The sequence below is a fragment of the Acinonyx jubatus genome, chromosome D4 (assembly GCF_027475565.1).
Source record: "Acinonyx jubatus isolate Ajub_Pintada_27869175 chromosome D4, VMU_Ajub_asm_v1.0, whole genome shotgun sequence".
In the NCBI taxonomy this organism is placed as follows: domain Eukaryota; kingdom Metazoa; phylum Chordata; class Mammalia; order Carnivora; family Felidae; genus Acinonyx; species Acinonyx jubatus.
Window position 1 is genome coordinate 69,705,522 of NC_069391.1, and position 488,161 is coordinate 70,193,682.

General features: G+C 37.2%; 1 long non-coding RNA gene across 2 annotated transcripts; it reads right to left on the reverse strand.

Annotated features, from left to right (window-relative positions):
• Positions 1-222,890: 222,890 nt before the first annotated feature.
• On the reverse strand, positions 222,891-485,959 carry LOC113596136 (uncharacterized). 2 transcript variants are annotated; one of them, XR_008291229.1, is made up of 3 exons: positions 482,975-485,959; positions 420,740-420,869; positions 222,891-222,963 (listed from the first exon to the last, which is right to left on the reverse strand). It is a non-coding gene; the product is annotated as an uncharacterized LOC113596136 (long non-coding RNA). The 2 variants fall into 2 exon arrangements; XR_003416861.2 differs by lacking the exon at positions 222,891-222,963 and adding an exon at positions 400,228-400,402.
• Positions 485,960-488,161: the final 2,202 nt, after the last annotated feature.

The following is a 488,161-nucleotide window of genomic DNA, read 5'->3' on the forward strand; positions in this document are numbered from 1 at the left end:
AAGGAGGACTCACTGATTTGTGCTTTCTCAAGTAAAAAGGCATCAGTACAAATGTAAGAAGCAATACTTTTGCTTGTTCTCTATACCTAAGGAAACAGAGAGGTAAGTAAATAGTTACAAAAGGCAATTGGTATCATTGTCCTGCCAAGATTTGGCAGATTAATCCAATTGGCATTCTTCATTTCTGAAATAAGCTCATTGTGCAAAACCTTTAAAAAGGACTTCTTGTCATGCTGTGGACTATAATTTCCACTGCTTCTAGATTTCTCAAGTCTCCAAAGTTGCTCTACCATTGGCCGTGCCATTAGAGTATCCATTAAGTTAAGTGAATGGTAGTCAGTCTGTGCCAGTTAGTGTCAGGAGTATTTGCACGTGCCAACGTCTAATTGAAAAGTATACAGCCCCACGCTTGCACTTCAAATGTTTCAGCTCTGTGGGCATATAAAATTAAAAGAATAACACTGCTGGGCTCTTGGCCTAAAACTGCATTTGAGTGGAGAAGCCAGGTGAAATGTAGATAATCCAAATGGCGGTAAATAGGGATTTCTGAAACGCTCTTGCTATGGAAGGCTTGCTGTGAGAGAACCAATGAGCAGAGTAAGAAAATGCTTTAGCTGTTAGAGTCTATCAGGGCAGAAAAATCAATGTTATAGCCACTCAATATCAGATCCAGAAGTGTGCTGTATCTATCCATCTAGCTACCTATCACCGACCTAGGTACTTGACCTACCCACCTGCCTACCTACCTACCTACCTACCTACTTAATATAGAGAGAGATATTCAGAGTTTTACCATCCCATCTATAAGTGAGTGGATACAGGGGAGAAAATCTGGCCTGTAAGGGAAATGAAGAGTTCCAGTGAGAGTTGACTCCAAATTTGTAATGGAATCTGGAGGAATACAGTAGTCACGTTTTGGCTTAAGGAGTCGTTCAAACCCCAAATTTCCAAAGCCCCAAGGATTGAGGATGCAGAAAATGTTTCCTGAATTCTACATAGTTTAACTGCTACAATTTACATGTTTGATCCTTCGGACCCATCAACTCTGATTCTATTATTCAGATTTCAATGGATATTTGTGCACCTCCCAGACCCACCACCTGCATACCTCAACTTGGACAATTTTATCTTACTGTTGGAGTACAAGTGGCACATTCTAAGAAAATTCTAACCTAATTTTAGGACCTATAGTCATAATGATATGATTTTCTATGTTAATTTTAAGAAATAATAAAAAAAAAAAGCACATAGTGAACAGATTCCCACAGTCCTAACTCTGCTATTGAACACCTGGTTGATATTAAACAACTCACAGGCAACAGTTTGCAATCTTGTGAGCCTCAGAGTTCTTCAGCAGAAAACTGGGTCTAACAGCTCTAGCCCACCACATAGATTATTCTGACAGTGCACTTTGATAATGATTTTCTTTCCTAGGACTTCTCTCTCTCCAGATTTAATTATATGGAGGAGTATATAGATAACACCTTGTATCTTTCTTATTTTGGTTTGTTTTAAATTTAACCTCATGTTTTCATGTAAAAAAATTCTGTCAGGGACATATAGCTGTGAAACCATGAGTCTTTTAGTCTCCTTTTCCTCATAGGGAAAATAAAAGTGATGATAAATTTTTGAAGGGTTGTTGAATTATTAAAAAGGATGTTATGTGTGTGTATATGTGTGTATGTATACATATATACTTTATATATAGACTATATACATACATATATACTTTACATACTTTGTATAGGTAGCCAGTATGCTGCTTAATAAATAGTAATTGTTATTGATTTTCTTATATGCATAAAGTTATGAACATTAAAGGCAGCAATGTGTTCAAGGAGAATGTATATTCTTGAGTGGTTCAGGAAATAAAATATTCTCTATCTTTGGAAAGAAGTTTATGATTTGCCATATATTATCCAGAAAACTTGTTATGGCTATAAAGATACATCTAAAATTTATCTTACATCAAAAGTTAAAAATATTAGAAAATAGTGTCACATTCATTATAAATTATTGAATCAGAAATCTGGGGATAATTTCTAATTTTTTCACCCTAGAAAACAGGTTTTAAAGCCTTAAATTTGCTACTCTCAAGTAAAGCAAGTGTGGCCACCATCAGAGGTATGGGCCTCACCTACTCAATTTCAATTTTCCTTCCCATTTCCTCTGCTTCTTGTGAACCCATTCGATTTCAGTTAGTAATAAAGCCAAAGTATAAGAAACCACAAAAATGCCTCAAACCTCTTCATATTAAGCTCGAGAGATTTACTTGCAGATGAAGATAACCACAGAATGAGGACAACATTTTGAAGTTTTTCAAGCCTTGTTCACAGAAAGGACTGATTGTGAAGGTATTCTAAACGTTCCCTCTCAAGTTTCCTCTTTGAAGGAAAAGAAACTATATCTAGGCTGTGGCTTTGGAAAGCCCAAGAGTTTTCTTGCATTGCAATAAATTTCTTCAAGAAGCATTTCTCAACTGTGGATGTCTGTATTGCATGCTGGTGTCTATGACTTTAAATGTGAAGCGTATCCAGTGTTAGACTAATTCAGTCATTAATTCTAACCCTTTGAAAATGTAGGAGAATGGTCTAAAATAACAGCATAGTATCTGTCTCCTGGAGAAAGAACTCTGCCTATACAATTGCCTCATAGAAGCTTTCTATTAGCACTTGTGAATTTGCTGCCCCGGGGAATGACATAGAGAAATCACTGAAAGGATTTTGAAGTGACACTGTCAAGGTATCCTGGGAACTATTGCTGGGTCCCCTCCAGTCTGCACTTGATCTCTATTACCAATTTCTGACCTCAAGCAAGCCTCTTAACCTTCCTGTAATTCAGCTTTCTCAATTGGAGAACAGACCCCATGATATTTGTAACATAACTCCCCAAACGGAATGTTGTAGAGATGAATGAAGCAATGTTTCCAAGATGCTTGCAGATCTGGGGTGAAAGTGTGCTGAAATGGAGCACAAAGCGAAGTCCTGCTCTGTCCATCATCCACAGCAGGGTATGGATACTAGTTCTATGATTTGGACCCAGTGTAGACAGCAGATGAACACCAATCTTCTCCAGCTCCTAAAGACTGTGTTTAGGCTGGCAAATCAGTTTGAATGCACAAGGTCACAATAATTCACTGTTTCAGTCTGTGCTCTTCCTTCACAACCTAAGTTGTTAATGGTTCAGACTACTCCTACCGACTCTGCACCTCTTTACCATGTGCTTGCTTTTAAATTCCAAATACTTTCTCTTTTATTTTTTTACTTTTGGAAATATTTTATTATACAACTGTCCCCTGATGTTTTTTTTTTTTACTTAAATGCTGTTAAGTATATGTGCCTTTAAATGTCACTTATAAATGTAAACTCAAAAGCAAGAATGAGGAAAATCAATGGGATTAAAAAGTACTAAAGGTCAATACTATTTAACCCACAATGTATTTGTTTGATCTTTAGAAGAAATGTTCATGACAATCACTAGATCAACTTGGGAAGTTATGTTTTTTAATCTTAAAAAAAATTTTAATGTTGATTTTATTTTTTTATATTTGAGAGAAAGAGACAGAGTGCACAAGCAGGGGAGGGGCAGAGAGAGAGGGAGACACAGAGTCTAAAGCAGGCTCCAGGCTCAGAGCTGTCAGCACAGAGCCTGATGCAGGGCTCAAACTCATGAGCTGTGAGATCATGGACTCAGCTTAACCCACTGAGCCACCCAGGCGACCCAGGAAGTTATTTTAATGCTAATTAATGTAATGTTATTTAATGCTAATATCTGTTTATAGGTTATTTATTGGCTTTTAGGATAAAGGTAAATTCATTGGCTTCCTATTTTGTTAATATTCTGAGACAGTCCTATATGAAATCTCCTCTTTAATCAAAAGTAATCATGGTGCCTAACTCTATTTTTTCATGTGTCGGTTTGCCATCTGGATGTCTTCTTTGGAAAAGTGTCTATTCATGTCTTTTGCCCATTTCTTTACTGGATTATTTATTTTTTGGGTGTTGAGTTTGATAAGTTCTTTATAGATTTTGGATACTAACCCTTTATCTGCTATGTCATTTGCAAATATCTTCTCCCATTCTGTCGGTTGCCTTTTAGTTTTTCTGATTGTTTCCTTCACTGTGCAGAGGCTTTTTATGTTGATGAAGTCCCAATAGTTCATTTTTGCCTTTATTTCCCTTGCCTCCGGAGACATGTTGAGTAAGAAGTTGCTGTGGCCAAGATCAAAGAGGTTTTTGCCTATTTCTCCTCGAAGATTTTGATGGCTTCCTGTCTCACTTTCAGGTCTTTCATCCATTTTGAGTTTATTTTTGTGTATTGTGTAAGAAAGTGGTCCAGGGTCATTCTTCTGCATGTTGGCTGCCAGTTTTCCCAGAACCACTTGCTGAAGAGACTGTCTTTATTCCATTGGATATTCTTTCCTGCTTTCTCAAAGATTAGTTGGCCATATGTTTGAGGGTCCATTTCTGTGTTCTCTATTCTGTTCCATTGATCTGAGTGTCTGTTCTTGTGCCAGTACCATACTGTCTTGATGATTACAGCTTTGTAGTATAGCTTAAAGTCTGTGATTATGATGCCTCCTGCTTTGGTTTTCTTTTTCAAGATTGCTTTGGCTATTTGGGGTCTTTTGTGGTTCCATACAAATTTTAGGATTATTTGTTCTAGCTCTGTGAAGAATGCTGGTGTTGTTTTCATAGGGATTGCATTGAATATGTAGATTGCTTTGGGTAGTATTGACATTTTAACAATATTTGTTCTTCCTATCCAGGAGCATAGAATCTTTTTCCATTATTTTGTGTCTTCTTCAATTTCTTTCATAAGCCTTCTATAGTTTTCAGTGTGTAGATTTTTCACCTCTTCGGTTAGATTTATTCCTAGATATTTTATGGGTTTTGGTGCAACTGTAAATGGGATCAATTCTTTGATTTCTCTTTCTGTGGCTTCATTGTTGGTGTATAGGAATGCAACCAATTTCTGTGCATTGATTTTATATCCTGCAACTTTGCTGAAGTCGTGAATCAGTTCTAGAAGTTTTTTGGTGGAATCTTTTGGGTTTTCCATATAGAGTATCATGCCATTTGCAAAGAGTGAAAGTCTGACCTCCTCCTGACCAGCATGGATGCCTTTTATTTCTTTGTGTTGTCTGATTGCAGAGGCTAAGACTTCCAATACTATGTCGAATAACAGTGGTGAGAGTGGACATTCCTGTCTTGTTCCTGACCTTAGGGGGAAGGCTCTCAGTTTTTCCCCACTGAGGATGATATTAGCATTGGGTCTTTCGTATATGGCTTTTATGATCTTGAGGTATGATCCTTCTATCCCTACTTTCTTGAGGGTTTATATCAAGAAAGGATTCCATATTTTGTCAAATGCTTTCTCTACATCTATTGACAGGATCATATGGTTCTTGTCCTTTCTTTTATTGATGTGATGAATCACACTGATTGTTTTGCAGATATTGAAGCAGCCCTGCATCCCAGGTATAAATCCCACTTGTCATGGTGAATAATTTTTTTAATGTATTGTTGGATACGGTTGGCTAATATCTTGTTGAGGATTTTTGCATCCATGTTCATCAGGGAAATTGGTCTATAGTTCTCCTTTTTAGTGGGGGTCTCTGTCTTGTTTTGGAATCCAGGTGATGCTGGCTTCATAGAAAGAGTTTGGAAGTTTTACTTCCATTTCTATATTTTGGAACAGCTTCTAGAGAATAGGTGTTAACTCTTCCTTAAGTGTTTGGTAGAATTCCCCTGGAAAGCAATTTGGCCCTGGACTCTTGTTTTTTGGGAGATTTTTTATTACCAATTTCATTTCTTTACTGGTATGGGTCTGTTCAAATTTTCTATTTCTTCCTGTTTCAGTTTTGGTGGTGCATATGTTTCTAGGAATTTGTCCATTTCTTCCAGATTGCCCATTTTATTGGCATATAATTGCTCATAAGATTCTCTTATTATTGTTTTTATTTCTCCTGTGTTGGTTATGATCTCTCCTCTTTCGTTCTTGATTTTATTTGGGTCCTTTCCTTTTTGTTTTTGATCAAACTGGCTAGGGGTTTATCAATTTTTTAAATTCTTTCAAAGAACCAGCTTCTGGTTTCATTGATCTTTTCTACTGTTTGTTGTTGTTGTTGTTGTTGTTGTTGTTGTTTTGGTTTCAATAGCATTAATTTCTGCTCTAATCTTTATTATCTCCTGTCTTCTGCTGGTTTGGGGTTTTATTTGCTATTCTTTTTCCAGCTCTTTAAGGCATAAGGTTAGGTTGTGTATCTAAAATCTTTCTTCCTTCTTTCTTTAGGAAGGCCTGGAATGCTATATACTTTCCTCTTAGGACTGCCTTTCCTGCATCCCAGAGGTTTTGGGTTGTGGTGTTATCATTTTCATTGGCTTCCATGAATTTTTTAATTTCCTCTCTAACTTCTTGGTTAGCCCATTCATTCTTTAGTAGGATGTTCTTTAGTCTCCAAGTATTTTTTACCTTTCCAAATTTTTTCTTTTGGTTGATTTCGAGTTTCATAACGTTGTGGTCTAAAAATATGCACGGTATGATCTTTATCTTTTTATAATTGTTGAGGGCTGATTTGTGTCCCAGTATGTAGTCTATTCTGGAGAATGTTCCATGTGCACTGGAGAAGAATGATGGAATGTTTTATGATGAAATGTTCTGAATATATCTGTTAAGTCCATCCAGTTCAGCGTGTCATTCAAAGCCATTGTTTCCTTGTTGATTTTTTGATTAGATGACCTGTCCAATGCTGTGAGTGGGGTGTTGAAGTCCCCTACTATTATGGTATTACTATCAATGAGTCTCTTTATGTTTGTGATTAATTGATTTATATATTTGGGTGCTTTCATATTTCACACATAAATGTTTACAATTGTTAGGTCTTCTTGGTGGATAGACCCCTTAATTGTGATGTAATGCCCTTCTGCATCTCTTGATACAGTCTTTAAAGTCTAGATTGTCTGATATAAGTATGGCTACTCCAGCTTTCTTTTGTTGACCATTAGCATGATAGATGGTTCTCCATCCCCTTACTTTCAATCTGAAGGTGTCTTTAGGTCTAAAGTGGGTCTCTTGTAAACAGCATATGGATGGATCTTGTCTTCTTAACCATTCTGTTACCCTATGTCTTGCTGGGAGCATTTAGTCCATTTACTTTTAGAGTGAGTACTGAAAGATATGAATTTATTGGCATTATGATGCTTGTAGAGTTGGAGTTTCTGGTGGTGTTTTGTGGTCCTTTCTATTCTTCCCTCAGAGAGTCCTCCTTAAAATTTCTTGCAGGGTGGTTTAGTGGTCACGGACTCCTTTAATTTTTTTTTTTTTTTTTTTTTTTTTGGTATGGGAAACTCTTTATCTCTCCTATTTTGAATGACAGCCTTGCTGGATAAAGAATTCTTGGCTGCATATTTTTTCTGATTCAGCACATTGAGTATATCCTGCCACTCTTTTCTGGCCTGCCAAGTTTCTGTGGATAGGTCTGCTGCGATCCTGATCTGTCTTCACTTGTAGGTTAAGGACTATTTTTCCCTTGCTGCTTTCATGATTCTTTCATTGCCCAAGTATTTTGTGAATTTGACTATTATATGCCTTGTTGATGATCAGTTTTTGTTGAATCTAATGGGAGTCTTCTGTGCCTCCTGCATTTTGATGTCTGTGTCTTTCCCCAGGTTAGGAAAATTTAGCTATGATTTGCTCACATAACCTTCTACCCATTTTCTCTCTCTTCACCTTTCAGGACCCCTATAATTCTGATGTTGTTCCTTTTAATGAGTCACTGATTTCTCTAATTCTTAAATTGTGCTGTTTTGCTTTAATCTCCTTTTTTTCTGCTTCATTACTCTCCATAAGTTTGTCTTCTATATCACTGATTCTCTGTTCTGCCTCATCCATCCTTGCCACTGTGGCATACTTCGAGACTGCAGCTCAGTTATAGCATTTTTTATTACATTCTGACTAGCTTTTACTTTTTTTATCTCCACAGAAAGGGATTCTAATCTATTTTCAATTCCAGCTAGTATTCTTATTATCGTGATTCTAAATTCTGGTTCAGACATCTTGCTTGTATCTGTGTTGGTTAAGTCCCTGGCTGTCATTTCTTCCTGCTCTTTCTTTTGGGGTGAATTCCTTCATTTTGTCATTTTGAAGGGAGAAAAGGAATTAATGAGGTAAAAAAATTAAAATTAAAAAAAATTAAAATTAAAATTAAAAAAATACACACACACACACACACACACACATACACACACACACACATCGAATAAATGATGCTAGACCCTAGGTGTGTTTTGGTCTGGGTGTTGAAAGGGGCTTGATAGCTTAGAGAAAAAAGGGGAAAGAAAAAAATCATTTGAAAATTGGAAAAAATGAATACACTGAACTAGACTAAAAGGAAATGATGGAAGTAAAATAGAATTTGAAAAAATTTACACAAAAGGAAAAAATATAGTAGAAAAAGAAGTATTTTTAATAGAAATGGAAAATAAAAATGAAGTTTTTCTCTTTCTGTATTCAAGAAAAGGAAAAGAAATGAAAAAGAGAAAAAAGAGAAAAGAAAAAGATAATTGAATAGATTTACCAGCGAACAGACTGAAATACAACTGAAATTACTTTGTTTTCCCCTAGAAGTTAAACTATGAAGCAGTTTAGAGTCCATAAACTAAGCAGGCAGACAGACTTATGTTCCTGAAGAGCGAGGGTGTCCCAGTTGGTCAGGACTTAGTGCAACGGCTCTGTTCTCCACTAGATGGCTCTGCTTAACTTACTGGGGTGGATTGTTGTGGTGCTGGTAGGTGTGTATGCAGGTGTGTGGGAAGGGTGAAAATGGCGTCACCCAGCTACCCAGTCTCTAGTGTTGGAACTCTGTTCTCCCTGATAAGCATTCGTGCACCTGTCCTTTGTCTTCAGCTTCTGTCCACTCCTGCTTTTACACAGTCCGTGACCAAGCCCCAGGCAGCACCTCCCTCCTGAGTTTTGTCTCAGGTGCGGCTGTTTTTCCAACCCCTTACTTCTGAGGGACTTTGGCTTTGACCCATCCTGACCCCTATGGAGGGTCTCACTGAGCAATGGCCGGGTGCTGGCTGTACCCAGGAACGTTCCCAGGACTGTGCTGCTGCCGATGCCCAGAGACTGCAGCTGGGTGCCCGTCCGCATCAGGCAAAGTTTGCAAGATAGTGTAGCAGCAGCGTTTCAAGGATTATGAAAAATCATAACACACATCTGGCACCAGGCTTCACCCTTAACAACCTTGTTCCAGCACCAGCGAATGTGGTTGTTCTCCTGGGACCACTGGGGCCTCGCCTTTGGGGGACCCACATAGCCTCTACCAGGTGTCCTTCCAGCAGGGGAACTGCCTCTCCCTGTGTGGCATGAAGAACCCCAGATTCTACCCTGATCCTGGGGATTCGCCCTTTCTACCAGAGCACTGCCAGGTATTGAGCTGCAGAGTTTCAGACTCCGTGCTCCCCCTGTTTATACAGTCTTAATGCAATTTAAACCCTCTCCTTTCTCCTTTGTCCCTTTTTAGTTCAGTCGCTGCAGCTGTTTCCACTTTTCCACTTTCTTTTCCAGCTGCTTTTCGGTGGGAGGGGTGCTTTTCCTATACCCACCCCCCCTTCTCTGTCCTCTCTCTGAACGCAAAACCGCTCCCTGCCCTCACGGCTTCTCTCTCCCCCAGTGCACCTCTGCACTGTGTACTTGCTGAATTCTGTGGCTCAGGTTGTGCAGATTGTTGTGTTAACCCTCAGAGCAGTTTTCATGTGCAGGATGGTTTAGTGTTGGTCTGGCTGTATTTCATGGATGCGAGACACACAAAAAACTTCTAGATGCTTATATTTTTAAAGAAGGAAGTTCTGGGAAACCTAGGTGGCTCAGTCGGTTGAGCATCCAACTCTATTTTGGCTCAGGTCATGACCCCAGGGTCTTGGGATCAAGCCCTGTGTCATGCTCTGTGCTGAGTGTGGAGCCTGTTTAAGATTCTCTCCCCAACCCCAAATAAATTTTAAAAAGTCTAAAAATTTTTTTTAAAAAGAAGTTCTCAAATCAATAATATATATACTTCCATCTTAAGACACTAGAGAAAGATGAGCAAGCTAAATCAAAAGTAAGGAAACAAATAAATAATGAGTATAAATCAATTTAAATAGGAAATACCAAGTAGATAACCCAGTAAATCACTCAAGGTTCTGCCCATTGGGAAGATTTTCTCTCATCACTGCCTTTCTAGGCCACCCCTGAGTGAGGCTACAGGGCACCAGCATTTGATTTTCATTTGGTAAAACCACCCACCTGAGAACAGTCTTGACCATTTTCTTCTACCGGCAACTGTGTTTAAGTGCCCCTGCCCTAATGTGGTCATAAGTATGAGCTGACAGAAAGGCAACAATGAAACTGGTACATTACATGGGATTATAGACCACCTGTCTTTGTGGCTTACCAGCCCCACTGCTGCCCAGTGTTAGATATACAATGTTGTTTTACAAAGGATTGCTTCTAGCCATGCCTAACACTATGAATTTATGGGTCTGACAAAATTCATATCATAATAAGCAATTTTAGATACATTTTTACTTGATGTCTCAAAGTCAGATGCTCCATTTCTACCAGAGTCCTATTGAACACTAAGAGCCGTTTTTTGAATATATATAATTCCATGTTCCATATGGAATGACCTTGTTCCAAAACCTTACCCATGTTATGACTCTCCCACTGAGACTTGTCATAAACTCCATTTAGCTTCTTTTCCACCAAAAATATTTCTAGTTCCATCGGAGTTATCAGGTCCTCAGGCCTAAGAAGTAGGGCTTCTGGGATCACAGTGTGGACCTGTTGCAAAGTCCCTTCCTGCTCTAAACCTTACTCAACACAGGCAGTGTTTTATGTCACCTAGTATATGTGTCAAAACTGTAATTGCTAAATGTAAAATGTGCTGCCTTCAGAACTGGAGGTCTAGCAGGGGGTGACTCCTCATTAGCAGAAGATAAAAGAGTTTATCCTTTACTGTGATGGAAGAGGTGCAGCATGCCCTCAAGAACTTGTCATCTCTCCAAACTTCATATGATGAACTGCTATATTTTTATATGGAGTATCTCCCATGTGTCCCATGTGTCTTGTTTGTTTCTTGCAAAGACTCCAGTGTCCAATGATGAGGAGAGGAAATAGAGGTAAGTCCTAAGGAGGAGAGTGGTAGACCTTAACAGAAGGCAGTAGGCTACTTCTGTGGGCCCACAGGGTTCAGGAGTATTGGGATTTCAAGGTTTTCTAGCGCACTGACCTAGATGTTTCATCTGAAGCCTTAGGATCCTATTCCTTGCGTACCAGGGTCCTGATCTTTGTGCTGAAGTCTTGCCAGGCCTGAGAATTCAACCTTCCCTGGAATTCTGTCTGCTATCCTTACAATTAAATACTGAGCCCAGTCTTCACCTTTTCCACTCTGTAGCTTCAGGAGAGCCTTTTTTATTTTTTATTTTTATTAAAATGTTTGTTTATTTATTTTGAGAGAGATAGTGGGGGGAGAGAGAGAGAGAGCAGATAGAGATCGAGTGGGGGAGGGACAGAGAGAGAGGGAGACAGAGAATCCCAAGCAGGTATTCTCCGCACTGTCAGTGTGGAGTCCATCTTGGGGCTCAAACTCACAAATCGTGAGGTCATGACCTGAGCCGAAATCAAGAGTAGGTCCCTTAACCAACTGAGCCAACCAGGTGTCCCTTAGGAGAGCCTTTTAAATGCTGCCTGTAGACGCTCTAACTTTTCAAACTTTGCCTTAAATTAGTGATTAATCACCTCCATTTTTATTATTTTTCCAAGCTGTACACTGAGTACTTAGCCACAGCCATCTAATTTCATTGTCTTTCTAATTACCATTTCCTTTGAACCTCTCAAATGCCTAAGGATATCAAGCCCAACAGTGCATTTCTTTATATCCACATCCCATCTCAGTTCATCACCAGTGAAAGCTTTAGTGTTTGTTAGGGTTTTTTAACTTTACTTATTTATTTTTGAAAGAGAGAGAGCGGGTGAGAGATAGTGTGCATGCATGCACAAATGCGCGCTCACATGTGCGAGTAGGGAAGGGGCAGAGAGAGCAGAAAAGAAACTCTATGCTAATAGCGCAGAGCCCAATGTAGAGCTCAAACTCAGGAACCATGAGATCATGACCTGAGCCTAAATCCAGAGTCTGACGCCCCTACTGAGCCACCCAGGTGCTCCAAAGGTTTAATAGCTGTAAAACTACCCCATGCCATTGCTCCCAGGACTCCACCTATGTCAAGCCATGGGTTCTCACTGACCCAATAAGTGATCCAGCTCCCAAGTCTCACTTTAGAATCCGCCTCCTTAGGCCAATTCTCACATCAAGTGTCTTAGTTCAAATTCTCTGGGAAATAGACTCTCACAGATGGAGATCCACATGCAGGAAATGCCTGCTATCAGGAACAACTCCTGGGAGGGAATAAGGACAGGGTAGAGGAAGAGGGGAACCAAGATCAAGTCATGACAGAGACCTCAACCAGCACCAAGGGGTGCTCTGCAGCTGGGATGGCCCTTCACAGATCTCCCCACAGGGACAAGGCAGGCAGGCTTTTGTACCTCCGCAATGACCAGTCTTGAATATGGGCTGTTTCCAGGGAGGAAACATAACCTTGGGTGAGGCAGATCCTTTCCAGAGGGCAATTAAACTGTGAGCTGTTAGATGGCAACCAGGAAACTGGTGAAACGAATACTAGTCTTGAAGGAGGCATCTGGGAAAGCCACAGCAGTATTCCCCAGGATATTCAAATTCCTTAAAATCCCCTAAGCACAGAACTATAGGTACAAGACCTCAGTTTGGGGGGAAAAATCACTGCCAAAAAAATATAATTAAACCTGTTAGACCAATATAAATCAGTAAATCAAGCACCTGGGCAGAGAGGTAAGAGTTAAATTGTCAAGTTAATTGACATTAAATTAAAATTAAATCATAATCAGAGGTGCAGATTATCAGGGGTGGCCCTTGATTCACCAACTAGCATGACTCTGCTGAAAGGAAAGACGTTTCTTTTCTCCTGCCATCTGTTTGAGCCTCCCTCCTGAATGTAATCTAAATTTCCTTTGGATGCCCTAAGATGCTGTGAAAAATGGGACCATATTAACATAATAAATCCTGATTTATAGCTTTCCCTCTGCCTGTTTTTTGTTGTTGTCGTCGTTGTTTAGTTTTTGTCTTTGTCACTGAGCTCCCTGAAATAGTCTATAGTTATTTCTGGAAGGTTCCAGAAGTATCTCATAAACAAATCTAGTGTGTGTCCTCACTTTATTTTCTAGGGTGTCCTGGTATGGTCTATGGCTAAGCCTCCCCACTGCTTGTGAAAACCAGTTAAATATCTTATCACTGCTTCTGAGGCCCACTATTCTGCAGTCACTGCTGTTCCACTGCCCCAAGTGGGTACCAGCGATGCATGAATCAGAGATGGCAATCTGGTCTCTGGAGGTCTTCAAGTTTCCACCATATGCCCTGCAGAAGTAGAAACAAGGTATATTTCCCCAGTCTGTGTCTTCCTATATGATTGGAATGAAAATAGTATTACTTTGGCATCCATGCATCTCCGCATGTAGTGCTTTGCCTTCCTTTTCCCCAACTATCACCTATGACCACTGAGAGGTCACTCATGGTCACTTAGAAAGGAACAAACTCTAAGACCAACCCTGTGTCTCTTCCCATACTTTCTCTACCTTTATGGGGTAGGCAAAATAACAGCCCTCCAAAATGTCTAGGCCCTAACTCCTGAAACCTGTGAATGTTGCATGCCAAGGGGAAACTAAGGTTGCAGACAGAATTAAGTTTGCTGATTAGCTGATATTAAAATAGGGAGATTATCCTGGATTATCTTGATGGGCTGTAATACATGGGAGGAGAAAGAAAAGAGAATCAGACAAGGAGATGTGAGGATGAAGGCAGAAGTTGGAGTGATACAGTTGCTGGTTTTGGAAGTGGAAGACTGCCATGAGCCCAGGACTGTGGGCAGCCTCTAGAAGTTGGAAAAGGCCAGGAAGTGGATTCTCTTCTAGAGCCCCCCAGAAAGAATGCAGCCCTGCCATCATCTTGATTTTAGCCCAGTGAGACCCATTTTAGACTTCTGACCTCCAGAACTATAAAATAATAAATTTGCCTTATTGGGGGCGCCTGGGTGGCTCAGTCAGTTAAGTGTCCATTCTTGACTTCGGCTTAGGTCACGATGATCTCATGGTTCCTGAGATTGAGCCCCACATCAGGCTCTGCACTGACAGTGTGGAGCCTACTGGGGATTCTCTCCATCTGCCCCTTCCCCACTCGTGCTCATGCTCTCTCACTCTCTCTCAAAATAAATAAAAAACTGAAAAAAAATAAATTTGCCTTGTTTTAGACCACTAAGCTTGTGATAATTATTATGGCAACAAGAGGAAAGGAATGCATTCTGACTCCAGCTCTTCCCTACTCCTATCAGAACATCCTCAGGCAAGTTGACTCATGCAAATGGATCTGGTGAGCCCACCCCACCAGCCTGCCTGCTGTGTGTGTGCAGACAAGTTGACATTCCAGCACCGTTTAAGAGACAAGGTTCCCACCTTGTTACAGTTCTGTCTTCACTAATCCATATCTTTTATTACCATCAGCTGAGGGGATAGACCTGAGGCCATAGAGAATTCACTTCTGAAAGTACTTCAGATATAATTCTGATGATCTGGAATGAATCTCTGGAAGTATCTTAGTTCATTCAGGCAGCTATAACAAAAATACCATGAACTGAGTGGCTTATAAAGAACAGAAATTTATTTCTCACAGTTCTGTGGGCTAGAAATACAAGATCAGAAAGCTAGCATGGTCTGGTAAAGGTGATCTTCCACGTTGCTAACTGCCAATTTCTTACCGCCTCCTCACATGGTGGAAGGGGCAAGAGACCTCTGTGAGGATTCTTTTATAAGGACATTGACTCATGAAGACCCAAAGGCCTCACCTCCTAATATCTTCACATTGGGCATCAACATTTTAATACATGAATTTGGGGGGGGTGGAGACACAAACATTGAGACCACAGCGGGAGGTGAAGTTTGGGAGGTTGAAGAAACTATATAATTAGTTGTGTGGATTTGTGGTGTGGTATGTATGGTAATAAGGAAATAAAAGTAAAAACAAACAAAAAATAGTCCAATTGAATGTGTATGTGAACAGAAATTCATTTCTTTTTTATTTTAATTTTTTTTAATGTTTATTTATTTTGGAGACACAGACAGAGTGCAAGCAGGGAGGGACAGAGAGAGAGACACACACAGAATCTGAAGCAGGCTTCAGGTTCTGAGCTATCAGCACAGAGCCTGACTCAGGGCTCAAACTCATGAACCATGAGATTATGACCTGAGCCAAAGTTGGATGCTTAACCAACTGAGCCACCCAGGTGCCCCAGAAACTCATTTCTTAAGGACTATTCCATCTCATGAATCTGTGATCTATTTGCATTAATTTTATCAAGAGCAGGTGGCTTCTGTTACTGGTTAGGTAACTGGTAAGTTACTGGTTAGGGGCCTATTTCCAACATAATACCTGTATATCAAGAAAATGACTATGATAATGCCTGATGGCTAGACACAAAATAACTGAGATGGAAACTATTATTTTGAACAATATAATACAAAAAATAAGTGCCTACTTTTTCTTTAAATGTACACAGGGCCTCAAAACAGAAAAAACACTTTTGGGAAACAGTCCTTCTATTTGCTGAATCTTTTCATTAAAAAATTGTTTGAGATATTCAACTGAGCCCACAAAACTGTTTACATGCAGAAAAAAATAAATAGATAAAATCGGGGAAACATTTTGAATTTTAAAATTTGCTCTTCGTTTCCGTAAATATTTGTTGATTAAATTTGGTTTGTCTTTATAAGCTTATTCTATGTGCAGTTTTTGCTAAATAAATCAATGCAAATATTTTGTTAGGATCTAAGTCTGTAAACAGCACAGATTTCTATGTAGTTTCATGTTCATTCCAAGCCAGATTTTCCAAATTTCAACTATTTAAATAGCACCTTCATGATTTTTGTCATGTCTCTACACTATTGTAGTATTACTAATATTTTAAAAATTAACTTATTTGCTACAATTTATATTGAGAGAAAACTATATATCACTGTCAGAAACAAAAATATCACTCGCTGAAAATAGAGAGTAACCAGACATATAACTGTAACAACAACAACAAAAACGACCATATTTTTTGCCTGTTGTAGTTTTGAGCTTGAGGAATGCTCTCTTTTCATAAAAATGGGTAATTAGCAACTATGAGAAAATTACTAAAGACATACAACCTGAACTAATACTTTTTTCCCCTGAAGCTAATCAAAAGGATTGAAAGAAAGTTAAGAAGGAAATAATATTTATTACTCTGTGATTGAATATACTTTATTATATCTGAGTGCCATCTACAATGACCCCAGTAACATCGGTGTTTTGGAAATACCGTTTAAAATAACTTAATTTTGCTTTCTGAATTGGTTCTCATCATGGTTGTCTATCAATACTACTATGGTGCCTCAATTTTAACTGTATGTTAGAGTGAATGGTTTTTATCAAGCACCTACCTTGTCCTACTATGCAAGGTTCCTATTTACGTTTAGTTTCTATGTGTATCATTGGCTATAAGTTACCAAAAAAAATTTTTTTTGAATTTATTTATTTTTTTTTAGTAATTTCTACACCCATGTGGGACTTGACACCAAGATCAAGAATCACATGCTCTTCCAATTTAGCCAGCCAGGTGCCCCAGACAAAATTCTTAGAATAGATTCAAGCTATGGCAACCATCCTTTTATTTATGAGAAAGCCTTATATTCTTTCTGTTGGCACCTGCCAACATGTTTTACCCAACCCTGACTTGCCCATACAGTCCTGATGGAGTCACTCAAGCTTTAGTTGCCTAGGATTCAATCAGAACAATTCCTACTTGTCTTCTCTAATTTCTTGCTACTCCACGTATGGTCCAGAGGTCGGCAGCTTCACCTAGGTGCTTGCTAGGAACTGCAGTTGCTCCGACCCTCCCTCAGTCCTACTGAATCAAAATCTGCATTTTAACAAGACACCCAAGCGATTCTTCTGCATGTTGAAGTTTGAGAAACACACATCGGTATTCTTGTCTCTCTCTACTCATTCTTATTTCTCAACTAACTCTCCTTCCTAGACCCCTCCTGACCCTTGGACTTCTCCACCTCTAACTCAATGGTTCTCAAACTTGGGTGCACACTAGAATTACCTGGGGAATTCTGTTTTGTATTTGTGATTGCTATTCCCCACCTCCAGAGGTTTTTTTTGTTTTTGTTTTTTATTAATTGGGAGTAATCTGAGTATCTGTTTTAATTGCCTCAGGTGATTCTCACGTGAGGCCAGTACTGAAAACTACGGAAACACTTTCAATGGATGCTTGATTTGTACTCCTGGCATTTGCCCTGGGGCTCTACAAAACCATTCTAGTGGTAAAACATGCCCTACCCAAAAGAATACATTAGGTCTAATTGAGCTTCATTGTCCTGTATCAGTTGTCCTGTATCAAAAGAAAATAGCTGATCAGTTTTCCCCTCCAAACGATTCACGGGAAGAAACCTACATGATTGATGTAGTATCAATGGCAACATGATACTTTTTCATCATTACCATCAAATCCAACCATATCAATCATTGTAAATACAGAAGTTTGGTGTTAATAGATTTAAAATTTGTTTATATTTAAAACATAATTTTAGATATATAAATAATGTAGCTTTCATAAAAATTATGACTCAATCCATAGGAGAGGATTTTATCATTGTTGAACTTCGGACGTAACCATAATGTACCCAAATAACACTAAGAGTGAAAGAACATATTTGGGAACAAATAAGAAAGTTTATTTTGTAAAGACGTGCCTCATGTAAACCTCATGTCAGTAATTGCCTACTATGCCATCTACATATTTGCCCCCACCAGACAGCCTAGATTCGACTATGCTCTCAGATGACTTCATTGAAAGCCCTTAAAAGTGTGTGCCTTAGAGGGCAGTTGGCTCATCGCCGAATGTTCTACTTGCTGCTCCTGTCTGCCTCTACTCTACCCCTTAGTTTGTTACTCATCCTCCAGCTAAATTCTGACATCTAATGTAGACCCTTGACCTGTGGTCTTCATCAATTCCTGCTCAGTTCTTTTTCTGGATTCCTGACCCTTTGGTTCCAGATTCCCAGCCTGGACTCCTTGGAATTATGCCAACAACTGCTACTTGTAAAATGCTGCCAAGAAAGCACAAACTATCGTTCCATTTTGTCCTCACAATAACCATATCCTGATATTACAGATGAGGACCCTGTCTGATTTGCTTTATTAGTCAGATTTTGCTAGGTTATGCTATGGTAACAAATTACTTCAAAATCAGTCGCTAACAGCACAGCTTCACAATAAATGTCAGCTGTCGGTCTCTGATTTGGATGTGTCTCTCCCCACAAGCCATCCTTATTCTGGGATCCAGGCCGAAGGAGCAGACTCTATCTGCAACATACCCTTCTCATGGCAGAGGGAAAAGAATAGGAAGAAAAAGCATGCAATAGAACTTCAATCTTCTGTTTGGACACGATTTTCATCACTTCTGTTCCTATTCTATTGTCAAAGCAAATAACATGGCCAACCCTGATATCAGTGGGTATAGAGGGGACTCCTCCTATAAGGAGGGGCTCTGAGGGGTTACCCAATAGAGAAGGAGAGCTAATATTTTCAGCAAATAATGTAACCACAGTGTCCAAAGTCTCCCAGCCAGAAAGAGGCAGGGCTACAATTTGAATACAGCTCTGACTCTCAACCACTTCCCTTTCTCTTTTTGCTGATTTCAAATACTTAATTTCTAGCTTGTTTAGCTCCACAGCTCTTGCCTGCCCCTCCCTGATTTAGCTGTTCTCCTGAATATAATTTCTCTTGAATATAATTGTGAGTGAATTATATTCCTGACAAATAGGTCTTCAACTTAGCTGAACTGCAGGTCTCCGCCCTCTGATCAGCTTGGTTCTCCTGCTGCCCAAGGCCAGAGTAAGTTTGAGTCTGTTTCTCTAGCTCTTAGCTCCACAGATCAAATAAAGGTGATCCCATCCTCAAGATGATGGATACAGAGAGCTTCCTTACTGCTGTATGGAAATTCATAAGGACTAAATTTTAGCACTATGGCCTTAAAGCTTAAAGAGCTATATTTAAACTTGGACAAGAAACTTATTAGGATGATTTCCTGTCAGAAACCAATCCTTTCTTGTGGTGGTTAAATACACTGCATGTGAAGTCTTGTTTACTGCTGGTCTTGGTACTTTGAGTTAGTGAGGTTTTATCAACACACTTGCGTCATCCCAGAGTGGGTTAGCTCCTCCAAAATCTACCCATTTATGTCATCTTTCACCACTCACAAAGAGAGGCCACAGATTTAAAGCTTCCCATCTCTTTTGCCAATGTGAGACAGCAATAGAATCTTACATGCTTTATTTCCAAACAAAAAATATATTTTGCTATTTTAAGATCCAGTTTCAATCACGTATCACCCATCATTTCATTAACCATAAATGAGAGCTGAATTCCTCTTTTGTGGGTACCAATTTGGACCTGTTTTTTATTATCAGCATTTGAGAAAAGTGGAGTTTATTTTTTTAAAGACTGGTATTGGAAAAGAAAATAAATAGTAGACCAAAACTGTCTTTGTTAAAATCTCTTTGCAGAGTATGACCTCACTGTATTGCCCTTTAAGGAACTGTGTTTACTTTCTCCCAGATACATATCCAACCATTCTCTGAGTAGCCATCTCTATAGTTCACAATATATTAAATTTTTTGTGCATTAGAGACAATGAAAGAAAGAATTATATACATAAAAGAATAAGTTACAGAGTTTTAAACTCAAAATAAAGCTTCTTTCCAGAAGAGCAGTTATTTCCATACTAACCTGTTTCCCAATAAGTTCTTGTTCACATATTAGGATTGAACATCTCATAAACTATCATCTCAATATATTTTTTTCACTTGGTGGCCGGTATATATGAAACCATAGTGAGGCATACAAAACCTTTTTAATGTTTTTCAAAGTTTTTTGCCTCTTGGCTTTAAAAAAAGAAAAGTATATATCAGAGGCTTCCAAGGCTAGAATAAGACTTTTCTTTAAGAGCATGAATCAAAATTAGATGTTCTCTCTATGTGCCTTCTATGAATTTTCATTATGTATTTTTGTGTAAATAAAATAGAGGAAATGAAAATTAGGAAATGTGGTTCTGACCAAAGAATGGTTGTCTTTCTTCAATTTCCTCCAAATTTAAGGATGTGGTATTCATTCTTACCCAACACTTAACAAAAAAGCAGTGCCCATTTAGGCTTGGCAATCTGGGCTTTACTCCTGCTGTAGCTTTATAATTTTCTGTACAAGTAGCAATCACTGCAGTAGTTTTGATTAAATGATTACCATAGGCCTGCTCTTGAATGAAATGACAAATGTTCTCTGGAAAAACTCAAGTAGACATGGTAAACTTGGAAACTTTTTAGGGTGTGAGTATGCTCCAAATGATATTATGTATTCGTAATTGCAGTGATCTATGACTCAAACATAATAATCTACTTCCTATGGAGAGGAGAAAGTAGTTTCATTGACTAAAAATGATGGGAGAAAAAAACCCCACGATTTTTTTGAAAAAAGGAGAGCGCTTGGTGAAGTTCAAAACTTCCTTGTCAGTACTTGTGGAAAGTTTGGTGTATGTGTGCAGGCTAGTATGGTCTGCTCATGCCAGCAAGGGATGTCTTGGAAGAAGATGTGGAAGTCCAGGAATTTTTTTTTTCCTCCTTTTTAGTCTCTACCACTCATTATACTTGGACAAGATATATTATGGACAAGAACTTGTTTTCTTTGAATGAGAGAAAAATTATTTGGACATTCGGATAAGGAAAACTTCACAAATCTTGTTTTAAGTTTCTATGATCTAATTGCTGGAACAATTGTATTTCTACTACCTGTATCATCTTTGTTTCAGTGTTTTCATCCTTTGAAGACAGTCACTAGCAGAGCAGAGCCCAAAGTTTCAAAGCGTGAAGAAGCCACGGCCTATGTCCGAAAATATTCACAACTTCAAAATAAGTAAAAATATAACGTTTGTAATCAGTAGGTTTTAAAGAGCATACTCCATATTTTGCTTGGAAAACAACAGAATTATCCAAGTGTCCGAGTATTAGGTTATCGGAAAAACTTTTGATCTTAGCAAATCCTAAAGTGATACTGATTGTAGCTTAAGAATTCAAAGGTATATAGTGAAGGGACATTAATTCATGCCCCTGATACCAAAACAAATTATTTGCCTTTGAAATTTTGGGGCTTTTACAAATACAAAGATAAAATATCTGGGTTGCTATTTTGTGTACCATAATAATTTGGATGTAAAAATAATTTTTTCTTTAATAAATCACAGTCAAAATGAAGATTTATAAAATGATAGGCAGGTGGGTAGATAGATTGATGATAGATAGATAGATCAACCAACCAAGCAGGTTTTGGAAGGGAGCTCTTAGGGACCGGGTGTTTGTTCTGGCTCTGCCATTAACTAGCTAACTGTATGATTAGCTTGTTGATTTCAGGTGAACTAACCTAAATGTTTCAGTTTTCTATCCCTTTTATAATAGAAAAGGGGGTTTTAATATTAGGAGTCTCCATTGTTCATTCTAGCTCTAATTTGGATTTGTTACTCTAAACCCTCTGCAGGGAGATGGCATAGCCTGGGATTGAACAGAGAGAGGCCTAAAATGTCGATGAAAATCTAATGTGTTAGATATGGTTATTGAATAAATGGAAGATTTTTTAGTAAATTTTCCTTTAATGACATCAAGGAAGGCAAGGTCAAGAGTGTAGAAGATAAGGGTAGGATTAGCAAGGGTCTGGCCAAGAGTGAAAGTACAAGAAGAAAACATTTCCCACAGATGTCACCAGCAATTCTTAACAGAATATCAGTAGAAGCATTTCTTATAACCAATAGCCTTTCCCCCCTAACATTGGTGATGTCTTCTTGCTGCTTGAGAATGAAGAGTATGAATGTGTGTGGCACCCAGCAAAGGACACTGAAGGACAGAATACCATAAGTCTGCCGCCTCATATTGCCATAACCCTTGGAATTTACAAAGCATGTCCCCTGTATTAGCCTAATGTGTCTTCCCAGTAACCTTATGGATGAAGCAGGGAAAGAATATGTCGGTTAACCATATGGGCTTTAGAGTCCACCAGTCCTGGGTTCAAATCCCAGTTCCACCCCTATTTGCTGAGTTGACTTTGGGCAGTTAATTCTTTTAACAAATATATTTTGAATCTGTTATGCTAGGCACTAAAAATGTGGGAGACAGGCAGTAAATTATTTTATATTGTGAAAGTGCTCTGAGGAAATCAAATAGGGTAATGAAATGGAGAGTAATGATGCCGAAGCTCAATGGGGTTGGGGTTTAGAAAAAACTACTCTAAGGAAGTACAATTTGAGCTAAGACGAATGAGAAGAAGTCAGTCATTTAAGGACCTACTGGAAGGGTGCTCCCAGCAGAAGAAACAGCACATGTGACAGCTCTATGATGGAAAGGAGCTTCCCTGCTCCAGGAAAAGCAACTCAGCCAATGTCCCTGAGTGCTGTCAAAGAGGTGGAAAGTACACCATGATGAAATCCAAGAGGTAATTAGGGGCCACATCATTTGTGAGACTTACAGAAGATGAGAGGATATTTAGATTTCTTTCTTTTTTCCTAAATGCAATTAAGCTACTGGAGGTTTTTGTGCACAGGCATAACATTATTTGTTTGATGATTTTAAAAGATCACCCTTACTACTATAACAAAGTATACTGAAAAACAATGAGGGAAAGCAAGGACTAGTTATGAGATTACTTTAGTTGTCCGGGCTCAGCTTTCTTATTGGTAAAATGGGAATAATAATAATAGGTACATGACAGGGCAATTTTACGAACTGAATGATATAAGATAAATGAGAAAATATACAGTTCCAGCAAATAGTGAGTGTTCAATAAATAGGGGTGTCATTATCTCCCATTTACACGAAAGGAAACTTGCTTTCCTAGAGGTTAAAGAACTTGGTCATGGTCAGGCAGCCAATATCCATGGCTGGCCAGAGCTTGAATCCAAATTGTAGAATTCCAAAACCAGTGTAAGTCCATACACAGATGATCAGAAAAAGAGAACTTGAACTTATACTTCAACAAATGTTTCTGAGACATGTAATGTGCTAGACACCATGCTGGGACTTGAGGACAACAGGCCTCTTCTCAGAAGTGCAAGGTTTAGTAGGAGTGACTGATATGAAGGTGAACAGTCTTGAACTGAAATGACATAGATGACAATAGATGTATGTCACTCACAGAGAGGGATTCACATAAGATACCTGAGCTGGTTCTGAAGTATAATAAATGATCACCAGAAAGATGGAAAGTAGCAAAAACAGCACATGAGGGATCATAAGCATAAGAATAAGAAGCAGCTTGTCATATGTGGCAAACTCTGAAAGATTTGAAAATTATTGGCATAAACAAGTGGGGAAAGAAAAAGGTGTTGAGGTTAGGGGAAAAGAGTCGCAGTGCCATCATTACCAACAGGAGTGATAATAGGGTTAAAAGTAGAAACTACCACTTCTGTCAGTTGGAAGTGAGTAAGATATCTAGACTATCAGGGAGGATGGGACAATGGTGACATTAAATAAAGAGCGATACATGGCACTTAAACGTATTGCTTGACTTCTATAGTCTGATAGCATCTCCATAAGTACTTCGAACACAGAATGCACCTATGTGGAGAATGGAGCCCAGCTCAGCTGGGTTAAGTGCCTTGCCCAAGGTGCCTCAGTTGGCAAATAAAAGAACGAGGAGAAGAAACATAGATTGCTTGCCTGTTGTTCAAGTACCATCTATTGACTACATTACTTGACTATGTGGCGTGGGCAATAGAGGAAACTGTTGAGAAAGAACTAGAGGCAGTTGGATGGCAGAGGGTTGGATGACAAGGACATTGAGAGCATGAAGGAAGGTTTGAAGAGTAGATGGGATGGAGAAGCTAACATCTGTCTGGATAATACCTGAATATAGGTTAGCACTGGGGAATTGGGAAATAATGACATAGTGCCTGGAGGAGAGCAGGGACCCAAAGATGTAAGGAAAAGAAGGAGAAAGGAAGGGAGGGGAAGAAACAAAGAAAGAGAAAGAGGGAGAGAAACGTAGAAGAAGGAAACATAAGCTGGCAGACAGGCTGTGGGGAAAATTGTAATTAGAAGATGCGGATGATGATGCCAGAGAAAAATGTCCCTGATAAATACATACATATACATACATACATACATACATACATATACACATACAAAAACCAGGGATGTAAAACTCTGGGTAGCCATATACAAAGAGTTGGTGGTAGTTAACGGTCACAACATGACATGGTTTACAGCTGGGTAAGGCTGGGGAAAATTTTCCTCTCCCCATTGTTTCAGTAGTCTGCCATTACGTGAAACAGATGATCTGAGAGTGTAGTTAGTTGGCATTTTTAGGATTTTTCCATGATAATATGACTACAGTAATAGATAATATTTGAAACTAGGATATCTCAGAAATTCCAGAATATGTAATAATAACAATGAATCCTTTTTGAGTGCCAAGCATTGTTCTTAGGGCTCAAGTCATTTAATCCTCTCAACAATTCTTTTATTATTTCCACCTGACAGATAAGGAATCTGTGGCACAGTGGGGTTGAGTAACTTCTCAAGGTCACACAAATGGCAAATGGTGGAGCTGGCTCTGAGTTTGGTTTCCCCCAGCTACTAAGTGGAATTCCCAAAGGGTGTGATTACATTTGTTTTCATTCTCTTTGAAGGCGATATTATCTCAAAGCGGTTTGAAAGGTTACAAGTTTTACAGATTCTGTGACTGTATTAACAAGTTTTAATTCACCTTTTAAAGTATTTGTATATAGGTAAGTAAAACACTATGAGCCACCAGATAATTTAGGCAAAGAGCATTGAGATCTTCATAGGAAGCTGACGCGAACTATTCTCTTTCAAAGTGAAAAATATCTTGCCAAACAAAGGTGAAAAGTCCCAAACCAAACACTAAAGTAGGTAGTATTTCTTTCTATGTTGCTTTATGAAATATTGGCAGCCAGACATATTTCTCAACCCTAGAAGACATAAATCTTTCAGAGGGAAACCAAATTTCTTTGGTTTGGCTGCCAAACGATGACTTCAGCCTTGAATCTCATCTCAGAAAACTGTAAACACCCTTTTCCTCCCCTGTGTTTAATTTTAAGCGTATCTTCCCTTCCTGAAGACCATCTTTCTTCCTTTTGGGTGGCTGTCTCTCACCCCTCTCTTACCCTGCATGCCAGTCTGTGCGTGCTGACCTGCTGGCAGGCTGCTCAGGCCTACTGCGCCCTCTGCATTGTCACCTCATGCCCGCTCCCTTCTGTCCTTCTTTCCTCTATTTTCCATCTTTTTCTTTTCACTAACAGCTCTTGGCTTTCAATTCACATTCCACTGAGAGTTGACGATTTTGCTCTGGAAGTTTTTTCCATGGACCTGCTGCTGTCTCCCTTATCACAGTGACCTTTGGCTTATACACTGTACCTGTGGGGCAAAAAGACCTAGAGGTTTCATTTAAAAATGGTCTCAGCTCACTTTTCTAGCAACCAATGACTAATTGAATAGGTCAACTCTTAACTGAGCAATTAAGTCTACATACCTATGTAAGCCTATCTAAATCTACATGTGTGGGGCCCCCTCAGTTGGTTGAGTGTCCAACTCCTGATTTCGGCTCAGGTCTTAGTCCCCGGGTTGTGAGACTGAGCCCATGTCAGGCTCCACATTGAGTGTGGAGCCTGCTTGAGATTCTCTCTGTCTGTCTGTCTGTCTGTCTCTATCTGCCCCTCTCTCCACTTGGCACGCACAATCTCTCTCAAAAAAACCAAAGCAAACCAAAAAACTACATGTGCTTCAGAATGAAAGGAAGTGATGCACCTGAGAATGGGGAGGGATGGTGTTCACTCTCCAGAAGTTCAGATCAACATGATATCTTCTGTTTTTTTTCCTGTGAAGGAGACAGCAGGGTGTAGAGGAGTGAGCACTGGACTGGGGACAGGAGAATAGCACAGGTCTAGTCCAAGTTCTGACACCAGGAAAATCAGCTATGTCACACAGGAAAGAAAGTCATATGGACATTCACTCTGGGTATCAGTTTTTTCACACTTAAAGCATTGGACTAAGTAGATTCTAGACCTGGATACACCTTGGAATCACTTGAGAGAGTTCTGGAATGTCAGACAAAAAATTAGGGGCTTAAACACAAGACATAATTAGGATCCTTAGCAATGGAGCCCTAGAATCTGAATTTATGATTTGATGTAGCCACCCCAGCCTAGACCAGATTCATTAAATCTGATGTTCAGGGGTTCCTGGGTGGCTCAGTCAGTTAAGCGTCTGACTTCATGAGTTCGAGCCCCACATCAGGTAGGCTCTGTGCTGACAGCTCAGAGCCTGGAGCCTGCTTCAAAATCTATGTCTCTCTCTCTGCCCCTCCCCTGCTTGCACACTCTCTCTCTCTCAAAAATAAACATTAACAAAATTTTTAAAAATCTGATGTCCAAGTTCCATCAGCATTTCCCAGGCAAGGTAAAGCACAGAACAGTAGCACCCACTGCTACCACTCATGCTTTAGAAGTGACTAGTGTTGAACTGCGCAACATATCGAGCCCAAACAGCTGGACTTGTTGCTTTGACCTAATTTATCAGCTGCTTGGATGTTCACAGGTTCTATATAGTAATTAACAGACAACAATACCTTCTTCTATATGAGTTTTCTATCATAATGTATTGAAATCACAATTACTTGCAATCTTGTTCCTAAAAGCAGGCACATTATCTAGAAGTGATTTGACCACTTGTATTTATATGTTAAGTTACTGGTCACATCCCTGCCATAAGATTGTTTTGTTGGTTCTTGGCGTCTTACTGGTGTATGAAGGTGCAATGAGAGGAACTGCTGAAAGCTGCAATTCATAAGAACCAGGTGAAAGGAGCCCTTTCAGGAATTAGGCATTTGTTGGGCTTGTTTCTTTTTGCTACCAAGCATCCAAGCGTCTTTTTTTTTTTGTTTTTTGGTCAAAAACATTGATTTTGATTTCTTTTAAGGTCATTATCTTTTTGATTCTTGGATAATTAGCCCAACTTAATTATTGGCTCCTTTTTTCACCCCTTCCTCTATCCCTGTTGTCAGTTCATTTGGTCATCACTCCCACAAAAAAAGCAGAATATACTTTCCCAACATTTGACTTTGGCCTTGGCCACATGACTTGCTTTGTCCAATGGGATGTTAGTAGATGTGATATAAGCAGAGACTCCAACACTGCTTATATGGTAGGACTTGTACTCTCGTACGTTCCTTAGAGAAGAACCCCTCCCATGTAGCTGCTGCCCCTCATCAGGGCCATGAAGGAAGATACGTAAAGCATATCTTTGCAACATGACCCAATCTTTAAAGAGAGACACACACCTGGGCCCAGCTCAGATCAGCTGATCCCCAGCCTGTCTGTAGATGCCTGAGGAAATAGATGATTATGATCTCAAGCTGCCGAATTCTGGAGTGGTTTGCTACACTGTAATAGCTGTTTGATTCTTTATGTTAGTCAAGATTTTCTGCCTTCCCTTAGTCAATGGGTGGCATGTGACCCAATCTAGAACAATCATAGCTCTTTCACCACTTCACAAACCACTGATGAACAGTTGGAACTGCCTCAGCCTCAGTAACCAGCTGATACTTAAACAAACAATCTTTTTAGTTCCTGATACTATTTGTATGTCCCTAGTATTTGGTCCTTTCCTTGCTGGTTTGCCAGACTTCCCTCATTCTTTGCCCATTCTTCATTTCCTTGTAATGGGGTTTCTTAGTATCACTCCCTTATGTTATGCCTTCTGTTTATATCCTAATCAGCTATTTGCTATTTAAGTTAGTACCTTTCCTATTGCTTGCAACTAAAAAATTTAACTATTACTGAGAGAGTCAAAGGGAAAATCAAAAGGGTGCCAAAAGTGAACTTGACCTAACTTACAACATGGTGGTGGTGGGGTTGTTAGCTGTTTTCCTAGCCCCTTTCTCACATTAAATCTATATTTGTCATGAAAAGGAGAGAAGAATTCTGTGAATTTGTTATTCCTAATTGTTATTAATAAATAGATCTACCGAGGTAAAAATATTTTGAATTTTTAATATAGAATTTCAGAAAAGAAGAAATCCAGTAACCTACTTAGAAGTGACCATTATTTTTAAAAAAGTGACTCCCACAATAACTCACAGGTAGAAGTGGACAGGACATGTCTTATCTTGAAGTCTTACTGGCTGCCTGAGATGAGAAAAGTCTTGAATGTCATTTGAAATCACGTTCCATATTAGTTGATATTAAAAAACAATCATTCCTTGAGTTATATATTTTCCTTTTTTGCAGCACTTTTTCATGCTTAAAGAAGTAACATATGTTTCAATTAAAATAATCATATCAATAGGGCAGAAGGCAATCTGAATCTTCTAGTACATTAAAATTTTACTTATGAATGGACCAGCCATTGAACACTATAATTTAGAGATTTCTATGTGTCATCATGGATATTACATAACTTTTTAGAATGCCAAATATGTGCCATAAAAAACGTGTAGGGAACATAGGTTCTGACAGACGCTAAATACCCTTTTTCATTGGAGCCATGAATCTTTGTTTTCAGGAATCTTGAAAAAGATTGCCCAATATCTTTGAAATGAATACACAACAGAAAATAAATCCATCACAATCAAAAAATGACTCAAAGGAAACAAGCTTCTAGAAGGGGAAAAAATAAAAGCAGCTGCCAGGCCCCATGCCACTCCCATAAATTGTTGCACAGCTGTTACTACCTCAAGTGATGATGTTTAGCCAAACCAAAGACCAAGGTATTCCGGGGATGATGTACTAAAGTCCTCATCCAGGCATCTCTGTGTAACTTATGCATTCTAAAAGCAAGGAAAATTGGTTCCTCTCCAAGGACAGAGTTGGTGGAAAAGGGACATTTTTAGGGCATGTGTCTCCTGGCAGGGCTCTAGGCAGGGTTAGTATCCCTGAGCATTCTTTCCCATCCAAAAGACTCTCTGGGATTGTGTTGACAGCTTATCTTCAGAACACAAAGAATATCCAGGAAACACAAAAACAGTGCATTAAGAAATCATCACTCAAATGAAAAAGTGGAAAATAGGGTAACAGAATGAAGGAATGTTGTTCAGAATCTTAAAGTTTGCTTTTACACCACAGACTCTACATAAAAATACTTTCAATTACATTCTCAAGCAACCACTAGGACACTTTTTTTTTTATTTTTAAGTAGGCTCCACACCCAGCATGGAGCCCAATGCAGGGCTCAGACTCACAACCCTGAGATCAAGACCTGAGCTGAGATCAAGGGCCAGACGCTTAACCTACTGAGCCACCCAGACACCCTTAGGATACTTCTTTTTTTTTTTTTTTTTTTTTTCCTGGAGCAATTGTTAATTTCTGATCTAGCAGCTACCACTGAGTCCCCACAATTTGTATCAGGACTCTTGTGAATATTCTTATTACTTTGTGAAGCTTGTTGCGAGAGGTAATTTCTATTTTACTTACAAACACATGCTCAGGAATGGATAGGTTGATTCTACAGTAACCCTAGCACCATGGCAATTCAAGCTACCTCACTGAACAAATGTTTATTAAACTCATCATCTATTATGAGCTAGGCACTGTGTAAGAAAATGGGGACTTGATGAGTAAAATATCCTTGCCTCAAGAATCTCACAGCCTAGTGAGGAGGAATTCCAGAGATTAAACTTAATAAATAATGAATTGCTTTCAATTGTATAATGGAGATATAGAGAAGATTCCTGCCTTATATACCCAACTGCTTTTTTAGAAGTATGATAGTTATAAGCATAGTCCCAAGATTCACAATGCCTTGGATTTTCATCTAAACTCCACCACTCACAAAAACTAGATGATTTGGCATGTTAGGTAGTTTCCATGAGCTTCCTTTTTATCAACTTTAAAATGGGGACAAAATCTTAGCTACCTCACAGGTTTTTGTGAGAATTAATTGAGATCATACTTGTAAGAAACCTAGCACAGAGCACAGAGTAAGCCCTGAATAAATATCAGCTTAAATTATTACTATGTTCCAGGCACTGTGCTACATACACACTTGGGTAGGTGGAGATGAATATTCTGCTGTCACTACCATTAAGGATCATGCTACACAGTGTAAGAGAAGATCCCCCTCTGTAGGCTGCACTCAGAGATCACTGTTCTCTGCTTTAGCAATATATTGAGTTCTTCCTTTGCTCCACCATGCTCTTTGGTCTAGATTGGAGAGTCTCATTTTCTTTTTTTAGGAACCTCATGAAAACATTTAAGGTAAGATATAAAATTGTCATGTCTCTATAATCAGCCAGGATGTTCCTATCATCAGCTGAGACAGGAGAAGAAAAAGAATTCCGGAATCTTCTCTTTTGTTTAAATAATTCATTTATTTGTTGGTTTGTATACTTAAGTAGTGAGGTATAGTATGCACACTATAAGGTACACAAATCTTATGTATCCAGCTCAATACATGTTACTTATGTACACACTTGTTAACCATGATTCAGATCAAATTTACTAACATCCAGAAGCCTCTCTCATGCACCCTACCAATCATGACTTTCTCATCAAATATAACTGTTATTTTGATTTCTATCATCATATATGAGTTTGGCCTATTTTAGAATGTTATGTAAGTAGAACTAAACAATATGTACTCTTTTGTCTCTGCTCTATCATCCAACATTATATGAACTGTGATGTTCATCCATGTTGTATGTAGCAGTAGCTTGTTCTATTTTATTACTGTTAGTATTCTATTGTACAGTATAGCACAATTTATTATTCACCTTATTGTTATTGAACATTTAGATTGCTTTTCATTTTTTACTATGTTGAGTAATATTGCTTTGAACCTGCTTGTACATGTCTTTTGCTGCATATATGTATGTTTTTTCATTGGTACCTAGAAATGGAATTGCTGTATCATATGGTCATATGTCACACTGCCAATTAGACTTCCAAAGAAATTCTAGAAGTTTATACTTCCATTAGCAGTGAATGAGAGTTTCTGTTGCTCTATATGCTCCTCTACCCTTAGGTTTACCTTTTTTCCCCTAAAATTTTATTCATTCTCGTGATCATGTAGTGATATCTCATTGTAGTTTTAATTTGCATTATTCTCATGGCTAATGATGCTGATCACCCTTTGATGTGTTTATTATCTCTTTATGAAATGTCTGTCCAAGTTGTTGTCTTTTTTATGTAAGATTTTTTTTTCTTGTCGGTTTGCAGGATTTGCTTCTTTTGGCTCTATTGTGAACATAATTCTATTCTGTGACTTTAATTTTCACTTCTCAGTGGTATCTGTTAATAAACAGAGAAGTTTTTAAACTCAATGAAGAAGAACTTATCAATCTTTTGTATTATGGTTAGTGTTTCTGTACTTCTATATGATTATTGTTTTAAAAATTTTTGCATATCTCAAGATAGTGAAGATATTCTCTTATATTTTGAATCTTTATTATTTTATATTTCAGTTTCAGTTTTGGCCCACTGGAAAATGATTTTATGTACAGTGTGAAGTGTGAGGTAAAGGTTCTTTTTAAAATCTCTGTGGATTTTCAATTGATCCAACTGCATCTATTGGAAAGAGAATTCTTTCTCCACTGCATTGCAATGAGGAACCAGGCGACTATAGACATATGGTTCTCTCTCTGGTTCCTCTGCTGTATCCTATTTGTTTCTCTATTCTGACACCAATACCACAGTTGTAATTACTTTATAATGAGCCTTGATATTTGGAAATATAAGTACTCCCACTTTGTTTTTATTCTGTGAAAATTGTTTGAAAATCAGCATATTAGTTTCCATCACTCCTTCTATTGGGATTGTTTGTATATTAATTGTAATTTATTGAGTCTACATAATATTCTTCAATTTTGAGTCTTCCAATCCATGAACATGACATAGCCACCATTTGTTAGGCTTTAATTTCTCATAGCGATGTTTTCAAGGGTTTTTATTTTTAGAGGTCTTATACAGTTTTCTTCATGTGTTTTTTTTTTTTTTTGCCAAATAATTTGTTTTGTTATTAGAGTAAATGATGTTTTAAAATTTCATTAAAATTTTTTTCTCTTGTTGGCAATAAGGAATAACTTTTGACTTATATTTTGATTTTTGTAGCCAGTTACCTTACTAAATTTATTCATTAGTTCCAGAGCTTCATATGTAGATTCTTTTGATAATTTTCTTTTTCTTTCTTTCTTTTCTTTCTTTCCTTTTTTTTTTTTTTTTTTAATGTAGGCTTCATGTAAAACTTGGGGCTTGAACTTATGACCCAGAGATCAGGAGTCATATGCTCTGCTGACTGAGCCAGCCAGCCACCCTGGATAATTTTCTATTAGCACAATCATGTTATCTACAAATAATGGCAACTTCATTCCTACATTTTGGCCTCTTATATCTTTTTGTTACTTTTTCTTATCTTATTGCACTGGGTAGAACCTCCAGTATGATTCTGAAGACAAGAGGTAAAAACAGGACATGTTATGTCATTCCCAGTCTCAGGAGGAAAGACTAAATTAAATATATTTCACCATTAAATATATTTTTGTTGTAGATTTTTTGGTAGACATTCTTTGTCAGATCAAGGATCCCAAAAGGTTTTTATTCTGAAAGGTTGCAGAAACTTACTAAATGCTTTTTTTTTAATGTTACTATGATCATATTGTACATTTTTTAAAAATTTATTTTTTAAAAATAATGGTGAATAATGATGGTATTGGTGTCAAAATAGAGAAACAAATAGAATACAGCAGAGGAACCATAGGGAGAACCATATGGTGGTGAATAATGATGATTTTGTTTTTCTATTATTGTCAATTTTATATGACTAGAATAAAGCCTAATTGGATATAATATATTATTACTTTTTATATTCTTGGGTAGATTTTACTAACATTTTGTTTGAAAAAAAAACCATCTATTTTAATGAGAGAAGTTGGTCATTATGACACATTGGAAAATTCTTATAATGTCCTCTGGTGTTAAGATTATACTGGCTTTATAAAACGAATTAAAGTAATTATTAGTGGGAAATTTATAGGTCAAATGAATATATTAAAAAGAAAAAAAAAGCCTTAAAATCAAAGATGTAAGCAGCCTTCTAAAAAGAGCTATAAAATAAACAGCAATTTAAAATCAAAGTAGAAGAGGGGTGCCTGGGTGGCTCAGTCAGTTAAGCATCCAACTTCAGTTCAGTTCATGGTCTCACAGTTCATGGGTTCGAGCCCTGCGTCGGGCTCTGTGCTGACAGCTAGGAGCCTGGAGACTGCTTCAGATTCTGTGTCTCTCTACCCCTCCCCTGCTTACTCCCTGTCTCTCTCTCAAAAAAATAAAAATTAAAAAAAATCAAAGTAGAAGAAATATACTGAAAAGATGTAGTCAATAAAATTTTTTTAAAAATGCAGTAAAGAAAAATAAAGCCCAAAGTTTATTTTAAAAAGCATTAATAAAATTAATAAACTCCTAGGAAAAGCAAGAGAAAAATAAGAAAACAGAAAGAAATCACAAATTATCAACAGCATGCAAATGAAAGAAGATATACCTAGCAAGTACACTTCAAAAAACAGTGAACGTTTTTATTATGCTAATTACTTTAAAATTGAGAAGAAATGGACACACTCCTTTTTAAAAATTAACTATCAATTTGACAGAGGGAAAAGAAAATGTAATTTTCTTACAGCTATAATGAATCAGATACAAATTTAAAACTTTGCTGCAAAGAATATTTTATGCCTAGAGAGATCCTTTGGAGAATTCTTAAAAACATTTAAGAAAGAAATCATACTATTGAAAATTCTGCCATCACTTTAATGTTCCTTTGAAGGTAATGTTTCTTTTTATCCTATGGATACTTTTAGGGTTTGTTCTTTGTCTTTGGCTTTCAGCAGATTTACTATGATATGTCTAGGTGTGATGTTCTTTGATTTTGCCCTGGTTTTGATTTATATATATTTTTGAATCAATGGGCCTTTCAACAATTATGGATAATTCCAGGCCATGATATTTTTTAAAAAAAGCTTCTATCCCATTCTGTCTCACTTCTCCTTCTGGACTCCAATTACATATAAGTTCAATCTTTTCACTGTGTCCCATATATCTCCTATGGTTTTTAAAGCATCTTTTCTTCTCTCTCTCATTGCTTGAATCTAGATATTTCCTACTAACCTATCTTCTAGTTTATGAATCCTTTTTATATTTGTCTAATCAGCTGTTAAATGCATTAATTATAAACATTTGGATTTCAGTATATTTACAGATGCTTAATTTGCTGTGACATTATCTATCCTTCCCCATTCCTTTTTTTTTTTTTTTTTTTTTAGCATGTCTCAACACTCTTCAAGTTCATTTAGGTCTGTGAGTTCTAACAGCTGGATCACTTATGGATTTGTTTCTATTTTCTCTTGATTTTTGCAGCTTTGATTATGTTTCTTGGCATGACTGGTAATTTCTGAATAAATGCTAAATGATGTATATGAATTAACATAATACTGCTGAATGACATTATCTCCTCCAGACAGGATTTAGGTTTCAGCTTTCAGGAATATAGAATATAGATATATCACTTTGATTCAGTAAAGAGTAGGCTATTACTGGCTACTTCTAGGGAGTAGCCTTTCAGGGTTCTACTAAATTCCTAGGGTGTTTATTAAAAACCCTCCTCTTTAGAAATCCTGAAGCCTTGATCATCTCTGCTTAGTTTAGTTGTTGCTTTATATTTATTTTCTCAGTATCATTCCCTGTTCAAATACTGATTAGTGGTCACAAAACGCCTTGAGGGAAATTGTCTGCAAAATGTAGGTCTATGGTTCCCTTCTCATCTAGAATCTTAGCCCCTCATGTCCTGGCTATTTTGGTTGCTCTCTAGTGTCTTCAAGAACTTTGTTGTTGTTTTCATTTTTGGTTTTTCATTGCATATAAGTTTCAAAGTTCTTACAGAACAGTTAGTCTGATACCAGCTACCCCATCATAACTGGCAGCAGAATGCACTTTAAGATATTTTTTTTTCATTTTATCTCATTTAGACAGAAAAGTATGAGGAAATCAGGGCATCTGTATGAGATGTAGTTTCCAGATGAAGGAATAAAACCTCAGAAGTATTAATAATTCTTCATGACTGTCAAAGTTACAATGGTGAATCAGTCCTAGAATCCTTGTCATCAGCTCTTAGTCACTGGCACTTTACACCATGCCAGGGTTTATCAAATATTGACTACTAATAGACCACTTAATGGTTTTAGAGTAAGTGGGATCATTGCTTTTTCTAAAAAATTATCACAATACTTTGAAAAACAAACATAAGGCATGATTTATAATACAATTACTATTAATATATCATTTCTTATAAAAAATTAAGGTGGATTTGTTTGGCACCCTCAACAAAGATAAAAATTATTAGTTCAAACCATAAGTTCTGTATCCAGTTTTGTTTTTTTAGTATTTATATCAACTATACTAGACTGTCCTTTTACAATATTATATACCATTGAGAATGCTATAATTTGGAGACTCTGTCAGAGAATTTCAGACATTCCTATTGTCCTGACCTCTTTTACCATTGAGGTCAGTGAGCAGAATGTAAATCAAAGCTGGAGACTTCAAAGGTTCAAGTTCGAAGATACAGTAAATGGATGCTTACCAGTACTCTTTAGTTATATTAATATCTGGAAAGTATTTGCTTATATTCTGTTCATTATTTGAGTGCAATTGTCAAATGAAGCCAATTAATCATTAACTTTTTTCTCTAACAAGTGAAGTAGAGTATCAAGTATTGAGAACGTGTAAAATGGCAGATGTTGCATTTGTAACATAGATCATTTTTAATAAATATTAGTATGCTATAACTAACATTAAAAGTGATGACATTTCAGCTTTGAAATAATAGTTTCAAGCTATTAGAGAATATACTGAGTCACATCATTTAAGTGAATCATTTCAAATAACAGAAAAAGATCTTTACTGGTAGTACTAATTTTATGAAGACATTTTAAAACTTCATTTATCATTTCAAAGATTGCTCTAAATAATTCCCACATATTAAATGCATATTAAAACTATAATGATGTCCTTTTATATATCTATGAGTTTGGGCAAATTTAAAAGTCTGACCATACCAAATGTCAGTGAAAGAACTGAACAAGAAATTCTCATACAGAGCTAATGTGAGTGAAAATTGTTTCAACAACTTCAACATTGTCCTCTCCCATATATATCTGTGACAAAACAAAACAATATTCTGTGACCAAACAATGCCAAACAATTCTGATCCTAGGTATATACCTAGAGAAGTACATTCACATGTGTGAAAGGGAACATGTAAATAAAAGTTCATGGCAACAATTTTTGCCACAACCGAAAAGAGTTGTGATATCCATCAGGAAGTAAGGATGCTAAGATAAATAACTCAGACTTGTTAACATAATGGAAATTTTGTTCACGATTGAAGTGAACTAACTAGAGCTTTGTACAATGACCTAATTGAATCTTACAAACATTTTGCTTATCAAAAGAAATTCTTTTAAATTATGTCTTTATATAAAGTTTAAAACCAGCAAATATTAGCCATTTTGTTTATGGCTACATACAACAGCAATAGAAATACAGAGAATATCAAAAGAGAAATCAATATCCATATCAAAGAAGTGTTTTTTAATCTAAGAAGAATAAAGGAAATGTGATTGAGAAGGGATTACCCAGGTGGCAGGAGGGTGCTTCTTCAGTGTAGACAAGATTCCATTTCTTTATTTAAGTGGTAGTTAGAAGGGTGTTCACTTTCTAATGATTCATTATATTGTACACTTATGTGCTTTGCACCTTTCTCTGTGAGTATTATATTTCATCATTTTTAAAGTTGTGAAATTTTCCTCTTGGGAGCTGGCATACTTCAGCATGGAAAAGAAAAATCTCATTTCCCAAGTAATGCTAACAAGACATATACTGCCATCTGATTATATCCACAAATTTCTGTATTTCCTTCAACACAGAACCAAGATTAGGAGGCATATTGTTGATCAGCAGTCATTCACTATTAATAGCAATGCATGTACATTGGCATTTTGTCACGGTTTTTATTGTGGAGCAATCTTGTTCCTTGTGGTGCCCATGCATGATGCCCTGTTAGGAAGAATACCAATACTCTTTCCCCAATGTACATCATGCTTCAGAAAAATACCAATGACATCGATGATGTCCTCCAGCATACATTCTGAATGATTAACAGAACAACAACAACAACAACAAACAACCATCAAGCACTTCTCCATGCACGTAACATATTAGCCAAAGCCTGATTCATACCTTCCACAAACACTGCCAACTGAAGAGCAAAGTATCTCCTAGACCACACACATTACATGCCGTTAATGTTTCATGATATACAATTTGCATATGACAGGGAAGTTTTTCCTGTACTTATTATGCTTTCACTTTGAGCTCATTATTTGTTATTAACTTTGCAGCTAGTTTTACAGGTACATTGAACAAATATTACTTGCACCTCTACCTGTTTTGGCTACAAGAAATGTAACTTCTGAATTATGCCTTTACAGTTTGGACATCTCCATCTTCTTCAGCCATAAAATCCAACAATTTAAAACTGGAAAATATTTCTATAGAAAAATACCACTTTTTAAACCAGAGAGGTACTTACATGCAAAGTTTAATGGCTTCAGGCCACTATTTTTTTTTTCAACGTTTATTTATTTTTGGGACAGAGAGAGACAGAGCATGAACGGGGGAGGGGCAGAGAGAGAGGGAGACACAGAATCGGAAGCAGGCTCCAGGCTCTGAGCCATCAGCCCAGAGCCCGACGCGGGGCTCGAACTCACGGACCGCGAGATCGTGACCTGGCTGAAGTCGGACGCTTAACCGACTGCGCCACCCAGGCGCCCCTCAGGCCACTATTTAACCAAGTTTTATAAAAGGCAATTTACTATTCACCGGGGTCAAAATGATTGCTAGCTTTCTTAAATAAAATTTTCCATTGTTTATTTTTGGGTTTCCTATTTTCACTTTTTATATCTGGCTGCTTCTAGCTGCTTTCCCCTCATTTCAGCACATATGTAATCACATTCTATATCTACTCTGAAACCCGGTCACTAGAGATGATTATGGTGGTGTCATATTTCCATCACTACTTTTATAACAATTTTATGTTCACATAAACTACTTTTGTGTGCTGTTGCTTCTTTAATAAAATTAGAAATCTAATAATACACCAGAATAATAAGAATTTTTTAAAAAGGGAAGTGTAACAAATACAAACAAGTAACATGCTAATAATGTGAAAATAAATTAACCTAAATGCATTTGACCCAATTCACTGACTGGAAGCTCATCAGAATCCTTTCAACAGGTGGGCTGCCCTTAAGATGCTAATGACTTGAGAAATTAGGAGACCTCAGTGAGAATTACATTTAATCTTACATTTTAAACTTGTTAAATACCTGTGAACAAAGTTTTAATTGTTTTCCTCTGAAATTTCTAAACTATTTGCTAAAAAACCACCAGAGGACACAAATGATGTATGGACTATGAGAAATACTGCTTTGTGTCATGCTGTGATCTTCAAAACCATGAAAACCAAAACCAAAACTTTAAAAACCAAACTAGCCAATTTTAGGACCCACAAAAGTCTAATCCCTAGCGATTCAGTTCAAAGTGGCTCATTTCTTAACTTGCTCTTTGACAAATTTTTTTTAAATGTATTTTGGCTCTGTTTGTCCAAAACAATTATGAAGGTTATGGTAGCATCTTCTAAAACTTAAATTTTCATCTCAGACCTCCACCTTATTTTGTGCTATAGTAACTCTTGGGCTTACAATTACCCTATATCCTAATAATACTGTCAGACAAGGGAAGTTAGTGAAGGGAACCAGCTTCCCTAAAATAGCGTGCATTCTCTCTAGAGCTTTAGAGAGAAATCATATGTGAAAACTCAGAGCACTTACTTCAAGAGCAAAGCTGCGAGCTGGGCAGGCCTGCTTATGAGTTGAGGTCCAGACAGCAAATCTTGTTCTCTCCAAGCTTTTGCTTTTTTTCAATTTTGTCACATTGCCTGAAATAAACAAAGTAAATATTTGGGACTAATTCACAGGCTTCCTTAAAATGCAAGTAGCTTGAGATGATTACGAGGTTATTCATTACTTAGCACTGATTACTTCGATCACTAGGCATTCCTTCTCATAATACCAAACACAATGTACTTTTAAATAAAATATTCTCTATTTGCCCAAGTGACTAGCATCTCATTGCATCTCTTGTCTGCTCCCACTTCCCTGAGAATATTTTGATGATACATGAAAGTAGGATAATAGTATACTGCCATGGTGGGGGGATCATCTAATGAAGTAGGATTGCCAGAGGAATTAAACTGTTCATTTTTTCTAATTGGAAAATCCAAGAGACCTCATTCCCTATGGATATCTTTCAGGGAACCTGAACAGATTTTGAAACTATATCCAAGCTGAGGGGGAAAAAAACATCAACATCAACGGAGTGAATGAAAATATGGTTTCAAGATTTCACAAGAAACAATAGAGTCAAATCAATCAGTAAGAGCTCTCCTTGCAAGGAGAATAGCTCAATTAAGAAGAATGGAATGCACCAGCCTGGGGGAACTCACTTGCTCATCATGAGCTCACAGTAGTTCTTGCGACTCTGCTTTACTTTTATGTATGTATGTATGTATGTATGTATGTATTTATTTGTTTCAGCCACAACCTCAGTGTATAACTACTTAAAGTTATCTCCATGTTGGGCCTCTCTCTCACTCTTATGGTGCAGTATTGAAATTACAGAAGTGGGCACAGTGGTTTTGTGGTTGTGATGCAGACAAGTTAAAACAGTGAAGGTAATGTCTTGCCTCTGATTATTACTTCCTGAAAGGTGTAATGCAGAATGCACCCCCCTCTCCTACCCTTGCTGCTTGAAGGCGGATTTCAAAAAGAAAAATTTTTCATTAGGTTTTTCAGTTTCTTGGGAAAAAGTGACTGTGTGTGTGTGTGTTGTGTGTGCAGGTGTGTGTATGTTTTGCCTAGCCTTTGTTAGTTACTCAGAGTTTTACAGTTCATTCTAAAGTCTTTGTTTAAAGCGTGTGCAAAAACACAGGTTGGTGAAACTGACCTCTCAATTTAGTTCAACAAATTCCTACTGAATGCGCTTGTATTCTCCTAGGCAGTTGGATGTGTTAGGAATGAGCATTGTTGCCAACAGCTTGAACAATAACCTGGCATAACATCATGTATCTGCTGGACTCACTGAGATCCAAATGACAGAAAGGAAACTAGGCTGAAGTATGGGGCTTGCTATACAAAAATAAATCCTGCTGAAGGAAAACAAAAGGGAAACATTAAGACCTTCGGAACAGCCAGTTTTTCTATGGGGACAGGGTAAAAATCTCAACTTATTAGTCAAAAGATTTTTCTCCCCTGACAGGAAGGAAATGGTCTGCTGTCCCGTTGTGTGAGGCATACCATGAGCTTAGTGGAAAAAGCATGGGTTCTCTTTGTTGTGAATTACACTAACCAACCTCAATCAAATTAGGAAACCACAAATGAGAGGAATTAACTTATAAGTGAGAGGGTCACCCCTTTATATAAAGAAATGATCTCTTGTACTAAGGTCCCGGTTCGGAAGACTCATTCAAACAGAAAGCATGGCCCACCCTGTGGGTACTGTTTTGTTTGACTGATTTAAATGCAGTTGGAGAGGTACAGTGTCATAGCTTTCCCTCTAGACAAACAGGTTCTTTATGCCACTGTTTCAGTCGAGGGAGCCAAATAATACCTTTTTTATTGCAGTATTTTTAGACATTGGATACATCTGGAAAAATATTCAAGCAGATAATTAGATTGCATTAGCAATGTGTCTGTTGTGGTTTCCCTGATCCCAGAGAAGGCAGCCCTTTATGAAGTACTTGGCCGCAGTCTCCACGAAATCTACTGTGTAAATTGGCCCACACTAAAGCATGTGGAAAACATTTTTTGGCTGAAACTCGAAACCATTCATGTGGCTTTGAGACTGGGAAGCTCAGGCTGCCAACATCAATAGAACTTTGTACTACAAACCCAAATGGTCATTTAGACATGTGTACTTCTACGCTCACAAATGCACTGAGGTCAAATATTTTTTAATCTTGGGAATTTTTCCTCTTTATACAGCCTCATATTTCATGCAGGAAATGAGACTGAGTACAACAAACACAAATCATTGAGACTGACAGAGCATATTGGGTTCAAAACCCAAGCCTTGACTCTAATTGCTCTCCAAAGGCCCCTGGCTCAAGGTAACTGTTGATTTAGTTCAGCTGTTTTCAATCAGCACTGTAAGGTCTCGCTAAGACAAACTGGGAAGGCTGCGTTACATTTGTACCCCGGATCCCTTGGGTCTAAGTATAACACAGTTAGCATTTTAAAAGATTGCGTTTGTCTGTATGCTGCAGGCAGTAATTACAAGCAGGCAAATCTTTTGTGAAAGATGGTGTGACCTTCCTTATGGTGAAAGAGTGATGATGGCTTCTAGTGGAGGAAAAATAATGTTTCCATTCAGAGTTCAGAGAGGAGGCCCGCCTCTTTTCAAATGGTTGCCAAACCTGACAGCCAGTTTGTTGTTGTGTTGTGGTGAATATCAAAGTAATTTATTGCTTGAGGGGGCCAATTTCTTGGGATTACTTAACTGTTGAAGGATTTTCAAAAGCAAACAGTCCTGGACTCACAGAAAAGTGATTGCTAACCTACCCTGGACCTCTCTTCATCAGGTGTCCTGAGTTTGGCTATGCCTTGGTCTTCCATGCGGCCTACAAGTCATAGTAAAAAGTTTAAAGATCTGAACGTGCATGTTTCGGCTTTGAATAATGTTCTCAATCTGTTGTGGACTTTGAAGTTGTAGAACGGACTTTAAAATGAGTATATTGGACTATCTGGCTGTGGGCTTGAATCTGCATATGGGAATCAAGTGCAAATGTCTGGTCTAGACTAAAAGATGGAGATTAAGAATAGACTGTGTTGCTAATAGTGCCCAGGAGAGCTCAGTTCCATATGCAGTGAATAGCCTCCCAAGGACCAAGAGACCGTGGGGAGACCAAAGAATTTTTATCATTTCAGTAAGTTTCTGGTTACAACTTCATACCTTAATTGTGTGTGTGTGTGTGTGTGTGTGTGTGTGTACATGCCTGAACACACACATAACACATGTCTTCTTCAGTACCTGGCAGAGTGCTGTGTCCACAGTAGATGGTAAATAAATATTCATTGGATGACTGATATTGATGGAACAAATGCAATATGTGCATATATTTACAATGTGGATGACTTACTTTCAGAAGACTATACACCTGTCTTTTGTAACTCATATAAATTGCCCAATGAATCTTAACTTGTAAAAAGAAGTCATTTTGTCAATTATACCTCCACTAAAAAAAATAAAATAAATGCAAATTAATTTTTTTCATATATATAAAACAAGAGAAAGAACAAATTTAAAAAATTAAAAAGTCATTCAGTTAAATATTGGTTTATCAAGTTAATTAAAATCTATTTGGGGGCATCTGAGTGTCTCAGTCGCTTAAGCATCCAACTTCGGCTCAGGTCGTGATCTCACAGTTCGTGAGTTTGAGCCCCCATCAGGCTCTGTGCTGACAGCTCAGAGCCTGAAGCCTGCTTTGGATTCAGTGTCTCCCTCTCTGCCGCTCCCACACCCCCCTCAAAAATAAATATACATTAAAAATTTTTTTTTAATCTATTTGAATAAAAATACAATTCACAGTCAATTTTTTAGGACTAATCTTTGATAAGGAGTGCATATATATCCACAGGCATCCATATGGGTACATGTGTTTATGCCTGTGATATGTGACTGTACTTATCTAGAGAGATTTTCATATCCATTACCTTTTTTTAGGGTTCAAATGATTCCTCCAAGTGCATATGTGTATGTGGGTATGTGTATACATCCATGTACATGTAGACACACTCGTGTGTGTGTGTGTTTATGATGATATAGTCAGTTTCCAACAATCCAGTTGGACTTTCTATGGCAAGTACTTTTCTGTGGCAATTGAATTTTCCAGAAGTCTTTTTCTCAGTGAGACAAATGCTCCCTGTATTGTCTTCAGTTTCAAGCAGGACACTTTTAGGAAGTTATGTTTAACTCTTTTAATCATAAGGGTAATAAACAGCTTAAATTAATTTTCCCAAAAACATTTATTGCAGTTTCCAAATGTGTGTCCAGCAGAAAGAATATTTCACACTGAGAGAGGCTGGCACACTGAAATATATTTAGATTTTTCTAGGTAAGATACAATAACCCTTCACGTAGGATGCCTTGAACCACCTCAGTGTTAGATTCCACAGTAAACTGACTAAAAATCACATAAGTAACTTGGCTCTAAAGGAAAGCTCCTGAAAGTGGTGGTTACTAGGTAAATTGCAAAAGCCATTATCATTTTCTCTAATGCATCCAAAATGTCTGAAGGTGATTGTAGAACTCTCACCTACATTGCTTTCAGGAGCAGCAATTATGGAAACCACATCTAAGAACATTCTTTCAAGTGTGGAGTCGTGGGATGCTGTCTGAGGAGAAAAAATGAGGAATGGATGCTTTGTACCCCCTAAACATTGAGTTAATATACAAGCAGGTATGGATTTAAATTCTGGTGCTATCGCTGACCAGTTATGTGATTTTGAGCAAGTCATTTACTTCTCTGAGGACCATTATGAACAGTAAATGAGATAATATGCAAAGGCCTTGGGACATGGAAAACACTTAATATACCATAGTTCCCATATTTGATAAGTTGTTTATCTCACTTTAATATTTCAGAAAGCAAGAGTACCTTATCATTGAAATAGCTTAAATATTTTATTCTTTCTTTTCCCCAAAATGTGATTATATTGACATTTCCTAAAACTGCAATTATATTTGCTCCATCCTTCTTTTTCCTCCTCTCCCCACCACTCCCATGCCTGCATCTTTGGTTCAAAATGGACAGCATCATAGCATGGTGTTCAAGAGCTCAGGCTTTAGAATGAGTGATCTCTGATTCCCACCTCTACCACTTACTGGCTGTTGATGTGGTTCAATTTACTTAACCTTTTATTTTTATTGCTTTTAATTTTCTTAAATGTTTATTTATTTTTGAGAAAGAGACAGAGTGCGAGCTGGTGAGGGGCAGAGGGAGAGGAAGACACAGAATCTGAAGCAGGCTCTAGGTTCTAAGCTGTCAGTACAGAGCCCAACGAGGGCTCAGACTCACTACCTGTGAGATCATGACCTGATCCAAGTGACCCAGGTGCCCCTGTTTAACCTTTTAAAGCCAGAGGTTCCTCACTGACAAAAGAAAGCTTGTGATCTGAAACCCAAAATGTTAAACTAAGAATTTTAAAGTGTTAGCACTATATGTGACACAGAAGAAACATGTAATACAGGTTTGTTAGCAGTTTTTATTATCAGGCCTGGCTTGTAATGACAACAGATGACAATGTTTGGCAGTGTATTCAGAATACTTCCTTGGTTCCTGGATCATCTCCTAAGGATATTTGCCAGTCAGCATACAAACTTCACTGATTTGGCGCTAAGTGAAGTTGTATTTCCATCTATTCTCCAATTTATAATTACTCAGAGCCCTCACTTGCACATTGCCTACCAGTTATCTCTGAGAGTTCCCACTGCTGCTTCTTTGATATTCAGAATTAGAACTCTCATGTCCTTTGGCTTACGTTCCCTAATTTTGCTCTCACTGTCCCCTTGTGACAGGACCACCCCTGTGCTGGATATGGGCATCCTTTAGGAGTGTCTGTTTCTGCTATACCACTGTGTCTTCAGAGGACTTACTGCAAACCTCCATTTAACTTCGCTGTCCCACGTATGAAGCAAGTTCTTTCCTTAATTCTCCACAGTGTCTTTCAACCCAGATTGTAAGATTTTAAATGATCTCATTAAACAGCAAGGATGATGGAAAGGAAATATTCTGTTTCATCCAAAGGGTCACTTCCTTTCTAACCTATAATTTCTTCCCACCCCATAAAGATCAGTTCACCCATTTCACTAGGAATTTTTTGAGGGCCTAAGCTTTAGAGTCCAAGACCATCCATGGCATAATTCAGAGAGGCGAAGAGTATTTTTCTTTCCCAAGATTAAGGATTTATTCCAGGCCATGTTCCTGGCCCAATAATGATCTATTCCCAATTGTTTGGGACAGTAATGATTGACCATTCCTGTGATGAAAAACTCCACCTGTGCCAAATAAAGTATATATTGCTTTATAGCCCTGCAAAAACATTTACAGAGACCAATGTATCCACCACCAGTTTGTTCCAGATTATTTTATCTTAAATATCATAAGAGCAACCCAATTCAGGCTAGAAATCCAAAACCTTTAAATAGTCTGCCTTCCAAGCAAGACCTAAAAATCACATCAGCCGCATCTTCCTTCAGTGGTTACCTGCCTCATCTCCTGCAATTATCCGCTCAAGGAAGAACAAAACCAACTCCACACAAACCAGCACTACAAATTTATAAGAATCAAGAGATAGTTCTCCACACTAGCCATTCTTTTTCACATCTCCTTTCCCTTTCCCTCCCACTGCCCTGCCCCCAAAATAGCAAGGAAATTTGACAGTCTGGACTCAAGCCCAGCCATATACAACAATTTCTATTGCTGAATGAAACACATAGCTTCTCAGCTAACACTCCATGTATCCTTCAAGGAATGGTATCTGTGTGCCTTTACTTGTGGTTCATGTGTAAACATGGCGCTCCCCATGCTATGATTTGAGACCTGTGGTCATTTACACAAACAACGGATCCCTACAAAACCACCTTGAGGTTTCTGACAGTCCACAAAACTACTTTTCCCCTTTTCTTTCATTTCTTTCGGGCAAGGGGATGCCAAGCAATTATTCTGCTTCCCTAAGTCCAAACTCATGCCTTCAGCTTGAGGACCCATTATTAGTAGTCTTCCTACTCCATAAATATGGTTTTTCTTGTTCATGGAGAGATTTCCTTCTTTATTTTCACAATTGATACTTACCATTTATTCAGAAAATGGTTTGTTGTATAACTAGGCATCATGGCACTGAAATAGGGACATAGGACCTGGAGATTTGAGTTTTAGGAAGTCTTAGACAAGAACAGTGGGAGTTTTGTAAGTCACTTAAACTCTGCTTCAATTTTCTCCATGAAAATGGGCTGGATACTCTTATGATGTGCCAATATTTTCTGACTGATCCCTGAAGTTCCACCATCCATAGGAGGGAAATCTGCTCTTCCCTCAATTTTCTTTGCTTTTCTCTATGAGGCTCACTCCTTACAACTTGAACTTCATGAAGCAAAAGCTGGGGTTCTGGAAAGCAAGTGGGCTGCCCAAGTTGAGAGGAGATGGTAGGCAAACCTTGCTTCCTCATCTAGAGGACGTCGCCCAAGCACGAGTGAGCAAGCTCACGGACTGTAAACTACAATTCCAAAGGTCAATAGATTGCTTTGTAATCAACCACAGTGTCAGTTAGTAGAAGAATTAAAGGTATTTTTCCTTGTCAATTGTAGGAAAGCCAAGTGATATTTGTGTCACTAGTGTCTCTTGATTTGCCCTATGCTGCCAGGGGCTACCTGCAAAAAACACAAGCAAGTCAAAAACGTCAAAAGGTGCTCTAACCCTGTTTCTTGGATTCCTCTTTTCTTCCGATTCTCCATAGAAAGCAGTGACTCTGAATCCTAAAAAACAAGACACCATCCACCATTCTCCAGAAATTCTGATTCAGTTGTTCTGGGGTGTGTCTCTAGCATTTTTTTTTTTTAAGTTTCCAGGTGATTCTAATTATAGCTATGTTTGAGAACCACCGCTCTGAAGCCTCCCCACACTCCCCTTTTCTATCTTATAATGCCATGTGTTACCTACATGCAGTCCCCTGTGAAGGTGGGGGTGTACCCCCATCTCATTAGGTCTAGAATATAGGAGATACATGACAAAAGTTTACGAAAGGAAGGAATGGGTGAGAGAACAAAGGGTAGGAAGAATGAATAGCAGGAAAAGGGGGTGAGGAGAAGGGGATGGTCAGGAAGGAGTGATAACAATTTGTCTCTTGCAAACCTTAGGCCTACAAGTCTTTCTACCCTTAAATCTTTTCCATGACAGAACACTTCAGAGTTATCTTGCTACTACTTAAAAAATATACTGCTTTCATTATGAAATTCCTGTCTAAATGGGCCCAATGTAATTTTTTTAGACGTTGCCATGGGGAATAATATTTTTCTTCTTCTGAGAGGCTGAAGGGAAGACAATGATCGAATAAGAGAATGAAAAGCTGCACAACTGGGTGGCTTTTTGATTATTCTAGGACCTCATATATCCATGCCCTGCAATGTGAAGCCCTGCTTTTTGAAAAGACACATTTGACTGTGTCAGAAAGAACAGCTCAGCAGTAAAATCAGTGGTATATCTACCCAAATTGTATATTTTAAATTGATAACCCTCCTCTGAGAATAATTTCTATTATGTCAAATGCACCCAGAGTAAAGACTTATTCATTTATGACCTGGATTGGCTAGACATGTTCTCATTAAATTGGATTGCATTTAGTATATGTGGGAAGGGCAGGTCTAAGTGGTTAAAGGGTGCTTTTCATCATGAAAGAACATATTTTAGAGGACCACAGCTGCTGGTGACTATGAAAATTTGATTCCATTCAAGGGGAAAATAATCTTGAATACAATGAAATGTTGAACATTCATGACAAGCAGCTTTCTCTGTCTCCTGCTGTGCATGATAGAATCAGAGCGAGTCCTAGGTTGTAGTGCATTTGAGCAAGGACCCTGAATTATCTGCACCACGCTACTGGAGGTGGCCATTAGCTCAAGCTGGCCCAGCAAGGACGGAGGAGCAGGTCACATGAATGGTGGTGTAGAATAATGGCTAAGAGCTCAGAGTTTGGGGTCAGTCATTCCTGTGTTAGAATTCTTTCTCCATCTCTTACTGGTTGAGCCTCCACTAAAAGAGAAAGAGAGAACAAGTGAGCAAGCACTGAGCTGGCATGAACTAAGAAGGGCCTCCTTCTTAATGGTAGCAGGCCTAACATCACCTCAGGAAGTGCTTTTCATATCAGAGGCAAACACCTGTGACTGTTATTCAATTTGTGGTCATTACTGAGAACTATGTGGAAAGTAAGTTTTGTGCGTAAGAACTATATATGAACATATAGTTCATAAAATGCTGACTATTTATCCAGTCATCAAAGTATATATTCTACTGAGAAAAACACTCAGCAAGTCATATATAGCAACAGCAGATGCTGCCCACAGCAAGTTTCTGTAAATTATCTGACCGTGTAAGAGTCAGGTAGCAGCATAATCACAAGAATATTGTTTCATTACAGCACAGCTCCTGAATGCTTTGCCATGGATAAATTTCATCTTTGTTTATACAGTATCTTCCCAACTTGTGTGGGACACTGCCCCAAATTTTGGATTCGAAAGACATGAGTTTTAATCCCAACTATGCCCCAGGCAGGGTCAATGTTGAAAAAGTCCTTTCAATTTGGGGTTCTGTCCCAGGAAGTGGGCAGAGAGTTGAGTTTGAAGGTGCATCTTAAGCCTAAAGGGTCTTCCTGATTTGTCATAGGATTTTTCACTCCCTGATAGGTTTAGAAGAATATTTGTTTTTCAAAGCAAAAATCACAATTACTTACAAGAATTTGCAAGGTTCACAGATGAACAACCACATTAACAGAATGGCAGGTTAACCTTGTCTAGACTTAATTATGAAGTCAGTAAGAGTCCATAATTGTTGGAGAATTTGTGAAGCTGAAAATCCTAAGTTTAAGCTTCATACACTGTTTCATAACAGATGGCAAGTTAAGGTTATATCATAATCAAAAATCATTCACCTTTGAAGGAACTAATATAGTAGAGAATTATTGCCAACATAACCCAGAAACATGATAGCTCATTCTTTAAGGTTTTCCCCCAACTATTTCTGGTTCGCATTTTAAGAACGAGTATACATTTAAATGCAAAGATGTCATCTTCTATTAAATATTCAACTGCCATTTGCCAGTAATCAAATCTTCATGCTCAAATAATCTTTATTAAGTACCAATGTGTGTAGTGTGGTTTCACATACTATATAGAGTTAAAAAATTTCATGAACCTAGATGTTCATATAAATAGGTAGACAAGCAAGCATAAAGTTCTTCCACAAAGAGAAATGTGGTGATGCCAAGCTAATAAATGAATAAAAAGTACAGTAAAAGTGTTTAACAAGTTCCTACTTGTAAAGCTTTCTTGCATGACACATACATGTTTTTAGGTTATATACATGGGCACGTTTTATCACTTCCCTCTTAGGATGTTCTCCCTGTTAAGAATTTTTAGCAGCTACTTTTTACTAAAGACCTTGAAAGGGTTTTACCACCCTTTCATTATACATAAGCTTTAGTGCTCAGATTTTTATGGCATTGGGTGGGTAACTCTTTGGGAATAATGGGTCATATAAGCTCTCTTTGAAAAAGAACTACTGACTGATTTTTGTCCTCTGTCTGGTCATAATTATTTTGAACCCCTTTACTTAATATTATTATCACACTCATGCACTTACATATTCATGCATTAATACATTCATTAAGTCTTACATTTATTCAATGAATAAATGCTACCATAACTGCCAAAGCTTTACCTTAGAAAATTCTTGGTCTCTGCTTTCAAGAAGCTCAATCTTGGGGGTAGAGGGGGCAGCAGATGTATTTCTGAAGAGGCCATGGCATGTGAAAAGTGCCCTAATGGCAGTATGGACACGATGTTGTTAGACCAAAGAGGAAAGGCTACCTAAATGCCACCAGTAGTCTCACCAACCAAAATGAGCTGTGTGTTAACCAACAAAATATGCTCCTTCTGCAGCAGGTCCAAAATAGAATCAACTAAGTGCAATTAAACTCAGAAGAGTTCTTTTGTATAGTTCCCATGTTCTAAAAACCACTGTTTTCCTACAACACTGCCCCAGCTTTTCCTCAGCTGGCAGTAGAGATCTTATTAGTCCAAAATAGAGTGGATATCATGCCTCATGTTGAAGGAGCACCAGAAGCTGGCTGCAGTCAGAATCATCTAGGGGAAACAAAATTGTCAAAAATACAAATCCACAAACTTCTTTGCTGGGTATTCTGATGTCGTTGGTCTGGGGTGAGGCTTAGGAATCCAGTTTTTAAACATGGGTCCCAGGTAATTACAATTATTAGCCAGATTTAGGGAAACAGCCCTAAATAAATTCAGGATTTACAGCAGTTTATATATATATATATATATATATATATATATATGGCATGAATTATAGCAATATATATATATGCAGGAATTATATACCCTCCCCTGCCTTTTTATGTTATATATATACATATATATATGTGTGTGTATATATATATATATATATATATATATACACATATATACACACACAGAGAAATATTCATCTAATATTCCATGTGCTTCCCTGTATTTCCCAGTCTCTTCTGTAGTTAGGAAGGCCATGTGACTAGATTTGACCAACGGTCTGAGTAAAAATCCCACGTGTCATGTCTGGTCAGAGGCAATTAAGAGAAGGTATGAATGATTCTCCATATTCTCTTCTCTTTCACTGGCCACTTTGAAGGCCATATGCTGAGATGGGAGCATCACAAAATGGCTCAACCTGGAGCCCCAAGCGACTATGCAGACAGGATCCCTCACCAATCATGAGAGACACAGAATGCACACAAGAAGTAAATCTTTGTAATTCAAGCCACTGAAAATTGGAGGTTAATTTCTCATCACAGCAAAACCTACCTTCCTATCCATCTAGCATCTGATCTAGGCAAATATTTATGTACAATTATTTTGTATATAGATATTTATGACCTGAATTTATATAAATATATACAGATTATCATTAGTTATATGTTTCATATGTAACTTTATTTCATAGAAATAATTTATATATGTTATATAAATAAATTAATGTTTTATTCAATGAATAATATATTCTGTATTATATAAAATATGATACACTAATACAATTAATATAATTTTTAACAAAATAATTAATGGAATATCTTAAAATAAGCACTGTGTTAAGAAATCAGGAATATGATTAGTTAGAAAATAAGTAAATTATTAATGAGTACATGATCGTCACACCCACTGCAAAACAGGCATCAGAGCACACACAGAAAAGTGATCCACTGTACAATTAATTCATAAATGATACACAGGACACTTTTTAAAATGTGAAAAAGAGAAACAGACATCTCAAAAATGAAGATGATGCATATCACATCCACCACGTCTATCTGTAACGCAACTGTGTATTTTACACAATGCAAAGTGTAAAAGTCTTAGGGAGCTGCCAATTTACTATGTAGGAGAGACTGCTCTCCTCTTCGTGGAAGAATGGGGTTCAGAAGTTGTGTGAAGTTCATTATTCTTTTATTTATTTATTATTTTTGAGAGAGTGAGAGCGCATGCACAGAAGGGGCAGAGGGAGAGAGAACATCTCAGGCAGACTCCCTGCCCAGTGTGGAGCCTGATGCAGGACTCCATGTCATAACTGATCATAACCCGACCCGAAATCAAGAGTGGGACATTTAACCAACTCAGCCACCCGGCCACCCTTGAAATTCAGTATTCTGACCTAAAAACGTGGGTCTGCAGATCAGAAGTAGCAAGACAACAAGGCCGTACTCTGGGGAAGTGGCCTTCAACACCTAGGAAGGAGACAGCTCCGTCAGTTGTCAGCTCAAGGCATCTGCAAAGCAGCAAGAACATAGCTTTAGTTTACCACGGTAAATTCTGTTTGCAGTGAGGGCCTTGAATCCTGCAGAAGGCTGGAATCCTGTTTAATAATTTGTGTTTAAGAAGACATCAAATTAGAGAATATATTTTATTAACACATACAGGGTGGGAGGGAGGGGAGGGTGGATGACGGGCATTGAGGAGGTTACCTGTTGGGATGAGCACTGGGTGTTGTATGGAAACCAATTTGACAATAAATTTCATATTTAAAAAAACGTACAGGAAAATAGTCAATCCAACAGAGATTAGTGCTGAAGGAACTATATCAGCATTTCACCTTTGTTCTCACAGGTCTGACTCTGCTCTCCCCTCTGAATGTGGGGTATATGACCATGTTTCTCAAGAACTGGAGTGTGGACAACATCACCCCCTCCGCTCCCTGCCTTATTCTCTTTTAAGCTCTGGGGTAGTGAGTCATCATTTACCAGTAACACCTTTGGAATAGCACTCATTTCAATATGATTCCTTGACAAAGTTACCTTCAAGAGCTGTGAAGGGTCTGAGATTTTTCCTATTTGCAAGCTGACAAGTTATCCTGCCAAGTTTCATGGATGAGGGCAGAAGACCCAAAACTCCTGGGTCATAGATGAAGGGCAGTTTATAACTCACAGCAACAGCAGTAGCTAGAGTATTGGCATTTTTGCAGTAGTTCCATGAAGCCCAATTCCCACAAGGTGATGTGAAGAAAGCAAGAAGATACCTGTGCACACAGAGGGTTGCATTACAAGGGAGGAACCCTGAGCTTAGGGAACCTGGATCTTTTATAATGAGCACTAGGCATGCCTTCCCTTTATTCCAGAGGGAGACATCATCTTTATTATACTGGACAGGAAGCATGCCTGCCCTTTACTCCTGAGGGAGACACTACTCTATCTACTAAGACTCTTCCATATATAAATATCCTCGAAAAGACAGTCTGAAACAAAGGGCAGGAAATGTCTCACTCGTAAGATGTGCAGAAACACAACAGATGTGTATGTTGTTGACAAAAATATAAAATCTCAAAAGTTTTCGGAAGCAAAAGATAACACAGAAGCTTGTGGGTTGTACTTCAGTTGGCATCCCAGGCCACAATCAAACCAAATGATGACATTTGAGGCCTTCTACATGCTGGTTTGCCACAGTGATTGGAACCTAAATGTCCTGGATAAAGAACAAGAAAGAATCTTAATGCCCCCCTCAACTACCCAACTCCATGCACATAAACAATAGAATATAACTTTTTGAGAACTATGTCTGTATTCTTCACTGCTATAGCCCCAAGTTCCTAAAAACAGTGCCCAGCATATAAGAGGCACTCAGTATTTACTGATGAATGGATGAATGAGGGTGACCTCATCACTTTTCAAGTGTATTGGCAGTAACACACATTTTTCTGATTAAATCATGACAGCAGTGGGTTCATCTGATTAAATCAGGAGGTGTGTGAAATACAGCTCGAGAGTGCCATATTTCTATACAGCTCTTTAGAGTTTAAAAAGAATGAATTCTTTGAATATATATAATTTTCCTTGAAAGTGTATGCATTTGATTTTCTCTAATACAAATATTGAAAGCTCTCTGTATTTCTGTCCCGTTTATGAACAGATGGAACTAACTAAGGCAGTGAAAAGGGGTGAGTGTGGAAGAGGATGGACAAAACTGTATGCACAGTGTTGCCTGTATGGGATTAAAGAAGTGAGCCACTGAGGTCACAGGCAAGTAGGGAAGTTTCCAGCATACACAACCCCTCCCTGAAAAAATAAAAGAGATGGCCACAGGGAAGAAAAGGGCACAATAAAGAAGAGACCATTCCCTAAACTACCATCAGGGAGACCTACTGGTCCCCATAGCTTGGTTATCCCATAGAATGCTCTGAGTGAGTGAGGAGGAGGGCAGTTCTTAAGCCTAAGATGAGATTGACAGCACAGAGTTTTGAAAAACTCAATTCCCTTATATGCAGAATGTATTCTCTTATATTCTCACCTCGGACAATTCCCTCAGAGCTGGTTAAGAGATGCCAACTTACTGCCAAAACCAGTAAATACCAACTTGGGATTTACTGTTTGTGATTTATTCACGGCTTCCCAGGAGCCAATTGTAGGAATAGTGTGTAACAACATGCCAACTAAGTGAGGAGCAGATGGAATAGGAAATAATCTGTAAAATCAATAATGAGACTTTTCTTTATTTTTGTTGTGCTGTTTGCTTTGGATTAAGATCAATATATCTAAAAAATAAGATAAATAATTTAATTGATGTCTTCTATAATTGTAGTCAGAAAATACTGCTGCATTTAGGCAGACTCCAATCTCAGTTTCTAAAATCTGCATTCACTTAATATCATGAAGAGTAGTTGAAGCTTGCCATCTAAAATATGAAGTTATAGTTCTATGATATCTTATACATTTAAGAGGGGAATTTTGCTTCTGATAGTTTATCCTACACTATACATACATACTCTTTGGATTTAAGAATATTGAACGTCTGATCTTTTTGTATGCATTTCTTGCAGATCATAGATAATGCATCAATCAACATGCATACTACCTACATGTATGTTTAAATATGTTCACAAAATACATAATACTCAGGTAAAAAAAATTCACATAGCCACTTAGACACTGACCACCAAGAAGTGAGGTCTTATTACCCTCACCTTGAATTTGAGCTACATTGTGACTGTTAACTGATAAAGAACATACAGCAATCCTCTCCCAATTCTGGATTCTGTCTTCCTCCCTCAGATTCCTGCCATATAAAAGGGCATGGCAGACCAGACCAGTTGCCAGCCGAATATGTCCTAGATTCAATGTCACAAGGGACAGAAGAATTGCCTAGCTGAGCCCTGCTCAAATTCTTCATTCACAAAATCATAAGATAAAGTAAAAGTATTGTTTGTTTTAAGCCACTAATTTTTGGAGTAGTTTGTTTGAGTGGTGTAATCAGAACAGAATAATATATGTCTATTATACATACACATGCACAAACATACATAATTAATACATGAATGCACCCAAACACACACAGTGATATATGCCCAATTTTTTCCCTAAAAAGATTAATAAGGAAACATTAATAATGAGTTCTTTAAGGGACAGAAACTTAAAGGAAAGGAAAACTTTTCTTTTTCATAATATAGCTATCTTTATTCTTTGAAAATTTTAACTTTGCTTTTTATAATTGCAATTTTATACTTTTTTTTTTTTTTTTTTGCTGGAAAGACTGCCTGGGTCGTGAAACAAAAAGCTATCTCTTCCTTACATTTTTTTCTGTATTTAAAAAACTAACAAATTTTATGAAAATTAAAATTAGTCAGGGGGACTGAAGGAAAAAAAAAGAGAATACGTACTTTCTAAGCATACTTCCTTAACACAGTCTCTTTTCCTTATTTTGTACAATGAGTTCTTTTTCTTTAATCCCATCTACCTGATTTTAGCACATTTTATAACACTGGCAATGTTCTAGCCTGGTTCTAATTCTATCATTTTCCTGTTTCATTTCCTACACTGTATTTTGAAATCATCACCCTTTACTGCTTGGTTCTCAGTCACAATACCATATTCTAAAGTCAAATCCAATCCATAGCAAATAAAATATGGAACATACCAACAAAGACTCTTTTCTCTCTTCTCAAGAAAGGAAGAATTGAATGATGATATGCTCTTTGTTGTGGGCAATGTTATTGATGATATCAAGTTGATATATTCAGGCACTGCAGCACATAGTAGAAAAGCTTTTTTTTTTAATTTTTTAAAATTTCTATTCAAGTTATCCAAAGAAAGGAGCCCCCAGATGCCCTACCTGAATTGGAAAATATCTGCCATTTTTTAACACATTGTACTGTATTAGAAGTCTGAAGGAATTACATTTGAAACAGACTCTAAGTTTGTAATAGAAAGTTTGTTTCCCTAGAATGAAACGTGAAAAGAAAATAGCTCTGGAAACACATCTGTCATAGGTCAGGTTCTGTGGAAGCAGAAGATGAAATGGAATATGGCATACCAGACATTGACTGGGTATGGTTACTGATACCTGTGGAAGGAAGAAGAGAGTAGAACTGACCAGAGGTAAGTCAAACTATGTTGCAAGCCCATGAAACCTTGCTTTACCCCACGGGAGGTTCTGCAGTGTACATGCGTAAAAGTGTCCTGCAGTGGACTGAATGGGCCTTACTTATATCCACATCAAGGTGATGCGGTCAGTCATTGTAATTTGGACTGTTTCAGACAGGATTTACTCTTGGGCGATGCAGCTTTCTGCAGCAGAGGCAATCGGGAACAGGATGAGAGCTGGAGGTTGACTACTGACAGCACTCCTAGGAGCTGGCCAAGGAGTCATTCTCTAAATGGGAATCTGGGCCATGCGTCTCCATGTCTACCACACACCCTATGCAAAACTAGACAAGTCTTCTGCACCAGATTCACAAAGAGTTCCTGATGTAAGAAGTCAACCCAGATTTTGAGACAGAGATTTTCATTCTTCTCTAATCCTCTAGTGGTCCACACAGGCAAATTGTTGTTGTTATGTGTGTGATTGAGATAAAAAGGTAAATTACAATGACAGACATTTGTATAACAAATCACCACTTATAAAAATGTTATTCACATATATCAGCCCTTTAACTCTAATAAAACACCTAACTTTTTATAATCCATTGTTAGAAATGATAAATCTAAGATTCACAGGACAGGAATGCCTGGGTGGCTCAGTCAGTTAAGTGTCCAACTTCGGCTCAGGTCATGATCTCACAGTTCATGGGTTCCAGCCCTGCTTTGGACTCTGTGCTGACAGCTCGGAGCCTGGACCCTGCTTTGGATTCTGTGTCTCCCTCTTGCTCTGCTCCTCCCCCACTCATGCTCTGTCTCTCTCTCTCTCTCAAAAATAAATAAACATTAAGATTCACAGGGAAAGTGATTTGCTGTGTTTTATCACAGACAATTAGAGGCAGAGCTGTGATCTTCTGACTCCAAGCCCCACCCATTATAAAGGCAGTGATACCATGTGATTTGTGGTTTGGGCTCAGACAACTCTGGATAAATCCCAGCATTTGCATTTATTCCCAAGCTGTATAAGCTTGGGAAACTTTGCCTGAACTCTGTAAGGCTCAATTCTTCACTCATAAGTGATAACAACAACAACACATTTCTTATGGTCATTATATGTATTAATTTAAATCAAGTGTGTAAAGAATCTGGTACAATGCATGACACACAAAAGCATTTAATCAATTTAAGTTCTTTTTTTATACTTGTTGAAGTCTCATTTCATTTGTATTTTGACCTCTCTGGGTACAAATCACCAGCATTACCACCAGAAATGACCCACTCTCGAAGCTCTAAACGCAAGTCATTTATAGTACAGTAATACAGTAATTCATAAAACTAAATTAGTATCTATGTGATGCAATGATACCATTGATTTTTTAAATGTTCATGATACTAGAGGAGGCTTTAACAAATAAATATTTTGGCCATATATGCCTGCTCATAGAGTTTTGTTTTTCAGCTTTGATAATAAATCAAATTTGTACAACCTAACCCATTAAGAAATAATATTAAACCCTGTTACACCAATAATATTACCATCAGATAATGATTATTAACTTGCAGGGCACCCTGAATAGCAATTTTTCCCTATGGAAATGCACACAGTACATCAAAGAAGATACCAAGTCCATAGCACTGAAGCCAAACTCTGGATTTAGTAAATATAGAAATTCTAGAGTAGGCTTCTGTTAAAAAGTCATACAATCTTGAACAAGTTACATGTTCTCTCTTGGTCTCAGTGTCCTTTCAAAATGTTATTCACATTTATCAGCCCTTTGACTCTAATGACAAACTTAGCTTCTTTTTATAATACATTTTTAGAAATGATAAACCTAAGGTTCAGAGGGCAAGTGATTTGACAATTAGAGTGCGGGCTAGAATTTCTATGATCATATCCAGATACAAAATTCTCAGTATTTATAAATTCACTGAACAGTATGCTTACAGTACTCTTAGGTGAGTGGAGCAAAAAAGGAAATAATATGGGGTAACCACTGAGTACTGAAACTCAGTAACATGTAGGCTTCTGAAGCAAACCCATCCATATAAAGCCTCCAATGTTTGTGGCTTTATTTTTGGCATGGCCACTAAGTGATTGGGTCTGAACCCAACCTTGGATAGGGCCCAAAGTACCTGTCAACATTTGAATGGGTAAGAGTACTGAATTAGGAGGATGTGTTCTGGAACACATCAAGTCCCTAGACCTAACTACCAAGTTAGTTAGGAGAGGTATACCAAGGAGAAGTACATGTTAAATGACATCCAGGGGATTCAGTCAGTGAAACTCAGATGGTGAGAAACTATAAAAGTCTCTGCAACAATTAAAAGAAGAGAGAGAGAGAGATGGAGATATGAGAAAGCAGAATCTTGTAAGATAAAAAGTATTTAGGAGGCATAATAACCAACTGTAATTGGAAACATTATTTCAATCCTATGTGAGCCAGTAAACTTAAAAAAAAATGGACATTTATGAGATAATCATGGAAAATTGAATAGTGGCTGGATATTTAATAACATTTGGAAAGTACTGATAATTCTCAGTTGACATAATGCTTTTTCGCTATCTTTTGAAAAATAATCCTTATCTTCACAGGTATATGCCGAAATATTTATGTGTTAAGTGATATCAGAGATTTGCTTCAAATGGGGTGGTGAAGAATGCATAAAAGTATAAATGACACAAAATTGGACATTAATACATAATTACTCAAGTTGAGTGATACTATACTTTCTGCTTTTATAGTTGAAACTTTCCATCATAAAAGTTAAAACACACATACACATATACACACATACTAAGATTCAGCTCAAGGAGATAGCTGAATCCTACTAATAAGACAAGTGAAGCAAGCATCCAGAATGCTCTTTCCTTGGACATCTCTTCCTGACACTATGACTAAATATGGGTAATACCCATTAACCACAAAGTTCCCATGAAATGGGGCAGAGATGATTTCAGAGCCTTTTATGGAAAACCCCTAGCGAGTGTTACTTGAAATCCATGGCATTAAAACAACAGTTTGACTTAATTCCAGCAAGCGTAGCTGCAAAAATGTCTGTCTCAACAAATTTTGTTATGAAGAAAGCTGTGTGAATTTTCCTTTCACTGTTGGTCCTAAGTATTTGGGTAAAGTGGGGGGGAATTCTGAACCCTCTGCAGCATTTGTATGTAGGAAGGGACATTTATATACATTAAAAGTTGGACTTTATTTTTTTTCTATTTTTATTTTATTTTATTAGTATTTTTTTAGTATGAAATTTATTGTCAAATTGGTTTCCATACAATACCCAGTGCTCATCCCAACAGGTGCCCTCCTCAATGGCCATCACTTTCCCTTCCCTCCCACCCCCATCAACCCTCAGATTGTTCTCAGTTTTTAAGAGTCTCCTATGGTTTGGCTTCCTCCCTCTCTAACTTTTTTTTTCCTCCTTCCCCTCCCCCATGGTCTTCTGTTAAGTTTCTCAGGATCCACATAAGAGTGAAAACATATGGTATCTGTCTTTCTCTGTATGACTTATTTCACTTAGCATAACACGCTCCAGTTCCATCCATGCTCAAATACCACCTCACGCCAGTCAGAGTGGCTAAAATGAACAAATCAGGAGACTATAGATGCTGGAGAGGATGTGGAGAAACGGGAACCCTCTAGCACTGTTGGTGGGAATGCAAAGTGGTGCAGCCACTCTGGAAATCAGTGTGGAGGTTCCTCAAAAAATTAAAAATAGATCTACCCTATGACCCAGCAATAGCACTGCTAAGGAATTTATCCAAGGGATACAGGAGTGCTGATGCATAGGGGCACTTGTACCCCAGTGTTTATAGCAGCACTTTCAACAGTAGCCAAATTATGGAAAAGTTGGACTTTGTTTTTAAAAATGCATCTGTTCTGATGAAGAAGTTTATTTCATAGATGAAGCAAGTCAGTGTCTCTGCAGAGATAGTAATTCCTGTAGAGGGAGCAGGGGAAGGTAGAAATAATAACCACATGAAGTTTTTTTTTTTTTTAATTCATGTCTACCTTTATGTAAAGTCCTCAAATTGTTCCATTGATGGCAGTAATCAAAAATAGAGAATGGTAATACACCATTCTGACATACATTTGTACACACCACACACACACACACACACACACACACACACACACACACAATGTGAGAGTGATAGCTGATGGGCTGTGATGGTTCTTTCCAGCCCCAATTATGATTGATAGCATTCCATTACCTTTATGCTTATTTTAAAATTCCCTTGACACAGATTGATTAAAGGCACGGACCTCTATGAACCTATGAAAAATTTATGGATTTTGAAAGAGCTTTAACATGTGCCATTTGAGCACAAATCATTTCCTAGCTGTCACTGTTTTTCCCACAATCTCTCTTATGTTGGCGATATATGTTTAATAATCAAAAACTGATGCTAGGGATTAAAGCATCAAGATGTTGCAGAATAAAGCAACAACAAAAAAAGAAATTAGATTTGTATGATTTTAACTATTCTTTAATCTGCTTCTGGGCAACAAAAGTGATTTGTGTCAGCCGTTATTGCATTAAACTTTAATTTTCTTCCACCAGCACAGGATTATAGAAAGGAGTATTGGATTGCACTCAGCATGGATTAGCCGAGCACTGTCTCCGCTGCCAAGGAGCAAATGGATTTCCTTCTTTCTTTGATTTATATTTTTATTGCTGTTTTCCCCCTCCTTCTAATTCCCATTACCCTTCTGTTTGCCAGCTCCGAGATACCCTGTAGGAGCAGCAGAAAGGCAGGCAGAATTATTGGCTTATTGCATATATTTATGTTCCAAGGCTTCTCAGTCATCTATGTCAGAGGAATAAAGTAGCCTCCAGCCATGGAGACTGCATGCCAGTTTTAAACTATTAAATTAAAACTTTTTTAAAGGTAAAAAGTCACCTCTTACCTGCTGAAAATCAGCAAAACTAGCTGGGTTTTGCCTCCCTTCTGATATCTTTGCTGTATCTACAGCGGATGGAGAAAACAGCTGTTGAGACAGACAAAAGATAAAGACCCCAGGGCTCTCTTCTGTACACAGGTGGGTGTATGTAGCAGAGCCACTGAGATTTAGAAGGCAAAGGAGGCTTTCTTCAGCCTTCACCTTGGGGTCTTTGAGATACAAAGATGTTTCTGGAAACAAGAGTAAATAATCTCCCTCCATTCAGAAGAACAGAGGGCTAACCGCCTGCTCCCTGCGTGGAATCTAGAAACATGACTCTCAGACTATAGTGGAGCAAATGGCTGAACCAATCCAACCGAATTTGACTGTGTCAAGGAAACAAGCAGAAGAGGGTGTTCTGCAGGAGTCTCTAGATTTCTGAAGAAGAAAATAAACCTAATTGATTTCAACTTTGACTTTGGTTCTCACAGACTTCTTGAGAATAATGAATTCCTGGATCTCAGAGGAGCAGCTATCAGGGAGAACGTCCACAGCACATGGCCACTTAGCAGTACTTCTCGGGAAGGATCCAGGCGTCCAAATTGGGGCCTGACTTTTCTGACAGTGAGCAGCCCCTGCCCTGGGGACTGGAATTTATTCTCCAAAAGAGCTCCAAATGGGCTGAACCAAACCAAAGAAGCATGTATGAGATTAAGAGAACCATTTCAAAGAGCAGAAAAAAGATTAAGAAAACCATTGGCAGGCCATTAAACCAAAAGACTGAGACTTAATGAATGGAGCAAAGAAGTTTCCATAGAATTTCAAGAATTAAAAAAAACCTGCTCACAAATTCATCCTTAAGTATCTTTGGGATGCACAATACATTCAAAATTTGGAACTACAGAACTGTGGCTAGATGTGAATCATCTTCATTGAGACCTTTTAGTACACCTACTCAGGTACTAAGTAAGGTAGGATTTGTTTCCAAAACCAAGAGTCGCCTGCTACTTGTCACTAATACTGATATTTCAGTGTATTTTCATATGGGACACAATATTATGCCACAAAGAACAAATGAAGTATTCAGAAAACTCACTCTAAAGATGTATAATATCTGGCCGAGATATTCAAAAAATATCTGTTCCACTCCTCTCCTTCAGTCCCATAATGCTATTAGGACATAGCACAATCATTTGGTTAAAGCCATTTTTTAAAAAAGGCCATTTTGGTTTTTCATTAATTATAAACGTTAAGTAGAGTCCAAGGCACATCAAATTTATAGCAAACTCCGTTCTATGTTGAACAAACTGTTACCTTGAAGTTCTTGGATAGACTAAATTTGACTCCCATCATTCCTGTCTTTTCTAATGGATTTTTGAAAACTAAAGAATTTTCCATTTCTGCTGAGAATATTTATTTTAAAGGAGTTTGTCATGTATAGATAATTCCCTAGAACCTCTTACCATAGAGATAAAAGTGGCCATGCCACAGAAAAGTATACCTGAGATTGAAATTCATAGCCCAGAGTCACCTGCAGTTAGAATCTTCTCCGGTTAGGCCAGATGTCTACTATATCTTGTTTTGGACACTAGTAGTTAACTATGAAAATATCCCTAAGATTCAGTAAAACTTATAATATCTTAGAAAAATTGAGGAGGAAAACAATTTTAAAAATATAAAAGATAAAATAAGGGGGATTCTCTACTATATACAGTGAAGTTCCATATAAGATACCATGGCTTATGTCTTATGCCTTAGGCATTAACTAGAAATAAAGTTTATCTTTTGTCTATAGTTCTTTCTTTATTTAACAAGCTTCTTTTGTTCTAATGCTCTCAGAATGCTTTTTTCTCCTTAAAAAAAAGACTTTAAAAAGACTCTTATAAGTTTAGTCATTCTAAAATCTAAATAGCAAAAGTAGTTTCCCTACACAACATTTACATCACTAAATCTTGGTTGTGTTAATAAAACTTCTTCAGAGCTCCTGTATTTTTTTTACTAAGCAGCCAGCTAACTTTACATACATGTATGTACACTGAAGTCACATTAAAACATTGGAAATCTATGCCTAAGTTTATGCCTAAGTTTATGATCAATTAGCCAAGTGTTTTATTTCAATATGTAGCTTTGTAATAAATTTGGTGTGGAAAATAGTTTTTGTATTTGTTAGGTTTATGTTACAATAATACCATGTGACAAACATTCCCAAAAGTCGGTGTGTGTGCTTTTTCTGCTATTACCAAATACATGCTGTTTTTCCACATCAGTTCTCTAATACCAACTAGATATCCAACAATTCCATCCAATTCAGACAATAACTTCACAGATTAAGGAGTCTGTCTCACAAAACTGCCTTCACTTCAGATGTCAGCTACAAGTGTCCAAACTACCCCAACTTCTGATCAGAAGCATTCAAGTTCAGGAGTGCTTACAACTCCCTACCTTAGGTTTACTAATTTGCTACAATGGCTCACAGAAATTAGGAAAGTGCTTCAATCATGATTTCCAGTTTATTATAAAGGATACAATTCAGGAATTGCCAAATGCAAGTGATGCACAGGGCAATGTGTAGATGAAGGGAGGGAGAACATAGCTTCCATGCCCTTTCTGGTATGCTGCCCTCCCAGCACACCAATGTGTTCAGCAATCTGGAAACTCTCAAAATCTCATTGTTCAAGAGTTTCTACAAAGGTTTTCCCACACTGGCATGATTGATTAAATCGCTGTCAATTTCCAGCCTCTCTCCCCTCCCTGGAGGCTGGAGGGGTGGGGCCAAAAGTTCTAACCCTCTAATCTCAGGGTTGTTTTTTCTGTTAAACAGTCCTTATTCTAAAGCTATCTAAGGGTACCTGGCTGGCTCAGTTGGTGGAGTGTATAACTCTTGATCTTAGGATTTTGAGTTCCAGCCCCATGTTGGGTGTAGAGATTACTTCAAAATAAAATCTTTAAATACACACACACATACATACATACATACATACATAAAACTATCTAGCTCCCACCCCTATAAGCCATATCAAAACAAGCAAAAGGCAAAAAAATTCCCAATGTTTTGGAGCTCTGTGCCAGGAACTGGGGACAAAGACCGAATGTTTATTCTTATTATACCACATAGTAGCTTACAATACAAACATTATCTCTAGTGGAGATTCCTGCAGGTAGATTGGGTCTGCTAAGCTTAGGTTGGATTATTGGAGCTTGGTCTAAATTGTGATTTGGGTTGAGATATACTCCATGTATTTTCTTATTTTAGGCCCAGCAGTTCCCCACTGTATGTTTTGTCATGGTGGATGATCAAAACATAAGAGGTGTGAACAGAAATGGGCAACGTCTCTTAATGTTTGATTGCCCTGCTACTCCCAACATTCAGTTGACCAAAGCAAGGCACGTGGTTAAACCCAAAGTCAATGAGGCAGGGAAGTAAATCTGTCCATATGGCATTAGTAAAAGTTGTGACAAATAACACAATGTACTAGAGGCCCACAAATATTTTTCTTAAAGAGTCAGATTATAAAAAGCATCACAAAAGGTATGACACAAAAGGTCAGCACCTGCTGACCCTTGCAATATAACACTGTATTATCACAGTTTTCCCTCTCAAATGCAAATTATGGTTACTCCAAAAGTCATATTCAATCAGGGTCAATATCCAGGATCTCATGCCAATACTATATAAGGCTAAAATGTGGCAAATCATGATCCAGAGACTTAGTAATTAAAATGTCAAGCCATCTGCTCTACATATATACACACACATACACAATTATGAAAAGAGGCAGGATAGCTACAACTAACATCCCCATTTGGAAAAGAAGAGTTGGAGGCACATAGGAGTCACCAAAATCCCACTGAAGGTAGTAAATATGTCCTAATTAGGCCCCAGATCCAATTCCTAGGAATAACTTCCTAGTCCATTGTTCTCTATGGTTCTTGGATCCACCCTCTGTGATCTCTTCTCTTTTGTTATTATTGGCCACATTTGAAAAGATCATCAGAATATGCCTTTCTTTCTCAGCCAGTTTCTTGCCTATATAAAGTTAGAATCCCTATGTTCTCTTTCATTGCTCATTCTTAAATCCAGAGTGATGTACTTTTGTAAATAACAGCTCTCTGTACCCCTTCCCCCCTTGCAAAAAATATTTGAGTTTGATCAGTCAGCCCTATATGCCAGAAGTCACACCCATAATTGTTTTGGGGGTATGTGTCTTTCTCTCTCTCTCTTGACTTAATTTCAGCTCCTTTGACCATATCTTCCTTCAGTGAAATTATGTTAGTCTCCTTTATAGAGGTTATTCTGACCAACTGTAAAGATCTACTGAGCCCTATCTTAAGTTTAGAGTTCTTAACCAAAGGTGTCATAGCCACATCCATATTTTATCTTTGCTCTGAGGCTGTGTCTTTAAAACCAAACTCCCAATTTTTTTTCCCATGAGTCTTAGAAGGCCTTTTAAACTCAACATATTTTTTAATCTTGTCTTCTGCTGGAGACTTGAATTTCATTTTTCAACCTGAAAAATTCTAGATTTTCTGAACAGTCTATATTTTTTCAGTTATTTTTTTTCCTGAGCTCCTCCTTTTCTTCAGACACCGTGTCAAACAAAGCTAGTAATGATCAGCTCATCCTATCAACAATCTGCCTCAAAACTTCCATATATAATGCCACAAATTAATTAAAAGACAGATTTACCAAATGTTTCATCCCCAAATAACATGGATTGCCATTCCTAAGGTACTTAAACAGTTTCCTCATTCCAAAGCCAATGCTCCATATTTTAGATTGATGCCATGGCTGTATCTCATTCTTACTACCAATTTTTGCATAAGGTGTTTTTTTTATTTCTTTTTTTTTTTTCATTTTAGCTGACACACAATGTTACATTTCTCAGATATGCAACTTAGTCATTTGACAAGTTTATATATTATGCTATGTTCACAAGTGTAGATGCCATCTGTCCCATTACATCACTATTACAATATCACTGACTGTATTTCCTATGCTGTGACTTTTATTCCTGTGACTTATTCATCCCATAACTGGAAGCCTGTAACTCCCTGTCCCCTCCATCCATTTTGTCCAACTCTCTACCCCTTCCCCTCTGGAAACCATCAGTTTGTTCTCTATTTTTATAGGTCTGATTCTGATATTTGTTTGTTTATTCATCTGTCGCTATTTTAGATTCCATCTATGAGTGAAATCATATGGTTTTTGTCTTTCTCAGTCTGACATTTCATTTAGCATAATACACTCTAGGTCCATCCATGTTGTCTCAAATGGCACAATCTCACCCTTTTTGTGGCTGTGTAATATTCCACTGTGTGTGTTTGTGTGTGTACCACCTCTTCCTTATTCATTCATCTACTGGTGGACATTTAGGTTGCTTCCACCTCTTAACAAATATTCCTAAAATGTAGTTTTCACAATAATAAACATTTGTTTCTTATTGACTTTATGAAGCTGAGGGAGTTTGTTCTTTGCATACCTGTCCTACAAGAAATGCTGATGGGGTCTTCAGTTTAAAATGTAAGAATATTAGACAGTAACTTAAAGCTATATGAAGAAATAAAGAACTATGCTAAAGGTAAGTTCATAGGTAAACATAAAAGCTAGTAATATTTTTGCTTTGTGACTCTTTCTTTAAAGTTTATTTAGGGGTGCCTGGGTGGCTCAGTAGGTTAAGCGACCGACTTCGGCTCACGTCATGATTTCACAGTCCGTGGGTTCGAGCCCTGCGTCGGGCTCTGTGCTGACAGCTCAGAGTCTGGAGCTTGTTTCAGATTCTTTGTCTCCCTCTCTCTGACCCTCCCCAGTTCATGCTCTATCTCTCTCTGTCTCAAAAATAAAAATAAACGTTTAAAAAAAAGTTTATTTATTTATTTTGAGTTGGGGTGGTTAGAAAGGGAGGGAGAGAGAGAATCCCAAGCAGGCTCGGTACTGTTAGCATGGAGCACTACACGGAGCTCAACCTCAGGAACCATGAATAATGACCTGAGTGGAAATCAAGAGTTAGACGCTTAATCAACTGGGCCACCCAGGTGCCCCTGCAATTCCTTTTTTTATTTCCTATACAATTCAAAAGACAAATGCATAAAACAACAATTATAAATCTATGTTAATGGGCACACAGATATAAGGATCCAATTTGTGACAATAACAACAGAAGAGTGGGGAAATGGAGGTCCAAAGGAGAGAGTTTTCATAGGCTACTGAAGCAAAGTTGGTATCAATTCACACTAGATTATTTAAATTTAGGATATTAATTTAAATGCCCATGGTAACCACTTAAAAGATAACTAACAAATATACATAAAGGGAAATGAGAAAGGAATCAAAATGGCATACTAGGAAGAAAAATAAACACAAAAAAGATAGTATTGAAGGAGTTCAATATAAAAAAGATATGACATATAAAAACAAACAGTAAAATGGTGAAAGAAAGTCCTTTCTTAGCAATAATCACTTTGAATGTAAATGCATTAAATTCACCAATTAAAAAAGAGAGGCTGGTAGAACGGATACAAAAACATGATCCAACCATATGCTGTCTATAAGAGACTCAATTTAGATCGAAAGACAAAAATAGGTTGAATGTGAAAGAAAGGAAAAGATATTCCACAGTAGTAACCAAAAGAAAGCTGGAGGGTCTATATTATTATCAGACAAAACTGAATTTAAGTCAAAATTGTTATAGGAGACTTAGAAAGTCATATATTGATAAGAGGGTCAAAACATAAAGAAGATATAAAAATTATGATCACGTACATCAAACAGTAGAAAATACATGAAGCAAACATTGACAGAATGAAAATCAAAGCCACAATGAAATACTACTTCACACATACCAGAAAGGTACAAATTGGGACGCCTGGGTGGCTCAGTCAGTTAAGTGTCCAACTCTTAATTTCAGCTCAGGTCATGATCTCATGCTTCGTGAGATCAAGCGCCGCATCGGGCTCCATGCTGTCAGCTCAGAGATTCTCTCCCTCCCTATCTCTTTCTGCCCCTCCCTGGCTCTCTCTCTCTCTCAAAATAAATTAATAAACATTTTTTTAAAAAATTTATATTTAGGGGAATATAACATTGAAATGTAAAGTATGGAAAGATTTTGTGGTTCTAAAAAAGTTAAACAGAAATGCCATATGACTTAGCATTTCTACTTTTAGGTATATACCCCCAAAGAACTGAAAACATGTACTCAAACAAATACTTGTACATGAATATTCATCGCAGTATGATTCACAGGACCCCCAAATCAGAATTAATCCAAATGTCCATCAACAGATACATGGATAAACATATCATGGAATATATTATTCAGTCATAAAAAGGAGTAAAATACTGATACATTCATAACATAGATGAATCTCAGAATCATGCTAACTGAAAGAAGCCAGACAAAAAGATCATATGTTTTTATGATTCCATTTGTATGATATAGCCAGATTAGGTAAATCCATAGAGGCAGAAAGCAGGTAGGTGGTTGCTGGGGGTTGTGTTAATGGGAAGTGCCTCATGAATCAAAGTGATGAGGACATTTTGGAACCAGCTGGAGCTGGTGGTTGCATGGTTTTGTAAATGTACTAAATCCTTCTGACTTGCTTACTTTAAATGGTTAATTTGGGGTTATGGGAATTTCACCTCAAGTTTTAAAAATTCTTAAGACCAAAAAGAAAAAAGGGACAACTGATGCAACCCAGCAAATCTACTCTTATGGATTCATTCAAGGAAATTGGAAACAAAATCTATTTTTCTATCACCACAAATACTTGGACATGAATGTTCATAGCAGCTTTATTCATTATAGCCCCAAGCTGGAAACAACCCAAATGTCCATCAACTGAGGAATATAGAAACAAACTGCTGTATACCCATACAATGGAAAAGTACCCACCAATAAGAAGAGACAAACAAAAAACATGGATGAATCTCAAAACTATTTGTTTTGTTAAAGAGGCCAAATTCAAAAGAATGCATATGGTGGGATATCTCTTTATATATAATTGTAGAAAAGGCAAAACCATAGTGACAGAAAGCACTTCACTGGTTGACAGAGGCTAAAGTAATGAGAGGGAGTTGGCTGAAACGGGAATAAGAGAACTAGGGATAATGGAACTGTTCCATATTTTGACTTTAGTGGTGGTTACAGAACTACACTTGCCAAAAATCACTGAAATTGAAATAGCTAAAATTAGTGAATTTTATTATATTTAAAGTGTACCTCAATATGTTGATTTTTTTTTTTAGTTTTTTAATATGTTGATTTTTAAAAGAAGGAGAAAGGTCTTCATGCTAGACTTTCTTTGTGGTTGGTTTTTTTTAAATGCCCAACTCAAATATTTTTTTAGATGTGAAATAGTAAAGTTCTTTCAATGATGGCCATAGAAATTTCCGAGAATCAAGGGAAATCTTTTACCCTCTTTACCCAGGTGCTAAAGGCGAATATTAAGATGGATATTCCTTCTGTGCCAATGGAAGATTGAACCAAACAATATATTCAACCATATGTTCTCATCTCAGCCTGACCATCTGCTGGCTGTGCACTTAAATATATCATCTAGTTCACTGATTCCCATTTGAAGGAAAACTATGGGGTTAAAAAAAAGATGATATATCCATTACAATAGTTAGTTAGCTAATAGGTATGTTGAAGAAACCTAGTACACTGTTTGCTAAGAATAAACTGTGTATCCTGGGGTAAACAAATTCATTTAAGGTGTCAACGTAAGGAGTTTGGAGGATAAAAAATACTTTATATCTATAGAAAAGAAATGGAACCAGAGCTGTGTCTCAAAATCTTGACCTAAGGCAATCAAGGGGGCAGATCTATTTATTTGGTATTTCTAGATTCCCCTTAAAAAGATATTAGATGCAAATTAGAGTTTTAGCTATCTTTCCATTGCCACTGTGATATCTATATTTCTGCCCTGAAAATTTTTGTTTCTGAAGTAGTCTGTGTATATGTGTTTCTGACAACTGTGGAAATTTCCATTCCTACATTTTCTTGGTATGAGCTGTGATATTCCCTGAGCATTTGGAGGAGAATCTTGATTTTTATTTTCTTATTTCTCCACAGGCAGGATTAAATCGTTTACAAAAACCCACAAACACACAGGTGGTAAACAACTGCTTTTATTGTTTGCCAACTACTAAAGATGTTATTAATGGCCAATGTTAAATCCCCTAAGTTCATATCTGTGAGAATGTTAGTCCTTAACTAAAACTACATCTACAAAGAATGCATTATAATTCAGTGTCTTCATTCATTCCATAAACATTACCATCAAAGTAAAGGTTCTGACATTTGCAAAGTTAAATCCAAGTCTGCTTTTTGAGAGGTTTTCCCAGTTTCAACCTCTTGCATATTTCATCTCAGTAGCTCCTCGGACCCCCTCCTTTCCCCTGCAATTGGCAATTGGCACCCTTCAGCCGTTATCCTTTTCCCAATCCAGAACTTAGTACATTGCAGCCACTGTCAGAAAAGCAGCCTGTCAAAGACTAAATCAGAAAGGATGGACCCTGCTGTTTCCTTCACATCAGAGACAGAATCCCCTGGGGTGACTTTAAGACACAGTGTTCACCTGTCATTTCTAGCTCATCTGCAGAATCCACTTGGGGTGCTTTTCACATTGTCAGGTAGTCACATTTCTTTCCTTGTGCCTTTTATTTATGAAAAAAGAAACACCCCACAGAAGGCCAAACCAGGACTCTTTTTAAAAGAAAATTCAGTGAGGTACAGATAGTAAATGAATAGTCTACTTGCTTTGCCCTGCTTTCAAGCAGGCTTAAAACAAAGTGTTTTATCAGGCCAAACTGCAATTCCTGTATAACAGACTCAAAATCCCTCTTTAGGCTCGGTGGTCAAAGGGGTTGTGAGTTGAGCTAGCTTAAGGTACCTAAAAAAAGAAGAAAACACCTCCTTCCACATTCTCTGACTACCTGTTAGGTTCTTTGGCTTATTATCATCCAGGGAACCTTAGATCTGAGACTGATTGCTAGGCACAAGGTTTGAAGAGTGTACATCTTAGTCTGAGAGTGAAGATTTAAATTATTTTCCAGAAGTGCACTCAAATCTGCCTAGTGCAACTGAACATAATTCTTTAAGCTCATGATTGCCTACCCTGCTAAGTGCCCACTCTAGCCCTCAGGGTTCCTTCCAAACAAGCTAAGTGCTTTCTGCATGCAAATTTCATGATTAGGGATAGGCATTTAATGGAACAATTCTGTAGCTCTATGGCACGTAAAAACACTGGAGGAGACTGGACTACCTTCTGATAACCTGGGACTGTTGAAAGGTCCCCAGTCTCTTCAGTGGGGAAAGGTTGATAGGGACTATCTCCAAAATGCCAAGAGAATCAGACCTCTTAGTGGTCACCTGCCTGGCTGGACCAAACATTCTGCTCTGCTCCTCTGCTCTAGGCTGGGCCTAGCTAGATCCTCAGAATTTATTTCATTTCATTCAAATGAAAGTTTGTACCCTCTAACTTACATTTCCCCGTTTCCCTAATCCCCAGCCTCTGGCAACCGTGATGGCTTTTTTTCTCTCTTTTTAAAGATTTCACATATTCATGATACTATATAGTATGTGTCTTTCCCTCAACTTAGGCCACCTAATTAGCTGTACTGATTTTTTGAGCCCTCCCATTCTATCCACTCTGCATGCCACTGCAAAATAAGCTTTTATAAACTACCACTTTTCATGAAGATGCTCTCATACTTAAGAATTCACCTACCTATCTAGCCCTGCTTCTGTATTCTTCTTTCATTTATTCATTCAAGAAATAGTTATTGAGTGCCTACTATGTGCTAGGTACTAAGTCTCTGCTTTCATAGAAGTTACATTTTAGGGAGAGAAAACAGACAATAAACAGACATATCAGGGAAAACCAAAATGCATGTCAAGAGAACAGGGTGATCAGCAAATGCTATTTCAGATAGGGTGGTCCCCTCTACTAAGGGGGCACTTGAGCATTACTGAATGACGTGAAGGTACAAGCCATCATGTCATTCAGGAATGCTCAAGTGCCAATAACAGAAGAACATTCTGGACAAAGGAATAAGAAATATTCCCCAGGTGGGGAGAATGGCTGGTGAGTTCTAGAGACATCCAAGAGGCCATTGTGGCTAGAATGGAGTGAGTACCAGGTAGAGTGGTAGGTAGTGATTTTAGAGAAGGAGGCTATATCACTATCTTATACATCCTCACAGTCAATACTAAGGCATTTCTGTTTTATTCTCTACAAATGAGAAGTTATTGAAAGCTTTGAATTCATGGAGTTTAATTTTTGTACTTTTATTTCATTATAAGCCCTTTAGTGTTTATCTCCCATACCTTATTCAATCTTCTTTGTATCCAGTCATAAAGTATATTGACTACCAACTTTTTGCCAGATACTAATCCAGATACTGGGCACACAACTGTTAAGAACTTAAACCAACAACGAGAATATGGTATGTAAATGTTCTCATAGAAGCATGTACATAAAGCTATGGAAACACCCAGGAATCTCACCCAATTTGGAGGGTAAGGAGCTCAGAATGGGAGAAGTCAGAGAAGAAGTCTTTGTGAGGGAGACTGAGAGATACTGTTCTTTTAGCAGGCATTTCCATGCCATTTCTCACCTTGAAAAGTTTTTTCTGGGGCACCTGGGTGGTTCAGTTAGTTAAGCGTCTCTCTTGGTTTCATCTCAGGTCATGATCTTACAGTTGTGAGTTCAAGCCCCACACTGGGCTGTGGACTGACAGCATGGAACCTGCTTTGGATCATCTCTCTCTCCCTCTACCCTGCTCATACTCTCTCTCTCTATCTCTCTAAAATAAATAAATAATTTTTTTAAAGTAAAGCTTTTTATTCTCCTTCCTACTTCTGTGAATCCTCCCCACACATCAACACCCCACTTACATGTCACATGGCCTCCTCCAAACTACCCAACCTCACCAACTGTACTTTGAATTCCTATTCCAGTGTCTGGCAGGGCCTTGTTCCTCAGCACTTTTGCCCCAGATTTACTAAGGAATAATTGACAAATAACATTGTATTTATTTAAAGTGATGATTGGACATACATATACACTGTGAAATGATGACCACGATCAAGTTAATTAATACATCCATCCCCTTACATAGTTATTTTTTCTCTCTCTTTTTGTCATTGTTGTGAGAGCACTTATGATCTACTCTCATCAAATGTCAAGTATACATACCATATTACTATCAACTATAGTGACCGTGCTATACATTAGACACTCAAAATTTACTCATCTTACAAAGGAAACTTTGTATGCTTTGACTTATATCTTCCCATTTCCCTGACCCCCAGCCCTGGCAATCATCATTCTACTCTCTGTTTCTATGAGATTGGCTATTTTTTCTGTTTATTTAAGGATTGCACATATTAAGAGATACCATTATAGTATTTGTCTTTCTCTGCCTGGCTTATTTCACTTAGCATGAAGTCCTCTGGATTCATCCATGTTGTTGCAAATGGCAGGATTTTCTTCTTTTTTATGACCGAATAATATTCCATTGTGTATATATACAGCACATTTTCTTTATCCATTCATCCATCAATAAACACTTAGGTTGTTTCCATGTCTTGACTGTTGTTAATAATGCTGCAGTAAACATGGGAGTACAGATATCTCTTCAAGAGACTGATTTCATTTCCTTCAGACACATATCCAGAATTAGGATTGCTGGGTCATATGGTAGTTTCATTTTTAATTTTTTGAAGAACCTCCATCGTATTTTCCATAATGGCTGTACCAGTTTACATTCCCATCAACGGTGTACAGAGTTCCCTTTTTTCTACATCTTTGCCAATGTTTTTTTATATCTTGTCTTTTTGGCAATAGCGATCCTAACAAATGTGAAGTGATACCTCACTGGGGTTTTGATTTTCATTTCTCTGATGCCTAGAGATGTTGAGCACATTTCCATGTCTTCTTTGGAAAAATGTCTGTCCGGGTCCTTTGCCCATTTTTTGATAAGATTATTTGTTTTTAATCAGATTATTTTATAGTATTGCTATTCAGTTCCTTGTATACTTTAGATATTAACCTTTTGTCAGATATATGGTTTGCAAACATTGTCTCCCTTTCCGTAGGTTGCTTTTCTCATATTTCTGATTATTTCCTTTGCTGTGCAGAAGCCTTCTTGTTTGATATGGTTCCACACATTTATTTTTGCTTTTGTTGCCTGTGTTTCTGGTGTCCTATCAAAAAAAAATAATTACCAATTGATTGCTTGAAAATCTTAACCAGGAGCTTTTTCCTGTTTTCTTCTAGGAGTTTTATAGCTTCAGGTCTTACATTTAAGTCTTTACTCCATTTTGAGTTAATTTAGGTGAGTGGTATAAAATAGGGATTCAGTTTCATTCTTTTGCATATGGATATTATTTTCCCAATGCCATTTATTGAAGAGACTCACCTTGACCTATTCTGTTCTTAGCACTCTTGTCCAAAGATTAGTTGGCCACACGTGCATGTGTTTATATCTGGGTTCTCTATTCTGTTCCATTGATCTATGTGCTTGTTTTTATGCCATTACCATATGGTTTTAATTGCTATAGCTTTGTCATATAGTTGAAATCTGGAGGTATGATGCCTCCAACTTTGTTTTAATTGTTTTGTCATGTAAGGTTTGTTTTCCTGACACATTTTAAATATCCTGAATACTGACAAGATCACAGTTTAGACTATTTCCTCATACCCCTCAAATTATCCAGCATAATGCTTATATAGAACTAAAAGAAATAAGCATGGGCTATACAAATAGTAGAGGCCTAAAAGAAACAGGCAGCCCCAGGATGAGGCCTTTTGTTTCAACCTTAGAGGGCATAAGAGGTATCTAGAGTAAAAAAGCAAGTGAATCATTTACTAAGAAATATTCATTCACTCATCCACCAAAAACTTAAGGAGCACGTGTAAGGAGCCAGAATCTCCCAATACCACACACACATACACACACAAAGATTTTATCCCACAGCAGTAAAAATTCCTGGCATCTGAAGGTATTCATAAGCCACTCTTCCTTTGTTCTATTTTATATGGATTCTCAGGAATAAAACTAATGACTGCAACAGAAATACAGTTGCAGAGCTTGATATAAATGAGGCAGAAAGCTCTTTGCTCTGCAGTTGCTGACAGAGGAAGTAAGCATCTTACTAACTTTACTGATGGCACTGTCCAACATCGTCCAGGGTGTGACACAGAAGCAGGTAAAGTGGTTAAAGGCAGGGCCATGAAAAACTAGGATGGTTCAAGAGGTGGGTTTAGACCAGGCTGGGACAGGCACCAGGACCACACATTCTCCAGGAGGCCCTAGTATCAGAGGGTCTCCAACTCCCTCACATGGAGGATGCATAGTGAACATGAACCACATTGTGTAAAATCTGAAATTTATGGCAAATGTTTACATCTAAGCTTCCTATTAATAAAGTGTATGCAGATCATTTCATAATTAGGGCTTAATCCTCCATGTGGCCTTTTGCTGCTGTCCTAAATGTCCAAATTTAAGATGCATATATTGTTAAGGTAGAACATGTGCTTTAAGTGGATGCAATTACTATTTTGGTAATTGCTTTGATGCCCTGATTGCTACAAGGTACAAAGGACTTGAAAAACTAAAACAGAGATCTGTTTTGACCTATTACAAAATCATCCGTTCTCACAATGCCCAATAAATAATCGGTTGATTAGAATGTCAGGTTTGTTGCTTCACTGAATCAACAAGTTATTGAACTGAAATTTCAATTATGTACTCCAGGTAAACAAAGCTTCAGGTAGGACTCTGAAACTCCTACACTGGAGCAAGGAACAGCCTTGCAGCTAAGTCTCCAGCAAGCGTAATATTTTCTGCTATTTACCCTGGAGTTCACTCAAACACATCCACTGTCCCTGTGCAGAAGGCATTGTGATCACCGATGTGATTAATATGCTCCTTTTGCTGTGGCAAAAGCTGCCTAAAGCCAGTTTTCAATGAGCTCTGTAAATGTCTTTTTTATGCCCTCCATTGAGCATATGCCTACGAAGTTTAAGTAAACAATGGGTATTTGAAGGTGTACATTTTATTGGCAAATACATTCCTCCCACTTTTGAACCAGTCTCCCTATGACAAGGCAAAATTGCAATCCTGCTTGACTGTTCATTGCCAGTCTCTCTGAGTTCATGACTCCTTTCCACAAGCAGTGATTAGGTGACACGTTGACTTCACTTTAGCACCTAAACAATGATAGCAAAGCACACAGAGGACTTAAGGGATTTTTGCTACACACACACACAAACTGTTCTCTGAAATTGATTGGGGGTAAAAGACAAGGAATGCCTCATAATTTGCTGTCCCTGTGCATACACAGAAGACATGAGCTTTTTGAAGCGGACACATGATGCTCCAGATTATGAATGGCTGGCCTGCTCCAAGCTGGGGAAGCAGGTATAGGATACATGGGGCTCTCTTTTGGTTCACCCTGTCAAAAAAGAAAAAAGTAAAAAAGCTAATCTGTAGCAAATCGTCCTTGGAAATCAATGCTTGGATGAGCCCTTTGGAAATGTGGAACAAGATAAGAAGCAAGACGAGCATTCACTCTAGTGAACAGCACTGCGATCCACTCTACAGATTTTAAGATAAACTGCCAGTTTGTTGTGCTACAAAGGCATCTTACCAGAGTAACAAAGTCCAGGCACAACACACATGAAAAGCCAGATACTGTTCTGACCTTTTGCAAGTCCTCTGGGGACTCCAATGTAGACTCCTTCCCTATTTTGTAATCTCACAGTCCTAGACCAACTTCATGTGGAGCTGAAAAAGGAAATGACAATTTCACTTGTCATTTTTTTCTGCCCATTGATTTATTGCTTAAACTTATTTTTTTTCTTATAGAAATACTAAAGATGGCATCATTTTACAATAAAAGAAGCTATTCATTCAAATCTTGTTCCTAGAATCTCATACACACTGCGTGTATGTGTACGTGTGTGTACATGTGTGCATACATAAGTATACATATATGTATATACATGTACATAGGTTTATACACACACACACACACACATTTCCAAGTATACATTCTTTGCACAGAAATATTCACAGCTACTTACATCTAATTTCCTTATGACCTGGCTCTTTGTGAAAAATCACAAACCTGGCAGATGATGGTGCCTAATTTTCGCCTGTGATGAGACTAATGTATTTACGCTTTAATGTAGCCATTTTTATTTTTTAAAACCAAATAAACTAAAATGAATGATCTTGCTCTCTGATCAAGAATATTGGCTGCATAAACCAAAGATATAGAAAGGATACAGAAGAAAATACAGATGCAATATTCTCAAAGTATAAAAAGTGACAAGTTACTTAAATAATTGTCTCATATATTCAAAGAGTACGGGAACAGTGTTTGTTTTGTTTACAGAATAGTGAATCATATGCTTTCTCCATGTTAAAAAAATGGATTGATTCCTTGCCACCAAGTCCCTGATCCATTTTAGTAGATTCCCCTTCTGCAAAATGGCCCCTCGGTGACTCTGAGGGATGAAAACTAATAGAGAGATGAGAGATTGAAAATTTTAACATATGTTAGAACATGTGCACAGTGGAGGTTGCCTTGGATTGAATGCTGTCAACATGGGGATTCTTCAGCTTAACTCTGTCATTTTATCCACACCTAAACCCCTCAGCAATGCTTTCTGTCCTTTGTTTTCTTTCTATGAGAGGAGCCCTTCAAATACAGATATTTGCTAAAGCACAGTGCATCCTACCAAGATTCAAATAATTTACCGCTATTGAGGTTTGGTGCATTTTAATGATTCCCTAATACCATTTGCCATACCTTTAATTTAATTTTTATTTTTAGCAAAGTAGTATATGTGCGTGATTTACATAAATAACACTGCAAAACAGTGGTCGCCTTACTTTACTCATTCTCACCCTTGATTCTTCTTTCCTAGGGGCACTTTCAGCATTTGCCCAATTGCTAAATAACATCCTTACTGCCTTAATTTTTTTTTTCTGGTTTAGATACTATCTTTCAACTTCCTTTTGTGGGAGATAAGAATTCTAGCATCCTTACATATCCACCCTCAAGAAACACCTATACCTTTTCCTAATCACCTTTTCTACGTCACCTTTTCATTACAAATATGTCAGAATTAAAAAAATACATAATTAGTAACTTTGTTGTTTAACATTTTATTTTCTTCAGCATTAATAATTGTCCTGGGTTTTGTTTTGTTTTTGTTCTTCCAAATATCTAGTGTTAACACATCCCAAGAATGTAAAACATCTTTCAATAATCCAATACAAGGATAGGATTTTTTTTTTTCTGGTAAAAGGCCAGGCTGTAAACCAGTTCAGGCCTTGTGGGTTATATGGTCTGTGTTACAACTACTCGATTCTGCTATTGTAGCAATATATATGCATGAACGGAGTATAGTCCAAGGAAACTTTATTTATAAAAACAAGCAGGGGCAGGATTTGGCCCAGGCCATAGTCTGCTGACCCTGCTCTTACATCAGGTGATGCATGAGCACCTTTTGTTTTCTCAAAGATATTCCTCCTAGACGTTTTGATCCTCTTGCTTCAACCTGGACTTGATTCTTTCTATACCTGTTGCACAGCCATCATCCTGACATTTCCCCAAACCTCTCTCCTAGGTTGAAGTCTTCTTTCCTGGATCCCATGTCTTTCTTGCTTTACATAATCCTTTCAATAGCTTGCCTAGAAAAAGTGCATGACAGATACATTTTCTGATCGCGTTGGTTCTTCCAATGCTGCTATTCTAGCTACATACATATTTGGCATATTTACTGGGTTTAGAATTCTATATTAGAAATAATTTTCCCCTCAGAATATTTAACTTATCATTTTCCTTAAGCTTCTAATCTTCACTGAGAAATATGAATTTATTCTGATTCCTGGTCTTTTATACGTGACTTATTTTTTTCTTGCTGGCAATCTTTAGGATATTTCTCTTCTTCTTCAATATTCAGAAATTCTATGATAACACATCTTGTTATTGTTATTTTTATCAATGTATTAGAGACTCAATAAATGATTTCAATACAGAAGTGTGTATTTATCATTTGGGGAATATATCTGGAATAATTTTTTTTGGTTAATTATCGCCAAAATGATTTTCCTTTCTGAAATTTCTGCTGGTCAGGACCTCCATAATTCATCTTTTCCATTCCCCTTTCCCAGCTGAGCCTCTTGCTTCTATTTTTTATTTCATTACTTATTTGTTATGAAACATGAAGTTTTATAATAAAATTAATAGCAAAGCAAACACAGCAAAACCCCTAACATTTTTAAGTGTGTCTCCCCAGAATAGAGATGGGGACTTTGCTTCTCCCTCCCCTCGTACCTGGCACAATGCCTGGAACATAGTGAATGCTCAGTGTATGTCTTGGTTTATTTTTCAGGACGGTTTTACAACTTTATCTTCCAAACAGCACGTAAGTTACAACAAATGATGAAGTAATAGTTGACAATATACAAAGAATCACAAGTACGGGATGTAAAAGTTTTTTGATGGCAAAGGATCTGGGAACTTGTGTAGCCAATTTGCACAAAGCAGGAAACAACACTATATGGGTCTGAACGGAAGTATGCTTGCTGGGTCCTTCCCAGCACCTCCCAGCAGAGAAGGATAGCCATGGATAACACCTATTGTACAAACAAGGATTCAACAAAAAGCATCTCGGATGTGTACAGTTGACGTATCATATTAGACATTTTTTTTAATTAAAATTTTTTTTCCTGGCCTTGTATTCCTTACTAGTTCCTTTGTTTTATTTATTTGTTTTGGTCTCTTCTGTTTTAGATAGTTTCCTTAAATGTTTGATGCTCCTTAGTTGTTCATATTTATGAATGACACATTAAAAAGCTGATTGGAACGAGACAGACATTAGTCTGACATTATTTATACAATTCCTTTACCAGCTGTGCAAACCTGGACAAAAATGTAAACTTTGGTGAGCTATATTTTTCTCATCTATAAACTGGGGATAGTGAGTCTCTCTCATATGGTAGTTTTGAATACTTAACGAGATCACATGCCTATCAAAAGCCAGACTCTTAAAATTTGTAATGGGCCCTTAAAATTAGCAATCCCTTCAATGCTTATTAGCATCTGAAGGGTGGTTATATTATTCATTGTCAGTACAATGTATCCCAGGCAGACATTAGGCTTAAGAATCAAACTAGAAGATGCTTTCCAAGCAACGTTACTATTTAATTTATTTATAGATGAAAAAAATTTTGTTGAACACCATCTCTGCCTTTTACTAGCTGAGTGAGCTTAGGTAAATTACTAATGTCACTCATTATCCCTTAGTTTACTCATCTGCAAAGTCAAAATAATAATATCAACAAATAAGGTGGTTTGAAATGGAATAAAACACAAAACTTGCAGCAGATGGTCATTGAGGAATATATGTTAAATGGTGAGTTTAAGAAATGAATTAGTAAGTGGTCACATAGTATGTTTCATTTTAAGTTTGATTTTCTTAGAGTCTGAACTAGAATATTATTAAAATATCTCTTAGTCCACTTCCCTCTAAATGTGCTTGTACTGAAGATAAAATAGGGCATCTATTCAATGTATTTGCCTATCATTGTGTTACGCTAAAACTAGGGCTCTGTGGATCCTTCAAATTTACATCTTGCATGATTCTGGGAGATATAAATTTATCAATCCTTAGGTAGTATCAACGAAAGTAAGAAGGCGTAGGAAAGGTGTTCGTGAAAGCAGTATGTTAAGAAAGAGAAGTCTCAGTAGCTTGAATATTGCTTATGAAAACTGGCTTATTTAACAACAGCACTTCCCACTTTCGGCTTTTTCCTTATGATGTGATTTGTCATTGAAAAAACTGACTCCTGAGGTCTCTGACCTATTTTAAGACTGTCTTTATCTCAGGAGGCATTTCTTTAGTGACTCTAAGAATAAAACTGAGAGATGGGCATTGAAGTTCTGCCATATGGTGCAACATATGTAGAGTTGATATACATGCCTTGAATGGATAGCAACATAAAGACACACTTTATAGACAGTGTATCATCACACATAAACCTTTCAAAAGAAGTCCAGGATATGTGTGTGCATGCATATCATTATAGGAATACATATGCATAAATGTGCATATATATGCATATGTACATTCTCAGATATGTGAGTATACAACTACGAATTTTTTCATGGGGGAACTTAAAATACTGGAGATGCTTCCCTTGTAGTCCTATAAGCTCAATTTTGAATTAATGTGCTTATTATTCAAAAAATACTTATTGAACATCTATTATGTGCCAATACTGAACATACCATTGAATGGCATCACAGGCACTGCAAAGAAAATGATGTTTTGTAACAAAGAGAATGCGTCACCTTCTGTGGAAGATTTTTAGGAAGAAATGGCTGGCTGAACAATATTTTCCACATTCTCAGTAAGAGTCTTCCTTGGCAAATGTTAGTCCCATGGTTAAAGATTGTTAACCAGGAAAAAAACATATCTATTTAATTTACAAATTTTTATGTAAATGTAAAAGGATGAAAAAACTCCTACTAATTTAGTTATGACTTTGAGCCGTAATTTTCCAACACAGGTGCTCAGTGAAACTTTGAAGAATTAAATAGTTACACACACACACACACACACACACACACACACACACACACACACACACATACACCACAGTAACTAAGAGATGATAAAATTGAAGAGGGAACACTGATCTTAGAAGGATTGAAAGGATCTGCGGAGAGTCCTCAATACCTTCAAAACCCATCTGGTCTGTCTTGGAGATAACAGGGCCTTGCACCCAACCACCTAGCTCTGCTTTCCTTCCTACTTACGTTTCCCTTTTCATCTACCTAGCACTTCTTCCCAGATCTTTCCCTATTTCTTTTCTTTTGTTCTTTTCCTTGTTTGTTAACTCCTCTATGTTTCACTAAACATCCATTTTCTGTGAAGTACCTAAAAAAATCTCAACATAAAGGCAGTCTATAATACAACCAATAAATGCATAAAATCTTGGAGAATGTAGCAGAAAGAAGACATCAACATGAAGGCAACAAATTCAGAGTTTGAAAAGGAGTCAGCTAATCTAAACACTTTTAAAAGTCCGTATGTCACCTTAATCATACGTCTGCTGAATATACTTCCACTGTTCACAGGTCATAGCGATGGGGCACCCTATAAAACTCTTAAAGTTGGATCTAGTAGTTTCTTTCAGCAAGATGTATTCTTCCTCTTAAGCATACAGAAACATGTATGTGTGGTTGAATAGAAAATGAGAAAATACATTTCCTGAGAAATTAAAATGGCTAGCTAGAAAGATAAAAAAGTAGTATATATTACATATTTCAAATAACAAATGGTTTTAGTATAGCAGTATATTTTAATATAGCAATATTTTTACACCAAAGGAAAACTTTCAAGTCCATTACATTTTCAAAAAGTGAAGTCAAGTCCAATTACTTTTTAAGTGATTTTAAGTGCTATCTTTGCCTCTCATTGACCACAAGATATTTATGATTCATTTGTTATTCCTTCTTATTCATGCTGCAAACAATGCTTTGTTTCTCTGAGTGTTTATGTAGAGTAGGTACTCGATCACACATTCAGTCAGTCTTCTCTCATCATTAGATCATACGAGTGGAGTCTCAACACCAACACCACTCAACAACCCCTGCTCTTCATTTCTTTAGTTAGAGTTGTTGCCAAGAGTTATACTTGAAGCCATACACACAACATCAAAAATAATTTCCACGTAGGGGGCGCCTGAGTGGCTCAGTTGATTAAGCATCCAGCTTTTGGTGAAGGTCATGATATTACAGTTCGTGAGTTTGACCCCCCACACTGGGCTCTGCGTCAAAAGCACAAAGCCTGCTTTGGATCCTGTCTCCCGCACTCTCTCTGCCCCTCACCAGCTTGGATGCTCTCTCTCAAAAATAAATAAACATTAAAAAATAAGTAAATAGCTCCCATGTAGTTCTTCCAGTCCAAGCACAGAGTAGAACTTCCATGCAAAACAAGTTATTTGCCAAAATCTCTTCCAAACCACTAAAACTGGTGGCTTTAACTCTTGGGGGCATCAGCTGGTGGCAGCAAAAATAGCCACATTTATGAGGCAAAACTAAGTGCTTGGCAATGTTTTCTATAGATACAATCTGATTTTATGTTCATGGGGACCTGTGAGGGAGATGTATTATTATTATTTTACTAACATGGAAATACCCCAGAGAACCAAAGAAACTTGTGCAAACCATACAACTAGTAAATGGAGAAGTTGGGAATTTGAACGCAGAGTTATATGATTCCAAGTTGTAAAACAAAAGGATATATTGCTTTTTCCTGCTAGACAGTTCTTGCTGACTCCTTAATTTCTGTGAAGATCCAAAATAGTCTCCCTACCACCACCCCCAAAACAGTTCAAATTTTTTAAATTTACTTCTTATTCTTTCCTTCTGCCTCACCAGAGGCAATTTATGGCCAAAACTTGCTGGTTTTACCTTTAAATATTAAATATACAGTTGTCTCCCCTTTTCTATTTTTACTGCTACTATCCTGTCAATATCCTTTCTCCTCTTGCTGGATGCTTTCAAATGCACCTTGACTCTTGTTTTCCCCTTACAGCAATCAACTTCCCATTTATTCCATTTCAGGGTTCCTCAACCTCAGCACCACTGACATATGGGACCATGTAATTCTTTGTTGTACGAGAAGTTGTAGGACTGTTAACAGCATCCTGGACTCTATCCACGACATTCTTCTCCCTTTTCTCATGTAGTTGTGACAACTAAAAGTGTATGAAGACCTTGAAAAATGTCCCTGTAGGACAAAATCACCTCCAGTTGAGAACGACCATACATCTTAATGACCAATAGTTAAGCTTCCATGTCTTGATGTGTTACTCCCTGAGTCAACGTGTTTCAAGACCAATGTTCTTATCTTTCCTACCTAATTTCTTCTCTTTGCATCTTCTGTTCTAGCAAAATCATCACAATTTTTGCAAACTAAATATATCCTGTCTTCATGCTCTTGCCTACTCTATTTCTTCCACCTGGATTCACATTCTTACCAGTTTTTCCTTCTGAAATTCCATCCATCCCCCAAGACCTACCTCAAAAGGTGCCTCCCCTAGAATTTTCTGTGATGCTCACAGATTTGATGCTCACTTTTCTATGCTTGTCATTAAGGGTTTGTCTCTTATGGTACTGAACTGATAGCAGTCTTCTTTGAATTATAACCACCTGTATCCATCTTCCTCAGGAATAGTCATGCCTCAGTTATAGTTTATAATTCTGACAGTGTGTGGCACCTATGAAGAGCACAGTAAATACTTGTGATTGAGTGCTACTAAAAAACAAACAAACAAGCAAATAAAAAACACCTCTTAATGACTATACTGAAAACATACATTTAATGTCAGGAAACTTCCTTTAGTTCCATCCAGAAAGAAATGTAGTATGAACCTGTCAGTGCAGACGGTATCCAGTTACTGGATTTCCTAGACTCCAAGTAAACCGGGACATGTGTCCCCAGATTTCCCCCACACCAAGCTGTGTAAGAAACAGGAACACTCATCATGTCAGGGCTGAAGGTTACACAGTGGCTGAGTTGCGCTGGGGGTGCTAGCAGAATGGGTAGCAGAAAGCAAGAGGGGGTCATAAGCAAGGGAGATCCGGTGAGCCACCTACCATGTGAGGAGGCATGGCCTTTGCCTGTGTAAGCTGGTTGTTGGCCAAGATATTCCTTCTGTACAGGCCCTCCTGTTTCACCAAGCCCAGGGGTGGACTAATGGAGATTTCTCATGTATGACATGAATCTCAAATGCGAAAATCTCATAAAAATCCACATCCGCCAAATGATGGGGATTTTAAGCAGTCCTCCTTCACATCTTTCAGACCTATGGTGTAAATACTATGAACAGGTCGGGGAGGGAGGGGAAAGACTTTAAAAACGTCTTTAAGATCCTAAACACTTGGGCAGGTACTACTTTAGGGACTGTTATATATAGCTGGCACACAAGGTATATGCTATAAATCAGATGGGCTTACACTGTAGAATAGCATGAAAATGACAACTGGCAAACATGTGAAACCAATGCCCTTTCAGAGCTTAAATGGAAAAGTGACATTTCACAATGTGCTGCACAAGTCCACCAGATTGGCTATAAAGCAACCCCAAACACATGCAATACTTCATCCCAGAAGGTCTTCATGAGTGGTAACACACATTTAATATACTTCCCATCAAATGTCTGCCCTGAATGTGATTGTTGGCACAACATGCCCTGTGCCCGCCTCACGGGGAACTGCAGGGTTTTGTGGTTTCCAGCCTTCCCTCAGGACTGCATATTGCAGCTGTCCTGACCACCTTTCGCATTGATTATGGGTTTTAGTTGTTGTAAGATTGAAATATGCCTCATTGCTGGCAAGGTAGAAAGAAGATCTGATTCAGGATTCTTACATTTTAAATTGTATTTTGGATGAATGTCATGCACACCAATAATTGAAGAATATTGTTTCTTTGAGCCAAGCTTGCAAGAAGAGACTTGCTTATCTTCATTCTTGTCATACGCTTCTCCTCCCTTGGCCCCCCTTCTTTTCCACCCACCACGTTCATTTGTGACAGTTGCATTTCCTTTAAAGCACATTTTCTTATCCATATTGTATGTTACTCAAGCTCTTTTATTTGGCATTTTTCACACATCCTTCACATCTTCTTTGCAGCTCCAGTCAATAAGTGCTAAGACCTAAATATGCCTTTGCACTTCATGGCTATTCCCTTATCACATGCATTTTCTGTTGCCTCAAGGAAGACCTGTACAATTTTTGTTATTGGAATCTGAATTTTTTCCCTCCCAAGCAGATGGAGGATGTGTAAATGTGTCTAAAGACTCAAAATAGCATTAAATCTGTTTTTTTTTTTTTATTCCTACAAAGCCCTGGGAGTCAAAGTATTTCTCAGGCACTCATTAAAAACAAGAGGGGAGGAAAAACAGCAACAATTCTGCAACCCAGAGAAAACTGCCAGAGCATGTTACCCAGCTTCCCCTACATATGGACTTTTTTTTTTTTTTTTGACTGAGGGAATCAATCTCCCCATCTTTGGCAAGTCAGTATGATTCTCAAGTTATCTATGGGTGGAATTACATTATTCCATTATATATTGATTAAAAGATGTGAAGCTTTTATATTGCTATTTGTCAGGGCCCCTTGCCAGGGAATGTGTGGGAAATAATGCTGCAAAGGGAACCTCAACTTCCCCACCTACTACACTTACAATCTCCTGAATAGATTGACTTCGTGGATTAAAATGCATTTCACAACAAATAAAACTATTTTGGATAGGTAGTTCCCAGGACAGACCATGAAGCCTCAATTAACCCTTAATAGGATACTCCTCCGCTTTTTTTTTTAGACTCCTAATAGACAAGCCACTCTTTGTTCATGTGATACACCTGTGCACATACAATTCAGACACATCTCTTGCTATTTTATACTTTGAGGTTTCAGTCATCCTATTCTCATTGAATTAAACATCTATCCTTTCCTTCTTCATGTAAGTAACGCTTGTACATCATTTGTGATTGAACTTATACATTGTCTCTTATAGAAAGCTTTCTATGATTCCTTCCTAGCCCACCATCAAACTGAGTTATGTGGGCTCTCTGGTTTCCCATCATAACCCAGGCAGCCATACTGCAGTACTTACAACATTAGATTAAGATACTATTATTAGCCTTTCTCTAAGTTTCCTAGACTTAAGTTCTTGGTTATCATTGTGCCCAAGAAGTAGCAGCTGCTCAATATATTTTCTTAAATGGCAATTTAATTGGTAGTCACACGAGTTCTGTCTCCAGGAGTCCTCCTCTAGCACATTATCTTCCTCTATTCCTGCCCAACACAGTGAGGCTCTCTTAGAGCTTCAAATTCACTTCAGGAAGAGTCTGAGTCATTAGCAGCAAAGAAATCTATAAGCTGTCTGGTGAGTTTGGGGAAATTCAGTGCTGTGTGAGATGGGAGGGAGAGGGTATTATATGGGAATTCTAGAAGCAGCAGAGGTACATGCTCAGCAGGAAGAGGGGTGATCCTAGATATCTTAAAGTGGAGACAGGGGTCTCTGCAGAGACAACTCAGGGGACACCAGGCACCATATACATATTAACCCCCATAGGTAAGTCAGATTCTGTAGCTGCAACATTCTATACAGGATGGCAAAAATTCCATAGGCTTTGCTTTAACATAAGATGACTTACGAACACTTAACTCACCAATTTAATGATTTTCTAATCCAACAGATGAAACAAATATTTCCCATGTACTAACTATTCTATGAAGCTTTCCCTCATCACAGCAATCTCTTCTACCTCAGAAATTTCATAGCTCTTAGTGGTCTTAGTGCCAGTTTATAAATGTTTCTCCAGGTTCCCATGGTACTTTAGCTGCTACTCTCTTGCAGCACTCAAAAAAAGCATACAGTCATAGAATCTTGACATTGGACAGAATCTTTGAACACATCCAGTTTATCCTTTTCATTATACACCTAAGGAACTGACATCCGAAGAAGTAACATGTCTTGCTCAAGCACTCACAGTTAATTAGAAGAAGAGCAGGAATGACAATCTATATAACCTAATTCCAAGTTTACTATTCTTGCTGTTACATTAACAATCCGTGTCTTGTCATACTTAACAAATTCTGTCTTGTCATATTTATGTTGAAATATATGCCTTATCTTCTCCTTAAAGGCCAGATATCTCTCCAATTGGCCTTTGTATGAGTTCAGGTCCAGACAGAAAAGACAGAACATTAAAATTGGTAATTTATATTGAATTTTAGCGATTATTTGCAAAGCCATGGATGGGGTTTATGTTTTCCTTAAGAGAAGACAGTGCAGTACTGTAGAACCAGCAACTGCTGGGAGCCATTAACACCCTGAAAGGGCAGGGTATAGAGAATTTACTAGAACATAATGATAGTAGCTCCATTAGTAAAGCAGCCCATCTAGGATGACCCAGAAAGAAGGAAACCAGGAGACTACACCTTCATTCTTTTCCCACCCTCAGTCTCATGCCAGTGTCTCCCATTGGCTAAACCTTACAGGAAGCTAGAAGGCAAGAAATCCTGGATGGATATAATCTGTGTGTGCCCAGAGACAGTGGAAAAGAGTAAATAGTGAATCTGGAGAAAAATAGGAGATAACAAAGAGAAATGCTTACACCCTGCTTGGTAAAGAATAGAACTCAGGAAATGTTTTAAAATTAATCAATGTACTTTATGACTAAAAGATTGATACCATTATTTTATATTTCAGGTGTGCTATATTCACTTTCTAACTTAATTATAAATCTATTGAGGATTTCCATACACTGCACATAGCAACACTGTGCCCAGAATCAGCATTAAGTAAGTATGTAGGGAAAGAAAGATTAACTAGCCTAGATAAACAAAAAGTAAAATCATTTTTTTCTGGGCAATAATGAGGCAGCTTCTTTAGAAATATGCATAAAAGTCAGTTAGTGGAAAAGATTTTACATTTCTAGACATTATGAAAGATAAGACTCTCCTGTTACTTAACAGTCTTCATGGATTTTCCTGCAAGTCATTTCCACCAACTGTGGTTTCTATGTTCTCTTCATTTACATTAGAAGTTTGAGAAACAGGAGACATAAAGCTACACACTCTTATGACATTTGTTGCCTGATTAGACTGAGACTCTTTTAAATCGCAACACTGTTTACTGTATAACTAATTCCAGTGTTCTTCAATTCCTCCACGTACCAAACTCTACTAAGGCATTTAAGATGGCTACCATATGTACACACACTGGAGTTTTTGCATGGGTAACAGATTCTTTAGAAATTGCATGTCTATAGTGAACAATAATAATTATTATTTTTATTATTATATTTAAATATAATATCATATATATATTAACCCCCATAGGTAACTCAGATTCTGTAGCTGCAAATTCTATATGGGATGGCGAAAATTCCACAGACTTTGCTTTAACATAAGATGATTTACCAACATTTACCAACTTAACAATTTATTTAAATATAATTAGGAATACCTGGATAGCTTAGTCAGTTAAGCATCCGACTTTGGCTCACGACATGATGTCACGGTTCATGGGTTCAAGCCCCATGTCAGGCTTTGTGCTGACAGCTCAGAGCCTGGAGCCTGCTTCGATTCTGTGTCTCCCTCTCTCTCTGCCCCTTCCCTGCTTGTGCTCTGTCTCTCGCTAAAATAAATAAACATTGAAAAATTTGAATATAATTAAATATAGGGGAGGAGTTAAGATGGCAGAGCAGCATGGAGATCCTGAGCTTGTCTCATCCCTGAAATGCAGCCAGATCAGCACCAAAGCATTTTGAACTCCTAGGAAACTGATCTGAGGATTAACACAACAATCTGCATGACTTGAGGCACAGAACTCAGCAGGTACCTGGTGCAGAGAGGTGAACTGGGGGAGACAAAAGTCACAGGGGGTAGGGAGCTGTTTTGTGGAGAGAGGACAGAGAAAGGGAAAGGGAGACAGTGCAGCTCACTGGGATCATGCAAGAAAAGCACTCCCCTGAAAGTAGCTGGAAAGAAAGAGAGAGAAAGAGTCAAAACACTTGCAGGGGACTAAACAACAAATCTGTTCCCCAAAACCATTAATGGAAAGGAGGGAGAGGGTTTCAATACCACCAGGATTCTATAAACAATGGAGTGCAGAGCCTGAAGTTTTGGAGCTCAGTGCATGGCAGTGCTCTGGTGAGGAAGTAGGGTGAATCCCCAGGAACAGGCAGTGTGGTCTGAGGGGTCTATGTGCCACACAGGGAGAAGCAGTTCCCCTGCTTGCAGTGCATTTGGTAGAGGCCATAGGGCCTCCCCACAGGAAAAGGTCCCTGAGGACCCCAGAAAGCAGCCAGGTTTGCCAGTATTGGGATAAAGATGACAGAGTGCAGTGAAACCTGGAGTCAGATGTATGTTGTGGTTTGCCATAATCTCTGAACCTCTGCCGCTGTGCAATCGCACAATGTTTTTATGGGGCAAGTGGGCACCTGGCCATTGCTCAGCAAGGCCCTCCCCCAGAGAGTCTGTGTGGGTCTACGCTGCAGAGGTCTCTGAAGCATGGTGTTTTGAAACACAACCCCATCTGAGATAAAACGCTGGAGGGGGGTGCTGCCTGCCAGGCAGAGAGCTTGGACATGGACAGGGTAGAGGCGGGGAGTGGACAGTGTCCTGAGACAAAGGAGGGGTGTTTGATTGCAGGTCAGTGAGAGTGTGAAGTTCCTGTGCCAGAGACTACAAAGCTGGGTGAAGCCATTTCCACTTCTCCCATGCACACACATGCTCACATGCACATATGCGCCACACTGATCCACCCCAGTAAGCTAAGTATGTACTGGAGAATGAAGATATTGCACCAAGCCCCACCCAACTGCACCCTCCAAGCACATCCTCTAGAAGACTAGTGCAAGTCCCTCCACATGCTTAGTGTATGGAATATAGAGTGCTTCATAGTTTCAGTTCTAAGGGAAACTGGATGTAACTGTTTGCTGGTTCATTTATATGTTATTTTTCTTTGCTTCTGTTTTTGCTTAAATTGTTTTCTTGTATTCTTTTTTCCTTTCTTTTCTTCCTCATTCTTGGATACAGAAAGAGAAAAACTTATTTTTATTTTTTCTTTATTTAAAATTTTTTAATCCATTTAATTTTCTTTATTTCATCTTATTCTATTTTATTATATAATTTTTTAATCTTTAATTTTTTTCTTACCTTTTTTCTTTTTTTCCCCTTTTTGATCTGTTCTATCAAGCTTCTTTCAACAAGCAGACCAAAACACACCTAGGACATAGCTTTCTTTATTTTTTATTTTGTTTTTAATTTTTTAACATTTTTAACTTTATTTTTTCTCCTGTCAAAATGACAAAATGAAGAAATTCACCACAAAAGAAAGAAAAGGAAGAAATGACAGTCTGGGGCTAAATTAACACAGACATAAGATGTCTGAGCCAGACTTTAGAACCACGATAATAAGAATACTAGCTGGGGTTGAAAAAAAAGCATAGACTCCCTTTCTTCTGACATAAAAGAAATAAAATCTAGTCAGGATGAAATTAAAAATGATATAACCAAGATGCAATCTCAAATGGATGCCACGACGGCAAGGATGCATGAAGCAGAGCCATGAATCAGTGATTTAGAAGATAAAATTTGGAAAATAATGAAGCAGAAAGAAAAGAGGGAGACAAAGCAAAATATCACAATACAAGACTTAGAGAACTCAGTGACTTATTAAAAATGAATAACATCTAAATCATCGGAGTCCCAGAAGATGAAGAGAGAGAAAAGGGGGCAGAAGGTTTATGTGAGCAAATTGTAGCAGAAACTTTCCAAACCTGGGGAAGGACACAGACATCAAAATCCAAGAAGCACAGAGAACTCTCATTAGATTTAACAAAAACTGACCATCACCAAGGCATATCATAGTTAAATCCATAAAACAGACAAACTAGGAAAGAATTATGAAAGCAGCAAGAGAAAAAAAAAAGTCCTTAACCTATAAGGGAAGACAGATCAGGTTCACAGCAGACCTATCCACAGAAACTTGGAAAGCCAGAAAGGAGTGGGAGGATATATTCAATGTGCTGATTCAGAAAAATATGCAGCCAAGACTTCTTTATCCAGCAAGGTTGTCATTCAAAATAGAAGGAGAGATAAAGAGTTCCCCAGACAAACAAAAACTAAAGGAGTTCATGACCACTAAATCAGCCCTGCAGGAAATTTTAAGGGGGCCTCTGTGAGTGGAGAAAAGACACAACAACAAAAAGGACCAAAAGCAACAAAGAGTAGAAGGGATCAAAGAACATCACCAGAAACATCAACTCACCAGGCAACACAATGCCACTAAATTCATGTCTTTCAGTACTCACTCTAAATGTCAATGGACTAAATGCTCCAATCAAAAGACACAGGGTATCAGAATGGATAAGAAAACAAGACTCATCTATATTCTGCTTACAAGAGACTTATGTGAGACCTGAAGACATCTGCAGATTGAAAGTAAGGGGACAGAAAACTATCTATCATACTAATGGTCATTGAAAGAAAGCTGGTATAGCCATACTTATATCAGACAAACTAGAATTTAAAATAAAGACGAACAAAAGATGAATAAGGGCATTACATTGTAATTAAGGGGTCTATCCACCAAGAAAATATAACAATTGTAAATATTTACACCTCCAACATGGAATATCCAAATATATAAATCAATTAATCACAAACATGATACTAATACCATAATAGTAGGGGATTTCAAAATACTACTTACAGTAATGGACAGATTATCTAAGCAGTAAATCAACAAAGAAACAAGGGCTCTGAATGACACACCGTACCAGATGGACTTAACAGACATATTCAGAACAGTTCATCCTAAAATAGCAGAATACACATTCTTCTCGAGTACATATGGAACGTTCTCCAGAGTAGATCACATACTGGTTTACAAATCAGCCCTCAACAATACCAAAAGATTGAGATCATACCTTTCATATTTTTAGACCACAATGCTATGAAACTTAAAATCAACCACAAGAAAAAATTTGAAAAAACCATGAATACTTGGAGATTAAAGAACATCCTGCTAAAGAATGAATGGGTTAACCAAGGAATTAAAGAGGAAATTAAAAAGTACATGGAAGCCAATGAAAATGATAACACCACAGCCCAAAACCTCTGGGACGCAGCAAAAGCAGTCATAAGAGAGAAGTATATAACAATCCAGGCCTTCCTAAAGAAGGAAGAAAGGTCTTAAATACACAATCTAACCTTAAACCTAAAAGAGCTGGAAAAAGAACAGCAAATAAAGCCCCAAACCAGCAGAAGATGGGAAATAATAAAGATCAGAGCAGAAATAAATGGTGTCAAAAAAAGAAAAAAAAAAACCAAAAAAACCCACAGTAGAACAGATAATGAAACCAGGAGCTGGTTCTTTGAAAAAGTTAACAATAGTGATAAACCCCTAGTCATATTAATCAAAAAGAAAAAAAAAAGGACCCAAATAAATAAAATCAAGAATGAAAGAGGAGAGATCACAATCAACACTGCATAAATACAATAATAAGAGCAATACTATGAGCAATTATATGCCAACAAATTGGGCAATCTGGAAGAAATAGACAAATTGAAGAGACCCATAACCAGTAAAGCAATTGAATAAGTAATCAAAAATCACCCAACAAACAAGAGTCCAGGGTCGGATGGTTTCCCAGGGGAATTCTACAAACCATTTAAAGAAGAGTTAACATCTATTCTCTTGAAGGTGTTCCAAAAAATAGAAATGGAAGGGAAACTTGCAAACTCATTTTTTGAGTCCAGCATGACCTTGATTCCAAAACCAGATAAAGATCCCACTAAAAAGGAGAACTACAGACTAATTTCCCTAATAAGCATGGATACAAAAATTCTCAACAAGGTAGTAGCCAACCAGATCCAACAATACATTAAAAGAATTATTCACCATGGCCAAGTGGGATTTATTCCTGGGATGCAGGGCTGGTTCAATATCTTAAAATCAACCAATGTGATATATCACATTAATAAAAGAAAGGATAAGAACCACATGATCGTCTCAATAGATGCTGAAAAAGCAGTTGACAAAATATAGCATCCTTTCTTGATATAAACTCTCAAGAAAGTCTGGATAGATGGATCATACCTCAATATCATAAAGGCCATATATGAAATACCCACTGCTAATATCATCCTCAATGGGGAAAAACTGAGAGCTTTCCTCCTAAGGTCAAGAACATGACAAGGATGTCCACTCTCACTATTGTTATTCAACTTAGTGTTGGAAGTCCTAGCCTCAGCAATCAGATAACACACAAAAATAAAAGGCATCAGAAACAGTAAGGAGGAATTCAAACTTCCACTCTTCACAGATGACATGACACTCTAGGTGGAAAACCCAAAAGACTACACCAAAAAGCTACTGGAACTGATACATGAATTCAGCAAAGTCGTAGGATATGAAATCAATGTGCACAAATTGGCTGCATTTCTATACACCAATAATGAAGCAGCAGAAAGAGACAACAATAAATTGATCCCATTTACAATTACACTGAAACCCATAAAATACTTAAGAGTAAACCTAACCAAAGTGGTGAAAAATCTATACACTGGAAACTATCAAAAACTTATAAAAGAAATTAAAGAAGACACACACAAAAAAAATGGCAAAATATTCCATGATCATGGATTAGAAGAACAAAAATTGTTAAAATGTTGATACTACCCCAAGCAATCTACATATTCAATGCAATCTCTATCAAAATAACACCATCATTCTTTACAGAGCTATAACAAACATGCCTAAAATTTGTATGGAATCAGAAAAGACCCCAAGTGGCCAAAAAAATCCTGAAAAATACAACCAAAGCTGGAGGCATCACAATTCTGGACCTCAAGCTGTATTACAAAGCTGTAATCATCAAGACAGTATGGTACGGGCACAAGAACAGACACATAGATCAATGGAACAGAATAAAGAACCCAGAAATGGACCCACAAATGTATGGCCAACTAATCTTTCACAAAGCAGGAAAGAATATCCAATGGAAAAAGGACGGTCTCCTCAGCAAATGGTGTTGGGGAAACTGGACAACTCTTGACCTCAACTCTTTGACAGCCACAGCAACTTTTTACTTGACATATCTCCAGAGACAAGGGAAACAAAAGCAAAAATGAACTATTGGTACCTCATTAAGATAAAAACCTGCACGGCAAAGTACACAATCAGCAAAACTAAAAGGCAACCGATGGAATGGAAGAAGATATTTGCAAATGACCTATCACATAAAGGGTTAGGACCCAAAATCTATAAAGAGCTTATCAAACTCAACACCCAACAAACAAATAATCCATGGGCAAAAGACATGAATAGACACTTTTAGAAAGAAGACATCCAGATGGCTAACAGACACATGAAAAAATGCTCAACATCACTCATCATCAGGGAAATACAAATTAAAACCACAATGAAATACCACTTTACACCAGTCAGAATGGCCAAAATTAACAACTCAGGCAACAACAGATGTTGGTGAGGATGCAGAGAAAGAGGAACCCTTTTGCACTGCTGGTGGGAATGCAAACTGGTGCAGCCACTCTGGAAAACAGTATGGAGGTTCCTCAAAAAATTAAAAATAGAACTACCCTATGACCCAGCAATTGCACTACTAGGCATTTATCCAAAGGACACAGGAGGGCTAATTTGAAGGTCCCCAATGTTTATAGCTGCACTATCAACAATAGCCAAAGTATGGAAAGAGCCCAAATGTCCACTGACTGATGAATGGATAAAGAAGATGTGGTATATATATGCAATGGGATATTACTTGGTGATCAAAAAAATGAACTCTTGCCATTTGCAACAACATGGATGGAACTAGAATGTACTACGCTAAGCGAAATAAGTCAGTCAAAGACAAATATATGATTTCAGTCATATGTGGAATTTAAGAAACATAAAAGATGAACATAAGGGAAGGGAAGCAAAAATAATATAAAAACAGAGGGAGGTAAACGATAAGAGACTCTTAAATACAGAGAACAAACTGAGGGTTGCTGGTGGGGTTTTGGGTGCGGGGAAGGGCTAAAGGGGTGAGGGGCGTTAGTGAGGACACTTGTTGGGATGAGCACTAGGTGTTATATGTAAGTGATGAATCACTAAATTCTATTCCTGAAATTATTATTACATAATATGTTAACTAATTTGGATTTAAACTTAAAAAATAAATATAATAATAATTGTATTATTATTATTATTATTATTATTATACTGAAAATGTTATAAAACTTGAAAAAACTGGAGAACTGTTAGAGAAATATTATTTTTCTGGAAGAGTAAATATTTTAATAGACTAACTTTATACCTCAAAAGTTTTGTAAATTTTTATAAAATATTGTCCCCTTAATTCTACTTCTCCTCCCATTAAGTATACTGCCAAAAGTTGTCCACTGTGAAAGATGAACAAGGCAATTAATTGCCCCAGATTTTTCTAGCAGCTTGTGAAGGACATAGGAGTCAAGCTCAAGGATCAGCTGTGTGGTAGTACACATAGAATGCAAAGGCTTCTTTTGAGTTCATGGCATCTTTCCTTATTAGCCATCTAGTAAAGAAGAGAGAAGATTTTAGAGGGTGAAAGGTGAAAAGAGGTGTAGTCATCTCCTGAGTGATTATTAGTTGTAAAAGTGAGGGGCTTTGCATGCACATTTCATTAGGAGACTTCCCCAGAGCCCTGACATTGAGATGTCAGGCTTCCAAAGACCTTCTATCCTACATCCCTGTCCTGCAAAAGATATGACTCTCACTGAAATCAGTGGGATTTAGCCAAGCCTCTCTGAAGACAGAATCTAGCTCTATGTTCTAAAAATCAAGAAAACTATGCAGGAGTGAATTTTGTCTTCCTATGCTTAAGAGTATGTTCTCCCAACCAATTGTGTATCCATTTCTTTATCTTTTTTTTTTTTTATCTTCCCTGTGGATACCTGCTCTCAGGAAGGCTAGCCTGAGCTGAGACATAAATGAATGAACCAGAGTTATTATGTCTGGCTACTTAGGACAGGGAAATGACCAGTGTACATATGAGAGAGGCAAGATGCTATTCAATATAAGGAAAGGCATCTGAGAATAGAGTAGGTAGACTCAGTTTTGTATCTTTTGTTCATTGCCTGGTGCTTGGCTGTTTCTGTCAGAATTTTTCAGGAAAACAGAAATCACTGTAGGTATTCTGAGCAGCAATGAATTTCACACAGGGAATTAGAAGCTTGCCCAACTATTAAGATGGCTGGTGAGTTAAGGTCAGACAGACCTCTGCAGGCTTTGAGGAAGTCTAGAAGTACCAGAAATATATGCAAGCTGCCACCAAAAACTCAGTTGCTTGCGGCAAAAAAAGGATGATCACCAGGAGAATGTTGGTGAAACTCAGTGTCCCTGTACCATCTGCCAGAGGCGACTTTCCCACATGACTGCCATAGAGTAATGCCTTCTCTTTTTCTCCTGCCTTCAAAATCTCACAGAAATGCTTCTCAATTGGAAAATTTAAAAGAATAAAGTGGCTGGATTTGTTACTGAGAGACAAGAGATGATGTCTGTCATACTGGCAGAGTAGAGGGGCTCAAGACATATTTGCTAAATTAATAAATGAATAATTGAATGGAAGAATGGAAGGATGGAGGGAGAGAGAGAGAGGGAGGGATGGATGGATGGGTGGAGGGATGGATGGATGGATGGATGGATATTTTCTCACACAATAGGCTGCTACACTCCAGAGATTGATATAACAGAGTCCAGCATCAGGCAAAGACTAGGAGACTGGAAAGGCCCTTTTGCACTCTCTGGTCTGTGAGTCTCATGCTTGAATTGATTGCACTTTACCAGGCCAGAGCTCTCTTTTCCTTAGTTCAGGGAATTGAATTTCTAAGTTTAGAATTTTAGGCACTTTTTAACATGTGGTGAAAAGTTTGAGGAGGCAATATGGAGTCCTTCCAGAATCCCTATGGTTTCCATGAAACTTATCACCTAATTCTTCCTACTAATAAAAAATGCTCATGTAACAAATCAGGGCACAAGTGCATGTGAGTGCACATACACACACACTCTTTCCATTTATAACTGTGCTCAGAGATTAGTCCTAATTTGGAAAGCTTTGTAAGAAATGGTCACCTCACATTAGACACAATTTTACCTTGTTAGACATAATTATCCACCATGGTTAATGAAGGTCTATGGACACATAATAATGGGAAGAATAGGGCCTCAGCAGCTAGACACATGGATTTCAAATACCAATTATTACAGTGGTTTCCTGAGTGACAATATATGTCCTCCCACCTCTCAGACTCTCAGTTTCTTAATTTGAAAATTGAGGGGTTTAAAAAATTTCTGAGGCTGCTTCAAGGTCTCAAGAGCTTTGGTATTATAATTTCACTGTCACCTATATGAAAAATGTGACTATTAGTCATTACTGACACTGTGACTTTACTTGAATGCTGTTTGCATGCCCTCCTAATTCTTTCTTGACCACTTATTCCACCATGTTGGGATTTGTGATTGATATAACCTAAGGTCGCTAAAACTAAAGCTGCTTCAGTCCCTAGACACTGTTCTTGGCCTCTAAAGATTCCCTGAAAGAAAAAAAATGTATTGCTGTGTCACTAAAGAAACCTTATTGGAAACCACAAATTTCTATCTCCACCTGTCTCATCACTGGACTTGAGGTGACATTTGAATGGACTAGAATGGTATTTATATGATACCCCAAACACCACTGAGTTGGACCATGTGGAAGCCTCCTTTTACTTAAGGCTTCTTTTACTTAAATAGACCCAAGTAATCTTGAAGCAAAGCACTCCTCGAGAATTGCTACATCTATTTCACTCCTAATGCATAAACCCTAGTCTCACATCATACCACTGTGCTCAAAGGCTGATCCAAAATTCACCTGACAGTGCCTGAGAAACTAGAACTAGAGGGAGAAATAAAGGGAAGAGAAAGTTTGCTTTGTGTGGGGTCAGGCTGACCCTATACTATAACAGGGCCGCAGTCCTAATGCTGGGAATCGCGTGGAAGGATGAGGAAGAGCAGACGATGGCTGAGACTGCTTCCCCTGGGCCTCTGGGAAGGAAAGGAAAGGAGAGATACTTTGCTCAAATGTGTTCAATTCTAGTCACTTTGAGTTCCAACCATAGAAAATTTCAGCTCAAGGCTGGCTACATAGTATTCAGGGCCCAGGGCAAAAGGAAAATGTAGGGCTCTAGTCAGAGGCAGGAAAGTCAATATCTACTTCTCCAGGCCCATTGCCCCAACCAGTGGCAGATAGGCAATCCCCAAGGGGCTGCCGTCTCCAAACAGGACAAGATGGGGGGAGAGCAGCAGGGGGAGGGGAGGCTGGGCAGGGCCTGAGGAGCCAGAGGGCAGGGAGCAGTCAGCTGCCAACCCACTCCAGGGAGGTGGGAGGAAGTTTGAGGAGACACTGTGCTTTTGCCAAGGCTCCATGCCCTGAGCACATGCTCCATTGTCCCACTAGACTTCACTTACACAACATAGATTCAAAGATAAAATTATTAAGAATTTCAAGACTGCAGTGGCAGAGCACTAAACCCCAAGTGCAGGGCCCTTATGGGCAAGGGGCGCTGTGTGACTGCAGTGATTGCCTGCCCATGAAGCTGACCTTGCTTCTAATTTCCCTGTCTAGGTTAATGCTCCTTCCCTCCCAAGAGCTGTTAATGTCTGGCAGGGCAGGGAAGAATGGATGGTTGTGGAAAGAAGAATGCTCTCTGTAGGCTACAAATGGGATAGGCTGCAGAGCTCCGAACTGGAAAATTCCACCAGCCGGCATTCCTCCCTGCTTCTCCCATTGTCAGGCTCTGGGCAACTAATGACTTCCTGCAAAGCTCTGCCTTGATTCTGGTTGGCAAGCCCCATCTCTCAGGGGAAGTTCTGTAGTGCAATAAAAGAAGCATGGACTTTGGGACCAGGGAGACCTGGATTCAAATTTGACTCTGGTTCAACTGGGTATAGACTATTTGACCTCTTTGAGCCTCAGCTTCCTCAAATGTTAAATGAAGATGCAAATACCTTAGAGCGTATGTAATGAAGTGCCTGACACAGAGTCCAGCAGTGTGGTATCTGTTTTGGGTGGTAGCAACTTCCATCAGCAGAGATTTTGCATAAGGGCTTTCAGCATCATTTCCCACAGCTGATGCCTCCTGTCAAGAGCCCAATCTTATCCCAAAATGGATCTCCAGGGCTTTTAGCAGCTACATTATCATCCAGACCAAGCCGTGCCCAGCACTTCTCTTGCCTGGGACTTCTGGAGTGCCCTGGTGCCTTCTGCTTCCTTGAAGAGCTCTAGACAGATGGAGAACTCAAGGTGGTTTTTTTGGTTGTTTTTTTCTTGTTTTTTTTTTTTTTTTGTTTTTTGTTTTCTGTTTTTTTGGATTGGCCCTCTTCTGGTTCTTGCTGAGCCCTAGAAGAGCAGTGACAAGGTGGTATCACCCTTCAACTGTTGAGAAGGCCCCAGAGTGGCATTAAGGGAGAAAGAAGTGTCTGTCCCATGATAGTGCCACGCATGTGTCTCTGTAGTCTCACTGGGCTGGGTTTGGGGCAAGACCTGGGTCTCCTGAGTCTCATAGCTGAGATAAATTTCCAATCTCCATCAGGCTTTTCTCCCAGAGGATGAATGCCAATTTTGCCCTTCTGACAGTGTCTTAACCGTGTATTTTAAAGGATCAGGGATTGGAAAAAGTCCCAAATCCCTCTTTGCATAAAGCTCCAAAGAACTCAGGAACGCCTTCGCAAATAGGACTTCCAGAACAATCTCTGTTTTCTGTTCTTTCCCAAGATAGATTTGCAAACTCAGTTTTAATAGTGCCCCTGGGTTATATTCCTGTGTGCCTATATACATATTTTTTTTCACTGCTTATCTCATCTTTACAGCCAAACCCCTGGAGGACTGTTCTGGTAGTCAGCCTTCAGTGGGTGCCCTTGCCTTGGTAGGAGCTCAATGAATGCTTGCTGATCTGGCTTATACAAGTCGGGGCTCTGAAGTGCTCCAATCTGAGAGACAGCTTGTCACTTTACAGTCACAAACTTTGTGTTTTAAAGAGGATCTGCCACAATGGATTCGCTATTGGGCATTTGGACCTGGGCCTTTTAGACTAGAGCCTATCCAACATTAATGTGCATATGAATCATTTGGAGATGCTGTTAAAATGTAGATTCTGACTCAGTAATTCTAGGGTGGGGCTTGGGATTCTGCTTTTTTAATAAGCTTCCTGGGTGATGCCCATGCTGTTAGTGAGGACCACAATTTAAGTACCAAGGATTCTGATAATGCTTTTTCCAGAAGGAAAAATAGAAGCACTAAGAGGTGTAAAGTACAAGGGAGAGGCCTTACTTGTAACTCTTAGGCTCTCATTGTGCTTGCTGAAATGCAGGGTCCTTTACATGAGGTTTCTGGCCCCATTCTCTCCTTACTTCTTAACTCTGGCTCTGTTTTCTTTGGCTCTCCAGACCTTACTTGGAGACTGAAGGCCAAAAGTTGACATCTTCATGACAGTCCCACTGGAGCTCCACCAGAGTTCAGAGTAAGGTTAAATTTGCTCTGGCTAGGTTGCTGACAATCACTTTGGGTGCCCAAACTCCCAGACTTGAAGATGGAAATATAATATCTCCCCAAGGAAGCACTTTTGTGGAGCCCACGAATAAGAGAGCATGCAACTTGTTGCATCTAATTTCAACTCTACCCCCTCCATGTGGCATGCCTGCAAGGCAGTGGTGCTGGTGGCTGGGTGATATCAGCAGCGTGGTGGGAGCTAGAAAAAAACTGGAGCCTGTGTAAGAGTAGAGAGCTATTTATATAGCAGCATAAATGGCTACACTGAGCCTGTGCTTCTTTGGGTATTATCTAGGATTCTTAAATTATGAGATTATTTGTTTAAGAAAGAAACATAGTTAAGAGTCCCTCCCTCCCCTCAGCTCCTTCACCACCCCTGATAAAAAAATACACTTATTTGCAAAATGATAGCTGAAACAGATAGATCAGGAAGGTACACACGTGTCTGGTTTTAAAGTGTCATTCTAATGTTCACTGCAGAGAAACAATATCGATAGTAATAATGTGGGTGATGTTACCTAAGAAGGCCATGGAATTGAAGATATTTTCCTAGGATTGTTTTAATAAAAGTCTGGAACATTATTATTTTAGTTGCTGGAGGAAATTTTCTCCCCTATCAGGAGCAACAATTATTGGCCGTGTGTGTTTAATAGAATCTGTAGAGATTTTACCTCCAGGGAGCCCCAGGGAAGAGCACCTTTAAAAAAAGTGCAGCTGAAGCAGTTTGCAAAGATGCAATGATTCAACACTAAATTAAAAAAAAAGAATTATTCTGAATATTCTATGTATATAAGTTTTGATATAGGAAATGTTAATGCGTAATTATTCTACCATTTAACTCATGGCTTTTAATCCCAATCCATAGCACAGACCAAACTGAATAAGGAGGATATAGCAAAGGAATAACAGAAAGTTAGATTTATTCACTAATATTTAAAAATGTATTCTCTTTCTCCTTACCACACATAAAATGTAATGTCTTATATTCCCAATCACTTAAAATTATTAGCATTCTCTCTCTTCTTAGTTCATTTACCAGCTGAACTTCACTAATATAACCACAGGAAAGAGCTTCCGTTTCTGCATGGAACAAATCTTTAAAAAAAATAAATGAAGGGAGGACATACATTTTCACAGCACCATAACAGGTGCTTGGGGGTTCACACATCTTGCCTAATTCAGATCCTCTGTTTGAGTGGTGGTCTTTTTTTCAACAATGATTTCTAATCAATGTACACTTTACTGGAATAGAAAAAAAATTACGTTGACTGGACAACCACAAAAAGAATTATATGGTGTTTTGCTACCTGTGAGTAAATAAAGATGCTTTTGGCATTCCTGGATATCTGACCCATTAAGTGAACCAAACAACCATTCGTCCTGCTCTTTTTTATGGTTTAAATAAATTCTAGAAACCTATTACAGCACTCAAGGGTGAGTACTTTTGTGGTTTAAGCTGCAGGAAATATTATTATGTAGCATAAAGTATAGCAAATGAGATGTCAGGAGATGGGAGTTCCTCTCCTGATCTACCATTTACACGTGGTGTGACCCTAGATAAGTCACTTTGCCTTTCTAAACAACTGCAGTTTTCTTATTGCAAAGAGAGAAACTTCATTCACTTATTCAACAAACATGTACAGTTGACCTTTGAACAACACTAGTTTGAACTGTGCAGGCCCACTTATACAAGGATGTTTTTTACAGCAGAGTACTGTAAATATATTTTCACTTCTTTATGATTTTGTTAATATTTTCTTCTCTCTAGCTTACTGTGTTATATGAATACAGTATATAATACACATACAAAATATGCACCTAACTGTTTATGTTATTGGTAAGGCTTCCAGTCAACAGTAGGCTATTAGTAATTAAGTTTCAGAGGAGTTAAAACTTACGTGTGGGTTGGCATCCCTGATCCACAAGCTCCCATTGCACCAAGCATATTCATGGCTTAGGAACACTTTAGTGAACAGAAAAAGCATGGATCCTGAACCATATTGGTCTAAATTCTAGACTCTAGAATGAACAGTCTAGATAATCCATAAGGTTTTTCCCCAGAACTGAGACCTATTACTTCACTTATTTCCAAAGCTTGTCAGGTGATCACCTGATAACAATGAAGGTAGAGAAAGTTTGAGGGGTTTTAGTTGTTTCATGTTTCTGTTTGCAATTGAAAGCATGGGAATATTGAGGTATGGAATAAAAAGCAGTGAAAGTTTTTTCTTTTTTTTTTCTTTTGAATCTGTGATGATTCATGTCCACCCAATTCTTTTCTACATCCTGACCCTCCAATGCAGGTCTCATGAGGCCCTTGAGATACTGCTCTTCTTTTTTTTTTTTAATGTTTATTTATTTTTGAGAAAGGAAGAGAGACAGAGCGTGAACAGGGGAGGAACAGAGAGAGAGAGAGAGAGAGAGAGAGAGAGAGAGAGAGAGCGACAGAATCTGAAGCAGGTTCCAGGCTTTGAGCTGTCAGCACAGAGCCCGACCTGGGGCTCGAACTCAAAAATGCGAGATCATGGCCTGAGCCAAAGTCTGACGCTTAACCAGCTGAGTCACCCAGATGCCCCAAGATACTGCTATTCTTAAGCCTTGCCTCTCCTAAACAGGACAGTAAATAAGGATGGCTATTTTGTGCTTATAAATGAGGGGATAACTAGACAAAGAAGGAGACTTAGAAAAAGTTTCCAATATCACAAGCAGTCTTCTTTCATTAAAACCACCATATCTCTCCTCCATACCAGTCAGCATAAGAAAATAAACTTGGTTTGGTATTTTTTAAAAATTAAATAGCAAACAGAAATAATTTTGGCACCTCAAACAGGTAGCCACAATCTCTGGGAAGTAAGAAACCCCATTCAATTCAATCCAATGTTTATTCTTTGCATATTTGTATGCCAGGCACTGTGCTCAGATGCAAAAACGAAATTGACCACAGTCCCTCCCCTTACAAATTTCCTGACTGGTGGTGGAAAGATGTGGAGGAAGTCAGAATATAATCTGACATTTGAAAGTAGAAAAATGTGAAGAGTGCCATGGTATAGGAAAAATCAAAGCAATTCACCCTGAAAGAGGCAGAGAATGTATGACAGCTAAATTTATTTTTGAACTGGATGGCTGTGTCATGTCCCCAATGTCTAATGGGATAAGTTACACTTCATGGAACATCAGTCCAGGCCCTGGACTTGACTGGACACCCTGAGGTAAAATCCCAGTGAGAACCAGACATCAGTGTGAGTCCAAAGCTCCTTTGCCCGTTGCCACCAGCTCACAAAAAAATCCGCTTTGAACTCTATACCTAGACACCATCTCAGGAGATCCAGGAACTTGAGCAGAAATCTGAAAGAGCAAATATACCCCCAAAGAGACTGAGGAAAATAAAAGATTCCATTTAAACCAGAAGAGAAACAAAATATATTAATTATCAAGTTAAAGTATTCCAGCATCTCTACTAACAGGTGAGGGGAGTTTATGAGAGAAAGAATTAATTCTAGAAAATACAGAAGCCAAATGTTCTCTATACATCTGAGTTACGTTTGTTACATTTTAAACCTGTTATATCTCCTGCCACATTTTAAAATCACCTAAAATTCCACATGCCCAAGACAGAAATCATGGAGGTTTCTCATCCACAAACTGGGACCTTGTACATTATTTTCTATAGCAGTAGCACCACCATCCATTTAGATCTAAAACCCTAAAACCTAGGAGTCATTTTGTCCTTCTGATTAAACCTACCCCTAATGACATAGAGTTTATTTACTAAACATATCTTGAATTTTTCCATTTATCTCTCTCTCTCGAATCAGTATATTCTTTCTCTGGCATTTATTTCTCTCTTTTTTCCATATTCCAATGAGTGAAAACACTAAAAATGCAAATGTGATCTGATCACCAACCCACCCCCATGTAGCCCCTTTCCATCTGTCTTAGAATAAAGAGTAAATCTGTAATGCCTCCCTTTCCACCACTGCTTCCTACTAGTCTCCTCTGCTCTGTGCACTCACACCTCCTTGTCTGTTGTCTGGGGTCTGCTCCCTCACACACGGTGTGTCTCACAGTGGAACATCTTCCCACACTATCCCTGGTCCCTCGTTAAATCTTATCCTTCCCTGCTTCCTCAGGGAAGCCTCTAGCCTCCCAGGCCAGAGCACATCTCCTGCTATATGCACTCATACTGTGAATACTGTCACCCCTCCTTTCCTAGCACTTGTATCAATCTGTAGTTGCACATCCCCCATGGAATAGGTGAGGCCACTTCTGACTTTGCATCCTAGACCCAAGGCTGGCACTCAATAAATAGTGAATTAATGAATGGATCTAGTCTCTTTCTAGTGGATAGGCTTTTCCTGAGGTTGTCTCTTCCACCTTTCTAGTACAAAAATGATTTTGGAAAATCTTAGCTAACTTCCTTGTCTTCCCCCACCCCTCCAACCTACTGGTTAAGGTAGGTAGGGACCACAGTAAGAGCACAGGAAAATAATGAATATTGTTTATCAATTCTAGAGGATAGCTCTTAAAAATCATCTGTTTTTTCCCCTCTGTTAATAACTAGACTATAAAAGATACATGTTTGAAAGGAATTTATGTCTGTCTACAAAATTGTCAAGAAGGCTGATTGAGGCTGAAATTATAGCACAAGAATTTCGAATCTAACTCCTCCACACTGGGAAAACTTTCCCTCCTTCTTGCAACCCTATTTTAATTGCTTCCTTCTAAAGTTGCAGTAATTTTCTCTTGCATTACCCAGCTCTTGTACTAAATGCTGAAATGAGTATAATACTTATTTTAACCTTGGTAAGTAATGTTCAGGCAATCATTTCCAGTTCTAAACATTAAGTTTTCGTTTGGTACAGAACTGTATGGTTGGATAATTCCAGCATCGCCAACAATAAGAGCTAGCTGGGAACTTACATTCATGTTTTGACCAGACCCTGATTTATATTTGTATAAATGAGTTATATCTCAGATTTTTTATTTTAAGCTGGTATCATCTTGCAGGCACATGGAAGGCTTGAGTCCGGTCTTATCACAAAGGACCCGATTTCAAGTGAAGAGAAGCAATAACAGCATTACTCCAAACACACATACTTCATTTACTTTATTTCTATATGGAAATGTGTTGCATGCTTCAGCAATGGATGGATACCAAGATGGGGGAGTCTTGTACTTCTCATTGAGGTTAACTGTTTTGGCCATATGGCCTACAGGAGATAAGCAGGGAAACTATTGGCTTTAGTCTTTGCAACTACTTTAAATCTTTGCAACTCTTTACCTCCAATGAACTGTCGCCACTACAGAGTACATTCTCTGAGTGCTCTGGATTAAGACCATGTAGACAGAAGCAGAGGCAGAAGTCCCAGGACAAACTTGCCCCACACTTGTTCCAAGGTTCCTGATTGAATGCTTATGTGTAGGAATGCCTGTGTCCTGAATTCAGAGACATGTAAGCCCATGTACTAGCCACAATTATCTCTCAAAACGTGGACTTTCTTAAAATTAATTCCATCACTCCCAGTGTCAAGTGATGGGGGATATTCAGAGAACACTAGTGGTAACAGCTCATAATGGCCATTGACATTCATTCCCTCATAATGAGCTCATCTTCCCTCAGTTGTCCCAGACAGTAAAGTAGAAATATCAAAGATTCTTGCTATACCCACCAAAAGTTTTGTAATTATGACTAAGCTTAAGTCAGCTTGCTTTAACAAAGCCATGGCTGAAAGATGAGACTGAGAATCACTTACTTGGGCAGCTTCATAGAAGGAAGACTTCAAAGTTATGCTAATTAGAGGTATTATAGCCTCAAGATAAAAGCCTTCTAATGAGCTAATTTTAGAGACATAGAGCACTTCAATGTTGAATCAGTCGTACTCAGGCTGCATACTTGGGGCTGCATGTATTTGTTTCTACATCAGCACCTCTTTTACACCTCTTTTATACTAAAGAATTTGTCCTGACTACCAATCACGATACTTCACCAAAAAAAAAAAAAAAAGCATATAATGAAAAAAATGCAAGAGAAAGGACTTATAAATCTTGACATGGTATTCCCTTTTAAGAAACAGAAAGAGTTAGAGGCAAACAGCCCAGAGAAAGAAAATCATAATTGGCAAAACTCATTCACTCATTCCCTCATTCAAGGATTTATTGATTCTCAATTATGTGAAAGTTATCATAGTTAGCTGTATGATCTGCATGCCCCCAAGAAGCATGAAAGTTTCAAGTTATCAAGGTGTAAGCTGATACAGGACATACTGCAAAAGAACCTGAGAAGAGGCAATTAGAAAGGAGAGAAAGGTGGGAGGTGAGAGATGGGAGCTGGAAGGGGTCAGGGCTAAGCAGGTGAAAACCTTCCTCACTACCGGCCCCATCTCAGGAACCCAAAGAAGAGCTCACCAAACAAAGGTGTGCAATGGAAAAAAAAAAGTCTCTGCAACCACAACCAAGAAATATTGGAAGACAGCTAGACAGGAAGCAAGAACTACAGAAATGTGGGGATAGACTGACACTGTTAAAGGAAACCTGTTCCCAGATGGTATCAAGAGAATTTTAAATATCACAAGGAAAAAAAAAACCTGTTCTCCAATATGCATTCAGACCACATGTTGAATAGGATGAAAATAGAAACTTATATCCTTTTGAACAGTGATTCTTTTCAGCTTGGTGCAGGTCTATGGCACAGAATTGGGTGTGGGGAGAATCCAGGGACCGTAGAGTGGAATTTGGACAAAAGGCAATCCCTCTGGAAAGTAGTTATAAGATCATTCTGGGTTTAATTTTCAACTCTTTAATTTCTTTGAGGAATTCTGATACTATAAATTTCTAAGGGTGAAAAAATAGCCCTGTTGAAAAGGTAGCATATGGGGAAAGAATTTTGATTATGCTTTCTTCAAATATGAAAGTGCTTCTTCAGCTGCAACATTCTGGACTCTTGAAAATGTAGTTGATTCTTATAATGTCATGAAAAAGGAAACTGCAACAGATTGAAGCAAGACAAGTTTTAGCATTATTTGAGGACTTAACAGATCAAGTATTTTAAAAAGGAGTTTGGACCAATGCCAAAAATGCAAGAGAGAAAGAAACAAAGAAAAAAAAATATTTTTAAAGTGTATTTAGGATCCACGTGTCTATAAACATGCTCTTACCTGTATTTCTTGGTTATTTGGGGGAGTTCATGAAGTCTTAGCTGGTTCTGATTGATGCTCTGAGGTTGTAAAAACAATTTCAACTGTCCTAACTCTGGGGAGGATTTGGCATGGATAGGGAGGAATAGAGACTATTCAGAAGCATAATCAGAAGTTAGGTGGCCAGCTTTGGGTTCAATCTATGTTTCAAGTTAATGCCCACTTCAAAGAGAAAAGATTTACTGAAGACACAAAATCTTTTACTTAAGGAAAAATGCACATGAGACTCATTTGTTACTTACACTCTCTCACCTTTGAGTCTATTATATGTAGAGTAAATATATATAATATATATGGAGAGAGTAGAGCATTTAGGGAACAGAATGCAATCATTTATTCCCTCACATCATATCTGCTCTTAGGGAGATTGCATTCTGTTATGCAGACAGCCAGGAAAGAGATAAATCCAATACAGAATGATGATGATGATGGTGGTGATAAGAATAGAGCTGTATACAATGTACCTGGGAGCACAGGACAGAAATCCTGGAAAAGGCAGGGGAACTGAGCAAAAAGTAGGTGTTTTCCAGTTGACCGAGGTGAAAAGAGGGTCATTCCAAGCAGAAGGCACAGCACAAGAACATACAGAGAAGCCTATGAAATTTAGGGTATTCAGAGAATTAGAAATGGTTATGTACAGGAGGTTGGGGAAAGGCTATCATAAGAGATGCACATGACAGGAGGGTAGAGCCCAGGTTATTAAAATGATGTTATGGAGTTTAAGTTTTACCCTATAGATGAGATAAAGATATGGAAAGTTCTTAGGAGGAGAATGATATGCCCACATTTTCAGCTTTGGAATACATTTTAGCAATGAGTCTGTCAGAGACAATAGTTTTCCCATTATATTGTTCAGTCAAGATAAAATTTCTCAGTAGCCTCTGAGCTTGCCTTCAATATGTCAAATGTTCAAGCTTTTCTCAGAAGTTTCTAAATGAAACTATATGACTTGCCTCTAGAAAATTTCTAGCCTTGATCTCCTTAGGTAAGTAAATGTAAGTAGACATTGATCTCCAGAGGAACAAAAAATGAACTATTGGGAAAAACTTATTTATTTGTTATAGTCTTGCCTACTGGTAAAGAGGGACCATTCACAGGATCATTCATTTTTCTGGTTTCACTATTAGGAGTACTCAGGGTGTCGATACATTAGGAATAGGGAATCTAACGTAGGTCTCATTTAATGTAACTGATTGCAAGAATTATCAAGAACAACTCATCTTTATAAAAATCATCTTACTTGCAGATCCCTAGAATTTATTGTTGCATCAGATTGCCATAACTAAGCAAGAAGAAGGAGGTGAAATTAAGATTGTCAGCTATTCTTAAAGGAGATTGTCAGGTCAATGACATTCCCAGACCCAAGAATAGCATTCATTAGACTATGGGAAGTACCACATTGCTGCCCTGTGGTTCTCAACCATAAGTTATGTCATGGGGCTATAACTGCCCTGCTCATGACTTCTAAGAATGGGAAGCAAAGTGATTTGAGGATTACAAAAGAAAGCCTCTCTACTCATGAGAGGAGGAAATCAAGTGTGACAGTTAGATACAAGTATTCTTAGACACAGGCTCACATGATTTGTGTAGAAGTTATGAAGAGCTGTTAGTGAAGTCTAGTGTTTTTCAATCTCTTCAGGTGAAGTGTAAAAACTTCCTCACCTCTAGGATGAGTGGAAGTCTTCCTACATTATATCTGGGTTAATTTGGGAACTGAGTGTCTTCTTGCTGAGAGATACAAGATTGCCTTTGTCTTTATAGTTTCAATGGTTCTTGTGCTTTGGAGTTGGGTCCAAAAGTGGAAAAGTGAAAAAAAAAATCATCAGCCTAGGGATCAGAAAACCAATTTCAGTCTTGGTTATGCCACCTACAAGTGGTCTTTCAGGGCCATTGGGTCTCAAATTGAACTTCAGGATTCTTATTTTTAAAACTGGGACATTACTCGCCACTCTTGTAGATTCCTTCTGCTAGGTGATGTTATGTGGGTCCAGAGATAATGTATAAGAATCAGCCTAATATTTTAATAGAGTTCTATAAATTTAAACATTAGTACTAGTGATGGTCAAAAAGACCTGTTAAGACAATATGTGTTTAGGAGAGGATATGAGGTCATGAAGTTGATATTAATGATCTCTGAGGATCTGGATGAATGGTACACATGATAAGAAATTGGAAGGTTTGAAATTTTCTCTTAAGAACTGAGATTTTGGCAGGAGACAGATTTCAGGCCTTCCAACTTAATGAAACTACAACTTTGATGTGGTAATAGAAGCTAATTTTATAGACTGGCCTTGAATTTTAATGATTCACAAAAGAAGCCCTTAAAGATACTGCAGCTTGGAGGCTACTGTCTGAAGTCGGGCATCAGACTGAACAGTGCTTCTTTCTGGTAATCAACATTTGGTTGGGCCAGGTGATGGCAATCTTGTTCCCTGATGCTTACAACCAGAACATCAACATGATTACATCAGACTGAATGGAAAATTCCACATAGATAGGCTGGGAAGAGAAACCACACAACTTGAGACTTAAATCTACCATATACAAATCAGAACATGATATCTCTTTGCCAACATAAGCTCTCTCTTCTGAATTTTCTTTTAAGTACATACATGTGCAATTATTTCTGACCTTTTTTCCTCCTTCCTTTGCTCCATTATCCAAATGGTTGTCAAGATCTAGACAGAATTGCTGTAGGTCCTTTTTGTACCCTCCCCCTAAAAGAGAGAGTATCCAAAGGCCCCCTAAGGACTCATGACACTCTTTACAATGATCCAGACTTGAGCTCCAGACCCAGATAGCATCTAGTAGTCTAGCTCCTGTTATATTGTGAAGGATTCAATAGATCAATGAACTAAGCTTGGAGACTACTCCCAAATTCTTGTTTCCATTGAAAGCTCATTCTTGCCATCCTGGCAATCACTGCTTTGCAATGACCTTTTCAGCACCCTCCTTCCTCTTCTACCCATCCAGAATATGCTCTTCTGTTTGTGTCAAATACCCTCTTGCGTCTTGATTCAAAGAGCTCAGACTCTCCAACAACAGAATAAATCCTTTCATTCTTGCTTGTTGAAGAGCTGCAAGAGCCCAAGAGCTGCAGCAGTTTTGATCACAGAAGTGGTTTTGTTCATAACTTCAGCTATTCGCTCTTGCTTCAAGGGTCTGGGAAAAGGTCAACTGGATTATTCTCTACTCTTACTTTATAGTGCTTAGTTTCACTCCAGTTTCCTGGCTACCTCCTCTTTTCCTTCTCTGGGCCCATTACTAACTACTATGTCTGGTTTTCACTGTATAAGAATTTGGGGGTGGGGTAAGGGTGGTAATCTTACAAATGACCCAACACTGTAACTGTCATGTTTTCCCAGAATTTGAAAGGTTACACATCAAGACATGTGGTTACTAACTATAAAAACAACTGAAAACAAATTTAAATTACTGAATCCAAACTCTTATCATTGTAATCAGCATAATCTGGTTCTTCTTCAAGTTTCTTTGGTCCTTTCGAAGTACTTGGGAGATTCCATTATCCTCCCCTGATCAGTTATCCACATTGCTCCCTTGGACACTGTAGACAGAACATCTATGTTTCCAGGCCCTGTCCTGTGGCTCCCTAAGCCTGTGATACCAGTGTTACATCCACTGTGTGCCCGGGACACTTTGACTCCAGTTCTTCCTTTCCTGTTCCTACTGCTGCACTAGCTTCCCAGAGTGGGAACACATTCTCCAAAGAAAGGTTTGGAGACTAAGTCTTATAGCAATCAAAGCCGAGCTGTAGGTGAACTCAGGCCACAGTCCAAAAACTGGTTGCCCTGCTGACTCATTATAGTCTTCATGCCTGGAAAATGAACAAAACCATACTTTTTTTTAATGAGGATCTAACAAGACAGTGTATGAAAAAGTCTTAACACAGGGTGTGGCACATGGCAATGACTCATTAAGGATTATGGGTTATTGACAGAGTCACAAGGGAGTAGTAGAGAGCAGTGTTTATTAGCACAGACTCTGGAGCCAGACACTCCAGGCTTGAATCTTGGCTCTACCACTTACTGGCTTGTAACCTTGGGCAAGTCAATCTTTCTGGGCCCCTTTCCTCATCTGAAAAATGGTGAGGATGGTTATAATGATGACACAGATACTAATGATGATAAAACTCATCTCGTGTTGTGGAGATCAAGAGAGCAAATACACATAGAGTGCCTAAGAAGAGTGCTTGGCACATACATCATAAGCAGTTTATGTGTTAGTTCTCATTGCTATTGCTGTTGTTTTCACAGGTACCTGGTAGAGGGCTCAGCTACTGTTGTCAGGAAGGATGTGAACACATGTCCTGCTCTGAATCAGATTTTTCCATTCTGCATTGGTCCATCCTGGCCTCCTAACCCTCTCCACCATCTCACCACCACCACCAGACAATAATTCGAGATGCTTCAAACCACTCATATTTCCACTCCTAAGAAGTACAGCATCTAAACACTAGAGCAGATATTCTCTGTGCACGTCTGTATGTACCACAAACCCAGAGGGTACTCCTTGGGTACTGAAGTAGGGAATCACACACACAACTGAGCATCTCTTCCTCTAATAGGCACTACCAGTGTTCAAAGATGAGGGTCTCTTTCATCCCATAACTTGCTTCTGTGTTCATCATAGCCAGGTGACTAAGGCTCCCCACCTCCTCCCCTAATTAAGCTGTTTCTTTTTTTTTTTTTTTAATTAATTTATTTATTTTTGAGAGAGAAAGAGAGAGAGAGAATGCAAGAGTACAAGCAGGGGAAGAGCGGGTGGGAGGGGGGGGATGAGAGAATTCCAAGTAAGCCCCTCGCTGATGGTACAGAGCCCAACACGGCACACGATCTCATGAATTGTGAGATCATGACCTGAGCCGAAATCAAGAGTCAAATGCTTAACTGACTGAGCCACCCAGGCATCCCTAAGCGGTTCCTTTGTTACCTAAAGACACAAGGAAGGTAAGAAATGTGGCTCAAGATCCTCATAAAAATACTAATGTTAGTTTCATCTATTTTCCCATTTTGACAAGTGGTGTAATAATTTTAAAGAAATACTTTGGCAGGTCACTGAAATCTACAGTAGCCACAGTACTCCCAGAATATATTCTGATTGCATCATTAGCCTTCTTTTCACCTAATTCCTGTTTAAAGCTGTGATGTTGCACAGACTGGGCTCCTTTAACATGTAGGGTAGATTAAAAGCAATAAAATTTCATCAACAAAGCATTAAACTTAAATATCTAAATGCTAAAGGACTGGAAATTCAACCTAATTAAAATGGCTGAATGCAGAGTCACAATTAAACAGTGAGAGAATTATGGAAAAGTAAATATTTACACACACATTGTACACTTATTAGGGTTTACAAAGAACTGCTTCTCATCAGCACAGCTTTCCTTTGTAATGATATTGTTATGAGGCAATAAATGTGGTTATTGTTAATAACAGATGTTAAATGGCATAATTCATCCACAAACCTCACTAATTACTGCGGAAACACAAGACAAATGTATAGCATCATATGGGAGGTATTTCTTATCTGTTAGTTTATAAACTGAAAAAAGAAAGGTCACTTGTAGAAACAGAAATGCTTAAAGCTTTTGCTATTTAAATGAAAAATTTAAACACTTTAAAATTACAATGGGCTTCCCCTTCTAGAGAGTTCATGCTTCATTCAGAGAAAACAAATTGGCCTAAATGAGTTTGAGTTAACTTGGCCATTCTAGTGGTAATCATTTTCTAAATTAGTTTAGGGAAAATGTTCCATATTTTAAACTGTATTACTTGCTGCCTTGAGAACAATGCTTACCGTCAATTATTTCATTTTCCTTCAACCCAAACTTCTCTCTTTACAAGGGCACTGAGACAAGAGAGAAAAAAAGCAGAGTATACTGTCACCTAAAGTAATTTTATTTTACACAGATCATATAAAGAAGAGCTGCAAAGTACAATGCTTAAAATAATTTTTCATAATAAATTTGGGATGGCGGATTGAAAAAAACAAAATCAAGGCATCTTTTGTTTTCCTCTCACAAAAGCTCAAATCCAGAGAACCATTGTGAAAGTCCATGCCCCCTTAACATAATTGACTTTGATTTTAGTCTGTCATGTTACTCAGTTGTTTTCCTCACTTCCATGTTGTCTTAATAGTGGTGCCTTTTGAAATGTTTGTGGTTGATTTGCACCATATTTTACAAAGCTTTACTTCTTGAATTTAATTTCTACTGGTCTTCAAAACCAAAGAGCTTGCTTTCCATCTTGATTCAAATAAAGTCAGGATGCTGAAGTTAAAACAGCAAAATTTCCAAGGCTTTTTGGTTGTACAAACACACATCTGTGCAAACAGGGACAAGAAACTTACAATGAGAGAGGCTATTGAGGGAGGGAAGGAGGGAGGGAGGAAAAGAGAGAAGAGAAGAGAAGAGAAGAGAAGAGAAGAGAAGAGAAGAGAAGAGAAGAGAAGAGAAGAGAAGAGAAGAGAAGAGAGAGGTTAGGACAGAAACAGAGAGACAAACAGTACTTTTAGTTTTCTATGAAATAGAAACCATTATACCAAACCTCAGTTTTCTTCACAATGTTAAATTGTCCCTTTTTATTATGGAAAGCCTGATGGCCAAGTGATTTTTTTTTAATGCCTTTGAGTAAGACAACCTTGAGTCTCCTTTTTTTGATTCCCTGGAGAATAACTTCCCCAATAAAACAAAAACTTGACAATAAAAATCAATGTATATCCACCACTATAATCATTTGAGTGGAAGAAGAATGTTTTTATTTCTTCCATATTATCTTTGGCAACAATTTGGAAAGAGATCTGCTCTGGAAAAAGGCAAGGAGTTTATTCTAGGGATAGAGACAATGGCCTGGACCACTGCTTCTCAAACCTCAGTGCACCTATGCACCTGGAGATCTTTTTCAAGGACAGATTCTGACTTAAGTGGTCTGCAGGGGGCCTGCCATCCTGCAGACCTAATATGCTCCCAAGTGATGCTGCTGCTGCTGTCCATGGACTGCACCATGAACCAGAAAGGCCCAGAGGAGTGCTGGCAGCCTCATCTAAATCTGGTACCTTACACAATACCGCTCGAGTCCTCAGTAGCAGAGTTCTGAGAAAGGAAGCACAGTGAAAGTTCATATTGAGCCTTAAATTAGAAAGCTAGGAGGGTACTTAAGGAGAACCCTGATTTATTTCCCATCACATGGTATTCTATAGTATCACATAGAAGCCATTCCAGATGGCTGAAAAAGTAGGTTTGTAACAAGAGTCTCCCTTGAAGACAGCCTGCAACATTGCTTGCTAAGTTAATTCAGTTTTTAATAACCTCCATCACATTTTGCAAAAACTCCCTTTGCTATATCATCAGGTAATTCTTTATGTCCAGACTTCATTAAGGTGAAAATTCCTCTAAATGATAACCCTTTATAAACCCCCAAAACTATTCACTAATATATAATCTCAGAGTATCCATTTTTTTACACTAAGCTATCTCAGATGGTTTAGCTTTTTCTCAACGGGGTATTTCTCAAATCTTTAACCATTTGAGTAATCTTACCTAAGTGATGTCATTCACTCTAGAGAGATTATTTTATCCTCAGTTAGAAAACATCCATCCTCTTCTTTGTTTTCATTCTTTCAATTTCTAATGGCCTACTTCTTTTCAAGAATTTCTGTATCATCATTATAAATCAATACTATCTCCTAAATTCTTAAGATCTTTTGGTGAGTAATCACCAAAATCTCAGTGTTGTTATTTATTTGCAAACTAAGAGACGACAATGAAGAAACAAAATTATCATCATTTTGCAACCCTGATGTTTTTATGTTACCTTTAAAATAATCTAATTATTTTCAAAATAGTTCCTAAAATATTCATCTATAAGACATATGAACCAAACTAAAATATAGGGACTTTTAAAAATATATTTAACCTTTTTATATTTAGTTTTTTAAAAACAGCTTTCTCGAAGTATAATTAGTATAAAAGTATACTGCACATATATAAATATATAATTTGATACATTTTTTACCATCTTAACCATTTTAAATGTATAGTTCAGTAGTGTTAACATATTCACTTTATTGTATCTTTAGCTTTTTAATATAAAACCTAGCATTGAGTAGGTATTCAATAAGTAAAATGCATATCAGACATAATTACACACAAATCCTTCTTACTAGCTCTGTGACTTTAGGCAAATTAACATCTTGGATTAAAAGTTTTCTTATGTTTAAAACTCAGCTATAATATACACCTACATTACAGCTGTTCATACAGATTATATCAGATAAAATATATATACTGTGCCTTGCACACAGAGGGTATTCAATAAATAATTACTTCACTCTTCTCTAAGTAATGAAACTTATCAATTACACCATTGCTAGTACTTAGAATAGCATTTTTCACATTGAAAGCATTCAGTAGATGTTGTGTTTGATGAACGAGTCAAAATATAGGAATAATCAAGTTGAGTGGACAAAGACGTATCACTGGATTTGGTTAAATCCCACTTTCATTATATTGATAAACTCCTATCAATTCCTCAGACTTAGCTTTTAAAGGTTTCATTCCCAGGGTTAAACACTGTAACAAAAACCCGATAGCAGATTTAGATGAAACTGTGTCTGTCTAGGTCATGTGATTCATGTTGGTATAAAAAGCCATATTAGAAGGGCTTAGAATATTTTAGAGGAAAGATAATGTAAATGAATTATATTGTATTACATAAGGATTATATTAATTTGGTGGAAGTTTTTATTTAGATAGGCAAGACTATGACCTTATTACCTAAAGGGGTTGTGTTCAAAATAATATTGTCACAGTTAACTGACAAATAAGGAGCAAGCTTCAAGGAGAAGGTGGTAATGAACGAGCTTAGACTTCTCAGTGCTCACAGAGACTCCTATCCTCTGAAAGAACATCTGTATCTTAGCATAGCCACTGATTAGTAGGGTAAAGTTGATGTCCTGCGCTATTTAAAGTTTTAATTTCTCATTTATAAGAACGAAAATAAAAAGTTATATATGTAATAAATAACACAATGTTTTATTACAGCCTTTATCAGTGCCCAAGAAATTTTAGTTGTTTTTCACACTCATTGTTTATTCAACATATATGTAGCCTCCTTTGTAAAGAAGAAATTAGAATTCTTGAACTCTAAATCTTCAAGATATGATATATCCAATTATACTTCTATCTAAAACGTGAATGAACAGATTTGTATTTTTGGCTTCAGATTGTGGTGATTTATAGCATTTATTTTCATATAATAATGCTATTATTTCTAGGTTTTAATAATAAGTCTAGATGATCATCTATTAGCAATTCTAGTTATAATTATATAAAAAATATTTTTCCCCCAAAGGGGCATAATTTTATTATTAATCAAGTAACATTAGTATTGATAAATGTATTATTAAAACTACTGAAATCTGTAATCTAAGGAAAAGCATGTAGATTTTAAAGCAAGTTTGGAATGGTTTTGTCACGAATTTGCCATTAGCAAAATTGTTGGCAAGTTCTTTTAATTAATATTTTAAAGTTGTACAGACACATGGTTTAAAGGCAAGTAGATAGCTCTATGCTAGGACAAACAATAAGTCCTCCAGCCAAACCCCTTCCCCAAATTCCAAATCTCTGGAACACTTTAAATCTTTTAGCTTATTCTTTTGGTATTTATCTTCATATCTTTAAATAATTAGCATAACACACCACTCCAGCTTTTTTCCATTTTTGGCTTGATTTACTGACTTACTCCTTTCAAGGAAGCTTTACTTCTCATGTCCTTTACACATGTTTGTAAACGTCCCATCCCCCTTCAACCCAGTAAAGAAAAGTCATAATTTGGCTAGATTGATACCCAGTGCTTACATTGTTATGACTATGTAAATGCTATGTACAGTTAAACTACATAGTATAATTACTTTTATATTTTTCACACATAATTTTTGTTATTTTTGTTGTTGACATTTATTTTTCCTGATGATATATATTTTTTTCATTGCTTAAGTTTCTAAACACTTACACTAACATATCTAAACTCTCCTCCAGTTGAAAAAAATCTCAATATATTCAGATTCATTAGGTATTGGGTCAGTGTAACTGTTTGAATAAATCTCTCAGAGACTTCTGACCAGCTCGTTTGCACTGGTTGCTGTCCAGACCTGCTATATTGCTCTCATCCTGGGAGCATATTTCTTCCTTTTTAGGAAGATTGTATTTGCCCACTTCTTATGTTCAATTGCTTATCTGGATTTCATGTGTTTATTGTGTTTTATTTACTCATTTTGTAGAGCACATAATTCCATTACTTCAATAATTTTTGCAAGGTAAATTTTTGAGAAACTTATCTGTTACTGGATGAATTTATTCTACACTTAATTGATAGTTTGGTGGATATAGAACCCTAAACCAGAAATCATTCTTCCTCAGAATTTTGTAAGTATTGCTTTCTTATCTTCTACCATCCGGTATTGGTTTCAGAGGTCTGAAGCCAGTCTGATTCCTGTTTCTTATATGACATATGTTGTTGTCACGGTCATCATTCTCTCTGGAATTCATTTGACTCTTCCCTTTCTCCACCACCTTCTGAAATTTTACAGTGATATGCCTTGGTATGGTGCTATTTTCATCTATGTTCAAGATACTGTGCGAGCTTATTCTTTCTGGAAACTCATGACTTTCACTTACAGGAAATTAACTTGAATCATTTAATGATTTTCTACATTTCCTGGTCTCTATTCTCTCTTGGAATTTCTGTTGTTCAGCTATTAGGACTTGTAGATTGGTTCTCGTCTCTTTTTCTTTGTCCTTGTGGGTTCATATATCTTGACTCTTGATTTACTGAGAGGGTTGGAAAGGGATTAAGCTCACATGTTCAGTTCACCACTTTTAAACAGAAGTCTCTATAACTAGTTGGTAACTATATATTGAAATGGGATATTTTAAAACCTCCTCTGTTAAAGTTTTATAGTCAAGAAGGATCCATCTCCTTTTGGTTTGTTTTTGTTTTTCTTCTATTATAATAAAACATCTTCTGGTGTTATTCTCCTATGTGGAAAAAAGTATCGGGGATAATGGCTGCCATACTGTAAAATAAAGTACCATATTTTCCAAGCTTATTGAAATGACCCTCCATAAATAGTTAACAAATACCTGTTGAGATTTTTGAGCTTTTTTATTTCTTTTTAATTTTTTTAAAACATTTATTTATTTTTGAGACAGAGCATGAACGGGGGAGGGTCAGAGAGAGAGGGAGACACAGAATCTGAAACAGGCTCCAGGATCTGAGCCGTCAGCACAGAGCCCAACGCGGGGCTCGAACTCACAGACCACGAGATCATGACCTGAGCTGAAGTCGGCTGCTTAACCGACTGAGCCACCCAGGTGCCCCTTGAGCTTTTTTAAAACTAGACTTTCTATTATAAAGCCAATCACAAGGAAACTCAACTGGCCCTTCCAGGTCACAGTAATGAGACTTGATTTTGTTTTGTTTTGTGTTTAACTGCCAAGAATGGTCCTGGTATGGAATATTCTTTGTTTTAAAGTAAAGTCAGAAATGCTCTAGAGAATCAGCAATGTTACAACTTCTTAGAGAAGATCACGAGACAGATCCTTACTTAAGAAGAAAAATACTTTAACAAATGCTTTCACTTTACCTACTTGGTCCCTCTGAACAGCTCCATTGGGCCCCTGCATGTCTGAGAGGTAAGTATGAGGAGATCCTATCTTCTCTTGAAATGTCACTGTTTACGACTTTCCAGTGGCATTAGATCCTGTAATAACTTGTTGAAAGATCCACAGGTAAATATAAAACAAACCAAAAAAAAAAAAAAAACCGAAAAACCAAAAACCAAAAAAAAAACCAAAACTCTATAGACTGACTTTCTGCTGGATTGCAATTCATGAGGCAACTTGAAGCCAGATGATTTCCAGGTTTGCACTATAGGTTTTGTTAGTTTTATTTAGTACTGCTTGTTTCCCTCTCAATCCATACACTACACATCTGTCTTGTTTACCAACATCTCAAGTGTGGTTTCACAGATCCGTCAAAATTTACAGTAAATTAGAAAGGTAATGTTTCCAAGAAGATTTAAAATTACTGGTAATAAAATAGTCACCACAACCCAGATTGGACCCTCTGGAGAAAGCTGAGGTTTGCTTTTCCTGAAATGGTCAATTTTAGATTGTGATTGAGGCAGCTTCCTGAGTGATGAGTGAGTTAAGGAGAAGGAGTTTAAGAAGCCCATATGTTTCAAGTTCTGTAATTTTATCCTCCTGGTATAGATCCATCATGTTTTCTAAAAAGGTATTTTTATGTCCTTTTTTTTCCCCTGAGCAACATAAAATACAAAACAACGCAAAACACGTAGTGGTTGTTTGTCATTGTTGTTGCTTACAATTAAACATTTGTTAAAATATACCTGCAGTCTTGCAAAGGCAATTTGAGAAAATGTTTTATGTGACAACTTCGAGGTTTAATTATCTTATGGTTACAGATGTAAAGACCTCTCCCAGATCTTCTCCATTTAAGGGGAAAAAAACCCCAACTAAACGATTCCTCCATTTTCAATATGTAACCTAAATATGGCCACACACTGCTTTCAACTAAAAAGGCAGCAAGCTGTTAAGCGGATGTCAATTATTTGTTAATTTATAGTGAGGCAGAGAGAAGAAAGAAAACAAGGTTGGGGTAAAGGGCTGTAGTCCAAATTTGCCAATTTCCCAGGTGAGTGCTCTATTTGCATTAAAATATTGGTTTTGCCAGCTCAAGTCAATAGAGACTCCTTTCCCCACAATTCCATATAGTACATAAAGAACAAACCTCAAAGCAATTCAGTGGGTACATATTTGGTAGCTGAAGCACTCTATCTTGCAAGGCACATTAAAAGAAAAATAAAATCCTCACTACATTCAGACACAGCTCCTTCCCAGCTAAATAGAATATGACCACAACAAGGAATACAGGAACTAGTTACAGGTGCACCTCAAAAGGCTTGACTATTAGGTCAGCATGGACTTATTTAACTAATCTGCCTCCATGATCTGTAATATTGAATTGACTCCTCAAAAAACTACAAGGCTAAGCACCAAATTCATGTGAAATGTTAGCTGTACTCCATCCCACCTAATTTTGAAGTTAAATCAATAAAGGAAGGATCTAATCTTTAGTATTCTTTAAAATCAAACTTATTTATGCAGCTTTAAACTTGAGCATGGGGAAAAATTATACATCTTTTTCATACTCCCTCCCATAAATACTTTTTTCCTGTAACGATTTTTATGTGCAAAATTACACATAAGATCATTTATTTTCTAAACATTTGATCCAAGATTTGCCTTAGTGAGGATTCAAAATCTTAATCAAAATTTCCCCCTACTCATTCTAAAAAAGAAATAAATTCCAGACATAAATTGTGAGTAGAATGTCAGCTTAATTAGACGCATATGTCCAGTTTTGTTGTCTAAATCCTAGGAGTATTTCCAGCTTTGGATTTACAGAGTTATTACATTTACAAACACAAAATACAAACTTAGTCTTGCTTTAATGTTGGAATGGCATAAAACAGTTCAGCTGACTGAGTAGACACAGATTTTCTCCGAATGTTTCCAGACCACCAGTTTTCTCACATATGCCTACTGGGCAAGAGGCAGGAATAAGATACTGAAAGGGTGGACCCCAGACATGGTTCCCAGTACCTCGGAACAAGCATGCTGAAAGGAGAAGAATCGATCCCAAGAGGCTGTCTCTGCCTCTTCTAGGGTCTGTCTCAGCATCTGAACAACATACAGATTTTGTTTTCTCCTGCCAGTAGATATGGCCAATTGAGGCCAGCATCAGAAGACAAACTCATTCAAAGCCTTTCAACTCATGAGAATGAGAAATACCCATGCACAATTCTGCCCTCAAATCTTCCAGCAATGCTTTATGAGACCAGTGATGTACAGCATTAACCTTCAAGGAACTCGAGGCAGAGCATATAAGAATGCTGAAAAGGTCAGACCTTCACACCATTACTACCAAAAATTCATAGACTACTTTCTGTGTTAAAAATTTCCAATTATTCACACTTCTAAAAACATCTAATAGCATTAAAGAAGAAAATGACTTTGTCTTCCAGTTGTCTTCTAGTTGTGTTTGTTAGCAAATAAGCAGGATACATTCACTGCATTCTTTTTTCAACATAAAGTTGAAGTACAATAGTGGCAAAGGTGGTTTTATTTGGTCTGAGCATTATAAAAGCCTTTACATTCCTTTAGGGCATAAAAACAGAAATCAAAGACAAAAACTTTGGAGACCACCTGGATTTTCTATTCAGATATATGTTCATGCCACAGTGCTCAGAGCCCTGTGGCTTCAAGTGGTTTTGTTTTAATGAACTTGTCCCATTCTCGTTTAGAAGCCCTCTCATTTTCCAAGATGCCTGACACCAGTTTCAATTCTCTCCCCCTTCTTTGCCCGGTACTCAGGAAACTGGACTTGCTTCTGCAGGGTGTTGTAAAACTATGCCCAGGTTTTCATACTGGATTGCATTTTCCACACACCCAGGACACAAGCAGTGGGGATGCAATTTATATCGCTAATATCCAAGGAATGGCAGGAAGTAAATCTGTTTGATGTCTTGGATCCTTGTGGACCATGATTATTTTAAAGCAGGAGAAGCTTAGACAGGATTACACAGTTACTATGGCCTGTGAGGCATTTTGGGCTTTTACAGTGTGGGAAGGACAAGGAAGAGGGGAAAAACACATGCATTTCTATTACAGTTTAAAGATCTCCGAGACTATATGTGAAGATGGAGCCTGTTATTCCAGTGTGTGTGTGTGTGTGTGTGTGTGTGTGTACATATATACAGTATTTGACTTCAAAGAAATTATACTTTATTGAAGAAAATAGATACCATAATGTTTTATCATGTAAGACAAAAAACAAAAACAAAAAAACACCCCAAACCACCATGATACATTTATATCAAGAAACCCCTAGGGCATGGGTACAAAAACTCCATTTAGAGCATTCAGGGAGGCTTCCCAGGGGAGCTGAATAAGATTTTGAATAAGAAAGGTGAAAGCAGGGGTGGCAGGAGTTAATTAGCTGAAATTCTACAACTAAATAGAAACCCACACTTGCCCACAGGAGAGTTCTTCTGTTCTGGTATTCAAATTCCCTCACAGTGGTCACCAACTTGACTAAACTCAAAAAAGGTCACTGTTGTCAGTTCTGAAAAGCATTACTGCTCCTATCTTCAAAGGTAAGAAAGCAGAATTACTTGCTATTTATAAAATATAAGAGCAATTCTTATCAGATTGGAGCTACAAGAAGAAAAATTTAATATTTGTAATGTTTATATAGAGATTTATCTCTGAGATGCTCCTCTCATATACATTATTTCCTGGTATAATCTAATATTTGCTAGGAATCTTCCTCATGTTCAATACTTTTTAGAACTGTAATAAATAATCCAATTCAATTTAAAAATAATAATGTTTTCCTCCAAATTCTAATAATCCTGTGATACAATCTGTCCCCAGTTGTGGTTACATGTAGTAATTTCCCTTCTTTTCCAATTTCTTTGTCAAGTTCTTTTCTTTGTCCCATTAATTTTTTTATACGTGATCTTTTGGTTCAAAGAGGTCATGCGAGATTGGTCAGGTTCTTTAGAATTCATAGTTTTGTGAGATCTTTTCAATTTATTTATTTAGTGTTCCAGGTATTACTCTCTTGAAATATTACATAAAACAACTAATGGACATCATTGCTGACTGGGTCAGATGTTTCACTTGTACATTTAAACTCAACTGTAATAAATCTTATGTGAGTCTATTTCACTTTTCTTTTTTCTTTTTTTTTAATTTTTTTTTAACGTTTATTTATTTTTGAGACAGAGAGAAAAATAAAAAACGTTTATTTATTTTTGAGAGAACAGGGGAGGGTCAGAGAGAGAGGGAGACACAGAATCTGAAACAGGCTCCAGGCTCCGAGCAGTCAGCACAGAGCCTGACGCGGGGCTCGAACTCACGGACTGTGAGATCATGACCTGAGCTGAAGTTGGACGCTTAACCAACTGAGCCACCCAGGCGCCCCATATTTCACTTTTCTTGATGCTAGAGGTGTAGGTAAGGGGAGGAATGCTGCTCTTATATATTAAAGCTATCTGCAAAACAACCTCTTTTCTGAAGTAAATTTCCTTTCTCAGCAAATGGACGCTTCTTTTGAAATAAATATTTAATTGTTGTGAGCATATGCACTCATAATTTGGGGGTAGATTTTAGTTACGACCATATTTGGATACAATATCAGTTTTTTGCAAGTCTAAGTAGAAAATATTCTTATGTCCAACTTAATATGAGCTGTATATTTTTCTTCTTGAATGAATGTATAAGTACACCATTCCTCAATTTCTCCTCAGGAGCACCTACTTATCTTATAGGAAGTTGACTCTGCTACTTCACATAGTCTTGGGAGTTAGGTATTGGTCTGACCAACTTCCCACTATGGCCTCCCTCTCCTGACAACTAAAGTTCTGGGTAGGCAGCTCTCCTTGTTTCCTGCATATTTTTACATTTTGGTTCTCTGGTCTTTCACTGATTCTATGAATCTAAATATATTTCCTATATTCCCCTTTTAACTTCGATATTTTATTTAAGATAGACTAAGATAGTTTGAGTGGCTTGTAACCAAGAATCCAGACAGATATAGGAAGTACCATTATGAGAACAAATCCACAAAGAAGAGGAATGCTATCAGGGTCTGGCTGAGAGGTCGGGAGGATTCAAAGTCATGCCTGTTAGAAGAACATTATGATGCACGACCTACTTTTAATCATTTGTCTTAAAATAAAAAGACCCTTAAAGTGACTATAGAATACATAATAGTTTTGTATCTGTGTTATTTTCTTAGCATTTATAATTATGTTGTGGTATGTGACAGAACTCTTTTTTTTTTTTTTTTAAGAAAATACACACAGAAGTATTTAGGAGTAAAAGGGCATCCTGTCTACAACTTCAAAAAATTTTTACAAATGTATAGCTAAGTGGATAGATAGGTATAAAGCAAATGTAGTAAAATGTTAACATTTGGCAGTTTGAGGTAATGAGAATTAGCAGTTCAGATTTCTCTGTATTATTATTACAGCTTTTCTGTAAGTTTGATATATTATCAAAAGTAAAAAAAAATCAAAACCCTTAAAATCGTGGTGCTTTATAGTTTTATCTTATCCACTCCCTTTCTTTCAAAATTGGGGATATATCCCCCCCCCCCCCCAAAGTTAAGCAAGTTGCACAAGGTCATACTGACAGCGGTAAAGATTTATCCAAGGACAACATGAAAACAATGCAGAGGCAGTGGAGTAGAGGTCTCACTGATGTTTCAGTTGGGGAGGTCAAAGAAGAGTCAGGTTCACTACATAAGGAAAAGGTATGAAAAGTTGAATTGAGGAAGGATCCATTATGGAGAGACAGAGCCTTGGGAGTCCCACATGAGGGGTCGAGAAACGGGAGGGGTGAAGGTGGCAGAGTGTCAAAGAGAGAAATGCAGCTCAGAAGGACCCAATCCATACATTTTTAGTGGATTTACTTGTCCTTGAAAACTGATTACCGTGTATCCTGGATGGAAGCTCTGGGTGTGTATGTCACAACGTTCATGAACACAAGGGGTTATAACCTAGATCTTATTGCTTTGGCAAATTTCTTATATGGCCTCAGTTTTCTCAGTAGTAAAATAGGGATAACAGGACCTCATGGGTTTTAGGGAAGATTAAATAAGCAATTACAGGTAAAGTGCTTATAATAAGGCCTGGCACATACTAAGTGCTCAATAAATACTAAGTTCACACTACATATTGGCTATTAGCTCTTACGTAGTGGTAGATATATATCCCTGTCTTGTTTCTCTAACTATGCAGTTTTATTTAAAGTGTACATTTGTATATATTTATATATATGTGAACACTGAAAATTTTAAGTCAAAGAGTTCTAGAAAAGGTATGATTATCACCTGAATTATAAGAATTGATCGGTTCCAGTGAGCACACATAATGACTGTGTGTTGCAAGGAAATGGACTGACCAAAAAGATTCAGGAATAAAACTGAATATGCATACCTTAATCTCTTATCTCCTGGGATATGCTGGCTCTGAATGACCTTATTAATTATAACATGAGGGTAATGAAGCATACTGACTGAAATAAATGAATGAATGCAGAAGAGTCTATGTTCCAACCAGATTCTGGGTTCTGGGTGAACAAGAGAAGTTTCTGCCTTCATGGCATTTATATTCTAGTTAGAGAGACAGATAATAAACTAATAAAAAATGTAAGATAGTAATAATAGTGTCATACAGTAATACATTCTATTATGAAAGATGTAACAGGGTAAAGAAATCAAAGTTGGCAGAAAGATGGTTTTGCAGATAAAGGGAGCAGAGAAGGCCCTCTAAGATGTGACATTTGAGCAGACATGAAAGGGATAAGGGGTGAGCCATGTGAAGTTCTTTGAAGAGTGTTCCAGGGAGAAAAAAAAAACCAGCATGTGAGAATGACCTTGGTGTGTTTGTGGAAGACAAGAAAACCATGTGTCTGTACTACAGTGAGGAGGGAGATGGGCTTGGAGAAGAGATTGGAGGAATACCTAGGGGCCAAGATGCATAAATTCTTATAGGCCCAGCTAAGGAATTTGGCTTTTATTCTTGTTGGGTATAAAAGAAACAGGACCTGATTTGTGTTTTTTCTTAATTTTTACTGTTTATTTATTTTTGAGAGAGAGAGAGAGAGAGAGAGAAAGAGAGAAAAAGAGAGAGTGAGTGGGCAAGGGGCAGAGAGAGAGGGAGACACAGAATCCGGAGCAGGCTCCAGGCTCTAAGCAGTCAGTACAGACCCCAGTGCAGGGCTTGAACTCATGAACCACGAGATCATGACCTGAGCTGAAGTCAAATGCCAAAACTGAGCCACCCAGGCGCCCCCTGATTTGTGTTTTTAAAAGGTCACCGTGGCTGGTTTGTAAAGACTTGACTGTGGGGAGGCAAGATGGAAAGCAGGCCAGGTTGAAGACTATGTAATGATGGCGGGGGCAAAGTGGCTGAAGCAGTGGGGAAAGGGGATCAGAATCTGGAAATACTCCGAAAGATCACTGGATTAGATGTAGAATGTGAACAGAAGTATGTAATAAAAAATAATCTTAGATATTTGGCCTAAGCAAATAGTTGAACAATGATGCCCTTTTGTGAGATAAGGAATACTAAAGGAGGAGAAGGGAGGTTTGATGGTAGAAATCAAGACTTAATGTTCTGATCATGTTAAATTCGATATGCTTCCTAAACATCTAGGTGAAGATTGTGAAAAGCTAGGGTAGAAAAGTCTGAAATGCACAGAAGCAGTCAGAGGTGTCTCTAATTGTGCCTAATGTTTCTAGAAGATTGAAATAATGGGAACTAATAATTGATCATTGACATCAGAAAAATGAACATTTTGTTTGGGATAAAAAAACCTGACTGATGGAATAATAAGGACAGAAGCCTAACTGGAGTGGCTTAAGGGAAAGAAGGAAATAATGACAGATATCTCTTTCTAGAAGTTTTGCTAAAGGAGGAACAGAATCATGAGATAGTAGCTGGAGGGGCACTTGAGGTCTGATTTGTTAAAGACCTGAGACATTTTTGCATGTTTATAAGTTGATGGAAATGCTTAGTAAAGAAAGAAAAAAAAATTAATGATGCAGGCAAAAGATACGATAATTGCAGAAGCAAAGTCCTTGAGTAAGAGATATGGCCTTGAGTAGGATATGGCTCTATGTTGGGAGTAATCACTTGACCTACAGACCCTTCAACCATACTGCAAATATTTTTAATACATTTAGTTTTGCTGATAAGTGATCAATCCTACTACAAACCTTATCCCAAGTCAATTTGTCCAGAGAGATGATTTTCCAGTCCTCCTACACATAGCCAGCTGTCTTCCCTAGTTAAAAATCTGACATAACATGGTACTTACTACTAACTTCATTTTATTACCAGTTTAAAGGTTTTGCTCCCATCTTAACTAATATGTCCTGGCCAACACTGAATAGAATGCCGAATCTGCTTATATAAAGTTAGGCAACAAATACTCTACTCCCTCCCTGCCACCAACTCCAAGACCTACATTCTCTAGCCTTACGTTCATTAGATTTTTTTTTTACTTTTCCAAATATATCAATCATGTTAAAACAAAGTCACACTTTTCAAAATAAGTATCATAGTAAAACTATTTTTTTCAGGATTCCCTCCTTTAACCAGCTTTTTCAATAACGTGACAAACTAAGAGCCCAAAGTACACCAGACGAGGGTACTAATTTACCTCATAAAATTGTGGCACAATATTCCTCAAACTGAGGCCCAAGGACCCAGACAGGCTGAAGAAGGGTTCTGGGGTCAGAAGCCTCCCAGCTGAGGGATGCCAGTTTAAACACTACGGCAGAAGATGTAGGAGAGAAATCATCACAGGGGGTCTGAATGTTGACTGGCCTAAGAAGTTGTCCATCATCACCATCTAGCAAAAGAGCTTAGCTCCAGAGAGGTTTTGTGTCAGAAACCAGGACTCCAGAGGAGATTCTAAGGAGAGCAGGTTTAGGGAAGTCTTTACTTTTTTCCTCCTCAATTTATTTAAACTAAAAAAATAAAACACAGAAATAGCTCACCCATTTCTCCTATTTCCTGCTATATACCTATGGGAATCACCAACCCATCCTCTGTATCTATTAGCTTGGTTTGCTTGTTTTTGATTCCACATATAAGAGGGATTATATCTGACTTATTTCCCTTAGCATACTGGCCTTGGGGTCCATCCATATTGTTGGAGATGGCAAGGTTTCATTCTTTTTTGTGTGTGACTGAATAATATTTTATTATATATATACATACACACATATATAACCACAGTTTCTTTACCCATTCATCCACTGATGGACACTGAGGTTGTTTGCATATCATGGCTACTATAAATAATGCTGCTCTGAAAATGGGAGTGCATATATATTTTGAAATTAGTGTTTTTGTTTTCTTAAGATAAATACACATAAAGTGAGACTGCTGGATCATATGGTAGTTCTATTTTTACTTTTTTTTTCTTTTTAACTTATTTTATTTTTTATTTTTTTTAAATTTACATCCAAATTAGGTAGCATATAGCACAACAATGATTTCAGGAGTAGATTCCTTAGTGTCCCTCACCCATTTAGCCCATCTCCCCTCCCACAACCCCTCCCGTAACCCTGAGTTTGTTCTCCATATGTATGAGTCTCTTATGTTTTGTCCCCCTCCCTGTTTTTATATTATTTTTTCCCTTCCCTTATGTTCATCTGTTTTGTCTGTTAAAGTCCTCATATGAGTGAAGTCATATGATTTTTGCCTTTCTCTGACTGACTAATTTCACTTAGCATCATACCCTCCAGTTCCATCCACGTAGTTGCAAATAGCAAGATTTCATTCTTTTTGATTGCCGAGTAATACTCCATTGTGTGTGTGTGTGTGTGTGTGTGTGTGTGTGTGTGTACACACATCTTCTTTAGATGTGATATATATATATCACATCTTCTTTATCCATTCATCCATCGATGGACATTTGGGCTCTTTCCATACTTTGGCTATTGTTGATAGCGCTGCTATAAACATGGGGGTGCATGTGTCCCTTCGAAACAGCACACCTGTATCCCTTGGATAAATGCCTAGTAGTGCAATTGGTGAGTTGTAGGGTAATTCTATTTTTAGTTTTTTGAGGAACCTCCATACTGTTTTCCAGAGTGGCTGTACCAGCTTGCATTCCCACCAACAACGCAAAAGAGATCCTCTTTCTCCGCATCCTCGCCAACATCTGTTGTTGCCTGAGTTGTTAATGTTAGCCATTCTGACAGGTGTGAGGTGGTATCTCATTGTGGTTTTGATTTGTATTTCCCTGTTAATGAGTGATGTTGAGCAGTTTTTCATGTGTCCGTTGGCCATCTGGATGTCTTCTTTAGAGAAGTGTCTATTCATGTCTTTTGCCCATTTCTTCACTGGATTCCTTGTTTTTTGGGTGTTGAGTTTGATAAATTCTTTATAGATTTTGGATACTAACCCTTTATCTGATATGTCATTTGCAAATATCTTCTCCCATTCTGCCTTTTAGTTTTGCTGATTGTTTCCTTCACTGTGCAGAAGGTTTTTATTTTGATGAGGTCCCAGTAGTTCATTTTTGCTTTTGTTTCCCTTGCCTCCAGAGACATGTTGAGTTACTTTTACTTTTTTGAGGAACGTGCATACTGTTTTCCACAGTGGCTGCACCAATTCACATTCTCACCAACAGTGCATGAGGGTTCCCTTTTCTTCATCCTCACCGACACTTTTCTTTCTAGTCTTTTTGATAATGGCCACCCTAACAGGTGTGAGGTGATATCTCTGTGTAGTTTTAATTTGCAATTCCCTGATGATTAATAATGCAGAGAATCTTTTCATGTACTTGTTGGCCATCTGTATGTTTTCTTTGGAAAAATGTCTATTCAGATCTCCTGCCCATTTTTTTAATTTGATTTTTTGCTTTTTCATTATGGACCTGTATGAGTTCTTTATATATTTTGGATATTAGCCCCTTATCTGTTGTATGATTTGCAAACATTACAAACTGAACATCCTGTTCAGTAGGTTGTCTGTTCATTTTGTTGTTGATGGTTTCTTTTGCTGTGCAGAAAATCTTTAGTTTTATGTAGTCCCACTTGTTGATTTTTGCTTTTGTTGCTTTTTCTTTTGGTGTCTAATTCAAAATGTCATTGCCAAGGTCAATATCAAGGAGCTTATTGCCCATGTTTTCTTTTAGGAATTACATAGTTTCAGGTCTTATGTTTAAGTCTCTAATCCATTTTGAGTTCATTTTTATGTATGACACAAGATAGAGGTCTAGTTTTATTCTTTTGCATGTGGCTGCTCAAATTCCTCAGCATCATTATTGGTTTTTAGAAATGCAACAGATTTTTGTGTGTTGATTTTGTATCTTGCAAGTTTACTGAATTTGTTAATTAGTTCCAACAGTTTTTTTGATGGATTTTTTTCCGGTTTTCCATGTATAATATGTCATCTGTAAACAGAGATAGTTTTAACTTTTTCCTTTCCAATTTGGATACCTTTTATTTCTTTCTCTTGACTAAGTGCTCTGGCCACAGCTTCCAATGCTATATTGAATAAAAGTGGCAGAAGTGGACATAATTGATGGGTTTGTGACTTAGAGGAAAAAACTTTCAGCTTTTTAGCACTGACTATGATTTTTAGCTGTAAGCTTGTCATATATGGCCTTTATTATGTTGAGGTTACATTCCCTCTATACTCACTTTGTTGAGAGTTTTTATCATAAATGAATGTTGAATTTTCCAAATGTTTATTCTGCATTGAGATGATCGTATTATTTTTATCCTTTGTTTTATTAATGTGGTGTATCACACTGACTAATTTGCAGATGTTGAAGATCCCTGCAGCCCTGGAGTAAATCCTACTTGATCATGGTGTATGATCTTTTTAATGTATTGTTGAATTCATTTTGCTAGTATTTTGTTGAGGATTTTTATGTCTATGTTCATCAGGAATATTGGCCTGTAATGTTCTATGTTCACCAGATTTTTAAAAATCTTTTTTAATGTTTATTTATTATTGAGAGACACAGAGACACAGAGCATGAGCAGGGGAGGGGCTGAGAGATGGAGACACACAGAATCTGAAGCAGGCTCCAGGCTCTGAGCTGTCAGCACAGAGCCCGACACAGGGCTCGAACCCACAAACCATGAGACCATGACCTGAGGTGAAGTCAGATGCTTAACTGCCTGAGCCACCTAGGTGCCCTTTACGTTCACCAGCTTTTTAAAAATGTTATTGAACCAGTAGTGTTTCACTGTCCTTCAGTTCTCTCCTTCCACTCAATATAGTAATTACCTTACACACATTCAAATCTTTTACACTTTCTTTTCCTTCATCCTGGACTAGAAAAAGACCAGCCTGGATGAAACCCAACTCTTGATGGCTGTAGCTGGGCATGACTGGTGAAAATTATGCAAATAAGTATCGCTTGATTCTCCTTTTCTGATCATCTCACTCTGCTCATGTCCAAGATGAGTTATTTCACACTTTATGTTCTCTGCTAAAATATCTTATTTTATTAAGAGAAGCAACTGGAAGATATATTTTCTATTAGTAAACTTATCCATCTATCTGTTCCTTTTTATTTTCTTCCTGAGTTATGCCAGTTTGTGTTTTATCTTCTGTTGTCCACCTGATTTTTGCTTGAGTTTGTACATTTCACTTTCAAAAGAGGTAAATTAAAAGGACATGATTTGATCACAATTTCTATAGTCTCCTTGGTAATATTTTTTCTGGCCATTATTCTAGGCAGATGACAGATACTGCTTTTTTTCATTTTGTTTATATATTTATTTTTGCCTTACAATACCTATTTCTTGACACTGTACCAACACAGTGGCAGAAAAAAAAAAGGCAGTTGAAAGGATTTGCTTTTCAAAGAGACTCCTTACTTTCTGCAGGTATATTTTTTGTTGGTTCTTTTAGGGATCTGCTGCCACTAGAACTTCACCATCGAATATGTTCTTTCTCTTTATCTCCTCTATGCAGTTTCTGCACAACTTCAACAGCTTTTACATGGTTTTCATTGTATGAATTCATGTTTCTTACTTTTAAAAAAGATGTTTTAAAGTAATTTTTGTATAGAAGAATGGGGTCAGAATTCTCTTCGTTCCTTTTGTATCATTTTGGAAGGAGAAAAGCAAAGATGTTGACAGCTACATTCATCTAAGATTGTGTTACTCTTTTTTCTTTAATGTCTTTCAGATGCTAATCCTATCAATTTCTAGACATTTTTCTCTACTAATGTGGCATTTCACACTATATGTTTCTGAGTATCTCTTAAACTGTATTCTACAAGTTTTAAGTAACAATTTATTATTCAGTTAGAAGTATTTTAAATGTTTCAGTATGATTGCTTTTTGTCTCACATTCTTTATAGGTGTTTTGCAATTCCATGTTTTTTAAATTTTAACGTCTTCTTATACACTTCCAACTTAATTACAATGTGCTCACAGAACATAGTCTGTATAATTTCTATTCTTTGGAAGTATTAAGACTTATTTCATGGTTGGTACAGAGTCAAATTTGGTAAAATTTCTATGTATGACCGAGGAAAAAGAAAACTCATAATCCTGCTAAGTGTGGGATTCTATATACAACTATTAAATTAAGCTTAGTATTTGTGTTGTTCAACTCTTCTACAACTTTCCTTGCTCCTGTCTGCTTGACCTATGAACTATTGAGAAACATTTGTTAAACTTTTTCAAAAATGGTGGTGAATTCTTCCTGTATTCCTATGAATTTTTATTTACATATTTTAAAGCTATGTTATTAGATGCAGGTATGTTTAAAATTATTTTATTCTCCTAGAAAGTGATTATATATTTTTTCAATGAATTCTAAAGTAAATTAATATCTTGATGCATCTCCTGAAAATCTAAGTACCTTTGAACACTTAGTAACCATCTAAATTCACATGGTTTTTTGGTTCACTATTTCAGCTCTCTTTCTTATCAGAAATATTGGAAAACACTTCTTTATTTGTATATATGTGTTTATCAGTTTCCTTGCAATGTCTTTCCTTATTGCCCCTAAAACTTTTTTCTGAGGTTTTTATTCTTCCTGGGGTACATTTTTTAAAGTTCCTTTAGAAAAGATTTGTTGGTGTAAACTATTTTAGTTTTAATTTCTCAGAAAAAAAATCCTTTCTCAGTTTAAAAAGTAGCCTCATTGTGTACATAATTTTAATTTCACAGTATTTCCTCTCATCCTTTTAACATATTATTCCACTGTTTTCAGAATTTTGTTGTTCCTATCGAGAAGTCTATCGTGTCTAATTGTTATTTTTTTTGTAGGTAATAGAGGATTTATTTCCTCTAGCTATTTAAGATTTTTTTCTCCTTTCAAAGTATCTGTGAGTTTCTTTTTATATATTTGACTTGATATAATTGTATTTCCTTTAACTGTAGAGATTTTTGGCAAAGAAGTGGATTTAAAAATGAAATCAATGAGGCTTCAGTTTTAGGGTACTTAACTTGCATGGATGATTCCCAAATCTCTGAAAGGGGGATCAGCGTTATGTCCAAATGTTCATATATGTTGTGAATTTTCAAAATAAGATATTTAACCACAATCAGCTGAGGTTATTGTCTATCTCCACCTCAATTTTCCTTTCTTTACATTTGGATAGCACTAGAGAAGCTGCAGGCACTTGAGGGATCTGCCTTAGGACAAGGTGACACTTAATTTGGGTTCAGTGAAATATATATAGTTTGCAAATCACTTCTATGTACAGGTTAAGTTATTAATGGCCATTTATCCCACTCAGTGTAGTCCTAGTTTCCAGAAAATGTTCTACTGCCTGCCATTGCTATTCAGTTGGCATCATGACATGAAAGTGCAATATCCAACTAAAACCCATAATATGCCATTACAATAAAAACATTAATGACAAACTGGTAATGAGGGTCATCAGTTCAAAGAAATTGGAAATCTTATAACTCCATAAACATGAACTGACCTTTGGCTGTTTATATATTTCCTCTTACTTAATTGTTTCTATTTTCTTACTCTGGGGCTCCAACTACATATTTATTGTGACTTCACATATAATCTTTCATATCTCTTAACCTTTCTTTCATATTGTCATTTCTGTGTCTTTCTGCACTGTGGTATATTTTTCTCCAGATCAATCTTCCAATTCAAAAATTTTCCCTTTACCTGTGTATAACCTGTTGTTTAATCTTACGATTGGGTTTTTAAATTTCAATTGTGAAAAGTTTTTATTAATAAAAGTGCTATTTTTTTTTCATTTATGGTTGTCCTTATGGAGTTGTATTACTTGTTCATTTTTTTGATTCTATTTTTATTTGTTTAGACATCTCATGCATAGTTACATTTTATTCTGTATTTAATCATTTCAATATTTGAGAAATTTAGGGATTTGTTATTTTTGCTGACTACCCCTTGTGGTGGCTTTTATGTTGTGCATTTAATAATCCTTGATTGTGGATTTGTATTTGGTTGATCCTAGAGAATGAAACTCCTCAGCATAAAATGAAACTCCTGGAAGGCTTAACTTGGAGATGTTTTCTTCCAAGAAGAATTACCTTTTACTTTCTCCAGGATCCAAGGCTACTGCCAATCTGAGATTTCTTTAGCCCCCTCCATTGATCCTGGTTTAATGCCAGAGTGGCACATCAACATTTGTGTTAACCTATGCTCCCTCTGGGCTTTCAGCAGATAATTTTCCCTTTGTTTGCCTATTTTGAGGGTTACGGACCCTTGGAGTTTTTGTTTAGTTTCTGCAAGCCTAAGACTATATTATGACATCTGTTTTGATGCAGGACCTGATTGTATTACAACAGAAGGGCCTGTCAGAGTATGTACCACTGGACATCCTGCTAGAGGCTTCTAGAAGAATGTTTTTTGCATTACGTTTTTAAGTGATTTCTCAAAATCAAGGACAGTACCTTTCTTATGATCTGAAGGCTCTTTATTAATAAGTTATATAAGTATATTAACCAGAGGCTGATGACACTGAAGAGGAACTTAAAAGTAACCTGCACAATCCCACTAATGCTTTAGTCTCTTAACATTCTGATATAAACCTGTTTGGCCGCAAATTTATCTAAGTATCACTAAGATGAACTAAGATTACCAAGAAAATTTATTCTTCAAGAAAAAAAAAGGACTCAATGTTAAATGCTAAACTTTTTAAAATACCTTGAATGCTTAGTAATTTGTATATTTTCCCCAGAAAACTGTTTCATGTAAGCATTACTCATCTTGGTGTCATTTGCCTAGAGTAAGTTTTTCTTTTAATGGATTTATATACACTTAAAAATTAATTATGAATCTGGAACTCTCCACATATTCTTAAAAGGATGTTATTTTGATGCAACTGAAATTAAATGCATGTTTTATAAAAGAATGCATCTTTTAAATGAATCTGATGTGTGGAAAAAATAACTGGGAAATATAAAAGTTATATTCATCTGAAACTCATTACCAATGGTCTCTACATGCTTATGAGGTATAGTGTTTGGAAAAACTACATGTATAAAGCAGTATCCATAATTAATTTCCACCGATATGTCATTAAGGCATATTAACCAATTAGCACAGTATTCCATCTGAGAACTTGTATCTGTGTGTATGTGTAGTTTCGTATTTATTATACATCAAACTCAAAGGCAGTCCTTCATGTCTTGTAGAAAGTAGTATGAACAGGTGGATCACAAGTTATACTCATTCTGCCTTGCGCAAAAGGATTTGTAGCAACCCTAATGTTATCAGAAGTCACTGCACCAAAAACTTCTCAAAGAGGGTCTACAAACCAAGCACTAAAAAAAATAAATTTGTTTTAACTGAAATATGAGAATACCTCTGTCTTTTCAAATATCTTGCCAAAACTTTGAGAATGGAAGAGCTTGCTTACTTGGGATATGAAGTTAGCTATTAAGCGACCATCTTTTCCCCCCTTTAAACAACATGATTTTGGATATCAGATGCTACAGGAAAGATTTCTCCACAGAAGGAAATCATAAGATTAAGACTTTCCCTTCCTCAGAGTGTTAATTCATTTTAAGGATTGTACTAAATTATAATAGGTATTTCTTCTCAAAACTGAAGGTCAATGGAAATAAATATGATCAAAGAGTAAACCTAGAAAATATTTAAGTAGAAAATCTAACTTAAAAGGCAACATATGAAAAAAACGAAGGCAATTTATGGTAAAGATGACTTTTAATAGCAATATTCAATCCTAAATAGGATGGGCTAGACTATGCTCAATGCTATGAGGAGTATACGTTGGCTTATATATTCTGAAAGACAATTGTGCTATATGTTCCCAAAGCAGTAAAAATGTACATGTCAGTAAACTTACTTCTAGAACAATGATGTTGTTTCTAAGTAGTAAGATTAATTACACTTTTTTTTAATTATACCTTTATATATATTTTCCATTTTTTATGTGATTACCACAGATTTTTTTTTCAAATTTTTATTTAAATTCAAGTTATTTAACATATAGTGGAGTATTGGTCTCAGGAGTAGAATTTAGTGATTCATCACCCACATATAATACTCAGTACTCATCCCAACAAGTGCCCTCCTTAATGCCCATCACCTATTTAGCCCATCCCCCACCCATCTCCCCTCCATCAATCTTCAATTTGTTCTCTATAGTTAAGTATCTCTTATGGTTTGCCTCTCTCTCTTTTTCCCCCCTTCCCCTATGTTCATCTGTTTTGTTTCTTAAATTCCACATATGAGAGAAATCATATGATATTTATCTTTCTCTGACTCATTTCTGTTAGAATACACTCTAGCTCCATCCATGTTGTTGCTAATGGCAAGATTTCATTCTTTTTGGTATCACAAATTATATTTTAGTAAGTTACACATTCATTCATAGACTCTTCCTTTGAGCATACTGAAACTTATCATGTACAGAGCAGCCATATCAACCTGACAATTTGCCTTCTGTAAACTGATAGGCTATCATAGATGATTTCCAAAAATGTTACCAATGTTATTGATAAAGTTGCTATTCTTAGCATTAGCTGTTTAGGGCAGAAATAACATTGGCATAATATAGAGGACTGACCTAGCTAATCTCTGATGTGCCTTCTAATATTAATATAATCCTTGTCTTTTAAAATCTTTCTCCATAAATTATAAAGAGAGAGCTGTGTGAATAGATCAACCCACTGAAGTTAGAACAGTCAACATTTTCATATACAATGGATGTACACCAACACTTTTGTCACATATATTTGATGAGGTAAAAATGTAAAAATAATGAAAAGTTTCTCAAGCATAATTAAGTAAAAGGAAGAGCAGGAAAAAAATAGATAAAAATATTCTAAAGTGCAAGCAGTGTAAGTAATATAAAATATTAGGTAAATAAATGCTTAGGTGATATGTAAATAAAGCAAATGTTATGAAAGTGATAAATGAACAACTGGTATTTGGGAAACTCAATCATTGATGTGTTGTGCACATGCTGGTCTGTCAGTTTTGTTTGTGTTACATCTATTTTCTGTGTAGTGTATATTATTTGTATGTGTTATGTGTTTGTCTATGTAGTAGCTATGTATTAACCCATGCATGTGTGGTATGATGCTGAGTATATGCGCTGCATATGTTTGTGTGTTACAGTGTATTTGTGTATTGTGCGTATTAAGAGTTCTATGTGAGTTTCATTGACATTTTGTGTACGTATGAAACTGTACATGTTATACTTATGTATATGTGTCTGCGTGAATCCAAACAAGCTGAATCAAATAGGGGCTGCAGAGTCAGAAAAACAAAAAAAGGAAAAGAAGAAAATGTTGACACTCTGGCTACATTTCAAACCTTTAAGTTGCATGTACCTCTATGGAGATTGCAAACAGCATTAATAATAAGAGTGTACATGAAGGACAAGATCTTAAGTGCCCTGTGCATGTGTGATGTGTGGGAGTGCATGCATGCGCTCACACATAGATAAAATGTCAGGAGCCTGAAAGCATAGGGTGGGCCATTTACAAGGATCATTAATTTCATGGGATCCTCTGGGCTTCCTTTTCCATGGATCTGGTTTTCTGAGCTGGCTAAAATTGTAGTAGGTGTGAACTTCTGCCAACACATTAATAGTCTCTGATCTCTGCCCTATCTGTTGTAGATGAGGGAATGAAGAGTAATTAATTCTCTTCATTGCTGTCTTCCTATTATAATAATAACTTACCATTGAATTATAAAATATAATTTGAAAATGATTGCACAATCATTAAAGTGTTTTTCCCTACAGTCCTGGGAGGAAAGGTATTCTTCCCACCCCACCCAACCCCCCCCCCCAAAAAAAAGAAAAAAAAATCATCTTGAAAAGAAGACAGAATATTTAATTTTATCCAAAAAGGAAACAGAGTCTCAGAAAGATTAGGGATTATATCTGAATATATCTGACTTTAAGTATAAAGCTGAGATTAGAAATCACATTTGATTCTTAACCAAGTGCTTGAAATATCATAACAGGGGAGCCTGGGTCGCTCAGTCACTTAAGCCACTGACTCTTGATTTCGGCTCAGGTCATGCATGATAGCGTGATTTGTGAGCTTGAGCCCCATGTTGGACTTTGTGCTGACAGAGCCTGCTTGGGATTCTCTCCCTCCCTCTCTCTCTGCCCCTCTCACACTCGCACTTGTGCATGCGTGCATGTGCTCTCTCTCTCTCTCTCTCTCTCTCAAAATAAATAAATATTTAAATTAAATTTAAATAAATATTTAAATTAAAAAATAAACAGTTAAAAAGGATAAAGAAACACCATAATATAATAACCGTATTGCTCATCAAGGGCATATTTTCATTCACATTTTATGATAGTAAGGAATTTCCTTTAAATTATTCTTGAAAGATTTCAATCATTTTGTAAACTGACACTTCCTTCTCTGGCAGATATAAAACCTGGCAGGAAAATACACTCAATAAAATGCTATGCACACAGTTCTCATCTTGGTTCTAACCCTCATAATTAGGGTATATATACACTATATATACATTCCATGACTTGGTTTCCTTGCCTCGAGTCTTACTTTTTTCTGTTCTATCATTCCCAACTCTGCCAAGAGTATCTTTTGAAAATACAAATAAGATCACTCTTTATCCTAGATTAAAATCTTTTGGTTGTCCCCACTGCCCCAGTAAGAAATCCAGTGTTCTTAGACTCTCAAGGAGCCTGGAGATCAAATTCATTTCTTTCCAGATTCATTTATTTGTGCTATTTCCCATACCATACCAAATCATTATTCAGTATTCAAATTTGCCAAACTCTTTCAAGCCTCTGTAACATATCACAATATCACCTTCCCAAAATGCCATTCCTCCTCTTGTGTATCTGAAGAAATTTTTACTATGCACTTAAATCAAGAATTCTCTCTCTCTCTCCTGATCTCTGTGTATCACTGCCATGCTATCCAAAACAATATATGACACTTATTTATTTATATGTACATCTTCTACCAGTCTGAAAGTTCTTTTATTGCAAGAACCAAGTCAAGTACACTTCTGTATCTCCAGTGACTAGCACAAGTGACTACCACAGGACATGGCATTACAATACATGATTAGTGAAGTAACTGACCAGATGTTGTTGACTTTCAGGAGTTGGCAAAATATGACCTACAAACCAAATACAGTACACTGCCTGTTCTTGCAAATAAAGTTTTATTGAACATAGGCCTGCCTATTCATTTATGTTACATCTATGACTGCTTTTGTGCTCAACGATAGAGCTGAGTAGCAGCAAGGGAGATATATGGACTGCAAAACCAAAATGATTTACTATCTGGCCCTTACAAAAAAAAAATGCCCCTGGCTTAGATAATCTCTTATGATCTTATTGTTTTAATTGTGTAACTTTTTTCTAAATATAACTTATTGTCAAATTGGTTTCCATACAACACCCAGTGCTCATCCCAACAAGTACCCTCCTCACTTTCCCCTTTCCCCCATCCCCCATCACCCCTTAGTTTGTTCTCTGTATTTGAGAGTCTCTTATGGCTTGTCTCTCTCCCTCTTTGTTTGTAACTTTTTTCCCCCTTCCCCTCCCCCAGGGTCTTCTGTTCAGTTTCTCAAGATCCACATATGAGTGAAAACATATGGTATCTGTCTTTCTCTGATTGACTTATTTCACTTAGCATAATACCCTCCAATTCCATCCACGTTGCTGCAAATGGCCAGATTTCATTCTTTCTATTGCCAAGTAGTATTCCATTGTATATATAAACCACATCTTCTTTGTCCATTCATCAGTTGATGGACATTTATGCTCTTTCCATAATTTGGCTATTGTTGAAAGTGCTGCTATAAACATTGGGGTACATGTGCCCCTATGCATCAGCACTCCTGTATCCCTTGGGTAAATTCCTAGCAGTGCTATTACTAGGTCATACGGTAGTTCTATTTTTAATTTTCTGAGGAGCCTCCACACTGTTTTCCAGAGAGGCTGCATCAGTTTGCATTCCCACCAACAATGCAGGAGGGTTCCCGTTTCTCCACATCCTTGCCAGCATCTATAGTCTCTTGATTTGTTCATTTTAGCCACTCTGACCAGCATAAGGTGGTATCTCAGTGTGGCTTTGATTTGTATTTCCCTGATGAGTGACTTTTAACATTATGGGCTTTAAGAAAATTCACATAAATATCAAGAAACATATTTAGAATTTATTGCATTTTGCTCACTGAAGTACCAGAAATTTTGCACTAATCCTGTTTAGTTGTTGTTGTTGTTGTTGTTGTTTTGGCTGCAGTTTAGTGTTTTTTTTTCCCAAATTATTTTATTTAAATTCAAGTTAGTTAACATATAGTGTAGCATTGGTTTCAAGAGTAGAATTTAGTGATTCATCACTTATGTATAACACCCAGTACTCATCCCAACAAGCACCTTCCTTTATGCCCATCACCCATTTTTGGCTGCAGTTTAAATCTATGTCATCTCAAAAGCATGTAGTTCAGACAGAAAAGAACTAAACTGCCAGGTAAATATGGATAAATGTTTAATTATGGAAAATACAGAATATATTCTTTACTCAGAAATTTTAAGGGATATTAGATACTTGGGTTTTCAAAAAATATAAAAACATATTTGAATACCTGTAAACATATATTTGGATACAAAATCAACCAAATAACTGGACAAATTCCAGACACATTACAGAGAAAATATATTCTTGTGGTTTAAATTTAGCTCACTAAATAATAAATTTATTTTTATTATAGAGACCAAATTTATTTTCTGCAAATGACCAATAATTTTATAGTGATATTCTCATTTGTTCTTCTTTTAGTAAAAGGAAGATTTTATACTTTGCTTTCTCTAATTTCCTTTGAATCACAATCTTGATTTTATTATTATCAAGTAAATGTATCCCCCAATCACAGCCTTTTTCAGAAAATGCATAACTCCTTAGCTTTTGTGGAGTTTAATTATAGTGAATGATACCATATTAAATATTTCTTTACATTGCATCTGGAAAACAGAGGGGAAGGTCCTAGAAGCATAAGGAGACTAAGTCCATTATTTTCCTTGGTTTTGTAATAATGCAAATATAAAAATATGCCATTGTATTAAACCCTATTATTGTTTCCCAAAATTCATAACCCTCCCAAAATTAGCTACCATAAACATGCTAAATGATATTTAAGTTAAAATAAGTTTCACATAAGTAATCCCTGAGAATTTTTCAATAAATCTTCATGAAATCTCTTGAGCTAACTGGAGGTGTGATAGGATATTAAAAAACCAGGGTTAGGAGTTATTTCAGAGTTGAACCTATAACCCACATTACTCACTCTAATCACCACTAATTTAAATATACTCTTGAATAAAGAATATATTCCCTGTCGTTAGGTCCAAATATATGTTTTCCTGACGTTTCATCTGTTAAAGTATGATAATGACAATAATAAAATGATAAAAATAACAACCCAACAGCAAATAAAATTCAAACCCAGAAGCATTTCAAGGTATTACTTTCATAGAGATAAACAGTTAGCATATTATATGTATCCTCAAAACACAGGCAAACATAAATGATAAGTGAGATCATCAGTATGTTTATGTGCCACACAATATTGTGATAGTATACAGAGAAAAGAAGGGATATCTGAGGATAATACTCGTTGATTCTGAAATTCAGCCTGTTTTTTTTCATGATAATGAAATATTTGACAAAATGGAAGAGACAAGATTTATCACTGCTATTCCTCAAAATGTAGACTATCTAAAAGCTTATCTGAAGGAAAATTTTAATGAGTGTTTCAAAGCTTTGGTTTGTTTAAATTAAGGGAAACCCCAAAATTTGGCAAGAGAATTTCTTCCATGAAGATGTCCCCAGATTTACATTTTGGTCATGCTGTTCAAGTCAAAATACTATGAAGACTTTTTATATTGCTTATGAAGGAAGCAGAACTGACATCTATTTAAATTTCAAATTTTCTATATCATTACTAACTTTTTACTTGCTTATTTAATTTATAAAAGAAGTGTGTTAAAGTCTCTCCCTGTAACTGTGCACTTGTCTCTATTTTTGGTTCTGTCATTTCTTGCTTTATGTATATTGATACTATGTTGTTAGATGCATATAAATTTAGAATTCTATCATCCTGGTATACTAAATTTTTATCAACATTAAATGTCTCTCTTTATCTGTAGTAATGCTTCTTATCCTAAAATCTACCTTGTCAGATATTTGTATAGTTACACTTTACTTTCTTTACATTATTGTTTGCATGGCATGTATCTTGCCATTCTTTTACTTCCCATCATACAATGTGCTATATTTAAGGCATGACTCCTGTAAACAACATGGTTTTAACTCTCAGTTTGAAAAATATTTGTACTGGGGCACCTGGGTGGCTCACTCGGTTAAGGGTTGTACTTAAGCTCAGGTCATGATCTCACGGTTTGTGTGTTCAAGCCCCCAGTCGGGCTCTGTGCTGACAGCTGAGAGCCTGGAGCCTGCTTCAGATTCTGTGTCTCCCTCTCTCTCTGCCCCTCCCCTGCTCGCGCTCTCTCTCTCAAAAATAAATAAACGTTAAAAAATTAAAAAAAAAGAAAAATATTTGTATTACACTTAATATAGTTACAGATACATCTTATTTAATACCTACCATCTTACTTGTTTTCTGTTTGTCCCACCTATTTTGTATTCTTTCATACTCTCTTCTTGCTTTTCTTCTCCTGGATGAATCCATGTCTTTATTATTCCATTTTCCCCATCTATTAGCTAACTAATAATACAATCTTTCACTATTTTTTTTTAATTTTTAAGCATTTACTTATTTTTGAGAGACAGAGAAAGGCAGAGCATGAGCAGGGGAGAGGGAGAGAGAGAGGGAGTCACAGAATCGGAAGCAGGCTTCAGGCTCTGAGCTGTCAGCACAGAGCTCGACTTGGGGCTCGAACTCATGAACTATGAGACCATGACCTGAGCTGAAGTTGGACGCTTACCCGACTGAGCCACCCAGGTGCCCCAATCTTTCACTATTATTTTAATGGTTACCCTACGGATTGCGACACACACCTTCATTTATGTCAGTCTAATATAAATTATTAATTTTACCAGTTCCCAGACAATGTTAGGGCTTTAAAACACTTCAACTCCATTTGTTCCATTGCTCCGTTCTTTAATGTTGTTATATACCTTAATTCTGCAATAGATGTAGACCCCCAAAGGACATTAGTGCTGTTATGTTCAGATGATATTAATATATATCTGTCTACATATTTTCACTTTCTGTTACTTTTCGTTTCTTCCTGCAATTCTCTGTTTCAATTTGAGTTCATTTTTTTCTTCTTAAAGACTTCCTTTTGACTTTCAATTAATACAGATCTGAAGAGATGAAAATTTTCAGTTTTGTTTTCTGTAAATGTCTTGATATCACTATCATTTTTAAAGGGTATTTTCAGTGAATGTAAAGTTCTAAGTTGGTGGAACTTTTCCCCCTAGGTAGCACTTTAAAGGTAATCATATTATTTTCTAGCTCTCTTTGCCTTTGGTTTTCAACAACTTCAGTGAGATATGCTAGGTGTACATTTACACCTATAAATGCAAACATTTATTCTAATTTGGATTTATAGTACTTCTTAAATCTCTGACTTGAATGTCTTCAACCTGTTTTGGAAAATTCTCAACCAATTACCTCCTTTACATATTGTTTCTGCTCTATTCTCTTTCTCTTCTTGGCAAAATGTCAGACATTTTGCCTCGTATGTCTCAAATCATCTTTTCTGCACTTTTATTCTTTTTCCTTTCCATGCTTCAGTCCAGGTATTTTCTAATGACTTAGTCTCAATAACTAATGCTCTCTTTTTCTAATGCTTCCAATCAGCTACTAAAGTCATCATAAATTTTATTATTTCATTTTTCAATTCTGTATTTTTATTTGGTTCTTAAGTAAGTTCCATTGTCTTGGTTGCATTTTTCATTTTCACTTTGTTGCTTATTTTTTTCAGCATTTTAATAATACATTATTTTAAGTATGTGTTCGATAATCCCAACAAAAGGTTCATTTGCCTTTTCTCTTGATTTTCTTTCTTGGTATGCCTGGTAATTTTAGTGAATGCTAGACATTTTGTTTTAATAATTGTAGAGGATCTAGATGATTTTATGTTACTTCAGAGAGCTTTTACTCTATTCTCTGGATAATTACCTTACCTTAGTCAGGATGCATGACTGAGTTACAGTTTTTAAAGAGATTGGTCCACATCTGGTTCACACTCATTCTTAGGATATAGTTCTTTAGGGGTCCCAACTGAGCCTGATGGATGTTGAACTTAAGTTCTGATTTCCTCAAAACCATGAAATTGCTAAATATTCCACTCTGTTTTCCAGTAGTTTTCTGCTTAGCTCCATAGCCTCTTTCCCTATTTAACTTAAGAATTCAGAATCATGAAGTGTCTGACACTTCCTTATGTCATGCTCGTCTCTAAGATTTCAAGCCCTCAGTTCTGACCTTGGCAATGGCAGTGTTCCTGTATGATCCTAATTACTATTAGGCAGCCCCTCCTCCCCAATTCTGGATACATCATTCCTTCCATTTGCCCATTCAAGCTTAGAAGTGGTAATGTCTTTTTATTGTTACTTGTCTCAGGATGCTTCACCCTCTATTGTTGCTTATTTTAATTATGTTCACACCTCTTAAATACTATCTTTACTAAAATATCTTCAGTTAAACCAATTCAGTAGGTTATTCTTTGGTTTCCAGTATCCTGGCTGGTACAGTATGTAACTTCAAAAAGGTAAGAACTGATACTCAGATATTAGTATCTTAAAATCCATAATCTTAAGCAAACTTTGTGCTTTAACTGGATGCTTTAAGGTATATTAAAGAGTTTTGTTATCAGTCAATCTGATTCACAGAATATACAAGTAGAGAGTCTACTTATATGAAACAAATACAAAAGGAATTTTATACAAATTGCTCTTTGCTTGAGCTAATGTATAAAGTATAAGCATTGGCTTGAATAAAATATCTCATTCCTCTCTGTTTCATCTTCTTTTGATAAATACATAGAACTGTTTACAGAGCTCTTCTTATCAACAACCTCACCAGCCATCAGACATTTACATATCATAAATGGAATGAACAATATGTGGAATATATTGTTTCATCAAGGTCAGTGCCTGCATCCTTCAAAACAAGTCATTCAAAAATGTTGCATGAATGTCACACTGTGGTCTCCCCATATAGAAATCTTGGTGTCAGTCAAAACTCCCTAAGTTTGTTACCTACCGATGAAGTTACTTCTCCATTTGAAAACTTTTACACTACCCTTGAGAGAAATTTCAGTGTTCCCTCCATCACACCAGGCTGCTTTTTAAATTAAGAAATATGCCACACTTTATAAGAACTTGTAATCTATAATACTGGACAATAACAAATAAAAATCAGAATACAATTAAGATTTAAATTATTAGGTAAAGACTAAACCAAGAAAAGAGTCCAGGAAGGTCAAATGAGTATGAAATGTCATTTGGATACCCATAAATGTGAGTGGGAGTCATTTCTACCTGGTTGGGAAAGAGCATGAGTACATATCTTCACCAAAGTCAGTTAGAAATTTCACTGGCAAAGCTGGGTTTAAAAAGAACTAATAATCATATGTCTAGCCATTTGACAAGTCCTTTGAGCCCCACTTTCTCTCATTTGATCTAATACTTCATAGGACATTTTTGCTAGAGAAATGAACTCTTACACATAGACTGCTTCAGGTTAGTTCTCTACTATTAAATCTTTGGAAGAGGAGTGAGCATGAAAAGGTTTCTAAAATTAGCAGAGTGAAGTTCTGAAGTTCCATTGTTTTTGAATCCTACTCTTCTGATACAAGTCTTTCTCTCTCATCAAAGTTGTTGGTGGAAAGGAAGAAAAGTATGATGAGATAGAGAAAGGAGTTCCATGGTGTTCGTATCATCCATTTGGGCCTCAAGGTAAAAATGCTGTGCAAGGGGCTCTTTGTTGGTACCAAAAATAGAGAAACTGTGAGAAGTGAAAGCCCCTGGGGTTCAAGGGCCCCAAGGCAGCATCAGCAGTCTCCATTTGCCACCTGTAAGGAGGTTTGTAAAGTTCAGAGAACTATTTAGTTTGGGACATGGGATTTGAACATAACAGAGCCTCGAAATACCTGAGCAATACGGGCAGTAAGGGCGTCTTGACAGAGGTGGATCTCTGACTATGACATTAATTGCTACTTTGGTACCAGAGCCAATGAGAGCAAACTGAAAAGGAGCCACATGTCCACTGTCTTTCCTTCCAGATGAAAACAATCCCAATGAGTTGGGGGAGGGGAGGGTACTTACCCCAAACCATATAATTAATCATATTAGCTAACATTAATTAGTCGCTCTGATGAGAAATTTGCACTCCTAGCCTCACTTAGTTTTCCTAACAATCTCATGTAGCAGGTACTATTATAATCACAAAGAGAATGCTGGTTCACATGGTGATTCCACCACTTCTGGGCTATAAAACCACAGCAAGTTACTTAACCAATCTATGACTAAGACTCCTCTTTTTCAAAATGGAGATGATAATATCAGCCATAATGATAACAACAATAAAAATAATATCAGCAAGGCATTTAACACATTCATTCCATTCACTAGAAATTTCTAAATTTCTAAATATATTTTAAACATATACTTCTAAATATATGTTAGACACTTACTATTTCACTCATTTGGCATTTCGATTACTCCTTTTCCCATGGAATTAGATTTAATGAGAGAAAGGAGAGGTTCTCTCTAATACTTCCAACAGCAGGCAAAAAAAGAGGGAGAAAAAAAAAACCCTTTCTTTACAATGTTCAATGCCCTGTTGAATTTTCTGTGCCTAGAAACCATCCAGAAAAAATTCTTACGTTGCTTTTATAATGGGTAAAGATGGTAATAATGGTGCCTGGTTATCATCTCAAAAGGAAGATGGGCTTCAGAAGTAGAGAGTTAAATAAGGCAGCTGTGTTTTGGACTCGTGAATTCACACTCCCAGCCCTGCCCTCAGGCATCCCCTTGACCCTCTGGCATCCCTCAGAGGACATGGAAATGTCAGCCAGCAGCCTGACTGACACAGATTTTATTCCACTTCCAATAATCTTAGTGAAGGTTCCAGCTTTTCTCCCACATGCATCACATGTCCATCAACACCACAACATGCATCTGGGTATAAGCCATAGCAAAGAGATCGTGAATAGGTCATATTTAAATTTTTCTTTCCATACTGACAAATGACATGGGGCTCCTATGGGTGTACATTTGACACCCTCATGAATACAAAATGAATTTATTATGATTAGTGCTTTCACCTAGAATACGACATTAATTCATAATGATTGATGGGCTACTTAAAATAAAGTAGTAACCTTTTCCTAAGGTGGCTAGGTGACCCCACATCCACTTCATTAGTAATATTCTCTGAACTATATTTATGTAAATGGAAAAAAGTAACATAAGGCTACTTTATCCTGTATAGTCAAGCACAGCTCTGACTATAACTATGTCTTATATAAACCAAAATACTATTTTGTTTCCAGAATTTTGACAATTTTTATTTCTATCCTTAAAAAGTAAGTACACTTGAAGCTGAACAAAATGTTCACAAATTATCATTAAAAATATGTAATGATCAAATTTAAATCATATTAGGAAGAGCTGTGTAAGTGCCTTTTGCTGTCAAGAACTATAATTTAGTTCTATCTTAGATAAATCAATGGTAAGTCTTGCTCACATGACTAATATGATGTTTTCACTGATGCCTGTGTTATATATTTATGAAAAAACAAAACCTCAGGTCATTCAGTATGGATTCTTGCTTATTCCTTTGGATTAAAATGTATGAACAAAGGGAATTTCTGCACTCTAGGTTCACGGTGTTGACTGGTGTTTAGAAACTGCTGAATAAGTAAGGGCAAGAGTTTAAATGTTTTTTTTTGTTTGTTTTTTTTGTTTTTTTTAAATACACAGAAAACCAGCTGGAAAGCTGCATACCATTGGGTTTTCATTGCTTTTCTACCAGGTCTTTTCAATGTGGAACTTCTCAACACCTAGCTCTTCATCTACTCATACTGGACACCCCCCTCCTTTCTAGTATGATTTTGATCTAATGAACAAAGTGAAGGTTACATGAGAAGTACAATAAACAAGCCATGACACACTGAAATAAGACTAATAATGAGGCACAAGGCATCAACAGGGACAAAAAAAACTGACTTGCTTGAACTGTATTCTGCCTAAAAACATAGAGGTTTATATCACTCTCCATTTCTTACCTGGAATGTGACCTTAGGTTTATAAGTTGGCTGGAGGGGTGTGGACCATGGGAGATCAAAAGCAAATATGCTGGTTAGCACACCCCAATTCTGAGGAAAACACATTGTTCTTTAGTGAAGCTGTGTAAACTAGGAGCTGGAAATGGAGCCACTCCATCCACACTCCATTTTTGAGGGCATGTGACATTGAAAAGATGATGCAAACGTCATTATGACTCAGTTTCTTTTCATTTAAAATTATAATATCCATCTGTTTCATTGTTCAGAGTTGTGTTAAGAAACCAATAAGATATTGTATGTGGAAGTGTTTTTTTAAAATACAAAGCGTAAAGCAAAATCAAACATGATGGAGTGCTATTTAATCTCTCATCCATGTGCAGTGTAGGAATCTAACATACCAGAAGCAATGGTGATTCATTCCAGCTAATATTTGTTGAGAGCTTTCCATGTGTACTAAGAGGGGTGCAAATATAAAACTGATCATGACTAGAAGAAAAGGAAGACACACACATAAATAACTAATGCATATAAGATAGGCAGTGGTAAGTAACAGTGACACACAAAAGAAAGATAATCACCTATAATAGTTCAAAGGAGAACCAGAAAGGCTTGTAGAAGGAAGTTCACTAAATCTAGGCCGTAAAGGTTGATAGGATATAGACTAGAGGAAGAGAAGGGGAGGTAAGTCATCCTCGTGGAAAAACAGTATGAGATTAGGCACCAAACCTGGGATTCTACTAACAAACTTCAAGGGGTTCCATTTAGCTCTAGGTTAAGGATGAGTGAGGAGGATGTTGGGGACATATTCATTAGTAATATTTATTGAGTGACTGCTAAGTGCCATGTACCATCCAACACGCTAGGGAAAGCGCAGTGGCCCAAACAAATCAAATCACTGCCTTTGGGTAGGGGTGGGCAATATTCTAGTAGTTATAGATGTATGCTACAAATGTCTCAAGCCCATGATCACTTGCCCCAGCAGCCTTCTCCATGATTGATCTCCTTCTCCCAGAGTAGACTAAACACAGACACAGACACAGACACACACAGATACACACAATTCATTTAGACCCTAAATTTTAGAGGATCACCATTAATGTTGTCCAAGATGTAGTACTCTGATTATATTTGAGAAGACCTGGCACTTCTCAAAGTTGGCAGGGGAAAAAAAAGAAGATGGGTTCCAAAAGGGGGTGAAGAGAAGAAATTTCCCCTGGTTTTCTATGCTTGATGTATATTAGAATCATCTGGGAAGATTTAAATACCCATGTCTGGACACCAACTCTAGAGCAATTAACCCAGACTCTCTGGAGGTTTGATCCAACATCATTATTTATTCTTAAAGTTCCTCAGGTAATTCAAATGTGCAGGCAGATGAAAAACCACAGGAGTAATCAATATTCCAAAGGACTATCTCACTTTTTTTCTGCTTCATGTTATAGTTTAGGTAAGTGGATAGATAACTTGCATTAACCCCCTAAATCTTTTGTTAAAACCCAGGCAGCAAGTCACAGAATTTTGGAGATGGAAAAGGCATCAGATTTTGGGAGAGATGAAAAAAAGCCTGAGAAAGTCAAACTGACAGTCATAAGGAGAATTACTTGGAGGTGGCATTGAAGGTAAGTGGGGAGAAGTTGAAATGCAAATATGATTTCCTAAATTTGAATCTTGGCTTCACAGCTGACTTTGTGATTCTCTCATCTATTTGAACTTTGGTCTCATCTATAAAACTGAAAAATGTAATATAAAACCTCTTCCTCCTACCATGCATTGCTCTACTGAGAATCAAGGGAGACAGTATTGGTAGAAGTCTACTGTAAATTAAAAAGCTCTAATGCAAGTTTGAGGGATTATGTCCTAATAGCTGAAGCAACATCAGAAAAAAATCCTATGAACAATGTCCAAAGCAGTGTTTAGACATGGCAAGTAAAACCAACCCTATTAGAGGTACACTCACCAATTAAAGTCATTTTCTTTCTATGCAAGGTATTTATGTTATATATTTTACCAGCCAAGATTTTTCTATAGAAGCCTACTGGAAATCCTTATTAATAATGATAGGAAAAAAACCTAATCAGCTGTTAACAATCCAGATCAGATTATGTTAATTTAGCTTGCGACCAAATAAGGTGTAGGAGGAAAGGAAACATGGGGATGAGAGAAAGTCTTAACAATTCATAAAGAAAGCAGTAAATCTCACTGATAGAAGATAAAGTTCTTAGGCACCAAGGCAATGAAAATGGTGTTGATCTATGTGTCCGCAGATGTGGCTCCAGGGTGTAATCTGTCCAGCTGCTCAATATCAGGACAGCCACATGGGCAACACCTCGGGGAAGATAAATAGGAAAGCTCTTAGTCAGGGAGATAAACACAATTGCTGCTGCTAGTTCTTACATGGAAAACCTGCTGATTGTCACTGTTGGACGGAGGAAGTGCTACTGAAATGTTCTGAGGCATAAGGAGTAAAAGACCTGGCCACAAATCCAAGGGGTGATAGGGTGCAGACAGACATAAAGTTTTGCTTGTATCAATTCTCTCAAGGTGGATAAGGAAGGGGGTGAAGAGAATCCCACTGGATTTCCTTAGGCAGTGCAGACAGCAAGTTTAGAAAGCATCAGCTGGGAACCTTGCATTACACAATGTGTAAAATTGTGTAATTTACACAATTTATGTGTAATATATACAAGCTACCCCTCAAGTTCAGGGAAGATCAGAAATAAGAACGTTTGGAAAGAAAAAGTGAGTTAGTATATCAGCCAGTGGATCAATACCCCATTCCATTAGCACCAATGAAAATCAACCCAACCTTTATGTAAAAAGATTCTTAGGGGTGCCTTTGTGGCTCAGTTGGTTAAGCATCTGACTTCGGCTCAGGTCATGATCTCATGGTTCGTGACTTCAAGCCCCGCGTCAGGCTCTGTGCTGACAGCTTGGAGCCTGGAGTCTGCTTCAGATTCTGTGTCTCCCTCTCTCTATGCCCCTCCCTCACTCTCACTGTGTGTGTCTCTCTCAAAAATAAATAAACATTAAAAAAAAGATTCTTAGACTAGCAGGCAGGCAGGAAGGAGGAAACAAAACTGTCTTATGAAAAGGATGTGGAAAAAACCTTGTTCTAAGAATAAACATTTTGGCCTTCTCAGAATTTTCAGTTAAGCAATGTGCCGAATTCAGGAAACAACCTGGATGTTTCAGAGCAAATCCAGGCCTTTTTAAATTATTAAAGCCAACACTTTGTTGTTCGTTACATGCATATTTATTCAGCAATTACAACATGTAGACACATTCCTAGGTGCCATGAGAAAGAAAAAGGAGAATCAGACACAGAATCAACTTTTAAAGAGCTTACAATGCACCAAGAGAGATGATGCCACATAAAAAGCAGCTATGTGTAGTAGAAAATACACACCCTAAAGCAAAAAAGACCATAAATGGTGAAGGGGCGGGGGGAGGAGATTCCTTCTAAAAGACTTGATCAGTAAAGGCTACGGCTGCTTTTATTTTCCTGTCACTTTCATAACTTTACCTAAAACTGATTCTTCCTCATTAAAACCTCCTTGAATTTCTCTCAGTGGAATAAACAATCTTTCTCAAGAAACTTAACTTGAATTTCTGCCTCTAGTTTCAATAGGGCCCCAACCCTGAGACTAAAGGTCTAGAATGGTATCCAGCCTCTGAGAGTGCTTCTAGGTCATTCCTGACCTTGTTTGTACATAGAGGAGGGATTTATTGCCAAGGGTACATACATGGACTGCCTGCATTGATGGGAACTTTGACATTACATGCAAAAATACTATGTGGAGGTACCTTTGTGGGTTTTTTTTTTCATGCTTTCATCAAACTGTTTCAAACCAGAAGCTATTTTAAGGCGTCCCTCAGGTCTGTAGTACAGTATCAGGTCAGCCTGGGGAGAACTGGACATAAGTAGGTTCCCCAGGACCTAGACTGAAATGTGATCAGGTCTTGGGATGCAGAGATCCTCTCAACAAAGATAATTTTAGGGGGGCTTAGTATTGAGAAGATTTACTTAGTCAAGCTTTTGCTTTCACCCTTTCCCTAAAAGAATATATGTGTTGAAATAGTAATATCATTCTCAGGTCATATAATATGTATGTGTTGAAATAGTAATATTGTCCTCAGATCACATGACATTCAGATATACTATTGCTTCTAATTCAAAATGGTGAAAGCCACTGAATTTGAGAACATAATCCTAGTATTTATCTAACAATGTTGGCAACCATTTACCAGTGGATTTTTCAGAGTTCTATAAGGTGGGTGTTGATGGTACCCAAAGCAGGCATCAGTAATCTTTATTGGAACAGAATGAATAGGAAGGAAGGAAGCTAGAAACTTTGTTTGGTATAATTGTAGTTTAATGTGCTTTATTACATCCCTGGATTGACTCATATAAGGCGCACATGCATGCACACACACACACACACACACACACACACACACACAATTTCAGTGAACACAAAACAAAATACCTAAAACCAGCTATTTATATTGTATGTAGATAATCACTGCTTGACTGACTGAATTTTTCATGTTCTAACCAGCTGTTTTGGCATTTTGTAGACACAGCCTGAATAATTCCATCTACATTCTATCAGTCCTAAATTACAGTGACAATGTGTTTGTGTTTAGTAGCATTTTCTAAAATTGATAACTTTGTAAACAATTAGATGGTTGGCCCTGCTTCCTAAAATACAGACATTTCCAAAAGTACATTGGTTGTTCTGAAAACAAAACAAAAACAAAAACAAAAACAAAACAGTTTCTTCATTTCCAAAGGGCATTACAGACACCACTGAACTAAACTGGCTACCTCTTTTTTTTGTTTGTTTCCAGGATCCATTTTTCAGTACATCACTTAAGTGGTACGTAAATTTATTTTAAATGTCTTACCTCCATTTAGGTGCCTATCAAGGGAAATGGAAATGTCTGTTCCAAAGTTATCAAAAATTTCCTGATAGCAATTTTTTTATTTAATTAAAAAAAGAGAGAGAGAAAATCAAATCATGTCACAGGCAGGTGGAAGGACACCGCAGGCAGGACTGTGTTTTCCAATGGCATCCGGCAAGATAATGAGTCCATGTCTATGGAAATTGATTCATTAATATTTCATCGAGGCAGCTTCAGAGCAATTCAAGAACCAGCTCCCAGGAATTCAATCAGTAAATTCAATGAATTGTTGAGCTTAAAATACCAGGGGGGCAAAAATATACATATATTTGGCATGTGTGCATATTTATACATACTGATGTGACACGTATATGTGCATGAATACAGGCATACATATTAAAACACAGCACATGTAAGAGACTGTCATTTCTAGGCTTAAACCCAGTCTCACCTGCCTATATTCTTTACTTAGGAAGAATTACCGAATAAAAATTCACTGTTTAATATCATTTGGCTCAGTACCTGACATGGAAAACAAGTTAACAAAAATGTTGGCCTCAACTTGTTCACTGGTAATCATATGTTTATCAATAGAGTCCTTTCAATCAAGTAACAGCACATAAAGATGGGAAAAAGGGGGATCAAATGTTTCATGAAAGAAGGGCTGCTGATTTGGGGCAGAACAGGTAATTTACCATGTGATCTGCACATTGAGAAGGGCCAGTTAGGGAAATAGATTCAAATGATCGTGTCAGCTAAGTAATTGGTCTTTGGGTGTCTCTAAACACCAACCTATAAATAATTTTATTTTCATTTTGGATCAATGTCTTCTAGCCCTTGTCTAACTAACCTGTATTGATGTCTTTTTAATTAAACCATGCGTGATATGCTCGCTTGGCAGTGGGGCATACTGAGTGTGCATGCTAGGAATTCCAGATAAGGTAATTATGCTATTTGTCACTGTCATGATTAATGTGTGACAGCTGTTATGACAGCTGTGCCACTGTTTTGTCACAATACTCTGTTCATCCATAACAAAATTAGCTGTCGCACTCAAAGGTACACACTTGCTGCTATTTCTTTCTGAAGTCAACAATGAGAAAATCGAGAGGGAATATTACATGAACTCTGTGACAAACAAGAAAAACGACATCTTTATTTTTTTTTCTTTAAATGATGATATAACCTGCCTGCATTGGAAATGCAGATAGCTCACCTCTAGCAAACAAGCTGTCACAAGGAGCCAATCCACCACTAATCTAGCTAACAAGGTCTCAGTATGTGAGGGGTTTGCTTCATAATTTGAATCTGCCTTGTCAGGCAAGCCTTTTAGATGTTACCCAAATTAGCATTGGCTGGAACTGTTACTGCCTGTCAAGGCGGAAAACTGCAAATGCAGAGTTATAACAGGAAGTGGGAGACTTGACTCACCCTTTCCTTTGGGCATCAGTCAAGTGGCGCAAAATAGGCGGCTCTTCCTCCCCCTCCCTCAAGAGAGCCGTCCCTCCTCCTGCACCCCAGCACCCATAACTGGGAAAGATGTTCTCAGGAGCTGACTCCAATAGAGATGTAAATTGTCAGATGAAGGTAGTTATTAATGTTAACCAATATTGTTTCTTACAGAGCCCTAAAACTGGACTATAAAACCATAGAAGACATTGATGTGAAGAGACAGATGGCTACAATAATAGCATCATTATTCTATAGCTTTGGGTGAAGTAGATACTGCATATGTTCCATAAATTTTAAAGAAAAAAAAAAGCCCACGTGGATGTCTATTCATAATGAAAAAGAAACACTGTAACATCAGAGACCCCGAGTGCCAACAGAAAGAAAATATGTCATGTCAGATACGCGTATCTAAGTGAACACGATATTTCCTCTCTTAAAAATTAAAGGGAGAACAGCTGTAGCTATTATTATTTTGCAACAAATGATTAGTTTGATCTATGGACAATATAGTTAAATTTGCCAATAACTTAACCAGCAAATGTAATGTGCACTTTTAATAAGGATACGGTTTAAATCAGGCCCATCTGCACTGTCTCTCCTAGACCTCTTCTCCAAAAACAATCCTGGAACAGAAAACTGAATTATTTCAAACAATTATAATGATTACAAAGGCACTGTTACCACCTGCTGCTGACTCCTGGCAGTCATCAGTCAATGAAGGATTTAATTAGAATATTTATCAACAATGACCAAAACTCCTTTTGATTTGTCCCTGATTTTTCCAAGCGGGAAAAGTAAACTCTTTGCGAAGTCAAACAATTAAGAGATGCTGAAAAATCTGGGAAGCTGCTTAAAATATTTCAAATGAGGATAACGAGGCTTTACTCAATTGCTCTAATTGGTTTTCTCTGTGACAGGTATGAGAGGTCTTGATGATTCCTGTCACTTTTGATTAGTGTCTCCTTTCTGTCTCAAAGGAGACCAAGAACATTTGTTGCCATATACTATTACCAAGCATAGACAGCTTAGCTATTAGATCACATGTGGGTTTTGGATGAAGGAAGCAACGGCTGTTTCCATGTGATGAACGTTCCTAAATTCTCAGCATTTAGAGAGAGCATCTTTGTTAACTGTTTCCATTTGTTTTGAGAACTGTCTGTTGTAAAGTGTACACCTTCAAGGTTCACCTCCAATGCCATCTATTTCCTGAAGCCTTTGCAGAGGTTTTGTCCCCATGTGTTCTTGCCCTTCCTTTACATTGAGTTCCCACAACACTTACTGCTTGTTTCTTTGTTTTAGGCACCAATTGTATTTGATTTGAGATAATGATTTGTGTGCTTTTCTTACCCATGAGTTCCCAGAGCACCAAATCAAGAAACACTGAGTCTTTTAGTTCTTCTAGCATAGTACCTAGGCACACAGTATGGCCCTGTGTTCACATTTCTGAAGTAAATCGATTACTGCATAATTGAACACTGAGAAGAGTGTTTGTGCATTATAGTATATGTATTTAAGTGATACTTAAGAAATTAGGAGCATTTTTTCTATAAGTGAACATGAAATATTTAAACAAAAGCTCCTAAGTGATACCTATCAGACCCCTTGTAACATCAACTGCTATACCCAGGTGGGACGTCAGATGATGAGACACCTGAAATAACCATAGTAACAAACGCTCCTAATTAAAGGGGTTGTTCCAACTACAGAGATAACTTTTGTCTAAAGCCAGGGAGCTCAATACAACACCTCTCCAGATAGCTGCAAAGGCATCCACAGACATTCACAGGTAGTAACAAACAGAACACAATGTTTTGCAGAAGTTTTGTATGAGGCAGTTTTGGCAGAAGGCGATTACACTGGGGGATAATTGCACTTCCGGAATTCCACAGGTCTGTGAAATTAGCAATTAAGCACCAAAATAGCTAGAGCAATAGAAATACAGTAGATGGGTTGTGTGGAGCAATGGCCAGCTGAACTTAGAGCTCTGAAATTAGATAAAATCTAGTACCGGGAACCTAAAACAGCAGGATGAGACGGAAGTAGAGAGGTCCAAAGATGACGCACAATTAGCAACAGGAAGGAAGAAGACGACGCAACTCAAAATCAGTTGGACTCTACATAGACTTCTCCCTCATTAGGGAGAATCAGTAAGTACTAGAACCCTTTAGAGCTTTATTTGAACTTAATTTTTAATTTTGTTTGCTTCTTTTTAGTTAACTATTTAGTAACTGAAGCATTTTATCTCATTATGCAGGCTTGGTTTCTTTAAAGGCATAATTTAACCATTATTATTTAAAGGCATAACTTAAGTTAATAATGAAGGGGCACCAAATCAGTAACTGAAGCGATCATATCAGGGACCCTGATATGATGATATTGTATTAATAGCTGCTGAACAATGCCTTTTCCTCATACACATACCAGCCCTTGTTCTCGTGCCCTGAGATGGGTTCCTCAATGATCCAAAGACAGAAGGGAAGTTTTAAATGGCATCTGCTTTCTCGGTTTCTATTTGTAAGCTACAGACAGGATACCTCCATGATCTAATCACAAACTTAAAAACTTGGCTAACTCTAACAAAACTCACATACTACTAATGTATCCTCATTCTCAACAACAACAACAAAAAGATGTTTCGTAAATCATTATCCTTTCAGGGAGCCTTTTTATAAAGTTTTGTTAAGGTCAGATGGAGTCCTGGTGCCAGCATAGGGTCTGTTAAAGTTGTGACACAAACACTAAAAAGGCTAGAAGAAGCTATGAGGCCCACAAGCTAAGAATGACTTCTGCGTTGCTAAATGGTGGGGAAAATTCAAAAGAAGAATATTTCATGACATGTGAAAGTTATATAAAATTGAGTTTTCAGTATTGATGAAGTTTTATTGGGCTGTAACCATACTCACTGGTTATGTGTTGTCTAAGGCTATTTTGTGCTACAACAGTAAAGTATTTGAGACAGAGATCATGAGGCCTACCAAGTCTAAATATTTGTTATCTGGCCCTTTACAGGAAAAGTTTGCAGACTCCTAATCTAGAGATATATTCACTTTCCTTCATTCTTATTTGAAATTGAAAATGTGTTTGGCTTTGCAGATTATACTAGACTCTCAAGTTTTGACCCAGTATCCCCGTGCGCACACATACATGCATATACATCCTCTCCCCGGTCTTTCCTTGTCTCTTATTTTGTCTTTTATTCTGCCTTCTCACTACTCAGACAACCAGGAAATGTGAGTAGCATCTGCTTCAGAACGAATTCTACTTCCTTCTCCTGGCCACAAGAATGGAGTTCTTTAAGGAGAACTGAAGCTTGAGAGCAGAGAGAACCACCTTTCTCTACCGCATGCTGCCTATTCTGGCCCAGCTCCTAGAAACCGGGGTCTCTAACATATGCTACAGCTTTTCTCCCAGGCTTTTTTTGTGGAGAGCATTCCAAAAGGGAACAGACCTTTCTCTTGTTACAATTTTCTATCAAGAAGTCTTGTGGCCAGATAACAGAAAAGGTTTTTAAATCTCTGAGCACAAATGAGAAGGAGTTGGGATAACCTATCAAGTCTACAGAAAGCATTTTCTTTTCTTTTTCTTCATTTAAATAAAAGGTAGCCACAGTATTAGCCTTGATGAAGAAAAAGAATTCCTATGTTCCTTTCCCCTAGAAAATGTCGTTGTGAGACTACCCTCTGAACATGCACAAAGAGGAAGGGGAGAGGAAAAAAAAATGAAAGAAATGCCTCCAGCTTTCATGTGATTTGTAGAAGTTTGTAGATGGAGCTGTACTGGTGACATAAATATGTCAATGGATCAGAATTTCAGAAGGGACATTCATTTCTTTTGCACAGATATTCTGGAACTATGACTGAATGACTCAGGAAAGAAATACAAAGATTCTGAGACTCTGGCACCTTCACCAGCAGCACGGTGAAGTGGGAGGAAAGTGAGAATGCCCAAATTCTGACCTTCGGTTACCAGGTCTATCGTTGTAGATATGACCCCTAAAATGTCAGAGTCTCAGTTTCCTACATTTTAAGAGAAGGATAATGATGCTTCTTCAACTTGCCTAAGGGGCTCTACTGAGATCTGAATGTGGTAATATATGTTAAATGCATGTCTTTGGTTGTACAGAGCTAATCCCTTTTCAGATACTGTTTTATCACCACTTTCTCTCATTGCTCAATTAATCAGTTTACTTTTATGTCCACAGAAACAGAACCTTCATATCCAATCGCTATGGTGTAACAGAAAATTTATTTTATGTCTACAAAAAATATATCAATAAATCAAAATGATGGACCCAGAACCAAGATTCTTTTGGCAGTTGCACCTAATGGGCCCCCTTTCAAAGGCAAGGTAGGTGGGGCCCTACTGGATGATTTGCTCCACTAGCCACTATGCTCCCAGAAAAAAAAAAAAAACAATGTCAAATGTCTTCTGGAAAAAACAAAATGAACAAAACAAGACCCATTTTATAGTTCCCCAAACTTTTCAATTTGAAAGTGGGGCCTAGAGTCTTCATTTTGCCACAGTTCTCAAATGAACTTAGAGGAAGTTAGAGGAAATCAAGCAAAAGTAATAATGTTCACTCATAACTACAGTCCTAAAATAGCCTTCTATCCACCACAAAGTATTGTCCATTCCTTTGGTATCAGTGTTTTTTTGTTTCATTTTTGTTATTGTTGTTTACATCCAGGTGTAGATCATATAACCACAATCAGGAAAAATAAAGCGTTGAAATAACATAACACCACATAAGAAGAAACCACACAGATCTATTGTATTAGAATATTGTGTTCTTTATAAAGGTAAGTACTGTTATCATTACCAATTTTACATGTAAGAAAAGGGACTTCTAGAGGTTAAACAGCACTTTCAAAATTACATGCCAAGTTTGTGTAAATCTGATCCTTTAATTCTAGAATGCTTATTACATAGACTTAATCTGTTCCCTGAGTGCTTAGTGGAAATATTCATTCATTCAAAGATTCACAAAATACATACCAAGCTCCAAGTATGTGCTGGGACTGCTTGCTGCTGGGGACTCACTGGGGAGTCATGGCCTCTTAAATTTAATGGATGTGGGCTTTCTACCCAGCAGACAGTACTATTCTTGAACTTCCTTCTGATCAAAGGTCCCCTGTAATACCTAGGACTCCAGCATGGTCTGCCCCCTTGGTTCTCTGAGCCTCCCCCCCCCCCCCCCATTATACCCCACCCATGGCAAAGTTTCCATGTGCCTCTTGAATACAAAAAGAGAAGAAAACTAAATTCATCATGCTCCAAAAACTAATGTTTGTGTTCTAAATGACTTGTTTTATACTATAGCTGTATATTTTTAACACCTAGAAAATATATTCCTACTACTATTACATTAATGGTGCTAAAATGGTACTAGATTCTGCTGGAAATGTCTCATGCAAAAGACCTTAATGTCCAATAATGGAGAAATAAGAAAATAAAATATGGCATATTCTTTCAGTACACCACTAGCCAGTCATTAATGTTTGTAATAACATGAAAAGTGCTTGAGTAATAGTAGTGTGCTTCATGGGCCTAGCTGTATGAAATAGTCACATCCTTTTTCATTATTTTAATTGATCACTTACAAACGCATATGCCTCTACTACCGGCAGACAGCTTGGTATCCCATGTCCACTGCTGCCCCCCACCCCCCCCCCCCCCAAAACCCCAGTCACAATCATATAGGCCAAAGGACTTCCAGCCATTGCATGAGTCTGAGGCAGCACTGCAGGCACTGCTACATCAAGGGCAGATGAAACTGGACGTGGGCCCCACAGCTGCGCTGAAGCCTATGTACATATACATTGACACAGCTGGGGACCCCATTATTGCCTAGCCATGATCTAGCACCAGGCTGGCCTGGCCTGGGGCCATATGAAGGCTCAGTTCAGGGTCTGCCAGAGCCAGGCCCATCTTACACCTTTGTCTGAAAGCTGCTGAAGCCCAGACCTACTTTCTCTGACCATGAGTTCTCATCTGTCACTACTGGGGCTCCTTCCTGTCAGGGGCCTCAGCCAGGAACACTGTGGTTTCTTCCAGATTTGCCTAGTATTAAATCTGGGGTCTTCATTTCTTCACTGTCACAGGCCTATTAGACTTGTGACGAAAGACTGGTTCACAAGCTTCACAAAGGTTCAGGGGTAAGGAGGGGAGACTTTGCCAAAACCAGAATGCTGTGGTCTGTCCTTCAAAGAGAAACACAAAAACACCAGAACAGGCTGCATAAGCATTTACATAACTAAGGTAAGCCGGTCAATATTTTTTCCCCTCATAATAAAATTTTTCTCTAAGGTGACTTGCTGGCTCACCCTCTGAAAAAGAGATTGAATCATATTTTAAAATCCTATCCCACCACTTTGTTACCTTGATGATTTTAAAAATATACATTTTTAAATAATGAGTTAAAACACTGGATATCCAATTACAAAGGGGAGAGTGGAATCTGGAAGGAGCCTACAGGGAACATGCCCTTTACTCATAACTTTACTTCATGAATCGCTTTTCCAGGGGAAATGAAAAGGAAAGAAAGAAGAGAGAAACACATCCTGCCCACCCCCAAGCAATGGTGTGCCACAGATGTGATCACAGTACCAATGGATGAAAGGAAACCTGTCTGCTCAAAGAAGCTAAGTCCCCAGACTGTGGCCCTGGAACCAAAGTGATAAAACTCAGGCACATGGTTGCTTCAGGGACAGCATTCTGAGAGGTTAGGAGCTAGAGGTGGGGCAGGGAGAAGGAAACCAGACTAGAAGAAGAGAGGCTGCCAGCAAAGTGTCATGGAAACCAAAGAACAAGTGAGAACCTGGAAGAAAGTGCTTGGCCATGAGACCTGCCTGCTGACTAACCCCAGACATATGCCAAATACATGTGTTACGTGGAAATACACATTATATGATACAATCAACCCTACAAAGAAAAAACAATGTACGTAATATAGGAAGGAAATACATAAAAATGGTAACTGTTGTTCTCTCAATGGTGGGAATACAGACCAGTCTCTCTATTATTCACTCTCAACTGCTATTTTGCAAAATTTTCAAAATAATTATACATTGCCTTTTAACTTTTTAAAATTAATTTTTAAAAAGTAAGTAGTTGAACTTCTTATGATTAGTTCTTTCTGAACTGGCTAAGATAATAAGCAATGTAATGTTCTTTTATTTTCTATGAATATGCATTTCTTTTTCATTAGAGTAACAGGAAAATGCTATAAGGTTTGAATTTGCCTGTGGCTTAATTGTTTGGTAAACTCATACTTGGCATAAGCATTAGTCAAATAGCACATAAACTGTTTGTATAATGAAAAAAAGAAAATGTTCTTAACATTATTTATCAAAATGTCTCATGCAGTTTGCAACCTGGAGCTAGAAATCAGGGATTTCTGGGATACACAGCTCAAAAATCCACTGCCCTGCTTGCCTACACGACCTCCAAACTATGGCTAGATCATCAGTCACCTGCTAAAATGGTAAAGGAGATAGGTTGCTAAAAAGTTGAAATTAAAATGTTAACAGTTGAATAACAAAAGGTAGATCAAAGCAATAGGGCCAAACTATTTCTCTTTTTTTTTAATTTTAATGAATACTTTTACATTGCTTAATTACACATAAAGAATCCATGTCAAGTGGTGAAATTCTAACAAAACAAAAACCCCAATGAGATGACTGCTAATGATACAATAATGTAGATTTTGCTGAATCATTATACATATATGCATTATTTGTTACAACAATATATAGACGGTATCACCTGATAAAACTGAGGCTTTTTTAAAAATGCATTTATCTAGTTAGTCAACACGAACTTGAGTTTTCTTGTCTCTAAGTCCAGAAACTTTTTCCACTTAGAAAAAAATCTTGGGGTGCCTGGGTGGCTCAGACAGTTGAGCATCTGACTTCAGCTCAGGTCATGATCTCACGGTTTGTGGGTTCAAGCCCCGTGTCGGGCTCTGTGCTGACAGCTCAGAGTCTGAGCCTGCTTCAGATTCTGTGTCTCCCTTTCTCTCTGCAACCCCTACTCACACTCTGTGTCTCTCTCCTTCAAAAATAAACATTAAAAAAATTAAAAAGAAAAAAATCTGTGTATGTAAATCAAAGCATATGACCCTATACTAGCCTATTAGAGATCCTAAAGAAAGTATATTGTCTTTTGTTTTTAATGTTTATTTAATTTTTTTCTTTTTTTTGGAGAGAGAGTGAGAAAGAGCGAGGGAGGGGCATAGAGAGAGGACAGAGGATCCAAAGGGGCTCTGTGCTGACAGCAGAGAGCCCGATGTAGGGCTTGAACTCATGAACCGTGAGATCATGACCTGAGCCAAAGTTGGACGCTTAACCAACTAAGCTAACCAGGTGTCCCAGAAAGTATATTGTCTTAATGAATTTTTTAAAAGTAATCCACCCAATTAAGTAGCCACTTATATTACTCCAAAGCTGTGAAACCTATCTTCATTTGGGATCCCCCAGAAGCAGACTCTGAGAAAAGATTCAAATGCAAGTAGTAGTTTATTTGAGAGGCTATCCCAGGAAGCAATGGTATGGATGTAGAAGGGTGGAGTGGAGCGAGAAAGAAACAGGGTGGGGGGCGGGGGGGGGGAGGGGGAGACAGAAAGAGAGAAAATAAAGCCAGTGAAGTATATTATCAAGGCAGTTACTACCCTGGGCATTTGGAGCTTCATCTCCCTGGGGAGCTTTAGGAGACAGCATAGAACATACTCCAGAATTATCTCAACCGTAGGACACAGAAGCTGAGTATTCATGCACCAGTGTCCTTTCTGTCATTGGCTTAGGGCTTGTTCCAGAAACATTAACTTTCAGAATTTCTGGCTTGTCCTGAAGGCAAGCCAACCTGTGACCCGAAAAAAGATATATGGCTGCTGCCTGCCACAGCAGTCTTGAGCATGTAAAGTGAATACAAGGCAATATGGCCAGAACACTGACATCAACTGCTAGAGCACCCAGTTTGGGCAGCTTTATCTGGGTGAGCACTTACATAATGCTTACCTCTAAGCATATTATATATGAGTCTATGACTTGGGTACCATTACTATCCCCATTTTTATCAGATGATAAAACCTAGGGACAAAGAGGTAACAAGGTCACACACCAAGAATTTGAACAAATACTTTGACTTCAGAGTCCACACCATTACCCAATGTGACATGTCCCACTACTATGGCTATAGAGGATCAATCTATATGAAGAACAGTCAAGGAGTTTGGGGAGAGCTGCTCACAGGGTCTCTCAGAGAAGGGATGGTGGCTCCTTCCTCATTAATTCTCACTGACTCCAAAAAACAGCGTCTGGTGTTTGTTGACCTTGTTACCAAAGGTCAGCCAAGACAACAGTATCAGAAAATGGAGGCCTGCAACAGAGTCATTTCCCTGTCATCTTCTTTCCACACGTTGTCCCCACAGAAACCGCTAGATTTCCTGGAATCAGAATCTCGTAGTCCAGCAGTCATTTTGAGACACCATAATTTTCACTAACAGTTTCGATTCTATGAGCCTCTTAGCTGGTCTCCCCACAGAGCTGTAACAGCCTAGGGATGGAATCAGTTTGACCAGAGACTATGAGCAAAGAGGCAATTTAGCTCTATTTCACCTGACTGTGTAACTGTCATGGACACAGTGTTAGGCAGGTGGTAAATTAGCTACTTGGAGAGGTCTTTTCATTCTTTCTGGTCACAGAGGCATTAAAAACTCTGTGAACATCTACCAGGTGAAGTCATAAAAGTCTGTGAGACTCTAGGAAAATCACTTATTCCAGGTAACGTAATTAGAAGTATAGCATAGTAGGCTTCTTTAAGACTATGAGCCTGAGTACCCATCTGAATTTGGTAAACAAAATTTGGAATTGATTCTAATAGGTTTAGACACTAAGCATTCTCTGCCAATTCCTTCCAATTAAACAGAGAATAGGAACAGATGAGAAATCAATCAAAATAAAATGAAACACCCTTGATCACCTGGGATGGAATTTGAGCATGAGCCCATTTCTTTGTTGTCTTATATTATCCTGTGGCATTATCAAAGTCTACCTGAGGCAAACAGAAAAGCAGAATGGGCTCACATTTCTCTAGTGCAATAGCAGGAAAGGGGTGACTTGATTACATTTAATTCTTCCCCGTTTCAAGAATATTGTGGACATGATTCAGTTCTCAACTATTTTAAGCAGTAACATAAGTATATATACAAACAAAAAAAATTGGAGGGTACATTAGATGTTTCCCTTTCATGTTATTATGGTTTTTAATTCAGTAAATCTCTATTGCACCTTTCTTAGAAATTCTTTCATATTTTCCATGTAAGTGTGAAGGCTTCATGCATTTCTTCTTCATTACTTCTAGGTATCACCAGGGCAATGTGTCTTCAATGCCTGGCACAGGGGAGGTATTTTTTCTCAGGCATAGTAAAATACAGCAGAAAAAAATATAGAATTCATGGTCAGACAGATCTGACTATTCCAATTTCAATTCAACTGCTACAATTTCTCAGACATTGTGACTTAGCATCTCAGATAACAACACCTACCTCATAAAGTCACTGTAAAGATTCAGTGGCTGGCTAGAGCTGACTCTCATGGTTTGTGAGGAACAAATATGTGCATCTCTTTTAAATTCTGCATGCAGTGACATCATTTTGATAACCTGAAATTGGCCATGGTGAGAATATTTATGCCATAGAAATTGGAAAAATCTACAAATCGGGGCTTTTTTTTTTCCTCCAGAGGCCCGATTTACTAGCTTATTACTGAAAATTAAATAACATGCAAAATGTTGAACAGCATGTTCAACTCTCTTCCCTTTCCGTTCCTGTCTTGAAGAGTTTGCAAAGACAGCTTGACTTCTGTGTCTAGAATACTCTAATAACAATTTCACTTCATTAAAGATTTGCCCATGCTGTTGTGCTTTTGACAGTCCTACAAAGCTATTTGTAAGGGTGACCTTGATTACAATTTAAATATCAAGCGAAATTCTGCTCTAGTATTTTGAACAACAGTGTTACAAACCAATGTCTCTGATGCTTCACTTAAGTAGAGCTAGTAAATGCCATGTGTAAGTTTTTGAATCGCCTGGGTTCCACTGAGGAGCTGGTGCTTCTGCTCAGCCTAAAATGGCATCACCAAAAAAGTTTTCCACTTGAACCAAGGGACTCACTCAGGAAATCCTATGGCTCTGCAGTAACACTTGGGAAAACTGATGTACTCCCAATGGACATAAAATGCTACTAAAATCATTTGACAGTGTAATTCAACATATCACACCAGAAAAAAATGGAATTTGTGACATAGAGGTTACCATAGATTTGGTGGAGTGGAACCAAATGCCACACCAGAAGACTGTAGAAGGCTGCTGACTTTCTAATAATGTACAAAGGATGTTGCAGGAATAGTGGGTATAAAGGCATCAGAGGTTGTCTTTCTCCTGGTGACTAAGGGGAGATTTCTTCATGAAATCCTGTAAGATACAACTCTCCCTCTTGGCACATAAAATCATGAATGATGACTAGAATTCTTCTATATATAAAATGTTGGCAATATTCGTGTTTGGTTCTTCTTATCATCTCCAAAATGTACTAGAGCTAGCACACAGCTGAAATTCCATCTCAGAGACACTTTGGAGTCATTCCAGTAAGCAGTCATATAGGATAACACAGTTGTCAAAGACTGTCCCCCATGTTTTAATTCTGCATGTGACCTTGGACATATTCCTTGATTTCTCTAAAAATCAAACTTTTCATCTGTATAGCAGGTGCCCATACAAGATTAATATGAGAGTCAAGTACTGAAAATATACCCTATATAGTAAAACACTGTATCAAATATAAAATGTTATTACTGCTTGGACATTCTTAGTCACATAATACCAGAAATAAAAGCAAAACCTCCAATTTGGCATTAATAGGAAGCCAAACCACACATCCCAGAAATCATTCTGAAATGGTAAACCATGGAGCAAAGAAGAAGGCAATATTCTAGTAATTAAGACCTGAGTTTTAGAATCAGGCAAAATTGGATGCTAGTATATAAATTTCAATATATACTAGCTATGTGACCTTAAGTAATTTATTTGCCTCTCTAAACCTCTTTGAAATGAGGATTATGATAGGACCTAGCTCATTATGTTGTTGTTAAATGAGAGAATGCATGTAAAACTGATGAGGACTATAGTTAGTTCTCAATAAATGTTACAATGTTTTTTACTCTTTTTGCTATGGTTATATTCACATTTTGAAATATTCTAGGCAGAAAAGTGTTCCTACTACTGAAGATAAGAATCCCTAGAGTAAGTTAAAAGTATATGGCAAGGAGTCACAGATTCTTATACTCCAGAATATAAATTAATGGACTATGGTGGTAGCTAGCTTTGGACCATAAAAGCAAGCAAAATAGCTTCATTTTCCTCCAGGATCTTCCTCTTACACTTTTTTCTACTTAAACTATAAGGCATGCCAGTTGGAAAACAATTACGTGTCCAAATCTTCTGGGAGCTAGGAAGCCCTAACAGGTGAGATTCTACCCACTTTACTTCTCTGGGTGAAGTTTCATGGACTTTGAAGTAGAGAATTAGAAACATGAGCTTCAGGAACCAAGATAAAGGGTGGTGGTGGTTTTTCTGACCATAGCCACAAAGCATGGAGAAAAGGGAAAGGACATTTTAAGACCCAGGCAAAGATATACCAAGAAGGAAAGGGACAGTCCAGAATGTGAAGTCCAAGAAAGAAGACAGGAGACTAGAAACAGAGCCGACACCAATGGTAAAGAAAGCTTGTATGCCACTGTGGACATGCCGGATAGGAGTTCAGGAGGTCAAGCCTGAGGCCATGGTAACAGAAGGGTAATCTTTAAGGATAAATATGCCCCTTTGTGAGGAAACTGTTAGAAATGATTCACTATCTTGTTCTCAGGTGGGTGATAAAGAATTTCAGAGAATTGTTGGCTCAAACCTTCTTCTTCTTCCTCTAAGCGATCTCTTAAGAAACTAAAATATGCTTTTCCATGTAGGATTATGCATTGGGTCAGTCTCAGAAAGTTCAGTATTTTATTTACTGACATGGAATCCAAGGCTTTCTGTGTCCAAGATTCTCCCAGGTTAAACCTCTTTAGAAGGTACCTGAGTCAACCAAGTCTCTAGAATAACAATTAGAGGTGATCACAGAGTAGAAGAGTGGTTGCCAGGAGCTGGGGTGGAGGTGGGGGTGGGGGGGGAAGGTGATCAAGACAAGTTAATAAAGGAGCTATAAGATGAATAAGGTCTGAGAATCTAAGGTAAAACATGGTGACTGTAGTTGATAACACGGTATTATATAACTAAAATTTGCTAATAGAATTTAAATTTAATTTTGGTTATCACCAAAAAGAAAAAGAAGAAGAAAAATATATGGGGTGATATGTGTGTTAATTAGCTAGAAGGGGTAAATCCTTTCACAATGTATTTGTATATCAAATTAAAAAAGAGTAATCACAATTTTCAATGTAAAAAGCATCCCAAGGTCTAAAAGAATCAGCGTGCATAACATACTAGATGGGCTAACTACTATTTTTTTATCTAAAAAAACCAAAAACAAACAAACAAGCAAATAAACATGGGTCCTGGGTGACTCAGTTGGTTAGGCGTCTGACTTCAACTCAGGTCATGATTTCAGGGTTCCTGAGTCCAAGCCCCACATTGGGCTCGCTGCTGTCAGTGTAGAGCCTGCTTCAGATTGTCTGTCCCCCTCTTTCTCTGCCCTTCCCCTGCTCATGCACTCTCTCTCTCTCTCTCTCTCAAAAATAAATAACCATTTAAATAAATAAATAAATAAATAAATAATAAAATTTAAAAAGCTCTCAAAACCGTTAACAAGACAAAATCTTAACCCACTTCCTAACATCAATCTTCATTCCTTTCTTCAAGAATCAAAATCTTCCAAAAATCATTAACAAAAGAAAAATCCACAAGTATTTCCAATGCACAACCCAAGAAGGAAACATTTACAACTTGAGTCTGAAATAACCTTATCTTGTTCACAATAAGGCACAGTGCTCACTAACAAAATGTGTCAAGAGCAAGCTGAATCTGGAAGACAGCATTGTATGACATCAGACTAAAATTGGTGATAGAATCATTTTCCTCTTGCAATTTTCCAAGATTTCCTGGATTTACTCAGAATCTCTATGATAAGATTATAGCTTTCTTTGGGGGCATTTCAATGTTTTTGTTCATGATCTCTCTTAAAATCAGGCATGCTTTAAAAAGCAGGAGCAGCCCATACTATTAACTGTTACGTGCCCTTTTTAAAAACATAAGTATAGTGATTTATTCTTACTTAAACAAAATTCAGTCTGTGTTTTGGTGAAACATCAACTATTTTGCCAATTACAGCTCTTAATATGTGAACAAATAACAAAGTTTGTTCTATGGATTTCTTTTTGTTATCATGCTGATGAATTCTAGTTAAGAGGATAAAAGATAACCTAGAATAATAGAATATTTGAGCTATGAAGGAAATTTTAGAGCCTATTTTTCCAATTCTATTTCAAAGTGCATGAAACCAAGTCTGAGAGAAGTAAAGTGACTTACACAAGGCCTCAGTGCTGTTAAAGGGAAGGAGTGATGAGCAAAATAGGAGCGAACCACAGTTAGCTGGTAAGTAACCATGATCACACACTAATACAGCAACAAATTTTGTGAAGACTTACTATCGTTGAATTTTTTCTGATAACAATGCAACTAAACTAAAAATTAACTGCAAATGGGCAAGTTAAAAAAAATCACCAAATGTTTACAACCTACAGTGTACTTATAAATAGCCTATTTGCCAAAGAAGAAATCAATTGAAAAGAGAATACTTTAAACTAAATGAAAAAATTTTTAAAGATGTATTAAAACCTGTAGAATGCAACTAACACCTGTGTTAAAAGAGGAAAAAAAAGCTTAAAATCTATTACCTAAATTACCTCCCCAAGAAGCTATAAAGGAATAATAAAGCAAATATCCCAAAAAAGCAGAAGGAAGATAATAATAATAATGATAAGAGAAGAAATGAAGTAGAAAATAAATATTAAGTAGAAAAGACTGGAAAACCAACAGTTTGATTCTTTAAAAAGAATAATAAAATTTATAAACATCTTATCAATAGTGAAGATTAACAAAGAAAAGGTAGAAAAGAATCATTACCAGAAATGAAGAATGGAGCATCATTACAGTCCCTACAGAATTAAAAAGATAATAAAATAATATTATGGAAAATTTTATGCCAATTAATTTGAATATTTAGATGAAACCAATAAATTTCCACAAAAACACATCTCATTACTACTCACACATAAAAAGTGAATAATTTCATATTTATTCAAGAAATTGAATTTGTAATAAAAATTATTCCTAATATTTATTTTAAATAAAAACACCTATTTTATACTAATTCTTCCAGAGACAAGAAAAAGAGGAAACACTTTCCATCCCAGGATAAACTTAATAATCAAAATCTGACGGGAACCAGACAATAAAATTGCTCTCAGTCTCTCTGGAGTATAGATAAAAAATCCTAATCAAAATATTAGCAAATTAAGGTCATTTATATACAAAGGGATGATATATTACAATGAACTCAAGGTTGTTTAATATATATGAAAAGATAGATCAGACAATTATATTTTTAATATTTTTCTAAAGAATTTCAACAGGTATGTTACAAAAGATGATAGCCAATAAACATAATTAGTTATCAGGGAAATGCCAATTAAAATTACAGTGAGCTATCACAACCCCTCAGAATGGCAAAAACTAAAAGGACATATTTAGTATGAAGAGCTGGTGAGGATATGGAGCAACTGGAACCATCTTATACTGCTGATAGAAACATAAATGGTTACAAAAACTTCAGAAAATTGTTTAGTTGTACCTACTGAAGTAGAGCAAATGCACACTCGGTGATCCAACAATTCTATTTCTAGGTACACATGCAAAGAAATTCATACGTTCAGCAAAAATATACACAGCAATGTTCATAGCAGCATTATTCATAGTAGCCCCAAACTGCAAACAACCCAAATACCCATCAGTAGTAGAATGGATAAAGAAATTATGGTAATTTTATATAAAGGAATATAATTACCCAACATACTTTTGAATATTACAAACATTATGCAGAACAAAGGAAGCCAAATGCAAAAGAATGAATGTGTGATATAATTTATTTAACATTCAAAAACAGCTCCAACTAATAGAACTGATAGAAACAATAGAATTCAGACTAGTGGTTACCTTTGGATGAAGGAAAGGAAGACTTTTGAGGTGTCATACTGTTTTATAATCTGATCTGGGTAACAGTTACATGAGGGTGTTCACATTGTCAAATTCATCAAGCTACGCACTTGTAATTTATGTGCTTTTCACTATGTATATTATACTTCAGTTAAAAAATTGGGAGGAAGAGGGGAAAGAATAACAAAATTTGAAGGCTGGGGAAGAATTGGCTGAGTAATTAAAAAGACCTGCGAAAGAGCATTCCTGGAGAAAGCCAGGTTGAACAGGTCCAGTAACTGGCAACATCATCTGAAATTAGGGTGAAGAACATGGGCTAATAAGAAAACTGTTGAAATGTTGTTGAAGAAAGTTGTTTCTCCAGCCCCATCTCATCCCCAATATTTTCTGGAAAGATGTTGGGGGAACATAATTGAAAAGATGTTCTGCCAACTGACCTGTGAGCTGGACCCAGGTACTCTGAGGCTCCATACGCCTTCCCCTATCCTTGGAATGTGGGTTCCACTTGCCTTTCCCGCTCCAAGGACACAGCCTTAAGATAGTAATGTGTTGAGAAAACCTGCTTGGTATATGTGGCTGAACCCAGTTAAGACCTCTTTGTTAACTTTTAAGGTTTGGTGGGCAGGTGTGGGGATCCATTCCTTTTCCTGCTGTCCAAGACAAACTCATATGTAAGTTTTCTTTTCTTATTAAAACCGCCACCTACCAACCCGTAGTGGCCTGTGTTTTTCTTCAGTATCTCCTTGCCCTCTGAATACAGGGACCAGTTTCAGATTATACCAGGGAAGTTGCCAGAAGGATTACAAACCAACAAAAGGACAAAATAGAGGGTACCTAGACTAGGGGAACCAATTAGGGGCAGGCATGCTTTCCTGAAAATGGACATTTAACACATACATACTTTAGTCTGCTTCCTTCATTCAGCTTCCAAATATTGGCTGCTGGGCCTTCACCCTCCAGGCAGGAGATTGCAAGAATCTCTTCTGGAGAAACCATTCAGCCAATGAGAAAAGACAAAACGATACTGAAATCTGTTTCCCAACATCAACCTAACCAGCACACCCTACATTGACACTACTGTCAACTAGTCCCACAGAATAAATCCAGTAAGATTTATTCTCCTACTCTTAAATATGAGCCAACATCCAGGACTATTGAATATCCTTTGGATATAAACAGAAAAAAAAGCGACTTGCAGGAAACAGAGATAATATAAGAGAAAGGAAGTCTCAAAATATTTATCTTTAATACCCTCAGAGTAACAGGAGAGGATAATGCAACCTTGAAACAAGAGCAGGAGATTCAATACGGATCAGCTGCAAACAGCATCCCCAGGATGGTGGTAAATGGGAATCCAAGAGTGACAGCTGTGTACCAGGTATAGAGGGCAACCCATACAGACTAAAGCAGGCCAGAATGTTCTGGGAGAGATCACTGCAGAAGATGAAACTATTAGAATAACAGATGTGAATGAAAATAATGAGAGATTTAGACAATTAGCAGTGTTCATGACTGGCCTCTTTAAAGTATATTAAAAAATAAGCAGGGGTGCCTGGGTGGCTCAATTAAGCATCTGAGTCTTGGTTTTGGCTCAGGTCATGATCTTACGGTTTTGTGGGTTCGAGCCCCGCATGGGGCTCTATGCTGGCAGTGCGAAGCCTGCTTGGGATTCTCGGTCTCTCTCTCTTTATCCCCCTCCCCCACTTGCACTCTCTCTGCTCAAAATAAATAAATAAACTTAAAAAAATAAATAAGCAAACAAACAAGGAAAATTATTATATCCAGGAGAGATAAACAGGCTGCACAGGTAAGGAAACATGATCATGGTTTACTATGTAACTCAGGTCTGAATAATGTAATAAAATGTAAATAGAACATTTACCAAATCAAACTATAATTTTACCATACTAGCACCATAAGTATTTACCATTGATTTCATAAGTATTAGAGGGCAGAATAGCAGTAGGGGAAAACCAAATGCTTACCTTCCATACTAGGAAGTCAGCAAACAATGCCTAAAGTTTAAATACCAAAAAGTAAGACAAAAGAGTGGAAAGTTATTGCTTCTAGGTAGTGGATTCAGGAAAAGGAGACTCAGGACTGTAAATGGCCTTAATATACCTGGTAGAAGTAGCTGACCTTTTGAACTAATACATATATATTTGATAAAAATAAAAACTGTCTTGAAATAAGGAATGGGTAGGAGTTAGGTGAAATGATAAGGGAGAAGAGCATTACCAACAGAGCGGGTATCATGGACAAAGACTGCAAGGTGATAGCCACAGCATAGTATAACAGGGGGCTACAAGCAGAAGCGTGTTGCTAAAACATCAAGTCTGACTTATTGAGGATCTCTAGATTTCTTCTTATATGTATGTGACTTCCACTTCTTCATCCATTGGTGAGGTGTCGGGAAGTGAAGAAGTACCCAGTATGTTGAAAAAACTGGGACACCAAGAGGGTACAGAGTGCTTCCCTGGCACAGCTTGAACCAAAACTGAACTATTCAACCTAGTAAGATACCTCTGGCATTTTGAATAAGGTGCAAGGTTTACAAAGTACTTACTGGCAGGGTTACAGAGAATCTGGGAGAATCTTGCTCAGAGTAAGCACCCCCAGAGCTAAGCAAGCCAGAGTGAGGCCCCAGATAGAAGAGTCCAAGCATGTGGCAATGCTGGTCTTGCTAAAGTTTGGCAGGCAGCAATACACTCAGCATACTCAGGCTGGCAGAGATGCTCCCCCAGTGCCTCAGAACTCTTGTGCTTTTGCTGCTCATTTGGAAGGAGGCTTCCAAAGGTATTGAAGTTAAGACAAAAGCTGCTAAAATTAGGATAAAATAGGAGAGATGTTTTGTTCCTCTCTTTTATATATTGAATAACTCATACTGTGAGAGGTAAACACACACACACACACACACACACACACACACACACACAACACATCAATCCTTAAGGTAAAAGGAGAAAGTCTGGTTGATAAAGGGGAAAATCGCAAAGAAGTAATCAAGAATTAAAGGATGAAAATTAAATAGTAAGCACTAGAAAAAGCAGAACATTATAACCCAGAATTAAAAAAAAATATTTTGTAAGCACTATGTGTACTTAAGAGGACAAACATCAAGGAAAAATTGTGGGCACTTATAATAATTAGAGACAATGGAAAAAGGAAATAACAGAGACAGTAAACAATTACTTGCAGCTGTCTTTACAAATATAAAAGACTAGAGATTTGTCCCATTTGTGGATCAGATTTCTTCCACTGAAAGCATGAGAATTAGGGAGTGGGTAGATAATATCAGTACTGCTGATAAAGACAGAATATCTTTCATCTGATAAATCCAGACAAGAAGCATCAGAGGGCAATGGGGGGAAAAAAGCCAAGGTTTTTAAGAGGGGTTTTTTTTTTTTTAATTTTGTTATTTTCACTAAAGGCAAGGGGTTTAGATAGTGACTGAAATGTTTACTTGGAATTATCCTCCGCTTTAGGAAAAGTAACAAACAAATAGGCAGGATAATTTTGGTGAAAGAGAACATTTAGAAAAGATATAATCAGAAAAGAAATATATGCACTGTATCTTTTGATACATGAAATGAACTATTAGATTAGAATCTACTCCCAAATTCCTATCTGAAAATGGTGAAAACATACAGGCATAATTGCAACTAACTAAACTCTCATAGTTATGAAGCTTCAATTTATTTCCTTAAAGTGTCTTTGATTTAATAATCTCTAAAAGATCATTTTACCCACAGATAAATGCTGGAAGTAAAATTAGACCATTTGGGGAAGCTTTGTTGAAGGTTTAACAGGGTCTCATCATCAGCTGCAATTTCTAAATTTCTTTCCTTTAGCAACAAGAAAAAAAATGTAACCCAAACAAGGGTCTAGTCTTGCTTTTTTCAGTGAAAATATCTGTAGAGAGGACTTATCTCTTTGAGGCTTTGTTTTCAGTCCTTATGTTAATTCATTTTTTAAAAATATTTTTTAACGTTTATTCATTTTTTGAGAGACAGAGAGTGAGTGGAGAAGGACAGAGAGAGAGGGAGACACAGAATCAAAAAAGCAGGCTCCAGGCTCTGAGCTGTCAGCACAGAGCCTAAAGCAGGGCTCAAACTCACAAACAGCGAAATCATGACCTAAGCTGAAGTCAGATACTTAACTGACTGAGCCACCCAGGCACCAATTCATTTTTGGTTTTGGTCAGATTTCCTTTTTACCTTTTTCCACTTATCTTTCAATGGGACTAGTAACAATGACTACACAGAAATTTTAGGAGGTTAATGGTGTAAATTGCATTGACTTTGCTATTTCCTGTTTGTGAATGAAAATATTACCTATTTTTATAGAGTTTTATCACTTTTTATTTTTACTTTAAGTTTTAGAACTATAGCAACCAGACAGTAAAACTACTTACCTTGTTGAGAACTAAGGCTTGGAATGTATGCGAATAACCAGTTTTATTATTCCTTCCTTTTAATTGCAAACAGTAAAGTCCTTACAGCAAGGAAATGACAATCTCTCTCTTTCTCTTTCTCCATGTCCCTCTCTCTCTCTTTCTCACTCTCAGACACATATGCTGTGCATGCACACACATTTTCCTAATTCAAAAATTATGCCTAAACATCTGAATAGTAAATTGTTAAGATTAAATTTTTAATCTTATAATATATAAAATATAGCTTATTCTTCTTAAACAATTTTTTTTACATTTATTTATTTTTGACAGACAGAGAGACAGAGCACAAGTGGGGGAGGGGCAGAGAGAGAGAGAGAGGGAGACACAGAATCTGAAGCGGGTTCCAGGCTCTGTGCTGACAGCACAGAACCCAACATGGGGCTCGAACTCATGAACTGTGAGATCATGAGAGCCTGACACAGGGCTCAAACTCAGGAACCGCAAGATCATGACCTGAGCCGAAGTCGGACGCTCAACTGACTGAGTCACCCAGGTATCCCAAAATATAGCTTATTCTTAAAAATGTTTATCCCAAGGGTGCCTGGGTGGCTCAGTCAGTTGAAAGTCCGACTTCAGTTCAGGTCATGATCTCATCAGTTGTGGGTTCAAGCCCCACATCAGGATCTGTGCTAACAGCTCAAAGCCTGGAGCCTGCTTTGGATTCTGTGTTTCCTTCTGTCTCTGCCCTTCGCCCACTCCTGATCTCTCTCTCTCTCCCTCTCTCTCTCTCTCGCTCTCGCTCTCTCTCTCAGAATTAAAAAATCATTAAAAAAATGTTTATCCTATTCCTGGGAAACCCAATCTAGGAAAATGGTAAGAATCACTATGAATAGGAGTACAAACTAACTGAATAGAGAATTATGATATAAAACGAAACACACATGGAAAGTTAATTTAAATGTGGTATATTTCATCGATGGAGAAAAGGAGAATTACCTATAAAGGAAGTTAAAACAACCAGAACATGGTTGGAAAAATAAAAGTTGAATCCCTCTTTTAGTCTTTATACCAAAATAAATTCCAGCCATATCAAAGATTTAAATGTGAAGAAAAGAAGTCTTTAAACATTCTCAACAAAAGCACTGTTTTGAAATAGAGAAGGTTCTTCTGACCAGAATATATGATTAAGAACACCACACGGGAAGAAGAATAATACACTTAGCAGTACAAAAATATTTAACTTCTTGGGGCACCTGGGTGGCTCAGTTGGTTAAGCAGCTGAATCTTGATTTTGGCTCAGGTCATGATCTCATGGTCATGGAACTGAACCCCTCTTTGAGCTTTTTGCTGGCCGTGGAGTTTGCTTGGGATTCTTTCTCTCCTTCTCCCTCTGTCCCTCCTCTTCCCCCACTCTCACTCTCTCTCTCTCTCAAAAAAGAAAATGTTTAGTTTCTACATGACAAAATTAAAATAAACACATCATGGGAAAACAGGAAACATTTTTACAATGTGTATGATATAAAAATATTTACCTTTGGTTTACACATGAATAAAAAATAAAGATAACTTTAATATACTAAGAGCGTATACAAATTAATAGTTGTTTTTAAAAAGAGTAGTTCAATAGAAAAATGAGCAAAAAATGAGCACACAGAAGAAAATATATATAAATGAACTCTACATATAAATATAAAATATAAATTCAAACAAATATGATGCCATTTTTATCTATTATAATGGCAAGAATAGATAGATTCCTTTCTGTAAATAAAAGAAGAATGTATTTTATATATAGAAAAACACATATTTTTTCATATGCACTGCTGGGGTGTGTGTGTGTGTGTGTAAAATTAACATCTGAAAAAATAGGCAAGACTTGATTGCCTTTAGAAAGTGATCCCAATGTAGCAAAGGGAGGCTTTTATTTTTTTTTAATAGAATTTGTTTTTAGTTTCACAGAAAAATTGACTGGAAGACACAGAGTTCCCATATATATGGGACCCTCACACATACAGGCCTACCCACTATCAGTATTTCACACCAGTTGATATTTCAACTGAGGAATCACAATAACACATCATTATCACCCTAAGTTTACATTAAGGTTCATTCTTGATGTTGAACTTTTTATTTTTTTTTGACAAATGTACAGTATGATGTATCTACCATTACAGTATTGTACAGAATACTTCCACTGGCCTAAAAATCCTCTGTGCTCTCTACCTATTCATCCCTTCCTCCCTGCTAACCCCTGGAAAACACTGGCCTTTTATTGTCTCCCTAGCTTTGCCTTTTCCAGAATATCACATAGCTGGCATTACATAGTATGCAGCCTTTTCAGATTACTTCTTTCAATTAGCAATATATATTTAAGGTTCCTCTGTGTCTTTTCATGACTTGATAGCCCACTTCTTTTTAGCACTGAATAATATTTTATTGTATAGATATACCACAGTTTACCCACTCACCTAGTGGAGGACAACTCAGTTGCATCCAATTTTTGACAATTATGCAATCATAAATAAAGCTCCTATGTACATCCATGTGTGGGTTTTGGTGTGAACAGAAGTTTTCAGCTCATTTTGATAAAACATAAGGAGCATGATTGCCAGATCATGCGGTAAGAATATGTTTGGTTTTGTCAGAAACTACCAAACCATCTTCCAAAGTGATTTTGCATTCCCAAAGCCATGAAAGAGAATTTCTGTTGCTTCACATTTTGTCAGCATTTAGTATTGTCAGTAATTTGGATTTTCATCATTCTAATTGGTATGCACTGGGACTTTTGCTTTTTACATCTCATTTTTCATTATTATTTGAATCTCCTCATCATGAAAAAAATTTTAAAGACATGATTATCCGCCCAGAAACCCATGAAAATATCCCCTGCTCTGCTCAGGAATTACTCTACACTGGATTCCTTTAGTCCATTTTCATATTTTCAGAATAATCATATTCTATAGAAAGTTGAAGTAATGGCACTAGGACTAGAACCCAGGTTTAAGGTCATAATTTGGCCTGAGGCCATAATTTGAAAACTATTAGATGACTGCATGGGCTCAGCTATAACAAAATGCAATATTGCTATTCTCTTTGGTTCAAATTACTCTTCTTACAAATCATCTAGATTTTCTGACATTGACAGACTTTTGAGGATTCAGGCATATCTAAGAAATTCAGATCAGCCATGTAATTCAGGCAGCCCCTGACTCATTGTCATATCCAACCCTAACCCTAATGTGCTCTCAGGTCCCACCCAAAGGTATCTGATACCTCTGCAGAAAAATAGAGAGCAAAGAAGGGGACAGAAGAGGAAGAAAATCTGACCATTACTTTGAATTTCCTTGCTTGTGTGGGTTTTGGTCAGATAAAACTCCAATTATTTTTGACTACATTAATTTCTTTTCCAGTAAAGTGCTTAAAGAATAATATATTTCCAGTTAAAGCTTTTAGGGTGGACCACTGCTCAAGCCATTTTCAACTTTATTGGACAAAGCATTTGAAAATATACTATGGGTAGAAATTCAGATATGGCTCTTGGGGAAAAGCAAGATGACTTAATAGGTCTCCCTACCAACCCACCTAACATCTGTGATTGAATTAATACAGAGGATAATGGGGAGGAGGGATGGAAATGTGAGTTGTAACCACAATTTGAGCTGTGTACAGTTACATCATGGCATCAGTTTTTCCACTCAAGCTGGTAAATGACTACAACCAGAGATATGTGAGCCCTTTCTGATGAGATATAAATCAATCCAGTCATCCAATTCTCTCCTGCAATGAATTTAAACCATATCTTTCCCCTTCTTTTAGCCTTGGGCTCTCATTTCATTTCTAGCTCACTGTGGTCTAAGCTCAATTTTTAAGGGTTTTGATTCACTTGCCTACCCCTGAAGCTTAAAAAAAAGAAAAATGGAAATAAGTCCAAACTATCAAATCCTAAAATCTGGTTGAGTAGGGTGTGCCACAGGATAAGGGAGTGCAGGAGTATGTCTCACCTAAGTGGATCACAGTAGTTTAAAGACTATGTTTATCAGTTAGCTATTACAGCATACCAAAACATCCCTGTATTTAATGGCACAAAACATTACGCATTTTTACTGCCCTCAAGTATCTGGGAGAGCTAGCCTTTGGGCCTTCCTGTCAGGGTAGTTCTGTTGGTCTTAGCTAGGACCTCTCACAGCTCTGTGGTCTACTGTGTGTTGGATAGGTACCGTGCCAATCTTGGTTGGGCTCCCTCCAATGTGTAGGGGTTGGCTGGCTGTTAGCTGGTATAGGATGATTTCAGCAGGGATGTCTCATCTCTGTGCAACGTGGTTTCTTATTCTCCTGCAGGCTAGCGCAGGCAGAGGCAGAGTCCATTAGAAAACAGAAGCAAACAGGCTTCTTGAGGCCTAGACTCAGAATTGGCACACCATTACTTTAATCCACATTCTGTTAGCCAAAGCAAGTCATAAAGACAGCCCAGATTCAACAGATGGAGAATAGACTTCACCTCATAAGACAAGCTTCAGAGGGTATTGACATAGAGAGGAGTGAACAATTAGAGGCACCTATCCAGTAATTTATAATAGTACTTGATCTCTTTCCTTTTCTAGCTGAATCTTCAGGCATTCTGGGCACATCCAGAGGGGCATCCAGGGCAAGGGTAGAGTGCCATGATGCCTATGTTCACCATTAGCAGAGCAAAATCAGGAACTTCTCCTCAAATTATGTAAGCTTCAGAATGACAGGTAGGCTCCTACAGGTGCAGGAGGGTGCTCTCTCTCTCTCTCTCTCTCTCTCTCTCCCCCTCCCTCTCTCCTCCTTCCCTCCCTCCTGCTCTCCTTCTCTGTCTCCCTCCCCCTCCCATCCTACTGTATACTATATTCCTGGATTTCCAGCACATTAAACAATGCCTGGCTCAAATGCTCAATAAATATTTGTGAATGAATAAATGAATGAGTGAAAGAAAGGAAGCATTATGTAAGAGCCTCGATTAACACAGTCAGATGGATAAAGTGAACCAAATTCAACAGAGACTGGGAAAAGCAGTAATGGAGTGATGCAAGGTAGATAAATCTACCCTAGAGAAGACTTCGGAATTGAAGTAAAATGACAGTAGGATAGTGTTTTTGAAGTTTTGGCTGCTGCTAGCTTGGCCATGCTGGAAATATTTAAACAGGCCATAGCATAGTGGACAGGGAGCAATGAATCCGCTGCAGAGATCAAGTGGAGCAGGAAAAACAGGAGATTATGCAGCTCACTGTCCTGGAAAGCAGTTGATTCCAGGTGACTGAGGATGAAGGGAAAGGGTGACCCTCTCAGGAGTGGATATGGGGAAGGTTTTACTCACTGGGCTGGGAGGTCTGGGACGTCCACAACAACATGGAGATCTGTCAGTAAATGTCAGGGACCCTGTCACCAGGTAGGGTTTAAAGACAAGATTTGTGACAAACAACTGCGGCCAACTGGGAGGAAAGAAAGCTAAAAGGACAAGAAATAGGCCTTAGGAATCTGAACATAGCAAAGAGAGAAGCTGATGGCATCCACCGAGGCAGGACCAAGGAGAAATGAATGGCTAGTGCATCAGGGATTCCCCAGCTCCTCGAGGCCATGCACATATTTGACTCCCCTGTCCTTTAGCAAGCAGAGATGTGTTTTATCCCATCAGTAAAATCTGCATTGCTGGGATGACAGGACTCACTTTCTGCAGGGTGCATAACAGCTTTCCGACATGTTGTCAGAATGTGTCAGGTCGAGTTACTGTGATTCTATTTCATGAGGACGTGACACACGGCGCCATTGCTGGCGATTCAGACATTTTCTGTCAATGCTTGCCACTCACGAATGGATGTGTAATCAAACCCAAGTCACAGCTAGGCTTTTTGCATGAGAGTCACTTCCAAGTTTTCTTTTAATACCTGAGGTTTTGTGTTACTGATATTAAATAAAAACTCTTTGCAATGAATTTTAAATGAGGTAAAAGCTCTCACCAGAGATTTGTTAAAAGCAGATGAACAGCTGTTCTCTTTTCCCCCCTTTTTAGTAGAAGGGCTTTAAATTATATATTAACCAAAAAGGTAAACAGAATAAAATGGGCAATTAAATATTAATGGAAGATGTAGTGGAATTGTCCTGTGCTGCACTTAAAACAGCCTGAATGATTGAGCTGTGAATTGCTCTCCCTGAGGTATTGAAATATTCATCAGTGCTATTTAATAAATGTTCATATTCGTAGGCACTCATGTTTACACTACAGCACTTGCAAGAGAGTGCTTACTAAAGAAAACATGCTAATGGAAGGTGAACTTTCCTGTACAGTGAGTCACCTTAAATTATACAGAGTGTGCCGCTGAGGAGATGGGGAAATCTCTCCTCTGACAAATGAGAAGCTTGCATAAGAGAGAAGCATCTTTTGTTAAGAGAACGGCTGGGGATGGCATAGAGGCGTTGTGGCACCAAGACTATTTTGAGGTTTTTAAAAATTTATCTGGTTTGCATTTTAAAAATGTTTAACCTTTCCTGCCTGAAGCAGAGCTTCATTCCAACGCTATTACTGCAAACTGCCTACCTTATGGGAAGGGATGCAAGAGATAGCAAAAAAGGACTACATGGAAAGCCTTAAACAACCAAGGTACAAGCATTCCAGGTGACAGCAAAGCCAACACAAAGACTCACACAGCATTTACGGGCAGAGGCTGACACTGCTGCTTATCACTTCCTCTCTGTGACATTTATTTAGTCATTCTTTCCCAAGAACTGCAGATATTGTATCACCTCAAGTGGGGAGCTTGATTGTTCTCATAAGTTAAACAGGATCAAGGCCAATCAGTATCTTGGAATTGGCTGATCCTTAGGGAAGATATTAAGGTTTACTACAGCAGCGGAGGGAAGGGGCTGGAACTGTGGCTGCTGCATTTCTGATGAGTGGTATGACCTAAGAGGAACATGCTCTTCCAACTCAGATACCTCTTCACTGAAAGATACAGTCACCCAAGTGCAACAGCATCATGCACATGCGCTGGAACAGGCTCTCTTGAGCCCCAAACTTTGGCCATAAGAAAATGCCTCCAGTACCTCCTAGTCCAAGGGAGATGAGGGACACTGGCACAAGGTCCAGCTGAATCTACCTAGGTCAGGTGGACCCTAAGATGCTAATATGATATACCATTAAGTTTTGAGTTTGTTATATAACATAATTATGGCACTGCCAAGGTTGGAGATCATTCCAAGGCATCTATAGACAGTGGACAACTATTGAATGTTGTTTTTGTATTTATTAATATGTTTTAGGGAGAGTGTATTATATTACTAACATAACATATAAATTTAGACATGTTCCTTCAGGGAAGGACATGACCTTGCTTTGTCCCCCCATTTGAAACACTGGAGCCTTCCTTGGTTACTCTTTCTTCTTCAGCATAATCCCTTCGGAAAGGTCACCAAATCCTATTGATTCAAATATTTGAATGCATCTTCTCTCCATTTGCACTGCCACTGCCTACTTCTAAGTTCTGTAACTTTGAATATTATAAACGGCCTACTCAGTTGTCTTCCAGTGTTAACATTTCTATCAGTCATGTTTCTAACACATCATGGAAAACTTCTTACCTGAAGTTCCCATTTTCATTCTGTAAATCACTTTAGTAAACAAACACCTATTAATGGTTGTCCATCAGTTATACATACTTCAGAATGATCCTCCATGATCTTAAAAATCTGTTCCCAATTATCTTTGCATTTATAATGTTGGTCATCCCTCTTCACTTTCACTTAGGTTATAGCACTTCCAGATAATTTTTACTCCCATGGACTTTTTTTTTAATGTTGTTCCTTTTGCCTAGCATACTCTCCTCCCTGAGTCACTGTCTAGCATCCCCCAAATTCCAGTGTAATCATATGTTAGTCCTCCCTCTAAACTTCTAGAAGACGTTAAAGATCATTTATCCCATTCTATTATAAACTTTTATTGCTCAATGCAGATCTCCCATTATACCAAAAGTTCTTTAAAAGTGGAAGGGGAAAAAAGGGCCTACTATGAAGTAGGTGCAAAAGATGGAAACAATCCAACTGTCCATAAACTGAGAAGTAGATGAACATGATGTTTCCATTTTCTCTATCTACACAGTGGAATATTATCCGGACATTTAAAAAAATGAAGTACTGATACATGCTACAATATAGGTGAACTTTGAAAAGTTATGCTAAGCGAAGAAAGTTAGTCATAAGGACAACATATGAGTCCATTTATATGAAATGTCCAAAATAGGTCAATATATACAGATAGCAGATTAATGGTTTCTTAGAGCTGGGAAGATTGGAATATTGACAGGTGCCAGTTCAAGGGTGTAGGGTTTCTTTTCTGAGGTAAAGAAAATCCTCCAAAATGATCATGGTTATGGTTTCATAACTGTGTGAGTATACTAAAAAGTATTCATGGAACACTATAAATGGGTGGATTGTATGGTAGATGAATTATATCTCAATAAAGCTGTTACCAAAAAAAAAGTCTTTGAATGTCTTTAAAAATAATTCAAAAACTTTTTTTAAACTTTATTTATTTATCTTTGAGAGAAAGATAGAGTGAGTGGGGGAGGGACAGAGAGAGAGAGGGAGAGAGAGAATCCCAGGCAGGCTTTGCACTGTCAGCATGGAGCCCAATGTGGGGCTCAAACTCACAAACTGTGAGATCATGACCTGAGCCGAACCAAGAGTCGGACGATTAACCAACTGAGCCACCCAGGTGCCCTCAAAATAATTCAAATTTTATTTGTAAGAGAATAGGCTCTAAGTTCTACTACTGGTGCAAGGACTTAGACTGAATAATTAGACATGGATTGGACCTTAGATGGGTTCCAAAATAAGGCAATGAACTCCTCCAGGCCAACAGTCCCACAAAATACTGAAGATAACCAGGAACTGAACTGAAAGCCAAACCCAACATACTAAATGATTTATTGCACTTCCACTGCTGGCATGATCACTCTAGTTGCCACACTAAAATCAATTGTTAACCATGGAGAAGCTACTAGGAGTTCAACTCTAATGGAAAATTTTAAGAACTATAAAATACAATTAAGACATAGTTTCTACCCACAATATACCTACTCCAGTTGGAAAGACAAGAAAACACACATGAAACATGTGTGAAACAATTCATATGAAATGACTGGCAAGGTGATATCATGAATTATTAAATGTGTTCACATTAAACAGACATAAAGGAGATAACAAGAGTTATTCATTAAGAATCTTTGAACTATTGGGGCACTTGGGTGGCTTAGTTAAGCATCTGACTTCGGTTCAGGGCACAATCTCACTGTTGGTGGATTCGAGCCCTGTGTCGGGCTCTGTGCTGACAGCTCAGAGCCCAGAGCCTGCTTTGGATTCTCTGTCTCCCACTCTCTCTGCCCCTTCCCTGGCTCATGTTGTGTGTCTCTTTCTGTCTCAAAAATAAACATTAAAAAAATTTTTAATAAAAAAATTAAAAAATTTTTAAAAAAGAATCTTTGATTATTTAATCATTTTTAAAAGGAAACCTGGCTAAGATTTTTATAATAGCATTTATAAAAACTGGGTCCTTTGAAGTGGCCCCCAAATCACAATTATGGTATTTACACTCATTAAATGTTCTTATGCTATCATGTAAGGTTTGTTGTTGTTGTTTTACAAATTTGGTCAGTTGAGTATATAGCAACTGACTTACTCATGAATGCAAGTAGATAAGAAGGATTTTGAATTTTAGTAAGACCACCCGATAGTAGGCTGGTTAACTTTGAAGCATAATACAAACAATACTTTCACTTACCTAAGAGATTCAGAATGAATCAAAGGAAACACTACCACTACCAGGAAGAAATCCACTTTAGTGAGAGAAGTACTAAATTATATCTAAGCATTTTTTTCCTTATTAGTTTCTTCTAAAATCTTTCTTAAATACATTTTTAGAACTAGAATGAGACTTAGCTGCTTATAAAGGTTGTTTTTCTATAAAAGCAAAATTAAATGTGAAATGTTTATTTTTTTCCTGTGGAGAAACTTCTAAGAATCTTAAGCTTGTTAGACCATGATACCATGGCATCAACTAATGCCAAATATATTCCAAGGAAGAATACCATGAGTGTAAATTTATAAAGTAACAGCAAACATCATAGTCACATGTAAGAATTTAATCTTTGAAACTTGATCTAAAAGCCACCAATCAACACAGAAGAATTGGTACCTCCAATTTACTTTTATTTGTTGATTTCTTCCAAATATGATTGTAGAACACTTGGATATTGGGAAGACTGTTTTCAAGACCATTCTATATATAAACAGGTGTAGGTGAAGTGTGATAACTAATTGAACATCAACTTAAGTTCTGACAGTAAGGCAAAACTCTCAGGGACAGTCATTCTACTGATTAAGCACCAAAGGCAAGATGATTACATTCTACAGATGACACATCAAACTTTATAAAGACGCTAAGTCCATTTTGAATCTATTTGAGTTTTGCTAAAACCAAGTGGAAGGATAAGGCAAAGGTCAAGAGAAAAAGTGAGAAAAAGAGAAAACGAGAACCATGGGGACTTCAGTGCCCTCCTCCACAGTGTGACTGGCTTGCCCTGCATACACCATCTGTGTCCTTGAAAATTCATTCAAGATTTGAAAGAGCTAGTCTGTCTTCCAAATATCACTCTAGGCCTTTGAACCAATCCATAGATCTAAACAAAAATACCAACCTCTAATAAAGTAGGATCTATCAAGCCTAGTTCTATAGGGAAAAGAAGTTTATAGTCGTATTCAAGAGAGGAGAGTGACCTTGTTAGCACAAGTACAGTAATATGAATACATTGAGCAAAAGTATCAGTGTGAGTGCTGTAAAGCATCCAAGAGGAAATTGGCTGTTTTAAACCATGGAACTAATGTGAACCATTGCTAATAACTGCTTATTTATCACCAGCATAAAAAGATAATTTGGCTAAACTAATGAACTAATTCCAAGCTTTTAACTGAATGCTAGTTATTAATTGAATGTTACTGAAAAAACCAGGGAGGAAAACTACATGAACAAATGAGTATAACCAGCTTCCATCCTAGTATATTAATATTTTCTTGATGCTGCTGGATAATATTCCTGTTGCATAAATTTGGGGATATCAAACTGTTTAAGAAGACTCCTCCCATGGAGAGAAAGCCTAGATTCAGCACTTTATCAGAATAACATAAAATGAGTTGAGCATAAAGAAATGTGTGTGTGTGTGTGTGTGTGTGTGTGTGTGTGTGTGTGTGTTTTCCTTTGGTTTGTCCTTCCATCTCACTGTAGGTCCAACAGTGAAGTATAAACATTGGACCCAGCCATACCTGATATTTAATCTTGACTAATACTTTCTATGATATGACCTTAAAATTATTGTTTAACTGTCTAAACCTTAACTTCAACCTTCTCTAAAATGGGATAATAATACCTAGTTTAAGAGTAAACTGGTTTATTGAGGAGTATTAATTTTCTGAGGTATAAACAATAAACAGTTGTATTGCTTTTTTCAATACATTCCTCCATACTGAGTCAGCTATGTAGAACTAACCTTTCCTTCTGTGTAATCACTTCCTTAATAAAATTGGGGCAGATTTCACAACTTTTCAGTGAATTTTGATTATTAGAACAATCTTATTTCAGTATTGGAAGACACAGATCTGATTCAAACATCTCTCTGCCTCCAGGTGTAGGATAGACTCTGACGCTAGCAGTCTAGAGTTGAGTAGAGGCACGCTTAGCTCTTCATGTGCTCCATCCACTCATCCACCCAACCTCCTGCATTTTCCCCCTTGCCTGTGCTGATCTTTCAGGAGTTGGGCAAGGGTGAGAGAAAGAGGAATAATAAATGTTTCCTTCTTGGCTAGGCAAGATTATATTCCTCTCTTTGGCTGTATAGACAGTTGCTCAGGTTAGGTTATGGACTCTTTGGGATAAGCACAGCCATAGCAGGCTGATAAGGAGTGAATTCCCCATCATACCACATCTTCCAGACAGGCATTCCACTCAGTCTCCACATACTGTGGCAAAACTGGCATCCAATCATACCCTCTTTGGCCAACTCTCTGGCCTGAGTTTCCGTGCAGTTTCAGGTAACCAATGTTTAGTGATTTCCTACTATGCGATAGCCCTCTTTTAGGCCCTGGAGATACATCAGGGATCAGACCAGGAAAAATCCTGGTCCTCGTGTAGTCTGGAGTATCCTAGATTCTTTTTTTTTTTTTTTAATTTTTTAACGTTTATTTATTTTTGAGACAGAGAGAGACAGAGCATGAACATGGGAGGGGCAGAGAGAGAGGGAGACACAGAATCAGAGGCAGGCTCCAGGCTCTGAGCCATCAGCCCAGAGCCCAACGCGGGGCTTGAACTCACGGACCGCAAGATCATGACCTGAGCTGAAGTCGGAAGCTTAACCGACTGAGCCACCCAGGCGCCCCTGGAGTATCCTAGATTCTAATAGAGAAAAGAGAGAAAATAAAACATACTAAATAAGGAAAAATACATCTGTTAAATGAGGTAAGTGCTATAGAAGAAAAATAAAGTAAGTGAGGGAGATGTGGAGTGCAGAGAATGGTTACAATTCTCAGTGGTATGATAAGCCTCACTGAAATGGTGATGTTTGAGCAAAGAGTTAAAGGAGACGAGGAAGTGAATCATTTAGCTATCTGGGGGAACTTGTTTGCAGGTAGAAGGAAGAGGCAGTGAAAAGATTTTGAGGTTGAATGGTACTTGAAGAATTCCAAGGATAGCAGGGAGACTAGCATGTCTGGAGTAGAGCAAACACGTACAGCCATGGCATAAAGCAGTCCAGTCTTACTAAGGGCTGGAAGATATGCATACAAGTAGGCACCCATGTATGTCTGCACACACATCCATACACATCTGAGACAAGGATAGAGATGGCAAATCCAAAGGAGCAGCATTCTTGATTTAAAATCAGTTACCTAGAAGGCCATAATTTATATAACCTAAACAGAAACTATAGTAGAATATTTAAGATTGTGACTACTGAAACCAGACTGAGTACAAATACTGATTCCTGTACTCATTATTTTTGTGACCTTGTGAACATAACAAAACCTCCCTCCACCTCAGTTTCTTTTTCTGTAAGATAAAGATGAAGATAAAATCTTATCATTGCTGTGAGATAACAGAGTTAATGCATGAAAGTGTATAGTACAGTGTCTGTCCAAGATTTTAATGGGCAGCAAGGGTTAGGAATCACTGCTTACATCTATGTTTGGTTCATTCTTGCTGGTCAAGGTCAACTAAAATGGTCCCTCCTCAAAGAAGCTTTCTCTGATAGTCATTAGGGATATTTCATAAATATCTGGGCACTTGGTGTGATTGGATTTTTTTACTTCCTTTGAAGTTAGGCATGGGAACATGACTTGATGTGGCCAATGAAATTTAAACAGAGGTGGCGTATAAAAGGTTTACACGGAAGTGACATGTGTCAATTCTAGGCAGAAGCTTTTAAGAGCCAGAGTGTGAATCACCACATCTCTCCCCTGCTATGGTGATGATGAAAAAAATGCATATATATATATATATATATATATATATATATATATATATATAAATTTAATGGAGCCTCTGACATCCTTGTTGTTCCCAACCATGATGATTAGAGCAAACCCTCCTGCCACCTGATTATCTGCACTGCACATGTGGCTTGGGTAAGAAATAAGCCTTTGTGCTATTAACCCACTAAGCCCTGGGGATTGTTACTACAGCATATTCTAGACAATTCTGATTGATACTGTTCGACCACATTATGTAAAGTAGTTTCCTCATCCCCTGGTCACTCTCTAGCATATCTTCAGATTTAATTTTCATTATAGTGCTATACCATTCTTCTTTGAAATCACCTCATTCACAAATTGTATAAGGGAAGGGAGTTTATATCATTCACAACTATTTCCTGAGCACACAATAATGGGGACGAAAACATATTCAGAAATTAATAGATATTTGTTGAATTATTAAACTTCACAGCATATAAATCCTTTTATTTGGAACTTTAAGATGTACTAGCCTTATGCTGTATTCTACTTTATATGACATAATTACAGGATATTTACATCAAAATTTTAAAATAAATGATTTTTATTTTATTTAAGTTCAAGTCCTAAGATATAGACTTTGACAACTTTATTATTTCAGAGTGGGACTATTTTCATAAATTAAAGAAAGCTAAAATGGAATACTAGTGGTCTAAATGCACCAATTGAAAGACAAAAATTTGGGGTGCCTGGGTAGCTCAGTAGGTTAAGAGTTCCAATTCTTGATTTCAGCTCAGGTCATGATCTCATGGTTCATGGGATCCAGCCCCACATCGGGCTCTGCACTGACTGCATGGAGCCTGCTTGGGATTCCCTCTCTCTCTGTCTCTCTCTCTCCTCTTTCTCTCCAAATAGATAAACTGATAAAAAAGAAATTGTCAGAGCAGATAAAGAAACACAACCCAACTACATCTTTATACAAATATAAAGACGCATATAAATTAAAAGAAAATGGGTAGAGAAAAACATACCACAGTGAGACTAATCTAAAGGAAGCAGGAATAGCTATATTAATTTCAGACTAAGCATACTTCAAAGGAAAGAAAGTTATGAGCGATAAAGAAGGGCATTCATTATATAAGGATAAAGGAGCCAATTCTCCAAGAAGACAAAATAGTGCTCAATATGTATGCACCTAACAACAGATTCAAACTACTTAAGGCAAAAACTGATAAAAGAGCAAAGAGAAATAGATGAATCCACCACCATATTGGAGACGTCAACACCCCTCTTAGAAATGGACAGATTAAAATGGTAAAAAATCATTAAAGACATAAATCACCTGTATATAATGGGCATCTGTAGATTATTTCATCCAGCAAAACCAGAATTCACATTTTTCTCAAGTTCACATGCACATTCACTAAAACAGTCTACATTCTGGTTCATAAAACACCCCTTAACAAATTAAAAAAAATAGTATACAATGTCTGCTCATAGACTCAGTGGAATTAAACTAGAAATCAATAACAAAAAGACAGATAAAAATTCCAAAATACATACAGATTAGACAACATACTAATAAATTACATATGGGTTAAAAAATAAATCTCAAGAGAAATTTTAAAATATTTTTAACTAAATTAAAATTAAAAGTACAACTCATCAAAATTTGTGGGATGCACCAAAAGCAGTGCATAGAGGGAAATTTATAGCCATTATTGCATATATTTGAAAAGAAAAAAATATCTAAAATGAGCAATTTAGGTTTCTACCTTAGGAAACTAGACAAATAAGAGCAAATTAAATCCACCAAAAACAAGAAATAATAAGAATTAGAGCATAATTCAATGCAACTGAAAATTGGAAATCAATAAAGAAAAGCAATGAAACCCAATGGAGAGATATTCCATGGACATAGAAAGCCAATATTGTCAAGATGTTGGTTCTTCCCAAATTGATCTATAGATTCAATGCAATCCCAATCCCAAATCCCAAAACCAGATCAAGTTATCTTATGGAGGTTGACAAACTGATACTAAAGTTTATATGGAGAGGCAAAAGATCCCGAAGAGTCAATAAAATATTTAAGAAAAAAAAAAAAAAAACAAATTTGGAAGGCTGACACTACCCAATGTTAGGACTTACTATAATGCTACAGTAATGAAGACAAGTAATCAAAACAGTGTGGTAGAACACACTGAGAAAGAACAGACAAGTAAAACAGAATACAGAGCCCAGAAATACACTCCTGTAAATATAGTCAACTTATCTTTGAAAAGAGCAAACACAATTAAATGGAGCAAAGACAGCCTCTCCAACAAATGGTGTGGGAACAACTGGACATCCTTACACATAAAAAAAAAAAAAAAAAAAAAGAATCTAGAGACAGACCCTACACCCTCACAAAAATCAACTCAAAATGAATCATAGACCCAAATGTAAGATGCAAAACTATAAAACTCCTAGAAGATAACAGAGGAGAAAACCTAGATGACCTTGGGTATGGTGATGATCTTTTACATACAAACACAATCCGTGAAAGAAATAACTGATATTCTGGACTTCATTAAAATTAAAGACTCCTTCTCTGTGAAAGGCAATACAAGAGAATTAGAAGACAAGCCATAGACTAGGAGAAAATATTTGCAAAAGACACATCTGATACAGAACAATTACTCAAAATATACAAAGAATTCTTAAAATTCTACAGTAAGAAAACAACCCGATTTTTAAAAATAGGCCAAAGATCTTAACAGACACCCCACCAAAGAAGATATACAGATGGCAAATAAGCATACGAAAAAAATGCTCCACATCTTATATCATCAGAGAAATGCATGTTAAAACAATGACACACCATTACGTGTCCATTAGAATATCCAAAATCCATAACACTAAGAACACCAAATGCTGGTGAGTAGGAATTCTCATTCATTGCTACTGGAATACAAAATGGTGCAGCCACATTGGAAGACAGTTTGGTAGTTTCTTACAAAATGAAACATACAATCCAGCAATTGTGCTTTTTGATATTTACCCAAAGGAGTTAAAAACTTACATTCATATAAATACTTAAATATAGATGTTTGGAGGTTTATAGCAGCTTTCTCAACGACTGCCCACACCTGGAAGCAACCAAGTCTTTCAGCAGGTGAATGTATAAATACACCATGGTACATCAAAACAACAGAATATTATTCAATGTAAAGAAATGAGTTATAAAGCCATGAAATGACATGTAAGAACCTTAAATACATATTTCTAAGTGAAAGAAGCCAATCTGAAAAGGCTATGTGCTGTATGATTCCAAATAAATTGTATTCTGGAAGAAGGAAAACTATGGAGACAATAAAAAGATCACTGGTTTCTAGGGGCAGATAGAGGGGTGAAGATACGAATATCCAGAACACGGAGGATTTTTAGGGCAGTGACAATACTCTGTATGATATTATAATGATGGATAGATGTCGTTATACTTTTTTCTAAACCCATAAAATGTGTAATAGTGAACAAGAGTGAACCCTAAGGTAAACTAAGGACTCTGAGTGATTATGATATAGATTCAATGTAGGTTCTCCCTTAATTAAAAAAAAAAGTACTATTCTGGTGACTGATTTTGATAATGGGGGAGGCTGTGCATGTATAGGTAAAGGGGGTATATGAGAAATCTTTATACCTTCCTTTTAATTTTTCTATAAACCTAAAACTACTCCAAAAAATAAAAACTTAATTAAAAGTTAAAATGAATTAATGCACATGCTCAAAGAAAGCAGACATCTATAATAATAATCATATATCTCTTGTTCATAACTTAGTAGAAGAGACTTCTGGAGTTTTAAGGGTGATATTGTTCACACTCTTAGATCCCATCTAAATTTCAAACCAATCGAGTAACCAACTGAGAAATAAGGAATCACACTGATGGAAATAAAGACATAATCTTTGTTGCTTAGACATGAGACCAAAATCTGGCCTCCTAATTTCCTCCCCTCATTCTCACCCCCATCCCAAAGTCTGGACCTTCAGAGACTTATTTAAAGAAGAACATGGGTCTAATTAGGGTAAACCTGATTAATCAGAATTACAGTCCTACACCCCTTGAACCCTTAGAGGGGAGACAGAGTCAGGTGTGGGCTCTGATCCACTCACGAGGTGCCTAAACATGGAGGTAGGAGCAAGCACAGAGCCCAAGCCCCCGGAACCAAGCAGCTCTAAACCAGAGAAACAAAACATATCTCTATATATCACCCTTCAGGGAAACTGCTTCTCCTAAAAGAAATAAGTGAGGGTGTGTAGGAACAGAGGACAAAAGACTGCCTTCCATTCTCATTGCTTCTGGACAGTGCAGATTTTGTACTTCTTTGGAAATGTTAAAAGTATAGGAGAAGATTAGGGAAGAGAAAAGTGCATCTCAGTCTATAGCTAAGGCAAATCTTGAAGGCCAATAATTCCTTCTTTCTGGATGCCAAAGTCGAATTGACCACTTTCTTTTAATGGCACTGGAGCAGTGCTGGCTCACTTCCCAAATATCCTTTCATATATAAAGGTACTTAGTGAATGACAACATTGCTCTATTTCCTCCTTTTCTTTCATAGTAATAATTAGAATTCATTTATGGACATTCAATCAGTAGCTTATAATTATAATTAGAGAGACTTACCAATGAAATCCATTCTCTTAACAATAGCACTTTTACTACAAATTCCACACACAAAAAAATTGAAATCCTTTTTAAAAATGTAAATTAAAATACTGACTAAAATAAATCTTTAATGAAAGTTTACAATGTTTTCTCACACCTTCCCTGGATCCCTGCATATAAATGGAAAAGTTTCTCAATGCTAATTCAGGCATTTCTCGTTGCTGAGTCAGGCTGAGAATTTAGCTATATAGATCCCAAATTGCTTACACTATATACAGGCATCCTTAAGGCTGACTTCTGGTGTCCATATCTAACACTAAAGAGAACAATAAAGTTATTTGCAATACAACAAAATGGTGACTTAACAACAAGCATCCTCCTGATAAGAGCACTAATCATTCCTAGATGGAAGTAATATGAAACGTAAGTGTCTGCCTAAAAACATGTCACTGAACTCTGACCTTCCTGAAGCTGGGACACATAGAATTTAAGCATTCTGAGTAACTGTAGAGATTATGTAGTGGTGATTCTCAACCCAGCAGGGACAGAGAGCACAGATATTAAGAACCACTGTAAGGAGTAAGAGGTGATACTGAATGGAAACTATCAGAAACATGAATGGCATCATCACAGAAGAAAGAAAAACAATAAAAAGTTCAAACCCCCATTTTTCAGATTAAAAGCCAAGGCACAGAGAAGTAAAGTTGCTACTTCAAGTCACATGGCAAGCTAACTAAAGTCAGAACTGGCCTTATTCTCTAGTGATTTAGGTCAATGATTGATCCTCATGAGCTGTTTATATTAAACACAAGTCTTCCTATTATAGCATGTTTTGGTAATATCTTTGCTCTGTCCAAACCAGTTAAAGTATGCATTTTCATATGAGAATGACTAAATTTCTTTAGAAGTGTAGGGGCGCCTGGGCGACTCAGTCAGCTTAGCGTCTGACTCCTGATTTCTGTGCAGGTCATGATCTCATGGTTTGTGAGTTCAAGCTCTGTGTCAGGCTCCTCACTGACAGAATGGAGCCTGCTTGGAATTCTCTCTCTTCCTCTCTTTCTGCCCCTCTCCTGCTCTTTCTCTCTCTCCAAATAAATAAATAAACTTTAAAAAAAAGAAATGTAATTAATATGTAATATGATATTAGTTTCTGGTTTACAACATACTGTTTCAACATTATATGCATTAAGAAGCGATCACCACTATAAATCTAGCTACCATCTGTCACTATACAAAATTGTTACAATATTATTAACTACATTCCCAATGCCATACATTATATCCCTTTGACTTACTTATTTCATAACTGAAAATTTGTACCTTTTCATTCCCTCCCCCTATTGTGCCCATCCCCCATTTCCCCCCACCCCAGCAATCACCAGATTATTCTCTGTATCAATGAGCTTCCTTCTGTTTTGTTTTGTTTGTTTGTTAGATGAATTTTGATTGAAGAATTATGCCAAAGCCCTTTACAATGCCCAGAGATGGTCTTGGACTTGAAGAGAGAAAATTGCTCCAGATTTGTGCCCATTGCACTGTGATGGCAATGTATGTGTCTATTAATCCTAATTAAATAATTTCCATGGCATCTCTAGCATCTTGTCCTTTGAGAAACAATTTTAATTTTATCTGGATTTCCCATCAATGCATCTCTCATGAGAGGAAGACAGCAGACTCAATAGCAAGGCTAAGATTTACAGCAAGGACCTTGCCAAGAAGAAACTAGTCAGGTAGTCTGTAGGGGAATCTGACATTTTAGTTTCTTGAATTCATTTTTAACTTTTATCTATATATCAGATGTTTATGGAAAAATGAGGCACCCAAGAAAACACAAAAATCGTTACATTTTAAGTAAAAGGATGGTGTTCATAATTTGTTATTAAAAATAAAGATGGCGGGGCACCTGGGTGACTCAGTCTGACTTCAGCTCAGGTCATGATCTCACGGCTCATGAGTTTGAGCCCTGTGTCAGGCTCTGTGCTGACAGCTCAGAGCCTGGAGCCTGCTTCAGATTCTGTGTCTCCTCTCTCTGCCCCTCCCCTGCTCAGACTCTGTCTCTCTCTGTCTCCAAAAAATAAATAAACATTAAAAAAATAATAAAGATTGCAGTCACCCTCCAGCCAAATCAAGAAGATACATTATTAGGCCAAGTTTTCATGAATACATATACTTGGACTGGAGAAGTTATGAGGTTGAACTTAGGAGTGCATTTTGGCTCTGTCACTTAAAAGCCATAGGATCTTAAATACATTATATAACTTCAGTGTGCTTTACTTTCATCATCTGTGATGTGGCAATAATACTACCTACTTCACAGGCAGTTGTTTTAACTAAAATAATATGCAGATCACTTAGTCAAGTTCCTGACACCTAGAAAGTTCTCAATAACCATTACTAACTTATTTATATTTACAGTTATTTTTATGTAGCATCATGCCTCAATAAACACTGGCTCTCTAACTCTAGTTTTTACTCAGTGGGGGAAAAAACAATCACATACGAGACTTTCTCAGCATTTATTGTCATTGCCAAAAATAATATAGTTTTGTGCATTTGGGGGCTACTATACAGCAGAAGATAATAGTATTCTGAAAAATTAGCATATTTCTTAAAATGTAAAAGTTACTTATAAGACTACTGTGAATGTACAACATTATTTTCTAGTAAATCAAAGTGATAAAAACAACTGTAATACATTGTGAATACTGGAAGTAACAAAGGTATCAACATCTTTGAAACTAATGCTTATTCTGCATATTATTAGTAGATATATAGGGAGCACCTGGCTGGCTCAGTCAATGGAGCATGCAACTCTTGATCTTGGGATTATAAATCTGAGCCCCATGTTGGGTGTGGATATTACTAAATCTTCTTAAAATATTAAAATAAAATTATATTTGAAAAAAGGAAATAGATGTGTTGATAGGTCATTCTGGTTATGATGAATCAAATTCTGACTTTCTCTAGGGCTAGGAATATGAATCTATAAAGGAACCCACAATCACCTACATAATTTTTTTCTAAATAATTGCATGTGTTTTAATTTGTATTCTATGTGTATGTGCAATTATTTTGTGTCAAGATACTATTAACTTTCTACTATAGCAAGGAAATCAAAACAATTTTTCCTAAATGTATATTTTGCAATTCCCAACATAGTATATATGCTCTAGAATTAATCATATATCATTAAAATATTCTTAATTCTATAAAGGGGGGGAATAGAGATTTAGTAAGCTAGTAAGTAAATAAATATTTTTAAAAACAATCTGGAGGCTAAAAATATCAGAGTAGACTGAACTTATGATTAGTCTTCTACGCAGATGGTACACTAGTGACATTTATAAAAGTAACCAAGTTTTTAGATGGAAAATCTATAGCCAATGCTGTTTGTTTCTGCTAACATCTCATCACAGAGCTACTGGGTGAGATTTAGAATTTGTATACTTTTAAACAGAAGGCAAGTGCTCCTCTATTTCCAGAGTTTTCTTATCAAAAAGATCAATCCTCAATTACACAGCTTGTCTTAAAAGTATGTTTATTGTGGAGATTTATGTTTATTTACAGTGATCCAGTTTAACAACCATTTTTAAGAGAAACTATTATATTTAACATCTTCACATTGACATTTTACAAGCCATGACATATTTTACCTGATTATCTTTTTATGTTTGTGTGAATCCTATGTGAATTCTTAAAAAATTGATTTGGGAATGTGTAGAATTAACCATACTTATTTTTACAATAATTTATGAAAGCCCAGTATGTGTCAGTCAGGCCAATACTTAGTGCTTCAACCTCCATAATCTCATTCTAGTCTAACCACAACCCTGACAGGGAAGCATATATTATAGAGACAGATATGGAAATGACCTAAGATTGGATCATCTGGCCAGGTCAATGGGATAGTAAGTGGCAGAGATGAGGATGTGTATATCTATAACCTTGAAGTTATCCTTTCACATCTCTTAAAAATTAGTCTCATAAAGATTTTGATTTTGAAAAATGGCCGACTTGACCCTCTAATTTGAAAACAACAAAAATTCTGGAAAAAACATAGAAAGCAAAAAGGAAGGAAGGAAAGACATTTTAAATTATTGAGTTGGCAAGAAGGGGAAACTTCAAAGGTCAATAAGGAAGTAAAATTGGAATCTGAAAAGACAAGAAATCGAAGTAATTTTCGCACTGAGGACATGTACCCAACCCTGGACACACTGAGCTTCTGTTCTGATAATTAAGTAGAGTGCTAGGAACAGGAGACATATGATAGGACCAGCTCAAAATGGGAGTTCTATTAAGACAATCTACATAAAGTAATCCTCTCAAAGGCTATACTCATGGTGTAGCAGTGGATCAGAAATAAATAAGACCCTAAGGGTCTTTTTTCTAAGAAAAAAATCAAGAAAAATTTCCATTCTCAACCTGGCACTGGGATGGAGTGAAAATCTCCTTTGAGAATTCACAATCATGAGCCAGCCATATTTCAGGATAATCCCAAAGACTTTAAACCAAGATTCATATTAAATTTTTCCTGAATTACTGGTCTACTTGGGCATCAGGCAGAGGCAAATCCTCTGGATTGAATATACCTTCAAAAATACCTCACAGAAGGGCTCCCGGGTGGCTCAGCCATTTAAGCATCAGACTCTTGATTTGGGCTCAGGTCATAATCTCACAGAACCAGAACTGTGAGATTGAGCCCCCTGTCAGGCTCAGCGCTGAAAGTATGGAGCCTGCTTGGGATTTTCTCTCTCTCTCTCTCTCTTCCCCATGTGTGCCTGCTTTCTCTCTCTCAAAATAAATAAACTTTAAAAATTAAAAAAAAATCTCATAGAATTAATATAGGTGGAGTTCCACTGAACAAGAGCTCAAAGTAAAAAAAAATCTCAACACAAACAAGGAAAGAAGGCACAAAAAGAGAAAGCCAGCACAAAGAACAAGACTTTAGAAATTGAAAATATCAGGCTTATAGTATAAAAACAAGTATGTTCAATGTATTTAAAGGAATAAGAGAGAAGAATGACATATAAGTAGTCTATAAAATCACTAAATTGATTTGTTAAAGAAAGAGAGAACTTTTAGAAATACTCCAGATATACTATCAAATTAGAAACACATGGTGAAAGGACTGGCACTCCCCAGATATCAAGAATTATAATAAATTATAAGGGTGTCTGGGTGGCTTAGTCAGTTAAGTGCCCGACTTCAGCTCTGGTCATGATCTTAAGATTTGTGGGTTTGAACCCTGCATCAGGCTCCGCACTGACAGTGTGAAGCCTACTTGGGATTTTCTCTCTTTCCCTCTCTCTCTGCCCATCCCCCATTCATGCTTTTTTCTCTCTCTCAAAAATAAATACACTTAAAAAATTATACTAAATTATAATAAATACATATAATACAATATATTATAATAAAGTAAAAAGTGAACATTTGTTATTAGTGCAAGATAATCAAACAGACCAATGGAAAAGAACAGATATTCCAGAAGAGAGCTAATATTGTAAATAATTGGGAGAAACAAGGAACTATTCAATAAATGTCACTAAAACAATTGGTTATCTATGGGAAAAAAATTTAATTGGATCCTTGGCTTAAATTAAAATTGAAATAAATTCTAAGTGGGTTAATTAATTAAATGTGAAAGATAAAACCATAAATCTTTTCAGAAGACTATAAAGAAGTATATCTTTAGGAACTTAGTGATGATTTTCTTATATAGAACACAGACTGAACAAACCATAAAGGAAGTAAAGTTATAAAATTAACCAAATTAAAATTAACAACTGCTGTTCATCCAGCAATATTATAAAGAAAATGATTTTATGAAACACAAACTGGAAGGAAATACTATAACTAATCAACTTCTCTTCTGTGCTTTACTGGTGATGCTGCCTCATGGATCCTTTGCTGATATTCACTTTCCAGGAACCCTTTCCCAATGAATACTAACAATCTTTACATTTTAATTGTCCCCAACACATTCTGAGAGGTAGACTGAAAAGTTGTCCAATTTGTGGATCAATTGTAACTATTACAACACATAAAATGCACAACCAGCATAAAGGACTGTAAAACCTACTGCCAAGATTCAAATATATGTATTTTATAAAAGGGATAGGAAAGTTGAAAATAAAGATATAGTGAAAGATACACCAGAAAGTAAGGAAGGAAGCACAGAAGGAAGGAATCAATGAAATAAGGAAGGAAGGGGTAGCTGGAAAGAAGGAAAAAATAAGGAAGGACTAAGTAGTGCTCTGAAAACAGAAAGCAAAGCTTAGGGCCAGATCAAAATAAGGGTTATCTTAGTAGAAGACAACTCTACACAAAATAGGTAGTTCAAAGGGCTACAGCCAAACAGCAGCATTTTCTTTTACTGTCAGTTTGCCTATCAGCAGTGGCAGGAGCTAGAGTATCTTTGGAGGAAAAGAACCCATGCTATTGGATCCATGAATAGCCTCCACCTCTGACACCATGTTTCCTCTGTAAGTGAGCTTACTGTGCAACCACAAGGGTACCAAGGAGAGAGGCTGGTTGAGACCCTCAGGATGTTGTTGTGATTCTCCTCTTTGAGAGTTGTTCTGTGGTATGACACACTTTACTCCCATGCCCATGGTTCATCTTGTTCCTAGTTGATTCCAGTTGCAAGAACTAGTTCCACTTTACAATTTTTCCACACAAGTAGAGCCAGCTTTATCACACCCTTTCAGAGTTAACAGCACATCAGCTGGGGCCCCTTCCTCGTGGGTCTAAATCCTAGCTGCACAGGGTCCTTCCACCGAGCTCCTAAGGCACTTATACCAGCCAATCAGGGACCCTCCACAGGGTCTGAGTCCCACCTTCACCAAGCCTCTCATTCAAGCCTCTAGATTTTAGTAATTCCATTATCTTCCCTTTTACACCCAGCCCTAGGAGGGATAAATGTTTCCTGTAGTTGCTACTTTTTTGATACTTCATGTTCCTTTTGCTTTTTCAGTTCTCTTATAACAGGTTAACAATTCTCTATATTAATATATCTTTAAGTAATTGCTATGGTTTCTGTCTCATGAATGGACCCTGACTGACAAATGATCAAAACCCCTTATAATAACAGAGACTTAGTATACTAACAGGGGAGTTAATAGAGCCCTAAGGACAAACAGTGCAAGTGTACTGCTGTCCTTACTATGTAAATATGAACTGATGTTATTCTTCCTACTGATGGCAATTCAGAACAAAGTATTCACCAAGTCAACATGGACATACTAAATAATAGAATCAGTGCTGATCTGTTTCATAAAAAAAATACCACATTCAGCAAGGCAGCTTCAATTAGGGTTATCATCTGACTAAGTTTATGGTAGTCCATTAACTGTTGTCATGATCCATCTGCTTTTTGCAGAGTTCAGGAAGGGAACAAAATAAGAAGCACCACTGCTATATCCTTCACATCTTTGATAATGGTACTAATTTCTACAATTTCTTCCAAAAGCAGTATTACTTCTAATTTATTATCATGGCTTTGTGGCAGGTGTTGGGACAATTTTAAGGGCTTCCACAATGCTTCCTACCACAATGGGTCTTATTTTATAGATCAAGAAACCAATTTAAGGGTTCTGCCAGCTTCTATGTACAATTATACCCTCCTGCACTGAGGAAATAATCATAGAATGTACCCTTGAATCCACTGGATCCAAATACTGCCATTTATCGTGTTTTCTAGAAGTCTTGACTGTAATCAGACCATGATAACATTTCAGGTCTCCTGGTATCAGTGCTCACACAAGCCTCAGAATTGAAAATACCTTAGAGGTCTGGTATCCTCTTTTCCCAGGGAGAAATATTTTTTGGGGAATAATCAAAGAAATGTTTTCCATATATGCTTTTGGCAAAATTGTAGAGTCCTTTTAAAGGAAATCCACTTTTCCTTTCAGTCAATGATCTATGAGTCAGTGAACTAACATGTATCTGGAAATGGAATGAAGAGCCATGATTTTCCATTGTGGTGGTGGGTGTCAGCACTTTTAGGATCATTATTATTGCCATTATTACATTATTATTATTATTATTATTATTATTATTATTATTATTATTACAAAGGTTGAGCAATATTTTAGTAACTATCCATATGTCTCACCCTAAGACACCACCATGAACTATTACTCATTACCACAGACTTCTTGTGGGCAAAGGTACCATAACTAGTTGTCACTCTGCCTTTGCTGTCCCTTAAAGTAAGTACATATACTCTGCATGTGACAGTAAAGGTTTGCCACTTGGACTACTTTGTTTTTGAATCTCATAATTCCCATTGATATTAGGGAGCCCAGGGCCATGGCAGCATCTTCAACTAACATGGCTCGCCTTCAGAGGACAACCGTAACTAGACTTCTCAAAATTCTGGAACCCTCCAACCAAGTACATTCCTTATTGCCTAACTGAAGGTAGTGTCCCCTGCCCAATCTCCAGGGTACATAGTCATGTGATGGATTCTCAAATACTACACAATAATACAGAAATACATTCTCATTTTTCTGAGTATTCTGATTCTTCATATCAGGCCAATAAAGTTCTGGCATGTTAACTCTGTTTAATGGATATCCATTACAAGATTCAAGGAACCATCTTGCTTACCAAGATTCAACAAAACCTCCCAACAAATTATCACAACCAGCTCCAGGTATCTTTGAAGAACAATGAATTTCAAGTCAAAGGTGAATCTCATGACAATGAATTCTCCCCATCCAGCTTTATATTCTTACCCCTAACCTCCACAAGTTTAATACCCAGATGGCCACAATTTTTCAAGAAAACATAGCTGGTTTGCTCAGTTGCATAGGATGTGTGCCACATGAAACCATTGGATCTTAAGAAATTTACCCAGGGGAGAATGGATCAGAAATTTGTCTACAATTTCCTAACTCATTGGTTAAAGTTTAGTCCATGTGAATTAACTGCTTCTCATTTCTGGATTCTGTTATTTCCTCCTCTGAGAGCAATTGGGATAGAAATCCAGAATTTCAGTGGGTATAGAGGACCACTAAGATCCACTTCCCCATCCCTTACCTTCCTTCCCTCCTTGTTTATATTTGCTACAGACATGACTTTGCCTATCTGCCTAAATGAGGGCAGTTGGGACGGAGAGCAAGAACAAACATCATCTTGCTATATAATTGGTTTATGTAAAAATGCTGAAGTCTCCAGACATCGTGAGGCCATTCTCTTCTCTAAAGAAAAAAGGGACTGTTTGTGATGGCCAGCGAGATTCACGGGATTGGAAGGGTTCAAGTTTCTTAGGCTTATCCACTTAAATTCTAGTCTCACTGTCTTACCCTTTCCTGTTCAGGACTCTGACCTTGACATGGAAGATCTAACAAATATTTTTTGTTTCCTTTGCAGGTGTGTCACATTTATAATTAGATCCTAAGCTTGACTTTTGTTTTGTTTGTTTTTAAGTCTCCTTTAGAGCTGCTATAGAAGTCTTCTGGCATTCACATCATACCTTATGTAAATAATTATTTGAGATATATATATATATATATATATATATATATATATATATATATATCTCACTTTTTTTTTTGCAAGGCCCCCAATGCCATCAAAAGCACCACCTCATGCCACAATTCTTATATTACCTTTCTGCCATTCCAATCAAGTACGGTAGCCATGTCATTTCCAATGTCTAGCCTTTATCTGCACCTCATCTTAATTCACCACCAATGAAAATGTCAGTAATTGTAAGGCCATGTATACCGGAGATGACTGCCATTCCCAACATCAGCAGCAATTAGCAGGCCGCTGTTACTATCTGCTAGTCAAGCAATCCAACATCCTGAGGGTCTTCTTTCTATTATGTTCTCTCCCGATATCAGGGTTCTAAGGGAATCTTTATCCTGGATTTCTTGAAAATAGAACCTAAGGTGAAGTTGACATGCTTAACTTTTTCTGGGGTTGGGGAGTATTATCCCAGGGAAGCAAGAGTGAGGGGAAAATGGAATGAAGAACAGAAGGAGGATGATCATTACAAAGTGGTACATTCCCCAGCTGACCACAGCCTGGTAAAAACACAACCAGGCTGCAAGATGTTTGCTATATGGAACCACTACATCTCTAAGTAGACCACAGATTGGGAACTATATCTCTAGGTAGTTCACAGCAATCTTCAGCTCCTTCTCATATTTTGTCTAACAAAATATGAGAGCTTCCCTCTTGGAAGCTACTGAGGAGGAAAGCCAGAGCTTTAGTGTGTCCAGTTGGGTGGAACCTGTGCACTGAAGCTCCAGACCTGGAAGACAATAGAACCTTTGCCACAGCTTCACCCACACTCTGGCCAAGAATCAGGGCAATGGTTGAGGGCTGGGAGGCAGACAGAGCTGAGCAGATCTGGGAGGTACATAAATTGGTCTAGTACAGTTCATTCTTCTGCATGTTGCTGTCTAGTTCTCCCAGCACCATTTTTTTTAATAGCTCAGAGTTTTTTATTTATTTATTTTTTTAATATATGAAATTTATTGTCAAATTGGTTTCCATACAACACCCAGTGCTCATCCCAAAAGATGCCCTCTTCAATGCCCATCACCTACCCTTCCCTCCCTCCCATCCCCCCATCAACCCTCAGTTTGTTTTCAGTTTTTAAGAGTCTCTTATGCTTTGGCTCTCTCACACTCTAACCTCTATTTTTTTTCCTTCCCCTCCCTCATGGGTTTCTGTTAAGTTTCTCAGGATCCACATAAGAGTGAAAACATATGGTATCTGTCTTTCTCTTTATGGCTTATTCCACTTAGCATCACACTCTCCAGTTCCATCCACGTTGCTACAAAGGGCCATATTTCATTCTTTCTCATTGCCACGTAGTACTCCATTGTGTATATAAACCACAATTTCTTTATCTATTCATCAGTTGATGGACATTTAGGCTTTTTCCACAATTTGGCTATTGTTGAGAGTACCGCTATAAACATTGGGGTACAAGTGCCCCTATGCATCAGCACTCCTGTATCCCTTGGGTAAATTCCTAGCAGTGCTACTGCTGGGTCATAGGGTAGATCTATTGTTAATTTTTTGAGGAGCCTCCACACTGTTTTCCAGAGTGGCTGCACCAGTTTGCATTCCCACCAACAGTGCAAGGGGGTTCCCGTTTCTCCACATCCTCTCCAGCATCTATAGTCTTCTGATTTGTTCATTTTGGCCGCTCTGACTCACATGAGGTGATATCTGAGTGTGGTTTTGATTTGTATTTCCCTGATGAAGAGCGAGGTTGAGCATCTTTTCGTGTGCCTGTTGGCCATCTGGATGTCTTCTTTAGAGAAGTGTCTATTCATGTTTTCTGCCCATTTCTTCACTGGATTATTTGTTTTTTGGGTGTGGAGTTTGGTGAGCTCTTTATAGATTTTGGATATTAGCCCTTTGTCCGATATGTCATTTGCAAATATCTTTTCCCATTCCGTTAGTTCTTCTAGTTTTGTTGATTTCCCAGCACCATTTTTTTTTAAATTTTTTAACGTTTATTTATTTTTGGGACAGAGAGAGACACAGCATGAACGCGGGAGGGGCAGAGAGAGAGGGAGACACAGAATCGGAAACAGGCTCCAGGCTCTGAGCCGTCAGCCCAGAGCCCGACGCGGGGCTCGAACTCACGGACCGCGAGATCGTGACCTGGCTGAAGTCAGACGCTTAACCGACTGCGCCACCCAGGCGCCCCGAGACAGTCTCTTTAAAAATGGTGCTGGGAGGGGCGCCTGGGTGGCGCAGTCGGTTAAGCGTCTGACTTCAGCCAGGTCACGATCTCGCGGTCCGTGAGTTCGAGCCCCGCGTCGGGCTCTGGGCTGACGGCTCAGAGCCTGGAGCCTGTTTCCGATTCTGTGTCTCCCTCTCTCTCTGCCCCTCCCGCGTTCATGCTGTGTCTCTCTCTGTCCCAAAAATAAATAAACGTTGAAAAAAAAATTAAAAAAAAAATAAAAATAAAGAGACTGTCTCTAGACACTTCTCTAAAGAAGACATCCAGATGGCCAACAGGCACACGAAAAGATGCTCAACATCACTCCTCATCAGGGAAATACAAATCAAAACCACACTCAGATATCATCTCACACCAGTCAGAGTGGCCAAAATGAACAAATCAGAAGACTATAGATGCTGGAGAGGATGTGGAGAAACGGGAACCCCCTTGCACTGTTGGTAGAAATGCAAACTGGTGCAGCCACTCTGGAAAACAGTGTGGAGGCTCCTCAAAAAATTAACAATAGATCTACCCTATGACCCAGCAGTAGCACTGCTAGGAATTTACCCAAGGGATACAGGAGTGCTGATGCATAGGGGCACTTATACTCCAATGTTTATAGCGGCACTTTCAACAGTAGCCAAATTATGGAAAGAGACTAAATGATCTTCAATTGATGAATGGATAAAAAACTTGTGGTTTATATATACAATGGAATACTACTTAGCAATGAGAAAGAATGAAATATGGCCCTTTGTAGCAACGTGGATGGAACTGGAGAGTGTGATGCTAAGTGGAATAAGCCATACAGAGAAAGACAGATACCATATGTTTTCACTCTTATGTGGATCATGAGAAACTTAATAGAAGACCACGGGGGAGGGGGAGGGGAAAAAATTACAGAGAGGAAAGGTGGCAAAACATAAGAGACTCTTAAAAACTGAGAACAAACTGAGGGTTGATGGGGGGTGGGAGGGAGGGGAAAGTGGGTGATGGGCATTGAGAAGGGCACCTGTTGGGATGAGCACTGGGTGTTGTATGGAAACCAATTTGACAATAAATTTCATATTAAAAAAATGGTCCAGTACAATATAGAGAACTTTTATTATCCCATATAAAAGGATTTCCAAAACAACATCAGTTTCTAGGAGTGTTTTATTTAGTATTTCCAAACATTCATCAGGGTCTCAGACAGATTCTATCTCTCCATCATATGCTGCCTTTCCTCCACTCAAACTTGGTTATCCTCACAGTAAGGAGATGGCTGCCATGTGCCTAGAGATGAAATACTTCCTTGTGTTCATAAAACAGAAGACAGAAAAACTCCTCCCCACTCTTCAAACTTAAGAAGATAAGAAAACAATACATTCCATTAATAGAGAAATATTTCTAGTTCAGTATGATACAAAAAAATTTGTATACATAAAAATTTGTAACAGTACTTAATTTCATAAAGCTAAAGCAATACTCCTATATTTTTAAACCTTGCACTAGGGAGTCAGAAGAAACAAGTATATGGTGTAAAAAAAACAAAGTTCACAGCTTTTCAACCTTGTCATTCTCCAGTAACACTGGCAAGTCTATGTGCTTCTTGGCCTCCAGAAGTGCAACATCACAAGCTATTTCATGAATCCCACTCACACTCCAAAATAATTCCCTGACTTCCTTCCCACAGATATAACCAGAACCTTCATTTGGAAACTCTAAATACCCAACATCTAAAAAGAAAAAAAAAAGGTAGATATGAAAACTCTGATTAACTTTTCATTTATGAAAATGAGTTCTAATTCTCTGAAATACAATAAACTCAAGAGGAGAAATAAGAGTAGTTTTCAAGTGACATTGATAATCTAGAATTGAAATCTCAACATCCCTGGGTTTACCCCCAAACTGTCAATCAATCAGCCTCCTGGCCTTTGACAAATCATTGACCTTCCTAAATCTGTTTTTTTTTCATCTATTAATTGGCTAACATAGATCATCAGGAAAATATCAGCCATAACAAAAGAAAATGTTGCCTAACTTAAAATGTTGAAGATATTGATTTGTTCATTGACATCTGAAATCTGGAAATCTCAAAGCTTAATACTGTTTAGATGTTACACTGATTCTTCAAATCAACACTGATGTCAAGAAAGAAAGTACATTTAACACTCAAGAAAAAGACCATTGGTTGTATTTTGTCTTTGTTTTGCTTTTGTACATATTCAAAGTGAGGGATGAAATTAACTGCAATTTCAAACTTTTCCTACAAGAGAGAAGAAAGATATTTTAGAGGTAAAAATAAATTTTGAATGCTTAGACCCTGCTTTGCGCACTAATAAAAACTCAGATGGAAAAAAAAGCAATTTGATTAAATTATGTGTGCCTTTTCCTATGCCAATGGAGCTTAACTAAGCAAACAGAAGCAGTGAAGTAAATCAATGTTGGTTTATTAAAGATCAGAATTCAATATCGCAATGGTTGAGGGGCTTATGCACCAGAGTGCTCACTGTTTAGCTTTTCTGTGCTGAGAAAGTAAACATGGCAGTATCGAGGAGAAACTTGTTGAGAGAATGACACAGGATAGGTTTCTCAAGGAGCTTACCTCGTAGCTCTCAGTGGATATTTTCTAAATAGAATATATATTTTATCCTAGTGTTTCACATGTTTCACCTTCTCTTCAAAAGTACTTATGTTAATACTTTTTGCAATTATTGTTTCTTAGATATTTGGATTTTTCACCAGTGAAGGCACTTCCGCCTCCCAATTAAGAAATGAAAGCTGAAATGCCTTCACCTGTTCTCATATGACTCACCAAATATTTGTGAAGAAATTGGAGATTAATTTCTTATTCGGATCCATCCTACAATGAAGTCATAAATAATAGCAAATTTGTAACATCACATTAATCTCCATGACAACAGGCTTACTGCGCAAACAGAAGATTATGACCTCATGAGAGAATCAAACAGAGAGTGAGTTGCAAGGAAGAAAGCTCATTTTCAAACTCATATAATCTACAGTAATTGTACTGGGAATACAGGCAAAGCCGAGCAAAGCAAATTGCTTTTCATAGAAATATTTTGTTTTTGTTTTTTTTTTAAGTTTTTCCACAATGAAAATCTTTCCGTAAATTGCATGGAGTGTGTGACATAAGGCAATTTTAATACATAGCCAATGTGCGATAAGCAATCTGAGACATAAAAGTTTGAACTGAGACTGACAGCATCAAGAGAGAAACACTATATGCATCCAGAACAGTCCTGTGTATGACTGAAGAAACACAAAACACGGAATTGCTACTGATGTGTTTACTCTCCAACCATCTAACATTTATAAAGGAATCAGCCTCTTCATCTTTCCTTTCCCATTTTACTTTCTTTCAAACACAATTTATAAAAATTATACTTCCCTCTTTTGGATTCACCTCCATTTTGGAGAAGTTGCAATACTCTTCTTATACCTAAATACCATCCTTGGGGATTATTCATATGCAAATTCTTTTAAAAGATTTCTCCAACTGGTATTCTTTCCTGTAATCTCCTTTCCTCTATGAAAGAAAAAATCCTACTAGGACAAAGCCTAGGGCTTTTACAGAACTCTATACCCATGCAATAGTGCTGAGTTTTTGTTTTGTTTTTGTTTTGTTTTTTGAGATAAAAAAATTAATAAAGCCACACCTCAACAAACTAGGTCAATGGATTATACAGTGTTTTTTGTTGCTGTTGAATTATGCTGTGCTTTACATCATTTTGTTCACTTTGCTTTTCCAGTAAAGTAGGGATACCTTTAAGAAAACAACAAGAAAAACAAACTAAATGAACTAAAATTATCCATCAGTGGCACTCAGGAAAAGGAAGGGTTAAAATAATAATTGAACCATGGGCCAAAAGATTGCAAACTCTTCCAAGTCTTCTAATATTTACATTGACATAGGGCCTGAGTGAAGTGTTCTGGAAAGTAGCCGGTGTTGAAACAGTTGAGACTATTTTGCAGGCCAGTATTTTCATGCACTGTCCCACTAATTTCCCATCTGCCTGTGCAGAAGGCCAAAGATGACATACAACTTATGATTAAGGATAAGTCAGTGTGAAAACTACTTGTGAGTTGTCAAGGAGCAGACCTCATTACCCACAACTGGTTCAATTAAATATTTGAGACAAGAAAATGATCTGACCAAATCCTCAGAAAATATTATACCAGGTTGAATGACTTGAGCCTTTAACATGTTTGAAGTCAAATAGAATTCCAGGTTCCTGAAGCTTTTATAATTACATGGACATTGACTGGTAATAGCAAGGTGTATATTGTATTTTCTTTCCAACATCTAGCTGATATTACACTTTCAAAAGAGATGTGTCATTGAATCTTTCCTCTTCCACCCTCTTAACTGCCTGCAGGATGCACTCGAGTGGACAAATACAGAGTTGCTTAATTAATTTGGTGTCAATTTCATGACATTTTCTTGAGTCAAGATCAAAGTGGGAATATGGATTTTGTGGTGTTTTAATAAACACCAGAACAAGTGAGACTACAATTCTTCCCAGACCCTCCTTTGGCCTTACCCATAAGCTATTCAAGGGCTGATTATCAGCAAAAGCTACAGAGATTAGGCACTGATGGTCTAGCTCCCTTTCTCCCGTCCACATTGACTTTATTTATCCTTTCCAATGTGAATTAAAATAATTGCCTAGGAAAAAATTCTAATTAGGGTCGAGGTCAGAAATATATTTATAAATAAACAGTAATAATGCTGCATGTACAATTTCAAGAAATCTTGAATAACTTACATAAGTACTCATAATAAAGTGTGCCCGTTTTGGTCAGTACTCTGCATGATAAATTCTACTTAACCCCATTGTTAGAGGTGGAAATATTCAAAATAGAAAAATAATTGTAACAACTGCCCTTTTTGAACACTTGTCTACCATGACCAGTTTCTGTGCTATCTGCTTTTTAATGTACTATCTTGTGTAATTCTCACTCCAACTTTAAAGAGTTGGTATTATGAGTTCTGTTTCATAGATGAAGAAATTCATGCTCAATAGATGAATAATGTCGTCAAGCTCACAGAGCTAGCAAGTGATAGAATAGGGATTATTAACTAGTTTGCCTGTAATACTTCCTTTACTTTTCAGTGTCATCCGCTTATAAAGTTCCTACAACACAGTGCCAAACCAGACAAGTCAATCTGGAAAAGGTGAAAGTTCTACTAGATGGGCTCTGAGATCTCAGACTCTGAGGTTGCAAGATACGTGTGTGTGTGTGTGTGTGTGGTGTGTGTGTGTGTGTGTGTGTGGTGTGTGTGTGTGTGTGTATCACATAATATGTTGTATTTACACGTGTGTTTATGTGTGAGATATATACATATATACATATATGCATATACAACTAACATCATTTTATATATGTATGTATATCTCAGCCTCGGAGTTTCATATAGTTATATATCTACATACGTCAGCTAATAAATACTTCCCACCTCAAAGGCAAAGAGGTGTGACTGCCTTTCCCCAATCCCATCTTCCCTATTGCTTCAGGGGCCTTTCTGTGGCTTCTTTTCTTATTCCATTTAGCCCTTACAGTTGTTGAGAAGAGAGAAAAAAGATAAACAGGAGGGCCAGATTTAAGAGTCTGCAGCTCTTCAAACTCTCAGAGTGAAAATCCTTGGAGAGCCCTTGAAATATTTAGATACCTCAATGGCTCTTAAAATAAAAACAAATCAACATCTTAAATTTGAGAGCAGGCTCAAGGTCAATGAAATGATTCCAAATGCTTTTTCGTGCTAAATCAAAAATTTACTTATTTTAAAAATGATCAAACTTTGTTTGATAGCTTTTAAAACTATGTTGGTCATTCAAATATTGCCTCCAAATGAATTTAAATTTAAATTTGTGACTTAAATGTTAATATTTGTCTTGGCAAGTATGTTAATTTGAGTTAGGCCAAATTTACAACATAGTTTATTACTTTATGTGCTATACGTACACTTTATAGTTTATAAAGGATCCCTGAATAATCAGTGCATAAGGTATATTTACGCTCCTTTTGTAAGACTTGAAACATTTTACCACTTGAAATTACTACTTAGATTTATTATAAGAGTATTTTCATTTATAACACTTGCTGATGACACTTCTGAGTAATTAAGTGTGGTGACCTTGGTCAGGAATACAACCCCAGTTATATTGCTACTCTGTGCTGGTGAGATAGCTCATTGGTAACAAAGGATCCCTTTTAATACAATGTGCTGTTTGACTCATTTGCTCAGAATTTTTCCTGTTCAAATGCCAGAAATGCCCTGGGTTGCAAAGAGCAATAACTTTAAGTGAGGGTTAAACAAATAAGTTAAGACCAAGCTCATATCTTCTTTGTCCATGAACAAAGCCTTTATTGTTAATAACAAAGTAAAGCTGAAGCTGGTGGGGCCGGGGGACAGTGAGAAGTAGGACAAATGAACACTAATCTAGTGGAAAAGCTCCAACAAATGCTAGCCTCTCAGAGCACTCAGTTTTCAGGTTGTTAGTGATTTTGTTTTCTTTTCATCAGTGTCATATTGGTTTTCAGAACAGAGGAAGTACTAGAATCAAAAAGGGCTGCCTTTTCCAAGACGTATGAGGGAAGGGAGGCAAATAAACACTATGAAAGATCTGTTTTAAGGATCCTTTTCCATCTGGCTTTGTCCATCTGGCTGTGCTCCTCAACACAATTGCCATCTGCAATTTCACTAGAACAACATGATGATGCTACCATTAATACTATGTGCAGCATTAATACTTTAGCACGATACTTTATGCTAAATTTGCAATAAATATATCTTCACTTTTAATCTCCAGAAAAACATTATGATTGGGTATGATTATACTCATTTTACAGATGATAAACTAGAGGCTGCAAAGCAGTAATTAGCTTACAAAGGTGGCCAATTGTCCACCACACTAGCCTGCTTCCACAGCATCCCCCAGCCCACGCACCTTGCAGGCTTCATCTTGCACTTTCATTCACTATAATCCACTGCTCACAAGGAGAGGTTGCATGTAGCTCATGGAGGCTAGTTTTATAAGTATGTAAACAATATATTGACTTGGCTTGAAATGATTACATCACCAAATCCCAAATGAGTACCTTGAATTATTATGATTCAAAAGCTAACAATAGCTGTGCAAAGGAAGACCTCTTAGCTAAACCCAAGCAGGAAGTTTTATTCTTTCCGAGTGAATCCTGGGAGTTTTTATAGCCCTCCTACACCTTATGGTAGGAGAGAGAGCACGACCAAGATAAATAAAAGGGAAAGGAGTGGGGGTAGTGAATGCCAGGGTACCTGGAAATCATAGCCTATTTTGCAGCCTGTACATTAGGGGATGGTAAACCTCTTCATTTCCAGCTTTGCCCAAGGCTGTGCAATTATACAGGGGAACAAAGATAGCAAAATCTATAGATGTAATGACCAAAAATAATTGGAAACATACTAAAGTCTCAGTCGTATGGACTTATTATTTTAAACTGTTGCATATTCATACAAACAATCATAATGTAACCATTACCAGTAATATTGTTAAAGAAGAGTTTTGATATGGGAAAATTCTAGGTAAAAGAAAGCAAGCTATAAAATAGTATGACTTCAGCTTTTAATCTACACATACAAATACCTGCACATGCACAGAAAGGAAAGTACCTACATCAGTGTGTTAAAAGAACTTTTTCCAGGGAAGAAAGGTTATGGTTTTTTTTGTTTGATCATCTGGCTCTTCTTTGTTTTCTAGTGTTTCAATTAAACATTTAATTTTTTTAAGTTGCTAAATAAAATATTCACCTAAAGACATAGGTAGATTATAATGATTGAGTGCTTTATATCTAAACTTTTATAATGACAAACAAATGTAGGCTGTAGACAAGTATGGGGCATTAACAAAAAATAAGAAACCATATAAGAAAAGGATAAAGAATGAAGAAAGGATCTAAACAGATCAATGAAAGGCATTTCTCTTCATGTAATCTAACTAAATGTTACACCAATTCTCTTAAGAGTAGGGATGAATTAAATACTCAAATCACTGTATATTATTTGTAGTTTCTTGTAGAGTACATATTTGCTAAAACCAAGTATTTCATGAGTTATATATAATTCAGTCTTGGGTATGTTCACTCATTCTCAACTATTTCTATTGTCACTATTCTGTAATGTCCCAAGTAAAAGAGCCCTCATGGTATCGTTAGCTTGCTCAGATGAAGGAAAGGGCAATTATCATCAAGAGTCTAGCAGCTCGAGGGGGTATACCTGGTAAGCAACAGCCCTCCTAAGAGGATTGAGCATAGGTAATACCTGCTTTTCTACAGTAAGTTAAATTGTACCTCACACAGTTGTACCCAAACAGCTGAGACTTGAACAAACCACTCTTCTTTATTTCTTAGCATGTGTGGGTGTCATGTTAGGTGCTAATGAGGGTACTATAAGACTGCATAAGGCTGTTTCAAGGACTTTTTCGATATACCTACAAGATACACCTTAAAACTGTAGGGATTTTTTGCCATTTGTAAGGCATGGGATGACATATCCACCTTGACCTTGGCCCTGGATTATTATAACCTTGTAAGCATTTATAATACTCAGTTTCAACTCTTCAGTCTCTCCCTAGTTAACAAGAATAAAATGTTGTCCAAGGTTGCAATAGCTCCAGTCATTGCTAGTCTTCACCTGCTGCCTGAAGTGCAATCAATAGCTCACTTCACCACTCCTCCCCACTTGCTGTAATTGGAGGAGAAACTGCCTCATGGGCTCAGACTGAGTCATAAATAAATGGCCAGGGACCACTCTGAGCAGAAAGCTTTACATTCATCAGATGTTATAAAACTAAAACAAAAGTGGTTGGGGTCACCTAGGTCAGGGACTATAGACCTCCAGCAGAGCATCTACCTCTGATTTCCTTTTGTTGGCACGTCTCTACACAATTTCTGTGTTCTGATCAAGTCTAGGAAGCAGCTTGTTTCTTTATGTTGTGTGTATCATTCCGTCTCAGTAGTATCAGGGCATCATGCTTCTTAACCTAAGATACTGTAATCTCTTAATGAAGAGTCTTTAAGAATGACTGTTCCTTCATCCATTGAAAACCACCTGATTTCACCAATAACTGTGACAAAGAAGATGGGAGGAGGAGAAGGTGTGTTGGGGGCAAAGGAGTTGAAGAGAGTTAAAATATTCACCTTTCACAATAGAAACTCAAACCTCGACCTGTAATTTCTAAAACTGAGGAATCAGGAACTACAATTATAATTGTATCACTTAGAAATATGGTGGCAAATACCAGGAGAAATGTCAAAAAGAATGTAAAGTAGTTGCCCTGGGAAGCAGGATTTCAGGTGGAGAAGAAGAGGTCAAGGGAAAGATCTATTTTTCATTATTAGTCTTAATCGTTATTAATCTTTACAAACACACTATATACATGGCTTACTTTGATAAAAAAATAAATTTTACAAATTACTAGTTCATTCACCTATTCAAAGGCTAAATAGTCACAGTCACTTTCACCTTGGCTAAAACATTTTTATTAAATAAAGTCTTACTATAAATACAGCTATCTGGTTTCATCTTGTGCTAAAACTAGTTCTGTCTCACCATATGAAATCTTGAAACTGTCACGCATACTCTAATATTATCCTTGGTTAACCATGTCTGTAATGCCAATTGCACACCCAATCAAACAGCTAAAGTTACCAACTGGCTCCAGAGTTGGTGCCCTGGTTACAAAACACTGGCCAGCTGCAGGAAACATAGAGGGAAAAAAAGTTATGCTTTGGCTACTGAGTACAATCCATGCTCAGTGTTAACGATACTATGTCAGTCCATAAATTATAATGGCTAACGCTAGAACATTAACACCACCCAAAAACACACTCGTAAGCAAGCCAGCATGGCAGAATGAGGTCATGGAGAAGCTTAAAGCTATTTTAGGATATATCTTGAACAACAGTATAGCTCCTTTGACACCATCTGCTCTCATTTGGAGGACTATATATTTAAGTCCCCCAACAGCAACTGGGCTCAAACCCAGTGCTGACTCTACAGTCCAGTTCAGGATAAATGCTGTCCTGTTGTTAGGTGTTGACCTTTAGATGAGACATTTAAATCCCCCTGCCAACATTCCACACCTTCTGCTTAATTGGCACAGTATAAAAGATGTGGCTGCAAGAGCATTCAACAGTTGTCATAGTTGCTTGCATATTATCATAGTAATAGAAGCATGTGATTTATTCCTTTGAAAAAAGAGTTGGACAATATAATCCAATATAATAAATCATTCTTGCTATGAGGATCATGGTGGCATCAAGAAAGCAACTTGCACTCACATTAGGAATTTTTTTTTCTTTCCACAGAACTAGTCTTGCCTCATAATGAAATAAGAATACTTATCTAAGTGCCTGGGATGAATACCTGCCTTCATATGTGACATTTGCCAGTGAACTCCAAAAAAGAGTAATTTCTGTCCAAATTCCTTTTAAAACCACAATTCCCAAGTGTGGCAAGGGTGGTAAAACTTGGTTTTCAAAGCCATCAAAACAGACCTTAATAATTAACTCGAAAGTTATTTCAAATAATGTGTAGTTCAAAATATAAATTACTGATATTATCCTTTGGATTGGGAAGGAATTGGCTGGCAAAAATCAGAAATTAAAGGCATTTAGCACAATGAGTCAAATTGTTCTTTTTTTTTTTTTTTTTTGCTGTATTTCATGAATGCTTCTGCACTCTGGAAAACAAATGAGTGTTGTTTTGTTGAACTGTAAAGTAGTTATAATGTGTTTATCGTGTGCTCAAAACTAAACTGCTGACTTCCAAATCTATTTTCTCCCAGCACCTAATACTCCTTCCTCCTCTCTTATAGTTCACAATAAATGTTGATGGCATGAAATTTTGTACACAGAGAATAAACGTGTGAATATGAATCTAGACTCTTCCTTACCACTGATGACATGGACATTTTCTATGATTTATTGAGAAAACATAGTTCTTTAAATTAAACCAATATTAATTGTGCACTTCCATTTTTCTAGGCAATATGCTAAGTAACAGATATAAATAGAAGGGCAAATAAGATGTGGTCCCTAATCCAAGGATTTCACTCCCTATCTTCACTGCTCTTCTGTGTCTCTACAACTATTATTTATAGCAAAATAAGCTGAGTAACACAGTCAAATTGCAATCACATAACCCATTCCACTTTTTGCAACTGAACAGGTTGGCTGGAGAGTACTGGTGATCAATGTATGACAAAGATGAAATTAATAGGTTGGACTAAGGTTACAGCCGAATTTCTGTGAAGTTGGGGGACATTTAACTATGTTCTCTATTGTTGACAATACAGGGCAAAAATGAAAAAAACATCCATCAAGGCTTCCAAAACATAAGACAGTATCATTTATGTATCAAATGAACATTAATTTTTAAAAATTAGATGTAATGTGTCCAAAAAAAGATACAATATCTCAAGAAATGTATGTGACCATAAATATTATCTTGACAAACACCATGGAATTGAATCCCTTCTATATAACTAACATGTCAGCTGGTGGATCCATATTTGAACATTGCTAGGGAGAAGGAATTTCTTCAAGGCATGGTCCATTCCTCTTCTGATACATTTCTAAAGATAGCCATCTCCACCGCCACCCCACCACTCCAGTCAAAACAATCCCTAATTCTTTCACATTCATCAATAATATCATTGATTTATGAATGTATATCTATCATAACAATTCACTTTTGTTCCTCTTAAAAGATAGACCATAGAAATGGACCCAAGACTCTAGGTGTACCTATACAAAGAGGTTGACTAGGACCATCACCTCCTTTAGTTGAGACAAGATAATGTTATTGATGTAATCTACCGTTCTGTTAGTGTCTTAGGCAGCAACTCTAGCTACACTAATCCAAATGAAACTTTGAGTTATCAGGATGTTATCCTTTTATATAAATTCTTTAATTCTGTAGGCCTAATACAAATCAGGCACAGACATAACCACTTCTCAAGAGTGTGCACAGTGAGCTTACCATGATGAAGGATGCAAGATTCTAGACCTAAAACCAAAAACTGTCAACAAAAGATCAGCAAAATGGGATCTTTGTGCCAAACAGAATTTATACAATGTAAAACCCGTTTCATAAAAAAAATCCTCTTTACCTCTAGATCAGATATACCTTAATTATGACCCAGGTCCAACTTCAACATACCCAAATCCAACCCTTGATTTTACAGAGAAGACTAATTTTTCTTGGAAATATATTTGGAATTTTATGATGTAAATTAAAAAAAAAAATCTGCTTCTCTCTTACTTCATACAGAAAGAATGTGTCTAGAACACTCACTAGTTACATATCTTATAGTATTAATATTTGTATTGTAATTGATCTGCTCAACAGGAAACTCTCTAAAAAGATTCTCTAAGTTCCTATAGAAAAGGGGATTTTGTTCCAATTTTGTATTTCTAATATGTAGAAAAGTACCTGGGGTAGAGTACATCTTCTTACCACTGGTTGAATGAAAAGAAAGAATCTACACTCAGTGCCAAACATCAAGACAACTTATAGTTATCATAGAGATGTTGGGTATTATTTTACATATATATGATTTTACATATATATCATATATATGTATGTGTATATATATGTATATGATTATATATCATACATTATTATTATGCTCTGTGGAGGTACATGGCAGGATTACATAGCTCTAACCTACTTCAAATTAAATATGTCAATGTGACTTTCTATGGCCAATAAAATTTGAACAGAAGGAACATGGGTCAATTCTTGGTGAAAGCTTTTAAGAGACTGTATATGATTCACCTCAGTAATTTTTCCTACCACAGTGATATAATATTGCAGATGGGTGAGGTCCTGTCAGTCTGGGTCCTATCCAAGATGAACGTGAGCTATGAGTAAAATTCATCAGTATAAAATGAATGTTTTATTTTAGGCCACTAATATTTGTGTGTAGCCTACTGTATGGGTACACAATCTAAATATTCAACAATAGTGAATGGATCACTATATTCTTGTAGATGTATACAATGGAATACTACATAGCAGTGAAAATCAAGTAGCAGCATATATTAATATGAATGAATCACACAAATATGATGTTAGAAAAAAAGAACTGTTGTAGAAGGATATGTGTACTATGAAATACATGGACCTTCAACAGTATTAGTAATAATATATTTCTTAAACTGGGTAATATATATTCTTAAACTGGTAAATATAACTGAGTAGGTTATTAATCTTTTCTGTATCATACTTTTCTTATGAGATACAAAGGTTTTTAATTAAATAGAATTATATATTCTGTTGGATAATTACTGAATTCAAAAATCAAACTGAGACTTTTGTTAAGAATTTAACTAGTCTGGGGCACCTGGTTGCTCAGTTGGTTAAGTCTCTGACTTCAATTCAGGTCATGATCTCGCAGTTTGTGAGTTAGAGCCCTGTGTCAGGCTGTGTGCTGATGCTCAGAGCCTGGAGCCTGCTTCAGATTCTGTGTCTCCATCTCTCTCTCCCCATCTCCCTCCATCCCTCTCTCTCTCTCCCTCTCTCTCTTAAAGATAAATAAATATTAAAAATTAAAAAAAAAGAATTTAGTCTAAAAAACTCTAAATTTCCCTCACTCCTCTAAGTAGAGCTACTGAGTGACAACTTTGAAAGCCAGAGCACAAGATCCATGATCAAGATGTGGGTTGTTCATGTCTCCCTACTATCAGTTTTCATCTTCCACAGCCACCAGTGAGTGTGTGCTGGGGAGTCATTTAAGAAACACATCCTATGTTGATTTGCTAAGAGATACTGAGGAGGGTCTAGTGGCTGGTTGACTGAAAGAGTAAGAGAATGCAGTGAAAAGATGACACTGCTTAACCCGGACATAAGTGTTTACATTACAAAATAATTTATATTTCCAACAACTCACAAAACAAAACCTGGGGGTATTCCCTGCCCCCAATAATTCATTTCTCTTCTTCACCATTTTTTTGCTCTTCATAATAAGGAGGAATTTTTATTTAGTGCTACTAGTGGCACATTTGTATCACATTTGTAAGAACAGCTAAGTTATCAATGAAAACAGCTAATACCCTTTGTTACAGGATTGTTCACATCTAAATAAAGACAAGCATAAAGGCAACGATTGTTCTAACTCATTCAGTGGCTAAATATCACTTACAGGTATTACTATGATCTAAGATACATATGGAAAAGTAATCGTATAGGTCTTTTAAAAAAAAGGCAACTGACAACATCTAAAATGCTTACTGATGATTTCATTTCTTTGTTGCTATTGTTTTAATAATAACATAGGAGAACAACAAATCCTTTTTGGTCACTTAAAAAGAAAAGAAGAAACAACAACACCCCCAGAAAATAATTATGTGAGTACTAGGAATGCTATTATATAAGCCTTTAAATTTATCAAGTGTTTGCAATGGAAGACCACATATCCCATTCCCCATTAATGAGTATTATAAATTTTTAATCTTTCCCAGTTTCACAGATGAAAAATAGAATCTCACTGTTGTTTTAACTTGCACCAAAAAGGTATGAATGCCTTGTATGTATTTAGTGGCCATTTCAAGTATCTCTTTTGAGAATTTTCTTCATGTCTTCTGCAGCCCAGGGTCACAGAGCATGGAAGATGCCAAACTTTACCAGTAGTCAAATCTAATCCAAATAAGCTGTTCTGTCCTAGGAGGTGGGAGAAGATGGAACCTGACATTTCGCTGCCAAGCCTCCTGGAGCTTGGCAATACAGAACTGTGCAGAACTGGATGACTACATTTTTCTCCAGCTTTCCCAACCAGGTACCACCTACCTGGCAAGAATTGGGAGTAGGGTAATGGCCACTGCCACCACCTACTCAACAGAGGCCTTCTGCAGCATGCAGCTGGGGAAAGGGGATCTGCCAATGTCTACTGGCTACCAATCCACTGGAATCGTTCTCCCACTCAAGAAATGTAGGAGAGCTGAGACCTGCCACTCCACTGCCCAGCCTGCTGGAACCGCTTTTCTGGAACATGTAGCTGTGAGGCAATAGGTGCAGTCCTGAGCACAAATGCCATGTTCTCATGCAAGATTCTGTAACCTCTGCTGAATAAATGTCCCTTAATGTGTCATAAGCCCTTTGATCCATCTCCAGAGACTTTACATAATTGTCTTTGCTCATTTTGACCAGCTCAATGTCTCTCAGGGGGAGAGGTTTTCCCCAGCTCCACTATAAACACCTTGTTTATAGTAAATTTTGACATAGAGAACTTCAAATAGTTATAGAATCTAAACTATCAATCTTTTTCATGGTTCTAAAAAGACTTGTTTTAAGTTTAGAAAAGACTTCCACATAATTTATTCAGATAAATATTAATCTAGAACCCAATTTTTATATTTAAATATATAAACCATATAAAATCTAAATCTTATTTCATTTTTTAAGGTATGATTTTTCTTATTTTCATTACGAATTAGCCAAAATTTCTAGCACTACTTTTCATGTAATCTCTGCTTACTGTACCATTTTTAACATACACTTAGGTCTAATTTTAGATTTTTATTTTGTTCCATGGGTTAATTTTGACATACTGTAGCTTTATCGATCATTTTAATATTTGGTAGTGCAAATATTAAACACATTATTCTTTCTAGATTAATATTTCCTTCCTTGTTACATAGCTGGTTGTATTCCATAATTTCAAAATCATTTCATCAGATACAGTTAAAAATGCACTGTACTACTTGCATTACATAATTTATGATAAACTTGGGGAACTCTGATATCTTTAAAATCTTTATTCTTCCTATCTGAGAACAGGGTAGGTCTTTTCAATTGTTCAATTCTTCTTAAGTGTCTCAGTAAATGTTTTGTAGAATTTTTTATGTGGGTCTTCCAGATTTTGTTTTAGGCTTAAATTTACGTTGCTATTCTGAATGGCATTTTTCCTGTTATATTTTCTAAATGGTTATTGTCAATCTATAAGAACTACTTGAATTTATGTATTATATATTTTGTGAGAAGTACCTTTATCGAACTCCGTTTCTATTACTAGTCCTCAGGGCTTTCCAGTCAATTATTTTAGATTTTTCGAGGTAACTAACACTGCCATTTAAAAATAATTGTATTTTCAATATTTTTATAGTTTCTTTTTCTTACATTATTTCCTTGGATGGAAATTCCAAGGCAAAATTAAACAACAATAATGCACATGCTTACTTGTATTAACAGGCACATAATATTTGTCACAAGGATGTCAACTCTCCATCATCCCCAGCCCAATATGCTCTCATCTAGCCTTGAACCTAAAAATCTTAGAATAGAAACTATTCCATTCCTTACCTTGCTAGATAAGTAGCAAGTAGGAGTCCTCTTTGAGTTCACCAGCATCTTGGGATGTATCACAGAAACATCGTCCCTAGAGAAATGAATCAATTGGAGCATGAGATTTTAAAGCACAAAATTACCTCAAACCATAACTGAATGGCACTCAGGCAATATCTTCAAGGTGCCAGATGAAGTCTCATGGTGTATGATGCGGTCAGGCAAACCAGAGTCAATTCCTTGGACTCTCTCCAAGTAACCTTCATGATATTTTTTTTTTTCTTCTAGTCCACTGGCATCAGCTTCCCCAAGGCTGTGGATTTACTATGAGGCCATTCAGTGTTAAGGCTTAGGAATGTGAACATCTAGATCCAAGGCTCCTCCTCGTTAGCTTTGCTCTCTGCACTCTCGCAATGAAAAACCTAGTATCACTCTCTTTCCTGGGCTGTCTTGATGAACTCCTTTCCTTGTAAGTTGCCTTAAGTTTCTATATATTCATTCACAATGAAACTACCCTTAATATTTTAATTATGGAGAAGGAAAACAGACACAAATTTAATTTCTATTACTATCTTTTAGGTACTGTGTAAAGCTATTTACAAATTATCATATGATATAATAATAGCAACCCCATAAGAAAATTCTATTATTTACCTCCATTTTACAGATGTGGAAACTGAGACTTATAGATGTAAAATGTGCTCTCAAATATTACTCTATACTTTCCTTAATTTTTGACGTTTAGTTCAAACATGTGCTTCAGGTTTAGAAGAGTTTTTATCATGCTAAGTATATATCCTTCTATTCCTACTCTGTAAAAGTGTTCTTTATACATTGAAGTTGAATTTATCAAATGCCTTTTTAGCATTATTTGCAATGATCACATAATTTTCCACTTTCTTTGATCTCTTGATATGATGAATTGTTTTCATAAATTTTCTGCTTTTAAATGTTCTTTGCATGTCTGTGATAAGGCCAACATGTTCATAGTGTATTAGTATTTTAAGAGAATGCAGTATTTGAGTTGCTATTATTTATTTAGGGTTTCTGGATCTTTATTCTTAAGTGAGTTAGCTATTTTCACATTCATAAAATGAATTGGGGATCAATCCATCTTTTTCTAAACTTAATAAAATGTTCATAGCATATTATTATTTTAATACAGTCTGTATTTGAGTTGCCATTATTTATTTAGGGTTTTTGAATTTTTATTCTTATGTGAACTAGCTATATTTTGCAATTCACAAAATGAATCGGGAATCAATTCATATTTTTCAAAGTTCAATAACATTTTAAATAATATAGGAATTATAGGATTGGGGGAAAACACCCTCAAATATTAGCCTGGTATCATCTTCAGAGTTAGCCTTTAAAAATCTTCTCAAATTATTCCATGAATATTCAGATTTTCTATTGCCTATTGAATTATTCTTAAACATTCACATTTTCCTAGCAAATTGTCTCAAATTAATAAGAATAAAAGTTGCTCATCACAGTCACTCCATATCTGATCTTAGAATCATTTTTTGCATCAATTGCCCCCTTGTTGACCAGCTACTCTCTGCCTGACACTGGTCAGAGCATGGATGAACAAAACATATACGGTTTCAGGCCCTGTAGGATCTAACAGTCTAGTGGGTAAGAACAACCAAACACATAAGCACTCAAGTAATTACAAATTGTTATAAGTACTACGAAGGTAACAACCTACAGTAAGAGAAAACAACTGGGGTAGGATTACAGGGCTAAGAGAAATTCAAAATTAGATGGAGAAGTATGGGAAGACCTCACTATGGTGTGATATTTAAATCCAGACCTAGAAGACTAGGAAGAACAAGTTCTGTGAAGGAAAGCAAGAAAAAAAATCCCAAAATATTCCAAGGCAGGACAGACCCCCCTGTATTTGAGGTATTGAAAGAAGTGCAAGGTGACTAAAACCCAGGTGATGTGGAGAGGGCCTTGTGAGGACGTTGGAGAGCCAGGCAGGTAAACGAAGCATGCAGGTCTTTCAACAGCTACTGGAGAATTCCTATAATGGAGATTGGGTACTGGCAACAATCAGTTCAGAAGGAAACATTGTAAATGACTGTACATAGTTCTTTCTGTACAATGCAGAATAATTCAGTCATCCGTATCTAAGAATGAGATTATGTATCATAAGCATTTTGTAAATCACAGTAAAGAGTTTAGATAATTTTTTTAATTACTAGACTTTGCATTTTAACACGTTTTGGTTTATAAAAGTTGGTTTATAAATAAAACAGGTTTGGTTTATAAATATAATAATATATATTTAAATATAAAAAAAACAGGTTTGGTTTATCATAAAAGTTAAGCAGAAAGTAAAGAAAGTTCCCCGATAACCCCTTTCTCTCCCACCCTCATTTGCTCCCCCACGTCACCACCTCACATAACCTCCCACCCAACTTTCCCTATTATTAACATCTTACATTAGTGTGGTACGTTTGTTACAAATGATGACAGTTTGGGCAATTATGAATAAATCATAATGAATTGTTATTTATATCCATAATTTACATTAGGGTTCACTCTTAGTGTTGTACTTGCTACAGGTTTTGGCAAATGTTTAATGTCATGTATACGTCATTACGGTGTCATACAGAATAATTTCATCACCCTAAAACTCCCGTGCTCTATCTATCCATTCATCCCTTTCTCCCTCCCACCACTGGCAACCACTGATTTTTTTACTGTCTCCATAATTTTGCCTTTTCCAGAATGCCATATAGTTGAAATCATTCAATATGTAGCCTTTTCAGACTGGATACTTTGATTTAGCAATACGCAATTAAAGTTTTGTCATGTGTCTCCATGGTTTGATAGCTCATTTCTATTTATCGCTGAAGTAAATTCCACTGTCTGAATGTATGACAGTTTGTTCATCCATTCACCTCTTGAAGGACATGCTGATTGCTTCCAAGTTTGGGCAGTTAAGAATAAAGCTGCTATAAATATTTTTGTGCAGATTAGTTTACGGGCTAGACATTATTTTACCAGCACTGGCAATCCAGCAATGAATTTTGAATATATATTCATTAAAAAGACAACCCTCTGTCACTGCTGTGTTTAGAATAGTGTAGAGAAGACATGTGTGAAAATGAGGCTAGTAAGGAGGCTACTGCAATAATCCAGGCAAGAGGGACTCACAGCGTGGACCAGGGTGGGGCTGAAGAGATGAGAAGAGAATTCATTGGGTTATATAATATGGAAGGACTTGCTTAAAAAAGGAAAAGGTAAAACAATAAAGACTGAGATTTCTGAGCTGTAAAACTAAGAGATAACATCTCTTTGTTATATCTTCTATTGAGATAGGGAAGAAGAGTTGAGGAACATGTTTGAGGGAAAGCAGGCAACCAAGAGTTCAACTGCACATATACCAAAAGTGAAATACCTGGTTTACCTCTAAGAAAAAGTACCAAATAAAGAGCTAAATATACACATTTCAAGGAATGGACTTGGAGTGGGAATGTAAGGTTGGAAATCACAGATGAGTGAGTGCTGTTCAAATCCAAGGGAGAAGAGGGCTAAGGACCAGCAGTGAGGAGCTCCAATATTTGGAGTTCACAGAGGAAAAGCAACTTTCAAAGGAAACAAAGGGTGTCCAAGGAACTATAAGGAAATCCAGTGCAGCGGAGCATAATAAAAGCCAAATGAAGAATGCTTTGAGGAAGGAAACTTCAGCCATCAATTGTGCCTTTTGAGTGTTTTTCCTTCATTTCATGTTAGTTAGAGGCTATCAATGTTTTTTCTTAAAGAACCAATTCTTGAGCTTATTTTCACTGCTTTTTTTCTTAAATTTATTCTCAGTAATTCCTTCTGTTACTGTTTTGTTTTTATCTACTCCATGCATTGAATTTTTTCATTTGTGGACTTAATTTGTTTAATAACTAAATGGTTTAAACAAACAATTTACTTCTGGATTATAATATTCTTCATTTACCAGAAAACATTGTGTGAACGTTTTTGCTATCATTATTTTTTAACTAGTGTGTAATTTCATGTTTTACTTCCTGACAATAACATAGTAAGAGAGTGTCTTATCTAAATTTCCTTTTTTTGTTGTTGATATTCTTTATTATTGATATTGTTAATATTTTTGTTGCCGTTTGGCCAGGTAATACAACCTTACAAAATTTATGATTTGGGGAATTTATTGAGATTCTGCTGTATAACACATGATAAGTTTTATAAAAAACATTTAGGCCAACCCAAGAGAAAATATATTTTGTTTATGTAAGTTGTTGAGTTAGATAGGTTTCTATTAAACCAATATTATTGTTTTATTATATTCTACTTTCTTGGTTTATTTTTCCTATTTCATCTGTCAAAACTTACAGATTTTATATAGTAACATTTGTACTATCATCATGATTATATATCCTTTGTATTTATAATAGTTTTTATTTATATCTTAAGCTATATGTTTATTCATCAAATAAAGTTCATGACATCCATACTTCATTGCAGTTTCTAACATTCTTGCAATGTAAAGTAATAAGGCTTAATGGTTATTTGCCTTGCATTTATACTCAAATAATGGCTTGAAATCTACACTAATGTTAATTTAATATCAAGTACTTTATTCCCTGGCTTTTGTCTATTAACTTTACATAGCCATTACTCTTTAATTATTCTCCATAATTTTATTTTAGGTAACATTTTTATATAAAGCATAGAGCTTTTTTAAACTATTTTTTATTTACTTTTTTAAAGTTTTTATTTAAATTCTAGTTAGTTAAACATAGTGTAATATTGGTTTCAGAAGTAGAATTTAGTGATTGACCACTTACATATAACACCCAGTACTCATCACAAGTGCCCTCCTTAATACCCATCACCCATTTAGCCTATCCATCTCCATCAACCCTCAGTTTGTTCTCTATAGTTAAGAGTGTCTTATGGTTTCCCTCCCTTTCTCTTTTTTTCTCCCCTTCCCCTATGTTCATCTGTTTTGCTTCTTATGTTCCACATATTAATGAAATCACATGGTATTTGCCTTTCTCTGACTTAGTTTGGTTAGCATAATACACTCTAGTTCCATCCAGACCATTGCAAATGGCAAGATTTCACTCTTTTTGATGGCTGAATAATATTCTATTATATATATTATTTGGCTATTGTTGATAATGTTGCTATAAATATTGAGGTGCATGTACCCCTCTGAATCAGTATTTTTGTATCCTTCAGGTAACTACCTAGTAGTGCAATTCCTCGGTTATAGGCTAGCTATATTTTTAACTTTTTGAGTAACCTCCATACTGTTTTCCAGAGTGGCTACACCAGTTTGCACTCCCACCAATAGTGTAAGAGGGTTCCCCTTTCTCTGCATTCTTGCCAACATTTGTTAATATTCCCTCTTAATGTAAATGGACTAAATGCTCCAATAGAAAGATGTAGGGTATCAAAATGCAATGCCTATAATAGACTCATTTTAGACCTAAAGACACCTGCAGATTGAAAGTGAGAGGATGGAAAACCATTTATCATGCTAATGGATGTCAAAAGAAAGCCAGAGTAGCCATACTTATAACAGACAAACTAAATTTTAAACCAAAGATTATAACTGATGAAGAAGAGTACTATATCATAATTAAGGGGTCTATCCAACAAGAAGATCTAGCAATTATAAATATTATGCCCCCATCTTGGAAGACTCCAAACATATAAATCAATTAATAACAAACATAAAGAAACTCATTGATAAAAATACAATAATAGAGGACTTTAACACCCCACTTACAACAATGGACAGATAATCTAAGCAGAAAAACAACAAGGAAACAATGGCTTTGAATGACACACTGGACCGATGGACTTAACAGATACATTCAGAATATTCTATCCTAAAGCGGCAGAATACACATTCTTTTCGAGTGCACATGCAACATTCTCCAAAACAGATCACACACCTCAAAAAGTACAGAAAGATTGAGATCATACCATGCATATTTTCAGATCACAATGGTATGAAACTGAAAGTCAACCACAAGAAAAAATTTGGAAGGACCACAAATACATGGAAGTTAAAGAACATCCTAATAAAAAATGAATAGGTTAATGAAGAAATTAAAGAAGAAATAAAAAAAAATGGAAGCTAATGAAAATGAAAACATGACAGTCTAAAACCTTTGGGATGCAGCAAAAGCAGTTATAGCGGGAAGTATACAGCAATACAGCCTATTTCAAGAAACAAGAAAAGTCTCAAATACACAACCTGACCTTACACCTAAAGAAGCTAGAAAGGGAAGAGCAAACAAAGCCTAAAGCTAGCAGAAGAAGAACTTAAAAAAAAAATCCCAGTTATTTTTTAGTACCTATATTTTACCTGGTCTTATCTATTTTCTTGAATAATAAATAAGTGGTTTTTTATTATTTTACATTTTGGTTCTTTGTATTTTTGACATTTCTAAAATCTTTTTTCTTTAATAACGTATGTTAACTATCTTTTTTCAAGTCAAAGATTTTTCTAAGCATAGTCAAATATTCTCTGATTATCAATATCTGTTGACTCCCTTATATGAAATAGGGAAATTAATCCTTTTTAATTTGTTTCCAAACATTTTCTGTTTTAATCTATATAAAATACCCTCTAGACCAAATTTATTTTTGTACATCTTAAATGTTCTCTTTCAATAATTATGTATGATATTCATATTCTCATTTGCATTTACTTATGACAAATAATTTTACTTAATGGAAATTTACTTGGTTTTGAATTTACTACCCATCTTCCTCAAAGTGTGACCTAACTCTATTTAAGTTGTTTGTTTTCAATTCATCTCTTAGCTAACTGCTAATTAGTCTTTGGTTATTTTTTCCTCTCAGGAAATATACATAACTGAACTACTCTTTCAGTCATTGCCTTTTTGTTTGTTCCCCTATGAATGACAATTTGTTGTGAAATTATTGGATTAAGGCCTTTTCCCCAGGAAACATTTATTTCATGGTGTCATATCATTAACACTGTTAGAGAGGAAAAGTCTGAAACACATCTGATAGTTCTTTTTTCTATTATTTTTGATTAGATACTTCCAAGATCTCTTTATGTTTAAATATAATTTCTTTAGAATAAAGAAATAATGAGAATGAGTCCTTTTGTTTCAGTAGAGGCATTCATTTGTCAGAATCCTTTTCATCTTTTATAGGTTTTGTCTGTTACACTTACTCTAATCTCCATATATCTGTCACCATCTCTATAGATATGTTTGCCTCTTAACCTGTCCTTCTGTACTCTAGTTGAACTTACCAAGTTTGTTTTCCAAACTGCTCCTTTTATTTTCTGCACATATTAATTCTAGTATTATACTTTATTTTCTTACTTTTCTAAAATTAATCTTACTAGCTCCTATTTAATTCTCCCTATCTCTTCTTCCCAATTCCTCATGCTAATATGTAATCTCTCTTACCTTTAATATTTAATATTAAAGATATTAAATTTATTGCAAGTGCAAAGCAAGTATCTACAATTACATCTGTAGGCAATATTTTTAAGTTGTATTCTCTTCCTTTGCATTCAGGATGTTATTTTTTACTGCTCCTAAGCTAAAAATCCTTTCTATAAACACTTATCCCCAGTTTCTAGATGTAGTTTATTTTTCTCTGGTCAATATATTTGGGAGTTTGGGTGATGAGAGAGAAAGATAAGGATAATATCTTACTAAGAATTTTAGAATAAAAAAATAAATAAAAACTGAAATAATTGCATATATAAAAAGCATGTAAATTTTGTGTTATATTAGGCTTAACTTACATATTTTCATGGAGGGAAGAGGTACAGAACTGATTTTCAATGAGCTTATATTATGCAAAATCAGGAAAAAATATTAAATTTAATAGTTTTTGCCTTACCAAGATTTGGGGATATTGACAGTGTCTTATATATAAAACCAACATGTTAAATTCACAACCTCATTAGGACATTGAGAGAAAGCTCTATTCAAACTACAGATGGATAAAGGGAGGCTCAACTAGCCAGTTGCTCAAGACACCATAACTCAATAGAGAAGTCAGGTTCAGAATCACAAAGCCTACCAATCCACGCAGTTAAAACTGAAAATCAATAAAGGAATTTAGTAATTTGAAAATTCAAACACCATGGTGCTATTTTTAAGAGCTGAAAGCAAAATATTGATTCATAACATTTCCCCCTTTTTTTTTGTACTCCTGTCAAATTGTTACTTTTCCTAGCAACAACACATTCAGAAATGGAAAATGCTGAACTGCATTAGTCAAGAAAATCCAACTGAAAGGCACACATTAATTTTGTGAATTTGTTCAAAATAATAATGATTTTGAGTATCACGCATCATGTAAAATCAGACTGTCACTAAAGTCTGACATGTGCAAGAAAAGTCCCCTCAGAGTTCACTAATGAACAAAGCACTATGTAGTAACAGCAATTCTAGCAATAAATGGAGTAATTAGAATGTGCTTGGTAATAGCTGACACATAATTATGGCAATCACATCAAAACTGAATGAAAATAAAGGGAAAGAGAATAGAGGTCTAATCTTCATATTAAAAAGAAATAAAATAATAAGTTAAATCTCATGCAGGAGGAAACTCTTATTCCAAATGCACACAGGCAGCTCAGACCAGCCCATTCACAGCTGTTTGTGGCTGGTTAACCACCTGACTGTCTTAGGTACAAAACCTTTTGCTCTCCAGCCCTGGGGAGATACAAGTCTTGGGGGACAGGCTTGGCTGTTTGGCTTCCTATTTATTAACAGAATTTTCCTTCTCTGAGGCACATGGTCTGTCCATGCCAATTTAGGATAAATTACTTCCGCAGGTGATCAGCTGTTCCTCATCTCCTTTGAGATCAGAGAAAGAAAGAAAAGCTTAACCATGAACATGTAGAATCTAAAGGGACTAAGAATCACTCTGACAGGGAGTTGTCTAAGCACTGGAATGGGTTACTAAATTAGACTTTGACACTAGAGAAATACTACTGAACTGAACTTTATGAGGGTAGTGGTATATTCAGAAAACATCTTAATTTAAAACTGTTAGCCAAAAGAAAGCAGTTTTAACAATATACTGCTTAGAGGATGTAGATGTTCTACTGATGGGCACTACATGTATATGTAATTATTCTGGGAGAGAGAGAGAGGGAGAGAGGAAGGGAGAAAAGCCCCAGAGCTTTAAATTTTTCAATGGTGAGAAATGATCCTTGTATTCTAACATCTTGCTACTCAAAGTTTGGTCTACAAAGCAGCACAATCAGCATTCACCAGGAATTTGTCAAAAATGCAGCACCTCAGGCCCCACCCACACTTGTTGAATCAGAATCTGCATTTTAAAAAGATCCCCAAGGGATCTGTATGGCATTAAAGTTCTAGATGCATTGATTTAACAAACTCACAGGATACCAGAGGGAGGAGATCTTGGAAAAGGTCTAATATCATTTTTCAAATTCAAAAATTCACTGAAGTTGCATGGCTAAGAGGCAATAAATGTCAGATGACCAATTAATGTTAGAGATAAAATCTAGATCCTGGAACACTGTTCTGTCCATGATCTACACTATCAACCAAGAATTTCCAAATACCCAACAAAATGAAAAAAAAAAACTGCTCAATTACTGTTTCCCGACTCCTCCCCCATTCAATTTTATATTAATATTCTAGTACTGGACTCGATATTAAAAAAAAATACAACTTTCTCATAAATGAATGCCCTGTCAAAGTATAAACCCGTTAACAGGACAGATTTACTGAACGTCAAGGTTATGTATTTAAAAGATCTTCTCTCTTCCAGTCATTACTGCTGCAATCAAAGGTACTGTGAGAGATTGCTGGAAATGATTAAATGTGTTTGATTTTAGATTGATAACTCTGGTCAGAAGGGTGAGAGAATACTGGAGAAGGAGGAAGGCAGGAAAACCAGGGAAGGTGGGAGGGGAAAGCAGGAGCCTAGTGGTGGCACTGCTGTGGCATGCCTGTCTGACATCATTGGCTTAACATTTGTATTTCAGTCCATCGCCTGACTAATAACACCATGTAGTGAAATAAAGCACCCATTCTGGAGGTAATTGTTATGTGGTGGAATATAAACAAGCCCCATTCTGCAGTATATTTACCACAGTGCATATTTACGAGTTGGGTTTAATTAAAAGTCGGGAACACTAGAGCTATTTTTTAACTAGATGCCTATTATCTAGTGTCAAATGCTTGGTTTTAATCACGCATTTTATATCATCGTGACCTAGATCACTGCCTGTGACATATGAGATAGTGTGTTGTCTTTCCTGAGAAGATGTAGCAGGGCTTGATGGATGTTTTCTCATTCCTAACCTCATTACTACCAGCTTCCCATCCATCTAATAAAATGCTATGATAGAGAGTGGGAAGGTGCTATAAATCATAATATTCCAGCCGCTTCCAGCAGATTCATTAGAAATGCTGACTATATATCTCACAAACAGAAAGTCAACACACAAAGTAGGTTGCTGCTTCTCCCCAGGACCAAGACACCCTGTTCCTTGCCTCTGCCTCTCCCAGAGGAGGAGAGGTTCCTTTTAAATGGCAAAACCTGCCATTTAATGAACGACTACATAGCCCTCTGTCCTAATGTGCTTTATCCAATACAGAGTTGATAGATACTAGATTCATTCTTGTTATACACAATCTGATCATTATTCCTCTGACTGGAAAGGCTGTCAACCTCTAAATGTCAAGGAGATGGATTCAGTTAAAATAGATTAAGTCTTGGAGTTTTTATCCTTATTGTTTTTGTCCTGACAAAGACAAGGCCCTTTGTGTCTCCTTAAGGTCAAGGTGGAAGCTGCTGAAGAGATAAGTGAGAGCTCTGACATTACCTTCATATAATCAGGCATGAAACCTTGTGACATCCTTGTCTCTTCCCTCTTTTTAAATCACCCATTTTGCTCCTTTATTCAACAAGCATGTCAGGAAGATCTACCACGGGCTAGGCACTATGTCAGATGCTGGGCTGTGTAAATCAGATATGGCCTTCCCTCAAGGATCTTGCACATTAAACTCAGAATACAGTGAAAATGCAGAAGAAGTCCTAATCAAGTGGGCAGGATAGTGGTGGTCAAGGAAGACTTCCTGGAGGTCATGAAACCTAAGCTCACCAGACAAGAGGGAAGCAACCATTCTAGAGAGAGAAAGCAGAGCACATGCAAAGATTCAGAACTAAGGAAGCTATGATCCATCTGAGACCAAGAGGTGCAGGGAATGGTAAGAAAGGAATTTAAAGCAATAGAGCCCAGACCATGAAAGACCCTGCATGTTCTATAAATAAATTTAAGCTATTCTGAGAGCAATAGGTAGCTATTAAACAGGTTCCAGCAGAACAATGACATGGTGAGTTTGGCCACCAGGGATACTCTCACAGGTGGGGAACGGAGAATGGATGAGTGGGGGACAAGAAGTGAGTCAGGGAAACCACTAAGAAGGCAGTGGCAGTAACAACATGAGGTGTGAGACTGAAGAAAGCTGGAAGTGGTTGAGAACTATTTATGAGATGGAAAGACAGGACTGTGATTGATTGGGTGGCTCTAACTTAGCTGGTCCCCAAATCTTCTTTCAAATTAAGCCTTATTCAGCTGTTCCTCTTTGTTTGTACAACCACTACAGGCTCTTTCCAAGATGATAAGCCCTGTGCTGCACTGTAACTGACATCCAAATCTAGGCTGATCTCTCTGGTCTCCAATTCATGTTCTACAACCTAATAAATCCTCAAGGGCCTCTTCTCTGTTCTGAAATCTCCAGTGTCTGTCATGCACCTGATCCCTACTGTCCACAGAAATAGTCCTCAAACTTTAGCTAATATCTCAATCACTACAATGCTGGGGTGGGGACTTGTGGGAAATGCAGAAGCCCAGATCTTATCAAGATAAAATTTCTGATTTAGATATGGCATGGTATCTAGAGATAAGTCTTTTAAACAAACATTCAAGATATTATGATAGGAAATGCACTTTGAGATAAAATTCAGAGCTATAGCCTGGAATTCATGGATCTCAACAATTTCTGTATCCTACAGTGACTTGATATCCATTGTAATTTGCCTCTCTCTCCAAACTGCTTTCTGTTGTCCTCTGGCTTCGTTTCTTACTGTAAAAATGACTATGCTATGATCACTCCCACATCCGTGTCTTCAATCATGTTGCTCTGCCTCTACCCTCTGCTTTTCTGAATTCAGTCCATGTGTGAGAGCTGCAAAGGGCATGGGAGAGATTAACTGATGCTGAGTTACATTAGAACCTTACTATTCTATGACTCATTTTAAATCCCACCTCTTCATAAGCTCATCTCTGATTACTCCAGCCTTCACAGCCTCCTTTCTGAACTTAATCAGTCCCTCTTTTTCTTTCTTTTTTTTTTTTCACATTTAATTATACAAACTATTTTATAGCTTACTGAACACAGTATAGAATTGAAATTTAGAGCATGGAAACTGGAATCAAATACACCTGGATAAGGTCCTGACTTGAACATTTACTAAGTGTATGGTATTGGGAAAGTTTCTAAACCTCAGCTTCCTTATCTGTAAAATGGAAATAATTGAAGTTTCTGCCTTGTAGAACTATTGCAAAGAATAAAAGAGACAATCTGCCAAAAGCAATTAGTACAGTGCTTGAAACTCATTAAGACATTTTATAAACATTACTAAAAAACAGTATAATAGCCTTTGCCTCTGCTTACAACTGAGTTGTAAGCAACTTGAAGACTGAGGTTGAAACTTCTATTCTATCACTGACCACTTCCCCCATTCTAGAAGCTGACACAGAATAGCATCACCAATGGGATGCTTGTGGATTGATGCTCATAGTGCACTAAAATAAAAATAAGTGAGCATAGCAGAAATGAAGCTTAATATACAAACTCAGGTATTCCAGAATTGCCACATGCCCACGTTTTCTTTAAATTATTTCAAATGTGACTACAGCTCCATCCTACTATATTGAAGGAAATTCAGTGCTAGTCATGATTAGCTATCCTGGGAAGAAGAGTCCCAGGGCCTTGTTTGGCATCAGAACATCAGGCAGTTCTCACACTGATCACTACGGAGATGCCCAGGGACATTTTGTAGGTCATAGCAAGCTTAGCTGCTTCTCTGGCTTGCATGGGATGTAGGCAATTAGACTAGGTTTGGAACTCCTGAACTCAGGGTTCAGTTCCCAGTGCTTTACTTGGCCATGTTTTCTGAGATCTTGTCATCTCCCTAGGACTTTGCTAGGAGAAAGACATGAGCCAAGAAGGTCCTAATCATTCTCTTTCCCCATCTTAGTCCAAGGGATAACCTCCCTGAACACCCTGCCTTGGGAGACATCTCCCTCTCTTACTCTCGGGGCACCTAATAATAACTTTAATGGGGTACCTACATAATGGCTTTAATAAGTTTAGGATTCTGCTCCCAGTCCTACCAAAACAAAAATTCTTGAAGCAGGAAATTATTAAGGGTCTGAATCCTGTGTAAAATGAGGAAAGAAAAATAAATGAAAGGATAGCAAGAACAAATTAATATTTTAATAAATGTTCCTTCCAAACAAGAGGAATCGATTTGCCCAAACACAGAAGGATAAAAGCACAAAAGAAAGGGAGGCTGGAATGTTGACAGCATATTACCTTTTTGAGTTGGACCAGACCTTTTTTTCCATGATTTTGGCATTGGGAAAAAGAATGGGCCCTTGGTCAAGGTTAGGATACATTCTGTCTCCTTTCCAAATTTTAGGAAAATTGTAGATTGTTACAATGAGAGTGCCATCCATGTAGGCAAAGCACATCTTGCCTCTTGAAAGAACAAAGGCTCAGAGAAGCCATAAAAATTGCTCATAAGTCTTCTTAGACATCAAAGGACTCTTACCAACAACAAGCAGATGACTTAGTGAAAGTAAATCGGGAACATATGGATTAAGATTCTCTTAAAATACACATGGATTTAGAAACTAGGTGAGGAGGGAACTGCTTAGGGCCAAATGCATTTTGGATTTTCTAAACACATGTGTGTGGCTATCACCACTAACACTCTGCTACCCCACCCTCATACACAGACATACAAATAGTCTCTCACTGCATGACCCAGAGACCTAGAAATGGTAAGACTCCTAAAGACCACACACCATGGGAGATTCAGAGCTATTTACCCAAGGTTAGATTAATTCAACAGATGACTTTTCTAAAGTTTTCAGAAAAGGGGGGGGGGGGAGAAGGAAAAGTCAACTGGTGATTCAAGATAAAAATGAACATATTTTTTATTTTCATTTCTGATTTCAATAATAAACACATGTCTACTTTGTTGGCATCTGTTTTCTTGTCTATAAAATGTAGGAAGTGGATCTCAGACATGCTCAAATGCACAGACCAGGTTTTTCATCTGCTATTCCTCTTTGTTCTTCCTTTCCTAATTTCGGTATACACACATTATTAAAGCAATAATGAAATAAGCTCTGCAAGTTGAGCTAAAAAATATCCCAATCCAAGTTTGAGCCCAGGAAAAACTGAGAGGAAATGAAAATGAGTCTCTCAAGTATCCACAACTTACTTTTTCTGCTCCTCTTCTGTCCCTGGAACACCACTACAAAGCACCTCTGTCCTGATGCTCACCCCAACAACTGAAAGCAGTCCATTAGAGAACTCATACTCAGGGCTGACCTAAAGGATATGATGATCTCTTTGTACACAGAATGTAGTTTGGGACTTAAAAAAAACTGATTAATGACAACCAGGAAGCTACAAGAGTTAGGTCTAAAATTATAAGATTAGAAATTGAAAGGAATGAGGTAAGACATTTTATTACATATTTAAATCTTCATTAATAATTCGAGAGAAAAAGTTACTATCAGTACCATCAGCATTGGGCAGATTTAATATCTACTTAAGACTTCTTTCTAAAACCAGGTTTCTCATTCATAATGTTCCTACTATCCTGAACTTGAAACAACTCATTCTAGGAAAGCCTATTTGTTTTCTGATAGAAGAAGTAAAGATATTTATGTACTAAAACTATTATTCAGTAGCTCTCTATCAGTGTGGTGACTGTTGTGGTATGATCACAGTTAATTTCATAATCACTATTCTAGATTGTATGCAAAGTAGATAATGATTGAGATCTACATTTTATTTATTTTTTTAATATATGAAATTTATTGTCAAATTGGTTTCCATACAACACCCAGTGCTCATCCCAAAAGGTGCCCTCCTCAATACCCATCACCCACCCTCCCCTCCCTCCCACCCCCCATCAACCCTCAGTTTGTTCTCAGTTTTTAACAGTCTCTTATGCTTTGGCTCTCTCCCACTCTAACCTCTTTTTTTTTTCCTTCCCCTCCCCCATGGGTTTCTGTTAAGTTTCTCAGGATCCACATAAGAGTGAAACCATATGGTATCTGTCTTTCTCTGTATGGCTTATTTCACTTAGCATCACACTCTCCAGTTCCATCCACGTTGCTACAAAAGGCCATATTTCATTCTTTCTCATTGCCACGTAGTATTCCATTGTGTACATAAACCACCATTTCTTTATCCATTCATCAGTTGATGGACATTTAGGCTCTTTCCACAATTTGGCTATTGTTGAGAGTGCTGCTATAAACACTGGGGTACAAGTGCCCCTATGCATCAGCACTCCTGTATCCCTTGGGTAAATTCCTAGCAGTGCTATTGCTGGGTCATAGGGTAGGTCTATTTTTAATTTTCTGAGGAACCTCCACACTGCTTTCCAGAGCGGCTGCACCAATTTGCATTCCCACCAACAGTGCAAGAGGGTTCCCGTTTCTCCACATCCTCTCCAGCATCTATAGCCTCCTGATTTGTTCATTTTGGCCACTCTGACTGACGTGAGGTGATATCTGAGTGTGGTTTTGATTTGTATTTCCCTGATAAGGAGCGACGTTGAGCATCTTTTCATGTGCCTGTTGGCCATCCGGATGTCTTCTTTAGAGAAGTGTCTATTCATGTTTTCTGCCCATTTCTTCACTGGGTTATTTGTTTTTCGGGTGTGGAGTTTGGTGAGCTGAGATCTACATTTTAAATAGTGATCTAACCACTGTCCAAGAGCCGCTGATATCATCAGACCTTAATGTAGAACTAAGTTTTGAGTTAATGACATAAGTGAACCCAGATACAGTAGTGACATCAAAACGCATGACCTACAATGATTCTTTTCCTTACAACCTGAGAATATCACTTCTAACATGGATGAAATATCAAGATATACATATCCTAATCTGCTTGAAATAATCTCTGCTGTCACCATGACCAGCCAGACCATGTTAGTCTCTCCTCTTATATGCTCCCATAGCACTTTGTACTTCCTTATAATACTTAGGATTGTGAGATCTGAGAGGGAAGGAATTGTCACTATCTTCTTCTCAACTGTATTTTCAAAGCCTAAACAGAGCATGGCATAAAAAATAAATATCTGCTGAAATACACATAAATAAATGAATTTTATTTCAAAGCTCTGTTTACCTAAATTGATACTGAATAATTTTTTTGCTGATTCTCCAGTCTAGCCATCTCTGTCTTCCTAGTTTACGAACATAATAATTGGTGTCTTTGAGTCTTCAATGGGCATTTTAAGGCATTTATTTGTTACTCTCAATATGTGATTTGAGAGCACCATTAATTCCATTTCATGGACGGCAAGCCTGAGGCAAAACCTTCTATTTCTGGTCCTAAAAAATAATGTAGTTCCTGAATAAGGGTGAAGGTGAGCACTCAGAAAATCCTGACTTTCAACTCCATATATAATTCCTTAAAAGGAAAAGATCTTAAAATGTTCCTGTGGAAACAAGGCCCTCCTGGTGGGTTTTGCAGACATGCTTTTATAGGCACATAAGCAGAATTAAAATCTGATAATGAAAATGCACTTAAAGAATCATTCAGAGTAAGAAATCACACTGCACATGAAGACACGTACATTGAAGTGATCCAGGTGGAGTTTATTAAAGCCTATTCTGTTGACACTCCAATGCATATTATGTTGGGGTCACAGAGCTGAATAATAAAAATAGCATCCTTATATGAAAAATCCTATCCAGATAAAAATTCAAAATATACAAGTATGTGAAGACTTAATTTGAAGTCCCCATTAATGTATCTCTTTACAAATCTAATGGCCAAGGATAAAGATATTGCAGAGCTCTTCTTGCTCATTTTTTAATAAATTCACAGAAGACAACAAAAGAAGGATTTGTTATCTTGTAAAAATGCTGCATACAGACACCATAGGAAAAGAATATTCTAAGCATTTAGACCCATTTTTGCCATAGCATGGACTTTTAAATAATGAGACATCTGTACAGAGAGTACAAAAGGCATGGCATGAACAGAACACACAGGAGATCTGGCTTCTACTAAAACGGTTGTTAACATATGTTCAAATATGTGTTGTGTAGAGGAGCTGATACTGAAACAATGCCAGGGTATTTCAAAACAGAGTTGGACAAGCCACACAAATTAATACATGCTCTTTATATTTCCTGGTTTGGAAATCATGTGTAATGAATAGTGATGGAGAGTATCAGTTTCCCTTTCATACTAAACTTCATTGGCTTTTCCAAACCAAAACAAGAATGGTAATTGTGTGAATATCTCAAATGGAAATACATGTTTGTTAAGTTGTTTATAAAATAAACATCATTAAATATATTTCAAACATAATATAATTTTGCTACCTGATAGCTTTAATGAGTGGAAGAGATTTAGTTTGGTGCCACGGTTACAGTGTCTCCGTGTATTCACAACTACAGGTATGCTGTCAGTAGTGAAATAAATTAAATCTTTAAACTTAACATACTAAGTAAAATAAACTCGTAAATTTTATTTGTTGAAAATCTGGGAATTTCTGACAAAGGCAGGCACAAAGTGTCTAAAATGTATTAAATTACAATTTTAAGCATCTTGTAATGCTTTAAAAGAGTATTCAAAAGGTATTTCCCTATAAAAAGTGAATATTGAGGCACATGAGTAAGAACTTCCTCTTAACTGAATGCTTACCAATAATGATACACGAGCAGTTTTTATACATTGGCCATTGATTTAACTTTGTGCTGAAAGTTTCTACCACAACCTCTTTTAAGTTCTGGTTCAGTTCAATTGAAAATGCCTCTGAAATTGCAAAGCAAACCATTTAAACACTGTTACTACTTTTAAGTATTTAATTGTATGACTCCAATGCTGTGGAACCAAACAAAATACAGAAGTAAATTGGATGATGAGTCTGATAAAAGACTTTGATTGCCATTCAAACCCTCAATTTTCAAATTTAGGTGTTAGTCCAAATAGCCAAGATATTCTCATTGATTTCTTTGTAACAAGTAGGCAAGCATAAAGTAATGTTATACATATAAGAAAAGACTTTTTTTTTTGTAATTTGAAATTCTATATAAGGATTCAGTCTTTAAAGAGTTTATAATGCTAATAATGATTGAAAACCACTGACCTGATCCAAACTTTTCCCTCGACAAATGGTTTAAGAAGGCTAGAAAGACTAAGATACTGCCAAAGATTGGTCAGCCTTTCTGGGCTTTTCAGAGTCTTTAATGTGCAGGAGTAATTGTGAATTTCCACAAAGGGAGGTATTCTGTGGTCTTAGTTTGGAATCCCCCAGAAGCAGACCCCAGAAGAGGATTTGAATGCTAGTGGCATTGGCAGGGATGGGATGGTGGGTTGCAGAAAAAAAGGGTAGTGAATAGAAAAGTGAAAAACGAAGAGAAATCAGCAAATCAAGAGTGTGTTATCAAGACAGTTGATTGAGGGCAAGTGGAGCATAATTCCACAGTAGAACCTATGTTGTTTATCTCTCACACCTGAGAGGTGGGAGAGCTCTGTATTCATACACCACCTGCCGTCAGTTACTGGAAGAGGTTAACTCCAAAATGTATGAATTCTGGCACTTCTAATGCCGGGAAGGCCAGGAAGTCAGGCCCAGCATAGAAATGGAAAGGCCTGGGAATACGTGCAGAGCCCAAGGAGCTGCTACAAATACATGGCATTTCCCAAACTACACAACTTCCATTAAAAATTCATTGTTTTAGAAACACTAAAATCAGTGTAAACACTATACAATAAACAGTGCTTTTACCTACATTACCTAATCTGAGTCTCAGAAAACCATTTATTATTATCATCATTGTACAAATGAGAAAAATCAAGGTCTACATAGGTTAATGGTTACTGGTAGATCCAGAAAGCAAATTTGGGTTTCCGATCTTAAGAACCAAATTCTCAAGTACATCAAACTGCTTCTTTCAGAAAATGCATTTTCAACTAATACATATCAGAGTCATTTTTGCCTTTTTAATCCATGGACACCCCTTATAAAGACCTTTTATTCTATTAAAATGACCCACGACCCTACCACATATACAGTCCTGAAGAACTAGTTGATTTGACATTTTTTAGATAACTTTGAATTCCATGGTTACTATAGAGATAGTGAAACTTGCTGTCACTTTAATGTACTGCTCTGTCTATAGTATTACTGATAGGTACCTGAGATAGCCTTATAAATTTTAAGCTTTTATGTGCCTTCTATATTTCACAGTATAGGATCACAATTTATAATGATATGATGTATTGTTATAGAAATTGTCAGCCAGCAAAGTCTAAATATATTTTAAAGATTTGCAGTTACTAACTGTACTGTAGGAAAAACAAAAAGTCTTCAAAAGTGTATAGATCTATGATTTGGGTGGGGTTTTTTGTTTTTTGTTTTTGTTTGTTTGTTTGTCTGTTTTTTTGAGCTAACGCTCACTGAGTATTTACTATGTGCCCAGCAATGATCTGAGTAATTTATAGATATTAATTCATGAGTCCTCAGAACAGTCCTCTGGGGTAAGTACCTTATCATCTACTGTATTTGACAAATAGGAAACTGAGGCACAAAGAACTTACATAGCTTGCCCAATTTATATAGCTTATAAATGGTAATATTGAGATTTGAATCCATGAGATCTGGCTTCATAGGCTAACTCAGAGACGTTTTGCCTCTGCCATTCCAGACTTAGCACAAAGTACTGAGTGCTATGAATTGGCCCCTTAATTATTATTGAGGTTCTAATTATTTTTTAATAGAGTTTTTTTTTTTTTAATGTATACTTATTTTTCAGGGAGAGACAGAGACAGAGACAGAGTGTGACCAGGGGAGGGCAGAGAGAGGGAGACACCAAATCCGAAGCAGGCTCTGAGCTGTCAGCACAGAGTCTGATGCAGGGCTTGAATTATTGAGGTTTTAACTCTTATTTAATCAGGGTAAAGGAAAGTATTTTCAAAATTTCTAAATAATAATTGTCAGATAAAAGATCGTTTAAGCTCGTGCCTACATTTTGCATATTGACTTCTAACAGACCTGACCCAAACTATCTTAGGTAGAATTTAAATTCCTGAATTCTCACTGACATTTTATTCTCAAGCGCTTTTTAAAATTTTCACTTACTGAAATAAAATCTTCATATGCATAATTAGAGGTTACAAATGGGAAACAAGGGGGAGAGAGGGAAAGAGAATGTAAATTTCTAGACCGAAACAGAAAACGTTGGTAAGTTAGAAAGTCACTTTCTTGCTAAACGAAATCAAAGGACATTATTCTGAACAGAGGTATATCTTAATTTGTTTAACAGATATTCTCCTGAAAGAGTTATAGGTCGATTCAAAATACGTGAAACCACATATTAACTAACTTTGCTTTTTTTTGTTTTCCCATTGACCCAACCTTCAAAGGTGTTTTACCTCCTTTTTGAGTGATTGATCAAGTAGCAAATAAACCTTAAACCTGGAAGTACAGTAGTAAACCTTCTTTGTAAATCAAAGCATCCTTTCAGAATGATAACATCTTCAATGGAGCAAAGCAGGGAATAAGCAGAAACTTATTTTCTTGATGAGAATCTATGGCTTTATAACACTGCATGTGAGGGAAAGGAGGCTGCTATTGAAGATGTTTGGGGAAAATGAAGTCTTTCTAAAATATGTAAAGAGACACTGAATGAAAGACTCCAGACACTAATGCATACAAGGTCCATGACTCCAAAACTTCTCAGTTAAAACTACACTAATAACAAGGTAGATGTCACAGTTGCAATAGAAAAGTCATTTTAAGAGGATAAACATTAATGCCAGCGTGGTGAAGTCAGCACTTATGCAGTGACATCATGCCAATAAGTAATTTCAACATTACCATAGTGATCACACTGGCATCCTACCTACCAGCTACATTGCATCCAATGATAGCCCAATAATCTAATGGATTACTCACTACAATCATCAAAGCTAGTGAGGGACAGCTGGGGATCTTATCTACTTCTGAGAAGTAGGGATGAAAGAGATACTTCAGTTTTCACTTATGTGGTTGATATTCACTCTGCATGTTTTTTAATTAAAACAAAGACATTACGGGTGCCTGGGTGGCTCAGTCAGTTGAGTATCCAACTCTTGATTTCAGCTCAGGTCATGATCTTGTAGTTCATGGGATTGGGACCCATGTCAGGCCTTGTGCTGGCAGTGTGGAGCCTACTTGGGATTTTCCCGTTCTTTCTCTTCCCTTCACCCCCACGACTGCACATGCAAGTGTTCTCTACTCTCTCTCTCTTTCCCAATAAATAAATAATAAAAAACTTTTAAAAAATTTTAAAAAGATATAAAATTATCAAGTCATCTAAATATATAGATAATATTAAGTGATTACAAATATAAACTTAATTGTGTGCATGTGTATAAATGTGGCTTAATGTAAGATTTCAAGTCTAAAAAGTACTCCACATATGTGCATTTTAAATATCTGTATTTTTTTCATGTGGTCACAGGTGGGTATTCCTTTAGTTCTGAGAGCAGTTCAAATTCTTCAACTGAAGAGGAACAGAGTCATTCTCTGGAAGAAGTTTTAAACCCTTTCCAACTGCCCATTCAAAGTAAAGCAACTTATACTCACACACATTAATACAAATGTTTGTAGTCACATGAGTGTGTTTGACAAGTCATACATTAGCTGACACTACATTCTTTAAGTCACTATAGTGTTTTAAATTTCAACTAACTTAAAATCAAATTGACCAAATGCTGAGGCAGACAAGTGTGTGAAGGGTAAGATATATACCATGACTCATTTGGTTGAGGTCTTTATGTTTGACTCTAGTCATAGAAGTAAATTAGACAACTACTCCCAATTTATGATATTGACAGGTATCATATATATATATATATATATATATATATATATATATATATGTTGTGTGTGTGTGTGTATATATATATATATATGTTGTGTGTATATATATATATATATGTATATATGTATATATATATACACATCATGACTCCTGAACTCAAGGAGCTTCCACTCCATCTGCAGGAATGAAAACAACTTATGGGGAATTATTTAGAAATGATTCAGTGCCAAACAGAGGAGGGAGAATTTGACCCTGACCTTGAAGTATGAGTATAGAGAACTAACTCAGGTGAAAATAAGTTATTCAATGTAAGGGAACAGCATGAGCTGGGGGGGAATGGGCACGCAGAGGGCAATAGTGAGAAGAAGGAGAAGAGTTCTGTGTGATGGGAAAAGGAGTTTAAATTGGAGAATCATGAAAATATGTTTGAATAGGTAAAGCAGGACTAATCTAAAATCATAGAGGTTAAAGTTTTTATTGTTCCAAAAATTAGGAAAAGCTGTTGTATTTTAAATCAAGAGGCATCAGAATAAGCTTAAAGGTTTATTTTTATTGTTTTTATTCTATTGTTTAATAAATATCCTATTCTTTCCTTCTTTTAAAAATATACTCTTTAGTTCTTTCATTAAGAGTGGTGAGGGGGCACCTGGGTGGCTTAGCTAGTTAAGTGTCTAACTCTTGATTTTGGCTCTGGTCAACATCTCATGGTTCACAACATGGAGCCCTGCCTAGGGCTCTAAGCTCACAGAAAGGAGCCTGCTTGTTATTTCTCCCTTCTCTCTCTCTGCTCTTTCCCCCACTCATGTGGGCATGCATCATCTCTCTTTCTCTCTCCCAAAGTAAATAAATAAACTTAAAAACAAGGAATTGCTAGTAGATAATTTTAACAGCCTTTTGGGGACTTTGAAACTTTGTGTGTGGGTTTTTTTTTTTGTTTTTTTGTTTTTTTGTTTTTTTTTTGCTGTTTTGGTGGTGATATTTTGTTTTTGTCTTTTCTTCCTAGAGGGCCAATGTAAAACTTTATTTTCTCTTTTTCTTTTTTTTCTTTTAAATGTTTATTTATTTTGAGAGAGAGAGAGAAGCAGAGAGAGAGCATATGCACGCACGACTGGGGGGAGGGGCAGAGAATGAGGAAAGAGAGAGAATCCCAAGCAGTTCTGAGCCGGAGCACTGAGCTGGACATGGGCCTTGATCTCAACCTTAGTGAGATCATGATCTGAGCCAAAATCAAGAGTCAGACACTTAACCTACTGAGCCATCAGGCACCTCTTTTGTCTTATTCTTGAATAATACTTTTATCAGATATATTCTAAACTGTGGGCTCTTCTAGTTTCCAGCCCCCCCATTTAAGAAGTTGTAATTTGTCACTCCCATCAACATAACCTAAAACAAAGCTAAAAAAAACACAAATCAACAACTCTTCCTCAATCCATACGAGAACTTAGGTCATGGAGCAAACTACTGCCCCCCACATTTAACAGTCAAGTACAGAAATTCAGAGAATCACAACTTACCAATCAGAAACCTCTGCAGGAATTAGTACCAGGGTAAGTAAACCTAAAGAGTAATTAATGAATTGCTGGAGGTTCAAGGTGGACAAACTTAAGAGTCAGAAACTTAGTGGGGGGTCCAGTCTTAGGGGGGGCCTCCACACTTTCATGAGTTTATCTCTAGATGCTCTATCAGGTTTCTCTTACAGTAAAGAAAAATCCCGTTGTCTTTCCAGTAGGAGGAAAAAAAACAGTCACTTTGAAATATGCCCAGAGCATTCTTATTTTCTTAGCAAGGCCTGTCTTCAAGAGAACTTTTTCACCAGAACCTAATCAAATGGGGTTTTACCAAAGATTAACCAACCTTGGGAAAGAGAAAAGTCTAACTCTAGCCTCTCAAAAGTTCCTGTCCCACCTACAAAGTAAAAAATAAAATAAAATAAAGCTAAGAAGCACTTGTGAAGGTCACAGCCCAGGAAAACAGGCTCACTAACAGACTGAAATCAAATGGATGACAGAATGCTTTCCTGTCCCCTATACCTTATTACCATATCAACAGGGTTCCTATAATGATAACAAGAGAATATAAATGGAAGAACCACGCATCCAGGCCATTACTTAAGAAAAAGTCTCTGGAGAAATCCCCAAACAACAGGGGAGACAAAAAACAAACAAACAAAAACAAGGGTACCACAGGAAATTTTAACTTCTGACACCTGCAGCTACTGTAAACTAAACACAGCCTAACCCAATACATATAAAACCTCCCCAAATGTTTTATTACCTCAGTTGCTTTTATCTACTCCTGCATGTCCCACATGTCCTGTTTACAACAAAAAAATTACAAGGCATGCTAAAAGATAAAAACACAATTTGAAAAGACATCAGAACTTGGAATGTCTGGCCTGCTCAGTCGGTACAGTATTTGACTCTTGATCTTGGGGTTGTGAATTCAAGCCCCATGTTGGGTGTAGAGATTACTTAAAAAAAAAGAAAAACAAACAAACAAAAACTAGACTCAGAGATGGTGGAAGTATCAGACCAAGAATTTAAAACAACTAACTCTAACCTAACACTTGAATACATTACTCCATTTTTTTGTACGTTATTACAGTGGTTATGTATCCTTTCATTCTAAATACTGTTTATTTTGTAGACAATCTGTGTTTTCTTTATAGTAGCTGTTAAAACTATTTCTTCATTTTTTGTGTGCTACAATTTTTCTATGATACTGCCAGGAATGGATTTATTTACACTGCTAGAACTATTGTTTCTTGAAAGGGTGTTGTGATATTTTTCCTCAGTTCTAAAAAATTTTAACCCAATACTCTTTGAATATTAGCATCCATGATTATGAAACTATTTACATGTTGGTTTCTCATTCTATCCATAATATTTACAAATCTCTTTCATATTTTCCAACTTTCTCATCTGAAATGTAATCCATTTAATTTCTTAAAATTGATCTTCCAGTCTAATTTCTCTTTAGTTATGTCTAAACTTATGTGTAGTCTGTCCATCTAGCTTTAATTTATCTCAATTTCAATGATTACATTTCATATTCTTAAAAGTTATATATCTGATCTTTTGCAAATATACTATGCTTATATAGTATCTTATTAATAATTCATAAGAGTTTAGTGTTATAGTATCTAATTAAGAGTGTTCATTCCAAACATTCTGGTGAGGCCTGATATAAATTGTATTTACTGAATCTCAATCATAATTGTAAGCTTATATATTTCATAGCTTTTTTAAGTTCATAGGTAGCCTAAGTTTTTCTGTGAATTCTACAGACTCTGGTTTGGAAAATGTTCCTCCAAGATGACCCTTTGTTTGCCTATGTCAGGTACTCTGGGGCTAATTAACATAGGACCAATGTTTATGTTCACTTTTCAATTGGGGTTTTCTCACCACACCAAAACCACAAAATCAGACTCTAAATGGAACTTCAGTTTCTAAACAAAGGAAAGTTTCTTTGTTATTTTTCTGTGTCTTGAGTAGAATCTTAAAACTTTGGTAGTTAGCTATTACCAAGTATCTTTTTCTTAACCTCCTCTACTCCAGGACTGTTGTGGCATTTGTTCATAGACCAGTACTTGGTTACTTTCCTTTCTTGCATGAATTTTTGAAGAAATGTTTATGTTTTTCTTACTGTGTCTAAGAGTTTGCAGTGGCAGTATGGTTATATTGGTTTAGACCATATCTTCCCAAAACTAAAGTCCTAAAGTATTTTTTAATTCAGTATTTTTTAAATCTCCAAGTGAACTTTAATTTTCTACCACAAGCAAAGGAGAATAAACTTTAGAAAATAAAGGGAAGATAGGGGGCGCCTGCATGGCTCAGTTGGTTAAGCAACAGACTTTGGCTCAGGTCATGATCTCATGGTTCCTGGGTTTGAGCCCCGCGTCAGGCTCCGTGGTGACAGCTCAGAGCCTGAGACTGCTTCGGATTCTGTGTCACCCTCTCTCTCTGCCCCTCCCCCGTTCAACGCTCTGTGTTTCTCTCTCAGAACTAAACATTAAAGGGGTGCCTGGGTGGCTCCGTCGGTTAAGCGTCTGACTTTGGCTCAGGGTGTGATCTCACAGTTTGTGAGTTTGAGCCATGCATCAGGCTCTGTGCTGGCAGCTTAGAGCCTGGACCTGCTTCAAATTCTGTGTCTCCCTCTCTCTCTGCTCCTCCTCCACTCATGCTCTGTCTCTCTTTTTCTCCTTCAAAAATAAATAAAAACATTAAAAACAATTTTTAGAAATAAACATTAAAAATTAAAAAAAAATACAGAGAGGAGATAGATCTATGGCTATGTTTTTTTATCTCTTTATATAATACAGATACGGAGACAGGATGCACACATACTCCCCACTTCCTCTCCTTCACAGAATGTATCTGAATTGAGGATGGTAGTGAGGGCAGAACAGGAGGAGTCAGAACTGTCAACTAAAAAGGGAAAATATTTTATTCTATACTAAGAATCTAAAACCCAAAGATTGAGACCAAACTCATTCAGTCATTTACCCATGTATCCAAGCAAGTGGGTAGATGAACCATGGGGCATGGCACCAGACAAACTGCCTAAAGTGGGAATGGACTCTTTGGGACAGGGGCAGGGGCTGACATGGGTAGGCAGTTACTACAAAACTGACAATAGCCACCAGGGGTAACTGGAATAAACCAAGTGAGAATCCATTAGAAATAATTTTTTTAAAAAGCCCTAAATACCAGGAATCCCAAATATTAATGTGTCTCCTAATCTCTAAGATGGAAATAACAGTCGCACTTGCCTTCTTAAAGCTGTGGTCAGGAATGGTATGAAAATATTAGTAATGACTAGAGCACAGCCGCCAACCAATCAGAACCAGAGGTAAAAATTCAGTCCAGCCACATACCACCACCTATAGGTGAACACCCTAGTTGTAGTATATATTAAATGAGATGGTATAAGCAAAGCATTGCTCATTGTACCTGACACAGACTGAGTACTCAATAAATATAAACTGTTATTATTAGTCAATTTTGAAAACAGAGATTAAACTCAGAGTCACATCTGGACCTGCAGTTAGAGAAGATCAAATAAAAGCAACCTGGAAACAAACAAGGAAGAACTGAGGTTTACCAAACATAAGACTAATGTTCTCAGCTAATTTTTTTTTAACTGGTAGATTCATGCAGCAAGGGAGTTATTTGTCAAGAGAACTAAAATTATGTCAACAATGCTCAGAAAGTATACCTGACCTGACTGGTGTCATACAGTAATTCTGAGACACAGCCAGAAAAATTTGGGTTTCCTAATTCTTGTTCTATCAATCATATCAAAAGCCCTCTAAAAAATAATGATAATTTATATTAATATGGATTTTTTTATTTGAAAGGTTCCAAAACATTTTAACATGCATCATTTTCAATGATTATCAGTAAATAAACAAATAGATGCACTATTTGTTTAGTAAGAAAAAAAGTAGAGGAATACAACTGGATTTTAAATCCACTTTAGGGTGATCCAAATTTAAAGAATGTGTTGTTCTAAATGCCATAGCTCAAGAACTCAGCAAGGTCAATATATATCAATGCAAATATGTTAGATGCGGTGAAGATAGTTGCCATGGTAATCTCCATATGATGGATGGATGGATAGATTAAATTTTTGTTTTGAGCTTCTGAAAACAAAAATATGACACAAAGCAAAAATTGCTTGAAATCGTATCTCTGAAAAGAATCTTTTCCTGGTAATACTCAAGACACATCAAAAAGAGCCTTATATACCTATGGATTTGTCAATTAAAATTTTGACTTAGTCTTCTCCTTTTATGATACGGAAAATGTAAATCAGAAAATATAGTATTTAAAAGCCTAGCCTCTGGAACCTGGAATCCTGGCTCCATCCACTCCTAGCTGAGGGCTGTCAGGCAAGTTGCTTGACCTCACTATGCATCTGTCCTATTTATACAATGGGTATACAACAGAACCTACTTCATAAGCTTGCTATGAGAATTGAATGAGTTGGTGTATGTTAAGTTCCTATAGAAGTGCTTAGCACAGAGCACATTCTCAATAAATGCTAGTTTTTTTTTTTTTTATTGTACTCCTCATCGACACTTTCCCACATGACTTTTAAAAAGATTTTAAAAATTTTTCGTTTTGTTTTAATGGTGGGGCTATAGCAAGGGCTTTTTAGACTGGATGCTATAGTTAGGAATGTGCTCATCAAGCAATAAAACAGCAAGCAATAAATATCAGCAAGCAATAAAACAAAACATGACCTGTAGTGACTTAAAAAAAAAATAGAGAGTGCTTTTTTGTCAAATAAGAAGAAACCCAAAGGCAGGTGACTACTGACACTGATTCAGTGGTTCCCTGACGTCTGAGTCTGCAACTGGCCATCTCTTGATCTGTACTTGGAGCTACTTTAGCTCCAGACATTCAAGACAGGGAGAAAGTAGAAGGGAGAAGAGTGACTCCGGCAATGTCTTCCCCTTTTCTTAGGAAAAAAAAAAGAACATTCCCCACAAACGCCCAACAGTACTCCATCCACATCTCATTGGCCAGAACTCTGCCACTTCCCCCACCTTGCCCAGACTCTCAGACCCTACCCAGCTAGGAGAAAGCCCGAGGAAGCTATTATTTAGCCAGGCATTCTGCCATCCTGTTCAAAATTGGAATTCTGTTGGCAAGAAAGAGGAGGAATGGATAGTGTTTGCCACAGGTGCATAGGGGATCTTGCAGCATCTGATAAAAAGAATTCATTAGGTAATGCTCTCTGAACACTTTGAGAATAAAATGAGCTGTGCAATGTCTACGTAGTTTCAGCTGCCAGTTAGAGCACATATTTTGCCTTCTCTTCCTTTCTGAATTTATTCCTTCTGTTGGGACTCTCATTCTGCCTATAATCAAAATTTAGGAATTACTGTATGTGGGTTAATGCAGCCACATTACCATGGAAAGCAATCGCCTCTAGGTTGTTGTGGTACCTCTGCAGGTGTATGTAAAGGTATCAGGAACAAAAATCTGAAATACTCACAGACTCCCATTGCTTTGCTCCAGAATCCATACTTACTCTGTCTCTGCAATGTACATCATCAAAAGAGTGCAGGTGCTCAGCCTGACTGAATTGAGCCCTCTTCCCTCCAGACTACCACAATTCTCATTCAGGGGAGTTGTACAGCGGATGTGATGAAAGAAACCTCTCCCTAATTATGGAGATTTGTTGTTGGCGTTGGAGGTTATTTTTTGGATTATTTACACTATTCTGTCTGGTGGTAATATTTCTGTCTGCTGGTGACAATTACATTGCTCTTGACTGGCACAGACCAGCAGTTTGTGATAGTTCTGAAAAGCCAGTGTGCAGCACATGTCACTGGCAGACATATTAATGTTGGCGATGAGGAGTGCATGTGATGTAACACGATTAGATGGCACTAAGATAAAGGACCATCTTGAAGTCCATGAATAACCAAGAAGCAGTAAGGTGACAACTATCAATTATTTATTGCCCTTGTCCAGTATATTATTAACAGCTCCAGGAAAGCACACAGTCTTCTTTTCCTGCTCTCTCCCTCATGTTAATGCTTGACTCCTTAGCTTTTGGGAAGTTACATCCTAAGGGAGACATTTCGCTCTCAGCTACCATTAGACAATCCAGAGGAAAAAACTGAAATGACCTCAAGGCAGACTACATTCAGATTTTTTCTGGCTACCAAAAAAGATGCATTGCTCTCTACTCTCCGCTAGTGATTTCTCTTATCACTTTCACATGCAGAGCCTCCTCTTTACTCTACTTCCCTCAAGTCCAGGGACCGCTGATTTAACAACAGTTCACACTTAGAGGAGACATAGTGATGTTCTATGATTAAATCTCATGCATATACCTGCAAGTTCAGCCCTCATTTCCTAGGGAGATGATTATAGGATTTTATTCTCATTTTACTGCTGAGTCAGGAAGAGGCTATTTTATATCTTAGCTTATATGAAGCACAGAAACATTATACATAGGTACTAGTTAGGCTACTTTCAGTTGCAAATAATAGCCAATCTGTCTCTAAATTATTTTAAACACTAAGAAAATTATCTCGCCTATGCAGACAGTAATGTCACCTATGCGAGCTTTTCACCTCTTTGTCCCACTAGCTATGGCACTGGTTCCCTGATCAGTTGTTCTAAGATCAAACAAGGCTCTGTTCCTTCTCATTTCTATCCAGCAAGCAAGAGAGAGAGAATGTCTTCTCAACCAAGCAGAAAAAGGACCTGTTTCCAGCCTGACTGAGGTCATGGGGTCATGTGCTCATTACAAATAGTCCCAAGGGGAATATCATATACTGATTGTGTTATGCTTGGTCTCCAGGGCCAATCCATAGTGAAGAGTGTAGAGTATATACTGACTGGTTTAAACTCATCTGGAGCTGGCGATGACATTAGTGACCCCTGAATGACAAGAGCTATTAGGGAGTGGACACCTTAACAAAATCTGAGCTATGTGAAAGAGGAAGGAACTAATCAAGTAACAGTACACAGTAGGTGATATAAATGTTTATGTAACACCAGGGTTCTTCACAACTGAGTGGACACATAAAAAGATAATATTTTTAAAGTCTATTTATTTTGAGAGAGAGAGAACATGTGCGAGCAGGGTAGGGCAGAAAGAGAGAATCCCAAGCAGGCTCCATGCTGTCAGCACCAGGCCCAACACGGGGCTCGATCCCACAAACAGTGAGATCATGATCTGAGCTGAAACCAAGAGTCAGACACTTAATCTACCAAGCCACCCGGGCTCCCCAAAAAGATAATTTTATTAACATAAAACACATTGCTAATTCTAAAAAGTTATTCATTGTAAAGATTTTATTAAAGAGAAGTTACTATCTATAACCATAGAACTATTGCATCTGTTTATTATTTGTCTTGTGTTTAATGATAAAGTTGCTACTATACTGGTATTATGTGGATCTTTTATATAAAAACAGAGTTGTGAAAAACTCGAGAAGTCATTTGATTTCTGTCCTCAGGTAAAACTTCATCATCACTCTTCCTTGGGTATTTACTTGTTGATCACTAATAGACTTCAATGAAAAACTCTTTTGTTAATCAGTACCTACTATGTGCTAGATACTAAAGACACCATTGTAGATTTCAAGGAGCTCACAGACCTGAGAAGAAGACCTACAAATAAGAGAATGGATCTCTAGAAAAACAGATTTCCACCAGTCTGGTGGTAGGAAGGATGTGCTCAGAATCTTCCTGGGTGAGATCATTCAACTTAGTCTCAAAGAAAGCCAACTATAAAAGTAGGAAGAACAGAAAGCAGAAATTATCAACACTTCATACTATTGAAATGAGACAGAAAAGTAAAAATTGAGTCCGCAATGGAAGAGAAGATCTAAAGCCTCCAAAGGTGTGCTAAGGAGTTTTGACTCTCTCACCCAATGGCAGGAAGCCATTGAAGTACAGAGAAAGAGCCCAGCCTGTTTGGCACTCCTGGTAGTCTATTCTGGCTGTTGTGTGGAAGATGGAGTTTAAAGCAGAATTTCGTGAAGAATTTTAAAGGATACTGACTGTGAGGAAATCAAAATGTAATATTTATTGACTAACCTCAAAATGTGAGCACTGTGCTACTTTCACATAATAATCTTTTAACCCTTATAACAATTCTGAGATAGTTTTTAATAGGTTTTTAACAAGAGAAAACAGGTATTAAGGGGAAAATAGAAGAAGGAGTACAGCTTTCTTGGGATTATAGAGATAACACATGTGATCACTAAATTGAACAGTCAGTATCACTTATGAAAACTGGGTCCAATCTGGAAGCACAAAAGCAAAATTAGGATTTGAAATATGGTGTTCTGGGATTCTTAGTTAAGTTTACTAGTCTTCTATACAATGTGTACTTTTAAGCATAATAATATTAATAATAATAATGACATATAGAGGTCACAAAGTATTTTCATATTTGCATCTTCATTATAACTAATCTAATCCATTAATTCTCTGGGCTACTTTATTTATAGAAAAAATAATTTAATAATAATAAAAATAATACAGAGCACATGCCATGAGCCAGAATGTATACTAAGATCCTTACATGTATTTATTGCCTGTTGATACCTACATCAACCGTATCAGGTAGGTATTATTTTTATCCTGCTGTTTATAGATAACCATACTCAAGTGAGAGAGTAACTTCTCTCTCAGTAACTTCTTTGCCAAAGATCATTCAGGCATCACTTGCATAGGTGAAATAAAAACCTTGCCAATTTGACTTCAAAACTCCAACCCTTAACAATTTCACTTTGCAGCTTCCTGAGTCCAGGCATTTTTTTGAGAATCTGTTCTGGATCCAACTCCCATTAAGTTTGCTTGTAGCTATAAAGTATGTATAATTTCTAACTGCTCTTGCCTGCAAGATATGATCACCATGTGGAAATAATTTTTAAAATGGCACTAAATAGAGTATAATACAGTACAGAACAATGTAGTGTGGATTACCATAGCTTTAGGAGTTCAAAGAAAAATGAGACCAAAGTGGTCTGATGTAGTCAGGGCAAGTTTTAGGGATGCAAGTCTTGAACTAACTCTTTGAAGAATGGTTAGGATTTCTCTAGATAAGTAAAGACAAGGGTAGGGAGAGGCATTATGTCATGAAAGGAAAGCATTAAGGGAAACAAAGTTTTGCACTGCAAGGATAATTTCCCTAAAAAACTGGTAGGACACTTCTAGGAGAAAACACAGAAGTAAATCTTGGTGACCAGTTTGGCAATGTCATTTCTGATACAACATCAAAAGCATGATTTGAAAAAGAATAAAAAATGATTAAGTTGGACACCTTTAAAAACTTCTGCTCTGTGAAAGAAACTATTAACAGAGTGAAAGCCACAGACTAGAAGAAAATATTTGCAAAACACATATCAGATAAACGACTTGTCCAAAATATACCAAGAACTCTTAGAATTCAACAGTAGGAAAATAACAACCCAATTAAAAAAATCGGAAAAAGATCTAAACAGACACCTGACCAAAGAGGATCTACAGATGGTGAATGAGCATATAGAAAGAAATTCAACATCATATTCATTTGTGAATTGCAAATTAAATCCATTAGAATGGCCAAAATCCAAAACACTGACAACACCAAATGCTGGTGATGATATCAAACAACAGGGACTCTCATTCACTGATGGTGATAATGCAAAATGGTTCAACCACCTTAGACAGTGTGGTGTTTCCTACAAAGCTAAACATAGGCTTACCAAAAGCTCCAGAAATCACACTCCTAGGTGTTTACCAACATGAATTGAAAACTTATGTCCCCACAAAAACCTGCACCTAATGTTTATATCAGCTTCATTCATAATTGCCAAAACTTTCAAACAACTAGATGTTCTTCAAAAGGTGGATGGATACAAACTGTGGTATATCCATACAACAGAATATTATGCTAAAATCAGATGAACTATCAAGCTATGAAAAAAAGGAGGAAACTTAAATGAATATTACTAAGTAAAAGAAGCCAATCTGGTGGTTCCAACTACATGATGTTCCAGAAAAGGCAAAACTATGGGAGACAGTAAAATGATCAGTAGGTGCCAAGGGGGTCAGAGGAAAAGGGGAGGGATATATTGGTGGAGTACAGGGCATTTTTAGGGCAGAGAAACTATTCAGTAGGATACTGTAATGGTGGATATATGACATTATAGATGTGAGAAAACCTATAAAATGTACAATAGCAAAAGTGAACTTTAATGTAAATCATAGGCTTAAGGTAATAATAATGTATCAGTTTGCTTGATCAGTTATAACAAAAGCATCACACTAATGCAACATGTTAATAATAGGAGGAACTGTGGAATAGGAGGAAGTAGGAGGGGTATATGGTAACTCTCTATACTTTACAAGCAATTTTTCTATAAACATAAAACTACTCTAAAAAAATAAAATCTTCTTTAAAAACTGATAGAAAAATTCCTTGCTTAATTTTACCAAATATGCCTTTAAGCCACCATGTCCATTCCCAGAGAGCACTCACAATATGGGATGAATTGGGAGATCTATAAATATTCAACATTTACAACATTAGTTCCTTGTATATGTTCCAGCCTGCTTGGTAGTTCCCCCAGATGCCAACCATGCTTTGTTTCTCCATTTTTTGGCCTCATTTTGTCTTTTTCACTTAACTCTTAGCCTTACTTCTCTTTTTTATATTTCTATAGGATGGGGTATGCATGCATTTTTGTATACACATATTAAACTCAACAAATATATGAATATGAGCATAGTAGTATTCAATAAATTCAACATGAACTGACAGTAACAATTACAGCAAACACTATGTACCTGACACTCTTATAAACTATATAGGCTAACAAATTTAGTCCTGACAATATCAACATCAAATCACTGAAATTTTTAAATTGGTAACCATTATGTTTTTGAGATTAACAAAACAGTAATATGTTGAAGGTCACACTTAAAGTATATATTTCTGCTTTTCTGATTTATGTTGACCCTTAATTATTAAACAGTACTTCAGCCTAAAGTTGGCATTAGCCCAGCATAGAATATTAACCTATATATACATAGTGTCATACAAGTTGGAGATGCCCAAGACTCAGAGTTTGATAGAAATTAGGTTGAATCAGAGATATTTGAAGTGACAATCAATGGAAAATTTCAAAACATACAAAGAGGATGCATTAAAACACCAGAATTTTTTTGTCACAAACTATCGTCAATATATTTGCAATGATGGTAGTAAAGAAAACAAAGGGCTGGGGAAATGTTCATGGCCAGGTAAGATTGTGATATTACTATATTATCTATACATTCTCTAACTATTGATCGATAGATTGATCTATTGATCTGTCCACCTAGGTATGTATTATTCATACTATTCTATGTACTATATCCTATCACATATTGTATATATTAAGTTATTATACTTGGTGTATGTACATGTAAAATTATTTCTCTTGCATGTGAAATATGTCTAATTAGAACTAAGAATATAGAAAACAATAAAATCTAATTATTCAAACACCTGTATGCATATATATACCTCACCTCTATCAGCTCTCTGACCTTGTCAAATAGAATATAGTGAGATTACTTGGCAATATCTAGTAGCTTCAATTATGCCCTGTGTGAATTAGTGAGCATTGGAAGACTCTTCAAAATGGGGTGTCAGGGAAAAGGATTGATGCTCTCATAAACTGACTTGCTGTGCTAATCAATAAGATTTAAAATATACACACATACACCCATACACACACAGGAAGAGGATTAGTAACTTAATCTTAATCTCCAAATTACCCACAGCCTGTCTTGGTAGAATCTTTTTACATATCCTTTATTTATAGGGAAAGGCCCACTGTTTCAGGTATTGGTTGGGAATATAGCCTTTCTCACCCTAGTTTTTGATTCCCCAAAAGACACTTCAATTTCAACCTCTAGAACTCAGTTATTAAAATGTATGCCATTGCTTTACCAAATAGAGATATAAAATTTTTTCTTTAATTTTAAAAAAGTCAATTATCCAATTCATGATTGACAAACGTTTTCTGTAAAGGTCCAGAGAGTAAATATTTTAGGCTTTGTGGGCCTTAGGGTCTCTGTAGCAATTGCTCAACTCTGCCACCGTGGTGCAACAGAGCCATAGACAATATATAAATGAATGGGCATGGTTGTATTTCCATAAAATTTTATTTACAAAAACAGGTGGCAGGCTGAATTTTTCCCATAGGCCATAGTTTGCCCACACCTGATCTGATCTAATATTCATTTTCTAAAAGATGAAAGGACTCCATGGATCTTTGTGTTAGTAATTATGGTTGTTACTCCTTTCCATACAATTACAGAGAATCATTCCTCTCTGTATCTATTCCCTGAGTAGTCCTCTACCACAATGGCTTTGCTGAGCCATGTGACTTGTTTGGCCAATGAGATATCACCAAATAAGATGCAAGTAAAAGCTAGACAAACGCTTGTGTGCTGGGACTCACCTTGTCTGCTTAGTCTTCTAGAACTACATGTAAAAGGTTGGGCAAACCCCCTAGAGAAGGAGAGAGCATGCAGACAGTAGCCTGAGCTGTCCCAACCATGGCCCAAATATAAGATTGAGTCTAGTGCAACATCTGGTATTGCAGAGCCAAGTCATCTCAGCTGGACCCAGCCCTAGTTGCCACCCCACAGAATCATAAACCAAGAAGTGGTTGTTTTGAACCATTATTTTGGGCTAGTCTGTGCACAGCCAGAGGTAAATAATATAATAACCTAGAAGTAAAAAAACCCCAAATAATCATTCTCAAACATATTTTCTCTGTCAGTGTAACCAAAGCAAGAAATAAATGAGCTATATATTTTACTTGTGAATATGTGGCTTTCTTAACAGTCCATTCAGATGATTCTAAACTTCTAGATTTTCCTAATATTCAACTGGACTATTCTGATATTTCTCTGAATATTCAGAATTGCTATAAGAACAGCTCAGATTCACCAAGTAATTAATAATAAACCTTCAGTTCCCTTCATTAAAAAGTCTCCATGATGATAATTCATAGAGAAACTAATAGAAATAGCTAGTTTTCTAAATTTTTTTAACATTTTTATTTATTCATTTTTAAGACAGAGAGAGACAGAGCATGAATGGGGGAAGGTCAGAGAGAGAGGGAGACACAGAATCTGAAACAGGCTCCAGGCTCTGAGCTGTTAGCACAGAGCCTGACACAGGGCTTGAACTCACAGACCGCGAGATCATGACCTGAGCCGAAGTTGGACACCCAACCGACTGAGCCACCTAGGTGCCCCTAGTTTTGTAAAGACACTACCCTGAGATTCCCACAAACTACTTTCCCTTGGCTTACAAATACCAAATCCAAGTGGAGTTTTATTTAACAAATTGTCATGTTAAGTGATTAATGCATGAATCATTGGATTAATACATATCATGTTCCAAGTTTACAAAAGTCCTGGATTCTAGACTTTTTTGATGTCATTCTCAAGACTGTGTTGTGTTCTTAATAAGCTTAGTATTGCTAATATGTCTGCCTTAGGAGACAACAAAAAAATCCAACTTCATGAATACTGATCACATAATTTTATAAATTTCCTTAATACTAAGTCTTGAAATATATATAGCCAAGAAAACTATGGAGCACATATACTTTGCATATGAAATTTCCTTGGATGAGACTCGGAGGCAAGTTAAAATTTTCTAAGCATGCAAAGATAAGCAATGACTCTTACATGGAAAACTGATTTCCTACAATTGACAAGGATCTACAGCAAGATTTAAAGGATACCAGTTAGAATTAGTGAAATGTGACATTATGGATTATGAGTGTTCAAGTAGGGAAACCTTTGCATTTGGGTTGAATTTTCTGATATCATGTTTTCATAGATGTGTTTCATAGATGTGTGATATCATGTTACCATAGATGGTAGGCTATAGAGTACACTGCAACATGGTTTGTGGAAAACAGAATATCATTATAAGTCTTTTGTTCTCTCATCTGTAGAGTATTTGGCTCATGAATAATCCTATAATATGTGATAGTTACTCTTTACTAATTAAAATAATAAACTAAAGTATTCTGGGGGAGGAGAGTCTCTAAAACCTGGGGAAAGATTCAGAACAGTCCAAGATGAAGATAAGTTCAAAGATGTATTTTGGGAAGTTTCAAAAGCATTGGGAAGAAGTTAATAGATGAAGGGCAGACAAGGTAAGGAATTATAAGTAATAATGGGAGCATCGGGACCCTGCAAAACTGCACCTGGAGACTAGAAATAGTGTCATTTCTGGAATGGAGAACATGGGACCTGTTATGGGAAAAGGAACTCTCTATTCAAGATGCCAGAACATATTTAGAAGGACTGGGTCCAGATTCCACAGGCCTCCTGCCTCACTAGCCTGGATTCTTCAACCACTGGCAATCTTGTACTAGAGAGGTAGTTAGGTATAATGAGACAAAGAAGCAAACATGCTCTTTCAACAACTAAGACATACACCACACTTATTTTTGCTAATCATGCTGACTTTGACTTAGACAAAGAAAACCTAAAGGTCTGAGCACTAAATTGATTCATTTATGTGAATACTATACCCCTAGCAGGGTATCTGGCATCTAGGAGACCCTCAATAAATGTTTTTTTCTTCTTTTTCTCTCCTGCCTCTAGCATAAAAGAAGTCACACTCTGACTCTGGCAAGGTCAATCCCCTTGTGCTTCCACTTCTTTTCCTACAAAATGGATGGACTCATTTAGTCAATTTTTCAGGTTCTTTCCATCTATAAATCTATGAATTGTGAAAGGATATTACAGGTGTTCGCAATAACCCTCTAGTTTATATAAATATGTATGCAAAATATAAACATACTCATTATGGTGATCCTAATATAATGTGTCACCTGCTCTTTTAGATTTTAGAAATTATTAATTGGACAGAAACTTGCAAACCAATTTTGTAGTTGATGAAGTCCAGTGAACACATTCTCACAGAACACATATGTGCTATTTTGTCTAGGAAAGGAAGATTAAATGTTATCAGCCCCCTGCCCATTTCAGTTGGAGCAACTGAGCTAAGCACTTGCCCCAGGTTCGCAAAGGAGGTAATGTCAGAGCCAGGCTGAACACACAGGGGTCCCCCTGTCCCTAAGCCTGTGCTCACTCCGCACCTCTCAGTCAAAGCCAGGATTGTTCCTGGTGCCAGATTATGCTCAGCAGTGCTTTCATTTTTTATTATTTAAAGATTTCAGGGATGTGAGGAATGATTAAATATGAGTTCTAAGAGATATAAAAGGATATGGAAAAGACTCAGGGGACTTCAGTGAAAAATATATGCTGCCATTATTCAAGTTTCTATTCTTATCATAAAGAAACACGCATAGCTAAATTTGGGAGTAATAATACTGTGGAACTGAGGTACTACTATTAAACAACAAAAGGAGCATATCAATTGGGGACCACTGCTACAGGATGACATTTTTTTCCTACTATTTGTGAACACTCATGCCTTCATGGTGGGACAATTCACTTACCAGTTATTGAGCCTATGATTTAATTCTTATCTGCTTTCCTAATTACTTCATGGATTTCAGATTGTGTAAAAATAACCAGTTAGCATCTGTTAGGCAGGGGATTGATTTTGGCCGATCTCACATCCATTTGTAGTCACATTTATAGACTAGAGACTTCCTCCAAGGTCTGTACTCACACAGAAGCAGAGAGAACCTGAGGTACTGGAGATTCAGAAAATGTAAATCCCTCCCAGAAAGTCTTTTTTTTTTCATCATTTGCTTTTTCACTCCAGCCATTAGAAGTTACTCATCCAGGAAACATTAGCCTCCGTACTAAGCCACGAAAGGACTTGGTTTGATCCTGAAGTTTGTGAAATCAAGACCCTATAGTCAAGGTTAGGTTTCCAGTTTTCCGTAAAAGTTTCTAACCAATAGCAACTTGAGAAGCTAAGCCAAATGCTTAAAGCCTTGCCATTCCAAGAACCAGCAGCATCAATGTTACCCAGGATCTTTAAAAAAACAAAACAAAACAAAACAGAATTTCACACCTCACCAAGAACCTGCTGAATCAGCACCTAGATTTGAACAAGAACCCCAAGAATTTGTATACTTGTTAAAGATTGAGAAGCACTGTCTTAAAGAATTTCTGGCATATGTACTCCAATGTTTATAGCTGCACTATCAACAACAGCCAAATTATGGAAAGAGCCCAAATGTCCATCAACTGATATATGTATGTATGTGTGTGTGTGTGTGTGTGTATACATATATACATATATATGTGTATATATATACACATATACATATATATGTGTATATGTGTGTATATATATATATATATATATATACACACATATATATATATATACCACTTTCTCTGTATATATGTAATGGAATATTACCCAGCCATCACACAAAGAATGAAATCTTGCTATTAGCAACAATGTGGATGGAACTACAGTGCATTATGCTAAGCAAAATAAGTCCATCAGAGAAAGACAAATACCATATGATTTCACTCATGTGGAATTTAAGAAATACAAGAGATGAACATGAAAAAAAAGAGAAAGGAAGCAAAACACAAGAGACTCTTAACTATAAAGAACAAATTGAGGGTTGCTGGAGGGGAGGCTGGTCAAGTTATGGACTAAATGGATGATGGGTATTAAGGAGGGCATTTATTGTGATGAGCACTGGGTGTTATATGTAAGGGTGAATCACTAAATTTTGCTTCTGAAACCAATAGTATGATATATGTTAACTAACTTGAATTTAAATAAAAACTTGGAAGAAAAATAAATAAATAAATAGTTGAATTTCTTGGGAATAAAAAGAATTTCTGGGTCAAGACTATGCTGTCTTTCAGAAGGACACATCTCAAACACATTTGGGTAGGGGAGAGAGGTAGGTGTGTGGGAGAATCATAGACCACAATCCTAGAAGGGTATAGATTTTGCTTTGTTATTAAGAGCAATAATAACTCAACTATGAAATAAAGTAATATTTTAGGATCCTGACTCTCACATGCTGCCATTCTAAGAGGATTTAGGGAACAGCTATGGTTTTTCTCTTTCAAGTGTTCCTTTCCCTTACAACTATCTTTTGGTAACAGAACTCCTTTTTCCCTCTTTTCTTTCACTTATTTCATGTGGTACAAGAGTTAACCACATCACAAGATAAAGACAGATCACAGTGACAACACTGTATCGGCTCCTGAATCCAGCCATATCTGAAGATTTCTTTGTGCTTTATGTTTGTGTATGACAAGGGATTGCCCTTTATTCTTAAGCTAGTTTAAATTGAGGCTCTATAAGTAATAAATGAAAAAGTTCTGACAAATATAGTAGCCTATCAATTTTTTAATGTTTATTTTTGAGAGAGAGGGAGACAGAGTACAAGTGGGGGAGGGGCAGAGAAAGAGGGAAACACAGAATCTGAGGCAGGCTCCAGGCCCTGAGCTGTCAGCACAGAGCCTGATGTAGAGCTTGAACTCACGAACCACAAGATCATGACCTGAGCCCAAGTTGGACACTTAACCGACTGAGCCACCCAGGTGTCCCTCAATTTTATTTTCTGATGCCCCTATTCACTGATGCCTATAAGTCACCAGGCATTTGAGAAAAAGTTCCAACATAAATGTAAGATTCTTACAAAAGAAAGAAGAGAGAGATACTTGTAAAATTTTCAAATATTCAGAGTAATAAAAGGAAATGTTATGTCTATAAAACAATAACTCCATGCTATGTGAAATAGAAAAGCAGAAACACAAAAGAACAAGAAGAGTAATTAAAATATGCTAACCAAAATAAACATGTTAACATTATGTGTTAGAAGACAAAGTTGAGAAAAATCTCTCAGTAAAATAAAAATATAGAATAATAGAGCTAGGAAAAGTGAGAAAAATAACAAAAATTGGAGAATTAAATTCAGGAGCTTTACCTTCTCATTGAGAAGAGTTCCAAAAAGAGATAAAAGGGAAAATAAGGGCTGGTAACTATCAAATAATATAAAGGAAAAATTCTAAGAAGTGAAGGATATGCATTTCAAATCACACAGGTCCACTGAAAGCCCAGAACAATTATTGTAAAAAATATCAAAGTACATCATCACGAAAAGATATACTACAGAATATGGGAAAGTTATCTATATGAAATCCAGGAAGTAAGGAGGGTAGTAAAAAAATGTCTCAGAATGCCATCTCTCTGACAGAAACAGAAAGTGAAAGACTAGGGTAAATTGGAGAGATGTCAAAGGAGGGTGTTGGGGAGGAACAATTTTCTCTACCATTCAAAGTCCTTCTAGCTGGACTAAGGATCAAATTAAAAAGAGACAGATTAACAGGAAATAATCAATTTAATAGCCTACTTATGGGGAATCCATACAGACATGGAAATTCCAAAGACAATGAGGCAACATAATGCTTATAGGAGCTAAGGAGAGGGACAGAGGTATGAGGATACAAGAGGAGAAAGACCATTAGCAGGAAGGTAAAAGGAGATGTTTGGAAAACAAAGGTTGCCTTACTACATAGTAAAGTTTCTTAAGTAAAGAGGAATGGGGAGAGACGTGTTGTAAGCAGTGTGGCCTCTGCACAGGCCAACAGCAAAATCATGAAAAGTGCATCCTTTTCATAGGGGAAGTCACCTACTTGATGTGCCAGGAGTGGAAGCTACCTCCATGGTACAAAAACAAAAAGTAACTGGATTTTGAGGAACCTCAGTAGATAATCAATGAGAATTTCAGAAAGGATGAAAATAAAACGGAGTGTATTTGACCGGACTCAAACTCTGAGGCTTAGTTAAAATTCTGTAGAAATTATGGAAGTCAAACTGCTAGGGCAGAGTAATTTTAGGAATAGTAGAAATAATTCGTTTAATGACAGGAGCAGAAGAAGCAATAAATAAAAATATGACAGTTTTCTGAACATGGGTGAAAGCTGAGAGTTCAAAGAAATTGGACAAGAAAGAGAAAAACTAACAAAGGAAGAAAGAGGTTATATTGCTGCTTGAAAATTGCAAAGATCCATAGTACAGGCAACTTTCCAGGTAAGTCAATATCATGTCTGAAGAATTAAATCCCTAAGTTGATATTTACTGTGTGACCCTGAGCAATTCAATTAACGTTTTAGATTTCAGTTTCCAATCTGTAAAATGAAGATAATACCTACCACACAGTGTTGATAAGAACACAACATTGAAATGATTTTAATAGATAGGAGCATGTAGGAAAAGGTTAATTTCTATGGGAAATGTTCCAGTGTGAAAGAAAAATCCTCACCAAAAGAATCATAAAAAAAGAATAAAGTTAGTGAGGTGAGAACACCAGGGTAAAAAAGAAGCTCCTGGTTTTGCTATCTGTCTTCCTTGGAAGAATATGCCAAGGTTATCATCTATTTGGACATCTCAAAATTGATCCATTCTGATTTGGTCCTGGCATTTGTATTGATGAGAACAATACAATAATCTAGAAATTAAAGAAAAATTTTTCTCAACATTGAAAAATATTTCCAATGGCACAGCAATTTAAGCAAAGATGAGTATTTACATGATGGGAAAATCTAGAAACAAATAATAGAAATACAATTTTAGAAAAAATAGTAAATATATGTCAGAAAGGCTGTTAGGTGATTTGTGGCAAAAGCCTCTTTTTCCCATTATGATTTTTATTTTGTTTCGCAACAACCTGGTTTGCCTCACTCTGACTTTCATTGCTTTGGCTGTGTATTTGAAATTTCTGATTTCTTGCTTTATTAGTCCCTCACTGCATTACATTCAAGTCCTTTAGCATGTGACATAATAAGAAATAAATATTTAACTTGATAATGCAACTAACTACAGATATCTAATTTCCCATAGCATAAAGAGAGTCAGGAATAGTAATTTCCTTGCATGTTGATGGATATTTCCATCCAAGTTTGGATGATAATGGTTACCAAAAGCTATTTTAGGATTTCAGATGGTTTTCAGGAAAAAAAAAATCAAAGGATCATAAATTGAATTCATTTGAGATAATTCTTCAAAGAGAAAACCCAAAATTTTCCTATTTTTTTTTTGGTCAACCTTTAAATCATCATTGGAATATATAACCCCTCCCTCAAATCCTTAGATACATAGATGTTTTTTCTGATTCCACAGCTTCCCATAGCACTGATAAAATCAGGTGAGTTTAAGCTATTACCCAAAACTGTCATTTTGTGAAAAAAATTAAGTAAAATGATAAGCTGAAAGACACTACATGAAACAGTCTGAATGGATATTTGGAATGCATTTACAGCCACATTTTTTTTCTTTCCTTTGGGGAAACATTTTTTTATTCTAAGGATAAAAAGACTGACATTATCACGGGGGCTTTGTAGTCTGAAATGAATGAGTTGCATTAAGGGAAACTGGCATTTGTTGTCTTGAATTTCCCAAGAAATGATGGAGATTCCTGACCAGAAATCATCCATTAAGGCTATCCCTATTTATTTGTTCAGCCTCTGGTTTCAATATCTGAAATCCTATACTAGCACTTCCCTTAGTTTTATATTTACAAATGGAATTCAACTGTTAGGTTTTTTTTTTTTTTTTTCAAATTTTTTTTTAACGTTTATTTATTTTTGAGACAGAGAGAGACAGGGCATGACAGGGGAGGGACAGAGAGGGAGGGAGACACAGAGGGAGGGGAGGGAGGGAGAATCGGAAGCAGGCTCCAGGCTCTGAGCCATCAGCCCAGAGCCCGATGCGGGGCTCGAACTCACGGACAGAGAGATCGTGACCTGAGCTGAAGTCGGACGCTTAACCGACTGAGCCACCCAGGCGCCCCTCAACTGTTAGGTTTTTTTTTAATGATTTAAAAAACTGACAATAATTAGATACTACACTACTTCTCAAATTGCATAAAATCTAGGATTTGGAAACATCAACAAATGCAATAATGACAAACAGAGAAGGATGTCCTATATATCAAATTTACAATTAGGACCACCCATCCTATAATTGCTAGGTATTACATAATTTACTTACCATTGAATGTAAATGATATTTCTACTGGATTTTTTTTTCTTTTAGAGTGGCCCCTGCAATGCATGAAAAAGAATTCCCCATTATAAATATAATTACTTTTTGGTAGAGGGTTTAACAGATATTCTTTCAAAATAGGCAAGTGAGTTAGCAGACCCAGACTATGAGTTCCATTTCTGATGCTACATGTCCTCCCTTCAGAATCTTGTTTATTGGGTACCTGGTGGTTCTGTTGATTAGCTCTTGAGGAAATCCATAATTCTCTAAATAAAGCTAAAAGCAAATATGTTTCAACAGTTTATAATGTGACAGACTGTCAAAAGGAAAACCACAGGTCCAAACTGGGGCTTAATACTTAACATTAATCGTGGTTTCAACCTCCCCCAGAAATGTTAGGAATTTTCTGGTCAGCACCAATGAGGTACCTGTTCTGTGGGCCCTCTCTATCTCCCAAAGGTAGGTAAGATAATCTTCATGATAAGACCCTCTGCTCTTCCCCCTAAGGGAAAGTGGTATTGCCTGAAACCATCCTTTCTTTAATTTTGGTGATAAGTTCTTGCCCACCCTCCTTTCTATAAAAACTCCATTTTGTATAACTCCTCTAAGCATCATTGTACTTTCTGGATGGGATGCTACCCAATTCATGAATCAGTTAATAAAGCCAATTAGACCTTCAAACTTACTCAGTTGAATTTTGTTTTTTAACAAAATGCATATCAAAATTTAAGCACCTCAAACTGTGTTCTGTGTGATTTCCCACCTGCCTTGCTTTGCTTTCAGTAGAAAATTCTCAAACGGTTAGAGACAGCAATGACTTGGAAAGGTATTCACTGGGCAAACTTTCAATCATTTTTTATGCCACATCTTTGAACAGGAGATTTTAGAAATGCCATGACTGTCCTTCACCAGTTTCAACACCCTAAAAAAGAAAAACAAAAACCTTCAACCATAATAGGCAGTGCCCTTGTACTCTATTCTGACAACCTACTGAAAGGCTACCTCTCAACTGTGCTGGACACTTAGGGCACACTGCCACCCAAAAGAGTATTATTAGTGCACTGTTTCACTGCAGTCAATTACAATGAGAACTCTTCACACAGACTAGAATCCAGATTTTTACAAAGACAGGTATAACCTGATGGCTTCAAACTATGTCAGCAGTAAGTTGAAAGTTGTGTGTTTAAAGTGATTTTGTTTGGGTTGTTATTGTTAAAATAGAATTCATTTACCATAAAATTCACCCTGTTAAAGTGCACAATTCAGTGGGTTTTAGTATATTTATAAAGTTGTGCAGTCATCACTAATATCTAATTCAAGAACATTTTCATTACTCCAAAAAGAAACTTCTGTAAGCATTAGCAGTCTTTACTCTTCTCCCCTCCCAGCCCTGAAAACCATAGATTTACTTTCTGTCTCTATGAATGTGTGTTTCTTGGACATGTATTGTAAAAGGAATTATATATGTGGCCTTTGTGCCTGGCTTGTTTCACTTAGCATAATATTTTCAAGATTAATCCATTCTGTAGCAAGTATCAGTACTTCATTTCTTTTAATAGTTAAACAGTACTATATAGTTTATGAATAAATCACATTTATTTATCTGTTCTTCAGTTAATGGAAAATTTCTTTGCAAAAGTGCAAAAGTTCTTTGCACTTATTAACTATTATAACAATGCTGCCATGAATATTCAGGTACAAGATTTTACATAGGTATAGGTTTTCCAGTAACCTGGGTATATACCTATGCTGGAATTACTGGAACATATAAGGTAACTCTATGTTCAATATTTTTGAAAACTGCCAAGTGTTTTCCAAAGTGGCTACATCATTTCACATTTCCACCAGCAGTATAGGAGGGCTCCCCATCTCCTTATCCTTACCAACACTTGTTGTCGCTCATCTATTTGATTATAGCCAACCTAGTGTGTACAAAGTCCTATTACATTGTGGATTGATTTGCATTTTCCCAATGACAAATGATGTTTAGTACCTCTTCATGTGCTTATTGGCCACTGCATACCTTCTTTGAAGAAATATCTATTCTATTCAAATTCTTTGCCCATTTGTTCTATATAACTGCTTTACTGAGATATAATTCACACACCATACAATGCACCCATTCAAATATAAAATTCACTGGTTTTTAATATATTCACAGATTGTCCACATCAGCTTTGGAAAATGTACATTACCCCAAAAGGCACTTACTTCCCATTTGTCCTAAATCTCAAATCCCATGCAACTACCAATCTATTTTCTGTCTGGATAGATTTTTCTATTCTATACATTTCATATAAATAAATTTATATGAAATGTGGTCTTTTGTGACTGGCTTCAAGGAGTATAATGTTTTAAGATCCAACCATGCTTTCCCATGTTTTAATATTTCATTTGTTTTCATGGCTGAATAATATTCCATTGTATGGATAAACCATAATTTATTTATCTGTTCTTCAGTTGATGGACAACTGGATCATTTCCACATTGGGGTAACTATGAATAATAATGATATAAACATCTATGTATCAGTTTTTGTGTAGACATATTTTCAACTAATATGAGTATATTCCTAAAGTGGAATTGCTGGGTCAGATAGTAACTTTATGTTTAACATATTCATGAATTATCAGACTATTTTCCAAAACTGGTGTACCGTTTTACATTCTTACTAGCAACATACAAGGGCTTTAATTTCTCCATATCCTTGCCAACACTTATTATCTTTTTTATTACAACCATCCCAGTGGCTGCGAAATGGTATCATGTTGTGGTTTTGATTTGCATTTCCCTGATGACTAACAGTATCTTTTCATGTGATTACTGGTCATTTTTATATCTCCATTTTTAATGTGTCTATTCAGTTACTTTGACCATGTTTTAACTGGGTTATTTATCTTTTTATTCTTGAGTTGTAAGAATTCTTTACATATTCTGGATACAACTTCCTTATCAGATACATGATTTGAAAATATTTTCTCCCAGGGCACCTGGGTCATTCAGTCAGTTAAGTATCCAACTTTGGCTCAGGTCATGATCTTGTGGTTCATGAGTTTGAGCCCTGGGTAGGGCTCTGTGCTGACAGCTCAGAGCCTGGAGCCTGCTTCAGATTCTGTGTCTTCCTCCCTCTCTGCCCCTACCTCATTCACACTCTGTCTCTCTCTTTGTCTCTCAAAAATAAATAAACATTAAAAAAATTAGAAAATATTTTCTACCATTCTGTGGCTATCTTTTTACTTTCTTGAATAATATCCATTGAAGCACAAAACTTTAAATTTTGATAAATCTAATTGATCTAAATTTTCTTTTATTGCTTGTATATTTGGTGTCAAATCTAAGAAACCATTATCTAATCCAAATTAACAGATATTTATGTCTATGTTTTACTCTAAAGTCTTACAGTTTTAACCCTTATACTTAGGTCTTTGCCCTATTTTGGAATTATTGTTGTGTATGGTATAAAATAGGGATCTAACTTCATAGTTTTTTTCAGTATCATTCATTGAAAAGAACTCTTTTTTCCATAGAATAGTCATGTCACCCTTGTCAAAAATCAATTGACCATACATGTAAGAGTTTATTGCTGAAGTATCAATTGTACTCCATTCATCCATATGTCTATCCTTTTTTAAAAAATTTTTAATATGAAATTTATTGTCAAATTGGATTCCATACAACACCCAGTGCTTATCCCAACAGGTGCCCTCCTCAGTGCCCGTCACCCACCCTCCACTCTCTTCCACTCCCCATCAACCCTCAGTTTATCCTAAGTTTTTAAGAGTCTCTTATGGTTTGACTGTCTCCCTCTCTAACTTTTTTTTTCTTTCCCCTCCCCCAGGGTCTTCTGTTAAGTTTCTCAGGATCCACATAAGAGTGAAAACATGTGGTATCTGTCTTTCTCTGTATGACTTATTTCACTTAGCATAACACTCCATCCACATTGCTACAAAAGGCCATATTTCATTCTTTCTCATTGCCAAGTAGTATTCCATTGTGTACATAAAACACGATTTCTTTATCCATTCATTAGTTGATGGACATTTAGGCTCTTTCCATAATTTGGCTATTGTTGAAAGTGCTGCTATAAACATTGGGGTACAAGTGCCCCTATGCATCAGCACTCCTGTATCCCTTGGGTAAATTCCTAGCAGTGCTATTACTGGGTCATAGGGTAGAACTATTTTAATTTTTTGAGGAACCTCCACACTTTTTTCCAGAGCATTTGCACTAGTTTGCAATCCCACCAACAGTGCTAGAGGGTTCCCGTTTCTCTACATCCTCGCCAGGATCTATAGTCTCCTGATTTGTTCGTTTTAGCCACTCTGACTGGCGTGAGGTGGTATCTCAGTGTGGTTTTGATTTGTATTTCCCTCAGGAGGAGTGACGTTGAACATCTTTTCATGTGCCTGTTGGCCATCTGGATATCTTCTTTAGAGAAGTGTCTGTTCATGTTTTCTGCCCACTTCTTCACTGGATTATTTGTTTTTTGGGTGTGGAGTTTGGTGAGTTCTTTATAGATCTTGGATACTAGCCCTTTGTCCGATATGTCATTTGCAAATATCTTTTCCCATTCAGTTGGTTGCCTTTTAGTTTTGTTGATTGTTTCCTTTGCAGTGCAGAAGCTTTTTATCTTCATGAGGTCCCAATAGTTCATTTTTGCTTTTAATTCCCTTGCCTCTGGGGATGTGTCAAGTAAGAAATTGCTGTAGCTGAGGTCAGAGAGGTCTTTTCCTGCTTTCTCCTCTAGGGTTTTGATGGTTTCATGTCTCACATTTAGGTCCTTATCTACTTTGAGTTTCTTTTTGTGAATGGTGTAAGAAAGTGGTCTAGTTTCATCCTTCTGCATGTTGCTGTCCAGTTCTCCCAGCACCATTTGTTAAAGAGACTGTCTTTTTTCCATTGGATATTCTTTCCTGCTTTGTCAAAGATTAGTTAGCCATACTTTTGTGGGTCCAGTTCTGGAGTCTCTATTCTATTCCATTGGTCTATGTGTCTGTTTTTGTGCCAATACCATGCTGTCTTGATGATGACAGCTTTGTAGTAGAGGCTAAAGTCTGGGATTGTGATGCCTCCCACTTTGGACTTCTTCAATATTACTTTGGCTATTCGGAGTCTTTTGTGGTTCCATACAAATTTTAGGATTGCTTGTTCTAGCTTTGAGAAGAATGCTGGTGCAAATAAGAGTCCAGGACCAGATGGCTTCCCTGGGGAATTCTACCAGACATTTAAAGCAGAGATAATACCTATCCTTCTCAAGCTGTTCCAAAAAATAGAAAGGGAAGGAAAACTTCCAGACTCATTCTATGAAGCCAGCATTACTCTGATTTCTAAACCAGACAGAGACCCAGCAAAAAAAGAGAACTACAGGCCAATATCCCTGATAAATATGGATGCTAAAATTCTCAATAAGATACTAGCAAATCGAATTCAAGAGCATATAAAAAAGAATTATTCACCAGGATCAAGTGGGATTCATTCCTGGGTTGCAGGGCTGGTTCAATATTCGCAAATCAATCAATGTGATACATCACATGAATAAAAGAAAAGATAAGAACCATATGAGCCTGTCAATCGATGCAGAAAAAGCATCTGACAAAATTCAGCATCTTTCTTAGTAAAAACCCTCGAGAAAGTCGGGATAGAAGGAAGATACTTAAACATCATAAAAGCCATTTATGAAAAGCCCACAGCTAATATCATCCTCAATGGGGAAAAACTGAGAGCTTTCCCCCTGAGATCAGGAACACGACAGGGATGTCCACTCTCACCGCTGTTGTTTAACATAGTGTTGGAAGTGCTAGCATCAGCAATCAGACAACAAAAGGAAATCAAGGCATCAAAATTGGCAAAGATGAAGTCAAGCTTTCACTTTTTGCAGATGACATGATATTATACATGGAAAACCCGACAGACTCCACCAAAAGTCTGCTAGAACTGATTCATGAATTCAGCAAAGTCGCAGGATACAAAATTAATGTACAGAATTTAGTTGCATTTTTATATACTAATAATGAAGCAACAGAAAGACAAATAAAGAAACTGATCCCATTCACAACTGCACCAAGAATCATAAAATACCTAGGAATAAACCTAACCAAAGATGTAAAAGATCTGTAGGCTGAAAACTATAGAAAGCTTATGAAGGAAATTGAAGAAGATACAAAGAAATGGAAAAACATTCTGTGCTCATGGATTGGAAGAATAAATATTGTTAAAATGTCAATACAATTCCATATATCTATCCTTAAACCAGTACTACGTATTCTTCATTACTGTAGCTTTCTAGTGAGTTTTGAAATCAAGAAGTGTGATGGGGCGCCTGGGTGGCACAGTCAGTTAAACATCCAACTCTGGCTCAGGTCATGACTTCACTGTTCCTCAGTTCAAGCCCTGAATCAGGCTCTGTGCTGACAGTAAGAGTCTGGAGCCTGCTTCAGATTCTGTGTCTCCCTCTCTCTCTGCCCCTGACCTGCTCACACTCTGTCTCTGTCTCTCAAAAAGTGAATAAATGTTAAAAAAAAAAAAAGTGTGAGTCCTTCCACTTTGCTCTTCTTTCTCAAGATTGTGTTAGCTATACTTAGTCACTTGTATTTTCATATAAAATTTAAGTTCTGCTTGTCAATTTCCATAAAGAAAATTGGCAGTTAGGATTTTGACAGGGATTGCATTAAATCTATTGATTAATTTCAGGACTATTTCCATCTTAGAAGTATTAAGTCTTCCAATTCAGGAAAATGGATTTCATTTATTTATGTCTTCTTTAATTTCTTAAAATGATGTTTTACAGGTTTTTGATATACAAGTTTTATCCTTTTCTAAGTGAAATTTATTACTAAGTATTTTATTCTTTTTGATGTTATTATAAGTGGAATTGTTTTTGTCATTTCATTTTCAGATCATTCACAGCCATCATATGAAAATATAAATAATTTTTGTATACTCACATCCTACAGCTTTCCTGCAAGCATTTATTAGCTCTAATAGTTTTCTTAAGATCTTCTAGGTGTTAACATATGTCATCTGTGAACAAAGATAGTTCATTTCTTATCTAATCAAAATGAGTTTTACTTTTCCTTATCTAATTTTCCTGGCTAGAAACTCAGATCAAATGTTGCATAAAACTAGTACAAATAAATATCCTTGTTCTGTTCCTGACATTAGGGGAAAAACTTTCAGTCTTTCACCATTAAGTATAATATTAGCTTTGGATTTTTTTATAGATGTCCTTTATTAGTTAAGGAAGTTCCCTTCTAGTCCTAGTTTTTAAATTTTTTTATCATGAAAGGATGCTGAATTTTGTCAAATGCTTTTTGTATATCTATTGAGATGATCAAAGGATTTTGCCCTTTATTCTATTAATATTGTGTACTATAGTGTTTTCCATAAATTGAACCAACTCTGCATTCCTGGGATATCTATCACTACATTATATGTAACTTTTTAAACATGTTGTTGGATTCCCTAGCTAGTATTTCTTTGAGGATGTTTTATAACTCTATTACTAAGAGATACTGGTCTTTAGTTTTCTTAGAAAGTTTTTTGTTTTATTTTGTCTTGGGTTTTTTTTCTTTTCTTATTTTGGTATAAGAATAATGGTGGCTCACAGAATAAACAGAAACTATTCACTTCCTCCTCTATTCTTTGGATAAGTTTATAAGAACTGGTCTTACTTCTTTAAATGTTTGATAGAAATTGCCAGTGAAGTCATCTGAGTGAGGGCCTTCCCCTGTGGGAAGGTTTTGTTTTGTTTTGCTTTAATTACCACTTTGCTTTAATTCACTTGTTATAGGTCTGTTCATAGTTTTTCTATTTCTACTTGAGTCAGTTTTGGTAGTTTTGTCATTGTAAAAATCTGCTCATTTGTTCTAAATTATCTTGTTTGTTGGCATACATTTATTCATAGTATTCCCTTATAATTTTTTTCTTTTATTCCTTATTTTAGTAATTTGAGCTTTTTCTCTTTTTCTTGGCCAGTATAGCCAAAGGCTTGTCAATTTTAAAAAATCTTTACAAAAGAATCAATTTTCAGTTATGTTTTCTGTATTGTTTTTCTATTATCTATTTCATTTACTTCTGCCTTAATCTTTAGTTTTCCCTTCCTCGGCTTGTTTTGGGGGTATTTTGATGTTCTTTCTCTAGTTTCTTAGCTGAATTGCTTTGAGATCTTTCACTTCTTTAATGTAAATACTTGTAACTAAACTACACATTTCTTTCTAAGCATTGCTTTCCCTGTATTCTCTAAATTGTAGTATATTATTTTTTCATTCTCATTAATTTCAAAGAATTTTCCAATTTTCCTTGTGATTTCTTCTCTGGCCTTTGGTTATTTAGAAGTGTGTTATTTAATTCCCACATATTTATAAATTTTCTTCTGTTACTGATTACTATTTTCATTCCATTGTGGCTAGAGAACATATTATATATAATTTCAATCTTTTTAAATTTATTGAAACTTGTTTATCACCTATGATATGATCTCTCTTGAAGAATGTTCCATGTGTACTTGCTATTGATAGGTGAGAGTTCTGTAGATGTCTGGTAAGTCACAGTATTATTCAAGTTGGTTTACAGTGTTATTCAAGTCCTTAACACCTCATTGATCCTCTGTTTTTGCCATTTTTGAAAGTGGTATAATGAAGTCCCCAACTACTATTGTTGAACTGATTATTTTTCCCTTTAATTCTATTAGTTTTTGTTCATTTACATGGGAGTTTCTTGCCAGATGCATAAATCTTTATAATTTGATATCTTGTTGATGAAAGACACTTTCATTATTGTAAAAGATCTCTCTTGGCTTCTAGTAACAATTTTTGTCTTAAAGTCAATTTCATCTGATATTAGTAGATCCACTTTAGCTCTTTTTTGGTTACTGTTTGCATGGTATATCTTGTTCCATCCATTTATTTTCAACCTATTTGTGTCTTTGAATCTATAAAGTATGTCCCTTATAGTGTATTCCCTTGTCATTTATTTTATATATATTTTGAATTATTTTCTTAATGGTCGTCCTGGAAATTAATACCAACTTAATATCAATAGTTCACTAATACTTTGATCCTATATCAATCCATTCCCTCTCCCTCCTTTGTGTTATTATTGTAAGAATTACATTGTTATACATCATATGCCCATCAACACTAATTTATAAATATTGTTTTATACAGTTATTTAAAAAAATCACATGGGAGAAGAAAAGAGTTACAACCAAAAAGCACATTTGTATTGTCTTTTAGATCTATCTATGTAGTTACATTTATTGGTACTCTGTGTATTGTCCTTTCATTGACACATGAAAGTCTTTTTTTAGTACTTCATGTACTAAAGGTCTGCTAGTAACTAATTCTCTCTGTTTTTGTTTATCTGGGAATGTTTTACTTTCTCATTTATTTTGAAGGACAGTTTTGCACGATACAGAATTCTTGATTAATAGGGGCTTTGTATATTTTGGGGGGTTTTTTGGAGTACTTTGAATATGGTATCTCACTCCTTTCAGGCCTCCAAGGTTTGTTGGGAAATCAGCTGTCAATCTTACTGGAAATCCTTTTAAATAATGGGCCACATCCCCTTTGCTGCTTTCAAGATTTCCTCATTGTCTTTGTATTTCTAGTTTAATTATATTGTACCTAGGTATAGATCTTTTTGAGCTTATCCTACTGGGGGTTTGTTGTCAATGTACTAAATCTTTTTTTATATCAAATTTAGGAATATTTCAACAAATATTCCTTCAAATGTATATTATTTTGCTCCTTTCTCTCTTCTGTGACTCCTATATGCATAAGTAGATATACTTAATGATGTCTCAAAGGTATGTGAGAATGTGCTCATTTTTCTTCATCCTGTTTCTTTCTGTTCCATCAGACAGATAGTTGCTATCTTTAAGTTCATGGATTCTTTCTTCTGCCTGCTCAAATCAACTGTTAACCTGCTATAATGAATTTTTATTTCAGTGACTATATGTCAAAATTTCTATTGAGTTCTTTTGCATAATTTCTCTTAATTCATAGTCTCTGTCACTCTCACGTATTCTTTAAAATTTTTAGACAAGGATTCCATTCGTTCTTTGAATATATTTTAAATAACTGAATTAAAGTCTCTGTCTAATATCTCCAATGTCTGGGGCCCTCAGAAAAAAATTTAAACTGTTTTTTTTCCCTGTATATGGGCCATACTTTTTGTTTCTTTGCATGTCTCTCTCTCTCTCTTTTTTTTTTCTTTTGTAACTAGACATTCTAAAAAATATAATGTGGCAACTGTGGAAATCAGAGTCCTCTCTCTCTCCGGGGTTTCTTGTAGTTATTTGTTGTTGCTACTGCTTTTAGCTTATTTAGTGTCTTTCCTGAACTAATTCTTAAGTTCGATATTTGACATGGGTGGCCACTGAAGTCTTTGTTTGGTTAGCTTAGTGGTTAATGATTAGACAGATATTCCCCTAAATTATTTAAAGTCCATAGCCTCGATGAGTAGCTCTGTATGTATGTTGGGGCATTCCTTTGATACACAGGCACGCAGTTTACTACTTTGCCTTAGCCTTCACTTCCTACTTGCATGGATCTCAAGGTCAGCTAGAGGTTAGAGCTACAGACCTCTTTGGTCTTTTCTGGACATGCTCATAGCCCTTCAGATGTACATAGCATTCCAGATCACCAGGGATATGTCAGGTCTTTTAAAACTCTCTGTGACATCTTATTCACAAGTTTTCCTTTTAAGATTTTTGGTCAACTTGTGGTTTGCCCCAACTGCTATTACCACCTCAGGCAGCTGTGATATTATACAATTGGAACTGACTGTTTTTGATAAATGCTCCTGTAGAAAATGCTGTTGGCATGGGCTGAGGTCTGAGTTAGGCCAAATAAAGGCAAGTTCTAAAAGTGGGAATTATTTGGGGAACTGCCTAACAAGTCAAATAATGACAGTTATATGGGAACCAGGCTTTGGAAGAGCTCTAATCCCCTTCTCTAGAGTTCTACCTCTTTCTCCAGAGGCTGCTAGGCTGAGGAGTTTTGGCATAATTACAGGAGTATTGGTTTTGAAGGCTACTACATGGCTATGGAGAAGGGGATAGGTCTAAAGCAAATTAAAATGCTACAGTGCTCACTGTTTTTACTAAGATTCAGCCAATTATATTAAATAAATACTCCTCAGATGGTTACAAGCCTTTGGTTCATTTCCAGAGTTTGGAGCAAGTTGATTGTAACTTTTTTTTTCCCAGTGTTATTTTAGCTTTATAGAGGAGAAAAAATTTTTAGGTCCTTCCTGCTATTCCTGCTGATATCACGCCAAAGTGTTTTTATTAGTGGTTGGTTTGCCAAATTTAACCATATTGGAGTGAAATATATTTAAGAGAGTTATTGAAATATATATAACTTAGTAAATGAACAAGAACTGTAAAAGAATATGGGAAAATTAAGTTTATTTATTAGGGATTTAGAATTCTGGAAGATATTTTAATTTTTTTAAAGACATAATTTATGTATAATAGAATGTTCAAATCTTAGTGTACAGCTTGATGGATTTTTGTATATGTATATAGCTACATAAGCATCACTTAAATCAAGATATATAACATCCATCTCCCAAAAAGTTCCTCCAACCTCTTTCCCTGCTATACTCTTCCTCTAGAGATTATCATTATTGTGACTTTATCACAATTATCACTATAGGTTACCTTGACCTATTCTTGAATTTTAAATAAATAAAATCTTATTAGTAACTACGCTTTTGTGTCTGGCTTCTTTTATTCAACATAACTTTTTAGGAGTGATCCATATTGTTGAACTCCTATGTAAGGAGTTCACTCTTTTCTATTACTGTTAGAATATACCATTGCTTGCTTATCCATCCTTCTACTGATGAACATGTGTGGTGCTTCCATTTGGGGACTGTTATGAATAAAGATGCTACAAACATTCCTGTACTGTCTTTTGGTGGGCACATGCATTCATTCCTCTTGGGTATATACCTAGAAGTGAAACTGCTGGATCATTAGGTAGATATATATTTAGCTTTCATAGGTACTGCCAAACAGTTGGCCCAGTGGCCAAACCAATTTATAATCAATAGTGAATAAAGGCTTCTGCTGCTCTACATCTTATCTAAAATTTGGTATGATCAGTCTTTTTCATTTTAGCCGTTCTGGTAGTGTGCGGGGTATCTTGTTGGGATTTGAATTTGCATTTCTCTGATGAGAAATCATATTGAGCACTTTTTAATATGCTTATGGGCAATTTTAATTTCTGCTCTGACCTCTATTTTTGCTATAAAATTTCTTAATTCTATCATTACTGAGATTTTGCCATCTACCCAAGATAAAGATATTAAATACTCTGCCCTCAAATAACTCAGAATATAAAGAGAGAGGTATACAAATAAATAAATGGTTAAAATCTAGTGTGATAAATGCAATGATATAGGCAAACAGAGGAGACACAGGTAATCCAACTATGTAGACTAAGAAAAGCTTCTTAAAATTACTTCTTCAACTAAGATGTAGACATAGAAGGGGGTTAACCAGATGGGCAAATTGCAGGAGAACAAAGTAGGAAAGGACATTTCAAGATAAGAGAACAAGAAACAGAGATCCTGCCTTTGGATCACTTTGGTTCCTTTATTTTAAAAAAATGATAATTAAAAAAAATTAAAATTCCCCAAAATGGAGGCATTCAAACTGAGCCCGAATAATATTCATTCAATGCCAGAAATGGTATTACAGAGTACCAATTTAGGAGTTGATGATGGTTCAGTGCAGTCATATCTCAAGGGGAACCCTCATTCAACTGAATCATGGTTAATTATGGTAGAACTATCCCAGCTCTGCAAAGGAATCCAGTTGATCAGAATTCTTCAAACTTAGAGGATGAAGAAAGCAACCTGGCACACTTTAAAAAAGAAAAGGAACAATTCTTCCACCCTAGGATTTTAATAATTATATATATTACCACTATTATAATTGCTATTATTATTAATGTTATTATTGCAGCAGTGACCATTATGGTGTGTTTGCCATGTACTAGGCAGTATGTGAAGCACTCTAAATACAGCCATATGAAGTGGCTACTATTTTTATCCCAATTTCACAGATTATGAAACTGAAGTTACAAAGAATTTGTTCAGTGTCACACAATTAGAGAGATGGAATTTAAATTCAGGTCTGATTACAGAGCCTGTATTTTAATTTTAAAATCTTCTGAATTACAACTAGATGCCCTTTAGTAAAAAAAGCATTATTTTCTCATTCCAACTCTCTGACCCTCAGAGCAAGAGAGGTATTTATATGTTTGCAGCAGAAACTTCGCATTTCTAGCCAGATTGTTTATTGCACATAACATTCCCATTCTGATTCTACGATATAATGTCACCTTACAAATCTCACCTAAATGATATCTCTATCTGGTCTCATCTAAATTTCTTCTTCCAACTCCTATTAGTTTTAGTTGATGTAATTATTACATTCTTCAGATATGCTCTTAGGCCAACTGCTATATTAATAAGGGCAATATAAATAATTAACTTGATCTCCTGTTTTGGTGGTTTGTATTTCTTTTGACATTGTAATAGCCTAGGCAAATAATAAAAGAAATATTTGGCATATGTGAATATATAACAAATTCGGTATAAAAAATTAAGTAAGTAGATTAGTAGTTAGGATATTATGGCTCTTAGCTCCATGTCTTACCTCCCCCCGGCCAAGAACATTAGAAGAGAAGAGAAAATAAAAGAAACTAGCTACTCAGCTGTATTTAGACAAATAAGAGGATTTACTTATTAGGATGTCTCTCTGTACAATTAGTCAAATTTCTCAATTAGACTGTTATTTCAGCATCTATTAGAATCAAGAAAAGAAGGAGAGACACTGAGTTTAGATGAGTTTTACTCTTATAAGATAAAGACTTAGCAGGAATTTGGGAAAAGATCAGCTTACACTGAAATTTTAAAATAAGAATAAGAATGTTCAGGGGACGTGTGAGGCCTTTAAATGAATTTTAATTTAATTTCTTTAGATGTTAATGGCTTTTGCGGGCAACACTGTTTTCTAAATGTCAGGGAATATAGGTTTCTGTAAGCACTAGTACTAGGGAAAAAACATATTAAATTTGGCTCTTAAGGTGAGCTTGGATGAGAACAAACGGGAAATGTAAGGTCACAAATCGTGTTTAGACAAACGACACAGCAGAGTGACTAATCTAGCCTTAATATGTATTAGAAGGCAACGTTGCCTAGTGCACATACTCAGTACATAGAAACCGAGCATGCTTAGGACTTCAATTCTCTTAGCATTTATTCGTTTCAGAAGGCAATATGTGAATACAGCTTACTTGCACTATTTCTCTTCATTAGGTCACATAATTATTATACGTTATATTGTTAACATGATAAATATTGCACTTAAACATTTTCATTAAAAATAACCTCTAAAGGCTGATGCAACCTAACTGTGTGATGTAGAGAAACTGGAGGTGGTGGAAGGGAGAGATGGATAATGATGGGCAGAAAAAAGAATCGTATCATGGGTCTCAGAATTGAGAGAAATGAATGAATGACATGGTCTAATAATTTTCCCTCAATCATGGTATTCAAGTTTTCTAGCCAAGTTATAAAAAATAATATGACTTTAATTACATGGTTACAGCTTTACCTTTATATATATATATATACACACACACACACACACACATATATATATATGAAAAAAAAAACAATACTTACCCTACTTTGCAAAACCCACCATAGTATTTTCTATCTAAATTCTATTTAGCTTGAGTGTTTAAGGTATTAAGCAAAATAGCAAGGGGCACCTGGGTAGGTCAGTCGGTTAAGTGTCAGACTTCAGCTCAGGTCATGATCTCATGGCTCATGGGTTCAAGGTTCACACTGGGCTATGCACTGACAGTGTGGAGCTTGCTTGGGATTCTCTCTCTTTCTCCCTGCTTCTCCCCCACTTGCACTTTCTCTCTCTCTCAAAAATAAAAAACAAACTTGAAAGCCAGCAAGCAAGCAACAGAGCGAGCATGCACTGGAGATAATGGGAATTGGTTTCTTTAAACAAAAACAAAAAAGAAAACCCCAAACACATCTGGGTCAGGGCAGTCAGAAAGAAGAGTCAAGAGGGTGAATTTAGGCAATGGGATATCTAGGCAATATGTGAAAACTAAGTGGTCAGAGTAAAAGTGGGGTAATTGACTAATAAGCTAGGAAGACCCTAGATTGGAAATCATGACCAGTACTTATCTTTAGTAAGAAAGGAGTCCAAAGAATTCTCAAGAAAAATAGGGAAATGTTAAGCACATAGTCTAGATAATTAACATTTAGGTTAAATGCCTGGCCTCTAAAACCAAACTATCTTGATTTAGATCACTGTTCTACCATATTAGCAATGGGAACCTCCAACCTCTCAGTGCCTCAGTTTTCCTAATCTGTGAACAGGGATGATATTAATTGTATCTCTCTCATAGGATTTTGGTGATGAATAAGTGGGTATGTGCCTTGCATATGCCGAACACCATCCACACATTTATTATTATTATTATTGTTATTGTTATTATTATTTTGCCCCCCAAATATGAAGGCTTTGGGAAAAATAAAAATGCCTAAAGCATTATCTAAACACAAAATGAAAGAAAACTAAACAAAAGTTTTAGATCAGTTGGACTTAGTGATAAAAGCATTTGATGGAAATTCCACATTTTGTGTTGCTTTCTAACTTTCAGTGGTAAAATTACAGGTATATGTGTTGTAAGACCCCTAAATAAAATCTTAGGCTAGAAAGCCTGTGCCACATTTTAGACAGATAGCATCTAAAGACAGTACTAGTTCTGGTACATGGGTGGGGTTATGTGGCAGACCCTCATGTTCTGTCTTGGTCCACTTATCTGCATGTGAGCTATGGAGGCTGTTGTGAAATTGAGTTCAGAGCACACATGCAATACAGACCAATAGAGATGTGTTTCTTGTGCATATACGAGACACAGATGTGTATATCCACAGGTCTGACCACAGAAAGCCAAATTTCAGTCAAGTGTGATGGGGCCCCCGAGAAAGAAATCATGCTGAGGGCAGAAAAACCACCATGTGCCAAAGCGGCCTACTGTTACAAGGGATAAGTAGATTTAAGAGCAAAAATTCTGCTACACATTTGGGCCCAACTATAGCCCGGAAGTAGGGAAAGTGGGTTTTTCCTCTCATTTTAGGGGACTGTCATGTTGTCATGAGGGTCTATAGCAGAGCTGTTCCATAGGACTTTCAAGTAGTGATGAAAATGTTCTCATCTGTGCTGTCCAAGAGGGCTGCCACTAGAACATGTGGCTAATTAGCATTTGAAATATGGCTAGTGTGACAGAGGAAATGAATTTTTAATTTTATTTAATTTTAATTAACGTAAATATAAATTTAAATAATCACATGTTGGTAGTGTCTACTGCACTAGACAGTACAGACTAAAAAGCATCATTGGCCAGCAGCAAAGTGCCTGTGAAGCTTCACTGTCACTAAGATAAAGCAACTCAGTTGTCAAGTGGTCAAGAATATGAAGCCTGGAATCAGCTATCTGACTTTTATCCTGGTTCTACATCTTATTAACAAGGTAAAAAGTTGACATATGGGACTTCCGCCTTCTGTTTGGGATGTAGGAAACTGGGAAAAACATATTCCCACCCTTACAAAACAAAAACAAAAAATATCAGACAATCTGAAAATGTTCAGCTTTTCTTGAACTCATCAGAGAGCTGAGACTTCTGGGCAATAAACTAACTAGGAATTTAAGGAAAGACCGGTACCTTCAATAAGAGCCAGGACACTAACACTTCCTTACCTAAGGCAGATGCAGCCAGACACTGAGAAGAATTTAACAAAAACTCTTAACAAATTGGTAAAGGCCAAATGTGGGCTCAGGAGAGAATACAGATCCCTAGGCGCTACAGATATAAGGGAATTTTTATAGATTCTTTCCCACATACACAATTAAGAGATTGGAGAGAGTCTGGAGAAAGAATTCCTCAAGGTGCATAGTGGGGTAAAGCAACAGCAGTCACCCAGATTATTTTCCCCTTTTCTGGTCTCCTCTACAGAACCAAGCCTTCACCTTGAGGACCCTGGTGAAAACACATTTCATCTAGGTGAAGGAAAACAAACAAACAAACAAACAAACAAAACCCAGGCTTTACCCATAGGGAAGGGACGAGAATACATGCTGGGCTCACACCTCTGACTGGGACCAGGGCAGGACTCCTAAAAAAGCCATGCCTCTTAGACTCAGCAATCCAGTACCACTGGGCTTAATCACAAACACAGATAATGCCCTTCTCTAACCCTCCCCTAGAACCAGGCATTACATAACAAGTAACCCTGGTGCAAGAACATGGAAGAGGGGCAGGAACATGAAGAGAAGACCTCTGAGACACAGCACAAAGGGCACACCTAAAACTAAGGACAGAAAATACTGAGAAAAGCTTCTAGCAAACGAGTCTCTACCCTAAGTACAAAGTAATGCCAGAGAAATCTGTAGTCAGCAGCACACCAAAAGTAATCAGAACAAGAACAAATCCTAAACCTAGCTCAATTCCTGACAAGATTAACTCATATCCTTGGGGCGCCTGGGTGGCGCAGTCGGTTAAGCGTCCGACTTCAGCCAGGTCACGATCTCGTGGTCCGTGAGTTCGAGCCCCGCGTCGGGCTCTGGGCTGATGGCTCAGAGCCTGGAGCCTGCTTCCGATTCTGTGTCTCCCTCTCTCTCTGCCCCTCCCCTGTTCATGCTCTGTCTCTCTCTGTCCCAAAAATAAATAAACGTTGAAAAAAAAAAAGATTAACTCACATCCCCACACTAAAAGGGAATAAAAGATATTTCCATTTTTAAGCATAAAAACTACCTGTTTCTACGGTTTTACATAAGAGTTTTGGCTTTCAACAACAACAAAAATTATAAGGCATACAAAAAAGCAAGAATAAAAACAACAAACTATTGCCCCACATCAGGCTGTGCTGACAACACGGAGCCGGCTTGGGATTCTCTCTCCTTTTCTCCTTCTCTGTCCCTCCCCTGTTCTCTCTCTCTCTCTCTCTCTCTCTCTCTCTCTCTCTCTCTTTCTCTCTCTCGCTTTTGCTCTCTCTCTCACTCTCTCAAAATAAATAAATAAACATTAAAAAAAACCACACACACTATCAAAAGACAAAGCAATTAACCGAATCAGATACAGATATAAAGAGATATTAGGACTATCAGACAAGAAATTTAGGATAACTATAATTAATTTGTTAAGGGCTCTAACAGAAAAGATGGACAAAATACAAGATCAGATAAGTAATTTCAACAGAGAAATGGAAACCATCAGAAAAAAATCAAATGCAAATGCTAGAAATGAAAAACACAGAGATGAAGAATGCATTTCGTCAGTAGATTTGACATAGCCATGGGGGAAAAGAATCAGTGTATTGGAAAATAAGCCAATGGAAATTACCCAAACTGAAACACACAGAGACAACAGTAGGAAAAAAATTCAGAGGATCCAAGACCTGCAGGACCATATCAAACTGTTCTACATAAATATAATTAAAATCCCAAAAAGAAGAGAGAGAGCAAAAAAAGGCAGAAAAAATATTTGAAGATATAATCAATAATTTTCCAAAAGAAATGACAGATACAAAATCACAGATCCAATCTCAGAGAACACCAAACAGGAGGGTAGGGGAATAGAAGGGAGGGAAACAAACAAAGAAACAATAAAAATTGTTTAACTTTATGTGCTTTAGCATTCTTATCTGTAAATTAGATATAGTAACATTGTTTCTTCTGAGGGTTAGATGAAACTTACCAAAACACTTAGAAGAGTGATGAAAACACAGCCAATACTCAATAAAGGTTATTATGCAAGGGCACAATTCCACCATTACCAAGAAGTGACAGCAGAATTTAATCCTAGTGATGTGACACAGGAACAGACTTTTATCGGTAAATCAAGGACAATGTCTGGGAGTCCTTGCTTACCTGGCCATAACAATAATGAGACTACTAATGGGCACATATAAATTGCTATTCTGGGGATTCCTAGAAATACTTTGACAATAGAACACTGCAAGTTGCTGCATTTTCTACATGAGTGAGAACTTGGGAGTTAACAAGAAAGTGGTATTGATAAGACTCAAAGCACAGGATAGGGATCCCTGGGACACTAAATATTAATAATATACCAAGCACTGTGCTATACCCTTTACAGATTTCATTTCATGTCTTTCCAACAGCATATCTCTAGGGTAGCTATTAGTATTATTCCCAATTTACAAATAAGGCTCAGAAAGATTAGTGACTTCCCAGGTCCAAATTGCTAATAAACAGTGGTGCCAAGGTTTGAACCCAGATCTGCCTATATCCCAAGCCAAAATTCTGTCCCAAACATAACTCTATATCTCTGTTATTTGCCATTTATGAGTGCTCAAATTCACTTAATTCCTGACCTATCTTAGATTATACAGGAATAGTACTTTACTTAGGTGTTCTAATTCATTCTCATGTCTGTGTGTTCATAAAACTTCTAAGTAGCACAGAAAGGCTCATTCAATACTCCAACACTGGAATTTTATTGTGCCCTAGCCACTGTGCTAGGTTCTTTGCACAGGTTAATTACCTCATGAGCTCACAAAGGAGGTATCAGTAAACATAGTCTACAGATTTAAAGATTGAGGTATGTGTCAGATACCCTTTGTGCCTCATGCCCCTGGTGTAGAAAAGGTGGGCTAGATGCTTAAGAGTGATCTACACTCTCTCTAGAGTTCTCTACAATAGTGGTAATCTGTTCACTAATGTACCTATATTGGCTTCCTCACTTTGCCTATCTCACTTTTCTATTCCTTTGTCAAGGCTTTCTAGAATCACTTCCCAATAATTACCTGCACTAAAATCCTTCTCATAAGGTCAGGCTTTGGAAGAACTCAAACTAAGTCACACTGTAATTAGTGTTTGGACAAATTTTAAATTTAACTTTTAAAAATAATTTTTAACCTGCTCCATATTATAATTACCCCCCCAAAAATTTAATATTAATGTTTGGGCCCTACCCACAAAGATTTTGATTCAGTGGTCTGGGTGGGGCCAAATATCAGTATATTTAAAATGCTCTTAACAGGATTCTCCTTTGTAGCCAGGGTAGAGAATCTCTTCTCTAAAGTGTGTTTCTACTGCAGCAATATGTTGACACATGGCTCACTCTTCCAGTGGGCCATGAATAACTTAACGGTAGAGGTTTTGTCTTAGTCATCTTTTTATTTCAGTTTCTTAGTCTGGTAAATAATATGTATTCTTTAAATATGTGTTGAATGAAAAGAATCCATTCAAGTAATGTTACTCTGGGGAATAGCTCATGTGGTTGGTGGTTTTAAATATGTATCCACACATTCTTTGATACTCGTCCTTTCAAAAAGTACTCCCTTTGAGTATGAGCTGAATTTAGCAATTAATTTCTAATGAATAGATTATGGAAGTAGGAATAGTATGCCACTTCTCAGACTAGGTCATAAAAGACTGCAGCTTCCATCTTGGATGCCAGTGTGTATGCTCTCTCTTGCTCTCTCTCTCTCTCTCTCTCTTTTTCTCTCAGATCACTCACTTTGGGGGTCATGGGGTGAGCAGCTCTATGAGAGGCCCCCAACTCCAGACAAAAAAATGTAAGACTAAAGTGGATGTTTGTAAAAATATCATACCTATTGCACTGTATTTCTTGTCTTCGTTGGAAGGCCCATATTACAGCCCTTTTAAGTTAGCCCAGTTCCATTTTGGCTATAACTTTGAGTTTGCCATGACAGTTTTTGTAGGCCACTGTGTCCTTACCAAAGTGAGAGAAGTTCTGCTACTACTCTGTAGGACTACATGCTATAAAAAGAGTACTTGCTTATTATTTAAAGCTTAGTGAAAATGAAATATTTCCAAGAGGAAAAATTAAAAAAAAAAATGTCTGGTTTTGGTAGCAGGCCTTCTTTCTACATAGCGGTAAAGTGTCTAAGATCAGGTCTCCTGAGCCTTAGTTCAAGAAGAGTGAGAGAATTCATACTTCCTCTACTTTTTTGTTATATTTGGACCCTTGACAGATTGGACAATGTCCACCTGCATTGGTGAGGGTTATCTTCTTTACTCAGTCTACTGATTCTGTTGATTCTTCTGGAAACAGCACTCACAGACACACTATCAGTTGATTCCTCAAGGCAGAAGCTCCTAGAAGAAGGTAGTAAGGAAGTAGAAGAAGCAAGATAGAAAGAGAAAGAAGCCAATCAAGGTTGGGATTTCCTTTCTAATCAAGTCTGACACTCACCCTGATCCAGGAGGTAGAGTTCATTCTAAAGAGTAAGGAGACTCCAGTGCCCAACAGCAAACTTGGCCAAGTGTAAGGTGCTAGCAGTTAGTAGCAAAATTTGGAAAAGATGAGGGATGATTTACACAGTGACTCAAGAGGATCTGAATGAAACCCCAACAGAGATTTCTACAGAAACCAACTTTAGACACTAGCAACATTATTCTTTGTATGCACAATTGCTATAATTAGCAAATAAAAACAGGATGCTTAGTTAAATTTGAATTTTAGATCAGCAATGAATGTTTGAGTAGAAGTATGTACTACATTGTATTTGGAACACTTTTAGTTTTTTGTGGGTTTTTGTTTGTTTTTTGGGGTTTGGGGGTTTTTTGTTTGTTTGTTTTACTTTTGCCAAATGAAAACAACCTCTTTAGTCAGGAGGGTTGTACCTTCGGTCAGCAGGCACCCCATCCTACCAACCAATCAGTTTGAAGGCCTACCCTTATTGTATTTACACAACATGAAATACCAGGTTAAAAACTAAAGATGCTCAAATATGTCACTCATTTATTCATTTACCAACCCGTCCCATAAACATTTACTAAGTGCTAACTGCCAGGCACATTGCTGCATGCTGGGAATAAAATGGTGAGCAAAGTCGGACTTTATATCTGTCCTAATGGGGCTAATGATTTTGAATATCTAGCTACATGAACACATTTTAAATTTTCATAGATGCCTGGCATCCTATAAACATTTTCTGGATCTAAAGGAAACACTGCTTATGTGATCAACATTATTCTTTTTTGAAATGCTTTAGACATTCATTTGGAAGTGAAGGGTAGAGGATATCACTATTTAAATATTCAACTCATTTGATTCTATGTGTCATTTGACCTATATGACTTAATCTAATTTTACCAATTAAAGAAGTATAGAAGTTAATTCCCAGAAATATGTCAGAAAAAAACTCTGTATGTATAATTTGGTGTTTTTTGGAATGGGCTCTTCAAGAGCATGCCACAAAGTGTATTATATTTTAATAATACAATAAATAATTTATTCAGAGAACAACAGACTTGTCAAAGATGGTTTTCAACTAAAATATTTACAAAAGGATCACAGGTGTTTTCAAAGTATTATACTCTATTATTTTATATCATGAGTAAATCTATACCACCACCACCACCACCATCACAATGGCTTTTTAAACTATTCTTCTAGTATACCCAAGTGTACTATTTTTATTTTTGGTTACAGTCAATAGCACACATTTCCTCAGAGACAACAGATTTTTGTTATGTTGCCAATTCAAGTCTTCAATGTCTTAATTTCATTCACAAGTGCAATATTGTTTAATCTGCTTTACAGAAGGACTCTGCAACCAGTACAGACCTATTTTAGCAACAGCTGGAAAAAGAAATTATTATTTTTAGATGTAACTTTGCAATCAGGGTACAAAATACAGATGAACTTCATGGGGTCCCTTTTACTTTAATCTGAAAATTGCTTCAGTGTTATGTACCTTCTTTGTTTAAAAGGAAACAAAAAAATTTTAACAGAAGAATAAACAACTGAGTCAGCTTTAATAGAAGAATATTCACAAATATCTACATAAGAAAACCTAATGGAGATTTAAAAAATCTAGCCCTCCAGTTTCTGCATGCTATTTTGAAAACTCATTTTGTCCCTCAGAATATTTAAGGAGACAAAGTTTGGTAAAGAACAATGTCACCCCAAAGCACTGGCAGTGATTACCTCAAATCACTCCCCTGGAATATAGATTCTGACAAAAGCTTAGCAAAGGTTTTCTATACAACATTGGTCAAAGTTTAAGAAGAACTAACTAGAAGTGTCAGCCAGCCAGCTTCCTGATTACTGACCCTAAGGCTCTTCAAGAAGCAAATCAGGCCTTCACGTCCCATCTGTTTGTCACCTTGCAGTGAGACAGAGAATTCCATGGTCCCAGGCTGGCCACAGTCTAATGGGAGCTGGGAATATGAAGAATCCCAAGGAAATCACATTCTTGTGAAGATAAAATGAATATCCTTGAGCAATCCATAAACAATTCCAATTTACTACCCAGGAAATTGCATAATATCCCCAGTGTATTCCAGGGGATACTAATTCCTGGGACTCTAATAGGTATTATTGGGGATGGAAGAGGGGTAAATCCTAAGGTCAAATGTTTGAAACACCTGAAAAAAAATAGAAAGGACTTTCTTTCACCCAGTAAGATCTTTTAATATGCTAATATGTACTGTGACCCTCCAAAGGTATGGGCTTTGCAGCTTTCTAATCTTTGTTTTTAAGCCCCAGAGCCTTTTTTCCATCTGAAGTAATCACTGTTGTTCAGAAAGCACTCATCTCTGTGCTCCCTCCATCCACCAAGCAAGAAACTTTGAATTTTAAAGAAAGGGTCCAAACTTGAAGGAGTGAAATGCCGAAGCGTGCATTTCACTAGGTAGACAAACAATAGATGTAGGAGATTTTGATGAGGTATTTCAACCTCACAGGGCTTCTGGTGACACATCTGCCACCAAGAATCAGGGACAGCCTTGCTAGCACATACACAGAAAAACAGTACTTCTTATCCTGAGCTTTTGGAAGTGAAAGCTGCTTTCCAGAGTTGGCTCTTATCTTCAAATTATACTTTTTTCAAATTGTAAGGAACCACCTTTAATTTATTTTCTCCTAGGACTGAGACTTAATCTTCTAGGAACAAAAGGGAAAAGCTGTTAAACTATCATATGCAAATATACTCTTTACAAAAGAGACCAGCTATTCTGCTACAACAGCCACATGGTAAAATGCAAAACTTGCAAAGTGTTCATTGCATCCAAAGCATATGCAAATGAATATTCCCGTGAGGTCAAGGCAATCCATTTTCTTCTCCCAAAAGTGTCCTCTGCAATAGGTCACTTCATTTTAGATGCTCAGTATAATGTCTTTGTTACTCACACACTATGTTAGACGAATTTGCTACATGGAATATTCATTTCCAACGAGTAAGTTGTTTCCTATACAGTTAACAAAACAGTAGCATTTGTAAACTCTGTTTAGACAAAATAATAATAATAACAATAATAATAATAAATCAGATATACTCAGTAAAAGTTGCTGATTTTTGGTGGGGGCAATATACTCTTGATAGGTATTCTCTCTTTTCTTTTTTCTTTTCTAAAGCTTATTATTTATCTATAGGTCTCTGGTTTTCTTCTTATTGAAGTGGAGAGGAAAGAGCACTGTCAATTTCAAAACAGCCTGCTACTGACACATCAGAAGAGGATTTAATTATTCTGGCATAAAAAGCTAGGAAAGCAAAATAAATACATTTAACAGAGAGACACTCAGCTACTCTAATTGCTTATGCGCTATAAGGGCTTTCAAATAATAAGCCCTTAAGTAATAAATTAATATGGGAAAGAATAATGATACCCAGGTGCAAAACCTTAATCTGAGAGCTGGGCCCCATACTCAATAGCATAATTGCCTCTATTACCACATTCTGGCCTAACATAAGGGTTTTAGCCATGGAAACTAGATGGAAATGAAAGACAAACTATGTTCAAATCAGAGGATCACACAATAGAGACCAGGTATCTAAATAGCTACTTGAAATGTAAAAGCAAGCTACAGGTTTATATGAGATATTTCATTTAAATACGTGCCTGTGCCACACCTGTTCTAAGCCATAAAAGCATGAGTTAAGAAAATTCTTCATTAAAAACTTCAGTGTTCTTAGTCAAAATCCTTGTAGAAGGAACTTCTTTAATTTCCATATAACACCTCAAGCTACTCCATCATAACTAGATTCTGCTGTTTAAAAAACACCCTCGGGGTCTCCTGGGTGGTTCAGTCAGTTAAATGTCTAACTTAAGCTCAGGTCATGATCTCACTGTTCACGAGTTCAAGTCCTGTGGTCAGGCTCTGTGCTGACAGCTCAGAGCCTGGAGCCTGCTTCAGATTCCTTGTCTCCCTCTCTCTGCCCCTCCCCTACGCATACTCTGTCTCTTTGTCTCTCTCTCTCAAAAATAAATAAAACATTAAAAAAACAAAAATAAAATAAAGAACAAAAAAACAGCCTCCTGGATCCCCTGGCTGGCTCAGTCGGTGGAGCATGTGACCCTTGATCTTGGGGTTATAGGCTCAGGTCCCTTGTTGAGTATAGAGATTACTTAAAAATAAAACCTTTAATCAATCAATCAATAAGTAAAACTTTAAAAGACCCTCTTCTATGCATTTATGAATGCATTTATGAATGCATTTATGTTTATCTTTTCTTTTGGTATATTCATACAGTTATTTACCTGAATGACTAACATATGCTAGATAATGATGTTTCTGGAGTTCGCATTTCTTAACTCCAAAAGAGAACACTATTTGGAAAAAAAATTCAAGTTCAGGCCAACATCTTCTGGATGTGTTCTCTTGATTCTTCTTTTCATCATCAAGATTAAAGAAAAGGGTATCCTACCAGTCCACGATTCTGAAATCTGAAAGATTCTGACACTTGAAAGTTTTTCATACTTTATTTGGCAGCAGAACCTGACTATTCCTACACTGAACCAAAGAAATATTAATGTATTTGATTATATGATACTGCCTGACTCCTCTGTGGTTGTTGCAAAATATACAATGTGTATACTGCATTACCTTTTTAAGGTCGCAAAAATTCCTAACTATAGTATTAGACCTAAGAATGTGGAAGAGAGATTGCAACCCTACTTATATATATGGACTGAACTGCAGTTTGACTTACCTACCAACACATATATAAATGACTGAAAAGTGTGGCAACTCATGCATTACAAGCAAGATTGCTAGAATTGCTGTATTTCTCCTGTGATGCATTCCACATGACCTGCATCTCATAGTTTGGGGTCTCCGGGACTCCTAATAGATCATCTAGATCCAGTATATCACTATTTTATAAGGTAATATTAACAAGAGGTTAACATTCTTCTATTATTAAATGGGCAGATTTTTTTTTAATTTAAGCCCGTTATCAATCTCATTGTTGAATATTTCTCAAAGACTCCCAGATAAAGAATCTTTTACTATGTATATGGATACATTTGCATTGAACATAACACAAGAAATTCTAGACTGTTACCTAGAATATGAACCTAGAGTCAGAATTTTTTATTTTTACTTTAAATTCATCTAACAGTTGAATTTTTTTTTACCTTGAGCAGGTATGACCTCTGTAATTAAAAAATAATGACCTCTTTAAAATTTTAAATGTAAAAGTGTTAACACTACTATATTATTTCATCTTCTTTTATTATCTAGACATAGATATCATGCTCAGTCAACTAGTAGGGGACCTTTTCAGATATGCCTCATTAATACTAGCTCTTTCTCTTCCATTTCTCTTATTCTCACTGCATTTGAAGTTCCTCTTGTTTGAAATCGTATGATTTCCTTTGCAGTCCCTGCAGAGTGTATAACAGACCTCTCTACAACCAAAAACCAGAAGAAAAGCGTCCTTCCCACATCAATCAAGTTCTGTTTCAGTATAAACACCACCAGGATGGAATGAACAAATGCTCAAATAGAGTCAGAGACTTCTATTGTTGATGGCCAAGCAAAGTCACAGGACATTTTCAGAGTGAGTTCCAAATAAGTCAAATTTAACAACTACCGGTATCCTTCTCTATCCCTCTTTAGCACTCTAGAGTGTAACTTCTCTGGCTGAGAAGTTCTCCTACCTAGCCTCAGATCCACAAGTAAAATCATATTACAAATATTCTCTCTCTACACGGATTTCTGTCAGTCTGGTTTGGAGAATATGGGCTAATGTTCTGTAAAAACTAGAGCAATCTCATATTGTATTTTTCACAGAAATGTAGAGCAAACAATAAAATTTTGGTACATTTTTCTATCCCTTATGTATTATAATGTAGGATTTAAGGAGACAGGTGTTGAATCCAGATTATTTGAGTGAAATTCCACCTAAATTAGACACTTTCGAACTTAATAGATATCAGAATCGAGGTCCTTTTTAGACCATGCCTCTGTAAAGAACCAACCTGTAATCCCCCTGTAAAAGTTCATTAAAAAAAAACATCTCTTTTTCCATATTATCTCAGATGATATAATTCCTCACAGATTTTTCATTTGTTCAATCTAATTTCTAAGTTAATATTTTAGGAATGACTACTTTGGGACAAACTGCCACTATATATGGATGACTGAAACAAGGTTCTTATTCACAATAAGCTTAACATTTAGTTAAAATTATGTTATAACTCCCCCAATGTAGCTACAGCTATGTATATATGCAATCAAACTGAAGAAAATACACATGTCTGCATTGAAATAACCACTTTAAAAATGCCTGCACCAAATGTCAATACTACCTAAAGCTATCTACACATTCAATGCAATCCCAATCAAAATTGCACCAGCATTCTTCTTGAAACTAGAATAAGCAATTCTAAAATTCATATGGAACCACAAAAGGCCCCGAATAGCCAAAGTAATTTTGAAGAAGAAGACCAAAGCAGGAGGCATCACAATCCCAGACTTTAGCCTCTACTACAAAGCTGTCATCATCAAGACAGCATGGTATTGGCACAAAAACAGACACATAGACCAATGGAATAGAATAGAAACCCCAGCACTAGACCCACAAACGTATGGCCAACTAATCCTTGACAAAGCAGGAAACAACATCCAATGGAAAAAAGACAGTCTCTTTAACAAATGGTGCTGGGAGAACTGGACAGCAACATGCAGAGGAATGAAACTAGACCACTTTCTGACACCATTCACAAAAATAAACTCAAAATGGATAAAGGACCTGAATGTGAGACAGGAAACCATCAAAACCCTAGAGGAGAAAGCAGGAAAAGACCTCTCTGACCTCAGCCGTAGCAATCTCTTACTCGACACATCCCCAAAGGCAAGGGAATTAAAAGCAAAAATGAATTACTGGGACCTTATGAAGATAAAAAGCTTTTGCACAGCAAAGGAAACAACCAACAAAACTAAAAGGCAACCAACGGAATGGGAAAAGATATTTGCAAATGACGTATCGGACAAAGGCCTAGTATCCAAAATCTTTAAAGAGCTCACCAAACTCCACACCTGAAAAACAAATAACCCAGTGAAGAAATGGGCAGAAAACATGAATAGACACTTCTCTAAAGAAGACATCCGGATGGCCAACAGACACATGAAAAGATGCTCAACGTCGCTCCTTATCAGGGAAATACAAATCAAAACCACACTCAGATATCACCTCACGCCAGTCAGAGTGGCCAAAATGAACAAATCAGACTATAGATGCTGGAGAGGATGTGGAGAAACGGGAACCCTCTTGCACTGTTGGTGGGAATACAAATTGGTACAGCTACTCTGGAAAACAGTGTGGAGGTTCCTCAGAAAATTAACAATAGACCTACCCTATGACCCAGCAATAACACTGCTAGGAATTTACCCAAGAGATACAGGAGTACTGATGCATAGGGGCACTTGTACCCCAATGTTTACAGCAGCACTCCCAACAATAGCCAAGTTATAGAAAGAGCCTAAATGTCCATCAACTGATGAATGGATAAAGAAATTGTGGTTTATATACACAATGGAGTACTACATGGCAATGAGAAAGAACAAAATATGGCCCTTTGTAGCAACGTGGATGGAACTGGAGAGTGTGATGCTAAGTGAAATAAGCCATACAGAGAAAGACAGATTCCATATGTTTTCACTCTTATGTGGATCCTGAGAAACTTAACAGAAACCCATGGGGGAGGGGAAGGGAAAAAAAAGAGGTTAGAGTGGGAGAGAGCCAAAGCATAAGAGACTCTTAAAAACTGAGAACAAACTGAGGGTTGATGGGGGGTGGGAGGGAGGGGAGGGTGGGTGATGGGTGTTGAGGAGGGCACCTTTTGGGATGAGCACTGGGTGTTGTATGGAAACCAATTTGACAATAAATTTCATATATTGAAAAAAAATAAAAATAAAAATAAAAATGCCTGCACCATGACACAGTGTTCCTACTTGGAAGTTTCAGGCTGGCTGTTTTCATATTCTATATTAGCCCCTCACCCCTTATTTATTCTTGATTCATTTAAATTTACCTGTCATGTCCTCTGATACAGCCCCCTGGAATATAAAGGATGGAAAATTAAGAGAACCCTATCCGTCTCATGACCAAAACAGGAACACCAGTAACAGAGAAGGTGAATTCAATTGTCTCTGCTCTCTCTCCCTTGTCCAGCCTTCTCCATCTCTGTGTTGGACACCACCATTCATCCAATTGTGCACACCAGGAACATATCAATTAATCTCTGATTAACTAGTCCTTCATGGATTTTACTTCCTAAACATTCCTCAACAATACCATTCATTGTTCCCTTCCCTTTCTCTACGTCTCAGTCTAAGCTATCAATCATCCTTGGAATAAGAGTCTCCCAGGGGACTCCTGAAATTCATTTTCCAACCCTTTGTCATCAATGCACATAGAATGCCTTTAAAAATAATTATAAAGTTGGGGCGCCTGGTTAAGCGTCTGACTTCAGCCAGGTCACAATCTCACGGTCCATGAGTTCGAGCCCCGTGTCAGGCTCTGGGCTGATGGCTTAGAGCCTGGAGCCTGTTTCCGATTCTGTGTCTCCCTCTCTCTCTGCCCCTCCCCCGTTCATGCTCTGTCTCTCTCTGTCCCAAAAATAAATAAACGTTGAAAAAAAAATTTTTTTTAATTAAAAAAAAAAATAATTATAAAAGTAATACATGGTCAAGATAAGAACTTCAAAATTCGAAACATGTAGACTTCCCAAATCTCAGCCTCACATCCCACAAATGAGAAGTAACTACCACTTACCATTTCTCATAGACCATTCTGGGTAACCTTAGTATGCATACATTCTAATGTTGGTTGAGGACTTGGGTGGCCTAAAAAAGGAAAGGATTCACATCCAAGGAAGCAGCAAACAATTAAAAAGTAATTCTAATCTTATTTTCACCTTTAGGTAAATATGGAAGACTATCAAATCTGGGACAATTACACGGTACTGTTTAAAATACCCCTGCCTGGGGCACCTAGCTGGCTCAGTCAGTCAAGCATCTGACTTTGGCTCAGGTCATGATCTCATAGTTCACGAGTTCGAGCCCTGCTTTGGGCTCTGCACTGACAGCTCAGAGCCTGAAGCCTGCTTTGGATTCTATGCCCCCCTCTCTCTCTCTGCCCTTCCCTGACTTGTGCTCTCTCTCTCTCAAAAATAAATAAATAAACATTAAAAAATAATAGATAGATAGATAAATAAATAAACAAATAAATAAATAAATAAAGTCCTACCTCCCTACTCTCATTGTCTTATATCCCCACAGGGGTCCAGAGCCTCACTCTCTTGAAACTTATAACTCTGAATGTTCTTGCCCTATTCATTCTTTAAATCTCAGCTACAACATCCTGGGAGGGCAACTCTGACCCCCAGAGCAGGTCAGGTCCACCACTATGCAAGTTCACAGCATTCTGAGCTCCCCTTTCACAGTACATTGTTGTCAAGTAACTTATTCTATAATTAGTTGGCTGGTTGATGTCTACTGCTCTAAGATTCCACAAGGGCAGGGACCATATCTCTCTTGTTCACCTCTGCTTTACCAGTACTTAGCACAGCACCAAGAAAGTAGAAAGTCTCAAAGTGTGTTAAGTGAGTGAATGAATGAATGGTCAAGATAATCACTGATAGTATAGTAAATAAATTTTAAACAGTACACATGAAAATTATAACATTGTCATAACATATGACATTGTTTCTATAAGAAAGAAAAATTCTAGGTTTTCAAAAACTGACTTACACATTCACTTTTAAAAAGTAAGTTGTTTGTGTGGGTGGAACTAGAGTATATTATGCTAAGTGAAATAAGTCAGAGAAAGACAAATATCATATGTTTACAGTCATGTGGAATTTAAGAAACACAACAAATGAACATAGGGGAAAGGAAAGAAAAATAAGATAAAAACAGAGAGGGAGGCAAATCATAAGAGACTCTTAAATACAGAGAACAACTGAGAGTTGCTGGAGGGGAGGTGGGTGAGAAGATGGGCTAAATGGATGATGGGCATTACAGAGGGCCTCTGTTGGGATAACCACTGGGTGTTATATGTAAGTGATGAATCACTGGGTTCTATTCCTGAAATCAATACTACACTGTATGTTAACTAACTTGAATTTAAATAAATAAATTTTGAAAAGAAAGGCAAAAAAAAGTAAGTTGTTTGCAATCTGCCCATATTTCTTTTTTTTTAATGTTTATTTTTGAGAGACAGAGAGAGACAGAGTGTGAGCAGGTGAGGGGCAGAGAGAGGAGACACAGAATCTGAAGCAGGCTCCAGGCCCTGAGCTGTCAGCACAGACAGAGCCTGATGTGGGGCTAGAACTCGCGGGCTATAAGATCATTACCTGAGCCAAAGTCAGACACTTAACTGACGGAGCCACCCAGGCGTCCCTCATTTTAATTTGAGAATATAGATCCCAGATAAGTGAAACAGGTTTTTTAAAAATTCTTGTTCTTTGTACAATGAAACCAAAACCAGGATGAACTGACCTCTAAGATGACAGAGTTCTTTGGTGAGAGAGTCAGGATAGGAGGGTAGGGCTCTAGTGGCAAAGGGATTAGGAGAAGGGAATCAGTGAGGGGCAGCGGGGGAAGAAATCCTATCATTTCAGCAGAAAACATCTAACCAACACCCAGATTCTTTCTAGAGTCAATCACCCTAAACCTTATATCTTAATGCATATTTATATAGATGACACAAGGGTACATGGTAAATAAGGCACTTAAAAACATAAATGGCCCAACCTCTCAACACATAATGCTTTAAGAAATACAAGATCAGGGGAGCCTGTGTGGCTCTGTCGGTTGAGCGTAGGACTTTGATTTCGGCTCAGGTCATGATCCCAAGGTCATGGGATCACGCCCCGCATCTGGTTCAACAATGAGCATGGAGCCTGCTTAAGATTTTCTCTCTTTCTCCCTCTGCCCCTCTCCCCTGCTCACACTCTCGAAAGAAAGAAAGAAAGAAAGAAAGAAAGAAAGAAAGAAAGAAAGAGGGAGGAAGAAAGAAAAGATCAAGAACATATACAATCATGTTCATATATATCAAGGTTGCTGCAAATCCTAAATTGACATATACCCACATACTGTTTCTACCTATTGCTGCATATCAAAAAATCCACAAGTTAGTGGCATAAAAAAAAACCAATCATTGTAATAGCTGACAATTTTGTGGGATAACTGGGGCTCAGCTGGGAGATTCTTCAGCAGATCTTGCTGGGGTCTTTTATGCAGTGCTAGTCAAATGGCAACTAGAGCTGGAACAGCCAAAATGGCTTCACTTATTTGTGTAGTGCCTTGGCTGGCTCAAATTTAGATTCCCAAGCAAGTGTTCCAAAAGGACAAACTTCAATGTAAAAGTGTTTATAAGCTTGCATGACACTTGCCTATTTCAGATTAGCCAATCCCAAAGTCTATGTGGGAGAGGACTACAGGGTCTTAACTGCCAGGGGGCATTGTTAATTAAGGGGCCACTTAATTAACAATTAAACACAAGGTGTTATTTACATCAAAGTTATTTACATCAGTTGTGCCAAAGGTCACTCAGAGAAAATATACAAGCCCATATAGTTCACTTGACTGCTGGGAGATGACCCCTCTACTGGTTTTCTTTTTATGTCATTGATCATTCCTTCTTCGACTCTGCTTGACCTTAAAATATTGTAGTGCCCCAGCCCAGTAATTACACAGCTTCTCCACCCGGTCCAAACTCATTCTCTAGATGATCTCATTCACTTTCAAGACTTTTACACATCATCAATATTCTGAATACTTCCAAATATGTATTTCTACCACTGGCCTTTTGCCATTCTCAACTCCAGAATTCTGTGTCCAAATGCTTTCTAAATATCTCCACTTGAGGGGCCAACAGCCATCTTAGTTAAGAACTGACTTTTTATTTTACTAATGTGAATACATTCATCTAGTTGCTTACAAAAAACATTCTGCAGCTATTCTTGATTCCTCTCTTTCCCTAACAACCCATATCCAAAATATTAGCAAATGCTATTGGCTCTACTTTTAAAACGTGTCCTATATATGGAACTCTTCCTTCATAGAAGAGTGGCTGACCAAGCCACCATCATCCATCACCCAGATTATTGTAATAACCTCCTAATTGGCTTGCTTTCATTTCTGCTCCTCTTCATTCTGGTCTTCTCATAGGAGCGGGAGGGATACTTTATTTATTTATTTATTTATTTATTTATTTATTTACATTTATTTATTTTTTGAGAGACATAGAGAGACAGAGCACAAGTTGGGGAGGGGCAGAGAGAGAAGGAGACACAGAATACAAAGCAGGCTCCAGGCTCCAAGCTGTCAGCACAGAGCCCGATGCAGGGCTCAAACTCACAAACTGTGAGATCATGACCTGAGCCGAAGTCGGACGCTTAACTGACTGAGCACCAAGACGCACCAGGGAGGGACACTCTAAAAAGTAAATCTGATCACAGCATTGCTATGCTCAAACCTTCCAATGGCTTCTCACTTCCCTTAGAGTGGGGGAAAAGACTCTGAAGACTTCATTCACCCTTCAAGGCCCAATACGAGCTTATACCTTCTTTCTCCTAGGCCAATCTCCTACCACCTTCTCTTTTGTACATTCCATTACAGTCACACCAGGTTCTTTGCTATTAGTCAAACATAACAAAGCACATTGCCACCTCAGGGCCTTAGCACTGTAATCCTTTTTACCCAGAACCTTCCTTCTCCAGATATCTGCATGGTTCATTCTCCTCACTCAAGTCTCTGCTTATATTTCATTTCATTAAAAAGACCTTTGCTATCCACCTTATCCAGTAACAGCCACATTCAGCAGTACCATACTGGTACTAAACAAGTCTAATCAGCCCTCCAGAATATCCATTAATATTCATTCCCTTATCCTGACTTATTTTCCTTCATAAAACATATCAATTCATGACATTATAAGACATATTAATCTGTATATTTTTTTCATTGTATCTCTATCATTCACTTCCCAGAATATGAACTGTTTAGAAGAGATTATTCTTTGTTTTGTTCATTACTATAACACCAACACCTAGAAAAGAGCCTTCTTGATAAATATTTTTAATAAAGTAATAATGAATGCACAATTAATATCTATTGTTGAAAAATATAGATTCTCAAGAAGATCAAAGAAGTAGACTTATCCTAATACTCAATCTAAGTTAAAACAAAGAAGACATATTACTTGGATGATTTTGGCAAAATATGATCTAATTTACTAGGAACTTAATAAATATAAAAAGCATTATAAAGCAGAGAATGAAAATTGGACTGAGATTTAGGAAATGGGTGAACATCCTGACTGGGATTCAAACATATTTTTATGACACTGATGTAAATATGGAGAGCCTCAGGAAAATCTCCTTTTATATAAAAACCCAATATGTCCACATAATGATTTTCCTTCTTAAGAAAAACACACAGAATTAATAGATAATGACTATTGTTCTTAAGCAAAGTATGCCAAGATCTTTGTGTCCCTTCCAAGAAAAAGGCTACACGTGATACATGCAAACCCTCCATCAAATAGCACCTTATTCCCTCAAAAATCTTACTTGAATGCTTTATAAGTTTCTATAAAAGACTGTGAAGAAATTTTTCTATCAGTGTCCCAAATAAGGAGGAGAGAGAAAGGAGGACACGAGGAAGGAGGAGGTGGGTGAGGAAGAGAAGGGGAAAAGGAGAAGGGAGAAGAGGAGGGGAAGATAGAGGGGAAAGGAGGAGAAAATAAAAAGGAGAAGTAGAGGAAGAAGATGAGGACAACTGATGATAGACAGAAATACTCTTCTCTGAACCCACCCTAAACAGTTATTTGATGGCCCTGCAGGGGCTAGGAAGAAAGCCAGGAATAGAACCTCTTGCTGTCTGCCCCACTGCCAACTAAGCTCATGCTAAACCAGCTCTGGGGCTCTGAGATAGTTTGAGTGAAGGATCCCACATTCAGATGAAGAGCAGAATGATTACACCTCACATGGCAGTGTATGGGTATTAATGGGCTCTACGTCATGGTGTGCTATAGCTTATGAATCATTGCTATCAAATATTCAAAGCAATATTTGGAGAGCTCTGATCTTGTTCAGAGAGAGGAGAGAGACTCATAAGTGATGGAATAAAGTAAGTCATTGTATTGGGCAAGTCACTATACTTCATAAAATTTAGTTTTCTCATCTGTTAGAAGAATGGTGGATGGGGTGTTTTCTATAATCCCTTCTAGCTCTAACATTATTTTTCCTAATTATTTAAATTATATTTCTCTTATCAGTAATCAATTTAGTTACTCTTAAATTGTTATTTATGGAAAGCTGTGTGCAGCAAAGTTTTAATAGGTTATAGGTTTTATTCACAAAAGCATTCCATGGTAAAAATAAGTCTGAAAAACACTGAGATGGTCATGGCTATACATGTTTATTTCTGGCAGTATATCTCCTCCCTACTGATATGCTAATGTACTTTATAAATATCCCAAAGAAGAACAGTCCACAGCACATAGCACTTCCAAATTTTATCAAGCATATTTATCTAGAAACTCTGTCATTCCAGTTAAAGATGATGAATAGGCAACAAATGTTTATCTCCCCTCCATCCTGAAAGTTCATGTAAATTACTATAAAAGAAAAAAAAAAGTAAGGTTAAACTATCAATGCAAAGAAAATAGAAAGGCCAATAGCTAATAAGAGTTCCCAACAAATTTGTGGAACATAATCAAAGCAGCTGCAGAAATACAGGAAGAGGATAGAGGAAGCCACAAGCCAAACAATGTATGAAGAACAATTCAGTGAATTCTGTCCATGATCAAAGAGAACTGCAGAGAGACTCTGGTCTCAAAAATATACATACCATGTTGTGGAAGAGGAATGAGCAAACTTAGAAGGGAGATATAGAGATGAAAACAGAAGATTAATTGGAAGTTTCTATACGAAATAATCAATAGCCCCATCTTCTCATTCCCACATACAACATAAATTGGGGTTCATGATATGTGATTTATAATGAGAAATACATATTTGGTCTTCAAGTGTGTTTCAGGCACAGAGCTCCTAAAAACGCTTGGAATTTCCTAAGTGATTAGAGCAGCCATAAAGGAGTCTTATGCTGTTTATAACAAGCCTCTTTCAGCCACACCTAAGTATATGTTAAAGAGATGACTTTTAGAAAGCCCCTGGGTAACCTAAGAACAGAGGCTGGTTGCCAGAGAAACTAACCATATGAAACTTCAGCTCCATCCCTAACCCCCTTGCACTCCTCCTCCCCAACCTCCAGGGAGGGGAAGAGACTAGAGTTTAAATCAAGCACCAGCGGTCAATGATTTAATAAAGCATGCCTACATAATGAAGACTCCATAAAAATCCTAAAACCATGGTGTTTGGAGAGCTTCCAGACTGATGAACAAGGACTCATCCATGTGCTGGGAGAGTAGCACACCTCAAGCTGCATGGCGACAGAAAGATGCTCCTCTGCTTAGGACCCTCTGGACCTCATCTTAGGTATCTCTGTGTCTGGCTGTTCATTTGTATCCTTTAATAGTTTTTATAATAACCCAGTAATCTGGTAAGTAAACTGTTTTCCTGAGTTCTGGGAGCTGCTCTAACAAATTAATTGAACCCGAGGAGGGAATCATAGGAACCTGTGATTTACATAGTACAGCCGGTGGACCAAAAGTACAGGTAACCACTTGGACCTGTGATTTTCATCTGAAGTGGGTTGGGAGGAGTTTTGTGGGACTGAACCTTTAATCTGTGGGATCTGATGCTACCTCCAAGTAGACAGTGTCAGAATTGAGTTAAGTTATAGAACACCTAGCTTGATGTGGCAGAATTACTTGATTAATGTGTGGAAAACCCAAACCTCTGGTGTCAGAAATCAAGTAGTGTTGTATTACGTTATTTAGAGTAGAGAAGATACACTGAAATGTGTTGTTTTTCTAAACAGTGTTCAGTATCACAAAGTGGAGGCCAATGAAGATATTGGATGACTCCAGAAGAGATCTCCACATTCATTCATATAGAGAATCAATCTTCTACCAGACCATTCACTCCAAAGAGAAGTTTTCCAGTTGATATTCTTACCAATGAACTCAAATCTGCTGATAATCTTTTGTTACCTCACTTGTGAAATTTCACTGGGTGTGTTAGAAGGTGTGGGGGGTGGACCAAAAACAGACAACTCAGGGAACTAAGGATAGTTTTGTGTTTTGTTGTTGTTGTTGTTTTAAAGAAATTGAATTAGCATCCTCAGAGATTTTTGAAAAAATGCATCAATAAAACAATCATAAAAGAAGAAAGAACTCTTAAAAATAAAGAATATGATTGCCAAAAATATTAGTAGAATAAATCACTCACTCAGGATATAGATCCAAAAGACTAAAAATATTAGAGACAACCTGAACACATTAGAGTTTATAGTCCAACAGTCTAAAGTTCAAATGGTAGGAGTCACAAAATGACAGTACAGAGAAAATGAAAGTGGGAAAATCAAGAACTCAATGAAGATGCTTTTCCAGAATTCAAGGAAATTCTAAAAATCAAGGACTCAAGGCCTCACAATAGTGGCCAGTACAACCAAAGATGTCCATCTGGAAACATCACTATGACATGTCCAAACTTAAAAATAATGAGAAGAACTTTAAGATTTCCAGAGAGAAAACGTAACATACAGAGGAATGAGAATCAGATTGGCATCAGACTTTTCATCCAAAATAACATATGGCATAATGACATAATTCTGAGGAAAAATTATTTTCAGATTAAAATCTCCCAGCAGCAAAATTATCATGTAATGATATAACAGAAAAGTAATCATATCACACTAAAAACCTCTCTCTCTTGTACAACACTTTGCTGTTACTGGAAATTTCATACCCTTTACCTACTCATTATAAAATACAGGATTTTTTAAATTCTTTATTTCTTTTGATTTTGAGAATGTTCTTGTTGTCAATCTTTTTCCCTTCACACCTTATTTCCTAAACTTAATTTTTATGCACTCCTCAATGTGCCCATAGATCCATGTATCTACCAATAAAGACTTTTTGGCAGTCTACTATATGCTATGCATATCGTCATTGCTTAGAGGTCATGGTGCCTGCCTTCAGAAAACTTGCTATGTAATGAGAGTGGCAGGCATTTAAACAAACAATTATAATCTTCTTGAGGTAAGTGCCATGGGGATAAGATGGAGTGCCACACAGTACAACCAAGGATTAGCACTGCCATCACATAATGAAACACCTAACGTCATCTTTAACTTGTTTTATTAATTTACACTCATTTACTCATTTTAAGTTATACCCCAATTTCTTACAGTGCCCCTTTTTTTAAGTTTACTTATTTATTATGAGAAAGAGTGTGTGTGCATGAGCAGGGAGGGGCAGAGACAGAATCCCAAGCAGGCTCCATGCTGTTAGCACAGGGCTCGAAGCAGGGCTGGATCTCATGAACCAGGAGATCATGACCTGAGCCGAAATCAAGAGTCAGATGCTTAACCAACTGAGCCACCCAGGCATTCCTTACAGCACTCTTTCTTATTTTATCTCCAGGATCAGGTCTAAAACAGTGCTGCCTCAAACTGATATTTGGGGCACATGAGCACACTGCCAATATTTACTGTCGAATAGATTAATTACTGTTGATTCAGTAAGTACTGAGTTTAACACATTTTACAATCAAGAGTTCATTTCTATTGTCATAATAAACTTACTTCTAAGGGACTTAGGAGAAACGTAGCTCCCAAGTTTTTAACTTTATGCTATGCTGCCCTGTAAACAATCAAAATTAATCTGTGTATGACATAGTTTTAAGCTAAAATATAGTTTTAAAAGACAATTGCAGATAATAGTTTCAAAACTGAGAAGCAGGGTTGATAATTTATTTTCTAATGAAACTAATGACTATTTTTACTGCTATCATTATTACTATCCTATACCTTTCTATGAAATATCAAATTCCTAGAGAGTCATGTCTCTACCCAGAGTTACTCTCTGCTCTGTTTGTGAACCAGAAGGGGAAACTGAGAACGTTAAATTTTTTTTCAAAATATGAATCAGAATTGCAGGGACAAAGCTATGATTTGATCACTGATTTGGAATTCTGCCCATTAGACTCTTCCCTGACCAATGACCTGCTTTTCTTCACTTTACCTTTCTGCCATGGTGAGAGAACACAGCAGTAGGGGAACTTATCTCAGGGACTCTTTACACTGAACTCTGCTGTTCTTGCCACACCCTCACACTGCCTTGCTTTCTGAATTAGGCCTTTCGCACCTTTAGGACTTTCATAAGGATAACGAATATTTTGGGAGGACAAGGAGGGCAGTTTCTGAGAAAACATTCTCTTTTTTTCCTTGTTATTTACTAACACTGAATGGTTTTAGAAGCAATGTATTTGAAATCAGATCCCAAAGTACTACTCCACAGAGCAAGAAAGTAATTTCAAGAAAACTACAGAGCAGAAATTGACTTAACCATTCACAGCAACGATATAGGATCATAATACAGAGTGCATAATGTTGGCAGGGACAGGAGAAGGCATACTGGGGGTTCTGGACGCAGCAAGGTGAATGGGATGGGAGAGCTGGAGTGTAGTCAAAGTTTGGTACTTTGAGCTTTTACACTGAACTAAAGTGGTTGTAATGACTTTATTTGGGCTAAACAGAAAAACAAAGTAAAATATAAGTTTTCTAAAATAATTTAGCCATCAAAGAGCAGTATTTCTCAATGTCTAATGTTGGAATTCTGGTCTACTTGCATCAGAAATACCTGTGAGATTTGTTAAAGACAGATTCCTGAACTCTCCAGCCGGCCTAGTAAATTAGAAACTCTGAGGGAAAAGATCTGGAAACCTGTATTTTAATAAACATCTTTGGTGAATTTTTCTGTACACTGAAGGTCAAGAATAATGGCAATAAAGTAATCAATTTAGGGAAGGAAACTGACAGGCCAGGTTATGATAGGCAGCTGGATAAACATTACAAAAAATATAATATACTGTCAGGTCAACTGGGCAAATGCAATCATTGGACTGTAAACATCCATGAGGGGAAATGTAATGCCCAAAGAAAGGAAAATAAGTCAAACAGACACTGGGAATTATGAGGCAAATGAAAAATCAAATGGGCAAAATTGGCAGGGGCAAGCAGGGGGCAGAATGAAAGAATGACAATGGAACCTCTGCAAGAAGATAGATTGAGATGTCGGGGGGAATCGCGGTGAGGTGCTCTACAGCTGGCTCTTGTAGCAGTGAAAATATATTGGAGATGCCAACATCATTTTCTCATAATCCGAGGTTGTCCCTAACCGTCGAACATCACTCAAGCAAATCTTCTAAACAGTTAAAACAATAGTCTCCCTCTTATCTTCAAAACAACAGGTGTGGAGCACCTGAATGGTTTAGTGGGTTGAGCATCCAACTCTGGATTTTGGCTCAGGTCAAGATCCCAGGGTCATGGGATGGAGCCCTGCACTGGGCTCCTTGCTGAGCATGGAGCTTGCTTGGGATTCTCTCTTTTTCCTTCTCTGCCACCCCCCGCCCCCCCCCCCCATGCTCTCTCTCTCTCTCTCTCTTTCCCTCTGCCCCTCTCCACTCCTCATGTGCTCACTTTCTCTCTAAAATAAAATAAAATAAAATAAAATAAAATAAAATAAAATAAAATAAAATAAAATAAAAACAACAGTAACAAAACAGGTATGGCCCTGGCACTATTTTCTGGCTTGATGGACATTCTAGGCCATCCCAGGCAAACATCCTATTGTTTTCTCTGCTATTTTCTGCTGAATCTAGTTATCACCTTTTTCTCTGTGGATACAGAGCTTTAAATTACCCAGGTGAATAAGGAGCCCACAGTCAAATTAGTAGAGCAGCTAAAATAGTAAGAGAAGGCTATTATCGAATGTGTATTTTATAAAGCTTTCTGTATTCAAGTCTATAGAAGAGCAAGAAAGGAAAGTACATTTTAAAATTGTGTGGTAGTGAGAACAGGACTTATTTTAAAAGTTCTGTTAGACAGCAGGGAGGTAAAACAAACCACGGAAGAATGCAAGGGTGCAGGTGAAATAGATTTTTCATGACTATCTGGTTTATAACCAATGTACCAAGCTTATCTTCAATAATGAAATGCAACACTAATCTTAGAGATATTCAGTGGCCTAGGAATCAAAGCTCCCATCCTAGGCTCATGGCGCACATTACTAATCAATCATAACATCTTCAGACGGAGCCCAGCAGAGCCTCCTAAACCTGTTCAACATCCTCCAGCAGCCCAAACCAAATAAGGCACATGGAATAATACCTTTCACAAGACTGACTACAATGTTGCCACTTAACCATATTTTCTTCTTTCTTCTGCACTCTCAGCACAGACCCCAATGTGGGTTTGATTTTACCAACAGTAAACTCATTACCTGAGCCAAAGTTGGATGCTTAACGAACTGAGCCACCCAGGTGCCCAGGATGCTACTTTTCTGCTGCCCTATAAGTGCTCCTGATTTTACTATGAGTATCTGCAGAAAAACTAATTCCTCTCTCTCCACAGAGAGGCTTGCTCCCCTTGCCTCTTCCTACTAAGAGCATTCACTTCTCTCAAGTTTAGCAAACAGTTTGCACCTATTTAATTTATATAGTCTCTAATATTTTCCTTTGGGTCCACAGACAATATGATCTGGTCCTTGTGTTTCTGTAATTCAGATTATGTTACTTTGATTCAGGACATGGAAAAAGACTTATTTTCCTTTGAAAGCATTTCAATAGGGTTTCTTTGTAAAATTCAATATGATTGATTTGGGTACCTAGAAAGTCCTATGTCATGTGAGCAGGAGCACTCCAACAGTCTTTTTATCCTAAAGACAAGGTAGTGAAGTAAGTCTAATGCATTTTCAATCCCATTAGAAGAAGGCTCTTCAGGGGCTCCTGGGTGGCTCAGTTGATTAAGGGTCTTCATTTTGACTCAGTTCATGATCTCTCAGTTTGTGAGTTTGAGCCCCACGTTGGGCTCTGTGCTGACAACACAGAGACTATTTGGGATTCCTCTCTCTCCCTCCCCTGCTCATGCTCTCTTTCTCTCTCTCTCTCTCTCTCTCTCTCTCTCTCTCTCCCTCTCTCTCTCTCTCTCAAAATAAATAAATAAAACTTAAAAAAAGAAAAAGAAGAAAACTCTTCAAAACTGTAAAGAATTCAGGGGTCCCTGGATGTCTTAGTCAGGTAAGCGTCCAACTTCAGCACACGTCATGATCTCGTGGTTCATGAGTTAGAGCCCCACAACAGATTCTGTGCTAACAGCTCAGAGCCTGGAGCTTGCTTCAGATTCTGTCTTCCTCTCTCTCTGCCCCACTCCTGTTCACGCTCTGCCTCTTTCTCTCTCTCTCAAAAATAAATAAATATTTTTAAAAAATTTTTTTAAATGTAAAGAATTCAGCTTCAGCTGGGTTCCAAATAGAGAGAATCTAACTGTAGGAGGAGCCTTCCTGCATCACCCAAGAACATGGGCATAAATCCAGGAGTTATAAATACTTTATGTGCTACTAGCTGAGTCATGAGGTAGATAGACACCTGCAACGTGGGAGAGCCCAGGGATCTGGTTGAGCTCCTGGAGCCATACAATGAATTGTAGATAATGGGTAGATAATGTATTAAGGGTATCCAGGCATGCTTTGCAAAGATACCAGGAAACACAACCTATACTCCAACAATCATCAGTATAGAAGGAGGTAAACACCTTTTAATCCAACCTACCCCTCATTTGATATTTGGGATAACGGAGATCTAGAAATAATAACTAACTTGGCTTAAAGTTACACAGAGAAGGATAAAGTTAAACAGAGAAGGAAACTCCAGTTTCCTGGTTCTAGGCCCGTCCTTTCTGCACTGGCCACCAATCCATCAGTTCTTAGTTACAAATAGTTCATACTGACTCAGTGTTTGAGAAGTATTCTTTTTGTTTAAAAAAATATGTATTTCTGAATGAATCGTCCTTCCCTCTTCCTACTGTCTCTGTGGCCTTGGCTCTTCTGCTCTTCATTAATATTATGCTGTATTATGGTAACATTTTGTTAGAGAGTCAACGTATGACTTTAAAAGACAAATTAGTTATTTATTGAACAAAGGTAAATAGAAGTTATTATTTAGAGTTTAATGATAATTTAGAGATAAATTAGAGATAAAAATAAAGCAGGAAAGTATTGAATCATAAATGATGTAGACTGGGAAGCCAGTAATGAGGTTTTGCTTCCTTTCTGTCTACCGGGTTGTAAAACACTAACTTCTAAGAAATTTTACAGATAGTTCTCAAAGGAAGAAATAGTGCTGTATCTATATTTTTTCTTGATACTTTAGAACACACAATCCAACCTTTGTGATCCTACATGAATGCTACTGTACTATACTCATTATCTGCTTCCTTCATTCTCTACTGTCAGCTCCTACTGACAGTGAAAAAGTTGCTTTTGGAATATACACTTTGTCATATTTTGCTTCTTTGTAAAAATATGTATCCATGACTATAACTTTTAAACAACAGTGGACATCCAGTCTCTTTTTGGAGATGTGGAAACCTGGAAAGAGCATTATCACTCCTAACATTTTAGTAGGGGAAAAAAAAAAGCTGAACAAACATCATGACTTTTCTTGAACCTAGAACTGTGCTAATATCATAGGGGCCACCAACTGGCCCAGAATCTAGGGCGAAATAGGCACCTATCGGGAGAGATAGGGTATAAGCAGTAACTTGCCTAGGTCAAATGTCAGTAAGAAGTTGATCTAATTTGATTAGATTAAAGTAGATATCTAAAAAGCAAACATCAATAAGAAAAGTTCAGCTAGGGAGACAGACACATTTCTGGAGGCCAACAGTACACTGGTAAGAGGGTGAAGCCTTAAGTGGAAACAAGTATTTTCTTTTTCTTTCACAAGCAAGGCTTTTCTTTTTCTTTCACAAACCCATAGGATAGTCACTGAAATGACTGGGAGAATCCTGAAGTCTCCCTTCTAGTGCAGAAGTAGAAATGGAAACAGTGGTCACCATAAGAAGGGCAAGAAATTTGCCCAGACCTTTCTCTCCCTTCTTACCTACAAAAAAAAAAAAAAAAAAAAAAAAAAAAAAAAAAAAAAATCAAGCTTTAATCTGTGGGAAAAGGGAGTAAACACCATTTCACTTAGGACATTAGTAAAATTCCACTGCATCTTGGGAAAAAGAACAAGAAATAAACCTGTACCCCTGAGGGAGAAGCAGGTATATGTGCAAAGTTCAGAACATCACTCGGGGAGGGGCATGATGTCTGACAATGCCACATCCCCAAGATGCAGGGACACAGTGACTATCTAAGACTGAGGCTTAAATAAAACAAAGGAAAATGCCCACCCCACTCCTGCTCCCCACAGCCAGGCTAATAAACACTGAGTCACAAGGCACAACGCAAGAGACAAACCTCTCTGAGGCACAGCACAAAGCAAAGACTTAAAGCTGAGGAAGAGCAATCATTCAAAGATAATTCTTCTCTCAAATGAACCCCTACCCTAAACAAAAAATATCCCTACAGGAATTTAAAGTGCATAATGTAATCAAGGTAATCATGGCAACAATAAACCTCAAATCTAGCCTAACTCTTAATTGGATTAACAAGAAATCCTGGTACTAAAGGCTTGACTGAAGGAAATGTATGCCCATTTCCAAGGACAAAAATTATTTATGTCAAATCTCTAATGTCCTACACAAGATATTCAGCTTTCAACAGAAAAGGATAAGACATATAAAAAGTCATGAAGGAACATACTCCCAAAGGACAAAGTGATCATAACCAGAGTCAGATAGGACAAAGATGTTAAATGTCTGACATAAAATTTAAAATAACTATGATTAATATATGAAGGGATCACATGGAATAGCTAGACAACACCAAAGATGAGATGGATAATCCAGTACATAGATGGAAAGTTTAAGAAAGAATGAGATGGAAATGCTAGAAATCAAAACCATAGTAACAGAGAAGAAGAATGCCTTCAATGAGCTTTTAAGTAGAGTCAACACTAAAGGTGACTAAAGCATCAATGGACTAGAAAATATGTCAAAAGAAATTATCAAAACTGACATACACAGAGACAAAAAGAGAGAAAAACACACATGTATAACACACATGTAGTTGGAATCCCAAATGGAAAAGAGAGATAGAAAAGGACAGAGGAAATATATGAAAAATAACAACCAAGAATTTTTCAAGATTAACATGATAGACACCAAACCACAGATCCAAGAAACACAGGAGAAGGGAAAAAAAAAAAAAAAAAAGACACATATGCAAATCTCATCTAAATCACTAAAAGAAAAACACAAAGAGTAAACTTTAAAGGCAACATGAGGAAAAAGATACATTACATGCAAAGAAAAAAGATGAAAACAATGGAAGTCTCTTCAGAAACTATGCAAGCTAAAGATAATAGAGTATTATCTTCAAAATACTAAAAGATGAAATTGTGAACCTCAAATTCAATCTTCAGCAAAAATTACTTTCAAAAATGAAGGAGACATAAAAATTTTTACACACACAAACAAACCGACAGAATTTATTGCCAGTCTACCTTCTCTATAAGAAATACTGGGACTGACATTAGCAAAATGGCCAAATAAGATGTCCCTCTCCCGTATCCCCTCTGAACAGTTTGGCATCCACCCAGTGTTTGTAAAAATGCCTTTGTGGGAAAGGTGGGATCCCAGCAGAAATCTGTGAAACCTCAGTTCAGTCCAAGACTGAGGAAACACATTTTGAGAAGGCAGACTCACACTGATAGCTGACAAGCTGATCATGGACCCAGCTACAGACACAGAAAAATTTCTGTACCCCTGAGGACTCAGCTACAGCTCACAAGCATCATACATCAAGGTACCTAGGAGGAGTCACACCCCCCTTTGCATTGGGTAATATGAATATAGAATTTGATTCCAGCAGTAGACCTGGAAGTAGCCTGTGAACTGGCTCTAGCCCCTCTAGGTTTCAGTCCAGAAGCCCTAGAAGAAAGTCCACTACAGTTGGTCAAACTGTAGATTCTGAAAGACCTCTGTAATTGGGCTCCAGTTCATCCCAACCACAACCTGCAAACAGTCCTGCTGACATGGCGACCTGGCAGGAAACAGTCCAATCTGTGCCCCCAGAAATCCTTAAAGGGCCCTTGGTTCCAGCCCCTTGCCAGCCACAGTCTTCCAGAAGTCCTGAGGTCCCAAGATATCAGCAAGAGATACTCTCATCTATGCCCTCAGAGATCCTAGAAGGGCCCTATATTCAGTTCCAGCCCCTCTCACAGTCCCAGTCACAGTCCACAAGCAGTCCTGCCAGCACAGAAACCCAGTGGAGACTCTGAGGGCCACACCTCAGGACATCCAGAAATGGCCCCATTCTTGGATCCAGGCCCTTTAGCCATGATCAGGGAGCAGTCAGGTCTACTCAAGAACCTGATGGGGAGACACACAGTCACCCATGGCTCCAGAGCCAGGTCTAAAGACCTCAATCTTGGCTGTGTAACCTGAAAGAGCCCTGGGACTTACTTTCAGTGCCTCTCAGCCATAGTTCAGGGCCAGACCTGCCCACCCAGGAATCCATCCAATGACAAGGCAGGAGCCCACCCAGGAATCTGGCAGGATCCATACCTGTCCATGCACCTGCTAATAGGCCCATTGACTAAGAACCAAACTGTGGACCCTCAAGGAGATCACTGTCACAGCACCACCCTACTTAACAAAAGTACAGAAGCCAGTCTAATCCACCCAAGAAAAAGGCAGGATCCACACTCACCCAAGCCCCTGGTAACAAGCCCACCAACCACAGGACCACTGAAAACCCAGTGACAGCCTCATAACCAGTTCCAACCCAGCACGATTGTAATTCTGGAGGTAATGCCATCAGCTCCAGGAACCAACAGGAGAGGGTGTTTAACTATAAAAACCAGGATATAAAGACTGGAAGAGGTGTTTACTCCTTCAAATACGCAGACACCAATGCAAGGCTACATGGATACTGAAGAATCAGTTAAATATAACACCAAAGGTAACTACTAAAGATCTATTAACTGACTCCAAAGAAATGAATGTTTATGATTTCCCTAGCAAAGAATTCAAAATACTATTCTTAGAGAAACTCAGTTGAAATGATTATATAACAATATAAAAATAACAAATGATTATAGGGGCACCTGGGTGGCTCAGTCAGTAAAGCATCCCACTCTGGCTCAGGTCATGATCTCACAGCTCATGGGTGTGAGCCCCATGTCAGCAGACTCTGTGCTGACAGCTTGGAGCCTGGAGTCTGCTTTGGATCCTGGGTCTCCCTCTCTCTCTGCCCTTCCCCCACCCATTCTCTCTTTCCCTCTCTCTCTCTTAAAAATAAACATTAAAAAATTTAAAATTAATAAAAAATAACATTATAGAACAAAAATATATAGGAGTATAAAAATCATTAGTAAAAGTATATATAATACTTTTACTAATTCAGAATACCCTAATACAGTAATAGTTACATGTAAAATAATTTTATCTGTAGTATGAAAGTTAAAAAACAGTAACATTAAAAATAACTATAACTACAATAATTTATTAATGGCTGCACAATATAAAAAGATATGCTGTTGTGATATCAACAGCATAAAATATGAGGGGAGTTGGAGTAAAAGGATAGAGCTTTTGTATGGGTTTGAAGGTAAGCTGTTATCAATTTAAATAGACTGTTATATCTACAACATGTCTTATATAAATCTCATGATAACCACAAAGGAAAAATCTACAGTAGATACACAAGAAATAAAAAGAAAGGAATTAAAACATACTGTTACAAAAAAAAAAAGTAAATAAATAAATAAATCACAATTGAAGACAGCAAGAGAGGAAGAAAGGAATGAAGGAATTAAAAAAACAGAAATCAGTTAATAAAATGGCAACAGTAAGTCCTTACCAATAATTCCTTTAAGCAATAATTGATCTCATTCTCCAATCAAAATACACAGTGGCTTAATGGATGGAAAAAAAAAAAACAAGATCCAAAAACATCGTTCCTATAAGAGACTAACTTTATCTTAAGGACATACACAGGCTGAAAGTGAAGGGATGGAAAAACATTTTACATTTTACATTTTACATTTCATATAAAGGGTAACCAAAAGAAGCAGGAATATCTATACTTTTATCAGATAATATAGATTTTCAGTCAAAATGAGTCATAACAGACAAGGAAGGTCATTATATACCAATAAAAGGGTCAATTCAACAAGAGGATATAATAATTGTAAATATACATGCAATCAACATTGGAGCACCTAAATATTTAAAGAAAATATTAACAGAACTCAAGAGAGAAATAGACAACAATGAATAGTAGAATACTTTAATGTCTCACTTTCAACACTGGGTAAATCATCCAGACATAAAACTAATAAGGAAACAGTGGACCCAATAACACTGTAGACCAAAGAGACCTAACAGATATATAGAAAACCTACAGCACCAAAATACACATCTTCTGAAGCACACACAGAACATCCTCCAGGACAGAACGTATTCTGAAGCACAAAAGAAAGACTTAACAAATTTAATAAGATTGTAAACATACCAAATATCTTTTCTGAACCCAATGGTATGGAACTAGAAATCAATAATTATAGGAAAATGGAAAAATTCACAAATATGTTTAAATTAAACAACATACTCCTGAACAATCAATGGGTCAAAGAAGAAATCTAAAAGGAAATTATAAAGAATCTTGAAACAAATGAAAACAAAAATAAAATGTACTAAAAATTATAAGATGTAGCAAGAGCAGTTCTAAGAGGGAAATACAGTAATAAATGCCCACATTAAGAGAAAAGAAAGATCTCAAACAAACAACTTAGCTTTAGACTTTAAAGAACTAAAAAAGAAGAAAAATATATGGCCAAATTTACCAGAAGAATGAAAATAGTAAAGATTCAAGCAGAAATAAAGACAACAGAAAAAACTCAGAGAAACAAAGAACTGGTTGAAAAGACAGAACAAAATTGACAAACCATTGGCTGGAGTCACCAAGAAAAAAGAGAGAAGTCAAATGAGCAAAATTACAAATGAAAGAGGAAGTATTATAACTGATAACCACATAAATACAAAGACTCCTAATAGGCTACTATGAACAATTACACATCAGCATATTGGATTCCTTAGGGGAAATGGATAAATTCCTGGAAACATACACCCTTCCAAGAATGAGTCATGAAGAAATCAAAAATTGAAACAGACCAGTAACAACTAAGGAGATTGAATCAGTAATCTTAAACCCCTCAACAAAGGAAAGTCCAAGACCACATGGTTTCTTCAATAAATTCTACCAAACATCTAAAGAATACCAATTATTCTCAAATTGTTCCAAAAAACAGAAGAGTAGGAAACACTCCCAAATTCATTTACAAGGCTATCATTATCCTGATACCAAAGTCAGATAAGGACATTACAAGAAAAGAAAAGTACAGGTCACTATCCCTAATGAACATAGATGTATAAGTTCTCAACAAATTACTAGCGACTCAAATATAACAGCACATTAAAAAGATCATATACCATGATAACATGGGATTTATCACTGAGATGCAAGGATGGCTTAACATACACAAACCAATCAATGTGATACACCACATTAATAGAATGAAAGATAAAAACCATATGATCATCTCAATAGATGCAGAAAATGTGTTTGACAAAATTCAACACCCTATCATGGTAAAAATTCTCAACAAATTGGGCAGAGAAAGAATATAGCTCAACATAATAAAGGCCATACATTACAATAAAATGGAAACAATAAAAAACAGAAAGCTTTTCCTCTAAAATCAGGAACAAGACAAGGATGTCCACCCTTGCCCCTCTTATTCAACATAGTACTCTAAGCCGTACCTAGAGCAATTATGTAAGAAAAACAAAGGCAACCAAATCAGAAAAAAAAGTAAAATTGTCTTTGTTTGCAATGTCATGATCTTTTTTTTAATGTTTATTTATTTATTTCAAGAAACAGAGAGCACGCGCACGCACAAGCAAAAAGGGGCAAAGAGGAGAGAGAAAATCCCAAGTAAGGTCTGCCCTCTCAGTGCAGAGCCCAATGTGGGGCTCGATCTCATGAGCTATGAGATTATGACCTGAGCCAAAATCAAGAGTCAACCAGCTGAGCCACCCAGGCACCCTACAGATGTCATGATCTTACATACAGAAAATCCTACACTCCACCAAAAAACTGATAGAAAGAATAATGAATTCAGTAAAACTGAAGGATACACAATCAACACACAAAATTCAGTTGCATTTGTATACACTAACAACAAACTATATGAAAAATATATTAAGAAATTATCCATTTATAATATTTATAATATACCAAGGAATAAATTTAACCAAAAAGGGGAAAGACATGTACAATAACATGTATGCTGAAAACTATAAGAAATTGATTAAAGGAATTTTAAAAGATAAATAAATGTAACGATACCTCATGTTCATGGAATGGAAGAATTAATGCTGTTAAAATGTTCATATTACTTAGTCATGATGGACTCAATGCAATCCCTATCCACATTCTGATGGCATGTTTTGAAAAAAAAGAAAAACCAATCCTAAAACTTTTATGGAACCACAAAAGACCTCAAAGAGCCAAAGCAATCTTGAGAAAGGAAAACAGAGCTGGAGGTATCATAGTTCCTGATTTCAAACTATAGTACAAAGCTACAGAAACCAAAACAGTATGATTCTGTAATAAAAACAGACATACCGACCACTGAAAAAGAATCAAACACCCAAAAATAAACCCATGCATATATGGTTAACTAATATTTGACAAACGGCCATGAAAACTCAATGGGAAAAGTGTAGACTTTTCTAATAGTGTTGGGAAAACTGCATATCCATATGCAAAAGAATGAAATTATCCCCTTATCTTATTCCACTCACAAAATATTAACTTGAAGTGGATTAAAGACTTAAATCTATGAACTGAACTATAAAATTCCTAGAATAAACCAGAGAAAAATCTTTTTTTAATATATTTTTTAATGTTCATTTAGTTTTGAGAGAGGGAGACAGAGTGTGGTTGGGGGAGTGGCCGAGAGAGAGGGAGACACAGAATCAGAAGCAGGTTCCAGGCTTTGAGCTGTCAGTACAGAGCCCTATGCAGGGCTCAAACTCATGAATCACGAGATCATGACCTGAGTTGAAGTCAGATGCTTAACTGACGGAGCCACCCAGGTGCCTCATGAAAAATCTCTTTGACATTGGTCTTTGCAAGAAGTTTTTGGATGGGACATCAAAAGCACAAGAAACAAAAACAAAAATCAGCAAGTATAACTATATCAAACCAAAAAGCTTTTTCACAGCAAAAGAAACAATGAAGAAACTGAAGAGGCAGCATAGGCAATGGGAGAAAATACTGGCAAACCATATATCAGATAAGAGGTTAATGTATGTAATGTATCAAAATACATATGGAACTCATATAACTCAATAGCAAAAAGACTAATCATCTGATTTTTTTTAATGGGTAGAGGATCTAACTAGAAAACTTGCAAATGGCCAACAGGTACATAAAAAGATGCTCAACACCACTAGCCATCAGAGAAATGCAAATCAAAATCACAGTGAGGTATATCAAAACACAAGATATAAGTGTTAACAAGGATGTCGAGAAAAGGGAACTCCTGTGCACTACTGGTGGGAATGTAATTTGGTACAGCCTATAGAAAATGGTATAGATATCCCTCAAAAAATTAAAAATAGAACTACTGTACGATCTAGCAATTTATTTCAGGGAATATATTCAAAGGAAATGAAAACATATCTCAAAGAGATCTCTGTACCCCCATGTTTATTGCAACATTATTCACAATAGCCAGGGTATAGAAACAAACTAAGTGCCCACTGACAAATAAATGGATAAAGAAAATGTGACATATATATCTATGTGACATCTATATCTATATATTCCACATACATATATTCCACATATATATGTATGTATTCCATATATATGTGTATATATACATACATATGTATGTGTGTGTATATATATATACATTAGCTTATATATATGTGTGTGTATATGTGTATATATATACATGTGTATATGTGTATATAGATATGTATATATAAGCTAATGAGGAGATATTGGTTTAAGGGTACGAACTTTTCTGGAGATCTAATATACAGCACAGTGATTATAGTTAACAACACTGCAATATATATTTCAACGTTGCTTAAAGGGTGAATGTTTCATGTTCTTACTAAAGAAAAAAATGGTATTTATGTAAGGTGATGGATGTGTTAACTAACCTTATGATGGTTATGAGTTTGCAATACATATGTGTATCAAATCATTACATTGTACAATTTGTACTTATACAATTGCATCCATCAATTAGATCTTAATAATAATGGGGGAGGGGGGAAGTAATATTAAAGAAGAAGGAATGACACAAGATAGAAACTTGTATATATACAGAGAAATAAATAGTGCTTAAAACAGAACAAATGCAGGTAAATCACAATTCATTTTTTCCTCTTTTAATTGGCCTAAAACATAACTGAAAAGAGAAAAAAAGTAGTAGTAATGAATTGTGTTTATAGAATATATAAAATTAAAATTTAGCACAATAGTACCACAAAGAATAAGAAGGAGGAATTGAAAATATACTGTTGTAAGGTACAATATATGAAATGCTTTAAAAATACCTTAAAGGTAGATTCTGATTAATTATAGATATATATTGTAAACTCTAAGGTAATTGCTAAAAATTAAACTAGAAATACCTAACAGAAAGATATACGGAAAAGCCCCAATTATTTGAAAATTAGGGGGCGCCTGGGTGGCGCAGTCGGTTAAGCCTCCGACTTCAGCCAGGTCACGATCTCGCGGTCCGTGAGTTCGAGCCCCGCGTCAGGCTCTGGGCTGATGGCTCAGAGCCTGGAGCCTGTTTCCGATTCTGTGTCTCCCTCTCTCTCTGCCCCTCCCCCGTTCATGCTCTGTCTCTCTCTGTCCCAAAAATAAATAAACGTTGAAAAAAAAAATTAAAAAAAAAAAAAGAAAATTAAATAGCACATTTATAAATAACCCTTGGATCAAAAAGGAACTATCAAAGCAACTTGAAAGAATATGTTGAACTGTATGAAATAAAAATTTAATATGTCAAAATTTGTGGGATGTAGCAAATACAATACTTAGAGGAAGTTTTATAGCATTAAATTCTTACATTAAAAAAAGTTCTCAAATCAGTAATCTAAAATTCCATTTTAAGAACTACATAAAGAAGAGCAAAGTAAACCCAAAACATGATAAGGGGAGAAAATTATACAGATAGGGTAGAAATCAATGAGGCTAAAGAAAAAAAATACAGAGCAGTAATCAGACACACCAAAAAATTCACTCAATAATACAGATGATTTCAATAGTTATATAGCTATTAAATAAATTATATTCATAATCTAAATCTTCTAAAAAAGAAAACTCCAGACTCACATGGTTTCACTGGTGAACTATAGCAAACATTTAAGAAATAAATAATACTAATTCTACACAATCTCTTCCAAAAAATAGAAAAGTTAGGAACACTTCCCAACTCATTTATGAGGCAAACATTACACTAATAACAAAATAAAGCTATCAAAAGAAAACTCCACTTCAGTATCTTTAATAAACATGGATGGAAAATCCCTCAACAAAGTTACCAAATCAAACTCAACAATAAACACATGATGTCCTCATGAATGTGCTTCAGACTCTCAGGCCAGAGAAGACCAGAAGTCAGGGGCTTAGCCAGGAGCTGGTGCAGGTAAATGCATAGTAAAGATTATTTCAGGCAAGAATGCCCAATGAATGCTATAACCTTAGGGGGAAATTTTGATGAACAACAGGACTGAATGATCTTAAATGTCTCCTCACAAACTGTTTATTAATTGCAAAAGAAATAATAGTAACTCTACTATACAGAAATCAGATCACCCCTTGATTGGTGATCAAAATTAACATGAAAAGATTGTGTGTCTGCAGACGCAATATCCTGAAAAGGACGCAGTGTTGCTTATATAGCACACATGCCAGGAGTACAGAGTCTAAATCAAATCTGGAGGAAAGACAAGACAAATTCATAAGGAGGAATTTTCTATTTCTATTTAGAAGTTGGAGTATCAACCAGTGTCAATCTGAAGAAAGAAAGGCTGTGGCAATGTTCCAGATTAAAGGAAACTAAAAAGACAAGACAGTGAAATGTAATACTTGATCCTATGCTTGATCCCATAATGGAGGAAAACAAATGCTAAAAAAAGGCATTACTGGGTCAACTGATAAAATTGAAACAGATGGGGTAATAGATGAAAATATTATATTAATATTTTCACTGAATTCACTGAAATTGATAACAATATGGTAGTTATTTAAGAAAATTCCCTATTATTAGGAAATATACACTGAAATATTTAGGGATAAAGGGTCCTGATGTAGGCAACTGACTCTCAAATGGTTCAGAAAATACATACATAGTCTTTCTCTCTCACACACACAGACACACACACACACACACACACACACACACACAGGCAGAGAGAAGACAGCTCAAATTAGAAGTCAAATGAGGTAGAATGTTGACTATTCTTATTGTGCTAAGAATGTGCTATTCTTATTTTGCAACTTTTATGTGAATCTGAAATTATTTCCAAATAAAAAGTTTCTAATGAGGTATATCTGTAGGTGATGCCACAAAAAGTTGTGCAGAACAAATTATATGAAATAAGCAAAGTACTATAAAATTGAAAAGATATAATTCTATTATATAAATTTAAAAATCATTAAAATCAGAGGAGAAAGAAGGGGGGAAGAAGGAAGGAGGGAGGGACGGAGGAAGGAAATAAATAAAAAATAAAATAACTTCTCTGAAAGAATACTGAAAACAAACTGTTAACCATACTTATCTGTCCACTATTACAAGAAGAGTCTAAAGAAGTAGGGAGACTTCCTTTTTTGTTTTTATTTTTCTTTTTTTCACTTTATACCTCTACAGTTTGAATTTTTTACTTCGTAAAAAACAATGTATTATACAAAACAATGTCAAAGTTAGTATAAATAATAGTATTTTATAACATGGATTGAATATTAAATTTCATCAAAATGTAGAATGTGTGTTTCTTACATACTGTGAGCCAAAGTATTTTTAAGGTATCAAAAACCTGGCATCAAGTAAAAAGTCCTTGCCTGTTGATTTGCTTTTAGAGAAGACCTTAAAATCACGAGGACCCTTTTGGTCCGGAGTAGTTGAATGTTCAAATTCAAAGTTGAAGACCACAGTTCAGGTTTAAAATTGTTATAAAACCAAGACAAGAATGCCCCTAGCCTACTTCCTTTCTTACTCTATTTGGCCTCAGGCTTTTATACAAGGATGAATAAATGGCTCTTTTTATTTATGTTTGGTACCTGACACCATCCTACACTACTTAGAAATGTGGATAGATAGATAGATAGATAGATAGATATAGATATAGATATCTATATATAGATAGATAGATAGATATGGGCTGTATGTGTATACATATACACAATTTATACACTAATTTATTGGTCAGGGTTATAACCAACAAAATAAATTTTCCTTCTATGGGGTACTTTTTAAAGGATTAGCTCAGCTAATTAAGGCCTCCTATAGCCTTGCCCCAAAGCTCTCTAAAGCAGTGTGTTTCAAAACTAAATGTGCCTATCAATCGCCTAGGGTTCTTGTTAAAATACATATTCAGTAGGTCTGGGTAAGGGCCCTTGAGTCTGTCTGCATTTATAACAAAACCTCAAGTGATGTTGATGCTGTGTTCTGTGGACCATCACATTGAATAAGGTAGCTATGAAGACTTGAGCATAGGTAGGGATGGGAGAAACGTCTGAGTTCTTCCTTGCTTACCTTTAAAAAAATCTAATTAGGGGCACCTGGGTGGCTCAGTCGGTTAAGCATCCGACTTCGGCTCAGGTCATGATCACGCGGTCTGTGAGTTCGAGCCCCGCGTCAGGCTCTGTGCTGACCGCTCAGAGCCTGGAGCGTGTTTCAGATTCTGTGTCTCCCTCTCTCTCTGACCCTCCCCTGTTCATGCTGTCTCTCCCTGTCTCAAAAATAAATAAACATTAAAAAAAAATTGAAAAGACTCTAATTATATTAACCCTGCTTTTATCAACCTAGCAGTCCTCAGGGCTACCTGAGAGTGGGCACTGGATCACTTTCAAGTATTCCAGTCTGGTCTGAGACTGCCCTCTCAGAAATTTTAGTCACACTGAGCCTTTAAAAAGACACACTTGTAAAATGTGCCCATCTGGTATTTTCAGTTAATGGTCACAACATTAAAAAAAAAAAAAATCAGGGGTAGGGGTGAGGTTAACTGGTTTTCCTTCTGGTAGAAAAAAGCAACTATAATCACATCGAGACAATCTCATTCCAGTGAAAAACACATGTTGTGGAGCTAAAACTACGGAGAAGCTCCAGCCCCCAGATCATGTCTCAAACTCTTTTCAGAAGAGCTTTTTCAGAGGCACTTTTCTATAATATGTGCACACCTGTCATGTTAAGTCCACAAGCAGCCTCATGTGAAGCAAGTATCAGTATATGACTTACGACAGCAACTATTGTCTTCATTCTGTCTCTTACAAGCCCCTCAGGGAAAGAGAAGCACTGTCTGCCTCAGGATCTACTTCCACATCCATTACACCTGCGGGAGACTAATGTTTTAAGACTCATGGTTAATTGTCCCTTGCAAAAAAAGATATGCACAAAAAGGTACAGGAAAACCCATAGAATCCATGGAATATCAACCATAATGTAAAAATAATTAATCCCTCAAGATGAGTGACTTAGCAGGAAACAGCCCGTATTTTATTAAAGACTAAAAGACCCTGTTGCATTCCCTGAATGGTTTAAAAAGAAAAGTCTGTTGACATCAAACATGTAGCCCACATGGATTAAATTAGGTCACTCTTCGTGTTACAGTTTAAGATTTCATAAAGTACAGCTTGTGGTTAAATCATGTGTTTCAGTTCTGAAGGGCTGGTTGATGACTTCCCAATCTTTTCAATATTGTCCCACTGGTGATATTTACCCAAGCACTACCACAGCACTCTTCAATCTGTTCTTAATAATCCAGCCCCCAGTTCTGTAGCCCGCTCCACATTTTGATTCCCAATAAACAAATATTTGTGGTGTGTTCGTGGGCTGTTTAACTGCTAGCATATTTGGTTCAGGACAGCATTCCATGAAGAAAGGGGACACATCTGTGGCCCCTGGGTTAAATGTTGTTGGGAATATGGTTTCATTGAAAGCACCAGGTCTTTTTTTCTTTGGAAGGTTCGGTGACAACTGATGGGAACTAAATCCAGACAGCTGTTCAAGGGGGACAATTCTTCCAGACTATCTAATGAGGACTTTTTCTTTTCTACTCCCTCCACCCTTACTTTATTTGAAGGCCTCAAATGCTAAAGCATTAATGGGTTTTCAAATAAGCAGGAAACAGAGAAGACAATGGAAGGGAGAGATTTCCTTTATGCATATGCAAGGTCTCCAGATGCTTCAGTTTCTGAACTTCTTAGCACAAATCTGGGCATAGTGTTAACCACTTGGGAGCTCACATAGGCAAGGAATGTTTATTCATCTCAATATCTTCCTGTTTCCAGGATTAGAGGCTGTCAAAAACAAAGACATCAGCAAGTCCATGCTGTCTGTCTTGTTTCACTTAATTCATTTTGTTTGCAGTCATAACAAGCATGTTATTTATTTAGTTGTAAGTACATACCAAAGTAAGGATGCATTCACTTTAATCCTTTAATTTAACAAGATCACATACTTTAGGAAGCCAAAGGCTTTATAGCAAGATTAGAATAAAGAGTTCTGTTTCCTCTCAGATTAAAATAGATATCCTGAAATATTTGATTTGTGGCATATCATTATGTTTGATATTTAGGTGCTCTCTTGCTGAGGTCTAAATTAGTATGTTTATTAAATTCCCTCTAAGTGGCATTTTACCCACTGTGTTTACATTTAGAATCATCTTTCATGATAAAGTCTGTCATGAAATGGGAAAACTGATTTACTGCCTAAATTTCTTCCAAGTTTGGAAGCTAAGGCCCATCTGTCAACAGAAATAAAGCCTGTGTTTGCGTGCGCGCGCGCGCACACACACACACGCTTTGTTTCCTCAAAAGATCAGTGGCCCTTTAGCTAGCTCCCCTCTTTAGTTCAGTTTGTAACAGCAGAAGATGTTACCAAGTCAGTTTGTTTCTCTTCTGATTCCTGCCAATTTTTTTTCTTTCCAGCATACTCCCTTTGCACTATTAGGAGGCCAGGCTGGGTGTGCATTCAAAACCTCCTGTAGCCTGGTAAGTTTTAGGCAGAAACAACCATTTGAACAAGGAATTGTTTCCTTAGCAACATAATTCAAGCATCTACTCTTGAGGAATAGATTAAGATAAATTTTAAAATAAATTTAAAACAAGCAATCCATTTGGCTTGAGTTAAAACCACCCCCAAAAATGTTATTCCATGAATGGAAAGAAACCTTAAATGTTTAAACAACAAGAGACCATGGAAACAGTAATTCAGTTCCTACAAAGATTCTGAAGTGACTTTTATTCAGGTGACTTGCTGGCCTATGTGCAAGGGAAAAAAATATCTCTAACAAATGGTGAAATTTGCAAGGAAAGCAAAGGCCTGATGCACAAAGGTCTACCTTCCAGAGTCCAAAGTAATGGCTGCATTTCCCACATTTGTCTTCCCTTCGCATAGAAAACTGGAGCTGACCCTTCCCCAATTCATGTTCCTCTACCAGTGACTATCCAACCTTTACTTTCTAAGATAGCCCATTCCAAGTCTGGGCCACTCAAACTTCCACCATACTAAAAAAGCACACCATCAAGCTGCGAACACTCATTAATATCTAAGCCTACAGAGATTTACCAGGTTAAGTAATCCAAATACCTGACAGTTCCTAAGAATTGGAGCTCAGAGGAGGTAAGTTGTGGTGGGAAAAAAAGAAGAGAACAGTCTTAAGAATTGTCAAGTGTCACGAAGGCAGCTGGGAACAAAGAGAAGTAGCTTGTGCACAGTGGAAAGATTACTGGTCTTGGAGTCATGCAGACCAGGGTTCATTCTCCTCCTACATCATCCTCAAATGTCCAGTGATGTTCCAAATACTACATATAGTGACCCATTTATTCCTCTCAACAAATCTAGGAGATAAGAACTATTTCCTCCATTTTACAGATGGGAAAACTGTGATAACAAAAAAGTTTAATTGCCCAAGGTCTCACAGCTTATAAGGGGTGAAGCTGGAATCTGAACCTTAGGCAGCCTGGTTCAAATAATCTGCATCTTCAACAAACTATGCTTAATTTATCATGTCGTATAAGTAAGTGACTTAACCTCTGAGCCACAAAGGCTTATTTAGAAAACTAGAGATAAAAATACTAACTTCAAGTTGTGTTGTGGAAATTCAACGTGAATATGCAGGGCAATTATTAAAAACAAATTTTCTCCTTAAAAGAATGAGGTATTTGCAGAAAAGGGAACAAAGAGGGCACGGCAAGGGAACTTTGCCTGCCTCATGCTTTTCCTGGCATGTTCCTGGGCTTTCCACCAATGGCCCATGTGTCCCCAGCCCACTAGGCTATGCACCGCATCAGGTGTTCCTCCAGCCCTCTCTGCAGATTAATGAACAGCTGCTTGAGTAGGACCACAGGGCACTTTCATCTCCAGTGCAACAGAAAGGAGCAATCAAGCGGAGAATATTAATAATGAGCCAAATCCTCATCTTCTGGAACTGCAACGGAAAACTTGGGTTATTTGTTTCAATATGTTTTCATTCTCACTACATGAACAAAATTCCTTAGCGCTAACTGGGTAAGAATTCAGTCTGCCAAGAATTACTTCCATTTACCAGAAACTGCCTTTTTCCCCTCACTTTACATTTTCCAAGCAAGACACTGTTTTGATGTTGTCACATCAACAAATATGTATTCACTGCCCACAAAGGTTCTGGAGGAGAATGCAGCAGGACCAGCAGAAACTATATGCAATTAGGGATTAAAAGAAGTGGGTTCTACTCTTGGGTCTCCTGCTCTTCTGAATGGCCCCTGATTTAACTCCACCATATTTCTTGACCTTCTTCTGCAAACTGTAATAATCTCCTGTGTTCCCTTCCAGCTCTAACTTACTGAGTTCCTAGTCACATGATACACTAGGTCTGCCATAACAAACTATCACAAACCTGGTAGCTTAAACAACAGAAATATATTGTCTCATAGTTTAGGAGGCTAGAAGTCCAAGACCAAGGTGTAAGCAGGGTTGGTTCCTTCTGGGGGCTGTGAGAAAAAATCTGTTCGATGCTGTTCTCCTAGCATCTGGGAGTTTATTGTCAATCTTTGGAATTCCTTGGCTTGTAGAAGAATCACCTCAACCTCTGCTTTTGTCTTCACATGACATACTCGCTATGTGCATGTCTGTGTCCAGATCTTCCCCCTTTTATAAGGACACCAGTCATATTGGATTGGGGGCCCACCCTACTCCAGTATGAGCTCATTGTAACTTACCTAATTACATCCGCAATGACCCTATTTCCAAATAAGATTACATTCTGAGGCAGTGGGGAAAGGACTTCAACATATGAATTGGGGTGGGCTGGGCACAATTCAATCCATAACAATTACCTTTTCTTAATAAAAGGTATCCCGATCTGATTTTTTGAAAAGAAAAATTTTGTTCACTGTTTACGTAACAAGATGCTAAACTGTAAGTTTCCACTGAGGTACCAAGATATGATAGATATTAGATATCAATAAAGTATAAGGAAGATTACCAGCAGAAACATTAAAATAAGAAGCTAAGAATAGATTAGATCGGTGCTTCTCAAACTTGAATGTGCATATAAATCACCTAGTGATTTTGTTAAATGCAAATTCTGATGCAGCAGATCTGTGGTGGGCACAAGATTCTGCATTTCTAACAAGCTCCTAGGCAATACTGATACTGCTCCCCCACGGACTATATTTTGAGTAGCAAGGGATACAAAGACAGATTTGTAACAACTAAATAAAAGAGATGAAAGAATGGAGAGAGAGGGTTTCTGTGAGGTAGATCCTGAGAGCTGAGCTGTGATCCCTCCTTCTCCTGAACTCCCACATGGAAGAGATGCATATATAGGGGAATGATGCCTCCCAAACCCAAGCCTACTACAAAAGACTTCAAGCGGACCTCTTAGAGTTTGTATGTGACTCTCAGATTTTGAGTGGAGAGTAAACTGAGTGTCTCTCATCTGCGAAGCCTAACAGATTAAAGACCTGGCTCCTGGCTGCTCTGATGGCAAAAATAACTATGTTAGCATCAGCCCAAACTCCCAGAGTTTGTCACCAAAAAAGGTGTGTGAAAAATGGGCAAGAAAATCAGCTGCCTCACAACGGCATCAGTCAAGTAAGTATTTTCTGACCCCACTTCCTCTCCTCCATCTCAATGGTCCAAAAGTCAGAGGAGTCGGAACAGCAGCTAGTGAGTAGAAAGGAAGGTCAATGATGAAAACACAGAAAAAACCAGCTACACTCTTTCTCAGACTCTAGGCTTTCACCTAGGGAAGGGGAGAAGATGTAAGCCAAATCGAGATAGTGCTTTCAGCTTCAATGACCAAAATATTTTATTATTTTAGAGTAACATTAGAGTAACAGGAAAGGTCATAGGACTGTCAAAGTGTTCATGCAGAAGTGAAGTCAGGAAAAGAATGACTTCTACTAAGTAGATTTAAGGAGACAGCAGGAGACAAAAATGAAGATGATTTTCAGAATACACTCTATGAGCCCTACAAGTTCATTGTGCTGGCAACAACTCTCTCCCCCAGGCAGAAGATAAGCCCCATGAGAGCAGAATCCTTGACTATCTTATTTACTGCTGTTTCCATGGCTGCTGTATTTGCACATGCAGATAAGGCACTGCCCAATGGCACTGTATCCAAGAGGATTCGATTAAATTTGTAGACACAGATTTACAGGTTTACTACCAAACTTATACAGCAAAGGCAGTATAGCACCTTTTCTCAATAAAATCAGGATATTATGACAATTTCCAGAAAGATTCAAGTAAAACCTCACAAGGAAGCTAATTCTCATAAAGATAACCTTCCAGGCTAATGATGGCCCTGATATCCAGGGCTTTGAAGATTCTGACATACGGTGGACATTCAATAAATATTTGTGCATGAATAAATAAGAATTGTCTATTAACACTTCTATGAATCCATATTGAAATGACTAATATTTTATCTTTTTAAGTTTATTTATTATTTTTTGAGAGAGAGAGAGGCAGAGAGAGAGGATCCCCCACTGTCATCATGGAGCCCAACTCAGGGCTGGAACTCACAAACGATGAGATCATGACCTGAGCCCAAATCAAGAGTGGGACACTTAACTGACTGAATCACCCAGGTGTTCCAAAGTGATGACTAATATTTTAAAGAAAAGCCCCAGAGAAATTGTATACAATGAGAGAGAATTTGTAAAATGGCTAGTAATAGAATTGATACACAGATATCAGTCTACATTTATACAAGCAGATAAAATATATAAAAATAAAAGATCCTATTTATAATAACAAAAAAGATAAAATATCTAAGAATAAAGATAAAAATGCACAATCTATGTGAAAAAAACTTTACAATGCCACTAAGAGTCTTGAACAAATGGAGAAAAGAAGACATACCAAACAATAAGCCTTATTCTTGAGCACATCTGAGACCCTGAAGACCCCATAATTGGGAGGAGCTAAGAATGCCTGACATCTCCTAACAGGCGGTTGATAAAAGAGCAAGTGAAATGTTTTATTTGTCAGTGTGCGCCCCTCTCCTGCCCAATTTAAATTGTGTGCTAGACTGATTTGGCAAATTATCAGTAACACTAACTTTTTCCTCCATGCAGTTGGGTATTTTTCTAGGTTCACTGAAGAGACTCTTCAGTAAATCCCAAGAAAACACAGTCAAAGACAATTCATAAATCTGAATAGGCACAGCCACTACTCCCACCAGGGCAGGATGAAGTCCCTGAAGTCCCTACTCCCCTTGCCCCTTCTCCCTAGCATACTTGTGAATGGGCAAGGTCATTTATGGCAAGTAATACGGCCCTGAGATAGCACCACAAGGGAACTGTAGGACCCTTCACTTGCTCTTAGTAGAGAGAACAGCCATCTCCTAAATAGTCGCTTGGCTGGAACTTTATCATTCAGGTTTCAGCTCAACTATCATCTCAGAGGTGTCCCTATCTAATGCCCCACACTCCACTCTTTATCACTTTCTATTGTTTTGCAGTCGTTAAGATTTTCTTCATGAGGCTTATCCATCTAAACTCATCACATTTTTTTGAGCTTATTGTCTGTGCTTTTCCAAGAGAATGAGAACAGGACACTGTATTCCCACTATCTAGAATTTGACTTTTCACCCCTTTGAGAGGTATCATGACTGCTATTTCCTCTGTTTCTTTGTTTCATCGGTATTAACCCCAGTTTATTTAATATTTATTGAGTACCTAGTATGCATCTGGCACTGTTCCAGGTGCTTGGGTTTCGGCAAAGGGAAAAGAATCTCTGTCCACATGGAGTTATGACATTTCAGTGGAAAGGGGAGGATGATAAGCAAATAAATAAGTATATACCATACAGGGAATTTAATTGCAACAGGAAAAAAAACAAAGCAGGTAACGGAACAGAAAGTGATGGGATGGTTGACATGAATGTCTGGTGGGGGACCAAGGAATATCTTTCTGGGGAGGTGACCTGAAGCTTTGAAAAATAGAGCCACATAGCTACTGGAGAAGAGTACACCAGGCAGAGAGAATGTCACATGTGTAAGTCCTGAGGAGGAACAGAATTGGTGTGATCAAGAAACAAAGAAGTGAGCATGGCAGGCAGAGAATGAATGAGGAAATTAAGTAAGAAAGCAGCTGGGGACCAGATCAGGTAGTGCTCTATAGAGCAAGGTAAAAGTTGGTACTTTTATCCTTAGTGAAATGCTGAACTACCTGGAGGGTTCTGGAGTAAAATGATCTCATTTTTTGAAAGTAAACTGAGTGTACTGTATTATTAACATGCTATGGCTTGATGGGAATGGGGAGGGGCATAAGAATAAAGGGAAAGAGGCCAGATGGGGTCTATTGAAAAAGGAAAGGATGTTGGCTTGGGCCAGATGGTAAAAAAAAAAAAAAAAAAAAGTGGGACATATTTTGAAGAAAAATATGATAGGATTTGGTGAAGGACTCACTGTGGTATTTAAAGGCACGTGTCAAAAAATCTTTTTAATAAAAAGGGGGTGCCTGGGTGGCGCTCAGTCAGTTAAGTGTCTGACTTCAGCTCAGGTCATGATCTCACGGTTTATGAGTTCCAGCCCCGCAACAGGCTCTGTGCTGACAGCTCAGAGCCTGGAGCCTGCTTTGGATTCTGTCTCCCTCTCTCTCTGCCCCTCCCCTGCTCGCACTCTCTCTCAAAAATAAATAAACATTAAAAACAAAATTTAATGGCAAATGTCAAGGTGCTGATTTCAGTTCTTTCCTCTAACCTGTCTACTTTAAATTTTCCCAGGTAAGCTCCTAATTATATGTAGTCAGCAAATCACCTCCAGGAGCCCACCTGGGTCCTCCTCCACAGGGCAGGAGCTGGTCCCCACCTTGGACACCCCCCCACCCCGCCTCCATGACCATGTAACTATTCGGTTATTCTGAGAATCCCTACCTGCCTCTCCTGCTTTATTTTACCAATCCCTTACTCTCACCCTCCACTCAAATCAAAATATGCTGCTTCTGAAACATTTAAATCCCATCTGTTCCATAAAGCTCATTCAGCCTAAACTGCTCTCTATATCTTTTAAAATTTATAGAAATTATAAAATTCATCATGCAAATAATTATGTTTTGTATTATGACACTTCTTTTTGTTGTCAATATAAGTATTTTATTATTATTTAACATTTCATACAATCTTATATGATTAAAACATACATTTTTCATGCACACAGAATCCACCTTATATCCTTTATATTCTCTTATCACATAGTATCTACTAGCAAATAGTGTCTTATATTTAGATGATAAATAAAAATGTGTGCATCTAATATATATATGACCTCATTATACTATAACTTTAGCCACTGTCTCCATTTCCTCACCATCCGTCTCCTTCCTGTTCCTACATAATCAACCTTCTAACTACTCCAAAATGTCTGTTTCAGCTGAAACACAGGACTGATACAGGGAAGAAAGATAAGCTATAACTAAAATGGTAAGTTGCAGTATTATTTTGGAGGTCTAAAATGCAAGACTAGAGAACTAATGGTTGATCTGGTAGGCAATTGTGAGTCATGGAATATTACTGAACAAGGAGGTGATATAATAATAGCCATGTTTTACTAAAGAAAATTAATCTGCCTGTTTGTATGTTATAAATTGGAAGGGAAATAGGCAAGTGAGGGTTGATATTTTTTTCATGTTTATTTATATTTGAGAGAGAGTGTGTGTGTGTGAGCAGGGGAGGTAAAGAGAGAGAGGGGGAAAGAAGATCTGAAATGGGCTCTGCACTGACAGCAGAGAGCCCTATATGGGGCTCGAATTCACAAACCATGAGATCATGACCTGAGCCGAAGTTAGACACTCAACGGACTGAGCCACCCAAGTGCCCCTCCTTATGTAACTATTGAAAGGATTTATTGAAAAGTATTAAGGACTTGAAATAAAGGGCTGGCAGATGAAACATGAAGCATGCAATGTAAGGAATGTTCAAAATGAATCTGTAGGACTTTCAATACATTGGAAATACTGATTGAAAAAGAGAGAGGACTTACACGTGACAAGTTTTAATCCTCAATGCGTGGAAACAATTATATTGTTTATAGAAACAGGAAAGTCAGAGAAAAGTTGATTGGGGGATGAACACAGTGAGTTATTTTCAATATGTCTAATCTGAGATGGCATTTATCTATGCAGAGGAACCCAGGAAGCAGCTAAACATACAGGAGTAAGAAAGAAATGTTAGTATTAGATAAAGAGTTTTGTGAGAGATCATGGTTTTCAAAAGTACAGCCTTCGACTTCCCCTAAATTAGCCTGTTGCTGCCACTTAAGCTAGTCCAGTTGCCATAGCCCAAACAACCCCCAACAACAGTTTTCTCCCAACAGGAATATTCACAATAGAGAAGAATAAAGAATTAAAGAGAGAGTACTGGTATAACGGGAGCTAGGACGGCAAGCCAGACCTCTGCTCTAATATGATTATCCTTCCTTAACTTACTCAAATTCTTCCCTTGTTATGTTATTGGGACATACACTACAGGCCTGTGACTTTCTCTCAAATACATTCCATACCAGTAAATTTCACAGTAATGATATAGTAAATATGATAGCTGACCTGCATTGCAATAATAATGTCTTCTCAGATCTCATGCTGCACTTTATGTCTTAGTTGTGATATTATTGATTTGCCTCAATGAACCACACACCCACACACAATTTCTAAAAACTTCACTCTCTAGATGGCTTGATGAAATTCCATAGAGATCAAGCACTACATTCACAATTGACTTGCTCAGCTTCTCTCCCAGTTGATAAAAACATCAATCCAAAGATGTAGCAAGGCTAAGAGAATGCTTTTGCTGAATTGGATTAATATCAACTGGAAGCAATGGTGAATGACTCATAAAACACCAAAGCAGTGTGGATGTATTTAAAGAAGATTGAAAAAGAACACAAGTGTGATTTCTCCTGAGTCTCAACAGGTAAATTTGTAACTTACAGCCAAGAAAACCAAGAAGCAAAGTACTACCTACAACCCTAGACAAATAGGGGGAAAAAATAACAGAAATTACAGCATTTAAAACTAAACCAATCATTATGAGAACAACTAAAGTTACAGTTTAAGGAAGGAAATTGACACTGCGAAAGTGCAAAAAGATAGATACTTTGACTAGGCTTCAAGTAGTGAGAATTGACTAAGATTGACAACAAAAGGTTCCATGTGCTTTTCTTATAAGTCTGTTATGTCTCACAACTGCACATATTAACAATTAATCACCAATGTGAAGACAAATATCCTAACTTGGAAGCAAACAAATTACATACCTATAAAGATGTGGGTTTATTTTTGAAACAGAGAGAGCGCGACCAGGGAGAGGGGCAGAGGATCCAAAGCAGGCTCTACACTGACAGTAGCAAGCCCATGCAGGGCTCGAACTCACAAACCATGAGCCGAAGTCAGATGCTCAACCCACTGAGCCACCCAGGTGCCCCTAAAGATGTTTTAATATGGGAGAATCTTCAGAAACCATCAGTTTTAAGAGAAACTCAAGATAAAATGGTATATGCTAATTTGGGGAGCTGTGACTTTAAACATTAGGAATATAAGCATATTGGGGACAAAAAAAAAGTTAGGAGTAGGTTAACATTTCTTAAATTCTGTTTCCTATGATTTTATTTACATAATAACACATAGTGATTTCAAATCAATATTTAACTATTGTGTAGCATAAGCTTCTAAGACACCAGGAAAGAGAAAAATAATAGAAGAAAACGAAACAATTCCATGAAAATGAAGCACTGCTTTTTTTTTAGTGTTTATTCATTTTTGAGACAGAAACAGAGCACGAGGGAGGACAGAGAGAGAGGAAGACACAGAATCAGAAGAAGCCTCCAGGTTCTGAGCTGTCAACACAGAGCCTTGCCTTATGTGGGGCTCGAACTCACAAACCAGTGAGATCATGACCTGAGCTGAAGTCAGACGCGTAACCAGCTGAACCACCCAGATGCCCCAGTGAGGCATTGCTTTAAATGTTAATGTTTGTTCCAGACACACTAACACTGCCTCTGGTATACTTTGTGTGTGTGTGTGTGTGTGTGTGTGTGTGTGTGTGTGTGTGTGTGTGTGTGTTTTGGAAGGCAAATGGTATTTTTACTACCTGCATCATGTGAAAAACTGAAATCAGATCTTTCATACCTAATGAAGCAGTGGGAATACAAATAACTAGCTAGTATGTTACCAAGTAAGAGGATTATGGGTCTCTGAACAAATTAAGGCATAAAAAGCTAAACAGATAGAGGGGTGCCTGGGTGGCTCAGTTGGTTGGGCGTTCAATTTCTGCTCAAGTCATGATCTCATGGTTCATGGGTTTGAGCCCCGCATTGGGCTTGCTGCTGACAGTGTGGAGCCTCTGTCCACCCCCCTCCCTGCCCATGCCATGCTCATACACTCTCTCTCTCATAAAAATAAATAAACATTAAAAAAATTATTAAAAAAAACTAAACAGATAGAAGTGAAATAACATATAAGATGAAAACCCTGTTGAAGCCACTGGATAGACTTTGTAGAGGCCAAACACTGGATAGCAGTGAACAACTCTGAGGGGTGCCACTTCCAGTCTGTGTGGATAGCTCATTTGGAGTTGTTCAATGAACAACCTATGCAGCCATAAATGGCCACCCTGCTTAGAGTAGATATGCATACATATTTTTTTTTTTCCTGTCAACAAAGAGTCAAGTTCCAAACTACTCAAGTGCCAACTCTGGTTTAAATAATGGGTAGTGCTTTTAAAAGACCAAGCAGCTGCTTTCCAGGCCATATTCATGCACCCTCACACCTCTAGATTCCAAAGACACTGAAATAAAATTGTAACATTTTCTGAAGTAATTCTGGGTGTATTTCTCATCTCTCAAATAGACTTTATTGACATAATTAACCTCTAACTAAAAGACAAGAAAATAAAGTCCAAAAACTTTAAAAGTTGGGCCTAAATACTTACAGTATTTAAAATTCTTTCTTAAGAACAAGTAAACAATTCTTATTTATTCCATCTTTCTCCAAGTTACAGTTGTGATCTTTAAACCATGAAAAAAATTAAGTCACTCTTTAACATCTTCAGACAGAACATTTTACTAAAAACATGGTAAGAAAGAGAATAGTTACCTCAAAATCAACCAATCGTTTCAAGTGCCAAGTAGCTCTCTGATGGTAATAAACATTGGTTATTATGAAGTTGACCTTGGCCTGAACCTGTGACCTAAACCTCAAAGCTTATGCTAAATCAAATCTCAGTTATAGATCTATGTGACCCTCACACAACTGCCAAATATCACTGGATTTTTGAAGTATTCAAAATTTGTCACAAAATCTCATTTATTTAAATGCCTTTAAATTCAGGATAGCTATGAAAAGCATTAATAAATTCAAAGCTAATACATTGTTTTCAATATTCAGTGTGGGTTGACTGATTTTTGGTAATCATATGCCATCCTTAAAGCAACCAAAATATGTTTGAAATAATTAGTTCACACTTAATAAATAAACAAAACCTGCCCTATCTAATATGAATGTTAGATGAAACCCATTTAAAGCAATTTAATAGTTTACTCTTCAAATTACTAAGTCAAAAATGTGCAAAAGTAATGCTGTCATAATTGCCCCAGTGCTATTAAATCTACCAAGGGAGCAATGGGTGTTACATTATTTAAAATAATGACACCACCTTTCTTTCCCAGAATAAGGAGCATGAGTGAACGTTTAATAAATGAAATTCAAGAAGGTCGCAGGAAAAAGCCACTTTAGAACTGAGTACCTCACAAATTCAAATTGTTTTTCTAGCACAAGTTTAACACTGGTACCATTCATAACACACAGATATCAAGTAAGTAACATGGAGGGATATCTTATTGCAGAGAACCAGAGAGCACCACATTCATTCTGCCTTTCAAAGAACTGTCACTGTAATTGCTGTAACTATACCCTGGTTTTGTGGTAGCACTTATGCCATAATTTCATTCTAAAGAAAAGGCTCAATGTACCCAGAATTCCCACATACTCTGCTCTGCCTTTTGCAATTAGGAAATTCTAGGCATTATCCTGAGTTTAATGAAGCAAAGCCTGAGGCTGAGTGAAGCAATATCAGAACTGTCATATGCCCCAGTGAGTTAGATCCCTGACCACATGAAGCATCTCAATTCTATATTCCTGGATCTTACCCTCAAACCACTTGTCTCCATCCCTAATAGTGACTGTAAAAACAAGGGCTGAAATGTTCCATTTGACTTTCAGGATAATGCCTCTACAATTTCCAAGTCCCCAGGAAAAAAGGCTCAGGAAGGTAGCAACATTGTCTATCTTGCTCATTTTTCTGAGCCAGCCACTCTTTCTGGCATGGAGAAGGTCTCAATAAATATCTGCTGATTAATTACCAAAACCCCCAGAAAGTTCATCCCAGAGATCAATCTCCATTATTGCTATAGAAGAAAACGACCATTTTCAGGATCTGGCAAAACACTCCTTTATGCATAAAGTCTTTCTTAAATGAATAAACATCCTCAGGGGCTAGATCTGAGAAACTGGTACCTATATATTGCTTAAACATGTAATGCAAAAAAAAAAAAACAAAAACAAAAACCCTATGTTATGCTTAAGACCAAAATCATTATCTATTTCTTCTCTCAAACCTCCCACTACTCTGATAATTCCTCTTTCACCTCCTGACAACACACCTACCCAATCATCCAAGACAGGAGACCTCAGAAACCTTTTGCCTCCTTTTCCTTAACCCCTAGAACTATAATTAGTGACTACGCCACAGAAATTTTTTTTCTTTAAATCCCTCTTTAATCTAGTCCCTGACCTCAATAACCAAAACCAGTACTGACTCTTACCCTGGAATATACTGCAACAAGCCAGCCCTTCCCTGTTCTTCCACTTATTAATCTGTTGTAAAAGGAAATTAGGCGAGTTGAGTGTGTTTTTCATAAAGCCAGTATAATAATAACTCCACTGGCTTTATTATATAGTGTATCGTTTTCAAATTATATTTTGGACTTTTTTTTTCTCAATATATCCCTAGATTTAAAGGCCAAACACATCACAGTATAAACTGTATCTACTTTTCTGCATGTTTCAAATTTGGAAAGTATTTTCCAAATACTTTCAAAATTACTTCCAAACTATGGAAAAGTGATCTGTAAGGAAAATTCCAAGTTAACATGAGTTACTTTTACAAACCCTCCCCCAAAAAAGTTGTGTGTGTATTGTGCATGTTTGTATATATGTATTTTAAGTTTATGGATTCCAGATTTGTATTTATATTATTGACATATACTAAATACATTTAAAGTGTACAGTTTGATAAGATTTAGAATATGCACGCGCAAGTGAAACCATCACCACAATCAGGATAATAAACAAATCTATTACCCTCAAAAGTTTCCTAATAGAACTTCTTTGTAATTCCTCCTCCCTTATGTTCAGTGTCTTGAAAACTAGTGTTTCATACATTTTGCCTGGGTGTTTTTTTTTTTTCTTGGTTGCTTCAGAAGACAGGGTAAATCTGGTACCTGTTTCTCCATTATCTTTTGCAGAAGCATTAATCTCTTAGTTGATTTTTTTACTATATATTTTTAGTTCTTTTCTTAGTGATCTAGGGATTGTAGGGCACATCTTAACTCATCAGAATCTACTTCAAACTAATACTAATTTATTTCTGGTAAAATATAGTAACTTTGCTGCATCCTGCATTTTTATATATTACATCTATGTATGTTATAAACCCAACAATGCAGTTATAACTTTGGTTTCATAAACTCTGATGTCTCTTAAAAATTTGTAAAGAAGATGGGGCACCTGGGTGGCTCAGTCGGTTAAGCATCCAACTTAGGTTCAGGTTGTGATCTCAAACTTTGTGGGTTGGAGCCCCATGTCCGGCTCTGTGCTGACAGCTCAGAGCCTGGAGCCTACTTTGAATTCTGTGTCTCCCTCTCTCTCTGTCCCTCCCCTGGTCATACTCTGTCTCCCTCTGTCTCTCAAAAATAAATAAATATTAAAAAAATTTATTTTTAAAGAAGAAAAAAATGTATGCAGTCACATATTTAACCATTCTTAGTGCTCTTTATTCTTGTGGATTTCAGTTACTATCTAATACCATTGCTTTCATTCTAAGTGCCTTCTTTAGTATTTCTTGTAAGGCACATTCTCTCAGCCTTTGTTTATGTGAGAATGTCTTTTTTAAAAATTTCATTTCTGAAATAGTTTCATAGGTATAGAATTCTTGGAACGTTTTCATAAATAATAGAATTCTTGGTTGGCAGGTTTATTTTTTTCTTTCAGCACTTTGAATATATTATTTCACTGCCTTCTGGCCTTCATTATTTCTGATGAGAAGTCAGTTGTTAATCTTATTGAGGTTCCCTTGTACTTTTACTTTTTGATCTTGATTTCAAGAGTTCCTCTGTCTTTGTCTTTCCAGTTTGATTATGATGTAATTACGTATCAATTCATCTCTTTGTGGTTATACTCTTTGGGATTTGTGATGCTTCTTGCATCTCTAGAGTCATGTCTGTCATCAGTTTTTGAAGTTTTCTGCCATTATTGCTAAAAATATGCTTTCTACTCTTTTCTCTCTTTCTTCTCCTTCTAGAAGTCACATTATACTAATATTGGAAAACTTATCATTGACCCACAGGTCTCTGAAGCTCTGATCATTTTTCTTCAATCTTTCTTCTTTTGGTTCTTCAGATGAGATAATTTCTACTGATCTACTTGTAGCTTGCTGATTCTTCTCAAATCTGCTGAACCTCTCTAGTGAACTTTTTCTTCAACTAATTTTCAACTCCAAAATTTCCATGTAGTCCTTTCTAACACAGTGTAGCTCTTTACTTATATTATCTAATTATTAAGTTATTGTCATCATACTGTCCTTTAGTTTTTTAAACTTTTTTAAAAAACATTTATTAATTTTTGAAAGACAGAGCATGAATGGGGGAGGGGCAGAGAGACACACACACACAGAATCCGAAGGAGGCTCCAGGCTCTGAGCTGTCAGCACAGAGCCCAATGTAGGGCTCCAACCCACAAACTGTGATATCATGACCTGAGTCAAAGTTGGACGCTCAACCAACTGAGCCACCCAAGGACCCCATTCCTTTAATTTTTTTAAGCATGGCTTCCTTTACTTCTTTGAACATATTTATACTAGTTGCTTTGAAACCTTTCCCCACTACCTTTCCCCATCTAATGTCTAGACCCACTCAGGTCCTGTTGACTGCTTTTTATCCAAGTATGGGTCACCCTTTACTGTTTCTTTAAATGTTTCATTCTTTTTGTTGAAAACTGGACATCTAAGATAATATATTATAGTTATTCTAGATTCTGGTATTTTCCCTGAGAGTTATTGCAATGTTTTGTGTGTTTGTTTTACAAACTTAGCTACTGTAAATTGTAGAGTTGACTTTCCCCACCATGTGCAACCTCTGATGTCTCTACTCAGTAATTTTTTTTTTAATTCTTGTTTTATTTTTAAGCCTGGCTTTCTTAAGACCATCCCTGTGTCTGCATAGTTCAATAGTCAGCCAATGATTCATCAGAGGTTTTACTTGAGTTTTACTTGAAGCCAATAAGCCTTCTACTATTTATTATTGGATCCATGTATGGGTTCATTCAAAGTTCAAGGACTTTCTGTCCTATCCCAGCATTTATTTTCTGATAGGTTCTCTTGCATCTGCTCTGCACAAGTGTGTAATCTCTCAATTAGCCATGAATATTTGAATAGCTTGGACTCCCTTTGGCCTTGCATGTGCATTCAGCCAAGAGGTATAGTGATATTATTAATCCCCTATATGGCTGTCTCACATCTAGGATCTCTCTGATTTCTGAATGGTCTATTGGTCTATTGCCTTTTCCAAATAGAACTACATTTCAAATGTGCAGTTTTTGGCCTTCCTCATTTTCCTGCTTCCAGGATCACTACTTTTACTGAGAATGTTGTTGGGAGTGGGTTTTTCACCTTCCATATAAAATTAGGTGAGTTCCTTCTGGCAGCAAAGCTGCTGGCTTTCCTGGCTACCATACCAACCAAGTCGGGAAATGTGGAAGCAGCTCTAGGCAAGAACTCAACTGATTGTCAGTGTTTTTCGTCAAAGTTCAGTGGTTTTGCATAAATAAATGCTTCTCAATTTGCTTTTTGCCTTTGGTTGATTTCAAGGACCGTGAGATGTTTGCCTTTGACAATACTGTCCAGTTTTACAGTTGTTTTTAGGGCATGGACTTGCCTCCCTCCTCACTCTGCAATAAAGGAAGTTAGGGCTTCTCAATGGATTTTTCTGTGTATTATGGGTCATATTTTCCAGCTTCTTTGCATATGTAGTAATTTTTAATTGGATGCCATACATTGTGAATTTCACATACCCTTGAGCTTTGTTAGGACACAGTTAAGTTGGTTGGAAACAGTTTGATGTCATGGACTGAATGTTTGTGCTCCTCAAAATTCCTATTTTGAATTCTAACCCCTAATGTGATAGTATTAGGAGGTGAAGCCTTTGGTAAGTGGTTAGGTCAGTGGAGCCCTATGAATGGGACTAGTGCCCTTATAAAAGAGACCACAGAGGGGCCTCTCACTTTGCCATTTGAGGTCACAGAGAGAAGATGGCCATAATGAGCCAGAAAGATGGCTCTCACCAAACACCAAATCTTCCAGCACCTTGATCTTAAACTTCCTAGTCTCCAGAACTGTGAAAATAAATGTCGCTAAAGCACCTAGTCTATTGGTATTTTTGTTATAGCAGTCTGAACCAAGACATGATTGAGTCTTTCTTTTAAGCTTTATTAGGTAGGAACAGAGCAGTGTTCAGTCTAAAACTAATTTTGCCACATTACTGAGTAAAACTCTCCTGAATACTTTACTTGATGGCCTTATATCTTCACCTTTTCTAGAGTGAGTAAAACAGGAACCATTCTAGCTGATAAAAACAGGAACTACTTCCTGCCCTATGTGTGTCTTGGTGATTATTCCGTCTAATTTATTCAGGTGGTGCTTTCCATGGCCTTGGGAAGTTTCCTCAATAGCATATTCTCGTAATTATCTAGCTGAAGCTTCAAGGGAGACTTGCAGATCTCTGAAGTTCTCATATACATCTCTCCTCTCAGGTTCCTTGTCCTGAAAACTCTAGCTATTGTGGTCTCCCCAGATTCCCAGCTCTGTCTCCTTATTTCAAGGAGACTACCCAGATATACCCGAGTTCTCCTTCACGTGCCGTAACCTGGAAACTCTCTCCAGACAGAAAACTGGGACAATCATATGGCCATCCTCATCTGCTTCTCATCTCTCAGGAAATTGTCCTTTATTGCTTGCTACTCAATGTCTTGAAACCATTATTCCATACATTTTATCTCTTGGTTTTTCAATCCAGGAGAGTAAATCCAGTACCTGTTGGCCCATCTTTCCCAAAGGCAGACGTTAGGAATGCTTACTTTAATCTCAAGAGCACATTTAACTGAGTCTGTTGATTTTTCCCCCTTCCATACATGTTCACTATAACTCACGACAAGCCTGACCCAGTCTTAATCATAAAACATTGTATTTATTTAAGTATTTACTGCAGCCAGCCACTGCCCAGTGCTGAGGATACAGAAACAAACTAAAATAGGAACTACATGGTAAGGGGGTCTACTGTAGCCTGGTTTCTCAGTATCCAGTCTTTCAGTGTAGCAATCTCTCTGTTCTTCCCTCATCCAGATCCACATAACTTTCTTCCACCTATTAGTCCTATTACTTCTCACTGTACATTGAATTTGCCTAATTCATTTAGGTAAAAAGAATACTTTTAAAGCCTCATATACCTTTTCCTTATGAAAGTAAATTTTCCCTTCATGCCATCCTTCTCTAATAAAGGGAAAACATTTCCCTCTCTGTTATCTAGGCCTACATTTATTCTGTTTTTCTCTCATCACATTAATTTTATTTGGGCAAAAGAACAACAATCATGTTTAAGCTTAGGATGAGAAACAACACAGCAGGGTTCCATAAATAGAGTTTAATTGCAGTAATTACTTACGTTAATTATATATCAACTGATTATTTTTAAGACATATTTATTGAGCACCATCAGCTTTCAGAGGTACCCATCATTCTCCCACTATCTTTTTCAGATTCTATATCCATGTTCAGAATAATCAACTATCATTTGACACATGGTATAATAAGTACCTAATGAAATCCCAATTAAAATTGTATTTGAGATGCTTAATTTTAGAGATAAATTAGAAATAATTACATGATTCAAGAATCCACATCAGACAGAAGAGACACAACTATATCTTGACTAACTGGAAAGGACAAGCACAGATGAAGCCTTTTAATGTGCTTTCCAAAACCTGTTACAAAACATTATTGTACCTTAGCAGATGGCACCGAGAAATGTCTTTTTATTTTTTTAAATAGACAGTTCCCTTTCATATGCTGACTTGAGTGATTTTAGTTCTCATTATTACTGTCATCTGTTATAGAGAGGAAAAAAGTGTGGGGGGGGGCCGGTGGGGGTGAAAGCACGTTATTTTCCATAAGGCAAGAACATCAGTATGGAGCCAGCCTTTGAGCATACTAAGTTTAATTTACTGAGCTACAATAAGCAGGAGAATGTACCAACGGTCTCTTAGCTGTTCATTTCAAACAACTTATCTTCATTTGGAGGTAAGACACTTGGTGCTTGCTGGGCACAGTGCTTCCTCTCTCTCCCCCTACGCCACCCCCAGCTAATTTTTCCCCTTAAGATTTAATGAATTCTGGAACCAATCAAATGCAAGTCGTTAAGAGATGCAAGCCAGGTAGAAGCTTTAATATCATCTCTTTCAGAGTTCAAAAGGCCACTTCTCTATACTAGGATCACAAAAATATATTTATTCCCTTCTGAAACAGCTATTTAGCCAACAAGGGTGAGCAGAAAACTGCCCCATTAAATCCACCAAGGGTTTGCTCAGAGCTTCCTCTCCTTTCTGCAATATCTTTGTTCAGAGGACAACAGGCACATTTACAACCTCACTTGGGGAAACTGTTAACCATACATTTCTGATCTATGTAATTTGCTGTTAAAGAACACAATAGCATCTAATAGAAAACAGCTGTTACAAAATCTACTCTTTCTGGCAGGAGCGGTTCCTAATGTAGGATTTTAATTTTATCTTCTGATTGATAACACCCCATTAGCCATATCCAGATTCCTAACTGCAAAATGACACATGGCCACTATTTTAAGCTCCCTCCCAGATGGATATCATTATGCTTGCTTGTCCCTCTGAGCAGAAAGTCCACAGTTTGGGTGGAGGAGTGTGATACAAGCACTTATTACCACCCTGACACACGAAATGGGAAATACTGGTCACAGCTGATCCGGAGTGTTCAAAATGCATAGATAAGGCAAGGAAGGAAATTTGAACAGAAGAGAAAAGATAATGGGTGTTCAGTATTATAAAAATTCAGGGGCACAAAACCAAAAGTAGTCTGCATTTCCTGGAAACATGAAATATTTTCCTTTGACACTTTGGACTTTTAATTTTTGTAAGAAACACAGAGAGTATTTTCTTTGACTCGTTGTGCAAGATTTTATTCAGGAATAACTAAATTTATACGGAAGATGTCCACATGGGAGAAAAGGATTAATAATTATTGAATCGTCTGTCCCAAGCCCATGGCAAAAGCCAAACAATAATTACTCTAAAAAGGGGGGCATTTTTCCATGGCAACCTTGTTATAACAGTACCTGAAACAGACAAAATGTAGGTAGAATCTTCAACAAGTTTCAACAACAAAATATTCAAGAAAAAATAAATTTCATTGGAGTGGCAGTAGGAAGAAGGAAGAAAGGTCTATGCCCAAGTTGAAATTCTAATAAAATTGGTGACTGATTCATCATGCTTTCTGGAATAACTTTAATTATACATCTAAAACCATCTTTCACTAACACAGGCATGACAGAAAGGCACAGAGTCATATACCAGCCTTAATGAGATCTATTTAAAGCATCTCAACAATTATTTTGTAATGACTTCAAAGTCCAAATCAAGGTACATTTCTATATGGAGTTCTAGGAGCACCTCAGGGCTGAAGTGCTGTATTCATAAGTAGAGACTATGGTTCATTAAAGGGGACAGGAGCTGGAGAAAATTACCAGGTCACATGAGATACCCAAGTTACTGCATGGTTTGTGCAGCATTTCTTCACCAGAGAAACCTCTCTGAACAACCTTGTTTCCTCAGAGTTAGGACATTTATAGAGAAATATCCATTCTCTGCATGTTGATCTTTGTCATTCTCCACAATTGAATTTTTCCTGACACAACTGGGCGTGCTCAGTTTTGGTTTTTACCTTTCACTTAAGTACCACTTCCTCTAAGAATCCTTCCCAGACCCCTAGAATAGGTTGAGTCTCCCACAGTATTTTTACATGGCACTCTATGCTTCCCCTTTACCGTTCCTCATCACATTGAAATTTAATGTTTTTCTCTAGGAATTAAACTTTTAGTTAACCCATGAATCCATATTATGGATAATGATGATTTATCTACCTAAATACCACCACCATTACCAGTTCTTCATTGAGGGTTTCTTGGAATTTGGAGACTCCATGTTAGAATTCATTGATCTGATCTAAATCCCTTAGTTTATGAATTATGAAATATACATTATCTATGGTAATGTATCCAATCTGAGGCAGGCTTAGACTAGGACTCAGATTTCATGATTCAACACAAGCGACTTCTACTAAGTGTTGAGATCATTTTTTAACTCATTAAGAGAGTTTGACCCATGTTTCCTCCTCTCCTCTCCCTCTCTCTCACTCTCTCTCTCTCTCTCTCTCTCTCTCTCTCTCTCTCTCTCTCTGTCTTTAAAATAGGCTTCATACCCAGCATGGGAGCCCAACACAGTGCTTGAACTCACAACCCTGAGATGAAGACCTGAGCTGAGATCAAGAGTCAGATGCTTGGGACACCTGGATGGCTCAGTCAGTTAAGCATCCAACTCCTGATCTTGGCTAAGGTCATGATCTTATGGTTCTTGGGATCAAGCCCCATGTCAGGTTCTATATGAGTTGACAGCATGGAGCCTGCTTGGGATTCTCTCTCTCCCTTTCTCTGCCCCTCTTGTGCTCTCAAAAAAAAAAAAAAAAAAAAAAAGAGCTGGATGCTTAATCGATGGAGCCACCCAGGGCACTCCCCTCCTTTTTATTTTTGGCTCCTGCCAATTCTCCTACTTTGCCCTGAGCCTGGATCAGATAGACATTTATCAAACTGAAGGAGAGGTATACACTGATTCTATGCCATATCCCCTAAAATTGCAGAGAAAGACAGGCATATATTCCACTCTCTGTGGCAGTTTGGGCATTTGCTCATTGTGTGGGCTCCACAAATCTTGCCTCATACTTTGAATTTCAAGGGAAAGAGGTGAATATGAAAGGTCAGAAAGTATTCATAACTCATGAATGAATATCCAGGGTAAGGTACCGGATGCAGATATGGGAAGTGTAGCCTCTAATATATCTTCCTCCCTCTTTGTTATGTCACATTTATACTTAATACACTGCAACTCGTTTCCTTTTCCTTTCTTCTCACTTTTCCCTAACTTTTGGATATGGACTGTGTTGGAAATAGTTAATTTTACAACTTATGCCTTAGATTGTGGAAAATGGAAGGAGGATCACAACAGAACTGGAAGAAGCATGGACAACCCCTAAATAGTCTAAGTTTGGGGCAAAATTAGGCAACTAAGATTCTGGGCCATATATTTGAGGATAGGCTACATTGTCAGTTCTACAAAGAGTTATATGATTGTTAGATGGATGCATTTGTCTTTTTAGAGCATAAGTACAGGAAGAAAAATTTATTTACATATTGAACAGCCAACAGAGGATAGGAGTAGGAATTTTTCATTTTTTGGTCACCTATAATCTGAATCCCCTTCCTAATTTTAGAGAATCCCTTATTCTATGGATGTGGGCATTCAGGTGACCAGATAATTTATCATCCACATTGAAAAGCTATTAAGAGTTAACAGGGCACTGGTATAATCATACTGTAACAATCAACAGAAACCAGATTGTTCAAGGCAAGCCAGGACATACGGTTACTCAAGTCTTATAAAAGGCAATCTCTAACTTCTACGACAGAAACCATGAAGAGGGATCCAAAATCCCTCTCCCTTCTCCTGGACAGCTAACGCACAGGCCTGTCTAGTGGCTCAATCAGATGCTCCTTGAAGAAATGATGAAAAAATGTACTGGTTGTTAAAAGACATTACTAGCAGTGGCAGAGTACTTATACCATCAAATTAAGGTTAAGAATCTAGTCAGTACTAAACATGTGATAATCTAGCGGCTGCAGGGCTAGCAAAAAACATCCTAACCATACTGTTCTTTTGCTATAACCATAACAGAGTGTGGTATCTATAGTGTCCAAAACGGCTCCCAATTAACTTAGCCTCCAGATTTTACCTTGCCCCCCTTATACCATCTCCTCCCACAATGAATCTGTTTTAATCCATGACTTGCTTTAACCAACAGAATGTAGAGGAAGTAATGCTGTGCCAGTTCTAGACCTAAAGCTGGGGATTATCTGGAAGCTTCCACTTCTAAATTTAGGGAGCCCTGAGCCACCAAGTAAGAAATCTAGTTAGCCTGCTGGAGAGACCACATATAGAGGGAGAAAATCTGAAAAAAAAAAAACAAAAACAAAAACAAAAACACAAAAAACAAAACAAAAAAAAAAAAAACAAAGAACAAAACAGGACCAGTAGTTTAGCTATCCCTGCTAAAGTGTCAGACATGTGAGAATCTTAGACATTCAGCTCAGTTAAGTGCTCAGTATAGCCCCAGGCAACATCATACAAAGCTGAAGGGCCAGGCTCAGCCCAATCAAACCATAGAATGAGAGGAGATGGTGTTGCTTAAAGCCACCAAGTATCAGGGTAATTTGATACATAGTAGTAGATAACTAAAACTCATAAGTAATCAATTTATCAGCCTATTTTGGTTATTCCTATTTCACTAACCTCATTCTCTAATTCTCCTGTTTCATTTCATTAATCTTCATCTTTTCTCCTGATTTACTGATGGCTTTTCTAAACATAATTATCTCCACTTTTTACACTCTAAAATAGGAGCTCCCCAACATTTCAAACAAGAGGGTCCTAATTTTACTTAAAAATTGCATGTAATAGGTATACTTTTAGCAACCATTGATTGGGAAAACATAAACTAGCAAAAAGAAATTAAGAATTCAGCAATAGTCTTAAGCAAATTTGTATATTCTTCAGAATAACCACATATATGCATTCAAAAACAAAGAATGAAACATCCATGTAGAAACATATTACTTATCCAATACTTAGGAAGTGTACAAACCTTGGATTTTATCCATAGCTCCTCACCCTCAAAATCCACATCCCACAGTGTAGAAGCCGCTAAGCTGGCATACGTGTTTTTCCTCTGACACTCCTTTGAGATGAACTGGTTCCCAAAATACTCAATTTCTTGGGAAAGAAAAACAATCTGGAAAACACCGTAGCTCGGGAAAGATAATATCACTGGGAGCAGATAGAATGAATACACAAATTTATAAAGAATTTCCAAGAAACCAACTATCTTCAGAGGATTGGGACAAGGTAGAGGGAGGCCGAGGGGGAATCAACATTTGGCAAGAAATGGCTCACAGATAGGCATAAAAGTTTTGCTAACAAGCCATCTGGATTGTCAACATAAAGCTCTTCATGAGTCCTATAAATGGTTAACCATACACACCACTTCCACCTAGTCACTTCCCTTTCCCACTTCCTTCCTATAAACAGGAAGGCACCTAGAGACAGACCTTTTTCTGTTTGGCCAAGTAGCCTACCAATGGAAAAAAATCAGTTCTTTCTGGTTTAAGAGTATGCCAAAATTTTTTAAATGGGGTTTTCTTTTGCTTATTTAATTTTGGGATTTGTTTGGCATCCCACAAACATTTCTGATAGGTAGAAGAAAATAATTAGGATAGAGAGGTGAATAGCCTCCTTTTTGATAGCATCCGATTCACTATTCCTTATTAAAATAGAAACATGTTACCCATACAAAGTTAGGAACAATTTCTCCTCACTGTATTTTTAATGTGGATCCAGCAGTTACTTCAAATAAGGTCATTTTTATTTGCACAGGTGCCTCTCTGGAGATAACCCCAGGAATATCTTATACATATTTGTGTTTTAAAACAGGCACATAACACTTTGGAGGAATCTAAGGAGCACCTCTTGGTAACAGATGGATAGGCCAGAGCTGAGCACAAGGATGAGAGCTTATAACAGAAACACCCTAAATTGACACAACATCTTTATAGATGACATTTTTAACCTTAATGGTAACATAAAGTAATGGCATTAGTGAGAGGTCAGACAAGTGGTAAAGGTGAAGATTTTGCTTTCTGCCTTAAAAATGACCACTAGAATTTTCCCCTGAAAACCTTCCACCACTTCTGTGCTCATCAGCTCCTGTGATTCCTGCAAAAATAAATTTAAAAAGCAACATCTCTCCCAGACTGTCTAGATTCACGGTTCACTATCCAATCACCCAATTTCAATAAATCCCAAATTAATAATTGCAGGTATGCATCAGGATACAAATAATTTTCTTAAATTAAAAAAAAAATTCCCTTTTCAACAAAAATTTTTTTTCACTCTCAACTGGGGCCCCAGGCCTGGCTAGGAATCATTAGCCATGGAATAGATATAAGAAATTCAAACATATTATGAAAATCTTTGAATAATTCAGTTACCAAGTCAGTCAGCCATGAGAGGCAAATGCCCAAGAAATCAGGCTTCATTAGCTAGCTACTGGGTTCATACAGAGCTGCCCTAAGGATTCCAAGTACTAAAAATATCCTCCATGTCAGTCCTCTCTGTCATAGCATACTATGAGTTTCTTTAAATGTTAGAACATAAGGGAAAACAGGGGCAAGATGGGGCTTAAATATTTTATCAAGTGCCTATACTCTACCCCAAACACACAAACATTATTTTGTTTAATACTTATAACAAGCCATGGTAGCTACTATCTTGCCATTTTACCATTTTACAAATGAGATTCTTGAAACTCAGAGCTATCCAAGGCCATGCAGCTATGAATGGTGGATTGTCAATTTGAACACAGGTCTGGCTAACTTTACACCCCACCCATCAGTTCTGTATGGGCATAACCCCAGAGGTCTCTCTTTTCCCAGCCCATGCCACCTTACAATCAGGGAGTTGAAAGATGAAAGGCTAGAAGAGGAGGGCATACACAAGTAAGCAGTATGAAGTATTGCTATCAGGTAACAATTTTATAGTAAATATATATATATATATATATATATATACACACACACACACACACACACACACACACACACACACATGTATGTGTATACATATGTATATATATATACATATGTATATATAAAGTTCAATAAAACAGTACAGAATCCTGTATTTTGCAGGAATGTGTTCCAAAACAAGTCTGAGGGCCACTCTTTCCTCCTTGAACTACCCATGATTGACATTTAGCAACCTCTCATCTACCGAAGGCCCAAGCACCTCTCATACTTATCTTGTGAATCACTTTCACTGTTTTAGAAAAAATGCTAAGCTTCCAATATTTGTGCTCTCTACTAATAAAAGAATAGTTGTCATCCATCTAAATAGAGACTGATTCACCATTGATTTCCAATTGCAAAGTATATACTACTGGTTATTAAAGATGATGTTTATTTTGTCCAGGCTGGGGTTTTCCCTCTGACTCAGATAACATACCAATAATTTAGTCTGGAGTAATGAATCCAGAATACTTGATCAGATAGCCTCAATTTACATTTTCATCAAAGTTGGTCATTCTAATGGAGGTTATTTCCTTACTATCATTTTGAATGCCCCATACAAAGGTCCTTAACTTCAGCTATTAATTGGTAAATGTAAACTATATGGGAACAGACTTAGGAACAGATTGTGAGGCATATAATAAAATCATTAAAACCTTCTCTAGTCAGAAACGAATTTTTTGGTGCCTTGGGACTTCTAAATAAGGCTAAGAAGAGACAATTTGTCCTCATTCTGAAGAGATAGGGCACTCCTTGGCAGTAATTGGGAGCTGTTGATGAAGGCTTTCAAGATGCACTGGCAAGTGGAAGGCTGCTTCTTACAGGGTTTCTATTGTGTGTCGGGAGGAACTCTTCTGCTTTTAACACATGTTCAGGTGGGGAATTGAAAATCTCATTCTGAAATCATCTAAGACTCACAGAACTGCTGCTTTCCCAGCCAAGTCTCAAATGGGAAAGAGGAAGGGAAAAGAAGTTCCGGGTGGGGAGGAGGGGGAGCAGGCTGTGGGAACCAAAGTTTCCACTATGTTTTTGAGTGGTAATTCTCCATGAATGAGCTGAAATACAATGGATGACGCAACATATGACTAGGGACTGTGGAACAGCAACATAGGGCATTAATGACAGAGGTTTTGATTGCAACACATGAGATTCATAATCTCAAAGAAACTACTTTAAAAGAGTGAGGTATAATCCTTAACTCATTTTCCAATCAGTTATCCATCATCACAATAATGTTGTGCTCCAAACATGCCAAAGCTATGTGGTTTAAAACAACATTATCTTATTATTTGTTTGAGTCTATAGGATGACTGAGTGGTTCTGCTGACCTCACCAGGTTTGGGTCACCTCATTCAGGCTCACTGATGTGTGTGTGTGTGTGTGTGTGTGTGTGTGTGCGTGTGTGTGTACGCAAGCAGTCAGTCAGTGTGTGGATTGGGGACTGGTTTGTCTAGGAAGGCCCTGGCTAGGATGATTACCTCTCTCTCTTTTATAAATCCAGAAGACTAGCCCAGTCATGTTCTCAAGAGAACAGGTGAAAATCTCAAGTGCTTACCAAGCCTCTGCTTGCATCACATCTGCTAAAGTAAATGTCTGTCCAAAAAGTAAGTCACATGATCAAGCCCACTTTCGAGTGAGAAGGAGCTACATAGCCACAGCACAAAGAGTAGGGACACACAGATTGGGGTTCTTAATGCACTCAATCAACTAAAGAGGTCTTTCAGGAACTAATTCTAAACAAAACCTTTAACACTAGTTAACTGATGGCTCCCTATCACTATCCTCTAGGTAAAAATATACCTTCATTAGACCATACAAATCAGTTAAACAAATGGGAACAGCATAATTGGGGTTATTTAATCTTATCTTTATAGATGTGCCCTCATTAGACTCTGTAAACTTTATCATGTATCAGGAAGGGTATAGAGCTGAGAAGAATGTGGGTAATAAGTAATTTAACCACTCCCATGCCAGTGATCTGGACTTCTAAATGCTAAAAATATGTATTTCTGAAGGTTACAACATTCAAAAATCACCAACCAAGTCAGGAAAACTGAAGCCAGAGGTTGGCATAGCAAAATTTCCCATGGTGTTTGTGATTACAAATTAGGCTATTAAATGAATAGCTTATTATAACGATATAAAAGTGGTAAAGCTAACGTCTCCCTAAGGACTTTGAGTTCCATAGTTCCTGACTCTTGTGGGTTTAAATTTATAACCTGTCACTGCACTAAGTAGCTTTTACATTCAGTTATTTGGGGGGAGAAAGTAAGAGGGAGGGATGGAAGGAAGTAAGAGAGAGGGAGGGGAAAAGGAAAATAACTGAGCATATGTCTCAACAAAGCTCACTTTTATACAGTTAATGTTGCCTGCTTTATCCCCTGTTCACAATGGGGAGCAGGTAGCATCAGCCTCCTTTTTGCTTGTCTAACCTTCCAACTGAAAGAACAGGGGAACATACTATCATTGTTCCAATTCTGGATTGATCTATCAAGAGGACTTTTCATCCCCTCCCCCCCAAAAAATAGCCATATCTTATTGTCATTCAAACCTCCAGTTGTAGACTATTCTACATCATACATTTGGGGCTCAAGTGTGTTTTGCATAGTAATTCTAAAATATAGTATGCTTTCGAACAGTAGCTTCCTAAGTTGTGTTCTTGATTTTACTCCCCCAAACCTCTCCTCTCTTCCCCAAAGGATCAAGGCCAAAGCCTGGAAAACACCTGTGTGAGACCTTCTCCTACTCTTAGAATTGTTAACTGTCCTATAGGAGCAGCAGTAGAATCCCACAGTGGAAAATGTGAATGACATTGTTTCCTGACAGATGATTTCTTTCTGGGATCCCAACTTCCCTCAATTTCTTGTAATGCCAAGAAATGAAGAGATATGGAGTAAATTTTTAGAACACAGAAGAAAAGAAAACGTATGGAAACTGATTTTAACTTAAAAGTTTCACCGCATTCAGGACATTTCACATGAACTGAATGATTTTCTAGCCATGAGGTTAGAGATGTGACTAAACATGGACCCTGCCTCGAGCATCTCACTGTCAAATGACAATTCTGAGTTTTTAAGAGGCAACTAGAACATCACTACAGCTGTTGTTCTCCAGGTGCTTAGTAGGGGCCCACATGGAAAGAAAGCAGCCAGCCTTGAGGAAGATAAAAGATCAAGGACGGCCTACCATCCCTGCTAAATCCTCACTGGAGACCGGGAGTAGTGGACAAAGCACTTTCCCATGTGTGATGGCCAGCCAGGTGTGTAACCTTGATGAACCAAGGTATGCAACCTGGGGCAAGTTAGTTCACTTCTCTGATCTTAGTTTCCTAATAGGTAACATGAGAATAATGGGAGACACAACCTCACAGGGCTTTTGTGGGGGCTAAATGAGTTGATCTATATAAAGTGCCTGGCATAGCATCTGCAACATAATGATCGTTTCATAAACATTAGGCATTATTACTGATTGTTGCTTCTAAAATGTGTTTAGTACTGTTAGGTATTACCCTAACATGTTGCAAGCAGTATCTCATTAACCTTTGAGATGCAGACTATTATTATCCCCATTAGCAGAGGAGGATACTGAAGCACACAGGAGTTAGTGAGACTTGAACCTCAGTCTTCAACTCCCATACCTGGCGCTCTGGTTAGTGTTAAATGGTTCGTAACTGCTATCACTTTAGGGATTGGTCTCTCTTCCCAGTGAATGCTACCTTACAGTCAGCAAGTTGAAAGCTGCAAGCCTAGAATGAGGAGTGCACATACAATGAAGCAGTATGAAGTACTAATTAACAATTTGGTAGTAAGAAAAAAATATATAAAGTCATGCATGGGAACTGGATATTATAGCGGTCTGTAACCATTTAGCATTGGGGCAAATAAACTGCACCATTCAATGGCACTTAAAGCTAATACTATATAAGAAGGCAGTGCAATAGGGAATTGTATATAATGATCCTAAGACCTCAAAAGAAAGTCAAATTATGTTCAGTTTTGTGTTTAAGAAATGAGGGAAGTGTGATACATTTTAAAGAAATATTCCTGCCAAAGATATAGAAATTTATAAAATTTATGGTAATCAAAGGAATAAATTCCACTTACATACAAAAATCTTATTCCTAGATGGTGATACATAGAGTTTCAATCAAATTATAGGGTTGACAATGTCTTTTTTTTTTTTCAACGTTTATTTATTTTTGGGACAGACAGAGACAGAGCATGAACAGGGGAGGGGCAGAGAGAGAGGGAGACACAGAATCGGAAACAGGCTCCAGGCTCCGAGCCATCAGCCCAGAGCCTGACGCGGGGCTCGAACCCACGGACCGCGAGATCGTGACCTGGCTGAAGTCGGACGCTTAACCGACTGCGCCACCCAGGCGCCCCCGACAATGTCTTTTAAAATCCCCTAGTCCTACTCCAATATTTTAAGGGTAAGGAAACAAACCCAGAAAGGTTAAGTGACTTGCCCAAAGTCACACAGTTAATGCAGAGCTGGGACTTGAGCTTTGAAATGTTACTGAAAACACTGCTTGTTTGATTGACTGGTTGAGGGATAGAGTTCAGTTTGGATCCCAACTTTGAAATCATGGCAGGCTTTTTAAAACTCCCAATCCTTAAGCCATACCAGAATTCAATATTTTTAAAACTCCCTGAGTGATTTAGATGTGCAGTCAAGGTTGAGAACCACTGGTTTAAACAAGTAATAATTCATAGTGCACCCACCAAGAGCCACATGTTAAGCACTGGGGATGCAGTAAAGAATAACATTGCTCTTGCCCTCTGGATGCTTACACCTGGCAGACAAGCATATTAACTGATTACTATAAATCAGCGTGATGGATGGCAAGTATATTGGAATCACTTGGAGACCTCTGGAAAAAATCAGAATTGCTAAGGGTGGGGCCTGAGCAGCAGATATTTTTTAAAGCTTCCCAGCCCAGTTTTGAAAACCACTACATTAGGCAATAATGTCCTACCACAATAAGCCCTAGCTGTGAATCTTAAGGGACACATCACATTTGGACAGGAGAAGAATGAGGAAAAGATATCCAGGCACAGGGAAGAGCCCAGACATGGAGACATGAGACAGCATGGAATGCTGAGAAACTAAAAATAATGCAGGGCATCTGCAGAGTCAAGTGAGTTGAAGGAATGGACAGAGGATAAATTAGACTAGAGCTAGGGGCTGGGGTGTGATGGTTTGGCATCCCACATTGAGAAACTTGAAATCTATCCTTTGAGCTAGCTTTTCATTGTGCATCTCATCAGCTTTAAAAAAATTACACATAAAAACATGATTTTTATTTATTACATATATCTACTGCTATCATTAGTTAATATCTCAAGGCATAGATAACACTATGGGAGAGCTTCTTTGTTAAAAATGTGAATAATTTTCATAATTTCTATTTTTGGCTAACTCTTTGTCAGATCTAATTAAGTCATTATTTTTTTTGCCCCACAATGTGGCTGATAAAGAGCTTGTACCAAGAGAAGGCAAAATTCCAGTTCTGTCAGTATTATTTCTTTGTAAGTCACTTTCCCATCTTTCTGGGAGTTCATTTGGTTAAAATCAGATGACACAATTAAGCAGATTCACCAGGGCAATGCTTTCTACCACTCTGTTATGAAGCTCCCTCTCTTTCCTTTAGTTACCTCAACTCCAGATATGACACAGGGACAGAGTATAGGTAGCAGTGTCATTCCCTATATTAAATGGTATTACATCTTAATTTCTTAATTGTGTGTGTGTGTGTGTGTGTGTGTGTGTGTGTATCGTAACATTTCTTCCTATAATCCATCAGTCATCTTGAACACTCTCTTTGGAAAACACTGATGTAGTGATGGATAGTACATGATAGGAGAGTTCATGATTCAAAGGGTAAAAAGATCATTGATAGTAACTGCAAAGGACAACATCCAATACTGGAGGTGGAAGACCCATTAGGTAGCTTCCAAAAGAACAAAGTGAGCAAGGATTAGACTAAGGATGAATAAGGCAGTGAGAGCAAGAACGAAGACAAAAAGGAGTATCCTAGAAACATTGAGAAAGGGAAGTTGGCAGGTCCCATAGCTTGGGCTGTGAGAGAAAAGGGGAAGAATCAAGTGTGGCTCCAACTATCTTCCATAAAGGACCAAGTTATCAAATACACAATGACAGCAACACAGGAAAAGGTATCTGTAACTGGCTGTGTGTTAACACAGCAACTTTCAAAGCTTTTACATTCCTTTCCTTTTTTAGAGGAATTCATACATTTATTTTCCCTCATAATAAAGTCAGTGCAAATTCAGAAAAGCTTATTCCTTACATATATGTGAGAAGCAGACCAAACCCCCTCTCTTTACACCATCAGTCAGAGCAACTAGCTCCTTCCACCACCCTCCACTTTTAGAGAGATTTAAGCCATGAGACACAATCAAATGAACAGATGAGCTTCTCAATCAGTATCAGTATCTTAACTGCCACAGACACAACTGGCCATGGTGATGCATTATACATTTTTCATGTTGTGTGTGTCTGCCTGGTTTGTCAAAACTCAGATTTCTTTCACACTTAAACTGCTGTCATCTCAATAATGTTATTCATTGTTAGCAATGACTCCCTGTGCTATATCACAAACACAGGACATGATACATACAGTTCCAGGAAGGAATTGGCAGGATAATATCTTCCTCTATCATGTGAGCAATTACCTACTTTCCCTTTATTTCCTTTCGTTTCTTTTCCCATGACACACAATGTGTACAGTTAACACGCAATTGTGTTAAGTTATGACACTTTAGATATTTTCATCTTAGGGATGTTAAGTGCTGATACTAAGCCTTATAAACCCAGTTCTCCTATCTTGGAGTGAGATAAGAAAAAGGAAGCAGTATCTCTCTTTAGGTGTCATTATATCACATATAATATTGTTTTCTATTATATTTTCAATATAAGATATAATTATATTAATTGCTAAATGGGAAACAAGATGTGAATCATAAAACTACTGAGAAGACTGACATAGTCCCAGACAGGAGCTCCCCTGACAAAGGGGAACAACAATTTTCTACCTCTCCAGTAATTCCGCAACCACATAAAATAAGACTTTCACTCTCTTAGAAGTATTGAGAAGCGGTCTTTTATCCTCTTCACCTCTAGCTGTGAAGTTGAATGACTGATGTAACTGGTGACATAGCACAAATGTGATGTCTACTGGAAAATATGTATCTATTGGACAGAATTAAAAGCTAAGATTTGCATAGGACTGTGAGATCCTGTTCTTGCATTTTCTTTTTATTTATTCATTCATTTTGAGAGAGAGAGAGAAACAGTGCAAGTGGGGGATGGGCAGAGAGAGAGAGGGAAAAAGAAGGAATACTAAGCAGGCTCTGCATTGCCAGCACAAAGTCCAATGCAGGGCTCGAATCCACACAGCCATGAGATCATGACCTGAGCTGAAAGCAAGAGTTGGATGCCTAACCAACTGAGCCACCCAGGAGCCTGCACTCTTGCATTTTCTATGCTTGACATGAAGCCTCACTTTATCAACTGTGTAGTAGTCTATTCTGTAGTTTTCCACACATACTGATCCAGAAGTCCAGATGCAGGGTGGGGTAGAAATATGCAGAAGCGCATTTTAGCTTTGGGTCCAGTCAATAAGGCTACCATTCTGGGATATTAACTGTCATCCTGAAATCTCCAACAGTAGGGTCATGTAATGAATGATGGCAGGTCAGTAAAGCAAGAGGAGGCAAGGTGACATAGAGACGAAGCTACCAGGAATACCATGACAAAGATTTCATCTATTCCAGAGTTTCTGCAGCTTTAGTGAGCATAAGAGTTACCTAGCAGGCTTATGATAATACAGATTCCTGGGCCTCATCCCCGAGTGTCTGATTCAATAGGTCTGAGATGGGACCCAGGTATATACTCCAACTATTTCCCATTCTGCCAGGTCTTGAACCATACTTTGAGTAGCACTGATCTACAATTAGCAGGAAAAATGAGCCCCAAGGAAGACAGACCAAAATTTTCCCCAAGAGACAGGTATCAGGTGCAGGAAATCTCTTTCTGAGACCAACCAGTGCAAATGTGTGTGGGAGATGACAGTGCATCTTCATGTTTACAAAAGGAGGATGGGATCTGGTGAATTGTATCAGTGACCCAATCCTTCAGCGCTTCCTGTATCCTTTACCATGTGGTTTTGTAATCATCCTGCTACAGAGGGAGAATATATTTCCCTGCATTTGGGTAATGGAATGTTAGCAATGTATTGTAACTAAAGGCTTGAAAAACCCTTGCCTAGCTGGCCTTCTCTCTTAGATCTCTGTTATTACATGTCCCTGCTAGCCGGCTGGCTCCAGTGAGAGGATGAGAGACTTGGGGAGGAGGGTCTAACTGCTCTTCTGAGACCAGCTCACACCAGCCAACTGACCCCCAGACATCTGGTGAGTTCAGCCAAGAGCAACAAAGCCACCCAGCCATGATCAGTTTCTTTTAGTCAACCCTCAATCAACCTGCAGATCTCTAAGAATAAATACTTGTAGTACTAGCCACTGAGTTCGACATGGTTTTCATGCAGTATATTTTGTGACAACGGCAAACTGATATAGTGTCCAGGATGTTGCCTTTGGCAGCTAGGACTTCGAGAACAGAAGGAGTCATCTACAGCCATCTACAAACCTGTGAAGTTGATAAGCACTATTTTTCGGAGTCACAAGTCAGGAGAGTTTAGGAATTAACAATCAATCTCAAGAAACTCCTAGGCCCATTCTGTGACTTTTAGATTAGAAAACTGAGGCTCAAAGAAAATAAGTGTCCTATCCAAGGTCATAGAGTATAATGACAGGCTAGAACCAGGTTTCCAACTCCAAGACCTGAGCTTTGTTTTCAGACTTTGTGTTTTTTTCCTCTGCATCCTGAAAGAAAATTTAAGCCTTTTAAAAAAACTGCCATTAGTTTTCCACTATTATGTATTTCCACTCCCCTTCATTCTCTCAAGCCTATGAAACAGTCACTAAAAATTAGGATTAGCAGGAGCGGAAGTCCATATCTTTAGGATACCGAATTATACTACAGCTGATAGTAACTGTGACCAACAAGAATGAACTGTGACCAATAACAATAATTCCCTGCAAAGAAAACAAATAAATTATACCATTAGGGTGAACAGTATTTGTTTATAAGAGATAAAAGCATGTGCACTATGTTTTGTTAATTTCTTCCTTATTTACACTTTTGTTCCAAAAACATTTAAAATAAACTCCACTATTTTTATAAGAATATTTAAAAAAAAAAAACAGAGTGATTTCATTGGTTGGTGAGATTTTGCTTTTATTTTCCCTGAGAACTGTAGAAAAGATGGTCCTATCTCTTTTAGGCTGACCTATGGCCTATTTTCACTCCATTCAGTAGCAGGCAAATGTGCCCTCCCAGCAGGTCCTGATAAACATAGGACCTTCTTGGTCATAAACTTACAGTTACTAGAGAATTTATCTCCAGACATAAATGTGATCAAGATCATAAAAAATGTCTCTGCTACCAATAGATGCTAGGTATAGTAGAAAGATCGATCATTCATCAGGAGGCTTGGAGCCTCCACTTATAATAAACTAATAATTACAACTATCATTTTTAAGAATTTGTTCCATATATAGTATTGTGCAAAGCATTTTTTCATTCATTCTATAAAACATTCCTTTGCCCTTTCCCCTATTACATTAAAACAGTCTTTGATTATGATCTCTTTCATATATAGAAACCAAGGTTAAGTAATTTGCCCAAGATTACAGAAAGAATAAATGGCAGAGTCAGGATTCAAATCCATGTCCTTTCTACTAAGGGTATATTTAACTACCAGTGCATGACTGCCTGGGATGATTTCACATGCAGTTTGGACAAATATCTTTGTCTCTCTGAAATATTTTCCTCACTTGTAAACTCAGCATCCATTTTTGGATTTTTGAGGGAATCATATATGTGGGAGCTTTTTAACTACAAAATGTTAACCCCCACTGGGCTGGAGAGTCAAAATTCTCATATATTCTGTTTGTTCTGTAGAAGAAGGCAGACAGAGGAGGGTCAATAGGTCTTATAGACCCCCTAGTCTAAGTTGATAGAAAAGCCTAGAGAAGATTGTTCAAAGAAGGACATCCAAAGCTGACCCCTAGTGTCCCGGTTTATTTTCACACAACTACAAAAAGTTGGAACCAGGGGAACCTTGGTGACCACAGGCTAACCCTACTCAAACTTTCTCCCTTCCTAGTTTTCCCAAAGAAGGCACCAGAGGCTATGAAATGTAAATATCCCACTCAGCTCAGAGCACTGATTAGTAGCAGAAGTGGAGGCGGCACCCAGGTCTCCAGAGGCTATGACACTTTGCAGGACACAAGACTATCTCTTAAGTTACTTCAACACCATTCTTGTCCAATGACCAATTAGCACTAACTCATAAGGTTGCAGGTCTTGCTCTAATTCTATGGAAAAACTACTAACCTAGAAAGAAGGAGCATATCCAAGGTAGAATTTAATCTTCATGAACCTCTTGGCATTTCCAAACTCAATAAAATTTCTAGGGTATACCTTTATGAGAAATAAACTTTGCTTTCTCTTTACATCTATCCCTTTAGAGAAGAAAGACATCTCCTTTTTATGCACTGTCTGAATACTATGCTTCACAAGTTTTGTTTTGTTTTTCCAGTCATTAATACTCCTGGCTATTTCAGATCAACCCTAGCAGGGGAAGAGAATAATGCTTCAGGAGAAAACATGAAAAGTCTCTGGCAATTGCCATTTTCTAATGCTTTGAGGCAATAGCAGCCAAGTATCTAGCCTACCTGACCCCAGAGGGCTGTGAAGGGCCCTAACATCCCGTTCAATTTATACTTTGCCGAACAGCGTTGGCACATCTGCACTGAGACTGAGATCCAAGAGTTTCAGACAGTATGCTCTCTCAAACTCCATCCTATCCCACATTTCATTTTATTTATAAATGGACAAGCAATTTATAGTTGCAGAGTTAAATTCAAAGAAGGGGCTGTGCACTTGGCATTTACATCAGGTCAGGCAGTGGAACACCACAACAAACAATAATGCAAATAGGAAACAAAGGGTCAGGGTTGTGTAGAGGGTTTTGTTATTTTTTTTCCTATTATATACAGGATTAATAATAAACTCAGTGGGGCCTTCGCATAATGTATGCCCTGTTCAATGTCAGTGTGACCTGGTAATAATCTGCCCACCCTAAACTGTGGGAGGAAAAGGGCCATTAACAATACATTGCAAGCAAGGAAGTTTAATACAGTGAGAGTTTATAAAGTTAATAAGATGTTTAATCTATGTAAACTTTCTCTTCTTGGTTGAGGGTCTTTTCCCTTAATTTCTTCTCCTGATATCCACTCAAAGTTGTATACGAGTTCAAAATAAACAGAGTGATTAGCAGATCCAAGGATACTTAGAGCACAACTGAACAAAAAGTTACCCCCAATGTGGATCAAACACTAGACTTAGAGCCAGTCATTGTTAAGCTAACCTTCTCAACAAATCTCAGTGAATCTGAACAAAGAAGTGAACAGTATTTTTTAAAATAAATTTTATTTTTTTTTAAGGAAATTGTAAGTTCACAGCAAAACTGAGGGGAAGGTACAGAGAGTTCTCATATACCCCTAGCCCCTAACAGGCACAGCCTCCCCTACCATCAACATCTTGCACTACAGTGGTACATTTGTTACAATCGATGGACCTACATTCACACATCATTATCACCCACAGTCCCAATAAGGTTTGCTCTTGCTATTGTACATTGTGCGGGTTTTGGCAAATGCACAATGACATGTATCCACATTATGCTATCATACAGAGTAGATTCACTCCTCCAAAAATCATTTGATCTCCTATTCATTCTTCCTTTTCTCCTAAGCCCTGGCAACCACTCATCTTTTTACTATCTACCTAATTTTGCCTTTTCCAGAATGTCACATAGTTCAGCTCATACAGTATGTAGCCTTTTTAGACTGACTTCTTTTACTTGGTATTATGCTTTTAAGGCTCTTCCTTGCCTTTTCACAGCTTGATAGTTTGTTTCTTTTTAGTACTGAATAATATTCCAGTGTTTGGATGCATCACAGTTGATTTATCCATTTCGATGCTAAAGGGCATCTTGGTTGCTTCCAACTTTTGGCAATTATGAACAAAGCTGCTATAAATATCAATGTGCAGGATTTTTTGTGGACATACATTTTGAACTACTTTTGGTAAATATCAATGAGTGTGACTGTTGCATCATACCATATGAACATGTTTAGTTTTATTTAAAAAACTGCCAAATTATCTTTCAAAGTGGTTGCACCATTTTACATTCCCTCTAACAATGAATGAGAGTTCTTATTGCTTTACATCCAGTGTTTGTTGTCAGTGTTTTTAATTTTGACCATTATAATAGGTGTGTAGTGGAACTCTGTTTGAATTTGCAATTCTCTAATGACATGATATTTAGTATGTTTTCATATGCTTATTTGCCATCTGTACATCCTCTTTGGTGAGGTATCTATTCAGATCTTTGGTCCACTTTTTAAAAATGTTTGTTTGTTTGTTTGTTGGTTGGTTGGTTGGTTGGTTTATTGGGGGAGACAGAGAGACAGAGAGAGACAGAGAGGAGGGGAGTGGCAGAGAGACAAGGAGAGAGAATCCCAAGCAGGCTCCACATTGTTGGTGCAGAGCCTGACATAGGGCTCTAAGTCACAAACTGTGAGATCATAGCTTGAGCCAAAATCAAGAGTCATATGCTTAACTGACTGAACCACCCAGGTACCCCATCTTTGGTCCATTTTTTAAACAGTTGTTCACTGTTGAGTTTAAAGAGTTTTTTTGTCCCAATACATAAAAGTTAATAATAAACATAAAATAACTATCAATAATAATACAATAATAGTAGGGGACTTTAACACCTCACTTATATTAGTAGATAGGTCATCTAAACAGAAAATCAACAAGGAAACAATGGCTTTAAATAACACACTGCAACAGATAGATTCAACAGATATATTCACCTACATTCTATTCTAAAACAGCAGAATGCACATTTTTTCAAGGGCACAGGGAACACTGTCCAGAATAGATCACATATCAGCCTACAAAACAAGCCTCAACAAATTCAAGATGACTGAAGTCACACCATGCATCTTTTCTTACCATAACACTATGACACTAGAAGTCAAACACAAGAAAAAATATGGAAAGATCACAAATACATGGAGATCAAGTAACATGTACTAAACAATGTGGGTCAACCAGGAAATAAGAGAAGAAATTAAAAAGTGCATGGAAACAAATGAAAAAGAAAACACAATGGCTCAAAACCTTTGGGATACAGCAAAAGTGGCTCTAAGAGGGAAGTTTTATAGAAACATAGGCCTACCTCAAGAAGCAAGAAAAATCTCAAACAACCTAACTTTGCACCTAAAGGTGCTAGAAAAAGAATAATAAATAAAACCTAAAAGAACAGAAGAAAGGAAATAATAAAAATTAGTACAGAAATAAATGATATAGAAACTAAAAATATAAATAAATAAAATAGATCAGTGAAACCAGGAGCAGCTTCTTTGAAAAAATCAATTAAAATTGATAAACCTCTGATCAGAGTTATCAAGAAAAAAAGAGAAAGGGCTCAAATAAATAAAACTACAAATGAGAGGAGAAACAACAACCAATGCCACAGAAATACAATCAGACACCTGGGGGGCTAGTCGGTTAAGTGTCCAACTTCAGCTCAGGTCATGATCTCAAGGCTTGTGAGTTTGAGCCCCACGCTGGGCTCTGTGCTGACAGGTCAGAGCCTGCAGCATGCTTTGGATTCTGTGTCTCCCTCTTTCTCTGCCCCTCCTCAGCTTGCACTCTGTCTCTGTCTCTCTCTCTTTCTCTCTCAAAAATAAACATTAAAAAAATTTTTAATTAAAAAAATATGATGAGACTATCATGAAAAACTATATGCCAACAAGTTAAAGAACCTAGAAGAAATGGATAAGTTCCTAGAAACATTAAAGCTACCAAAACCAAAACACAAAGAAATTGAAAATTTGGATAGACCAATAACCAGCCAAGAAACTCAGCCCAAATTGAATAATAAAAAAAATCCCAACAAACAAAAGTCCATGACCAGATGGCTTTACAGGATAATTCTTCAAACATTTGAAGAATTAACACCTATTCTTTTAAAACTATTCCAAAAAAATAGAAAGGAAGGAAAATGTCCAAATTCATTCTATGAGGCCAGCATTACCCTAACACAAAACAAGATAAGGACAACACTAAAAAAGAACTACAGCCAATATCCCTGATGAACACAGATGCAAAAATTCTCAATAAAATAGCAAACCAAATTCAACAATATATTTTAAAAAATCTTTCACAATGATCAAGTGGGACTTATTCCCGGGTTGCAAGGGTGGTTCAATATTTGCAAATCAATCAATATTACACATCACATCAATGAGAGAAAGGATGAGAAGTATATGATCATTTCATTAGATACAGAAAAAGCATTTGACAAAGTACAATATCCATTCATGATAAAATCCCTCAACAAAGTAGGGTTAGAGGGACCATGCCTCAACATAATAGAGGCCATAACTGAACAATCCTCAACTATATCATCCTTAATGGAGAAAAACTGAAAGCTTTTCTCCTAAGGTCAGGAACAAGACAAGGATGTCTCCTCTCATCACTTTTACTTAACATAGTACTGGAAGTCCTAGCCACAGCAATCAGACCACTAAAAGAAATAAAAGGAATCCAGACCAGTAAGAAAGAAATAAAATTTTCACTATTTGCAGATGACATGACACCATACTTAGGACACCCAAAAACTACACCAAAAAACTGCGAGAACTGATAAATAAATTCAGTAATTCAAAAGATACAAATCAATGTACTGAAATCTGTTGAATTCTATATATCAATAATGAAGCAGCACAAAGAGAAATTAAGAAAACAAACTCATTTATAATTGCCCCAAAAATAATAAGGTACCTTGTAATAAATCTAACCAAAGAGTCCAGTGAAAGACCTATGCTCTAAAAACTGTAAAACACTGATGAAAGAAATTGAATACCACACAAGAAAAATGGAAAGATATCCCATACTCATGAGTTGGAAAAGCAAATATTGTTAAAATGTCTGTACTACCCACAGCAATCTACACAATTAATGCAATCCCTATCAAAATACCAACAGAATTTTTCACGGAACTAGAACAAACAACCCTAAAACTTGTATGGAACCACAAAAGACCCCAAATAGCCAAAGGAATGTTGAAAAACAAAACAAGAGCTGGAGGCATCATAATTCCAGACTTCAAGTTATATTACAAAGCTCTAGTCATCAAAACTGTATGGTACCAGCATAAATATATACGCAGATCAGTAGAACAGAAAACCCAGAAATAAACCCATAATTATATGGTCAAGTAATCTTTGAAAAAACAGGAAACAATATCCAATGGGAAAAAAAAAAACCAGTCTCTTCAACAAATGGTATTGGGAAAACTGGACCACAACATGCAGAAGGATGAAAGTAGACCACTTTCTAACAACATACACAAAAATAAATTCAAAACGGATTAAAGACCTATATGTGAGACCTGAAACCATAAAAATCCTAGAAGAGCAAGCACAGGCAATAACTTCTCTGAATCATCCATAGCAACTTTCTTCTACATAGATCCCCTGAAGCAAGGGAAACAAAAGCAAAAACAAAATAAACTTTTGGGACTGCTTCAAAATAAAGGCTTCTATATAGTGAAAGAAATAATCAACAAAACTAAGAGGCAACCTATGGAATGGGAGACGATATTTGCAAATGACATACCCAATAAAGGGTTAGTATCGAATATATATAAAGAACTTCTAAAACTCAACATCCAAAAAACAAATAATCCAATTAAAAAATGGACAGAAGACATGAATAGACAATTCTCCAAAGACATACAGATAGCCAACAGACACATGAAAAGATGCTCATCATCAGGGAAATGCAAATCAAAACTACAATGCAGTATCACCTCACATCTGTCAGAATGGCTAAAATGAAGAACACAAGAAATAACAGGTGTTGGCAAGGATATGGAAAAAAAGGAACCCTCTTGCACTGTTGGTGCAAATGCAAACTGGTGCATCCAGTGTAGAAAACAGTATGGAAGTTCCTCAAAAAGTTAAAAATAAAGCTACCTTGGAGCGCCTGGGTGACTCAGTCCATTAAGCATCCGACTCTTGATTTTGGTTCAGGTCATGATCTCACAGCTGTGAGACTAAGCCCCATGTCACGCTCCACACTGGGTATGGAGCCTGCTTAAGATTCTTTCTCCTTCACCTTCTGCCTCTCCCCAGCATGCGCACTCTTTCTCTCCCTGTCTCTCTCAATAAATTAAATAACTAATTAATTAATTAAATGTTTTTTTTAAAAATAGAGCTACCTTATGACCCAGAAATCACACTACTGGGTATTTACCCAAACAATATAAAAACACTAAAACCAAAGGGATACATGCACCCCTATGTTTCTAGCAGCATTATTTACAATAGCCAAGATATGGAAGCAGCCCAAGTGTCCATTGATAGATGAATAGAAAAAGAAGATGTGATAGATATACATACAATTGAATATTATTCAGCCATAAAAAGAATTAAATCTTTCCATTTTCCATGATATGGATGGAGCTAGCAAACATAATGCTAACTGAAGTAAGTCAGAGAAAGACAAATACCATATGACTTCACTCATATGTGGAATTTCAGAAACAAAACAAACAAGCAAAAGGAAAAAAATAGGAGAGATAGAAAACAAGAAACAGATTCTAAATTATACAGAGTGCCTGGGTGGCTTAGTCGGTTGAATGTCTAACTCTTGATTTCAACTCAGGTCATGATCTCACTGTTTGTGAGATCAAGCCCCACCTCAGGCTCTATCTACACTGACAATGCAAAGCCTGCTTGGAATTCTCTTTCTGCCCCTCCCCTGCTCACACGTGCACTAACACACATGCTCGCTCACTCTCTTTCTCTCTCAAATAAACATGAAAAAAATTTTAAAAAACATAAACAGACTCTAAATTATAGAGGACAAACTAATGGTTACCGGAGAGGAGGTGGGGGATGGGATAAATATAGCTGATGGGGATTAAGAGGTGCACTTGTTATGATGATCACGGGATGATGTATGGAAGTGCTGAATTACTATATTGTACACCTGAAACTAATATCACACTGTATGTTAAGTAACTGGAATTAAAATAAAAACTGAAAATTAAAAAAAATTATAAAAAATAAGGAGTTCTTTGTATATTTTGAACAACAGTCCTTAATCAAATGTATCTTTTATCAATACTTTCTCCCAACTTGTGGCTTATTTTCTCATTCTTCTGACAGTATTTCTTTGGATTTGAAGCAGTCACATGCTTTTATTTTAGGACCTTGTATATTAGAACACTTGAAGACAAACAGCTTACTTTCCTTAGCATTACTTATCCATAAAATAGGGCAAATAATCGTACTTACCTTAAGGAGTTTCTGAGCAATAAAATGATCATGCATACAAATGTTGGACAGTGATTATAGATGCAGAAGCAGTTACAGAAGTAGGTCCTTAGGAGATTAAATAAAGTGACAAAATCACTTTAGGCAAATCTATTCCACCTTTAGCACTCTGTACTGAAATTTCTCTTCAAGTGTCTGCTCTCATACTATATAATCAGCTCCTTGGAGACAGGGACTGTATCTACTTTGCAGAGTCAAGGACAAGGTCTGGTTGAATAGTAAGTACTTAACCAGTGAGCTTTGGGCTGGCACTCGCTTGGCCTATGGCCTTAAAGAATCCACTACACTTCCATGGGCTTCAGTTTTCCCACCTGTCAGATGAAGGTGGTAGACTACAAGTCCTCTAGTGTCCCTAGCTTCATTGATTCAATGAATGCATCTATGCCAATCTCAGATTGCAAATGGGAGACAGCATTAAGTGGTATTAACTCTGTTTGGGTGCCTATCCTCTATATTTGGAAAAAGGACTTCATAATCTGGATCAATACTTGAGCTGTTTCTCAACTTAGAAGAGCAAGCCTGCTTCCATGCACACATGAAGTCAGAGTGATACATCAAACTTTACTGTCTGCAAACATCTGATCCCTATTCCCTCTGACTTCATGGACCTGTCCTACTTTAGTAAAGGAGATAAAAAATGGCCACAGACTAGGAATAGGATAAAGAACCACAGAAGCATGGAATTACAACTAGAGAGAAAGCCAGAGGAGAGGAATGTCCACTTGAGATTCTTTTCTGGAGCTGCCAAAAGTTGATTCATGCTAGTGATAAAAGTTTGGGCACCTGTTGAAGCAAGAGCTGACCAGTTAAGGATCTTACACAGGATTTTTTAAAATATGCAATATAATCAGCTTAGACCATATTCTCATCCACTAGCCCCAAAAATTTATACCAGATTTTCTCTCTCTCTTTCTCTTACACACACACACACACACACACACACACACACACACACACACACACACAAAATGTCTTGCTCCAAAGTCTGCAAGAGGTGAAACAAGAAAGAAAGATTCTCTCTTTGCCAAGTCAAAACAACCAGGTCCTAGTGACTTACCTTTTTTTACCCTGGTCACAAAAGAAAGAACATGAATAATGAGTTTAGGAGAAAAAACATGAAAACTTAGGGCAGTGTTTTTTGACAGATACTCCACAGAAATAAATAATTGCAACTATGAAGGCATACGAAGCTTTATAGTAAGGCTATAAGGTATGTCAAACTGTATTCAGCAGTTTTATAAATTATTTTGTTCAGATTTTCAAGCATATTTTAGTAATTTAAAGTGCATTTACACAAACAAGATACAGAATTCAATATGCAATTATCAGGCAGAAAATGACACTAATTATATGACACTAAAGATCACAAAAATTTAACTTATCCTGCCAGGTTAATCCATTTTTTATTTTGTATACATATCAGAAGAAAACCTTGCTCCAGGTTTATACACTTTATGAACTTACTATATATGTATCATTAATTGGAAAAATTAAAGGTCTACACCCATCTTTTTAAAAAATTCCCTCATGTAAAAGCACCCAAGCAAATACTTGCTACATCACAGGATATTCTGTTCATTCATGTACCAGGAAAGACTCAAACATGTCTCTTTGGCGCAAGCCTTTGACATAGCTCAGTAGTCACTTGTTCAATTATAAATGACCCAATGACACGTAGCTAACTACAGATAGCTTTGATGTTTACTCTAAGTTAGGGACTGACCTCGTTATTGAAGTTAAGAAATTTAAGCACTTATTAGATGTGGTTATGACTCAACTTGAAAACCAAAGTTTTTCTACTACTCTTTTAAGTTTCTGGATCAGTTAAACTGAGGAATGTCCTGAGCTGAACGTATACCATTTTAAAAAGGAAGACCATTAAACTATGTATCTGCATGAGTAACGAATTCCATGATAGGGTGAACCAAACTAGGCAGCAATAAGTTGGATGCTGAGTAATGTTAAGACTATAACTTTTAGTCATGAGCTCAGATTTAAAATTTTGGTGTTGACCAAAACAGTCTTATTATTCTAACAGGTTGACTTTTTAATAGTAAAAGCTTTAAATTCAAAATTTATAATATATTTATAGAATTAAAAGCAATTTTAAATAGTTTGTATCTTAAATTCTATATAAGATTTCATTTCTAGTAAAGAATTTTTGCTGCTAAAACATTTAAATCACTCAAGTGGTAGAAAAAGGCAGTAACAGACTTGGATTCAAACCCTATTTCTGTGTAACATTTTACTGTCTGTATAACGTTAGAAAAATTATTGGGGCATCTGGGTGGCTCAGTCGGTTCAGCATCTGACTCTTGACTTCTGCTCAAGTCATGATCTCACCGTCCATGAGTTCGAGCCCTGTGTCAGGCTCTGCACTGACAGTGCAGAGCCTGCTTGAGATTCACTGTCTCTCCTCTCTTTCTGCCCCTCCCCTGCTCTGTCTCTCAAAATAAATAAACATTTTTTAAAAGAGAAAAATTATTCGCCTCTCAAAATTTCTCTTTTGTGAAACTAGGATAATAATCTATTACCCTGAAGATATAATAACCTTTCCATGTTGACATATCCATGTTGACATGCAATCTTGTTACTGATATCGGTTGGTAAATAAGGAAAATAGTTCAAAATATCATAAATCCTATATAATAGCTCTAGACAGCCTCCTCTCCCTACCCCAGTATCTCTCAAAATATAAAATATTGTCAAATAGGGAAGAAATGCTCACACAACCTCAGAATTTTTTTTCAGAACTAACCCTCAGAATATTTCACTGTAATACTCAATGCCTACAAAATTCTAAAGGAAACTATTTTTCAAAATTCTGTAAGTTTGATATAAAGATGAAAGACAGATAGCTGTTATCTAATATAGTAGCCACTAGCCATAAGTGGCTATTAAAATTTAAATTAATTAACTGAAATTAAACAAAACTTAATATTCAGTTCCTTAGTCACAGTAGCCACATTTCAAGTGTTCAACAGATACATGTCTAGTAGTTACTATATTGTACAGCACAGATACAGAACGTTTTCATAATCAAGAAAAGAACTATTGGAACAAGAAAAGACCCCAAATATCCAAAGTAATGTTGAAAAGGAAAACCAAGGCTGGTAGCATCACAATTCCAGACTTCAAGATGTATTACAAAGAAATCTGTAATCATCAAGACAGTATGGTACTGGCACAAAAACAGACACATAAATCAATGGAATCGAATAGAGAATCCATAAATGGACCCACAAATGTATGGCCAACTAATCTTTGACAAAGCAGTAAAGAGTATCCAATGGAAAAAAGACAGTCTCTTCAGCAAATGGTGCTGGAAAACCTGGACAGTGGCGTGCAGAAGAATGAACCTAGATCACTTTCTTACACCATACACAAAAATAAACTCAAAATGGATGAAAAACCTAAACATAAGACAGGAAGCCATCAAAATCCTAGAGGAGAAATCAGGCAACCACCTCTTTGACCTCAACTGCAGCAATTTCTTACTACACGTGTTTTGGAGGCAAGGGAAATAAAAGCAAAAATGAACTATTGGGACCTCATCAAGATAAAAAGCTTCTGCACAGCAAAGGCAACAATCAGCAAAACTAAAAGGCAACTGATGGAATGGGAGAAGATATCTGCAAATGACGTACTGGATAAAGGGTTAGTATCAAAAATCTATAAATAACTTACCAACACCAAAAAAACACCCAACTTACCAACACCCAAAAAACAAATAATCCAGTGAAGAAATGGGCAAAAGACACAAACACACTTTACCAAAGATTTTTATCCAGATGGTTAACAGACACATGAAAAGATGCTCAGCATCACTCATCATCAGGGAAATACAAATCAAAACCACAATGAGATACCACCTCACACCTGTCAGGCTAAAACTAACTACTGAGGAAACAACAGATGTTGGCAAGGATGCAGAGAAAGAGACACCTTCTGTACTGTTGGTGAATGTAAACTAGTGCACCCACTCTGGAAAACATATGGAGCTTCCTCAAAAACTTAAAAATAAAGCTGCTCTATGACCAAGCAATTGCACTACTCGGTATTTTTCCAAAGGATACAAAAATGCTGATTCAAAGGAGCACACACATCCCAATTTTTATAGTAGCACTATCAACAATACCAAACTATGGAAAGAGCCCAGATGTTCATCGACTGGCAAATGGATAAAGATTTAGTATATATATACACAATGGAATATTACTCAGTGATCAAAAAGAATGAAATCTTGCCATTTGCAAAGTATTATGCTAAGCAAAATAAGTCAGTCAGAAAAAGAGAAATATCGAATGATTTCATTCATATGTGGAATTTAAGAAACAAAACAGATGAACTTAGGGGAAAGGAAGGAAAAATAAGATAAAAATAGAGAGGCAGACAAACCATAAGAGACTCTGAAATAGAGAACAAACTGAGGGTTGCTGGAGGGGTTTTAGTGGGGCGATGGGTTAAATTGGTGATGGGCATTAAAGAGGGTACTTGTTGGGATGAGCACTGGATGTTATATCTAAGTGATGAATCACTATATTCTACTCTTGAAACCATTATTACACTATATGTTAACTTAGATTTAAATTAAAAATAAATGAAAAGTACTATTGGACAACGCTTTTCTAAAGCATGAAAGAGCTCAGGTAATAAAACTTAAGAGGCCTTTATTCAATTAACTGAGAGGCAAATCAAAAAAAAAGTATTTAAGACTATAAAAATTATAGTTACAGAAAAGGATGTGAATATAACTCGATATTAAAATAATAATATAATATTACAAAGATAAAAATGGGTGGAGAAATGGAAAGTTTAATTTTCTCATCTTTAAAGACAGAGTAGAAGTGCCTGGTAACTTAGTAGGTTAAGCACTTGACTCTTGATTTTGGCTCAGGTCATGATCTCGCATTCATGAGCTCGAGCCCCGCATCAGTCTCCATGCTCACAGCACAGAGCCTGCTTGGGATTCTCTCTCTCCCTGTCCCCTGTTCCCAGGTGCTCTCATTCTTTCTGAAAAATAAATCAATATTAAAAAATAAAATAAAATAAATAAATAATAAATACAGAGTGAATATTAACACATAGCTAAAAAGAAATAAAAAAAGACTCCTATCTTTTATAGCCTATCCATAGGCTGATTTGATGAGAAACTTTAAAGGGATCCTTTAAGAAGCCCCCCTACTTGTGTTAAAGAGAGATTTATCTAAAGTTCAGCAATTACTTCAGTTTCACTTTACCTGCCTTTCTTGCTGCAACATCATGCCAGTATGACTAAAAAAATGTATAATAAATGTTAATGACAGTTATTTTGGGATGTGAAATTGAGGGTTTTTTTTTTTTTACTTTCTTTTGTAGTTTGAGTTTTGATTGACATTTTTATAATGAGAACTTATAATGTTTGCAAAAACAATCAAATTGTCTTTAAAAAGAGGTACTTCAATAAAAATTAAAAGTAATATGGAGAAACATAAAAAATAAGGTACATTAATAAATAAGAATATAAAACTGCAATCACCTTATGGTAATAAGAAAAATATGTATACATTTGAATCAGGATTAGAAGGCAACATTTTTAAAGTGAAAACTAGTCTTATTAAATTTTGCCCTTGAAACTTTTGGTATATTTTTAACAATATAATTACATGTGTTTTGAATTGTTTTACCAGGAGCAGAGCTTCACTGCAATCAGTCATTCGTATCCTACTTGACATGAGAACTGAACTAATCACCTTGGCCTTTCATTACAAGTAGCCACCTCAGCATTTAAAAGAGCCTGTTTAGGTTGAAGGAAGAAGCAATGTTTTTCAGTTTTAGGGCTAAATGGACAGATCCTGGAGTGCAGTAGCTCCTGGAATTGGTAGGGTTGAGACACTGGTTATAACAAATCCAGATGTAATGAGAGTGATGAGATCCCACGGGAGCCACCTAGAGACTACCAGACAGTTCCCTGACATTTGAATTATTTTTAGATTTACTAACCAAGAGCATAAGGTTGTACATCAATATGGAAAGGCCCTTCAGAAATGTAGTAATTGTTGTGTGTAATGTGTATATACACATACACAGATAGTTTATTACTGAAAGAAGTTTTAGATAGTGTCTTGTTCATGCCTTCCAGTCTACCTTTTGTAGACCAATTAGCCTCTGTAGAAGGGGATAAGAAAGTATTTAAGAATATTTTTGCAGGCCTTTTCCTACATATCTGGGGGCAGAAATAATTGGAAATTTTAAATAAATACTTGCTCCTTCAATTATGATAGAACAATGAACAGTTCTGTAATATGCCAAGTTTTTCTTCCTCCTTTCTACATCATTTCAGCTGAGGTCCTCAGTGCTCTCAAACTGTTTCTTTGCTGCATAAATACATATTATGCTTCTTTCTAAGGTAAAGAGCCCCCAAAAGCTTCTAATATTTTGTAATTTCACCATTCAAACAAATCTTTCCTGTATTCTTTTCTTTTAGCATTCTGATTTCTAGTAGAGACAATATCTCCTTTACCAAAAATGTATGGGGAAGTTAATGTGTTAACTAACTGAAGCATGAGTCTTCACTGATACTATCCCTGATATAAACTATTTAAATCTTCTCCATCATAAAACTTACTTGGATAAGATAACCAGGTACTGTGATTATCCACAGAGGAAGATTTGGACAGATGAGACTGTCCATGTACCTTAAAATCACACCAATTCAAGTATGACCATACGTGGCCATACAAATTATATATGTCTTTGATACCAGTCACACAGACAACAAACTGAACAGTACCCCCCCCCGAGTTGTACAGTGTACAACCTGCACAACCACACACAATAGCTCTTCACCAACTAAACAGCTGCTCATTTTTCCTGAGTGTTAAGAGGTCCCACCCATACTTGTTCTATTCCCAATTCCTAATTTCTAGTTTGTTTTCAGTTCAACCTAGAGATAAAGAAATGTTTATAAATAGTAAATATTTGGCCAATTTGCATTTTTTTCTAAAAGAAACTGAATCCAGAAAAGCCCATATTTGACACTATGTAGATAAAAAGTGTATAGTTTTCCAACCCCAAATGCTAAGGGTATAATGTGGATTAAAGATAGGCTTCTTCCCGAAATCAAGAGCACACTGTATATACTGTATGTTAGCCAATTTGACAATATAGTATATGAAAAAAATTAAATTAAAAAAATAAAGATAGGTTTCTTAAGCTTTCTTTCAATTAAATTCTGCTATTTCATTTACTTTTGACAAAATCCTGTCATTTTCATCCAAATGTGTACAGTCTCCCAAGTAATTTTGATCTCTGAAACTTCTTCAAGGCCTTCTTTAGACCTTAATGTCCTTCATTAGTATTTTCTAGGCTAGCTACAACCAGAACATTTGAAATCCTATTAGTGAGGGTGTCAGCAGTGCACTTGGCCTTTAAGAAGAACTTAATATTCAGCCTGATGAATGTGAATTTAGGAGCTAAATCCTCATTTCTTGTTCACACAGGGTCTAAAACCTCTCACCACTACATCTGTGCCCAGCCCATGTTTAAGTAGGCAAAAACTCCAACTGAAAATCTGCCTTCTCTTATTTCTCTCCCACCTAGACTTAATTCTCTACAGCCTATCTGAGTTACAAATGAAAGTTTTAAATTCTAGGCACTGAAAGGTATTTGGACTGTAGCATGCTCTTTTCCAATGCATTTCAACCGAGGAACCCCATTTAATTCCAAGACAGTGAAATAAAAAGCTACATTGATTAAAACTCTTGAGATTCAGATCAACTTTTAAGGAGGTACTGAATCTTTTTAACATCTGCTTCCTTACCAGCAAAGGTAATACATCTTTAAATAATTTGTAAGTGTGTTAGAGCTGCCACACAGTTATTGAGAGCTCTCCTTTGGTAAATAGGGGCTGCAGGCTTCATATTTCAGAGAGCTGTCATCCATTAAATATTTTAATATTGAGGGGAATTAACTTTCATATCAATAGCAATGATGAAAAAAGTTATCTCTGTAGCCAGGGCAGACGATGTCAGTGTATAACTTGTCATTTCCTTATTCAGCTGCTTCCATTTGATTTGGAATTAGAACTAGGACCTCAGAAACCAGAGCCACAGCATCCTCGCACAAAGCCTGTTTCAAATTATGTGCAGCAAGTTTTTAAGCACATTAGCAACTAGAACAAGCTGTCCTCATGCTTACTGGCCTTGCTTTGTTCTTGATGGTGGAAAATCTCGCTTTAACTGCCCTCTAATTTGTTGCAGAATGCTACTGCACCAGCAGCTGCCCTGGCAGAGGATTAAACACACAAGAAAACATTATTTTTCCACACAAATTATTAACAGTGCCAAAAGCCACAAAATCCTTTTTTGAAAAAAAAAAATTCTTCTCTTCTCATCCTCTTTCTTTTCCTTCGCCCATAAAACGGCCTGCAATGGATTACACCCCAGTGGGGTCTTCTGAGATACCCTCCCACACATACACTTTCAGTGTAAACATACAGAGAGGGTATTCCCATTCTGGTTTTGATAAAACACAAAAGATACAAAAATGGGGCAAGAGGAAACCTGCCACGGCACATATAATAAATATGTCAATGAATGCAGACTCCCGAGGAGGGTACACACGGACGGTTGGGAAACCTACTTGCCTAGTACCACATACACTTATTCAAAATCTACAGGAGGAAATACATAAAGCAAGCCTCCCTCTGTTCTAATCTTGGTCTGATTACAGCTATTTCTGTGAAGCAGTTAAACATCTTGCCAAAAGGAAGAAGCGACTTGATTGCCATTTCAGAGGGGAATTTATTAGACGTCTGCAAATAATTGTTGAGAAAACAATTGTGCCTGTCCTCATTGTCTTTCTCATTCAGTGGGCTTGCCACAACTGATTTTTTTATTTAATTACATTTGTTAGGGAGGACCATGAGGTCCTTACAGATCCATGCATACCTGTGTCCTGGGTCTGAGGGAAAACTTCAAAACAATGCTTATTTTATTTAAAATTTTTTTAAATATGAAATTTATTATCAAATTGGTTTCCACACAACACCCAGTGCTCATCCCAACAGCCCCATCACCCCTCCTCCCCTACCTCCCACTCCCCATCAACCCTCAGTTTGTTCTCAGTTTTTAAGAGTCTCTTATGGTTTGGCTCCCTCCCTCTCTAACCGGTTCTTTTTCCTTCCCCCTCCCCCATGGTCTTCTGTTAAGTTTCTCAGAATCCACATAAGAGTGAAAACATATGGTATCTGTCTTTCTCTGTATGACTTATTTCACTTAGCATAACACTCTCCAGTTCCATCCATGCTCAGATACCATCTCACACCAGAGTGGCTAAAATGAACACATCAGGAGACTATAGATGCTGGAGAGGATGTGGAGAAACGGGAACCCTCTTGCACTGTTGGTGGGAATGCAAACTGGTACAGCCGCTCTGGAAAACAGTGTGGAGGTTCCTCAAAAAATTAAAAATAGATCTACCCTATGACCCAGCAATAGCACTGCTAAGGAATTTATCCAAGGGATACAGGAGTGCTGATGCATGGGGGTACTTGTACCCCAATTATAGCAGCACTTTCAACAATAGCCAAATTATGGAAAGAGCCTAAATGTCCATCAACTGATGAATGGATGAAGAAATTGTGGTTTACATACACAATGGGATACTACATGGCAATGAGAAAGAATGAAATATGGCCCTTTGTAGAAACAATGCTTATTTTTAAATAAAGGAAAGAAAAAGAAGTGGCTGTTAACCATTATTTCAGACAAGACCAAACCACTGCCTTTTTCACTGTGACAGGTAAGAACAGTTTAGGGGTCTGAGGATCACAGAAGTAACTCCAGTAGACACCTGCTGTCTCCTAATTATCCCTTTTGAGTGGGACAGCCTGACATCCAACTAGGAATAATGAAGTTCATTAGCTGACCTCAGCACCATAGAAAAGAGGCTATTAGTGGAGTGAACAGCAAAAACAGCCTACTAAGGAAGTGAGGTTGACCATACGGCTTTTAGGAAGTACCTACAAACAGCAGCTTCTTCACTGATTCCCAGTTCCCATTGCCCTCCTAGCAAAAAAGCTGGCCATATAGTATTCCTGGACAAGGTTTTCTTCCTCTCACTACGACAATTCTGGGAACAGAGTGATATGTTGGTGAGTACAGAGTTCTACCACACACTTACTCTTCAAGGTTAAGGAACTGAAAAATAGACATCCAAAAAATCTCCAGAGAACTGGCCACCAAGAAAATCTCCTGATCCAGGTTCGAAGCTATTCTCTGGCCTTCACATATTCCCTGTGCCTCTCTCTTTAATTGTGCTGTCTTTTTGCATCCTTAATACTCACTCTCTTGATCAGTTATGTCAACTCTCAAAAGTGGTCGGATGCAATGATTTGAAAAAGGCATGCATTCAAAGCTGCTTTTATTAAAAATTTCATTAAGGGATTTGCAACCTTCTCCTTTGCTTTCTGTTCCAGCTTCTCTCTGAGCTGCAAGTCAGAACAGTCCACCCAGAGGCATTCACTGAAAATTCATCACACATCATCAGTTATTAACCACACGACTCTCTGTAAATCAGGAAATAAACATCCAAGAATTCTGAGTCACCTGTTTGTACCTTAAATTCACACGGTCAAAGTGTCTGAAATTTAGGACCAAATCAAATTCTGCTAAATATAAGTGACATAATTAAAGAGATAACCAATCTATGTTTTACACAAATGCATTACCATTTTCTGACTTTTAGTCAACCATATAGACCATCTTCAAAAGGAAGAAATTGGAAATTTTTTCAATTCATAAGTAATTGTTTTAGTTCTACCTAGGTGTATATATGTTGCTTCTGAGTTGCTTCTAACGCATATCTTAAATGCCAATTCTGTTTTTACATTGTTTTCATATATGATCATAAAAGGCATTAACTGTGTTTTCCTTACATATTTTTAGCTATGCTGCTTACACACTAGATAGATAATATAAAATATTTGGTGCTAATGAAAACAAAGTCTATCATTCTTATTTGCTTCTCCTTCCCCTATATAGGTCCATTCTCCTACCACCCCTTATAGATAGTACCTAGCAGAGACGACCAAACACCATAATGCCAGGCATTTCTCCCCCTCCAGACACCATTTTACTACATGATTCTCAGTATCGGACTATAGAGCCATGATTCTGAGTGTGGTCCTGAAACTAGCAACCTCCGCATCACCTGGGAATTTGTTAAAGAAGAAAATTCTCAGACCTCAGCCTAGACCTACTGAATTAGAAGTATGTGCACTGAGATATCACCTCATGCCAGTCAGAGTGGCTAAAATGAACAAATCAGGAGACTATAGATGCTGGAGAGGATGTGGAGAAACAGGAACCCTCTTGCACTGTTGGTGGGAATGCAAACTGGTGCGGTCGCTCTGGAAAACAGTGTGGAGGTTCCTCAAAAAATTAAAAATAGATCTACCCTATGACCCAGGAATAGACTGCTAAGAATTTACCCAAGGGATACAGGAGTGCTGATGCATAGGGGCACTGTACCCCAATGTTTATAGCAGCACTTTCAACAATAGTCAAATTATGGAAAGAGCCTAAATGACCATCAACTGATGAATGGATAAAGAAGTTGTGGTTTATACATACAATGGAATACTACTTGGCAATGAGAAAGAATGAAACATGGCCTTTTGTAGCAACGTGGATGGAACTGGAGAGTGTTATGCTAAGTGAAATAAGTCATACAGAGAAAGACAGATACCATATGTTTTCACTCTTATGTGGATCCTGAGAAACTTAACCGAAGATCATGGGGGAGGGGAAGGGAAAAAAAAGTTAGAGAAAGAGGGAGGCAAACCATAAGAGATTCTTAACAACTGAGAATAAACTGAGGTTTGATGTGGGGTGGGAGGGAGGGGAAGGTGGGTGATGGGCATTGAGAAGGGCACTTGTTGGGATGACCACTGGGTGTTGTATGGAAACCAATTTGACAATAAATTTCATATTTTAAAAAAAAAGTGTGTGGAGCATAGAAATCTGTGTCTTAAGAAGCCCTCCAGGGTAATTCTCATGTTTGAGAAAGACTGCTCTCCCCAGTATGACCTCCAACATACCTCACTGGCAGAGTCAGATGCTGTCACACTTTCCCACAACACTGCCATGCCTTCTGCTGGACTCTAGTTTCCAAGAGCTCCCATTTGGGGCTCCCCACTCAAGTTAGTCCTTTGAAAGTTGAACCCCATTTCCAAAAATATCCCTTTCTCTGTGTTCTCCATCAGAATCTGTATCTTCATAGTAAACTTTTCTGCTCCTAGAGAGAAACTGCTCAGCCCAAATAAACAAATGTCTAATGGTGGAATTATGAGCCTTGTAGCAAGCATATGAGGTAGAGAAAATTCTGTAAGATACTCTTTAGTACCTTTCAAATCATGTCATATGCATAATCACTCAATATGGCTATATGAGAGGCTTCAAGAATTGTGCAAGATCTGGGTTTGCTAACTTTATTTTAAATACTCTTTAGTACCTTTCAAATCATGTCATATGAATAATCACTCAATATGGCTATATAAGAGGCTTCAAGAATTGTGCAAGATCTGGGTTTGCTAACTTTATTTTTTAATGTTTATTTTTTAGAGAGAGAGAGAGACAGGCAGAGCACCAGTGGGGGAGGGGCAAAGAGAAAGGGAGACACAGAATCTGATAGGCTCCAGGCTCTGAGCTGTCAGCACAGAGCCTGATGCAGGACTTGAACACACAAGCAGCGAGATCATGACCCGAGCCAAAGTCGGACACTTAACCGACTGAGCCACCTAGGCACTCCAGGGTTTGCTAACTTTTGATGAGAAGCCACTTACTTAAATGTCCTCATCAACAAAATGGGCCTCAAAATATCTTCCCTATGGAGCATTTATGAGAATTAATGATACTTTCCAAAAATGCATCTAGTATTGTACCTAGCATGGAAGAGATGCTCAGTAAGTAGAAAATCCATTAGTATAATGTAAAGTGGGTGGCTCTGAAGTCAAGGTGACATGAGCTCCAATCCCAGACCAGTTATGACTCTAGGGAAATTACACTGCCTCTCTGAGTCATAGTTTCTCTAAGTGGAAATACTATCTATTTACATTATGCTATCTATTGTACAAGAATGTCTTGAGACTTAGATTACATGATCCTATATCACCCTGTATAAATTATGCAACACAAATAAAAAGATGCTCATCTTCTTTTCCCCTGCCTATGAATATGGGGTGGGGAGAAAAGCAGTGAAGGATGAAAAGCATATAGCAAATAAAACTGACCTGCATTAATGATATGGTTATATTTTACTAGTTTTGTAGCCTTAGACAAATTATTACTCATAGTTCATTACCATGAGTCCTGACTTCCACATTTATTGTAGTTGAACAATTACTCCTATCTTTCAAGGTTGTAAGGTTTAAATGCAGTGATGAATGTGGGCAAAAAGATTAACATAGCAACTGGCTTAGAGTAGGTGCTCCATGTAAGCTGGTTTTGTTATTATTATTATTATTGCCATTGTTGTTATTAAATTGTGGCTATTTCTTGATGGATTGGCAGTTGTAAAACCTTATTTGCTTTCAATTAGGTTTCAATTGAGAGAACATTTTTTTGTCCTTTTAAATGCACATAACTTTTATTAGCCATTTTTTTTTTTGCCATTTTGGGTTTAAAGAGTAGTTTTGTGGATTTGTTTAACATCAATCTGATAAACAGATCCAACAAGTTAATGACCACATTCTGACATGTTTTCCAAAACAATGCCACCTTGTATGGCCTCTTGAGACACAGTCGGCTTTCCCTGGAGAGATCCTTTTATTTATTTGTTTATTTTTTACACAGTCCATATTTCTGCTATAGCACTTACTGCACACTACAGTTAGATGAACATTGTTTAGAACTACAGATTTTGGACTATCTGAGGATAGTTTTGCACCCAGTTTTGCATTGGCCTCCATCATTTTATTGCTCAATAAATAACACTCAATTACATTGAATCTGGATAGCACACAGAGCATTTTCCTCATTGTTTAGTTGATTGGGAGTTAGAAAATTAGATGCCAAAAACACCATTTCTCAAGTACAAGTCTCTAATACTAATAAAAGTCTAATACTATAGCTAAGACACACATATTTTTTAAAGTATGCTACACATTCCTGAAGAACTGATTTCTATTTTTACTTTTTATTGAGATATAATTGGGATATAACATTATATTAGTTTCAAGTATACAACATAATGATTCGATGTAAGTATGTACTATGAAAATATCATAGCAATAAGTCTAGTTAATATCTATCACCACATGCAGTTTTTTTCTTATGATGAGAACTTTTGAGATCTACTCTCTTAGCAACTTCCAAATATGCAATATGGTATTATTAACTACAGTCACCATGCCATATATTACATCCCCAGGACTTATTGTATAACTGGAGGTTTGTATTTTTTTACTCCTTTCACACATTTTGCCTACCCCCAGCCCCCATCTTTTCTTTAAAACTCATAATTTGCAGCAGACTTCTCAAGAAACTTCCTCTTATCCTTCATGACACATAGAGAAACTGAAGGTCATGAATGTTAAGTCACTTGCTTGTCTTTGCACCCATAAGCGCTGGGACAACAGACTAAATTATTCCCTTTGACCCTTTTACCTTTTAAAAATAAGCCTTTGTGGAATGAAAGGAAAGGAAAGGAAAGGAAAGGAAAGGAAAGGAAAGGAAAGGAAAGGAAAGGAAAGGAAAGGAAAGGAAAGGGGGAAGGGGAAAGGGGAAAGGGGAAAGGGGAAAGGGGAAAGGGGAAAGGGGAAAGGGGAAAGGGGAAAGGGGAAAGGGAAAGGAAAAGGAAAGGAACAGAAAGGCAAGGCAAGGCAAGTCAAGGCAGGGCAGGACAGGGCCGGGCAGAGCAGGAAGGGAGGGAAGGAGGGGGAAAAAAAAGAAATGCATGAGCTCTAAACCATAGCCCTGCCTTACTCCATATCTCCATCTCACCCACCCCAGGTGCACAAAATGACTCAATTCAACAAATATTTATTGACTACCCACTATGTTCCAGATACTGTTCTAGGCACTGATTAGAACAGAACAGGTGCTGGTTCAAACCCGAATTCTCAAACCTGCCAATCTTTCTTCACACCCAGAATATTCTGGGGTTTGTCATCCGACATTTCCAAGTCTTTGCCAACTTGCCTCAGGTCATGAAAAATCCTTAGAAACTGGCCCTTTATTGTTCTTGTAGTTACCAGGTGATGATGCCAGTGCCAGCTATCTGGGATTTGGGTTAGTTTTTTGTCCATGGATTTCTTATATTCCTAAAAGACTAAGTGTGACTCCCAGTTCTTCCCTAAGGAATAATGTTTTTCTCTCAGGACCCAGAATCAGACTTTCCAATACTCTGAGTTTTTGTAACCAAGCTTCAGTCTCCAACCAGGACATTCAATTCTACTGCCATATCCTCATTCAGTCAGTGTACAGGCATTTTCCATCAACTCACTCATTCTAGTCTTGGTTCCCAGACTCCATGTCTCCAGTTGCTATGGGAGGTTGATAATGATTCAAGAATTAAAGTCTGAAATGAGAGCAGCCCCAGAGATTGTTCTTCACAAACAGAATTTGAGTGAGGTGTCTAAAACTGTATTGTCTTCAGGAATCAGGCAAATAATGTAAATGAATAGAGACATCTATGTACAACACAGTAGGAAGAGATGAGGCCTGCGTAAAATAGAGAAACCATGCAAATTCCAATTAAGAAAGAGAACACTGGGCAAGCCACCAAGTCACAGCTGCTTCAGCTTTCTTCAAGGGCATAATGGAGGCTTCTTGGGCTTTGTAGCCGACACTTGGCACATTACCTGCACTTGGTAGGTGCCTGAGTCAAGGAATGAGTGAAAGAACAGAGTGACTAGCACGCTAGAGCTGAAAAAGAGACCTTAGACTGTGCCTCACAAAATGGGAGATGATAAACCTCATTCATTTGAAGGTTTTTTTGCTCCCAAGACTGTGCCTCTGAGACCTTTCAAAACTTATAATAATCCTCAAATTAACCTGCCTAAAGATTTCATTTTTTTTTAATTTTTTTTAATGTTTATTTATTCTTGAGACAGAGACAGAGCATGAACAGGGGAGGGGCAGAGAGAGACAGAGAGAGAGAGACACAGAATCTGAAACAGGCTCCAGGCTCTGAGCTGTCAGCACAGAGCCCTATGCAGGGCTTGAACCCACGAACTGTGAGATCATGACCTGAGCCGAAGTTGGACACTTAACAAACTGAGCCACCCAGGTGCCCCAAGGATTTCATTTTTTTTAATGTTTTATTTATTTTTGAGAGAGAGAGAGAGAGATACAGAGCATGAGTGGTAGAGGGGCAGAGAGAGAGAGAGGGAGACACAGAATCAGAAGCAGATTCCAGGTTCTGAGCTGTCAGCACAGAGCCCGATGCGGGGCTCCAACTCAAAAACTGCGAGATCATGACCAAAGCTGAAATCGGACACCTAACCAACTGAGCCACCCAGGTGTCCCATAAAGGATTTCACTTTTACTGGGGCTTCATTATAGATAGATATGCAGGTAATCAATGGATAGGTGATGAATATTAATATCAATGCCTCCCTTTAAAACAACTCAGGGTGTCAAAAAATTTTAAAAATTCGATATCAACTCCTTTGATGTAGCAATAAATCAGATGAAGTGATGAAAAGAGAAATAAATGAAAGCAGGAGAGGAAAAAACATAAGCAACTAGAATCAGGGGCTCACTTGATGGATGAAGTTGTTTCAGTCCAAGTTGTCTTCAGACATCAAAGTTATCCCCTTCACTCATCTCTGGAAGTATGGGTGGAGGAAGATAGTGAGGACAGGCTTTGGACAATAAAGAATAAAAGAGGTATGAGTACTTCAGGCCTAGGAAATTCCCTCTTGCACTGTTGCTACACTTATTCTTCTGGTGGCAATCCAGGAAAGAGGGCATTATTTTGTATTCCACAAGGCCCTATACATTCAGTGCCTGGAGATGATGGCATGTGACTTTCAGGCCTTCTTCCAATCCTCCAGGGATAGGCCAAATTATTCACAAAAGCTGCCAGAATCCAATGTTCTGATGAATGTGTTTTATCCCTCAGATGCACCTCCCCCTTTCTCTTCTTGCCTTATTCTTCCAGTCTTCTCCGCCTGTTGCCCCCTGATCATGGGTTGCAGTGGACCAACGTGACCAACTCCCGATCAGTTACCTTTCTCCTTTTTTACTACACATGTCCATGTTGATAGCACTGAACCCCCAGTAATTTATTAATGGCTTTATTCCAGGACTATATTCCTTTCCCATGGTTGCTATAAAAAAAAATTAACACAAACTTGGTGGCCTACAATGCTAGAAATGTATTATCTTAGAGTTCTGGAGGCTACAAGTCTAAAATCAGTGTCACTTGGCCAAAATCAAGTTGTTGAGAAGGCCACACTCCCTTCGGGGGGCTCTAAGGAAAGAATCCATTCCTCACCTCTTCTAAATTCTGGTAGCTTCTAGAATTCCTTGGCTTGTGACTACATTACCCTAATCTCTGCCTCTGTGGTCACACTGCTTCCTCCTCTTCTATAAAATTTCCCTCTACCTCTATCCCTATAAAGACACCTGTGATGGCATTTAGGGCCCACACAGATAATCTGGGATAATCTCATCTCAACATCCTTAACTTCATCACACCTACAAAGACCTTTTTCCAAATAAGCTAACATTTATAGTTTCTTGGGATTAGGAAGGGAAAAGGCATAGGCACATTTTTTTTAGCTAATTACAAGGACCTTCTCACATAATTTGATTCCATTAACAGCCCCAACCCCAAACCAAGAGCATTGTTCCCCAGACAGTTACAATGTTGTTCCATTTGAATGCCGGCAGCTAAATGCCACTATCATCTTAGGTGGGAAAGTACATTAACCTAAGAAGTTTCTCAAATATAAAGGTCTGTCTTATTTAATGCCTGCTTCTCCTTCGTCTAGTTTTTCACAGATGCTCAAATCAACAGCAGTCTATGTTCTTTTCCTCACTGTAATAGTCTGTTATACCTTCTCCATCCCCCTTTTCCTCTCTGTAATCCGAAGTGTGGATGGTGAGACAGAAATGGGGATGGTGAGAAATTAACAGAGTCTATGGACTCATTCCTAAATCTGGCATTGTTATCTCTCCTGAACTAAGTCTCTATAGCAGATCTCATATATGTGAGATCTTTCCCTCCAAAGATTTAGACAGGGCACAAGTCAGGCCCATGTGGAGTCATAGCTCTCTGAAGAAAGTAAACTTCTCTCAGCTTTTCTAGAGATGAAAACAGTGGCTTCTCCACCTTCCACCCTGAGAAAGGTCTCTTGGGGAGACCCGTACTGTGCTCATGTTTGTTCAGGTGGCCTGATATTCGCCACAAGACATTCTTTCCCAAGCAAGCTCAAAAGGCAGCCTCCCGCTTCTGTAAAATATGTGGATTGAGTTTCTTTGAATGAAAAAGCATAGCATATTCAACCCACTTAGAGGAACTCATAAGCCTTCCACTGTGGGGAAAGTGTTACTTGAACCAGCCAAAGGATGCCACCCAAGCGTAACCAGGAAAGTGGTTTCCCACTTGAATCCAAATATGATTTGGGCTCTTTTGGGGGTGGATTTATGTTTCTTTCAACTACAGCACTTGGGCAGAAGAAGCTTCTTTTGCCAAGAAACAAAGAACATGCTCTGTACCCTTTATCAGTTCTCATAAAAGTTTTCCAGTTCTCCTCATGCTGTGCTGAGAAAGAAAACAAAAATTATCCATGGCTTTGTAAAAATCTGTTGCTTTTGGGAAATGTTCTTTTCTGGGCAGTATGAAAATCAGTTTCTGACTAAAACAGAGGAAAATTAAAGTGATGTTTTTTTAATCCTAAGGTTTTAAGAAAACAATGAGACATTCATGCTGTAGAAATTGTTAAATTTGTTCAAAATCCAAAAATAGCCTTGGAAAAGCCTAGGACCCTTTACAGATGTGTTGGGACCCATACTTTAAAGAGTTTGCTAATGAAGGACTAAAATGCCCAAATCCTTTAAGTAACAGGATGGAGTTTTATTTACATAGAGAATGCCTTTTGGAAGGAATCGGGAAGCAGTTTCAGGCCAAGACCACATTGGAGTTGAGGCCAGCAAGCTATAAATGAAGCTGAGCTTGGATATGGTTTGCTGTCTGCTACAGAAGCCCCATCATCAAAAGAAGAAAGCTTGTCCCCTTCTAATTGAGGGAACAACTGTTCTTTCTGCTGGTTCCACACTTGTTTCTGCACTACAGCCATCGAAATGAGTAATCAAGCCAGAAGTACCTGTTGTTAGGCCATTTGAGAAGCTATCAGGAAAAAAAATCCTGGTTTTCAAGAAGCAAAACTTTTTTCTTCGCTCTTGGCTCTGACAAGATTGGAGCTCTGGTTTCTTGGCTGATGGCTTTAATTCTGACCTCAGCTGTCTCTTTCAAATGCTGTCTTTATTGTTTTCAGAGCACCCACTTTCCTTATATTTGAAAAATGTGTACATGTATGAACATGTACGTATTTTACTTCAGTTCTTTTCCTTTGGGACATTGAACTAAGAGGAAAGAGATGATCGTGTGACATTCAGGGGAAGTTTGCTGACATTCTTTGTTTCTAAATCTCCTGATACTTAACAATTAGCTATTTACCTTCTTCCACCAGAACAGAACACTCTATAGCATTCCATACATATCACACTATCTCTCACTTATGACCTCAACTTCTTCCAACTGCATCTCTTTACCATGAAAAACGTATCATTCATGATTCAGTTCAGATCCTACACCTTCTGGAGAGATTTCTCAATCCTAGCTCCCACTCATTGACACAGGCTGGGTTAGATGTCTATCTCTGCACCTCTCTACCACCAAACTTATTGCCCTATGTTGTAATTGAATATTCACTAGTTTGACTTCCTTATTAAACAGCTTCATAGCCCCGGTGCCTGGCAAAAAGTTGCTAATCAGTAAATGCTCCTTAACCTGTACTGTATTTAAAGTATTTTTTCTTTCCATTTATAAGAATTGATGGACCCCAAAAACTTATCTTCATCAGTAGCATGTCTTTGTAGTCCAATTTGTAAAAGAACTTTTCTTTTCCTAGACTAGGCCTGAGCTGTGGGAAAAGAAGTATTTCATCGTCAGTTATAGACAGAGCTATTCCTATAGCTAAAATGACCTGAATGTTGATTTCTACACGCTGTGCCTCTGGCACTTCTGAAAGAAACATTGTTCTTAAAGCGATTGAAGGGATTTAGGGTTTCACTGAACCATGATGTAGGCTGCCTCAGCTGAACTGCTGAATCTGTTTGCTTGCCACCAGAATCCAGTCTCCAGAATAAAGCAACATTAAAAGAAAATTAACCCTCATAATTGCTTCCCCAACAGATTTTGTTGTCCACATGGGATTACACACAGGATGACCAAGTTTCCCATAACCTTAACCAATGGTCCTGAACTCCCCATCCTGGGCTGATGAGCACAAGTCAAGAATCCAAATCCCTTTTCTCCTAAGGGCTAATCCTTTTCAATGAGATGTTCACAGACCTATGTTATTAATGTAGATTTAAAGAAAAGGGGGAAAAAAAAGAAACAATCACATTCTCAAGGAATTCAAGGTTGCATGACTGAAAAGGGAACTCAAGATTTTCACGCTTAAGTGTTCATAACTGAAGGTCCTGCCGGGCTGTAGAATGTGTGCACATCGCTTATTCCAATGGACATCTTAGATAAAGGAGATCATCTGGCTTTAGATTTAATAAAATGATCTTTCAGGGTACTAAAGATAAGACATGAGAAGCTATCACTGAGCTTTCAAAAGCCTACAATGGCCTGATTTTAAATCAAATGAAAAATTTCATTTCAGATCAAATCGGTAAAAATCTGGATACAGGCCAGAAAAAAAAAAAAAAAGGTAGCAAAACTCCACCATATGAGCAGAAATAATCAATCATGAGGTTCAGAAAGAACATTGAAAAGTCATTTGCCTTTGCTTCCAGCCTCCAGCCCAACTGCCTTTAACCACTCTGAGGTCAATGTATATACTGGTGGTACCCAGACATGAACCATAGACCTATGGGTGGCAGGGCTCAGAATCATTAAAAGAGGTCCAAGAATCCACATGAGTGTCAAGTGTTGGCTGAGACTGACTAAGCAATATGTCTCACCAAACACAAAATATCACTTATTAACTGCATTTAAAGTTTATTTTTTTATTTTAAAGCTTGTTTTTGTTTTGTTTTGTGTTTTTTTTTAGCAATCTCTATACCTAACGTGGGGCTTGAGCTCACATCCCCACAATCGAGAGTCATATACTTTCCCAACTGAGCCAGCCAGGCTCCCCTAACTGTATTTAGATACTGATTTCAAAGCGTTACTGATTTCAGAGCTGTTTTTCTTCTTCAAATGGTTTCTCCAACAATAGACCCTACAAGCAACATTACACTCAGGGTTGGGCCCGAGGGACAAGGATATGTGAATATATTTAGAAGTTAACTTTTTATAAAAGAATAGCATCCACGCATGTGAATATTTTTGACATTAAAATGTTAGAAATACTGTACTACATGTTTTTATCAACAATCTACAACACATTTGCATATTCTGCACATTCAGTTTATTTCAGGGCTTCTTAGTCTTCATAGGCAGAAGAGTCTTCAAAAAGTCTAATCTTAAATTCTTCCTGCTACAATTTTACCTGAGCTTAATTTATTATGCCTTTTTGAAGTTATAAGATGATTACTATAGCCCTTCATATAGCCAATGACTACTGACTTACCCTCTATTCCAGGTTCCTCCTCCTGTAGCTGAATAACTTACAAATCCTCCCACAGAGAGTCATATTTCAATACTTACATTGCTATTCTCTAGAACAATACTGTCCAATAGAACTTTTTGCAATGATGGAAATGTTCTATACCTGTGTTGTTCAATATAGTAGCAAGTAACCACATGTGACCACAGAACAATTAAAATAAGCCAATGATAGGGGCACCTGGGTGGCTCAGTCGGTTAAATGTACGACTTCTGCTCAGGTCATGATCTTGTGGTTTATGAGTTCAAGCCCCACAACAGGCTCTGTGCTGACAGCTAACAGCCCGGAGCCTGCTTCAGATTCTGTATCTCCCTCTCTCTGTGCCCCTTCACTGCTCACACTCTGAACTTCTCTCTCTCAATCATAAAATAAAATAAACATTAAAAAACTTTTAAAAATAAGCCAATGATCACAAAACTAAAACAAATAATCCTAAAATCTGTATGGAACCACAAAAGTTCCCAAATAGTCAAAACAATCTTGAAAAAGAAAAAACAAAGCTGGAGATATCACAATCCCATATTTCAAGATATACTACAAAGCTGTAATAATCAAAATACTATGGTACTGGCACAAAAAAAGACACATTCATCACCTGGAATAGAGAGTCCAGAAATAAATCCACATTTATATGGCCAATTAATCTATGACAAAGGAAGCAATAATATATAATGAGGAAGAGTCTTTTCAACAAATGGCTCTGGGAAAATTAGACAGCTACATGTGAAAAAATGAAACTGGACCATTTTCTTATACCATATACAAAAATAAGATGGATTAAAGACCTAAATGTGAGACTTGAAACCATAAAACTCCTACAATAAAGCATTAGTCAGTAATTGCTTTGACATCAGCCATAGAAACATTTTTGTAGGTATGTCTCCTCTGGCAAGGAAAACTAAACCATTGGGACTGTATCAAAATAAAAACCTTTTGCCAGTGAAGGAAACCATCAACAAAACAAAAAGGCAACCTACTGAATGGGAGAAGATATTTCGGAGAATGATATACCTGAAAAGGGGTTAATATCCAAAATATATAAAGAATTTATACAACTCAGCATACCCCAAAAGATAACCTGATTAAAATGGGCAGAGGACCTGAACAGACATTTTTCCAAAGAACAAAATACATATGGCCAACAGACACAGGAAAAGATGTTTGTTCAACATCACTAACCATCAGGAAAATGCAAATCAAAACCACAATGAGATATCACCTCACACCTGTTAGAATGGCTAAAATCAAAAGGACAACATATAACAAGTGTTGACGAGGATGTGGAGAAAAAGGAACCTTCAAGCACTGTTAGTAGGAATATAAACTAGAATAGTCACTGTGGAAAACACTATGGAGTTTCCTCAAAAAATTAAAAATAAAAATACCATATGATCCAGTAATTGTACTATTACTGAGTAGTTATGAAAACATTAATTCAAAAAGATATATGCACCCCTATGTTTATTGTAGCATTATTTCCAATAGCCAAGATATGGAAGCAACCCAAATGTCTATCCTTAAATGAGTGGATAAAGAAGATGTGGTATGTGTATGTGTATGTGTATGTGTGTGTGTGTATTCAATTACTCAGCCATAAAAAGAATGAATCTTACCATTTGCAACAACATGAATGGGCCTAGAGGATATAATGATGAATGAAATAAGTCAGAGAAAGACAAACACCATATGAGTTCACTCATATATGGAATTTAAGAAGCAAAACAAAAAAAATAAACAAGAAAGTAGGTTCTAAAATACAAAAAGCAAACTGGTGGTTGCCAGAGGAGAGGTACGTAGGGGGATGGGTAAAATAGATAAAGGGGATTAAAAATACACTGATCTTGATGAGCACTGAGAAATGTATAGAATTGGTGAATCATTACATAATACACCTGAAACTAATGTAACACTATGTTAATTATACTTAATTTTTTTTAAAAAGAGCAGAAAAAATAAAATGAGCCACCGAGATTTGAGGAACTAAACTTTTTATGTTAACTGATTTACATTCAAATTTAAATAGACACATAAGGCCAGTGGCTAGCATACTGGATAATGCAGATCTAAACAGCATTCATATCCTAATCATCTTATTTAATTATTGTATCCCCCAAATGCAGAAAATAGCCCAATAAAGACCTAACTGATTCCAAAAGCTGGATTATTTGATTTTACACATAGCACCATGGTGCCAATGAGGGCAATGACATGGAGGCATATTAGCTTTATAAACAAAGCCAAACAAAATATACGCATTATCCTAGCCTAATATAAAAGGACTGCATAAATGAGCGCAGCTCTGGAAAAAGTTTCCCATGTCCTTAGAAAATAATGTATCCAAAAGCCTCAGAAGTTCACCTTTATAGACAAGGACCTGTTTATTCCATTAGTTGTACCTTAAATGTCTTGATTCTATAACAGGAAGTTTTGTTGCCCAGCATGATTCTTCATTCCTTTTTCTTATATATTTACTAAAAAACAATAATTTACTTTCTTAAATTTTTTTTTAATGTTTATTTATTTTTGAGAGAGAGACAGAGTGTGAGTGCGGGAGGAGCAGAGAAAGGGAGACACAGAATCCAAAGCAGGCTCCAGGCTTCCAGCTGTCAGCACAGAGCCCGACATGGGGCTTGAACTCACAAACCGTGAGATCATGACCTAAGCCAAAGTCAGATGCTTACTGACTGAGCCACCCAGGCACCCCAATGATTTACTCTCTTGATATTGAGATTCTTTTTCCTTCCTTAAGTGAATTAGTCTGAATGGATCCCCACTGAGCTGCCAAACACTGACCACTGTGGTGTTTCATTCAACTGCTACTCTTATATTGACACTGAATCATTGCAAATCTCATTGCCAACTAGGTATGAACCCACTTAATGGTAATCTAATTTAAACCATGTTTTTCCAGGAACACAAACATAGGACCAAATCTGTCCTTTAATTTTTTTAAATAGGACTTGCTAAGCACTATTCTGGAGCTGGAAGAACACTACAACATGATGTAAGACCCAGTCCCCAATCTAAAATAGCTTAAATAGGGGCCCCTGGGTGGCTCAGTCGGTTAAGCATCCGACTTCGGCTCAGGTCATGATCTCACAGTTCATGGGTTCAGGTCCCACACTGGGCTCTGTGCTGACAGCTCAGAGCCTGGAGCCTGCTTCAGATTCTCTCTCTCTCTCTCTCTCTCTCTCTCTCTCTCTCTCTCTCTCTCTCTCTCTCAAAAATAAATAAACATTAAAAAATGTTTAAATAAATAAAATAGCTTAAACATGTAACATTTTATACTAATAATCAGAGAGTTAAGGGGTTCTCTGTTATTTATCACTTTTTCAATGTCCAATTATGCTACATTCCTCCAATTTATAATGATGTGTCTTCTGAAATGTCTGGATTCGTGAGCAGAGTGATTGCATGGTAATACCTGAACTTCTTTGTATTTGTTTCCTTAAAACTGCTTTGTTAAAACTTGCTATGATGCAGTATCTGTAAATTATCTCCAGTCCCTCAAAGGCATTATTATTCTCCTATGTTAAATAAACTTTGTCTTGAAACACTTAGAAGTACCCCATTTATTCACTTTATTGAAAAAATAGAACACTATGGCTTAGAGCTCAAACTTTGATTCTTATTCTCTGAACTTCATTCTCACCTTTTTGTTTTGTGTAATCAATAAAACACAAGTGACATACCATTAAAATCTTATTGCATTGAATAATTTTAAAATATTCTATTTTTCAGACATAAATTTTGTAGACTAATAATAACTAACATCTGCCCAGCACTTTATAGTTCAGAAGATCTCACTTAGTCTTCATATAATCCCACATGCTCTCATTGTTACTCTGCACATTACAAAACTACAGTTTAGTAGTAAGGTGGCTTCTCCAATAGAACATGTGGAAATTATGATCTAGAGTAGTACTTTACATTTTGTGTCCAGTGAATCTTGGTTTGCCATAAAATAGAAAACAATGAATACCATATACCGTTGTTGAACTCACAAAGCTCATTACCATACTTAAAGCTCTGAAAAGCTCTGCACTTAAAAAATAATCTGTTTAGGGGCATTTGGGTGGCTCAGTCAGTTAAGTGTCTGGTTAAGCTCTTGGTTTCAGCTTGGGTCACGATCTCACAGTTTCATGAGTTTGAGAGTTTGAGCCCTGCATCTGGCTCTGTGCTGGCAGCGTGGAGCTTGCTTGCGATTCTCTCTCTCCCCCTCTGTCTCTGTCCCTCCCCCATCATGCTGTGTCTGTCTCTCTCAAATATATAAACTTTAAAAACAAAACAAAAAAATAATCTGTTTAACTTTTAACCCAAGCATTTCCCAAACTTATTTAGCCACAGAATGTTTTATTTTTAAAAAATATAATTTATTGGTCTACCAAATACCCTTTGAAAAAATATTGAGCTATAAAATGTCCTTAAAATATCAAAGGTGATAGGAAATGGGGTGACTATATAAAACTTCTTAACTCTCACATATTTGGGCTGTTACACTTCATGTAACCCTAATGTCTAAATATTCTAAATGTCCTCTTCTCAAAATATCCTCAGTTAATGTGTCTGTGATGTACCTGTGCCCAGGAAATAAAGCTACAACTATGGTTCCATTAATGCTTCAGCAAGAAACATTAGAAATATGGGTTTGTTTCTAAATGTGAGGGCCAAGAAGCTAAAATAAAGTTATAATTATGTAAGTAGTGTCTATCATCCTGAATAGTGGTCTGGCAGAGCTCCTCCTCAAGACTGCATTCCTAGAGCACCAGGCATTCTTTCAGCCTAGAAGAACTTCTCTGGTGTCCCTAGGAGGTCTCTCAAATAGAAAGCCTCTGCTTCAAACAGAACCAACAGACACATCTCCTCACTTCCTCTCAGTCCTCAGGCCCAGTCTTTGTTGCCCTTTGCTTAACTTCCTAAATTAGCTGAATTAGTATAGCTGTCCTGAAAGATAGCAAACTCAAACTAGCTTAAGTCCTTGGATAACCTCAAGATGTGCCACTTCCTAATTCAATAATATGAAAAATAAGTAACAGAAGATCGCCAAATGGTACATCCTTCCAAGAGAAGCTATTTAAGAAAAGGAAGGTGAAGGGTGGCAGGGTAGTCTGGAAGCTGGCCCAGAATAATTGTGTTTAAGAACAGGAATATCTTAAAAGGAATGACCATGACCACCAATCAGACAAGCACTCTGGCTTGGCCTTCACCCACTTCATCTCAACTTGAACCTTGTTTCCTTCATGAGTAGAACTTAATCACAACAGAAACGAGACCTTTGAATCTGCAAGAAACAGTTCATCAAGACTGTCTCTGCCATCAGCAAAAGAAGACCTAACTTTGCTTTCGGTTTGCAGTCTTAGCATCTCTGTTTGATTGGGCCTGCCTTTTCTCTGCTGCACTCTTTTCCTGACAGACCCATCCTGTCCTTACCCAAAGTTTCCTGGCTTTTAGAAACTATTCATTTGAAACCTGGCTCAGTCTCCTGTCAGAATTAGTCTTCCCTCCTCTGTCTCCACCAGCGCTATTCTTCTCTAGAAAGAAAAATAAAGGGCTGGGCCAGTTGGATGTTAGCCCTTCAGAATCAATAAAAAAAGGGCTTTCACTGGAATAAAATGGTATGATGGTAACATACAAATTGATCTTGCTCATCAAAGCTGATAGTATACTTGAAAAGAAAAAATCCTGACTGATGATAATCTTGCCTCTGTTAAATAGATGTTAAATTTTTTTTAATATTGGTTTTAATAACATCAAATTATTAGATATTTCAGAATCTCCCACTGGTGCAGTCTAGGCCTATTTATCTGTTAGAATGCAAACACAATATAGTTAGTTGCATGTCTGCCTGTGTCATTTTATACTTGCATTCCCCAGAAATTAGCACAATACCTTGCATTTGGTAGGTGTTCAATAAAAGTATGTTAGATGAATTAACTGATAGTCTTTCTTACTCCCAACTGTAGGCTATAATCTAATAGAAATTGGAAAAGAGGGCTGGCTATTTCCTCAGTTACACCCAAGCTATTTAATTACCGTAATTTCTCCAGGAAGTTTTGAAAAAAATAAAAAAGCAAATTGAGAGAGAAAAACCAGTTCCTTCTGTAAGGATAACCTGTGCTTGCCTATGACACAACTACTTTGTGGAAGAAGATAGTAGAGAGATGGGATTTAGCAGAGTTGATAAAATGTACAGCTTTCCTATTCCTTCCAAGTTGAATATTGACTAAATGGTCTCTTTATTTGTTTTGTAATTCTCTAAATCATTATACACACACCCAATGCCAAATGCAAATAATGCATTTATCCACTCTTGAGATTTTCCACCAGACTCTTTACCTCCATTAATGCCTCCATTAATGCAGAGAAAGTGAAGGCAAATAGCTAACATAGTAAATTGGGCTAGAAGTGAATTTACCCATTTGGTCCTTTCCTCTGCCTTTCTCATTCTGCTGCCACTTCATCATACTGTTAACATACATGCATGTACATGCTCGTGCACATGCATACACATACACACTCCAAATGAAACCATGATATGAAATAAATTCATCTCCATTATATAGAAAATTCATTTCCATTGCTTAGGTTTCTTATGCTATGTTCTTTGGACTTAGCCAGATCCAAATTCTATTCCAGCTCTACCATTTAGTAACCATATGCATGACCTTTGGCAAGTCATATAACATCTCTGAGACTCAGTTTTCATTTGGAAAATGAAGCTGATGATGTTTCAGCTTTCAGTCTTTCAGACTTTCTGGGAAAGTTTAAGTTGCATGATATATATTCATATCATATATGTATGATATATGTAATAAATATAATATATATAATATATAAATATATAAATGTATAATATATAAAATGTATATAAATGTAATATATATAAATATCCAGAAAAGTTGCAAATACAGAGTAAATACTCAATACAAGTGCCTCATTCTTACTGATTAAATTGTCTTCTGAGAAGCTGGAACATACCCCAATGAATTTCTAACTGTTGTAAATTTGAAGTTGTTTGTATGCGCTCAACCATACCCTACAGCATGCCCAAAGTCTCTGCTGGCCTCTGCTGGGCCTTTGTAAGAATCAGGATCTTCCAAGCCCCCTACTCAACCTTCGTTATTCAAACACCCCAACCACATCCCCAACACACATAGTCCTGCAGGCCAGCTACTATGGAGAGGAGCAGGGCCTGGATTTTATCTCCCAGTTGACTCCTTACCCAGGCCCTTTTGCAGTTCACAAGCTACACGGTCATATGAGGGAAGTCTGAGTGTTTCTGTACTCCAAATCAGAGCCTTTCTAAACCTTTCTCTTCACCTTATCTCCAATGAGCAGTGAAGGTAGTTCTTCAAATCCTACTTTCAATAAGAATTGCTTAGGCATCATTGTTATCATTAACAAGAACTCCGAAAATATCTCCTCAATTTTGGGGCACAAAAATGGGAAAGAACTAGACCTTATAGTAGCATTTCTAAAACTGGAAACTTTGACTACTAGCATAGAAATTATGCTCTCAGACTTGGCAATTTCCCAGGAAAGCTGATGCAAAGACTCCTGGGAGTTCAAGAACTCAGAATTGGGTTTGCAGCGTAGGATGGATGGTATGTGCCCAGACCAAGTGGCCCACAATAAGTCAGAACCCAGAGTGTATACAGCACCAACTACAAACAAGAAAGACTTGCATTCTGCTCAGTTCTGTCTCTGCATATACTAAGAGGTAATGCTGGGCCACACACTTTGCTTCTCTGGGATGCAATTTCCTCATCTACAAAATAAGAGTTAATACATACCCTATTCCTTAACAATTCCCCCCAAATTTTTGAGCTTCAAGTAGGTAGGATGGTATATGTGAACTTTAAATCAAAAAGGCAATATGAATAATTCATTATCAATCTTTGTCCCCCAAAATTCATCAGAATCACAGTAATAAACCAGCTGTTGAACCAATGTCAAAGAAACAAGCAAATAAAATATGATTATCATTAAGATGTTTAAGTGTCAATACCCAACTCAGGCATCGCCGTTTCTGCAGACCCATTCCTGACTCTCTACCCCATGCCATTCTTTCCCGGGACAAAAGATACTTGTCCTCGGTGTTGCTGCTATTTTTCGTAGTTACTTCTTTGTCGCACATACTCCCAAGGAATTATAGTTATTTGTTTGCTTGTCTGTCACCCCTACTAGACTGTGAGTCATTGCAGGCTGGAGCCATATCTGTAGCCCAACTGTGACCTGGCTCAGTGCCTCCCACATAACCCTGCTGTAGGTGTCGCAGAAGGTGAGTGGAACGGAAAGCCGCCTGACCCGTGTTCCTTTCTCAACTCTGCACCTCATCAATGCCATGAGCTTGCACAGAACCCTTTTCTTCTGTGAAACAATGACAATAGACTAACTCAAGTTTGCTAACAGCTGCGCTCCAGGCCCAGTCTAGCCCCCAGACATGGCTTTTGGCCTGATAGCAGTTGGCATCCATAGTGTTAAAAAGAAAACTAAACTAATTATGAACACTTAGATATCAGAAATCACATAAAATTATAATTTTCAGCTTCTCTTTAAAAAATGAAAAGCTCTCACAGCACTGGGCTTCCACTCTTTCTAGCCACAATTGGTGGAGCTGGCTGGTGGCTTGATCCCTAAGACAGGCTAGATGCTGTCTGGTCCACCACAGTCCCTATTCCCTCTTGGCTGAGTTACTCATTCCATTCAAGTTTTCTAAATGTATTCTAGCCCCAATAACATCATTCTCGGTCTACAGGAATCCTCTCCCAAACAGATACAAACACACACTCACCCGCACAGGCACATGCTTCTTACCACAGAAACAGGAAGCTCTGAAGCCCACTGATGCTACCATACTACTCACTATCTTCGTTTCAGGCTGAAATCCTTAGTAATTAATGAATAAAAGGAAGGGATATCAAATACAGGAAAAAACAGGGAGGAGGAGGAAGAGAGTGAAGCTTTAGCTACAAAGAGTGCTACCAGACATATCATGATATCATGTGAGGAAAATTAGATAGTTTTAGAGTGCCAGATTTTCTATCCAGCAAAGCAATCATTTTGTCTATGATCCTGAAAACATACATAATAGCTGATGTGAAAAACTGGAAGTTAATCGTCAGAAATTATTGTGGCTTTGGGTGTCACTCCCACTGCGGTTCTCTCCCTCCTGCTCCCCATGGCCTTCTTGCAAGGAGCTGCAACTAGCAATTTGAAATTTACACACCTTCACAGATGGGTTGCCCCCATCTGTAGCATATCCATAACTTCCCAAGGCAAAGCTGCCATTACTTACAGTATAATCAGTGGCACAGCGGGTGTAAGAGGAGGAGAGACCTAGGTACATATTACTAAGAAGCCTGATGAGTCCAACATATTGATTGCCTCTAACAAGTACTGCCCCAGGAAATTTAAAACAGCACATTTCAATGTGCATGGCACACATCTTCTACACCCACGGTGGTTTTTGACTGGACAGATCAACAACAGCCCAGCCTGCATTTTCTCTCCAGCTTCCTCCATACTCTGGCTAGATCAGTTACGGCACAGAGCCCAGCATAAGCTCTGTCTTCTGAATCTTCAGCCGGTCACTTACACAACTACCTGCATCCCCAAATTCCCAGGGCTTCCCCCTTCCCCCAAACTTCAAGTTGGTAACTGTAAGAAAAAAAAATTATTAAACATGCTGTATATTAGTATTCTTATCCGACACCATGGTGTTTTGAAACTAATCCATCAGCTAATGAAGAGCAGGAAAGTCTTATTTTATAATTTTGTTTTATTAGAATCTGTGCTTTGGGGGTGGGAGATTTTCATAAGAAACTTGATACCAAGCACAATCAAATTGCTAACTGTTCCACTCTCTCCCAAAATATTCAAAGTGTAGTTTTCAGTCAGTGTCTCCATCTCATGAACACTGTTCTCAAAGGTGATAGGTCTGTAAAAATCTTAACATCTCTGGATTTCCTCAACTGCAAAACAAAACACATGAATTAACCTCTACAGCAATGTTTCTCAAATTTTAACATGCAAATGAATCACCTGAACATCCTTCTAAAATACAGATTTTAAATCAGTAAGTTTAGAGTGGGCCTGACATTCTGCAGTCCTAACAAGCTTCCGGATGCTGCTAATAACTGTTGGTCCAGGGACCACATTCTAAGAGCAAGATGCTGAAGTACTGGTTCTCAAACTTGGCTACAAATTGGATCACCTAGGAAGAAAAGCTAACAATGACCGGTACCACCCCTAGGACCTGTTTTAATTGAATGGTTGTGTTTGAGGATGAGTTTTTTAAGTTCCCCCGGGTGATTATAATGCACAGCAAAGTTTGAGAACCTCTGCTCTCTTCCTTAAAAGTTTAAAATCATGACCTTTATTTTTTAATCACATTACATTTATACAGTGAAATTCCTCATAGCTATTATCTCATGACAACCCAGAGAGATAAGCAAGGCAAACACTATTAACTTTGATTTACAAATGAGATAACCAACCACCCAAGAATCAGGTGACTTGATTAATAGCATACAGCTAATAGCAGACCTTCTGCTACTGGAACACAGTTTTCCTGATACCCAACCTGTGTTTTCCCCAGACTGCTTCATACTAGCTTGTACATACCAATAATGACAAGCAAAGAAAGAAAAAGATGGCAGCTTTTCTGCCCCAAATTCCACTAAGAATGATATGAATGGCAATATAACAGAGAAATGCGTGCAACTAGTAAAACAATCAAAGGTATAATTGGTGGAGGAGCTACTTGGTTGCTCTGGATGCACAATAAGGTTGCTAAGGTTATGTCAGCAGGACCAGTCATTACATGTCAAGTGAGCACAGCAAGATGGATTAACTAACTCAGTACTCAGAACACAACAAAATGTACTGGCGGGCGGGCGGGGGTGCGCCATAACTCATCCTGGGCAAGAGACCAGATAGTCTGCCATCTGATGAAACTAATAACTCATTAGAACTTATTGAGATAGCCATCCCACCTCTACACATTTGCAAAACCTACACAGAAACAAAACAAACTTAAGAGTTCTGATATCAGAACTAAGACAAATGTAGAAATTAAGGAAGAGTGGAAAGAAAAATAATGACATATTTAAACCTTACTATGGATCAGCCATTTGTACGAATTTTCATGAAAGGTAAGTTTTATTATTCCCATTTTATAGAGAGAAAAGTGACTCACAGAGTCCTTTACACCAAGTTACACACTTCAAAGTCAAAGCTGAGTTTAAGCCTAAATCTGATTTCAACTCCCAGTGTCTGTTCAGCTATTTCTCACTGATTCCTACACACACATTAAACAATCCTCAGGTTAACTACCATTCTTCCCCAAATCTTCATCTTGTCTATACAGCAGGAATAAAATGCTATTATAATGTCACAGCTCTTTGCTCCATCCCTCTGAAGGAAAATGAAAGCACTGTTTATGGGTAGATAAGCTGGCCAAAACAAAAACAAAAACAAAAAACATCCACGACTTTTTTGCCTTTTGGTTTTGCAAAGGTGAAGCCCAAATTCTTTTCAACAACAGAAGTTGCAAAATAGCAGCCTAAGGTCAGATCCAGCGTGCAGACATGTCTAGTTAAAATATACAGTACTGATCCTCATAGTGTTTTTAAAATTTTAGAATTTAACAAACCAAAAAGCAACAACATTTAAATACATTAACACTTGGAAATATGGATTTCTGGTGTGTTTCAAAAACGCTGGGAGGGTTGGGAACACCAGCACCATCATCTCTTATAGTATAATGAGCACAGCTGAAGTATGTGCTCTCCATTTGCCACAGTCCCATCTTTCCCTATTCACTATTTGTGTCAGATGACAATTGTCATCACACTTAAGATGACACTATTAAAGGCTGAATAATAAAACATACACCAAGAGGTCTACCCATTTATTTCAAGAAAAACTGAGGATAGCATACTTTTTCTTCTATCTAGCCCATATCATCCATTTACATTTAACAGGTTTCAAAGATATCTGAGTTTGTAAATCCTGCCCTTCAGGAATAGGTGGGTTGAGAAAACTAGATGCTAAACTCTTCTACCTAATAATATAAAAGGCCTTCTTAAATGGAGGTAGTGTTGCATTGAGAATGAGGTTATGAATTTACTGGGGCATGAACTGGAGCCTAGAGGTAAATAGAAAAAAAAATTAATCTTTAAACGCTTTTATTTATTTATTTTTAGAGAGAGAAAGAAAGAGCGTGAACAGGAGAGGAACAGAGAGAGAGAAGAGACAGGATCCCAAGCAGGCTATGCTCTGTCAGCATGCAGCCCGCAATGGGGTTCAATCTCATGAACTGTAAGATCATGACCTGAACCAAAATGAAGAGTTGGATACTTAACCAACGGAGCCACCCAGGAGACCCTAAATAGAAAATTTTTTATTGTTCCTTTTTCTTTGCAGCTCAAGAGAAAGTTGGGTGTCACAGTGCTGAACAGGAGAATCCTAGCCAAAGGACTCACCTTGTTAAGATAAAGATGGCCACTGGGTTGGCAAAGGAGAAGCAAAACCAGGCACAGGCACTCTATGGAGGAATATGGCCTATAACTCTAGGAGTTATAATATGCACAGTCTGGTTTAAAATTTTTTCTGTGTTGTAATTTTCTAAGTAATCTGCAGTCCTTCAGCAGAGTTTGTAAAATGTTAGAATCTACATTTGTGCTACAGAGAATCAGATGCAGGGTGTGTGTTCACATACGGAACAGAATCAGAAGGGAATATGGCAGCAGCCTGGAGAACCTTGCCACAAGACTCCCAAATGAGACTTGAGAGAGCCAGAACAAAGTCTGAGGCAGCAGGCATCCCCCAAAATAGGATTTGGAGAATATGTATGTGATCCTCGGGAATTCCCAGATTCGTAGGGGATAAAAACCTAAAGACAAGCCTTCCTATGGTTATATTGGGTGTGACTGTGAGGAGCTATACTATTTCAATGCATTTCAATGTACCAGGAATTTCAATTTCAATGCAAAGGGAAATGTGGCCCTAACACCTAGGGAACTTGGGAAAACTGGTTTACTAATGAAGATAGTGAACAGTAATACCTGTTCAATGCAACACTGCCTCCATTTAAGAAGGCCCTTTACATTATTAGGTAGAAGAGTTTAGCATCTAGTTTTCTCAACCCACCTATTCCTGAAGAGCAGGATTTACAAACATTTCTATGGAATGCCTCCAACCCTGCTGATGTAGAAAACAATTCATAATAAAAAAAAAAAGGAATAAAAATAATGAATAACATTAGATGTAGTTATGCCTTCTTAACAGGTTTTAAAATTTTTTCCAGACACATAATCAAAATACCCAAACACTGAAAAGCAAATCAGTGTTTATGGGGTAAAAGTGTGCCTAGAGTTCTGAGTAAACATTTGAACCTATACAGATCATATGATTCATTTATCTTTGGCCCCTATATATCTAGCACCCAGATGTTTCACACATAATAGGAACTCTTCATTTTAAATGAAAAAGGTTTTAAAGAGTCTGAGGAAGAGATTTGAAAGTTAAGTTAGCCATTCACAAAACAATAATCAGGAGAATTCTGACATGGTATTTCTGAAATGTCCCCAACAAGTCACAATTACCATTAAATGAAATGTAGGTGCTGGGCGATAAGCTAAGCTTTTCATCGGCTGAAATTTTAGCACTCATACTAGGTACTTCTTTGTCCCACACAATCCTCAGTAACCCTAGGATGCAAATATTATTCCACTTTTCAACTGTTACATGATAAAGACCGTTGTGCCCTTCTGTGTTCAAAATACAAATGTATTTGCAACACCAAGAGCAAACCATGGAGAAAAGATACAAAAGGTAGAAAACAGCGATTCATGACCCATTACTAAAGAAATCAAAAGATCTGTTCCTCCTACTTGTTTGCTTTTTTGGAAGACTCATATTGGTCAAAGTAATAATTATTGATAAATGAGCTTCAAAGTCATCCTTTGGCACAACAGATCAAGAATAACATCTGTGTAAATGTAATATCACAACATAAACACTCAAAGCCACAGAGAAGAAAATAATGCTGTTTGGTTTGGTTTCATTTAGGGGAGCTTATTATATATTTTTTTGAACAAGCCGTTCTCTCTATAAAACTCAGCTAGCAAATCTGCCTTGCCTATTATCATTGTGAGGATAATGTAGCAAACAGATGGAGGGTTTCATACAATTTGTTGAACTAAATTTAACAGGTTTGGCTGTGAGTGTTAACTTATTTTTATATTCTATTTGTGCTATGTTTGTAATAGATGCACACACATGAATAAAAACAGAAAATCTGTACACACAGTACAGCTGGTTTGATAATGTTTTCATTTTAGCATCACATACTCCTAATTAGAAGGCTTTATATTTGGCCACCAAGAAATGCTGGCTGCAGGGCTGCTTGTATGGCATTCACATGACAAGAAAATCTTCATCAATACTGTAGGAACATTTGAATCCTTTCTCCACCTATGATACCATGTGTGAAAGGGACTAGGACAGATTCATTAAATTAATAATGACCTACTAAATAAAAGAACAATTGAGTAGTACACCACAAAATTTAATAGGTGGAGTTCATTTGGCCCAGAGGCCCAAGCAGGAATGTGTCTATGACAGATAAAACATGGAGCACTATGTCAAAAATATGAGCCAAGAAAATTGAGTGTCATTAAATGTTAAAGGATAGCAAGAATCTTCAAACTTCAGCTCAACTTTACAATTCAAACTCTACTGTTAAGGAGGCTTTCATTTTATCAACACAAGGAACCAATTGGAACATAATTGAGAAACCATTTAGGCAATATCCTTCTAAAATTGGTTATTAACTCCAGTTGCCCTGTGATCATATTTCTTAATTCATCGAAATAGCAAGATGGAAACTATAAAAGTAATATATGTCATAGTACCTAGAAATGAAGAGTGCTGGTCCTCAGAAACCTCTCCTCTATACTGAAAAGCAAACTATGGGTCCGTGCACAGGAAGATAGAGGCACATTCATATACACACCAAAATAGATCCAAGCAAGGAAAAAATGGCAAGGCACAGCTCCACATTCAGAATCTTAGATTCTCCAGAAATATAAAGTATGATATGTAGATGTCTGACTAAAGAAAAGGCCTTTTAAACTTCTTTAAATCAATTGGTCCTTTATTTAAGCGGGCTTCGCCCTCTAGTAAATTGCAGTGTATTTGGATGTTTGAAGGAATTTCTACAATTAGGAAACAGGGCCTGAGCCCCACTTGCCCTCAATTAAAGTCCCCACTCTCCTTGTCAAAGCTTCCCAGTGCCTCCTCCTCTTACGCTTCACAGAGCAAAGAGAGGTGAAAGAGTCACTGATTTTAATTGTACCAGCCTTTCCCCAGGCACAAGCCTTAGCAAGACTTTTATTTAAAAGAGATACGACACCATCTCATTCACCTGGCATGTTCTCTTAAGCGATATCTGCTTGAATAAAAATAGTATCTAAACAACGTTAAATTAATGGTATGGATCAGATATGAACCACCTAAAGTCTATGCTCCCTAAAGTTGATTGGAACTTAAATATTTTAGCAGTTTCTGAAGCAAACCAGTATCTGTTACAAAGTAAAGAAAGTGTTTAAAAAAATAACCACAGATGTAGTGATGATGCATGGACAGGAGATAGAGAGAAAACAAAATATAACCTGAAAATAAAACAAAATAGAAACTTACGCAATAAATTCATCATTATAGCCATAAAAAAAAACCTAGTACATTCCATCAAGCTTATATCTGTCTCTGTACAGTAAGAATATACCCTTCCATCAATCAGTGGCCAGTATCCTCACTTTATGAAGTATAAAACTCCCAGAACGTTATTTTTAAGGTATTTAAGTTGGCAATCATTGTTTCATTCTAGTTATAATAACACTTTTGTTGAATTAGCGTCCGTTTAGAGACCAAGATTTTTTACTGAAATCAAGTTCAATCAGCATGTTAACCTTCAATGATGTTTTTGTTGAGATTTCCTCTATGTAATATTACAAGTATTTTATATTTTTAAAATTCTCTTCTAAAAAAATACCTTCCTAACAACCATTGTTCTTCAAATCAATGTTAGTACCAAAAATAAAAGACCTTCACTTTCCATATCCTTCATTTTTCTCCCTAGTTCTTACTAAGAATCCTTAGGAGGGATTTTCTTTTTTTGTTGTTGTTTAATTCTCAGAATTTCTTTAATTGTTCAATTTTCTAAAATATTCTTTATGCCTTTAACTGTCTGATTCTGTCTTCAGACATTAAAGACTTCAGGTGCTTTTTTCCTAACTTGTACCTTGCTCAGTATTGGGCACGTTGGGAAAATAAAAAAGACAGAATCCATCATTCCTGTCCTGTATTTTATTTTATTTTATTTTATTCTTATTGAAGTATAATTGGCATACAATATCCTATTAGTTTCAGGTGTACATCACAGGGATTCAATATTTTTATATATTATGAAGTGATCCCCACAATAAGTCTAGTTACCATCTGTCACCATACAAAGTTATTACAATATTATTGACTACAGTACCTATGCTGTACATTGATTCTCCATGACTTATTTATTTTATAACTGGAAATCCATGCCTCTTTATCCCTTTCCTATTTTGCCCACACCCCAATCCCTATGTTTTGAAAGCTTACTATTAGAGACCCAAAATATTCGGAACCCTTTGAAAATTTTATTTCTAGCTGAAGACACAAGACATATGTAGAAATGATAGCAAAATGTTTGTCATCAACTTCATGTGTAGCATAGATTGAGCATATTACAGAAATTTCTAGAAGAAAAACACAACTTCTCAGTCTCTCTTTTGAAACCCGTATTTCCAAGTGCCATCTAGATAAAACATAGGTCAAATTCAGCATGTTCCAAAAAAATAATAATTTCTACTACTTTCTATTATTGTGTCAGTTTTCTATAATAGTAATCATTCTAATTGTAATTCACCAGTTCAGTTTTCTACAAGCAGCCCTTAAGACTGTCGCTCTCACTCTCCATATCCGATCTATGTTTGATTCTAGCTTCTAAATACTTCTCAATTCTGTCCCTACTGCCTCTCTCCTGTTCCCACAGTGACTGCTTCAGTGAAGGAAACAATTTTATCTCATTTGGACCATTGCTTCCATTCCCTAATGCATTATACTTCCTGCCCATTCACTACCAGAAGAATCTTTCTAAAATATACATCTCAACAAAAAATAGCCCACTGATGTTTCCTTCTGGATTAAAGGTTAAGTGTAAATCCCCTCCCCTCCCCCTTTTTTTTCATTTCAGCCCCTAGGATCTGTCTCAGTGTGACCACAGCCTTCCTTTTCAGCCCTGCCCCAGCCTCCACTCACTTGCACCCTAACTCCAGTCTCATGGACATTCCCTGAACACCTCAAGCTTTTTCACACTCCAAGCCTCTACTCATTCTGCTACTTTTGTCAATAATGCCCTTTCCTCATTTGCCTCGAATCCCTGCCAGACCCAGTTCCTGTGAGAAACCTTTCACAAATCTTGGGGAATCAGTCCCCCCACCTTGCTTATCTTCCAAAATACTGTGTTCTCATGTCTCTATTACAGAATTTTCACACATATTTAAACATGTAAATATTTAATAATTTAGTAAATAATTTAAGTAAATTTAAGTAAATGATTTACTTACTTTTTAAAGTTTATTTATTTATTTTGAGGGGAGAGGGGCAGAGAGAAAGGAGAGAGAGAATCCCAAGCAGGCTCCGCATTGTCAGCACAGAGGCTGTCACAGGGCTCAGTCTCACAAACTGTGAGATCATGACCTGAGCCAAGATCAAGAGTCAGACACTTAACTGTCTGAGCCACCCAGGTGCTCCTAAATAATTTATTCATATAACTATCTCTTGAACCCCTGAAATACATAAAGTTTGGACATTCATCTTTAAGTCACCAGTATCTACCACTGTGTTTGGCATAGTAGCTAGCCAACAAATGGTGAATAAATATGTTAGAGAGGGCACTTATAGAGGAAGTGGGACTTCAAGCTTTGCCTGAAGAAATGAAATACATAGCCTGTTGAAGAGTCCACAAATACTCAGGCCTCATCAGAATGAACCCTATTATAAGAAATGGTTCATCCAAAGTCTTTTCTATGTACCAGCTTAAAATATCAGTGCTTTGCTGGGTTGATTATAAATAATTTTCTTCCTCTGAATAACAGCCAGTCATCAGATATATTGGATAAGAAGAGAACTGAATTCCTCACAGATCATTATATCTGTTACCAAGTAGAAATTATCCTTCAAATGCTCCATCTATAACCTTACCAACTACAGAAAGAAACCACTGGATTTACACAACTTTCATCAAAGAGTAAACTAATATAACACTCAGAAGAGCCAAAGGAGCTTGGACGGACAAAAAGGAAGACAGGTGAATATGTGGCATATTTCTCATTTTCCTGAGAATTCAAAGAACATGCTTTTACTCATTAATTTACTTTTGACCAATTCAACACCATCTCTATTTCACCTAAGCTCTTTCAAGACACACAACTTGGGGTGGGGGTGGGGATTGGAGAGAAAATATTTCATAATTAGACAATGCAATGAATATTTTGGAGGGTGGCTGTGGGCATTTGTTGCAATGATATATAAGTACAGATATTAATCTTATATAGGTAACAAAGCTTTGATTTTCATCTTTGTACCCTAGAAAGTTGTGCTCTTGGTCATTGAGTTTCCACCTCTAAAGTATATTTGGAACTTGAGCAGAGATTGTATGTATCTTTTCTATCTCAAATCTCTAATTTTACCTAGATCAATGGACCTCTTGGGGTCCCAGAGACTATAGGAAAATCTGTCAAGTCAAAACTACTTTCATATTAATAACAAGATGCCTGTACACTGGTATTTTCCATAGTAACACTGCAACAGACTAAATGCAGTTGCAGATATAAAAATCCAGATGTCTTTGTGCCAGACATTAGAGATTTGTAAAAGTAACTCCACTTTCTCTAAATATTCTTGTTTTGGAAACAGTTATTTTGCATAAGAATGTTATTTATGGGGTGCCTAGGTGGCTCAGATGGTTAAGCATACAACTCAATTTTGGCTTGGGTCATGACTGCACTATTCATGAGTTCAAGCCCCATGTCAGGCTCTGTGCTGATGGTGAAGAGCCTGCTTGGGATTCTCTTTCCCTCTCTCTCTGCCCCTCATGCGCTCTCTCTCTCTCTCTCTCAAAATAAATAAACTCAAAAATAAAAATTAAAAAAGATGTTATGTTATTTATGAATAGTGTATAACAGGTTTGGTTTTTAATGAATTAATGAGTAAATTTTCTTAAAATTATCAGCTTTTTTTTTTTAATTTGACAGAGCATGAGAGAGCAGGGGAGGGGGTAGATAATTTTTTTAAGCTAAAGGAGTTTGTTTTTTTAATGTTTATTTATTTATCTTGAGAGAGAAAGACAGAGAGCATGGGGGAGGGCCAGAGAGAGAATCCAAGCAGGCTCTACACTGTCAGCAAAGAGCCTGATGATGGGCTCAAACTCACAAACCATGAGATCATGACCTGAGCCAAATTCAAGAGTCGGATGCTTAACCGACTGAGCCACCCAGGTGCCTAGAAAGAGAGAAAATCTTAAGCAGGCTCCACACTCAGTGCAGAGCCTGAAGTGGGGCTCGATCCCACAGTCCTGAGATCATGACCTGAACCGAAATCATGAGTTGGATGCTCAACTGACTGAGCCACCCAGATGCTCCTAAAATTATCAGCTTTAATTTCTAATATGGCACTGTTAGCTATAAGTCACATAAACACAAGCTCTCTGGGATCCTCAGTAATTTTTAAGAGTGTTAAAGCATCTTCAGATTCAAAAAATTGAGAACTGCTGATTTAGATAAAACGTTGAGCTAATCAGTGGTAAAACTGGCAGCTCTGGTATCCAAGCCAAACTATTCAAATTACTCCTGAAATACCGTCAACAGAGTTTCTTAAAAGACCTGATCTGAGGATTTGACTCTTCCACTAACTTACTGGCTAACTTCTATGATATCAATTAGTTGTTTGTGTTTCCATTTTTTTTTTTAATCTGTAAAATGAACTAATACTTATGGAATGTTACTAAGTAACCAGGATTATTCTAAATGCTTCATAGGTACTAATAACTTAATCCTCACAGCAACCCTATGAAGAATGTACTACTTTACTATCCCCATTGTACACAGAATAAAATGGAAGCAGAGGAAGATAAAATAATTTATCCAAGGTCATACACTTGAAAAGCTTTAGAACTGGGGTTTGCACCCCTATAATATGGGTTATTAGACCTCTTTAAGCACTATGTAATATGACAGTTTCCCAAACACTACAAGTCATATACACTGTTCATCTCCTTTGGCTTTGTACAATCTGCACCCCTAGGCTGTTTGTCTTTTAGTTTTGACTTAAGTCCCTTCTTGTAAATTCTTTCTCTAATACTATTTTCCAAACATGGGCCATTGGGTATATACAAATAAGATCATCACATTACTCCAGACGTTTATGCTAAGTCTCCCAATTTGTAAAATTCCAAACAGACCAAATAAAACAAGTCTGAATATGACTCATAGGCTATCAGTGTGCAAACTCTAATATAACAGGAACTAATTCTTTCACTTCATGAAATATTACAGTATCATACTTTATGTGATTTTTAACCAAAAATGTTGGAGAAATTATGTGATTATAAAAAGAATTAACAATACTATAACTACCACTTCACAGAATGAAACTACTTGAACAGACAGGAACTATCCAGAGAACATATTATTTACAATACTGACTTACCAAATCCATGGAAAAGCTGAATGCTAAGTGGCTGGAAGAGTACAAAGAGAAAGTGGCAGAAGGAAGGAAAAGCAGATCATACCAATCCCCAACTCAAAAAAGCCACCCTAGTGGCTTCCAAGTGTAGCTGGAATAAAATCCAAACTCCCAATCACAGTCTTCAAGACCCTGCACAATCTTCCCCTAATCTCTGCACTGTGGCATGCAGGCTTCTTTTCTGTTTTTTCAGTATGTTACAGTTGAGCTCTGACCAATGTAGAGGTCAGGGGCACTGACCCCTTGTGCAGTTGAAAATCCACATACAAGTTTTGACTCAACCAAAACTTAACTACTAATAGCCTACTGTTAATGGGGAGGCTTATGTTAACATGAAGAGTCAATTAACATGTATTTTGTATGCTATGTGTATTATAAGATGTATTCTTACAATAAAGTAAGATAGAGAAAAGAAAAGGTTATTAAGAAAGTCATAAGGAACGGGCACCTGGGTGGTTCAGTCAATTAAGCATCTGACTCTTCATTTCAGTTCAGGTGATGATCTCCTGGTTAGTGAGTTCAAGCCCTGCATTGGGCTCTGTGCTGACAGCACGCAGCCTGCTTGGGATTCTCTCTCTCTACCCCTCCCCTGCTTGCTTTCTATCCTATCTCTCTCAAAATAAATAAAAAATAAACTTAAAAAAAAAAGAAATCATAAGGAAGAGAAAATACATTTATAATAGTATGCTGCATTTATTGAAAGAAATCGACATATAAGTGGTTCCCCATAGTCCATACCCATGTGTTCAAGGTTAACTGTTAATCCTACTTCGGGGTCTCTGGATTATGGTTCCCTCTGCCTTGGAGTTCTCTTTTTTCCAAATCTTCAGCTTAAAGTCATTTCCTTAAAAAGGCCTCCCCAGACTACTCTATAAAATTAGTCCTGCCAGTCCCATTCCCCACATTACAATACTCATCTCATTATCTTTTAGAATTGATATGTAATAGCTATAAAATGTCTTGTATGTTTATTGGTTTACCTATTTATCTTATGTCTTCTCCCACCATACAGTACACAAACATCAGAGAACCTACCTGTCTTCTATTTCCAACAATGCCTAACATCTAGAAAGCACTTAATAAATATTGTTGAATAAATAAAAGACTCTAAATATGTACTGGTTGTGCATCAGGTTCATATATGTACAGAACCATTGTAGAAAGATATTGCCCATCCCTCTAGGATTAATTTCTTTCTTCTTATTGCTCAAAGTAAGGTGAGTTACTGAAGCCAGTTTCCCTGGAACATTAGGAAAAATTAGCTAGAGAGATGAGATATTGAGAGACAAGGTCTAATAGATACTCTGACTGAACTCAGTTGAAAGCCTTTAGATGCATTATTGATTATGCAGCCATTCAGCCTCTTGCTGTTTGCACATCAGCATTTGCATCAAGGAATCAACTCTAGTTGGATCTATCTAAAACCATCCGAACAGAAGTCATTTATTCCAGCAATTAAAAACAAATACAGTCGTGAGGTTCGTTCCTGCAAAAAATAAAAGGATATTTATTAAGTACACTACCTTAAGGAGTTCTATTAAATTGTATTCTTGAGTGATCCTTAGATATATAGCACATTAATTAATATTGGGCCACCTTTTATTAGGAATTGATGTTTCTCATGCATGTCAGTGCACAGTAGATAATTTGAACGAAAATATGTTGGCTAAAGAAAGAGTGAGCTAATAGCAGCTTTTGATCTGGGAAATTTGCCAATCTTGATAGCATCAAATGTGCATAGTATATTAAGGAAAGTTCTTATCTCTCTGTATTTAATTTCTTTATTAAGAACTTTCCCATACAATCTGTAGACAGATTTGACCAAAGAAATAAGATAGTAAAATGTCTTCTTCACTTTTAAACTCACAAATAGACCTTCTACCCTGAAGGATTAACTTTCCTGGCCATTTGATGATGCATAATATCTCTTTGAAAGTAAATGTTTCTGAGATAACTCTACAGGGTGTGAGTCTTACAGCTCACTAGAGTATACTTTCTAAAGTATACGTTTTATAAAGACAACCTTCAAGAAAACATTGTATGACCTTAGATTTGCCCATACACTAGAGATCCACTACCACTGGTCTACAGTACCTACTCTATGAAAGAAATTACATCTTCTACTTCTTAATGACTGAATCCAGAAATCTTTATTTCATCTACTTCCTTGTGCTCATAACCAACTACCTCTCTTCTTTAAACTGCTGAGATCCAGCACATTCCAACTCTTCATTGACCGTCATTCCAAGTTTTCACTGATCCTCCCAAGCTAATTTTTGGCTTCCAGATCTGCCCTTTAACCTTGTAACAATTTTTAGAAGTGGGATATGGCAAACAAATATTATATAGTACAAGGAAATGATCACTCCTGTACACAAGAAAGTCTCTATCTATATTTGGGTTTTATGTCATTTATATTTCAGAGTAGTATTCTGAAGTTTATATAGCACAGTTACATTCATTCATTGATTTTATCATACTGTGATAATGACTAGACAGTTGTATTAGGTGTATTAGTCAAAGTTCTCCAGAGAAATAGAACCAGTACTGTGTGTGTGAGCGTGTGTGTGTGTGTGTGTGTGTGTGTGTGTGTGTGTGTAAGAGAGAGACAGAGACAGAGATTTTTAAAAATTGGCTCACACAGTTATGGAGGCTGGCAAGTCCAAAATCTTCAGGGCTGGAGAACTAGGAAAAAGTTGATGCTGTAGTCCCAAGCCTAAATGCAATCTGGAGGCAGAGTTCCTTCTTCTTTGGGGGACCTCAATCTTTTCCCTTACTTTTAACTGTTGGGATAAGGCCCACCCACATTATGGAGGGTAATCTACTTTACTCAAAGTTTATTGATTTCAATGGTAGTCACATCTTAAAAAATGCCTTCATGGTCAACATTAACATGGGTGTTTAACCAAAAACAGGGTACCATGGCCTACCCAAGTTGACACATAAAATCAATCATTGCAATATTATTAGTTAATTAATATTATTCAGCACTAAAAAAAAACAAGCTATCAAGCCATGAAAAGACATGGAAGAAACTTCAATGCATATTACTAATTAGTATTATTATTAATTTAATATTATTGCAAGTGTACAGACAAGGAGATAAGTTTTATAAGACTTAATCTAACCAAAGTAATCAGCTACCACATATTGGCCCTCACACTAGAAACCAGATGTTTTTACTCCTCATCACATCCACATTCCACCAGTTCTATTACCTCTTACACTACTGCAGTAGCTTTCAATTTTTGTGGAAGTAAGTTTTAAATTACCTCCAATGAGAGACCCAGAATCCAAACAATATTTAGCTCTGACTTCATGGCCAAAACCTCAAACCTGCCCAATGTCAAGAGCATAAAACTCCCTTTGAGGGGGTGAATGCTGACACATATAATATGAGCCTTCAAGGGTAGACTAAGACATCAATTTTAGAATGTCACTCCAGAGAGTACTTCAGAATTCACAAAAGCTACTTCACCTTTCAACATGAATTTCCAAATTCCAGAAGTATTTCTCAGCACACAGAGCCAGACAGCACAGAACATAAAATTTTACATCAAAAATGAACCCTGAGGTAAAAGACAATGTCAAGAGAATGAATGAGAAGACAAGCCACAGATTGGAAGAAATATTTGCAGAAGACACATCTGATAAAAGACTATTATCCAAAGTATACAAAGAACTCTAAAAACTCAACAATAAGAAAACAACCTGATTAAAAAATGGACCAAAGACTGTAACCTCACCAAAGAAGATAGCTGATGGAAAATAAACATATGAAAAGATGCCCAACACCACATTGTCATTAGAGAAATACAAATTAAAATAACAATGAGGTAGCACTACACACCTATTAGAAAAGCTTTGGCCCAGAACACTGACAACACCAAAGGCTTAGAAGGATGTAGACTAACAGAAATATTCCAGAACCACAACTTTAGCTGTCTGTTTGTAACTAAATGTCTACATGGTCTTTCCACTCAGATTTTGAAACCAACCTTTATATTTAACTTGTCCAGAATCCAACACATGATCTCTTTCCCTGCCAAACCTGGCCCTCATAATGAATGGCACCATCATCCATCTATCTACTCAAGCCTTGAAATTACCCTTGATACCTTTCTTTCTCTTCCACTTTGATACCATGTAACCAATCATAAGGTCTTGCCAATTTTACCTTCTAAATAACTCTTACATTTTTCCCCTTTTTTCCATTTCCAGTGTTGCCTGCCATCTCAGTCCAAACTACCATCATACCTCAACTGGACTATTTCTCTCACTGTTTCACTCAAATCCTTTCTGGCCCCCCACCCATTGCAGTCAATCTGAATAAACTTTATAATTGCAAATATAATTGTGTCATTCCTCCCATAGTCAACTATGACTTCCTAATAGAGCTTTCTTCAACCTCCAAGACCATGACACTTTACATGGCACTGTCTCTCCTCATAATAGTTCTTTCAATCTTACACTATTTGTGTGATTATTTTTTTAACACCTAAATAGAATCCATATATGCTCTTTGACCACCATAATACACCAAGTATACATGGATTAAAAAAAAAATTCAATGTATATTCTTAAATGAATATATACATATTTAATAGAATGAGACCTCTAAGAAATATTAATCTTGCATCTGGATTCCCTCCCAAATGGTCTAATATTGTAGAAATTGAAAGTCCAAATAGTTTCTAAGGTCTCTTCTTGTTTATCTAATCTGTGTTTCTAAAGGCTACTGTAAACAGCAAAGAAAACACCCCCCTCCCCCACCACAGGGAAAGTGTATATGAAAACTCTCAAGAGGACGTTAAGGGACCCTTTGGCTGATGATGAAGACACAGAGCTATATGTATTTACACAAGAGAGAGGAAAAGAATGTGAGGACATGTAAGCCATATCCCCTGAAGAATTCAAAGAGAACTTCATAAAATATGAGCCTGGTTTGAGAATAAACCCAGTGAGGAAGGAAGTGACTTTCTAGGATTTTAAACAGGGAAAGCAAGAAATAGAACAATCCAAAAGAATTACAATAAGAGCAACAAGAAGGCAGGCCACTGCTTCAAGAAAGTCTAAATGAAGGATTCCCCATATTCAAAGCCATTAAGAACTAGATTGGCAGACTTTCAAGGGATCAAAAATTTGGCAGGATAAGAGAAGGAGGATTTGCCAGATTAATATACCAACCACTGACAAGAAATCTGTCTATGTTAATTAAGCATATTTATATACATGTATGTTAACAGTTCTTGTCCCATATATCAGATAATCCCAGGACAGCTAGGAGAGGAGAATATAACAGTCCTATAATATTCAATAATATAATGATATCTGGATAGTATATTAGTACACCAATATGAGTTTTTCATTTATAACCAAGTAGATACTAAAGCATAAACAGCTTTGTTTTTTAAGAACTTTTAGATAAAAAGACCTAAAAATATAGCAAACGTAGATGTTACCACATGAAAGAGGGTCCCTTCATCAATTAAATAAGATTTAATATTCCTCTGAAGTAGAATACCTAAAGTTAGGATTTTTCTTTTTGAAAAGTAAGGTATGGAGAAATCTTCTGGGTAAAAGTGTCCAACTGAGAGTACACATTTCCCCTTCCTTCTTCTCCAGAACCTCTTAAAACTATTTTGAAGGAATAAAAGAGGTGTAAATCTATAATAGAGAATTATATTCTCTAAAGTTTGAGGGAGTAAATTTTCAACAAATACCTAAGATAGAAAAGAAATAAAAGAATGTCAATAACTGAAATAGAAAGGAGAAAGTTACAGACTAGAATATTTGTGAAGAGAATTTCAGTCATTGAGGGAGTAGAATCTTGGAGTTACTGTGAAATACAAATCAGCCAATGAGTGGATGGGGTTTGGAAGTGGCCTGAAAAACTAGGGTTAATAAAAGGTCTCTCTATATGAATGATCAACCCCTCACTCTCTTCTCGTACACCCTCAGTCAGGAATAGCTTCCCAGCCACTCATTTTAGAGTTAAGACTACTGGTAGACTAGGTCTACCTGTACACACGGAACTCAGAGGGCCTACCTACTTTCTCATTCTAATATATGAACAGATACCCATACATTAGAGGTCATTTGAAGAAAACTAACTACATGAAAAATAAAGGCCAAAGTGAACAAATAGAAAAACTGAATCTGAAGGAAACTGATTTAAAAAAGAATTAATCTCTCATAGATAATACTCACAAATGTTCAAGAAGACATGTGAGCTAAAAAGAAAAACAGAATGCAATGAAAAAAGCAAAAATCAGAAAATGAGAAAATGGTCTAAAAAATTAAAAGCATGATTGAAAAAAAATTAAAAGCTGAGGAATTCTTCCAGAACGTGGAACAAAAGATAGAAATAAACATATAGAGAGAATCAATCTAAAAAGTCAAACATGTGACGAATAGGAATTCTAGCAAGAACAGAGAAAACAAAGGAAAGATTATTAGCAAAATAGTAATAAATGAAAATTGCCCAAAGCTGAAGACGTAAAAATTCAAAAAGATCTAACAGACATTAACAGGATCCATGCTTAAACACAACTTTATGAAATTTCAAAACAAAAAGGAGAGAGAAATCTAACATCTGAGAAACAGAGAGGACAAACAAAACACAGCACCTACAGAGGAACAAGAGTCAGGCTACTGTCAGAGTTCTCATTAGAAGTAGCAGCGAGAAGACAGTTGGGCAAGATTTTCAGAATACCAAAAGAAAGTTTTTCAATCCTAAAAAACTACACCCTGACAAATTTTCAGATAAATGTAAAAAGAAAACAAATCATTTTTTGACATAAGGCCTCAGAAAGTTTACTTATATTCTGTAGAAGTTGCTTAAAGCTATCTCCCAGCAAAATATGAGTGAAAACCAAGAAAGATGATGTAAGACACAAAGAACAAATAACAAACCAAAAAAATACATGAAAAGAAATCACAGGGTGACAACCTACAAAGCAATCTGTGCAAATTATAACCAGAATCATTTGGATCCAGGAATATCTTCAGGACAAAAAAAAAAGGTATGGATTATAAGCATTAGAAAAAGTAAACAAATAGCTATAAATCATCATAGGTATAATAAAGTAAGCATTTATTTCTTAAGGGGGAAGATGGCAATCATAAATCCTGAGTGGGGGGGAATGTATGGGAAAGAAATGGCCTAATATAAAACAAAGTAAAATAAAATATAATAATTGAGCAACTGATGGAGTCTATGAAAGAGGTCTCTTCAATTTTATTCTTCATGTTAAGTGATAACATCGAAACTGTAGAGACTGAAATGTAATCGTAGCATATATTGGCTCTCCAATGAATAACACTTATATAATAGAGAGCAATACATGTAATGGTCAAGGGAACCATGGCAGAATACAAAATGGCCACAATTCTCCACCTTTCTCTATAAGCACACTACTATAACTTTCTAGCAATTCCCAACAACAAGTGAAGTCTATTTCCTTTACTCTTGAATGTGGGCCAATTATGTGACTTCTTTTGCCAATAGAAAGCAGCAGAAGTGACAGTGTGCCATTTCCAAGCCTAGGCCTCATGACACCTGGCCTGCTTCTGCTCTCTCTTTCAGAACCCTACCAGCAGTCATCTGAGCAAAACCAGACTAGCACTGGGTGATGAGATACACATGGCTACTCTTCCCCTTTGCCCCAACCAATATCCATCTAACCTGCAGAAGCAGGGTTACCTCAGTGCCTACAGATGCTGGAGCAAACCAGCCAAACCCCAAAGAACTACTCAGTTAAGGCCAGACCAGATTGTTGGCCCATAGAATCATGAGCTAAAGAAATGGTGCTGTTTTAAGTCACTGAAATTTTGGTGTGATTTGGTACATAACAAAAGCTAACTCAAAGGGGTGTGTGGTGACTTAGTCAGTTAAACATCTGACTCTTGATCCCAGCTCAGGTCTTATCTCAGCGTCATTAGTTTAAGCCCTGTGTTGGCCTCCATGCTGGCCATGGAGCCTACCTTAAAAAGAAAAAAAAAAGAACACAGAAATGCACTGAGCAAGACTATACTAATATAAATCATGACCACCACTTTTAGTTAGTTAACTTGCCAACATCTCAGTTTCATACCTATAAAATATTTTGGGGGGACTAATTTATATGTGTAAAGAAATCTGAGCTATTGTATACAAAGCAATTGGAACGGTGCCTGGCACATTGTAAGCAATCAATTAGCTATTATTATTTAAAACAGACAAAACTTGAATGGTATTTATTAATTTCTAACATCTAGAGTTATGCACAAAACACAGACAACTTAACAACAGCTATAGAATGGTATGAAAATGTTAACAGTCTTGTGAAAAATGCAGCCTTCAGAGGCTGGGAGGTAGAAAAAGGAAGGAACAGGTGGAAGGAAGGGTAGGGGGTTAATATATTCATCATATAAAGTGATGAGTCTAGAGGCACTGTCTAAAACTAAAAACAAAGAGATACAACTAAAATAAGTAGAGGTTATATGAAAATGTATCTTTATAAAGGTAAAAAAATGAGAAATTGAATAGTGATATAATTTTCAAAAATTAAGAAAATGGGGAGAAATAAAGGTGGGAGATGGCATCCTCATATATCCTCAGATATCATCTATTATCTGTCATAGCAAGAAGAATGAAAAGTTTAAAGGTGAAAACTCCAGAATTTGTGCTCAATGCGTATTTACTTACAGATGTAAAACAAAAAGTCCAGGTTGCCTCTGCAGACTGGGATGGGAAAAGGTGGAACAATGAAAATTCTTCTTTCCTATTAGTTTTCTTAACGATGTACACATAATTTTGATAATTTTTTTCTTTTTTATAAAAGAAGGTACAAAGAAGATTCCCCAAACCATCCATACTTCCTAGCTTTAGGTTTACAAAATATAATGTTTTTCAAAATCACAGTCTGGTAAAATTTTATAATATTCAGAACCTAAACGGTTGAAAACCTTCAGGAAAGCAACTTAAAAAATTTCTTAGTAAATGACTTACATCTTTGTTTGCTGGGGATTCAGAAAGTTAAAATTCTGGATCCTAAGTGAGGTGCATTTCATGCTCAAAAACTAAAAGAGAGGAAGACCCTCTCCTCTACTGCATGCTTACTTTATTGCCCCTCATTTCCTAGAAACTGTGTCATTTCTCTCCTCCCACTGGAGCCTACTACCCTTCCTCTGAAGCATAGCAAAAAGAGCATCACCTTGGAAGAAGATATCTGAGTTTAGTCCCAGCTCTGACTGCTCTATGTGGCTATGGTAAGGCTACTTCTCCTAACAGAAAAGCAATGCCTCCCTGACTCACTGTCTTTCAGAATTACATTGAATGTATATAGTATTTGGATGTACATATAGAGAGCAAGTGATGCACCACTTTTCACAGTAATTATTTAATAAATAGGCATTTCCAGGTTACAGAAGGACAATGAAGAAGATGCAGTAACATAATCAGAACAAAAATTTTCCTTTACCTCCTGGGATCCCAAGTTCCTTTTAAGCCAGGAACATAGGGAGATTCTGGAACTCTTCATGCTGTAGTCACCAGCACCACATTGGCCTTTGCAAATCCTCTCCAAAGGCGATCCATGGACAGCTTTATCTCTGCAACAAGTTCACAAGTGGAGATGTAAAAGGTTGACTTTTTCCAAAACATTTCTGAAATCATTCCTCAGAAGGGTAAAAAGTACTGGGACATATAACATTTACTTTAAAATAGGTTCATGGGCAGAAATTTACTTAATTTTTGTATGGTAAAAGAAATGGGCAAAGATCTCAAATGCAAGAACAGAGAAAACATTACTTGCCCAACCTGTTTGGAACAGTGGATGACTGCCAAAACAGAGACCCTCTGGTCCTTAAAAAAAGGGGTTCTTAGGGGATTGTGGTTGGAAAATCACTAATTACATCATTATGTGGGGGAAAAAATCTACAAATTTATAATTACTAAAGTACCTGGAAAAAATACCACATACTTAATAATGGCCTGGGTGTTATAATTTGGACACTTCTAAAGCCCACTTCCCAGGGCTGCTATGTAAGAACAGTCATGATTTTAACACATTTTGCTGTAGGTTCTTATAGAAGTTCTACACTCAAAATGAAGTCAATAACCTACTACTTTGAAAATCATTCCTTAGAGGTCTGTGTTTTTTCCAAAGATTCTATCACAGACCCTGACATACAACTTATTCCCCATGAACCATTCAGATTTGCAAACAATGTTACCAATCACAATTTATCTTGTCTTCCCTAGCCATGACATGTCTTTATGTTCTTTTATCTCAGACTAAAGCAGTGACAAGAAATTTCCATTAAAGGGATATTTTATTTTCACTTTTCATCCCACAGAAATGCACAGTATTATCATTTACCATTAAAAAAAAACAATCTGTTATTATTCAAGAGCAAATGATGCATGTGGGAGAAATAATTGTAGAAATGCCATGTTTTCTCTCAAAAAGATTAAGTACAGGTAAAGGAATACTAAGAATGCTGCTTTGGCAAATACACGTGCCTGAAGTGAGCTCCTCATCCCACAATAGGAAAAGCAAATTCAAGCCCTTTCAGTTCCATGCATCAAAACACATTTAAAAAGAAATAGAAAAAACACTGGAAACCCAAGGAGTAATGATGAGTGAAATACAAAAGTATTATCATTTTGTCTGAATTATTCAATATTTGAATATTTGAACTTAAATATGAATGAGGGAGGCAGGAATTCCAGAATGGTGAAGTGAGGAGCTCAGATGACACACTCCTCAGCAAGCAACAAACTAGTGAAAATTATATAAAGTCTCTGGAAATTGTCCTAAGAGCATAAATCAAACACAGAAATATCAATTCAAGAAAATATATTAAATCTTGGTAAGAACACCAAGAGTCTGTGGGGTTTGGGTCTTGACACATTCCATTATGTACACATTATGCACCACCCCCTCTCCAGGATACAGAAGGGTCTACTCCAGGCATGTGTGGCCAAGAAGACAGACTCCTTCTCCCCCAGCACCCAATATGGGGCTATAATTTCAGCCAAAGCAGGGTGCTCACGCCTCAGCCCTTTGTTAAAGAAGTTCTTTTCTGGGTGGCATAGCTGAGAGGACCAGGTCACTCTTCTACCAACTGGCTCCACTCGGGGTGGAAACTCTACCCTAGGAGAAGTAAGCCAAGAATACTAGGGCCCCAGCTACCCCACCCCAGATCACTCATATGATAGATACTCCATGCAATAATACCAAGGGTTACTACCCCTCTTCACTTAAGAGAGGTTCAGGGGAAGGGGTCACTCTAGAAAAGCAGGTCCCTGCCCCTAGTTCCAGGGCACTAACTCTGGGGTTCTGGCCAGCTAGAAAGGCAGGACATAAAGGCAAAGAGCTCTACAACCCTGCTTGGAGGGACTCACTTTATTTGGAACAAGTAGAGAACTCCATTTCTAAAAGTGTGGCTATGTTTCAATAAGGCTTTATTTACAAAAACAGGGATGTTAAAGTTCAAACTAAATGTTCAAGTATAAACTTGTACATAAATGGTCACAGAAGCAATATTTATAAAAGCCAAAAGGAAACAACCCAAATGTCCATCTGATGATGGATAATGTGGTATATCCATACAACTCAATATTATATAACAGTAAAAAGAAAAGTACTGATACGTGCTACAACACTGATGAACCTGGAAAACATTATGCTAAGTTAAAAGAATCCAGGCATTATTAAAGGTCACACATTGTATAATTCCCTTTATATTAAATGTCCAAAATAAGCAAATCTATGGAAACATAAAGTAGATTAGTGGTTACTTAAGGATGGTGGGAGGAGATGTGAAGGAATGGCAAGTGACTGCTAATGAGTACAGGATTTCTTTAAGGGGAGAAAAAAATATTCTAAAATTTTATTCTGGTGACTGCTGTACAACTCTATGAATATATAACAATAAGTTGTATTGTTTAAATGGGTCAATTTTATGATTTATGGGTTATATCTCATAAACTTATTTTTTTAAAAAGAATCTATACTGACCCAAGGTCATATTCTCATCATTACTTTTTAAACTGCTCTTTTCTTGTAACTTATTTCTTTCTTCTAGAAGTGAAATATACATAATTTTTATTTAATTGATAAAACTGATTAGTAGAGTTTTTTAAGTATAAATAGATTCACTAAAAATAAAACATGTGAATAGGGAAGAGTGGGAAAAGGTTAGGGGTGAGAGATAGATTTTCTTCCTAATGTAAGGCTGCAAGATCCCACCCACCCTCACTCCCACTGCTACTATGGTCTAAAGCTGTTCTGGGGACCCACTACCAGCCCAATAAAGCCTAAAAAGAAGTATAAAACTGTACACAGGCATACTAACCATCTCTGCAGACCCCTGGCTGTCCAGCGCACTTTATGTAGCCTGATTATCCTGACACACTGATCTCTCCCAACATTTCAGGAGCCCTTTGCCTGCCCCTAGAAGGTCACCTATCTTCTATAAAATGCTTAAGCCTATTATTTTCCATAGGTCAGTTGGATGTGGTTTCCCCAGGTTCATTCCAGCCTAGGAACATAAAAGTACCATGGGAAAACCAAATTTGTAAATTTATGAATGTTGACTATCAGATGCACTTTGGAGCATTAATATAGTATCCTTTACATTAAACACGGGATTTCTACATATAATGTTAAATATATGTGCCCCATTTTGAACTGTAACTATTTTATTTGCTTTGAGTCTGTCATGGGGGCAAACATAGAAAGACTCTACTTACACTTTTCAAAACCTGCATTTGTCACAAGCACTGAGTTGCTCTTGCAGAAGCTTTATTATTCAACACATTAAGTAATGAGTCTGAGAAAAATTAGTGTTCATTGTGTTGAAAATAAAATAAATGAATATTTATGTGTTAATAGCTTTAATATCTATTAAAGTCTGCTAGAATGATGTTTTCACTAAAAATAGTTTGTTCAAATACATTTCACCAAGGAATATTTTTATATTCTAGTACTGTATTTAACTAAGATTCTCTATGATGGTATTTTTTAATCACTTGAATTTACATCACCCAAAACACAATTTGGAAAAAATCCTCTGGTAACCACTTTGTGCACTTGAATTAGCCTTATAAACAGGAAGCCACATTTTATCATGAGCAAAAATCTCTGAATATAAGGAAGAGTGGTTTTGGTTTCTCATGTCAACCTCTCTATGTTTAATTAACTTCCAAACTTCACTGAATGTATTTGTTTTCATTCCTCCCATTTATTTTTATATCTCTTAAAGCACACCTATGATCTTAGGTTTAAATAGACAGGAGAAGACTTGGAAATAACAGTTAATGAAAACTTTTAAAGTAGTCGTGCCAATGGAGGGGAAAAATGAAGTCTTGTCTAGACCCAGTCAGCTCTGTTTGACCTAGTTAGAGTTAAATGATATATCAATGGGAAATTCAAAGTAAGCAAACTACGCAAAGTTCTGCAAAAGGTAGCTCTGATGACTTGAGAAGAATGACATCTGATCCTTCTAAAGAAAACACATTTCTCATGGCTGTCAGCGTACTAACAAGGAAGAGAAGGGAATAAGCTAAAGCATAAATATTACTATTCCTAGAGGATGTCCTTCAAGAAAGGAAGGCTTTGTCTTGGCTGTGTTTATATAAATCTTTGGAATATCTGACCAAAAAAATTCACATAAATGCAAGTCACAGCCAATGAAGTAGAAACTAGTTCAATATGTCCAAAAACAAACTCCAGGCAACCACAGAAAAAAAAATATCATGTTCTATTGGAGCTTCCATAGTAAATAAATAATGAAGATGACATTGCTAAGATTGTACAACAGTGGTCAGACTGCAAATGTGACTTTAGTTAATAGACTGACCAAATCAGAACCCAAGAATGTGTTAGAAAAGAGCTGCTACGAGATGGGTTAGTACATATTTTTTTTGTGAAACAAGTCAAGCACTTACAGTGAGTGGAACTAAACGGTACTCTAAATTGAATAAAGTTGAACTATTTGAGGAAGATGGCGGTGTAGGAGGCTGTTGGGCTCACCTTGTCCTGCTGATTGCTTAGATTCCACCTACATCTGCCTAAATAACCCAGAAAACCACCAGAAGACTAGCATAACAGACTCTCCAGAGCCAAGCGTAGTAAAGAGGCCTATGGAAGAGGGTAGGAAGGGCGGAAAGGCAGTGAGTGCTACACGAACTGGCGGGAGGGAGCTGGGGCGGTGGAGGGGCAGCCCATCGGGCAAGGGAGAGCCCCCGAAGTCTGGCTTGCAAAAGCGGAGGGGCCGGAATCCATGAGTTCTGACAGCCAGCGGGACTTAACATCTGGAATGTTAAAAGTCAACAGCTCTGCTCTAAGAGAGCAGGCAGGGTGAGAGGATGCCAGGAGGGAGAGTTGTTGAGCCCCGGAAGGACAGAGCTCATAGGGGAAAAGCACTGGCAAGCGCCATTTCCCTCTCCCATCCCTTGGCCAAAATTCCAAAGGGAACCAGTTCTTGACACCAAACTTGCTTGCACCACACAAACGCCCAACACTGTGCTTCTGTGGATCCATCCCTCTGACGGGCCTGCCTCCCTCCCAGTGCTGCAGTGCCCCTCCCACAGGGAACCACTGAGGGCAAAGCTAGCTCAGCCTGCCCCTCCTGGCCCTGTGCACCCTGTGGATCCACCCCGGCTAATACATCCTTGGCCAGATCCCACCGAAACAGTACCTGGCAGTGTGCAAGCAGCCCAGACAGGGGCCACACCACTCCACAGTGAGTCTTGCTCCTGGGAGAGGGCAACACAAGGTACACACCAGTCTAACTGTGGCCCCAGGGTTAGGCTGAGGGCAGACACTGGGTCTGACTGTGGCCCCGCCCACCAACACAAGTTTCTCCGGACAGCACAGGGGAAGTACCCTGCAGTTCGGAGCTACCACAGGGGCTAACCAAAATGATGAAATGGAAGAATTCTCCTCAAAAGAAACTCCAGGAAGTAGCAACAGCTAATGAATTGATCAAAACTGATTTAAGCAATATAATGGAACAAGAATTTAGAATAATAGTCATAAAATTAATTGCTGGGCTTGAAAAAAACATAGAGGACAGCAGAGAATCTATTGATACAGAGATCAAGGCACTAAAAAATAGTTATAAGGAACTAAAAAATGCTATAAATGAGGTGCAAAATAAAATGGAGATGGCCATAGCACAGACTGAAGAGGCAGAGGAGAGAATAGGTGAATTAGAGGATAAAATTAGGGAAAAAGAGGAAGCTGAGAAAAAGAGAGATTAAAAAAAATCCAGGTGTTTGAGGGGAGAATTAGAGAACTAAGTGATGCAATCAAAGGAAACAACATCCGTATCATAGGAATTCCAGAAGAATAAGAGAGAGAGAAAGGGGGTAAAGGTGTATTTGAACAAATCATACCTGAGAACTTCCCTGATCGGGGGAAGGAAACAGGCATTGAAATCCAAGAGGCACAGAGAACTCCCTTCAGACATAACTTGAATTGATCTTCTGCATGACATATTATAGTGAAACTGGCAAAATACAAGGATAAAGAGAGAATTCTGAAGGAGCTAGGGATAAACAGGCCCTAACGTACAAAAGGTAGACACACAAGGGGCGCCTAGGTGACTCAGTCATTAAGCATCCGACTTTGGCTCAGGTCATGATGTCACAGTTTGTGAGTTTAAGCCCCACATCAGGCTCTGTGCCGAGAGCTCAGAGCCTGGAGCCTGCTTCAGATCCTGTGTCTCCTTCTCTCTCTACCCCTCCCCTGCTTGCACTGTGTCTCTCTCCCTCTCTCAAAAATAAATAAACATTAAAAAATATTTTTTTTTAAAGGTAGACACATAAGGGTAGTAGCAGACCTATCTACTGAAACTTGGCAGGCCAGAAAGGAATGGCAGAAAATCTGTGATGGCAGGAAATGTGACGAACAGAATAAATATACAGCCAAGAATCCTTTATCCAGAAAGTCTGTCATTCAGAATAGAAGGAGGGATAAAAGTTTTCCCAAACAAACAAAAATTGAAGGAATTCATCACCACCAAAACAGCCCTACAAGAGATCCTAAGAGGGACTCTGTGAGTGAAATGTTGCAAGGACCAAAAGTACCAGAGACATCACTACAAGCATGAAACCTACAGACATCACAATGACTCTGAACCCATATCTTTCTATAATAACACTAAATGCAAATGGACTAAATTCTCCAACCAAAAGATATATGGTATCAGAATGGATAAAAAAACAAGACCCATCTATCTGCTGTCTACAAGAGACTCATTTTAGACCTGAGGACACCTTCAGATCGAAAGTGAGGGGATGGAGAACTATCTATCATGCTACTGGAGGTCAAAAGAAAGCTGGAGTAGCCATACTTATATCAGAAAAACTACACTTTAACTTAAAGGCTATAACAAGAGATGAAGAAGGGCATTATATAATAATTACAGGGTCTACCAATCAGGAAGAGCTAACAATTATAAATGTCTATGTGCCAAATACAGGAGCCCCCAAATTTATAAAACAATTAATCACAGACATAAGCAACCTTTTTGATAAGAATTTGGTAATTGCAGGGGACTTTAATACTCCACTTACAACAATAGATAGATCATCTAGACACAAAATCAATAAAGAAACAAGGGCCCTGAATGATACATTGGATCAGATGGACTTGACAGATACATTTAGAACTCTGCATCCCAAAGCAACAGAATATACTTTCTTCTCAAGTGCACATGGAACATTCTCCAGATAGATCACATAGTGGGTCACAAAACAGCCCTTTATAAGTATAAAAGAATTGAGATCATACCATGCACACTTTCAGACCACAATGCTATGAAACTTGAAATCAACCACAGGAAAAAGTCTGGAAAACCTCCAAAAGCATGGAGGTTAAAGAACACCTTACTAAAGAATGAATGGGTCAACCAGGCAATTAGAGAAGAAGTTTTAAAACATATGGAAACAAATGAAAATGAAAATACAAAAATACAAACACTTTGGGATGCAGTAAAGGCAGTCCTGAGAGGAAAATACATTGCAATCCAGGCCTATCTCAAGAAATAAGAAAAATCCCAAATACAAAATCTAACAGCACACCTAAAGGAAACAGAAGCAGAACAGCAAAGGCAGCCTAAACCCAGCAGAAGAAGAGAAATAATAAAGATCAGAGCAGAAATAAACAATATAGAATCTAAAAAAACTGTAGAGCAGATCAATGAAACCAAGAGATGGTTTTTTGAAAAATAAATAAAATTGATAAATGTCTAGCCAGGCTTCTCAAAAAGAAAAGGGAGATGACCCAAATAGATAAAATCATGAATGAAAATGGAATTATTACAACCAATCCCTCAGAAATACAAGCAATTATCAGGGAATGCTATGAAACATTATATGCCAACAAACTGGACAACCTGGAAGAAATGGACAAATTCCTAAACACCCACACACTTCCAAAATTCAAACAGGAGGAAATAGAAAGCTTGAACAGACCCATAACCAGCGAAGAAATTTAATCAGTTATCAAAAATCTCCCAACAAATAAGAGTCCAGGACCAGATGGCTTCCCTGGGGAATTCTACCAGACATTTAAAGCAGAGATAATACCTATCCTTCTCAAGCTGTTCCAAAAAATAGAAAGGGAAGGAAAACTTCCAGACTCATTCTATGAAGCCAGCATTACTTTGGTTCCTAAACCAGACAGAGACCCAGCAAAAAAAGAGAACTACCGGCCAATATCCCTGATGAATATGGAAGCAAAAGTTCTCAACAAGAAAATAGCAAATCGAATTCAAGAGCATATAAAAAGAATTATTCACCAGGATCAAGTGGGATTCATTCCTGGGTTTCAGGGCTGGTTCAATATTCACAAATCAATCAATGTGATACATCACATTAATAAAAGAAAATATAAGAACCTTATGAGCCTGTCAATCGATGCAGAAAAAGTATCTGACAAAATTCAGCATCCTTTCTTAATAAAAACCCTCAAGAAAGTTGGGATAGAAGGAAGATACCTAAACATCATAAAAGCCATTTATGAAAAGCCCACAGCTAATATCATCCTCAATGGGGAAAAAATGAGAGCTTTCCCCCTGAGATCAGGAACACAACAGGGATGTCCACTCTCACCGCTGTTGTTTAACATAGTGTTGGAAGTGCTAGCATCAGCAATCAGACAACAAAAGGAAATCAAGGCATCAAAATTGGCAAAGATGAAGTCAAGCTTTCACTTTTTGCAGATGACACGATATTATACATGGAAAACCCAATAGACTCCACCTCTGCTAGAAATGATTCATGTATTTCAGCAAAGTCACAGGATACAAAATTAATGTACAGAAATCAGTTGCATTCTTATACACTAATAATGAAGGGACAGAAAGACAAATAAAGAAACCGATCCCATTCACAATTGCACCAAGAAGCATAAAATACCTAGGAATAAACCTAACCAAAGATGTAAAAATTCTGTAGGCTGAAAACTATAGAAAGCTTATGAACGAAATTGAGAAGATATAAAGATATGGAAAAACATTCCGTGCTCATGGATTGGAAGAATAAATATTGTTAAAATATCAATACTACCCAAAGCAATGTACACATTTAATGCAATCCCAATCAAAATTGGACCAGCATTCTTCACAAAGCTACAACAAACAATCCTAAAATTTGTATGGGACCACAAAAGACCCCAAATAGCCAAAGTAATTTTGAAGAAGAAGACCAAAGTGGGAGGCATCACAATCCCAGACAGCATGGTATTGGCACAAAAACAGACACAGAGACCACTGGAATAGAATAGAGACTCCAGAATTGGACCCACAAAAGTATGGCCAACTAATCTTTGACAAAGCAGGAAAGTATATCCAATGGAAAAAAGACAGTCTCTTTAACAAATGGTGCTGGGAGAACTGGACAGCAACATGCAGAAGAATGAAACTATACCACTTTCTTACACCATACAGAAAAATAAACTCAAAATGGATGAAGGACCTGAATGTGAGACAGGAAACCATCAAAACCCTAGAGGAGAAAGCAGGAAAAAAACCTCTCTGACCTCAGCCGCAGCAATTTCTTACTTGACACATCTCCAACGGCAAGGGAATTAAAAGCAAAAATGAACTATTGGCACTTCATGAAGATAAAAAGCTTCTGCACTGCAAAGGAAACAATCAACAAAACTGAAAGGCAACCGATGGAATGGGAAAAGATATTTGGAAATGACATATCAGACAAAGGACTAGTATCCAAAATCTATAAAGAACTCACCAAACTCCACACCCGAAAAACAAATAATCTAGTGAAGAAATGGGAAGAAGACATGAGTAGACACTTCTCTAAAGAAGACATCCAGATGGCCAACAGACATATGAAAAGATGCTCAACATCACTCCTCATCAGGGAAATACAAATCAAAACCACACTGAGATACCACCTCATGCCGGTCAGAGTGGCTAAAATGAACAAATCAGGAGACTATAGATGCTGGCAAGGATGTGGAGAAATGGGAACCCTCTTGCACTGTTGGTGGGAATGGAAACTGGTGCAGCCGCTCTAGAAAATGGTGTGGAGGTTCCTCAAAAAATTAAAAATAGATCTACCCTATGACCCAGCAATAGCACTGCTAGGAATTTATCCAAGGGATAAAGAAGTGCTGATGCATAGGGGCACTTGTACCCCAATGTTTATAGCAGCACTGTCAACAATAGTCAAATTATGGAAAGAGCCTAAATGTCCATCAACTGATGAATGGATAAAGAAGTTGTGGTTTATACATACAATAGAATACTACTTGGCAATGAGAAAGAATGAAATATGGCCTTTTGTAGCAACATGGATGGAAATGGAGACTGTTATGCTAAGTGAAGTAAGTCATACAGAGAAAGGCAGATACCATATGTTTTCACTCTTATGTGGATCCTGAGAAACAACAGAAAACCATGGGGGAGAGAAAGGGGGGAAAAAAGTTAGAGATGGAAGGAGGCAAACCATAAAAGACTCTTAAAAACTGAGAATAAACTGAGGTTTGATGCGGGGTGGGAGGGAGGGGAAAGTGGGTGATGGGCACTGAGGAGGGCACCTGTTGGGATGAGCACTGGATGTTGTATGGAAACCAATTTGACAATAAACTTCATATTTTAAAAAAATAAAGCTATTTGAGAAGAAAAAAATAAATTGAATAAAGTTAACGAAGCTATGAAGTGTAGTGAAGCCATAAGTTCTTCATTAATGGTTCAAAAACAAAAGGAATGACAATGGTCCTAACTCACATCAGTGGGGAAATAGCAAAAATAACCTCTTCTTCTCCAATCCCAGTCATGTGAAGATCTTCGATATGTGGTTTACCTCAACAGACATTCTCAGGCATTAAGAGAATGTTTTTTTGGAACCTACATAGCTCATCTCATGTATAGAAAGTAAAAAATTAACTCTAGTGTAAGTCTACTAATACTGAAAGCAATATTCCCAAACACCTATGATTATATAAGTCATATGTCTCTAAGAAATAGTAAATAAAAGAATGAAAGTACAACAAAATAGTCCAAATTTGGCATCATTCTAAGGTCATTCTTTAAAATCAACTGCCTCTGGGCCTCTCTCCTGCTCTCTATGTATACACATGTATATGTATATATTGTTTAGTGGATCACAAAATTTATTTCAGAAATATAGATGTGGCAACAGTATCTCTGCCTTTATTTAAAGGCTTTCCCCTCAAGATATTCACATCATTTCCTACCATATCTCTTAAAGAGGACTATGAAGTCAAGATATTTGCAAGAGTACACTATTTTCCCAAACCTCATAGAGTATAACTGTGTCCCGATTAAAAGTAAGACCTCTTATTTCACTAGTGGTTCAGATCGTTCACAAAGGATCTCAGGTCTCACTCAATAATTCTTAGGATTGCCTCAACCATGTCTTATAGGAGTTCACAAGCAGTCCTCCATATAACCAACTAGGCTCCACCATGTTCTTCCCATCCTAACCCCCTTCACTGATGTCTACTGCTTGAAAAATAACATAAGGGCAGTTTACTAAATTCAATGTAGCAGCAGCTCACCATGAAGATTTGATGTCTATGGAAGGACACTGACTCCTGTTGCTTGCAATGGTGACTGAAAAATCTTGTGAAGAAAATGATACTAATTTTCCCCAGAGACTTCAATATTCTGAAACAGCTGTGTGCTTTCTACAGAAGTGGAGGGGCTGTGCTTCTTCCCTGTTTTCCAACACTGTTTGCCACAGGAGGACTAAAGTGAAGTATGTACCCATTTGTCTCACAGAGGACCTCAAGGAAAGGGCTCATCTTTCCCTTTTATTATCCTTCCCTCTCCCTCTCTTCCCCACCACCGCACCCCTGCCCTCCAAAATGCTTAGATAAACATCCATACAACCAGGCCAAGGGATTAATCTAACAACAACAACAACAACAAAAAAGACCTTGTGCTGTAATCCTTATTCCTTCATTTCCTAGGCTTCTACCTCAAATATATACTTCCTCAATGTCTTCCAGCAACAACAACAACAACAACAACAACAACAACAACAAAAAGGAAAATCTCATCCAAACTGATCTATCCAAATAGTCTCCTGGCAGGCTGTCCACCAGTTCATTAGATATATCTGAATGCTTACTTGGATTAATATAAAGGCCTCAGTTACCTAAGGAAACTCAAGATGAAGCAAAATCCTCTCTGAGATTACCTAGTCTCAGAAATAAAGTCCAAATGTGAAGTAGCTATAGTTTGAAGAGTGGGTATGAAACAACTCTATAACAAGCTATTCATACTAGAAGGATTCCTTAGCTGGAGATACAAATGGTGACTCCCGACCAAGAGACAATGTGAAGGCACAGGCTGGGGACTAACACTAAGAGCTATAAGATGGAGATAGAGGTCTTTTCTTTGTTGACATATGATACTGAGCCCAAGGAAGAAAAGCATGTGGTATGTATATTCTCCATCTACTGATCTGTCATGATGAACCAGATAATATTATGACAGAACCTGAAAATGGTATGGGAAGGGAAGGAAGGTAATAGAGTACCAAAGCATACCAGTCACCAAAATTATTGTTTTCAACAAATTATGTTTTTAGAACTGTTTTGGAAATAAAGTAGGCAGTGAACACAATCCTAATAGATGTAAAAACTAGGTGTAACCACATAGTCTTGTGGAATTGGAATGTCCTTTAGAATTCTGGTTATATCATTTTAAAAGCAGAGGGGGCGGGTGGTGCCTGGGTGGTTCAGTCAGTTAAGCAACCAATTCTTGATTTTGGTTCAGGTCATAATCTCATGGTTCATGAGATCAAGCCCTACAACAGGATCTGCACTGACAGTGAGAAGTCTGCTTGGGATTCTCCTTCTCCCTCTCTCTCTGTCCTTCACCAGCTCACAGGCTGGTACACTCTCTAAGTAAATAAACATTTCTTTAAATAACAATAAAAATAGAAGGGGTAGAGAAAGAGAAAGCCTTTTAGTCCCTTACAAACTGTGCTTAATAAGCTTAACTGATTTAAACCCAACAGGCCTTTATTAGAACATGAAAAGATGTTTGGGTTCCTCCCACAGAAGGAAACAAGGAAAATCTTTATCCCACTATCTGTTTTTTTCTATCTGAAAGTTCTCATACAAAGGGCTATTCTAGGATAAAAGCTCTGGAGAACACACAAGACCTGGCAGACTGAGAAATGGTAAATTTTAAAAAGAGTAAGAAAGATTCTCCTTCTTTAAGAAGGGAGGTCACGTGGCTGCTCTCCAACACCGTCTTCTTGGTTGTAATACCATCAGATGAAGGAAGTCAATCAGTTCTCCTTCTGTTTAAACCACTTCAAATTGCATTTCTGCCACTTGCAACCAAAAAGGTCTGACAAATACACTGCACAAGAAAGCAGACATTACAAATCATAAAAAATGTAATGGGAAAAGTAAAATAAACCAATCAACTAACTAGCTGAGATTACGTTTATGACATTATGACATGATTGCAAATTCATTTCAGAAAATGAGTAAAGAGGAACACGGGGATGATAAATCATTAGTGCAGGGTCACATAAGGCTCTGTGCTCTGGCATCTGAGGTGACATTAAAACTTAGAAATCCTGGAGCCAACCATTTTTCCTAGCCATTATGTATTAACAGTAAGTCCTGATTCAGAAATAAAAAAAAGAGGTAGCTGATTATGGACATTTACTCCTTTGACATGAAATATTTGAAACAGCCCACTGGTCCCTATTTTTAGATTAAAAACCAATCACTGGAAAAGGCCCATAACCAGCACAGTAATGAGCCCATGGCCATTTATTTATAGTTAGCTCTAGCTGATTCATGAGCTGCAACTCAATGTCTGGTAAGTACTATGTGACTCCTGGACTTTATCGACTTATTTATGGGTGGCCAAGACTTCTCCCATAGAGTGTGTATATATGCAAACACACTGCCTTGTGTGTGGGTGTACAGGAAAGAGAAAGAAATATATATTCAGTAGTGTACAACCTGACTACATTTTATGAATCTGTCCAATCACATTTGGCTTTTCCATAACTTACTAAGACCATCCACGCTGAATTTACTGCAGGCTGCATGCAAAACTAGCAGTGCAGGCAAGATGGTAATGAGAGTCTAAGAGAGACACATGCATTTTCATATATATTAATAGTTTATATGGAGGAAAAAAACCTGAAGGATAAAAGAGGCATCAAATATTTCCAGAATGACAGATGAAATACTGATGTGATGAAATACTGAAATTATAGTCCTTTGAAGTAGGCTCTGGGTAAACTAACTACACAGCACATAGCAAGAAATGTGTGGCAACAGTTGTGATGAAATTTGCCTTGATTAATTCCCCCATGTGAAAAGATAAATCTTGATAAGGAGGTTCTGCAAGTTCAGTGAATGGAAGCCAAATATTCACACTGCCATTTGAGTTCAAAAAGAGAACTAAGCCTAATACTAATGCATTTGCATCATGCACAAGCCTTCCCTGTAACTTATTAAGAAAATGCACATTTTGTATCCACCTTCTTTTCATGTTTCTTACTTATGACTGTTGTGAGTGTTGACCATTCTGTTCCTGAAATTAAAGCTTACAAATGCATGTGTTTTATAGCACGTTTGGTGTCTATTAGCTCTTAAATGTGTTCATTAATATGATCAACTACAAAATTCATTTTTAGAAGATATGATGAAAGGGAGAGAAAATGTGGTTCTGGAATTATGTAAATAGATTGGAAATATATTTAGTACCAAAAAGAATGGTATTTGCTGCAAACAAGGGAGGATATTGTATTTAATATTTCTACTAAAAAATGTATATGATAACTGGGGTTTCACCATAATTAGACTCCGTAACCAAGAGATAAAGGAAAATACTCTATTTTGAGGCCAGGTTCCCTAAAATTAATTTAGGTTGGAAAACTTTTAATCATTGGGCAAGTTTATTCTACTCAAAGAAGAAATAAAATTAAAAACACAATCCTTCTTAGTGCCTCATCATAGTCAATAAAATATGGAAGATAGTAAATATCTTTCATTTGTATAAGGATTTACAATTTATAAAATCCATTCTCATTAACTATTTTGTTTGATTCTCTTTCTTGGTCTCATTTTATAGAAAACTGGATTTGGAGAAGTCAAGTTGCTTATCCAGAATTATACACTTTATAAATGTGGGAGCCAAGGTTAAAACCCTATCTTTCCCATAAAGTAGTATTTTTTTCCATGTTTGTTTATTTTTGAGAGGGAGAGAGAGATCACGAGCAGGGAAGGGGCAGAGAGGGAGACACAGAATCTGAAGCAGGCTCCAGGCTCTGAGCTGTCAGCACAGAGACTGACACAGGGCTCAAACCTACGAACCGCGAGATCATGACCTGAGCCAGTCAGACACTTAACCGACTGAGCCACGCAGGCACCCCATAAAATACTATTTAAGAGCAGAATGGAAGATGGAAAGCCTACTATATGTTGTACACTATTCTGGTGGATTCTCATTTGTTCACTCATGTAATTATATAATTACCCTTGTAAGATAGGAAATATCATTCCCATTCACAGATGACAAACTGGAGACTCCCAAGTATTGTAAAATTTACCAAAGTCCCACAGGTATTTAAGTGCTGGCAGGGATGAAAAGCTAGTTGAGTCTGATACTAAAATCAAGTTCCTCCCATAATAGGTAAAATCATACATCTATGGCATGCACAACTTTTATTATGCAATGACAGACAAGAACAAAATTAAGAAGAATAATTCACTTTGTTTTCAGAAAATTACTTTGTCAGCAGGTACTTATTAAAAGCCAACCAAGGGGCACCCAGGTGGCTCAGTCAGTTGAGCGTCCGACTTCGGCTCAGGTAATGATCTCACAGCTCGTGAGTTCAAGCCCCGCGTTGGGCTCTGTGCTGACAGCTCGGAGCCTGGAGCCTGCTTCGGGTTCTGTGCCTCCCTCTCTCTCTGCCCCTAACCCACTCGCATTCTGTCTCTGACTCTCTCAAAAATAAATAAACATTAAAAAAAATTTTTTTAAGCCAACCAAGTGCTTTAGCATTGTATTCAGAATTGTAAGAGAAATAGAAGCAGAAAACAAGCTTCCTTTTCCCAAGGAGATTTCAACACAGAACAACTTTAAAATGCTAAAAATATATGTATTGTTATACAATAGCATTAAGGAATATTTAATGCAAACAAAATAAAGAAAGGAATTAGTAAAATAAATAAAGCTATTACTCTAGATCACTGGGACAGAAAAAGGGAGAAAAACAAAAATATTATATGAGCTGGCAGATGTTCTGTATCAGTGATACAGTAGGAAAGAGAATGTTGATCCATATGGTTTAATATGAGCTAAAATTTAACTCAAAGTTAAAGGGAGATACTAGCTGAACTCTGGATTAGTTGCCCATAGCCCTCCTTGTGTTCTCTTTCTCAGTGTAACTGAAAGGGAGAGAGTCATGTGCTAAGAGTGGTGGTGGATAGAAAGGCACTATCTCTAGGAATGGAATTTACTGGGACAGATGCCTAACTCACATCATCACTAAACATCATCTGTATTTCTCACCCCATTTATTTGTTTATTCTTCCCTTAAACATATGTGTGAAGTGCCTACTGCATGCCAGGCATCAGACTAGGGGCTGTGGGTATGATACTGACCAAGACAGCGATGGCCCTAGCCAACACCACCCAGAGCAATGCACAGACTTCACTGCAGTGAAGGTATAATCTAGGAGGAAAAATTCAGAATTTGGGATCAGAAAACCTGAGGTTATTCTCTAATTCAATATTTGCAAATATGATTATATTTGCATACATAATCATATATTACATACGACTCAATGTCCAATAAAAACAAAATACCTATTCACATGTTTTGTACAAGGAAGAATAGGGAAAGCATATGAAAACAATTGTAAAGAGAGAAAGTACACAAGTGTGAATTGTTACTTTTATGTTATATATCCAGTCTTATCATTGCGGTTCCTTTCTCACTTCAAAAGTCATATATATGTACTGGCTCTACTCAGAAATATATGTTCAGAAAACAGCTTACACTGAATATAAATAGAAATTGCCTTTTGGTTATTCACTTCTCTTGCATTTACCCACTCCACCTTGCTCCATGACAGTTAAATTGCCATTGCTACTGCTTTTGTACATATACAAACTTCTTTCCTTGTTCATAGCTATCTTTTATGTTTTAAAAAATTCATACTTTCCCCCAAGATCTCAACTCAGGTGATCTCATAAATCAGTAGCCATAGAAACCTCACTCCAAAATGTTTCAGGATTATTATTTGAGCTATACTGTCAGCTCCTACAACACTAGCCTTACCTTAGCTATTTGGCATGAGTACCTCTGCCATAACCCTACCCTAGAACCAACCAATAAGGAACCTGATGAAAGTAGCCTAACAGTGTATGCCCCACAAGTGGCAAGAGTAGAGTAAGTTCATTGCCTCCAGGTGACAAAGGGATAGCCAGACACTCCTAAGATACTATCCAATGAAGGCCAACCCAAGGCATTATTCCCTAAAAGGGCTCTACCTTACTTCCCATTTTTCTGTCTAAAACCAGTTTGCCTGCACTATTCCTGTTCTCCCCTTATTGGCCTGCATATAATTTTCCTGGATAATGCAACACACTCTAAAACCCTTTAGATAGATACTCAACATCGTCAAAAGCATACCTCCATCTCTTCTTTGCAAGAATTAAAGCTGACAGATCTTAGAAAAACCTGTGGATTAGTCTCATTCCTTCCTGGATTCCATGTCCCTTCTCTGGGGTTCCATTTTTACCCTCATTTTGTCCCTTACTCTTCCTGACTTTCCTCTAGCGCTGCCTTCCCCTGGCTCACGGCCTCTTCTCCTAGCAAACCAAACCACATGACTGCAGTGTTTCTAACCTTTTGCCAGAAGCCAGCACTGACAGTTGTAGAGTAGGAGGAGGTGTGACTCACTCTTTTGAGAATTGGTTGCCACACATGTCAAAGCCCCAATACATTTTCATGCAACATTTTCATGCAAGAGACAAGTATAAGCTCCAGGACTCAGCCAACTCAAGTTATTTGTTTTTGAAATATGATGCCAACTAACATCTGCCACATTTGATTATCCTGATTTGCTTAAGGAACTCTCTCCAGAGTTAATATCTTTATCTAGGGAGATATAATTTCACCTTGGTGTCTAAAGTATAAAACAGAATCATTCTTTTGAGGTGATCCTCACACAGGGTCACAGTGGAGTAAAATGATCAAAGATCTGGCACTCTTAAAATCTAGGTTAAAGTCCCAAATCTGCTGTATAACAACAGTGGGACCTTACTTTTTCTAGCCTCACTAGAAAGGGAGGGAGAGATTTTCAAGTTGATTACTAAGACACTCCCAGCTCTAATATTCTCTTTTAAGTATTCCACTAAAAATAGCTAAGAAGTTTAACAAATAAGTAGGGATAAAATTGTTTCCATTTTGGGCCCAAATTACCCTCTTCCAAATAAGTTACAGAATAATCATTTTAATTTTTCAGTTCTTTAAATATACAAATTTTCCACAGACTGTCAAGTCTTTCAATCAACAAATTATTTAAAAGTGACAATATCAGGAGCAGGACAAGTCAGGAGGAACAAAACAAACATATACAATCTAGTGGGGAAACAGGCCTCTAGAGGTAAATAACTAACCAAACAAAATAGGTTCTCCATCTCTCTCACGTTTATTAATGTGTCTTCAAATCCCTAAAGAATACCTAGCACAGAACATACAACAATAATTTTTTTTGATGGAAGAATGATTGAATGAGTGGAAGGAAGGAAGGAAGGAAGGAAGGAAGGAAGGAAGGAAGGGCCGAAGGGAGGTAGGAAGGAAGGAAAATCTGCATCATAGACTCTCCGGAGTTTGTTCCAGGACACAAGAATAACTATAAGACAAAACCTAATGTTCTAGCTGTTCACTGCTGTTAACACTCTAGTAAGATATGACATTAGATATACAAGTAGCCTTCTGAGAAGTGATATAACCTGACCATTGTAAAATTAGCCTTTGCACTAGAAAGAAAAAAAATGTCATAGGAAATGATGTCTAGGTGAGTAAGAATACTTTGAGAGCATGGAGAGTAGGGAAATATATACATGAATGGGCCTGAGTACCAGAGGAAGTAGTGAAAACATCTCAGAAGTATAAAAGCTACTTATCTAGGTTACACTACTCACAAGATTCAAGTTCTAGGAAAGAAAGGAAGAAGGAGAGGAGAGGAGAGGAGAGGAGAGGAGAGGAGAGGAGAGGAGAGGAGAGGAGAGGAGAGGAGAGGAAAGGAAAGGAAAGGAAAGGAAAGGAAAGGAAAGGAAAGGAAAGGAAAGGAAAGGAAAGGAAAGGAAAATGATGGGCAAATGTTTACCTAAATGTATTTACTAAATTCATGAATACATGCTATTTTGCAATTTTTTTAGTGTTTATTTTTGAGAGAGACAGAGTGTGAATGGGGAAGGGGCAGAGAGAGAAAGGGAGACACAGAATCTGAAACAGGCTCCAGGCTCTGAGCTGTCAGCACAGAGCCCGATGCGGGGCTCGAACTTGGGAATGGAGAGATCATGACCTAGGCTGAAGTTTGACGTTTAACTGACTGAGCCACCCAGGCGCCCCGTTATTTTGAAATTTGATTCCAAAGTTGTTTTAAGTCATTCCTAAAATACTTCTTCCATAATATTTGTAGCACATAATTGATAAGACCCTTTTAAGCACATCCTTGTGATTTGCTGTCCAAAAAAGAGGCAAAGTCATTTTGATAGATCTTGGTATAAATCAAACATAGTCAGTGTAAATCAAATACATTTTATAAATGAGCTTAATTAGTTACAATTTTTGCAGCAACTTGCTCATTTGAACAGGGACACAGAACATTTTCTGAGGTTTTAAGTTTATTAAGAAAATGAGGTGATTATTAAAACCATGAAAGAAATTTGATTTCCTTTATTAAAAGGTATATTTTCCAATGCACCTATATATGATATGTTCTTGAGAATATTCTTAAAATTTTTATATCTAGGGCTCTTTACTTAAATCATCATCACACATTTTAAACTCATTGTGTCCATGGTACTACTAGGTACTAAGATATTTGTGGAATGTGAATAATACACAGAACTAGACCTCAAAGCATTTATGGTCTATAGATTTTACTGACTTGTAATAGCCATTTGGATTCTCAGTACAGTTGACAATAAAAAAATCAAGAAATTGTAGCATAAAAGTGTATTTAATGAAAGGGCAGTCATTTCCAACAAGACAGCTCTCAGAGGATGGCTGGAAAAGCTTGACATTTGGCTTATGATGAGGTAATTGGATCTTATCCTGATACTTTCATTAGAAAAGAAAGGCATTTGATGTTCTCCTTCAAAACTGAGTTCCAGCTAAAATGGCTGCCACCATAACCCCTACCATCACCATCACCACCACCATCACCAACACCATAGCTTTTCCAATAACAAATATTTATCAACCACAGTTTATGTGAACAATATAGACTGGTGAAAACAGAATGGGTCTTACAACTGAATAGATATAAATAATAAAGTCTCACTACAGGCCAGGAACTGTTCTCAGTGTTTTGCACGTATTAATACATATAATCCTCTCAACAAGTCTGCTAAATAAGGAAAATGATGTAAGAAGTTATACACTTTGCCCTTGTTTTATAGATAAGAAAACTGAAATTCAGAGAGGTCAAGTAACTTGCCTAAGGCAAGTTAAAGGTGATGGTAGAAGTGGGATTTGGACCCACTGATCAAAAAATCCGTGCTCTCAACTACTGAGCTAGGCTATCTTATTACACAAATTTGATAAGGAAATATAATCAACCTCCAATTCCTTGTCCTTTAAAAAAAAAAAGAAATGTGGCAAAAAGAATAATAGAATATTTTATAGAGGAAGAACTGAGTCTGAAATAATATACAAGAATTCGATAATAAGACTTAGGTTGAAAGACTTCACAGGCAGAGAGAACAGTATTTTTATTACTATTTTATAAAGAGCACGCACACAAGCTAGGGAGAGGAGCAGACGGAGAGAGAATCTTAAGCAGATTCCACACTCAGTGCAGAGCCAAATGCAGGGCTCAATCCCATGACCCAGGGGTCATGACCTGAGCTGAAATTAAGAGTTGGTGACTCAACCAACTAAGCTACTCAGGCACCTGAGGGAAAAGTATTATAAGGGTCCAGAGACATGAAAGAACAGAGAATGATTAAAAGAGTATAAGCAATTAAGAATGGATGGACTACAATGAAAAATTAGGAAATGGATTTTTTTTTTATTCTTGGGAATAAATATAAGAAAAGAAGTACAAAACTTTACTCTGGAAACTATAAAACATTGCAGAAAGTAGATTTACCTACTTGGGAAAAACAATCCCATGTTCATGATCAGAAAGACTTAACATTGTTCAGATGGCAATACTCCTTCAAACAGTCTACAGATTCAGTGCAGCCCTCATCACAATTCCAGCTGACTTTAATATAGAAATTGTCAAGTTTACTCTAAAATTCATATAGAATTGCAAAGGAACTAGAATACCAAAAACAATCTTAGAAAAGAAAAGTGGGAGGACTCATGCTTCCCAATTTCAAAACTTACTATAAAGCAACAGTCAATAAGACAGTTTGGCACTGGCATAAGAATAGACATAGATGGTTGGAAAGAACTGAGAATCCAGAAATAAACTCTTATATCTATGGTCAACTGATTTTCAACACCAGTGCCAAGACTATGCAATAGGGAAAGAATAGGTTTTTCAAACAAATGGTGCTGGGACATCTAAATACCCACATGCCAAAGAATGAAGTTGGTCCCTTACTTCACACCATACACAAAAATAAATTCAAAATGGATCAAAGACCTAAATGTAAGAGCTTAAACTGTAAGACTCTTAGAAGAAAACATGGAGGTAAATCTTCATGACCTTGGGTTTGGCAAAGGACTCTTAGATATGACACCAAAAGCATAAGCAAAAAGAAAATAAAATAGAATGCTCTTCATCATAATTAAAAATATTTATGTTTTTGCTAATGGATATCAAAATAAAGTTGGAGTAACCATACTTATTTAAGTATATATTATACTTATATATAAGTAACCATACTTATATATAAAGTTGGAGTAACCATACCAACTAGATTTTAAGACAAAGACTGTAACAACAGATGAAGAAGGGCACTATGTCATAATTAAGGGGTCTATCCAATTGTAAATATTTATGTCCCCAACTTTAAGCACCCAAATATATAAATTGATTAATCACAAACATAAGCAAACTTACTGATAATAATATCATTATTGTAGGAGACTTTAATAGTCCACTTACAGGAGTGGAAAGATCGTTTAAGCAGAAAATCAACCAGGAAACAATGGCTCTGAATGACACACTGTACCAGATGGACTTAACAGATATATTCAGAACATTTCATCTTAAAGCAACAGAATACACGTTTTTCTCAAGTGCTCGTGGAACATTCACCAGAATAAATCACATATTGGGTCACAAATCAGCCCTCAACACGTACAAAAAGATTGAGATCATACCATGCATATTTTCAGATCACAATGCTATGAAACATGAAAGCAACTATAAAAAAAATTGGGAAGTCCTCAAATACATGGAGGTTAAAGAATATCTTGCTAAAGAATGAAAAGGTTAAATAGGAAATTAAATAAGAAATTAAAAAATACATGGAAGCAAGTGAAAATGAAAACATGACAGTCCAAACCATTTGGGATGCAGCAAAGGCAGTCCTAAGAGGAAAACACACTGCAATTCAGGACTATCTCCAGAAGCAAGAAAGGTCCCAAATGCATAACATAATCTTACACCTAAAGGCACTAGAAAAGTGGCAGCAAATAAAGCTCAAAGTCAACAGAAAAAGGGAAATAATAAATATTAGAGCAGAAATAAATGACATTGAATCCAAAACAACAAAAAACAAAAACAAACAAAAAACAGTAGAACAGATCAGTGAAATTAAAAGCTGGTTTTTTTGAAAGAATAAACAAAATTGATAACCCCCTAGCCAGACTTCTCAAAAATCAGAGAGGACCCAAATAGATAAAATCACGAATGAAAGAGGAGAGATCACCCAACACTACAGAAATACAAACAATTATAAGCAAATACTATGAAAAATTATATGCCAACAAACTGGAAAATCTGAAAGAAATGGACAAATTCCTAGACATTCACACACTACCAAAACTCAAACAGGAAGATATAGAATTTTGGAATAGGCCCGTAACCAACAAAGAAATTGAATAGGTTACCAAAAATCTCCCAACAAATAAGAGTCCTGGGCCGGATGGCTTCCCAGGCATTTAAATTCTACCAGGCATTTAATGAGTGAATACTCATTCTCCTCAAACTGTTCCAAAAATTAGAAATGAAAGGAAAGCTTCCAGACTCATTCTATGAAGCCAGAATTACCTTGATTCCAAAACCATATAAAGATCCCACTAAAAAGATGCCAAAATGCTCAACAAGATACTACTAAAAAATATTTCAACAGTACATTAAAAGAATTATTCACCTTGATCGAGTGGGATTTATTCCTGGGCTAAAGGGCTGATTCAACATTCACAAATCAATCAATGTGATACATTACATTAATAAAAGAAAGGATAAGAACCAAATAATCCTTTCAATAGATGATGAAAAAGCATTTGACAAAATACAAAGTCTTTCTTGGTAAAAACCCTCAATAAAGTATGGATAAAAGGAACATACCTTAACATCACAAAAGCCATATATGAAAGACCCACAGATAATATTACCCTCAATGGGGAGAAACTGAGAGATTTCCCCCTAAGATCAGAAACATGACAGGGATGTCTACTCTCACCCTGTTGTTCAACATGGTACTGGAAGTCCTAATCTCAGCAATCAGACAAGACAAAGAAGTAAAAGGCATCCAAATAGGCAAGGAAGAAATCAAACTTTCACTCTTTGCAGATGACATGATAGTCTACATGGAAAAGCTGAAAGACTCCACCAAAAAACTGCTCAAGTTGATACATGAATCCAGCAAAGTCACAGGATACAAAATCAATGTACAGAAATCAGTTGCATTTCTACACACCAATAATGAAGCAGCAGAAAGAGATATCAAGGAATCAATCCCATTTACAACTGCAACAAAAACCGTAAAATACCTAGGAATAAACCTAACCAAAGAGGTAAAAGATCTGTATGCTGAAAATTATAGAAAGTTTATGAAAGACACTGAAGAAGACTCAAAGTAATGGAAAAAGATTCCATGCTCCTGGATAGGAAGAACAAATATTGTTAAAATGTTGATACTACCCAAAACAATCTACATATTCAATGCAACTCCTATCAAAATAACACCAGCATTCTTCACAGAGCTAAAAACAAAACAAAAAATTTGTATGGAACCAGAAAAGACCCCAAATAGCCAATAGTGCTGAAAAAGAAAACCAAAGCTGGAGGCATCACAATTCTGCACCTTAAGCTGTATTACAAACCTGTAATCACCAAGACAGTATGGTACTGGCATAAAAACAGACACAAAGATCAGTAGAATAGAACAGAGAGCCCAGAAAAGGACCCATAATAGCATGGCCAACTAATCTTTGACAAAAAAGGAGAGTATTCAATGGAAAAAGAGTCTCTTCAGCAAATGGTGCTGGGAGAACTGGACAGTGACCTGCACAACAATGAATCTGGACCACTTTGTTACACCATACACATAAATAAACTCAAAATGGATGAAAGACCTAAATGTAAGACAGGAAACCATCAAAATCCTACAGAAGAAAACAGGCAGCAATCTCTTTGACCTAGGTCACAGCAACTTCTTACTTGACAGGTCTCCAGAGGCAAAGAAAATAAAAGTAAAAATGAATGATTGGGACCTCATGAAGATAAAAAGCTTCTGCACAGCAAAGAAAGCAATAACAAAACTAAAAGGCAACCAACAGAATGGGAGAAGATATTTGCAAGTGACATATCAGACAACGGTGTAGTATCCAAAATCTAGAAAGAACTTACCAAACTCAACACCTAAAAACCAAATAATCTAGTGAATAAATGGGCAGAAGACATAAATAGACACTTTTCTCAAGAAATCCATATGGCTAACAGACACATGACAAGATGCTCAACATCGCTCATCATCAGAGAAATACAAATAAAAACCACAGTGAGATACTACCTCACACCTGTCAGAATGGCTAAAATGAACAATTCAGGAAACAACAGATGTTGGCAAGGATACGGAGAAAGGGGAACACTTTTGACTGCTGGTGGGAAAGCAAACTGGTGCAGCCACTCTGGAAAACAGTATGAAGGTTCCTCAAAAAATTAAAAATAGAACTGCCCTATGATCCAGCAATTACACTATTAGGTATTTATTCAAAGGATACAAAAATGCTGATTTGAAGGGGCACATGTACCCCGATGTTAATAGTAGCACTATCAACAACAGCAATTATAGAAAGAACCCAAATATCCATCAACTAATGGATAAATAAGATGTATGTATACATATATACATATGTACATACACGTACATACACACACACAATGGAATACTACACAGCGATGAAAAAGAATGAAACCTTGCCATTTGCAATAACATGGATGGAACTAGAGTGTATTATGCTAAGTGAAATAAGTCAGTCCGAGAAAGATATCATATGATTTCACTCATATGTGGAATTTGAGAAACACAACAGATTAACACAGGGGAAGAGAAGGAAAAATAAGATAAAAACAGAGAGGGAGGCAAACTATAAGAGACTCCAAAATACAGAGAACTGAGGGTTGCTGGAAGGGAGATGGGTGGAAGGATGGGTTAAATCAGTGATGGGCATTAAGGAGGGCAATTTTTAGGATAAGCACTGGATGTCCTATGTAAGGGATGAATGACTGGGTTCTACACCTGAAGCCAAGACTACACTGTAACTACACTGTATATTAACAAATTTGAATTTAAATTAAACAAAATATTTATGTATTAAAGCATACCATCAGGAAAGTGAAAGGCAATGAAAAAACTTAGAGAAAATATATTTTATTCTCATTATTCATAGTAACTCTGTTACTAAAGTTACTACAAACACTGAATTAGCAAATAGGGAATCATTGCTCCTAAGGAAAATACAGGATTAGTTTTCTGCAAGCCTTTGGTCACAGCATTTTTATCAACCAATGAATTCATAACCTTTTTTGTGTTTCTATTTAAAGACAACATTTTAAATATATACTGTTGATTCCCTGACACTGAACTCATGGCTAACAGCAATATAACTTATGGATGAATAAAGCTTATTTAACACCTATAGTTTCTCCTTAAGGCACATCACAGCCTTCTTGTACTTAGGGACACTAAACAGCATTTCAGCATTACACTTGAGAGTTATTTTAAACAGTAGAGTGACCAACAATAAGCACAAAAAAGAAGAAAAAAAATCTGTCACTAAATAGATCAAAAAAAGGAAACTTATTTACAATATGAAAGCTGAAACAAGAAAGCAGAAGTCCACTTTATGCCACCTCACCTGGGAATGTACACACCAGGCAACTTTTTTTTTTTTTTTTTTTTTTTTTTGCCACTCTGCACATCTACATGTCCTTGAATGTGAAAGTAGTACAAGTATTGACTGGGGGCTACAAATAAATTTCAGTGAGTAGGAAAATTTGCAAATATAGAATCCATGAATAGTTAGAAACAACTGTATTTGCAAATCATATACCTCATAAGGTTCTTGTGTACAGGAATATACAATTAGACAATTAAAAACTACAAATAACACAACTGAATGTGGGCAAAGGATTTGAATAGACATTTCTGCATTAAGAAATTCATATGACTAATAACCACACAAAAATGTTCCTCAAAATCATTAGTCATCTGGGAAATGCAAATCAAAACCACTATGAGATACCACTTTAAACCCACCAGAATAACTAGAATCAAAAAGTTGGAAAGGGGCACCTGGCTGGCTCAGTCAGTGAACCATATGACACTTGATCTCAGGGTTGTGGGTTTGAGTCCCACATCGGGTGTAGATGTTACTTTAAAAATAAAATCTTTTAAAAAAAAGTCGAATAACAACAAGTATTGGCAAGGATGAGAAGAAATTGGAAGCTTCACACACTGCCAGTAGGAATGTAAAATGGGACAACCCCTTTGGAAAATAGCATGGACTTTACCAAATGATTAAACATAGTTAACATATGACCCAGAAATTCCACTCCTAGATATATATCCAAAAGAAACGAAATCATATGTTTACACATAAACTTGGACATGAATGTTTATAGCAGCATTATTCTTAATAGCCTAAAGGTAGAAACAACTCAAATGTCCATCAACTGCTAAATGCATAGACAAAATGTCGTACATCAATTCAATGGAATATTATTTGGCCACATAAAGTACTGACAAATGCTACAACATGAATAAAACTTGAAAACATTATACTAAGTGAAAGAAGCGAGTCACAAAAGACCAAGAAGTATATTATTCTATTCCTATAAAAGTCCAAACAGTGAGATTTATGGACATAGAAAGTAGATTAGTGGTTGCTTAGGCCTGAGTAGGGGGCTAGGAAGGTGGGATGGTGAGATAAGAAGGTGATAGCTAAAGGGTATGAGATTTCTTTACAAGGTGATGGAAATGTTCTAAAATTGGTGACCCTTTCAGATATACTAACAACCACTGAACTGTATACTTTAAATGGGTGAATTGTACTGTATGTGAGTTATATCCCAATAAAGCTATTTTTAAAAAAGAATGCATGGAGCATAGAATTTAACAGTGGTCATTCTGAGATACTGGCCTAGAATCAAAGTAGACATACCATGAGGCAAGAGAGAACAAAGGCAAGCCAAAATTATGTTCCTCTCCACACCAAGCTATCTCACTCATCCTTCCTCTGGCTAACCCATACAAAAGCAAATTTTCTGCCTTCAGCAACATTTGCTTAGAAGATACCGAAATTGAATGTTGGGCATTATCACAATTGGTTCTAACAAACTGAAGTTGACAAATGGCCATAAACTCTAAATTACCCCAGAATTTCAGACTTTCTTCTAGACTTATTTAAAGACTTTTTCCTGACCAGTGGACAAAAAGACTATTTTAACTAAACACACACAGACCAAAGAATATTCTACCCTATCCAGAGTGCTAGTTTTCTTTAAAAGAAATTCTTAAGTGTTTATTTTTGAGGGAAAGAGAAAGAGAGTGAGCACGAGTGGGGGAGGGGCAGAGAGGGAGGAAGACACAGAATCTGAAGCAGGTCCAGGTTCCCAGCTGTCAGCACAGAGCCTGATGTGGGGCTTGAACTCACAAACAGTGAGATCATGACCTGAGTTGAAGTTGGACGCTTAACCGACTATGACACCTAGGTGCCCCAAGAGTGCTAGTTTCAATCTTTAACACGACTACCTGAAACTTCCTTTAGAACACATTTTCCCCTCTGTGTCCACTCAGTGAATTTCTTCTCTGCCTGACAAATAGATTTAACTTTGTTTTTTAAAGTTCCTTTAATTTCTGCTTTGTTATTTGGCACCCTTTACCTATGATCCCCCCTTTCCTCTCACTTCCTACCACATGTGCCTCTCTTCTTGTACTTTCATTCTTTCCTTCCTTCCTACTCCTAAATCCACCCCTAAAATTCCCAAATAAGGAATCTCAGGATTGCTATCATCACAAACCATTGTTCTCTTTCTTTTGACTTTTACAAGAGTCTGTGCTCACCACCATCATCTGTTCAGCTTTATTCACATCCCTCCTTTTGTATGGAATGCCCTCCCACCTCCTCTTGGTATCTTTACCTGTTAAAATCCACCCAGTACATAGAAACCCACTTTAAATTGCTTGGTACTGCCTCACAAAGAAACCTTCCCCAATGGCCTCAGAAAAAAAATGATCCCTTGCTTCTCTGAACTCTTCAAATCTTTGCTTATAGTTTTCTCATGTCATTTGTCACTTTCCGTCAGAGGTTCCAGCTACTGATATTATTCAATTAATTTTCCTAAAAGACAGAATGCTGTTTGAAATTCAGGGTATTTACAAGAAAAAGATATATTGTCCATAGTTATTCTAGAGGAAAAAATTGCTGAGTTTGGTCTTTGAGCTCTTCTACTTTTGCATATTTCTCTAGGTATTTCTAGTACTAAAAAACAACTGATGTATCTATAATGCTGTATATTTAAAGATAATTTTCAATGCATTTAGTCCTCAAAAGAATGCTGAGAGATAAGTATTTTTATTAGCTCTATTTTACAGATGAAGGAACTTAGAGAGTTAGGGACCTGATGAATATTATACAATAGTTCCAGTTTGTAAATCCCACCAACTGCTTTCTGCTGATGGTGTCATCAATAAAAACTGGGGGTATTCTACAGGACAAGTTACTAAAGTGATAGGCAAAGCCACATATTCTGTGTTTCTATAAAATTAGGCAATAGTATACACTTCAGTACCTTGAATTTCCTTACCTATTAACACACCATCCACCCAGTCATATCTTGTACTCTTGGTGGTTGAACGTCGCTCACCTTTCCTCCAGTTAACATTTATAAAAATTTTTTTGACATTTATTTTATTTTTGAGAGACAGAGTGAGACAGAACGTGAGCTGGCGAGGGACAGAGAGAGAAGGAGACACAGAATCTGAAGCAGGCTCCAGGCTCTGAGCAAGTTGTCAGCACACAGCCCGATGTGGGGCTTAAACCCACAAACCATGAGACCATGACCTGAGCTGAAGTCAGATGCTCAGCTGACTAAACCACCCAGGAGCACCCCCCCCCCCATACGCTTGTTAACATTTAATATCTACATAATTCTAGTGATTTATCTAGTCTATTGATGTTGAATCCCATCTGAAAGTCACAGGATGCTGAAGACTCACAAAGAAGAGATAGGCAACCTCTAAAAACAAACATCGTTATTTCAAGGGCAAAGATCATACTACAAGACTAACAGATCCTTGATAACTCCACCTTACAATGATGGGAAGAGACAACTAGGAAGACACTGTAAAACACCATGACAGAACAGATTTTCCCTCTAATTTATAAAAGCCTATTCAGAATGTATAATTTTGAGTTAGGCTGAAAACACATATGGCTTCATGTCCAAGGGTCCAGTCAAGAATCATGAAATTAAAAATCAACCATGAGATTCTTAACCCAGATAAGCCTTTGTCTTCTTATAAATTGCTCCAAGACTCCAAAGAAATCCGAGTTCCTATAAATGGGGCCCTGGCAAGAACAACATTGGCAAACTTTGTTTTATTATACTTTCCTGATACTGTGTTTTTTACAAATTGAAAGTTTGTGGCAACCCTGCATTGAGCAAGCCTATCAATGCCAGTTTGCCAACAGCATTTGCTCATTTCATGTCTCTGTGGCACATTTTGGTAATTTTCGTAATACTTCAAAATTTTTCAATATTATTGTATTTATTATGGTGATCAGTTACCTTTAGTGTTACTATTAAAATTATTTTGAGACACCATGAACTGTACCCGTGAGATGGCAAAATTGTATGTGTTTTGACTTCACCAACTGGTCATTCCTCTATCTCTCTCCCTCTCTTCAGGGCTCCCTATTCCCCGAGACACAATATTGAAATTGCACTAGTTCATAACCTTACAGTGTTCAAGTGTTCAAGTGAACAATAACCCTTTCAGTGTTAAGCGAAGGGAAGAGCCATATGTTATCCACCTTACATCAAAAGTTAGAAATGACTAAGCCTAGTGAGAAAGAGATGTTGAAAGCCTAAAAAGACTCAGCCTCTTGTGCCAGTTAGCCAAGTTGTGAATGCAAAAGAAAAGTTCTTGAAGAAATGGGAAGCACTACTCCAGTGAGTACACAAATGGTAAACACACACACACACACACACACACACACACACACACACAAAACCCCACCAGCCTTATTGCTGATATGAAGAAAGTTTAAGTGGCCTGGATAGAAAATCAAACCAGCCACAACATTCCTTTAAGCCAAAGTCTAATCCAGAGCAAGGCTCTAATTGTCTTCAATTCTATGAAGGCTGATAGGGGTGAGGAAGCTGCTGAAGAAAAGTCTGAAGCTAGCAGAGGTTGATTCATGAGATTTAAAGAGACAAACCATCTGCATAAAGTAAAAGCACAAGGTAAAGCAGCAAGTACTGATGTAGAAGTTGCAACAAGTTATCCACAAGATCTAGCTAAGATAATTAATGAAGGTGGCTACACTAAACAACAGATTTACAATATAGATGAAACAGCATTCTAATGGAAGAAGATGCCATCTAGGACTTTCATAGCTACAGAGGAGAAATCAATGCCTGGCTTCAAAGCCTCAAAGAACAGACTGGCTCTCCTTTTCGAAGCTAATGCAGCTGGAGACTTTCAGTTAAAGCCAACATTCATTTACCATTCTGAAAATCCCAGGGCCCTTAAGAGTTATGTTAAGTCTACTCTGCCTATGCTTTATAAATGCAAAAACAAAGCCTGGATGACAGGATATCTGTTTACAACATGGTTTACTCATTATTTTGAGGTCATTGTTGAGAACCACTCAGAAAAAAAAAAAAAAGATTCCTTTCATATTACTGTTCATTGACAATGTTCCTGGTCACCCAAGACCAATGTACCTGGTCATCCATCACTCTAATGGATACGTACAACAAGCTTAATGTTTCCATGTGTGCTAACACATCATTCTGTAGCCTGTGGATCAAGGAGCAATTTCAACTTTCAAGTCTTATTGTTTAAGAAATACATTTCATAAGGCTACAGCTGCCACAGACTGTGATTCCTCCAACGGATCTGGGCAAAGTAAACTGAAAATCTTCTGGAAAGGATTCACCATTATAGATGTCCCTGAGATCATTCATGATCCATGGGAAGAAATAAAAATATCAACAGGGACAGGAGTTTTGAAGAAGTTTATTCCAATCCTCATGACTTTGAGGGGTTCATGACTTAAGTGGAAAAAGTAACTGTGGGTGTGGTAGAAAGAGCAAGGAAACTAGAATTAGAAGTGCAGCCTGAAGATGTGACTGAATTGCTGGAATCTCATGATAAAACTATAACAGATGAGTAGTTGCTTCTTATGGATGAGCAAAGAAAGTTGTTTTTTGAGTTAGAATCTACTCCTGCTGAAGATGCTATGAATATTGTTGAAATGACAACAAAACATTTAGAATATTATATAAATTTAGTTGATAAAGCAGTGGCAGAGTTTAAGAAAACGGACTCCAATTATGACACAAGTTCTACTGTAGATAAAACGCTATCAAACAGTATCATATGCTACAGAGAAGTCATTCTTGAAAGAAAGACAATTGATACAGCAAACTTCATTGTTATCTTATTTTAAGAAATTGCCACAGACACCCCAACCTTTAACCGCCGCCATCCTGATGAGTCAACAGCCATCAATATCAGGCAAGATCCTCCACCAGCAAAAAGATTACAAACTGCTGAAACTCAGATGATAGTTAGCATTTTTTAGCAATCAAATACTTTTTAATTATGGTATATACATTGCTCTTTTAGACATAATGTTATTGCACAGTTAATAGAGTATACAATAGTGCAAATATAACTTTTATATGCACTGGGAAATGAAAAACATAATTTGACTCACTTTACTGCAATATACAATTTTTCACGGTGGTCTAGAACGAGCCCACAATATCTTTGAGGTATGCCTATAGCTCCCATTTAAAAAATCCTGTTCTCAACTAGATTTTAAGTTTCCTCTGGTCAGGGACCACAGTTTGCAAATCTTCTCTCTTCTTCCTCAGCATCTCATTGTCTTGTACAGATAATGCCTAGTGAAAGTGCTTGCCTTGAATTAGATTAATCCACAAAGATAAACTGACAAGATAATTCCCTATCTAGCATAGACATGACAATGTACTTATCAAGAAGTTAGTTCTAAACAATGGTCTATATTAAAAAGGGAAAGTTTGATTCATGTTCTGGATCCCTTCAGCTATCCCTGTCTATTTCACAGGTGGCAGATCAATAGAAATCTCTCTCACATATGGAATAAATGAAACACAAAATTTAATTTCAAAAAAGTTCATACATAAGATTTAACATTTTATCAGAATGTCACTTATGCTACACTTTGTACATTAGGACTACTCATTTAATTTGTGAAAATGAATATTTTCAAGGTTTTTTTTATTTATTTTGAGAGAGTCAGAGACAGTGCAAGTAGGGGAGGGAGAGGAAGGGAGAGAGAGAGAATCCCAAGCAGGCTCCCTGCTGCCAGCACAGAGCCTGATGCAGGGCTCAAACCTACAAAGCCATGAGATCAGGACCTGAGCTGAAACCAAGAGTTGGACACTTAACCAATTCAGTTAGCCAGGTGCCCCAAAAATGAATTTTTAAATAAAAATTGTGGATACATAACTGAAAAAAAATAAATCTTAATGTTCCTCCTTCTGAGATTTTGAAAAAATATTTAACTTACTAAACAATTAAATGTCTTAATGTTTTAAGCCAAACACTCTTCCTTGGTTCCCAAATGTTTTCCGAAATAACTTTTTCCTTGTTAATTTCCAAATCTTGGCTGCATTTCCTGCTAATTTCAAACATATGTCATATATGAAATATGTTTTTTTCCAAGCCTAATTTTGGCAGGAGGGCATTTGGAACTGGCATAGAAAGATTTGGGGACAAACAAACAGGACAGCTTGAAGCTGCCACAACTTCATAAAAATTTTATTTTTTTCATCTACCTCCAGGTCCACAAAGGCAAGGGCAACAATGAAGGGTAAGTGGGCTCTAATATAAATTTCAACATGAGGTAAAACACACCTTGAAGTTTTTTATCTGACCCTGTAACTTGATTTCCAAAAAAAAAATCACTTCTAAATAGTAACAACTTTTTTTAGGATATAGGATGCAACATGAAGTTAAGACCATCCATAACTAGAGCAATCAAATCCTCATATTATCACTCTAGTTCCCTGAGATTTATAGTCAAATGAAATAAATGGGTAAAGCAATGTGAAAAATTCTTCTTAACCTTACAAAGTTTCACTGTACTGATAACATTTGGAAAACACCAGACATTTCCAAGTATATAAAATCTATTTTCTTCAGATCCTCTAACACTGATTTTGTGGTCTTAGTACTCAATAGATAAAAAGAATATGATTTTATCACAGCTTTCCAGATCAGTACTTGAGGACCAAGACATACACTAAGTCACAAATGTTTTTTTCCCAATGAACATTCAAATTTATCATATAGGTAAATAGGAAGAACAGTTTGTAACATAAAAAGAAACCCAGTCTGGAGGCATGAAACAGGGTCCTAATCCCAATTCCATCCGTTTCGAAAATAGCGGATTGAATCCCGTGGCCATGATTATTCACCCCTCCCTGTATCTATAACCTTTCAGTTGTTACTTTGCAGTTCATCAATAGCTAGAGTCTATTCTGTCAACCTTTGTGACTTGTGAAAGGAAGTGATATTTTGACAGTTCCAAACCTAAGCCTCCAAAGACATAGTACATTTTCTGCGCTTGCTCTCCACACCCCTTTCACCACAAGAACATGCCTGGGCTAGCCTACTGGAGAATGGCACACATGGAACAGAGGTAAGTCTAATGACCCAGACATGAAAGAACAGGTCAAGGTTAGCAAAGTCACTTACCAGTTCACAGCCGACCAAAGACACATGAACGAGCTTCACCAAGCTCAATCCAAATCAGTAAAAACGCTCAGCTGAGTTACATACTTAGCTGTTCTAAGCTTCTGGTTGGTATTTGGAACTTCTAAATATGGGAATTTTTTTTTAATTTTTAATGCAGGTATAACTAACTGATACCTATCTCTAGCTTATTTAAGTGACTTCCTTATTTAACTGACATAATAGTATAGATAATTAATAGCAAGTACATTTAAGAACTCTATATAAATTACTACTAATAAATTAAGTGTTAGGAAAGTATTAAATTAAAAACCTACAAATGTTTCATTGCTTATAATGACCTGCATGTTTCATCTATTGGAATTAAGTATTAAATTTAGGCCCAAATGCAAAAACTGGCTCTGTTACAGATCAGCAGATGGCACCTATTCAAATACCAAGAGGAGCTTGATTCACAGATTTGAAAAGGTTTAAAAAATCAGACAATAAAATTATTTTTGTATGTCCCTGATTTTTAAATGAAGAGATTATTTTAGCAACTTAAATCATTCACTTCATTTTTAAAACCTTGTTTTCACTTAAACTTACTTTTAAATTTCCTCTAAGACTAGCTTAGTCTGGGAGATTTTAGTTCTAAGTGGCATTCAGCCGCTGCCACTCCCTTCTCCTAAAATGCCTATAAGGAACCAAAAAAAGAGATTAAATACAGTAACATTTAAAACTGACTATCTAACAGAGAGGCCAATATGGAAGAACTTCATGGAAGTCTTCTCTGCCTCTCACATCCATGAAATACAGCCACATGAACACTAAACCATCCTGCACACCTAGTAAAGTGATTTGAAGATTAACACAACAGTCTGCACAACCTGAACCACAGAACTCGACAGGTATGCGGCGTGGAGAGGTGAACTGGGGAGAGAGAAGCCATGGAGGTCAGGGAGCTGTTTTTGCTTGTGGAGAGAGGACAGAGATGAGTACAGCAAAAGCACACACACACACCCCCACAAAAGGACCTGGAAAGAAAATGGAAAAGTGGAAACAGGCACAGGGATTGAACAAAAAAGGGAGAAAGGTGAAAGGAAACGGTTTAAATTCCATTAAGACCCTATAAATGGGAGAGAGTAGAGACTGAAACTCTGTAGCCTGACACCTGGAGGTGCTCTGGTGGGAAAGGCAAATCCCCAGGAGCAGTGTGAAGTCTGGGTGGGAGGGTTCGTCCTCAGGCCACATGGGGAGAGGCGGTTCCCCTGCTGGGAGGACATTTGGTAGTCTGTGTGTCCACCCCATCAGACCCTAGAGATCCCAGCAGACCCCAGAGAACAACCATATTCACTGGTGCTGGAACAAGGTGGTTAAGGGTCAAGGATGTTGCCAGATGTGTGTTGTGATTTTCCATAATCCCTGAAATGCTGCTGCTACGCGATCACGTGAACTTTTTCTGCTGGCACCCAGCAGCAGTTTCTGTGCATCAGCAGAAGCACTGTCCCACAAACATTCCTGGGTGCGGCCAGCACCTGGCCATTGCTCAGTGAGATCCTCCCCAAGGAGGTCTGAGCAGGTCAAAGCCGCAGTCCCTCAGAAGGCAGGGGTCGGGAAACACAGCCGCATCTGAGATAAAACTCAAGAGGGAGGTGCCGCCTAGCAACCTGACAGCTTGACCATGGACAGTGTAAAAGCAGGGAGTGGACAGAAGCCGGACACAAAGGACAGCTGGGCGATTACTGATCCGGGAGGACAGAGTTCCAATACTAGAGACTGGGTAACTGGGTGACGCCATTTTCAATCCTCCCATGAATGCGCATACATACCTACAAGTGCCACAACAATCCACCCCAGTAATTAAGCAGCAAGCAGCTCCATCTAGTGGAGAACAGAACCATTATGCTAAGCCTCACCTAACTGGGCCAATCTCCCTCTTCAGGAACAACACAGGTCTCTCCGCCTGCTTATTTTACAGACTATAAAGTGCTTCATAGTTTGACTTCTAGGGGAAAAAGAAGTAATTTCAATCATATTTCAGTCAGTTCGCTGGTCCAACTATTCAATTTTCTATTTTTCTTTGTCATTTCTTTTTTTTCTTGAATACAGAAAGAGAAAACTTTTATTTTTATTTTCAATTTTTATTAAAAATATTTTTAATTTTATTCCACGATTTTTTTACTTTTTTATAAATTTTTCAAATTCTATTTTACTTTCATCATTTCATTTTATTCTATACCATGCATTCATTATTTCAAATTTTCAAATGTTTTCCTTTTTTTGTCTTTGTCCCTTTTGTCTCTTATCTATCAAGCCCCTTTCAGCACCCAGACCAAAACACACCTAGGATCCAACATCATTATTTGATTTGTGTGTGTGTGTGTGTGTGTGTGTGTGTGTGTGTGTTTGTTGTTTTTAATTTTTTATTTTATTTTTTTTACTTTATTGATTCATTTTCTTCCCTCAAAATGATGAAACAAAGCAATTCACCCCAAAAGAAAGACAGGAAGTAATGACAGCCAGGGACTTAACACAGATACAAGCAAGATGTCTGAACCAGAATTTAGAATCACGATAATAAGAATACTAGCTGCGGCTGAAAATAGATTAGAGTCCTTTTCTGCAGAGATAAAAGAAGTAAAAGCTAGTCAGGATGAAATAAAAAAATGCTATAACTGAGATGCAGTCTCGAATGGTTGCCACAGCAGCAAAGATGGATGAGGCAGAGCAGTGAATCAGCGATGTAGAGGGCAAACTTATGGAGAATAATGAAGCAGGAAAAAAGAGGGAGACTAAGGCAAAAGAGCATGATTAAGAATTATAGAAATCAGTGACTCATTAAAAAGGAACAACATCAGAATCATAGGGGTCCCAAAAGATGAAGACAGAGAAAATGGTAGAAGGTTATGTGAGCAAATCATAGCTAAATTTTCCTAACCTGGGGAAAGACACAGACATCAAAATCCAGGAAGCACAGAGGAATCCCATTAGATTCCTGATCATCAACAGAAAACTGATCATCGACAAGGCATTAATAGATTCTCAAAATACTAAGGCAAGGAAAGAATCATGAAAGCAGTAAGGGAAAAATAGTCCTTAACCTACAAGTGAAGACAGATCAGGATCCCAGCAGACCTATCCACAGAAATTTGGCAGGCCAGAAGAGTGGCAGGATATATTCAATGTGCTGAGTCAGAAAAAAAATATGCAGCCAAGAATTCTTTATCTAGCAAGGCTGTCATTCAAAATAGAAGGAGAGAGAGAGAGAGAGTTTCCCATACAAACAAAAATTAAAGGAGTTCGTGACTACTAAACCACCCTGCAAGAAGTTTTAAGGAGGATTCTCTGAGGGGAGAAAAGATGGGGGAAAAAAGGCAACAAAGACTAGAAAGGACCAGAGAACACCACCAGAAACATCAACTCTACAAGCAACATAATGGGAATACATTCTTATCTTTCAGTACTATTTTAAATGTCAATGGATTAAATGCTCCAATCAAAAGACATAAGGTAACAGAATGGATAACAAAACAAGATCCATCCATATGCTGTTTACAAGAGACCAACTTTAGACCTAAAGACACCTTCAGATTGAAATTAAGGGGATGGAGAACCATCTATCATGCTAATGGTCAATAAAAGAGAGCCACAGTACCCACACTTATATCAGAAAATCGAGACATTTAAGTAAAGACTGTAACAAGATATGAAGAAGGGCATTATGTCATAATTAAGGGGTCTATCCACCAAGAAGACCTAACAATTATAAACATTTGTGCTCTAAATGAGAAGGAACCCAAATATATAAATCAATTAACCACAAACATAAAGAAACTCATTGATAATAATACCATAATAGTAGGGGACTTCAACACCCCACTTACAACAATGGACAGATCATCTAATCAGAAAATCAACAAGGAAACTATGGCTTTGAATGACACACTGGACCAGATGGACTTAACAGATATATTCAGAACATTTCATACTAAAGCAGTGGAATATACATTCTTCTCCAGTTCACATGGCACATTCTCCAGAATAGACCACATACTGGGACACAGCCCTCACCAAGTACAAAAGATCAAGTACAAAAAGATTGAGATTATACCATGCATGCTTTCAGACCACAGTGCTATGAAACTGGAAATCAACCACAAGAAAAAAATTGGAAAGGTAACAAATACTTGGAGACTAAAGAACATCCTACTAAAGAATGAATGGGCTAACCAAGAAATTAAAGAGGAAATTAAAAAGTAATGGAAGCCAATGAAAATGATAACACCACAGCTCAAAACCTCTGGGACACAGCAAAGGTGGTCATAAGAGGAAAGTATATAGCAATCCAGGCCTTCCTAAAGAAAGAAAAAATGTCTCAGACACACAACCTAAGCTTACACCTTAAAGAGCTGGAAAAACAACAGCAAATAAAACCCCAAACCAGAAGAAGACAGGAAATAATAAAGATAAAAGCAGAAATGAATACTATCAAAACCAAAAAAAACAAAAAAACAAAAAAACCAGTAAAACAGATCAATGAAACCAGGATCTGGTTCTTTGAAAGAATTTAAAAAATTGATAAACCCCCAGCCAATTTGATCAAAAAGAAAAAGTAACGTACCCAAATAAATAAAATCAAGAATGAAAGAGGAGATACCACAATCAACACAGCAGAAAAACAAACAATAACAAGAGAATATTATAAGTAATATATGCCAATAGAATGGGCAATCTGGAAGAAATGGACAAATTCCTTAAAAAATATAAACTACCAAACCTGAAACAGGAAGAAACAGAAAACTTTAACAGACCCATAACCAGTAAAGAAATCGAAGTAGTAATCAAAAATCTCCCAAAAACCAAGAGTCCAGGGCCAGATGGCTTTCCAGGGGAATTCTACCAAACATTTAAGGAAGAGTTAACACCTATTGTCTTGAAACTGTTCCAAAAAATAGAAATGGAAGGAAAACTTGCAAACTCTTTATATGAAGCCAGCATTACCTTGATTCCAAAACCAAAGACTCCACTAAAAAAGAACTACAGACCAATTTCCCTGATGAACATGGATGCAAAAATACTCAACAAGATATTAGCCAACCGGCATCAACAATACCTTAAAAAAATTATTCAAGTGGGATTTATACCTGAGATGCAGGGCTAGTTCAATATCTGCAAAACAATTAACATGATTCATCAAATCAATAAAAGAAAGGACAAGAACCATATGATCCTCTCAACAGATGCAGAGAAAGCATTCGACAAAATACAGCATCCTTGCTTGATAAAAACCCTCAAGAATGTAGGGATAGAAGGAGTATACCTAGAGATCATAAAAGCCATATATGAATGACCCAACGCTAATATGATCCTCAGTGGGGAAAACCTGAGAGCTTTCCCCCTGAAGTCAGGAACAAGACAGGGATGTCCACTCTCACCACTGTTATTCAACATAGTATTGGAAGTCTTAGCCTCTGCAATCAGACAACACAAAGAAATAAAAGGCATCCAAATCGACCAGGAGGAGGTCAAACTTTCACCCTTCGCAGATGACTTGATACTCTATATGGAAAACCCTAAAGACTCCACCAAAAACCTGCTAGAATTGATTCATGAATTCAGCAAGGTTGCAGGATATAAAATCAATACACAGAAATCGGTTGCATTCCTATACACCAAGAATGAAGCAACAGAAAGAGAAATCAAGGAATCGATCCCATTTACAATTGCACCAAAAACCATAAAATACCTAGGAATAAATATAACCAAAACGTGAAAAATCTATACACTGAAAAGTATAGAAAGCTTATGAAAGAAATTGAAGAAAACACAAAAAAATGGAAAAAGATTCCATGCTCCTGGATAGGAAGAACAAATATTGCTAAAATGTCGATACTACCCAAAGCAATCTACATATTCAATACAATCCCTATCAAAATAACACCAGCATTCTTCACAGAGCTAGAACAAACAATCCTAAAATTTTTATGAAACCAGAAAAGACCCAAAATAGCCTAAGCAATCTTGAAAAAGAAAACCAAAGCTATACTACAAAGCTGTAATCATCAAGACAGTATGGTACTGGCACAAGAACAGACATTCAGATCAATGGAACAGAATAGAGAACCCAGAAATGGATCCACAAACGTATGGCCAACTAATCTTTGACAAAGCAGGAAAGAATATCCAATGGGATAAAGACAGTCTCTTCAGTAAGTGGTGCTGGGAAAACTGGACAGCAACATGCAGAAGAATGAACCTGGACCACTTTCTTACACCATACAGAAAAATAAACTCAAAATGGATGAAAGACCTCAATGTAAAACAGGAAGCCATCAAAATTCTCAAGGAGAAAGCAGGCAAAAACCTCTTTGATCTTGGCCGCAGCAACTTCTTACTCAACACGTCTCCAGAGGCAAGGGAAACAAAAGCAAAAATGAACTACTGGGACCTCATCAAAATAAAATCTTCTGCACAGGGAAGGAAACAATCAGCAAAACTAAAAGGCAACCAACAGAATGGGAGAAGATATTTGCAAATGACATATCAGATAAAGGGTTAGTATCTAAAATCTATAAAGAACTTACCAAACTCAACACCCAAAAAACAAACAATCCAGTGAAGAAATGGACAAAAAACATGAATAGACACTTCTCCAAAGAAAAGACATCCAGATGGCCAACCAGCACATGAAAAAATGCTCAACATCACTCATCATCAGAGAAATACAAATCAAAACCACAATGAGATACCACCTTACACCTGTCAGAATGGCTAACATTAACAACTCAGGCAACAACAGATGTTGGTGACAATGCAGAGTAAGAGGATCTCTTTTGCATTGTTGGTGGGAATGCAAGATGGTGCAGCCACTCTGGAAAACAGTATGGAGGTTCCTCAAAAAACTAAAAATAGAACTACCCTACGACCTACCAATTGCACTACTAGGCATTTATTCAAGGGATACAGGTGTGCTGTTTCGAAGGGACACATACACCCCCATGTTTATAGCAGCACTATCAACAATAGCCAAAATATGGAAAGAGCCCAAATGTCCATAGATGGATGAATGGATAAAGAAGATGTGATATATATATATATATATCACATCTAAAGAAGATGTATATATATATACATATATATATATACATATATATATACACACACACACACACACACACAATGTAGTATTACTCCGCAATCAAAAAGAATGATATCTTGCCATTTGCAACTATGTGGATGGAACTGGAGAGTATTATGCTAAGTGAAATTAGTCAGTCAGAGAAACAAAAAAATCATATGATTTCCCTTATATGATGACTTTAAGAGACAAAACAGATGAACATAAGGGAAGGGAAACAAAAATAATATAAAAACAGGAAAGGGGACAAAACAGAAGAGTCTCGTAAATATGGAGAACATATTGAGGGTTACTGGAGGGGGTGTGGGGGGGGATGGGCTAAATGGATAAGGGGCACTAAGGAATTTACTCCTGAAATCACTGTTGCACTATATGCTAATTTGGATGTAAATTTTAAAAAATTCAAAAGAAAATTAAAAGAAAGAAAATAATAAATTTCTAAATTTAGTCCCTAAAAAAGAAAAAAAGCTATATAAGAGATATACTCAAAACCACTATAAATAAATCAAAATGAGATTTTATGATAACTCAAAAAATTTTCAGTAATTCACAGGAAGGCAAGAAAATGACAAGAAAGGGGAAAAAACAGAGGGAACAAGGGAAAACAAGTAAGATAGCAGACTTAAGCCCTAGCATATCAAAATTGTATTAATATACATAGTCTAAATGCACTAATTAAAACACAGAGAATAGGACAGTGGATTAAGAAGTGTGACCCAACCGTATGCTATCTGCAAGAAATTCATTTCAAATATAACAATATAGATAGGTTAAAAATAAAGAGTTGAAAAAAGATATAAAGCAACAATTAATCAAAAAAAGCAGAAGTGGCTGCATTAAATCAGATAAAATAAACTACAGAGCAAAGAAAGTTACCAGAAAGAATGAGGGACATTATATAATAATATAAGCATCAATCCACTAAGAAGATTAACAATCTTAAATATATATATACCAAACAATACAGCTGCAAATATGCAAAGTAAAAACTATTAGAACTGAAAAGAAGTAGAAATATGTACAATTATAGTTGAAGACATCAAAAATCCTCTCTCAACAATTCATAGAACTAGACTGAAAAAGAGCAAGGATACAGAAGAATTCAACCACACCATCAACCAAGAGGACTTGATTAATATTCATAGAACATTATACCCAACCAGAGCAGAATATACATTCTTTTCAAATGCCCATAGAACATGTACCAAGATAAACTATATCCAGGACAACAAAATAAACTATAACAAATTTAAAATAATAGAAATCATAGGTGTTTTCTTTGACCATGATGAAATCAAACTTGAAATCAATAAAAGAAAGATAATAGGAAAATCTCTGAACACTTGGAATCTAAATAAAACAATTCTGAAATAAACTAATCTAAATAAAACAATTCTGAAATAAACTGTGGGTTAAAAAAAAAAGTCTCCAGGGGAATAACAAAATATTAGTTGAATGGATGAAAATAAAAACTTAACATATCAAAATTTATGAGACATAGTAAAAGAAGTGCTAAGGTGGAAATTTATACAAATTCTGTATGCATTCTGTATACAAAATGCATACATCACAAAGAAGTCTCAACCAATAATTTATGTTCCCAACTCAAGAACCTAGAAGAACAAAATAAACCCAAAGCAACCATAAGGAATAAAACAATAAAAATATGAGGAGAAATTAATGAAATAAAAAATGAAAAAAAAAGGAAAATATCAGTGAAACAAAGAGCTGGTTTTTTAGAAAAATCAGTAACATTGGCAATGCTCTAGCAGGAAATATAAAGAAAAAAGAAAGGAAAATGACACAAATTTCTATTATCAGTAATGAAACAAATGATATAAGTACAGACCCTATAGGTATTTAAAAGATAATAATAAAACACTATAAACAACACATTTAGATGAAAAGGACCAATTCCTCAAAAATCACAAATTATTGCAACTCACATAATATGAGTATTAGATGAATAGCCCCATTACTAATAAGAAACTTGAATTATCTTTAAAGCCTCATTCAATTAAGTATCTGACTCTTAATTTCACCTCAGGTCATGATCTCATGGTCATGAGACACTTCATTTTCTGAAGCTAGTGTTACCATGATACGAAAACCAGACAGACAAGTCACACACACATACAAACTACAGACCAATATTCACATGAGTATAGGTGTAAAAATCCTTAACAAAATATTAACAAATAGAATTCATCAATATATAAAAAGAATTATATAGCATGACTAACTTGAAATTGTTAAAGGGATGAAAGGCTGGCTCAATATTAAATAAGAAAAACTATCGGTTTAACATACAAAGTATCAACAGACGATCTGTCAATGTAATCTAAGAGGCTAAAGAAACTCACAGAATATCAATGCAGAAAAAACATCTGATAAAATTCAACATCCTTCAAGTTTTAAAAAAAGTCTAAAAAGTCTAAAGAATTAAGTCTAAAAAAGTGACAAAGAAGGGAACTTCCTCAACTTGAGAGAGAGGATCTACAAAGAAACCCAGCGTTAATGCGATACTATGGTGAAAAACTAAGACTGGGAACAAAGGGGGTCCACAATCATCACTCTCTCAAATATTAAAAATAAATTCCAATGGGCATTGAGGAGGGCACCTGTTGGGATGAGCACTGGGTGTTGTATGGAAACCAATTTGACAATAAATATCATCTTAAAAAATTAAAATAAAATAAAATAAAATAAAATAAATAAAAATAAAAATAAAGTCCAATTAGTACAGTAAGCAAACCTAATGAATGAAGATCAGAAAGAAAGAAAGTGTCAGGGCACCTGGGTGGCTCAGTCGGTTAAGCATCTGACTTCTGCTCAGGTCATGATCTCATGGTTTGTGAGTCTGAGTCCTGCTTCAGGCTCTGTGCTGATCACTCCGAGCCTGGAGCCTGCTTCAGTTTCTGTGTCTCCCTCTTTCTCTGCCCCTCTCCTGCTTGTGCTCTGTCTCTCTCTCTCTCTCTCTCTCAAAAATGAATAAACATTACAAAAATAATTTTTTTAAAAAAAGAAAGAAATTGTCTGATTTGCAGATGACAGAATTGTGTACTTAGAAAATCCCAAGGAACCTAAAAACCCTCTAAGAATTAAGTGAGTTCAACAAGGTCATACGATACAGAGTAAATATTTTTTGTATTTTTACATATTAGCAATGAACATGTGAATCTCAAAATTAAAAAAAAGGATTCCATTTACAATTGCTTAAAAAGGTATATAGGACTTGTATGCTAAGGACTACACAGCACTGATGAATTCAAAGAATATTTAAATAAAAGAAAAGATATAACATGTTCATAGATTTGAAGCTCATCACAGTAAAGATATAATCTCTCCCCAACTTGATACACTGGCATAACATAACTCCTATCAAAATCCCAGCAAGATTTCTTGTAGACAATATTATTCTAAAATGAATATACAAAGATAAAATAATTAGCATAGCTAAAATGATTTTGAAAAAAAAAGGAATAAGTCTACATGATTTCAAAATTTATTATACAGTATATTTTTATATGTATGTTTTCATTTTTGTGTACTTATATATATGTACGTGTATATGTGTGCATGTATAGGTACATAAATATAATTCTATAATAATATAAATAATAGTCAAGATTGTGTGGCATTAATGGAGAAACAAACATATAGATCAATGGAACAGAATAAAGAACCCAGAAACAGACCCACACAAATATGTCCAACCAATTTTGACAAAGTATAAAAAACAATATGCTAAGGAAGTCCTTCCATAAATGGTACTAAAGCAAATGAACATCCAGAAATTTAAAAAGAAGAAGAACCTCAACCTGAGCCTCATACCTTATATAAAAATTTGTTCAAAATGGATCAAAGACTTAAATGTAAAACTCTAAAGCTTTTAGAAAAAAACATAGAAGAAAACCTTTGGAATCTAAAGCCAGGCAAAGAATTCATAGACTTGACACCAAGGGCATTATCCATACAAAAACAAAGAGAGAGAGAGCAGCAGGACCATGAGCCATGACAAATAGTCTATGCTAATAATATGATTTATGGTTAGAGGTGAGGGGACCTTGGTTGGAGGTGAGGGCACCTTTGAGCCACGTGGCAGCACCTTAACCTCTGGAAGGGCTACAGACTAAGATCAGTCACATAGGTAGTCAACCATATCTACATGACCAAGCCCCAATAAAAGCTCTGTAGTTGGTGTCTCCTGTATCCTACCTTATGCATCTCTTGCCTTGGTTGATTTTAATGTTTCTTTTCGCTGTAATAAACTGTCACAGTGAGTATAACAGCTTTGTGGCATTCTATAAATACTTCTAATGAACTTTTTAAAGGCAGTCTTGGAGACACCAAACTTGCAGCTGGTGTCAGAAGTGAAGGTGTCTTACGGACTTCCTGAACTCTGCAGAAAGAGAGAGAGAAAAAAAAAGAAAAGCTAACATAAAATCACTTGAAGGCCAGATAATTTTACTATTGATTACTTGTAACTTCTAATGAACAGATGACACCCATGTTATAGAAATTACATGCAAATATTTTTAAAGGTGCAAAATGACCCAAATAATCTTATGAAATTAACACTAAAATTATACGAAATACTAATTTTAAATAATAGCAAAACATACTAAGGGAAAAAAAACAGTCACAAAGGACCACACACTGTATGATTCCATTTATATGAAATGTCTAGAACAGGCAAATCTAAACATAGATGTTAAAGATATCGATGGTTGCCTGGGACTAATGGGAGAAAAGAGACACAGTGTAATGGGAGGCGGGTGACAGCTAAAGATGAGGTTTCTTTTTAGAATGAGAAAATGTACTAAAATTGATTGTGGCAAGGGATGCATAACTGTGAATTTAATAAAAGCTACAGAATGTACATTTTAAATGGTTGGATTATATGGGATGTGAATTAGGCTACTAAAAATATAATGTAATGTAACATAATATAATGTAACATAATAATATATAATATAAATAGGAATCATACATATAAGTTGACAGATTTCATTTATTACTATATATCCTACAAAAAAAATACTAAAACAAGTGTAACTGAATTATTTATGAACCGTCCACTATGACCAAGTAGGATTCATTCCAAGACTTTAAGGATGGTTTAATATTAGGAAATAAATATATTAACATGTGCCAAAATTCTCACTGAGTTTTTTTTTAATTTTTTAATGTTTATTTTTGAGAGAGAAAGAGAGAGAGAGAGAGACAGAGAGCAGGGATGGGGCAGAAAGAGAGGGAGACACAGAATCCGAAGCAGGATCCAGGCTCTGAGCTGTCAGCACAGAGCCCGATGGGGGGTCTCGAACTCACTAGCTGTCAGATCATGACCTGACCCAAAGTCAGCCGCCCAACTGACTGAGCCACCCAGACATCCTGAGTTTTTTTTAAATTAAGTTCCTTTTAGCAGAAGCATAGTTGATTAAAGTCAATACATATACAGTTGTTTTATTTTATTATATATTTTTTTAATTTTTGATAGAGACAGAGAGAACATGAACAGGAGTTGGGGGGACGGGGGCAGAGAGAGAGGGAGACAGAGAATCCCAAGCAGGCTCCATGAGATCAGCTCAGAGACCACCACGCGGGGCTCGAATCCATGAAACCACGAGATCATGACCTGAGCCAAAGTCAAGAGTTGGACACTTAACCAACTGACCCACCCATGTGCCCTATTTATTTTTTTAAAACTAGACATATTGGGGAGTCTCCTGGCAGTGACTATTATGGTTGACTTCCAACACTGATTCCATCTTATTTCTTGACTAATTTAGGTCCTGGTTAATTTAGGCCAATCTCTTCCTACAGTCAATGATTAATTCAGGGATAGGTAAATGTAAATTTATTAGGAAAGTATATTTCTTACTCTTGAGATTTATAAGAAATTGACTTTTCTCATTTGCTCAATGTTAATGTGTACAGTGCTATTAGTGGAATCCACCATCAGACCATGAGGGAAAACAATCTAAGTATGGAGTGAATAATATGGATAGAAAGCAGTGTTTTTTTGTTTGTTTGTTTATGGTGACATAGTTTAGTCAGTATGTTGATATCTGTTACTTGTGGCCAAAACCAACCTAACAAATATACAAATATAAGAAATACATGGCTAAAATAAGTAGTGATAACAATGTCTTTAACTTAACAATAAACCTATTTACCAATGAGCGCTAAAGAGTTCTCCACAAGAACCCAAGCAATATACTTATTATCAAAGTGTTAAAGTCTTTGGAAACTAACCTTGCAATAAGACATTAAGGAGAAATAAGAAGTACAACTACTAAGCAGAATATAAAATAGCACCTAATACAATATTAGGTGCCAGAATTAATTGCCTTACATACATTAACTCATTGAATTCATAAAGCAATTCTATTACATGGATGCCATTGTTATCTTCATTTCACAGGTAAAGGATGGAGAATTAAAGTAATAGTGGCAGAAGTTGGGATTTACTCACAGGCACACTGGTGTCAGAGATCATAGCTTCAATACACACACCTCTTTCATAATTTGCACATGAAATAACTATTTGCCTATAACACTGACAAACACAAGATAATAAACTCTAAAAGCCAGAATTACAAATAATATTCTAGATACAAGATTAAAAGAGTTCACAACTGGTTTCTTCCTCCTAACCTCCAGGATGGCTATAACTAACTCAAAAAATTGTTAGGAGTATATTTACAGTGGTTCCAAGATAAAAATCTTCACTAAGGATTTGTACTGGACCAAGCACCTGCACCTCACTGTTGAAACTATTTACCAAGTAGTAGAAAATTTATATTGATTACACACAGCTCACTGGAGTATGGGCTCTACTCCTGTATCCCTAAAGAGGCTACACAATAAGCTGTATGAAAGTTGAAGGGCCCCTGGCGGTGCCTGGGTGGATCAGTTAGTTAAGCATTTGACTCTTGATTTCAGCTCAGGTCATGATCTCACAGTTGGTGGGATCGAGCCCCGCACTGGGCTCTGCACTGACAGTGTGGAGCCTGCTTGGGATTCTCCCTATCCCTCTCTCTCTGCCACCACCCTGCATGCACGCATGCTCTCTCTCTCAAAATAAATATATAAACATAAAAAAAAAAAACCTCAAAGGGCCCCTGGAATTGATGGCTTCCCTAAGTTGAGATGGTCTGCCCACACAGCCTTATCTCCTAATGTCTGTGAATATATCAAGTGTGAAGTAGCTGGGATATTGGAAGCTGTGCCTGAAAATCATAAAACCTCTTCTATGTTGTTGTTGTGCATACTGTTTTCATGTCTATCTGTATTTTTCCTAATGTTAAATTGACTTAAAGCTGCATGAAACCCATCGTGTCTTGTGATTTCGGTTACTGCTCCAAAACCAGACCAATGATACAGAACAGGCACTGCATGAGAAAAAATCAGTTCATTTCTTATATGCCTGAAATAACTAGTTAGAAGGTATATTGCAGAATAGCATCCTTAAACAAAAACAAAAGTATACAATAATGCGAGAAAAAAATGTACTCCAATATTTAATGATGGCAAAGGTGAAATGAGATAAGGATTTTCTAACTTTTCTTTGGTAGGAATCTAATAGAATACACTCTTTCTAGGGGAAAAAATTGATATACATTAAAATGAAAATTTAAAATACTCCTGTCATTTTTGTTGTTGTTGTTTATTTATTTTTGTGAGAGATAGCAGAAATGGGAAGAGGCAGAGAGAATGCCAAGCAGGCTTCACACTGTCAGCCCTAAGCCATGCAGGGTTCAAAGCCACAAACTACGAGATCATGACCTGAGCCGAAATGAAGAGCCAGGCACCTAACTGCCTGAGCCACCCGGGCACCCCTAAAATACTCCTGTCTTTTCAACCATTCAGTTCATTTCTAAGAAGGTATCATAATGAAATACTCAGGGCCTAGACAAATATATACAAACCACACTACTCATCACAGTGTTAGAATTTTAAAAAAGATTTCTAGAAAGGTAAATAAACATGACTTACTTATAGTAGTCATTAAAAAATAATGTTTTTAAAGTATGTTAAATAGCTTAAGGTAAGATTAAAGATAGAAAACTAAGGGGAAAAAAAGCAGAATCCAAGACTGTATAGAACATAATTCCAATTGTGCTATACATACACCATTTAAGCACGTATGTTGAAAATAAACTAAAATATCAACCATTTTCTTTCAGAGAGTAAGATTATGGCTAATTTTTGTTTTCTCTGTATACAACTAAAATATAATCTCCATGAGAGCAAGAGTATATCTGTCTTGTTCACTGCTATATTTTAGAATGCTTCATAAAATACTAAGTGGTAAAGAAATATATCTAGATGGAATACTTCCTCCATTCTCTAAAATAATTATTTATTACTTTCTCTTATGGCATTTTGAATTGTTATTTTTTAACATATATATGTCTTTAGAATCTCTATTTGAAGTAAATCCTATTTACTAATTTGTAAATGGGCAACTTTCTGTATATGGAAATTTATGTATCACATAATTCTAATCCAAAAAAATGTTGCTTCTAATTTCATGTCTATATACTCAAACATTGAATTTTTATTTAGTTATTTCCTTTGCTCAAAAAAAAAAAGAATACTTAGGAAGTATATTTCCAGAATCTTTTTGACGTTATGTTTTCCCCCTTATTCTCTATTTTTGCACCAAAAAAAATATAGTTAGATAAAGAATATAATTCAAAGAGATAAACTTGGGCCTCATTAATGAAATGTTTTCATAAGACTTCTTCTTTAATAAATACAAATTTAAAATATATGTGAAATGAAGTTCTGACTGATTATCAGGGCTACACAAAAATAAAGAGTCTTGATCAAAATTTCATGAATACATGTGGAGCATTGTGATTCTCCAGGAGAAACACTGGTTCCAAACAACAGCTGTTGACAAACTCTTTGACTGAAATAGTGAAGGCCAGTTCAAACTAGTTTCAGCAAAAAGGAAATTTAATGATTTACTGAATCAGGAAGCCAAGAATTCACACGACGTCTGACACAGGAAAATCAATGGGCTCAAACAATATTATCAGGGCTATCTTTCTCTCTCCACTTCATGATTCTATTACTCTACCTACCTACATTCTGCATGCAGCTATCTTCACATGGTAGTCATTTAGCCACCAAAAAACCAATCATACCTTTTCAGCTTATCATCCCCAAGTTAACATTTTCAGAAATAGAATCTCACTGTCCATCAGTATATCAACCCTATGGAATTTTCTACTTACCTTACGCAAAGTTGGTCAAACTATTTTTTTACCTTGTACATATAAAGAAATAGTACCCAATTAGGGCAAGATACATAAACTTCAATTGCTTGGATAATTACTGTGTTAAAAGAGAAAAGTTGTTCCCATTATTCCACAAACATAAGACACACCTTGCCACATTAAAAAAAAACACATAAAATTATGTTACTGATATATCTAGTAATACATGTTCCGTCCAGGCTTATCATTTATGACTAAGAAGATAACATAGATGGCTATAACATACATTTAGCAATAATAATAATAATAATAATAATAATAACAGAACTAATGAATGGCAATCCCATCAACCAGAATACTGATACTAACACAGCATGATAGAGGATTATGAACATCTTTCAAATACCCAAGCTCCAAGTTCCATGGGAACAAATTTCCCAGGCCACATAAGATATATTTTAGTTTTATTATATTACGGATCAAACGATTTAAACAATCACTTTTAGTCTGAAAGAGAGGAATTTCTAAGTTGTGACCAAAGAATAATCTAGGCCCCAACACAAGCTTCCTCATTAATAATGACCGTCAGCCCTTTTCTATCTGAAAAGGTCAAAGGGCTTTACTGATACAATTTTCCATACTGTCTGAGCATCACCATATTTCAATGAACGTTGCTTCAAAGCCGGACTCCCATTCAACCCACCTTTGACTCCTCTATCCCTTCAAGCCCTCACATTCAATCAGTTACTAAATTTCCTGGTTTTTTCCTTAAGACATGTCTCAAATTTGTTCCTCTGTCTCCATTTTTCCTGCCACCATTGCAGTCCACATCATCAACTTTTGCCAATACTCTAGTCTCCAGGTTTTTTTCTCTCCCTTCCACCTCGCCTTTAAAACCCTGCCCAATTATCTCTCTAACATAGTACTTATATCCTGCCACACCCTTGCCCATGAGCCTATACTCCAGTCAATCCTTCAATCTCAGAGGAGGAGCTTTTAATAGCATTGATGCCCAAGTTCTACCTAAAAAGTTTCTGATTTAATTCATCTGAGACGGAGCCCAGTCATTAAATTTTCTTTAAAGGTTTCTCAGTTGTTTCTAATGGACATCCACGTCTGGGAACCACTGCAACGAATCTCTACCGCCTATTAAGTCAAACTAAAACTCCTGTAGCAGACACTGCAGGTAATATGCTCAGATTCCTTCCTGTTCCTTTGCCCTTTCGCTGTGCCCATCCCATGGCTTCAGTGTCATTTGTTTCTTTTTTTTTACGTTAATTTATTTATTTTGAGAGAGAGAGAGCATGTGCCGGAAGGGTGGAGAGAATCCCAAGCAGGCTCTGCACTGTCAGCGGGAGGAGCCAGAAGCAGGGTTCAGACTCAAGAACTGGTGATATCATGACCTGAGCCAAAATCAAGAACTGGATGCTTCACTGCCCAAGTCACCCAGGTACCCCAGAGTGATTTGTTTCTAATTGCCATCAGCATATGCTACTCTCTGATGACTCCCCTTGTGTACTAGAGCTACTACCTCCTTGCTCCTGCAGAGAAAACAGAAAGGGTCTGGGGGTTTATATCCCTTGGGGTAGCCCTTAATCAATGCCTACGTAATGTGGGAGTATAAATGTCTATGGATCCAGGCATATTCTGGGTATAATTTACCCTTTGAACTCCCTTGCAGGACCAGAGTGAGACAGGGACTTTACCTAAAAACACAGATACCTTTGCTTGGCTTCTTCTCCTTCCTTTCATTCCCTTAACTCATTTCATCTGGGAGCACTTCCTTAAGAAATCACTTGCGGGGTGCCTGGGTAGCTCAGTTCATTAAGCATCTGATTTCAACTCATGTCATGATCTTGTGTTCCCTTGATTTGAGCCCCTCATCTGGCTTGGAGCCTAGAGCCTGCTTTGGATTCTATGTTTCCCTCTCTCTGTCCCTCCCCCACTCACCCTCTGTCTCTCTGTCTCTGTCTCTCCCAAAAATAAACATTAAAAAGAAAAAAGAAAAAGAAAGAAATCACTTGCACACAAAACCTCATCACAAGGTCTGCTTATGAAGAATCCAACCTGTCTGAAATCTTGGTCAAAACAGTTCAGAGCTTGGTCCCACCAAGTTTTCTGCAACCATTCATTATCTACCTGGGGTGCTAGTTTTCTCATCCACTGTACTCACCCACAGAACTCTTTAAGCCTGCTATTTCCCAAGTGACCTCTGTGAGTATCAAAACTTCCTACCTTTCACAAACAAGCTCTAGATATCACTCCCACCCATGCATAGCCCAAGGCCCTACCTATGATAAGTGTTCAACAAATGTGGTTTGAACTGGTGCTGCTTTGACAATTCTAGCACACAAAACTCTAGGTGTATTCTCCAACTTCTATATTTAATGTCATATCCTCATTCATTTGTTGACTTATTCAGTAGATATTTATGTGATTATTAGGCCCCAGGGACTGTGCTCATCATGAAGAATGAAACAATGAGTAAGGATATTTCTGACTCCATGGAGCTTACATTCAAGTTAAAGATACAGATGTTCAGCAAATAATCACACAAATAAATGCTGATTTATAACCATGAACATCTAGGGGTGCCTGGGTGGCTCAGTCAGTTGAGCGACCGACTTCGGCTCAGGTCATAATCTCACGGTTTGTGGGTTCAAGCCCTGCGTCGGGGTCTGTGCTGACAGCTCAGAGCCTGGAGCCTGCTTCGGATTCTGTCTCCCTCTCTCTCTCTGCCCCTCCCCCACTCATGCTCTGTCTCTCTCTGTCTCAGAAATAAACATTAAAAAACAATTTTTTTTATAACCATGAACATCTAAGGTGAGATAAATGGTGCTATGAAAGAACAGGAAAGTAATAAATGTCCTTAGCTAAGACTTCTCTGAATAAATAATGAAGAAATGATGACCTAAAATTTTCATCCTGTTCTCTATTTTAGGGTTTTTGGTTGCACCCCCCAAATTGCATACAAATTTTGTGTGACCATGTATTACTTTTTTAATAGATTTTCAAGGGGTCCATAATCACAATTTTTGCATGATGCCAAACCTATACAAAACATGTCTTGTTTATTAATTGCCTCCTACATGTGCCCTGTCTGTAGGTACCTGTTCATAGAAATGTTAACTTTTTTTTTTTTGTATTTGATATCATTTAGTATAATGTTAGCTATATGGTCATCACTTAACAAATTATTTGTTTTCCTCACCCTGTTTTTAGCCTGAGTATTTCCACAGAACTCAGACTCACAAAAATAAAGTATCAGCTGAAGAACTTTTCCAGACTAAATCTAACCACTAAAAAAACACAGAGCTAATATGCCCCAAAATAGGAAGAAAATGATATAAAAAGCATTCAATCCAAACGAGGAGTGAAAAGTGCAAAAGAATTCCAAATGATACAAGGGACAAAGAGACACTGGACAAAGAGCCAATGAATACCAAGAAAGTATATTTAAACCCAAGTAAATCAATAATCACATTAAGTGTAAACAGGCTGTATTAGTTTTCCACTGCTACCATAACAAGTTACCACAAACTTACTGTCTTGAAACAACACAAATTAATTATGTTACAGTTCTCAACAATGAAAGTCTGGTACAGGCCTCATCTAGCTACAGCCAAGATGTCTACTAGATGTATTCCTTCATAGAGACTCTCTGAATCTATTTCCTTGCTCATTCAAGTTGTTGGCAGAATTAAGGCCCTTCCAATTTGTAGACATGAAGTCTTTCACTTTCTATCAGCTGAGGGCTGTTATAACTCCTAGTAACTGTCTGAGCTCATGGTTGCCTTCCCCCATCTTCAAAACCACAAACAGAAGATCAAAGATTCTCTCACATTTTGAATTTCTCCTGCCTCTCCTTCTGTCTTCAAATCTCTGATTTCTGCTGGGAAAAGTTCTCAGATATTAAGGGCTCACATGATTACACCAGTCCACATGTTATTCCAAGATCTCCCCATTTTAAGGACAGCCAGTAAACAACCTAAATTCCATCTGAAAACTTAATTACCTTATACTATGTAAGGTACCATATTCACAGGTTCCAAGGATGAGGACATGAACATCTATAAGGGGCCATTATTCTACCTACCACATAGTTTAAACATTCATTAAAAGATACAAACTGTCAAAATGGATTAAAAAGCAAGACCCAACTACAACTACCTATAAGAAACCCACTTTAAATATAAAGAAACAAACTGTCTAAATTTTCAAAAAGAAAGAAAAAGATAAACCATGAGGAAAGTGATGCAAAATGGTAGATGACAGGACTCCGGGAAGCTTTGAAAAGTTCTTCCATACACCAGAGAAATCCACACACCTGTACACAGCAGAACATATGTACTGAAAAGACCTGGGAAGACAATAGGGTTTCACCTGTAGCTAATCTTTTAGGCTCAACAAAAACAAGAAGTGAGTGCTCCAGCACAGAGCCAATCTGCAAAGACCTGGAGTCTTTCTTTTCTTTTTCTTTTCTCCAATCATGTAAGAAAGTCTCTAACAAGCAACTAATTGAGCACTAAGCTGAAGAAACAGGGGCTTCAAAACCACACACAACAAAAAATAGTCTTTATAAAAATGGTATAGACCAAAATGGAGTGTTGAATCACTATACTGAACACCTAAAAATAATATCATACTGTATGTTAACTAACTGGAATTTAAATAAAAATTTAAAAAACACAAAACAAAATAGTGTCGACCAAAATTGACTGTGTAATGACTGCACATATCTATGAATATATTAAAAAATCATTGAATTATAGACTTTAAATTGGTTAACTATGTGGTACATGAATTATATCTAAATAAACTCTTTTTAAACTAGTTTCAAAAAGTCACTAAACAAACAACAACCTATAGTCAGCAACAACAAATCCTGGGGGTGGGTAGGAATATGATCTCCAGAGTTACAACATCCTAAAACTCAAAATGCCCAGTTTTCAACAATAAACTATGAGGAATGCAAAGAAATAAAAAAGTATGCTCCATTCACAATAGAAAAAAAGAACTTATCAGAAACTCATCCTAAGAAGTATAGTCATTAGACTTGCTAGACAAAAACTATCTTAAAAATACTCAAAGAGCTAAAGGAAACCATGGACAAAGAACTAAAGGAAATCAGGAAATTGACATTTCAACCAAAAGAGAATATCAAAAAACAGACAGAACTTATAAAAAGGCACCAAATATAAATATTGAAGTTGGAATACATTTTAAAAAAATGGAAAATTCACTACAGGAATTTAACATCAGATTTCCGCAGGCTGAAGAAAGAATCAGCAAACATGAAGATATGTTAAATGTAATTGAAAGAAAAAAGAAAACTGACGTACTTACATTGTATCAGACAAACTAAATTACAGAGAAAAGAATATTACATGAGAGAATGAGGGTCATTTTATAATAAAAAAGTGGTCAAATCAATCAACCAAGAATCCTAAACATTGATATCCCTAATAACAGAGTTTCAAAATACAAGAAGGAAAAATAGCATTTAGTGGAGAAACAGACAAATCCACAATTACAGTCAATTATTTCAATAGCCCTCTCTCAGTAAGTGACCAAACAGACAAAAAAAAAACCAGTATGGATGTTTCTTAAGAAACACAAACTATCTGAACACACGAATATGAAATAGATAATTTGAATAGCTCTGTAACTGTAAAGGAAATGAATTTATAATTTAAAAACTCCCAAAAAAGAAAATCTCCAGAGTCCTATGGTTGCACTGGAAAATTCAACAAAGTGTTTAAAGAAGAAATACCACCAATTCTACAAAATTTCTTCCACAAAATCACTTTCAGAAAATAGAGGAGGACGGAACATGTTCCAATTCATTTTATGAAATACAACCCGATACAGAAATGAGAAAAAATCAGTACAAAAATAAGGAAACTACAGACCAATATCATTCATGAATACACATGTAAATATCCCTCACAAAATATTAGCAAAGAGAATTCAACATCTACATAAAGGGAATTATACACATAACTAAGTAGCATTTATTCCAGGAATTCAAAGCTGGTTCAGTATTAGAAAATCAATCAGAATAATCCACCTTATTTAACAGACTAAAGAAGACTAATCACAGGATCACATCTATTAATACAGAAAACACTTGATGAAATTCAACACCCATTGATGATTAAAAACTCTCAGGCAAATAGCAAAAGAGGGAAGTTCTTCAACCTGACAAAGAGCAACTACAAAAAACCTACAGTTAACATGACTTTTATGGTGAAAAACTGAATGTTACCACCCTAAGATTGGAAACAAGGTAAGTCTGTCTGCTCTCACCATTCTTATTAATAAACGCAGTGTTCAAAGCTCTGGCCAGTGCAAATAAGGCACAGAGATCAGAAAGGTGGAAATAAAACTGCCTCTATTTGTAGATGATATAATTCTCTACATAAAAAATCTAAAGGAATCTACAAAAACATCTCTATGAATTTATATGTGAGGTCAGCAAGGTAAAAGAATATAAAATAAACATACAAAATCTATTCTATTTGTATATGCTATCAATGAGAACACAGACATAAAAGCTTAAAATGCACTATCATTTATAATCACCAAAAACATATTTATGTGTACAAAACATGTTCAAAACTTACATGTTGAGAGCTACACAATATTTATCAAAGAAATTCAAGAAAACATAAATGAATAGCTATACTATGTTCATATGTTGGAAGATTCAACATACTAAAGATGTGAATTCTCCCTCAACTGACATATACATTCAACACAATTGCTATCAAAATCCCAGCAGATTTTTTTATAGACACAATTTTCTACAATTTATAATGAAAGGCAATGGAACTGGAATAACTAACACAATTTTGAAAAAGATGAATAAAGCAGAAAGAATCAGTCTATCCAATTTTAAAACTTAGCCTATTACAGCTACAATAATCAAGACTATGTGTATAATTATCACAGATAGATACATACATCACTGAAACTGAATAGAGAACCAAGAAATAGAACCATACAAATATGTTCAATGAATTTTTGACAAAGTACAAAAACAATTCAACAAAGTAAAGCTAGCTTTTCAATAAATAATGCTGGAGCAAGTGGACATCCATACGCCAAACAAATAAACTTCAGCCTAGGTCTCATACCTCATGTAAAAATTAATTCAGGGTTCCTGGGTGACTCAGTTGGTTAAGCATCCAACTCTTAATTTCAGCTCAGTCATGATCTTCCTGTTTGTGAGATAGAGCTCTGCCTCTGGCTCTGCGCTGACAGCACAGCTGACTGCTTGAGATTCTCTCTCTCTCTCTCTCTCTCTCTCTCTCTCTCTCTGCCCCTCCCTGGCTCAGGTGCTCCCAGTCTCTCACTCAAAATAAAGAAGCCTTTTAAAAAATTAACTCAAAATGGATCACAGACTTGAATGTAAAACATAATACCATAAAACCTTTAAAAAAATAAGAGAAACTCTTCAAGATCTAAAGCAAGGCACAGAGTTCTTAGATGTGACACCAAAAAAATTACCCATAAAAGGAAAAGTTTACCAACTGATCTTCATCAAACGTTAAAACTATTGCTCTGCAAAACACTGGTAATAGGATGAAAAGACAAGCTATGGATTGGGAGGAAATACTACTTGCAAACTACATGTCCAACATAAGGTTAGTATCAACAATATGTAAAGAACTCTGGCAACTCACTGGTAAAAAAAAAAAAAAAAAAAAAAAAGCAAATAATCCAATTATAACATGGATGAAAGACATGAAGAGGCATTTTTCACCAAAAGACAGATGGCAAAGAAGTCAAAGAAAAATGTTTAATATCATTTGTCATTCAGGAAGTACAATTCTAACCACAATGATATATCACTACACACTTATTGGAACGGCTAAAGAAATTTTTTTTTAAATACTGACAATACCAATGCTGGCAAGGATGATGACAAACTAGACCATCATGCTGTTGATGGAAAATATAAAAGAAACAACCACAGTTTCCGTATCTTAAAAAACTAAACATACAATTTGGTGATCATCCTATGGTACATTTATCACAGAAAAATGAAAACTTATGTTCACACAAAAACCTGTACACAAATGTTCACAGTATTTTTATTCACAACTGGAAAACCCCACCTGTTGTTCAGCCAATGGTTAAAAAGACTGTAGAACATCCAAGCTATGGAATACTATTCAGCAATTAAAAAAAAAAAAAAAGTGAACTGAAACACACAACAGCCTAGATGAATCTCCAGAGAACTAAGCTGAGTAAAAACGGCAAATTCCAGCAAGTTACATAGAATATGATTCCATATATATAAAATACTACTGAAATTGCTTAACTATAAAAATGGAAAAACACATGCAGGAGAGTAGGGGCAGGAGGGAAGCATGGCTATACAATGACAATAGGCAGAATACCTGCAGTGATAGGAGTATTCTGTACCTTGACTGTATCAATGTCAATATCTCAGTTGTCATATTATGCTATAGTTTTGTAAGATATTATGATTGAGACAGCTGGAAAAAGTATACATAAGCTCTATATCTTTTTTATTTTAATTTTTGTTAGCGTTTATTTATTTTTGAGAGAGAAAGAGCATAAGGAGGGAAGGGGCAGAGCGAGAGGGAGACAGAATCTGAAGCAAGCTCTATTTCTTAAAACTGCATGTGAATCTGCTTTTGTCTCAAAATAAAAACTTTAATTTTAAAAGCTCAAAATGAATGGGAAGATATGACTATGTTTGTTAGCTTATGATTTCACTATCAAAACTCATCAAGTTGTAGGACTCTTGGGTGGCTCAATTGGTTAAGCATCCCACTTGGGTTCAGGTCATGATCTCGCAGTTCGTGAATTTGAGCCCTGCATAAAGGCTCTGTGCTAACAGCTCAAAGCCTGGAGCCTACTTTAGATTCTCTATCTCCCTGGCTCCCCTCCCCTCCCCTTGCTCGCTCTCTCTCTCTCTCTCTCAAAAAAAATTAAATAAACATTAAAAAATAAAGACAGTTTCAAAACTCACCAAGGTGTACACTTTTAAATACATGCACTTTTTTGCATATCAATTATGTCTCAAGAAAGGTGGGTGGGGGCAAGATACAATATTGCTCTTAGTATTCCCCCCTGTTAGAGCCAATAGGTGAACCAAGCAAAATCAGCATCCATACCAAAAGGGCTAGAAGAGGGCAGTTAGAGAGGTGTCAGCAGTGTCCCAGAGCTGAGTCAGAACCCAAGCAGTACACAGAGGGGCTTCGCATAGAAGAGTTGCCTGGTGCGTATTGGTGTCTACATGACACAGCTGCCACACACGTTAATATTTAAGCAGTAAAAGAGGATAACCATACTTGGAGGAGACAGTGGTGGTGATGAGAAATTGCTTCCATACAGGATGACGGATTGAACAAGTACATATATTAAAAAATTAATGCAACCAGATTTCTCATTGTTAGACAAAGAAGATAAAAACTTGGAAAGGTAGAAAACTAGAAAGAACCCTCTGGTAGTACATAGGAAATGGAGGTATTGGTGTGAACACGTGAATCTCAACATATATAGATATAGAGAAAAATAAACTAATATTTAAATGTGTGAGTGTGTGTGTGCGTGTGTGATTTTACATATACATATTTCCTAGCCCTATTTACTGAAAGAACCTGCAAGCAGCAACATCCTAATAATAATGAATACTTCTACCATAATTACCTCGGCTTCCCAGTACCATTCTCCAATAAGAAAACAGGGCTACCTGGAAAAATGGCTGAACCCAGGATCATGCAGGGGAAAGCATACAATGAGTCTAAAAGACCTCTTTGTGTCAGAAAATAGAAAGTGATTGGGATATCAAAATAACACAGATGTCAGGCTGAAGTAATGAGCTAAATGTGACAATTTGGGCATCAAAATATTGACAGTAGCATACTGAATTAAATCAAGTAGGAAACCGATCATCTATATTGATATAAATACCAAGGAAATTTATTAATTAATTAATTGATATGGAATGAGATGCTGGATTTTGTTTTGGAATGCGGTATTTAACTTTAATAAGAATGTTTTAATTTTGACTCAGGGGATGTAAACATACATTACTAATATAATTAAAAATTTAATTATAAAACATAGCTCAGGACCTGAAGGGTCTTACCTTCTATTTGTGGGAAATACAGTATATTGTGAGAGCTCTAGGATTTCTCTGCACAACATATTTTTCAGTACCTCCATGTACTAGCTGACTAGCTACAGGAAAAAAGAAGAGGGAGGAATGTAAAATGGCTCTTGTGTTTCTTGATTGGGTTTCTTGATTGGGTGTTCAGGTGCTACTGAGACTGAAACTGGGGAAGGGAAGGTTAGCGATAAAGGAAGACTACAGGTTAAGTTTGGAAGATCTTACACTGAGGACGCATTAGCAAGCAGGTAGTTTCGTTGCCTTGAAACTCAGAGGTATTGAGGAGAGCACCTGTTGGGATGAGCACTGGGTGTTGTATGGAAACCAATTTGACAATAAATTTCATATTGAAAAAGAAAAAGAATCTCAGAGGAGAATCCAGCACTGAAACACATAAACACCTGAGTGGATAATTCATCTAGGAGCATGGAGAAAGAGAAAAGCATTTGTTCCTGGGAACAGAATCCTGGGTTAATCAGACATTTAGGAAAAGCTTTGTTCTGTTTGGAACAGGACGGTTTATAATCAAGTACAATTATGACCAAACGTACTAAACAAAATATTAAAATTCAAAAAATTCAGACTCCACCCAAATGTCAACAAAAAGTGAATATACTAGTCTACTACATATTAAATTATCATAAAAATGTTATGAAAGCATATAATAGCACAAAAATGTCTATGATACTGTTTTTCCTTTAAGTTCACATTACCTAAGAAATGTTGAAAGTAGGCATAGCATGCATCCTCTAAGAAGATGCATGAAAAAGCTAATGGTAATTGCCCTGAAGGTGGGACTCTATGAGGATTCTCCTCTAATTTTCCACATCTTTCAAATACACTAATAGTGCACTTTCTAGTAGTGGAAATAGTCACAAATATGATTCTCTTCCACCTCCTACTACGATAAACATGGTGACTGTTAACACAGAACCGGACACAGAGGGGAATAAATATATCAATACCTGCAATTTAAGGCAATTACATGAGAGTTTCTGCTTAATAAAGAACTTGTAATCGACCTGCTGGAGACACTCACCTCCTGCTATCCGGAATCCTGGAAGGTGGGACAAATGGTACTGCCTCTTCCTCTCCGTCCAGAAGGCCTCAATTGGCTTATACCTGGGATCCACCCCCGCCCCCCAACCATTCCTACTAGACTCACAGCTAGATACAAAGAGCAATTAAAGCTCTTGTGGCTCCTTTGAAAACAACTAGCAGACTGTGAGCATCCTACCAGTTACCGGTTTCGCAGGGAATCAGAAATGAGGATTCCTAATTTAGTGTATGAACTTGCATCTTGAAGCCTCACTCTCCTGACTGGTGCAGGCATTTCCAAGGCACTGGCGTCTAGGGGCTGCAAGGCCCACGTGGTCACCATCTGCACCCCCAACCCGTGCAGTAACATCGGCCCTTAACACTACTCAAAACCTCATTTGATCATTCCAGGCCTCAGGACCACCCCTATGAGATATTTTATCTCTGCACCTAGAGATGACGTCTGAGAAAGGCTTCTTGGGCAAGACCAGGCAGCTGGTGTAAAGTGACGTCTTAACATCAGCCAACATCGCCGCTATATTCCACACTAGGTTCACCCGCGCAAGCGCCGTCCAGTGACCTCGGCAACAGGGGCCCCGCGGCCCAGGCGCAGCCCCACCCCCGGGCGTCAGCACGTTTTCCCAGGCAGCAGCCTCCTGTGGGAGGGAGTCAGGCGTTGCGCGGCCTGAAGGAGCAACCGCCAGGATGGAAATGGCAGACTTTGGGAAGGATCCCTCTGTCAGCGCAGGAGACAAGGTCATTCCAGCATCCAGAAACCTTCGTCAAAATCTATCTTTGAGGCAAATAAAACTCTCGTCTTCCAGAAGTGATGGACACAGATTCCAGAAGTCTGAGGTGAGAGGACTAACCGTTAGACTGCCCAACATGGCCGCCATCGCCAGGGCAAACACCACAACCTCTGGGGGCCGCCCCTGGGGGTGGCTCCCGGGACCGTTCGCCCCTGATATGGCTAGCCCTGAACGTCGCCACGCCTCTGTGCGTGTCCCCAACAGGACGTGGCCCCGCCCTTGGTGCCGCTCCCTTTGGGCACAGAGCCGCCCCTGCTTGTGACTCCCTGGGCCCTACTCGGCCCGCTGCGTGGCTCCCCTGGACGTCGCCACGCCCCTGGGCGTGTCCTTAACAGGAAGTGGCCCGGCTCTGGGTGCAGCTCGCTTTGGGGGCGGAGCCGCCCCGGGGTGTGACTGGCCTCTGCACGTGGCCCAAGGCCAGACCGACCTCCCCTGGGAAAAGCCTCTCTTTGCTCCTACTTGCCACCAGAGGTTTTTGAGCTGCGTTGCGTCTGCCAGCCAGACTGTGGTGAGGTACGCATGGTTCGGTCCTCTGGAAAAGCAGATGACTAAGCCAAATATTCCAGCACAGTGGGAAAAGTGTTGTAAATTGGGAAGCGGGGACAGATCCCCGGGGAACCCTTCACAGTATAATAGGAAGGAAAGAGGAAAGAAGGGATGGGGATTCACGTTTTGGTTTCCTTACTCTTTGATATCTGCTAGCGATGAAAAGATCCGGTGACTTCTCATTTCCCTGTGGTGATCCAGCACACATGCTGGACGAGTGGGGATTGTGGAGAAATTGTAGGCGAGTGAAACCGTTTTGAGCGCTTAGGCAAGAGAATTGACTGAGGAACCGTCCTAGAAGCTCCCCGAAGACAGGGAGCTTTGTTTCCTTCCCTGTGTGCCCCCAATGCTTAGAAGGAAGCCCAGTGCACAGTAAACACCGAGGGAAAGAATGGATTGTCTTCAGGCAGTGTTGGAGCTGCCCATTGGTATGGAACATTTATGGTGGCGTCAGTTACTTTCTTGTGCGATTTTATCCAAGAGGGGTCAACCCGTTATCGGAAAACAGGTCTAAAAAGGACAGAACTGACTTTGGCAAGGGTGACAGATGAAAGGCAAGTGGGGAAGGCTGTTGAGAGTAGAGCTCTTTAGGTTTGGGATTAAGTGGTGGACCACGAAGTTTTCCTTGGAGAGGGAAGAAATGAAGAAAAACGCTGTCAGATGCCCAGGGAGACGTATAAAGTGGCTTGTAGTTCCTGCTGAATAGGTTGAAGAATTGGCATACTGAGGGCATAAACTGAAAGAATAAAACCGGGTGGAATGTCAGACTGCTTTTTCAGGTGGCAGAAGTGTTCCCGGTGATAAGTTCTGGGCTACGGCCACAACTAGACTGGAATGCAGGTAAAGGGCTCTAGGATGAGAAGGGGTAGACAGTGAGAGGACAGATTATGGGATGGTCTGTCCACATGGATGTTGGGGCCTCTGACTGATTGCTGCCACCTCAAGTTCCTGTCCTGGGCCCCATCCCACTTCTGGCCTGTCCCAGGGTCTGTGCAGAATCAGCATTTCCTGCAACTCCCAAGCATTAGTCAGTGGCATAACTCTGGACAATCAGGCAGAACTGGGGCAGTGAGAGACAGGGATGTAGCCGATCTGGTTTTGTTTTGACACCCAGCATTCACTCACCTTCTGGAAATAGTCCCTCTGTTGACCCCCAGGGAATTAACCCCATTCTCAGTCTCAGTCCATGTAAAGATGGAGTTGTCGTTCCCAGACAGTCTTATTTTAAGATGGGTGTATAACTCAAGGCTTGGCCAAAAGATGGTTTTATGCTTTTTGGCAGCAGTGACTGGTCGGGGACGGCACGTGACCCAGCTGGAGACAGTAAGGCACAATGGGATTTTGCAGGGACTATGAGAGAGACACCCATTTTCAGCTCTACTTAGTGCTTGAAAAGTACACGTAAAGGTACAAAATGACAGAAAGTCCAGAATCTAGTGCCAAGAAACGGATACAAACTGAACCTTGATGGCATCAACTGAGCCCCAACTTGAACCCTCCTGCCTGACGCCAGCCTTACTGCTAGATTTTCTCAGGTACCCGAGTCAACAGATTCTCTTTCTTAAGTCAGTCCCATTGTTTTTGCTGTCACTGACAGCCAAATAATTCCTCACAGTGCAAGGGCACTCTCCATCCTAGCTCCCTCTTCCCATGCTAGCACACTAAGTGTATATTACCTTCACTGTCCTCCAGATTGCCCTTCTACAAGAGGGGATTAAGAAACCCACTTTGAAGGATCGTAAATATTAAATGGGAAACTACACATAAAAGCATGTTTTACAAAATTGAAATGCAATAGGCATTGCCTAATTTTTCGGAATTAAATTAAATCTTGTTCAAAGCCCCCATGTCAAAGGAAGGCATCCTATATTAGTCATGACTGTCAGTGGGGTTGGTGGGGGAGGATTTTGCTATCAAGCAAATATTCGCTATCAGGCAAGTAAGTATATACCAAAGAGCCTCTGTGATTAAGCCCACCATGGTTGCTACTGGGATGGTCATTGTCCAAGCTCATTTGGCCCATTGAAAGGCCGCTGGTTGTATAGCCTCTATTCCGAGCGCAGGCAATGTGGTGTTTTGTGGCAGCTCCCAAATAATGGGGTTGATGATTCATCGTCTCAGCAAACATCACTTCATCCTTTGAAAGAATTGTCTTCTCTCCTAGAGAACTTCCGCACAGAACCATCTACGTAAGGAACACATCTTTACATCATTATGATCAAGGCGCTGGACCACGGGTACCTTAAGCGACTCTCCTTTCAGCCTAGCACTTCTGTCATCCCGTCTCTCCTCTCTCCGGAGGACACTTGGCCAGATTTTCATCTCACTTATGAGAGTCTTGAGAGGACTGTGCGATACGTGCCTCGCAACTTCTCTTTGGGGTCAGAAAACGTGAAGACCATTTGTGACCCCTGAGAGGAGAAGCCCAGAGCTTCCTGGAAGACTACAGGGGATGTTAACTTTTTATTCCTTTTGGAGTCACCTCTGACAGGGAATAGAGAGGAAGCATTCAATAGTTTGGTAAATTATCCTGCCTCAGATGAAGGTTACCCAAACTTGGAAAGAATCCCTACAGAGGAAAATGACCCACTCTTGTCATTGCCAGCCCAGCCTCCACCCCAGGGGGAAGCACTGCTTCACTTAATTTTTATTTCATGTTCATTTATTTTTGGGGGAGAGAGAGAGAGAGAGAGAGAGAGACTGAGCCCAAGCGGGGAGGGACCGAGAAAAAGAGACACACAGAATCCTAAGCAGGCTCCAGGCTCTAAGCTGTCCACACAGAGCCCGACTTGGGGCTCAGACTCACGAACCATGAGATCATGACCTGAGCTGAAGTCAGATGCTCAAGCAACTCAACAGCCCGGCGCCCCCACTGTTACACTTCTGTAATAATCGGTTCTTTCCCTGCTCCCCAACCCCACCTATGAAGGAAGGAACAGACCTTGAGTCACCTGGGATAGAAGGAGGCAGCCTCCACAAGTCTCTGAACCCGCCACTTCGCCTGCCTAATGAAGACCGTATGTGCCCTTGGGACACAGGAAAATACCCTGATTTAGTCTCTGATCCAGGGCCAATGGAAGTCCTAGGGGAAAAGCCTCAAGAGCAGAGCCCCTTCTCGAGGCCTGAGCTCCTTCACTGCGACTGCTGATTGGGACACAGTTCTCAATGTTATTCCCTCTGAAGGCTGCCTCTATGAACTTGATTGCCTTAGGCCGCACCTGACAGCAGAAAAGTTCCCAGTGCCTGAAGCTGGGATCTGGGGTCCCCATGCCTAATCCGTATCAACGTACCAAACAATTCATGCATTTTGGCAACCCTGACATTAGGTTTGGAGTTAGATTTAAGGTTGTAAAGATTCAGTTAGCCCATTCCCACTGCATTATAAGTCAGTGAAAATTCTCGAGGCACAACACTATATCATGTAAATGATACTCCCCCGGCTTCTCATAACACAGCGATACTTGAGAGTAGGCACAAAGCACATCTTTTTCTGGAAAAATGGATCATCTGTCCAGTCATTTTTCAGCAAATACAATTTCTTGCTTTTTATGACAGTACTGCTTTCCTATAGGAACAAGAATCTGAAGAAGGGACACTAATCCTAGAAGCCGAACAAAAGTATAAGATCATTCATGGATGGTACTACCATATCATTTAGACAGATGACGTCCTGGATGTTCTGAGTATGCAAATTCTGTCTCGTTAACTCATTCAATATTTTCTCAGAATGGAGGCAATGGACACTAGGTGTGACTTGTCATGTGACCCCAGGCCATTAACTCAACCCCTTTAAACCACCACATCTCCTTGGTTAGAAGTCCTCAAGCCATAGG